This window comes from Vulpes lagopus, chromosome 1 (genome assembly GCF_018345385.1).
Source record: "Vulpes lagopus strain Blue_001 chromosome 1, ASM1834538v1, whole genome shotgun sequence".
NCBI classification, from domain to species: domain Eukaryota; kingdom Metazoa; phylum Chordata; class Mammalia; order Carnivora; family Canidae; genus Vulpes; species Vulpes lagopus.
In genome coordinates this window covers 91239495-91816210 of record NC_054824.1, presented here as the reverse complement: position 1 = coordinate 91816210, position 576716 = coordinate 91239495, and the positions used below count along the sequence as shown (strand labels likewise).

Sequence of the window (576716 nt, the reverse complement as noted above, 5' to 3'; positions counted from 1 at the left end):
AAATATCTAGATCTCAGCCACAACTGGGGAACTGAGAGTGACTTGGTGAAGTTAAAGGTTGGTGACTTCAACACCCCCCAACTTTGCTGAACTTTTGAGTGTATTTTCATGTCGTCAATCCAGTCTGTGAAGCATCTCCTTCCACATGTTCCACACGTGAGAAAAAGTAAAAGCCCCTAGGGAGTTGATGTTTCTTGGATTTCTCTAACACACCACACCTCTATTGTCCAAGCCAAGGCTTGGAGAGGGACGATGGGAACTCACGCCTGCCAGTCTCACTCTGCTTCTTCACCCTCCCTCCCTTTATCCTTTTCACAGTCTCTTGGATTGGACCTGGTAAGAGCTTTTCAGATCCTCTAAAGCGATATCTAGAATACAGAATGAGGACTTACATGGCTTATGTAATATCTTCATAGTAGTTAGGAGATCACTAGCTGTTGTAAAAAATATATACCTTGTAATATTATGGCTTAATACAACAAAGGTTTGTATTTCACCCATATTCTCACAGTTCATTGCATGTGTTCGTGGTCAGATGCCTTTCTTTGTGGTCATACAGAGGCAAACCTTCTGGCATCACATAGTTCTGATCTTCTCTTGGCCCTGAAAAGACCCTATATATAAGGGGTGGCAATGACCCAAATCACTTCCATTTGCGTTCTATTGGTCAGAAGTCAGTAGCATAGTTATCCCAAAATCCCAGGGAATCTATGAACTATAATCTAGAGATGTGTCTATGAGGGGAAAAAAAATCTCTGGGGGAGCAATCTTCGTGGTATAGGTCATAGGAAAGGGAAATATTTTTTACAATATGGAAAAAATACTAAATTCTGAGTTCTCTAGGCTCAGTTTTTTTTATATTCTTTTTAAAAAATATTTTTATTTTTTGAGAGAGTGTGAATGTGAGCACGAGTTGGGGGGGAGGGGAGACGGGCAAACGGAGATGAGGAAGCAGATTTCCCCGCTGAGCAGGGAGCCTGTCACCACAGGGGCTCAATCCCAGGGTACTGGGATCATGACCTGAGCCAAAGGCAGGTGCTTAACCAACTGAGACACCCAGGTGCTCCAGTTTCTTTATATACTGAAGGAATTTTTATAATCCTTTTCTACAAAGCCTGATCTTCTGCATATTGTCTTGCTTAAAGTCTTATTTTGAATTTTAGAAGCTGAAAGTAACCCTTTTTCTTTGCACTTCTGATATAATACATGTAATCCACACAATAAGCATCCCTTGAAGCAAAGGGATATTTCCAAGTACACTGAATTACAAAAGATTAAAGCATATTAATACTTTGAAAATAGTCCCTTTTACATAAAATTATTTTAGCCCTGAATGCTGTTTCTGAGATTCTAAAGGTGGCCAAGGAAGCTGCAGAAACAAAGTTTTCCCTGAAGGAGGTCAGCAACCTGCTCTCATACACCACACAATAAATTGAGGCCCAAACAGAAGTCAACATCCTTAGCTCCTCGGCTAGGACAGTGCTAATCAAATCTATTCTCCTTGTCTATCAACCTCAGCAAGACCACCCTAACCTCTGACTTCAGAGTGGTCCTTGTGGGACTTGTTGAGATTTCAGATTTTATCCCAAAGGCTATGTGGAGAATAAACACATTTGCATTTTTGAGTATTTTGGAAAATGGAGGCAGAAATGTCAGTGATGCATACAAGAAAATATGAGGATCAGAATTCTCTAAATGCAGAAGGAGCTGAATTAGAAGGTCAGTTGGATGTTGAGGATGAGGGAGAAGACCACAAGGATGACTGCCCAATTTCTAATGTTAAAAAACTAGGAGAACAGTGGTGACCTTCTTTGAGACACAGGAGGAGAAAGTTAGAGGTGGGGAAATACAATGAGCTCAGTCATAGGTAAGCTGAGTTTGAGGTATCTGTGGTACCTCAAAGAGATTTTTACCATAAACACCTTGTGGGTGTGGATCTGGAGCTTAGAAAGAAGTCTAAGTTAATGGAACAGTTCTGAGAATCTTTGTGATTAAAAAAAGGTATCTAATGCCAAAAATCGTGTTAAAGGAAAAGAAAAGAGGGATGAAAGGAGATCTAAGGAGCATCAACATTTAAACAATGTGCAGCAAAAAAGGAGCAAATAAAGACTGAGAAGAAACATCCAGAGAAATAAGGGGATAGAGGGGAAAAAGGGAAGAAAATTGAATCAACAAAGAAGATATCTACTTTGATTTTAAAAAAAGCAAAAAAAAAAAAAAAAAAAAAGCAAATAAGAATATAAGCTTTATATTGTTCCCACTTATGGGATGCTGGGGGATTTGAGCTAGTTCCATTCTGGCTTCCTATTCCCCTAACCTGGTCTAAGTCTTCAAGGACCCACTTTTCTTCTATGGATGCTGAGAACTCAGGGAACAAGGGATTTATTTATACTGTGTAGTTCAACAGAGATTGGCTTTGAACAAAGGCTTGACAAGGACAGTCACCAGGCAATATCCTGGCCTGGACCAAGGAAAATTCTCATTAGGATCCAAAAAGGAAGGCAACTAGCAGAGTCTCTGGATGACGAACACACAGAATGCACTCTCATGAACCCTTGGACGCTGGCAATACCTCTTACATTGTCTCACTCTGAAACAGCCCCCATTCCCAGTTGGATGAGTCCCTTCAGGACCAGCCACCTTCTTCTCATCCTCATAACCTCTCTGCTATTTTCCTCAGTATCTCTCCATCTTCAGTAGAGGTTTGGGGAATAGCTCTCCTTTGGAGAGTCAGAGGAAGGAAGGCTTGCTTCCACTTGTGAGGTCTCCCCAGGGTTTCATGGGGTTTTTAGACCCATATCAGGGCGACACTTTGAGGTTATCTGTCCAACTTTGTCACATTCTTCCAATGGAGCAATGAGCCCAAAGAGACAAGCTGCTTCAATCGAGGGTGGGAGGGGTGTCAAAGGAGAAGGAAGGGAAGGAAATATTTTATCAGTGAAAAAAACATAATTTACTATGTAAAATACTAGGCTGACACCAAGGGGAAAAACCCTGGTGCTAGAGTCAAATATTTGCGCCCCCTCAAATTCATATGCTGGAGGAAGGTGAGGCCTTTGAAAGGTGCTTAGGTCATGCAGATGGAATGGACATGAATCACACAGAACTCCCTAGCCCTTTCACCATGTGAAGATAGAACAAGAAGTCTATGACAAGGAAGAGAGCCCTCACTCAACCATGATGGCATCATAATCTTGGACTGCTAGCCTCTAGAACTGCGAGCAATACATTTCTGCTATTTATAAGCCACACTGTGCTTTTTGTTATAGTGGCCCAAACAGACCAAGAAAGCTGGATGGTGTTAAAAAGTTGACTTTTCGACATAGTGTACTTAGAATACTGTTGTCTAAAAAGGTAAAGCATCAATGGCCAATAGAGGTATAAAACAGGACCTTCTCTTCCTTCTGAAGAAGTAATGAAGAGAAATAGACATGGAAGGTAAGTATTATATTACAGAGGTCAACTTTTTCAGGGCCTAAATCCCTCTTCTACCCCAAAAACAAATATGTTACCATGGATTGGACATTGGCTCTTTCTGAGCTTCAAGATACCATTTAGAATGCAGGAGATTTGTAAGAGAGTCAAGAGTCTGGTTATAGATGTAAATGTTTTATCAGTCAGTATTTTTTTTTTATCAGTCAGTATTGACTAGTTTCATATCATTAGTTCCAACAAATGGGGCTGTTGGTTGGTCCACTGTACATTTTTTCCAACCGCCGGTTCAGGTGATATTGGGAAACTGATGGTTCCCAACCATCAGCCTGGCCACAGGCCCATGATTTTAAAAAATGCAAGTGGCATATAACAACAACATCTCTAGCTCTGACTTCATGCCCCAAAGTGCAAGACTTCTTTGCCATGCCCCAAAGTGCTAGACTTTTTCCTATGAGAAACTGGAGAGTGATCCAGTTCCTTCTATATCACTATATACATACCTTTAAAATCTTGCCTTCTGGGGATCCCTGGGTGGCTCAGCAGTTAGCACCTGCCTTCAGCCCAGGGAGTGATCCTAGTCCCAGGATTGAGTCCAACATCAGGCTCCTGCCATGGAGCCTGCTTCTCCCTCTGCTTGTGTCTCTACCTCTGTGTGTGTGCGTGTGCATGTGTGTGTGTGTGTGTGTGTCTCTTATGAATAAACAAATAAAATCTTTAAAAATAAAATAAAATAAAATCTTGCCTTCCTATTTTAATCAGAGATATTTGGCCAGTGTTCCTTTTTCCATAGCACTCCTTCCTATTTCAAGAAAAAAGTCAGAAATAATAATTTATATCAAAGTGAAAATATTCAAAAGAACAGAAATGGAAGGGGGATATAATCTTCCTAACATAATTCTCTTAATTAGAAGCAATTGTAGTTTATACCTAAAAATGTTTACTCTAGGGCTAGATTGCCTGGGCTAAAATCACCAGGTCATTAGCTATGTGACTTTGGGCATATCTTCTTTGGCCTTTGATTTCCTCATTTGAAAAATTCAGAAAAATCCCTGCCTCCTACTATTATGAAAATACGAAAACACTTAGGACACTACATGCCACATATTAAGCACTCAATAACTGTTATCTGGCTATAGTCAGTTGACCTTCTTCAATTACAAACCCATTTTCAGCTTGCTAACATTTTATCTTATCATTTTCTTTAGTGCCCAGCACTATGCCAAAGATAAAAATCAGTCATTGATAATGATGATAATGCAAATGTTAAGAATGAAGTCACAAGAGGTCAGAAAGGAGAACTCAGGTTTTTGGTCCAGAGTGGCTTGGACATTCTGAAAAAAATTTGAAGAATCTTATCCTCACCCTGACCTCAGAAACAAACAAACATTTTTGAAGAAAAACACCCTTCGGGTGCCCAGGTGGCTCAGTTAAGCAACCAACTCTTGGTTTCTGCTCAGATCATGATCTCAGGGTTGTGAGATCAAGCCCCAGATCTGGTTCTGCACTCAGTGCAGAGTCTGCTTGGGATTCTCTACCCCTCTCCCAATGCCCCTCTCCCCCTTTCAAGTAAATAAATCTTTAAAAAAAAGAAAAACACTGGCCATCAATAATCAATTTGATTCACAATGTAATCAGTTCACACATCATTATATTTCATAGTTTGCCCCCAAAACATTCATTCCATAGTGACGGCAGCAAGATAACTTGTCATAATGGAAGACATACCATGTTAATGTATTTTCATACAAAGATATGAAATTTAACCAATTAATCCAAGTAATTCAGCAACAAAATTTATTACAATAACCAAAAAGGCATTAATATTAGTCTGATATCATTAAAAATCCTTGTTTTTGTTTTTTTCTTTTTTAAGTTTTTTGACAGTGTCCGCTAGAAGTAAAAATGGATTTAACAATTGAATCCAAGGCTAGAGATTATGGTCAGGATACTACTTTAATGGAATTTTTTATTATAAATGAAAAAGAATATAGGATTTTTAACACAGAGAAATAACCACTCTGACACTTAGGCCCAAAAGGCTAAAGAGAAATATCCTTAATATTAACCTAACACAGTGACCTCATTATGCCTTAGTCAGTATAATCCTTAGCCATTAGCTGAGATATAGATTTTTGTACATGAGGGTATTGTTCTCTGTGTGAAAGAAATGCCTTTAGAAACATTTCAAATAATTTATTATAAAAGCTTTCTGGGGAGGCTGTAGGGTTAGTGGGGAGAATGTGGAGGTAGGAAGGATGCTATTTTTAAAGACTCTAAAATGACTTTTTGATAACTGAGTATAAAATAACCCTATTTGAACTTGGGATTTCCAGGACTTCTTTTTGAAATGGAACTAACTCCTCTCCTGAGGAATTCTGTATTTAAATAAAAAGATTGAGGTAATTGTTGGGTGAGGTCAAGGTACTATGATAGCTGCATGTGTATACGTACATGTGTGTGTGTGCACGTGTGTATGTGTAAATATGTATGTGTGTGTGTATATGTGTGTGTATACACATTGTGGGGAGCCCTCCAGATCCAGCCTTCACGACTCAGGCACACATTTTGTTAGCTGTGAGGGGGACTGGTTGCAGACTGCTCACAGTTTGGGTCTTTCCGGCAATTGCCCTCAGGGAAAGGGAGACGTGGAGTTTATACCCACTCAGTGGAGTTTATACCCACCCCCCAAACCCCCAGGGCCACTTTGCATCCAGTGACTAATCAGTGAGGGTGTACAGGGCTTTGCCTCTCTGCTCCAAACAACTCTAAAGGACTACCCCAGCTCCGAGCTTCCTGTGATACTAGCTGAAACCTTTGTTGTACCTACACTGCTTCCCTGTCTTCTTCACAGAGTTCTTCTGGAAAGCATGCCCGAATAAACTCCCTGAATACAAATCTCCAAATCAGCGTCTGTTTCCCAGGGAACCCAAACTAAGACATCAAGCATTTATTATTAATATCTATTTTAGCAAAGGATGAGTTTACGAATATATAAATGTTGAAGGGAGATGAAGAGGGAATGGATTCCTCAATTTAGCCAGACTGTTGATATAGAAGTAGCAAAGAATTAAGATTGTGGTTTGTTATTTTGCTAGCCTGATACCTTACATGTTTTATTTCAGTGCAGATTTCCAGACAATTGTCTAAATCATAAGAAAAAAGCCTTCTAGTCCAGTTGTGTTCAACACTCTTCCAACCACCTCTTTATTACCACTATTGCCTTTCAAAGACAGCAGAGTTGGTGCTGAGTAATCCTTTTGAGATTAGAAGGGCTTAAATCAAGCCCAGGCATATAACATTGTAAGTAAGGACAGGGAGGATGACAAAATAGTGTATCTTCCCAACACAGTAATGGACAGTTATGTGGTACTTCAGATAAGCCAGGGGTGACAGAGAAATCCAGCAGAATGTAATCAGGACATGTCACCCATTAAGCCTCCACACTTCAGAGATCAAAGTAGGAAGGCAGTTGACATCAAAGAGATCTAGAAGCAACACAGTCATGGAACTGAAGTTCAGAACTAAGGTTCCAAAATGGTACATGGGAAATGCCCGGGCTCATGATTGGTGGAAGAATAAGTGCTTAAAAAGGAGCTGCCGTTTTATTTTCTCCAATATTCCTAATATTTTGGTTTTCCACCACTCCCTTGACATATTGTGATCTTAGTAATAATCGCATTTAAAAAAATATTAACAATTTTGAGGAGCCAGGGTGACTCAATTGGTTAAGCATCCGACTCTTGATTTCAGCTCAGGTCATGATCTGAGGAATGGTGGGATCCTACCCTGTGGTGGGCTCCATGCTCAGTGGGGAGTCTGCTTGAAAATTCTCTCCCTCTGTCTCACCCCCAATTTGCACTCTCTCTCTCTTTCTAAAATTAAAAAAAAGTCTTTAAAAAATATATTGACAATCTATAATTTTTAGAGAATATTCTTTTGGAAAGAAACCTGCTTCCATTGATGCAAATCCAGCTTCTCAGAGGCTAGATAGAACCTGAGTATAGGCTGACAGCTTGGACTCCAACAAGGAAGAACCCTGGCTTCCAAAACTCAGGCACAAATACAAATAGCAAGATTGAATAGATTCTTGGTCAAGTTCTTTTGTCTAAAAACAGGACTGATTTGTTGATCTCAGAGCCCTGTATGGGGCTGAACCTACAGGTAGGAATCAGAGAATCCCAGCTACTGAGGGAACAAGCGTGAAGAGAGCAAGGCAGGAAAACTATTGCAATAGAACAAGGACAAGACCGGGGAGAGTCAAGCAACTGTCAAGTAGTAAGGGGCAAGTGGCTATTTGGAAAGGAGAGAGAAAATCACTAGTGCAGAAGAACTCTGGAGAACCTTCTGGAAAGAAAGTTACTTTAGGTACAAGAAAAAATGAGAGCATGCCTATTCCACTTATTGCTTGTGAAAACTTGGCCACCAACATATGAGTAGGCATATCTTCTCTCACGTGGGAGCCTATGAAGGCTTTCCTTAAAGGTTTAGAGCCTATTTTCTCGTTTATTCTCCAGCCTAAGGAGAAATGAGCTCATTAATTTCCCCTACCCCCATAGTTCTGATAAAATCCAAAATTCTCTTGAACCTAATCAACAGTGGTCTAAATTCGGCCAAAGTGATTAATTCAAAAGATAATGAAGGGATCTCACATGTATTTCATACTTGATAAAACTTTATCATACATTATCGCAATCTTGTACTGGTGTCATTTATTTTACAGATGTGAAAATTGAAGCTGTAAGTAATATTATAAGAGACATCTTGACAGGAGGTATCAGAGCCAGGACAGAAACTGAGGTATCTGGACTCCTAGAGTAATTCTCATCACATCATTCCATAAAACTTCTCTAAATCTTAACACGTACATAGAGTTATGTACCCTCTACACACTCAATAAATGTTAATTAAAGGAACATTCTGGGATTAGCATTGTTTACCTGTGATATGACATTTTCTGCCATCTAGTAGTTTTCTAGACCCAAGCATGTCAAGTTACTTTGAGGGCCCAGGTTCCAACTGTATGATAAAGAGTTTGGAATAAATATATTTTAAAGATTCCTTTCAGGTAGAAAACCTGACGGGTTTCTTCTCCAGTAAATGATGCACCAGCCTTCACCATCCGGTAGCCTCTAGAGAGGAGTGTGTGTGTGTCTATCTGTGTTCCCACAAAAGATTTTCCATATTGATTACAGCCAAAGGGTTGCAAATGATGTTCATTAAAAGATATTTGATGGTTCAAAACTTGCCTATATTTTTAATATTCATAGGGATTTTTTCCTTCCCTTGGATCTTTTCATGTATATTTAGGGGAGTACTTACTTAACTGATAGTTTTCCAGCACTAGTCAATTGAAGTTTAACTTACATGACTCTATTAGTAATCTATCACTCACTAATACTGATATAAACCATGAGACAGAGTTTAAGAAAACTTATTAAATTATATCTAGATTTGCATTCATAAGTCCAGCTGTGTCATAAATGTAATTATTCTTCATAATTCCAATTTCACATATATATGTGAAATTTTTATATTTGAAATATAAATATATTTTAATATATTTTTATATTTGAAATATAAAACTCTTGGTCCACGTGACTTTACAGATTACAGCTTTCTTTTGCATATGCCCATAGAGCTTTTTGTGCAATATTTATGTGACCTTTGAGTCATCCCCACTTCTTTCTTTGTCTATGCTATTGAGTGGCTCTGACTGTCCTAAATTCTTTTCTCTGGTATGTTATAAATACAGCCCACAAACTTTAGAAATATGCCTACTACCCAAAAGATCCAGCTTGATGTTTTATCAAATCTATAAATGGAGACTAATAATTGACCTCAGTTATGTAAAGTATTTAAAATTCTAAAGTAATTCAGCTCTATATACAGACTAGACCATTTGTCTTCATCAAGAAGCAGGTGTCCACTGGGAAGCATTTGACTAGATCTCTTCTTGGGTGATAGACTATATCCTCTTTGGCAATTGTGAAACCTTAGCATTGGAAGAGATCTCAGAATATTGCTGAAAACATAGATTAGGACACACTAGGTTGCTTTCAGTTTAATTGTTACTCTTTGTTTCTTTGGATGAAAATCTGTTCATCTTAACAAATCACTTAATACAGTTGAAAGTAAGGGGATGGTCCTAATTGTATGTGGAACTGAGTTCCTGTTTACCCAGGAAGTAGGATTGACAGTCATTCTACTAATTGCTAGGTATGTGAAGCTGTACTACTCAAATTGAATTTTATATGTCATTGTATTTTCATATGCTTTAGTAGTGTTGATGTACATACATTTGTGTGTTTTTGTTCTGTTTGTTTTAAGATTTTTATTTTTAAGTAATCTCTACACCAAATGTGGGGCTAGAACTTAGAACCCCAAGATCAATAGTCACATGCTTCACCAACTGAACCAGCCAGGCATCTCCATACATTTCTTTCTGATAGTCAACTTTTTCCTTCATTTGTCTTGCTGTATTCCAGCTATCACCTAGCATTATTTTACCTTGTTATTTGACAGATTCTTAGACCTAATAATTTTATTTCTGAAGGTTTGGATATTTCTAAGGAAAGCTTCTTAATAAAAACAGTACACTAATCTGTTTGATATTTTTCTTTAAGTTATAATTTTCTAAAAAAAACTTTATTAATTTATTCATGAGAGGCACACACAGAGGGAGAGGCAGAGACACAGGCAGAGGGAGAAGCAGGTTCCACGCAGGGAGCTCGACATGGGACTCGATCCCGGGACTCCAGGATCACACCCTGGGCCGAAGGCAGGCGCTAAACCGCTGAGCCACCCAGGCTGCCCAAGTTATAAATTTTAAATTATTTACTTTATCTAAGAGCTTTCTTATGAATTACTGTCATTCTACTTTAATTTGTGTTAATTGTTGTTGCATAATCTAATTTTTATTTTGCTTCTATATGGCTGTCTTTGTTTCTTTTATCGACCTTTTCCTATAGCTACTTTAATTAATAAACAATTTTTAAAATTTAGAACATAATAAAACTATTATGAAAGCAAGATCAGAACCCTCTATACTCTACTATGGAAAGTTAAATAACCATATAGCTTTCTTTAGTAGAATAATTATAGTATAAAGTAATATTCTGTCAACACGAAGGTTAAAAATAGTCAGTTTATAAGTCCAAATGATAATTTTCCTAGGACTTATGTTATAAGGGGTTGAAATGTAAAAATAAATCTTTTAATATCTTTCTGAAGACTAAAATTAGTATATAATTTAATCATTCATTTATATAGGCATTTGAACAAATCTATTTCCCAAGAAATACTGAGACAGAAATAGATGGCTTTTATAGTGTCACAAAGATAGAATTATTTTACTGCTGAAATGAATTTCTCTATTATATCATAAACTGGGCCAAGACACCATTACAGTACATATATGAATGAGTTGCCATCTTAAATTAATTCTCCTACAAAGAACGCCTCAGAAATTTGTGGAAATCCTTGAAGAATCAAACATTTTATAAATAAAAAACAATTGACTAGAGATTTAATCCCTCAAGCAAGATACAAGTTACAGAAATTGGCTGCAGGAGGTTTTTTCTGACTAAAATATTTCAAGAGACGTTTTGATTGAAGAAATCATGGTATTAGAAGTTACAGTATTTATTTTAAAATAGATTATAGGTATAACAGAGGTACTTATTTAGAAGAAAATATCCTCCCCATATATTTCTGGAAAATGAATGGAGACTCTACTGGGCAAATGAACTTCTTAAGAGTTTACATAAAAAGCCAAATAAGTACTCCCAACTCTCCTGGAAATATGGTTCTGAAAACATTCTCACCCTAATTTCTTTTTTCTTTTTAAGATTTTATATATTTATTCATGAGAGACACATGAGAGGCAGAGACACAGGCAGAGGGAGAAGCAAGCTTCACATAAGGAGCCAATGTGGGACTTTATCCCAGGACCCTGGGATCAGGCCTTGAGCCAAAGGCAGATGCTCAACCGCTGAGCCACCCAAGTGTCCCCTCACCATAATTTCTATTTCTTGTCTAGGTCAGAGTCCAGCAAAAGAAAACGACATGACTTAAGTCAAAGTAAGCCTTTGATTAAGATCCCAGAGAAATCTGAACATGCAAGGTTGTCAAAGAAAAGGATTCAGTGTACCGCCCCATCTCCCCATTTGCATCCTCTGTGTCCTCACCCTATTTAATCTGGTTAGCTGGTAATCCACCCTGTGTATGTATACAGGTTTTATACCCCACCACTCACCCTCCAGGCAATGGTCTTCTTGCAGACTTCCAAAGTCTAATCTCTGATAATCAGAGTAGATGGACCTAAATTTTACTCCCTAAAGTCACTTTTGACATGCCCACGGTTTTGTAAGTGACGGTCTCCTATGCAGAGAATAAATATAAACATATATTCTATATAATTTATCACCAAATGAGGTTATGTGGGAGGGAGTAAAGGAGCTCAGTATATTTACCTATTGCTGCTATAGTAAATTGTTTCAAACTTAGTGACTTAAAACGAACAAAAAATGTTTATCTTACAGTTCCAGAGGCCAAAAAAAGTCCAAAATCAGTCTCACTGGGCTAAATTCAAGGCATTGGCAAGGCTGGCTCTATGTAGATGCTCTGAGGGCAGAATCTGTTCCCTCTTTTCAGATTCCAGAAGCTACCCATCCCTTGGCTCATGGCCCCTTCTTACATCACTCCAACTTCTTGCTTCATCATCACATCTGCCACTAACTCTGGTTCTCCTGCTTTCCTTCCAAAACACTCTTGTTACATTGGGCTCATCCAGATAATCCAAGATAATCTCCTCATCTCAAGATCCTTAAAGTAATCACATCTGTAAAGTCTCTTTTCTCATGTAAGATCATGTTCACCAAGAAAAGAGGCAAAACCGAAATAAATTGAAACCATTTATTTGGGATCTCAGAACTGCAACTTGGGGAGCACAGGTTTGGGCAGCAACCCAAATTGTGTCCCCCTGGGAATGAAGGTCAAGGGTTTTAAAAGACAAAAGAAAATACTTGTATGCACTGTTTACAAAGAATTTTGATTGGTGTTAGCAGCAGCAAACTAATCTTAGCTGAATATAATTGGTTGCTATGACTATCACTAAGCAATGTCTCTTACTGGAGCGAGTTGCAAGTGTTCAAGAAGAGTCCTTGGAATATTTCCAGTCTAGCCCAGTTCAAAGTTCATAGTTTTATCCAGTGAGGACATGCATAAGGCCCATTTCTTTAGTGGCTCCCCCACCCAGCTCCATTTTAAAAATCCTTGACATAAGTGACTCTGTTTCACTTTAGCTTTCACACTAAGAAATTCATGGGGCTGGGGTAAAACATCTTTGGGGGACATTATTAAGTCTACCATTGTTACCGGAGGTCAGAAGGTATAAATTGGAACTATTCTAACAAAACTGGGACATCGGGTCACCCTTCCCAATGAGAGGTCTGGGACAGAAAACACAGGACTGAATATCTATTGTCATCTTCCCACTGTGTTCTTGAGATTGCCACTGCCAGGTGCTGGTATGCTGTCTCTTTTCCCATCCACGGTCCCGTCTCTGCTGCTTGAAATAATTCCTGTTGTTCAAGGCTTGTTTCAAAAGCCATCTCCACCATGAAAACTACCAGCTTAGAGTAATCTCTCCCTTCTCTGCTCCTTTTCAGTATGGATTTATGTCATTTCCTATTGCACTTGCCACGTCTACCTAATTTAATAGAAATGTATTTGTGACTGTGTCTTTTCTCCCCACCAGAAGTAAGCTCTTGATGGGAAGGATCATATTTTAGGCCAAAATATAACCACATGCATTCAACCACATGCATGCATGGAAGAGATGCACATCCTTAGCTGTTTCTATATCAAGGTCTATTCGTGCAGCCTCCCTAAGTCTAATTTCCATCAGCCTATCCTATTCAGACAACCAACCAAGTGTACCTGACATGCCAGACAACCAAGGTGTGCTTTCTAGACACTAGGGAGAAGAACATTTCACCAGAAACTTCCTTCAGACTGGCTTAAAGCCAACATTTTGTTGGAACTATGTCTACTGGTCAGTGTGACTTTCATCAATAGGATGCTACCGCCCATGTCTGCCCATCCTGGTTATTTATTGTAGAGACAAACAAAAACGCCACTTTGAGAATGTTTAATTATGAACTAAAGACTTCCAGATATTCACCAACAATCAAAAATCATTAGAACTGGTTTCTGGTGTTCTGTTTTGTGTCAATGGCAAACAACGATCCCATTAAAATCTCTTTTGATGGGGCACCTAGCCGCTGCAGTTGGGGAAACGTTTGACGCTTGATCTTGGGGTCGTGAATTCAAGTCCCACGTTGGGGGTAGAGATGACGTTACAAAATAATGAAATCAAATAAAGTCTTTTTTTATTAGGAGAAAGGATACAAGGTGCTAGAATTCCACTTAGTCATTATTTCTCCGAAAACTATGTGAAATAGTAGAGGTAACATGTGGAATCCACAAGAAGTGATGTTGATGTAGTGGACCCCAAACAAGGAAATTTATATGTTGAAATAACCGAAAATAGCTCTTGGTACATTTGCTTCACTAAGTGCCCCCCCTCCCCCCGCGCAGCCTCCTCAGACTTTTAGCCAGATTTTAGTGAGTCGGAAACTCGGAGACTAATAAACATAGCAGAATGATTTATTAGGAAAGTACTTTGGAAGTCATTCAGACCACTTTTTTCCTGTCCTTTATTAGTCATCCCTAGGTTCATTCACAACCCAGGGAAAGATGGGCCAAAAATAGCCATTAAACCAAGCCTATTGTGAAGCAGCTGTCTTTGGTACGTGAAGGCAAGCAGACAGTTGGAAGTCCAAGTGCAGAGAGTAAACAGGCTATATACTGAAGCAGTAATCATGCTAATCATCAATTTGTTAGCAAATGTGCTGCACTTGTATTTTCAAAGCATTCTATCATCATTAATTAATTAATGAGTGATAATTACTATGGCAGTGGCACATAAAAGTGTATGCAAGATTGAAAAGAAATTGTTTTATATGGTGTGCGCTTAAAAAACAAGAGGGTTTTTTTCTTTCTGTTCTTGCTGTTTTTCAGTTTGTTTTCCACTAAAAGGTTGTGCCATGTTTTCTCTCACGACTCTGTTTTAGTATGCTGCTCCTTCTGCTGGTAGCATTCTTCCCCAGATAACTCTTGTCCATCTGTTAGATATCAGCTCAAACATCATTTTCTCCCATAGACAGTTCCCCAGCCCTCCTAGGCTATTTTAGGGACTCCTGTAGCACCCCTCAACCCCCACAGAGAACCTTTCACCCTCTAGCAAATTGCCAATTTAATTGTCTGCCAGCCATGCTAGACTACTGGTTCTGTGAGGGCAGAGGCTTCACGTGTGTCGTTCACCTAGCACCATGACTGACACGTGGCAGTCACCCAATAAGTGTTTTTTAGATGAATAAAAGAATTTCCCATGAGAGAAAGCTAAAAAAAGCTCTTACTGCTAACATGAGTTCCCACTCTGTAAGAATGAATCTGCTCAGCATTCTAGATGCTTTATCTCATTTAATGCTTTGAGGTAGGTACCAGGCAGGAAACGGAAATGACCGAGAATAAGTCATGCCCCAGGCCACACTGCCAGAGAGTGATGAAACTGAGGCTCAGTCATGGGTTTCCTGATTCCACACGTACCTCTCTCCAAAAGTGGTGAGGAAGCAAATCGTGACCCCTGAGGTCCAGGAACTGGTGTGACTCTCATAGAGTTACCACAAACTAGACTGAGCTCACCAGCTGGGCCACAGCTTCCTCCTGCAGCACATAAACAATCTCCCAGAGCATCACATCAGACAAGGCCACTCTGACCCCACAGTAAGGTGAAAGAAAGAAGGCCATTTAGTAATTTTGTCTAAGCAAATGGTAACCGTGAAAAATTCACAAAATGCCAAACTCACCCCTCTTCTGGCTGATATGATGTCTGCTTTTTTTTTTTTTTTTAACAATTACAGCTTTACCCTCCCTTCTCTATAGATGAGATTTATTGCTATCCCCAATCACAGAGATGCCCTCACTTCCTGACAGCATCCATCCAGAGGGATTCCCTGCTTCCTTAGGCCCTCTTCAAAATCACCCAAATCCTATATAATAAGTCTTTCTTAACTTCTTCTTACTGAAATGCACCACTGTTCCTAAGGTATGTGTCTCTCTTCCTGCAATGAGTAATAAACTTGACTTGTTCAACCACAAGGATGTTCCCAGTGGTCTCTGGTGGAACACATTGACAGTGGGTCGTACAAGACCATTCATGGGGCTGGAGCCAGAAAATGTTAGAACTTTAACCTTATAAATTTTTATTCAAAAGAATTAAAAAATTAATGCTAGCCAATATTTATGTTCAGTATATAAACACGACTTTCTTCTTCTGTCCTCCATCTGTCAGATGGCCACATGACAAGTCAGGTCATGAGAGGGTAACAATAAGTTTATGAGAAGGACACAAAAGGACAAATACTGCATGATTCCTCTTACATCAGCCATCCAGAGTAGTCGAAATCATGGATATATAAAGTAGAATGGTGGTTGCTGGGACCTGAGAGAAAGGGGGAGTGGAGAGTTGTTGTTTCATGGATACAGAGTTTCAGTTTTGCAAGATGGAAAAGTTCTAGAGATCTGTTATACAACAACGTAAATATAGTCAACACCACTGAACTGTACATTTAAAAATTACTGAGAGTAAATTTCATGTTTCATGCTTCTAAATTTCTCAAATGTTTGCTTTTAAGATTTTATTTATTTAAGAGAGAGAGAGAGTGAGAGAGAGAGCATGAGCAGAGGGAAGGAGCAGAGCAAGAGGGATAAGCAGACTCCCCCCTGAGGAGGGAGCTCGATCCAGGACCCTGGGATCATGACCTGAGCCAATGGCAGACACTTAACCAACTGAGGCACCCAGGTGCCTCTATCAAAAGTTTTTTAACTAACAACGTTTTAAGTTTAAAATTTTGTACTTAAAAATAAATACATAAATAAATAAATAAAAATAAAATTTTGTACTTAAGCAATTCGATTTTAAATTATTATTATTATTTTTTAAATAGAGGGAAGAGTGAGGATTTTACCAGACAGATGATTTGCCATGGCAACAAAAGTGGTTCTCCTACCAAATACTGGGACATACTGCTGTTGACCTGTGCCCATTTAAGTGAATTATGGATTGTATTAGCTTAAACAGAATATATATCATACTTTGCAATGATATAGAAAGTATCCAAGAAAATCTTTTACACATAACAGTGGTTCTCGATCCTGAAAGCAAGTGAGAATGACCTGGGATATTCTTGAAAACCAACAGCATCTGAGTCCCATCCCATGTCAATTAAATCCTCATCTCCAGGGGTAGAGCCTAGGAACAGTGTTTCTAGTTCCTGTTTGTTTGGGTTTTTCTTTGTTTTTTTTTTAATGCTCCAAATGATTCTAATACATAGCCAATAGTTGATAGCTGTCAAAAATAGGGGTTCGCCAGAGATAAAGTTACCTTGACAAAGCACTTAAGAGTTCTCAAACTTAAGAACATGTTACACATTGTTCTTTTACAAGTGACAGGCGTTCCTGATTTATTGACCTCTTCTATAATGAAAAATTGCTATAAATAGTATTGTATGTAGCAGAATTTTTGAAAATGCATGAACTTTACTTCCTTTTGAGAAAAAAGTAACGTTTTGGGGAACAGGTAAAATAATCACTGCTTTTCAAAAGAAATTTGAAAACGTGTGTTTGGAGATTTTCCATCCTTTCGTTGCTGAAAAAAAGTGCCATCATAGCTGTGCAATAAAAAACTTGAAAACAAAGTTTTTCTATCCTGTTTGAAAAGAGTTTGGGTGAATTTTTGGGCCCAATGTTAAAAATATAAAAACCTTCATATTAATTTGTAAGAAAAATTGGTTGTCATGAAGGAAAATGGTAATTTACTACATAAATTTCAACTAAAACGTTGCATAACGACATAGCTACTTAGGACTGAAAAATTGTCACAACTGATTTTTTTAGGCAATGATACATTTCTTTCATTTTAATCTCCATATCTTGTGAGATTTGTTTTCCCCAGGAAGATAGGATTAAAACTAGATATAGAACCAGAATTTTGAATTGCTATTTAAGAATGTGCTTAATTTTTTTTCAAAACAGAGTATATTGAATAATAGTGCTCTAATTAACATATTGATATGCCATCAAAAGTAAAATAAAATAAAGACAAATTACACTTGAATATTATTTAATGTGTTTCCTAAATTTGTTTTTGAATGTTCCTTATAATACATAATATACTAATTTATTTATGTAATTAATAAATATATAAATAAACATATATTACAGTTGCACTCGAAAACATTGATATTAGCAGCCCTGGTGGCCCAGCGGTTTAGTGCTGCCTTCAGCCCAGTGTGTGATCCTAGAGTCCCGGGATCGAGTCCCATGTCGGGCTCCCTGTGTGGAGCCTGCTTCTCCCTCTGCCTGTGTCTCTGCCTCTCCCTCTGTGTGTGTCTGTCATGAATAAATAAATAAAATCCTTAATAAAAATAAAATAAAAATTTAAAAAAACATTGGTATTGGGGAGCATATGGTCAAAAAAAGGTTAGAGAACACAGCACTGCACTATACTTCCTTCTCCCCAAAAGTTTAGTATTGCCAAATCATTTTAATACTTCATAACATTAGCTATTTATTCCCAGAAAATGTGGTGAAATATTATTTTATTGCTTCAGGCTCTAAGTGTGTTAGAAATGGGAGAAGGGGATTATTATGTATTTTGTTATATAATAAAATTCAAAGTGGATGCTTTAGAAAAATCTGAGTGGAATACCAATAGAGCCAACTGATCTAAAATAGCATTGCTAGTAAGATAAAAACAACAAGAACAAAGACAACAGCAAAACATTTAATATTTAAAAGTCTAAGATAAAATTCAATATAATCAATAACTTTTGATGTGTGCTTTGTTATTTTAATTGTAGGTAAAAAATTTTTAAAATATCGTTCCTATTCCTGGAGTTCCAAAACTGCTCCTCCCTGTAGACTCTAGGTGCAAACTATTACTGAATTGTCCTCTTTGTCCTTGTATTATATATTTTCTCAAAGATAAAGTTATAAAAGAGACACTTCTGTCACTTTGTTATATAAGTGGGTTTTTATTATGAATTCTTCTATTAGATGACTTTGCTATGGATAGAAAAATCTGAGAAAACAGAACAAAACAGAATAGCAGCTTATTAAAGAAAACTAAGCCTATCTAAAGTGCATCTCAAAGGAAAGTAACTCTGGTTGGTGCATATTTGAAAGGCTTGTGACACCTGTAAAACCAGACAAGGCCATATAAAACACACATCTCTGTTGCTCATCCCCGAGTACATTGCCTAAATTTCATTCATGCAACTAGTTTGAAACACAAGTTTCCTATTAGCCTTATACTACAAAGGCATTACTTATAGCTCAATACTGATCTTGGGGAAACCCAAACTAAATATGTCTTGTCTACTTATTGGCCAGATCTTGCAAGTGGAAATTAGAGACACTACACTTTCTGCCTCCGTGTGGTAAAAAATCTTTGCTTAAAAATCACTTTGAATGTGCTTTACTAAGGTTCTAAGGAGGAAAGACATGGGCCTTTAAAAGGGATCTTAAATGGTAGGAAAACTCGCACATGTAGGCAAGGAAAAATCTGTGAGTTGAATCAGGGATATTGCAACTATGCTGTAAGCACTGGGGTTTGCAGGCAGAGGAGCCCCAGGGGTTCCTCTTGAAACCAAATCAGATGGGTATCCAGTCTCCTCCACTTCGTTCTCCATCTGACTCTTACATTCTTCCATTTGAGAACTTTTTGAAAAACACACCTGCTGCCTTAAAAAGAAAGTATGAACACGACCAGATACAGCAACGTTATGATATTGTCTAATCCTGACACTGGTGGAAGAGAAACCAGTATCAGGATTAGAAACCTTCCTGTGATAGTCAAAGGTAGGCAGAGGACCTATTTCAACAGGGGATACACTGGGTAGGAAAGCAAGGAGCAACAGAGAGTGGGCCACACAGTAGAATTCGAATTTCTGTTTAGTCCTAAGAGATGGAAAGAGGCTGAGAAGTTTGAGAATGAGGAGCACTGATCACAGAGAGAGCAGATTCAAGTAGGAAGAAGAACCAACGCTGGGGATTTCTCACCTAACTACAAAATCAAATGTTGTGCACACAATTACAGTCTTCTGTTTCCCATAGTGCAGCCATAATTTTCACTCTGAATTTTTCCGTCTTAGCTTCTTGTCTTTTCTATTTTATCCATTTATTTTGTAACTAATAAAAGTATTGTAGCTTCATAACCAAAGAGATGGGTGATTTTTTAAATAAGTAATTATTTTGGGAATACTAGCATGCTTATGTTGGTGATGTTTTTAAATTCAGTGTAATCTTTTTTTTTTAGATTTTATTTATTTATTCATGAAAGACACACAGAGAGAGGCAGAGACGTAGGCAGAGGGAGAAGCAGACTCCCTCTGGGGAGCCTGATGTGAGACTCAATCCCAGGACCCCAGGATCCTGACCTGAGGCAAAGGCCACTGAGACACCCAGGTGCCCCAAATTCAGTGTGATCTTAATGAGCATGCTATTATAAATTCTGTTCTATATTCAACATTATTTGCAGAATAATGCATGCCATTTAACTTAATTTTGGTGACAGAATCAAAATTAGCATGAACACTGTTAAAAGTTAAAAGCCTAGTGAGAAAGTTTCCTGTTTTTGTCAAAACATTAAAAACTCTATCACTTAGGAACATATAGAAAAATTGAAAAAATAGTAAAACTAATATTTACTTAATACATTATGATTTGAAACACTGAAAAAATAAATTGTTCTATTTCTTTGTTTAAAAAAGTTTATCAAGATTAACTTGAGAGCTGCTTGCCTTCTCATCACATTGACTTACAGTATGAAGCAAACACTGTTGCTACACTTTGGTGAACCTGATGCTCCTTTATAAATCTGAATCAGCTTCCAACGTTTTATCCTTTGTCCTTTTAATTTATTTTCTTTTCTTTAAGACTTTATTTATTCATGAGGGACACAGAGAGAGGCGGAGACATAGGCAGAGGGAGAAGCAGGCTCCCTATGGGGAGCTGGATCACGCCCTGAGCTGAAGGCAGATGCTCAACCACTGAGCCACCCAGGCGTCACTCCTTTGCACTTTTAATGTCATAAGTATTTCCAAAAGTTCCTTTAGTGAAGCTTTTTGCCAGCCTCACTTCTTTGGCATCTCCATTTCTGTCATCACAAACAAGAGTCTCACATGCATCTTCAAGTTCACTAACATTATTTTCCTCTGGCTGCATATCTAGACTCTCTTGAACAGCAGAAGTAGCGACACTCCGTGGACAGTTCTTTCTTCCATACCTCTATCTAAAGTTAATTCAAAGTTTATTTCGCTGCATGTTCATTTTTATTGGCTAATTCTCTCATTTCGTAAAAAATGTCATGTGAATTTATCACTGGAAGACAAGGAGGCAACACAACTACATGCTTTGCTGTCCATGCATAAACTGAATAATAGATATCCAGTGACCAGTCACCAAAAGTCTTTGAAAGCAGTGATGTGACTGGTCATTGATGAAGATGTGCTTCTCCTATTTAGGAAGTGATATACAGATAAAGAGCGAGGAGCACAGTTTTACTTATGTAATTAGTCACTATTAACAAATCATATTGAATGAATTTTGAATCATGCTTTGGGATGACTGGTGTTATTCAACCACATTATGGTAACTGATATTCCTTCAAGGGATTTTGATTTTGTTTGCTTGTTTATTTTTTAACCTGTTTTTTCCTTGAAGAACCTAGTACTATGTACCACGTTCAAGAAAAACAGAGGTGAGAAAGGCAAAGTTCCTCACTTCAACAAGTTCATAATTTAATGGACACTAATAAGATAATTATACACTTTCTATAATATGATGAATGTAATGTTCAAAAATGATGTAAAAGTTCACAGGTGAGTGAAACAACCCTTGGTTAAGGGATCAAAGAAGAGGTAACAAAACTAATGGCACGGAAGACAAACATTTTCAAGGTTATTCCAATGGCTATTGGCTTCCCAACAAAAGAATTTAAAAATTGGGGGTTTTCTATTCCCCTAATGTTAGTTAGCTTGTTGCCATAAATGATGTTATGATGAATAACTTCATCATAATTGGAATAACTAGACAAAGTGGCATGAAGAGGTTTAAGGCTGCTGTTACATACTGCTGTCCTGAAAGTGTTTACCTTCACTGTGATTAGGAGCATTTTGTATTATAAGAGCTTTTAAAATTATTTGTGGGGCACCTGGGTGGCTCAGTGGTTGAGCGCCTGTCTTTGGCTCAGGTCATGATCCTGGGGTCCTGGGATTGAGTCCCACATTGGGCTCCCCACAGGGAACCTGCTTCCCTCTGCCTATGTCTCTGCCTCTTTCTGTGTGTCTCTCATGAATAAATAAGTAAAATCTTTTTTAAAAAAATTATTTTTGACATTGCAAAGCAGGAACATAAAAAAGAAACATAGGCAACAGATGCTTATCATGTCGCTTCTACCACCGAGCTAGGTTCCATGCTGCTAATAGTGAAGGTGCTAGAAAGGACTCAGGACACAGATGGGACAAGGGTGCATTTTGTTTGTGCTTGAGGTGGTATCTACATGCAGATATCATAATGCCTTCAAAACCATACCTAAATAGTGAATGATTTAAAAAATTGGAATACTGCAAACCTCAGGTTTTACCTATTGACAGGAATATAGAATTACTCTCTGCTTCTTTTCCTCTTATTCCCCTACATTGCAGGAGAATGTAAAGATTATACTACATTAAACGTTTTTCTCCAGAAGTTTTCCAAAGCATTAGCTGTAAAAACTAAGTGAATATATTGATAGTGTTTCAGTTTCCCCGCATAGTAGACTCATACTTGTGACTAAAAAAATAAAGAACTGGAGATTCCTGGCCCATCAGGAAAGGACTTTAGAAGCAATCACTCCATCCTGACAAAGAGTAAAAAGCTGAACAAGCTAAAAAATCAACGACTCCTCTTAGATCTGGAAGAGAAATGAGGTCACAGAGCAAAATATTGTCCCTAAATTGGAGAGACAGGCAATAAAGAGAATCACAACTTACAGGAACAGAAATCCCAGAGCAGAAACCTTCATGGGAACCAGTGCCAGAGTAGGGAAGCCTGAACTATAATTGATGAACTGCTGGAGGCTTAGGGTGAATACACCTGAGAGTTGAACACCCCAGAGGGATCCAATCTTGGTGGGGAGTAGGTGACAAACTTTTATGAGTTTTGCCCCCAGAGGATCTACTAGATCCTCACAGTAAATATCAGAGAAAAATCCCCTCATGCTCCTGGCTGGGGGAAGGGAAAATAGTCATTTAAAACTAGACTAAGATAAATAAATAAATAAATAAATAAATAAATAAATAAATAAACAAACAAACAAATAAATAAATAAATAATAAAACTAGACCAAGACATTTCTGTTTTTCTTAACAAGGCCTGCTTTCAAGGGAAACCATATTACCAGAGTCTAACCTGCTGGGGTTTATCAACGCCAAACCTAACTGGGGAAGGGAAATACTGAATTCCAGTTCCAATCTAGTGTTCCACAGGAGGGAAGGGAAATACAGAATTCCACTCCTAGCTATACTGTCCGGGCTAAGAACAGAAAAAATTAAGAAGCACTGATGAGGGTCACAATCCAGGGGCACAGGCTCATCAGAAGACTGAGATCTAATTATAGGACTACAAAAGGATCACCCTCCCTCTCTCCACACCTTGCCACCATACCACTAAAGTCCTATTTCCTGTCTTCCTTTTACTCAGTACACCATGTCTGGATTTCAACAAAAAACTACAAGGCATACTAAAAGGCAAACAATAGGGTTTCAGGAGACTGAGCAAGGATCAAAACCAAAGTCAGATATGACAGATATGTTGGAATTATCAGGCTAGAAATTTCAAACAACAGTGACTAATATGCTACGGCTGTAATGGAAAAAGTAGATGACATGCAAGGACAGATGGATAATGTAAGCAGAGAGGTAGAAATTTTAAGAAAGAATAAAAAATGCTAGAGTTCAAAAACAGGATAACAGAAATGAAAAAGGTCTTTGATGGGCTCATAAGAAATTGGACATGGTTAAGAAAAGAACCCCTAAGCCTGAGGAGATGACAATAGAAGGAGAAGCAGAGAAAAAGACAGAAAAAAATAGAACAGAACACCCAAGAACTGTGGGATGACTACGAAAGTTGTAACATACATGTAAATAGAAATACCAGATGAAGAAGAAAGAAAGTGAAACACCAATGACTGAGAATTTCCCCCAAACCAATGCTGAGATCAGACTACAATTGTCTGTAGAATGGATATAATAGTATCTAATGGTGGGTAGTTATGAGTGTTCTATCAATTTATAATTGTAAGGTACTTCTGAAAATGCATTGATTAATATTCTGAGATTTATTGTGGGAAATATATGTATGTATTACAGAATACAAATAGACAACATAACAATTTTGTACATATATAATGTGTAATACATATATAGAAAAAAATATGAAATACAAAAAAAGAAAAAAAATCCAGGGATCTTAGAGAACATCAAGCATGATAAATACCAAAAACCATACCTAGGTATATCATTTCCAAACTACAGGAAATCCAAAATAAAATCTTGGAAGAAACCAGAGGGGTAAAAAGATACCTTACTTATAGAGAAGCAAAGATAAAAATTATACCCTACTTGCCTCAGAAACCAGGCAGATGAGAAGAGTAGAGTGAAATATTTCAAGTGTTGAGAGGAAAAAAAATCACCAACGTAGACCTTTCTACCCTGTAAAATTATCCTTCAATAGCAAAAGAGAAATACAGACTTTCTCAGACAAACAAAAATTAAGGGGATTTGTTGCCAGTAGACCTGCCTTGCAAGAAACCGTAAAGGAAGTTTTTCTGAAAGAAGGAAAATGATATAGGTCAGAAACATGGATCTACATATAGAAAGGAAGAACATCAGAGAATGAATAAATGAAGGTAACATGAAAAATTTTATTTCCCTTATCCTAAATTGATCTAACCAATAACAATTGGTTCAAAATAATAATAGCCACGATGTATTTGATTCTGTCTACTTATTTATGTGTGTGTCTTTATGTATAGACATATATATGCTTATGTATAAGTGAAATGAATGGCGGCAATGACACAAGGAACAGGCAGGAGGATCATACATTTGTCAAAACCCATAAAATGTTCAGTACCAAGAGAGAATCCTAACATAAACAATAGGCTGCGGGTAATAATGGTGTATTAATATAGTTTTATCAATTGTAACAAATGTGCTCCCCTGACGCATAATGTGGATAGCGGCAGAGGCTGGGCATGAGCAAGGGTGGGGTTAATATGGAAACTCTGTACTTTCTGCTTAATTTTGCTGTGAACTTAAAGCTGCTGTTTAAAAAAGGTGAATAACTAAATAAGGTAATTTCTGCTGAAAAAAGTGTGCATCAATCTAGTAGATATTGATTACATAGAATAGAAAAGGTAGCATCTAGTAAATATCTATGATTCAAGAAAAGAGTATTAACCCACCAGATATTGGCATGTATGAGAAAATATGCCTAAGATGTCTATAAATGCAGATTGAGATCTTGAAAAAAATAGCAAAAACACTGTTAAACTATAATCATAAATGGAATGTCTGACATAAATTGCCCCAATTTCTATAGTGAGGCAGAAAGGGGAGGAAAGTTAAAACTGGTTTAATTAAACATAAAAGTACTTAAAATTGTACTGAGGTATATTTTGACACTGAATTGATGAAGAGTCTAAAAGAGAAATTCCTTATTTTCAAGAGAATTTTTAGATACATAAATTCAATAAAATATGCTGCTACAACTACAAGAATCAGTTTCCATTTGCCATTCTTGATGCAATTTTTTAGAAAACTACAATTCCCAGCATCCCCTGTGGCTTTACAGTTTAGATTTCCTTTGTAAGAACTATAATCCAGATACTCTGGATTTCACTTAGCATAATGCCCTCTAGGTCTATCCATATTGTGACAAATGGCAAGATCCCATTCGTTTTTATGGCTGAGTAATATTCCATTGCATACATATACCACCTCTCTATCCATTCATCTATCAAAGTTCTCTTCCATATCTTGGCTATTGTAAATGATGTTGCAATAAACATAGGGGTGCACATATCTTTTTTTAATTTTTTTTATTGGAATTCAATTTGCCAACATTTGGCATATCACCCAGTGCTCATCCCATCAAGTGGGGTGCACATCTCTTTTCAAATTAGTGAAGGTTATTTTTTGTGGGTGGTAAATAGCCAACAATGGAATGGAATCGTATGCTATTTCTATTTTTAATTTTTTTTAATTTTTTGAGGTACCTCCATACTGTTTTCCACAGTGGTTGCACCAATTTACATTCCCTTGAACAATGCCAGAGAGTTCTCTTTACTCCACATCCTCTCCAGGACTTGCAATCTCTTGTCTTTTGGTATTAGCCATTCTGACTGGTGTGAGGTGTTTTGATTTGCATTTCCCTGATGATTAGGGATGTTGAGCATCTTTTCATGTGTCTGTTGTCCATAAAATTAATTTTCTTTTGATTGTTAATATATTTGTTCTAAAACTTGTTAATGTTCTTACTTTTTTTGGCAATGTGTTAATTACTGACAAAAATAAAGTTGTGTTTATATAGTCACTGTATCTACCAAACACTTGGAAAATTTTGCTTGTCTCTTAAGAAAAATAACAAGATGGATTAAACAGCCACTTATGCAGTAAAGATGGTACCCGACAATCACAGAACACATCATTCTGCTTCTTGTCTCTTTACATTTTCTACTTTGCACTATATTCTAAATTTAATAACACATTTCTTTTTCTCTCTCCAATGCCAACAACATTTGTTTTCCCCAACATCTGAGCAACTTAAACATCTGAGTGCTATCTTACTCCTCCAGAGTCCTCGTCCTAGGGAGATTGGTCAGCCGACAGGCAGCATGTGTCCTTACAGGCAAATGAATCAAACTAAGAAACAAAAGTCTTGCTGGAGGGACTTTCCTGTCACAAAATGACACCTTCAATGATCTCTGAGAGGGCTTGTCACTGTTTTAGTCACTGAAATACTGCCACCTTCAGGAAGAAATGTGGGAATCTGCCATCGCATTCTCCGTGGGGACACCTAAAAACAGGCTCTGCACTGACCTTTCTTTAAATACAGCCTTAAAGTATCCTATTATTTTTTCTACATATCTAAAATATTAGTAATTTCTTTATGTATAATATTTTTTACCCTATTAGGTTTTACTGCAAACAACTAGATCTTACAATGAAAAGCTGCCCAGAAAAATGAATATAATTCACTCTTATCAAATAAAAACTACCTCAGTAAGACCAGGGATTTTCAGGTATTAAATTATAAAGCATGATGAACAAGCTCCAGAATGTTTTCTGTGCTCAAATAATGAGAGACATACAGAAATCCAGGCACATAGCTTTAAAAATAATTCCAAAAACAATTTATACATTTTATAAAAAAACTATTTCTTTAAATGTATTAAATTGGAACTTCTAAAACAGAAGTCTTTTCCCCCTGTATATTTTATTTTATTTTTTAAAAAGATTTTATTTATTTATTTATTTATTTATTTATTTATTCATGAGAGAGAGAGAGAGAAGCAGGTCCATGCAGGGAGCCTGATGTGGGACTTGATTCTGGAGCTCTAGGATCAGGGCCTGGGCTGGAGGCAGTGCTAAACCACTGAGACACCAGGGCTGCCCAACCTCTTTATATTTTAGTTCCTTTTCACTTTAGGGTTAACATAAAAATTAAAAGTCACTCTGTGCCAGCTTTCTGGGTTTAAATTATTTTGGTTTAGGAGGGCCTGTGTGGCTCAGTCAGTTAAGCATCTGACTCGTGATCTTAGCTCAGGTCTTGATCTCAGGGTCATGGGTTCAAGTCCCACATTGGACCTACTTAAAATAAATAAAAAATTTCAGCCTACAGCAAACATTTACTCTCTCCCTCTGCTTTTTTCTCTTTTACAAATTCAGCTTTCTTTTTCATAATCTGCTCTTATTCTTTTTTTTTCTTTTCCTTTTACTTATTCTTTCCCTTGTTTTTTTCTCATCTTCCCTCTTTCATTAGTTTTTCTTTATTCAGAATATCCATTGCAAGTTGTCAATTTCCTTTATATCCTATAAGGAATGTATAGAGTGCTCTCTCTCTTTCTCTTTACTCAAAATCCATTCCCTAATATTAGACAATAACAAGTACTTCTCAAAAACATAGCTATTAGGGTGTTTTTTAAGTGCAATTACTGTGAAATATCACAAGTATTCTACAAAACACTAATTGCATAGTACAATTGGAAAGGACACATATGGGGATCCCTGGGTGGTTCAGTGGTTGAGTGTCCCCCTTGGGCTCAGGGCATGATCCTGGAGTCCCAGGATTGAGTCCCAGGATCAAGTCCCACACCAGGCTCCCTGCGTGGGACTTGCTTCTCCCTCTGCCTGTGTCTCTGCCTTTCTCTCTCTCTCTGTCTCACAGCAATAAATAAATAAAATCTTAAAAAAAAAAAAAAAAGAAAGAAAGGATACTACATTAAACCTTCTCTTATTTTTAGCCTCTAATTTGAGAATTACAGAGATGTCAGTTCCCCAGATTAATTTACAAATTGTTTACATTAAGATCTTGATGTGAAAAAAAGAACAGATGAATGGGAGAGAAACAACCATAGTATAATACAGATAAGAATTTAGCATGTGTAAAAGCTATCGTTTTTAAAAACTAGGGAAGATCGTTTATTTAATAAATGATAGTAGAATAATTGGTTAACTATTTGAAAAAAAAATAGAACTTCTACTGTACACCAAAATAAATCCCAAATAAAATAGAATGAACTATTCTTTAAATAAAGATCTATTTAATGGTGAAAGGGAATATAAAGGAAGGGAGAAGAAATGTTGGGAAATATCAGGAAGGGAGACAGAACATAAAGACTCCTAACTCGGGGAAACGAACTAGGGGTGGTGGAAGGGGAGGAGGGCGGGTGTTGGAGGGGAAGGGGTGACGGGCACTGAGGTGGACACTTGACGGGATGAGCACTGGGTGTTTTTCTGTATGTTGGTAAATTGAACACCAATAAAAATTAATTAAAAAAAATAATAAATTCAACAACAACAAAAAAAAAGATCTATTTAAAAATACAAGCAAATATTTATCAGATTATAATGTAAATAAGGAAGAAACAACAAAGAGAAAAAGCACATCTACTATAAATATAATTAAACATCAAATAGTAAACATGGAAAAACAATTTTTAGCATTAATGGCAGGTAATGGTTTAATATCCTTGTATTTGATCATAAGAACATAAGGACAAATAATTTAAAAAAGTTCAATACCTCCACAGCAAAAAAACAAGCAGAAGTCATGAATAGACCATTCAAAAAAAATTCCTTTTTTTCATAATTTTAATTTTTATTTATTTTTTTAAAGTAATCCTGATACCCAATATAGGGCTCAAACTCACAATCTGTAGATCAAGAGTTGCATACTTTACTGACGCAGCCAGCAGTTCCCCCCCAAAGAAACATTTTTGTTTGGTATATATTTTTTAATGTTCAATATTATTAGTATTCAAAAATGCAAATTAAAATAGCAAGTTGTGGGAGTATCTGGCTGGCTCCTTCAGTAGAGCATGCATGTAACTCCTGGTCTCTGGGTCATGAGTTCAAGCCCCATGTTAGGCACTGAACTTACATTTTTAAAAAAATAAATAAATAAATTATAAAAAAGTAATAAAACAGCAAATCTTTGTCTCTCAAATTGATGAGTATTTTTTAAATTATAATAGTTTTGGAAAGGATGTTGCAAAAACTGGCACTCTCATATATGACCTTTTTGGATGATAATTTGACAATGTATATTCAAAGCTTTAATGGTTTTAACGTTTCACTCAGCAATTCCTTAGGACACAGTCTTATATATCCAAGGCAAATAAAAAAAGATGTAAAAGAAATTTACATGTGGGATGCCTGGGTAGCTCAGAGCCTGATCCTGGGGTCCTGGCTCCCTGCAGGGAGTCTGCTTCTCCCTCTCCCTATGTCTCTGCCTCTCTGAATAAATAAATAAAATCTTAAAAAAAAATAAAAAATAAAAAAATAAAAAACAAAAAAACGATGGGCAGCCTGGGTGGCTCAGCAGCTTAGCACTGCATTCAGCCCAGGGTGTGATCCTGGAGACCCGGGATCAGAGTCCTGCATCAGGCTCCCTGCATGGAGCCTGCTTCTCCCTCTGCCTCTCTCTCTCTCTGTGTCTCTCATGAATAAATAAATAAATAAATAAATCTTTAAACAAATTAAAAATAAAAAAAATTTTAAAAAGAAATTTACATATAAGAATAATCACAGTGTGGATTGATAAATAATGGCACATACTTAATGAGATAATATTCAGTTATTTTAGTTTCAAAAATATATTAGAAAATGCTGAAATATTTATAAAGTGATTAAAGAGAGTTATTAAACTATGTTACAGAATAATCATAATGTATACTTATACGTGCAAAGAGAAGAAACTGACAACTGTGAAGTGACAATTGTGAAGTGATTTTTTTCTGAGTTTGAAAACCATGATTAATTTATTTTCTTTTTTTATTTATTTTTTTAAGATTTTTTTTTTTTAATTTGAGAGAGAGAGAAATAAAGCACAAGTGGGGGCGGGGAGATGGATAAGCAGACTCCTTGCTGATCAGGGTGCCCAGGATGCTCAACCCACCCAGAACCCTGGGATCAAGACTTGAGCTAAAGGCAGATGCTTAACAGACTGAGCCACCCAGATATCCCTTCTTTTCTTATTTTTTAAATTATTTTTTTTATTTTTAAAAATATAAAATAATACTTTTTTAAACAATACTTTTTTAAAAATATTTTTAAAGGTTTTATTTATTTATTCATGAGAGAGAGAGGCAGAGACACAGGCAGAGGAGCCAGACATGGGACTCGATCCCAGGTCTCCAGGACCACACCCTGGGCTGAAGGCAGCACTAAACTGCTGAGTCACTCGGGCTAACCATACAATACTTTTTATATTTTCTTTTTTTTTTTAATTTGAAAAGTATTGGGACACTTGAGTGGCTCAGCGGTTGAGCGTCTGCCTTCGGCTCAGGGCATGATCCTGGAGTCCTGGGATCGAGTCCCACATTGGGCTTCCTGCATGAAACCTGCTTCTCCCTCTGCCTGTGTCTCTCCCTCTGTGTGTGTGTGTGTGTCTCTCATGAATAAATAAATGAAATCTTTAAAAAAATTTTTTTGAAAAGTATTGTTTTTAAATATTTTTTAAAATACTTTTTTATATTTTTAAATTTCCTTCAATAATAGGATGTTTTAATCAGGAAAAGAGTTGTTTTTAAACTACTAAAAACCCTTATTTCAATTCCATTTTTAAATGAAATATAATAATGGAAAAGCAGTATGTAACATATATGTACCATATATAAGTATCATATGTAACATATATTTTTAAAAATGATTCCTTGTATACTCCTATAGAATATATCACACCAAACAATGAACCCTATGGCAAACTGTGGACTTTGGGTAATAAGATGTGTCAAAGTAGGTTCAATGATTATAATAAATGATAAATGTTCCACTTTGGTGCAAACAGTGGGAAAGGCTATGCATGTATGGGACAAGAAGTATATGGGAACTCTGCTCAATTTGATTGTGAAAATTGCTCTAAAAAATAAAGTTAAAAAAAAAAAGATTCCCAAAATGCAAATTGGACGCAAAGTAGATCTGGTAATGAATAATACAGAATTTTAAACAATACTTAGTAGAAACTTTTAAAGAAGTATTCTGATCAAGAGCAAAATAAATTTTTGGATATCAATTTTTTTGAGCAAATCTATATCTCACACAATGACGATGAAATTAAGACACAATAATTTTTCATTTGCCTTGTTATTTACATAGGTAGAAAAAAAGTGACCCGGGAGAGTCCTGTCCAATAGATATAAGAGGCATATATATAAGTTTAAATTATCTGCCAGCTGCAACAACAACAAAAATAGTAAAAGGAAATGTCTAAAATAGGGGCGCCTAACTAGCTTAGTCAGTGGAGCATAGGACTTGATCTCGGGATCATGAGTTCAAGATCCACTTGGGCATATGGATTTCTTAATATATATATAAATATATATATAAATATATAAATATAATATATTTAACCCAATATAGCAAAAAATTATCATTTTAACATGTAATTAGTATAAAAATTCATTGAAATATTTTACCTTTTTTTCATATGCAGTCACTGAAATCTGATACGGATTTTACATTTGCAATACATCCCTATTTAGTCATTAAATTTTCATTGGAAATACTCAATTGGCATTTAGATTTCATAAAATTTGCCATTGAAAAAGTAGGTCAACATACCCAGGTTTTTCCAAACATAATTAAATCTTCCTATAACTGAATTGAGAATTTGTTTTCAAATTTAAATGTAAGTAAATTATAATTAAATAAGATTAAAAATCAAGTTCCTTGGTTGCACTAGCCACATTTTATGTGTGGCAGGGGCTCTTTAACAGACCTCTCCCCTCCCAGAAAGGATTACTAGTGAAATATTGACATTGGATGGGTTACCTTATGGGGAACAGCAGTGAACACACCTACTACTCAGCAGGTTCAAATCTAAATCTTTTTTTTTTTTCTTGAGATTGTATTTATTTATTCATGAGAGACTGAGAGAGAAGCAGAGAAACAGGTAAAGGGAGAAGCAGATTCCCTGCAAAAAGCCTGATGTGGGACTTGATCCCAGGACCCCAGGATCACGACCTGAGCCAAAGGCAGATGCTTAGCCATTGAGCTACCCAGGTGCCCCTCAAATCTAAATCTTAATCCTGCTGAAAGAATGTATATTGTGGATCCTTACCTACTTTCTGGGCCTGTCTTTATTACCACTGAATCACACGGGTGGTAAGTTATTTTCAGCAAGTACATCTACGAAAAAAGAAGTAGTATCCCAGACTGAAAAATGAGGTATTGCTCCCAGCAATAAATTGTCTGCACAATTTCACTTCCCCTTGCTGGCTTTAGGGGTGATTCTGCCCCATACGATTTCTAACAGTAAAGAGTAAGGGTGTGAAGAGTGCAAAATACAGGCATTGTGCTATTTATAGAAGATGGATTTGTGACCGCCCAGGCAACAGAACTTCCTCACATATTTAAAAAGTCTAGCATGACCCAAAGGAGTGGAACTAATGAACTGTCCAAAGCTCAGCTGTGCTTTTCAGCTTGTCCAACAAATTGGACAAGCCCTTTACTGTTAGAAGCCATTCCTCTGGTGGTGCTAGGGATTGCAATATTTTAAATGCATCACCGACTGGACTTGAATTCTCACCCACTGGTTATGTGAAGTCATGCCCTGAGTACTGGCAGTACTTGCTAACACAGGCGAGCACATGAACGTGGCTGCCAGTGAAATTTTCTGTGAAAAAACTATAACATATCCTGACAAATGCTCCTTTCCTTCCTCTGAATAAGTGTATCCCCCTCAAAATCATCATCCTCACTTCGTATCATAAGTAAAAATCAAAACCAACTAGGATGTGGTCTGCGATAACACAAGTGCGTGCATGAACCACTATTGCCAGTGTGTCAATCAAACATCAATAAACTTTCATTGTACTGAGTGCCAGGCATTTCGACAGCGGTCAGGACACAGCTACATCAATGAGGGAGGTCCTAATCAGGAGATTAGATTTGTAGACAGAAGACAACTAACAACACAAGGCAGCACAGTCAAAAGTGAGGGATTCAAAAACCAACTGCTCTAGAGCAGTGGTTCTCAAAGTAGGGTCTGCAGATCCCTGGGGGGCCCTGTGGTCATTTCAGGCGTTCCATAAAGATAAACCTATTTTCTTGACGATGTTAAGATATTATTTGCCTTTTTCACTGTGTTGATGTTACCACTAGTGGTGGGGAAAACTGTGGTAGCCTCAGTACAAAGCAAGGCAGTAGCATCAAAGGAGTCTCTGTATTCTTCACCACCACACACCTGCAGCAAAGAGGGAGGAAAGAGAGGTTAAGGACAGGGACCCAGACGGGAAGGAAGGAGGAGAGGAGGAGGGGGGGGGGGGTGAGGGGAGGCCAAGAAAAAGAGTCATTTCCACTGAAGAATGCCTTTGATAAAGCAGTGAAAATTATTAATTGTATTCAATGTTGACCCTTTAGGCCATGACTTCGTAATATTCTCTGAGACTAAATGGGAGGGATCCATAAAGTGTTTCCGCTGCACACAGAAGTACAATGGTGGTCTTGAGGAAAAGCTTTGGTATAATTGAGTTTCAAGTTGAACTAGTCACTTTTTTTCATAAAGTAGCCTTTGTTTTGAAAGAACAACTGACATGGGGCGCCTGGGTGGCTCAGCAGGTTGGGCGTCTGCCTCCTGCTCAGGTCATGATCCTGGGGTCCTGGTCAGAGGGGAGCCTGCTTCTCCTTCTCCCCCTGCCACTCCCTCTGCTTAAGCTCTCTCTCTCTTTCTCTCTCTGTCAAATAAATAAATAAAATCTTAAAAAAGAAAGAAGAAGGAAAGAAAGAAAGAAAGAAAGAAAGAAAGAAAGAAAGAAAGAAAGAAAGAAAGAAAGAAAGAAAGAAAGAAAGAAAGAAAGAACAACTGACAGACTATGGGCATTCAGACTTGAGTATTTGGCAAATATTTTCTCAGAAATAAACAAAGCAAGCCTGTCACTTCAAGGGAAACAGCTATCAGTTATTTCTTGCCAATGATAAAGTTTGAAGTTTCGAGCAAAAATTGGAATTTTAGAGAACTTGTATGTAAAAATCTTTCCTGATAAAATCAGTGATGAAAGTAATGAATAGGACAGTTTTTGATATTGTATGATAAAAACCAGTCCACATTTGAAAGATCTGCATAATTCAGTGGACCAGTGCATGATGTTACAAATCATGCCTGGGTGAAAGGTTCATTCAAAAGGCCAATGGGTTTTAAGATACCAGAATGTGAAAAGTATATTGATACGGATTTAAACTCCACATTGCACACTAATTTTTTTTTTAATTTTATTATTTATTTGACAAAGAGAGAGAACAAGCATGCAGAACAGCAAGCAGTGGAAGAAGCAGGCTCCCTGCTGAGCAGAGAGCTCCCGCAAGCTTGATCCCAGCACTCTGGGACCATGACCAGAGCAGAAGGCAGACGCCCAACTGACTGAACCACCCAGGTGCCCCCGCCACTAACTTTTTAAAAATGACCACATGAAGAATTTGGGAGTAATATCAAAGAACATCCACAATAATCTTAAAAACTTCCTAAACTATTCCTCCCTTTTCTTACTACATATTTCTTTGAGGCCAGATTTTTTTCATGCACTTCTAACTACACACCAAATCACAAGAGATGGAATGTGGAAGCAAATATGAAAATCTAGCTGCTTAGAGCCAGCTAGATATTAAGTCCAGCTAGATTTTTAGGGACATTTACTAAATGGGAGACATTTTTCTCAATTTTTCCGTTTTGGGAAATATTATTATTTCTCATTAAAATATGTCAAATGTGTTAATATGTAATAGGCTGATCATTTTTATAAGTTGGTAACAAATAAAAAGTTTAAACATTTCCCCAATTTTAATTCCTAATACAATGAGTATGGATAAATGCAGTCCACATAAACCAAAGCTTTTGGGGGTCCTGAGGCCAAAATATTTGAGAATTGCTGGACTACAGGAAAGGCAGCTATCAGGAGGGTCTCGGGAACACATGCTCTGAGACCAGCTACCTGTTACCTACAAACATACTCCTTCCCCACGATCCTTTGAGGCCCTAAATAAATGGTGTTGATTATTTAAATATGACCAATTTATGTTAGTGTTCTTCTCATAACAACGTATTGTACTTGCAGAAATGCAATATTAAATTTCCCAACGCAGCAGAAGTCCTTTATTATCAGAGACCTACTATTAAGTAGCAGTGCTAGGGATCCCTGGGTGGCGCAGAGGTTTGGTGCCTGCCTTTGGCCCAGGGCGTGATCCTGGAGACCTGGGATCGAATCCCACGTCGGGCTCCCGGTGCATGGAGCCTGCTTCTCCTTCTGCCTGTGTCTCTGCTTGTCTCCCTCTCTCTCTGTGTGTGACTATCATAAAAAAAAAAACAAAACATTTTAAGTAGCAGTGCTAATAACCAACTAAGACAGAGAGTAACTAACTGTATTATATTTCACCATGTATCAGTGGTTCCTTTTCATGTTCAAAGTCTCCTTTTTAATATTTATTGCTAACATTTTTACAAGCCTCCATGGACCTAGTGTAAAGATATTGTCTAGCCATAAACTACATTTATTAAGTAACAGTTAATTCATTTTCCTGTTTTACGTTGTTCATGCAGCTCTGTATTCATGTAATACAGGCATAGCAAAACCAGCAGAATTTTAGTCCATCTATCTGCAGTAATCATGTAATTTGTTTAGATTTTTTTAAATTTTAAAATAGGTTTAAAATATCCCATTAACTACCTCCATAAATCTTGTGTGATAGAGAAGCGCTAGACTGAGATTCTCTGTGGTATGCAGGGCTTTTTTTTTTTTTTTTTTTTTTTTTAATTTAGGTTTTGGTCACTCAAACTGTGATAGAAATGAGTTTACCTGCTTTTGTTCAGGGGAGTCCAGATGTGTCCTCTACAGGGATACACTGTCAGGGCTTCAGGGATCGTGGCAAGAGCCTGTAAAACTTTTGGGCTCTAGAATCAGAAAGTTGCTTTCCAGTTAATAACTGTGTAAACTGGGGCAAGTAGCTTAAGCTCTTTGAACCTCGGTTTTCTTACATGTGAAATGGAGCTAATGACATCTGCCTTATAGAGCTGTTGCATGGCACACAAAGTGACAGCCAATCGGCATTACGCAAATAAGCCAAGTTGTGTTACACATCAATATACTGCTTCAAAAGTTGAGATTATTGGTATTTCATATTATTGCCAATTTGTGGTAAACGTTTTTTTTTTAAAAAGAAACTTTTTGTGGCTTGGTACAATTTTTGCCACCTTCCAAACATGGAATAAAACTTGTTTTCTATACACAATGTGCAATTGCTTAATACACACATTTAAAGGCGAACAGTATTGGTCTTAGGCAAATTTAAAATTGTTCAAGTTCATCTTCGGGCACAAAGAACTATCTGTGTTCCAGATCCCATGGTGGGCCGGTCCTCTGGTTAGACAGCTGGACTATCCAAGGCAGCAGCTGGGTCTCTGGTTTCTCTTAGGATAGGATTTTGAACCCAGTTTGGAAATCGACCTGGATTTAACCACTTTCTTTCCCCGACCTGAACCAAAATCAATCCTTTCCTTCTCCACTTCTGAGTCTTCCACAGCCGCTTCAATTTACAAGTTTAGTATTTTCCTATCAATTTTATTCTAATTAATTAGTATTCATCATTATTTGGGGGAGATTCTATAGTCTAATATCATGATACAGACTTCCCATGTTAATGAAATTTCTGACAGTCGCTATTCAAATTCTTCCTTTCTTTAGTAATTATGGCCGCATTTGTAGGAAGTGTTACAATATTGGAAAAATACATTAAAAGTAGTTAACAATAGCTTTTGTTCATAACAGTAATAAAATGAAAATATCTTAGTGTTGTGTTATGATAAATTCTATAATTAAAACTAATTCGTCCCTACTTCACAAAGGTGGTTCAGGGATTAATTAGGGTTTTTCAATTGCGCGTAAGTTGTATGTGTTTTCTCATTCAGATAACTGAATTTTCATATTTGCTCCTGCGTTTAAAAACATATTTAGAGGGCACCTGGGTGGTTCAGAGGCTGAGCATCTGCCTTTGGCTCAGGGCAGGATTCCAGGACCCTGGGATCGAATGCTGCGAATGCTGCGTGGGGCTCCCCACAGGGAGCCTGCTTCTCCCTCTGCCTATGTCTCTGCCTCTTTCTTTCTGTCTGTCATGAACGAATAAATAAAATCTTGAAGAAATAAATTAATGAATCACAAATATAAAAATATAAAATATTTAGAGATAACTGTCATAGTCAGCCGCTACATTTTTACACTTTATTTTCCTTTTCTTAAAAAAAAATGCTCTACAAATGTATTTTTAATTTAGTAAAAAAAAAAAAAAAAAAGGAGAAGGAGAAGGAGAGGAAGAAGGAGAAGGAGGCGAGGAAGAAGGAGGAGAGGGAGAAGAAGAGACGAAGAAGGAGAAGGAGAGGAAGAAGGAGGAGGAGAGGGAGAAGAAGGAGGAGAAGGACAAGGAGACGAAGAAGGAGAAGGAGAGGGAGGAGAAGGAGAAGGAGGAGAAGGACAAGGAGAGGAAGAAGGAGAAGGAGAGGGAGGAGAAGGAGGAGAAGGACAAGGAGAGGAAGAAGGAGAAGGAGAGGGAGGAGAAGGAGAAGGAGGAGAAGGACAAGGACAAGGACAAGGACAAGGAGAGGAAGAAAGAGAAGGAGACGAAGAAAGGGAAGGACAAAGAGGAAGAAGGAGAGGAAGGAGAAGAAAGGAGAAAGAAAGGAAGAAAGAAAGAAGAAAGGAAGAAAGAAAGAAAGAAAGAAAGAAAGAAAGAAAGAAAGAAAAAGAAGAAAGAAGAAAGAAGAAGACGAAGACGAAGACGAAGACGAAGACAAGTTGTTGCTGTTCGTTTCTGAAACCACACGTCCTCGGAGAAGACCTATAGCGTCTCCGGCTGGTGTCGAGCGCGCGGCGGGGCCCCAGGGCGCGGGGCGGGGCGGGGCGGGGCCACCCGGGGCCCGCCCAGGGGTCGCGGGGTCCTCCCCGCAGCGAAGAGGCGGCCCGGGGCCTCGTTCCCACCTGCCGACGACAGGCTTTGCAGAAAAAGTCAACCGGTTACCAGCTATCACCGCCCCAAAAAGATTAGGGTGGCCGTAATTTTAGACCCTCCGTGGGCTGGGAAGACTTTAAAAGGCGGCCCGGAGCCTCAGGAGATGCCGGGCACTTCCAAACACCTGCGCGCCCCATTGCTCCTGACATTTGCACCCCCAGGACCCGCTCGTCTACGCTGCCCGCTCGGTTCGCGAGGCGCTGCCCGCTGCGGGGAGCCTCGCTCGCTCCTCGCGCCGGGGAGCCCCAGGGTCCCCGCAGCGCAGTCCAGGGGGAGGCCGGGGCGCCGGGGCGGCTGCGGGGGGCGCGGGGGGCGCGCCTCGGCCCCGCTCGCTCCGTGACGCCGGCTCCCCGGGGACCGGGGGACGCGCCTCCGAACCGTCGCCGGGGCTTGGCAGGGCGTCTGCTGCCCCCCGTCGGCGGTCGGGAGAAGCGCAGCCCGCGCGCTTAGAGTCCCCGGGAAGAGGCCTCCCGCGTCAGAGAATATTCCAGGACTCCGCGGCGGCCGAGGGGCGCCGGCCCAGCCCGCTCTCCGCGCTCCGCCCGCCGCGTCTCAGCGCGGGGTTCGCCCCGGGGACAGCTGTGGCCCCGCCAGGGGACCCGACGCTGCGCGGCCGCGGGCGCGGGGCGCGGGCGCAGGCGGGCCGGGCGGGGTCCGGGTGGGGTCCGGGTGCGGGACGGCCCTTCGGCAACACGCCGCCCTCCAGGGGAGCCCTGGTCCTCGGCGGGGGGGCGCGTGCATCCGAGCTCGGCGTCGCGGGCTCCCAGGCCCCCGAAGCACCTGCCCCCGCCCCCCGCCCCCCGCCCCCCGCCAGCGCCCGCGCAGCGCCCAGCGACTCGCAGAAGTGACAAAGGCCACCGTCGCCCCGGGAAGCCGCCTCTGCCGTGCCCGGAGGGGCCTCCCGCCGCGCGGGGCGACCGCAGCCCCCGAGGGGAGCGCCCGGGCGGGCTCCGGAGAAGTAGACAGACCCGGAGCAGGGGCTCCGGGAAGCCCCGAGCGCCCTCCGGGGCCCTGACGCCGCCGCGCTCGAGCCCCCTCGGACGCCGCCCGCGCCGCCCGCACCGCCCGCACCGCCCGCACCGCCCGCACCGCCCGCGGCCTGGGGACGCGTGGGCGTCATTGTCACCGACTCGCACTGATTTCCTTTTTTTATTTATTATTTCCTCCCACCCTGCTGCCCCTCGGCGACGCGCGCACACACACTCACGCAGCCCGGACTGCTCCCCCGAGTGCACGCTCGCGGAGGCCCCTTTGGGAAGGCGGCAGGACCCCATGAGCGAAAGTGCGTGGGGGAAGGGAGGCGGGGGGGGCCTTCCGGGAGACTCGGTGCCAGCGGGAGGGCCCCTCCGCCGGGGGGTCTTCCGGGCGCCCCCACGCCCCGGCGGCCGGAGGGGAGGGGACGGGAGGGGCCCGGGCCGCTCCCCGCGCTGCGGGCGGCCGAGCCCGCGTGGCCGAGCGGCCGCAGGTGCCGCGGGCCCCTCCCGCGCGGGAGCCCCCTCCCCTCCCCTCCCCTCCCCTCCCCCTCCCGCCGCCCGGGGCTCCGAGGCCCTGCCCCCCCCCCGGCCTGTGGGCGCGGCGCGCAGCGGGCCGGGAGGCGGCGGGGCTCGGCCACGGTCGCGGCGGCCGCCGGGCTCGGGCGGAAGCGCGGGCTCGGGAGGGGAGGGGAGGGGAGGGGCCGCGGCGCCCGGCGAGGCCCAGGGCGCTGCTGCGGCGGATCCCGGGCGGCCCCGGGGCGGGCTCGGCTCGGGGCCCCCGAGCTGGGCGGGGGTCGCAGCCACGCGCGCGCCTCGTCGGGGCGCCTTGCACTTGCACTTGCACTTGCACTCGCACGCCCGGCCCGCCGCCTGCCGCCGCCCCCGGGACCAGCGCCGCCGCCCCGGCCTCCCGGCAAGCCTCGGCTTCCCGGATGGGCCATGCTTTTCTTGCAGGACCATCAGGGCTCCTCCCCTCGCCGCGACCTTCCTAGGAGGCCACCTCCGCCGACCCCGAGGCGAGCCCCCCCGGGGGGCCGAGGCTCGGCCCAGCGAGCGGGAGCGGCCCGGAGCCGGGGGGCGGGGCTGGGAGTTAGCTCCGCGTCTGCCCGCCAGGGCCCTGCTTCTGGGCGCTCTGAAAGTTGCCGTGTCCTGTTTTCTGCCCAGTCCACGGCGCCAAACGGGCTGGAGGAGGCATCACATCACATCCCGACGGCGGCGACGGGGCCTCGGGGCGGCAGGCGGGCTGCGGGGCGGACGGATGCACGCCCGGGGCTCAGCCCTCGCACCGCCTCCCGCAGCGCACCCCCTCCTGTGGGACTTTTATCATTTAATTATTTTTTTTAATTATCGTGAGGCTCGCAGTAAGCATAGGGCGAAGATTGAGCAGAACACCTAACAGTGCCCTCCAACTCTCTTTATCCTTCTTGGGAAAGTCATTCCTGGGCTAACGAACAATTTCAGATTTGAGGCTACAGGAAAAAGTTGCTTTAAAAACAAAAAAATTAAGTTCTCCTTCCGTTATTTACTCCGCAGATACTCCTGAGCACCTACCCCAACACCAGCTCCCCACCGCCACTGCACACACACACCATACAGACGTACCCTGGGCTATACAAGTGATAATCTAGGACATCTGTCGAATGCTTAGTTTGATACAGGTAATATATACTTGTTGTTTTAAAAGCATTATATCAAAAAATAAATAAGGAAAAGCATCATGTAATTTTAACCTGCCAGGGACAATAACTTTTTTTTTTAATTTTTATTTATGATAGTCACAGAGAGAGAGAGAGAGGCAGAGACACAGGCAGAGGGAGAAGCAGGCTCCATGCACCAGGAGCCCGACGTGGGATTCGATCCCGGGTCTCCAGGATCGCGCCCTGGGCCAAAGGCAGGCACCAAACCGCTGCGCCACCCAGGGATCCCTGTTACTATTATTTTAATTGCAATACATTTAAAGAAATTTATTTCATCCACATTTATTAAAGAGTCTTTTTTTTTTTTTACATAGATCTATTTTTTTATTTGAAAGAGAGAGAGTGAGCATGAGCAGTGAGAGGGGCAGAGAGAGGCAAAGAGAATCTGACGCGTGGAGGTGGATGTGGGACTCCATCCCACAACTGCAAGATCCTGACCTGAGTCATAAACAAGAACCTAACACTTAACGGAGTGAGCCACCCAGGTGCCCCTACCAAAGATTCTTTTTTTTTTTTTTTTAATTTATGATAGTCACAGGGAGAGAGAGAGAGAGAGGCAGAGACACAGGCAGAGGGAGAAGCAGGCTCCATGCATCGGGAGCCCGATGTGGGATTCGATACCGGGTCTCCAGGATCGCGCCCTGGGCCAAAGGCAGGCGCCAAACCGCTGCGCCACCCAGGGATCCCGGTACTGTTATTGTTAGCCCTGCCTTGGAAATGAGAAAAAGGAGATATTGCAGAACGGAAGTAACTTTCTCAAGGTCACCCGGGTAAGTAAGTGGCAGAGGTTAAATCCAGCCACTCTGATGCCAAGTCCACAGGCTCAACCAATGACATGACACTCCATCCTCCAGTCGGATCTGGGAATCGGCATATTTTTGAACCACCTCGAGTGAATCTGATGCAAAGTAGAACTTGAGAAGCACTGATATAATCACACTCCCTCATTTTCCTGATCGGAAAACAGATTCAAAGAAATGATTTGTCTGAAGACACAGGATTAATTAATTGCAGAATGAGATCCAGAGAGCCACCTCCTGGTTCCTTGCCCTAAGTCCTTTCTACCACCCAAACCACACAGGCTCAGTCCAGGAGGAGTCAAGGAATGTAAATAATTTAACAGCTACAATGAATGTACAGTAAAATCTTGATTATCCTTAGCTTCCTCTTCTAATTGCCTGCCTTCTGGAAATTTGACTGCTGTAGTTCCTCTCCCAGAGGGAGAGAGAAACCAGGTGAAACTCAATTATTTCATTTCTGCTTATGTTAAGACATGTCTGGTAAGACAACTCTAATATTAAAAATAAAAGGGGGGGGGGACCTACAGAGGTTTGGTGACAGAAAAGGCTAAAACAAGTTCCTAAAATAAGACCTGCAGATGATCCCCGGGTTTTTGTTTTCCATACTACCAATAACTCCCACTGCTGTCATGAGGCCTAAAGAGGAGAAGCAGCAAATGGATGCCCCCCACCTTAATGCTGCCATTCCTCTACTTGTCCTGCACAGCCATATCTAGCCCATTGTTGACATTTGAGAAGTAGAAAAAAGGAGAAGGAAGTAAATGAAGAAAGTATGATGAATTAGTCTAGAGCGATTTCTTTGTTTTGGAAAGTAGAAGGGTTCTAGGGCTAAGAAGAAATATCTGGGCTGCCTGCTATTCCTCCCATCCTCAGCCTCAAGCACTGAGCAGGGACAGTCCTACTCTGTCATTAAACAAATAGATTTGGGCTTGCTTAGAACAACCCAACTTGTACTCTCTTTTTTAAAAAATCGTTGGGATGCCTGCGTGGCTCAGTCAGTTAAGGGTCTGACTCTTGATTTCGGCTCAGATCATGATCCCAGGGTCTTGAGAGCTAGCCCTGTAGAGTCTGCTTGAGATTCTTTCCCCCTGTCTACGCCCCCCCCCGCCCCACCCCTGCTTATGCTCTCTCTTTCTCTCTGTCTCAAATAACTAAATAAGACCTCTTAAAAAATAGTTTCCTTTGTAATCTCTTGAATCATAGGGATGTTGAGAGGCTGTGCAAGTACCATGGGGACTGCTGCTTTTTCTCAACTGTGACCAAATTATTTCCTTATTTAAAAACCACTTGCTGATTCCCCATCAACCCTATGCAATACAATTTGACTCCTTAACAAGGCAAACATAATATTACATGATTTTCTCTGACTGGTTGGGCTGGGACAGAAAAAGGGAGGAAACTAAGTCAATTTGGTTTCTGGGAAGAAAGAACTGAAAAAAAAAAGAGAGAGATAATCTCCTGTTGTGTGGAGGAGGAGGATGTGAGGATGAGCTGGGCATATCCACTAGCCTCAACTCAGAAGTCAGTCTGCTACCCTATCCACAAGAACAACCTGCTGGTCACATAATGCACTGCCTCTCATTGGAACTTTGAGCAAATTAGCTACAGTCCTCTGTACGTACAACTCCGTCTCCTGCCTTTGTGTTCTTGCATTATGCTCATCCTTTCCGTGGAATTCTTTTACCTCTTGTTCCCTTAGTAAATGCCTGTTTATTGCTCCAAACCCTGTTCAGATAGCACACACCTATGAATTATTTCCTAATCCTAGGTTGACATCCCCCCCCAAAGCAACAATCTCTTGCTCTTACAGGAGGCCACTTCTGTTCTTCTGTTTCCTCTATTATGGCGCATAGTCTGTGTAATCACTTTTTTCTATGTCCTTCTTTTCTGTTAAATTGGAGGTCCTCAGGAATCTAGGTAAATTTTGTTTAGTATTATTGGAAAAGTTGGGGGTCACAGGATTAACATATTTTTAAGTAGAATATTATTTACATTTTGAACCAGTCTGCTCAGTATGTTTAAAGCAGTAGGCCCATTTGTTACATAGTACAGAATGTCCAAAAAATCTGGAGAGGAAAACATTTGTATTTATTATACTTTTTTTTTTTCAGATTACCCTATTACTTTAAATATAGAGGTACTTAAACTGAAAAGTTTTCAGGAAGTTGAAGAATTGCATATTGAGCATAATATTTTAAACGTGAGACTAAATTCTGTTTAAATGTAAGTATATCCTATTTCCTCAATTCCAGACCCCTTGTTGTCCCAGGACCTAATACTACGTCTGGCGCCTCACACATAATAAGTATCTGTTGAATTGTCCTAAACTGAACAGAGCAACCACTCATCCGGAATATCCACTGGTCCAGGGACTTCCAGTGCTAGCCTCTATCTGTCCTTCGGGTGAGCTCCAATCAGCTTAAGGCTCTTTGGCAATCTCACTCCTCTATCTGCTCTGTTTTTCAGTTTGAATTAATGTGTTTGCCCAAATTATAATTACTTACATGCTTTTGACATATATTAGGGAAGGAAGTCCCCAAACTTGTCCCCACCGATGACAGTACAAGTTATTGAGGGATAGAGACCATTAATAAAGCAATGGTGAGGTGAGGCCTCCAGATCAGCTAGTAGGTCATTCATTCATTTATTCAACATTTTTTTTTCCAGAACCCTCTATATGTCAGCCTCTGGCCAGGCAATGGCCCCTCAAACCTATAGAAGAGTTGTGTTCTAATTGCCATCTCCACTTATATTTGTGCAGAATTTCCTATTGCCAGGAGCTAACAAGTAGACAAGAACTTTCTCTACCTTCTGAGACCACAAGGGCATGCCAGAACCAGCCACTTATAGGAGGGGCTTTGCATGGATACATTTTCTACATCAGGTTAACTCTTTAATCAGTAAAACACTGGGCATATTCATGCTGAATTCAAGAAATAATTTTTTTTTTAATTCAAGAAATAATTGATAGATATTTAATAGCATGTCTGGAGCACAAATATACATACACCCACAGATCACATCCCTGAAAAGTGGTCACACATAAACAAACTGATCTCATAAGGTAAGAAATCTACCCCTCTAAAAGTTTCACTTAAATTTAATAATAATGGGGCACTGAGGTGGCTCTATCAGTTGAGCAGTCAATTCTTGGTTTTGGCTCAGGTCGTGATCTCAGGGTCCTGAGATCAAGCCCTATGTTAGGCTCTGCGCTCAGCATGGAGTCTGCTTAAGTCTCTCTCTCCCTCTTCATATGCCCCTTACCCCCCCTCCAAAATAAATAAATCTTTTTTAAAAACTAATAATACCATGACTATCTTATATGTTTGTGTATTTAGGTATATTAGGAATGTTTACAATCTCACCTCAGATAACTAAGGAGAAAGAAAGCCTATGATAAGTAGGTACAGGTGAATATACTTTTAATATCATTAAAATACACCTAATACATCACTAGGGAGAAGAATCAAGGACTTTAGATTCTTTAGTCCTGCTCAAAATAATATGAAATATAACAAGATATGAAGAATTCATGAAGTCTCTATTTCTGAGGAATGATTATATTTCTTAACAAAGAACATTTGGGGAACTCTTGGCTCAAAAAACATCTCTTAGGTTACAGATTTGAGAAATAAGGGGCAAAGGTAGTCACCCCAATTGAGAGGCATTTTTAGAAGCATAGTTTTCATTGTTTTTTTTTTTTCCTCAGTGACGCTCAGGTCATGTCTCAATTTGCAAAGCAACCAAAAAATCTCCAGTCTGCTATCTGCATAATTTAGGGCCCAGATAAACTATCTTTATTTGAATTATCTCAGTGGTGATCACCATTACAATCATTTTAGTTTCAAGTAGGAAAGGCAACACAATGTATTAGAAATATCTAGAGCCAAATGATTTGGATTCAAATCCTGATTATCCCATTTATCAGTTCTGTGACCTTGGCCTTGCTTTTTGCTGCCTTCCTCTTTTGGTTAACTCCTTTGTGAAACAGTGTATCTCAGGTGTCCTGCCTACCATTAGGGAGGTATCCTGAGAACCAAGTAAAGTACTAGATAAGAAAGCTGCACTCTGAAGGGCAGAGGAGTTCAAATATATGTTTCTGACGTAGGTCATACACTTTTCAATTAAGGGAACTATTCCTTGAAATGAATTTAAAAATATCCGAGTTGATTCTTGGAATCACTCTTGGAATCCTATTCCAGAATAGGATTCTCTTAATTAAACACTTTCTCAAATATTTGTCCATTTTGTTTCATTTTGCATTTGATCGGCAAATGAGTTCTGATACTACTGTAGTTACCAACAATTTCTACTCACTCCTATATCAATGAAGCATCGAGGCACTGACAAAAAGCATCACTGACTTGTCATTTTATAGAATTCATCCTACTATGAGTTCACTAGATTTATTCATTATTAGCATTTATGTTGATGGCCTTGAACAAAACATTTATAAATCTGTAACTATTTATTCAAAGAGGTTTACAGGCAAGACAGAGGGGAAACTATAGAACAAAGAAAGTTGTTTTCTATTACAGATCTTCACATTTGATTATGAGACTATTTTTTTGTAAGCAAAGAATAAGTAAATAAGGCTACAAATTCATAAATTCTAACTTAGTGCTGTCAAACTGGAAGTGAGAGGAAAACGCTTTAATCCAAATAGCTGTATAAGAATTAAGCAACAAGGGGCATCATAACTTAAAACAATACTCATTTCTTTCAGTTAAATTTTCTTAAATCAGACATGTATGCTTCATTTTTCGCCTCTGTCTTCCCCCATAAGTTTGGTGATTAATGATTAAAATATATATTCTTTTCATAATAATTGCCTCCCCCCTTCATCCTACCTCCTGGGGAAGAAATGGAGGAACAATCATTGCAGAATAAAAATACAAAGAACGCTTAACCTAAAACATGTTTGTTGTTGTTGTTCATCTTGGGTAAGGAAAGGGAAAATTTGAGCATCGCTGTTTTAAATAAATTACATAAGAATTATATGTTTTATTAGGTTCCTTAATCTTACTTTAAGTCTTACCGATTTAAAGTAATGACTTCGGGATCCCTGGGTGGCGCAGCGGTTTGGCGCCTGCCTTTGGCCCAGGGCGCGATCCTGGAGACCCGGGATCGAATCCCACATCGGGCTCTCGGTGCACGGAGCCTGCTTCTCCCTCTGCCTGTGTTCTGCCTCTCTCTCTCTCTCTGTGACTATCATAAGTAAATAAAAATTAAAAAAATAATAATAATAATAAAGTAATGACTTCCTGAATTGGGCTCCTTTCTAACAGGTAAAGAAACCAGGTTTGACATGACTCTGGATATCTGTGCAGTGGGGAAGGCAGTGACTGGTAATTCCCATCTCTTTGCAAATAAGAAGGGATGTTCTCTGGAGGGTTCCCTAGAAAGGTGGAGAAGCGAGTAATGATCAGATCCAGGGCTGCAGAGGTGTCCAGGGGTTTATAACATGAATATCTGTATGTGCGGGCATGGTGAGGAGACTCCTCAAGAGGCCAGTGTTCAAAACCACTAGAAAATACCCACTAGAATTATTACTGCCTCGTCAGTCTCATGATTGTATTTTCCTGATTAAGTTGGTAAATTAAGCTGTTCTTAGTATGCAGAATAAAAGATAGGGTCCATGTTAACACAAGAGTGTTTTGAGACAAAAGAAGCGGTTTCATGATCCCCTGTGCCAATGAGCACACTTCATGGAGAGAATTAGTCTAAGTGTCCAAGAAGAGGAAGGAAAAAACAGGAAAACCCTCACAACATCTCCAGGGCTCCAGTTCATTTTTAACTTTCTTGTAGTCCAATCTTCCTTGGAGAACAGAGGGCCTGATTTCTTACATCTCCTTAGTTTAGCTTTCAATGTTATTTGAGAGAGATGGGTTTGTCAGCAAGAGCTCTCTGGGCACCGTGTTAAATTGAATTCAGCAGTGGGGCCAGAGGCTGGCTATGTGACTGGTTGGGAACAGTGTCCCTGGCCTCAGTGCTTTGGACTTCTCTCTGACTCTAGGTGTGTAAGCCTGTACAATGTATCACTTAGTGTACAAACTTCCAAAAAATGCGCCAAATGTATATTTTACTAACTCTTCATAGAAGTTCTGAAACAGTGCTGTGAAACACCAGCTGCTCTTGTTTTTAGAGGCTTTCCCTATGGTGTATTAATTAATAGTGAGGAAAATTTAATGGTGGTAAAACTTTTGAGAAATTTAAAAATTAGTAAATAGTATTTGACATTTTTTTTTGAATTATGAATTTCTCTAACAATTCGTTCCTTAGTACCCACTATGCAATAGATACTATTCCAGGCCCTAAGGTTACAGAAAGTATTAAAGATAGAACTGTGCCCACCACCACCACCACCACCCCTGGCCAAATTCTTATGTAGAAGTCTTAACCCCCATGTGATGGTATTTGGAGATGGGACCTTTGGAAAGTAATTAGGGATAGATAAGGTCATGAGGGGGGATCTTTATGATGGGTTTAGTGCCTTTAAAAGAAGAGACACCAGACAGCTTGCTCTCTTTCCCTCTCTCCTCACAATGGGCACCTGCCCAAACAAGTCAGATGAGCACACAACAAGATGGCAGCCATCGATAAGCCAACAGAAGAGGCATCAGGATGAAACTTGTCAGCACCTGATCTCAGACTTCCAGCCTCCAGAACTATGAGAAATAAATTTATGTTGTTTAAACCAGCTAGCCTGCAGTATTTTGTTGTGGCAGCCTGAGCAGACTTTACAACAGTCAGGAACAAAACTGACAAATAACATAGAAGTAAAAGCCATAATGTCGTTGGTTATAAGTGCTGTGAACAAAAGTAAAGCAAGGAACGGCAATGAGGCAGGAGTTATCATTTGTTAAAGAAGACTTCACTGCGAGTGTGACCTTTGATTAATGACCTTGAAAGAGGTAAAAAGCCAGCTGTGTGCTACATGGGGGAAAAGCAGGTCAGACAGGGGGAAAGATAGCAAGTGGCCAGGCTCTGAAGAAGGGTGTGCCTGGTAGGGGAGAGTAGGGGTGAGTGTGGCTGGAGTGGATGGAGGACATGAAGGGAAGGAGGAGATGGGGTCAGTTGTAATGAGTAGGTGGCATGGACCAAACATATAAGACCTTGAGGCCATTCATTGTCAGGGCTTGGCTTTATTCGGAATGCCCTAGGAGGGTTCTGGTTGTAGACATGACATGAGTTGTCTTGTGTTTTATGAGGAGCACTCTGTCTGCTGAGTTGAAAATAACTAGACAGGGCAAAGGTGGAAGCAGGGAGATGGGAGCCACCACAGCAGTCAAGGTGAGAGCTGAAGGTGGAAAGTGGCAACAGTGGAAGGAGTGAAAAGTGGCATATGTACTTTGAAGGTAGAGTTAACAATATTTGCTGATAGCTTGGATGTGGGGTGTGAACAAGAAGAGTTTAAAAAAGAATAAGAAAAAGAAAAGAAGAAATACCCTAGGACTTGAGGCAGAGCAACTGAAAGGATGGATTTACCATTACCTGAATTGAGGAAGCCTGTATGGGGGGCAGGTTTGGAAGGGAAAACTGAGATATTTAAGTTCAAAATACCCCCTATGTATTCAAGTAGAGATACTGGATAGGCAATGGGACATACAAGTTTTGGGGCTCAGGGGAAGTTTTTTGGTCTGAGCTGGAGAAATAAATTGAAGAGTTCATGTAAAGCCCTGCAAATGAGTGCAAAGATGATGCTCAAAATATGTAGCAAGAGGTATGGTGCTGGTGCTAACCAATCAGAGGGTGCTGGAATTCTCAAAGCTCAGGTGGTAACATTTTAGAAACTAGATCACGGTTAGGGGTGAGGGTCCCAGAGTGACAGAGTGGCAGCGGGATGGATCAGGAGGCAGAAAGCAGCTCTTTACTGACTTGAGTGTAAATATTTCAACACTGCATCAAGCCATATAGCATACTGGTGAGTGGCAGGCAGAAAGTAGTCCTGAAGGAACATAGAGGAGGAGAAGAAGAAAGAAGAAGAAAGGAGAAAGAAAAGAAAGAAGAAAGAAGAAGAACGAGAACATGAAGCAGTCCAAGGATGCCCTGGGCAGTCCAATATTGAGAGGTCGAGGAGAAGAGGTCAGCAAAGGGCCTGAGGAAGAAGGACCCGTGAGGCGGAGGGTGCCCAGGAAGGTGTGGTGTCCAAGAAGCACAGTCACTACATGGTCCAGTTGGCCTGAGATGGCCCACGTTGGTATCTGTGTTGGTATAATTACCAGTGCCCATCATTCACTCTCAAAAATGTCTTTATTCTGAAAAAAATTATGTGGTCTCCCTACAAAGAAGCAGTTTAAGTGGAAGAAATGGTCAACTATTGAAGATGCCTCCAAGTGACATCAGGAGGCAGACAACTGGCTGTGGCAGGTAGGCTCATGGAGGCCCTGGGGACATGGACAGGAAAGCAGTTCCAGTGGAGCAGCAGGTGTGAAGACCGCACAGCAAAGGAGAGTGGAAGGAGAGCCACTGAAGACAGTAAATAGAAATCTCCTAAAGAGTTTTGCTGTTAAAAAAAAAAAGAAGAAGAAGCAGAAAATTGAAGGGGAATGGGCGGTTAGAAGGGAAGATGAGTCAAGACAGGGTTTAGGTAATGCTATGGATTGAATGTTTGTGTCTCCCCAAATTCAAATGTTAGAGCCTAATCCCCAAGATGATGATGGTATCAGGAGCTGGGGCCTCTGAGAGGTGGTCAGTCCTAAGAGGAAAACTCTGGTGATGGGATTGTTGTCCTCAGGAAAGACCCGAGAGCAAGAGCCACACTGTATAAGAATGCTTATATTAACATTATGTATTAAAACCATTTCTTAAAAATAAAAATAAAAAAATAAAAATAAATAAAACCATTTCTTTCACCTAAAAAGTTCCTACTTGTTTTCTGCCTTTAAAGGGAATTAAACATTTTCATGGGCAGGGCACCTGGGTGGCTCAGTGGTTGAGCCTCTGCCTTCAACTCAGGGCATGATTCCAGAGTTCGGGGTTCGAGTCCCACCTTGGGCTCCCGCTCCCCGCAGGGAACCTGCTTCTCCCTCTGCCTGTGTCTCTGCCTCTCTCTGTGTGTATCTTTCATGAATAAATAAATAAAATCTTAAACTTTTTTTTTCACGGGCCCCTAAAAGTAAAGAGGGTACTCAGCACTGTGTCCACTGTGCCTGCAGATCCATGGGCCTGGCTGCTAAACTAAGTAGGTAAGAAGGGCCCAGGGTCAGTGTACAGTAGCGTTGCTGGCCTGGGAGGGGAGGCAGAGACCAGGGAGGGGAGGCAGAGACCAGCGGTGCAGGGAGTATGTAGAGACAGTGCTGGGACTTGGTGCAAGGTGGGTATTTTGATTTTTGTGTTCTTTCCTCCTGCATTGTTTCCTTTTCTCAGTGAAGTAGTAAGCATGACCATAAGCTATGAGTGAGGATGGTGGAGGAGGCCTGGAGGTTGGAAGAGAGAGGGAAAAGAATCAAAGAGCCACCAAGGAGTGTTCCAGGGCAGGGCTAAGAGGCCACCCCCCATCCCCGGGGTTAGGTGAGGAACTGGCAATGAGACCAGGCAGCCTGAGTCCCTGTGGTTTCCCTCCAGCCACATTCGGCTTCCAAGTGCAGGGGTGGAGTGGGAGGAAAGTTGGAGTCAAGCAGGGATGGAGTTTACCAAGTATGACGAGTGAGGGGCAGCAGGGCTGTTACATGGTGTATGCGAAAGAGTGATGATAATAATGCACCATGGAATTTGAGCTGGGTAAGGTAAGTGGGGATGGGAAGGGGCTGAGGATATTGAATGATCAGACTCTTGACCTGTAGCTCTTGGTGGATCAAAAATAGAGTTAAGCTCCAGAGGAAGTGAATTGGGAAGGTGGCCCATGATGGTGCGAGAAGGGGATGCCTAAAATGGAGATTATGAAGGGACGTGCAGTTATTATTACTGAGGAGGACTGTATGTAACGCATGAATATCTGGTCCTTTCTCCACATGTCACCACCGTTAGCAATTTGGTATAAGATATTTACATATATACATATCTTATACAAATGTATAAGATATTTACATGTATACATAGAACATACATATTGCTTCCATGTTGGTTTATTTGTTGTTGCTTTTTAAAGATTTTACCTTTAAGTAATCTCTACACCAATATGGGGCTCAGACTCACAACCCAAAAGTCAAGAGTCGCATGCTCTACCAACAGAGCCAGCCAGGCGCCCCTATTTGTTGTTGTTGTTTTGGTTTTTTTTACATAAATGGATCATGCTATATTATCCCATTCCTTATTTTTTTCACTTAACAGTATATTCTCGAATTTTCATAATTGTATACATAGATCTATCTCATTTTTTAATGGCTTCGTTGTTGGTTTTTTTTTTTCTTTTTTAATGGAACATTCTAGATCTGTTTCATGTGTGGAGTGGTTGATGGAATGTGAAACTAATGAGGCTCAGGCTTCTGCGTTCACTTTCACAGACTCTTTCCAAGACCGTGGCCAGGGGTTAGCAACATGTTCATGGGGTCATAGGTTTGTGTAAAATTTGTAAATGGGATTCCTTAAGATCACAGTCTCTGTCCAGATTTCTGCCATGGCACTTTCCCTGTTTTGGATGATGTTGGAGAGGCTATGAAATTAAAATAAATATTCACTTCCAAATGAACTCACATCTGAATAAACCTGCATTTTCATAACTAGTTCTGAATTCTTCGTAAGAGCACCTCTCCCATTGCTCTTAAGCTTCAGGCCCTGTGAGACTGACTCTGCCCCTACCGGGTTAGCTGTTCTTCTAGAACAGCTTATTTCCTTCTAGATTCCTGGCTACTTCCTGCTGCCCCAAACATGTGTTGCTGAATGACAGAGCAAAAGTTCTCTTCCTCCCACCTCCCTTTCCCTCCCCCTCTCTGAAAGCTAATCCTGAGGTAACCAGAAGGCTCTCACTTCCCTGAATCAAGTTATTGACCCTCAAACCAATTTTAGGAAATTATGAAAATATGCAAATAACCTGGTTGTCTTGAATGCTGTAATTTGGGGTATTTATTTCTGTCATTGTCACCTTTATCTCTGTATCAAAACAGATAATCATTAATTGAGAATTTTGATATACAACATCATTTTGAGATCATCTAATCCTGTCTTCTCATTTTACAGATCTGAGAGCCAAGGTGCAGAAGAGAAGGCCCTCTGACTGTTTGGAATTCTACAGCGAAGGCGAACCATTTCTTACGTAAGGCCCGGCCCTGGGTGAAGTGAGAGGTACTCAGATCAAGGAGCCAGGTCCCTGCTCAGAGACAGAAAACTGTCGGCCACAAACCCTTATAAACTTCAGGCACATTCTCCCTTGCTAGCTAGCAGACACTAATGACTATAATAAATTAAGAAGGATTAAGTTAGGCAATAAACAATTACACTTGACAATGGGGTGTAAACTTGATGCCTTAATTAATGTATTGACCCACAGCTCTTAAGAACTCTGGTCCTAATTCAGTCATAATATCTATGTTCTTTTCCTTCTTTCCTTTTTTTTCAATGCACTAGGACTAAACTATATTCAATTTTCAAATAATAATTACACAGAACAAGGTGTTAGAAAAATACAGAGACTCAAAATAAACCCGAGCTTGGCCACCCTCTCCTCTAAAAGTGATGATACTTTGACTCACCTCACAGTATTATGAAGATTAACAAGATCATGCCTATAAGTATTCTAAGCTCTTTGGATTTAAAAACTGCAGTTGGCTGGCAGCAACAGTTTCTTTATGTCTAGTCTGGTTGGTTTGGTAATGAGATATGACTTTAAAGTAAGGACAAGCATATCCCATCAAGACTCATGCATCCAGACCTGCTTTGTCCTGTCATGTGGTCACTATGGGAGACTACTTATTTTGATGAGGCTGACATTGCCTAAAACATTTTCTGAACTGCTCTTTAGGAACCACTTTGGAGTCAGCTTATAACACATAAGAGAAAAACAGCCTCCTCATGGTTTAGGGCAATCGTGGAAAAATACAGGAAGGTCTTTAAAAACAACAACAATTCATGTAGCGGGTAACTCAGTAGCCCACATATAGACAAAGTTGTGTATGTCTAGCAAAGAAGCAATTGCATAAGAAGACGAATGTCAGGTTAAAATTCCCCAGCAGTTGTTATAAGGCTCATCAAAAGCATTTTTAAGCACATCCATGCATGTGACATTCTCCTGGAAGATAGGAAGAGGAGGTTTTTGAATATGAAAAGTCAGGGTGCTAGCGTTCAGTGATTTGACAGATCATATGCTGGCCAATGATTTTAGTAACAGCGAACATCTGAGTAGTATTACATTATAATTATTCAAGCATTTTTATGTACATTGCTTCATTTTATCTTCACAACAACCCTAAGATATTGCGAAAATAGACAGTATTATCATTTGCATTTTACTTATGGTAAAACTTAAGCTCAAAAAAGTTAAAAGATAAGCCCGAGTTGGCACAATCAATAAATGAGGTGGACCTCAGACCACCCCTTGAAACTTCTCATTCTGAATTCTTTCAACCTTATAATTACTGATGTCTAAAGTGTGTTATGAAGAATTCTAGACCACCAATATGGCCCTTGTAAGTGATTTGAAAATATGCCCATAAATTCTTTGACATTGCTGTCTTCAAAAATTGGATCCTTAGGGGTCCCTGGGTGGCTCAGTCAGTTAAGTGTCTGCCTTAAGCTCAGGTCATGATCTCAGAGTCCTGGGATGGAGCCCCATGTAATGCTCCCTGCTCAGTAGAGAGTCTGCTTCTCCTTCTCCCTCTACCCTTGCCCCACCCCTACTCATACTGTGTCTCTCTCTCAAATAAATGAATAAATAAGTAAATAAATCTTAAAAAATAATGGACCCTAAAAAAAGTGGAACCTAATCCATCTAACTCTTAAGTGTGGGGTGAATTTGGCAATTCATTGGTAGGTGTGATGGTGTGTGATTTCTGAGACAAGGTCATAAAAGACATTATACCTTTGTCCACTCATAGATCATTGACTCCGGGGACTGCCAGCTGCCATGTCTTGAGGGTATTCAAGCTGTCTATGGAGAGGTCCACGGTATTAAGAACTAAGGTCCGGGAGTGGAGGGGGGAGAGAACTCTGGCTTCCCACCAACCATGTGAATAAGCCATTGAGAAAGCAGATCTTCCAGGCCTGCTCAGGCCTTCATATGACTATAGCCCCAGCCAACATCTTTGCTACAACCTGAGGAGAGACTGACCTGGAACCACATGGCTAAGCTACTTCCTGATTCCTGACTCCCAGAAACTGTATAGGATAATAAATTCTTGTAGCTTCAAGTCCATGTTTTAAGTAATTTGTTATTCAGCAATAAATAACTAATACAGACCTCTAACAAAGTCTTCTAGGATCACCTAAACCCTCAAAAACCTCTTAAAGATTCATAATGTCTGTTAGTATATAAAGGTTCTTGAAAAGTCCTGCAGCAAAGAAACCTATTTTTACTTTTTTTTTTTTTTTTTAATTTACGATAGTCACACAGAGAGAGAGAGAGAGGCAGAGACACAGGCAGAGGGAGACACATGCACCGGGAGCCCGACGTGGGATTCGATTCCGGGTCTCCAGAATCGCGCCCTGGGCCAAAGGCAGGCGCTAAACCGCTGCGCCACCCAGGGATCCCCTTATTTTTACTTTTTTATAATTCCAAATCCCCTTTCACAAGATATCTTTCGTACCCACAGAACTGGTTTGGAATACTATGAGCTGCAACAGCCATTTTAGTTAGTTGTAAATTTCTAAGCGAGCACTTAGACTAAATACCAAAAACTATGCTACAAGTCTAGTATATGTTTGGGCCTCTCATGGATATTTTAGAAAGCAATGGCTTGGCTTCTTAAAAAAATGTCAGTATCCTGAAAGACAAAAAAGTTTAAGGAACCGTTGTAGATGTAAAGAAGACTAAAAAGACATGTCGGTTAAATGTGACCCATGATTCCTCATCGGATTTTGGATCATAAAAAAAGGAAACATCTATTAAGAACATTATTAAGACAATTTGAGGAATTTCAGTTATGGACCATGTATTAGATAATAGTATTATATTAATGCGAACTTAACCAATTATAAGAATTATTCTATGATTATGTAGGGAGATCTCATTTTTCTTAGATGATACATGCTAAAATGTTTTGGGCTAGAGTGTCAAAATATCTATAACTCTCAAATGATTCAGACAAAAGTGGGTGTGTATTTGTGCGCATGTGTAGAAGAAGCATGAGGAGGGATACAGGGCAAATGTGAGGAGAAAATATCAAGGCCTGTATCTGGAGGAACAATTCAGCATTAAGACAGGGCAGAGGATATGAAGGCCCTCATCTGGATTGCTAAGTTTTGGGGTCTCTGCTCAGAGGCAGCCATGAAAAACCAGTGAGGAAAGTGAAACATCTGTTCTCCTCTTTCCATTACTGAATCCTCCTAAACCTTCCAGTTACAGCATAAGTGTTTCTTCCTGACCATCCTATCTGAAAAGATCCTTCTCAGTTTCTATCACAAAGCACTATATAAATCTCATGACACTTTCTGTTTTTAAATTTCAGACGTATCTATTCTATATGTCTTCATTGCTCATCTTGTCCTACTAGACCGTATGTTCCCTAAGGACATGAATAATGCCTCTTCCACTTACCCCTCTCCTTCCAGTGCCCCACCCAAAGGCTGGCCCATAATGCGTACTCACAGGATTTTTTTAAAGTAATGTCCTTGTCACTCTTTTTTACTGCATGGTAATCCTGGGTTACTTCTCATACTCAATAGGCAGCAATTGCCTTTATGCCCTAGTGGAAACACCCCCACCCCTGCCTCCCACACACACACCAGTGTCAGTGTCCCCTATCATATAATGATTAGCTGTCTCCACAACCAGATTTTCTCTAGAGGTTAGCTGAGTGTCTAATCTTATTAGATAGTGTGCTGGTTGAATAGTGTTCTCCAGAAATTCATGTCCACCTGGACCTCAGAATGCAACCCTATTTGAAAATAGGGTATTTGCAGATATAATTAGTTAAGTTTAAATGAGGTCATACTGGATTAGGGTGTGCCCTAATCCAATGACTGGTTTCCTGATAAAAAGAGAAAAGAGAGGCCCACAGAGACACAGACACAGAGGAAAGAATGTGACGTGGAGGTGAGGGTAGAGATTGGAGTGCTACATCACCAAGACACAGAACACTAAAGGTTCTAGGCAACCACCGGAAGCTAGGAAGAGGCAAGGAACCAGAGGCTAGGAAGAGGCAAGGAAGGATTCTCCCCTAGAGCTTTAAGTGAGGGCACGGTACTACTGACACCTTGACTTCGGGTATCTAGCTTCCAGAACTGTGAAACAATAAATTTCTGTCATTCTAAGCCACCTGGTTTGTGGTAATTTCTTACAGCAGCCTAGGAAATGAAGACTGCTGGTTTGTACAGTTGTAAAACAGAACTCATGCGCTCAGATACACCCTTCCCAGGTAAGCCTCCACTCCAGGCCTGTAAACCTACCACAGTAACTGGCCCTGTGAGTAACTGCACAGAGACTGACCACAATGGAAGGAGTTTTGATAATAAATCCCCAGCCTACCAACTTGGTAAATAGGGGTTGACAATTTATTTGTCATCCCTCTCAGAGTATTTGCATTTTAATAGGATACTCAGTCATTCAATATTCATGGATCCATTTACTCACAAGGGTTTACTGAGTGCACACTATGTCAGGCGTGGCGACAGGTCAGCCAGAGAACTGCTTTAGGATACACCAACAGCTTGCCTTGAATGCTTCTAATCACACCCTAGAGATAGCCACCTACACATTCAGTGAGCTCGAAGAACTTACTGCATATTCTATCTGGGGAATACAACATGCATATCTCCTATTGAAGAACATGCTCTACCTTCTATCAAAGTTGCCTTCTGTGTGAGCGCAGTTTGGGGAGGTATAAACAGAATGAAGAAGAGGAAAAGCCACTAGTCATATAACCAGTCAAGCACGGTTAGGCTAATCAACGCCGGAGAATCTCACAACCCGTTCTCTCCTGGCTTTGCTCCTAGCTCCCTGGCCTCTTGGTTTGTCACCTTCTTTAAAGGTCCATCTTCCTCTATCCATTCTGCAAATGTTGATGTTCTTCACCATTTTGTCCTGGGCCCTCTTTGTCTTCCCCCAGGATTTGACATGCTCTCCCTGGATTTTTGCATCCAGTTCCACTGGTCTCAATTACCATGCATTATATGCTTATGTCTCCCCAATCTTTAACTCTAAACCAGAACCTCTTCCTAAACTACACCCCATTAAATTCAACTGCCTAGTAGATAGCTCCCTTTGGATATTCCACAAATACCTCGAATTAAACATCTCCAAAACCCAAACAATTGCTTTCAGCACCAAATCTACTCTTCTGTTACTATCCACCATGTTGCTTAAGTGAGAAATCTCTCAGTGTAATGAGCTCCATACTGCTTAGCATTGTATTTCCTTTATTTGTCCTAAATTTAGTTCTTCTGAGCTTTGAGGGTAACCCAAATTCTAGTTCTCTCTGATTTTGTGAATACGTCTTTGTTTACCCTTTAATGGAGCCGTCACTTCTCCTTTCATACTCGAATCTCAATTTCCAAAAAGCCCATCTCCCTTTTTTTTTTTAAAGCTTTAATAATCACCTTGATCTTCTCCAACTCTTATGTAAAAGACTAGGAACAACCTAAATTTCTAATAATAGAGTCTAGTTACCCAAATGTTGATAACAACAATATGATGGAGTATTAAAAATCATATTCTACATGAATATTTAATAATCTAAGAAATGATTATGATTTAATACTATAAAGTTTTGAAACTACACAGAACACAGTGATAACTTTTGTTCCAAAAAAATGTCTGACCACCATAGCCAGGTAAATATTGCAGGCTGAGCAACACTTACCTTTATTCCTTCTTAAAACCACACTAAAAAGGACACAATGAGGATGATCAGAGAGTAACTACAGGTCGCAACGTAAGCCAGGAAGTCTGGGAAGACCTCATAAGAGACAGCAAGATGAGATCTGTGGTCAAAAGGATGAGAATGGGCAGTCCTCTGTGTGAAGAACTGAAGAAAAGCATACCAGCACTGGGAAGAAGAGCAAAGGCCCAGGGTTGGGAAACAGCTTTTGTTTTTGAGAAATAAAAACTAGGAGGAACCTCTGTTGGATTTTAATTTGGGGAATCACATGAATGGATTTATGTCTTTCTCTCTTGCTGTGGTGAGGAAATCCAGTGGAGCATGGTCAGAATGGCTGCATCTAGGCAATAAGGAAGCCATTCGTGATGTCCAAGTGACAGATGATATAGTTTGCACTGGGGAATGGCTACTGGTTTTGGTGGTATGTATATATTTTTAAAGATTTGTTTACTTATTTATTTGAGAGAGAGAGAGAGCAAGTGGGGAGAGGGGCACAGGGAGAGAGAATCCTGAAGCAGATGCTCCCACTGAGTATGGAGCCCAATGCAGGCCTGATACCAGGACCCTGATATCACACTTGACTGGAAATTAAGAATCAGCTGCTCAACCAACTGAGCCATCCAGGTGTCCTTTGGTGGTACATTTTTATATTGAGATATTTTATGCTATATATAGATATATTTTGCTGGTATACCCTATTTGGCCAATAGGACTTGTAATTGGATATTGAAGTAAGAAAATCAAGTGTCTACACCTAATGCAATGTGGTGAAGTTTGTGCCATTTAGTGGGATGATATGCATGTATTTAAGATATCTATTATGATTGACTGAACATAAATGAGGTACCCTTTGGTGGGAATGAAGAAATACTTCAGAATTATATCACTCACTCTTATGTCTATATGTGTAGACTACAAATTACCTGCAAAAATCTTCTAGTTCAAGGAAGACTTATTTGAAAGGAAATTCTTAGTTATGTAAATAACAAGTAGCTACTGTAATAAGAGGGGGGCATAAGAATAACTTTCAAAAAAAAAAAGTTTTAATAACATCTGCCTCATTACTTCAGAAGGAGAACTTGCCCTTGGAAGCTGATGGGTTGTTCTGCAAAAGGAAACCAGACCTCCTGGGCCAAACTTCTGAACTCTGCTCCTTGAGATTCAAAGCAAAGTAGACTTGGAAGGGTGGACAGGGTAGGTGGTCCTACTCAAGGCTCAGGAGCTGAAACTGTCAAGGAGGCCCATGAAATAATCTTGAGGAAGCAGTAAGTCAAGGGTGGTATCCCAGGCTAGACTTGTGGAGTGCTCCACAGTGTATGAAGCTACCCATAATGACATAGTGACACACAGAACGTTTTGTTGTGATGAACAATGGCAGCATACCTAAGTGCAAACTTCAAGAACCAAAAGCCCAAAGCCCAAAGTTCAGAGCCCCATCGTGAGGCTGACAGGCATCCAGACCAGCAAGGACATCACACAGAGTAGACAGGCAACTCTTAGATTTTAGGCACAGTCTTTACAATGATGCTAGACATTAGTCAGAGGTAGTGGCAATCCTGAGCTAATCAGTCATTCCAGATCTCTTTTTACTAGCACTAGGAGCAAGAATCAACCCATCCTCTGGACTGAGTAAGTTTGTCCCTGATATTCTTGGGAAATTGGCCAGAAGAAAGGAAAGGAGAGGCGTGGGTGGAGAACGCTTCAAAAGGGCTAGATTCGTTTTCAATGACAATAAGCTTTCTAGATACATTCATGTCAAACTGGTTCTAAGTCTGCACAGACCATACACCAGCCTATCTTCACCTGTGTACATACATGCACCTGTGAGCCAATATTTCTGGAAGAGTCATCATAAAATCCTTATAATATGGGTGCTCATGTTCCACCAACAAGAGGCCTTTGGTTTCTAGCATCTTAGTTGTATCTTAGTGACAAGTTTTTAATTCACTTTAAAAATGTTAACAACCATTTATATTATTAGCAAGATCTTTTTCTTTAAAGTTTCTAAATGTCTAACCTTTTTCATAAGAAAAATAGGCCTTTTTTCAGGAGAGAGGGAAAATTTTACTTTGCCATAATACATGGCATGAGTCACGGGAAGGGCTTGACTAATTTGTAGACACGTTGCTATTGAGTCATCATGAATGATATAAGACCACTTGAATACTGATGAAGTTAAACTCTTAATAATCTGTAAGAAATAAAAATACTACTACTTTATTTCACAAAGCTCAGTTTCAGTTTTATCCTAGATAAGACACTGGGGCTGGATAGCAACAAATCTCATTCATTGATGAGCAAGCCTGTTCCCTAAGAAGCCAAGCAAGATCTTCAGCAAAGAGAAAGAATCAGTATATCACGTAGAGTTTAATGTCCAGTAGATTCCTTTCCTTTATAATAGGTAAAATATTGCATTTAAAAACAAAGTGGCTCCTTGTCCAATAGATTCCTTTCCTTTACAATAGGCAAAATATTGTGTTTAAAAACAAAGTGGCCCAATTGTGACTAAAATACTCAGGGATCTTGTAATTTTAAACATTTTAAGCCCTATAACTGATGGGTTTGATGGGTACATTGGAATGCTGGTGATTTATTATATAATTTAAGTGCCCATCTGTGCAGCTGGGCAAAGACATAGCTGATGAAAATATCAGCTGTCCAGCTGTTTTCTCTGCTCAACAGAGGTCATGAGGATTGTTTCTCTGGCTGCCATCACCACTGCGACAAACTCATCTCTGTCAGAAGGGCTCTTCATTTCCATATTCTCTTGGAAAAGCAAGGCAACAACCGTGGTCCTCAATCCTAAAGAAGACCACAGCTATTTTCAAAGCTAGTTGAAAGTTACGGAGCCTTGACAATAGTTAAAGAAGTCACTTTCTCAAACTTTGTGTCATTTTGCCTCACCTCTCAGCTAGCTAGCTGGGGACATGGAGGAGCTGCCGTCTGGCCTAGTTTCCTACGTTGAATTTCTGGCTCTTTATATTTGCCTTTCAACCCTTAAAAAGAAGGAATGAGCGATGCCTGGGTGGCTCAGCAGTTGAGTGTCTGCCTTTGGCTCAGAGCATGATCCCAGTTCCAGGATCAAGTCCCACATACAGCATCCTGTGAGGAGCCTGTTTCTCTCTCTGCCTATGTCTCTGCCTCTCTCTGTCTCTCATGAATAAATAAATAAAATCTTTTTTTTTAAAAGAAGGAATGAAGTATGCAATGCCCAAACAGGCTATATATACAATGTTACTTTCCCACCTTTCAGGTGCTGTTTAGATACTTCATCCATTCTCTATGGCTCTGGGACCATTCATAAGTTTGGTGACAGTAAGAAGTGGAGCAGCAAACTTAGAGATAATTTCCAGTGGGTCTTGCTTTGTTTTAACACAATTTATTTGAGCCATATGGATCTTACCAACCTGACTTATTATCCTTTCCATTGAGAACATTACTAAGTAGCAGGTGCTATAGTCAGTGCCCAATATACAGATATAAACAAGAGACAAAGGTGAAAAAGATAGTGAGTTGTTGGTGACTGGAAAATAAGACCAGAAGAAAGGACTGAAAATATACAAGGTGTTTATTTACTATGTTATAGACCCACTGAGTATTAAAAATTCTTACTACATTGATTGCCTTTAACAGTAATTTGGATACACATTGGACAACTGAGGAGTCATAATCAGGAAGCCAATGATTTCATAGCTATTGACACTTTTATATGCCTTTCACAGCCCTAAGTAGCAAATTTGATCCAAGTACAAGGAGTACAACAGTATCCTCAATTCAATAGTGTGGGGAAGAAAAGAGAAAGGGTAGAGGGAGGCATCTTAAAGGCACTAAAAAGGATTCGCAATCTTGATCTTTGGTCTCCTGCTTCATCAAGTCAGTTTGCTGCCAGGGGTGCTGGCCTAGGGCCCAAGACTAATTTGCTACCTTGACTAGAGATTCAGGAGAGGCCAGGTAAGAGTGGCTTAAAAAATTGCAAATCTTTTAAAAGTATTATTTAAATCAAGAGGGACTCTTTTAATATCAGTGCCTTGGAAAAACCTCTGGTTATCCCACTTTGGCTTTGGGTTTGAAATGTGTGTGTGTGTATGTGTGTCCTAAAAGCAGATCTTTTTTTTTTCTTTCTTTTAGATTTTTATTTATTTATTCATGAGAGACACAGAGAGAGGGAGGCACAGACACTGGCAGAGGGAGAAGCAGGCTCCATGCAGGGAGCCTGATGTGGGCCAGGATCATGCCCTGAGCCAAAGGCAGACGCTTAACTGCTGAGCCACCCAGGCATCCCCTTAAAGCAGATTTACATGAGATCTACTCCCTTAACAATTTTTTAAGTGTACCGTAATGTATTGTTGACTTATTACAATGTTGTATAGTAAATCTCTAGAATTTATTCATCTTGTGTGACTGAAACTTTATACTCACTGACCAGCAACTCTGCATTTCCCCTCCCCCAGTGGCTGGCAACACACCATTCTACTCTCTTTCTAAGAGTTTGACTATGTAAGATACCTCCTACAAGTGGAATCACAAAGTATTTGACCTGGGACTGGCTTATTTCACTCAGCACAATGTCTAGGTTCATCCATATTGTCACACATAGTAGGTAGATTCTGACTTTCTTACCTTGAATGCTTTGAAGACGGCCCCTAAATGCTATGCATCTTGTAAGCATAGGCACGAAGCACTTCCTCAACACTGAATTAATTCCTAGTCATCGCAGGAATTGTTAATGATAAAATTCTGCTATGTAATTTATTCAGAACAAACATATACACATGTGATGGGAAGATTTTAGTAAAGTAACAGAAGACAGCTAGACTGTATCTGGAGCATTTTGCTCTTGGTTTCTCTGAACCTCTGTTAACTGCTTATTTGGGGGGAATGATACAGTTCTAGAGGTTTCTCTCTAAATTTCTCCCTGGCTTGTCACAATAAAAATGAATAATATTTGAATGGTGCTTTATAATTTGCAAAGGATTTTAACATTCATTTTCTCGTCCCACCTTCAGTGATGAAGCAGCTGACATCCCTTTTCATAGATGATGAGACAAAGGCTCTGAAAAGTAGTGATTTACCTAAAGTCATCCTCCAAATCCTAGCCCCTTTCAACTATATCCTAAAGCCTTTTATGCTCTGTCATTTTTAACTTCAGGTATTTCTACTGCTTGAAAAGTAAACTCTGATGTGGGCAATTATAAGTCAAAAACTTTAGAAGTAATACCAATAAAATTAAGTAAAATTAGTTCATAATTGCTTATCCTCTCTTACCTACAGCCCTATTCATAGAATTATCCTTCAAAGCAAAATTATTAGTGTGACCATAAAACACATGTGTAGCCCTAATTAGGTATCTCTGTTCTTACTCATTTTCAGTGTACTAAAATTTACATACAGTCCTGACTTACAAGGCATGTTAATAATGTAGCAAGATAGCTGTTCCTGAGTGAATTCTATCACCTCAAAATTCATATTTTGAAGTCCTAACCCCCAAGTACCTCAAAAGGTATTTGGAGATGAGGTCTTTAAAGAGGTAATTAAGTTAACATGAGGTCATCATTAGGTAGTCCTAATCCAATCTGACTGGTGTCCTTACAAGAGGAAATTTGGAGACTGACACACAGTGGGAAGACCCTGTAAAGACAGAGGGAGAAGGCAGCCATGTCCAAGCCAAGAAAAGAGGACTCAAAAGAAAGCAACCCTGTAGACACTCTCATCCCAGACTTCTAGCCTCTAGAACTGTGAAAAAATAAATTCCTGTTTTTTCACCACCAGCCAGTAGTATTTTGTTATGGCCCTAGCAAACTAATACAATAGCTAAAACTTAGTTGCTTGTACAGGTTATAACATAACTGTCTTTTAATGTACTATTTGGATATTGAAGTACTGTTGTCCTCAATTAAAAAAGAAGACTATATATGTTCATCACAGGCTATGTCCATTATATTGGAGCAGAGGCATTACTCATCAGGCACTCATAATCGATGCATAAATCAAATCAGCACATGCAAGTTAAAGTGACACATACAATGATAATGTTATATACTGCATGGGCATTCAGATTTTCAGATTAATTCTAGATGAGATATAAGAGAAGTTTTCACTAAAGTGATGCGATTTATGCTGAGTATTAAGATTAGATAAGGTTTTGATGTAGTAGCTAAGAAACAGGATAAGGAAAAGGGTACGAAAGTGAAAACCATAGAGAACACCAAACAGGCCAGTTTGGCTTAGGGGAGAAGAGGTAAGAAAACAAGTTTGGTTTTTTGGGAAGAGAGAACTGACAAAGAGTGAGGGATAATCTCCTGGTGAGAGGAGGGTGTGAGGATGAGCTGGGCATATCCACTAGCCTCAATTCAGAAGTCAGTCTACTACTCTACATACAAGAACAGCCTGCTGGTAACCTAATGTTCTATCCTGTGGCTGCCTTATGCATGTATCGAATCCTTTTCCAGAAATATTCAGAGAAATAGATGTTTCCATCTATGATAGTAGCTCCCAGCATCATATGGTGGGGGCTTTATTCAGTGTCCCCATCATAGATATAGTAAAAGAGAACCCTTAGGACAGTGGTCTCAACCTTGGCTTCATAATATAATCACCTGGAGAGCTTTGAGAAAATTCTGATGCCCGGGCTATAGTGAAGACCAATCAAGTCAGACACTGGTGGTAGAAGACAGGCATTAGTATGTTTCTTAAGCTCCCAGGTGATTCCAGTGTGCAGCCAAGTTAGAGACTCATGCCATAGGCATTAGAACCCAGGTATTTGTGCTTTTAGTAGGCTTTCCAAGTGATTACTTCTAGCCAACCTATGGGAAACATTTGATTCTCATCATTGAAACATCTATCTTCTGTTCCTTAGTTAGCTTCCTCTAATTCTAAGGAAAACAAATATGTCACCTTTCCCCCCCTCTTCTCTTTCCTACCAATAATCTCATTTGCGAAACTTACTTCCCAATTTGGGAGATTAAAAAGGGCTATTAAATATAGAACATACAACATAAGGATGGGTTCCACATTCAACTTGACATCAAGATTGTTTAATAGCTATATTATGAAGCAATGAGTTTAGAAGATAGAGTATTGAAAAATAAGATAGGAGCACCTGGCTGGCTCAGTGGTTCCTGTGACTCTTGATCTCGGGGTCATGATTTTGAGCCCCATGTTGGGTGTAGAGCTTACTTAAAAAAAAGAAAGAAAGAAAAAATAAAAAGACAAATAAGATAGATATGGACCAGACAATGGTGGGACTAGTCTTTCAGTTACAAAGCCAATGGTCTTGAAAAAAATAATTCAACAGGAGATTAACAAGATCAACACCGGGTTTCAAGGAAATTATAAAGAAGAGAACAATGGGACAGAAAAATATGAAAGGCCGTGTAAAATTTGAACTTGTCTGATAGATTAAGTATGTGAGAAAGCTGAAAATTGAGGTTGTGAGCCTGGGTAACAGACAGAAATTACAGAAGTGAGGAAATGAAGAGAAGGCACTGCATTTTCTTGAGGAGAAAGTAGAGTAGGGAAGAAGATTGAATTGGGTTCTTAGACTCATCTGAGATACTGTGACATTTAGAAAGAAAGGCCAGTCTAGAGACAGAGATTTGAAATCTTCTGCCAAGAAATCTCAGTTGCAGCCAAAAGAGAATATTGGGAAAGATAAGATGAGAACCAAGGACAGAAAATTGGGAAATACTATTGTGGAGATAATGAAGCCAAAAAGAAGGTGTCTATTAGAGATGCAGGAGGAGAACCTGGAAAGGGCCACAAGAGAGAAAGAGAAAAGGGGAAGGAAGTGGTCGGTGGTGTTAAAGGGCCAAGGAGAGCAAGGCCTGAGATAACAAATATGATAACTGCTCATTTCATTGCATTGCATTGCATTCATTATTGGCTCTCCATCACCTACACAATAATATCAGCCTGACAAGAAAAGGCCTTTATACGTTTGGCTCTGATATACCTTGGTGGTGCCTCAAGTCTCAATCTACACTTAATTATACACTATTCTCCATGAAATATGCTCTTTTAGGCTTCTTAATGTTTATACAAGCTACTTTCCTTGACAAGACTCTACTCATTCCTCAAGATCCAGCTCATAATGCCATTTTCTCTGTGAATCCTTGCCCACCCCTAGTTTGTAGGCCAATATTGTAGAGTCAGTCATTGCTTCCTCAATGCTACCACTTCAGTTTGTATATAGATCATTGATAGTACTTAACCACATGCATCAGAGTTTTTTTACATATCTGTTTCACCTTTCTCTTGGTAGGCAACACCCACTCTCAAAAATAATAGTTTAAACAATAGCTAACTTGTTATCTCTATAAACTCTGTGGGTTGACGAGGATCAGCTGCACAGTTCTTCTGTTCCACCTGATGTCAGCTCAACTAAGCTGAAGTTCCAAGACTGTTCACCCATGTGCACCGGCTGACACAGCTGAGAAAACTGGGCTTCTTGGCTTCTGTGAGGTCTTTCCACATTTGTCTCTTCACCAAGGCAACCCAACTTCTTACACACCAGTTCCTGACTCCCAAAGAAGAGCATTCCAACAGAAGGAATCGAGAGCTACAGGTCCTCTTCGATGCTAATGTCACACTGTGTCACCGAAGCGGGAGAGGTAGGTTCTTGTCTCATGGAGTCAAAGAATGAATCTCACGGACAAAGGAGTGCGTGTAAAGCGATAGAAGTTTATTACCCAAGGATGCAGAGAAAGCTCTCAGGAGTAAGAGGGGTCCGGACCAGGTTGCCGCTGAAGGTTTTTTTGGCTGGCCTTTTATAGAAAACCTGACTAGTGAGTTGATGGCCTTGAGGTTTCTGGTGTCATCTGGAGTGAATGGCATTGGACTGTTTTGAGTCTGGGTGATTACTGGATAGCCGTCAGAGGAAGATACTCCCTAACATTTTGGAGCCAGGGGCCAGATTTATTTCCTTATCTCCATTTTTGTCACCTTATCTCTGTCTCTATTGCATCTCAGTGTCCTTGGGGTTTATGAGAGCCTGACCTTGGAGTGTCTTGGTGTCCTTGGGACTTATGGGAGCCCAGAGATTTGTGGGAGCCTGACTCTAAGCTTTTCCCTTATCTTTCCCTGCCTAGCCCTATCTGTCCTGAACTCATCACCTCTACTGCTATTAAAACAAGCCAAAGGGCTACTCACAGGTGTGATTGCCAGAAGGCACACTTCCATGGGAGCAACCTTTGGGGCTATTTCCCTTATTAGTCTGCCATTTGCCTGAAGGGCAGAGATCAAGACTTTTTCATCTTTGTGGCCTCAGTACCTAGCATGGAATTTAACACCTAGTGGGCATTCACTAAATGATGGTTGAATGGGAGAATAGAGGTGGAAATGGGGGACTGAGGACCAAACTAGGTTAAGAAAAGTCAGGGGACAGAGTGTCTGGTAGGCTCCTTCGATAGAGCCAGGCAATTACTAATCCGAGGGTCATGAGTTTGAGCCCCATGTTGGGCATGGAGATTACTTGACCAAAAAAGTCAGGAGCAATAGAAATTTGGGGTGGGAGCAAAGTTCCTCATAGTTAAACTTGATGTTATGTCAAAATGAGGTCACACAGGACATCATCAATTCTATATCCGAGTTTAAAGTGTTAAACTGTTAAGTATAAACCTCTAAAATACAACATAATTTGCACGACCCTATTTGGCACTGCTGTGTTTTTGTTTTTGTTTTTTTAATATAGAAGGGGCCTGTTAAGTGTCTCCTGACATTTGAGAGTCCTCAGGAATAACCAGTGTTAAGTGTATGTGCTAGGTAGTCACTTTTAAATCGTGTTGCTAAGAGATGCCCTAAGAGTTCAAGTGGAACTCCCTCAGGAGCCACTTTAGAAGGGATGGGAGGGAAGGGTCGGAATGGAGGCTATAGGCCTGCAGACTCACAATCCTATCCCTACTCCAACCAGGAAGCTTTCATTGGTCTCCTTCATTGGCACAAGAAAGGCTGTATGTGGAAAAATACATACAGACAGAATTTTTTTTTCCTTTTTCCCTACTGAATAAATTGAGAAATTTACATGCTAACTAAGAGAGAAGGAGGAAATGAATAACAAGATTAGCTACGAAGACTTAGCTAAGGCTGGAGAGGCCTAAATTGGTGGCAGGCCAGCTCAAAATGGTCCTATATGGCAGGGCAAGTGTAAGAGGACATGAAGTCAACCAGGGAGTCTGGAGAAACTGTGAAGGAGGGAGAGTGACATACTTCAGATTTTACTTCATCTTTATCACTGACTGGCCTTTTAGTTTGTGTAGGACACTTAACCTTTTTGGGCTTCTGTTCCCTCATTTGCAAAATAAGGTCACTGGTTTAAATGACTTTCAGAGTCTGGGGTTCCTACTGTCAGGCTGTGATTCCACTGAGTTAATGAAGCCATGTGGGTGACTGACAATGATTTCCAGGCTACACATATTATTCACTATCACCAGAGAAAGCTCAGGATTTGCAGGATTGGGAGACCAAAAGGGGGAGGCGTTAGGTCATGGAGTTTGATATTGGAGTTTAGAGTACTTAACTGGGAAAATACCTGTTAAATTAACTAAGCAAAGTGAGACATCAGACTAATTGCCTCTAATGCCGAGGAACCTACATGAAAAAAACAAAATCTAGCCCTGGAAATGCCTCAAGGTTACAAAATTGAACCCTAAGGCCAACCAATAATAGCCAAGTAGCCTTTAAACTATAGCCAATCAATAATTTCCTTACTTTGCTTCCATCTTTTCTCTACAAAAGTCTCTCCCTGAGTATCAGTCCATGGAGTGCTCCTAACCACTTCTGGTTTGCCTTGGCCAGATTTCAATCGATTTTTGCTCAAATAAGCTTAAAATATGCCTCAGTTTATCTTAATATAGCTAATGCAGGCTGTGTATAAAGTACTGATACCGTATTCCGGACTTCACACATAACGTAGCATTTCATTCCCAAATCTCTATCAGGTAGGTAAATTTTTATCACTATTTTAAAGTTGAGGAAATTGAAGCTTAAGAGATTGCCTTAGAGTCACTCAACTCTAAGGGAGAGAAGAGGGATTCAAATGTAGTCATTTGAGTGCATATCTTTATTTTCCCCTATTCATACAAAATCTATCTGTATTACATTATAAAGCCCTAAAGAACCAGAATTGTTATCAGCTTAACTCATTTTGTATAACCACAGCTCCTGCCTTCAGGCAGACAGGCACCTAGTGAATGTCCTTTTATAATGATGACGCCAGGAGTACTGACAATGCTCTCGCTGGTTAAAGAGAATTTGTCTTTGAAATGCAAGTTAACAAACCAAATCTGGTATTTTATCATCAGTTCTACTACACCGTTGTTATAAAATTCTACTGGAAGCTCAACTGTTAAGAAACTAATAATGAAAGAATTTTCAGAGAAACTCAAAAACTATGATCTATCAATATAGCTAAATGTGTAGATGGCAAAAATAGTTCACATGTTCTCTCCTTGACTTGTAAACTTGTAAACTAGCAATCAAAACCAATACTAATAACATCTTATATTTATAAAACATGTACCAAACCAGAGAGGACCTTCCTTTGTAGATATTGTCTCAGGTGATTCTCACAACTTCATCAACTTTATCACTGCCATTTGCCATAAAACTCAAAACTGAGTTTTATCTAAGTCAAACTGTTTGCCCAGGGTGATGTAACCAGCAAATGGAACCAAATTTTAATCTTAGGACTCCAAGTCTGGTACACTGTCCATTACACTACAATCTACTTTAGTGAAATGAACATTTTTATTTTATTTTATTTTATTTTATTTTATTTTATTTTATTTTATTTTATTTTATTTTATTTTATTTTTTGGAGCAGGGCAGGGAGGCAGAGGGAGGGGGAGAGAAAATCTTAAACAGGCTCCAAACCCAGGGCAGAGCCACACACAGGGCTGGCTCTCATAACACTGAGATCATGACCTGAGCCGAACGAAATCAAGAGTCACTTAACTGACTGAGCCACCGAGGCAGCCTGAAATGAACATTTTATATCATAATAAAATATAGTAGATTTTACCTGCTAAATGGAGTAGAATTGGCTAGTTTCACCCTCTAGAGGAGGTAATTCTATCCTTTCCAAAGATTTGGTTGCTGGGGGTAATAATTTGCACTTACGGTATTAATATTGTGATGGATACTGATTAAAATATGTGGCTAATAATTTAAAAGAGGCAAATAAAAATAACCCTAAATGGAAGATTGTTTTTATTTTTATTTACTTATTCTATTAAGTAAGCTCTCCACCCGGTGTGGGACTTGAACTCATGACCCCAAGATCAAGAGTTGCATGCCCAACTGTCTAAGCCAGCCAGGGGCTCCCTAAAGGAAAGATTATTTTTAAACTTAGACCTGTGAGCACAGTTTGATGCACTTCTTTGTGTACATAGGATTGGGACATCTATTGGTATTTGAATGTTTTTTGGAGTGCAAACTCACACATAAATTCGCCCAAGTTATCAATAGTTTATGGTTGAGCCTCTAGGAGTTATGATATTTAAAAAGCTTAATATCCTCAATCTCAGGGAGAAGGCCTGTATGTGGCACATTCTTTAAAGCAAATCAGATCTAGAATTTCCTCTAGTTCTCCTGCTAACTAACTACCTGTGTGACCTTGAGGAAATGCATTAACTTCTGATTCTCAGTTTCCTCAACTGTAAGTAGGGTAATCATTCCTTTATCATTGAATTGGTTTGAAAATTAAAGATGAAAGTGTAAATAAACAATAAAGCAAAGGATCTGGCACTTGAAAAATATTTCTCTTGAGAGACTTGCAAGTGTTGGTATACCTGGCTTCCCGTGTCTAAAACCAAAAAAAACAAGAAAAACAGAAACAAAAACCTCTTGTCTCCACTTATATCTGCCACTAAAGAAAAGGCTACTTAGTACCTCCCCTGTACTTGTTCCCAGCCAGGAACTTGGTGGATGCCCCATAAATGTTAGTTGAATTGAACTAAAATCAAACTACCAGCCTCCACTAGCCCCCCCCGCCCCCCCCCCCCATACTCCCCACCCCAGGGTCTCAAGTGTGTAATTAGAAGCCGGCCTTAGACCGAATCCCATCATCCCATCATCGGCGACCAGGCCCTCATATAAAAGGACGCTGTCCTTTCAGCATCTCTCCTCCCGGCCCTGCTTTTTTGTCATGGCTCATTCCAGCTGAACTAAGATTTCCCCAAACATGACTGGAGCGACGGGCCGAATCTAACAAGATTAAGTTTAATAGGGATAAATGTAAAGATTTATACTTCAGTCCAAAAAGAATCCTGTACAAGTACTAGATAGGGAATATGGGGATTAGTAGCAACATGTGTGAAAAAGACTTAGGGGTTTTAGTTGATATTAAGCTCAATTAGTCAACAGTGTGCTTTCGCTAACAGGGACGTTGATGTGAACTGAGCTTGCATTAACTCCTGCCCAAGCCTGGTGATTACCCCACTGCTCTAGTTTTTAGCTTCAGCACCATCACAGGGAAGGCTCCGAAAACACAGACTGTGGCCCCATCCCCCAGAGTCTCTGATTCGGTTGGTTTAGGGTGAGGCTGGAGAAGCTTCATGTCTGACAAGTGCTGGGATTACTGTTGCTGCTGCAGGTCCCTCTGTCACCCTGAAGAACAACTGCCTGCTTAAGTAGTCCTGGGAGTGCTAGAAACAAGAATGGTGACAAAACTGAAAACGGTCAAAGGGGCAAGAAAAGAAAGGGAGTGAACAGTTGTTAGGTGCTATAGTCATATTAGTAAAATCAACAGTAATAGGTAAAAATAAACCTATGGAGGGTTTACTGTAGGCTGGAAGTTCTACAAAACATGCCAGATAGAATTAATAATAGTAATAATAGCCATAGGAATCATTCTCATAACCAATACACAAATAGCCCTTACTATGAGTCGTTCTGTTCTGTGTGTTTTATATATGTAACCCTTACAACGGTCCTATTGATGTATGTATTACTAGACTCAATTTTCATATGAGGAAATAGTCCACAAGAAACATGCCTGAGATTTGGATCTAGAGGTGTTGACAATAAAACTCCTGCGATACTATGTGGCCTCCCTGGAGGCGTGATTGAAGAAAGACTGACATTAGTCTAAAGAAGAGAAGAATAAGAGAAAAAAAATTTTGATGGGGAATGAATGAATAGGATATGGTGTATCTGTACGATAGAATACTATTCAGTGATTTTAAAAAATGAACTATTGAAAACAGCATGCAGCATGAATGAATCTCAAGTTAATTATGGTGAGTTGAAGAAACCTGATCCCCACAACTCCCCCCAAAAATCAGAAAACGCTGACTAATCTATAATGACAGAAAGCACATCAATGGTTGCCTAGAGATGGCTGGGAGCGGACCTTGAGAAGATGTGAGAGGGAAGGATCACAAATGGGCACAAGGAAACTTCTGGAGGTGATATGTTCACTATCTTAATAGTGGTGATGCTTTTCAAGGGTTGTCTATGTTAAAATTTATCAAACTGTACATTTTATTTTTTTTAAGATTTTATTTATTTATTCATGAGAGACACACAGAGAGAGAGAGAGGCAGAGACACAGGCAGAGGGAGAAGCAGGTTCCATGCAAGAAGCCTGATGTGGGACTCGATCCCTCGACTCCAGGACCATGCCCTGGGCCAAAGGCAGGCACTAAACCACTGAGCCACCCAGGGATCCCCCAAACTGTACACTTTAAATATGCATAGTTTCTTATGTGTTGATTATACTGCAATAACGCTATAAAAAACATTCATGTTGAAATATATTAAGTAGGGACAGCTGGGTGGCTCAGTGGTCAGTGTCTGAAATTCATGTCCTGAAGAGATCCAGCCCCACATCCGTCTGGCTCCCTGCTCAACGGGATGGGGGGAGGGGTGCCTGCTTCTTCCTCTTTCTTTGCTCCTCCCCCCCTATTGTGTGCACTCTCACTCTCTTTCTCTCTCTCTCTCTCAAATAAATAAATAAAATCTTTTTAAAAATGCATTAAGTAAAATCCACAAATCCAGCATTTGGATTTGGAAATAGACCAGTATTATTCTTCCCAATAACTGATGGAAAATTGTGTTTGGTATACCTATAAAACAGGTAATTTGGATATGGATAAACTGATCCTTTTAGCATCTCTAATGTATACTCAATATGTCTTACCAATATCTAAGTGGAAGTATCAATTAAACAATAATTTAGGTTCTACAAAAATCTAACTCAATGGAGAAATCTATTACTAAATTCTAGTTCATTAAAAAACAGTTGGGCCTTAAGAAGTCATAGATTCTAAAAACTAAAATAATACTTAAATATAATTACATTAGTAGAAGTAATGCCTTCTTATTAAATTTCCCATTTTAAAAAAACATTGGCATTTTCCATCTGAAATAAATAAAAGGATAGATGGGATTATTCCCATTTAATAGATGTTAGGATTTAAGTTGCCCCAAAATGCCTTTCCATAACTTTGTTCATAACTACTTTTTGAGAAATTATCTTATTTTTAATTTTTTTTATAGTCATCTCTCTGACCAACGTGAGGCTCAAAGTCCCTGCATGACCCTGAGGTCAAGAGTTGCATGCTCTGCCAAATGAGCCAGCCAGGCACCCCTATTAGCCACTTTTGATAACAAGAATCACAATGTGTTTGGAAGTTTACTTTGCTCAGTATCATAACTTCGTTTAAAATTCACTCGAATGTCCTGGTTTGTCAGAGGTGCTCACCAATAAGCATTACAGCCCATGCTTTTTAAAGACATTAATTAGGAAATTACAATAAAATTAATTCACACAACACATGTGTTTTTAGGGCTTGGAAGAAATATGATGACAGTGAGCAAAGATTTCTAATCAAATTTGGAGGCACTCCTATAGAACTATTCTTGGAATTTTTCAGGATTACTAATACAGGCTGTTCTCAAATTATCTGTGGCTTAGTAGATACATGAAACCCATTTGGCTCAGGAACATAAAACTGAATGTACAGCAGAGGTAGATCACGTACCCACTACATCTTCCTTCTAATTTCCAGAGAAAACATAAATTGTTCAATTCCCGCACTCTATTCCCAGGGAGAGTAAAGTAATACAAGTCAAGGATAAATTCAAGGATACAACTGGGCCTCCAAGATAAGGAGAGGGGTGGAGTTTGGGGCAGGAGGAGAAAGAAGACCAAGTTCTCTAACTCATGAAGCTATTCTCTTTCCTTTCTCCCACTCCAGGGAGTGAGGTAGGGAGGAAGGGAAGGCCTAAAAGAGACTTCTTAGACCTGCCTGGTGGGGGGTTCTTAAAAAAAAAAAAAAAGTGGTGAGAGGATTCAGTTGCAGCAAAGGAGACCACGGAGGGATTTGTGGAAAAGACCATAGTGAACTAACAACATGGGTGCATTTGCCCTTTACCCCTTATTCCCTTCCCTAGCACTGTGGGAGCAGATGACAGCTTAAAACCTTGAGATTCCAAGACAAGGCCTTGGCTTTTGACAAGTGACAGCCAAGGGGTAAGGAAAGAGAGAATATCCTTCTAGGATAAATTATTGAGGTTCTATTAAGAACCGGCCCTTCCTAACAAGTCTCTGATGGTTTAGTCTATGGTGTGGAGAGGCAGAAATTACAGAATCATGCTTACACAGCCCTTGTCTTGGCTCAGGTGCACTTCCGATTTCAAATGTGTGTCCAAGAGCACTTTATTTGGCCAAGAACCACTGCGAAGAAAGGGCTGTGGAGAAGGATCTCAATCAATGGAGAGTAACCAGGACCAGCCTCACAGGTGTGGGACCTGTGCAGTCACACAGGCTCTTCTCCTGCAACGTGGCTTAAAGATCCGCTGCCACTGTCCTGAAATTCTTAATAAGTTTTGAACAAAAAGCTCTGCATTTCCATTTTGCATGAGGCATCACATTATGCATCCCGTCCAAAGCGTAACAATGTAATACCTGGACCGCAGATCCCTTCCTGTTGGCAAATCTCTCTGCCCACCCAGAAGAGACCGTCATCCAGAGCAACTGCTACTCCCTGGCCAACTATGTGTTCCATTGTTCTTTAACAATCATTGGTAAATCTTTCGGAGTTCAAATTTATTTCATCCAAAGTTTATTTTACATTAAAAAAAAAAAAAAGAATGCCAGGAGGGTAATCCTGTGAGTATAGTTTCATGCAGAAAGTTTTTTCTTTAGACACATCTACATCGTACCTGCATTCCTTCTCATAAACGAACTGCTTCTGAACTACCACTACATCCACAAACCTTCTGCCCATATTTACATGCACAGTATATTCAAAAGTGTCTGACTTTTATCCCTTTATGTTAAATCATGCAGATTTGTGGACCATCCAGAGACGTGAAGCGAGTACTGACACCCTTAATCTGTCCCTTCTTGGCTGCAAATGCCATTGGCAGAGGAACCTCTAAAACTCTTTTCTAAGGGATGAGGCCTAAGTGAAACTATGATCTCTCAGGACTTGCCTATGATGAGAGAAAGCTGATGTATCAAACACAGAAAGAGCCGCTTTATAAGAAAGATATGACTGGGTCCGGGCCATACAACAACTGATTCCACACTCCCCCTCCGCCCCCCATTGTTTTGTGTTCTTTTATTTCTTTTAACTAAGCTAACTTTTAAAGGGTTATGTCTACAGCAGCCTAGGGAACACACACAGCTGTGTCTGTTATGGTGAATTAGATTTTCTGGCTGCAGGAAAAGTTACAAGATCTGTAGACTGCCTCTTTGGAGCAGAGAGAGAGCTAAATGTGAACAAATGCTGCATTAGAGGTGACAGCAAAAAAAGAAGCTGAAGGATGAAGCCGACAAAATTAGGATCTTCAGAGACCATTCATTTGTATCATACACTCTTTCTAGAAGACTCTCATTTCAATAATTGTTCATGGAATTCATAAGTATAGTAAAACCCCATTAATTTGGAGGATTGCGACTTAAACATTTGTATCAGATAGAACTCTGCTGGTTGACTTTTCTATAGTGGGCAGAAAAATGACTAGTATAAAGATGATTATTGAAAAATAAACTAGATTAAAAGATAAACCATTTTGAAACACTCTTGGGTGCTTTACGACACATATAAAGGAGGGGGCATCTGGCTAGTTCAGTCAAGAAGAGTATGTGGCTCTTGATCTTTGGGGTTCTAAGGTGGAGCATCACACTGGGTGTAGAGATTACTAAAAAAAATAATCATAAAGTGTAAAAAAATGTTTTTGGAGTTGAGTACACACGATGTGTAAGACATCAGGCTAGGCAGGCCAATACTCTAAAGAAGCATAAATCAAAGGCCAGTCTTCAGTGAGCTTAGAGGTGAAGGGGTGAAACAGGACAGGTGTAAGGAAATGCGATTCTCAATGCCAGGTTACTTGAAAAGTATGGAATAAAGGTGACAAATAATTTGTTCCTCTGTAAGAGCAAAGCTCCAAAGGCACCTGTGGTCATCACTGTTATGGAAGTTACTCTTATGCACTTAAAAATTTCAACGTTAGCTCTCTAATGCAGATTTCCCTCCCTATTAAATACTTCCACTCAATCTTTAGTCATTAAGCACCTACTTCAAGTAAGATGTGATGCTAGATGTTGAAAGGAACACACAAGGAAGATGCCATTCCTAATTTTGAGGAGTCCCAAATGAATATTTCCCAAGGCAAATAGCCCAAGAAGCCTTCCATGAGAGCATGAACACAGTGTGTTACTGTTGGGTCCTACCCAAAGCTGACCCTGAGACAAGACTGTGTGTGCAAATGGTCTATTTGGGGGGTGAGAGAAAGCACCAGCAGGGGAGCAGGGAAGTTGGGCAAGGAAGCAAGGTAGCGATAATAAAAGGTGATTACTCAGCAGATTCCTGCTGTGAGCAACTGGGCTCAGTCCTGCTGGGGAATTCTGGAGACAGTACAGAAGATGCCTCAGTTATCCTGAGGGGCAAGGACACCTGGGTTTTCATCCTCTAGCTTGCTTCATTCATTGGTTGAGAGCTATTCGTAGGGAATAAAAAATTCCAGAGCTCATGGCCTGCCCTGGTTCCAGGAACAAGAGGGAGGTCCTCAGGCAGCTGCTCACAGCTGGAAGCCCATTTGCTTGGTATGTATGGAAATGATGTTCCCAGGGTTAATGGCCAGGGTGCTAACAGTAGCTGCTCTACAAGGGGAAAATATGACTCTGGATATGATTATGAGAGAAGGGGTATTTTAGTAAGGACACACAACAGGAGGGTGATAATGGAGGAAAGGCAAAACTAACAGTCTAAAGGTACAGAGATGGAGAGGGGCGTGTAATAGCCACTAAACATAAACAGCCCTGGGTAAACTGAGTTTAGGGTTCACAAGGAAGGAGAGATAAACGGAAATGTGGCTTAAAAAGACAAACAATAATCAGAACAAGAAGGCCTCTTTAAATGTCTTGTCTAGCAAGTTTCAACTCTCGCAGGTCTCAAGGAGACTGAATGTTTGATTATGGGAGTGACATGATTAAATTCTTATTTTAGCAAGATTGCTCCAGAAACTTTGTCATAATGTTCAGAATGGTGTGGAGGAGGCAGACAGAAGGCTACTGTGATAGCCAGGGTTAGACACAATCAGCGATAGTACAAGACTAGCAGTAAGAACAGACATGGGGAATATGCAGAAGGCACTCAGAGAGAAGGGGCTGGGTCCTAGAGAGGAAGCCAGAAGAGCAGAGCAGCATCTCACACATGAAGCTGGTGACTCATGGGATTGATGCTTTTAAATGAGGTAATACATTATAGCAGGAAGAGGAAGTCTTGTGGTTAGAATTTGGATCTGTTGAATTCACGGTAGGCTTTCACGGTAGGCTGTTAATCTGAAGAGGTCCAACAGACAGTTAGAAAGATATATCCAGAGCCTCAAGAAAGAGCTGGAAACACAGATAGATATTTTGGTTTCATCCAAAAAGACTTACCAAATAAGAGGATAAAGTAAGACAACTCCAAGTTGACAACTCCCACATACTCAGAATTAATGATGCCATGTAAAGATTACCTGGAACAATTGTTTCAGGATATTCACTAATTAGGATACAGAATTCCTCTTTCCAATTTTTGTTTTAAATATGAAAGTAAAAATCATGAAGCCATAAAATATAAGAGTTTCCTTTTTTTTTTTTTTACCAGATCTGGCTTTTTTTTTTCTATGAATCAGAATATAGAATTTACAAGTATAAATTGAGGAAAACTGTAAGTGCATTGTTCAGATCTTTGGGTAATGGCTGAAAGTACCTGAACCACTACATCCTGACAGCAGTGACTGACTGATTCTAGAAATACTCTAATTGTGTTCCGGGAGAGGACTACTAATTTTAAAGCAAAGAATAAAGCAGTCACCCAATTCATATTTGTCAACCTCTTCAAATATTCTAAATTGGCCACCTGACTTCTTTTTCTAAAGGCTGTGTAACTGGTGATCTGCACCTCCAAAGCCTCCGCAGAATATTTCTTGAGCAACTTTGGGCCATCTTTCTGATGTTTTCCTTACTAAAGCCCAGTGGCAATTAGTGATGAAGACAGGTGTTAAAGTTTGTGGAGATCCAATAAATAACACTACTCTCTTCTCCACTTGAGTTCTGAATTAAAAGATACCGGGCCAATGGAGAACCTATCACCTTTATTATTTTTTTAAAAGATTTTATTTATTTATTCATGAGAGACACACAGAGAGAGACAGAAGCAGAGACACAGGCAGAGGGAGAAGCAGGCTCCATGCAGGACACCTGATGTGGGACTCGATCCTGGGTCTCCAGGATCACACCCTGGGCTGAAGGCAGCGCTAAACCGCTGAGCCATCCAGGCTGCCTTATCACCTTTATTATTATCCTAATCATCATCATCATCATCATCACCACCACCACCAACATAATCATCATTATTCATAAAGGTCAAGTTAGAGGATGTAGCTTAGATGAAGAACAACAACGGGCATCTTAAGGCTGAACTCCTGAATTAGACAGGTTTATCCAACAAGTTATACGCAAAAGTGGACAACCAAAGGCCTCTCCAGCTGGGAACCTACCTTGTAAAACAAACTTCAGGCATGGAAAAACTGACCAGAATTATGATCCCAGGAATTTATTCTCAAAAGTAAAAGAGAATGAAATGGGTAGAGAACCATGCAAGCCCTGTTCTTTGTCCCATATTCAACAAATTACAGTCATTTATTTTCAGTCACTTATGTACTTGGACATCCCATATCTTGAAAACATGAAGCCATCTGAAAGAGATTCCTCTCTTCTTTGTCACATCCCTCCTTTCTCTACCACCCAGAGAATCATAGTCCCAAAACTCAGGAAGAGTTGGAAAATAGAATCTAGAGTTAGAAAAGTCCTCCAAAATCACTTTACATGATGTGTCAGTGCAGGGTGATGAAGTGACTTGCCCAAGGTCACACAGTTAATTAGGAGGAGATCTTAGCTAGTATCCCTTAAGTTTAAAGAACAGAGCTGGAAAAATACAATGTTACTTGATTCCATAATTTTGGATACCACTCAAAGTTACCTTTGAGTAGAAACATGAGCCAGATGGTGATAGCTTTTTCAAAGAATCTCTAACCCAGAAAAGAAATTTAATGAAGCAGTAGATGTTCACATGACCCTTATTTATCCTGATCCAAGCAATATTTTCTGAGGCCACTAGTTGTGTTCCTTCTTAAGACAGTCTTTTCCACCTAGAAAATGGCAAAAGACTTATTCTGTCTATTTGTTTCTGTGGAATCACCTTCCAACTAGCACAGAGCCTTGCAGGTAGTAGGCACTCAATAAATGGGAAATGATGAATGAATGAATGAATGAATGAACATGTGAATGAATAAAGTTTCCCTTTCCTTCAAATGGAGTATAAGGGGGCAGCCCGGGTGGCTCAGCGGTTTAGCGCCTGCCTTCAGCCCGGGGTGTGATCCTGGAGACCCGGGATTGAGACCCACATTGGGCTCCCTGTATGGAGCCTGCTTCTCCTTCTGCCTGTCTCTGCCTCTCTCTCTCTCAAGAATAAATAAATAATTAATTAATTAAAAAAAAAAACAACAAATGGAGTATAAGATGAAAAATATCAATGCTGTTCCACAGGCAATAAAAAACTCAATAGAGAAATGCATCAGTTTGCTTTCTAAAAGTTTTTGTCTGAAATATTAATTTCAGAGCTCAAATATTAATAATCATCATTCACATTGACTTAAGTGGAGAAAATGGAAAAGAAAACAGAGTAAAGAAACAGCAAGAGAAAGATCCAACTAAGAGAAAGTAGTCAGGAGAGCCTCGATGTGTACAAAGGACAGTCCTGAGAACCTCATGATTCCCAAAATTGACAAGAAAACAGTAAGCACTAAGCCAACTTTACTCCTGAGCAAATGTTTCCCTTCTGAATACCAGCGCTAGAGCATTTGAAGTTGATATTTGTGCCAGGTACTTTACATATGCTATTCTGTTTCAATCTTACAAACACTCCATGAGGTAGCCCTTGTAAACTCTATAAAACTACATGCCATGGACCTTCACAAATTTAAATTAAAATACCAAGCTTACACTGTATAAATCTATCTTTAAAATGTTTTTAAAATATTTTATTTATTTGTTTAAGAAGAGGGAGGGATTGTGTGCATGAATGGGAGGAGAGGGTGAGAGGGAGAAGCAGACTCTCCCCTGAGCAGGGAACCCAATGTGGGGTTCACTCTCCAGACCTTGAGATCATGATCTGAGCTGAAGGCAGATGCTTAGGTGACTGAGTCACCCAGGTGCCCCTAAATCTATCTTCATTTTTAGAAAATTTATTTATTTTTTGTAGCGGGAGAACATGGTGGGGAGGGGCAGAGGGAGAGGGAGAGAGAATCCTAAGCAGACTCTGCACTGAGCATGGAGCCTGGTGCAGGACTCAATTTCACAACCCTGAGATCAGTACCTGAGCTGGAACCAAGAGCCTGACACCCAATGAACTGTGCCACCCAGGCACCCCTGTTAAATCTATCTTTAAGTGTACCTCCTTCTCTCTCCTTTGTCTAAAAATTTTCTTCTTCTCATTCACATGTCAATTAACTAATTTAAAAGGTATTAATCAACAAGTGCAATAATAATTTAGTATATACAGGAAAGTTACAATTCAGTAATGAGAATGTATCGAGAATATAATTCTAACCAAAATAGCATCACAAGGAATAATACTTACTTGTGCACTGAAAAATTTAAAACTTTGCTACAGAAGATCTAAATAAATGAAAAGATATTCCATGTTCAGGGAAAAACTCAATATTGCCAGAATGACAATTCTCACATTGGTCTATAAATTCAATGCAATTCTTATCAGAGTTCCAGCAGGCTTTTTTGCAGAAATTGATAAGCAGATCCAGAAATTTATATGCAAATATAAAACATCTAGAATAGCCAAAACAGTTTTGAAAACAAAACAAAACAAACAAATTGCAGGACTTTCACTTCCCAATTGAAAAACATAGCATAAAGCTACAGTTATCAGGACAGTATAGTAGTGATATGAAGATCAATGGAACAGAACTGAGAGTCCACAAATTCTTACAATATAGTCAATTGCGTTTTGACAAAGGTACCAAGGCAATTTAATGAGGAAAGGATTCTGTTCAACAAAGGGTGCTGGGACAACTGAATATCCACCTGCAAAAAATTAACTTAGATCTTCACCTCACACTATACACAGAAACTAAGTCAAAGTGGATCATAGATTTCAATGTAAGAGCTAAAATAATAAAGCTTTTAAAAGAAAATAAAAAAAAATAAAAGAAAATACAGGAGAAAATGTTTGAGATCTTGGGTTAGGTAAAGATTTCTTAGACATGACACCCAAAGCACATACTAGAAAAAATACATATAAACTGGACTTCATCAAAATTCAAAACTTTTGAACTTCAAACTGCATCATTAAGAAAATGAAAAGACAAGCAACAGACTGGGAAGAAATATTTGCAAAACTCATGTCAAATTAAAGACTTCTAGGGCAGTCCTGGTGGCCCAACAGTTTAGCACCGCCTTCAGCCCAGGGCGTGATTGTGGAGACCTGGGATCAAGTCCCGCATCGGGCTCCTTGCATGGAGTCTGCTTCTCCCTCTGCCTGTGTTTCTGCCCCTCTCTCTCTGTCTCTCAGGAATAAATAAATAACATTTTTTTAAAAAAATTAAGGACTTATATTCAAGATATGTAAAGAATTCTTAGAACTCCATAATAAGACAACTCAATCAAAAAAAAAAAACAGGCAAAGGCATAAACAGTAAGAGTTCATCAAAGAAGACAGATGAGTGGATAATGGCCATATGAAAAGATGCTTAACAACACTATCCATTAGGAAAATGCAAATTAAAATGCAAATTAAAACCACAGTGAGATACCATTTTACACAACTAGAATGGCCAGAAGACATAATAACGAATGTTGGCAAGGATATGGAGAAATCCTCATCCATTGCTAGTAAGAATATAGATGGTAAAGCTCCTTTGTGTCTGTGCTGCTGAAGCAAGCATTGGTATAGCCCCTTTGGAAAACAGTTTGGAGCTTCTTAGAGTTGAACATAAAATTCCCATAACAACCCAACAATTCTACTCCTAGGTATCTACTTCTACTCAAAAGAAATGAAAACCTGTCTACAGAAAGGCTTGAACTAGAATATTCATACCAAGAAATACTGGAAACAACCCCAACATTCAACTGGTGAATGGATACATAAAATGTGGTCTAACTATACAATGAAATACTATTCAATACAAAGGAACTATGTAATGGATGAACTCCAAAAACATGTGAAGACAAATAAGCCAGATACAAGAGACCACATATTGTGTGATTCCATCTATATAACATTTCCAATAAAGGGCAAATTTATAGAGAAAGAAACTAGAACAGTGGTTGCCTGAAGCTGGGGGTCTGAGCTGGGATTAACTGTAAATGAGCATGAGGGATTTTATTAGGGGGATGCAAACGTTCTAAAACTGATTCGTGTTGATGATTGCACCACTTCATAGTTACTAAAAATCCCTGAACTGTATATTTTAAATAGGATAATTTTCTACGAAAAATATACCTCAAGGAAGTTGTTAAAAAAAAAAAAACCCTGAATTTAAAAATAAATTAGTTAAAGCCAATATATCATTTGATTCTAGGTGGAATACAAATTGATTTAAGCTCAAATCTTAAAGTCATTATGGAAACATTGTTCTTTTTCAAGGTCATAAAGGTCAAGTGTCAAGGCTTTTTTTTTTTAAGATTTATTTCTTTATTTCAGAGTGAGAGAGAGAGAGAGAGAGAGAGAGAGAGAATGAGTAGGGGTGGGGCAGAGAGAGAGAATCCTTAAGCAGACTTCCCACTTAGCACGAATCCCAACTCAGGGCTCCATCCCTTGATCCTAAGACCATGACCTGAGCTGGAATCAAGAGTCAGATGCTCAATCAACTGAGCCACCCAGACGTCCCTTATTTTTCCTTCTGAAGCTATCCTACTCATTCAGCTTTCCTGTACTCTCTAACTTAATTTTGTTATAATTGTAGGTGGTTTCTCTATTTACTCCCTGTAGGTTAAACACCATTAATTGCTAGATTAACTCTCCAGTAACATTGGTTTTATCAGGTTGCACTTTCAATCCCCAGACCTCTAATTGTTTTCATTGCAGGCATTACACTGTGCAAACAATGGCTTTCCTGTTTCGACCCACCCTATATTTCCAATTTTATTTTTTACTCTTACTACAATTCCTTTACTCTATCAGATTGTTTTCATTGTTCTCTGCATTAGTTTCCTAGGGCTGCCATTACAAATTGCTACAAACTAGGTGGTTTACAATAACAGAAATGTGTTCTATAGTTCCAGAGTCCAGAAGCCTGAAATTAAATTATCAGCAGGGCCATGTTCCCACCCTAAGAGTCCAACAGAGAATCCTTCATTCCTTCTTTCAGCTTCTGGTATTGCTGGCAATCCTTGATGTTCCCTGGATTGTATATACATCAGTCCAATCTCTGCCTCTGCCTTTACATGGACTTCTCCGTGTTTCTCTTGTTCTCTTTCCTTCTAAGGCCACTTGTCATTAGGACCACCCTAATCCAGGATGATCTCATCTGGAGACCCTTAACTCAATTATATCTGCAAAGACCCTTCATTCAAATAAGGTCACATTCACAGGTTCGGGGTAGACATACAGTTTGGGGTACCACCATTCAATCTACTGCATACTATGCCCTTTTTATACCTTTGGACATGTCATTTCCACATTTGAAATTTCTCTTCTTTCTGTATTCCAGATCCTGCTCAGAATCAGTCTAGTTCACAAAGCTTCTCCTAATCAGAACATCTGATTGGTTTCCCCTTTTTCTGAACTTCTGCAGCACTCACTGTTCCTTTTATTTCTACATTGTTTGTGTTCATGCTTGTAGGTCCTGTTTGCCAACAAGATTTTAATCTCCTGTAAGAGGATCTCAAACTTTAAAGCAGTGGGTCTCAGCTTTGACTGCATATTGGAATCATCTGGGGATCTTTAAAAAGATAATCTTATTTGTGTCCCACTCCCAGAGGTTCCAATTTAACTGAGGGTGTGCCCCTGGCATGGGTATTTTTTTTTTAACTTCCTTATTTCATTCTGTTGAGCCAAGACTGAGAACCCGCTGTTTTAAAGCATGTGCTCTCAACAGGAAGGGCTAAAATTGGTTTGTGGGGTGTGGGTTCCAAAATCTTAGGTATTACAATGATGTGTCATTCTTCAAAGGGGCAAAGTATATAAACAGATATATAGCATATATACCTATGGTACTAAAATTCCAAAAGGAGAGGATAATTAGAGAAAAGTGGCTTCTTAGAGGGGCAATAATGAAAACTATTGGGAAACATTTCTCTAAAGTATATTAAAATCACCTGTGGACCTTGACAACTGCATGTGGTCAAGCCCCCAGAGATTCTGATTCTGGGGTTAGGCTATGGCCCAGAATTCTATATATTGAAAAACAAGTCATATTCATTATGTGCTTACCATATACCAAGTTCTTTCCTGAGAGCACCTATGCATCATCTCACTTTACAGATGAAGACACAGAAGCACCGAGAGCAATCTATCAAAGGTCACTCCGCTAGTAAGTGACAGAGAAAAGGTCTGAACCCAGGCATTCATGCTCATGTATTTAACTCCTAAACATACGGCCTCAGATACTAGAGTTTGAGAATCACTGTGCTAGAGTAGGAAACATACCTTTTAGCTCTATTTCATTCCCCAAGGGGAAGTTAATGACCATGACACGAAAAAGAACCAAAGAACTGCCAACCAGACAATAGTTGGGCAACATGGCACCTAGATCAAGAGCATCAGTCAGGACCACAAGGGATTAGATTCCATTGGCTGACTGGGTTAGTTACTGTGATGCTGGTTACATAGCAAAGGATGAGGAAGGCTTTGTCCTTAGTCTGAGAAGTTAAAGTAGGACTTAGGAAATCTCCAGTATATTATGATGATTAAAGCAGAATTAAACCAACACAAATCTCAGAATGTTGCTCATTGTTTCAAAGCCTCTTGATGGGTTGAGATTCCTTTAGATCAAGGTTTCTTAACTTTCTGTAAGTTTCATGGATTCCTTTGGCAATCACATTTGAAATTACATAATATATATTTAGAAAATTATTCTGAGAAAGGCATATAGATCACTTCTCAGAATACCATTTCTAATGTCTAAAGTTAAGAGATTACAAAGGCAGCCAGCTATATTTAACTACATTTATTAAATTATTTTTTTAAATGTGTTAGGGTAATATCTATGTTTCCTTATTTACATTAAAAAAAAAGAAGATATAGGGGATCCCTGGGTGGCTCAGCGGTTTGGCGCCTGCCTTGCCCCAGGGGGTGATCCTGGAGTCCCGGGATCGAGTTCCGCATCAGGCTCCTGGCATGGAGCCTGCTTCTCCCTCTGGCTGTGTCTCTGCCTCTCTCTCTCTCTCTCTCTATCATGAATAAATAAATAAATCTTAAAAAAAAAAAAAAAAAAAAAAGATACAGGGCAACCCGGGTGGCTCAGCAGTTTAGTGCAGCCTTCAGTCTCTCTCTCTCTCTCACTTTTCCTGTGTCTCTTATGAGTAAATAAAATCTTTAAAAAAAAAAAAAAGAAGAAGAAGAAGAAGAAGATATAGAGGGCCACCTGGGAGGCTCAGTCTGTTAAGCATCTGCCTTTGGCTCAGATCAGGATCTCAGGGTCCTGGGATCAAGCCTGGCATCAGGCTCCATGCTCAGTGGGGAGTCTTCTTCTCCCTTTCCCTCTGTCACTCCCCACAACTCATGCTCTCTCTCCTCTCAAAAAAATAAATAAAATCTTAAAAAAAAAAAAAAAAAGATCTAGTGACAAGTCTAAAAACTGTAATTTGATGTTGTGATGAGTATAAATAATATCTCTAGATATCCATAACAACTAAAATGTGATACAGGACTAGCTCATTTTTATTGGTGACAAAGAGTCACTGGTACTACTAACTCTAATGTAGTTTGTTGCTAAATTCATAGAAGAAAGACATAGTGATTTTCAGTGAAAATAAATATGTAAATGTTTTCCTATCCATGGACACCTTGGTGGGGGGAACCTGTGGATCCCATGTTTAAAATCCTGTTATCTGCTTAATCCTGTCCAGCTTGGCCTATCTTAATTTAAGGAAACACCATCGACCAACCAGATCCATCACTGTCAAAAGCTTTTGGCCATGAAAGTTTCTCCAGAAGTTCAGGACACAGCAGCAGTTTTGGACACAGTGACCCATACAATGACAACAATTGAGGACCGTTGTGGGGAAGGATTAGTTAGAAAATGTTTCTGGAAAGCAGACTGTATCTTTGCTTAACAATCAACTATGGGATCTGGAGAAAAATAGATTCTTGAACACTCCCACATTCCTCTTTCCAGACCCTCCCCCTAGTTCCCCACATTCCCCACCCCTCAGAGCTTCTAATTCAGTGGGTTTGGGAGGCCTAGGAATCTGCATTTTAAATGATCCTGCCAGGTGATTAAGCTGCTGATTAGGTGTATTAGCCCAGAGTCTAGCCTACCAGACACCTCTTGTGAGAGCAATTTGTTGCCAAATAGAAGAGAAAGAAGCAAGCAGCAAAGCCTTTCAGAGCATTTCCCAACAGCTGCCAGGCCAGCAGCTCAGGTGGTTGGTTTAGGGCAGCCGGCAGCCTAACTAAAGATTCACCACCAGGACTGAGTGGTTTATGGTTTCCTTCAGAAAGAACATTGTGTGACTAAATTTTCCTCTTTTGAGAAACAGAAATATTCATCCTCTCTTTCTTCCTCACCTCCTGTTTTCTCCTCCCAGATGCTGCAAAGACTAAAGGAACACCACGATTCGGAGAGGCTTGATCTCTTAACAAAAGTGCCAAAGAAACACATTGATGTTTCAAGAACGCCATTAACTCTGGAGCACACGGGGTAAGGATTTCTTGGGCTCATGGGGCTTGCTGTTCTACAGAATATGGGATAAAGGCTTTATCTTATCTGCAATAATTTTCTCTGCAATCTGGAAGACAGCTTCAGATTGGGTTAAGAGAACAATGATATAATCCTCTTTCTGTCATCTGACCTTTGATCTTTTTCTGGAAGTAACACAGGAGAGAGGCCTGTGGTTTTCTGATTCTTTTATATCTTTAGTCTCACCAGCCAAGACTATTAGAAACTCAACTAAAGCCATCTAGACTCTTTCTAGCAAACAGGTGGTAAGAGTCTTCATCTAGGAATGAATGAACCCAAACTGACAGGTTGGAATAGTAGGGTTTTTTTTTGTTGTTGTTAATAAAGAAGCAAAATAGCATATTTTCCTAACATATTGAACACATCTTTTAAATATAACATGATGCTAAATTACATTTAGCAATTACAGCATGATTTATTCTCCCCCTCTTGTTATAGGGCTATTTATGGCTTCTGGCAGTTAATTTATCAGTGTTTTAAATTTTTAAAAACTTCCTACTAAATAGAAAGATTGGTTAGTGAAATGTATATAGAGTTTATGGACTTCTCTCCAGTGTTCCATTCACCTCCTATAAATAACAATAGCATTACTACTTCTGTGTTTTTTTCCCCTTGGTATCTCTCCAATGCTTATAACACAGTCTGACACAGACAATATTTGTTGAATAAATTGAGCCAGGCACTGTATTTACTACTTTACTATAGTTAATCTCATTTAATCTGATTAATTAAGTAGTCTTCATTAAATTCTATGAGGCCAATTAGAATTATTATCACAACCTCATTTTATAAACTCAAAAACATGAGTCTGAAAAACACTGAATGAATTTCTAAGATTTCAGGGAATCACTGTTAAAACTAATATCCCAAGGTGGGTATTAGAAGGTGGTTGGGTCCAGGGTTTTATAATTGTTTAGTCCAGGGGTCAGCAAATTATGACCAAAGGCCAAATCAGACCCACTGCCTGTTTTATTGGAACATAGCTCACTCGGGATCTTGGGGTGGCTCAGAGGTTTGGTGCTTGCCTTTGGCCCAGGGCATGATCCTGGGGACCTGGGATGGAGTCCCACGTCGGGCTCCCTGCATGGAGCCTGCTTTTCCCTCTGCTTCTCTCTCTCTCTCTCTCTATTACTGTCTTTCATGAATGAATAAAATTAAAAAAAAAAATCTTAAAAAAAAAAAAAAGGAACATAGCTCACTCATTTCCACAAGGTAATCTGAAATAAGGAATACTATAAACTCCCAACTTCTTATTTCCTATATATCAAAAAATAATATACATGCTGAAAATATTTGGCAATCTTGTTGACAGTATTTTAGTAGATAAACTGTGTTTATATTTGTCAGATTAACCATAATCAGATCTTAAAACATTAAAACATATGGACATTTACTAATTTATTTTTTAACTTTCTGTCCTGAGGTTCAAGGATCATTTAATTATAAGAAACAGCAGCATACTAGAGAAAGCTTAAATGAAGTCTGAATCCAAGGAAATTGCAGAATCCAAGGATGGGAAGGGTCGCCACATCTCACAGCAGGAATGCACCAAGAACTAGAACCCAATCAGGGCCCATGGTCACTTACTTCTCCAACTCTCCCTCTTTCGAAAACCACATGATCTCAATGCTCCTTGTCTGCTTATCGAACACACATGGCCCACAATGAGTGCCCCTAAGTGGTGGCCTTAGATGCTATATGACCTTATACATTTAGTTTTTGTGGCCATTAACACAGTCTCTGTGTCATATTCCTTGTTTAAGCATCTAATGCACTATTGCTGGGGGAATATGTGATATGAAGATCTGTCTCTTCCCATGTTATAAAGGGTCAAATTCTCAAAAAAAGAAAAACTATATGGAGGAGAATAAATGATTGTCATCACTACCATGCCCTATTAAATGATTCAAAATGTGATAGGGGTATATGGCTATCCTTCAAATTGCACTGTGACACTGTAATGAACCACTATTACTCATAGGAGTCTATCAGCTACTATAGTTTTGCTTATCTGGATAAAAGGTGGAAAATAATGCTCTCATGTGATTTAAAGAGGGGCCCTGGGTGGCTCAGTCGGTTAAGCATCCCACTCTTGATTTTGGCTCAAGATATGTCTCAGGGTGGTGAGATTGAGCCCTGCATTGGGCTTCTGTGCTCAGTAAGAAGGCTGCTTCCTATTCTCTCTCTTCCTCTCCTTTTGCCACCCACTCACTCCCACGCCACCCTGCATGCACATGTGTGCTCACACACTCCGTTTCTCAAATAAATAAATAAATCTTTTAAAAAAAATGTACTATGTTAAAAAGAAAAGGCTTTGTTATTTTCCAAAATATTATATTTAGAACTAATGGAAACAGATGATAAATGTTGTTCCTTAAAATATTTAACTTGGTATATATTCTTAAACAAATTATATAATTAAATGAAGTCATTGAGATGATGATTTGCATTACTTTGATATGCTTATAAATGTCACTTTTTTTGCTTCTTAATCTGACCTACATATTTGCTTACCTTCCTTGTATTTCTTGTAATATTTATACTTAAAAAATAGTAATGCCAATAAGTACCACAATTTTATAGGACTATCAAACAGCAGAATTGTCTAGTCTATTGGTAGACTTCAGTGAAATTACCATGTCTCTGTTTCAGTATACCTTGTAGCAATTTTCCAACTCATTCTTAAGATTACATTTTTTAAAAGATTTTATTTATTTATTCATGAGAGACACACGGGGGCGGGGGGCAGAGACACAGGCAGAGGGAGAAGCTGACTCCATTGCAGGAAGCCAGATGCGGGACTCGATTCGAGGACTCCAGGATTATGCCCTGGGCCTAAAGCAGGCGCTAAAGCACTGAGCCACCCAGGGATCCCCTAAGGTTACATTTATAATGCAGTATTAATCCATTTGCAAATTCTGAACTGAGGTCATAAAGTTGACCTACAAAATTAACAGTATACTAGTGTTCATCCAACAGCTAAGTATAACCTCCAATTATTTTGTAATTGTTTTGATTAGTATAGTTTCTTTTGTTCATGAAAATGATAATCCATTCCCAGCTGAATTTACACTTGGGATTGTTCCCCTTGTGAAACAAAAGATTCCCATTTGTAAATTAGTTGATCCAGATTGGTGGTGTTTCCACAAACCAAATTACAGTGTCTTCCTCTATAAAATTCTAGTTTATTTCATGAGTGAAACTGTGATTTTGGACTATGAATTATCATGTGTCTTTGAATTATCATGTGTCTTTGAATCACATCACATTTACTCGGTGTCTATAATATTCAAAGTATTGTTTATGTTGGAAGTCTGAGCTACAAAAAAGAACAAGTCACTGCCTTCAAAGAGCTTCCATTTGTTAGAGAGCAGTCACTGAATCATCTAAGCCTGATTAACCGTAGCACATGTTATAATACAGTAGGAATAGGAATAAATACCTCGAGAGAAAAGAAAAAGACTCTGTTAATCTGGGAGTGAGACAAGGAAAAAATTGATGTGACATGAACTTTGAGTTTGGCCTTAAAGGAAAAAAGAAACATTCAGAAAGTATGGTGTGGTAAGGTAAAATTAGTAAAAGGATTGTGTCTAGGATGGCTGCATTATATTGGGGAAGGAGGAAATAAATAAGGCTGGATAAATAAGATGGGACCATGGTACAAAAAGCCCTGTAGGGGCCAAGTGGTTGGCACAGTCGGTTGAGCATCTAACTCTTGATTTCAGCTCAGATCATGATCTCAGGGTCCTGAGTCGAGCTCCGTGTTGGGCTCCACACTCAGCTGGGAATATGCTTAATATTCTCTCTCTCTCCCTCTGTCCTCCTCTGTCCGTGTTCTCTAAAATAAATAAATAAATCTTTAAAAAAAATAGGAAGTTGAATGCACCCATGAACACAATATTATATCATTGCAAAGGTGGTTTATCCCAGAAATGTGAGCTTGGTTTAGTATTCTAATTATTTTAAAAGTTTAAAAGCTGAGATTTAGAACTAACATAAAGCTTCAATAAGCACACATAGGGTAAATGACTGGTTAAGAGAAATTAATCTTAAAACTGAGGCCTTATTTTCTTTTAGCTTAATGGGCTCAGATCCAGTTGGATGTACAGAGGGGGCCGTGCAATCCAGGCCTAAGAGTCTCTGAATGACGTTCCCCTGGCCACATGATTGGTTTATATGTGGGTCCAACCAGAGTGAAGTCTTAGACTTCTGTGTGTTAGCTGAGCAAAGAGAAGCCTTCTCTTCTGGAATCTGAGTCATATCTCTGTTATTTCTAGAATTGCTGCAGCCATTTTTGTTCTAAGAGTGTAGCTGACATATGAAGAAGGTCAGTGAGAAAACCATAAACAGATAATATAGGGATGATGCCCAGATCAAATCATTCACAAAGCTTTTAATACATCTGAACTCAGTCAATCCCAATCATAGTTGGTTGGATTATTTTTTATTAATTAAAGTAATAAATAACCATAGAAGAAAATCTGAAAATACAGATAAGCCCACCCTGTGTCCACTACTTTTGCATTTACCATAGAAATCTGACCATAATATTCAATGCAAAAATCTAAACTTAAGCTGAATTTGTATCATCCTCCTGAACAATATAAGGTCTCTAGAACACTGAAACTCTGACAATCCCTTACTATGTATAGCTGTGTATTTTAGGCATGTCTTTTTCTAGCCCCTCAAAATTATTTTTTGATGCTGTTTGCTTAGATTTACCCATATTTTCACATTTTGTTTTATCATCTTTTGACTCTCAGACCACCAATTCAGAATCACTTTCTTCTGTCCTAAAGCCCATATTTTAGACTTTCCTTAGGTTAGGGATTGGTGATTGCAAACACAGGGTTTTCTGTTTTTTGGTGTTTTTTTTTTCTTCTTTGTCTCAAATCTCTTCATTTTGCCCTTATTTTGAAATATATTTTTAAAACATTTATTTACTTATTTATTTTTATTTTTAAGATGTTATTTTTAAGTAATCTCTATATTCAAAGCAGGACTCAAACTTATAACCCTGAGGTCAAAAGTCACATATGCTACCAACTGAGCCAGCAAGGAGCCCCTGAGATATATTTTTGACAGGCATGCAATTCTAAGGTGAGAATTATTTTCTTTCATCACATTAAAATTATTATTTCTTTTGCCTTCCATGGTTGTTTTCAGTTTGATGATTTTCTCCTGGTAATCTTTTTTTTTTTTTCTTTTAAGAGCTTCCTTGCCATGGGTGTTCTACATTTATCTACAAGGCAGCTGGGTGTTCTGTTGCTGTTGTTTGAAAAGCTTTCCTATTTGGGAATTGATGTACATTTTTAATATTTGAATACATATTTTCTATTAGTTTTGGAAAGTCCTCTACTATGACCTCTTCTAATATTGTCCTTGCCCCATTCTACCTCTCCTCTCTTTCTGGAATTCCAATTTGTTGTATGTGAAATCCTGACACTCTCATTTATGTCTCAGTGTCTTTTCATATTTTCTGCCTCTTTAGATCTCTGTACTACATTCTGCATAGTTTTCAGTCCTATTTTCCAGTTCCCTAATTCTGACTTCAGCAGTGTCTAATCTGCTTTTAAAACAACCTATTACATTTTTTTCAAGTATTACACTTTTCATTTCTAGAGTTTTAAGTGGTTTATTTTCAGGTTATGTTGGTTATCCTTTAGTCTGTTATTTCTTTAAACATATTAAATATATCAATTGTGTTGCTAATTCAAATAGTAAAAGCTTTTGTGGATTTGTTGATTCTGCTGGTTCTTGCTTATGGTGGCCATGTTTCCTGGTATATTTTATGATTTTTGATGGTGACTTAGTATTTCTTGAGATTTATCTGTAGGAGGTTTTTGATGCCTGTATTGAAAGTACTTTCCTTCTATGAGTATTTGTGTCATTTTTTTTCAAATTCTAGAGGAACACTACTAACACTAACTGGGCATCACTTTAAACTTATTATTCACCCTGATTTTTTTCAAACCATGTGGGTGGTATGAATTCACACTGTAATCCCTAGGGGTTGAGCTGTGGTTATGAATTCTGAGGAGACAATTTTCATCCTTAAACCTGTGCCAAAATTTGAACACTGCAATTTTCCTTGCAGTCCCCTTAGGAAATAGGGAATAGGATGGGTTTATTTCACTGTCACACTGAATAAGGGCACAGATTTACCACAGGTATCTATTTTATTTTTACACTGTGTATTATTCATCTTAGTGAAATGTAAATCTCAAAATTAGTTTCCCCATTTTGAGAGGACTTTTAGTCTTTTGTCTCTTGTGTTCAACACCCAAAAAGTGATGTTCAAGTTCAAAAGATTTGGCAATTGCCACCAAAGTGAAAGACAATTTCAGTGTTCATCTTTTCCCTTAGTTTTGGCATCTACATATTCCATTACTTCCATTACTCATGGAGGTGTTTAAACACAAGTTTCTTATTTTTAAATCCAGCATATTTATGGGTTTTCCTTTGTTGGTTTTATAAGTGGGAGTGTCAGTCTGTGTATCCAGTTTATTATGCTGCAAGATATGTAAGTCCTTTTTTTTTTTTTACATTTTTAAAAATTTAAATTCAATTTGCCAACATATAGTATAACACTCAGTGCTTATCCCATTAAGTGCCCTCCTCAGTGCCTGTCACCCAGTTACCCCATCCCCACCCATCTCCCCTTCCACAACCCTTTGTTTGTTTCCCAGAGTTAGGAGTCTTTCATGGTTTGTCTTCTTCTCTAATTTTTCCCACTCAGTTCCCCTTCTTTCCCTTATAGTCCCTTTCACTATTTCTTATATTCCACTTATGACTGAAACCATATGATAATTGTCCTTCTCCGTTTGACTTATTTCACTCAGAATAATACCCTCCAGTTCCATCCACGTCAAAGCAAATGGTGGGTATTTGTCTCTTCTGATGACGGAGTAATATTCCATTGTGTATATACACCACATTTTCTTTCTTTTTTTTTTTTTTAAGTAAGATTTTATTTATTTATTCATGAGAGACACACACACAGAGGCAGAGACACAGGGAGAGGGAGAAGCAGGCTCCATGCAGGGAGCCCGACGTGGGACTCGATCCCCGGTCTCCAGGATCATGCCCTGGGCCGAAGGTGGCGCTAAACCGCTGAACCACCCGGGCTGCCCATACACCACATTTTCTTTATCCATTCATCTGTTGAAGGACATCATAGCTTGATTTGTAAGGCCTCTTTATGTGTCTTCTTTCATGCTGTTCTGTTACGTAGAGAACTTTCTTTCTACACTGTGCCAGTTGGCAATTTATCACCTCAGTTCCAAATTCATTCTTCATTGCCTGATGTGCAAAAATGCAGGTGGGCCTTGAGGTGCCTGGGTGGCTCAGTCGGTTAAGTGTCTGACTCTTGCTTTCAGCTCAGGTCATGATTTTAGGGTGGTGAGACTGAGGCCTAAGTCAGGCTCTGTGCTCAGGGGGGAGTCTGCTTGAGGATTCTCTCTCTCTCTCCCTCTCTGCCCCTCCTCTGCCTTTTCCCCTCTAAACTAAATAAATAAATCTAAAAAAAAAAAATGCAGGTTGGCCTTTCAAATAGTTTATATTTGCCAGCTGACATAATGCTAAACTTCATCAATAGATGGAGGTGGAGAGACATTGCAGAAAAAAGGGATTTTCTTCCTGTTGCTGGTATGTTTCTTCAAGAGCCTTCTCCAGCACCTGGCTCCTGTAGCACTCACTTCCCCTGGGTCTGGCTCCTGTAGTGCACATGGCTTCCCACAGTGCGTGCAGCTCTGCCAACAGCAAGCTCCTGAAGCTCTCCAGTGCAGGGCAGTCGGCAGCAGGAAGCAGCCAGTGACTTTCCTCTGCACCCCCTTGGGCGACAGAGGGGTGCCTAGCAGAGTGTCTCCAGTGAGATACCTCATTGTGATCAGCTTTCCCCCTGCACCCCAAGGTGGGACTTCCACCACAGCAACTTCTCTGCCATTCAGCAAGTCATGGGGGTAACCTTCCCTGGATCTCAGACCTGGGGTGGAAGGGGAAGAGTTCTTCCTTGGGTATTCCGTCTCTGCCACGGGTGGGTAGTGGCTGATCCTTACATTTGCCCGCTTTCTTTTCTTTCCTTCTCAGACTTTTTTTTTTTTTAATTTTTTTTTTTTTTTTTGAGAGAGAGAGAGAGAGAGAGAGAGAGCAGAGGCACAGGGACAAGCAGAGTGCAGAGCCCAATGTGGGGCTCAATCCCACAACCATGGGATCACGACCTGAGCCAAAGGCAGAAGAAGTTTAACAAACCAAGCCACCCAGGCACCACATTACATTTGCTATTTCTATCTATATTCTTTGGAGTTCTCTTTACTTCTTTAATAGTCAGTTCCTTCTTAAGCAGATACCCAGTTTCTTTATATTAAATTTTCCTCATTCAGCCACATGGTTTTGGTCTCCCGATTCAACCCTAACTGATAAACCCATCTTTATTGGTGTGTGTGTGTGTGTGTGTGTGTGTGTGTGTGTGTGTGTGTTTAATTTCCCTCCTCACTGAGATTCATGTCAGCTCACCTACCATCACCATTCTGGTTCAGTTGTATTAGAATGAATCATATGAAAATGCCATTTTTGTAGATCAAAAATAGTATTGGCCATTCCATGTGATTCAAACTAATATTTTCTCTGTAGTTCCCACTGCATATCTCTGCCGGCACTTAACCTATTAATTGAAAATATCAACTTTTTAATGTAATATTACCTACTATAAGAATACGTACTCTTGGGATCCCTGGGTGGTGCAGCGGTTTGGTGCCTGCCTTTGGCCCACGTCGGGCTCCCGGTGCATGGAGCCTGCTTCTCCCTCTGCCTGTGTCTCTGCGCCTCTCTCTCTCTCTCTCTCTGTGACTATCATAAATAAATAAAAATTAAAAAAAAAAAAGAATACGTACTCTTGGGAATAGTTTTTAGTCTTTTATTCTTAATGCCTAAATGCTTAATCCAACTCACAGTATTTACTTATATGCTTTAAAAAAACAGTTTGCTGAACTAATTGAATACTGGCAAATCATTTATTCTCTCTAATCTTCAATATCTTCCTCTTCTAACTAGAATCATTAACACTTGCTGTATTAAATTCAAAAGTTCTCAAAATGGGGGCACCTGGTGGCTCAGTGGGTTAACCATCTGCCTTTGGCTCAGGTCATGATCCCAAGTTCCTGGTATCAAGTCCTACATCAGGCTCCCTCCTCCATGGGGAGCCTGTTTCTTCCTCTCCCTCTGCTGGTCCCCCTGCTTGCTCTCTCTCTCTCTGTCAAATAAATAAATAAAATATTTTTTAAAAAGTTCTTAAAATGAACTAAATGAATATTTGTTCCTACCTCCTTAGTATAATTGAAGGCAGATCATGCTATTAACTGTTATGTTTTATGTTTTTATGTTAAAAAATAATTGAGGAATTACTCTAAGTTATTCTAAGTCCTACTAATCAGATACAAAACTAATATTTTCACAGTTATTTCTAGTACTTTTTCTATGAACATTTTAAAAACTAAAATCGAAAATATACATGTGTAGCTTTTTAAATTGTTTTTTCCATTCAATGTAACATTGTAATATTCTCCTAGGCCATTAATCTTTTAAACACATGTATTTATTGGCTGAGTATTATATGAATAACCATCAATAATTTATCAAGTTATTTGGGCATTTACTATGTTTTAATACTTTGAAATTAAAATAATACTAAATTTGAATTAAGTATACAAATGTTTATGCACATCTCTCATTGTTTCCTTAAAATAAACTAGTGGGAGGATATACTGGATCAAACCATACAAATATTTCCATGATTTTTTGAAACTATCGCCAAATTTCCTTTCAAAAACCACATACTAATTTGCACTCCAACATAAGAATAGCATTTCAATCATACTCCGCAACAAAATGGTCTGAAAAAAATGCCAATTCAGTTGTTGAAAATACTATTTACTTATATTTGTATTTCTTTTATTTTTAGTATGGTTGTATGTGTTTTCATATTCATTCCTTTTGATTTTAGCTATCTATTTATATACAACTCGGTTTGTTTGTTTAAGTAAGCTCTATGCTCAATGTGGGGCTTAAACCCAAGACCCTGACTTTAAGAGTCACATGCTCCACTGACTGAGCCAGCCAGGTGCTCTGCACCTTGGGTTTTTGTTTTTTTTTTAAGTGAGGTCAGCATGTTTTTATTTTTAAAAGCTATTTATTTATTTATTTAATTTATTTTTATTTTTAAAAATTCTTTATAGCTATTAGTAAATTTTTCATATAATTTGAAAGTGTTTATTTCTTTTCATTTTAGTTATGATAGGTTTGTGAAATTTTAATTTTTAAAGTCCATCTTGATTATGTATTCAATATATAATCAATCCTTCTCCTGGTGTTTCTTGAATTGATTTTACATTAGGAGGATCCTTCCCCATCCTGATATGAAAGTGTCAGCTCTATCCTACCCTTTACTATCCAGTCCTAGCTTTTATTATTTCAGTTTTAGTGTATCACATGAAGCAGAACATGACTTTTTTTCCCTAAAAAGATAATAATATACTTATTATTTGATAATCAGAAAGCTGACCTTAATATATTTGCAAAATCTATAGACAATTCCAGGTATTTTTCAGGGGCTGGGATTTGGGAGAACTAAGCAATGTGCTTTAAAAAAATCTAATACAGTAATAAGTATGGTTTTGCTTTATTTGTTTTATGATTGTCTAATAATGTATATAGTGTCCATAATGGCCTAGCCTTTACAGGTCTTTTATTATTTATGATTTTCATTAAAGAGATCATTCTTCCCAATATGTGAGTGAATCCTGTTTGCTAAAGTGAATTTTCCTAGTTTATAGATGGTAGGCATGTTAACAGTCAATCGTCCTGAGAATTTGAAATACTGTCTTTACTGAAGAAGTGTATGTGTGCACACACATGTGTGCACACACACATACACATCTTATGTTTGTGAAATATCTGACAGCAATTCCAGCAGAGCTGTAGGAAATAAATGATAGCTTCACAAAGTGCTTCTCCCTACACCATTCTTCTGTCTTCCTATACATTCTACTTTGCTTGCTTGCCCCAACTGATGACCCTTTTACATTTTTTCCCTCTCAACCAGCATCTCAGACATCCAGAGTCCTCAGGTTAGGTTGTATGAGGGCAAAGGAAGTTTCTAGGGTGTTATACTTAGGTATGACACATAGTTTCCTGGACTGTTTTGGAATTCCCCAGGAGATTTTGGGCCCCCCATGCAACCATTGAATTTGCTATACATTTTCCATCAGCAACTGAAAATATTTTCCTCAAGTCTCCTTGGAAATACTGAATGGATCAATCGAAAGTCTTACTACAAACAACAAACTGCCATTCTGGCTAATTTATTCAGAAAAAAAGACCTTAACTTAAAATCCCTGTTGAGTGCTCGCTTCGGCAGCACATATACTAAAATTGGAACGATACAGAGAAGATTAGCATGGCCCCTGCGCAAGGATGACACGCAAATTCGTGAAGCATTCCATATTTTTGGGAAACGAACTAGGGGTGGTGGAAGGGGAGGAGGGCGGGTGTTGGAGGGGAATGGGTGACGGGCACTGAGGTGGACACTTGACGGGATGAGCACTGGGTGTTTTTCTGTATGTTGGTAAATTAAACACCAATAAAAGTTAATTAAAAAAAAAAAAATCCCTGTTGAACCAGGACTAGAGGCTATCCTGCCAGGCAAAGTGCCCCACAACATGCTGTAGAGCCAGCATCCCAATATGACTGCCACTACCACTGCCACTGCCACTACCCACCACCAGCATGGATTCTGAATAGTTCCTGCTTCTTTATGTCCTTTCTTTGACTCAGAGACCAGTGAGGGTGAATCTGATCAGCAGACTTAATGACATAGCTGCAAGGGAGGCTTGAAAAGTGGGTTGCTGGTATTTTCAGTGCCTAACACGAGGGCTGCCCATTTTATGAGAAAGGGGTTCAGATGCCGGGTAGATATCAGGAATGTCAAGCGTCCATTTCCCAGATGAACACCCAGAAAAATCTGGACACTGAGTGACTAGAAGTTCTCAAAGTGATTGATAGCATCTCCTTATACCATCTTGACCTTGTTATTTAACAAATATTTACTAATAGAAATCTACCATATGCAAGACATGATATAATATATAAAAAATTCTTGCTATCCTCAGAAGACTATAATCTAGCTATGGAAGCAGAACTTATATCAATAAGATTTTTAAAAGTTTGTTTAATTAAAACAAGACAATTTAAAGCAGTGCATAACCGTTGCCTTAGTTTGGGCTTCTCTCAAAGCAGAACCAGAGGCAAGAACTTGGGTCAGGGAGTCTATTTTGGACTTGGTCCCAGGAAACAGGAGTCAGGGAGTATGGAAAGTGCGTGAGAAAAAGAGGAAAAGCCAATACAGTAGTGCCATTGAAAGGTCATTGTTGTAGACAATGGAGGCTCAGTTCTGCTGGGATCTTTAAGAAACATATAGAATAGAAATGGCCACCTAAAAACAGCAGGTGAAAGTATTTATGTGCTGGTTCCCACACCTCACGGATAGAGGGTTTTCCTCAGGAACAATAACTACCCCACACTTCTGGACTGGGCTTGTCCACAGCACCAGGTCCCTCGTGCTGGAGAAAGTCCCTGTGAGCAAGTGCCTGAGGTATATGAGGTGAGATGCCCACTGAGTGAGGTGAGACCGAGCATACACAGGCCTTGCCATGAGAGCTGCAGCTGCGATCAGAGGTGGGCCAAAGGGATGTGATAAGGGTCCCAGGGATGACTGTTAAAACTGTCAACCTACAGGAACACTTAATGGGGGTGATGCATTCAAATGAGTGCAAGGTCACTACAGGCTGCAGCGTTAGGGGAGGCTTCCTGAGGGAGGCTGGACTCCAACTGTGCCTAGAAAGAATTGACAGAATTACTCTTGCCAGAAATTTTTCAGCACATCAGGTTCTGGAGTTTTCCAAAGTCTGGCTTTGCTGAAAGCAGCAGTTATATATTTCAGTGCACGGCGCCTCTGTGATTCGGTCTATATTCTATTTGCAATACAGAATTTGCAATAACATTACACTGAGGTTATAGCATTTAGGCATCTTTCAAATGCTTGTCCAGGCTTTGACACCAAAACAGATTCCCTCCATTTCAAGTAATTTTACAGTACTAGAAATTCTGATAAAGTTAATAGGGGTTATTTTAAGAGTCTTTATGCACAGAAAATACAGGCTATGATAATTTAACTTCGTGATGGTTCTGATAAAATAAGCTATTACTACTGGGTAAAATAGGTAACATATTTTTTCCCTTTGAGTTTCTGTAACGTTGCTTATAAGGGAGCTGCACAATAAAAAATAGAAATAAAGAAATTTTTGTTATATTTAGGAGCCAACAATTATATAAAAATATATATATTAAAAAGCATTCATTCATTCATTCATTCATTCATGAGAGACACAGAGAGAGAGAGAGAGGCAGAGACACAGGCAGAGGGAGACGAAGGCTCCATGCAGGGAGCCCGGCGCAGGACTCAATCCTGGGACCCCAGGATCAGCCCTGGGCTGAAGGCGGCACTAAACCACTAGGCCACTGGGCTGCCCTATTAAAAAGCATTTATAATCTAAATATAAAATATGGGCCTATCAAGAGTTATATTTTTTTCACACCTCATCTTATTTATTGCCGTCACTATGATCTAGTCATTATATTGGAAGACATAAAACTTCATTTCTCTTACAATATATATGGTATAGGGGCGGCTGGGTTGCTCAGTTGGTTAGGCATCTGACTTTGGCTCAGGCCATGATCTCAGAGTCCTGAGAAGGAGCCCCACATTCAGGCTCCCTGCTCAGTGGGGTGTCTGCTTGTCCCTCTGCTCCTCCCCCCCATTCTCTTTTTCTCTCTCAAATAAATAAATGAAATCTTTAATAAAAAAAATTGTATAGTATAGATTTTGCCTCGACCTGTCTTGCATATTCCTCAATTATTTCAAAGCCGAGTGTTTTCAGACTTATAAGTGGCTGATTTACAAATGGTCCTAGCATAAGGACAATTCGTTGTCTGCTTTCCTCTCTTTCTCACATTTAGTTACTAGTCTTTCTCTTCCTGTGAACACTCTCCACAGAAAACTGCTAATCTGATCTAAGCTGATAATAGTATAGAAAGGCATAGAAATATGTATAAGAACTCCATACACCAAACCCCCTATTTGCTTCTCATTCCAAAAGGACACAGACTAATTGAGGAATGTAATATTCTATAAAAATGGAAAATAAGTATGTATCCTAAGTCTGACCATCCCAAATTAACCATTTTTCCTTCCTTTCTGTCTCTGCCTATTTTCAGGTGTGGTCATATTATATTTACAATTTTGGAGCCTGGCCTCATCCATTAACATTATATAGAAAAACTTTTCCTGTTATTATATATCTCATAACATTCTATAAAATGAAATCTTTTATTGAAATTTTACACACAAAAATGCCAGCACCATTAACCTCCTAAACCTTTGAAGGTATTCAGAAGTTCCCTTTAAAACATCCATAAATTTTTCCAGCTATCCCCTCTAATTAAATTTGCCTTTACTCAAACTCACTATTAAAAATAAATACATGCACATTAAATAGGTTAATTGTATAGTATATAAATTATATCTCAATAAAACTATTATTTCAAAAACATTATGATAAAAAATAAATACAAATCCATTTCTCCCCATATGTGATTACATTTTCAATCATTCGATAGTGTTGCAGGATGATTTACTAAATTTTTTTTTATAAGATTTTATGTATCTATTCATGAGAGATACAGGGAGAGAGGTAGAGACACAGGCAGAGGGAGAAGCAGATTCCTCGCAGGGGGCCGACGTGGGGCTCCATCCCCGGGATCACGCCCTGAGCTGAAGGCAGGCACTCAACCGCTGAGCCATCCAGGAGTCCTGATTTACTGAAGTATTAATTTGTGTTTTGGTCTGTGCATTTTCTCTGCCCTCAATCCCAGATGTTAGCCTAGGATTTTGCATGTCCTTTCTTCAGAGGTAGAAGCTACATGAAGCAAATTCTCTTTTCAACTTGAATAAAAATGCGAATTTGCTTAAGAGTTTCTGCAAGGTTTCTAAGAGAGGGAAGGGAGAAAGGGAAGATCATTTGAAAGTGGCAAGAGGGGAAAAGGAGGGCTGTTCTCTACCCTTGGACAAGTCAAGGTCAGATAGGGAACAGAATTCTGGGTTGGTGGCCCTGGACTGGGATACCTGACAGGGCTAGGTCCCAGGCACCAACATAACCAGCCTTACCAGAATTTGCCATGCCCTGGCAGTGTCAGCAAAACATCAGGATTCCTGAGGTAAAAGGTCCTCATGTATTGGCACAGGTTCCAGTGGAAACTAGGGTTGACTGTGGGTAATCAGAACTGTTTCCCAGAAGCTTTGTGAGAAAATTCAAGAGAATCTGGCAATTTTGCATGAAACGTTTCAGGGATAGGGAGTCCCCACAATCACAGACTGAATCTTTCACCAGCCTGGAGGTCAATGATGAAGGATCAGGTTTAAACTGATTTATGGGATAAAAAGAAATACAGTCATTTTTTTACCAAAAACATAATCATTATACCAGGGCTGCAATTGTACAGACTGATATTATTTTGTAAATATCACTTCCTGTATGATGTTACTGATCAGTTTTTTAAAAGAAGGCTTTTCTTTTTTTTCCCTCCCACAATGGAGTAGTATTGCTCTATTTTAAACCTGAAAGGAATCTCATAGATCTAACCCATCCCTGTCATTTCACAGATTAAAAACTTGAACCTGCAGGTTAGATCCCCAGAATCACAGCATCAAATGGACCTGAGCTAGAACAAGTATCCTCACTCCTGGGCACAAATTCTCTACTTTCTCGGAATGAGACTCGCAGTCTCCACAGCACGGCACTAGTAGATTGATGAGTTATCAAGTCCTGTCTGTCAGCCTTGGAATTATTTACTCTATGGATAGAGATGTTGAGTTGCATAATCATCATACATTTACTTACAAAGATTGGCTTTTGTGCAACTCACTTGAGAATGGTGAGCTTTCAAGTCTGTATTGTTAACCAGAAGAACACCACTGCCACCTAAGTCACACATTCGCGATGGCCCTTCTCCCAGCAACAGCGGCAAGCAACTTCATCATTATTGTATATTGTATAAAAAAAAGTGCATTATCTCTGCATTTGTCTCTTTTAGGGATCCTACAGTGATTCCTGAAAGACACACTTTGGCCTACATTTTTATTACTTCTGTGACATGGCAATGAAGTAATTCAGAAGTAAAGAACCAGCAGGAATGACAGCATCAGATGTAAAAGGTCAGAAATATTGTGAAGCAAAAGAAATGGCACATTAAGCAAGGTTTAGTTTTACCCAAAGATGTGCAAACAACATGAAAGAGTAAAATAAAGTAGACGGTTTCTTTTGTTGCACCCAAGCTAGAAACATCAGTGTGGAGTGGCATGCGTGTGCACAGTTTATTGTGACACATGCAGAACGGTTCTTCTCTTCATTGTCATCCTTTGCACGCTGGTTAAACATTTGTTACACATTTTATCACCATTTAAGCACTTTTCCTACTCAGTAAATTAGAAGCAATTCAAGCAATTTTAAATTCCCACTCTGAGAAAATAAGACTGCCATTAGAAGAAAATATTTCAAAATATTTTTCAAAAATTCAAAAATATTCAAAAATATTTTTTTCTGATTCCATCTTTGTTCAATAATTCCAACTACACAGTATGGTTTTGTTGAAGGAATCAACAGATCATTTTTATCAGGTAACCTAACTAATTTTGTACCTATGGTTTGGGCTTTATTTCTGAGAGTGATTTTTCTCATTATATAAATATGTTTGTTTCTGGTAAACAGATTATTTTGTCATATTACCAAGTCACCAATGCTGAAGTTCAAGTTCAGAAACAGGGATGTCAAGTGAGCAGCCTGACAGCTCTGGCAAGAATTTATAGGGTCAATTTTGAGAAGTTTCCCAAGATCAGTAGTGAGTCCTGAGTTCTCTGAGACCAGAAACTTGGTTTTGTCAACATACTCAGATTTGATCAATTCAAGTAAGTTAATTCATATTTAAGAAATGCAAAAAAAAATAATAAAAATAAAACTGATCTATAAACCCAGATTCACGTGTTTATAATGATAGGAAGAACTTGTGTTATGCGGTCAACAGAATTGGGTTCTGATCTAGGCTCACCACTAATAAGCGTGAGAACAAGTTACTGAGTTTCTCTGAGACTCCAGTATTTGCATCTGTAAAATGCAACAACATGAGGATGAAAAGAAATACATCAAGTATTTAGCACAATGCCCAGAGTGCATGGTGGCTGTTATGCTGATCATGACGATGGTAATGATGGTAATTTGAAGAGATGGAGGAGGAGAACATAGTAGAAGAGGAGGGGAAAGGTGGTGCAGGAGGCTGCAAGAATCACAGGGATTATTAGACTCTGTTGGCTGGTCAGCATACTTCCATACTTTCTTCTTGAGTTTAAAGACAGTCAAAAGAGAATTAGAGGGTACTTGTTTAGAGCAAAGTGAATCAAATGGAATACTACAAAAGCTTGAATCTTTAAGCCATGAGGATCTGGGAGATTCATCTATACTGTTGGGATTCACCCATCTGGCAGACAGGTTGTTTCGATTCCACTGCCTAGTGCAGTGCTTGGCAAATGGCAGTTAACAAATGGTTAATGAGTAAATAGGTAGAGTACCCCCACCCCAACAGTGCAAGAGATAGAGACGGTTGCTTTATCTTTATCTTTGGTCACCTATTTCTGAGCTCAATAGAGGTACTGCTCACTTCCATTTCTCTCCAATGGACACAGAATTTCTTCTGTTATATGAACACAGAGTTTCTTCAGTAATATAATTAAGTGATTCACAGATTTCTCTGTTACATCAATCACATTTTAGACATTGTCTAATTAAACTCAAATCACTTTGTCATTCACTGCAATCATATTTCCAAATTCTGCAAGTTCTGCCTTATAACCTAACATATGCTTGTGATAGAGACTGGCTAAAGGCTCCTGAAACTCGCGTTTTCTTTGTTCTGGCACACAGCTAGATTACATTTCTCCTGAACAACTCAGTTAGGCGTGGCTACGTTACTGAGTTCTAACCACAAGTGATCTACATTTCTTCTAAGCCTGGTTCCTCCAGGTTCCTTTTCATAATTCAGCTCTCTATCTTCCTTTGTCCAAATGAATGTAGAGAATTCTGTGGCCCTTGAAGATGGTGAAGCAAAATGAAATGCAAAGGCATGGGTTGCAGAAAAATCACATGAAGGAGAGACTTCCTATTTCTTTACCATCACATGCACATCTATCTACCCCTGTTGGATTGTAATGTGAATGAGAAATATATTTTTACACTATTAAGTCACTGAGATTTGGGGGTTATTTTTTATGATAGTTAATCTGTCCTGAGTAATTTAGAACTGTATTCATATCACTCTACTGATTTTATTTCAAGTATATATACAACTTGAGAACTTGGAATGGTTCATTTTTGTCTTATATTGCATATTTACATGGTTACTTAAGCCTGGCCTTTTTCTTCAGTCCTCCTAATAGCCCATATCACATCAAATCTATCAATAAGCAATCAATTTTTCCCCTAAATATCCATTTCTCTTCCTTCCCACTAACTATGCCTTGTTTATCAGATTCCTGATTTTCCCACTTGGGTCACTAAAATAGCCCCCTATGTTTTCTGCTTGCTACCAGTCTTCCATTCCTTCAATTTTCTGTTCTATCAGAAGACAAACTGGTCTGTCTTCTTCTTCAGCCAGAGTGATCTGACATGAAAATATGATTGTCATTTCTTTGCTAAAAATTCAGTAAGTCCCCATCACCTCTTGATTAATATCTAAATAAATGAGCCTTCTTTTAGAGCCTTTTTTGCTTGCTTCTCCCTCCCTAAATATTATGGCTCAGTGGTTCCCAAGTTTGAATCTAAAATACCTAGGTTCCCAGACATTGTGGAAGAGTTCTGGAACACACAAGTGGTCCAGACCATTATTTGTTGACTGAACAAATTATATAGCTTGAACAGGTATGCATCACAATGAAATGAGCCAATATACACAACACACATAATACAGGTCAGTTATTGTTATCACCATCATCTTCCAAGTGTATGAATTTGCTATTGTGATTAATAAGACAAGAAATTATTTAAATGTAACTGTAATATATTTCTCAATCACAGGATGTTAAAATATAGCAACTCTCTTGTGCATCAAGGGCTCAATATTTTGAAGTTAAATAGGGAGCCACACTTGATTATTTGAGAACTACTTCTCTAGCCATTCCAAGCTATTGGAAATTCCTTGAATGGACAGTGGCATTGATTCTATAAATGTGGTGGATTCTGTGGCTTGGGTTGCTTAACCCCTATTCCACCTTACTTTTTAGGGTGACTTCCTGTGCTGCAGAGCCTAGAAAGCTGATGCTACTTTCTCAGCTTCCTTTTTAAAAAGTATTTTTATTTATTTACTTTTAAGTCATTTCTACATCCAGCATGGGGCTCAAACTCATAATTCCAAAAACCAGAGTCATATGCTCTACTGACTGAGCCTGCCAAGTGCCCCCTTGACTTTGTTTGCAGAAAGAGTTCTTTTTTAAAAAAAATTATTTATTATTTTATTCATTCATTCATTCATTGAGAGAGAGAGATAATGAGCAGGGGAAGGGGCAAAGGGAGAGAGAGAGAGAGAGAGAGAGAGAGAGTCTTAAGCAGGCTCCACACTCAGCACAGAGCTTGATGGGGGCTTGATCTCAGGACTCTGAGATCATAACCTGAGCCGAAATCAAGAGGTCGGCTGCTTAACCCACTGAGCCATCCAGAGCCTTGCCCCTGCAGCAAGAGTTCTAAATGCATAAAACTGATGTACTCTTGTTGAGATTTAGAGATTTAAAACAGGGCTGAGGTCATGTTCCTGCTCTCCTGATTGTTCTACTACTGGTTAGCAATTTTGTAGAGATTCTTTTCTTGAGCAGAGTTCCAGTGGCAGCAGCATCATGAGTGCCTTCCTGATTCCTCATCAGGTCTTGTACTAATTCCAGTCATGGCTCAGTGGGACTATAGTCTTTCGGGAATCATTCCTGGTGGGCTAGCCTACAGCCCATTTTTCTGGCCCTTTTGTGATTAAAATGACAATCTTGGTTTCTCTTTCCTACACTGAACCCTGACTAATACAGGTCTTAGAAAATACAGGAGTACCTCCCTTACCCACGGGGGATATGTTCCAAGACCCTAGTGGGTAGTACCAAACTATCTAATTCCTACACATACATACCTATGAAAGAGTTTAATGTGTAAATTAGGCATCTTAAGAGATCAACAATAGTAAAATAGAACAATCGTAACAATATACTGTAATAAAAGTTATATGAATGTGGTCTTTTTCTCTCAAAATATCTTTTTTTTAAAAGATTTTATTTATTTATTCATGAGAGACACAGAGAGAAAGGCAGAGACATAGGCAGAGGGAGAAGCAGGGTCCCTGTGGGGAGCCTGATGTGGGACTTGATCCCAGGACCTGGGATCATGACTTGAGCCAAAAGTAGACACTCAACCACTGAGCCACCCAGGTTCCTCTCAAAATATCTTCTTATATTATACTCACTCTTTTTCTTTGGATGATGTGGGGTGATGATGAAATTCCTAAGTGATGAGATAAAGTGAGGTGAACTGACATAGGCATTGTGATGTGGCGTTAGGCTACTATCGACCTTTATGATGATCCGTCTGGATTGGCCAAGGGTAACTGAAAACACAAAGAAAAGCTGCAGATAAGGAGGGACAATTGTATTGCTCTGTCTAATATGAAATGTCTGTCCCCTCCCCAGACCTTGTCCTCCTCTTGTCCTCAGTTCAAATGTCTTCCTAGAAAGCCTTCATCGACACCTTCAGTTGAATCAAACGCCTTTCCTTTTTCCCCAGTCATAACTTTTAGGTGGCCCCTCTCACTATTATATCATAATGGTTTACATCTACCTATTACTTGTCTCTAAAATTTAATTAATCAAGCTACTTTTTGTTAGTCACTTGTTCCCAGGCAGCTGTATGGTAAGGATTTGTGGAGTGGATGAATGAACAAATAGAGATTTCCATGAATAACAAATGACAACAAGTAACCAATCCATAAAGGAGGAAAGGCAGCCCGATGGGAAAAGACATGTGTAGTTTTCTCGGTACCATGTGCAAGTATATGTAAAATAAGGCAGAGCTGAAATGCCATGAGTCTACATATGTTTTCCTTAGACCCCTAACAAAGACTCCCATATGGTCTGGACCAGGGATTGGCAACTTTCTCCATAAAGGGACAGACAGTAAATATTTTAGGCTTTATGGGCCATATGATTTTTGTCACAACTACTCAACTCGGCTATTTTTGAGAGAAAGTGGCCATATATATAAGCAGATAATATATAAATAATGGGAGTGGCTGTGTTCCACTAAACCTTTATCTATGAACATTGAACTGGGAATTTCATATAATTTTCATATGTCACAAAATATTAGTCTTTTGGGTTTTTTTAACCATTAAAAAATGTAAAAACCATATAAAAACAGGTTGTGGGGGAAGGAGAGGAAGGGAAAGCAGATTTGGCCTGCAGGCAGTAGTTTGCCAATCCCTAGTTTAGAAGATTAAGGAAAGGTCTGGGTTTACACAGTGGAGTGACTTTGATTATTTTTAGTAGACTTTTGTGTGCATTTCAACTTCTTTCCATGTAAAATGGAGATTATAATATATTACTTATGTTATAATATATTACTAATATAATTAACTCTGATGTAAAAACAATAATGGTAAAGTAAAAATAAAGGCTTTGAGACCTTAAGGACAGGCTTTTGTCACTTGTAGGTCTTTTTAGGTTTATAAATACTGAAATATCTTAAGTGTTTTGAGAGATAACATCTGATGGTAAGGCCTTGAAATTCTATATACATGGCAAAAATGTTGATGAGCAAGGGTGCCTGGCTGGCTCAGTTGGTAGAGCATGCAACTCTTGGTCTTGGTTTCATGGGTACAAGACCTACATTGGGGGTAGAGGTTACTTTAAAAAATCAAATAAATGTAGAATCTTTTTTAAAAAGTGCTGATGAGCAGTATGTAGTAAGAGAGCATTCTCCCCTTCATTTATACCATGAGAGGTAAAGAGGTACAAATAATATGAGGAAGATTACCACTCCATTTTTGTTCCCATCCAAAAATGGACAAATCACCTTAATTGCGGTTTTCAATAAAGCAGATGTCAAGAGATTAGAGGCCCACACATTATACCTGCTTTAGTCTCTAGGAGAGAAATTTTCTTGGAGCTTTTCAAAGACTCACAGAATTAGAGAGGTAGAAGGGATAACTCCTCCTACCAGCAATTCACAGGTAAGAAAGTCTTAGACATAGAACTGTGGAATGATGGCTAGTGGCAGGGCTGGGCAGTCCCCAGACTTTAAATCCCGCTGCAGGGCTCGCCTCCTTTATCAGGCTTCAGAAAAAATTATGCTACTTGGTTTTAATAGAAATGGTCTAAAGTTAAATCCAATCATGGATTTATAATTAAATCACATGTTTCCCTGAGTTGCAAAGGATTTCTGTTATATAAAATATGAAATCTAGCATAAGAAGCCCTAATTTCTCATCTTTTATTGATAATATTTTCCATCCTCAAGGTCTTGAGACATGAAACCAAAGAGAACGAGGGAGATTCTATGACCTTAGGTACAAGAGGTGAATCAGGTCAAAAAGAAAACATACAAAAACAGTTCTTGCCACCTAATGCTCAAGCATCAGTAAGTTCCTTCTGCTGCTTTTCTGCTGAATTTGAAAAATTAAAAAATGAGGTTCCACTTCCTTTAGAAATTCCAGCCTCTCACTTTTGCCTAGAGTTACCTAAGGATACTGAGAAAGGCATTTCCCACTCTCCTTCTGTTTAAACAAAGAGTGAGTCCTATCCTGATCATCTCATTTAAAATGGGAACACCTCTACCCCCACACGCAGTCTCCATTCTCTTGTTCTCTCTTTTTCCATAACACTTATCCCATTGGCTTATTTACTCTGTTTATGGTCTATTATATTGCTCCCCTCAATTAGAATATAAGCTCCATGATGGCAAGGATTTGGGTCTATTTTGTTCTTACTTAAATAGTACTTAGCATAATAGCTTGAAAGTAGCATGCACTCAGGAAATAGTTGTTGAATAATAAAACTGAGAAAGTGAAGAATAAGGAGGTAGGCACATCTTGACATATCACATGGTTACATGTGAAAAGGCTTGGACAAGATGCAGAGCAAAGATGGGGGACCATAGAATTATAAGAAGAGTAATTCCCTTAAGGTGAACTGGAGCATGAGTGTGACCATCTCAGCACATGGGCCTGATTTTATTAAAGCGGCTAAATGGACAGGTTTCTTTTGTGAGACACCAGTTGATTCATGTTGAAGAGATTTTGCTTTTCTGAGTTGCAATCTCCAAATGTACCACATAAAGAATGTCTATTTCGGGGGTGCCTGACTGGCTCATTCGGTAGAGTACGTGAATCTTGATCTCAGGGTTGTAAGTTCAATCCCCATGCTGACTGTAGACATGACTTAAAAATAAAATCTTAAAAAAATAAAAATAAAATCTTAAGAAAAAAAAAAAAAAAGAATGTCCATTTCCAATAAAGCTAGGAGGACCACCTAAAAATATATCCAACCAAAAGTAAACTTCCAACTAATCAATCACTGAAACCCCAGAACTTCAAATATTAGAATTTGTCATGTTACCTGGGCAGGAGAAAATGGCTTAGCAACCTCAGTACTCCCAGATTCAACATGTTGGGGGCAGCAGGCATCGCAACTGCCTGCATGGCTCATGCGTCTTTGCCTGTGACCATGTAGGTCAGGCAACCAGAGGTAGAGATTTCTTCCCTAGTTTCATAGGTATCTTTTCCTTCTTCTCCCTACCCTGTAACTCACTTTGACACTTTTACATGTACACAGTATTTCTTTTTCTATTTACAAACTGGAACATGAAAATATAATTTTTACCACCTTCACAGCTAAGAAATGTCTTCTAGAGGCAATGAGATAGCAATCACAGATATCTGTCCTGATGTAATCAAAGTGGATCTGGAGTAGGGATCAGGCCAGAATTCTCAGAGATAGGTAGGTTGGGGATAATATCATGAGAATATATACCAGGAATATACGAGACTTTAAGGACTGGGGAAAGAAAGGCCAGATGTAGCAAGTTCATCCATGGAGAAGTTTGGGTAAATGAGGGGTTCTCTGTGGACCACAACCATACCTCTGTTCACATTTGCCCCAACCCTGGCCCTACCATAATAATAAGGATAAAGTAACACTTAGCTGTTACCATTGCAAGCAAGGAAAGACAGTTGTTTCTGCAGACAACAAGAGAAAGTAAATCATTATTAATCAAGTGATTTGCAGTGGTCGTTAAGGCATAGAAAACAAAAAGTTTTATGTCCTGTGAGGATGTTAGAGTGTGCCCATAAATGTCTCACACGAGTTACCATTTAAATAATAGCACAACCTGACAGGAGGAGCATCCAGGGTATAGCTCATATATGTGTGGTCTAATCATTCTTACCCTTAGTGTTGATACAAATCAGCTGGGTTGGTATATTTATTTGAAATTCAGACACTTCTTCACAGGTCAGGGCCAGGAATCTGGATTTTAAACAAGTCACTTGGGCAATTCTGATGAATCACAATTTGAAAACTGCTATCATAAGACTGACGAGTGCTAAGGGTGCAGTGGTGACTTAGAGCTAAAAATGAGCTCTTGTTCTACTACTGACACATATTAAGAAACCTAAACAAGTCAAGTCAGGAGTGCATAAATACTCTGAAATTCTCCAGGGTAAATTTCAGTTACTTAGAAAATTGTGGATACCACTATCTTTTGTTAAAAAAAAAAAAAAGAGGGAAATATTTAGTATCTTCCATCCATTGCAATTATTGTGCCACCATATTAAATTTTAGCAATCTTCAAAGACTAGCCCACCCAAATTTCTCAAGGGTTTCAATGATCACCCCTGGAATATAAAATTTCTATTTATCTTCCAGGGCTCCATAGCACCGGACACAAAATATTACTCTATCTAACAGGGCTTATTTAAAATAAGAGTTATGATTTATTGAGTGTCAGGGATGGTTTTTACATGCAGCATCTTGTTTAATTCCTACAATAGGCCTTAGAGGAACCCTGCCTCCTCCCCATCTTACAGTTTTGGAAACTGAGGCTTCTGACTTGGCAGCTTTAAGGAGTCTGTCCAACGTCATACAACTGGTACATAGAGCTAGTGTTTGAATTCAGATCTTTCTGACTCCAGAAACACCAGCTCTTAAGCTCTGAACAATTCTGCCTCCACTGGGAGCTTTAGTTCACACACACCCTATGAACATGCACGGATAAAGCAAATATCAATACAAATTGCAAAGCTTACTGAGGATACACAATTCCAGTAGAGTAACAGGTCTATTCCATAAGAAATGACATAAAATCAAAATGTAATTATGCCTCTCTAAAATATAAATAAAAACGAAAATCTACATCAATATCCAGTGTTTGTCATTCTTACCGAACACGTTTTCACTACGGAAATAGTCATTCTCGTTGCCAGCACATAAACTTTCTTCTTGTTCAGCGTAGCTGCCACCCGAAATCTTCTGTGTGTATTTCCCGACATGTCTTCTTATAATTACTAGTAGTAAACTTCCTTTCCTGAGTATTCCTAATACCTTTAGCCTTTTACCGAAATTTCTGAAGCAGACACAATAATCTCTCCCAAGCACTCACTACTACACACAGACCCTAGAGTTTAAAAAGAATAATACTGACCACAAAAATCATAAAAACGACATGTCCCAAAGTGGCATTTTACTTAGAATACAAAACCAGTTTAAGAATCTAAAGATCTCATAAGCCAGTCTTTTTCCTTACCTGACTAAACAAAACCTCTTTACTCTTTAAAAAACAGCTAAACTGTGGGCAGCCTCAGGTCCTGCAATTTTTCCTTCAGTTTTAGATTCTTCTAGCATTGCAAGCCAGCTTGTTCTGCCTGTATTCCTGAATCCGAGGAACATTTTGTATTATGCTGTATATCACATCTGTCTCCACTGCTCGGCCACAAGCTCCCTTACCACGGGTACCACATCTGCTTGGTGTCCCTTGCAATAACCACAATACCTGGCACAGAGAAGGCACTTCATAAATGCTGTTGAATGAATTAATGAATGATTGGCTCCATGAACCAGTGGCTTTTACAGCTTCGTTCTTTTTTCCAATCTCACCAGGATAATAGTCGAGCTTGACTAATGCCTCTTTTTTCTTTACTTCTCTCAGGATTGAAAAACCATGATTTCTCAGAGGACCACCAAGACCTTGGACCCATTCTTCTCCAGTCATCACTTTAAGATAACTTCCCAAATGGTAGCGGTTTTCCTTTTGGAGTGTTAGAGACCATTCCAGTCTGTAAAGGGTGGGAGAACAGGTACAGGCCCCCACATTAGGAAGGGAAGCCTTGATGGAGTAGGTGGGTGGGTGGGCTTGAAAAAGTGAGGACTTGCTGCTGCCTGCTTTTCTTCTCTGAACAGAACAAGAGTGCCTGGAGAGAAGGAACTCTGGGACTCTGCTCAGCAATTAAGGTTTGATAGGAAGGCCATACCTGTCTAAGTCAGGGTGACAAAAGGAGGCCTTTTTCTTGCTGCAGCCATGGCCTTAGTGATGTCTACAGCAGTTGATGTCTACTCAGAGACCCTTACCCTTCTGTCTGATGCTAGGGACCCAGGTGTTGCTAAAGAGGCTTTCTTCCTCTAATCCAGAATTATCCACTTAGGGAAAGGTTTTCTTGGTATTTATTTCCTCCCCTTCTTCAACTCCTACTCAGGTCACATCTGAATGCAAAGTCAGAGCCAAGGGTTGGCAGCTTCTGAACTCTTCCCTTCCCATTTCTTTCCTTCTTTCCTTTCTTTCCTCCCTCCTTCTTTATGGTGACAAGCAAAGTTAGTCATTTCAGTTTTTCTTCTCTCGAATGTCGCTGGCCAAAGGCCAGTACTCTAACAAATGTGTAACAGTCCGTCTGAAATTTGGAAAGAGAACTCCAGCAATTCAACGGATTAGGTTTGTTTTTAAACAAGGAAGAAGATGGCACTGTAAGAAAAAGTGTTGAATGACAGAAAAAGAAACCATCCCTTTCCAAAGAGCTAAGTACTCCTAAGACCAGGACTCAATTCTTCCATGGTCAAGAGACTTCAGTCTAACTTCAGGCAATGTACTTAATGCCTCCTCTTCGAGCACTACTATCACATTGTTCGTTTTAAAGCTGTCCCTTCTGGTAGGCCAACCTTAATATACTTGTTTTCAGCAACTCACAGATGGTGAAGGTGAGCCGAGAGGTGAATTCATACAAAAACCACCATTTGACACAACCCTCCCCCTTCTCCTAGTTTTATCTCCTTTACTACAAAACATCATTGTTTTGGTTAACTTCTCAATTGTAGGCCTCTCCTGTCTGTCCCATTCCATTTCAGGAAAAAGCAACTTTTCTGCCAGCTGTATGCTTCCTGCATTGCAACTGCACCTTCAGACAATGTCCCTGGCCTAACGCCTACCTCTAAGCTCAGATAACTCCACTTCATTTTTTTTTTTTTTTTAAGATTTCATTTATTTATTTGACAGAGAGAGAGAGCAAGCACACAAGCAGGAGGAGCAGGAGGCAGAAGGAGAGGGGGAAGCTGGGAGCCTGATGTGGGGCTCTATCCCAGGACCCTGGGATCATGACTTGAGCCAAAGGCCAATGCTTAACTGACTGAGCCACCCAGGTGCCTCATTTGGGATTTAAATGATAGCTTTCTGTTTGTCGTTCCTCACTGTAACCTTACCTGTGGAGTGATTCTAATAAATCCTCCTTTTCTTTAGCTAGTTTGAGTAGATTGCTATAGAATGTAATAGAAAGTAAAAAATAAGTTAAAAAATTTTAGGAGACCACCTACGCACTCTAAATGAGTTGAGATATTGAAGGGCTATTGAATAATACCTCAGAAAACGTGCCGTTAAGTTTGAACCGTTGTAGACTAACTGAAATCAAGGAATGAATTCTGGAATGAATCAAGGAACATAACAAATAACTATATTAAGAAATAATTTACTTCTGAACATATGTGGGTATAAAAACCAGGCCATAAACATTCTGAATAATTGCAGTTAAATTTCTTAGGATTGGGAGGGAAAAGGTGGGCTCTGCAAATTATAGGTGATAAATGAGACACCAAGTCTACATAAGATTCTAGAAAGTACTATGGAAGAGACTACTCCTCCTGTCCTCCAATTATGATGTTTACTTTAGAAAACTTTTTCTGTCTACAAACACCACAAGAGCAGCCCTCCGAAACAGGTGAATAGCTGCCCCTCACTTGGTAACAGTGACAGGCAGTGTGCTTTCCTTTTTGTGCCTGGTTATTCTTACTGTCTTCGAGTTCTGCAAGAGACCCCAATATTTGCACAGTTAACTTCCCTTTTTCCTTAAGCTTATCTGAGTGGCTTTATGATCCTTGAAATGAAATGAAATCTGACTGAGATAGGCAAAGTGAAGGAAAAATCTGTGCATACTTAGAAAAAGGACAGCCAGCATAGGGTCACTGAGACTAGCCTAAACCTATTTTTCTTTCGTAACAGGGTTAATAAACTGATAGCTAGTTCAGTTGCACTGTGGCTGTTGGAAATGTTACAGATCTGTTTTCATCAGCCCAGTATCTATTTGCCTTCTCTTAGCAGAACCACAATTTTACTTTGGGAAACTAAAAGCCTTCTTTGTATGCAACCTTTTTTTTCCCTACTGTTTTCTTAGTTTATTGTGATTTTCAAAATATATTTGCTACATGTGAAAGAATAATGTAACATCCAAGTAAGTTATAAAACCACATCTTTGTATGCAACCTTTTCTGTTTTCTTAAAGTTTACTTCTTTTTCAAAATATATTTGCCACATGCAAAAGAATAATATAACATTTAGGTAAGTTATAAAACCAACACCTATGAATTTCCAGGTACCAATGTTACCAATACATTGCATCTACCTAAATATTTCTGTCCTAACTCACCTCCCTGAAGCCTCCACCACTGGCCTGTCCTCCACACCCCAAGTAAGCATGCAGTCTTGTTGGGAGGGTCAAGCAAAGTGTCCTCTTCTAACTGGCCAAAGGGTAAACCTGAAACTTGGGTAAAGGTGATTGGACTCTTCCATTCTATTCTTTTCAGTGGCATAAAGGATAAAAAGAGTGGGTGGCTCAGTGGTTGAGCATCTGCCTTTGGCTCAGGGTGGGGTGTGATCCTGGAGTCCAGGGATCGAGTCCCACATCGGGCTCCCCGCTTGGAGCCTGCTTCTCCCTCTGCCTGTGTCTCTGCCTCTCTCTCTGTGTCTCTCATAAATAAAAAAATAAATAAAATCTTTTAAAAAAAAGATAAAAGAGAGATTGAGCAAGTTCATCATAATGAGAACAACTATATTCTCACCTGAAACTGAACTCAGTGGAGTTGGGAGTGTCCTGGGCTTTCTGAGATCTAGTTCCCTAGCTTTTTAAAAATTTCTAAGAGCCATTCTGTTTTCATTGTAATTAACCAGTTAGTATACACTGCTCACCAAAGAATTCTTCTCTAATAGCTTAGTGAATGAAAATTTCATAAAAATATTTTCTTTGATAAAGTCATATCAGGTATTTTCCTGAGTGGGCTGCAAAACATATGGGTAGGATGAGAGTAAAATAACAAAATAGCGGCCACCTCTGGGGAGAACTGGAAAGGATTTGGACCAGGGAAAGGGGCTTCGATTGTATATAAAATTTTTACTTCCTATAAATAAATTTGAGGCAGTTAATAATATGTTCAGTAATGAAGTGTCTACATGATTACCATATTATGCTTTATTATTTCCTTAGGTTAAAAATGTTTAAATTTAGGTGAAATTAGGTGGGTCTATCACAGTTTCAGCAACTGTGACCACGGGAGTGCCAGTAAACTATGTATGTTAACCTCTCTGGAGGTATGTGCCCTGGGTTCTGCCTTCGATGATGCTTTTAAAAATGGCTTGGAAAAATGTCAGGAAGGCATTCACATCTGTGAATGAACCAAAGATGGTGAGATCAATAGCAAACAGGTTGAATGAAATAATCAGCATACAAGAATAAGAAGTTAGCAAAAGGAATTCAGGGCTGAATCTCATCAGCTAAAGAAAAATTATTTTACCATCCACTGAATGCTTATCATACGACAAGTGCTGTTTTAAGTATTTTATATATATTGTTTTATTCAATTCCTACAGTAACTTTATTTATTTTTATTTTTTTACGATTTTTTATTTATTTATTCATTAGAGACACAGAGGGGGAGAAGCAGGCTCCATGCAGGGAGCCCGACGTGGGACTCCATCCCAGGTCTCCAGGATCAGGCCCTGGGCTGAAGGCGGCGCTAAACCGCTGGGCCACCAGGGCTGCCCCTACAGTAACTTTATGAGGTACATATTACCATCCCTTAGCACATGAGGAGCCATAGCAAAAAGAGGTTATGCAACTTGTTCAAATTCACAAAGTCAGTAAGTGTTAGAGCCAAGCTATTAACCCATGTTGTTATAACTCCAGAGCCTCAGCTCTTAACCACTATATAATTCCAGGGTTATAAAGGCTTATGCCTCAGTTTCCCCAAAATACATTATATCATACAGAAAGGAGGAGACTGGCTTAACAGCCTACTTTTCAAAAAGTTTTTTGGCGAATAAGCACAATATCACTCAGCAGAGTGATGTGACTGCCAAAAAAGCAAAAAGCCTTCCATCTTAGGCTGCAGTAATAGAAATTTTGTATCAAGGATAAGGGAGCCATGGTCATGCTGTACTGTACACTGCCTCAGCCCCCACCCCCTCTAGATATCCCACTTGAAGGAACACACCACAAAAAAAATAGGCAGGGTTTGAGAGGAGAGCAAGAATTGAAAATGGTGACCTAGGAAAAATGTTTTAAGGAACTAAGACTGTTCATCTGAAAAAGGCACAACTCGAGGCAGGAGGCCATCATGACAGCTGCCTTCACATATTTCAAGTGCTCCATGGAAGAGGGATTAGATTGTTCTGTGTGGTAACAAGGGAAGAGGATAAGGAACAATGGATAATACTTGAGAGGAGAGAAATTATGTTAAATATCAGGAAGAACTCTGTGGTGGTCAAAACTGTTAGAAGATGAAACAGATTGTCTTGAGAAGAAGGGAGTTCCCAGGAGCTGGATGTATCATAGTAGACAGTCCTTGTTGGGATGTTGTTGAAGCTTCTAATGAGACCGTAGCTAGAAAGACTGTCTAATGTTAACGCTAGTGCTTACTGGTTTTATTATCAAATCCATTAGCGCAAAATCATCGTCCACTCAGAGACCTCGTTTTATGGTATGATCCTTAAGTGACTCCTTGGTGACTCCCCCTCCTTCTCTCTTCCAAGGCAGAAAGCTTGCAGGACTAGCTGTCTAGGACCTTAGTACAGCTAAGTCCTGCTCTGCTACTAGTTGTGTAACATTGAGGAAATCATTTAGCCTTTCCCTGCTTCAATTTTTTTCAATTTTAAAAAGAAAGTCCCTTTCTTTGTTTCACCCAGCTCATGTGGGCATTAGTGAGTATGCACTCGGATGTGCTTTAGAAAATTAAAGTAATATGCAAGTATAACCTGTGAAGATTACAATGTAAGTTCTGGTCACCACATACCTCAGATACCCTGCATTTCCTGGCACCGCTCTCATCTCTATATTCTCTCCCATCCTTCCTAGAATTCATAGACTTTTTGTTTGTTCTTCTTTCTTTTGTTCCTTCGTTTTGCAAATCTGCAAATCTTCGTTGAGTTACTGTTACATGTTAGGCAATGTACAAGTTCTTATGGTAACCACTATCCTGAAAATAGAACCAAGGAGATATCATTTCTTTAGGTGTTTCTTTTCTCTACACACAACTAATGTAATACAAAGCAAGGGATTTGAATGCCTTAAGAGTAATATAGAGAAAATATTGTAGAAGATCATAAGAGTGGGGAATTCACTCTAGGAAAGCTAGATAATCTTTCTTTCTTTCTTTTTTTTTAAAGACTTTATTTATTTATTAGAGAGAGAGAGAGAGAACAGAGGACGGGGGTAGGGTAGAACAGGGAGGAGCAAAGTGGGAGGGAAAAGGAGGGGGAAAGAATCTCAAACAGATTCCAGGTGGTGTTTGGAGCTCAACACAGTGTTTGATCCCAGGACCGACGCCAGAGATCACGACCTGGGCCGAAACCAAGAGTCGGAGGCCCAACTGACTGAGCCACCCAGGTACCTTAATCTTTCTTGCTTATTTCCAACTCTGTCGGGATGGAGTAAAAGCAGGTTCTCTTCAGAATTATGAATGCTTGCATTGGTGCTAAAAAGTGGTTTGATTGTCCAAGTTCCAATTTTTAGTTCCTTGGATTTGGCCTTGAGGAGAGAGGTGATTTGCTTTATTATTATTATTGTTATTATTATTTTCTTATAGAGGGAAAAAAGCAAGGCTCCCTAGGCGAAGTACAAGGCAAAAATTGTTATGTAGGGCAGGCCCCTCATCACTGTAACTATCTATAGAGTTTCCATGGGCAAAACAAGGCTTGTTTCAAAGAAGGATTTATTACAAGTTTGCCTTTCTAGGTGCTTAATAATGGCCACTCAATGGGATGTTTGCTTTAACCTGGGATCTGTCTGACATCCCTTTTACATGCAGAGATGCTGGAGTTGGTAGCGTGTCGGCTAAAGGGAAATCATGAACACTGGCTGAGTGAGTTGCAACAAGTCCATGAACTCCATTTGATATGCTGGTTATGTCTTAGAAAACTTTCTGTAAAGCAGCTGTCACTGGTCTATATGTGTGAACGATAAGTAAAATCAATATTTACTGAATATTCAGTAGGTTCCAGGCTTCATTATTCTATATGGATTATTTCATTTACGGTTAGTTGTATTATCCCTATTTTACAAAAAAGAAAACTGAGTCTTAGAGTGATTAAGACATTTTTCCAAGGTTACGCAGTTAGGGAGTGGTGAAATCAGGATTTGAGTTAGGATTGTATAAAGAAGTAGTACATAGATGAGAATGTAAATGTTATTTATAGACATTTAAGTAAATATAAACTTATATGTGTATGTTTACACACGTATTTGAATTTACTCTCCAAAAATTATTTTGTAATAAATGACTCATATAAAATAAAATTAAGAAAATGGACAAATCGAGGCCAGGAGAAGGAGGAATGTGCTAACCTTATGAACTTTGTTTGATCATCAAATGTAAAAACAGGAAAAGTGGAGACCCTTTATTTTTAAATTTTTTTCCTAGACCCTTTTAAATGCTGTTTTACCCTGACAACAGAGTTGTTTTTATTTTCATAACCCTACATTATGAAAGTTAAATAAACTCTATGCAAGCTATGATTTTTCTTGATCGTATTTTTAATTTTTGAGCATAATTGCCATTTAAAATTTCCTGATATTTATTCTTAAATGAGATGATAAAAATCTAAAAAGTATTTCCTATATGGTAAAATACTACATTTTGTTTAGTTCTAAGACTCTTTTCCTTAGTGGTGAGGCCTTATCTATCATACAGGAGACTGGTATTCCATTCTATCACTTCTGCTAGGAGCAGGCAATTTTCCTTTTCCAGAATCTGGCATGCACAGGGGTGTAGCACATAGATCCCTTTCAATAAAGGATCTGCAGAAGACTATTGAATGATGGCTTATACTACCACATGATGCCTAATACAACACCAATATATAATATGCATGTAAAAAATGTGTCATTCTCCCAATATAAAGGTTCTGTGGACACACCAGTTTTCCAGTATCAGTAATGTGTTGCAGTGAGACACTTCTGTGTACTTCTCTATGCTCTCTTATATCAATCCTGGTCAGCACCCTGCCCTATCAGAGGTCACCAACCTTCAATGCAAAACCTTGGGGCATGTGCTAATAAGACTGTATCACAGTAGTGTGGGAAGAAAATATTTGAACTCTGAATTTGATTTTTACTTCATGCTTTTTTGTTTTGTTTTTGTGCATATGTGCTTTGTAAAAATAAATATTATGTCCATGTAATGCTGCACTTTAAAAACACATACATAAGGGTATCTGGGTGGTATAATCGGTTAAGCCTACAGCTCTTGGTTTTGACTCAGGTCATGATCTCAGGGTCCTGGGATTCAGCCTGACGTTGGGCTCAGTACAGAGTCTACTTGATTCCTTCTCCCTCTCCCTCTGCCATCCCCCACACTCTGCACTCTCTCTGTCAAATAAATACTTTTTAAAACCCCACAGACATAAATATACATATGTATATACCTGCTCGAACATTTTACATTTACCTATTTGAAAGAGAACAACGTGTGATTTAAACATTTGAAAACTGTATCTCTAATTCTGCTAAGCTAAGCATAATTCAAAAAAGAAAAAAATCTTTGCAACCAAAAAGAAATAAAGGATATTTTCCTATGGTTAGGGTTGGAGGTTAGGGGTAGGCTGGTCTTTTACATCTTTCATAACATAAATATACTAGCAAATAATTATAACACTTAAATCAGCAAATAAGTATAGAAACCCTAGAAACCCATGTTGATTCTTTTTTTTTTTTTTTTTCCCTCTTCAGAAAAGAGCACAGTGAAATCCTGAGAAAATTTTTCTGATTTTTTCCTCCATTTGCCTCTTATCCCTGAAGTTTGTCCTTTGGAAGGAAGGACTGTCAAGTTACTCAAAACTCATGTTGGGTGTTTAAGAGTCCTAGGTTTAAGTTCCTTCTTCACAGCTCTTCTGTATAATATCGAGGAGGTTATATAATTTGTCCCTGTCTCATTTCTCTAATGGGAAAAAAAAGAGGTACCTTAATACCTACCTCATTGCAGTGTAGTATGGATAAAGAACACTTTGTTCCATCTTTCAAATACATGCAAAGTGTCATTAATAGAACTTTTAATATTATCAGTTTAAAATGCTGTGATTTTATATACTTTTTCTTTTTTAAAAGTTTTTTTTCTTTAAAAAATAAATGAAACATCGTATTTCTAAATACCACTATTTGTTTTCTAACTTTCAAGAGCTTAGGTTTTCTCTGTATCTACTTCTCTCTCTCTCTCTCTTTTTTTTTTTTTTAAGATTTTATTTATTCATGATACACACACAGAGAGAGAGGCAGAGACAGAAACAGGCTCCACACAGGAAGCCTGACATGGGACTGGATCCCGGGTCTCCAGGATCACACGCCCTGGGCTGAAGGCCGCGCTAAACCTCTGAGGCACCCAGGCTGCCTGTATCTCCTTCTCTTTGCCATTCTTACCCACGTGCATATACACACACTCACTGGATAACTTTAAGATGGCATAACACTCACTGGATGACTTAAGATGGCATCAAGGAAATCAAAGGGATTTGAAATAAATTCTCTGTTTTCCTTTAAGCGTCACAGCTATGCATCAAGGCCATAAAATCATAGTGTTTATTTAATAATCTTCAAAATGTTTGTGTTTAAGAATAATTCAGGCTCTTAAATTAGAAGGAAACTTAAGAAAGCATCTAGGGTCTACGATCACGTCCGGCACATAGTAGATGCTGAATAAACACTTAATGAAGGAAAACTGGGGGGTGGGTGGGGGGGGGGAAGTTTCTTATTTTAATCTTAAAAAAAAAGAGAAAAAAAAATTAACCCCAGAGCAACTGTGAGCATTAAAGAGGATAAGTTAGTGGCTCAAGAGTGTTCAGCTAGTTTAAGCATGGGGTCTGGAATTTATTCCTCTTAATTTCTAGCTTTGGTTTTCTGCCCCCAGCAGTCTGTTGACTTGTTTATACAGGACTGCCGAATATAATGTGCCAAAGATGCATCTTAGAAAAAAAAAAAAATCAGAAAGCACAGCCTTTGCGCTCACCATCTCCCAAGTCACCCAACATGTGATGTTCACCTATGTTGTGAAATATGTAAAGTAAATATCATGCAGAATATGCAGACTGTACATCTGACTCATACTGACTCGCAAGGTCTATCTTTAAGGGAAAGTGTCAAGAGCCCACCTTCCCTGACCTGCTGTACCTCCCAGCACCATCTGTAAGCCCCCGCAGGTGATCTGCGGTCCCCTGAGCCGCTGAAAGTGGGCAGGTTACCCCAGCAAAAACGTTTGGCTTTGTTTCTGTGCCCGTTGGTATCGATTTTCCAGAATTCGCCTAGGAAGGAGGCGCGAACACCCTGAACGCCTTCCAGCCCTCATCAACTTGTCCTGCACTGTTCCGGCCTATGCGATTGCTGACCCATTGACAAAAGAAATCCCAGCAGCTGAGAGCCCTTCCTGGTCACTTGTCAGCCAGGTCAGGCTGCATAAACCGTAACACAATGCACGCCTCTCTCCGTGGGGGCACCACACGGCAGCGATCTGAAAAAAAAAAAAAAAAGAAAAGAAAAAAACAGAAAAAAAAAAAAAACCCTCACTTCCATATCCAGTGGAGTTGTAGTTTATTACTATAACCCTCCCAAGTCAAAAGGACACCAGTTTGGAGCCTGGCAACTTGGTGCCGACAGGGCTCTCCCCCGTCGCCCCACTCCGCTGGGCCTCTCTACCTGTCCTCTCCTACTGTCTACAGGTCCCGAACATTAGAAAATAGAAAATGTGATGATCTTTGTGTGTCTCTGCGAAATGTGTGTATGTGTGCGTGTGTTTGGGTGTAACGGGCGCTGTGTTTGGCCGCGCGGGCCGTCCGTCAGGCCGCCGACCAATGGCAGGCCGCCTTATATAGGCTGAGCGGCGCCGGGCTCCCCGGGCTCCCGGGCTGTATGTGGAGCAGCTCAGTGGAGCGGAGGCAGAGCGGCTCCGCGAGCTCCCCTGCACTTTCCCACAGCCGAGCCCCGACTGGCCGCCGAGGGCGAGCCACGCACACGCCCTCGCGCCCGGCGAGCCCGCGAGGTAGGCGCCCCGCGCCCCGGCCCTCCCCGGCCGTCTCCCCGCACTTTCTGTTTCCCCGACTCACTTGCGAGCCGCCGGCTGCAGCCCCGAGGACTCCGCGGCAGGAGCGGCGGCGGCGGCGGCGGCGGCGGCCGGGAGGGTGGACTTGAGGAAGCCGGAGGGAGCCCCGCGCGCCCGCCGCCGCCGCCGGCCGCCGCGCCGCGCCGGGCACTCTGCCCCCTCCGCCAAAACTTTGGGGCGGGCGAGGTCGCGGGCGGGGGTCGCGGCGGCCGGCGGCGGGGGGGCGGCGGCGGGGGCGCGGGGGCAGTGCCCGCGGGCGGGAGGCGGGGGGCCGGCCGGGAGCAGTAGGCCAGCCGGTGCCAGCCTGCGTTTGCAGCCAGCACCTCTCGGCGCACGGGCAGCGCCGCCCGAGCGGGGCACGGGGGCCGGGGCGCGGGCAGGGCAGCGCGAGGAAAACAACAACAGAGCCGGCCCCCGCGCCGGCGGGAGGCTCGCGGCCGCCCGGGGAGCCCCAAACTTCATCGCGGCGAAAGTACGTGGATCCCCGCCTGGGCTCGGCAGCCGGGGGAGGTGGGGCCTGGGGCGCCGGGGCAGGGGAGGGAGGTACGGGGAGCCGCAGCCCTCGGCGGATCCGTGCAACGTTCCGTGTGCGTCGCGGACCGGGAACAGCAGCCCCGGGGCTCGTGCATCTGGAGAGTTGGGATTCGGGGTTCCGGCCCCGCGGGTCGGCGCCCTCCCGGCGCCCCCCCGCCCGCCCCCGCCGCCACCCCTAACCGAACGCGCGGCGAGTGGAGAAAGTGCTGTTGTAGCGCCCGAGGAGCCGGGAGGAAGAATAGGGGAGAGGGGGGAAGAGGGCGAGGGAGAAGAGGGAGGGAAAGGCGGGGGGGGGGGGGCAGAGAGAGGGAGAGAGGGAGAGGAGGGGGAAGAGGAGGAGGGAGGCTGTGTCAGGATTTTGCTTGAATGTGGGATTATGTTGTGTCAATAAGTTTAAGGTGGAGAGAGCGAGGCTGGGGGTGGCGGTGGAGGGAGGAGGAAGGCCTCGGCTGCCTAAAGTCAGCTCTCCGAAGGTAAGTTAGGGCATTGCATGGTCGCGATGACAGAAAACTTGCAGATCCTTTATCCGGGGATGGGGTCGATGCCTCCAGAAAGAGCTCCCCAGCCCTCGCGAGCCACACTCGTGTTACACTGTTATTTGCTGCGATCCGGGTCGCTAGTAAATTACAGAAATCAGACTCGAGCTTTCTTTTTCCCTCCTCCACCTCGTCTCGCTCGCTCACCCTCAGAAATTTATTATCATTTTTTTTCTCCTTCCTTCCTTCCTTCCTTCCTTCCTTTCTTTTTCTTTTCTTTTCTTTATTATTATTATTTTTTAAATGTCTCGGTACCGTAGGAAACTTAAACGGTAACTGAGACCCACCCCGAGCCCTGTAATGTACAAGGACCCTAAATCCCAGGAATCTGGAACACGTTTCTTGTGTGAAATAGCCGCGATCATTTCAAGCTAAATGAGGAAGGTAAAACGAAACGATGCAAAAAAGCTAAGACACAACATGTACGACAGAGGGGGGGGGGGGGGAAGAGAGGGAGAGACGGAGAGAGAAGCTATTTTTTGCTTTTCCTTTCTGTAGAAAGGAAAATAAAGCGTGCATTCCCCCTCCCTCCCGGGGTGTAGGGTCTGGGCGATATTTTAACTGTGTGAGGACGGATTAGCCCAGGTGGATCTTGCAGAAAAGTTTTCGCGAGGTGGGGTGGAGGTGGGGGCGGCTCGGAGGGGAAGGTGGGTGGAGGTTGTGGGGGATGGGGACGGGGCGAGCTCCGCCGCTGCTGATGGTCATTGGCCTGGGGCTTTGAAACCATTGCCCGTCCTGCTAATGACACGTCCAGTGCCGGTCTCCAGGCCGCCGACGCCGGGCTGCCGGCGCCGGGGGTACTTTGCCCACGCGGGGAGGGGCTCCCCTCGCCGTCCCCGGGGCTGCCCACTCGCGGCGTGGGGGCCCCACGCGCGCCCCCTCTCCCGCGCGCCGCCGCCGCTGCTCGCGCGACTTTTGCAGGCGGCGGGCGGCGGGGGCCGCAGGGGGGTCCCCGGCGCCCCCGCCCGCGCCGGCCCCACGCGCGCCGCGCCCCACGCGCGGTCCGGGCTCGGAGTGGCGGCGCCTCCCCGGGGGGCAGCGGAGGCAGCGGCGGTGGCGGCGGCGGGATCTTCGCCGGGGCCCGCGGGAGGAGGAGGAGGAGGAGGAGAGGAGGAGGAGGAGGAGGAGGAGGAGGAGGAGGAGGGGGAAGCAGGAGGAAGAGGAGGAGAGGGAGGCGTTCTCTGCCCAGGCCGCCGCGGGTGCGAGCGGGCACGGGCTCGGGGACACCCCACTCGTTGCTCCTCCGCTATGGAAAGGTGTTTCGCAGACTTTTACGCCGGGAGTGTGGGATTTGTACTTCATTTTCCTCCCCCCCCTTCCCCAAAGCAAGATGGACTCTATTCCCTTTCTCTTTCTCCCTGTGCCTCTGCCTCTGTCTTGTCAGCCTTTAAGATCGACATTTTGTACTAAGATGCAAACTTGATGGTGACCAGCAACAAAGGCGGGGTGGGAGCCCTCGCTCGCCTCCTCCCCTCGGCTTCCTAGCGCCCCCCACCCCGACCTCGGGGACCCGGTGGCCCTGCACTTGCCGCCCCGGGCTCCCCGGGCTCCCCGGGCTCCCCGGGCTCCGGCGACTGTGTTTCCCGGCTCGGTTCCGAGCTCCAGTCTCGGGATTGCGACTGGGGCCGGGCGTTCGGGCGACGGCTGTGGCCGCCCCAGGTCTGCAGGGCTGAGGGCTGCGCTACCTGCACCCGCTGCTGCCGCCGAGCACCGTGCACCGTGCACCGGGGAGGGGAGGGCAGGGCAGGGGAGGGGAGGCTCTCCGGCTGCCTGGCGATTGCTATGATTTGGTTACTGGTCTGTTTGTCCTGGGGGCGGCGATCACTTGTGCAAGTTGATGAATGATCGCGGTGTGGGGTTTGGGTTTTGCAGAAAAGGATCAACTTTCAGCTTTGTACATACGGGGAGTAGGGAACGAGGGTGCAGGAGGCACCCTGGAATGCCAGCTGGGCTACCCTCAGCCTCTGCTCCCTGAATGCAGGCACAGTTTGCGCGTGGGGGTGGGAGGCAGAGAGAGGGGAAGGGTTGGTGGGGTGCTGGACTCCTGGCTTTTGGGGACCTTCCTTCTTAGGTGTTGCAGGAGTTGGGACTCTATATTGTAAAGCTCTACCATACTGATGATGTACCTTATTTGATACTTTATAGGTCACTATCATATGACAAAGGCTTTGCCGCAGTTCATCTTCCTCCCTGTGTACTTTCCATTTGCCTTCCTGGGTAAGTATGCAAACTCTTCCTACAGGGAAGCCGGATGGCTATTAGCAGTGGCCGAAGGGTCCTTACTGTTCACACAAGAAGATGGCTTACTGGGGTTACAGCACCCCAGAAATCTTGTCTTACTGAGTTTCCCACAGTAGAAGTCAATTTATGAGTCTTCCTTTGTAGAATTCAGTTGCTGTTATTTATTATTTTAAGGTAGTCTAGATGTTTACTTCACATTTATCTGCAAGTATCATTTGAAAACTTAAACTTTCAAATAGTCATTTTAATTGATAATGAAATTTTAGGGAGTTCAAGGCCTAGGAAATTTAATACTAGATAATATTGTAGAAAGATTGTAGCCTGAGTGGAGAGAATTATTAAAAACCCAAGGAAGCATTGTGTTAGAATGCCTCTCTAATTATAGTGACTGACATTTGCCTACTCTTTCCTAGGTGCTCTGTCTTGGGTAACTTGTGCTGTTTGTGACAGTTATTTTTGCGGTGGGGAAGGGTGGACTGGACAGTATAGCAAATCTAGTATTTAGTGTACCAGCCTGATATCAAAGGCAAATCACTGTTTCCAAATTCATCATAATTTCCTTCAAAATGTACACATTTAGAGAACTTGGATATATTCTAACAGCATATATATGCAATAAACAGCAGCTCTGAAATCCCTTAAGTGCCTGTTTTCACATGCAGGCCCCCCAAATGGAAAAATTGGTGAAATAACATGTGGGACTACAAGTGCCTGTAAAGTTAGTTTTTGAGAAGTAACGGTCTAGGGCTAGGGTTTATAGAACTTTTGAAAGCAGCAAGCTGAGCCCAAATTGCAGAAAATTAGCTTACAACATGCCCCTCCACTGTAAGGAACACCTCAGATATTCCAGGTTGCTGATAAGTTAAATGTGTGTATCGGTTGCGGTACTCGATAATACTACCTTAGTGAAGATGGAGTTTGTATTTTGTGAATGGAAATAGACTTGAACTCAGTTCTCAATTAAAAAAAAAAAAAAAAGTAAAGATCTGTTTTGTTGCCTGACTTGCTAATAAGATATTATACATGTTACTAAAAGTTTGTCTTAAAAATGAGAGAAATTGAGGACCAGGCCTTTCTGGTAGTTTCCATATAGTAGCAGAACATACTCTGATGTTGCAGAGAACCTTAGATGATTATAAATTCCGTGTCCAACATCTTTCATGGAATGTAAATATCACATTATTTCAGATAGTTAAGAGAACCTCTTAATACGTCACGTACCTAACAGTCCAATTGGAATGGTCAGAATGAGATGGTCCTGTAAGATGGATTTAGTGCACACCAAAGTTTGTGGATTTCAGTGTCTTTGAAAAAATTAAAAAAAAAAAAATTTTTTTAAAAGCTTGTTTGCAAGAGAAGTTTTTCATTTTTGAACATATGGCAAGAATATTCAAAATGCATTCCTGATTTACTAAAGAACACCACATTTATACATGTGAGGCGCATTATTTTGTTCACTAAAGCAAACTTTTAATGTTCTTTCCCCGTGGAAGTATATTTGACCAATTCAAAATTTAAAATGGGAATCAGTAATTTCCAGAATAAAAGCGATCTGATGAGCTCTTGCATTTCTTTGAGGTATCAAACAACTGCTTCATTAAAACAATATTTTCAAGAACAGTCTCGGTCTTTGAAGTGAGAGTAGTTTTTGTAGTGTAAAACTTGTAGTAGTGATCTAAGAGAAGTCACCCTGACAATGAATTACCAGTTATTTGCATCTAAAATATATTTATTTGATTTGAAGCTTAATTATCAAAATAAGAATTTAGATAGAGGTTTTGCTTCTATATTGCCAAGAGTTTCCAAACTTCCCATTTTATTATTCTGCATATCTCTATTAAGTTCTGAAACTGAAGTCCTAATTTGCATTTCACATTGATGCTAGCTGTTAAAAAGAGGAGGTTCATATATGTTGTTTCTTAGTGCTACATCTTTTGGAGGTACTGTAGCAGGTTTAGAAAGAGTCTTCCTTCCGCTAGAGACTTAGATATTAACAAAACTTGCAATTTTGACACTTTTTTTTTTTTTTTTTTGATTCCTCTTCCTTCATATCTAAATTAAAGTTCTGGGTTTAGGAGTTCGTGAGATAGCTCTTCTCTACAACTTGGAAAGTATATGTCACCTTTGACCTTATAGATCTGATCTTTATACTTAATCCATTGAAACAGAGGAGATTTGTTTAGACATTGAATTAAGAACACAGCTTTGAGTGAAAGCTAGGATGAACACGTAATTATGGTTTGCTTATGCTGTAAGTAGCTGTGTAATTGATAAGGCTTTTTGGATGTAGATAAAGAAGGAACAGCCTCAAAATAATGCGGCACAATTCACGAAAATCTTCCTCTGCAGCTAAAGTATAAAGTGTTTTTCAGTAAAATGACAGACATGATTTCCAATTAATAATCATAAGCCAAAATATTAAAGGTTCACATTTTCCTACGTTTCACATAGCACAGGTAAAGCAAGGGCCATATTTTTAACTGTATCTTAGCACGAGTATCAACTACTTTTATATTAGAAATCTTTAATAGAAGTAAAAAGACTTCACAGTTCAACCCTGCTAAAAAAACCTTTTGAAAATAGCCTCATGATAGACACGGCTGTTTCAAAGAAAATCCTTGAAATTATTAGTGTCATAAAAAAGTGCAGAAGTGTTTAAAATTGTGATATTTAAATGTTCTAAGTTACTAAATTTAAGTAATTAATTGTGGCATTTTGCATCACCATTGTGGTACACCTGTATTTTTAAGAGTTAATCTTAGGCAGTGCTTAACTTAAGGAAGAGACACTTTTCTTGAACTTGCAGTTTGAAGTCCATCTGGTTTTTTAACATTTCACTACTGAGGGCACCTTTTAAAATAGGTCTGAGTGATATCTTTTTTATATTTTTAGTCAACTTCCTTCCTCTCACTATGAAATGAAAACAAACCCAAATCATAAAAACATTGTAATTTTACTGTTTGGTTTTTATCACATGCCCCAGGTAAATTGGATACAGGTGGTCCTCAGGCTATACTTTGAGAAACACTACTCTGAAAGTAGTAAGGACTAAGGCTAAAGATTGAATGAGGGTCTTCTAGCTAGAAGATTCTGTGACTGTAATTCAATCACTGGGTTTGTACTACCTCAAGGGCAGTCATCACATACTGTGTCGAATTGTAGAGATTTCTATATATTAAGTTATACCTGAGGAAAGCACTTTTTGAGTACAGCTGCTCTCAACATTCATATATGTTCATATTATCCCTTAGCAGGCAATTACAGTTTCTTGAAATGCCGACATCATTTTAAAACTGTAAAGATAACATGCAGAAAATCCCCGTGTATTAATAGGGATTGTTTTCATTTTTTTTTTCTTTCAAAGAAAAAGATGAGATGAAAACTGGAGTAAGGACAGGTTACACAGTGGAAATGCAAAAGCAGGCAAGCCAATAACGAATTCTATCTAAAAGTATATGTAAATACAGAGAAGATGAAAGATTAAGAGAATGAAAGTCTTAAAGGGATGAATATAGACCATGAATCATTGGCACATCTACCAAAATATAAACTTTTAATAAGTTAAGATATGTGAGTCAGTTCAATGATCTGGATAGTGAAATAACTACAGCTCGTGAGGAGGTTGTATAAAATACGAAGTAAAAATGAGAATGAGTTGAATTTTTTGAAGTCTTAGAAAAATAAATACTGTAAAATATTGATTAATTAAACTAACTGTTAAACATGGCCCTCAGGTGAAGAGATCAGGGGATAAAACGGAAGTTCCTAGAATGGAATAACTAGGATCCTAAAATGGACGTTGAATGTTGGTTTTTTTTTTGTTTTTGTTTTTGTTTGTAAAGGGAGTAATTACATAAAACATCGATAACTTATTCCAAAGGATAAATACAAATGAGGATAAAAATTGTGTGAGGGAGCCATATTAAATGTTTTTGGCTGAGATGTATGGTAAGAAATACCTTTTCTATCCTAATTCATATATAAAAACTGAAATAAAAGTTTTGCCGAAATAGTACTAGAGTAGTGCCCTCTGGTATTTTCTATTCCTGTCTGATCTTTATAAATATAATGTGTTCCAAACTTTTATTAAAAAAACACAGTGTTATTCTCTAAATCGATCTTATGATTTAGAGTTTGAAAAAACACCAACTTGGAGGACTTGTTAAAAATGGACCCCCCTCCCCCCCCCACAGGGATCCCTAGGTGGCTCAGTCAGTGCAGCATGCTACTCTTGATCTCAGGGTTGTAGATTTGAGGTCCATGTTGGGTGTAGCGATTACTGAAAAATAAAATCTTAAAAAAAAAAATGGAGGTCCTCAGGTCCCAAATCCAGATAAGCTGATTTAGTGAGACTGAAGTGGGGCCCAGGAATCTGTGTTTTAGCTAGGGCTTTAGTGTTTCTGAAGTGACTCTGACATACTTTAAGAAACTCTGGTGTAGGGGACAGATGGCTAAAGAGTGAGTAGGAGTCATGCACTGAATGTGGGGTTCAGGTTCTTTGACGAGGTCTCTTCCAGCTTCAACAATCTGTGGCTGTGTTTCAGTCAGTGTGTTGGCAGTACCTCAGTGTGACAAGAGCCCATGTCACCCTCTGCCCTGAGAGTAGCAGGTGTAGTAGAAGGAACAGAGACTTTGAAGCCAAAGATTCCTGGATTCCACTACTGTTGCCCTTCTTGCTTACTGACAGGGACTTTAAGCATGTCACTACAAAATAAACTTCCATCATTATGTGCAAAAATATTTACAATGCAACAGAATGAGAATCACACAAGACAGTGATGTACGTAATGATCCTTATCCACAGTCAGCGCTCCATATATATGTTCTAATGGTTCTGTCTCCCCTCATCACAAGTCCTACTAAATTTGAAGTTTCTCAAAGCTGTGCCTTTTAATTTTTTAAACATCTTTTAAAATATTGTATTTATTTATATTTTTAAAGATTTTGTTTATTCATGAGAGACACAGAGCGAGAGGCAGAGACATAGGCAGAGGGAGAAGCAGGATCCCTGTGGGGAGCCGGAGGTGGGACTCGATCCGAAGACCCCAGGATCACGCCCCAAGCCAAAGGCAGCCGCTCAATAGCTGAGCCATCCAGGTGTCCCCCCTCTTTTTTTTTTTAAAGTAAACTCTGTCCCCATCGTGGGACTTGAACTGATGACCCCAAGATCAAGAGTTGCATGCTCTATCAGCCTGTGCCTTTTAATTTTTGTTTCCTTTAAAGTACAGTTGGCCCTTGAACAACACAGGGATTGGGGTGCCAACAGCCCCCCTCCCTACTGTGCAGTCAAAAATCTGCATAGAACTTCTGACTCCCCAAGAACTTAACTACTAGTAACTTACTGTTGGCTAGAAGCCTTACTGATAACATAAAGTCACATATTTTGTATGTTATATGTATTATAAACTATATTACAATGAAGGAAGCTAGAGAAAAGAAAATGTTATTAGGAAAATCATAAGGAAGAGAAAATACATTTTACTATTGTACTGTAAATTATCCTTGAATAAGAGGACTTGCACAGTTCCATGTTGTTCAGGGGCCAACTATAATTCTCAACCCTGGTATCAAACACTGGTGCATTTTTAACTGGATGTGAGGTGTTAGGTAAGCATTTATTATTGAAGAAGGAAATAATAATAACCAGGATAAAAGGATGAGAATGAATAACAAGGCGTGTCATAGTTAAGTAGGGTGCCCCTTCAGATTTGGGGAATGATTTCCTGATCTCTTTAAAAAGACAACACAGAAGAGGAGAGTAGCTATTTTCATATTGCAAAGTGGTTAGTTGTTGGCACAGAGCATTCTTTCCGGTGACTTTGGTCCATCGTGGAATGTCTTAGAGCATGAGTTCTCAAACTTTCTTCTGCTAAGACACATGTAACTGTTGTTTACGCAAAGGGAACTGTAATTCCCCGGTTACAGACATAGATCAATTAATTATCTGGTGGGTTTATAGGTAGTTCACAGTGTGATAAAGCCACTTCTTTCCCTATCAAGAAAATATATCAGAATATAAGTGAGACTGATGCTACTGTAATGAAAACTTTGGATATACCCATAAACAAACATGTAAAATTCTTTATAAACTGTGGTACTTTGTGTGTAACTAATTACGTGGGCATTCCTCACAACCAATTAAAACTTAGCCTTGTGTCAAGGCGTGAAGATTGAGAAGCGTTACATCCGGAGTGCGTAACAAATTACATTGCACAGAATAGGCACTTAAATAAAAAAGAGGGACAAGCTAAGAAGATGAATGGGAAATACACCAAATCCCTGAAATCTCAAACAATGTGAAAACCAAAAGCTGGGGAAAATGCAACATGTGGTCAAATGCAAAGGAAGTACGGAAGATTGTTAAGTATGAGGGTTCTCAGACATTCCTGTCTTAACTCAAATACTCATTGCCTCTGAGATAGACATTTATATTTTAAGTAGTCTCAATAGTCATTTAATTTATTTGAATAAATTAAAATTAAGTATAACTTGTGTTTCCTAGTTTTAAGATTGTATTTGCTGGGAACATCTTTTTTGCTAAATTCTAATTTATCTTAATTTTTTATCTCCAATAAGTTAAGAAGCTCTATATATTTTGAAAATGTCTTTATACTTGATGTGTTGTGGTATTGGATGTACATTCACAACCCTTTATCTAAAAAATGTCTGAAAAATGAAGTTTCTTTTCCCTCCAGAAGTTTGGAATCAAAGCTCTTTTGGTGGCAGACCCAAACTGACATGGGCTTGTTTAAAGTAGTGTCAAAGCCCACTTAGAAAGATTATTCACATATTTTGCTGTAGAAATAGTAATATATTTGGTATATTTAGCTATGAGGTGCTATCCTAGATCTAGCTAGGAATGTTACGAAATATATGCTGTATGCTCCATCTGACCTTTAAGATTCGAAAAAATCTGAAGCATACCTGGACCTAGAGGTTTCAGATAAGGGACTGTGATCCTGTCGTATTAACTTTCTTAGTCCACGGAGTGAAATTGCCTGGTATTCCTACCCATTTAACTCAGCGAGTATCCTTTTGCTGATTTTGATCACCGATCATCTGAACATGTTGAGTTCATTGCAAGCTGGTGAATCATGTAAGATACCCTCACAAGATACCTTATATATTAACTCAGTCACACTGTCTGTTGAAACTCCCAGGCTTCAGTTATGAGGGTGGAAGGCATCAGAGGTATAAAGTCAAGTAAGCAAAATGGTGGTTAGCATTTGTACCTCCTAAGATGAGCAGTGAAAGGCTCCTCCTACGTAAGGAAAGATTAATCCCTCCCCCGCCCCATCCCACCCTACCTCTGTTAGTTGAACCTCCTATATCATTTTGACATCATTATTCCTTTTTGTTTGTTTTTGTTATAGTTGTTAGTTTTTAAAATTATTTTTTGAAGATTTTATTTATATTAACAGAGAGAGAGAGCATGCGCGAGCGGGGGCAGGGGCAGAGGGAGAGGAGAAGCAGACTCCCCCCACTGAGCAGAAAGCCCTCCCAGGACCCTGACATCAGTACCTGAGCCAAAGGTAGTTGCTTAACTGACTGAGCCACCCAGGCACCCCTGTAGTTGGTTTATTAAACAAATAGACACGTTGAAATCCGTACTTGAAACTCCGTTTCTCATATAATGGTGAACAAAGTTTACTGTTAGAGTTTCATGAAGAGGTTACATTTTCTTTATGATATTGCCACTTGCATATCTTTCATTCTATCAGAAAAGTAAAAATAGAAAATGTTTTCTGCAAATTTAACCTACTGTCAAGTGAGAATGTTTTTGGGTTGTATTGTTTCATAGAGATTGTAGATACCTTTATTTTCAATGATTAAGAAATGCTAAGTTAAGATCTTTCCTTCCTTCCTATTTTTTTTTTTTTTTTAAAGTAATCTTTATGCCCAGCATGGGGCTCGAACTCACAATCCCAAATCAAGAGTCATGTGCTATACCCAATGAGCCAGCTGGGCACCCTACTTTTTTTTTTTTTAAAATAATTTATTTATTTATTTATGAGAGACACACAGAGAGAGGCAGAGACCTAGGCAGAGGGAGATGCAAGCTCCCTGTGGGGAGCCCGTTGCAGGACTCAATCCCAGGACCCCAGGATCATGACCTGAGCCAAAGGCAGATGGTCAACCACTGCGCCACCCAGGTGCTCCTGGTACTTTTATTTTCTTATAAAGTCATTACAGAAAAACAAAGTGTGATGTGAGGAAGAGAATGTATGACAGACTAGGCATTAACTTAATAGCTGTACTTGATCTATTGTTATGGTTAAGACTTAAATCAGTCTTCACTTAGTATAGACTGAAATGGTTAATGGCTAAAGAAAGTTTTTCTTCCGGAATCATTTATTGATACAACTATATCCTTTGGTGTGGGAAAGCCACAGATTGAGTAATTCAGAGGGAGTCTTATTAACAATGCCGATTCTTTTAATCTGAAAAAATGCAGAGTTGTTTTTCAGCTTTTGGTGCACCTCTCAAAGCTCACCCAAGTGTAGAGTTCTCATTGACTGCAAAGGGAATGTGGGAGAGCATGGAACAAAATGAGAAATTAATTCTCTATACCCAGCTGTCAAATTCCGATTATCTTAGGAGTTACAGAAGTTACATACTTTTTTTTCTTTCTGGTCCTCTCCCTTCTCTTTCCTACCCTGTCTTTTCTTCCCTCTCTTCCCTTCTTCCATCCGAGTACTAACCAGGCCCAACCCTGCTTAGCTTTCAAGATAGACGGCAGTGGGCTCTCCTCTCCTTTTATCTGTCCTCCCTGATTTCTATTTGTCTCTTTTTTTCTCTCAGCCTTTTAGTGTATTCACTCATTTGCGATCTGTGATACTGCCTACAAATATTTGAGAATGAGTATGGAATTGAATTTTCTTTTACCATCATTTGATTTTAAATGTTTCTTTACAGTTTTGAGTTATTTTAGTAATTAGCACTAGCCAGGTAATAAAGTTGTTAATGTACAAATTTGAGACTTACAGAGTTCCCTAGTATCAGGAAGGGATTATGAGGAGCCTTTCACAAGACTATGTAAGACAAATCACTTGTTATTATTATGAGATAAATTGAAGTAAACTCCTTATCCAGTCATTTTTGTGTTTTAGGGTGATAGGGTGACTACATGGGTTCATTTATATTTAAGGGAAAGTTGAAAGCAGATTTTAGAAGAGTTTCCCACATACTGTTGTACTTTAGGAGGAAGGGGCTAAGATCATTTGGACTGAGGGCCTTCTTAGGATGCCCAAGTTTGATTTTTACTACTTCGTTTTTCACAATAACTTTCTGATCAGAGGTAACCCTATTTTAGTGACGAAGAAACCAAGTATCAGGTTAAGTAACTTGTCTGAGGTCACGCAGGTAGTCAGAGACTATGCCACAGTCTCCTGGGCTGCTTCTGTATGTCCCTGCCTTTAGGTCCACATTCTAAGAGGTCAGAGCTGAAATGTGTGGGGCAGCTTTCAGCCAGGGATTCCTCCCAATTTTTCTTTCTCCCAAAAGAGAAATCTTCATTTTGAAGTGGTAGAGTTGGAACACTGTTCTCCATCGTTCTTCCGGGAGATAGGTAGGTAAGAAAGTCTCTAAACTGGGGCCTGCTGTCAGTTCTCATCTGCGAGGTCACAAGGACTAAGCCAGCTCCACACTTAGTTTATAAATTGACATTTAGTGAACTTTCTTTTTAGTTGGTGTATCTACTATAGAAATGTCTAATAATAACAGTTACTGTTTTTACTATTATTAATTCTGCTGGTATACCCGTAGAAATCATTTGTTCTTTAATGAGGAGTTCAGTTTTCCAAGCTGAATATTCTATGACATTTTTACTTTGGTATTTTTTATTTTAGTAAATTTATAGACTATATATCTATATTAGATACCTTACATACTTTTTTTGTTATTGAAGTATAGTTGACATACGATGTTGTATTAGTTTCAGATGTACAACAGGGTGATTTGACAATTCTGTGCATTACTCAGTGCTTACCACAATAAGTGTAGTCATCGTATGTCACTGTATAAAATTATTACAGTATTATTGACTCTATTTCCTGTGTTGTACTTTTCATCTTGGTTATTTTATTACTGGAAGTTTTTACCTATTAATTTCATTTACCTTTTTAGCCCATTTTCCCATTCTGCTCCCATCTGGGAACCACCAGGTTATTCTGTGTATTTAAGTCTGGTTTTTCATTTGTTCATTAGTGTTTTGGGTTTTTTTTTTTCTTTTTTTAAAATTCCGCATATAAGTAAAATCATGGTATTTCTCTTTCTCTATCTGACTTACTTCACTTAGCATAATGCCTTTTAGGTCCACCTATATTGTTGCAAGTGGCAAGATCTCATTCTTTTTCATGGCCAGTATTTGGTGGTGGTAGTGGTGCGTGTGACATCTTCTTTACCACCTTCCTAACGATGGACACTTGGGCTGCTTCTATAACTTGGCTAATGTAAATAATACAGTAAACTTAGGGGTGCATATATCTTCTTGAATTAGTGTTTTCGTTTTCTTTAGGTAAATACCCAGTAGTAGAATTACTGGATAATATGGTATTTCTATTTTTAATTTTTTTGAGGATCCTCCATACTGTTTTCCACAGTGGCTGCACCAGTTTATGCTCCCACCAGCAGTGTGCAGAGAGGGTTCCTTTTTCTCCACATCCTCACCAACACTTGTTATTTCATGTCTTTTTGATAATAGCCATCCTGACTCTGATGTAAGACTCCAGTACTTTTTAATACTTACTTGATTAATGTATTTTACTAAAGGAATTCACCAATATAATATGGGGATAGTGTTAAAAAATAGTTTTCTGACATTTGCTTTGAAAGTAAGTTCAATATGAGTAGAAAAATTAAGCAGATTCATGGACTTCATTTCAGAGTATCTGATGATCAAACATGAATTAGATACAGAATTAGTCAAAAGTTACCATTTCGTGAAATGGCTTATGGGTACTTTTATTTTTACCTAAGAAACTTATTTCTGCTGTGATTAAGAAGAAATTTTATAAATTACACATTTGTATACAAGTAGCAAATGATTTAGGAAATACAAAGTACGGTGAGCCCTATTCATCTGAAATTAAATTCTTTTATCTTTGCAAATTGAGCAAAATCAGAGCCTCATTCCCATATAAAAGACAAAAAGTTTGTCATTCTTTGTTTTTTAATAGCTTTTCTTTTCCCCTGGTCCACGAAACATGTAAAGAACATATCTATTTTGTCAAGGTAATTTTTGTGGATGATAATCTTACTAAGACTGTGCTCATTGTTTTAGGGGAATGATACTTTATCAGAGTGTTGGGCTTCCATTTTTAGTTTTTCATCCCCCTCCTCCCATCATATACTTCTATACTGTTTTCATTCAAATAGGTTGGTTTTATGGCATTTGACACCTTTCTTTCTACTTCCTTTCTTAGGTCATGTTCAGAGAACATTTTGCATATTAAATAATTTGGTCAAGTGTTGGTGAGATTCAGTTAGCCAGATTGAGTACCAGTTGACTTCACTGTTCATGGATCAGGTGCCCATGGTGTGTCGATGCTGACCTGTACTTTGAGGAGATAGAGATGAATGTGGAATAGCCTTTGAGGTTAAAGCACATGCGGTCTACTGGCTGGAAAAAGCCCAATAGACGTAAATATCTATCATATAAGTTATTCTGTGCTAATCGTTCTAACAGATGCAGCATACAGCAGTCCTAGAGTCAAATACCCTGAAAGCTGGTGGATTCCAGCATAGGAGCTGGACACTGAAATATGGGGGGAGCTTCTTACTGTTACAGTGTTTGTCCTAATTGTCATGGAGCTTGTGAAACTAATTTGGTCCAAGCAGTAGAGTGGATTTTAAAAATCAGGCTTCTAGGCTTCGTTTGACTTTTACTCAAATATTAGTGCATCATTTTGTCTTTTGATCTGTTTTTCAAGGTCCTAGACTTTTTCTTGTAGCTGTTACAGCTTTCAATTTATATTAGAAAGTTAAGTGCCAGTTGAGTGTTTTGGAATTCCTTTTAATTTATTTTTCATTTTTTTTTTGTTTGTTTATTGCTATTAATGTCACAGTCTGTGATGACAACACTTTTGAAGTGAAAGGAAATGGTTGAGGATTCCACATGTACCATAACATGTTAAAGGCACCTAAAATGGACTAAGTTTGAACTAGGCATCCGCACTAGGAGTCCAAACATATGCCAATAAAAGTACTACAAACTCCTGTAGCTAAGACTTACTTTACTAGTCAGGAGTATATTAATAAGATCTGTAGCCTGAGTATTAAGCTCTGCAAACAAAATGAGACTCTAAAGAGATAAAAGTGTGCTTTTCTATCCATGAGACATTACAGATTAAAAATGATGCCTCGTTTTCCCATCGAGCAGTTTTCAGATCCGCCAGTGTGTCTTCAACCTGTGTTAACAACTGCAGTTTCTGTCTTGGTTTAGTAAACCATGGCCTGGAGGGTACCCGAGAATTTGGCTTTTTTGGATCCCCTTTTATGCTTCGTGATCTGGGTCTGATCTTTGGAATCCCCTCTGACTGGATCAAACCTTCAGTATCACTTCTTAATCATGACTTCTGTGTTTATTACACCTCAGAATTGTATGCGTTTTTCACCCATTTTTATTTGTGGCTCTCTTTTAACTGATCATTTCAGGGTATCAGTCCAGTTTAGATGAAAACTTTGTTTCTGAAATATTCTGCACAGTGTTCCAGATGCCAACCCTGGCTGCTTTAATAACAAACAAAATGCACTTATAAGCCACATCATAAAGGAGAGGCTGATCTGGGAAAATATTTCTTCATAGGCTCACAACATTGATAATGACCTTAATGTTTACATTAAAGCAGCAAAGGGGAACAGAGACTCACAGAATAGTAACTTGTGAGTCTTTTTTCTGTTTTCTATCTTTGGGCTGTTTGGCATCACAGAATTACAACTATTTGGATCTCACTATTTACCAGGCCTCGTGGTAATAATGAACTTCTTTGTAAGTTTTGTATAGGGATATGAGTTCTCATCTCGTTTGGTGCCATGTTTTAGTATAGTTGACCCTTGAACAAGAGGGTTAATGGCACTAATGCCTGTGCAGACCAGATTCCAAGTATAACTATTGACTCCAAAACTTAAACTACTGATAGCTCACTGTTGATCAGAAGCCTTACTGATAACTTTAACGATTAGTACATTTTGTATATGTATTACCGTATTCTTATAATAAAGTAAACTAGAGAAAAGAAAATGTTAAGAAAATCCTAAGGCTGAGAAAATACATTTACAGTACTGTACTATAAAAAAAAATCCGTATGTAAGTGGACCTGTGCAATTCAAACCTGTATTCAAGGGTCAGCTGTAGTCCCAGAGAACATGTTCCGATTTGATGCCAGCCAAGGATTTTGTTTTATTTTGATAGTTTTTCACATATAATTTATGCATATGAATAATGCAAATCCATGTAGAAGTTTCTTATTGCTTGAAATGTCTTTGAGGAATGGGATCACAGGTGGGGACAGAGTTGTATGTGTGAGGACCTGATCTCATATACAGTGATGAGTTTACTGCATAAGAAATTGTGATCGTGGGATCCCTGGGTGGCGCAGCGGTTTGGCGCCTGCCTTTGGCCCAGGGCGCGATCTGGAGACCCGGGATCGAATCCCACATCGGGCTTCCGGTGCATGGAGCCTGCTTCTCCCTCTGCCTGTGTCTCTGCCTCTCTCTCTCTCTCTGTGACTATCATAAATAAATAAATAAAAATTAAAAAAAAAAAGAAATTGTGATCGTGAATCAGTTGTTAGGAAGTGAGTTTCCTTTTCTTTAAATTTTTTTAATGTGACTGTAAATGTCATTCCTGACATATATTTCAAATATAGCCAGATGGTTTTAAAATCTAATATAGGTCTTAAGAATTTGGATAATTGGAACTTCATTAAAGAGGTTTCCCTTGAAAAGTTTTGACTTCATCAGATTTTCAAAACTGTGTATTTCAGTTGATAAATTGTCATCTCAGAATGCTTCGTGTGTATTTCTAATTGATCTTCAATTAGCAGTGGCTACTGATTTTACAGATTGAACAAATTTTACTGTTCCCAAGTCCCTATGTTAAGTAATCAGTGATCTGTGAAGTAAGCATGGAGTATAGTACAGATCATTTTGTGAAGAAAATCACTCTTTGGTAAAGCAAATAATCGTTCTTTACCTGCTTGGTAATTTTGGGCTCCATATATTGAATTGTTATTACTTTATGCGACACGTATTGAGCACCCATAATATGTAGGCATTCTGAGGTTTGCAGAATAAAAAGGTAATGGCTCTGGCCTCAGGTTGGTTCTAGTATAGTAAGCATATGTATTCCAGATATGGAACGGCAAGGCAGGGTGTTATATGCATGACACACGGGGATGGCAGAGTATAGAGCAATTCAGGGAAAGGAAATCTGGATGGACCTGAACTTTGGTTGTGCAGCTGACTGTTTAGACATCCTTGAAAAATGCTTCTTTGAATCTATCAGAGAGAGAAATGAATCTAGTGGACAGCCCAGGCTCATCCCACTTGGGCCAAACAGTTCACTCCAAACGTGTCGTCAGGCAAGCCAGTGGCCTGTGGACTCTTAAAATGTTATTCCCCTCAGTAAAAGAATTTGAGCATGTATTCTTGATATGTGTGCATTTATTTATAAATTATGTATCTACTGGGCTATTCATATATTATGTATTTTAAAAATATAAATAGCTTAGAGATAAAAAAGATCAGACAAATAGAACATGAAGGAAAATTCTGATATTTTCTGACCTACTCCAGTGGATCATCTCTTGCTCATCGTTTGGAGTTCAGGAATCCTACTTTGGAGACTGTTGAATAAATTGGGCAATATCACCCCACATTTAGGTTAAGTTCTGTAAGATCAGGGTCTTCTTGATTTTGTTCATTTCTCTATCCCAGTGCCTTGAACCTTGTAGAGCTCGTTGGAGACTCTTGAACGAATAGGCAGCCAGTTAGGCTGGTTGGTAGGGATGAGGACAGTCTAGTTCAGCATGAGGGATCTGGTGAAAATAGAGACAGTTTCTGTTCAGTGCTCTATCTTCTGTGCCTGTAAAAGTGCTTACCACATAGTAGGGACTAAATACATATTAGTTGCCCAGGTACAGGTTTGGACAGGGTGTGGCTCAGCATGGCAGCGGCTCTAGATTCCTTGGCATGAAAAGGTTAAGTTCCAGGAGGTGCCCCTTAAAGCAGGACAGAGTATGGAGACAGACTAAGCTATAGATAGGCAGAAAGATAGAGCCCGTGAAGGGGGTCCACCGTGTTAATAAGAAAAACTCTTGAGGAATGGCTTGGGTGACCTCTGATCTTAAAACAAAATCTGTGACCTTCCTAAGCATTAAAATCTGGATTTTTCTTCTCTTTGTACCCATGGCACCTAGGCCACAACATGGTAAGTGATGAATTTTTATTGAATTGCTCTGTTTTATACTATCTATGTGCTGGGTATCGAAGTCTCTGAGGCCACAGGAATGGGTCAGCATCAAGATCAGAGGCCTGTAAAGGGAATCCTGTCCTGATTGAAGTAAAGCCAGCAATGCTGGGAATACCTCACACACAGATAACGTTTTTTTTAAGGCTTGGCAGTGTTGCCTGCACAGAGGTGTGCTCTAGTGACCACTACTACCAAATCACATCTAGTTGGTTATTTAAAGGTCATTTTTAACATGTTACTGACGTATTATCAATGAAGAAAACGGAGTTTATGATAGAATTATTTCTTAGATGCTCTCGTCGTATTCCTTCTTACCTCATCACTGAAGCTGGGATGTGTCATGGATCACCCTAATGTATACTATTCTAATTAGTACTGAATTCATTTACAAGTAAATAAAACAAGGCCGTTTGCTTTTCTCTCTTCTTTCTGGAATTTTCTGATTTAGACTTACTCTTTAAAAAAAAAGAAATTCCAGTTTTGTGGTCATAAAACAAACCTGTCATGCATTTTACTTAGCATTGTCTGAGTGGGGAGAGCAAACATTTCCTCCTTAAGAAGAAGCTGCGGCATTAACTCTTTCCTTTAGAAGCTGGCCAGGTGAAGGCATCCTTCTGTGGCTCAGCCAACACCAGTCAAGGCAGATACCCCCTGGTCCTTTTAGCGCTTCATCTCATTTGGGACATGTTTATTTAAAGCAGTTTTACATCTGCACAATTAATAAATTACTGTGCTCTAATTTCCATTTCTGATGTCTTGCAAGTAAACATAGGAAGTTCCCCTTTGCCCTTACAAAATCAGTTCAGTCTCCCCAGCTTCCTAGTGCGGAGTAAAAATTTCTTCAGAGGGCTCTCCTGCATTTGAAGCATGGGCTCCAAATAAAGGCTTCAACAGTTAAAAATTTTTTGCTCTCATCCTTTTCCTCATTAAGTCATCAGATCTTTCTGTATTGCAAGGCTGTTACCCTTAAAGGCACAGTAACTGTAAAATATGTCTTGCACTTGTTACTGCAGTCTAGAGTTTACACTGTGGTTTCACTGACATCTTATTTCTCTTCAGGACTGTGCTGTGAGGTGGAGAGTAGGGTATTCTTATCCCCATTTTGCAGATGAAGAAACAGCCAAGGGGTCAAGTGGCTTGACCCAGGATACTCCAATTGCAGTGGCTCCCCTGAGAACAGAACCCAGTGTTCTCCAGAGACCTGCCCAGTGTGCAGAGCAGAATTATTTTCTTTGAACTAAGTTTTGTTTTTTTATCCTTTTACATATTTTCAACCTTATAAGTTACTGTAAATAAATGGAACAGCCGTGGCATAGACAATATTGTTGCTTAATTAGTGAAATGGGCCTTAAATTTCTGGTGTACTTAAATTTGTGTATTTAAATAAGTGTTCTCCGTTCATGTGCAGTGGCTGTCCATTTGACATAACTTTTTTACAGCTTATGATGGAAAATTAAATGCATAGGGACCACACACTGACAAAGAATGTGCTTTGAAGTGTATAGTAGGATTCTTAAGTGAGATTTGGATTATGTATCGGGGCCACTTTTTTTTTTTTCCCTGTAAGACGGATTTCTGAAATCATGATGAAAATTAGTTGGAAAATATGAATTGGTATCTAGATATCTGAGCTACACCCCTTTCTGGAACACATTCATATTATAATTTGATATCAACTGGTGTTTTCAAAAATGAAGGTAAGCGCTGAGGGTTTTTTCTTTTTCACTTTAAAAGGCATTTAAATTTGGCACTCTAGAAAAGGATGTTTCACAGGCCAGTTACAGAATTCAATATAGCACTGCTGCCAACTATATAAAAGAGAAGATCTTTCTATTCAAAAATTACTACACAATCAATTATTCAGTTAATATTTTACATCGTAGGAAAGTTTTTTTTGTTAGGCCTTATCTCAAAGTTCCCCAAGAGTAAAGAAGCCTACTAATTATTTTACTATGGGAGGACGATAAAAGATGATTGCATTGGAGTTCCAGAACATTTTTACTGAAAAGATTTAAGGTCTGACCCCAAACAGTTTATTTAGAATACTTATTTCTGTAGGTCCATTTTACTTCCGTTTAATTTTTATAATTTGTATTTGAATACTTCTAACGTTGGCACACGGTGTAGTATTAATGGCTAAAGAAGAGGTTTGTTAAAGAATTGTATTTTGAAGAGAAGCCAGAGCGTGTGTTTATTATTGAAGGCATATGAAGAGAGGAAGGGGTTAGAAACTGTGAACTTTTTTTTCTTCAGTTTGGCTTTTCATTTAAAGTGGAGTATGAAAATAAAAGTCAAGAGGATAATGAGGTGGAATTCCTCCCCACTCTCAGGTTTTCAGCGGTTTAATGCACTGGTCCTTCTCTGCCTGGGAACAGCCTGTGAGGAAAGAATTATCATCTCCGTTTTAGATGGGGGAATTGAGTCTCAGAGGCTAGGCAGCTTGCCCAAGGTCATTCTTCCGGTAAGCAAGCGGTGGAGCTGGCATTCCATTCCAGCTCATTCTGTCTAAGGAGGCCACGCTCCTACTCATTCCCTTACACTGACTGCCACACTGCCTCTTGTGCTCCCTGCATGACATTTGTACCACTCTACAGTTCCGTGTACCTGTCTCGACTCTTATTGAATTGTAACGCTGAGGTTCTGGCTCAGGATAAAAGTACCTTTTCCCTATTTGTGTCCCTACGTTGTCCCACAGATTGCCCATAAAGAGAGTTGCTTGTTAAAAAACTATTTCTTTTTTTTTTTTTTTTAAGATTTTATTTATTTATTCATGAGAGACACACACACACACACAGGGGCAGAGACATAGGCAGAGGGAGAAGCAGGCTCCCTGCAGGGAGCCCGACGTCGGACTCGATCCCAGGTCTCCAGGATCACTCCCTGAACTGAAGGCAGACGCTAAACCGCTGAGCCACCGGGCTGTCCTGAAAAACTATTTCTTGAGTCATTCTAACCATGTGGTAAACGCCTCCAGTTTAAAAAGTTAGTATTATTAAATAGTATTCTAAAAGATGAACTACCTGTAGGTTTTGTTTTTTTTTCTTAAGTAAACACTGTGGCACCACATAGGAAATAGTTATAAAATTCAGATAACTTAGTTATAAAATTCAGATAACTTCTATCCAGAGGGAATAATAGAATTTTTAGTTCCAAAAGGAATATTGTAAATGATCTTGGACTAGTCTAATCCATCATTTTGAAATTTGAAGGAAGCAAGGTGCAGATAAAAGACTAGGACCCAGGCCATGTGAGTGGCAGAGCTGGAACCTAAATGTAAGACTTTGGCTTTGGGGTTTTGCTACTTAGAAATCTGTTTAGCACCAAAATGATGTAGAAAATATTTTTACTCCATCAATGGCGCCACTTTCACAGCAGGGATATGTGACTTTTCTTTGTGGGTTGTTTATACTGGTAAAAAAGATTAAAGAACTAAAATGTGATTTGTGGTTAGCATAAAGCTATATGCAATGTATTGGACATACTGACTTTGAAATACTTTTATTATTTTGCTAGTTGACTTCTAATTTATTTAGTAGTATACCATAATTTTGTTAGCTAAGGATAGTAAACTGCAACATGGCTGTGGGGTAGCTCCCTGTGTCCTGAAAACGGGAAGAATTTGCAAAACAATAACACATTGTTAAATGGCATGCCAGTTTATCAAATGCCATAAGTTTATTACAGTGTAGTCTTGGGAAAACCATCCCAGCCTTAATAGCAGCTCATCCTAATCTTAAGCAAAAGGACCTTTAAAGTTATTCTAGGGCTGTTAGATTTTCTTCTATCCAAGAAAGTATAAACTACTCATAGCTGTTGATTAGGAGAAAGAAAGTTTGTAAAACCGTTAACAGATTTAGATGTGAGTGATTGAGCTGATTTGTGTACTGGGACGCCTCATGGTGGCCTTGTTAAGAAACTGCTATAGTGAAATATAGTGCGCATACCTTATAATTGACTGAGTCCACGCAAATGTTTGTGGACTTAAACATTACTGAGCCAGGACCCTAGATGACATTTTCAAGGTTGGTATTTTTACGCTTCATTTGGGAGTTTCTAACCTTGCTGCAGTTCAGGGAGGAAGCTTGGTGATGCCTTATCAGAGCTCTGCTCCCTGGAGTTCACCTTGGGGAGTGGCCATCCTCTCACCCTGACCTTCCAGGTAGTCCCAGAAGCTGCTAGCTCTTTTGCTTCTTTGTGTTAGAAAGTTAGAAAAAAGGCACCCTTTACCTGGGATACTCTAGTCCAAATGTTGGGAAATTGTCACAATGTATTGATTTTCTTAGAACAAGACACTGTAATACTGCCTTCTGGCAGGAAATTGTCCTAGTAAGTACGTAGATCTGTGCTCTGTGATGTAAGTGGCGCCCCCTAGGGTTGTGCACGGCTGCCTCCAGGCAGTTATATCTGAAGAGATCATGTCTTTAGACATCAGATATTATGACATCACATCCAATTTAGAAATCTGTAAATACAGTTCTTGAGTATAAAGTGCTAATTATTTATGAAATCATTATTTTAAAAATCATAAACATAATAGAAATGAGACCAAAAGATGAGATAATGGAGACATTTCTTTACTTGTGCAGGGCACTGACAGAAGGTTCTGTGTTACACATTCCTTGGCCCATCCAATTTAACATATTTTCAAGGTTCGTCTTTTAGAGTTCTGATTAAAGAAGGAAATTTTCTGACCTTTATAGAGGAGCTTCCCTTTATTAGATAGGTGCAGTAATTGAATGCAGAATGACTTTATGCATCTACCTCTTTTATCCGTCATTAAAAGTTAATTGTCACATCATGTAAGTGCAACTTGATGGGATTTTTAACGTACCAAAAATTGGCAACCTGTGATGAAGCAAGTATGCTCTGTTGAGGACTTGAGTTGAGAACGAGAGGGAAGACGAACCTTTTATAAATCTTAAGTGGCAGCTAAATAGAAATGAAAGCTTTTAATTTTTTTGGAGAATGGTGATAGCAGATTAGTACCTTATGTTTAGTTGGAAGAAGGTTTCAGAATGCAGCTTGTCTGACTGAAGCACGGTGGTTTGGGTGACCAGGAATGGTGGAGGTTTAGTCTCTTACACATTGGGAAAGATAATAATGCATTCACTATCTTTGTGCTGGTCCATGGAATTATTGTCTTAACAAGACCAATAATTACCTTTCTCATTCTTATTTAAGGAGTGGCAGTTGGTGAGGTGTTCAGCAGGAAATCCATTACCTTACTTGTAGTCAGGTGCTTCCCTGGTTGAGGTTGAGTCAGTAGGTACTGATGGTGCATTAAGTAGTGAAAACCATGGTTGTGCTGGGCCTTTCATTCAGCTCAGGGACAGGACCCTAAAATACCAGAGGCCAAACAGCGATTTTGAAATGGTGCTTTCTTACCAATCCTCACAGTTTGGGAGAAAGGGCAGTAAAGTGTCACTGGTTTGTAAGAAGGAGAGTACTTATTTACAGTAGCTTAAAGGTGTTAATTATTTCTAGTAGGAATATTTTATTTGAAACCTCAAGGTAATCCTTAACCTTTTACTTTTATTTGGGTCATGCTGGGCAGTGACCAGCTTTCCTACACAGTAGTACCTCACCTGTCCGGAGCTTTCCTGCTGGATTCCTGGCTCACGGCAGATTGATTCAATAATATGTTTGTTTGAATCAGCACCTTTTTCTGTGCCCTTTGAAAATTGGTTCTATTTAAGACCTGGGAGCCACTGACCATCTTTTGATTCTTCAGTGCTTTCGACTTTGCTGAGATGAAACTTGTCCTATAGTCATTCCTGACCATAAATTACCAGTTTTTAAATTTTAATTTTACTATTGTCATAATTTTAGGAAATGTTAGTGTGAATAACTGAACAGCTTTTAAAGCTCTTTGTCAGGGATCCCTGGGTGGCGCAACGGTTTGGCGCCTGCCTTTGGCCCAGGGCGCGATCCTGGAGACCCAGGATCGAGTCCCACATCGGGCTTCCGGTGCATGGAGCCTGCTTCTCCTTCTGCCTGTGTCTCTGCCTCTCTCTCTCTGTCTGTGACTATCATAAATTAAAAAAAAAAAAAAAAAAAAGAAAATTTAGTAAAGCTCTTTGTCAGAACACTGGTTATTTGCTTACTTAGTTGACTAAATAAAACCCAGATTTCTTAGATTTCATGATACACTAGGCCACATTAAATACAGCATTACTGAGTAGCTTTAGTCATTTTAGGAACTGTGACAAAATCATCTTATCTCACATGAGACTGATAATTTTTGCAAGAAACTCATATCCTCTCAGATTTTTTTTTTATTTCTTTTTTTTTTTTTTTTTAATATGAATGTACTTTAATCACCCTGAGTCATTGTCTTTGGTGAAAACATCTCCTTTGGTGTCCGTTCCAAAGGAATCTACAGCTACATCTTTCTTGACCTGGTTTTGAATATATATTTTTTCAATTTTTCTTTATCCATGATAGTCACACACAGAGAGAGAGAGAGGCAGAGACACAGGCAGAGGGAGAAGCAGGCTCCATGCACCGGGAACCCGACGTGGGACTCGATCCCGGGTCTCCAGGATCGCGCCCTGGGCCAAAGGCAGGCGCCAAACCACTGCGCCACCCAGGGATCCCAGATTTTTTTTTTAAAACCTTTTTAGGTTATGGAAAGATTGGAACTTTTGGAATTAAGGAACAAAAAAAATTCACCTTCACAAAAATGCATAGTATTGCAAGGAAATTTTTTGTTGTTAAATATGTCTTATTAATTTAAAACTTATAAATCTGATAGATTTGATCATGATATTTGCAAACTGGTTGTCCTGCCAGGCCTTTCATTCAGCATACCCTCAGAACTATATTTCATTACAAATGTGATAGTTACTGAAACTGAAAGTAAGGTATAGTTCCTTTATATCCCCCAAACTCCTGCTATATTTTCAGAAGGAAAAGTAATTATATTGATTCACTGAGAAACTTTTTACCCAACCAATTCCTATGATGGTCTGTTAACATAACTGCTCTGCTGGTTCATTTATTCTCACTTTTGGGTAATGAGTATTTTAGGTAAACTTCATAACGTTCAAGATGGTTTGAAAGATCAGTCAATACTTATTTCCTTGCTTTAAAAATGTATAAATGCTATTTAAGTAACAGTTATCTAAACAAACCGTTTTATCTTATAATGAGATAGTACCTGAAAAGTATTTGTTCTGACAGCATGAAGTAAAACTCAAACATTCTCTCAAATTTTTTGTTAGGATTTATACCTTAAAATCTTGGCTGTAGTTAGGATGATGATATAAATTATAGCTATCCTGCAGAACTTGAAGGAAAGTTTGAAAGACTTTACCAGTGGTTTTAAAACACCTTTAGTAAATTAATGGTATTGGGGATTATTCACTAAATACTTGTTCAGTGAGTGAAATGATTGGACATTGTCTTAAATTCGGGTTCTGATTGTGCCTTACATGCCTTGACAGTACCTGCTTCAATACCAATCAAGTAACGAGGCATTAGGGAACTACTTAATAGATGAATGAAATGTAAGACAGAATTTAATGTTTTGCAGGCTCTTCTGACATAGAATTTTAAGATCTCATTAGATCTTTCCCAGATTCTCATGAAACCTGTCCTGGTTCATTTTCTTTTTATTTTATATTTGTTCTACCCTTCAAGAAATGAGTAAAATATGACATTAAATATAACACGTATTTGCTACCTGTTGTATGTCAGGTGCTTTTTTGTGCACTTTCAAATATCTCACTTTAGTTAAAGATGACAACAAATCTGGGACGCCTGGGTGGCTCAGTGGTTGAGCAGTGATGATCCCAGAGTCCCAGGATCGAGTCCCATATCGGGCTCCCTGCAGGGATCCTGCTTCTCCTTCTGCCTATGTCTCTGCCTCTCTCTGTGTGTCTCATGAATAAATAAATAAAATATTAAAGAAAAGATGACAACAAATCTTTTAGGTAGATATAACTCCTCCAACCTCCCCCACTTCTTTTTTTTCCTTTTCTTCTCTCTCACAGATTTTGGAACTGAGGCTCTAAGAGGGTGAGGAACTTAGCTAGGAATATACACAAAGCATCTGAATCCCAAGACAGTTTCCTTTTTACTGTCCTCACTGATCCAGTGAATCTTCTGTCTGGACTCTTAATTTCTGATTCCTGAAACAGGTTTTTTGTTTGTTTTTGTTTTTTCCCCATTTGCTGGGCTCTCTTTTTCATGGTTTAAAGCTGAGTTCTGGGCCTAATGGGCCTAGCCACACTCTTAGAAACCTAATTAAGTTAGTCTTTTAATATCTACCTGAGAGGCAGCCTGGTGTAAAAGTATTACCGTGTGTCAGACAAGCCCTGTTTGAATGTCATCTGTGCCAGCTCTTGGCTGTGTGACTTTGGGCCTGGCTGTTTGTTTTCTTTCTTTTTTTTTTTTTTTAAGATTTTATTTATTTATTCATAAGAGACACACAGAGGCAGAGACATAGGAAGAGGGAGGAGAAGCAGGCTCCATGCAGAAAGCCTGATGCGGACTCGATCCTGGGACTCTGGGATCACATCCTGAGTCAAAGGCAGATCGCCCTGAGCCAAAGGCAGACGCTCCACCACTGAGCCACCCAGGCGTTCTCTGGGCCTGGCTGTTAACCTCTTGGAATTCCTCTTTCCTCATCTATAAACAAGAAAAATAATAGTTACTTTTTAAAGTCATTTTGAACATAAAAAGATATAACCTATGTTAAGCAATCAGGTGCTTTGAACATAGACTTAGCAGCTGTAAATTTATACTCTTTTGTAAAAAAGACATTCCCGCCTCTGTTAGATGTATTCAGTGTACTGTGTTTTATGTTTGTGTTCATTTGTCTGCTTGTAAGCCTAATCTATAATGTTATATTTATGCTTATTTATATATGAAAAAAACAGGTTCAGAAAACAAGTGGTTTTCTCAGGGATTGGGGGAAATCCTGATAATAGGCAGTAGTATACATTTAAAGATAATAGAAGAATTGCAGCATTTATTTAAGAAAGATTTCTTGGGCAGCCCGGGTGGCTCAGCGGTTTAGTGCCGCCTTCAGCCTAGGGCGTGATCCTGGAGACCTGGGATCGAGTCCCACGTCGGGCTCCCTGCATGGAGCCCACTTCTCCCTCTGCCTGTGTCTCTGCCTCTCTCTTCCTCTCTCTCTCTCTCTCTCTCTCTCTCTCTCTCTTTCTCTCATGAATAAATAAATAAATACAATCTTAAAAAAAAAAATACTGCCTGGATGGGAGGGTACATTCTAGTGTGTGTGGGGGAAGACAGTAAAGTAAGTAAACTGTATGTTCGATGGCAGCATGTAGCAGGAAAGGTTTAAAAACCAGAGGAAGGAGAGACAGAGTGGATGTTGTAATTTTAAACAGGGTGATTTGTGATGAGGGAGGGGTCATGTTCTGTCAGAAATTGTACAAGTATAGGACAGGCTCCTAAAGAGATGGAGAATGTGTGCTGACCTGAGGAATGCCCTGTTCTCCAACACCTGGATGTAGTCTTCTGCACCGTTTTTAAGAGTGCCTCTGGCACTCTTGGAGACATTCCTTTTCAGCGTGAAAGGTGGTACAGACGTTTGTACCTGTGGCAGGCTTTTGGGGAATCTACTGTTATGCTTGGAAGAGGATGCTTGGTACTCTGGATGGCTTTCTCTGTAGTTGGCAGAATTAGGGGCAAACCGTGTGCACTCCTTAAAACTAAAATACTCACTCCTACTTTAAAAAGATTTTTCTTTGAAATTCCCTGATAACGGACTTTCAGACTGAGAAGAGTGTCTTAAGCAAGTGTGCCATCCTTAATTGCCTTATTTAAAAAAAATATATATATATATATACTGAAAACTTAATGGAGGGATACATTTAAATTTTAAAATAACCTAGGGAGAGGCAAGACATGGAGGAGTAGTGTTGAGTTGATACTTTGGTTTCAGAACTCCTGTGAGAATAAATACACTCCTCTCCCTCACCCCACATTCTTTTATAGATCTATTCTTTCAACATATATTTATTTTTTATTTTTTAAAAAGATTTTTATTTATTTATTCATTCATGAGAGACAGAGAGAGAGAGAGAGAGAGAGAGAGAGAGAGAGAGGCAGAGACACAGGCAGAGGGAGAAGCAGGCTCCGTGCAGGGAGCCTGACGTGGGACTCGATCCTGGGTCTCCAGGATCAGGCCCTGGGCTGAAGGCGGCGCTAAACTGCTGAACCACCGGGGCTGCCCTCAACATATATTTATTGAGCATCTACTATGTTCTAGATACTGTGAATGTTACCAAGAGGATGGATAAGTTGATATCCCTACTCACAAGTATATATGATTAGAAGGGAGAGGTAGAGAAATAACCTCCTTATTGACATTAATTAATAAGATAACACAAGGGAAAGAAGCTAGCACATGCCTGGTTATAGTGGATGCTCAACACCAATGGGTTGACTCTGGGATAAAGTGATCAGTTACTCCGGAGAGATAAAAACAGTATGCTAAAAGGAGGTCAGATGAGGGAGTGGTAACATCTGACTCCATTATTAGGGAAGTCTTCATGGAAACTTGAAATGGGCTTTGAAAATTGCATGAGATATGTGCATGCTCCCTGAGCATGGGGCAATGACCTTATTTGGGTTTGTATTTATAACAGGTTATACAGAATAGGTTGTCAGATATTTGTTAGATGACTTAATAAGGGGAAAGGACAATCCTGGTGAAAGGAATACCAAGAACAAGGGTATGCCAGCAATTGGGAAGCCCAGAGGCCTTTCGGAAAGGTTGACTGCAAGGGAAATAATGCTTCAAAGTGTGAGTCAGGGGCACCTAGGTGGCTCAATCAGTTAAGTGTCTGACTCTTGATCGCAGCTTAGGTCTTGATCTCAGGGTCCTGAGTTGAAGCTCTGTGTTGGACTCCATGCTGGGCGTGGAGCCTACTTAAAAGAAAAAAAAAAGTAAAACGAATCAGATCCTATGGTCTCATAAATGCCAGTCCAGGCAGTGCAGGATCATGGAAGCAGGCTACTTGGCTTGCATAGGTAACAATGGAGCACGCTTTGGATGGGGGGATAGGAGCATCAGGTGAGGAGACTCCTATAGCAACAGAAGCTGGAAGTAATTAGGAACTCTTTCTAGAGTGGCCACAGGGATTGAAGAGGCACAAATGAACCAAGTGAGATTTTACAGGCTGAATTGACAGCACACTAAAGTATTTCAACTGTAGTTCAGTAGAATGATTGTGAATGCCTCCTTTTGCTATAGGAACTCCTTTTGAGAAAATGAAAGCATCAAATCAGATTAACTGGAACAACTTTTCTAAGAGTTTAGCACTATCTAAGTCATGCTTGGAAGAGCCCTTTCTAAACACGGTGAAAGCAAAAAAATGTTAAGTTATTATTATGTCAACGTTTAGGTAATTTACGGCAGAGTTCAATTTTTATATACTGTAAATATATTTTTATAGTTCTTTGGGGCCCTTTGTATATTCTGTGTTATAAATACACACACACACACATCAGGAAAGGAGAGAGGAAATACAGAAATAACCACATATTAGTTACTTATTTGGTGATGCATCTTGAATCAGTAATGTAGCCCAGTGATAACACTGTTGATTTTTATGGGAAAATTCTTTATGTGATCATCAGTTTTATAAAGTAGTTCCTAAGAAAGCAATTTGGGGAGATTTCTTTTTTCTTTCTTTCTTTCTTTTTTTTTTTTTTTTCATTTAAAGAAACATTTAGAATAATAATGGTGTTTTAAGTTTTATTTAGTACAATACATTTTTGTTAGGAAAGCATTCTTCAGGAAAATCATATCAGCTTTTGCCTTCCCATCTAGCACAAATGTAGAAGACTGTGAGAAGGGACGATATGAAAATGCAATATGTATGACTTTTTTTCCTTCCAGCATCACAGACTTCATTAATATACTTGTGTGTTAGGGTGTAAGTCCTGAAAATTGATAAGCCCAGATTCTAGCCCTGGCTTTTGCACAGCTGAGATGTATAACCTGTGCCAGACATTTTTATTTCAACAGGCCTCAGTTTTCTCATCTGTGAAATAGGGACTGGCCCAGAATGATTAGGAAGGTCCTTCCCAGGATAACTGCTTGTGACTCTGACCTATAGAGCCACAGGGGAAGAATCTCCCACAAACATTGACAGATTGTAATTCAAATTATTTAGTATTCTTCGTAAGTTTTCCTGACCTGTATCTTTTTTCACGTAGAAGGCTGAAAGGCCCACAGTTACCCTTGTTGAAGAATGTTGCCCTTTGCTGGGTAGAGTGCAAGGTGTGTGAAGATGCCCCCAATAAATAATTGCTGTGTCTCTCTCAGTTGTGAGAGATATTAGTGTGTTAAGGGATTACTCTTGGACTTGGTCTGATCCTCTAATGTTAGAGAAGCAGTTGAAACAACTTGTGCTATATTCAGAGGTAAACTCTTAAGTGGATGACCACAGAAACCTCTCCATTCATTCAACGAACATTGATTGAGGTCCTGCCTTTTGCCTGGCTGGCAAGGCATTTAGCTCCAGGAATATAAAATCAACAAAAACAGGTACCTGCTAGGCCAGCTTCCATAGTGATAGAGAAAATAGGCAGGAAGGACTTAGTACAAATAGGTGATACTCCAGTATTAAAGATGGAAAAGTATGAAACTGAGGGACTCTCCTCTAATCATTTTTAAAACTAAGATTGTGTTTTTAAAAAAATGTCAAATCAGGGGCAGCCCCGGTGGCTCAGCAGTTTAGCGCCTGCCTTCAGCCCACGGTGTGATCCTGAAGACCAGGGATCAAGTCCCATGTGGGCTCCCTGCATGGAGCCTGCTTCTCCCTCTGCCTGTGTCTCTGCCTCTCTCTGTCTCTCATGAGTAAATAAAAATAAAAATCTTAAAAAAAAAAGTCAAATCAGTAAAAGCAGTTGAAAAAAATGAAATGATGATAGGACTGTCTCCAACTTCTCCTCCCCCTTACTTTATCTTGAAGTAAAATGATGAATTCTTACCTGAGTTTCTTCATGTTTCTCCTGTTCAGGTCTGAAGAACAGGGACATTTCAGCTAGTCTGAGCAACCATGACGAGACGCAGGGAGATGTGCAATCTCTAAGGACATTGCAGGTCCAATTATTTAGGGATTTACAGATCAAAGCCATTTTTAGGCATTTTTGCTGAGGTGGCAAAGACTTCATTTTACTCACCCTTTTAGTTCCCTGTATTTCATTTGACTTCCTAAGGAAAAAACTCTATTTCAAAAATTTTATTTGGGAGTGACAGAGTAACCTCAGGTTGGTAAGGATCTGCTAAATTTGCTGAGTTGGAAAGGACCGGTCAATAGTGAAAAGTTTGACTTAATTGGTATTTAGACATCCCATTAAAATGAAAGATGAAACTTCTCACTATATTATACCAATGGATTAACTACCATCAGTATTAATTCTTCTGTATTTGTAATATTTCTGTATTTGTAATAATTGCTACTGTTATTATTGAGTATTATATACGGGACAATGTGACAGATATTTTAAATCATTTTATTTAATCTTGATATGAGCACTAGAAGATAGATGTTATTATTTCTCTATTTTACCTTTGAAGAACCTAAGATTCCAGGTAGTTAAATATCTTATCCACTCAGTTGTTTCTGTGCTTTAGGATGTGAATTCTGGTCATTTAGACTCTAGAGTCTAAGTCCAATCTGCCCCAAGTATTTACAGCTAATGTCTAGGGCCTGTGCCTTTTTTCTTTTTTCTTTCTTTCTTTTTTTTTTAAGATTTTATTTACTTACTTAAAAAGAGAAACAGAGAGAATGTGCGTGCACGTTGTGGGGGGGAGCAGGGCTGGGGGTGCAGAGGAAGAAAGGGTCTCCCTCATATTCCCTGCTGAGTGTGGAGCCACACAGGAGGGGAGGGCAGCTCCCTGGGTGGGGGCCTTCAGTCCCAAGACCCTGAGATCATGACCCCAGCTGAAATCAAGAGACCAAGAGTCAATGCCCAACCCACTGAGCCACTCAGGCGCCCCTAGGCCTTGCTTTTTTTTTTTTTTTTAGGCCTTGCTTTTTAAATGCATGTGCTAAAGGAAAGATAGGGTGGATAGGTTTTTTGCCTATGAGGGCAGCGTGAAGGAGAGACTTGGGGGCTTCAGCAGAAAGAGGTGCATTTTATAGACTGAAATGGAGATCAGGAAACAGTCTCCAGTAGGAGAACCTAAGAGAGCCACTAAAAGATACTCATACTCATGTGAGAGGGTAGACAAAGAGGTAAATAAATGAGGGCTTCCGAGTAGCTTAATTCCTGCCCCAGTTAATGCCTCCCTGGTCTACTTCTGAATAGTCAGTCTTTGGAGTAGGATCTAAGAATTTACATTATCCTGCAGATGACTCTGATCTGGGCAGATGCTAGTGGTGTACCAAAGAGACACATGCGGGAGTAAAGTGGATGAAATGTGGGGGCTCTGGGGTCTAGATGCAGGAGTGCTGGCTATGCACAGGGCTCCTTTGCTGAAGAACAGAAGCTGAAGATCAAGGAACAAAACAGTGGTGAGGGACTACTGATGACACATTTAAAGTATTATTCATTCTTAACTTTTAAACCTTATGTGGCTGTTATTAGTGGAAAATAAATTTATCTTTTTCTCTCACATTTTCTGTATTTAAAGTGGGTCTAGCTTAAATGACCTGATATCCAAAGAGATTTTGTTGCAAATAGACTGACAGTATTTTCCTTTTTTGTCACAATATTAATTTTAAGTAAAAGACATGGTTACTTATTCAACATATATGTATTTTATTAATTTTCATGATTATTCTATTTTCATGATATATTTATTTCTGGAACACTTACTTTCTAGATTTCTAACAATGGCAGACTGTGTTATTTCAAGAAGATAGTGGGCAGCCCTGGTGGCTCAGCGGTTTAGTGCTGCCAGCAGCCCAGGGCGTGATCCTGGAGCCCCGGGATCGAGTCCCACATCAGGTTCCCTACATGGAGCCTGCTTCTCCCTCTGCCTGTGTCTCTACTTCTCTCTCCCCTCTCTGTGTATTCTCATGAATACATAAATAAAATCTTTAAAAAAAAAAAAAAAAAGAAGATAGGTTTGTTTGGGAATTTTTGTTTTTTTCCAGGGCTCCAGACAGGCAGTTTCTCCGAGGGACTGTAGATGTGTGGTTATATCTTATAGTTTGTAAATACCTTAAACTTGGTAACAGTAATTTTTTTTCTCTCTAAAATCTTGAGTAATAAAAAAAGATAATATGGAAGTGAATCTATGGGAAGGAAATCCAGAAGTAATATTGAGTATGCTGTTGGGGCTATCTTGAGGGCTTTTTATCATCAGCAATGACTATAATATCATTTTTTGCCTATCCATATTGTGTAAGGCTCTCTACTACATTTTAGCAAGAAATAAATTTATACAAATGACTGAGAATGGCTTTATCTTAACATGAAAACCCATTCTTTTTAAAAAATACCTTTGTTTCTATTTAAGTTTTCAGAATATTTATTTATGCTAGACCGAAGCTGTTTGAGGTTTGGTTGCTCAATTTCCCATCCCCTGTCCTACTCTCTCTATTTGCATGTAGACTAAGTTTTGAGTAGGAGGAGTCAAAAACAGGGTGATTTGGCCCAGCAGTATAGTAGTACAGTTGGAATATTTCTTTTGTTTAAGGTTTTAAATGCGTCCTGCTCACAAAGGAATTTGTAGATTGCCAAGGGCACTTTAGCAAAGGAAAGACTACGTACAAGGGTCAAAATAATCGACACAGACCCTGGAAAAGGCTTGGAGAATGCTTAACTTTTTCAAGAAGACTGATAGCTATGATCACACCACTGCTATGATCATAAAAGTTCAACAACAAAAATATTCCTCAAAAAGTAGAAACTGAACCAAAAATATGGTCCTGCTCACATTTAAGAAAGAACACGATCCTCATCTTCTGGAAATATAATATGCATCTCTAGGTTAGAAAAATGTGAGTTGAAGAAGCCCCAAGGAAGGACATCTGAGACACTGCTGGGATAGAGAGCTATTGTTGAAGGAGGCGCTCTTTTCAAATGCTGAAAGCATCTCTGGTTTAAGCCTGTGAAATCATGGATAAAGCCAGCAAAGAATTATTCTCCCAAATTCTCGTGAATTTGAATGAGTTATAATTTCCTATAGTCCATATAAATTTCTGAACAAATACCCCCTACTACACACACATGCATGACTGTCATAAACATTAGCACAGAAATGTTACAAAACTGTTGTCCGAGAGAAGATAAAAATAGAAAATATAAAACAGAATTTAACTAAATTTATGATAGAAAAATAATGGGGCATTATAGCGAGTAGGAGGTTTTGGAGTTCATCCATAATTTTGTGGGGTTGATGTCAGGGGAGAAAGCCATGTCCTGCCACAACAAGCCCTGGTCTCTACCCTCTGATCGAGTACTGGCCTGGGTGGCCCAGGGCCTGGTTGGCTCTGTCGTTCACAAGCTCTGATGTTATATCACTCTTTTTAAAAATTTTTTTAAAAGATCTTATTTATTTATTTATTTATTTGAGAGAGCAGAGAGCACAAGTGGGGAGTTGAGGGAGGAAAGGGACAGAGGGAGAAGTAGACTCCTTGCCACACCAGAAGCCTGATGTAGTACTCGATCCCAGGACCCTGAGTTCATGACCTGAGCTGAAGGCAGACGCTTAACCGATGGAGCCACCCAGGTGCCCCCTGATGTTATATCACTCTTGATTGCTATCTTGCCAAGTTCCTTTAAGATACTGGGATTTTGCTTTGCAGTTTAAAAAATTATTGGAAATAGAACCGACTGCCAATTAAACTTTGATTCAGTAGATGTTTATTGAACAGTTTATATGCTTATTATATTGAACAGTTTATATGCTTATTATATATAAAATGGCTTCTATTACATTGAAAGTTTTGAGGTATGTGTATATAATATTTTGCTTTTTTGGAGTAGATGTTGTTTTAGATTTGGGCTTTGGGCCAGACCATTTTGCTGAGCAAACTTTAAGAGCCCTTCTGTCTGTAGGGAAGTATTACATGTAAATGCTGGGTGTTAAACAGCTTTACAGGTATCTGGTAACTTTCTGCAGTTATAACTTTAATTAACAGAACTAGTGGGGCTGTCCCACTGGAACTACTGTGACTGTGGTGGTTTTCTGCTATTTCTTTTGAAGAGATTGCTTTAGGAAACATGTTTTAAGGCATAGACAGGTCTTATATGGTAATCCTACTATGTCACTCATTTGAATTTCCAGAAAAGGCTCAATTTGTGTAAAGCAACAAGTGAAGATCTTGGAAAACTTTAAGAAACCAAGCATCTTTGGCTAGATTCTGGAGCTCTCTGTTAAATAAATCTAGAAGCCAGAATTAGAAGGATCTTTGGTTTTCTTAGTATTCTGTTTCTCAATTTTTTCTACTAATGTACCTAAATGGCAGAAGAAGCAAACTCATATCTCTATGAAGTCAGGGGTAATAAGCCACATTGTGCTGTCAGAAGCTCATTTAAAGTTTCCAGAATGCTTTATCTTAAAAAGTCATTGAAAATATTATGTTGTATTCTAAAATATGATATGTACCTCTTTTTTTTTTTTTTTTTTTTTAAGATTTATTATTGATTGGGTGCCTGGGTGGCTCAGCGGTTGAGCATCTGCCTTCAGCTCAGGTCGTGAACCTGGGGTCCTGGGATCAAGTCCCACATCAGGCTTCCTGCATGGGGCCTGCTTTTCCTTCTGCCTATGTCTCTGTCTCTGTCTCTGTCTCTCTCTCCCTCTCTCTGCATCTCTCATGAATAAATAAATAAAATCTTAAAAAAAATTATTAGAGAGCAGAGTTTGTGAGAGAGAACGTGGGGGTGAGGGGCAGAGGAAGAGGGAGAAGCAGGCTCCCCACAGAGCAGGGAGCCCAACATGGGGCTCCATCCCAGAACCCCCAGGATCATGACCTGAGCCGAAGGCAGATGCTTAACTTACTGAACCACTCAGGCACCTCTATACCCTTTTAAAAAAACTTTTTGAGGAAAAATTGACGTGGTAAAATGCACAAGTCTTAAGTACAGAGTTCGGTAAATATTGACAAAGAGCATTGACTGGTATAATCCACATACGTATTAAGAATATACCCACATGTTACAACATAGAAGCACTGTTTGAAATTAGTTTCCATCAAGAAAATTGATGCCGTAAGAATATTTACCTTTTTATTTTGTGGCTTCTACTTGTTACGCCACTATCTGTAGTCCCCCCCCGAATGGTGGCAGTGGACATGGCATGGTTATTTCATTTTAAGAAGTGTGGGCTTCATGAAGACAGCTGTACATTTTAGTGGACTTTCTTTAAAGTCTACCATTAGCTAGAGAAGTTGATTAATGTCTATTGTTCACCTAAACACCAAAAAATTCTTACTGCTCTAATTGCAAACAGTTCATCAAGTCAAGCAATAGATGTATGGCCAGGAAATTAAAGATTCCTTCACATGCATTGTTGTACTAGTACTCTATTTTATAGTAAGGCCTATTTACGTTATGTGATCTCTCATTTAGTTCCTTTAACATTCTTTTAGGATAACTGCTGACACTTTCCTTTGCGGTACTCACCCTCTGGGAATCCGACTGATGACCTGTTTGATCCCTGTTTTATTCCCGTTTTTTGAATTCTTTCTTGAGCGTTGCCTGCAACTATAACTGAGTGCTTGTACTTCTGTTTTCATTCAGAGTCTTTCAGAGAGGAGATGTTAAAACTCCCTTTCATTAGGGACCAAATTTTAGTTGTGTATCTAGTGCAATGCAAAATACATCAAGCTCACCAGATTGATTTCAATTGTAGGTATTGTTATTAGATAATATAGGAGGAACCTAGGGATTAAACCCAATGCTCAAGGAATGTCTAGTAATACTAGGAGAGCTGGTGATGGTAACTACTATTTATTGAGAGCTTTTTATGGGCTAGGTACTATTCTAAGCCTGTTGCAGGTGTTATCTGATACCTTCACAATCATTTGATTATTAATAATATACCCATTTTATACATTAAGAAAGTGTGTGTCCTAGAAGCAGAGCCTGAGAGGCAGGCAGATTCTTATGCAAGTGATTTACTGAGGGGAGGACTCAGGAGGAACCCGGGGTGGGAAGGGAAGCAGGGTGTTGTAGAGGGCAGTGTTCCCTGTACTGGCAGTCTCAGCAAACCTGTTAGAAATACATATTCTCAGATCTGTGTCAAGAACCCTAGGTCAGAAACTCAGGGGAGTTGGGCAGCAACCTGTGGTTTAACTAGTCTTCTAGGTGATTCTGATTGATTCTAAAATTTGAGAACCACTCGAGTAGAAGCAGCAGCCAGGTGAAGATTTATGTTTTGCTAAAAATGTAGCCTCAGTAGGATCCTCTGAGGAGTTTTGGAACATCAATGGCATTTAGAGTTGCCATTGAGAAGAGAGTCACTTTGGTACTTTGCTCAGTCAGACATTGTGAGGGACTACTCTGGGGAACAGATAGTGAGGGAGAGGTATAATTTCCCAGAGTCTTTGGAAAAGGGAGCCCTTTGTGGTTGTGAGTCATCAGCGTCCAACATCCCCAGCAGCTGGGTATGCCAGCTTAAAACGAATCTGGGAGGGGCGTCCCAGTGTCCACTACACTGAGGCACACCCCAGCTCAGAGTCCCACAGCTAGTACTGTGATTTGAACTCAGGCAGTCTGGCTCCAGAGTCTGTCTTGTTAACCATTAGCTATACTGTTCCCTGTGGTTGGAACAGTACCACCAATAACAACAGGAGCATAAACGCTCAAGAGACCATTTTTGGGGGAAAGTTGCTTCTGATTGGGAAAAACAAAAGTCCTCATGAAAGAGGTGTCATTTGATTTTCCCTTGAAGTGTAGGGTAAGATATGGACATGTAAAAATCTGAGAGGCTTCGTAGGTGGAAGGAATAGCCTGAGAAAAGGCACAGTATCCTGCAAGGGTGGGCTTGTTACAGAAAGCTGGTTATTCTGTTAGGCTGCAGTTTGGCTTGTTAAAGGTCTCTGGGAGAGAAAACACGTTGAACCTTGGTTTGAGGCCAGGTTGCGGATATCCTTAGATGCCAGGCAAGTGAAGATTTTTAATCTGGGAAGCAGTGTAGTCAGAACATTGTCCTTTAGGAAGATTAATATGACAACAGATGTGTAGGATGAATTTTAGCAGGAGAAACGGGATAAGCGGAAGGGAGACAAGTCTGGAAGCAATCAGTGTACATGATAAACTAGGACCTGCTCTTGGCTGTGGCAATTAAACCGGAAGAGAAACGGATAGAGAGGAGACTACAGAAGAAGCAGAATGGCAGTTGAAGGAAGAAAGCAGAGCAAGCCGATGAAGAAGCTCCCTGCCTGAGAGAATGCCAGGCCTTTCACACAGGGATGCAGCTTCTGCAGTGGAGGGTTGGAGAGCTGTGCCAAGAAAGTACGAGAAAGTACAGTTCAGGTTCGGGAGCATAGGTTGAGGAGTGTGAATTTGGTAGGGGGCAGCCGGTGTGGAGATGTCAAGCAAGTAGCTGGACTGCTCAGGGGTGGATCTGCAGATTGAGAAGACTTAATTGTCATGGCAATTATTGAAAGCCACGAGGTCTGATAGTAAAATTGCCAAGGATGGCAATGATAAAAGAAGGTCAGTGTCATTTAGGATTACAATTCTTGGTCTCTGAACTTCAGTTTTTTCGTCCATTGACTCACATGGCCTCCAAATGATAATGAAGTTAACATTTTGCATATTAAATTGAGAGAAAGTCAAACCCCTATTGCTTTCTAACTCAGGGTAGGGACTATGATGGGAAAAACGGGGGGAGAAAAGGCTTCCCTGGTGAAAGCGAGCATGTCTTTTCAGGTCCTGCTAGGGAGTATCTTTACCCTTTATCGCCTCTATTTTTTTGTTTTTGTTTTTGTTTTTGTTTTTTGTTTTCTAAAGACACACATAGTTTAGCTTTGAAAATGCTTGCTTGCTTGCTTGCTCTTGCTATGGGCTTAAATTTGTAAAAAAAAAAAAAAAAAAAAAAATGTTAGCCAAGATACTAAGTCAACTAGGAAGTGAGAGTAGATTTCTTTCTGATAAGCCACGAGACTCCGATTTAGTTGTATTTCCAGTTGTTTCACTTTAGATATGTATAGTCATTTACTTCAGAAAGAGATGTTGTAAGTACTCTGATTAATGGGGCTTGGAATGGCATTTTGTGCAGTAGCTCATTCTCCTTATTCTGAGTCCCAACTAACTGTGTGGTATCAGAAAACACTTCCACTTGGGGTCACTGCTTATTATTATCTAGAGAATGATTTCATAGGCCAGAAGTTTCTGGAATTTACATGGCCAAGGAATGGAAGCAAATTTTTGCCAGAACAGACTAGGTGGACATTTTCTTCTTCAAAAGGGAATACTGGAGAAAATAAGACATTGCTGGTCTCCAGCCACTAGATGCCAGTACCATTCCCCTAGTCATGACAGTCAAAATGTCTCTAAGGGAGCAAAAGACTATGTAGTCTGTATCTTAACTGTTGCAAGGTGTAAAATAAATGAAGTTTTGCCATTTTAGAAACTGATTGTGTGAACACTATGCTTGGGACACGTTGTCTGGTTCTGTAGAACCCATCCCAAATCAAAGTGCAGTTTGATATAACTACCTAAAGGAGCGGTCTGTCAATATCTAGCAAAAGTTGAGAAATAGAACAGTTTTACATCTACTTAAACCTTAGAGAAACTCTCAAACACCTGCCCAAGGGTATATGTTCAAGGACATTCATGGCAGAATGGTTTTGTAATATGGAAAACTGGAAACGGCATCATTAGAACATACACATTATAGTGTAATCACGTGATGGGGTAACTGTGAACTAGTAAAATGGAATGAAGTGAATTTGTATGACTCCATCTCAAAAACAGTGTTGACAGACAAAAAAGCAAATTACAGAATAATTTTTCTTTGTGTCTTCCATGCTGTAAATCGTTGAGCTCAAATTCATGACAGTGTCCATTTCTGAGAGGAAGGGATGAAGATACGGGACTAGGGAGAGAAAAGTGGAGGATGTCAATTTTATTTACATTGTTTTATTTATTTATTTTTAACATAAAGGTCAAGTATATACTACAGAATGTTAAATTTTGGTGATATGTTCATGCAGATTTGTTATTTATCATTCTTTGCATTTTTAAGATTTTTTTCAAATGAAATAGAAAGGAAACACTTTAGTACTTGATGGTGTAAGTCGATACTCTCTAGCGCATGGTGGGATATATTGAACTGTTTCTTGGTCTGAAATATCTTTTAGCTATAGATTTAATTTTCAGCAATGTGTTTGAAGAAAGTGATTGTGCTGTGTGCTGTTTCCTCATCACATTTCCACGCACTAAGTCATGGTTTCATGATTCATTCTTGCACAAACACGTGTAGATCTGGATTCTCACACGTTGAAATAAACGCAGCTGTGTTTATTTCAGTGAGATTACATTCAAATAAACACACATGTGATCCCTTGTGAGCGTGAACCCGTAAAACACTTGTTGATTTGGTTCTGAAATTGTGTGTTCAAATAAACACTTGTTTTAAGGGAAGTTTTGCTTTACTCAAATGTTCATGCCTTAAACATGTGTTTTATAGTAGGCAGATGTAGACAATGAGTGTCTTAAAAGAATAATAGTTCCTCAGAATCTGTCATTGCTTTAAATAAATCAGGGTTTATTTAATGGGCTGATGTTTTGTTTTGTTTCTGTTTTTTTTAAAGGTTGGTAGTTGTCCTATATAAGTAATTAAATAAAAATAGTCTTTGAATATCACAGTGTATATAATTCATTTATTCTTGACAGGTTAACTGAATGGAATAGAACTTTTCACAAATTACTAATGTAAAATATATTGATGAGTGTGATTTTAAGAAGTATTAATAATAAATTAAAAAGGAAAGGAGCTTATTAAATTTTGGAAACTGCTACTTGTTTAACCAAACTTGTAAACCTGTGTTTTTATATTTCAGATTGTAAAATGAAAATAGAGAAAAGTTCCAAACCAGGAAGAGTAGCATTCACATTTCTACGTATGCTTTATGACTATAGGTGACCTGAAAAGAAATGAGTTAGCATGGTTTAGCCTTCTACAAAATATTTTAATCAAACAGAATACAATGTAAAAAGTACCAGTAATTATGAGGTTATCTTTTTTTTACCAAATGAACCACAAGACTATAGCAGTCAGAGGACTTTTTTTTTCCCCTTCCAGAATAAGGGGGAAATTTTTATGTGGTATTGTGCAAATATTTAGGAAGTGGACAAACCAACATCTGTTTGTGTGTGTGTGTGTGTGTGTGTGTGTATGTGTGTGTGTGTGTGTGTGTTTTAGAGAGAAAGTGGGGGGAGAGAGGGGGAGGGAGAACCTTAACCAGGCTCCACACCCAGCACAGAGCCCATGTGGGGGGTTCGATCTCACAACCCTGAGATCATGACCTGAGCCAACAACATTGGACGCTTAACTGACTGAGCCACCAGGTGCCTCACTGACATCTGTTTTTAACCTGAAATCTTGGAAGTTACTTTACTGTCAATGTAAGGTCTAGAAATCTTGTCAGCTCCATAGCCTCGGGCTGCACCTGATGGATGGAAGGAGCTCAGGAGAAGGGTAGGGGGGTAGTTTGGGGGGTGAGTGGGAGAGTAGGAGTGGCAGGTGTGGGACATCTTTAGACAGTCTCCTTTCCCCAGTTAGGGCCTGAGTGTGGCATCAGGGCCCTTCCCTGCCTTTTTCTCAAGACTCGTGTAGCTTGCTCACCACCTCTGTGAAGCTCAGTGTAGCTTTTAACTCTCTGGAGCAGATACAGGGCACGACCTTTTACTTGCTGCTAGAATAGGTGTGCAAATACCTTGCCACAAAGTCTGCATTTCTTTCATTAAATTCTTGTTTTCTGGTCAGTCATTGCTGGATTTGGCCTTTTAGGAACTTTTATTCAGGCATTTCAGGTTAAATATTGTTATGTATATAAATTCCCTGAATGTAGACTATTATACAGAAAATAAAAGTCTTATAAAGTTTCAAAAATTAATGTTTCTATTTCCCAGGTCACTCACAAATACATTCTTTTTTGGTCAAAGGCCAATACATTCCAGAATACATAGTGTTTTATTTTGCCTAGAATTTACTCATTTCTAAAATTATTTTAATATAAAAAATATTTTAATTATCTGCTGGCTTACATGTTTAGTCTGTCTTCCCTTTTCCCTGTAGAAAGGAAGCTTCCTGAAAACAGGGCCTTTGACCATTTCATTTTGTTTGCTGTGTATATTCAGTGATAGGGTCTGGCACATATCAGACACTCAATAAATGTTTGTGAATGAATGCTGAATGAAGAACAGATAAAAACTTCCTTTTGGCTTTTATTCCCAGTGTTAATGTGCTACTCAGTCCACCAACCCCTGCAAGCTAGCTATTTGATCAGTTAGGTGTGCATCCTTTAGAACGCTTCAGTGCATTCACTTACATCTTTATTTTCATAGAAGAAAGCAGAATATAGTCACTGTTTTCCTATACCTTTGCAAAACCTGGTGTTGTTAAACTAAAAATTTTTCAGGTCTGACACGTAAAAATGTTACCATGTTTTACTTTGAATTTTCCATGAAATTGAGCATACTTTCATCTATTTATTGTCATTTTATTCTTTCCCTGAAATTACCTGCTTATGTATCATTTGTTTTTGAATGAACTTTACATATGTAGCCTATACATTAATATATTTATTTGCCTGAATATATTAATATATATGGCAAATATTTCTCATGGTTTATTTTTTCTTTTGACTTTGTTTATAGTGTCATTTCTCAGGGAAATGTTGACATTTTTTTTACATGGTCAACTTAACTTTATCAATCTTTTCCTTCTGTACTTTGTTCAAGAACGCCTCTCCTACCTCCAGTATCATTGATATACATACTCCCTTGGATATTCTCTTACACATGTATCTCTTTGATTCTCCTGTTTAAACCTTTAAGAAAATCTTTTTACAATTTACTGTTAATGTTGTAAGATGGAGGTGAATCTTTATATTCCTCCCATCCCTCACCCTCTACACAAAAGGGAAGCCAGATGTTCTAGTCTTGATTGTAGCGTGTGCTTTCTCTAACTAATTTGAAATGCTTTTATGATGTGCCAATGTTTGGGGGCTGATTTTTGAACTTACATATTGTGTTCTGTTGATGTATTTTCTATTTCTGTGGAAATAGTAGATTGACTTGTAAGAGCTTTATAATATCCCTTTTACTAGTTTCACTAGTTTGTCAGTTGATGCTCTTATAGAAAATCAAATCATGTGTATTTTCGTACAGAAAATCAAATCTGATGTTACTGATAGTTTGTCAACGGCTTCACCTGCTTTACTTTTTCTGTTTTCCTTTATTTCTGTTTTCACTTTTGGTTAACACATCGGCTGGTATCTCTGGTAAAATGTTAATTACTCCTAGTGATAGCATACATCCTTTCTTGTGTATATTTTTTACATATTTTAATGCATCCAATATGTATTTCGTTACTATGAGCCATGCTTTCTACATGCTTCTCCTAGCTCCTCTTTATCAGGTTAAGGAAAACCTCTCCTATGCTTAGCTGAGAAGTTATATCATGAATGTGTGGTAAAATAGTTTGTTGACCTGACCATGTCATTTTCTTCTTTTACTATTACTGTAGTGAATTGCATTGATAAATTTTCTGATGGTGATCATCCTTGTATTTCTGAGATAAACTCTACTTGATGTCACTCTTTTTATACTTTGTTCTAATATATTTTTAAATTTTGCATAATTCTGCATCCATGTTGCAGTGTGATTAGACAATTTTTCTTTTGTTTGCTGTTTTTACCTGATTCTAGCCTAAGGCTCACTTAGAGCCTTAGCTTACATAGTTTCTTATACTTTTCTATGCTAGGAAACAGTTTGCTTCAGGTGAAAATTATTTACTCTGAATGTTTATTAGAACTCCTATAAAACTGTCTCAGGCGGTTCCTTTTTCAAGGATGTAGATCTTTGGAAACTGCTTTAATTTTTTTTCCTTTGGTTATTGCATTGTTGGTTTTCTGCTTGTTCTTTGGTAAGTTTTGACCATTTATATTATGTTACGAAGCTATTCATTTCATGTAGGCTTTAAAGTTTATGGTATAAGCTTGTTCTTAGTGGTCTAAAGCTTTAATCTTTTCTCTGGCTCTAGTTTTTCTCATGTATTTATTAATTTTTCATCCTAATTGTCTTTTTTTCCCTTTTTTTTTCTTGTTCTTTTTTCTAGTGCTTTTGGAATAATTCATCAGTTTTCAAACTTTTATTCTCTAGCAGGCCATTTGTTGCACTGTTACCTATGAGTCCCATTTTGATGATATCTCACAGGTTTTTGTATATAGCATTGACATTGTCAGTTTGAAGTACTTAAATTGCACTTTGATTTATTCTCTTACCATTATATCACTTAGAAGTACGGTTTAAAATTTCCAGTTAAATTTTTTTTTTTTTTTGCGGGGGGGGGGGGGGGTGCCCAGGGCGGTTCATTTTATCATTGATTTCTCACTGGTTTCCTATCCTGAGCTGAAACCAAGAATTAGACACCTAACTAACCTAGCCACCCAAATCCGCCAAGTTTGGTGTGCCTTTTGACTGCCATCATTTGATTTTCTCCCCCACCAGTGCATTTTTAACATATATATTTAAACACGTTTTTCTAACATTTGTAGCTTCTTTCTAAACAAGGGAACTCAAACATGCTCTTATTTTCTTTCATTCTGTCTCTTAAGCCTCTTAGGTTGATAAAGACAGGTTGATAAAGACAGAAATTTCCCCTTGGGTTATTGTTAAAAGTGGAAGTTTGATATCTCTTTTGTGGATTATCCTTTTTCTTTTTTCTGATAGTTTTGAAGATTTTTGGTTTATTGTCATTATTCAAAATTTCTCTTTGATATGTCTTAAGTGTTTTGTTTTTAATTTATCCGTATTGGCATTCAAGCTCCTTTCAGTGTGAGGCTTTATGCCTTGGGAATCATGTTCTTCATTCATGTCAGATTCTTAAATACACTATTTTCAGATGTCTTCTCTCCTCTACTTTCTGTTCTCACCTCTTAAAATTGCTAATAGATAGACAGAAAATAGATGTGTTTTGTTTTGTACCTCATCTTTATTTTTTATTTCTCTTTCACTTTCTGTATTCTGGAAAGCCTTTGACTCAGGTTCAAGCTCAATAACTCATTCTTCAGTGACATTCTTTTAGTGATGTATACTTACTATTCAGTCTTTTAGTTCAATAAATATTTCTAAGCTTTCCGTAGTTGTGTGTCTAGGTTGCAAGATTCTTTTTAATACTTCCAGAAGATTTTAAAGTATATGTAAAATATATCTCTGCTACAAGCATATAGATTCCAATAATCACACAGCCCTGGTTCAGATCTTATCTCACTACCACTTAACTGTGTTATGACTGGTTACTTGATGCCTTTGTTTAAGCTTCAGCTTTATGGCAAAATTGTGATTAGAAATGCCACTCTTCTGTATGGTTGTAGGCATGATATTCCATAACTGTAATACTAGCTAAATTATTATTCACTGTAGACCAGGAACTGTACTAGGATATTTTACTTTTACCTCATTGAATTCAGCAATTCTTTTACAATAACCCCAAGAATATATCCATGATAATTTCTTGAAATCTTATTCCCTTGAAAAGTGACTGATCATGTTGCTGTGGTTGTTGAAATTCTCTGCAGAAGCAACTTTTTTCACCATTGGTTCTCCTATTGGCTTCTTAAACTTCCTGTGTTAAACAGTTATTTTCAAGAGAGGTGTGTTTGGCCTACCCTCAACAATGTTTCTAATCTAGAGTTATTTATTTTTTATCCCTGTTTTTCTGCTCACTGTTTGGTCCTTGTGTGTGAACATAGGCATGTGCACATCAGTTAACCTACTTGTTGGGATTCATTAGTTGAGCTAGATACCATTGGTGTGTGTTCTCTCCTTCTTGCTGTTGACTGTGTAGGGCATTTACTCTTTTTCAAAGGATAATGTACTTATTTTGCGAAGAAATCACTTAGCAACTTAATATGAAAGAGTAAATAAAGGTTATGGGAGATTATCATCATGATAGACTAAGAGACTGGAAATACTACCTTATTTTTAAAGGTACTTGGGGATGGTACAGTTATTCCTGACAGAATTTTACTCTGTGCTGGTGACCAGATCTGAAATTCTGTGTCTCCTAAACTTTATGGAAATGTAGTATTCAGATGTTCAGATGATATTTTTTCTTCTCAAAAATTATTAGTGAAAGGATTTGTAAACAGTCATTTGTTTTTTTGAAATAAGAGCAAAAAATTAAAATTTGGTACATTCTCTTGAGACCGTTGGTGCCTATCAGGGGGCTATTTTATCAAGATTGTTGCTTTTCAGAGAAGCCAAAAATGCCTGAAATGGATTGGAGATTGAAAGTAGTTGCATGTTAGTTTGTCCTCGTATCTAAATACTTTATAATTACAGGTAAACGGGGGATCCCTGGTTGGCTCAGCGGTTTGGCGCCTGCCTTTGGCCCAGGGCCTGATCCTGGAGTCCCGGGATCGAGTCCCACGTCGGGCTCCCGGCATGGAGCCTGCTTCTCCCTCTGCCCCTCTCTCTCTCTCTCTCTCTCTCTGTCTATCATAAATAAATAAATAAATAAATAAATAAATAAATAAATCTTTTAAAAAAATAATTACAGGTAAACTCCTGTCTTCATAACCTTCTGATTATTAGTTTGTTTACAAATTCTTTTTTAAAAGTTGAAATTGCCATCTATATAGTATAGTCATTTTGGTTATTATACAAATGTGAAACAGGGTGATTTTAAAAAGTAGCATTTAGGGGATCCCTGGGTGGCTCAGCAGTTTAGCGCCTGCCTTTGGCTCAGGGTGCGATCCTGGAGTCCCGGGATCGAGTCCCGCGTCGGGCTCCTGGCATGGAGCCTGTTTCTCCCTCCTCCTGTATCTCTGCCTCTTTCTCTCTCTCTCTATGTCTATCATAAATAAATAAATAAATCTTAAAAAAAAAAAAAGTAGCATTTAAATTATCATTTAAATAAACGATTATTACCTATTGAAGTATAACTAAGAGAGCTAATCTTTTTCTGGAATTAAATGATTTACCTTTGTTATAAGAGGTCCATTTTAAAGAGTATAGAACAACAAAATTCCATTAAATGATGTTGTGAGCCATCCTGTTTGTTAATTTTGTTTTCAAAAAAGGTCAGTCCATTTAATTTACCACCAGTATACCAATACATGTGTTTTCTGGCTTATTTAAAAATTTTAAGTAAATTTGTAACATATTAATTTTTAATGCTATCCCAATTTAGTAATAAACAGATTAACCAACTGAAAACAATGAAAAGATTATATTCAATCTTGTATCCTTATTATTGGAATAAAGTCATATTCATAATAATTAGCCTACATTGGTGAAACTTTTTCAGTGTTTTACGATTATGATTCTTTAATATATACATAGATTAAATCTGAACACCACCACAAAAAATTAAGTTATATTTAATGGAGACTAAAAATACTCTTGAAGGGATCCCTGGGCGGCGCAGCGGTTTGGCGCCTGCCTTTGGCCCAGGGCGCGATCCTGGACACCCGGGATCGAATCCCACGTCGGGCTCCTGGTGCATGGAGCCTGCTTCTCCCTCTGCCTGTGTCTCTGCCTCTCCCTCTCTCTCTCTCTCTCTGTGTGTGTGTGACTATCATAAATAAATAAAAATTTAAAAAAAATACCTTTGAAGATTTGGTAAAATCATCTGGTATATTTGTCTAAACTCTAAATTTCTTGAGGTACAAATACTAAAATGTTTGAAAATATGTAGGCTTTAAAAATGAAACTATAGATGAGACATAGTTGTAGCTTGGTTTTTAATTTTCAATAGATTTTATTTATTTTTATTTTGTTTTTTTATTTGAAAAGAATTTCATATTTATTTATGAGAGACACAGAGAGAGAGGCAAAGACATAGAGGGAGAAGCAGGCTCCTCGCAAGGGAGCCCGATTTGGGACCCCATCCCTGGACCCGGGATTGTACCTTGAGCTAAAGGCAGATGCTCAACTTGGTGAACCACCCAGACACCCCTTCAATAGATTTTAGAGGAAATATACAGTTTTGGATTTTCAGGACAGTTCTTACTTAAAAAATCTCTTGTTGTCTTCATAAATACACTAACATTTTTTCATACTATGTGTCTGCCATATTTGGTTTGGAATGTGTACATGGGCAATAAAAATAATTTCATAACTATCTTTTATTGAATACTCACTATGATAAGGCAATATGGCTTCAAGGTTTTGTTCCTCTTCCCCAAAACTAGTGGTAAGAATTATATAAACATTTCCATTTTATAAATGAGAAAATTGAGATCCAGAAAGGCTAAGTAACTTCTCCATGATCACACAACTAATAGAGAACTCCAGATTCAAACCCAGCATTCTCTTACTTCAATATAACATCGTGTTAAAATATATATGGGTACAGGTTATTTCACTCTTTGAGTATAGCAGCTTTAGATTGATCTTTCAAGAAATGAATTTCAAGTCCATAGTTTTTATTATTATGTATTATAGTTTAGGCTGTTTGGGAATTATGAAAGATAAAGGATCATGTCATATATATTTCAGTATTCTTAACATCTAGCACACTGTCATATGATAATAAGTACTCAATAATTATTTTTTGAAATGAAATAAAGGAAGTTCCTCATCAGGTAGGAGTTTAATGAATGAAAGTGGATAAAAAGGTATGTAACTATTTAAAAATTCAGCCCTCAAATCAGCATTATTAATTTTAATTTAGAGACGAAGCCAAATGCCGAAGAAGATCTCTTGACCCTTTGGTGTTGTCCACATAATAAAAATACAGATTTATTTTTCAGAGAGATGACTCAAGGCTGTAGAGGGCAGTGTAAGCCAACTCAAGGGGACTTTCTGGGCCAGTGAGGTGCTATCATAGTTGTTATTATTCAAATGTCCAGTTAGGTTTTAACACCCCAAGTAGCTGACCACTGACTGTTAGAATTGTTCTCAGATTTAAAAACAGAGAAGGACAAATGGAAAGGTGTAATAGAACTGAAGAGTTACATAAATCCACAGATGAAGCTGGCAATTAAACACACACTGGTTCTACTTTTGTAAAGTCTAGCGGCAAAACCAATACCATTACCTGGATAATCTAGGCCTAAAAACATTTTGTCGCATGATAAAGTTTCTTGTAAAGAATTTTCTCCCTTCTTTAGTTGTCTAATCATATAATTTTAATTAAAAATAGTAAAACCCTCATTGTCTTTCCCTTTCCCCCCTCTTCCCTTACCACTTCATGAAGGCATAGACTATTTGGTTGTGTACTACATTATCAGTCATAATAAATTTAGAAAATATTTAATAATGTCACTTCAGGTTTATTTGATATTCGTTCATTGTGTTGTCAGCATTCATAGACAGTTTGGTTATCTAGGATTTGTGTGATTATATCACTTTTCTGGCGAATAAGATGTTTTTGGACATCTTATATTTCACAGTGAATGGCATGGCTTTTTTCACTGAGGGGAAAAAACAAACACAAAAACTTACTAGCTGACAAATATTTTAGTTCTGGCAGAATTGCCACCAGTGTTGCTCACACTGGCCATCTGATGGGAATGGATTATCTGTGGTCTAAAGAAGTAATGTACAGGATTATATTTTTTATGTTTTATTATGTACCACATCATCCATCCATTTCTTCTACAGTTTTGGTTTTAGCTTAAGATAAATCTAATTTCCAGCACTGAAAATTTCCTAAGTAAAAATCTTATTTTTGATAATTGCCGATACAGTACTGGTCACTGGCCTGATTTCTGTGGGTAATTATGTTTAGTTTAAATAATTTTAATAGGCACGTAGTCCTTGAGTAACATAATGTCTCCAAAGTTCTAATAAAAATGAAAACAGAAGTTTCTAAATCTAGGTAAATAAAGTATGTGTGCCAGAAATTATAGGAGTGCTGACTTCAAGTCTTTTTTGTATGTTTGACTCTTTAAAATGTGGTAAGAGCCAAGGAAGATACCATTAGGAAGAACGACCTTTGTATTTTTATATCCTAGCCATGTTCTCATTTGATTTTCAGAACAAGCTGTTGGTAGGGTCAGGGTTGCTGTCGTTATGTTTGCAGATGGGGGGAAACAATATGAGGGACATGCTGACACTGAGGTGGCTAGTAGATCACAGCACTACACCTGGATGGAATTGAATGGCTATTTTATGATTTTGTTGGCACAAACGTAAGTGATTTTTTTTCAGTATGTTTAAGAATCAAAACCCTACCTACATTTTTTACCAGAAAATATGTTATCTGGAAATTCTCATTAACAAGGTATAACTTCAACTTACTGACCTCACCAACTCACTAACTTTGTCAGTTTTCTAATTTTCAGTTTTGCCATAGAGGGCTTTTTTTGTTTGATCTAGGGTATAGTTAACCTCATTTGTATATTTCGTACATATGAAGGCCAAAGTTTAAGAAGATTTATAGGACTATGAACAAACATTTGTTCATAGTTCTATAGGATATAACAGGACAAAATTATAAGCTCAATAAATTTGTGATTCAGGTTTACTTTCTGACATTCAAGACTCTTTAGGTACAAGTCAAGTCAGCATTCCAGGGATTGATCTCTCTGGTTAGTTTTTACCTTGTGAATCTTGTTTTAGTGTGAGGGTCTTGTGTCTTTGGCTATAAGGAACTGACCAAAACTTTTCTTAGAACTTTTTTTTCTCCCAAAGCTCTTTATAAACATTAAATCACAAGAAGAAATTTATTTTTTACTGCATCTCTAAAAGGCATATAAAATTTGTTACCATACATCCTATTAATTAAAATACTAAAAAGGATCCCTAAAACACCTGTTCCTCTCTAAAGGGAGGGGGTGGACCACTGTGGGGTACTGTTGGAGAGTGTGAAGCAGAATGTGATTCACCTAGCAAAGAAGTAAATGCACATTTGTGGTTTTAAATTTATCAAAACAACATTTCCAAAGAGAAAAGTCAGTAGGAATAGAAGGAGGGATTGGAAGATAAAGATATTCTGCTTCTGTCTTGCTGGGAGAGGAATTTGAGCCTCACTTTTAGTGTATGACTGTGCAAGTTACTTAAACTCCAAGTCTCCATTTCCTCATCTTTAAAGCAGGATAATAACTTAAGTACCTGTCCCATTGACTATTGGAAGGAATAGTGCGTTGAAATATATAAATGGCTTCTCTGCCTCTTGGCACATGGTATTCTCTAAGTGATTGATAATAACAGCAGTAGCTCTTATTGCTGCAGTGATCTTAAATGAAAATTAATTGGTACCTAAAAGTTCAATGGTGGCAAAAGGAGTGGACAGGAAAGGTCGAGTGAGTGAAGGGTAAATAACGAGAACTCCATGAGAGCTTAGCAGTTGGTGATGTGGGTGTTGAAGTAAGGGGGTACTAAGGTGACTGGTGGCTCAAGTATGGGTGCTATTAAAGACATGTTGTGCTCTCTTACGCCAGGAAAGGTTTTCAGAGAAAGATCAGTGAGGCAAAGCAGTAGCATAAAAAAAACTCAGTATAACTTTTGTTTTTATTTGACACGTTTGTTTTAGTAAATTTGTTTTAACACACACCATTTTAGAATGCTTTAGATTAATGTGCATTTTGCAGGGATGGGAGAAAAGAGGGGTGGTGTTCTGTTGCCTAAGAAATTCAAGTTTTTGGAACTAATTTGTTTGGCTAGTTAATGTTCTCCCTAAGCAGTCACATGGTAAAATTTCTGTTTAAAAGAATCGGCTCTTCTTTAAGACAAATAGTATGTAGAAGTGTGGCCAGGTACATTCATCGCACTGTAAGAGGGAGACCGTGGAGTGGGGGGTAGTCAGGAAGCATGTAGGTGGGAAGGGTTTCCTGTTTCCAGGCAACAGCGAGGAGCTCCAGAGAGAAAGCAACTTGAATATAAATTCATTCAGGAGAGGACATTTTACCACACTGCCTTCCAGCCGGAGGGGACACAGACTTGATTCTGGAAGATAGGGTGGAGTTTAAACTTCATTTGCCAATGGGTAAAGTTATTGGAAACCTATTTCTCATCAGGGTTGGTATGTACAAAAAATGTCAGGTACTAGTGGCCAGATTAGAATTTTTACAATATTTTGAAAACAGTAGCACCTGCGCGTTTAACTCCTTTCTCCTTTCACAGAGGCATGGGGCTTTCTGTGTCCTGGTTTTCCCGTCTGTCTGCTCAGAGAGCAGAGGGGCTCTTGGCCTTAGAGCAGGCTCTTTCCCTGGCTGCCTCCATCTGCAGGAAGGAGGGAGAAGCACAGCACACTCAGCTCACTGGGAGGCAGGCGCTTCCTCCTCCGTGAGGCCACAGCCCCACAGTTCACGGTGAGCAGATGGGAGAAGAATCCCTCCTGCTCCCCGGGCCACGAGAGTGTGGGCTGGTCACCTGCCGGTCACATTTTCCCTGTCCTTTGAAATGCTGGAGCCTGGTGGACTCAGAAAGGAAGACGTTTGCAGGAGGGTAGCTACCTGATAGGGATGGGTTAACCCGGAGGCTTTTGAGGTAATAGGAAAGGCAATTGTTTAAATACTGGTCCCTCAAATATTTTGTAACTGATAGAGTAACTCTGTGGGCCTTGAAGGACCTTGCCATTTTATATTCCAGCCCTCCAGTACATGGGGTAGTCCTCAAGTTTGTGGAGCAGTGAGAAACCAGGGAAGGACCAGGCTGGGAAGAGTTACCTGTGTAGAGCACATGAGATCCCTCTTCTCCCTTTGTCTTTGTGTTCCCCCTAGAGCTGAGATACTTTGCTTTGGAACTTAGCTTTTCGTTGTCTCCTTATACTGCTCATGTTGAAGAGTTTTCTTCAAAATCTGAGTCCGGTGACAGGTCTTGTAAAGGAGTGAGCAAGCACCCCGGCAGATCTTGGCGCTGGGAATCATCCTCTGCTCAGACAAGAGGCGAAAAGCAGGTGCTCTTATGTGAAGGTTGGCCTGGGAGAGCTGTTGGTCTTGTGGCGCACTCTGGGGCCTTCTCCTGAGACTGTAGGTGCCTTCCATTCCCTGGTTAGTTAAAGGGCCACACTGGGAGCTGCCCAGACGCTTAAGCAAACATGCAGAATCCAAGCTTTATATTGGATCCCCCTCTCGCCATGTGTCGGAAGATGAATCATCCCTTGAAGGGTCTAATCTGTCTCCTTATTGTCCTGTCTGGAAGGGTCACATTATTTAAGTGTAACTCCTGAAAGCCTGGCAGGTCTTTTCAAACAAATGTTGATGGATATGCTGCAGTCCCTCCCATCTCAACAGACTTCTTTATGCTTCTTTCTACATAGACACTTAACCTATGTTGAGGGTGCCTCTTTTATGACCAGAGAGAAGAAGTTAAAGGAGTTTAATCCCCATGGTGTGTATAGTTTGTCCTTCCCCAGTTTTGCAGCCAGCTTTTATGTTGATATTGAGCTGGATCCCTCTTTCTAACTCTGTCTTCATTCTGTACTTGTGTTCTCAGTATCCTGTAGGGACCTTAAGAAGTACCCTTGGTGGATTGAATATCTTCTAAGTTTTACTATCATTTTCTTTAGAATTAATTTTTTAAGATTTATTTATTTATTCATGAGAGACAGAGGGAGAAGCGGGGGGGGGGGGGGGTGGCAGAGACACAGGCAGAGGGAGAAGCAGGCTCCATGCAAGGAGTCCGATATGGGACTCGATCCCAGGTCTCCAGGATCAGGCCCTGGGCTGAAGGCAGCGCTAAATTGCTGAGCCATCCGGGCTGCCCTAGAATTAATTTTTAAATCTAGTTTTAAGAACATGAGTTGGCAAGTTCTAGGGTATTTTTGTTACTTATATAATACATATTTATGGCAGTCGATCCCCCCCCTCCACCCCCAAGTAACTTCTCATTGTATTTGAGAAGGTCATTTTCAATTGTGCAGCAGATTTTTTAAAGCCAGTCATTTTTTTAGGTAAAATTTGAGTTGTTTATGACATTATATAGGCAGTTAAGTGGGTCTAGTTCATTTTAACTGCTTGACATCGTTGATAGAGTTGAAGTTCAGATATAGGAAATGATGAAAGTTTGACATAATCAAAATAGACTACTGATGCATCATTCTTTTTCAGAAATGAAAAAATAAAGAATTTTTGTTTACCAGGAGTTTATATTACCTTTTTATCTGATTTTCAAAGACATTGCTTCTGTTGTGCTAGTATTTTGGCAGATGTCTCACAGCTAAAGGTTTTTTGTTAATTTTTTCCCTTCTTATTATTCTCACTATTCTCCTTCAATATTGTCATCCTTGCTATTTCTTTGAATGTTCAAGATTGTTATCTTATACTAGCACATTCATGTAATTAATACATATTAACAATTTGTTTTATTTTACTGAAGCCTCAAAACTAAGAGTTCGTTAGGGGATTCATTTTAGTAAAGGAACATTGTCTTTTGATGTCAGTTACACTAAACTTTAGTTGAATTCTTAATAGTTTAGTATTTACCAAAAATATGAGTAATACAGGTATGCTATCAGGAAAAAAATATCCTATGGTTTTAAATTATTAAATGGTCAATATTTAAAAAAAATTCTTTTTAAATTTATTTATTTATTTATTTATTTATTTATTTATTTATTTATTTATTTATGATAGTCACAGAGAGAGAGAGAGAGAGAGAGGCAGAGACACAGGCAGAGGGAGAAGCAGGCTCCATGCACCGGGAGCCCGATGTGGGATTTGATCCCAGGTCTCCAGGATCGCGCCCTGGGCCAAAGGCAGGCGCTAAACTGCTGTGCTACCCAGGGATCCCCTGGTCACTATTTTTAATAAGAGATGCTAAATTTCATGATTTAGTCTTTTGTAATTATGCAAATATTTAAAATAATGGGAGACCTAAAGTCTACCTGATATCTGATCTGAAGCTGACCTTTTTAATTGTTATTCACAAGTGAATTCCTGAATGAATTTTGCTTAAAGAATTATCTATATTTAACTAGGAGCAAATTTAAACCAAGCTTCTACTTTTTCATGGAAGCTGCTAGTTTTGTCTTAAAATATCTTTAATCATACTTTAAGTTACCGAACTTTTATAGAGTGATCACACTTAAGTTCTGAAGTGTGGGATAGATAAGAGAGAAATCTAAGACACTTCCCCTGCATCCTAGGGAAGGAATAGCCTTTTCTCCATTTCTGCTGAATCTTTTTTGGTTATGCGGGCCAGTCTCCTTCAGGAGTCCAAAATTGGGGATTTCCCTTCTGTGATCTTTTATTCATGAATGCCTTGCTCCTACCAAATAAGAGGTGAAGGGGCTTTATTTTCTTCATTCTTTGGTCTTGCAGGGCCTAACGGTGCTTTGTACATGTTAGATAATAATTGTAGAATTAAGCAGAGATTTTTATAAAGTAGTTCGAAGAATGGAATTATATGCCAAATTATAATTAGTAGTTTGCTAATTGGACTCCTCTGCTATGCGCATGAGATGACGTTACTCAGTTCTTATACGTTGTATACGTCCTCGGTACTTAATATCCTGAGTTGGCTGTTTGCAAATAGAAATTTAAGGTAATAAAACTTATTTGAATTATACGTAAAGAATGCAGTTTATCAGCAGCAGGGCAGAATTTGTAGAGTTTATTAAATCTAATGCTTAATCATTCTTGTGTTCTTTAAGAGTCTGTTTTTTTGAAAAAGGAATTCGGCTATATCATTATTACTGTTACAGGTCTTAACGTAGATTTTAGGGGCTATCAATTTGTATGCAGTATTACTCCATCTACAGCGGCACATGTTTATTTCGGATATATATATGCCAAAATACTTCTTTTTAAAAAGAGAATCTCAAAGTTAAAAACATCTTTATTTCAAAGGTTTAGGCAGAAGCAGTCATCTCATCTTAGCTTGTTAGGACACCAGATATTTTGGCCAACTTTTTCTTTATTAAAATATTCATAGTAACCTGGTAAAAGTATTTTTAAAGTACTTTCTATATAGGTAGTAAGTGTTTTTGCAAAATTGTTATATGCTTTTGGAAATGTTTCGCAAAAATTTGTGCAGTTTTTACCTAAAGAATTTTTGGTATACATATGGCATATACAGAAACTTTTTTACACAACATTTTTCTGTCCCCTGGGAAGTTTGTATCTTTGGACCACCTTTGCCCAGCTCTTCTGTTTCTAAGTCACATTGTATTCAGTTTTATCCAGGTGTCCAGACAATGTTTATAACACTAAGATTTTTTGGGTTTTTAAAATACCGATTTTCTTTTTTTAAACAAAAGTATTGAAGTTACGTCTTTGTGATTGAAAAGTTGTTTTAGTCTGTCAGATAAGTAGCTGTCTTTAAAAACCCACAGCCACCCAAATGCCCAACAATTAATACTAACTACAGGACAGCTTCCAGCCATGAATTTCAACAAAGGAGAGGACTTTCTGTCTTTTTGTTTTTAATCGTGAGTGAACGGTTCTTTTTTCACTAATGTGTTACTAGTATTCTTAGTATAAATATTACTGTCTTACTAGTGTTTTCCTATTTTAAAGCCATTGGCATATAAATAAGATAGTACTTTCTGTGCTAATGTGCTGGTTAAAGTTTGATTGCAAGTTTAAGTGCTAGAATCTTTTGTTTTTAATAGTTTTTAACTCTTTGAAAGCTTAAGCTTAAATGTTAAACTTTCAACGATATATTTCACTCTCTTGCTAAATAGAATTATATAAACAAAATTTTACTTTCTTTGATATTTTAAAATCACTGTTACTGCTGTTAGGATGAATGGAATGGTATAGGTATGTGTTACGGAGATACGTTGTGCACTTTGCCACACTTTAAATGCTCTCTGTGGCTGTTCTTTTTTTTTTTTTTTTTTTTGACATTTTATTTATTCATAGAGACACACAGAGAGAGAGGCAGAGACACAGGCAGAGGGAGAAGCAGGCTCCATGCAGGGATCTCCGGGATCTCCGAGATCACGCCCTGGACTGAAGGCGGCGCTAAACCCGCTGAGCCACCAGGGCTGCCCTCTGTGGCTGTTCTTTAGAGAATGATCTGTGCTTTTATCTTTTTTTCCTTTTTTTTCTTTCTTTTTTTTTTTTTTTTTTACTATCCTGTTCCTTTTTTGACTATTCTCAAGGCAGTTAGCAGTCTAGTTATATGATTTGCTACTAAGATAATGAACCATATCGCAATAGTGATCAAAATAAAAGTCAGCATGTGGTGAAGTTTTAAAGGCCTGCCTTTAAATATGCCTTTATTTTTTATTTATTTATTTTTTTTAAATATGCCTTTAAATATGAAACTAGTTGGGTATTAATAAAACAAATCTTGGTTATTCAGAGGACTTTCTCAGTTTTTTTAGGCCTATAATCTTTTGTATTTTAAATAGTTAATCTCAGAAGTCTTTGATTGATGTTTGATCTTTGAACTTGGATGTTACTGTGTTAGGCTTCTTGATATAACTCTTAGGAACGAAATTCACAGATAGCTAATAGCAACTCAGCTGCTTATTTTATGAGTAAGGAAATAGCCTGAATGAACAGTACAGGATACTAGATTTTTAGAATAATTAATGCTTTATTTATCATTTTAAGAGCAAACTGAGTCACAGAATAGTTTTAAAATGTTAATTCATGTTTAAAAAATATTAATTCTAATATGTTTATGTTTTTCTTCATTATAACCTGATTTCTGCTGAGCCTGAGTAGTTTTGATTTCTGGAACTATTGTTTTCTAAGGCTGTCTTGATTTTTACAAACATGCTAGTCATTTCAATCTTAGGGATAAACTGTGCTTTTAACTTACATATAGTATCTCAAATATTATTCTGAACTTTAGCTAATTTTGCAGCTGGTTTGTTTTTAATATCTGATTCCAGTTATTAAAGTGATGCTGTTTTTTTCTTTAGTTTTACATACCTTTTAAAATCAAAGTTCATAATTATCAATTTGTCAGTCAATTATCAAAACACAGTTTTCCTTTCCTCCCTACCTTCTTGTCTCTCCTTCTCCATTTCTTCCTTCACATGTTCATGTATAGAATACTATGTGTTGGACACCAGAGAGCATAGCTCCTTAACCTGACCCCCTTAAAAGTAAAGACAGTTGATGTCAAATAATTACTCATGCATTTTTTAAATTTCAGATTTTCATAAATGCTTAAATGCAGAAGAATGGGGTAGGTTGTAAAAGAATTATTGTAAATGAGGAGCTGACCAAATCTTTAGGAGCAGGGCAGGTTTCTTTGAGGAAGTGATATTTCAATCAAAATCTTAATTAGTAGGCTTTTGGGTGACAGCATTGCAGGGGGGAGTATAGGAACAAGGCCTGGAAGAGCCAGATGGAGTGGCTTGAACTAGTACAGAAGCTGAATGAGGACTGGCACAGAGCCAGGAGGGAAACCTCTAAGAGAATGACAAGTCGGTAACCCAAGTGGGGGGAACAGTAAGGTATGGATGTGAACCTACCACTGCATTTAGCGATCCATAGGCCGTTGGGGGTCTTATAGAGAGTAATTTTTGAAAAATGGAGGGGGATAAGAGTGGCCATATAGCAGTGGATTAAGGGCAAGTAAGGGAAAAATAGCTGATCATTGCTGTTGACAAATCATTCCAAAAATTTCACTTGGAAAAGAGGAAGAGAGAGTGTATGTACCTGAAGGTGGAATTGGGAGCTGATTATTTATGCTAAGATAAAAAGGAAATATCTGTATTTCAAAGTGGGGAAAAAAAATAGCTTCTCCAAAGGCCCATACTGCATATGTGACAGCAAATACAATGAAAAAGTCTTTAAAGTATTATATTTTTGGTAATTCTGATATTTATAAGAAAACTTTCTTTCCAATTATGATGCTTTTAGTTTACTCAGTACTGCAGAAAATATGATTCTGTTTCTTTTTCTGTGGTTCTTTGCTTTCATTGGAAAATGTTTTACCAAAATTTATAATTTTTAGTGATGATTAATTGGTGTGAGCCACTTGAGATAGTAAGTGGAGTATTTCCACAATAGGAAACCTGTATATATAGTTATATATAAATATGTATTTATATTTTTATATATAATTTTATATGTATATTTACGTAAATATAAACATGTATATATCTTATATAAGAGAAGATAAGCAAAAAATAATAATTTGGCAGTCATAAATATTATTAAAACAAGGTGATTTCTGTACTATTTCTGGATGGCTTTCTGCCAATTTGCTGTAAAACTGAATTACTGAAGGCAAGGATTCTGTTTTGTGTTTCAAGCTAGGCATATAATAGGTACTACAGGGATCAGTAAATTAATACTGATTTAATGGTATTAACTTACCATTAATATATATAAATGTGTGTGTGTGTGTGTGTGTGTGTGTGTGTGTATAAATAAAACGTTCTGGAAAACTAAAAAGCGACTTTATTTTAATTGTTATTAAAACACAGTAGGAAGATGCAAGGAAGCAAGATATTTGGTTATAGTATATTTCTTGCACAGAGGTCAGTAACCCCTAAACTAAGAAGTTCCAGAATCTTCAGATTTCAATCTGTAATTACTCTTATTGGTTGGGTCCACACTTTATTTATAAGTTTTGGACATTTTTATGAAAGAACAATAAAAGATCAAATTTCAGATATATTTTCCAATGCTCTTTCGTATACCTTGAATGTTAAATAAATGTTCTCATTTTAAGAAAACCCAATGTAGAATTAGAAGTGTTAATAATAAATAAATAGAGGGTAGTTATTTGGCCCAGATAATTCAGCCACACGATTCTCTTAAGTATCAGTAATCTATTTTAAAGAGCTCACTTATATATTAACTGTCCGTCAGACCATGCTAGCTAATAATCAGAAAAATGTAAAAATTTTAAGAATCACTAGCATTTGAATACTAATCAGAAATGAACTTTGATTAAAATATTCAGTCTGTTGTACATATATATATCTGCCCACAAATGTACATGAATTCATTTCTTGAGAGCTCTTCATTGTGATTTTTTAGATCTGGTTTCTTAAACTTGAGTCAAGTAATAGACCCATCCTCAGGTGTCATCTAGTTCCTAATGAGGATTTTAAAAAAAATTTTATGTTTTATTTAGATGATAAATGTAAAAAATGTATTTTCTAGGTGGTCTGATTAGTAAACTTATAACTGAAATTGCTATTGGATTTTTGTCACAAAGTTTGCATTTACATTTATGATACTATTAACAAATATGCATCTAAAGTGAATTTCTTAGCTATTAAGATGGTATTCCTTAGACTGTGGTCCACAGTGTTGTCTGTGGATTTATTTTTGTTGTCAAGGTTAATTAAGTAAGTTTAAGAAACAGTGTCCTTGATTATGACCTGTGATTGTGTCCTGCAATATAAGTAGGTGATTTCACACTGTTGTGCGCTTTGCCATTTTATCATGCTTTATTTAAAGATATATCCCACCACTTTTTTAGAATGTTTAGAAAATTTTAACATTTTTTTTACAGATAAATGAAATTAGTTTTGGTAAACTTTTGAGAATTTAGTCGCATTAATTGGAGTGATTTGGATCTTACTGTAATTTTAGATAATCTGGAGTAGAAATTGTTATTTTTAGAATTCCTAAAGATTTCTAAAGATTTGTAAAGATTATGTTACAAAGTTTTTCAAGTTTCTGCCTATTGTTATTAAGTTGTTGGGACCTTAATAACAATAACTATTGTTATTAAGTTGTTGGGACCTCCGAGAACATGTACTGAGGCAGATGCTTGCAGAAGCAAAGCAGAGAGCATGACTGTGGGAACTGGGCATTGGGTAAGTGGATAGGAGATGGTGGGAATCACGCTTTAACTGGAAGGCCTGCTCAAAAATCACTCATTCATTTTCATCTTTGCTGGGAAGGCCAGACCAACACAGATCTGCAGGTTGTAGGCTGTTGATCCTCAAACTAGTTGGGGGAACAACCTACTTGGGGGAAGTAAAACTTAAAGAGAGAAAGTGTCACAGTTTGAGGAAGTTGTTTATTTCATTTATTTATCCTTTTGTCCATTTATCATTTCACCCAGTCTTTCATCCTCTTCATTTATTACATGTATTAATTTACCGATCCTTGTAGTACCTATTATATGCCTGGCTTGAAACACAAAACAGAATACTTGCCTTCAGTAATTCAGAGTTTTACAGCAAATTGGCAGAAAGCCATCCAGAAATAGTACAGAAATCACCTGGTTTTAATAATATTTATGACTGCCAAATTATTATTATTATTTTTGTTTATCTTCTTCCTAGGTGAGTAGAAGCCTTATCTATTCTGCTCTTTTTTTTTTCCTTTAAGATTTTATTTATTTATTCATGAGAGACACACACACAGAGAAAGAGAGAGAATGGGGCAGAGACATTGGCAGAGGGAGAAGCAGACTCCCCTAAGGGAGCATGATTTGGGACTTGATCCTGGATCCTGGGATCCTGACCTGAGCCAAAGGCAGGTGCCCAACCGCTGAGCCACCCAGGCTGCCCTATTTTGCTCTTTTTATCCCAGTGCTCAAAGCAGTGCCTGGTATCCAGTAGGTATTAAGTAACTGTTGAATGAGTTGAATGAATGAATGAATGAATGAATGTTTTGGCTGTTTTGCAGGACCTTATATGGAGGGGAGGGGACATTAGCCAGATCCTAAATGATGGTCAGATTTTGAATAGGTGGAGCAAGTGACCCATAGACAAAAGGGAGCTGTATGAACAATGTGGTCACAATGTAAGAAGAGCAGCTTGGAGCCAGGAGGGGGAGGGGATAGAAGGGTAGAGAGTAGGATTAGTAAGGAAGCCAGCCTGGATTGAGCAGCCATTTCACGTTGGAGAGAAGCCAGGAGCTAATGTGGTTGAATGAGATGTAGGTGGAAAGAGTGTGCGCTCGAGAAGCAATTTGGTTACTAGCATGGAATCACACATTTCAGGTTCAAAATCCTAGTTTGCTGCCTGTAAACTGGGTGACATTGTTCAAGATGCTTAATTTCTCTGTATCTGGGTTTCCACATTCCAGTAAAAAAATTCAGCCATTTAGAGTATGTTCATGAATATTTTTGTTGTTTTTCATTAATATACATATATATTTTAAGATCTTACCTATTTATTTATGAGAGACACAGAGACAAAGGCAGAGACATAGGCAGAGGGAGTAACAGGCAGGGAACCTGATGCTGGACTTGGGACTCAATCCCTGGCCTGGCTGGAGATCATGCCCTGAGGCTCAGGGCCAGAGACTGAGACTGATGCTCAACTGCTGAGCCTCTCAGCGTCCCTGTTCATCAATATTTTTAAGAACATGAGGAAATGCTTAGGTTATTTTTCCTAGAACTAATGTATATGAGTAAAAAAGAATGGGGAAGTAATTGAACATACAGCGTGATCCAAAGGCAGAGTACCTATTTATGTGACACGCTTTGGGGGTTACAGGAAAAAATACTGGGCATCAAACATGTTAATAGTAGCGTGATTAGAGGTGATACTTAATTTAAAAATCATATATATAAGCTACTCGTGAGCATTCATGAATGTGAGAAGTTAAAAGTTCTGTATTAGGTAAGAAATAAATGATGTTTACAAAGAACATCTCTGTTGTCTGAATTAGTGATAATGTGTTACACCCATTTACCCTGCCCTATGAAACTTCATTTGGCCTTTTTGACATATCCACTTGAGCCTTTAGGCCTCATTTTTTTTTTTTTTTAATTTTTATTTATTTATTATAGTCACAGAGAGAGAGAGAGAGAGGCAGAGACACAGGCAGAGGGAGAAGCAGGCTCCATGCACCGGGAGCCCGATGTGGAATTCGATCCCGGGTCTCCAGGATCGCGCCCCGGGCCAAAGGCAGGCGCCAAACCGCTGCGCCACCCAGGGATCCCTAGGCCTCATTTTTATCCTCTTTCTCCTATTTTTAAAATCTAGTGGGGAAAACATGAAGAAAAACATTTTATTATTTGAGCTTATTAATTACACTTGATAAGTATCTTTGAACATCTACTATTTGAGAAATTATCTTGTGCTCTCAGAAGATAAAGAAAAGCATTTGGTTGCTTACCCTCCAAAAGCTTATAAAAAGGAGTGATAAAGCAAAGCTATTAGACTGAAGAAAATACTTAAAGAACATTTGAAGTCAAAGCTTTTTAATCCTAATTCAGAACTGTTCTTCAGGTTTTCTACCTCCTAACCCCCAGTGTTCTTTCCCTTGCTTCAGGGAGCCTTTTTTATCAGGTTTCTTGGGTCTCCAGATAATTATCTGAAAACAAAAATACAACAGAGAAATGACCACTGATTCATGTACTCCAGCTGCTTCCAACTCATCAGCACTGGTTTTAAGTGATCAAATGATTCTTGGCATGTTTCAAGAAGATCCACCAGAGGAAGTAGGAAAGCCCAAGTGTTGAGTTGGCTTTTGAGCAGTGCCACATAGCAGTTCTTTTTCAGAGTTTCAGAAGTGGAATTGTGCTCTTCATTTTCTCTGGGAAGATATCTAAGAAGGCAGTCAAATCTTGACTATTGCTCACGTACGGAAATATTTTAGTATTTCTCCATGCCTGATTCGAGAGTCTTGGCCTTCATTATCACAGAAAAGGCACACAGATGTATTTAGAGAAAGGGCAAGATCTGGCAAAATAAAATTTGTTTTAAAAGGGTAATTTCCACAGTTTGGCTAGAGATTATGCATCACGCTCCATGAATTTTGATTAGTTCTTTCATGCCTTTGTTTTAGTGCTTTCCATCATTTTTTTTCCCCTAGGACTGTATATATTCATGTATAATAGAGTTTATAGATACAATATATAGAGTACAATCTAGAATTTTACAGTTTCAAATATGAAGTATTTCCTTAAAGTGGACCTTTGTAAGCACTTTTGAAAATATTTTTATAAGTAACCATTCTTTGGGACCAGTATTGTTGTACCGGCTTTAAGCATGAAGATTTTATAAATCAAATAATCAGTTATATGCTTTATAATATGGTTAAGCAGAACATTATTTTTACAATGTTTATATATATGCATCTGTTTTACTTCAGATTTCTAAATGTTCACCCCTCTTATGTTACCAATTTTTCTCCTATTCCTTTTAAGTGACTTTAAAGTTTAAGCTCCATCCAGAGCACCTCCTGCCTACACAGGTGACTCCCTTGTCTTTCATGTAGGGGTACTTGTTTCTCTCTCTCACTTCTGAGAGCTTATTATTATTTACTCCATCATCAAAAGCTACACCATTGGGCCTGTGACCAGTACTTGGGTTTGGAAGATAATATGAGGTCAAGGGTTCCACTCCTCAGTTACAGCACAGTTTGTGTGTGGTCCCAACAGAAGTCACCGCTTTGCCTGTCCCAGGATTACCGGAAACTTTGTTACTGACCTTTCATGACCTTGCCTCCTTAACACAACCCTTAATGCCTCCTGCTTCCAGGCATTATCCACTCTTGGGAATTGGCCAGTTTCCTAAAGGTTAATTCCTTTCTGGAGAGATTCTTTTTCCCCCATAGTCTTAAGGATAGAATTATAGATTAAGGATAGAATCATATCATTAGCTTTCAAGGTATATATTCCTTCTTCTGTGGTGCTTGTAGATTCTAAAAGAAGCCTTTTTTTTTTTTTAATACTATAACACATCTAAAGAAAACGAATTTAGATAATTTTCCATGAGGCTCTTAATGTTCTTCATTTTTCATAGGACAGTGAAGAAAGTCACAAAAATAATGAAAGAGTAAAAGGGATCAGAACAATGGTTAGAGAATTCAGGGAGTTCTGCAAGTCCAATAAAAGACTTAAAAAGATTTGGCTTAAGATGCAGAAACAATCAGGTGCTCAAAGTGGGTAGGAGGGGAAGGAGGCATTTTAGAAGCATGTATAATTCTTCCTCTCCATTATTTTTTAATTTAAAAATAATTTCTTTTAAAAGATTTTATTTATTTATTAGAGTGTGAGGGGAGGGAGGGAGAAGCAGACTCCCTGTTGAGCAAGCCTCCTAAATGGGGCTCAATCTAAGGACCCTGGGATCATGAACTGAGCTGAAGGCAGATGCTTAACCGACTGAGCCACCCAGGTGCCCCCTCCCATAAATTTTATACTGTACTGATGAACGAACATCTCTAAACTTTCCAGTGTATGCTAAAAGCACTTGACTTCAAATAAGAAAACCTAGTCAAGGCTTGACTTTTCAGCTCATTAAGTAGGTGAGATGCTTGCCCTTTCTTGATCTCAGGGTCTTTCTCTATGAAATTTGGACATAATACATATTTCAGTAGTTTTCTCTGAAGTGAAACTGTGTTGTAAAATATGTTTGCTAAATTTTCATCTTGTAAAGTGTTAGTGTATTGTAGACCCATCTCAAGATGTTTGTGCCCCTTAAAAGGGGCCAGCTGAGGCATTGACAAATGAGGACTTTCACATAGGAAACCTCTTAGAGCCAGAAAGATGTTAGAGTAGAGGAGAAATAAACCTTTTTTGGGGGCAAAGTGTTGGATTAAAAAGAACACACGGGTAAGTGATATGTAATCTGATTTGAAAGAATATAATTCTACCAAATACGATTAATTTGTTTGGAAGAAACTATAAAAATCAACAAATGTTACAACTCTTAGTGTAATGGTACACAGTTAGAAGGAGTACTGAAATTTTATACTTGATAATATTCTATTTATTTTAAAAGGTTTTAATACAAATAGAAATATTTCCTTGAGACAGAGTACTTGACTCTAGATACTTGAAATATTTTTCACAAAAGTATAAAGAACATATTTGAATGTATGTGGTGAGGAGAAATTGTAACTTGCTAATTTATGCCATTTTAACCTTTATAATTGTCATACTTCAATTTTTTTTTTGCATTATCTGTATAACTTGTTATAGCTATAACTTGTAGGTAACTATGACTTGGCTTTGTAGGTAGCTATGACTAAGGCTTTGTATGGAAGAGATTAACCCCATCAAGAAATTTAAAAGTTAATTTTCTTAAGATGTTTTGTGTTAAAAGAATATTAAGATAACTAGGTGTTCTTTATAAGATGCTGATTTTTAAAAACCTCTTAAAGTGATATTTAGTATAATAGCGTTAGCATTGAACAGAATGCTCAACATTAATGTCTCTTGGAGTCTAATCGTGCTAGGAAATCATAGGGAAATTTGAAAGATTCAAAAACAGATCTGTGCAACAACATGAAACTTCAAAGTTTATGTGTTTATTATTTGTTTGTGTTTACCAGTGCACGTGAGCCCAGGTTTTCTTAACATAAGGGGCATGTGCAGTTTTTGGGAGCCTTCAGGTAACTTCTTCAAATAGGTATGTTTAGATTGATCAAAATAGCAATCAGATGTGGCACATTTCAGGAAAACTGGATGATCATTGATCCTGAATATTGCCACTCCCCCCACACACTTTTAAGGGCCAACAATTTCTATTAGATTGTTCCATTTAGTTAATGGGAGAATGTTTTGTTTTTTTAGGTTAAAGTAACCTTACATTTTTCTTTTCTTTTCTTTTCTTTTTTTTTTTTAAGATTTTATTTATTCATGAGAGACAGAGAAAGAGAGAGAGAGAGAGAGAGAGAGAGGCAGAGACACAGGCAGAGGGAGAAGCAGGCTCCATGCTGGGAGCCTGATGTGGGACTGGATCCCAGGACTCCAGGATTACTTCCTGAGCCAAAGGCAGATGCTCAACGGTTGAGCCACCCTGGTGCCTCAACCTTACATTTTTCAAAGACCTTCTTTATATGAAAAAAGTAGAAGTATGATATTAGGGTTTTTATAAAAATTGTCTGACTATATTGAATTCTAATTTTATTTCTATACAGCCAATTCTTAAAGACTAACTGGTGTTTTGTTAAATTTTTTAACATGTTTGTTGGTCAGTGGTACTTCAAGGATAGTCTGCATTTGGCCTGTGGTAGTTCTGATAGCAGCAATTAATCAACCAATATAAAAGTGTTTATCTGACACTGACCTTGTGCCAGATATTATGGGATTAACAAAGCCCCTTGAGCTGGTCAGTCAGTACATTTTAAGTGATTACAACCTTGAGGCCTGTCTTTTGTCTGAAGACTGAATGCTGGGCATAGTTTGCGCAAAATGGATACTGAAACATCAACTCAAGGGTGTTCCTTTCCTATTTCCCCAACCAATTGCCAGATAAATCCTCACAAATCCACAAAATCCTAATCCATTTTGGTGATCTAAGATGGTCACTATCTAAAGAGATGGGTTCTGGAGTAAGCTCAGGGGCAAAAGAAACCTTAGGAGTTGGAAAACAGGCTTGAGAATTTTCATCTAATCTCTTTAACGTTTATGGATGCAACATAATGTACTAGATGCTGGGGATGTAAAGATGAACAAAAATGGGGATTCTCTTCTATGAGATGTTACAGGGTAGTGAGGAAACAATGAGAGCCATCAGGACTTTACCAGCATCACATGCAGAGCTTTTGGGGACACAGAGGATGCAGTCCAACTCTGCATGAAGGAAATAGACTGATTTTTCCCCCAGTCCTTTTAAGTGAAAGAAAACCAAAACAAAGCAAAACAAACAAACAAAAAGAACCCCAGCCTTTGGATTTAGACAGCAGCCATACAGGAGAATAATGTGGATTCAAAAACCAGAACATGTTATGTAAAGGAACTCAGAAGTAACCTTGCAGGAGCATAGGAATTAAGATTTGCCGAAGGAATAGAGTTGCAATTTAGTAGTTGAGAGAGACATTTTGCTGGGCTCTGATACTTTCCGAGGTCAATGCTTTTCATTCTGCCTATATCAGGTCACCAATGAGAGTTGATTAAAATCATCACATTCCCCCCCAGGGGCAGATAACAGTTATTAAATAGACAAGGAGTAGACCCCAAATTGTATCATAGGCCAGGTTTTTGCCATTTTCCTTCTTAGTATTCCTTTACTGGATAAAAATTTTTATAAGTTTGTTTTTATTAGACTAAGTGCCTAATAAAGTTTATAAGTTTATAAATGATTAAGATTTTATAAATGTAAGTTTGTTTTTATTAGGCTAAGTGCCCGTCCCGTCCCCCCAGTGTAGTAGCTGATAGTTTTTCGTGTTCCCAATTTCAGGCGTCCATGTAGTTTCTCCATTCTGCACATTATTCTCTTCCAAGGACTGTCTTCCTTTCTAGCTTCATCCCTGCAGCCCTCATTCCTGTCATCTCACTTAGATTCCCAGCTCATTGTCTCCTTGTCAGGGTGGCCCTCCAGGCTAACTACAGAAAAGGTTGAGTAATGGTGAGAATAAAAGTGCGGTGCCCTCATTATAATCATTCTAAGAGAGGCAGTGCACGGTAGTTCATATAGTTCAGAGTATGAGCTCTAGAGTCAGGCTGCTTAGCCTCAGTGCCAGATCTTTCATTTCATTGCTCTGGAACCCTAGGCTTTCTTGGACAGTCTTTCCTCATTGAAAAAATGTAGTATCTATCATGCCAGAGGGTTATAGGGAGAATTAGATGAATTAAGACATGTCCTACCGTAAGAGCTCACAAATGTTAGTTATTATTTAGTAAATGCAAGATTATAACTGGGGCAGTGCTAAGGGCACTATTCTTGTTTATTTATTTTAAAGATTTATTTGTTTATTGCAAGAGCGGGGTGGGGGTGGGTGGGCAGAGGGAGAGCCAGAATCCTGAAGCATGCTCTCCATTAAGCTGGGAGCCCAACACAGGGCTTGATCCTAGGACCCTGAGATCATGGCCTGCGCCCAAATCAAGTCTGTCCAGATGCCCCAGGACACTATCTCTTTTAATCCCAACAATAACCTTATAGAAGCTGTTACTGTCTTTTACAGATGAGGGAATTGAGCCTTAGAAAAGTTAAATAACTTTTTCAAGGTCACATGGTCTAGATTCAGACTGAGATCTGCATAATTCCAGAAAGCCCCCTGTGTAGATGAAACCCTGATGGTCTGTGGGAATCACAGGATTGGTTGGGGGTCCTGCCACAGCTTCTCACTATACTTTTTGTTGATTATATCAGCAGTTTCAGTGTGGTTCGTACATTTCCCAGGGAACTTTGCCGGGCCATCCATTTGCAGGATTGAGTTCAAGTTCTGGCTTTCTTGATTTTGAGCAAGTCCCTTAAATATTTTTGAGGCTCAGGTTCAGGATCAAGTGAGACTACAATTATAGTAGCCTCATAATAATTCATGGGATAAGGTGCCTAGTTTATCATATGGACATTTTAAATAAAACAAGTACTATCAATTAGCTTTTTAAAACCTTATCTTCCTTTGATGTTATTTGAATTGTGTTTGCTACTTTTGAAAGTGAGAGGTTTATTTTGTGCTTCTGGAAGTGAACCTCAGGTTCTAGGGCACTAGATGGAGTAGTAGCCTGGAGACCAAAGCTTTGGACTACCAAATAAGCAAAAACATTTAGTGAGTAGAGAATTAGTAAAAGTAACATGCACCTGTGTGTTGGTGATTGGGAATGGGATGGGTTTGATACCAAAATGAATGGGCAGGGGGTCATAGCTAAGAATGTTAGGCCTCACCCTTCAGTGAAACTGTGTGATGCCAGCTCAGACTGAGGTTTTGGTGTGTATACAGAGTGATATCTCCGTGTACATTATTCAGCCATCCAGCCATGTTTATGATCCAGAACCTAAATGACCTCTCAGAATAAGTCACCAACTTGATGTATTTCATAAAAGACATACATTCTTGGCTTAAACAATTTTTATCAGAATTAAACAGATCTAGTTGGCTTTTTGCTGATTTCCATACGTCATAGCAATTAGAATGGAAAAGGGGAGCTTCACATAGACACTCACTGGGGAGAAGTGATAGGAGGAACCTGACCAAAAGGGGAAAACATCCCTTTTCTCTAAGTGAAGCTCGTTCACTTCTGAACTCTTCTCAGTTTTGTAAGGTAGTTTAGGAAGGTAAGATTAGCCTCTTTTTATAGGGAAGAAGGTTGGAGCTCAAGGAGTTTCAGTACCTCAGCTCACAGGCTGGCAATCTGTGATCAGTGGGCCCAGAATTGAACAATATCTGCCACTTTGCTGGCAGGAATCCAGAGAGCCAGGTAGGAGGAGCATCAGAGGTCTTGGGGCATTATATGAATACCCAGCAGGATTACAGTTAGTGAAAATTGCGTGAGAAACACTCATAAAAGGTTAAATCATTTTGGTGTGGTCTAAGACGAGAATGAGTTCCTCATTTTGAGAAGATTTTCATTTATAGTGACTTAAAATTAGGAGACAAAACTTGTGGTACTAAAAGAAGAACCATGGGTAACTGGGAAGCCTAGTTGCTCAAAGCGGCTCATTTCCTGAGGTTCTAGGTCTCTCCTTATCCTCCTCCTCTTCTTTTTTTAACTGTGTAGTGACCCTTCAGAGGTGCTTTGGAATGAAGGGTGACCAGTGTAATGGTCTTTAAACATTTTTGCTCCAGTAAGAATTTTGAAAACTGTGGATTCTCTCATTGACGTTTAAATTTTTTGTCATAAGTTTAACTCATTTGCTAATGGTAAAATTGTTGTTGATTATAAGTATTGAGATTTCTTTTTTTTTTTTTTTAAGATTTATTAATTTGAGAGAGAGAGTGTGGGAGGATGTGGGGAGTGGCAGAGGAAAAAGGAGAGAGCCCATCTTAGTAGACTTCCCACTGAGCAGGAGCTTTCTGCAGGGCTTATGACCCTGAGATCATGACCTGAGCTGAAACTGAGAGCTGGACCCTTAACCCACCCTGTGCCACCCAGGCATCCCAATATTGAAATTTCACAGTAAAATTGTTCTATCCTCCTTAAACGTGTTTATTTGAATCAGACTCTGTAGCTATATAAAACTAGCATTATCCATTTACAAACTACTCTTCAACAGTCTGAAGTTTTAGAGAGTTAGTTTTTCTTCTTGAGGTCTTTATTACTACACCTTTCTCACCAAATTTTTATCCTTATGTATTATTATGCTTAAAAATCTATATTTTGGATGACCTTATATTCCTTGTAACAAAATTTAACTTACTGTTACCATAAGCCTGTAAGTGATTTTTTTAAAAAAGCTATCATTACAGTGATTTCTAGAACACAGTTGATGAAAATAACGTGTGTGAATAACAAATTAAGATAAATAATAAATTTCCAATAAAATTGTATTTTTCTATTATCTCTAAATGTGTTATTGGTGCTTTACTTTGTATTCCTATATCAGTGGGTGAGACTATTCATTGCAGAGTTTACTATGTTTTTCATTCTTTTTTTAATGTATATGCTGTAAAATTTTGTTGACATAAATAAGTTGAAGATGGGAGTGTTAATATAGCAGTGTCACTTAATTCTTTGAACTTACGAGTTCTTATTCAAAATCTCAGAGACCTGTCATTTAAAATTATGTTTAATGATTTCTCAGCTGACAACCAAATTAGATCCTGCTCCAAGTTTATTCCAAGCAAAGAATTGGCCAAGCCACCTGAGCCGTTCAAAGGACAGTATTTAGGGCCATATACTTTTTCACCACCAGTATTTTTCATTGCCCCCTTGTGTCATGCCTTGTGTTTTTCCTACCCCAGCATGAGGTTGGTGATGGCTGAGCTATGTGCCTTGGTTCCCTACAGTGGGAGTAGGGGGATGGGGAAAGGGAAGGTGAGAAAGGGGAACCTACTCTCTAGGGCATTCTCAGCACATCAGTTCTAGGAAAGTGTGCTTAGAAACATTGATCTGGAAATTGATTTACTATCTTTGTGCCTGTGTACTCTTCATACCCTTTGCCAACTTTCATGTACTTCCGGGAGTTTGCCCACCCGAATTTGAAGACTGTTGTGCTAGTAACCAGTATATTGTTGGTTCATAATTCGAAAAAAAAAATTTCCCTATGTGCACACGCATAGGTGCCCACATATGTGTCCTTTAAATTTAGAACACCACTGACCAAGATAAATAGCTTATGTTGTTTAGGGTCATGTCATAGGTATGAATTGCTTCCATACATGGGTTTATAAATCATCCTATCTTGAGCATGAATCTACACAATCCTAATTCTCTATAAATTCTCTCCATTGGGATTAACGTTTGAAGTGCCTGTAACTTTTTTCCCTATAAATCTTTTTCTGGTCCTATTCACATTTACTAGTCCTTTGGCAAAGCATATCTTAAATAGCTCCAAAGAGGGAATTACTTGCAATTCTGAGTAAACAACAAAGAGTTGGCCACATTAGATTGCTTTTTTGCTCCTGGCTTTTTCCTTTCGGGTATCAGTTCATAAAATTACAACGGTACAAGAGACCTCAGATATAATTTCTATTAACTCTTTCCTTTTACAGAAAATGAAACCAGAGGGATGAAGCCGATTGTCCAAGGTCACAGAGGTGGTATTAGAATAGCAAAACCTGTCTCCTAACTCCCATTATTACACCCTTCGCTACATCACACCTTCTGTGCCTTTTGCTAAATTGCATTTCTCACCTCGGTCCTGTTTAATATTATTTCTCCTGGGGACCGCCTAGCTTTTTGTCGACTCAGCATTATTTTTTAAGCCAGAGAGGCATTTGCTTTTTCCTGGAAGACTTTTCTGAAAACAAAAATACTCCTTACCCTGCGGCAAATACTTTCTGCCACACAGGAGGGGCACAGGAGGACGGCCCGGCGGGCCTGGGGCCCTGCGCCCCCTGGCAGTGGCACCGGGGGAGCGAGGGGATGTTAGCAGGTCAGGGTGGAGGTGGATTGGCAGGGCGGGGGCGGGGGGAGGTGGGAAGCTTACATCATTTCCCTGCAACTGGGCTCTGGCGGGGCTGTGGGGCCTCACTTTCCCCTGTGTGCTAGTTTGCCAGATTGACAGAGATTCCTAAGAGAAAGAAAAGGTAGGGCGGGGCGGATGTGTGCCCCATTCCTAAATCTGTGCTCTCCCGAGGGAAGTGTCAGTAAGTGGCTGCAAGGCCACCCTCCGGCCGGGCTCCTTTCGGCTCCTTTCTGCTCCGCCCAGACCCTGCTCCCGCCGCCCGCCCCGCCGCTTCCTGCCTCCTGAACGCTGCCCTCCTCCAGGCTGGCCCGCTTCCCCTGAAGGCGCTGCACCCAAGTCGGAGTCAGGCTTTGTGGAAGTATTGTTGGTTTGGTTCTCTTTGGGGGACAGAGAGGGAGGCAAGAATATTTAAAAAAAAAAAAAAAAAAGAAAAGAAAAAAAAAAGAAAGGGACAGACTGAAAAGGCAAAAAGGCAAAATCATCATGAATTTTGTTGTCCCCTCGTGCCGGTGGCATGACCAGCTCTGTAGGGCATCTCTGTGACAGGGATGTGCTTGGAAACCGGGAAGGTGACAGTTCCCCCCCCCCCCCCAGCAGCTGCCCAGATGTGTGGAAGGTACTTACCTGCTGGGGTGGCCACACGGAGGGGGCGCAGCTTGTGCTAAAATGTGAAATATGCGCCTGGTCCCCACACCAGGTCCCCCGCGTGCTCGCTCAGGCTGCAGGCGTCCCGTCACATCTGCAGCCTTCTCCCGGGCTCTTTCGGTGGCCACTGTCTGTAAACAAGATGGTCTTTAATACCCCCCTCATTATTTACGAACCTCATGACTAAGATTGAGAGCGACTTCCAGTAGCCCCCAGCAGCTTCAGATTCCTTAGGAGCTGTTTGCATTGGCATATAACAAAAGTAAAAGGAAATGGTTGATGATTCGCTGTAACCTAAAGTGAAAGTTTTATTAAAGTTTTAGAAGGTGTGTTACCTTTAAGTTAAGAAATGTGGAGATGAGGGGGTCTAAAATTTAGAAGCATAACCCCACTCGCAGCAGTGAATGGCTGACCCTCACTGAGGCCAGAAGGTTTTGGAACACCTGTGGATGTGTCCTTTCAGAGATTAGAGAACCTGTAGGAACACTTCTGTTCGGTGGTCAGAAGAACAGGGTTAAGAATATAACCAACGCTGAAGGAAATGTGGAGAACCTATATATTTGTTATGAAAAATCCAGGCTATTGTGTTATAAAACATTTTAGAAAATATTTAAAGTAGGAAAATAAGACATTGTATCATATACATTGGCTAAGCTACCAGTGGCCGAGACCATTGAAACTACAGAAGAGAGTTTCTGCTTGGAATTAAAAACTTGAGAAGTCTTGAATGTTAGCACGCTTTACATTTATTTTATAAAACTTTGGAGTTTAAAAAAAAAAAAAAAACTTTGGAGTTTATCAGCTTATAAAGGTGCTAGTACTGTTGTCCTTTTCCACAAAGATCATGTACTGTGTTTAAATTGTTGAAAGCTCTTATTCACGCATAGAAGAGGCTAGCTAGCTATTACAGCCCAACCTGAATTCTTCCCTTTTATAGAGACTGTGCCATTTAAATTCATTTCTTCTCAGAAGTTTGCAAAGAGCGCTAATCTTCATGATCATAGGGGATATTGTTAACAAGTTAAAAAGTATAAATGGTTCTAGAACAGGAAAGATCTGGGAAATAAAAGGCTTCTGAGAAGGAATCCTCTGTGTGTGTGTGTGTGGGGGGGGGCCCTCCCCCCGCAGAGGTGGCCACCCTGATTGTATTTACCTTGGTCATTGTCAAGTGTAGCTGCACATTAGAAACCCCCCGGAGAGCTTTTAATACCTACTGGTGCCCAGGTCCTCCCCCAGAGATTCTAATTTAATTGGTTAGGGGTGGGGCCTGGGCTTTGCTAGATTTAAAACCATTCCCAGGTGTTTCTAAGGTGTAGCCAGAGGTGATAACAGTTGCATTCCCTGAACATCCGCAATGCTGAAGCAGCCTGTTCTGTTTGGCTTCCATTGGTCTCAACCCTGGATCTCCTTTGGTATGTGTCCTCTTAGGTCTGAACTTTGTCACCAGCAGCTCATCAGATACTGTCATCTCTCCCCCAAGACTTTTCTTTTCCAGACTATCTACTCCTTGTTCCTCCAGCCTCCAGGACTTGTTTTCCACATCCTTTCCCTTTCTGGTCATTTTCTGTCATGGAATTACTCATTTATCAGCATCACCCTTAAATAGGGTGCCATGGGCCCTGAGCCTATCACTCTGGGTGCGTGGTGCCCAGCACAGGATGCAGAGAACACAGGGAAGCTAAGCTGTAACTCCCTTGTTCTGGACACTGCAGTCCTATTATCAGTGGTGAAGATTACGTTAGTTTTTTTGGCAGTCGTGTCACACTGTTGACTCATGTTGAGCTCGAAGTCAGCTAAAGCTCTTTTCACATGAACTGTACTTAAGTCAGGCTTCTCCTACTCTATGCTTGCAGGGTGGGTTTTTTTTTTCCCCGCTATATTGCCAGAATTTACATGTATACTTGTGAAAAGTAAGAGGAAACCCCACTGCATCAGCTGTTCCACACAGGGAGAGTGATGTATTCAAACCGAATGCCAGAAGTTTATTATGTGCATCTAGCAGTGATCTAGACCATTCATTTGGATCCACAGTTAAATTTAATCTTGTTAATTCAATCCATCTTTCTAGCATTCCTTCTGATTGATTACTCAGTGCTTGCTGTTCAAAGTTTAGAACCCGTTTGAATATGCAGCCTGTTTTAATGTTTGCATTCAATACTTGGTCAACTGCCTTTTCCAAAATCAAAATATATTATATGCATGGCACTCTTCTGAACTATTTGTGTAATGTCTTTATCTTCAAAGGAAATGTGTTGAATCTGTCATAGCATGCTTATTTAATGATAGAAATAGAAGAAAATATTTTGCAGATGAGCAAGTGACTTGTCTAAGATCATACAGTTTGCTGATGTCAAGACTAGAACTCAAATCCAACTCTGCTGGTACCTACTTCAGTGTTCTGTGGATGAGACCACAAATACTGAGCCATTTGTCATTTTGGGTAGGATTTCAAAGGAAACCAAAAGGAATTCAAGCCTCTGGGTGCTTCACTGCTCTTTTGGGTATTTAATATTTAATCCCTTAACATATAACTCAATCAACTCCTGATTTGTTATTCATTTAGTGCTCTGCCCAAAGCAATAAAAAAGAATAAAATGACTAGCTGGCATTCCTAAATTAAGTACAGAGAAGAGTATTCTTAGGGGTTTGTGCATTCCACCTCCCCTTGGGAAGTTCTTCCTCCCAACCTCTCCTCCCCCAACACACACACACACCACAATTGATGCTAGACTAGTATCCCTCTGCTCATGATGAATCAAGCATGGGAAGTTTTTGTATACTAATGGAGTGGTATATATGACTAGTCTTTGAAACTTGCAGATCAGGAAACTGAGGCACAGGCAGAAAAGACTTCTGTGCTTAGGAGTGTATATAATATACACGCATACCTAGCACATAAGACACACTTAGTAAATACCTGGTACTACACAGCTTTTTTCAGTATTTTTTCTTTTCCACATAGGAATTGGATTTTACCTTTCTTTTTCCCTAGCTTTGCCCATAGGCACTCATTTCCTTAAAACTGTCGAAATGGAACAGATTTTTCAAGAATATCTATTACTTTAGAAATAGTAAAAGCTCAGATAACCAGGTTTATTTTTCCTGCTTTTGACTTATAGGAAAATAAGCTCCTTTCTTCCCCTTTAAAAAATTGATTCTAAACAATTTATTTTAAAAAAATAAAGAAGAATTTCCAAAGAATTAATAGCCTAGGGCTAATCTGTATACATCTAGCCAGAATGCCCATATCGTCTTTAGGGTCCAGTGAAAACTAATGCTCACAACAAGACTGACCCTAGTATATGGTAAGACCTGCAATCACCAGTGATTTAATTAGTTCACTATACTGTACTTACTATAGCAAGAAAATATACTTTAGTACATTTTAGAAAGGGTCTCAGTGGCAGTAGTTGAAACAAAAAGATAATAGGTAAATATTTACCTATTTATAGGTAAATATACCTATAAAGGTATATACTAGGCTACTCCTTCAGCCTTTTGGTTAATATAGGTTTGATTGTATGTCCTCCTTCACAGTTTGGAAACACCTGGTTTTATTAATAACTTGAGGCCAGCAAAATATGAGCAGTAATACTCTGTGAAGCTGCACTTTTAGAGCATCCTTGCTGCTTTTTCACAGTAGTCCCCAGTGTCTGTTTTCTGTTCTGCAAGCGTATTTTACATTACTTCAGTTAATAGTGGTTGTATTTTGCTTGGCTGTTCTTCTTATCTCATATCCTGCAATCCATTCTTTGAGATCCTTCAATATTTCTATGCTTTATAATGATGCTTTTAACCAGATGGTTTTAACAGGAAATGAAGATTAAATGTACACAGAAACATGAACCATGTACATATGGGCCATACAGAAGCATATAGCTGAAAACTAATATGACAAATAGATGAAGGTATGATTACTAGCGGAAACAGTTAATTCTTGAGCTCTGTACTCAGTACAAAGTATCTGTATTTAATTTGAAATCAAAGATGGGATATCAGCAAAAAATGAGATTGAGAAATACAGATTGATTACAATTACTTCTTTTTAATGATTTATTTATTTGAGAGAGAGCATGAGTAGGGGTGGGAGGTGGGGAGGAGCAGAGGAACAAGGAGGCTCCCTGCTGAGCAGGGAACCCCACACATAGCTCAGTCCCAGGACTCTGAGATCATGACCTGAGCTGAAATAAGATGCTTAACCTACTGAGCTACCCAAGTACCCCTATAGTTATTTTTTATTGTAGAATTTTAAAAGGTAGAGATGTAAAGCGCTAACCTCTAAATCACTAATTACAGAATGCGTATAGATATGTCTTCCAAAGTTTCATACAAATTAATTTTTTTTTTTTTAATTTTAAGTAATCTTTCCACCCAACGTGGGGCTTGAACTCACGACTCCAGGGTCAAGAGTTGCATGCTCTACAGACTGAGCCAGTCAGGGGCCCCTGCCTCAAAGTACTTTTTTTTTTTATTTAAGATTTTATTTATTTACGTATTCTAGAGAGTACAGAGGGGGGCAGAGGGAGGAGACAGAGAATCGGAAACAGACTGCACTGAGCAGAGAGCCTGATCTCATCACCTGAGCCCATTCCAAGAGTTGGATGCTCAGCTGACTAAGCCACCCAGGTGCCCCTCTAACAAATTACTTTTGGTGTAGCATATCCCAACAGTCATTTTCTTTAGTGTTTTTTTCTTTATTGTTTTTATAACTACTAAGGCTGGGTAGCACTTATCAGATTTTGATTATAAGTAACAATTTATTTCTCTTAGCTCTGGAGCCTGAAGTGTGAGATCAGGGTGCCAGCATGCCCACGGGAGGGTCCTCTGCTGAATTGCAGACTTCTTGCATCTTCATATGACCAGGGCTAGGGGAGCTCTTATTTATTTATTTATTTATTTATTTATTTATTTATTTATTTATTTAGATTTTATTTATCTTAGAGAGAGCACAAGTAGGAGCAGGAGCAGAGGGAGAGGGAGAAGCAGCTCTGGGAATTCTCATTTAAAGAACACGGATCACAATCATGAGGGCTCCACCCTCATGATGTAAGCAATCCCTCGAAGGTCCCACCTTCTAATACCATCACATGGACATTAGGATTTCATGGGGTGGGGGCATTAGGATTTCAACATGCATTTTGAGGGGACACAAACATTCAGAACTTAGCATTCTGATCCTGGCCCCCTTAAAATTCACATCCTCAGATGCAGAATGTACTCATACCATTCCAATAGCCTCCAAAGTCTTAACTAGTTCTTACATCAACTCTCAAAGTCTCATCTAAATATTATCTATGTCAGATACGGGTGAGATTGGAGCAGTGATTCTCCTGAGACAGACAGGTGGGGGGTATTCTGACTTGTTGAAACCCAGGTGATATACTCCCCCTTTTGAAATCAAGGAAGGAGCCCTGGTAATCTCTGAATTACCTTTGGAGTTCTTTCCTTGTCTTCAAAAATGTTGCACAGTTGAAGCAGTCTAGCTCTATAGTCCCCTCCTATAAATTCTAAGTCTGACAACCAACCTTCATTCATTCCTGTCTTCTCCTTTAGTTCAAATTGTTATTTTCCCTTTCAAGATGACTGATAAAATCCCTGGTTCACACCCATCCTAATCTCCTTATCAGGAGCTCTCTTGGCCACAGTTTTCATGGTCTCTTCCAAATATGCTTGCTCATTTTTTGTCATAAGGGTAAACCAAGGCCTTTCCAAATTTTAAACTTAGGCTTCCTTTTGATTTAAAAATTCCATCAAGTTGTTTCTTTCTACTTGCATTTTACTATAAGCATTCAAGAGAATCCAAGCTGTACCTTCAACACTTTGCTTAGAAAAAGTTCAGCCAAATTTTGTTGCTTACAAGTTCTATCTTCCATAAAATACTGGGACATGAGCATAATTCAGCTGCATCCTTTACTAAGGCAAAGAAGGCCTTTCTTCCATTTTCCAATAACATTTCCTGATTTCCATCTAAGACCTCATCAGAATGGCCTTGACTGTCCTGATTTCCACAAACATTCTGTTCAAGACCACTTAAGTGTTGTCTAGGAAGTCTGAGACTTGCTGTCTCTTCTTTCCTTTGGAGCCCTCACCAAAGTTGCTTTTAATGCTCTGTACACAGTAAGGTAGGCTTTCTCCAGCATGCGCTTCCATACTCTTTCAGCCTCTGCCCATTACCCATTTTCAAAGCTACTTCACAGTTGAAAGGTATTTGTGGTGGCAGCCCCACACTTTGGATACTAGTTTTCTGTCTTAAGTAAGGCTGGTATGACAAAAATAACAGACCGGATAGCTTATAAATAACAAACTTTGAATTTTCACAGTAATGGAGGCTGCAAGTTCAAGGTTGCAGTCATAGTTTATGAATGACAAAGCTTCTTACTAGGAGAATTTCTGTTATTGTACTTCATATTTAGAAAGCTGTAAAGAAAAAAAAAAGTTCCAAAGAAAATGGATGTGGAGTGTCTTATTGAGTAGACCCAAATTAACATAAATCATCAAACCAAATATGTCTGACTTCTGTATTAAAATATATTGATTGATATTTACAGATATCATCTTCATATGAATCTTAGGATTATTTGACTAATTTTATTAAATATTTTAATTAGATTTATTTGAAGTTGTATAGGTGTCTCTTTCATTATTTAATAAAGATTATTCTTCATCTGAGAGCTCAGCAAAACTCATCATGGATAAAGTGATATAAGAGTAGATATAAGGTAGATTGGGCTGAGAGTGGTAGGAAATGCAGAGGCTCTGCGATGAGGAAGAGCAGAATGCATAGGAGAAATTATAAGAATCTAATATGGCTAGAGCTTAGTAAAGAGCTGAATGGGTATTATCCAGGTGGAAATCAGGATATGTACTTTGATGAAATTATGGCAAGGATAGTGGGTACCATTGGAAAATTATCAGCTAGGGAGTAAGGTGTTTGGATTTGCACTTAGTAAAGATCAGTCTGGTTGCCTCAAGAGGGATGCTTTTAAGGAAGGCACAAACGGGGATGCAGAAGTCATTCAAGAGATTACTATAGCAGTAACTTAAGCCAGGTGCTGGCAGTGGGATGGGAAGAACTGGACTGGTTGACCATGTATTTAGGAACCTGAATTAATGGTGATTTATGATTGACTGGTTTTGTACACAAGACAGAGGAAACTGCTCAGTGTTAGCATCTGGGTTCCTTGGACAATACAGTGACAACTGCTGAAGCAGAGAAAGCCCTGAGAGAGGCAGATTTAGGGGCTGGAGGGAAAAGATAATGTGTTTAAATGTACACATGTTGAGATTGAAGTGCCTGCAAAATACCTAAATTGAGATACTCATTTATCAGTAAACTATGTCTGGACTTCAGAAGGGAGGAATCGGCCTGAAATACAAATTTGGCAATCATTGCCATATGGTAATTGAAGCCTCCAGAATGAATGAGGTCAGCTAAGGAGGAGTGAGAATATAACCTGACTTGGTAACCCTAACCCAAGGCTCTGCAGAGGAGACAGTCCACCCAAGGAGTGAAAACATGAGGGCGAAGCACACATTTCTCACCTGCGTTTTGGTGGTGGTGGTTTTATCAGTATTGCTTAATTTGTTAGCTAAATGTTTTATTTTGAGATAACTGAGTTTATATGCAGCTATCAAAAATAATACAGACCCTTTCTCCATGTTCCCCTAGTGATCTTGAAAACTGTGGTAAAATATCACAGAGTATTGACATGTATGCCGTCATATGTAGAACATTTCATGTCAAGTATCTCGCGTATTGCTGTTTTTGTTTTGTTTTTAAGGATTTTAAAAAAATTTATTCATGAGAGAGACAAGGGAGAGAGGCAGAGGTAGAGGAAGAAGCAGGCTTCCCATGGAGCAGGGAGCCTGATGTGGAGCTAAGTCCCAGGACCTTGAGATCATGACGTGAGCCAAAGGCAGATGCTTAACCGACTGAGCCACCTAGATGCCCCTCATGTTGCTGTTTTTATAGTCCTGCCCCCTTTATAACTCCTTGCAATCACAACTCTGTTTTCCATTTCTATAATTTTGTCATTTTAAGATTGTGAAAGAAATAGTCATATTGTGCAGTCTTTTGAGATTGGCTTCTTTACACTCAGCAAAATTCTCCAGAGATTCATGCAAGTTGTATCATTAGTTCTTTTTTATTGCTAAATAATATTCTATGGTGTGGAGGTACTACAGTTTATTTAACCACTCACCTGATGAAAGACATCTGGGTTGTTTCCAGTTTGGAGCTATTATGAATAAAGATACTGTGAACATTCATGTACATGTTTTTGTATGAATAAGTTTTTGTTTCTCCTGGATAAATGCCCAGGAATGCAATTGCCAAGCTGTATGATAGTTGTGTGTTTAGTTTTTAAAAGAAACAGCCAAATGTTTTCCCAGAGTGTCATTATTTTCATTCCTATCAGCAGCATCTGAATGATCTAGTTTCTCTGAATCTTCACCATCATTTAGTATTGTCACTGTTTTTTAACCTGTTTCAACAGATATATAGTGATAATCTCATGTGATTTGAATTTGCATTTCTTTGATGACTAATAATATTGAATATCCTTTCCTGAGTTTACTTGCCATTTATATATATATATATATATTTTTCCCCCCCTTAGGTAAAATGTCTATTCATGTATTTTTCCCATTTTCTGATTGGAATTTTTTTTAATAGTTGTGTTTTGAGAGTTCTTTATATATTCTAGATACTAGTTCTTTGACAGTTATATGGTTGACATCTATTTTCTCTCAGTCTGTAGCTTATTTTTTCATCTTCATAGGATTTTTGGCACAGAGCAAAGTTTTGAATTTGGGTAGAATTCATTTTATAAATTTTTCATTATATGGATTGTGCTTTTGGTGCCCAAGCCCAAGCCATGAACTCTTTTCTAGCCCTAGATTCTAAAGATTTTCTCTTTTTTTTTTTTTCCTAAAAGTTTTATAGTTTCTGTTTTACATTTAAGTCTGTCACTCGATAGAAATTAATTTTTGTGTAAGATGTATCTGATGTTGAAGTCCTTTTTCTTTGTCCAGCCCTCAATGAGTTGCTTTTGTGCCTCAGTCAAAAATAAGATAACATGTATATACGGGTTTATTTCTGGGTTCACTTTCTCTTTCGTTGATCTATGTGTCTGCTACTCCACCAGTATTCTACATTCTTGATTAACTGCTATAGCTGTATTAAATCTTGAAATCAGGTACATTGATTGCTCATATTTCATTCATTTTCAAAATCATTTTAGCTATTCTAGTCCTTTGTCTTTTTATGTAAAATCTAGAATAAACTTCTTTATGTCTACTATACCTACAAAAATTTTGCTGGGAATTTTTAGGAATTATGTTAAAACTGTACACCAATTTGAGGAGAATTGACATTTTTATTATATTTACCTTCCAGTTCTTGAACACAGTAAGTTTCCTCATTTATTTACATCTTCTTTGAATGTTTTCATCAATATTTGGTCAGCACACATGTGTTCAACATGTTTTACTACTTTTACAAATTATTTAAAGAAATATTGAAAGTGATATTCTAAAAAAAAAAAGAAGAAGAAGAAAGTGATACTTTATTCTTTTGCATGGGGAGGAACAGAGAGAGAGGGAGAGAAAGAATATTAAGCAGGCTTCCATGCCCAGTGCAGAGCCCAAGGTGGGGCTCAGTCTCAGGACCCTGAGATCATGACCTGAGCTGAAATTAAAAGAGTCTGACGCTTGGGGATGCCTGGGTGGCTCAGTTGAGTGCCTCCCTTCAGCCCAGGGCATGAGCCTGGAGTCCAGGGATAGAGTCCCACATAGGGCTCCCTGCATAGAGCCTGCTTCTCCCTCTTCTTGTGTCTCTGCCTCTCTCTGTGTGTCTCATGAATAAATAAATAAAATCTTAAAAAAAAAAAAAAAAGTCTGACGTTTAACCGGCCAAGCCATCCAGACACCCCCATTTTCTTTTTCTCCTCTCCCCTCCCTCCCTCCCTCTCCTTTCTTTTCTTTTCTTTTCTTTTCTTTTCTTTTCTTTTCTTTTCTTTTCTTTTCTTTCTTTTCTTTCTTTTCTCTTCTTTTCTTTCTTTCTGCCTTCTGTGTTTTTGCAGTGGGTTTCTTATAGACAGCATATAGTTAGATCATGTTTTTCAATCCAGTGTTAATTTGTCCTTTTAATTAGTGCATTTACTTCCCTTTTATGTTCCTTTACTTCCTCCATCTATACTTAAGTTGTCTAAAATACTTTACATACATTTAATTTTTTTTTTTTTAAATTTATGATAGTCACACACACACACACAGAGAGGCAGAGACACAGGCAGAGGGAGAAGCAGGCTCCATGCACCGGGAGCCCAACGTGGGACTCGATCCCAGGTCTCCAGGATTGCGCCCTGGGCCAAAGGCAGACGCCAAACCGCTGCGCCACCCAGGGATCCCCCCTTTATATACATTTAAAAACACATCAGACACTTCTATTTGTTTCAGCCATCAAATATAATTTAGAAAACTTGAGATGAAGGAAAGCCTATTGTATTTACCATATCTTTTTTTTTTTTTTAAGATTTTATTTATTTATCGTGAGACACACACACACACACACACACACACACACACACACACACACAGAGGCAGAGACACAGGCAGAGGGAGAAGCAGGCTCCATGCAGGGAGCCTGATGTGAGACTCAAGATTCCAGAACTCCACGACCATGCCCTGAGCCAAAGGCAGATGCTCAACTGCTGAGCCGCCCAGGCGTCCCATATTTACTATATCTTTATCATGTTTTTTCTTTCTGATATTCCAAGGCCCCCCCTTTTTTCCTTTTTATTTATTGAACTTCCTTAGCTACTAATTTTGTTTAGATCTACTGTTGAAAATTTGAGTTTTTCTTCATGTGATTCCTGAAAGATTTTCACTGGGTATATGATCCTAGGTTGACAGTTCTTTTCTTTCAGCACTTGGGAAATGTGCCACTGTCTTCTCTCATGGTTTATGATGAGAAATCTGCTGCAATTTGAATTGCTTTTCCTCATGTAGGTAAAGTCTCTTTTTTCTCTTGCTGTGTTCAGGATTTGGGATGGAGGTGACGGGGAGATAATTGCTTTTCAGAAGTCTGACTATGATGTGTCTTGCTTGGTATATATCTCTTGCCAAATTTGGAAAATTTTTAACCATTATTTGTTTGAGTTCTTTTTTTAGCCCTACCCTTTTTCATTGGATTGCAATGACATATTTAGATCTTTAGTTATTATTCCATAGATACCCAAGCTCTGTTTAATTTTTTCAGAAATTTTTTTTCTTTTGTTCAGTTTGGATGATTTCTGTTCAGTTTTCTCCTCTAGTTCATTTATTCCTTCTTTCCCCCTCAGTTCTGCTGTTGAACTCATTTATTACATTTCTTATTTTGGTTATTATGTTTTTCATCTCCAGAATTTCCATTTGGTTCTCTTTTATATCTTCTTGCTTTGTTGAGACATTTTGTTTTCATTTGTTTCAGGCATATTTGCAGGCATTCATTGAAGTGTTTTTATGAGAGTGTTTTAAAATCTTTGTCAGATAATTCTAACCCCTCTCTCATCTTTTATTTACCATCTATTGATTGTCTTTTTTCATTCAAGTTGAGATATTCCTGGTTCTGATATGAGAAGTGACTTTCGATTGAAACCTGGATATTTTTGGCAGCATGTTGTTAAACTGTGGATCTTATTAACCTGTTTTAGCTGACTTCCCTCTGACAGTGCTGTAGCAGGGGAAGTGATGGGACCATTTTATTGCTGGCAAATGGGAACAAAAGTCTAGGTTATTCCCCACTTGGCCTCCACTGACACCCAAAGGAGTAAGAAGATCCTTGGTATTTCAGGCAAAGGTGGGAGTTGTGGTCATGTCTCTCCCCCACCATAGGCCTGTGCCAGTACTACCTTAGCTTGAAGGGATAGGAGTGTCTCATTAGTGCTTTTACACATGGCCTCCACTGATAGCAAGTGTTGGAGTGGTGGAGTAGTCTTGTTAACAGTGGTCAAGTCCTGATACTCCACTAGACCTCCTCTGATACCAGCCGTGTGGGGAGAGGAAGGGAAACTGCTAGATGGAGCATTGAAGTTCTGTGGCTGCACTCTCCCTACTTGTCTTCTTCTGATCCCACTTTATTGTGCCCCAGGGTGTGGCTCATCCTTTACAGCCTGGTGAGGAGGAAGTCTAGATTTTTCAGTCAACCATAACTGGCATTGGTGAGTTTTTTTCTGTCATTTTTGGCAGGTGGAGGGCAGTTGTTGTCTAAAAGTTTTCTGTCTGCTAGGCTGCCCTTTTCCTGATGCTTTGGTTAGAGACAGTTGACTTTTATTGGGGCTTCTTTGTCTGTGTCCTGTTGGCGTTTCTAGGTTGCTGGCTTCTTTAGTTCTAAGTCTAGAATATGTGGGGCAAAAAGAAAATCCAGGGAGTTCACCACAGTGTTGTTCCTTGGGTTGTAAGTCCCTACCTAGTTTGCCTTTTTTCTGTTTTCAGAGGTTTATGATTGTTTTATATATAATGTCCTGTGCTTCTAGTTGGACTTAGAGCAGTAGGGACAAGTACGTGTGTACCATCTGGGAGTAGAATTCCTTCACCTGCTTTTCATTGTGGCAAAAAATAAAAATAAAAACACCTCGTAGGTAGATGGTATTACAGCTGATGCTATGGAGAACATACCCTAGAGTTTCAGGGAGAATTATTAACATTGGATTGGGTCTTCCAAAGATAGAGAGATTCTTATCTCAGGCAATTGAGATATCATTCAGCTTGAAGACCCGAGTTGCTGCCTGGTGACTGACAGTGACACAGTGTTCTTTGATTTTCTTTCCATGTGCTATTTTAGTCTTGGTTTTGTATATGCAGTAGAGCAGGAAGCATATTGGGTAGGATTACACCTTTGTAAGTCATTTTCAGTTCTGCTGTGGTTTAGGTGATTCCACTGGCCTTTAGTGGGATGGGCCAGATGCCCTTTCAAATCAGTAAATGGATAAAACTTACCTCTTATAAAAATGCTTTTAATCATAAATACTCCAGCAATTTATTTTTCTCTTTTTTTAAACTTGGCGCCTTAAACCTTTTTTACTTTTTGATTCACTGGCAGTATAATTGGCTTTTTGCACGGTCCCATGAATTTAAAAACATGAATAGATGTTGTATACAGTTCAGTGTTAAAATTTAGAAAGCTTCAACACCTCAAATAATTCCTGTATGATGTTTATTTGGTGTCATATCCTCCTCCCAACCCTAAACCCTGGCAACCACTATTCTTTTATTCATTACTGTAGTTTTGTCATTAGGTGCATTTAGTATAAATGGAATCATATGGTGTGTAACCTTTTGAGACTGGCTTTTCTCACTGCCTGTAATTCATATAAACCATAGCAGTAGCCCATTCTTCTTTCTTCTTTCTTCTTTTTTCTTTCTTCTTCCTTCTTCCTTCTTCCTTCTTTCTTTCTTTCTTTTTTTTCTTTTCTTTTCTTTTCTTTTCTTTTCTTTTCTTTTCTTTCTTTTCTTCTTTTCTTTCTTTCTTTCTTTTTTTTATTTTTTGCTGCGCGGTATCCCATGAGATATATGTATGTAATTACAGTTTATTTGTTTGCCCGTTGGGTTGTTTCCAAATTATAGCACTTAGAAATAAAGCCACTGTAAACATTATACAGACCTTTGCATGAGTATAAGTTTTAATGGGAGTGGGATTGCATGGTTATGTTATAAGTGCATGTTTATATAAGAAATGTCCAAACTGTTTTCTAGAGCAGCTGTACCATTTTATATCCCACCTCCAAGTCCTATCTTTCCATCCTTTTCAAGTGTGTTTGCCTTTACTTGTTGGAGCATTTTTATAAAGTTTCTTGAAAAGTTTTGTCAGGTAATTCTAACATCTGCATCACTTCAGAGTTGTTGTCTATCGCCTTTTTCTATGCCAGCTGAGATTTTCCCTGTTTTTTCATATGCTGGCTAACTTTGGATTTTGTTCTGAACATTTTGATTATTATGAGACACTGGGTCTTTTAAAAATTCTATAGAAAATATTGATATTTTGATTTTAATAGACAATGGATTCAGTTAATAAGTTCAGGAGTAAAATTCCAGCTAGCCCTCTGTGAGAAGTGGTTCCTAAGTCAGTTCAGTTTTCAAAGCCTTTTCAGTGTTCTTTGGATTTGTCCTACTTATTTGCCACCCAGTGGCTAATCTGGGAAATGAGCAGTGCTCTATCTGGTAGTTCAGTTCTTTTTTTTTTTTTTTTTTTAACTTATTTTTATTTATTTATGATAGACATAGAGAGAGAGAGAGGCAGAGACACAGGCAGAGGAGAGGGAGAAGCAGGCTCCACGCCAGGAACCCGATGCGGGACTCGATCCGGGACTCCAGGATCGTGCCCTGGGCCAAAGGCAGGCGCGAAACCGCTGAGCCACCCAGGGATCCCCTGGTAGTTCAGTTCTAAATGTCCATGTATGCTGTTTAAGGGCAGATCCATGCATGTATAACTTGGGGGGGGGGGCAAGAGTTGTCTTAAAAAAACTCTTCCCTGCTATCTCCCACTCTTGTTTTGGCTCTCTGGCTGGGAAGTTGGGGCTTTAGTGATTGTGTTCTATGGTGCAGTTCCCATGATTGTGCCCACGCGTCAGGGGATAAGTGGTGGGAGGATATAGTGAGGATAAAAGCAACAGGTCCCATTCTTGGGACCAGTGATCTTCCAATCATAAATGAAGGTGCCCCTTGCTCAGAGTTTTTGTTCCTATGGGCTTCTGTGTTTGCTCCTTCCCACTTTTACCACAGAAATGCTTGGGGCCCAGCACATGACAATGGAGAAAATGGTAATTTACTGTTTTTCCTCTGTTTCCCTGCTGCTTAAGTAGCTGCAACATACATCCTGTCCAAGTTTTATAGTGACATTTATTGAGACCTCCACGGTAGAGTATATATACTCCCTCTTATCCAGACTGGAATCCGTTAGGCTTGCTTATCTATTAGGCTGAAAGAATTAAAGGGAAGAGAAGAGGTAGGTCTAGGTTTCATGGAGTCTGAAGGTCATACCATTTGGAAGGTCTCTTTAAGGAAAGGAATACAAGTTAGGATTATAAAATTAGGCACAGAGTTTTGGGATAGGGCTGTGAAAGGGAAGGACCCTAAAGCTTAAGCTCACTGGCTTTAATAAAAACCTGACTATGGGGAAAGATAAAACATAATTGGATATTGATTATAGGTCGGGCATTGTGCAGGGTGTTTTTTATTCATGTTTTTTCTCAATATTCATAAAAATAAAAATACAGTCTTTTTAATCCCAATCTTACGGTTAAGAAAAACAGATTTAAAAAGTTAAATCATGCAGATATAAGGGGCTTTATAACTCTGATATTCTAATTCCAAAGCACATGGTGTTTTTCCTGCCCATAGAACTTTATGAAATAAATAGAGATTAGGAGAACTATATAGGCTCTTGGTTAAGAGCATAAGCTCAGAAGCCAGATGCTGGGGTTCAGCTTTGGTCCTATCATTGATTATGCATGACCTCAGCCAAGTTCCTTAACCTTTCCTTAACCTTCCTCTATATGACTCTAAAATGGGGATAATAGAACTTCATAAGGTTGCTGTGAGGATTAAATAGTTAACATAAAGCAATTAGAATAGCTTCTGGCATACAGTAACTGCTTTTTTATCCACTATGTACAACAGCGCATTCAGATAAATCAGGTTTTATTTGCTATGTTAGCAGCCTTCTTGAGCTACAAAGACAGGTTACAAGCTAAGGGGATTTTTTTTTCACTTACTTACATATAAGTTGTATTAGGTGTCTGGAATACAAGCTGAGAAGTAGGTTACATGTTATATAATTGATAATACTCTTACTTTTTGTCAAGAAGTAATAATTTTTTTTTTAGGTCTAGGAATGTTAAATCTATTTAACAAGCAAAGCCAGAAGAAATGTTCTATATGGGTGATTGGAAAATCTGGACCATTATAAGTTAAATATTTTGGGGAAATGGCCAGATAATAACACGTAGAGGTAAAATAGTTCAACAAAAAGAAAAATATACCTTTTCCTGCAGATGAACTGTTAGACATTCCCAGGCTCTTCTGTAAAATGAAGACAGTAGTATTAGTCTGTATTAGTTATCTTATTGAAATGTCATGAAATTTAAAACAATAAGCATTTATTATCTCCCAGTTTCCATGAATCAGGAATTGGAGAGTGAGTGGTTTTGCTTTGTGACTCTGGCTGCAGTCAGGATGTCAGCTTCGGCTGCATCCATGTGGAGCCTTGACCAGGGGTGGAGTACCACTGCAAGGTAGTTCTCTCACATGCCTGGAGAGCGTGTGTTTCATGGACTTCCTAGCCACATAGACCATTGCATATGACTCCTGGAGGTCCTCATGATCGTGCAGCTGGCATTCCTTCAGAGCAAGCAGCTGAAGGTAGATCAAGGCAGTATCCACAGTGTCTTTTATGACCTAGCCTCAGAATTTTCTTTCATTTTTGCAATAGCCTGATGGTCACACGGGTCATCCCTATTCAGTATGGGAAAGGGGCTGCTAGGATGTGGCCATCCTGGATACTGGCAACCTCCTTGTCTTCTGAGATTACTTTAACATTTAAATGAGATTATCCTGGGAGAAGCTTTGGGAAGCCGGTAGGTGCTCTGTGTAGTAGCTGTTTATGATTACTGTGTTTTTCACTGTTGGCTGGTCTGTGGAAATCAGTTTCTAGTTTTTTCCCTGCTACCAAGGAAAGTATACATGTCTCTGTGGAAAAGAGATGCCCACCGATAAGGAAAGTCTTGGTTGTTCTTGTAATTGTTCATTTACAAGCTGTGTTGGTTTTCACTTAAGTATCAAGTGTTAGTAGCAATTAGAGTTTGAGGCCCAGATATTGATAAATGCCATAGGCAACAATTTTGACCCACAGAAAACTCATTTAATTACCACCTAGTACATGATCATTGAGGAAAAATAATTGTATTTCAAGTCTGATACATGCACTTTTGTGTGTGTGATTATCATTTAACTTCTACTTTCTGCAAGGTTAAGCAAGTTCAAAGTATTTTTTCTAAGTCGACTGCATCTTACTGTTGATAATGATCTCTGTGGCTTGTTTTGAAGAGGACACTTACTAAATTATTTAGAAATGTAACAAGAATGTTGTGCAAAAGAAAGCATGAAGAGAATTCTATAATGTTTTTCTTTAAATGGTAATATATAAATATTTGGCCACTGGAGGGCTCCATATTTTAAAAGATTATATTGAAGATGTAGATGCTCACTGTAACCATTTTAATCAGTACAGAAAGATAGAAAAGGCTCCATATTTTTCAGCAAAGATTAAATCAGATAGTTGTTGAATATGAATAATTGTGTGCATGTACATATGGAGTGTTGATATTTTCTTCCTTTTCCTTACATTGGAATGAAAATAAAATATATTACATAATGTTTTCATAAATAAAATATCACAACTCTGATGTCAAAATACAAAACTAGTCATTTTAAAGCCCCTCGGTAAACAAAGAGGTTAAGACAGATTAAGTACTTCTTTTCTAATCTCTCTCCTATATGTACTATTTTAAATGAGGAAACTTCCTGTTTTAGAATTCATTGAGGCTCCAAAAAAAAAAAAAAAAAAGAATTCATTGAGGTTTATTTCCATTCAGTTAAACAAACTCTACAGCTATCTCAGTGAACGCTATGATACAATTAATAAAATTCACAGAACATTAGGAGTCATTTTGAAATTGAGCCTAAAACAAAAGTAGATGTGGCCTAAAATAGTTGGCAGTCACTGATTTTTTAATACTCAATATTAGCATTTCTTTAGTCCAGATGTGTAGTTTACATTGTTTTGTCCTGAAATCTGAGCACAAATACTCTTTTCCAGTATTAGAGTAAAATGGAAACTTAAGAAATTGAGAAATTAGAAACATTTATAACAGGTATTGGTACCTGAGAGAAGTTATCTTTTTCTATAGAAAAATTCTAGATAGGAAACCACTGTGTTCCTCAAAAACAGCAATTTTACTTCCTTGATCTTTCCCACTTGAAAGAAGTGTTTTGATTTCTTTATAATTGTGAAGTGTTTACTTTTTTAATGTTTGATCTGAGCTCAGGGAAGCCTGCAATTTCTAGAATAGTTCAGCATTTTTTTCCCCCCTGATAAGATGTGTGTCTCTTTGTACTGAGCTTGCAGAGCTGAGGCTGTGTGTTTTGGATGATCTGAGTTAGTTAAATTCCCCAGCCAGTAGCCTAGTCCCTTAGCACCTCCTCTTCACAAAGGAAGCTGTATTGCAAATTAATTGCTAATGAGGAGGAAACAAACCAAAACCGAAACGAAACAAAAACAAACAACTTTAATACCTTTTCATTTGAAAACTGTCCAGAATCTATGAATATATAAATCCCTACTGATATCTACATATAAGGGCCAGCTGTTAATAATGGAGACAAAGTTCCAAAAAAATCGTGAAGGGTAGTTGTCCTCAGCGTATAGTAATAATGATGACACTGAGCATCATTATGGAATGATTTTAAAAAAATAAAATTAATTAATTGCCAAGTGACAAATTGTCAGACTGTCAAATTAGGCAGTTTCACAGAAGGTAATACCCCTCTCCCACTACCCCCACTTATCCTGCCCACCACCCATTCACACTGCTCATTAGAATGTTAAAAGACAATAACCAGTGTTATTAACTTTGGGGTCTTGTGAGCTGCATTTTTTTTCCTACAGAACAAACTACTTAGTGCCTAATGTATTTTATCTACTTAAATAGTAATCATAGCATATATCTGATAGTAGCCTACTGGCCATACAGACAAATTCTGCCATTCTACTGTTGTAGCCACAGAATGCATCCTTGATGTTTGCTATGTTGCAAAACATGTTTTCACTTCAAAGTTACGGGAGGGGACATAGGCTAGAGCATGACTAACACACCCACAGTATCTCCTCAATGCTGCTTCGTGAGTTTGAAAACAGCTCTCATTGCTTGTGTCAAGAAACTTTCTTCCAATGCCCTTTTCACACAGATCTATTCATATATATGGAATAAACTGGTGAAATGCCTGTCAGGGTAAAGGTGCAGTCTTGGAATAAAAGAGTAAGTCTGAGCAATTGGATTCATTATTCCCTGTGACCATTTTAGCCTGGTGCTTTAACCACTTGAACTCACAAGGGCTATCAGTTTTTAATGCTTAATTTAGATCACTCAGTCCTTAAAAAAAATTTAAAAAAATTTTTAAAAAAGGAGTGCCTGTGGCCGGCTTAGTCAGTGGAGCGTGTGACTCTTGATCTCAGGGTTGTGGGTTAAAAATACACGTAGATATATCACTCAGTCCATATATATATCTATTTCCCCCCATAATTGTTCTCATACCTGGCTGCACCTTGGAATCCCCTGGGAAGCATTTAGGTTTATAGATGCCTGATATCAACACTACACATTATTCTCACTTAAGTGTTTAGGGTAGGAAGTGGCTGTTCAGTCTGCATTTTCAAAAGTTATTTGTGCTTTGTTGTCTTGGTTGAAAGTGGTTGATTCAAAAGGAAGCTGCATTGTGGAAACTTTGAGGCCCCTACAAGTTATGATTAAACAAATGTCTCAGAGTAAACACAACCACTTTGCATTTGAATGTACTCTCTTCTCACCACTCCAACCCTGAAGACAAAAGCAAACCTGGTATTATTTTGGCTACTGACATGTTTTGAACTGAACCACTTAATATTTCTGGGGTAGGAAAGTGATGTTGGAACCACTTAATATTTCTGGAGGCAGGAAAATGATGTTGGATTTTTAGATAGGGTTGGCCCTGTCCTGATGAATTTGTTGTTTCTGTCACCTACCAAAGTAGTCAGTGTATCTTTCACTTTTAAACCAGTTCTAGTGGGATGCCTGGGTGGCTCAGCGGTTGAGCGTCTGTCTGCCTTCGGCTCAGGGCGTGATCCTCGAGTCCTGGGATGAAGTCCCACATGGGAGCTGCTTCTCTGTCTGCCTAGGTCTCTGCCTCTCTCTTTCTGTATCTCTCATGAATAATAATAATAAAAATCTTCAAATAAAGCTTCAATTGAATAGGGATGCCTGACTGGTTCAGTCCGTAGAGCATACAACTCTTGGTCTCGGGGTTGTGAGTTCAAGCCCCATGTTGGATGTAGAGATTACTTAAAAATAAAATCTTTAATAATAATAATAATAATAGAAGAAAATAGGATAGCGGCACCTGCCTGGATCAGTAGGTAGAGCATGCAATTCTTGATCTCTGGATTGTGAGTTTGACCCCCACATTGTGGGTAGAGATCATTTAAAAAAAGAAAAGGATGTGATCTGGCCAAGGAAACAATTCAATGAGTGAAATATGCTTCAGTGTGTAGAGATCTTTTGAAATACGAGGGATTGTAAATGTAAGGAAAAGCCGTAGAATGGTGTAGGCACCTGGCAGGCTGTAGCATGCTCCATAGGGAATTTGGAACTTGAGGATTAGCATGTCCTTACAACAGGTCACAGGGACTCCTGAAAATAATCTCAGGCTACTTTCCTTACTCTTCACTTAGTGCTGAGCTCAGAGAACTGTTGAGAGATCAGGCTGTGAGGGTTCCCTGAGACTTCAGATGACTTCTCTCATCTGGACTATAGGTTTAACCCGTGTGTATTTGAATCATTCACAAATCCTCTCTGCTCAACTGTTTTCTGGTTTATTCGATGGAACATTCCATGTAAAAGAAAGGAGTATAAACTTATCTCTGCCAACTAGAACATGGTGTTAGCTACCTCCTCATTTGTAACCACCTGGACATTCAGCTTTTCCATGATAGTAGGGTATTCCCATTTTGTCAATGAGCCTTGGGCTCATTTTTGGGTTCATCCCCCATTTCAGTGCATCTGACTGTTGTTGGCCTTATCACATCTACCTCACAAAATGCCCCAGGCAGGCAGTGCTGAAGGTAAGCCACTTGGATGAAAATAGTGAAGATATTTAGATGAAAAGAAAGCATGAGATAGTCAACCAGAGAATTTCTGTGCAGTGGGAGAAAGTTAAGTGTTGGGGGGTGGTGGGGAACTACAGTTTCAAATAAGTCTTCTGGCTTAGGATATCTAGATTTTATGCAAGATTGTGGTTGATACATAGTATAAATCTTACTCTCCCATTTTGAGCTAAAACCATTCTCCTTGCTTAGAATCAGCTTAAAAACAACTAAAAAGGAAAAGCTAATAACTTAAAGCAAGTTTGGGGCTTCTGTTTTGACAAAGACAAAATACATTGTCTTTTTTTTTTTTTTTTAAGTAAGGGTGTCTTGCATAGAAATGTTACCAGTGCATAATGCATTTATTTTTTGCATTATCCATAGTACCCTAGTGACATTTCAATTCCAGATCATTTTTCCTAGCTACCAAAGGCCTTTTCTCTCCTCTCCAGTTGCTACCTATCTGACCTCTACCCATGGATTATAAAATTTACTTTAAACCATAGTAAATATCAATAATAGTTATTTAAAATTTTATGTATTTAAAAACTTTTTAAGAAAAATTCATTTATGGGAAGAGATCATTTGCTCAGCTCCAAACCAAATTGAAAATAGTTTTTAGAATACTTACTTAATCTAATTACCTTACTTTAGCCCTGATAGTCAAGGGCATGCTAACCTGTCTCTATTACAGATCCTAGCAGGAACCTAGGAACCTTTCATGGAGTCTTAGAAATGCTTATTTTTACTTGTTTATTAGTCCTTTTCACTTTTTGGAAGTATTTAGGTATATCTACATATAATTTATTTAAAGTTCATTTCTACTGAGGAAATAAAATTTGAAAAGTTAGGTAGGGTTGTGAGAGTTTGTGTTTTGCTCTTATGTTAGGTGTTTGGGATAGCCTTTAGAGAAGGGTTCACAGAATAAAAATGTTCAGTTACAAAAAGAATTCACCAGGCAGGTACCAAAGTAGTTATCTGTACAGTGGAATTTTAACTGAAAGGGAATGTCCTCTGGCAGGGAACAATGGCAAACTCCCTCAGGAAGTCAATTATGAGGTTTGTTAATCCTACCAAAATATTAACCTCATGATCTTCAATCCCAGAGTGCCTTTTCCACCCTGCAAGTTCAGCTAAAAATATGCTGAAAAGCAAATTTCCTAAGGTAATGAAATAAAAATGTGGACCTAAATCTGTAAGATACAAATTAGAAAATAAGATCCCTAGTCAAATGCGAATATCTGACAAATTCTTTGCTCTCTTAAATTAGTAGCCTAATCTTTTGGGATGTTAATAAAATAATGATTAATAAAAGACACTTAGAAAAGCTTTGTGGTTGAATGATTTACCCACCGATAATATTTTCTTGGAAATATTTTTTTTCTTATTTGTGAAGTTGATGAGTATAACTATAGCTATTGGTGCATCTGTCTTCTAAATATATTAAAATGGGAATAAAGACTTGTTATTATCAATTACTATAATAATTTTTTATAGATTTGAATGTCTGTAAAGTGTTTTGGATTCCAAAGAACAGTTCTTGAATATAGATAAGAATACTGTTTGGTTTGAATTTCTTATATTAATCAGTTTCAATTCTTTGTAACAATATGAGCATAACTTAGGAGGTTATAATTGAATTGTATTAATATTAAATCTTTGTTTATTTGAATAGATCTGTATTGTGTTTTAATTAGAACCTAGCACATGACAGTTTTTTTTTTTAGTTGTGTAAACAATTTGACTACTACTGGCTACATTGTAATTTAAAGTACAAATAACTAAACTTTCCTTTGTTCTGTATTATTGCACTAGCACATTCGGCACTTGGAACAAAGACATAGAGCTCTGGTTGCTGGGCACCATGGCTTCTGGGCATAACTGGATTTCAAGCCTCATGGCTTCTAGTTCTCACTTGCTTTGATTTTAGAAAACTAGAGAATCTTGGAATGCTTGGATCTTAGACTAAGGCATAGAGATCAGTCCTCAGTGCCCTATGTGAATCCTCATGTAATAACTCCTACTAAAGTTTCTGCTTGAATATCTCCATGGATGGAAAAATATCCAAGAGAAACTCACTTCATTTTTGGACAGATCTAACAGTTAGAAAGTGTTTCCTCCTGCTGAACAGCCCAGACTGCCTCCTAGAAACATCTGTTAATTGATTACAGCTTTAAAGTCTGACACCACCTTATAAAATTATAACTGATGCCTCTTCCTCATGAGACTCCAAAAGGGTATGTAACAGCATTTCTTCTTTTCCAGTGTAACATTTTTATTTCCTTCAGCCATTCTGCTGCCAATAGGGTTGCTCAGCCCCTGATTTGGTCCAGAGGCACTCTGAGTTCTCTCTCCGTCCTCACCTGATACAGACAACCCTGGGTAGAGTGGGCTCTCGCCCTTTCTTGCTGAAGATGTAGTTCTTCTAATTCTAGTTTCTTTTTGAGTACTTTACACTGCTAACTTCTATTGCAGTATGTCTTTTTACATGCTTTTCAGTTAAGGTAGGCATCCCCTGTTCTCTACTTTCAGGTTTTGATTTGTTACAATTGATGCTACTAAGTTTACGTGTTATTTTTCAGTGGTATAAACAAAGAATTCAGTGCTTATGTATCAATCTGTGGATGTGCTTTCATGTTACTTACCTACTTTTATTACTCTGCATTTAGAGATTTTTTTAACTTAAATTTAATAGTGCCTGTTAGCATGCAAATTTTACTCCTCAATATTGTTAATGTTCTCAGTCATTCATGTAAAAGCAGGTTTTGATGTGGAGGATGGTGGAGTGAAACTTGCTAGTACTTGTGGTAGGGTGAAGAGTCTTTGGGGGGAAAGGAGAAGATTTGTGAAGAAAGTTTGAAGATACCAAACCTCAGCTTTAATTTTGCTTACGATCAGTTCTATAGTACTTTTCTTCTTCTAATTTTAAATATTCATGTCACACATGAACCAAACACTTCTGTGTTTGTTGAGACTCTTTGTTGAGCAGTTGAATGTTCACGGGGCAGAAACTATGATGTTTCTTAGAACCTTCCAATGAAATGTAACATTCTGGTTACAGCTGCTTTGTAGTATTCCTGAAATATATATCATGTGATATATTGGTATTATCAGGTTCACATTAGCCTTATCATTGCCATCTCTCTTCCTGCCCTAATTCCTACCATCCTTTTTACCAAGAGTTGGGTTACCCAGTTCAGAGTGGTGGTGAAGGTGGGATGGGCAGAGAATTGAATTTTTAACTCCCATTTTGTTCTGAGAAAGAAAGAATAGCTCAGCAAATAAGTAGAAGTGTTATTTGAGTTCTCATATTGAAACTACAAAAGTGAGTTCCCTTTAATAGTGTCTGTCCTCTCCTCTACCTCTGTTTATCTGATGTGCCATTTTCAGTCCTGTGTAAAAATAGCACACTTTAAAAACACTCCATACACACATTAAAATGGTTGCTTTGGAGGGAGGAAGGGGAATGAGAGTGAAGTATGGGATAAAAGGAACCTAATTAGTTAATTAAAATTATCTTGTTAGCAAAAATAATGAACTTTGTTGCAGGTTTTACTATATAAACTATAAAATTTCAAATCTAATCAAGTCTGTATTGTAGACTGTATCTTGAAGCTTCCCCAAACTTCTTTATATAAAACTCTTGATGCCGACTAGATTCATGGAAGACTATGAATTACACGCCAGAATCAGAATCCACAATTTATTCCTATTCTTCCTGTATCTGTTCACCCCTAAAGTAGAGTTTTTCAACTCAAATTGAAGTTGAGTTTCAACGGTGTTGTTGGATCAGGTTTTTGGCACTTCTGAAAAATATAAAAGCATTGTTGATACAGCTAATGTTTAGAAGTATATCCTAGGTCTGAATTTACATTTAAATGATACTTCCTTATATCTATCTTACCTTCAAAGTAGGGAACAAGTACTTGTGTTGTTGCTTTTAAATTATAGCAAACTCTCTGGAAATCTGAGTAACCATAGAATTCAGTATTTAGAAGTTGAGATTTTTGGTTTTACGTGTATGTTCATAGGTAAACACATCACATATTTGTATTCAACTTTTATGAAAAAGGCCTGGGTCAAATAAGCTGATATGAGAGATAATTGTAAAGAAAATAATTTCCAGTACATTATATGATACCCAACTCTTTGGTTCTTTATTGAGTATGACTATAAAAGTAAGTCAAATTACAAAGTAGATTCCCTTTAAAAAATTGTTAATAGAATAGTTTGGGTATCATATTTTAATTCTTCAGAAATTGGTTATTTTTATTCCCCTCCTCCTAGAAATCTGCATGGTAACTATCACAAATCAAAACATTGTATTCCCAACTATTCCATGTTATGTTTTCCCCCTCTTCCTTAACCTAAGAAAATATATAATTTCAAGCATGGAAAAATGAATTGTGTGCCACTATGTACATAAGCATAAAGCACACATAACAAATTTCAAGACATGGGAAATGCCCGTAGAATTGGTTTTAGATGTCAGATTAACATTAGCCAGTCTTTCAGTCTTTTTGCTGAAACCTGAGTCTTTTCTTTATAGGAAACATAAATTAAAAGAGAAATTAGTAGTTGCAGGAATACAGGTTGAACATTTAAACATCTCTCATTGTCATAATGTGCCCAAAAATTGGAATTAATTTGTTGAAATTAGGATTTGAAATAAAGTAAAATTAAGTCAGTGCTCCCTTTCATTTCTTTTCAGGAGGTATGTATGGGGTCCTGTACTTTTACATTCTTTTTCTCTTTTTGCAACAAAAATGTAATCATTCTACTTTCTTTTCTCCTTTTTGCTTTAAGTGCTACTTTCTTTTCTCCTTTCGCTTTAAGTGCTAGTAATAGTAGAGTGTAACACATCTGTTGTTTTCTGTATTGTGCCCCGATTCAGGTTTCATACCCATTTCTCTCCCAGCCACAGTATCTGAGTAGATGGAATAAGCTGATTGGCAAGCCTGTGTGCTCTTTCTATTCCTGAGACTTGGGTATAATTAGATTAGTCCCATCCAACGTACATGGTCTGTGAGCAAAGAGGAATATTTTCCCAAAAATCAGAGTGCTTTTACCAGAAAGTGGGAGATACATGTACACTGGGTGGGCAAATACATTTATGTCTCTTATAATCTACTTAAGAAAAGACAGTATAGAAAAATGCACTTTTGTGGCTGATTACTTTCCCATTTAAAAAAGGCTTTTACAATAAGTTCCCTTTTTAACTTGGAAATCTGATTTTGTTAATTATAAAAAAGTTAAAATTTTAAAATATTTACCAGCAGTTTTGTGAACCATGGCTATTACACATGTCTCTAGGTCTGCTTCAGGATACGTCTTTAACTATTCACCTTGTATTCCGTGTAATCAGTGGCCCCTGGGGCTGTAGAACAGTGAGCTCTAAAGGGTTGCTGTTATGGAATCTGTGACAAAGGATTCCTTTGTGTTTACCAGTGGGAATACTTTAAGAATACTTTCTTTGATTTTTTTTTTGATTTGGTATAATTTGAACCAAATATTTTATATTGCTTTAAATATTGACTGTCATAGGAGGAATAACAGCTAATGCAGAGGCATTTATTGAGGCTTAGTGACCAGTGGAGCATTTGTACTATACAGAGGTTGTTGTTGTAGGGCATGTGCTTAGTTTTAATGGATGATGTAATTTAAATCAGTACTAGGTGTTTCTGGTGGGAGTCAGCATACTTAAAGGAGAGTTACTGTTTATACATTCTCAACTGTCATTGTCCTGTCATTTTTATTTTATTATTTATTTATTTGAGAGAGAGAGAAGATGCGTATGTGAGAGGGAGAGCACAAGGCATGGGGAGTGGCAGAGGGAGAGGAGGAAGCAGGCTCCTCATTGAGCAGGGAGCAAAATACAAGGCTCCATTCCAGGACCCAGGATCATGACCTGAGCCAAAGGCAGATGCCTAACTGACTGAGCGATTCAGCAGCCCATCTTGTCATTTTTAGTCAGTATTTAATTTTAAAAAACTGTAATTATTTATTTGAACGAGAGAGAGGGAGATAGAAGGGCAGAAGGAGAAGGAGAGAAGCAGACTCCCACTGATTGCAGAGCCTGAGGCAGGACTCTATTTCAGCACCCTGAGATCATGACCTGAGCCAAAATAAGAATTGGACGCTTAAAACGGAGTCCCCCAGGTACCCCATAGTCAGTATTTAATTTTAATATTGTTAGAATGAAGTACATTGTCATTCACATTTTTTGAAGTTTAATAAACTCTATATTTTTAGGACACTTTTAGGTTTACCACAAAAGTGAGTGGAAAGTACAGAGTTCCCATAGACTCCCTTCCTCCACACACGTAAATCAACTTTAACATTTTTACTCCAAGGTATTTATAGCAATATTTAGAAACACAGAGATATTTTGCATTCCCATTTCTACAACTAAAAAATATCATTCTCTCCTTATAGAGTAGGAAGGGGAAAGAAGCCAAGAAGCATTCCCTAGCCTTCAAACCTGGAGAGTAGAAAGTTAGGCCCTATTTTATGATCCTTTTCCAGCTGAACATTATTGCTCTGAAGACCACAGGGAGAATAAGGATCTGATGTAACCTGGTCTGGAGCATCCTGCTGTTCTATTGGTGGCAAACTGGAGCCCTGGGTTCTGGCCTAGCTCTGACTCCTCATTGCTATGGTGCAAGGGGTTGAATGGAGTGGACTCCAGCTGTCATATGCCTCCAGCATCTATAATTCCATGACTTACTGGAATCTCTAGTGGGAAATGATGTCACATCCTGAAGGATTAGCAGTGTGGAGGAAAACCACTATGGAGACCTGGGATAGTTATTCGTCACAAACCAGGTGAATACCTTTTGTCCAGTCATTTAACCTTTTTGGGTTTGTCTTATTGTGATTGGACTTCCCTGTTTCCCTCTGGGGAAAGTTTCTTAGATCTTTCTGATTTAAAGTAAGCATTGCATAGTATTGATCCCAGGAACAACTGCTTTGTGAATAAATAACTTCAAATAGAGTGTATTGACACTTTCTGTGGATCACCTTTGAACAGATTCTTTGTGTTTTCATATCAGGAATATTCTTGTAATTAACATATCTGGACCAGAGTCTTTCTGGAGCTAAGCTATTTACCAAATATACATTAAGGCACTTGAAAGGGACGAGGAGTCTTTCTTGAATAGTACAGGTTAAAAAAGACACACACACACAATATAAAGTTCAATCGAAGTATGCTTTTTAATAATATCACACAATTTGGTTATATTTTTATATTTCTTTAAATTGTGCAATTTAATTGATTAATTCAAGAAAAAAACGGAAATGCTAGTGACGTTTACCTCTCAGAATAGAATATTTTTTATTTAAAGTTAGTGTAAATTACAAAGGACTAACTTCCATTTTTTAACTGAATGACTTTGGACTAAGTTGTTTAAGTAAATGTGATTTTCTATATATTGTGAATTACTGTTGAGGTGGAAGTAGGTTAAAGGAACAAGGTGGTCCTCCGGTTTTTCCACTGACTTCTATTCACAGAATGCCTTCCTGAAGGTTCAGGCTAGTTTTTAAAGTGTGTAGGCCAGGGTTTATTTGGTTTAACCCACGTAATGCATAGGCACATTATCCCACAGGGCCGAGATTATCCTAACGTTTTATTTTCCAGCTCAGTGCTCAGTGGCTTGATAGAGCTAATGAATCTTCCCAAAGTACCTGGGGGTTCCCTGTTGGTACTCCTGATGTAGCTGCTGGCAAGCATGTTTTTATACTCTTCCTGGAAGTGAAACTCCTTCTGCCTTAAATGTGCAATTTCCCCTGCCTGAGAAGGTCAAAGGCACATTTATATAGTTCACAAGAGTATAAAAGAGGCATTCAGTGCTTCCCTGCCAAGCCAGCTGACGGGACTAATGCCTATTCATTTTCCACCTCTACTTCTGGAAACTGCAGAAATTCATGGTTCTACCATGGCCCCTGAAACAACAATCTAATGGCAAATGAGCGTTATAATAAAATATCCATATTATCAAATCAGCTAATGTACCTCGAAATTGATAGGAGTAAAAAGTGGCTGTTCAGATTGTCAGAGTTAAACATATGTTAAAACCACCTAAATTAAAACAAAATCTACAGCAAAACCCCACTGGAAAAACTAGCAACTCACTTAGCATCCGAGTGCTGAGAATATTTAAGGCCAATTTCAGTGCATTCACAACACAACTCTGTTAAATGCTTTTCTATCATTTAGTTTTAACTCTAGTGAGATTATTAACATTTATTGAGCATGTACTGTTATGCCAAGCCCTTAGTATTTATATCTTATAATAACTTAAGGCAACCTTTAGAGATGGAAGGAATGTTATCTCCATTTTGCAGGTGAGGGATGGAGATGCAGAGTCCCAGGAATTGGCCCATGGTTGCAGGGTAGCCAGTAGTGGGTGCAGGGTTTGGTCCTTGAGGTCAGTGTGCTTTGCAGAACACTACAATGCCAACTATACTCTGTTCTCTGAGACTATGGAGAGGAGGAAAAAAAAAAGCAAATTGCATTACTTTCTCAGCTACCCATGTTTCATGTTCCACTTTCTGATGTGAACCCTGCATCTTAGCCTGGTCGGTTTCCTCTCCCTTCCAGCATGCTTCTTCCCTGGAACACTCCTTTCTCCCGTATCGTAAATTGCACTGGTGCTTCATGTTCCAGCTTTATTCATCTTCTGCATAAAGATTCCCTTGTGCATCCTAACTTTTGAATTCTTGGCTTACCATTTCGACATACATTGCTGTTATTAACTAACTGTGTCTAGGTGTGTGTGTGTGAGAGACAGAGGGTGAGTGTGATCACCCAACTAGATCATGAGCTTCTAAAAAACAGCACCTCCTATACTACCTTTTGCAGTGTTAATACATGGTGGTCATTAATAATTTCTCAAGCTGTAGAAGATTATATCATTTGCATCTCTGTGCTGTTGGTATACAGCTAAGTGGCAGGTAGTTTTTAAAGCATAATTTTATAATGGGTCAGTATTGAGAGCTGAGAGGGAGAGGATTTCCGAATCTTTCATCTTGCTATTTTAAGAGGTTCATGTCAAATAGTGATTGCTAGAAATTTTGGTCTCTGCCTGCTAGTGTTTTCTAACAGCTTACTGGGAAGTCCAAACAGATGGACAAATCTGTAATGACTTAGTAGTTACTTTGGTTTACTGTCAGATATCTAGAGAACTCTTGCTTTGCTTTTATTACTGTGTTTAAGATTTCTCAGCCAAAAGGCCCTGGGTCATGAGGAAATGCAAGGGTAGAGGTGGGAAGGTGACAAAGAGGTACTTCAGATTTGCAATTTCTTTTAAGAGATTTCCATTTTCAGTATAGCTGACACTTGTAATATCTGTTAAAGATTGGTACCTGGCCAAAATGCCTGTGAAATAGCTGTGATTTAGGCTTCAAGTATGAAGATTTTAACAAAAGTGTTGGCAATATAATGTATGAATAAAGACAGCACTTGTTAAAAAGCATATATATGTATGTGTATATGTGTATGTGTATGTATGTGGGTATAAGTATATATATATATATCTCTCTCTCTGCATTTATCTGTTCATATGAAGATATTTTATTTCAGGAAGTGACTTAACTGGAAGTCAGACTATCAGCTTATTTCTAGGAAAAAAAAGCATCCCTTGGTCTTTGGTGTACCACAGTGACCTGAAATGTGCAATTCACTGGCCAAAATTGCACAACAGTTGGTATGCCTTTTCAGGACTGTGCTACTGATGCCACTATTGGGGAGATTAAAGGGGTATGCAATAGAGTGGGGTGGGTGGGAGGCCTAAGGCACACAGAGGACAGGGAAGGCTTTCATTACATCCCTGGACTATGTTGTATTCTACAGAAGTGAGAGCTTGGCATTTGTATTTAAGGTTTTTTTTTTTTTTATGATTTTATTTATTTATAGAGATGCAGAGAGAGAGAGGGGGGCAGAAACACAGGCAGAGGGGAGAAGCAGGCTCCACGCAGAGAGCCTGACGTAGGACTTGATCCAGAGTCTCCAGGATCACACCCTTGGCTGCAGGCAGCGCTAACCGCTGCGCCACCAGGGCTGCCCTTAAGTTTTATTTGTAAGCATATAGTATATAAAAGAGTGAGATGGGAAAAATATAAAAATTGTACTCAGGTAAAAAACGACAGGACAATTCTTTTAAGAAAACCCTGCATTGTAAAGTATGGGGATTGGAATACATGTTCCGGGGAAAATGGAGGAAACTAGGGAAAGATTTAGTGAAAGTGTAGGTATAAAGACTGTTATTTGTGACCTGGACTTGTTTTGGCTCTCAGATGTCAGACTGACTCTTAGAGTAGAAACACAGTCTCTTTCAAAAGCGCAAGCATTGAAAATAATAATTTTCAAATGTGCTTTCTTGGCTTCTCCCTTTTGTTTTTTGTTTTCTTCAGGTGTAAAACCAGGAGTATCCTAGCTAGGTTCAGGAGGATGAGGAAAAAATCTATTTCCTTTTCTAGCAGTTTGGCTATTTTTGTTGTTGTTTCTGGTGCCATAAATGGAGAGGCATCTGTACCATGGCATTGTATCATGCCTAACAAAATTTTTTTTCCATTTGAATGTAATTGTTCCTTAGCAAATAATTGCAGTCCAGAATGACTTTTATTGAGCTTGATTGAATTAAGGTTATGTATGAAAATGAGTTAGTTAAAGCTTAATCTATTACCCAGAGAATTGATGAAAACATCAGAAAAGCAGTCATTCATGGGGATAAAATATTCTTCCATATAAGTGGGCAACATGGTTGCCTTGGAGTCCCTTCTGCACCGACGGGGTAGTAATGACACCAGGGTGCAAAACACACAGTGTTGGCATAGAAGGGGTTTTACCGTGATGTGCCTTTGAATGTTATACTGTACATTAACACTAATTGGGAGTCTGTCTCATTCTAAGAAGTGGCACCTCACCTTTTTTTAGTATAATAAGCTTTTCAAAACGTAGCACCCCAAGGGGCAATGTGTAAGCTGTGCCAGAAAGCCAGTTGCTTTGGGATCGTTCAGTGGTTGCTGAGGCCCGATCTTTAAGATAGGTTTTTCACATGCCAAGTCAGATGTCCAATTTGTGGTTAAGAGGTAAATAATAGATATTAATAGATAGTTCTCCCACCTGCCATGCAGTTTCTCAGAGGGAATCCTAATCTGTGGCTGAACAGTCTGGCGAGGTATGCATCCTCTGGGGACGGCAGGGTCACGGGTGGGAAACAGGCCTTGAAAAGAGGAAGGGCAGAGTCTTAATGAGGCAGTGTGAACTAAGGATGAGAGTGAGGGTTGAGAGGAAGCCAAGGTGGGACTCAGAGAACACGGGCCTCCTGACCATGACCTGAGGTGAAGGTCTGTCCTGGCTCTGGTGGAAGTGCACGCTCAACTCTCCATTCTGCAGGGCTGTCTTCATGCCTCGGCATTTCCCCCAGCTCTCCCCCCCACCCCAGACCCATCACACAGCCACCCCTTTCCATCGAATCAGAACCTTGTAAAGGATTTGTAACTTAAATGCAGAGCAGCTTATGCTGAAACTGCTTTTCTGAAACTACTCGCGGGAATTTTAAGAGCCAGATAAAATCTGGAGTCTCTGAGGTTGGCTATCAGAGAACGCAAAGGGAGTCTGTCTCAGCCAGGATCTTCAGCCTTGAAATTGACCTCTACTCCATGGCTGATTCCCTGGCTTCTGCTAGTCCGTTAAGTTCAACAAGATTTCTTTGTTACCCTGAGTTTAAAACCCCTCTTGGTCACAGCATACCAGCATTGTCAGCCTCCTTACCTCTTCGTCCTGACTTATCCTGAGATGGTTGTATCACAGTTGATAAATTACAGAATAGTAGTCAAAATAAGGTATAGTTATGGTTTATATAGATAGATTAGTTGAGAATTTATTTCTGAGCTCCTAAAATAAGTTCTGTATACAGGAAATGTTAGCATATTTTATTTCTCAGATAGCATATGCTCACTTTTTTTTTTTTTAAAGATTTTTAAAATTTATTTATTCATGAGAGACAGAGAGAGAGAGAGAGAGAAGCAGAGACACAGGAAGAGGGAGAAGCAGGCTCCATGCAAGGAGTCCGATATGGGATTCGATCCTGGGACTCTAGGATCATGCCCTGGGCTGAAGGCAGGCGCTAAAGCGCTGAGCCACCCAGGGATCCCATGTGCTCACTTCTTAAACTAAAAACAAAAAGTAAACAAATTTTCAAACCAGAGTAAGAATTAAATGCACACTATCAAGTAAGGATGGACCCTCCTTCCCCAGTTTTGGCAGTATAAAGTTTTCTTTTCATTTATGCCAATTTGTTTACCTGACAGTTTTTTATAGTTATTCGTGATTTACTCATTTATTTTACAGTGTTTCTCTCTCTCTCTCTTTTTTTTTTTACACTGTTTATTTTAATGGTTCTTTTCTGTACTGGCTTTTATGGATTAAATGAAGAAAATTATGTAATTAGATATATGAGAGTGTATTTTTTAAAAACCGTATTTTTAATAATGTTAGTTGCCTGTTTTATGACCATTAAGAATAGACTTCTAACCACTCCTTGAATTTTGGAATTGTACGTTTCCTTAGTAAACACATAGTCATTTAATTAGAAGGTATTCACATGTGTCCTTTGTAGTTTGCTTCAAAGATCTGGATTTATTTTTTCATCCATACTCGTTTTAAAAAATAGGGATGAATGAGTAGTATCTTATATGAAACCACATGAGACCATTTAATATTTTATTCATTGCTTCTAGCTATTGTTATCTGCAGTAGCACTGGGTGACAACTGAATTATCTAAGTCTAGAAAGGATTTCTCAGATGAATCATTACTCATTTTTTATATTTAATGTAAGTTCTTCCATGTCATGGTGGCTGATTAGGGAAAAATAACTTCAGTTATGCCAGAAGATGACTAATAATATTGATAGAGCTGTAAGCCAGTAGGTGATATCCGGTTTCACATCCAGTAGGGTGTGTTAGAGCCTGCTGATTATAAAGAAATATCATAATCTGAAGTGGGGTAGGAAATTGTCTCTCTTGGTTGAGTGTGAATTTAGTATGATCATTGAAGCATTCGAGAAACTAAACAAATGTATCTCACATAGAAACTGAAATAACTTATTCTTAAAAGTGACACAGTTCAGGCATATGTCCATATTTGCAGTATAATTAATGTAAAATGTTCCATTTAATTTTTGTGGACAACCTTTTGCTGATTTTGATCCTCTTTCCTGTATTTACTTCATCACTTTCGCCTAGAAAGTAATTTTTTTGGTAACATTTTTTTTCTGTGGATGTCTCCCCCTACTCACCTTTAAAAAAAAAAAAAAGTATTACTTCACTCATGATCCTTAAAACACTTAAAAGATAAATTACATGATATTAATATCTGAAGCACAGTTATCTGGTTGGGTTGGGTTGAATCTAGTTAGGATGTCAGTTTAACATCCTGTTTTTTCAGAGAATTTGCCTGTAATTTTAGCTTAAAACCTGAGAAATGATTGCCTGTAAATCTTTGTAACTCTAAATTCAGAATTCCCATTAAATGATGTTAATGACTGTCTTTTTGTTAATTAAAGTTGACAATAAACACTTAGGGCCACTTTCTCTAAATGGTTTTAGCATAGAGATTTTTAATAATTTGCCTAGTTTTGATTATTTGGCTATTATTCATTTTGGGGGCATATAATTTTGCCAAAGGACAGTGTCAGCTTTGTTTGAAAGCCCTTCTTGGCTCACTATTTAACCACTTTGCTCTGGGTCTTTCACAGAATCCTGCTGCATCACAGAAGCTGGAAATTCTGATGTTCCATTAAAATCACAATGGACAGTCTTGACTTGACCGGTAAGAGCAGTACTGCAGGTGCATCTTACTTACCTAGAAGCAATGAAGCAGTCAAGAACTATGTGCTGTCAGAGTTGGTCTCAACTCTTTCCCATCTGATGCATTCACTTTCCATATTGATCAGGGAAGTGTGATAATTTTGTGTGGTGGTTTGTTTTGTTTTGTTTGTGAATTTTTTACTATTTTTTTTAAGTGATGTTTTAATCTCCATCATCAAGTAAGTAAAATTTTCCGTTAAAATCTTGAATTTTTAAAAATTAACTATTTCAAAATCTGATTTGTTTCTCCACAGTAATCTGCTGCTGTTGGTGAGAAGTCAATTTATTCAAGTCTTGAATACGTAGAGGTTACATACCTAAATAAATATTAAATCGATCTCTTCCTCATAAACTATTTTTGTTTGTACTGCCTTTGGCTTTGATTGAAAAGTGAGCCAGTATCAAAGCATTATGAGGTGTTTGTTTTAATCTGTTAAAAATAATAGAGGAAGGTATAGCAGTGTTATGAAACTGTTTTGAATATGAACCACCCAGTGAAGAAAAAGTTGAGGTTGTAAAATATATATGTGACAAATTATATCAGACTCTGAAACTCAGATTACTATAACTCTGTCCCCTTGTACATAAGTTATTTTCAAAGCTGTTTCTGGGAGAAAAGTTTTTAATGGTTTTAAGATATGGCAATAGTATTTTAAGATTAATTTTAATAATGATTACTTAAATGCTGAATTATCTCAATCTGGTAATAAAATGTATGATTGCTTTATTGATGTCTGAACACTTTATGGTGAACTGGTGATTTAAAGACAGGAATTTGAAGTAAATTAAAATGAACAAAGATAATAAATATTGTTTAGTTGCAGTTTGCAGAACATAAACTTATTCTTTAATTTTTTGAGTAATTGAAAGTTTTTCTTAAATCTTTCCTGTCTTTAAGTATTTTGATTTGTTAGCTTTTCAAATCTGTCTAAAATATCTATGGCTACCTTCGTGTTTTAGTAAGTATATATATGACTGAATACTGCTTTTATCATACGAGTATAAATAAAAGGCCTCTGAGCCATTCTTCTGAATGTCATTATCTAAATAGATAGTAAAATATATACAATTTAGCTTGAATGTGTATTTCCTAGGATATTTAAACACCAACAAAATTTTAATACCAGTGAGAAGACTGAGATTTAGTTAATCATTTATCCTCCTTTCTGTGCTATCCTTTAAGGCACAATTAAGTTTCAAATACAAATTCTGGATTGAGTGCCAGTTATCATACAGTTGATTTTGGTTTTATTGGGTCAGCAGAATAGACTACAGAATAGTTGAATATTGATACTGGAATTTTAAATATGTTCTCAATTGTTAATCCAAAAGGGAGTTGAATGTAGTGAGGTTTAAGAAAATTAAATTTGTAGCAGTATTCTAAATTTGCTGAATATGAATACATCTATAGAAAGTAAAACTGGACACTTTATCTGATCTGTTCAGAAAACCGAATTGTTAATCAGCATTAGTATGGCAGTCTTTACCTAAGTGGTTATGTGATCAATGATTTCTGAATGTCAGATTATTTCAATAAAATTTTTTTTATTGACTGTAAAAATTAATACAAATTCAAATTGCTGATAAAATTTAAGAAGCTTAAGATGACACTGTATACTTCTAGCTTACATTTATGATCATCTTAAATACAGTATTAAGAAATAGAATAGAAAAGATGTCATGTGAAACCAGGAGTAATTTAGGAAGCAAATCCTGGAAGATGTTACATGCATGGCCAAAGGATTCCAGGGTCCAGTAAATCTAGGAAACATGGTTATATCATTCAGCTTAGGCAAAGTTATGTTTCATTATCCAGAGTCCCCAAATCTTAGTGGTTTATAACAGTAAAACTTCATTTCTCACTCTTGTTCATCTTGATGAATCTACTGCTGCTGTGCTCAATGTTGTCTTCGTTCCTGGACCAAAGCTAAAGGAGCAACCTCTCTGGGATGCATAACTCTTTCAAGGTGGAAGGATAAAAGGAATGTGGTAGAAATGTGACTCTTAAAATTGTTGGTCGGAAGTAACACATGTCATTACCTCTCATTTTACTAGCTAAAGCATGTCACATGGTCAACTGCTATGTCACAGGTTAGGAGTGGCCTTTTAAGGGGATGGGGTAGGGAAAGTCTGATCAGGAGGCACAGTTCATATTTTAACTATAATATCTGCATCCCACCTATGGCTCTTCTAGAGAGACAGAGTGCATGTCGTATATTAAGCTTCCAAGAAGTCCATTCATAATTTCCAGTGAATCTCTTTAACGTGTAAAATTATTTGACCACGAATCCTTTCATTTTTGTTATATAGAACTCATTGAGCTATGGTGCCCTATCTGTGACAAGTTTTAAGGACTGAGGAATTTGCACAGTTCAAGAGTTTCTTCATATTTCAAATGTTAGAACTTTTCCCATCATGGAGTATAAAGGGTTCTAGTGTATATAGTAGACTTACATTATTGTGATGTAGATAATTTTTGTTTTTGTTTTTTGTTTTTTTGAGCAGGGGCAGAGACGGAGAGGGAGAATCTTAAGCAGGTTCCTGTGCCCAGTGTGATGGGGGGCTTGATCTCATGACCCCTGAGATCATGACCTGAACCCAAGCAAGAGTCAGTTGCTTGATCCAGGAGTAATACAATAATTTTACCAGGCAGTAGAAGTCGAATGCTTTTACTTAAGATCAGTTTTAAGAACCATCCTAGAAAGAATGCAGACTCTGTAGAAAGGTTAACAGTTGTATTCCAGGAGTTTTCTAAGGTCCTCCAACTGAGATCATAACCATTATACAGGAGCTATGCATTGTTTCCATAGTCGTCTAGAAAATGAGTAGGCACACTGAACTCCTTAGCCAATATTGGTTTGAGTAATCCCACAGGTATTATAAGATATTACTACCAGACCTATGTGGATTAAGATGATTTAAAAATGTAGGAGTATGCAAACGATGCTTTGTTTGATAGTTTATAGTTCCTTAAGATTGGGGGGGGGGCTGAATCTGTGGATTCAGAAAAACTTTAGCATAAATCCTAGTTCTGGTGCTTTTTAATTGAAAGAATTTAGGCAGTTATTTAACCTCTCTGAAATTTTGTTTTCTCATCCTAATATGGGATAATGATCTCTACCTCATGGGACTGTGAGAATTAAATGAAATATGTCAAGTGCCCGACGTAGCACCTGGCATATAATATAGGAAGCACTCAAGAAATGGTACTAAAAAAAGAAAACTGGTCAGAGGTCAGGAATCTTGAACGCACTATAAAATACCTTTTATAGACATGTGACGGTGTATGTATGTGTGAAATATGTTTGTGTATTTATATATAAACCCAGACACACACCTCCAAAGGTATTAATATATTGCCTGAATGCTTAAGAATCTAATGTATTCTTCTACAGTTCTACTGAAAATACAGAGTGGCTTCATTCTTAACACAGAAAGAAAGGGTGAATCCTACAGATATGTTAGCCACTCTATGATCTAATAATTCACTTTTTGCCACTGAAAATATAGGAGTTTTAAGGACAGAATAACTGCCAAATGTAGACATATGTTCTTCACTCTGAATATTAATGAGATCGGTATCAAATCAAATTTGATAAAGTGAGGTACAAGATGTGGGGATAGTACCACTGAAATTTTCTTTTCCTCTCTTTGGTAAAAGATTTTATTTATTTAAGAGAGCGAGAAAGTGTGTGCACATAGGCAGGGGGAGAGGCAAAGGGAGAAGCAGACTCCCTGCCTAGCAGGAAGCCCAATGTGAGTCTTCATCCCAGGACCCCTGGGATCATGACCTGAGTTAAAGGCAGACGCTTAACCAACTGAACCACTCTGGCGCCCCTGAAATTTTCCTCACCATGTAGAGCAAATGCTATTTGGTTTAAAAAGAAACAGCATTTCTATCAAGATTTTTATGGTACTATTTTCCAATGAGGGTTAAATTATTTAGACTGCCTCAAAACCCTTCTCTGTTGACATTTTCCCCTCATGTTCTCAGAATCAGGCACAACATAGTCCATCTCTCTTAAGAGTCAACGCTGTGTGCTGTTTCTTAAATGACTGTTTCATTTGTTTAATTTCAAAAAACATGTAAGTAAAATAATTTGGGGGAGTAAATTATTCTTGAAATTGTTTCAAATTCTTCTCCTTATAAACAGGCCAGGGGATCCGTGGGTGGCTCAGCAGTTTGGTGTCTGCCTTCGGCCCAGCGCATGATCCTGGAGTTCCGGGATTGAGCCCCATATGGGGCTCCCTGCATGGAGCCTGCTTCTCCCTCTGCCTGTGTCTCTGCCTCTGGGTCTCTTTGTGTCTCTCATGAATAAATTAAAAAATAAAATAAAATAAACGGGCCATCTTTGTAACTGTCAGTTACTCATTCAGCTGGATTATCAGTAGAGTAAAACTACCTAAAAAATGTAAGCTCTTCGGTTTTAGAGACTACATAGTCTGCTTGGCCAGCCATAACAAAATGCCACAGACTGGGTGGCTCAAACAGTAGGTATTTATTTTCTCACAATTCTGGGGTCTAAAGTCCATGATCAGGGTGCAGGCAAATTCTATTTCTGGGGAGGTCTCCCTTTCTTGGCTTGTAGATGGCCACCTTCTTTCTGTGTAGTCACAGGGCCTTTTCTCTGTATGTGGAAAGAGTGAGCTCCAGTGTCACTTCCCCTTCTTTAAAGGATACCAGTTTTATTGGATAACAGTCCCACCCTATGACCTTACTTAACCTTTACCTACTTTTAGGGCCTGTCTCCCAAGTACTGACAATTCGGCCTGTAGGGCTTCAGCGTATGAATTGGTGGGCTACTAATGCAGTTCTTAACAGAAATAGTTGTGGTTTTTTTTTTGTACCCGAGAGTAAAGTGAAAGTTAAAAAATACTTTTGGTGAATTTGTAAACAAGAAAACCTCATTTATTACAGTCTAAAATTCTAAAAACTTTGGATCATTGGGGTGGGAGGCTTTTGAAATTACTGAATTCATATTTCGTACACTTTGAAGTACTGCATGGAAATGAGTTTCTTTGAAGTGAAAGAATCAAGTCTAAGAACTGAAAATCAGAGTGATTTGTATAATGGAGGAATTACATCATTGAAAAATTGATTTCCATGTGTACTCATTGGTTCTAGGAATAGAATGTATTTGAAAATTAGGTTGAAAAATAACTCAATTACTCTTTTGGGTTATATCTGTTTCTGTTTACTATAATCAAGCCAATTCATATTTTTTTAAGGCAGTTTTCTTTTACTTTATGAATCAGTTTTGAATTCAAACAGGGAAATGGCATATAGAGTTATCCCCTGAACAATGTTGGCATTAGGAGCAACCCTTTTGTGTGGAACCCTTTGACTCCACAAAAATTTGGTTGCTAATAGACTACTAAGCTTTGCCTATAACATATTTTATATGTATTCTATACTGTATTTGCATAATGAAGTAAGCTGGGGAAAGGAAAATGTTATTAAGAAAATCATTTGGAAGAGAAAATACATATACAGTGCTCTACTGTATTTATCCCCCAAAAAATCTGTGTGCAATTCAAACCCATATTATTTAAGGATCAACTGTACCTGAGATTTTGATAAACTGAAAGAAAAGATTATCTATTAGAAATAATGCCAGTAGAGGTCAAGGACTCCCAAATCTGTTACATCTACCTGTGTATTTTCCTGCTTCCCTCACTCCCTTCTTTATCCCTTTTTTCCTCCCTCCTCCTTTTCCTGCATTCCTCTGATAACAGCTTGTAAGTCAGGTAACTAGCTTGTAAGTCAGGTTGCTAGCATTTCTCAAGTAATAGTCTAAATACAATTCACTGACCATCTGTGTAGTACTTCTTTCTACTTTATTTTTTTCTTTCTTTCTTTCTTTCTTTCTTTCTTTCTTTCTTTCTTTCTTCTTCTTCTTCTTTCTTTCTTTCTTTCTTTTTCTTTCTTTCTTTCTTTTCTTTCTTTCTTTCTTTTTCTTTCTTTCTTTCTTTCTTTCTTTCTTTCTTTCTTTCTTTCTTTCTTTCTTTCTTTTTTTCTTCTTTCTACTTTAGAGTGGCAAACTTTTCTAGTAGGTAAAGTAAGTTGGTGGATGTTTGGGATAAGTGACAGGTAAATCGTGCATTTACTTGTTGAATACTAATGTAGGCTCAACCTAACTTTCTTAGTTTTATCTTTGAATCTTGTGTAAGTGTACCTATATGTCAGTTGAATAATTTCAGTTTCTGATGATTTGATGCCTGTCTAAAACAAAATGTAATCAAAAGGAAACAAACTTGGGAGACTTTAAATGCCTTTCTGTAAACATAATTTTAAATTGGCTTGTAAAATTTATTACCTCACCTTACGTGTTTACGGACTAAAGGATGCGCTTTTGAGCAGTGATCTAATTTTGTGGATGTTAGTTTAATTGGTTAAAGGGTATTGTAACTTTTAGCTACTTTTGATTTCAGTTTCAGTATAAAACTATTTACAGGAATGACTCAAACTAAAAAGCTTTGTTTATAATAAATTTTAGCAATGTATTTCATCTGAACAGTAACATCTACTGGTTATGATATTTACTAGTTAAGGGCAGCATAAGTAAATTCTGGCATGACTTTACTCCATGCATTAATATTTCCCTGAAAGGGGGATAAATTAAGTATTTTTATACTGACATTGGTATCCCCTTTGATCTCTGTATACAAAAGTGCATTTCCCCAGGAAAATAAATGGATCTAATGGTGTCAAATTTCACATAAGATAGCTCTCAGTATTTCTGTGCATTTAGTATAAAATATGTACTGCATTTACTGAATATCTGAGCAAAGACATATAAATATAAGTAGTAAGTATGTATGAATATATGCATATAGTTTCTTCATATAATCTTCCTCAGTATGCTAAAGGACTTAATTTTACCCTAGAGAGTCTGTTTCGTTTATGGCTGCATCCCCAAAACCTGAAAACAGTATCTGGCATGTGGAAGTTGCTTAGTAAACATTTGGTAAATTAATATTACCAGAGTTCAAGTTTCATTGATCCTGTATGCCATTGAACTTGGTGTTAATAAGCATGCCCTGGCCTACCTGCAAATAATTATTTTTCCCAGTCTGAATGAAGGAAAGCAGCCGTTCTTCAAACATAAAAGTCTCTCTGTGCCTTTAAGTTGGTAGTTAGTCCTATAATCAATAAGTGTTAAAGGGCTGAAGAACTTAAAATGAGCACCCAAAATTTTCTGGGTGCCTATTGACTCATTTATAGTATGCATTGAGTCAGCAAGGTTTATTAAGATCTTTGCCAAGTACTTCTCTAACCGTCAGTGGCTTTCTGAGTGGAGTTCATGTGCATGTCCTGAGATTTAAGGTAGGCAGATTGGTCCACCTGGGCTTAAGGAGATGTTGTATGGTACCTGGATTCCATTAATATGTACCAAAAAGATAAGCTAAAGTCCATGTTGAGGTGTTTTATTCTTGCAGGGCAGAGTGGTGGTGGTATTTTTAGGGCATTTCTGTATTTGAATTAATCTGTGAAGATGATGAATAAGAATATTTTATTTTAGTTTTATTCAAACTTTTTACAACTTGCTTAGTTTAGCTTGCAATTGTTCTGCCTCTGCCTTGGTTATATTACTTTTCTTAAAAAGCAGTTGGATTATATAACTGTTTCAGTGTTCCTTCACATTTACTGTAAGACCATTTATTGCCAAGTGTCTCTTCATGGCAGAAGTGTTCCACTTCAGGTAATGTTTTAAGGCACTAGCATTACCATTAGTCACTTACAGTACCCAAGTTTCTTGAGAGAGCCAGCCAGATGGGGAGGAAACTGGCTTCTGAACAAGACCTAAATAATCGAAAGCTACGATTTATCTGATGGACATTGTCCTAAACATTCTCCGTTTTGCCACACTAATTCCAATGAAGAATTGCCAGATTAGAGAGACATCAAGACCTACAGAATGTGAGGTGTGTCCATGTGCAGAGCAGCGTATGCCCTTCCTATCCGTCCAGGCGCCACCTGCATGGACACATACACGAAACTCTGAACCACCGTGTCCTTACTATCATTTTGAACACCTACTATGTTTTCAACATTGTTAGAGTTACCAGGTCTTCCTGTTAAGTACATTATAGTATAAAAGATGACAGTGAAGTTTGAAATTAGTAGCTATGGATAATCTCTTGTGAAATACCAAAGCCCTCTCTCCCTATAGCATTGGTTTTGTCCTGCTGTCCTGCGGTTTGATGAAGCAGATGGCCCACCTTTCAATTCATTTGGTAATGTGAACACTTGAAGGAATGATAGTTTTGTTGTTTCTGTTAAAGTGTTGGGTTTTCCCATTCTTTATTGTTCACTGAGAAGTCTCACTTTTTAGAGAACATAAGATAAATCTCTATTTTAATATATCTTGTGGATGGTAAAAGTGTTCCAGTTTTGCCTCTCTTTATAAGTTTTAATCACCACAGTCATAGGATTTTTTATGAATTATTTCTATTGTAATAAGATTCTTCACACACTAGAGTTTATAACATGCCTGGGAAAAAGTATTCCAGAAGTTTTACTTCATAATGCTTACAAACATTCTTATCCCTGCCTCTAGATTGTTAACTACATAACTATTCAGGTGCTTCCTGGAGATTAGTACGGATAGGCAAAAACTTAAAGGTTTTTCTATGGAAGATGGATTTAAATGTGTCACTTTGGTTTGTTTGAGCTGTAGCTTTATGTCTTAGAAACATGGGCTGCGGAGTCCGATGGCTCAAGACTGTACCCGACTTGGCTTTTACTGTGATTACGGTGTTGGAAAGTTATCTAGATTGGTCTGTGAAATGGGGTGAGTACTGATGATTGAGAGTTAAAAGTGCTGGAGGATGCAGTGCCAGTCCAGCACTTGGCAGGTACTGTGAAGAAAATATGCTCGTTCTCAAAAGAGACAGTAAATCAGAGGTGTAGTTTGACTTTTTTTGCTTCTTAACTGTTCCTTGTAATTGAATTTCAAGCATTTTTTTGGTCCCCATTCACAACAAGGAAAATGTCTAGCTTCCACATGCACACCTTTTTACATTTTGGAAGTCTTTTTTGAATACAGGGTGGACTTGGTTTAAATCATTAGGTGAGAATAATGTTTGTTCTTTATATTGTTAGATACTTTAAAATATTTTCTACATGATCATCTGTGATAGAAGTTTGATTTTTTAAACTTCCCCCAATTAATTTTGCAATTTTATTAAAGCCCAATCAAAGCTCCAGGTTCTAAAAATATTAAGAGATAAGTCATCGATCATTCAGTGGATTATAGTTATTTTAGGACTATTATTACTTTATATTCTTGGTATTAACAAAATTTTTACCTTAAATAAATTATGTAAGTATAACAGTAAATTTTTATAATTTACATAATTTTCTTCCAAGACTATAATTATCATAACAAAACAAGGAAGTGTATTATGAATCCTTAATGACTTTTAAAATATGTCAGCCATTTTCATAAATTGATTATCTTAACCTGATTGCTATAAAATTTTTAAAAATTTTAGTTTGAAATTCAGTCATGAGCTGATTCTCCTAGTTTATTCATAAATTAGAAAAGCAAAATTTCCCTTCATTTTTAGGTCCCTGGCTTAGCATTTCATAATTAATTGATCCAAGAGAGGAAAATATTTTTCTACTTCTGCAGAAAATGCCAACTCAACGAAAGTACCTACTTTCTAATAATTTTCATGCACATGAGCATGAACAAATAAAACTTGGTCTTTTTTCTGATACCAGTAGGTATATTGATTTCAAATATATCTATAATTAACATACATATTTATTCTGAATATCTCTGTAATTAATACATCTAAATGTGGATAATCATCTGTGAAAATACCCTGGTTCCTTCTAAAAGCTGCTTGGTCAGTTAGCATGTATATGTTAGGTATTTGTGATCTTTTTATAGCAATTTGGTTCCTAGTTGAATATGTGTACATTCTAACCTTAACAACCATGGGCTTCATAGACTTATGTACTTTTAAAATTCGTGTATATTGAAATTCTAAACCTTACTGGCCCACCTATGAGAGTGTTTGTACTCTTTCTTCAGCTATGTTTCCTTTCTTTTTAGAACCTGAACTGTCTTCAGTAATTTTACTGGAAAAATATTATGTTTAAAGATAAAGTAATATATTTTCTCTTCCTTTATTTTTTTGATAAATACTAGAACTACAGTGTGCAAGTCAACAAGTTAGACAGTGTCAGAGTCGCAATATGATAATAGAATGAAAACTCCAAGCAGGAAAGAGGGACAAACTTCATTAAGAAGTGAGGGAGGTTTTAAATCCCAGGTAGGAATATCAAGGAAGTCTACACAGGGGGGGAAAAAACAAACGTCGAGAAAGTGAATAGATCCCTTTTTGCCAGTTGGATGGCATGTACATAAAGGTAAAATGGGAAACCTAGAAAAGCCAAATGTAAGAGCCTTGAATGTCTGGGTGAATTGACTTATTTCCTCCTTGTTAAAGGCAAATGGGCCACTGGAAAATTTTGAACAGGTGATATAAAAGGGGAAAAGAGGAGGTAAGTGTGGGAAAGATTGGTTTAAGGGACTTTAGCAAATAAGAGTGAGTTGTTCTGGATGGGACCACCATGAGACCACTGTGAGAGACGTGATGTAAATGGCACCACCATGACAGACATGATGAAGGTTATACCCTGACTGGATATAGTTTAAGATACACTTGATAGCCACTACCCTTCAGCTTGTGTTTGTGTGTCTGCATGTATTTAGTGATTGCAAATTTAGTTTCTCAGAGAATACATATCCTGTCCTGTCACTTGAACCAATTTACTAATCTGTAGGATTTGGCAACATACTGACCTTGTTCTTGGACTGTAGGGGGATCATAAGAGGGAAGGAAGAAGTGGGGGTGTTGAAAAGGAAGTCAAAGGTAGGTTTTTAATTTAAGCATGGGAGTACAGATAGGACTGCTACCAGGAATAGAAAGAGAGTAGCAGAAACTGATTTTTGGGAGGGGAAATAAAGTTTAGGATGGATTGGATTTGAAATGCAGAGAGGATATCCATGTGATTATGTATAGGATATAGTTACAGATTGATAAGAGTTTGGGAGAGATTCAGCCTAAAGATAAATATAGTTTAGGAGAGAGAGCGAGACAGCTGAAACTTTGAATATTGGTGAAAGTAGAAAATATGGCTAAGACAGAACTTTGGAAAATATCTACCTTATTCTTTGTTAAGAGAAGTCTAAAGGAAAAACAATTAGACCTGTGGTGGGGAAAGCAGTAGAGTACAGTACCAAAGAAGCTGAGGAAGAGTTTTCAACAAAAAATGTTGAAAAATACAGTGACCCCTAAATACCCCCAAACAGTGTTTGGGTTAGGTGATTTGGGAGTCCTTTGGAGAAAGCAGCTTTTGTAGAGTGATCAAGGCAGAAGCCACTTTATACAGTGGTTGCAATATTACCTGTTTTATTGCCACATTCTTGACTTTTTTTTAAGCTAAAACTGTATGTTAAGCCACTGTTTTCATGGAATAATCTATAATGACTTACAAATCCACTCCCTGGGAGCATAGAACCCATCTTCTATAAATGTAGTTTTAATATTCTTTTCTTTAAATATGTTATCTCCGAGTGTTTCAAATCAAAACTTATCCAGGTGCTAATATCATTTTCTCAAATGCAGTGAAATGACTTGCTTTAAAATATCATCAGCAAACTGCTTTGTAAATGCCTCTCCCATAGGACTTATATTATAATTGACATTACAGAAGGATGAATAATGAATTCCCTGTCATTGCCAGCTCTTCTTTTACACTAAGTACAGTGATGTTTTATATAACGCCCGCTGGTTTAATAAAGATCCTGTCGAAGCTTCTTCGGCATAGTAGGCCACCTGCATATGAAATTTCTAGAATAGAATCGGATAGATACATTGCCACTTTTGTTTCCATTTGCACAAAATAATTTTAGGAGGATACAAGACTCACCATAAGTAGTAATAATGATTATAATGATGAAAACTGCAATTGTCATCATTTGCATTTTTCTCTCTGTTGTGTGTGTAAGAGAGAGGGAGCGTGTGTTTTCTAATCGTCACAGTGACTCTTAGACTCTTAAGTATCATTATTCCCATTTTATATGTGAAGGAACTGAGGCTCAGATATTTAATATATTGTCTGAGCTTTCTGGCTAATTAAAAACAGCCAGGATTCTAATCAGCTTTTTCTACTTTTAAGACCATGTTCTCTCCATGGCCCATGCAGTTTTATGAATTATTTGAAAGTTGAACTTTAACACTCTTGATGGCAACTACTCACTGTGGTTTAAGAGCTTGACGCCTCATCATTTTCTTACTTTTTTCCTCCAACTGGGGAAGAAGAGATCACTTTCATTTGCTTAAACATATTGCAATTTGGGATCCCTGGGTGGCGCAGCGGTTTGGCGCCTGCCTTTGGCCCAGGGCACGATTCTGGAGACCCGGGATTGAATCCCACGTCGGGCTCCCGGTGCATGGAGCCTGCTTCTCCCTCTGTCTATGTCTCTGCCTCTCTCTCTCTCTCTCACTCTCTCTCTCTCTGTGTGACTATCATAAATAAATAAAAATTAAAAAAAAACATATTGCAATTTGCCATTGTTGGTTGTCAGGTACTTTTCTGTGTATTTCATACTGTTACATACATAGTTAATCTTCACATCAGCTCTGTGAGGAGGGAGATGTATTTCCCATCAACATTTTGTTGTGAACCTTTCGAACATCATTGTACACGGATATACTCACTACCTATATTTGACCATTAACATTTACATTATTTTATTACGTTTCTGTAACTTAGCAATCATCAATTCATTTTTGACTTGTTTGCAAGTAAATTAAAGACATTGCTACACCTTCCATAAATACTTGAGAATGCCTAGAATTGACTGTAGTTCAGTGTGTACATTTTAAATCTGAAATTTACATTCAGTGAAATGCACAAATTTTAAGTGTACATTCTCTGAGCTTTGATAAATGCATACACCTGTGTAACCCAAATACCTATCAAGATATAAGACATTACTATTGGTAGGTGTGTCTTTTTTTCACATTTTGTAGGTGAGGAAACTGAAGCACAGAGAGGTTAATGACCTGCCTAAGGTCACACTGCCAATAAGTTGCAGAACCAGAATTCAAACTTCTGCAGTCTGGCTGCAGGGTTTGTGCTAACCACACCACTGTACTGTTCGTGGATTATCCTCACATATTCAGATATCCTTTTGCATTTCATATATACAGATGTAATGCTTACGTTTTTACAGAGGTATGTAGACACAGAAATAGTATTTTGAGATTAGAGTAGAAATGCTGTTCTTTTTGCAAGAAGCTTATGGGAGTTTAGGAGGGAAAGAAACTACTACCTTCATTGAAATACTAGGGTGAATCTCTGTATAATAACTCTTGTCTTACCTGGATCCTTGATTAATTTTTCCATATATAAAGTCACAGTTAATTTCCTAATGACAACGCTGAGGTTCAGGAAAATCCGTAAGTGCCACTTGAATAATTAAGGGTAAATGATGTTCAGTATAGTTTGTATTATGCATATTTTTGCTCTATTAGTAGAAAATTGTACATTGATGTGTGGTATATATAGTACTACTCACCTTGATATCTCAGTCTCCAAAATAATGAAATAAACCAGTTTAGGATTTCTAGTTATCAAAATTGTAAAGTTTTTAACATGGATGGAATTATATAACCTTTCCGAATAAATTGCATAAAAATTTTAATAAAGACGAATAGATTATATTACTATTTTTTTTTCAATACTTAGATGTACCTACCATCCCTATGAAAATAAATCCTGTCTCTTTCCGCATTGTGTTGACATCACAAGCTGTATCTGGAAAGTTGACTAGTACTCTTTGTTCACTATCCAAATGATGAAAAAGCAGCTGTTATATGTAGTACAAAAGTTTCTAAATATTGCTCAAAAAGCAATTTAAATAAATAAAAGCGTGTAGTTAGCAAAACCTAGCCAGTCACTAGAGGGCAGAGCAGTACTATACTTTAGGTTTTATTTGAAAATTTCTAGTTTAAAAATTGCTGAACATAGAAAAATATAGCAATGTACAATTAAATGGAAATTTCTTTGCATTCTTATTATCTTGTCTTGCTGTGAAATCCAATAACATGCTTACCCTTGTATCAAAGGAGATTTTCTGGCAATTACATTGCTTTCAAAAGGGCATGATTATTTAGAAGAGTATAAGTATCCCTCAAGAGAAAATACTTAAGCTTAGAGTAATGCATTAGTTCATTTCTACTGGAGTACCCTGAAATCAAAGATTGCATGCAGGTATATACTTTAGGTGAGACATTATGACAGAGTAAGTTTGAGACAAGCTTACTAGTATTTAAATCTTAAGAATTCATTGAAACGTGGAGCATTTTTAAATCTTTGAGCTAAAATGTATTGAATCATTAAGACTTCGGAATTACCAGATTGTAAAAGGAGTAAACTAACTCTCGTTCCTTTTTTTAAACGTTAAAATTCTGTCAAATCACATTCACTTAATTTCATTTCTGTTTGACATTTTCTATCATTGCGTATTTTCATCCTGATTTATTTTTTCTGGTAGATTTAAAAAAAAAATGAAGCACTGGGGTAAGGTCTTAGTGAGTAACCTGAGAAGAGTAGTTCAGTGTCTAAAAAGGTAGAAAATTTTACTTTGAATGTGTAGTTTGGATTTATATGATTTATATAGGATTCATTTCTAATAGAGAAGAACATGGGATGTCAGAAAAAAAGCACTGGATGTTGGAATCAGAAGATTCAGGGCCCCATTTATCATGTTCTTGTTTGACGACCTTAAGCAAGTCATAATGCCCCTCTGAAGTAACCATTTTATAAATTGGAGAATTGAGAGAAGGCTTTTTTTCTTCTTTTAATTTACAACTGGGTTGTTTTGAGGATTCTGTTTGTGTCTGTGCATGTGTATCTGCAAAGATGAGGCTGTAAAGATGAATTTTAATGGATGATAGAAGCTCAGAAAAACCTTAGAAATAACTTTGAAATGAGTATCTCATAAGTTTAGTAATATGAGGGCACATATTACACAGTAAATAGTAACAAAAATGTAGTTTCCAATCCAAAGTGAGATTGCCAACTCCTTCCCTGTCTCTTGAGTGTCTCTGGCTGCTTAATCTCTCTGTAACTCCTCTTTCGCTCTTCTTATACTTTACTCTCTGTTTATTTCCATGTTTCCTCTCTCTGTGTTTCTCCTGACTGTCTTTGGTCTCTCTCTGTGTTTTTCTTGTCCCAGGCACCCTCAGGAAGACCCCAAGCCTCTAGCGGTACCTGGTATCATCTCCAGCATGTTTATAGATGTGGAGGATTCCCTGGGATATTGAGAAATACCAGAGACGCATTGTTCTACTGTAGTAAGTCCATCAGCATTTACTAAGTGACTACTGTTAAACAGAGCACAGTTGGTGATGCTTTGGGCAAAGAAGAATGAGTTAGGGCATAGCTCAGAAGAAATAAATTTGTAATCTCAGTGGGTTCTTGTAGGTTAGACGCACTAGCAAAGAAAAACAACAAAAGAAAAAGCTGACAAATAATTATATGGATGAGTCGTGTTGTTTGTGTGCTGCAGAGGCCCAGAGTTAAGGGAGTAGAGGAAACCAGGTGGTATTAATCAGGTTTCCTGCAAGAGTTTAAAATTACGTTTTGAAGTATGGTTGGAAGAAAGATGAGGAAAGAGAGGGTGGAAATGAGTAATTTCTGTGGGGCTTGGCCAGCCTGTTGGCTTGCCTGTGAGTGGATCGCTGATGGGAGGGTAGTGAAATAAGAGTGTGAAGTTTCAGCCTACCAACAGCTAACTTTCCTTCAGCTTCCAGTCTTAGAGAAATTCAAGTTATGAAAAGAAGTACAGCCAAGTTGAGACTTTCCGTAAACATAAGTGGTATCTGTTGCCAGTTTCAGAATTTATAGTTTAAGGGTGAATTGTGACTGTGAAGTAATAAAGAAGTACCTATGCCATAAAATTAGTATGTGCCATTAGAATATGATCTAAGGATGCCTTTTAAAGATGAAAATGAATTAAAATAGTAAACCAGTATAACAAGTTCATTGTTTTTGTGTTAGAGATTTATTTTTGCCTATTTTAGATAGTCCTACCTATGGACATATTATGGTTTTCAGCATTGGAAACCCCTGCTGTGTAACGTTAGGCAGTCTACGGAACATTGAATCTCAGTTTCTTCATATGTAAGCTAATAATGAAAATACCTCAGAATTGTTAACATGAATTAAATATCTTTTAAAATTCTTGAGTGCGTGATAGGTACTGCTGGTTGCTCGCAGACACTTATAAAGCATCTTTAAAATAGTTTGTAGGAGTGCCTGGGTGGCTCAGTCATTTAAGCAGTGACTCTTGATTTCAGCTCAGGTCAGGATCTCAGGGTCAGGAGATCAAGTTGCGCACGGGCTCCATGCTCAGGACAGAGTCTGCTTGTCACTCTCCCTCTGCCCTTCCTTCTGCTTGTGTGCTTTTTAAAAATAGAAGCAACCCCTAGTATTCAGAAAATGCTAGATATACAAGGAATATTTATAACAAGGGGATGAGATTAAAGAATAACAACGTGAGTAACTCAGTACCTGCTACTGACTTGGGAGTCAGAGCTGTCTGTCCCTAGCCCCATTCCCTTGCCTTTCTTCAACATCCTCTGCCCCGCCGTGCCCCACCTCCTGCCCATTGCTAAATGTGGAGCTTAATACTTCTTTGTTTTTCTTTATAGTTTTCCCCATATATATGTATCCCTACATTGTTTTTTTGTGTGTTTTTGAATATTATATAAAAATACAATGCTCTGTTATGCAATATCTGTTTTTGTTGCTCAGCATCATGTTTGAGACTCATCCTTGCTTATACTTATTTCATTTATGATCACAGTTTTGTAGTTCATTGTCTAAAAATACTGCAGTTTATTTATCCACTTTCTTTTGTGGCCATTTTAGATTGTTTCCAGATTTTGTATTATTAGAGATAAAGCTGTGAGGTAAAATTCTTGGGAATTTTGTTCACGCCCCTTGATGTACATATTATTTCTCTAGGATGTATGTTCAGGAGTATAGCCGCTGGGTCACGGGGTATGCCCAATCTCAGAACTCTACTACAAGAGAATGGCAAATGAATTTCCATAGAACTTGTTACATTTTATACTCCCTCTAGCTGGATGTTAAGTGTTCTAATAGTTCTTTAAAATGCCTAGATTTTTGTTGAAAGAATTTTGTTAAGTTGCCAAATAACACCATCTTAACAATAAACCCTGATGAGCTGTTTTTTAAAATTAGTTTTATCCTTTGCAGCAGCTGCTTTTCTTTGTCACAGTTTTCCAATTGTCACTTGTACCTTTTCTCAAACCCACTGAAGTCAGACATCCTGAAATAGCTGAGTGTGTTTGCTAGCTAAGTTTTTTCTCCCAAGAAAACCACATCATAATAATGTGATGTTCTCTTATGTTAAATGAAAATTGTTAGCGGTTCCTTACTTCTAAAGACAGTTTGGGCAGAGAAATGTACACATCTTTTACTGATTTCTTTTTTCCTTAATTTGAGTTGAGACAGAGGAAGAGTGACCCACAGAGGACTGTTTGCAAGCTGCAGTGGCTTAACCTGTGTTTTGTTCTGCATTGCTAACCTCCCCAAAGCCTGGGTAAATGACTCTGCTTGTATTTGCCACTCTCTCCCCTTTTCTGACCTTCGCCCACTTCTGTTTTTCTCAGCCAATGATTCTTTTGTATCTGATTGTACTTCTCTGCTCCATTCCAGTTTTCATATCATATTCTTCCAATCTCAGACTCTGTACTTGGTGGTCCATAGTCTTAGTTGCTTGATCTCAATATTGTGCCTATCATCAGACTTGTTGCCGTGCTCCATCACATTAATTTTCTGAGGTTTTCCAGGAGTGTACCAAGATCTAGCCAAGTGTGTCTGGTACTTAGTTTTTATTAGATGTTTATTGAATGAAGAAAGGAATGATGTAAATGTCTGAAAAGCACTGAAATGCCTTTTTTTTTTGCTCAGAAATACTAATTTCCCCAAATGCAGCGGGCCAGGGTCACATAGTTCTGCCCATGGGTAGCTTTTTAAACCATAACTAGTTATTTCTTCTTGAGCTTCACTCTGATTTTTTGAAAAATGAGAGTAGTAGACCAGGGATCTGTAAGGTTCCTTTTGACTCTAGCATTTCGCATTCTGTCTTCAGTTGAAATGAAAATTAGTTTCTCTCTGGATGTCTAGGCACCATTACAGGCCTGAATGTATCTACCTCACAGGGCTTGAGGCCCATGACTGTGTCACAGCAACCTGTCACTCATTGACTCCCATAACCACAGCAGGTGGGGCATACATTGAACTTTCCCTTCCTCTCTTTGTTGTTTAGGGTTGGTTTGTACTAGAGAAACAATACATTTCTTGTTCTCTGTAAAAGTCTATTGAAAACCTTTGGCTTCCCAGTTTCATTCCCTCAGCTGCCTAGGCATTGTTTAGTAGAAAACCTTGAGTTCTGCCTCATTGCTCCTCCTCCTCCTTCACCTCCTCCTCTTCTCCAGCCCCACAACTGTCCAGGGCAGTTTGTCTTACCCTTTGTTATTTGCTTTATAATATAAACCCATGTCTTTTCTCATAGTCCAGTTTACCATCTTTGTGTCAGTGTTGGTTTTTACTATTGGCCTTTCCGTGCTTCAGTGGGTCTGTGTTTATCTGGTGCTAGAAGCAGCAAGGTGTCCATTCCTTTCTCCTGTGGTTTCTCTGGTAGGAACTTCTCAGCTCCAGGTAGATGGCAGGTTGAGGGCCTGAACTCATTCCCTTCCTACTTTCACTCAGTCTTCCCATAGCTATTGCGTGGACTCTATGTTACGGGTCCAGACTTCATTTTGAGACTGCCTCTGAACTCTGTGGATCAAAGGTAAAAGGCACCAGAGAGCAGACTACATGGAACAAGGGACACAAGCTCTGTCTTAGCTTTCTATAAATTATAAACACTGTGTCACTCCTGAGGGTCCTGGCCATAGACCTGTGTATTTGACCATAAACCAAGATCAAGTAGGCTCTTTGTGGCTTTTATTTCAGGAATACGAAACAATGTAATCTTATCTCAATGTTACAAATCTGTTTTGTGAAAAATCCTGCATAAGTCTGGCAAATTTTAGGTTAAGAGAATAAGGCAAGAGAAGAATTTTGTAACCAAAAAAAGAGTAGAAGGAGGAAAACTTCTTTAATGAAGGATTTATTTTTAGTAACATTAACTTAATTCTAAATCAGATTTGGAATTAAAAAATAATCTTTGTAGTTTTTTTTTTTTTTTTAATGTTAACTTACTTATTGCTGAAAGCCCAGTTGTTAACCACCTACCTCCAGCCTCCATACACATAAAAGACTCAGGATTTACTGGGCTGTCCTGCCACGAAGAACAAGAAGCCAGACTATCTGTGATAATTCACCCCTCCTAACTGCTTACTTGGCAAAACTCTACAAAAACACATTATGCCAGATGTTTTATTCTCAAAAGAAGCAGTTAATACCATCCTATATCTAGAGGAACAGATTATGTTTTGTTCCTCGGAAATGCAAGGAAACATCTTTTATGCTTATAAGGGAAAAATGGGAGAAATTACCTGACATGAGAACTTTACTGATAGGAGAATACTTACTCGAACCAGTCTTAAATTGTGTCTTTGATTAATGTAAGGGGTTTGACCTGTAAAGTATTCACATTAATATTTTAAATTAGTAGTTATAAAAGTCTCTTTTGTAGTACTAATTCACTTAGTATTTTATTAATTTAGACAGGCTTGAAAGTGCCTCAGAAAACCTACAGTACTCATTTAGTATTCTTGTTTTAGTTTAATGGTTTTTTAAAGAAAACTGTATATTCTCTAATGATTAAATTATAGCAGATGTTAAAAATATACAAGTTGGATTATCCTTAAATATAGTAGAACATTTATAAATATATGTAAACATTTGATACAGAATTTTCCTTCAGAAACTAGGAAATGCAATTATTACTGATTCTGCATTGAATGGGCTTAACTTGTAAGAGGCATTTAAAAAAAAATTTATTGGAGTTCAATTTGCCAACATATAGTATAACACCCAGTGCTCATCCTGACCAGTGTCCCCCTCAGTGCCCATCACCCAGTCATCCCATTCCCCTACCCACCTCGCCTTCCACTACCCTTTATTCATTTCCCAGAGTTAGGAACCTCTCATGTTTTGTCACCCTCTCTAATTTTTCTCACTCATTTTCCCTCCTTTCCCTTATAATCCCTTTCTCTATTTGTAAGAGGCATTTTTAAATGCTAAAGTGAGAATAAACTTTGAACTAATGTTTAATTTTTAATGTTGTGTTACATCTGTTATACAGCAAAGTTAGTAATACACATGAAAGTAAATTCAAAGTTGGGCTTTGTGTAATTATGTAATTATACAAAATAGAGATTTATCTATATTACTGAAAAGTGTCTTCTTAAAATAGTTCTGAATAACTTCATTCGAATGTAGGTGTTGCTGGAATAAGAATATTCATTTTGTCTGGTAGTTCATATCTGGTTCACAAAACCAGTGACATGTTCAGATGAGTCCCATTTTGAGGAAGAAGAAGTGATTAGCATTTTGTTTTCGTGAAGTTAATTTCCCAATATATTACCATGCATTATCTTAGCTGCAAAATCCATATTTCTGGAGGGCTAACTAGGTTTTATTGAATCTGAAAAATAAATCACTGAGTCTTTTTTATAAAAACCGTGGAGCAGAAAGTAGAGGATCCGCACTTTTTTTGTTTCTTCTTGCCTCGAGAAATCAGGACTCCTCAAGGAAGCTCACCTGACATCATAGTGTTGTTAAAGGTAACAAATATGGTTTTCCTCTATATTTCTCCCACTGAATCTTACTTAGAATCTGTATGTTTCTGTTTTGCTTAGCCAGTGAACACTTTACTCCCTTTTCCCGTGATAGCCAAGCCGCATGTTTCATTTGAATCATGGCATCATTGCCCTTAGGTTAAGGTTTGTTTTGAGCTTAGAAAAATCTTGGCCGCTGTTTTCATCCATTTAAAGTTATTTGCTGTTGCTTAACCATTACACTGGTTAGATGGCAGTCTAACTCTTCTGCGAGTCTCAAGCTGCCCTGTATTGTGTGTTTCATCAATTAATAACCTGCATTTGCTAAGAGCCACTCTGGACCTAGGGAAGGTGGCGCTCTGGAGCTCTTGAGTCAGAGAGCTAGATCTCCAGGCCAGGCAGGAGGAGTGGGTCTGATTTTCTCTGAATGGAGTCATCCAGTTAGCTGTGCTCTCCGGATTAAAGCTCATCAAGACAGCCATTCTTCTGCTCTTACTGGAGCTTACTCAGGGATCGATTTGAGTACGTTTTTGAGTATGTTTCTTTTTGCTTCAAACTTCTAAAACCATGTCAGAGATTTTTGTTGATCTATTGGAAATTATTTGCATTTAAATGGTCTCAAAGACTGTTTTCATTGAAAGGTTCTGGCTCTTTTACTCTTTGTACTTATTAAGGATGGTGAAGTTGTGATAGGATTGTGTTCTACTTATTCCTCTACATTTTTCTAGACACTTTTTAATTTTTTTTTAAAGATTTTATTTATTTATTCATAGAGACACACAGAGAGAGGCAGAGACACAGGCAGAGGGAGAAGCAGGCTCCATTCAGGGAGCCTGACCTGGGACTGGATCCCAGTTCTCCAAGATCACGCCCAGGACTGAAGGCGGCGCTAAACCACTGAGCCATCCAGGCTGCCCGACACTTTAAAGACCAATAGGGATACCCACCCTTCTTCACCCCCTTGTTTCCAGTTAGACTTTACAGTTACAGGAGGTATGAACCGTGGACAAGTTACGGGATTTGAATCTGTGATTTTCAGTAGGATATTTTATATTGAAGACTTACTGTCTATAATTAACAGGCCAGTAATGATTGATGATGATGTGGAAGTGTCTGGAGTGGAGGTTAAAACAATAAGAGGCCAAGAGTCACGGATTTAATATAATCATTTGAGACACTAATAGAAGAGGGTTACAAGGAAGTTTGTGGTTCATGCTGTAGAAAATTAAGAAATTTGGAGGAGAGATATTATTCTGCTCGTGATCATATTTGACCTACATGGAGAGGAGGACAGAAGGAGCATTTTAAATAAAGGATCTCTGGGCAAGCAGGGAGAGGCAAGGAAGTACCCAAGTGCTGGGAGCTGGGCCTTGAATGCATCTTCTAGGATACAGAGAAAGGCAAAGAAGTTTGGAGCTACATTGTGTGTGTGTGTGTGTGTGTGTGTGTGTGTGTGTGTGTGTGTATCTGTCTGTGTTGAGGAGAGAGGGTAAGGAGAGGCAGGGAGGACACAAAAAATATGTTAATGCCAACCTGAAGAATTCTGTTCTGAGAGTAAACTGTGAAGTGTCATTGAAGAGTTCAGATTCAGGGAATGAAAGGCTCAAAACATGCTTCTGGATAAATCTACTGATAGAGATTAGTGGAGAGATTATCACTTAGAAGCTACTGTAATCAACTCTTGGGGTGAGGGAGGTACCAAAGGGCTTGAAGAAGGATAAAAATACATTTATGTTTTTAAAAAAATATTTACTAAGTATGTGTAAAATAACGTACTAAATATTTATAGGATATGTGAGGCACTCTGAAGGGGTTTCCCATATTATCTATGTCTATTCTTACCATCCTATGAAGTAGATACAAGCCTACTTTTCTAGATGAATGAACAGAGGCCCTTGAATTAGATAGCTAGCGGTGGTGAAAATCCATTGCCAAGCCTATCACTGCTAGGTCCAAGTCTGCTGCTTGCTCTGACTCATGAAACATGGAAATGGAGAACAGATGAACATTTTATCCCTTATTTGATTTTTATCCTTTATTTGGAATTATTACATGGATCCAAATTGGGACTCTGTTCATGCATATTCTTATATACATAATTGTTATGTCTGTCAGTACACCTGAGTTTGAGTTTGATACAGATGTTGTTGTAGATTAGACAACTATGTCTCCATCACAGCATAAAAGAAAATACTATTTTCTAATAATTTAGAGAAAGCTGTCAGTTGACAAAATTTGGGTCATTAATATATTTTATATCAATGAAGAACAAATAGGACTAGATTATATTTTATGTTTCCTACCAAATAGTAATTTTAGTATACAAGAAGTGAAATCAGTGTCCTAGAATAAAAATAATAGGATAAACTGGAATATTTAAAAAAGAAGAATTTTGGTTAATTTGTTTATTGAAAGTTAGCTTAGAAAATGTTTAATATTTGTAGATCATTGCACAAATGTTAGTACACTGAATTTCTTATTAATAGTATGGTCAAGTTTATTTCTTAATGAGAGGATGAACTTGGTGTCATTCTAATGGTTAATAACTATTTTACAGTTTTTTTATATATATATAACTGTAAACTATATATATATATTTACACACACACCATGTGGAAGGGTTGGAGATCTGAAGAAGTGTGGGTACTAACATCTACTGAATTGCTCGCTATCAACACTAACATCCTCTTTGCCTCCTGCCTAAGACTCCTGAGAGATGTGTTTTTGTTTTAAATTGATGTTAGCTTGTTTTTATAATTTGTCACTTTATACTAGAAACAGTTTCTCAAAAAATGTGGTTAGTTGTGTTCTGGTTAAATGAGATTTCCATATATATTTCAGATTGCTGTTTCATCCTCACACTGTGCTAATATAAGTGAGGACCTGTCTTGTGGGACCTTTTTCTTTTTGATCCTCATTTTTATTTCTCTTTGTATAACCTGCATTTCTTAAAGCCAAAATAGTTTTAAGTTCACAAATAAGAAGCAGCTGTCTGAAATATGTTCATTGACTCAGCTGAGTGTCTGCAGTTGCCCAACAAAAGTTATTTGATTTGGGTAGTGTAAAGAAATAAAAATAAGCATTCAAATTCAATTTTGGCTGCTGTAGTAAGAACTTCTGTTTGTAACTTGGAAGTTTTGAAATCTACAAGTAGTGTAATTTTATGTTGAAACTTGGAGAGATTTGAGTCTAAACACTACTGAGACTGCTAATAAGAGAGCTTAAATGATAATATGTCTACTATTTCTTTTAATTTATTTCTTTGATCCTCAGAGGAAAACGTTGAATCTTCATCTCAAGATTGGCATGACAAGAGATACATCTCAATATTGTTCAGAAGATGAAAAAAATTGTAATTTTATGTGTGTGGTATTTGGCAAAAAGCAATGAATGCTTTTAGTTCCTCAAAGAAAATCAATCCAGAGAATGAATTGGACAAAACCAGAAGCATATTGAGAATGATGCCCCAAAAGACTTTTAGGAACTGTAAAATTGAATGCAGTGGTGTAAAACTATTCACACATTTTTATTAGAACCATATAGGACAGCAAACTGTTTCGTTAAGATACTGTTGCTGTAAATATTTAGGGAGAAAAAGGGTGTTGATAAGTCTCTGGCATTAACTAAATATTCATAACGGAAGAATGTATTAAAGAATAAATTCTATTGCACTTACAAATCCAGGTTAACTTCATGATTCTGTTTCTGAGATCCTTTTCTTGAAAATCATGTATCTTCAAAGTTTCTGCTTGTGACTATTCATCCTTGATAGGTACAAAAGATTAATATGGTTGGGGAAAGTCCTGAACACCAAATTATGACCATTGATAAAACTCCATATTAAAACTTAGAAAGTTGGAAATGCTACTTCCTGTTTGATGTTCAGATGAAATGTCTCTTGTCTGGAATGTTGAATTGCGAATGAGAGCAAATGTCTTGGAGTCACTTTTGTGAGACCTTAAGGATCTCTTCAGCTTAGCTCCCCAAGTATAAAATAAGTATATTAATTTTGTTCTGTATTTTTATGTAACTCTTAAGACGGGTTATTTGAGAAAGATTGTCCTCTTAAGTCACAATTTGAAAAGTAAGTATGAGGAGAATTTGACCTAGTGGTAGAAAGGTCCTAGCTACTTTATAGACATAGGATAAAAAGTGGTGTTTTGAGTTAAAGGGGATCTAAGATAATATGGCTGCAGTTTTCAAGCATAGTTGAAGGTGGCATTTTATTGAAAGAACCTAGGTTGAAAATGTTTTGTAGTCTAGGTGTAGAAACTTAAACTTCATGGACAGTTTGCAGTGATTTTGAATCTGTTATGCTGTCCTACTACCCATTTCTCAAGTTGGTGTCCCCTAAGAATAAGGTGTAAAGTATTTTGGAGGTTGAAGTTGGGATGGTATGAAAGGGCATCTGGAACAGAGGAGGAATACAGACTATGGTGTATTCTTTTTGCTATTGAAAAGTGCTAGAGTGTGTTGGAATATGGTGTGGCAAGTAAATTAAACCTTTCCAGGAGAATATTACAGTCTTGTGAAAAATTCTCTCATATGTCTGGATTCCCCCTTAGTTCTTATATATTGTTTACTCTTTTCTTTTTTTTAAAATTTTTATTTATTTATTTATTTATTTATGATAGTCGCACAGAGAGAGAGAGAGAGAGAGAGAGAGAGAAAGGCAGAAACACAGGCAGAGGGAGAAGCAGGCTCCATGCACCGGGAGCCCGACGTGGGATTCGATCCCGGGTCTCCAGGATCGCGCCCTGGGCCAAAGGCAGGCGCTAAACTGCTGCGCCACCCAGGGATCCCGTTTACTCTTTTCTTTCAAGGCTATTGTCAAGGCAGTGCGTGCTCAGTATATTTATTGTTAATGTTGAATGATGGTCATTTTAATGAAATGAATTTAATGACATGAATTTTAATTAAATGAAATTTTTGTATTTTGTGAAGTGTCAATGATTTGCTTTGTGTCTTAAAAATGTTAAATGAATAAACTTCAGTTGCCTTTAGAAATGTTACCTTTTAGACTTTCTCAGTGATGAATGAAAATGAAAAATTAACATAGGGATGACTTTGTACTGGTTTCAGCTCTTTTATCTTGAATAAGTTCTGCGACCTTAAGCAGATTTCCTAATTTGGACTTCAATTTCCTCCTCTTTCAGTGAGTTAAATTGGATAATCTTTAAAGTTTGTTCTAACGCTATAAATCTGTGATTTTGAGTGAACAACAAAGAGCAGTTCAAAATAAGTATGAGCATTCCTAAATCAAGTTAGATGAGTTTAATAAGAGAAGGAGGCACATTCATTAAATTTTTAGCAGAATTTTGATTAGGAAGAAAAGATAGAGAAAACATTCCTTATTGTAGAAATGGTGCAGAGAGTTGCAGAGTAGCAAAACCTTGTGTGGGATGTTGTGACAATGAGATTTGTTTCATTAGAGCAAAGAATTTTTCTTAGGGTAAGACAGTTTTCATGTTCTCTAAGAGCTCAATTTCTGATAAAATGGCCATTTGAAATCTGGGGTTTTGGGTATTTTTAATTTTTATTTATTTTTATTTTTTTTTATTTATTTATTTTTTTAAGATTTTATTCATTTGAGAAAGAGCACAAGCAAGGGGACAAGCCTACTCCTGCCGCCCGAGTGGGAAGCCTGGCACAGGGCTCAATCCCAGGGCCCCGAGATCACAACTGAGCTGAAGTCAGACATTTAACCAACTGAGCCACTCAAGCACCCTTAAAATCTGTTTTTAATAAATTTTATTCTATATAAAGTTTTAAAAACCCACATTTTTGCTTCAATACCTACCTATATCCTTCAACCTCCTGCCTCTCCAAACCACAGGAATCATATTATTCATTTCCTCTTTAACTGAGTTGTTTAGTTTCCTCACAAAATTCAAAGTATAGCCAAAAGTGAAAAATTTATCAGGCTTTTGGAGAATGAAAATAACAAAAGGTCAAAATGTGTCTGCTTTATATTTTCCTTTTTACTGATTGCTCTTGATAAGAAGAATAGATTATTAGTAAAACCCATTTGTTTTTCTTAGAAATATCTCTCATTCAGGGTGATGTTTGTCTACCTGTCTACTATTAACTTTGAGAAATTAGCATAACATATTACAAGCAGAGCTATTTAAAAATCAAGGAACCTATTTGTTAGATACATATCCTCTAAACATGTACCTTTTCCTTATTGGTAGTTTCTTCTCATCTGAAAGACTCAGAACATTTTGTGTAAAAGTGTAGCTGTCTTCAATAAGTCCTCAAGTATTCATTTATGTTGGAGGACAGAAATGAACTGCTTTTTATAGAGTGGTATGGCCACAAAATGTATAACAAGTTAGTCATTCTTTCTTTTGGAAAAAAAAATGCATTCAGGGATCCCTGGGTGGCGCAGCGGTTTGGCGCCTGCCTTTGGCCCGGGGCGTGATCCTGGAGACCCAGGATCGAATCCCACGTCAGGCTCCCGGTGCATGGAGCCTGCTTCTCCCTCTGCCTGTGTCTCTGCCTCTCTCTCTGTGACTATAATAAATAAAAAAATTTAAAAAAAAAATGCATTCAAACTTACATATGATATAATTTGACTAAAATCACTAATAATACTTGTCACGATACATTTTTCAGGGAAAAAGAGCCTGTAAGTAAATCACTTATAATGCCTTAAAAATTGGAAATGACTATTAGAGGAACCTGAAAATAAGGCATTCTTATGTAAATACCTTTGAAAATTCTCAGACTGTGTAAGTAATATTAAAAACTGTGCCTGTTGATTCTACTTGATTCTTTTAATAATTACCAGTAATGCCTTTCATCCCAGAAGGTGTATCTGAGTGTTCTTTCAAACACCTATATTGTGTAATTCCTAAGTCATTATTTCACTACCCTTTTTAATTTTTTACAAATTATTCTAAGCTTATAATAATAAGACAAAAAGATCTCCTTTGTAACAATTTTAAAGTTAAATTATTTTGGAAGTTTCAGACTAGAAACCTTTGCACTAAGTAATGACTTTGGGACTCTTGACATTTAGCTGGATGACTGATCCCAGTGTATAGCTGCCAAGTAAAGGGAAGACATTGAGGCGTGCGATGCGTAGAATTGCTTTGACTCACTCTCGTCCGCTGGCAGCAGTTGCAGCCTGGCGGCAGCAATCCCAAATCTGTACACTTGCATGTTTGAAAGCTGCTTTTCTTAGGCTCCCACAGCAGTTTGTATAGAGGAGGAGCCAAAGTAAGATGTCTACAGAGACTTTCTCAAAAGCAATTCACTCATAACCTACAAAGAACTCCTTTTAGATTTGGCCCTATCACTACGCCCCACAGACTTCTATTAAAGCCTTTGCTGGAGAAGTAGTGTTAGGAACAGGCCTGATAAGTTTTGCTGTGTTGAAATCTCTTATAGAGTGTTTCAAGAAATATAGCTTTAGAATAATTTAGAGCTGGAAGGGCCTTTCCAGGGCCAGATGGAGGGAACCAGAGATTCAGAGGTTAGGAGATTTAGCCAAGGCATGCTCTTGCTTAGAATCAGTATTTGAATCCAAGTTTCTCTTTCTCGTATGAGTGTTTTTACCATATCAGAAATATGTTCCCATGAGTAGGAAGGAATAAATAGCAAAACAATAACAAAAGGACATTTTTAGCCTTAGCATAAAAATCAAGTAGAAGTGTCATTGCCGCAGATCTGACAGGAAGATGCAGATAAAACTTTCAGACCCTAGAAAATGGGACTGATTTAGAGCTGAATGTGTGGTGTGTATGTACTTACTCCATGAGATGATGAGAGGTTAAAGATGGCTGTTTGGAGGGAAATCAGAGCTTTTCTTCTCAGATACTGAAGGTTGACCTGTGGACTTAATGCTTATTGGTTGTCACTTTTTGAACACCTGTTAAGGAAATGGTGTCTCTGCAGCTAATACAAGCTCAAGGACAATATTGCTGGGAAGCAGAAATGACGACTTCTGTTCTCTCCATAAACAATAACCTTTTCTACTTTAGTAATTGCTGGGTCTGTTCCTGTTCTCTTGGTCCCCTTATCAAAATCACTAATACAAATTCCTCCGGAGAAGCTTCTTTGCCCCCATGCCACTAGATTTTCTTTGATCTTAAAAAACTCAAAATTTTAACACCTTTATTTGTCTTTCATGTGTATATGGGCAGCAAATCCCCACATAGGCCTTTTAAATTGAAGATACAACTGTAGTATCTGAGAAGAATTTAATGGAAATGTTCCATTTCTGCTTAGAGAAGAAAAAAAAAGCAATGTAGTATAGTGGAAAGGGTTCTGATTTTGTGGTCAGGAAACCTGGATCTTAACTCTGTCACTAATTCATTTGGTGAACTTGAGTTAACCTTTGATCCTTATGGGTCTTGTCTTCATCACCTATAAATTGGAGGATGCAGCGACCTTACAAAGTGTGATTTCCAGGCCCTATCAATTCTACAAAATGAAGCATTTCATTTTAGAAGAGGAGCTCCTTGAACAGATACTATCCTATAAATTAAATATGACACCCAGGAACAGCAGTAAAACATGCATAGTTTCCTAAGAAAGTCAGTTATAACAGGTTGCAGACAACTCCTTTCAAAGTCAAAACTTTTCATCAGTGGGTAGCATGCTCTAGAAATAAATTATTTATTTTTACCATGTGGGAATCTGAAAAATCTATATAATTAGAAGCTTTTAAAAGTACTTAATAGACCCTGCTTCTGAAGGCAAAGTACTGAGTCTATATCCAGGAGAATTTAGGTTGATGGAGATTTCATCTGAGTAAGTCTAGACTTATACTTTTATCTGAATTATCACAGACTGAAAGATTGGATAACACAGCCTTTTACTTTGCTTTGATTATGTATTTATTCCACATTAATTCTTCTCATTAATTTAATTTTAATTGGTCCTAACTTGTGTTACTGCCACCGCTAATGGTAAAAGAGGGCCCTTTGCAGCTTGTACATGCAGGGACATGGTATTACTTTAAAGGTTTTACTGGAAACCTACTGATTTCCAAATATCAGATGTAGCTTACTTAGGCCAGTAAATTTGTTTTCATATAGCATAGAGCAGTGGTAGTAGTAATTACTGTCCTAATATAATGATGCTTACCTTTCATTATCAAATGAAGTGGATGATAAAAGCACATTTGTTAAATTGGATTTTCTTTCTAACTTGCGTAGACTGTCCTTGTAGATCCTCGGGCACTTATGAGGTAATTGGACTCTTCTTTATTCTCTATGGTATTGGCAGAGGTACAGTTTGAGATTTAAAATCAGTGTTATCAGAGGTGTATTTTTTTTTTTTTGAAAATTTCAAATGGGGATACCTGGGTGGCTCATGGCTCAGTCAGGTAAGCATCCAGCTTCAGCTCAGGTCATGATCTCAGGGTCCTGGATTGAGCCCCACGTCTGGCTCTCCACTGAGTGGGGAGTCTGCTTGTCTTTTTCCCTCTCCTTCTCCTCCTCCCTGCTCATACTCTTCCCCCCTCTCTCTCAAATAAAGAAATTAAATAAAATCTTTAAAAGTATTTAAAAAATTGTAAAAAAAATTTTAAGCAAAGTTTAGTTGGCAGAAAATATTAGTTTCAGTTGTATAACCAAGCAATTCAGCATTTATATACAGTATGAAATTGCTCACTATATTTACCATCTGTCACTATACAAAGTTATTATAATATGGGATACCTGGGTGGCTCAGCAGTGGAGCATCTGCCTTCAGCTCAGGGTGTGGTCCTGGAGTCCCAGGATCGAGTCCTACATCAGGCTTACTGCAAGGAGCCTGCTTCTCCCTCTGCCTATGTATGTCTCTGCCTTTGTCTCTCTCTGTGTCTCTCATGAATAAATAAATAAAATCTTAAAAAAACACCCAAAATTATTATAATATTATTGACTGTATTCCCTGTGTACTTTTTCACCCCCATGAACTAACTTATTTTATAACTGGAAGTTTGTACCTCATAATCCCCTTCAACTATTTTGCTCACCTCCCCTCTGACAGCCATCAGTTTGTTCTTTATGAGTCTGTTTCTGTTTGGTTTGTTTTTCATTTATTGTTTTAGATTCCACATATAGGTTAAGTCCTATAATATTTGTCTTTCTCTGACTTATATCATTTAGCATAAAACTTTGTAGGTTCATCCAAATTGTCATAAATGGTAGATTTCCTTTTTTTTTTTTTTTTTTAAATCTAGACAAATTAGTGTTTTTGTCTTCTTTAAGCAAATATCCAGAAGTAGAATTACTGGATTGTATGGTATTTCTATTTTTAATTTTTTGAGGAACCTCCATGGTGTTTGCCACAGTGGCTGCACCAATTTACATTGAGTGAGGGTTCCCTTTTCTCCACATCCTCACTGGCACTTGTTATTTCTTGTCTCTTTGATACTAGCCATTCTGACTGGTATGAGGTAATACCTCATTGTGGTTTTGATATGCATTTCCCTGATCATTAGTGACATCAAGCATCTCTTCATTTGTCTATTGGCCATCTGCATGTCTTCTTTGGAAAAACAACTTTTCAGATCCTCTGCCCATTTTTAAAATGGATTGATTTTTTCCCCTTCATGTTCAGTTGTATTGAGTTTGTTATATATTTTGGCTATTAACCACTTATCAGATATATTATTTGCAGATATTTCTTAGTTTGATGTAGTCCCAATTCTTTACATTTCTTCTGGTTTCCTTCCTGTAGGGATAGCCAAATATTGCTAAGACTGGTGTCCAAGAGTTTACTGCCTATATTTTCTTTCCAGAGTTTTGTGGTTTTGGGTCTTACGTTTAGTTTAGGTCTTTAATCCATTTTGAGTGTATTTTTATGTATAAAAAGGTGACCTAGTTTCATACTTTTGCGTGTAGCTGTCTAGTTTTTCCAACACCAAACAGGTGTGATCTTTTAAAAATGATCTGATGCCCACCGGTTCAGATCAGAAATTGGTAAAGGAAAGCTTCAAAGGATAGTTATTTCCTTACAGAGGAACTATAACTATCCGTTTATCTAATTTTATTGATATATAATGGACTAATGACATTAGTTTCAGTATTGGATATTTGTAAATATTGGGAAATGATCCATATACTTGATGTAGTTAACATCCATCACCACAATTAGAAATTTGTGTGTGAGATGAAAGCTCTCTTAGTGATTTACAAATATACAGTACATTAGTATTAAGTATAGCCACGATGCTGTACATCAAATTCCAGGACTTATTTTATAACTGGAAGTTTGTGCCTTTTATCCACCTAGAGGAGACATTGAAGTGTAAGCAGAGAAACATTTTAAACACATCCACTAGATGGCACTTTTAAATTATATTTAGAATCCGCTCTATGGCATTCCTGACTAGAGAGTTTAATTGAAACAGTGCATGTTTCTCTGAAGTTTGGTTGTTGGTGACTATCTGGAATCATATAAACTTTAAAAACATCAAGTGAAAAAGTCAAGTGAAAAGTTTTTAATCAGTCATTTTGTCCATCTCTCACTTACTGTAAAGAATATTTCTGCAACATCCCTGACGTGTCCCAACATAACCTTGGGAACCTGTATCAGTAACACTGGGAAGCCGGCTTTCCTCATCATTTTAAAATTAATATGGCAAATAAAAAATTGGTTCTCTGTAGCCATCAATTAGAAAATAATATATGTTTTCTGCTGGGTGTATAGGACATTGATATAGACATAGATTACTTATTTGGTATAGTCCCAAAGTTCCTTTAAAGTTTAAGATTCTAGGGATGCCTGGAGGCCTCAGAGGTTAAGCATCTGCCTTCGGCCCAGGGTGTGATCGTCCCAGGATCAAGTCCCACATTGGGCTCCTCGCGTGGAGCCTGCTTCTCCCTCTGCCTGTGTCTCTGCACCTCTCTGTGTGTCTCTCATAAATCAATAAAATCTTAAAAAAAAAAAAAAAGCTGATTGTTCATAGATGCCTCAATATGTTTTCTTATTTTTTGGTTTTTGAATGATTTGTACTTTAAAGTTATAATATGAAGTTACCAAAAAGAAGAAAAACCCGTAATCTTGCCATATAGAATTAATGTGAATAATTTAGCATTCATTCTTCCAAGTTCTTTGTTATGGCTATATGTATATTAGCACACATTTATAACGTATTATAAAAAAAGAAATTATAATCTTTTTAATAATCTTTTTATGTCCCATGTAACATGTCCTTTATTTTCACTTTTTTATCTCAAACATCTGTTAATGTCTATAAAAGTATTTACACAGGATTCTTAGTCACTCAAAACTGTGTCTTTTAAACCATTCTCCTACTGTTTATATTTAGGCTTTTCCCTATTTTCTCTACCCATAGAATTTTGAAATGCAGAGATATTCCTTTACTTGTAATATTTACTAATGAGAGCACTGGGTTAAAGTGGCATAGATCAACCTAGCAAAGCATTGTTTTATAGTAAGTTCTCAATAATATTGAATGGATTTGTTACTTTTTGGCTATATGAGGTTAATGATTAATAGTTGTTAATTATAGTTTATATTTCAAGTTTATTTGAATGTTTATATCCTGTGATTAATTATTGTGATGGTAATAGCAAACCCTCAGGATACGTATACACTTACTGTATGCAAGGCAGTACTCTAAGCAGTTTACATATATATAATCCTCACAGTGTGGTAGATACTGTTATTATTCCCTTTTTAATAGATGAAGATGCCAAGGCACAGAAAGGCTAGGTTACTTGCCCCAAGGCACACAGTTAATAATCTGTTGATTCAGGTTTACGAATCCAGGGAAAAACAAGAGAGCCCACACTGTTAACGTTTATACCAAACCTCATGAAACACTAGATATAAACAAAGAGTTAAACAGGATGGTCTGGGATTTCTTTCAAAGTTGGAATTTTTTTAAGGTTAAAAGCAAGAGGACTTTTTTTTTTAAATCAGTGTTACTAGAATTTCTTACTGCATGCACTACTGTAAGTTCTAAAGTTTATAATATAGAACACAGCCTTGCTACACAGCATATGTCTTATTTTGTAAGGATGACATGGGATACATATTTTTAAATTTGTATGGAACTTACAGACCATGGTAATATTACTATCACTTGAAATTTGGGCTCAAGGAGTTTTCTGGGATTTGATTCTTAACAGGCTTCTCTGAAAGTGAAAGCTACATGTCTCCTTAGCTGCAGATGCATTTGTTTAATGAACATTTATTAAGTACTAATATGTGCCAGGCACAATAATGGCACTGGGCATAGACAGATAAATAAAATGTAGCCTCTTTAAGAAGCACCTAATATGTGGCCAGCAGCATTGAAAATATCCCAGAAGCAACATACTTCTCTGATAGTGCTTGATTACTAGCTTTTGGATTGTGTATTTATGAAATGGAAAAACTAAACAAATCAAATTAATGAACAGAAAAAAACAAAGAGATATTAACACAGTCCAGGCTTTCTGTGTTCTCTGAACTTGTTCTGAGGGGAATCTGTAAGAGACCCTCTCTTCCATCTTGATATCATAGGCTTAAAATTCCTCAGTGAAGAGCTATCTGTTAAAAATTACTTTCCCAAAACTATTTTTCTAAAAAATGAGTGTGTAAATTTATTCTGTTACTTGATCCCCTTGTCTCATGTGAATAGCCCATTCTATGACAGTCTGGGAGGAGTTGGAACTGGCATTTTAAAGGAGAAAGTCTGGTAGCAATGAACAGCTCTAGTAAAAAGGTCAGGCCTGAATCCCAAGGTGGGGGGGTCTAGGAAGGTTAAAATGAGCAAGTGTGTACCATAACATAATTCAGGATTTTAGATGCTTCCTGCTGAGCCCGTAAGTATTACTATGGCCAGAAGGCACAAGAAAGTTTTATTTGGGGATGATGGCTGAAGCCAAACTTTGCCCATTGGCCACAGGGGCTGTTTGTAGGAAGGTCTAGAAAAGTTGTGTACAGAGCAGAGTTGAAGAGTGGCATAATGAACACATCTAGCTTTCCTGTTTTAACTAGAACTACCTCTGAACAGACTTAATTTACCATCTCAAGGAGTATCTCTTCCCAAGGCAAATTTTTCAGAAAACCAGGCTTTCTAAAAAGAGGACAAGGAGTACAAGTGGCAGTAGACTGGCAAAAAGCAAGGGTGAAATGATTTCAGTTAAAATGAGAATGTTGATTGGCTTGACTCTGGTGACAGCGAAATGATGAAAGCTTTAGGCCATGTTGCACCTGATAGGAGGAGGCTGCATTTTCAGTAAGGAACCACTACACCCATGATTTATGTAATATTTATAGGAGACATTTGTGATTCTACTGAATTACTATTCCAGGTTTTTAAAGACCCCTTCAGGTGTTGATGGGTTCTGCAAAACCTGCCGCACATGTAGATAAGGGACACTCAGATTTCAGCTTTCTCACTAAGTGATTATTCTATTTTTTAAAAAGTACAGATTTATAATTCCAGATAATCTTTGATTAATTGAACAAATTAGATCTTTGTTGCTTTTCTGGAAGTTTTAGATTTGCACTTCATGTTTTATAAATGCCCATCAGCTCTCTGCATTGCTTGGCTGAATAGTTGCAAAACCATTTCATACTTTGTTTTGGAGTGTGCATCTTTATGTGTGCATTTTGCTGTGGTGGTCCTCCCTTACTGTAATAATTTTTAAAGTGACTGAATAGTGGAAGCATGATGGTATTGCAAATAAATAATGTTTTAGCAACTTCTTTTCACGAGGTAAACCAATTTAGATAGCTCATAGGTAATCAAGACAACCAGACATAGAAATATTAATAGGCATAGAAGATTTATGACATTAGGACTATAAGTGATCAGAGGTCACATAGAACTACTCAAGTTGATTGAAGATAACAAGAATATAGTGTAGACAAGCCTTCCATATTCCTGGGAATGGGAGGGGTGGAGTGGGGTCATGGTGGTGTTGATTAATGTAGTCATAGAGGAAAATGCCCTATGAAGCTTATTTTTCAGGGAGTTTAAATTATTTTTAAAGTATGATTTTTTTTAATATATTAGGTTTATTTAGAGTACTGATTCTCAACTAGGGAGTCATACCACCTCCCAGGGAGTGTATGGACATTTGTGAGACATGATTTATCTCCGCTTAGAGGATGCTACCACCTGGGATTGGGGGTGAGGGTGGCAGGAAGTGGTAGGAGCTTGAGATGTATGTTGTTGACTCAGCAGCAAGTGAAACAGCCTTGCCCAATAAAGAATTGACCCACCCAGAGTCTCAAAAACTTCCTCTAAGAATGCTGAGTAAGAGTAAGAAATGCTGATTTAGAGTATAGATATTCCTGCAAGAATAGAACCAGATAAATAACGGGAAAAGTTTCTGTTCTTTAGACTCTGTGGATGCATCTGCTACATACATAAAAAATAAGGTAGATGGTATTGCAATCTGTTGAAATTCTGGAGCCATCTACACTTACTATTTTATAAAAGGCAAATCATCTTGTGGATAGTTTTACTCAGTTGCTTAACTGAGGGTAAATTTTATTTCCCAGTCTCAGAGTAAAACTAGCAACAGGGGGGCTATAGATATAAATTTCCAGAGTCTAATGCCTGCTGGCTATAAAAGCCTCATAGAAGAGGCTACACTTGTATATACACCTAAAACGTGTTCTCAGCAGCTACTGATAATGCAATCAAAAACAAAATACAATGACACGCATTTGACATTCTTTATAACAGTGCAGTGTAATGAAATCCAAAGGATAATTTGTAGTTAGGGAGGGAAAATCAGGTTTTATAAATGTACTATAGAAAAAACTTAAAGGCAGATGTTGAATACTTTCATGAAGATGTTAGGAACAGGGGTGGGGTGGAGTAGTGGGGTTGAAAGAAGGAAAGAAGACTTAAGGTGTTAGCAGCTTTTCTGAAGGAAGGAACATTTAGTGGTTTTCCTTCACTGTTTTTGCATTATTGAGAGATTACAGATGATTCACTGTGATTTCTCAGACATTAGTCTCCAAGTTTAATTATTTATTTCTAGGGCAGGTCATTCATGCATTTATCACTTATTGAATGCTTTCTATGTAGTAAGTTTATTTCAAGTGTGGAAGACAACCCTGCAAACATAAACATTTCAATCCAAGGTGATAATGTCATAGTAGCTGTATGAATAAAGTACTGTGGGGCCCAAGGAATGCATGCGGTCCAGCAAATCAACTTTTGGCCTTTGATCACAATATGAAAATCACATAAGTTACCTGAATTACCTGGAAATGAGACAGAACAAAGTTTCTACTGTCCCATGAGACCCGGAACATTGGCTAATAAGCTAGAATAACTACTATAAACCGAGAATTAAATTTGTAAAATTACTTTTAATTAGGATATGATATGTTGAGAGTCTGCTTTATTTCTATGTATGTAGTCAAGCGTATGCTTCACTTCTTAATACTCAAATCTATAAAACTTTCCACAGTAATTGAATTATAGACAAAAAAGGCCCATTTGCTGTAGTTGCAGTCATTATGTAGTGAAGCAGTTAATTTTGAGCAAGTGTGAAAAGATGTCACTTGGTCAGAGACAGGATGAGAAAGAGAAAATGACTTTCCACTGCAGCATATTGATTGGGTATCTCAGAAGCCTGCCACTTTGTTCTCTATTAAATTACACTTAACATATTTGATTTTAAAATAACTTATTGGCTTTCTTTTTTGCTTATAAAATTATGCATGTCAAAAACACTGAAAAGCTTGAAGGCAAAAATAGAAATCACCCTCTGCATATACAGCTCCATTGCCATTATGAACATTGTAGTGATTATTCTTCCAATTTTTTTTCTAGACATGGATACAGTTTGTTTTCTTCTATATTAGAATTATGGAGTATAAATGTTACTGTAAATGCATTAAGGAAAATGTTTTTTTCACTCTCTGATTTTAGTGTCTAATTCCCTATGTCCTTTCTTGTTAGAATTTCTCTCCCATTTTGGTGTTTTATATGTATTTCATAAAGATGGTGAGCTTTGAGGATTGATATCTTAGGGAGTTATACATGTTACAAATGGATACTTCTTTATGTGTTCCCTATGTATCTGTAAAATCACTGCCATTTGATAAGGTTGGGAGGCAAAGTTTTCTTTTTCAGGGAAAAGAAAATAGCTATTTTGCTAGAGAGGAAAATCTTCAGAGCATTTATAAGGATTTATTTATGCCAGTGTTTGCCTGATGCTGACAGAGTGACACTTTTGGTTATCATTCTTTCATTCTGTTTCCTAGGACTTTACTGCAGATGCTGTGAGCTTCCTGCATGTTCACATGCTTAGGGGGTAATGCTCCTTTTTGAAACTAAGCTATCAGGCTATCACTCAAGAATGTACTAAGTGTTGGCTTTATGAATGAGTCTCAAAAGTTAGATTTGGCTTTTGGGGACGTGTTGAGACAAAACCATATTTTATGAGAGCATAGAATACTCTGCTGCCCAAGTGCAGATCCAGTTCTCTAATACCTACCACTCTTGTCAGCTCTGAACTGTTTATGTGGATATGTGTGCACGCACATACAGGTGTTAGGTTTAAAAGCATAGATAGCTCTTATACATGGAACTTTTTCCTTATTACTCAGGAAAATGCTAATGTTGTAAAAGGGAGCTTTTCACCTTGGATCACAAGTCTTCCTTAGGACTCAATTAGACACTGCTGTTTGTCTTTCCTTCCTGAGTTTTAAGGACAGTTATTGAAGACAAGAGCTTCCCCCATTATTTTACCATGTTAGTGTTTCTTGGTTTTTGTTTTGTTTTTGTGTTGAAAGACCCACAAGCAATAGCTGTTGTAGTTAAGGGAAATAATTTTCAATAAATGATATAATGCTGTGATGTTTACCTTCCCTAATTGTTTGAAATGGAGCTTGGAGAGACACTAGGGATATTTTTATGGTTTTAAAATAGGCTTGTTTCATTATTGAAGCTACATGTAATTGTTAGATTTTTGTTGGAATAGAAAATGCGAAAGTTCAAGAATAGATAACTATTTACTATTTTAAAAATATGAAACTTAAGCTCTGTTTACGTTTAAGGTCCTCAAAAATTTTTTCTTACAGTTGTAGTGTACTTTTACTGAGATAATTGAATGGTTCCTGTTGCAGGAGATGCTGAATGACTCTCTAGGACTGTCTGACATCACACGGGTTGAATTGAGAGGCTCTGCTAGGTGGTCAGGTGGATGCTGTTGCTCTGAGAAGTTCCTATATCATCACAGCAGGCAGAAATAGCCCAGGCAGCAGCAGGGCAGAGCATAGGCATCTACTTTCTAGGCTACTAATTCACAATTAAATTTTAGGGAACATTTTTTTCCCATAGTTGGGAGTGGGGTGCCTAACTGAACTATTGATGTCTGCTGTGAACAGTGAGAAAACTGGTTTTCTAAGATCAAAGACAGATATTGTATTTGGAATTTGTTCAAGAAGAGTAACTTTGCAATTACAAATATACTTTTAACTGCAGAATTTTGTTATCTGTCTTCAAAGGAGAACTGCTTGTTGATAGTTAGGCCACTTCCTGCCTTTCATCTTTTTTTCTGTGTCTGGACAAAGGGAAAAAAAGTAGCTCTCTAGTAATGACAACCTTTTTTTTTTTTTTTTTTTTTTTATGAGTTGTTTTAAAACACAGGCCACTGAATTAGCTATTTTAGAAGTTGGCTCTTGTGAAAAATGCAGTTCTAATTTTGTGGTGGGGTCACTACAAATAGCTTTCAGATAACTTACTGCCAGATAAGCAGAAGAGGTCAGCGGTATAATCTATAGAGAAACTGGGGAACGGAAAATAAGAATTTATAAGCTTTCAGAGCCAGGACCTTTTGTAGACTGACAAGGAGGCTGCCAGCACGGAGAAGCAAGTTTTAAGAAATAGGAAACCCTTCTCACAGGAGACAGTATCTGACAGAGGAAAGACACTGATTTGTCAGCTTGACAGGTTCTTGTTCTCGGAATCAGCAGAAAGCTACCTTGATCCTCGTAACTAGAGGGTATTTAATCCAGTGCTTGCTATAAGGAATGTTGAGGGTGGTGCTTTGTGGCAACATTAGGCTTGTTGCAGAAGTCATACTTGGACAGGCTAAGCAAGATTTTTCTAAACGAAATTGAAGGAAGGAAGGAAATGGTGAAAAACTCATCCAGGGTTGAAACTTACCTGAGTTTGCTGAATATTACATGTAAAAGACACACCATTCCCTTTCTTCCCCAGCCTTCATTTTTCTTCATCAACTCTCACCGGTGCTGCATCTGAAGAGGATAATGCAGGTTATCCTGCCATGAGTAATGGACCCTGATTTCCACTTTTCTGATTGCTTACTATCTGCTCTAAGTAATGCCTTACAGAAATTCTCTGTGTCCCAGAGCACTCTGACTTAATGTGTGTTTGGGCAGAAGTTCCAATTACCACAGAATCCTTCATTCAACTTTCCTGATTTTTATCTTTATTGATTTTCATTTAAAATCTCAATGCAGGATTTTGCTCTCCTATATTCTGCGGCCACAAGGCTTCTTGTTGGTATGCAGTTTTTTTCCTTGAGATATTTTATTCTTTAAAATAGTAAGGAGCCTGGAGAATTGTAAATTGCCCTCAAAATAGGGCATCATTTCTTGCCTTCTGCATTCTTGAGTGACTTCTCTCATTAGGATAATAGAATAAAATCGCTCTTTAGAAGCATTTCCTATATTGATCCAGTTCATTTCAGAGACTGAAAGTGGAGGAGAAGAAATCAAGAGTTCATTCTCTTATCTTATTGTACATAAACGCGGCAAGTTTGAATTTTAAAAACAGCAGTTTACCTATTTGTCTTACTAATAATAATTCAAAGCAATCTCATGTTTGTAATTTACTACCAAAATATCCCAATAAAGCAACAATTATTTGCTCAACAGGGAGCCAAACTTTATACCAACTAAGTAAGAACATTTAGGTTTTTTTTTTTTTTTAAGATTTTATTTATTTATTCATGAGAGACAGAGACAGAGACACACGCAGAAGGAGAAGCAGGCTCCACACAGGGAGCCCGACGTGGGACTCGATCCTGGGTCTCCAGGATCACGCCCTGAACTGCAGGCAGACACTCAACTGCTGAGCCATCAAGGTGTCCCCATTTAGTTTTAAACTTAACCTCTTGTGGACTTAATTTTATAGATCTGTAAATTGATGGGTTTGGGCTCTGATTTCTAAGGTCCCTTTCTAGTGTAACATTGTGCAGTTTCATTAGTGAACTCAAATTTATAGGTCATAGAATCCAGTATCTAGAAATAACCATGAGAAGCCTTCTGGTTTGCTTCCCTCTATTATGGGAGTAATAGAGTCCGATTTTAATATAAGAATAGCTGGTCATGCTACCCCTCTCCCCTTTTAAAGATTTTCCTTATTTATTTGACACAGAAAGAGCACAAACAGGGGGAGTGAGGTAGAGGCAGAGGCAGAGGCAAAGGAAGAGGGAGAAGCAGGCTACCCACTGAGCAGGGAGCCTGATGTGGGGCTCGATCTCAGGACTTGGAGATCGTAACCTGAACCAAATGCAGATAGACACTTCACCAGACAGACACTTCACCGACTGAGCCGCCCAGGTGCTTCACCCCTTTTTTTAATGCATTTGGAAGAATTTCATCTTTTTGGTGATTGGTACTAAGCCAGTAATTTCTGACTGCAGAATTCCAAATAGGTATATAGTTACAGAATTCTGAAAGCTAGCTAGTGATAGTGGCATAACAGATTCTGTTATGTTTATGAAGGAAACAGGTAAAGCTGCTGTACATTCCTCCCCAGCCCCAACACACTTTGCTTTATCCCACCCCATAGGGAAGATTTGAAGTAATAGAGGAGAAGTTAGGATTTAGGGTTCCAAGGACCTGTTTGGTAGCAGTGATACCTCTTAAGTGAATTTCGGAATTTTTGAAAGTTGGAATAACATGGACTCCAGGATATTATTTTGGGAATAGTAAATAAAGCAAATTGTACTTGCAAAATACTTAACAAATCAGCCAAAGAGTGGGGAAAAAAATCACCCAACAAAATATGTATCTGGATTTTGTTTGTTAATATTTACTTGTTGCATAGAAGACACTAAGTGAACTCAAGAATATATAATATCATGACCCTTATAAACTACCAGCACAATGATTTAATTATAGTTCAGGCTCATAATGCTAATTAAAATGAAATTAAACCCTACTGAGTCACTTCAGCAATGCATGGGGCATGATGCTTGAAAAAGAAAAATCATAGGTAAAAGCCAACAAAAGTAATCATCATGTATTTTACCTCTGAGCCCCTTGGTCTTGAAAGGACTTAACAGGAACCTTTTTAGTTTAATCACTTTTTAGAAAAGCATTGCAGCAATTGGGCAGAGTGTACTGTTTTCCCAAAATACTTCTAGAGCCACCTACATGTAGATAAGAACCCTTGAACGGCAGTGTAGTGTGGCAGCTGCAGCACTTGTTTGAATTCTGGTGTCCAGTGTACTAGTTTCCTGCATGTATTTAACTCAGGCAAGCTCCCAGTGAGCCTCAGCTGCCTTACTTATAAAATATGGGGCAGCCCGGGTGGCTCAATGGTTTAACACTGCCTTCCGCCCATGGTGTGATCCTGGAGACCTGGGATCGAGTCCCACATCGGGCTCCTGCATGGAGCCTGCTTCTCCCTCTGCCTGTATCTCTGCCTCTGTCTGTCTGTCTGTCTGTCTGTCTCTCTCTCTCTCTGCGTGTCTCTCGTGAAAAAAAAATAATCTTAAAAAATAAAAAATAAATAAAATATGGTAATACTGGCTCCTATTTCACAGAGTCGTTTTGAGGATTAAATGAGTTAATGATTGTAGTTAGAAGAGGACCTTAGGTCCAGAAATCAAAACATAAAAGGCATACTTTGCCTCACTTTCCTCTGTGCTTTGTCATATGTGGAAATTCTGTTGTCAGTTTTAAACTATATGTCTTCCCTTATTTACAATAAAAATGTATTTTACTGATTTGTATTTTCTGAAAAGGAAGTGTTTCTTATAGTTTCTTTAAATAACAGTCTTTCTGACTTTGTAAATCCTAAGTATTAAGTATAACATATTATTATGATGGTTTCTAATACTGTGAGTCTGTGGTAATTTTTAGGTAGAAAGTTTTTTGAACTGTTCCAGAAGAGAGGTGTTGATAGAATAGTGACGGTAGTTCCCTGGACTTGGCACAGTCAATAATTTAGCACTTTCATTTGTCAAGGACAGACCCCTTTGTCTGCTGTTCAGGTAAGGGGCACTTGTAATTCCCCATTCATCTTTCCATCATGAAGGAGCTTTTCAGTGTTCCAGGTCGTTCCCCTCTTGGCACATGAATGGTTTGGATTGATGTAGAGTGGCCAGGATTTAAAGGCCCAGATTTGGCCACATTTATTACCTGTCTGAGCTGCATATTGTAGTGTTCAGATTTTTCAGTGTCATAGGCAGAGTTTTTCTCCAGATGTGGCTTGTGTGATTCCTAATAAATGCAAAAGCAGGTCTAAGGTGGTTTGATTCTAACCAACCAGTGTAGTGATATGAATCTCCTACTCTCTGGAAGTTCTACAACTCCAGAATAAAAAACACACTGAATTATTTATAAAGTAGAGAAATTACTAGAGGGCTTCGTGGCCTTGATTTGAAGCTATTAGAAATTGACTTTTTCTTTTAAGGGAAAAAAATGCTTTCCCATACACTTTTCTATTTCATTCATTCTTTTTTTTTTTTTTTTAAGATTTTTATTTATTCTTGAGAGACAGAGACAGAGAGAGAGAGAGAGAGAGAGAGAGAGAGAGGCAGAGATGCAGGCAGAGGGAGAAGCAGGCTCCATGCAGGGAGCCTGACATGGGACTCGATCCCAGGACTCCAGGATCAGGCCTGGGCCAAAGGCAGGTGCTAAACCTCTGAGCTACCCAGGCACCCCCACTTTTCTATTTCTAAAATGATGTTGGGAGAATAAAATTGAAATGTTAGAAAAGTTATTATTTTTTTTTCTTAACTACAGAGTTCTGAGAAAGTACATAGAAAGTGTTTACAATATTAGTCATTAAAAACATAGTGAAGACATACAAAATTCAAATTGTATCCAATTTCTAAAGTATAGAATCCAGTGTTAATGATTGGTAGAAGGTGGTTGGCATAAACTCTGAGGAACACAATGTAGGAAAAATACAACAGCTGTTGCAACAACTTGCTGTTGCAAGTTTTTAAAGACCACCATACTGGTAAGAAATGGTCACCAGGGTAAAGGTAGTGTGAGTGAGCGCTGTGAAAGCTGATGCATTTGTGTCTTTATCTTCCTGGTAAGAGGTGAGAAGGAGGAATGGAGGCCTATGTACTGGAGGAGTGGGGAGGAGAGCTCTGCACACTACAGGCTGGTCCCAGCTGGAGATAATCAAGTAAAATCAGAGCAGAGGGTGTCATAATGTGCCTTTAAGGTCATCTAGGCCAACCTTCTGATGCTTGAAGACCTTCCACAGTTTTTCTACTTCATCAGCTGCTAATTTTGTCCTTAAACATGTGTGGCATGAGATGGTTCTCTTTTTGCAAGGTTAAAGCCAGGATGAGAGAGTCTGAGCACCCTAACTCCCAATCTGTTATTATTATTTGTCTACTTCTCTCCATACAAAAACTCTGGAAGCAGGAAAAACAACAATATGGGAAGCTTGACAATTTTATACCACACCTGTCTCAGATCATCTTTGATCACTTTCTTTATAAGTACTGGGGCCATTCCAGTTCCGTTCTCCATTAAGCATCACTTTCTCATGGGAGCCCCACCAGTTCTTGTGAGGGTCAAGCCTGAGGTCTGACTTTCTTCCATCAGTCTCATTCCATGGACAGTTGAGACCCTATTCTAGTTTTAAATAACAGCATAGCAAGGATCTGACTAGTTCTTTTCAGGTGCTTTCAAAGGACCATTTTTGCTGATGGCCAGAGTAAGAGAAGCCAGGTCAGAGTTGACCAAGTGTACAGTGACAGGAAGCTCCCAGAACCTGGAGTTCACCCCCTGGCTGTGTCCTTGGGTATGGGTAAGTTTAGGCATTAGTTTCAGGTTAAGAGTGGGACAATTGGGGTCATGAAAGTGAAATAAGAGAATTGCCTGAATTCTCCAATGGCTTTTGTAATTGCTGAATATCCAAGCGCTAAGAATGTCATACTATTATAGACTGTCTGTTCCCTAATGGTTTGGACCACATTTGTTGCACTCTATTACATGCTGTCTAGTTCCCAAATTGTTTCATTATTATATAGATCTCATCTCACCAACAAGTCCTTTATTGGCCCAACTCATCTTTCATAATCAGTGTCATCTCTCTTAATACTAGTCCATTAATAGGTCCTTAAAAGGTTGACTTGGGACCGGGAGGTCTCCCTAGAGCAGCTACATAAGAGCTGTAGGAGGAAAGGAGGAATTGGCCCACTTCTCAAGTACTGATGTGGTTGGTAGTCATCAAATCTGACAGCCAGCTGGGATAGCAAACAGATTTTTTTTTTTTTTTCTCCTCAGTGAACCTTACCTTCCAGTTTGAGAGATGGAATGTAATGGAATATAAATAATGTGTCTGACATTTGCTTTTCGATTGTGATTTTTAATACACATCAATGACAGATTTTATTTATTTCCTTAAATCAGGGTGATAAAGCATATGTTATTTATTCCAGTTGATTCTTTTTCAAATTCTTGCCCAAACTTTTATTCTCAAACAGAATATTATTACATATTTAAAAAAAAATCCAGAGGACTTTTTTGTTGTAAATATGTTCTGAATTACTGCTTGTGCTCAAAAATCTATAAAGCAAACATGGGAAGTTGTGTGCTTCTCTGGGATTATTACGTGGCAGATTTGTTGTGCCCTTCCCTTCCTTACATGTGTTCCTTATGGAAATGATGAGCTTTAACAATATCCATGAAACTATAACCTGCCCATTGTGTTCAGTGCAGAATGCTGCAGTTAGTTGAGAAATCATGTTGTTTGTTCCACCCTGTCTTTCAGAATAATTTGATGGAGATGCATGTGCTCTCCATCAATAAAGCATATTTGTTTTGAGAGACGCAGCACTCAAGGGCTGTCAGTCATAACGACTTCTGAGAGTGCTTTAGGAGCCATAACATCAATATTTACAAAATGCAAAGTGAAGGAAAGTACACTGAGTCACAGATATACATGCTTTCTCCTTCCCTGATTCTCCCCCTCCCGCAGTGTATTTAGTATGGCTAAATCTATATGAAGCACTGTTCTAAAATACGAATGGAAATTTGGGGATTCTCTGGCTAAAGTAAATACTAAGAGGCTAATTGAATGCTAAGAAGGCTTGTAAATGAAATTACCTTTCCTTCCATCTAAGTATATTGCTTTAAAACTAAAATCAGTGATATAGTCAGATGGAGAAAGAAACCACAAAACAACAACAACAACAAAACACCTGTGTTTTGGGATTAAAGGTCAGAGCCTTTGGGTTTATCCTTGGTCTACCCCTTAATGGCACTGGGAAGATTAGGTAAATATCTCTGAGGCCTCTCTCACTCAGCTGTAAAATGGGCATAATTCTAATTATACTCACTTCTTAGGATTATATAATATTAAATAAACTAATGTATGCAGTAAAGGCTGTGTGAGTTTAAAAGTGATACATAATGGGAGATGGCAATGAAGGTAGCCCAGGAGGTTTTGATGACTGCCAGTTTTTCTTACTGGAAAATGTTCAGAACTTATTAATGAAACGAACTCAAATTTCATATTATGAAGTGCTTTATTATAAAAATCAAAAAAGAATTTTTTAGATGTGTCAGCACAATTACTGCCATCTCTAAAAAAAAAAAAAAAACCAATGTGGGCACATGGATAACACTATAACCACTGGCTGGCTGGGTCAGTAGAGCACGTGACGGACCTCAGGATGGTCAGCTCAAGCCCCACCTTGGAGGTAGAGTGTACTTAAAAAAATAAAATGCAAATAAAACAAAAAGAAAGGAACTGAATTAATGAGAAATGGTCTTAGTAGAATTAAGAATCTTGCTTAGGGGGAAAAAGATACTAAATTTGAAAATTCCTGGGTTTAGCTCAATACTTGGATGATTACTTCTCTCTAAAATCAGCTAATACCATGCTTTAATGATATAGAAGAGATTTTTATATCACTTTTCAGGTTTATATAATTTATGATTCTTTAGAGGAGCTTTTGTTTATACCATTACCTTTGTATTTAAATAGGATGCTAGAAGATAAAAATTTGGCCAGCAGAGGGAGATTTATGCAAATTAGGCTTGAGAAAGACACTCCAGGATGCCTCAGTGAATGTGTATCTTGTGGGTAATGCCCATTCTCCCACTATGAATGAGGTAAAAACAGAGGGAAGGAGGATACTAAACCATCTCATACTAAAATTGATACTAAAACTTCTAGCTATTCTTACTTCGGTGGTTTTTAAAAAAGGGGAGAAAAGCAAATGATATACAAATAGGAACTATTTTGTGTGTGTTAATTCTGATATGAAAAACTTTTAAAAACAAATGCCATACATTTTTAAAATAAAAATAAACTTTCAGTACTTGGCACGGAGGTTAGAGCACATTCAGCCCAAACACTTTAAAGCAGTATACCAGCTGAAGGGAATATAAAGCAAATGGCAAATGTTCTGAACAGGGTACTGTTATGACTCTGAATTAGCAAATAAGCACTTTGTTTCATATATATTAAGTCAGAAAAATGGAATATATTTAAGAAGAAAATTTCATCAAGTGGTAAACATACAGTTTTCTTCTTAACTCTAAGCAGAATATATAAATGTATCCAGGCTCCCTATGCATTCTGATTAATTTCCTTAGCAAAATGTGTAATCTAGTAAATAATGAGTTAACTCAGTTCGAGTGTGTCAAAGTGTAAAGCAGGTAGGCATTGCAGAAGCTAGGATAAGCTGTTTCAATAAATAACTATGACTACTAGAATAAGATGTCCATTCTTTTTTACTTTAGGAAGAATTAAGATTTTTGTTTTAATAACCATCCAAACAAGTTTTGTTTTATTAAGTAAAAAAATTTTAACTAACTTAAATTATTTGCCATCTTTTTAAAGTAAAGAACAGTAGCCTAGGAAAAAGATTTCAAGTAGAGATATCTCAGATTGGTGATTTTTTTTTTCCCCCTGAACTACTGTTTCTGGGTTTTGTCTTTTTTTTTTTTTTAAAGATATAATTAGAGATCAAGATCATGGAAGACATCCAGACCTTTTATTATTTTAAAATAAACTAAGTCATATAAACAAAAAAATTAGTCTCTTAAACTTTGATTATTTTTGATGAATTATAATACTTTTACTTTTTAAGAATACATGTGATAATTCTTGAGCCACTTGGATGGCTCAGTCATTTCAGTTCAGGTCATGATCTCAGGGTCTTGGAATGGAGCCCTGCATCAGGCTCCCTGCTCAGCGGGGAGTCTGCTGCTTCCTCTTCCTATGCCTCTGTAATGTCTCTCATTCTTGCTCTATCTCAAACAAATAAGTAGTCATGAAAAAAATAAGAATACACATGATCATTTTTAAAATTTAAAGGGGTGTATGTAAATGGATATGCAGAAGATTAAATTCTCAGTGTTAGGTGATGGATACAAGAGAATAAGGAATGGATAATTATTTCTCTTGTGAGGTCAAAATTATTCATTGAGTCATTTTGATTATTTCTGAACAAGTAAAATTGCCAGGTGTTCTGATTTAGCAGTTTGAGTATGCTAGTTGAGTGGCTGCTAGAAGTTTCTTGAGATGAAGGTCACAGAATGAGAAGAGATAACAGGGTATGGTAGGGATGAAGTAGAAGAGAAGCAGTAGCAATAAGGAGGGGGACAGTGTGATAGGAATAGAGGGCAGAGACTAGACCCGGAGCTCATTCACTGAGTAAGTATTTGCTCACAGTGTGCCAGGCTCTGTGTCAGGTCCTGAGGTCCCATGATGAACATCATACAACCTTTGTTCTGTTGCCACCAGGCCACTTCATTGTGGCTCCTTGAGTATAGAGTGTGGTAGGGACACCAAGGGAGCGCCTCTCTCAGACTAGATAGGGCCAACAGAGGCCTGAGATGAGATCCAGGCTAAGCCCTGGAGCAGGACTGAGTCCAACTGAGAGGAGACAGTAGAACATATGCTACGAGGTGAGATTCCATGGCAAATTCCAGGTGACGGCCTGTGGCTTCATGTGGGCAGAGCTTTTAAAGTGATAACAGAGCAGGGAAACCCAAGCTGTAAGAGCCAGCAGGGACCAAGACATGGAGAATCTTATGTGTTAAGTGAAGGAAGAAGGTTGGACTTTTTCCTGAGGACATTAAGGGACTATTTAAAGAGATTCATGCAGGAAACGAGCCTGAGCAGACATTTGTGGTGTCGAGAATTGAATTCAGCATAGCTGTAGTCAGGAAGACCAGACCTGTTGAATCTGTGTGATGGGGACAGAGAGGAGTGGACCACACAGATGAGCCGGAAGGGGCAGATGTGATGAGAGGGTAGCTATCTGGGCAAGAAGCCGTTGCAAAGATTGGAATTTATGGTGAAGAGAAAGAGATAATATGTACACTTTCTAGATAATTTGTGTGCAGGGGAAGGACTGTCCAGTTCTCTGGCCTACCTCCCAGATACATGGCAGCAGCAGAGGCCTGGCCCAGACAAGGTATTTTTTCTGAGAGGCTCAAAGTCAAAGATGGGAGTGTGAATAAGAGTGAGGTAGAGGAGCCAGAGCCTGTGACACAGTTGAAGGGAGTTTGGAGAGCTTTCTAGGAAATTAATCCTGGGGTTTGGAACCAAGATTAGGAATCCAGTCAGTAGTATCGTGCAAGGTAGAGCACACGAACAGTGTTAGTGCAGGCAAGCCAGTTCTTGGCTGCTCGCTGCATGGCTGGGGGTCAGGCAGTCTTCCTGGCAGCTGGAGGCCAGTTTGTACAGGGAAAAAAAAAAAAGAGGACTAGCTAAAGGGAGGGGGGATTCAAAGAAGGCTTTAGCCTTGAGAGTGTGTATGGACTGGAGGAGGAGGTATTAACCAGAAGGAGCAGGTTATCAGTAGTTCATCAAAGAAAGAAACTGAAACACTCATGGCCAAAGGTAGCAGGATAGGAGATTAAAAACCACATCATGAGAGGGAAAGAAGGAGTTGACCTTGAAATCTCTGCCTTTGAGAGAAGATGGACGAAGAAAGAATCAATCTTGGAATTGGTAGGCAGTTGGGAGAGTGTGAGAGTGTGACGCTTTCTGTTAACAGCTAGAATTGTGGTGGGAAGGGCAATGTGGAGAAATGATGGGAAACTCTGGGGGCAGATGTCCCAGGTTTAAATCCTGGCTTTTCCTCCGTGTGCTGAAAGAGTGGCTCAAGCATGTGGCTGAAGCTTTGTCATTCTTAATTCCTTCACTTATAAAAAGTGATCATTATAGCACCTTTCTCTAAGGGTTGTATCAAGGATTATAGAAGTTAATTGTTATAAAGTGTTGAACATGTAGCAAACATTCAATAAAGTTTGTTGTTAGAAGGCAATACTATATAATGGTCAAGAGCAGGACTCGAAGCTGGGACCTCCTGTTACCAGGAGTGCTAGCAGTGTGGTCTTGGACATTATAATGTCTAAAGCATTAGCAGACATCATCCATAGCTCATTAGGTGACCAGTAAATATGTGTTCAACTCCATTGTCAGTAAATGAGGAGACTCCATTCCGTGAGTTTGTCCTCTTATTATTCAGCTTCTTGCCCATGTGATAACTGTGTCCTACCCATGTGACAAATGCATAGAATAATAATCCTTTGTTAATTTGTAAACTAAAAGAGGCAAACTACAAGTTATATGTGCTTTAGTTTTCTCCCCTGTGAAGAGGAGATAATAATAGTACCTACCTCTTGGGCTCATTGTGAGTTAAGACAATAAATATAAAGCTCTTAGTTTCTGGTCCATAGGAAGCAATATATACGGAAGCATTATGTCTGTGGAAGCATTTTATATATATGTATATATCTCATTAGTATTCTTCACTCATCATCAGTAGGTGTTGAGGAGAACCTGAGAGTTTGTAATGGGAACCGTGGGTAGGGTAAGACTGGATAAGACAAGTGAGAAAGGATTGCCAACAAGCCTGAAGATTGGAAGCCATGTAGTGCATCGGACCAGGAGAGCATGTAGCACCCTGGGGCAGAACTAGAGAAGAAAAATGGTTGGACAGTTCAGAGTTTGGGTGTATTAGCAGAAGAATTATGAAAGGAAGAGAGAGCTGGTGAGCTGAAGGTCCTATGACCTGCTGTTTTGAGAGGGTAGTAAGAGTCCTTGACAACTAGCCAGGGATGGGAATAAAGCTATTAGAACATGTGTTAGACCAGTATGGACGGCTGTTTGGTGGTGACTTCAATTTCATTATATTTATTGCATCTCCTCATCAATTTGCCTGTTCTCTCTCTTTCCCTTTCTGAACAACTTTTCCTAGGTTCTTATTTTTCCTTCTCTGCCTATTTTCTTTATAAGTCTTATATCTCTTTTGACTTTTAGTATAGCGACATAAAGACAAGCATAATAAGGAAGCCTGAAAGTGTCATTTCTGTGTTTGCTTCTTTGCGTATTCTCTGAGCATCTATTCCCTGTCTAGCATGGGGACATTTGCTCTGATGGATCCAGAAAAAAGCATCTGATATGTTCATTATCCTCAAGGGTCTTTGTGGGAGGAATTCACATGAAATCATTAATGTGTATATGGTACAGAAAAATGATCATTATTACACAGTCAAGTGTCAAAAAATATGGCACAGCCATTAAATGTGGGTGGTCAGAAGGGTGCGTAGGAAAGAGATACGAGCTGGAGCAAGTAAGGACAACTTTTTAGAAATGGGAATTCAGAGAGAGGCTTCTAGAGAAGTGAGAGTGGGGAGCGTAGGGTACAGTGTGCAGGCCTTGGAGGAGAGCAGAAACCCAGGCTAAGTGTGGCGAACAGGACTGTGCCTACCCGGCAGGAGAGCACAGTGGGTTGTAAGTTGAATGGAAGGTAAGACTGAACACTTTAAACTCTTATAATGCACAGTTCACCAAGCGATTAATAAATATGTGTTCAGCTACACTGAGAATAAATGAAGAAGAGACTCCCATGAGCTTGTCCTCTTGTGCTTTAGGTTTTTGTCAATGTGATCATTACGTCCTAACATCTAATAAATACATATTAAAAAAACTTTGTTGGAGCACCTCAGTGGCTCAGTCGATTAAGCATTTGCCTTCAGCTCAGGTCATGGTCCTGGGATGGAGTGCCACATCAGGCTCCCTGCTAAGTGGGGAGTCTCTTCCTCCCTCTCCCCACCCCCTGCTTGTGTTCTCTCTCTCAAATGAATCAATAAAATCTAAGGGGAAAATAAAAACCTCCCCCAAACTTTGTTAATTTAGAAACTAAAAGAAGGCAAATGTGTTATGGTAGGCCTGTTGAAAAATAGGCATTTGGTGACTTTCTGATTAAGAATATAAACATCAACATAAAATTATAGGAAAACAGAAGTGGGCTTTCTGAGGGATGTGATGGGGAACATGTCCTAGCCTGTGACTGAATTCTGTATGTAAATAGCTTTTTCTTCCTAAGCCACCCTTTCTGGTGCTTTATCTCTTTCAAGATAGCTATTCTCTCTTTCTCTAGCCTAGAGCAGCATGCATTTTGAGAACCATGTTAAATTAAGCTCTCCTAAAGCTAAATGTCAGGGAGTGTAAGTATTAGAGATCTTAAAATACATATTCCGTCATGAGGTAAGGGCACAGGGACCAGAGCTACCAGTACAGCTAAGCCCTTCTTTGAATAGTGGGTGCCCTATTAGTATTCATGAAGAGCATATAGATAACATCTTGACAGAGTTAAAGTTTCAACCTCAAGAGCTACTGCTTTTCAATAAGGAGTGCATTTAAAGACACTCCTTTTGCATGAATAGTGACTGAATTGCTTCTAAAAGGAAGAGTATTACTTTATTGAGTGAGATATTTTTCATTTACTCTGTCTGCAGTTTAGAATTGTCATTAGAATTACAATAAATAATAAAGATTAGCAAATGTAAGGCTTTTATCTTCCAAGAATTTTAGAGTTAATCTAATTTGTCACCCAGAGTCATCAGAAATGTGCACTGGCTTGTCTGCTGTGAACTCAGACAGTGTTCGCTTCTCAGCCTCTCAGTGCTCCCTTTTGGTGTTTCCATGGCCCATTAGCTCTTTGTTCTGTGGCAAATGCCCAGAGTCAACAGATGGAAGGCTTTACCTTACATCCCCCTTTCCTCCCTAAGCGTTTGGGCTCTTCAGTGAGGCTTCCTGGTTCTAGTACAAGCTTCTCCGCTGCCAACCTTGTGACCCTAGGCAAGGCGCTTAACCCTCAGCTGCTTCACCTGGGATTCATGGTAGTATCTGCCTCAGAGGGTTCTTGTGACGATCAAATGAGATGATGGATATTATGTACAGAGCAAATACTATTTAATAAATATTAGCTGCATATGTGTATTGTTTTAAAAATTATCCATAGGAGCACATCATTCCGGGAAGTTGTTTTATGTGGTTAAGTGTTAGATGAGGAAGTGACAAGCCCTGCCATGTACCAGGCTCAGTGCTGCACCCTGGGACAGAAAAGGAAGAAACCATGGCATCTATCCTCTAGAAGTTTGCACCCTGGGTTTTTTTTTTCCTCCAGGGTGGGAGGGGTTGGCATCTATAAAAGTGACATTAAGACACGGAGAGTGCCTGCCCTAATAAGATCACGTACAATTAAAGAGCAAAAGAGTGACGGGTTTTTATTTAAGGTTTTTATAGAAAGCTTTGGAGAGGAAGGAATATGTGACCTAGGCCTTGGAGGATGAGAAGGACTTCAACAGAAAATGAGAGAATGTTAGGGTGAGCCATGATCAAAGCTGGGGTGTTTGCCAGCTTCCCTGTTGGCAAGACCCCTGTGGGAAGATAGAAGCAAAGTATGTCTTGAAAGCAGCATGACTCCCTGGAAGGAAGATTTTAAGCAGGTCAGTCTAATTTGTGTGGAACTCTAGAGCTACCACTTTGTCATTGTTTCTTTGGGTGGTTTTTCCTCTTGTCTGTCAACTTGAGAAAATGGTGAAGTCTTGCAGTCTCCGTTGGAGCCAGGAGAGGCCTTACTTGTGGTTGGAATGTGTGGTGTCTAACACTAAGATTTTGTGGGCCTCTCCTACTTTCCCCTGTCTCATTGGGTCTGCATTTCCATTAATATGATTTGGATGGGATTTTATTGGACATTTAGGAAACAATATAAACTCTAGAAGACCCCTGTGGCAGCATTAAATTCACGCCATGTTTTAAAGACTGAAGTGTACTGATTGCCAATGTTGTAAGACAAGATGCTAGAAAGACTGAGAGGATCTAACTCACAAAATTTATGACTGTGCCACGGAACTGTTTCTGACTGTGTATCACTCAGACAAAGGAAAGGAAACTTTCCATCTTTCTCTTTCAGTTTCAGAGTCTGGGGATTATGTCATCTGGGAAGCACATGGACCTGTTTAAATGGAAGACATGTGTTCCCTTGAACAGCATCTTTGGCTGAGACAAAGCCAGCAGATGCTGCCGGTTAAAACCCATAGTCCCTCTCAAAAGCTTGTGGGGAAAGGGAGGATTTACCAACACAGAATGAGAATGTTCTGGGCGCCAGATTTTGTGCTCGGTATTAAATATAAAATGTGGGCGCCTGGGGGCTCAGTTGATTAAGCATCTGCCATCCGTTCAGGTCATAATCCCAGTGTCCTGGGATCGAGCCCCGCATCCGGCTTCCTGCTCAAAGGGGCTCCCTGTCCCTCTACAGCTCCCCCTTCATGTGCTCTCTCTAGCTCTCTGTCCATCAAATAAATATAGAAAATCTTTTAAAAAAAAACCATAAGAACATGCTCATGGCAGAGCTGTTATTGTTTTAACATATGAAGAAAGATCATCAAGATTAATAACTTCATAAAGAAGTAGTTCATGGTAGACACAGGATTCTAAATGAGGCCTTACAGCCTCCAATGTCCATAATTTTCTTTTGTCAAGTGTGATGTTTAGTTTGTACTGTTTCTTCTGTGATATTTCTTCCTTAAACTTCGTCAAAGTTTGACCTCAGTAAAGTCTTCATGAATGGGCTTGCTTTTGAAGAGTACATTACATGAAATTTTTTCTAATTTATCACCATGTTGATTTGTATTTAGTTCAGAACAATGATTTATCTAATTAGAGTCACTCATCTTGGCATAGGAAAGGGCACACATGGGTTGGTTTGTTATTTCAAGATAAATAAATATTCAGTATTTTGGATAAGGACCTTCAGCTTCTGTCATTTGACAATTTCAGCAGCATAATTTGATGATATTGAGTCTTTCCAGTAGAGTCCACTGATAGGTAAATAACCTGTTTTAGTTACTCTGCAGTTGCAGAATGGAAGACCCCTTTTGAGTAAAGTCTGCCAGTTGCTTCATTTATTGTGTGTAGATTATTAGCTTAATTTGTCCTTGGTCAAGGACAAGAAGCCAAACTTTATTATATGTAGTGCTTTTAATGGAAAAATAATAACAAGTCTAGGCCTCTGTTACTATAAAAAAAATTAACAATTTTCCCTCCTTATTGTTGAAATAAGATGAATGATGGACTTAAGCCTCAAAATTCTGCCTTTATTGTCTCTTCTAATTTTTCTTCATCGTTTCTTTCATTCTTCTTTTTTGTTTTCTCATTACTTCTGAGTGATAATCCAGGAGCATCATTTCCCCTGACTCTTTTCTTTCAGCAGCTTGAAAACTGACCTGTAAGGAATTAAAAAGTAATTAGATAACTATAAATTATTAAAGTATTTAGTTGAGGTATTTCGTAGTCAGTACATCAGTTATATTTTCCTGACTCTTGTCTAAAAAGTATATTATGTCCAATTCGCTTGTGCACTTTTTCATCTTTCATTTATGCTAAAAATACTTCTTTCACTCTTACTTTGTTGTAGGCACAGTGTTGGCGGTGTCCGTCTTGTTTCTTCCACGGCTCTGGGGGCTGATGGTTCTTACCTCATGCCACCTGGACCCATGTGCACAGTTACACATAGTTTTTTCAGCCCCCCTTTCTTCAGGGAAGAATATTTGAATTCAGGGGAATGAGCAAGTTGGGGGTTAATTTTGAAGCCATTTGAGTGTATAAAAACAATGAATTATCACCATTATTTAGCACAGGGGTTCATATGGTTGCTTGCTTGTAACAACCCTCACAACTAACTGATCTCGATATTCTGCTGGGCCAGGATGCTTCTGAGTATATAAAACCAAGTAGTCTTGGATTATGAAGAAAAAGAAGCCTATAGTGAGGGAGATAGAACATACTCAAATAATTGTAATTCAAGGGAACATGTCATGTCATTAGCAATATAAAGTCTAGTGGATTTCTGGGGAAGGAGAGATTAATTTGGGGGTTTTAGCAGAGACATACAGTTTCTGTAGTGGCATGTCAGCTACATGGGAAAGAAATCACATGTGAATGTGATTATTCTGAACCCCAGAGCCACATATACCATTCATTAATTCTTGATGTTATGTTTTCTCTTTGAATATTAAAATTTTATACACACACAAAAGCACATATACTTAAACAATTCACATATAATTATATTACATAATCAAAATCCTTGAGGCTAAAAGATCTATTTTTCTCTAGACATTGGCAATCACTTTGACCTCTCCAGTTGATACATCTGCTTGATTTATAGTTTCCCATTGATTTCTTTTACTATTTAAAAAATGTGTTACCTAAACAAAGATAGGATCATGATGGTGGAGCAGGATGATTCTGAGCTGACCTCCTCCCATGGACACATCCAAACTACCACTGGGTATGGAACATATCTCTCTGAAGACTTTACCTGACGACTAGCAGAACACTCTTCCACAACTAAACATAGAAAAATCCACACCAGGAAGTATAAGTGGGGCAGAGACACAATAGAGTTATCACCAACAGAGATTCTCCCTGAGAAGCAAGGAGGTCCAGCTCTATGTTGAGCAACCACCCACCCTGGGAGCCTGCCCCAGGAGGATGAGCCCTCATAATGTCTGGCCTTAAAAGTCAACAAGGCTTGACAACAGGTGAGCGGAGGGCTATAGCCCACTAGTGCTACCACAGTAGTCATGGCAGGGCATTGCAGCCAGCCAGGCTGGGGCCAGCCCCTTGTAGCAGTACACCTGCAGCTGTCAGAACCTAGCCACTACAGGAGAGTATACACAGCCCACTCAGGGGATACGCCTGGAACACTTGGTCCTGGTATCCAGTTGGCATTGCACTTCTGGGCCCCACAGAAGTGGGGGTGCCAACTGCCAGATGCCATGAAAGTGGCCATGAAGGTGGCGGAGGCCACCTTCACTCCTTCAAGACCAGGAGACTAGCTGACCTACTAATACAGACAAACATAGAAAGTCAAGCAAAGGCATATGCTCCAAATGAAAGATAAAACCTCAGAAAAAGAGCTAAATGAAACAGAGATAAGCAGTTTACCTGGTAAATAATAGTTCAAAGTAATGGTCATAAAGATGTTCGCCAGACTTGGGAGACGAATGAGTGAGTCCAGTGAGAACTTCAACAAAGAGAAAGAAAATGTAAAAAAAGAACCAATCAGAGTTGAATACAATAACTGGATTGAAAAATACACTGAAGGGAATCAACAGCAGATTAGATGATGCAGAACAGATTGGTGTTCTGAAAGTCACGGTGGTGGAAATCACCCCAGCTGAAAAGAAAAAGGGATTAAAAAAATAAGGATGGTTTAAGGAGCTTTGGTTATAATATCAGGCATACTAACATTCCCATTATAGGGATCCCAGAGAAGAAGACCAAAAGAGGCAGAAAACTTATTTGAAGAAATAATAGCTGAAAACTTCACTAACCTAGAGAAGGAAACAGATACCTAGGTCTAGGAATCACAGAGAGCCCAAGACCAGACACACTCAGAGAAATCCACACCAAGGCACATCATAACTAAAATGTCAAAAATTAAAGAGAATCTTAAAAGCAGCAAGAGAAAAGCAACTAGTTACATAGGGAAGGTGGTACCCCATATAAGACCCATCAGGTGATTTTTCAGCAGAAAAATTTGCAGGCCAGAAGGGAGTAGCATGATATATTCTCAAAGGGTTGAAAGGAAAAAGCCTAAAACCAAGAATAACCTACCTGGCAAGAATATTCAGAATTGAAGGAAAGATAAAGTTTCTTAGCCAAAATTAAAGGAGTGCATAAGCACTAAATCACCCTTAATAAGAAATGTTAAAGAGAAATGGAAACAGCCATAAAAAAAATGTTTTATCTCATAAAATACTGGGACCCCCATATGCATTTAAATACCACTCAGGCAGCTCATACTGAAGTGATTAATAAACCACAAAAATAACCATTTCCTCTTCTCTCTATATAGCCATTGGTATTTTTGGAAATTGTATTGCCTGTGCCAAGTTTTATTTGTAGATAGAATGAGAATTGTTAAATGGTCTATCAATTCACAAGAAATCTTTGTTCCTTTATTAAGAGTATACCAAATAGGGATTCTCTGGGTGGCTCAGCGGTTTAGCGCCTGCCTTTGGCCTAGGGCGTGATCCTGGAGTCCTGGGATCGAGTCCCATGTTAGGCTCCCTGCATGGAGCCTGCTTCTCCTTCTGCCTGTGTCTCTGTCTCTCTCTCTCATGAATAAATAAATAAAATCTTAAAAAAAAAGTATACCAAATAACTAATTCCATTTAGAGTTTTCAGTAACTTATTATATCCTTGAGGGAGCCACACAAATCATATAATTGTTTCAGGTATTCAGCAGAAGTTTCTTGCTGAGAAGACCGTATCTCTCCCTCCTTCCTTTGACTAGACAAAGCTTTTCATAAATTGATGAAGATTTTTATCAAAATGAAGATTTTACTTCAGCACAAGGAGTAATCTGAATGTTTATCAATAATGGAATGTTTGAGTAAATTGCAATACAATTTTATTTTGGAATGTTCTATAGTTATTACAAAATGGAAACCGTCAAGGTGTATGAACTTAAATGAGCATGATCTTTGCACATTAAAATTTCTGAATGTCTATGTTTACCAGTATATTTGTATATTAAAAAAGTTACACAATGGGACGCCTGTGTGGCTCAGTGGTTGAGTGCCTGCCTTTGGCTCAGGGTGTGATCCCAGGATCCAGGATCGAGTCCATGTCAGGCTCCCTGCATGGAGCCTGCTTCTCCCTCTGCCTGTGTCTCTGTCTCTCTCTCTCTCTGCGTCTCTCATGAATAAATTCTTTTTTTTTTTTGAAGTTACACAATGATATAGTCCCTAAGGATATGTAAAAATTGGTCAAAGGATAGGCAAAACAGGTTAAAGGGGCATGATTATTAACAGAAGAGAATTCAGAAATGGATTTATACACGTATAGTAATTTAGTGTAGGATAAAAGTCCCCCAGAGGAGTGGGGGAAGATGTATTATTTGATAAATAGCTTTTAATACTACTTGGCTAGTTATTTGGGAAGAAAAGAATAAGGTAGACCATGATCTCCTTTATCAGAAGCAATTACAGATTGGTCAAATATTAAAATTCTTTTTCGTAATGAAGTCATGCACTTTCTAGAAGGAGTTATTAGTGATTTGTTTTGAAATGAGGAAGACTCTAAGCATGACCCAAAGTCTGTAAACAATGAAGGACAGAGAGGATAAATTTGCCTATGCCATATTGTTTTAAAGGCTTCAGAACTGGATGAAACTAGAAACTGTGAAATCCCAGTTTTAGCAATGTGACATAAAAAATTTATTGATATCACTTTACAAGCATTTGGACAATGCACACTTACAGTGACCCAAAAAGCTACTGTTATGTGATTTTAGCAACTGTGTTTATGTTTGTAACTGTCACTGTGAACCATTTAATTGATAGCACTTTGTTGTCTTATTTGAGTATTTGCTTGAGTATGTAAAAACAATAATTTGGATATTGTTACTTGAATGAATGAGAACTGTTAAACTGGGGAAAAAAATGAGAGAATGCATGTAAGAAACTGACATGTTGGGCAGCCCAGGTGACTCAGTGGTTTACTGCTGCTTTGAGCCCAGGGCGTGATCCTGGAGACGCGGGATCGAGTCCCATCTCAGACTCCCTGCATGGAGCCTGCTTCTCCCTCTGTTTGTGTCTCTGCCTGCCTCTCTCTCTCTCTCTCTCTCTCTCTCTCTCTGTCTCTCATGAATAAATAAATAAAATCTTTAAAAAAAAAAAAAAGAAACTGACATATATAATTTACCTCTGGGCTGTGGGGCTGGGTGTGATGGAGAACAGACACCTCATTTTCTGCTATTTTCACCTTTATAATATGAATGTATATTGTTTTTATCATTGAGGAAGAAACTTTTTTTTTGTTTTTAAGTGAAAAGTAACTTAGAATTTTGGGCTTCTGAAAGACTTTATCACATTCATAAGCTGGCTACTGCTTAGCTATTTCAACCAGCCACCTATTAGGGAAAGAGCAACAGCAAAAATCCAAGACGTTTGATTCTTACAGAGTATTCATTTTCCTTAATAATGCTCCAAGCTCGGATTTATCATAGTGTAGAATGCAAATTTCATGCAAATTTTTGTACTAAAAGAGGAGCCATTGGACAGTATATGGAGGGCTGCCCCTGGGAGCCCCTCTTCTGCCCTGGGAGCCATTCTTCTGCTGCACTACTGGGAAACCCTACCCATGAGTAAAAGAGAACAGGTGACAGTAACTTGTAATCATCCTGCTGCTTTTATTTGGGTTTTGAATTCTGAAGTTATGGAGTGGAAGGAAGTAGATTTCATAAAAGGCAAATTTTATTAGCTCCATTTAGCCAAGTAAAACTGAATGTTTGATGATGTACTTAGAATGCGTACTGAATCCAGTAAATGCCTGAGCTGGTAGATACTTTAGTCATTAAAACTATAATCCAATTAAGGCTAAGGAAGCTAAATAAACAAATTTTAATCAAATGTACTTTGATTTCTCTGTTTCTCTCCCCCTTTTCCTTTACCACAGGTCACAGTAATGAAAGGCAGTAATAGAAATAAAGATCATTCAACAGAAGGAGAAAGGGCTGGAAAGCGACCAAAACGAAAGTGTCTTCAGTGGCACCCACTGCTAGCAAAGAAACTGCTGGACTTTTCAGAAGAGGAGGAAGAGGAAGACGAAGAGGAAGATATTGATAAGGTAACGCCTCTGTTTAATAGAGAAGTTCTGAGTTTTGAGAAAGGACAGTCATCACATATGAGGAGAAAGATGCATTTCTACAAGTGGGCATAACTTGCATCCTATTTAACTGCTCAGTTTACCTTGTTATTCCAGATATTGATGACTCCTGAAGTCTCTGTACTTCCTAATAGCTGAGACAGAAACAGACCCTTCTTAGATAGTGTCTCTGTCAATTAACTGATGATTTTCAGGTAGTGTCATACTCAAATGCAGTGGAGATGGCGGGGGATTCATAAAATCTGTTGTGCTCACCTGACATCCACTGTGTTGCCCCTGGGGCCTCTCTCCCCAGCTTCAGCCTAGCTCTGCCTCTGTAGGCAGCCTCAGAGCATCTCAGGGCCTCATCTCCACCACCTTCATGGCATCTGGCAGTTGGCACCCCCAGCAAGCCTCCTTGGTCATTCGGTCCTCCATGTCCCCTTCTCTTGTGTCACGCTTGAGCAGCCAGCTCTTATTTAGAAAGTCACACATTCCTCAGAGTCTTGGCATAACGGGTTCCTCCTCCTCCTCATTCAGCTCTCAGGACAAAGGCTACCTTCCCAAAAGGTGGGATCTCATCGTCGCAGGTGTCCCTCCCAGCCAACACGTTCCATGTCCAAGGATTTCTTTCCTGGGATTTACCATTTAACTTGTGTTTGGCTGTCTACTTGTGTATGTCTGTCTTGCCAGACTAGATATGAGCTCAGTAAGAGCAAACTCTTGCCCATCATGTCTTCCTCTTGTTCCTTGGAATCTGGAGTGGTGCATGTAGCCAGTATTGAATAGATACTGGAAGAATCAATGAGTACATACTCTGTGTCACTACAACTTTTATAAACATGTTTTTAGTGTTCTTCAGACCTCGGATATCCATTCCCTCTTTTGTTAGAGGCTTTGAACAGCCTCTAAGAAACCATTTTTTCTCTTTTTCCTGTTTCTCAGATGTCTTACCCTTTATGGTCTCTCTCACTGTTGACCTTTTTCTCCTCTTTTACAGAGAAAACAGAGGCCACCAGAAGTGACTCCCGTCAGCCTCCTCTATTCACCTGTACACTTATTTCACTCCTTCCCCATCTTTACTTCCTCCTCTCCTTTTTCAGAGAAACCAGTGTTATTAATTCTGTTTGAAGAATCTGCCAAGTTTATCCTGAATTGATCTTCCTGGCACATTTGCACCTGCCAGTCCTGTGGTCCCTGAAGTGGTCTCCCGCTCCCCTGTGTCTGTTCCAGGATTTGTTTCTCTCCCAGCCACACCTTCCTAGCTTCTTTCAGTTGCTGCCCCTCCTATTCTGCCTCAACTATTGGTATTCCCTGGGCTTCTTAATTTCTCTCTCCGTCCTGGACCTTTCTCTAAACTCTGCACTCTCAATTTTGACTATTTATTGGACATACCTACTTAGATCTCAAATCAGAACCTCGGTTTGAATGTGTTCTGAGTGAAGCTTTGAACCCCATTGTCTGACATCCCCCTTCCTCAGTAGGGGGGAATCCCCAGCTCGCAGGTGGATAAGACCAGAGGCCTTGTCTGTTTTCTTTTGCTCGCGTCTCCTACCCATCCATCAGCAGATTCTCAGCTGCCCCTTCTCCAGGTGTTCTCAGCTTGACTCCTCCCTCACAAGGTCCCCACAGCCTTCAGCTGACCCACGCCTCCACCCCTTCTAGTGCACATTCTAGCATGTTCGATCTCTTCCCTTGGCCTTTCCAAAATCTGTTCCCAACAGAGCAGCCAGAGGCATCCTTTCAAATTTATTTGTATAGAGGCTGTGCTGCCCTTCTGCTTCACGAGGGTGGGGAATTCGCACTCGGGGCACCGCCTGGTCCCTGTCAGCTGCCCAGTCCACAGCTGTTGGAGTGAAAGAATGAAGAAAGTGATGGAACTCCCTCCTCTCTTCAGTCCACACTTGGTGATCTCCACTTTCCTAGCCTGGCCACCTTTGTACTCATGCCTCTGTTCATGATTATCACAGCCAAGACATCACTGCTGAGAACCACCTCAAGTTTAGCCTACCTGATACCGATCTTTCTGCTCCCCCACCCAGTCTAATTTCTCTCATCTGAGAAAAAGCATTCTCTGTTGTATACAAAGAAATCCTGCCTCTGAAGCTAGAAACGCTCTTCCTTTAAATAAAAAAAAAGAAAAAAAGATTTATTTACTTACTTCAGAGAGAGAAGGGAAGAGGGAGAGGGAGAGAGAGTCTTAATCAGACTCTACACTGAGCACGGAGCCCGACCCCATGGGGCTCTATCCCACGACCCTGAGATCACCACCTCAGCCAAAACCAGAAGTCGGGTGCTCAACTGACTGCACCACCCAGGTGCCCCAACACTCTTCCTTTTTTAACCATAAAATCCAATTGAATAGCAGCTCTCTTGGTTCTCCCTCATAAATAAATATTGTCTCTTTTCTAACTTTTCCCTTCTCATTACAGCCTTGGTTCAGCCTTCTCCTTTCTTACCTGGACACCTGGAACAGTCTTCAATGGTTCCTCTAGTTTGGGTTGCTAATAGTTTTGCTATTATAATTCATACTCGACACTGCTGACAGGAGTTATCTTAAAATACACGTCTAGTGATGTCTTTCCTATGCTTAAAACCACCCATGGGTTCACTCACCATCCGGCTGTGGTTTCTATACCCTAGTCTGGTACTAGTGTTGATTTGTGACAAGGTATTACTTGGCCCCTGGTGAAAGAAAAATTGAAGTCTTCATCGAGTTTTTCACTTCTTTATAATTTTATTTACTCGTTTGTTTATTCACTTGGTTAATTTAATGAAATGATTGTAACATTAAGTAGTAGTTGAAAACATTTTTTTGATGTCCATATTTGGCAAATAAATAATCTGGGTAAAAATATGATAACCTATATGGTCCCCTCAAGGATTTGTTTTTTGTTTGTTTTTTATACAATCTGAAACTACTCATAGGATTAAATGCCTGTTTTTTTTTTAATAAGACACGGCACATTCTTCATGAAGTATGTCCATAGCTATGTCTACAACCTCATGTCCTGGGTCCCTGGTCTAAACTTGTATATATATCAGCTCTCTTGAAGTATGTATCAATCAGTGGTCATAGAGCTTCAATCCTTTTTAGTTTTCTATGTCTCCCCATTGACCACCTGACACATTCTGAGTCATCTTTTAGAATTTAGGTCAGACAACACATTTTCTAGGGAGACTTCAGTGTGTTTCCATCCATCCGCTAGAGCTTCATTATCACACTGGTTCCTTTTAATATGATCATACTGCTTTTTAATTCATTAACTTTTGTCTTTCTTCCCTCCCCAAACAGTAAGCTTCTTGGTCCAGGATCTTGTCTTATTTATCTTTTTTTCCAGCTCTTGGCTTGAGTTTTATAATTTAGTAACTGAATCAAGAGTTATTCTTCTCTGAAGGGAAAATATAATTACTTCCTCAACCTACATAATAGACTTTTTATGCCTTGATTTTTCTATAGCTACTTAGGTTCGGAATGCTAAATAAATATTCTTTATTATTTAGCATTCAAAATGCTAAATAAATATTCCTTAAAAATGCACATCATTGTTAATGATTGTATACATAATGAGGAGACTAAATCTGTAGCCTTCACTCCCAATAATAATCTCTAGTGTATTTCTAAATCATACAGCTATGACTTTAAGATTGTTCCACTGTACTGTGTTGTTTGAAGATAATTGATGGTTAACTAAATGCATCTGCAATACTTAATTTAAACTTTTAACAGCTTTTTAAAAATACAAATTGGATTAAGCTAGTGATTTGTCCTAGAGTATCTGTAGCAGTTTCCCAATAAACATGTTATAAAAGAACATGGTTGCCTTACAGTAGTGGTTCTCAGAATGTGATCTTCAGACCAGCAGCACCTGGGAACTTGTTAGAAATAGAGATTCTGGGCAGCCTGGGTGGCTCAGCAGTTTAGCACCGCTTTCAGCCCAGGGCATGATCCTGGAGACCCAGGATCAAGTCCCACGTCAGGCTCCCTGCTTCGCAACCTCTGCCTATGTCTCTGCCTCTCTCTTTCTCTCTCTGTCTCTCATGAATAAATAAAAATCTTTAAAGAAAAAAAAAAGTCTCTGGAAGAGTTTGACCAAAAAAAAAAAAAAGAAAAGAAAAGAAAGAAATAGAAATTCTTAAGGCCCACTCCAGCAGATATACCGCATTGCAAACTCTGGGAATGGGACCTAACAATCTCTGTTTTAACAAGACCTCCAGGGATTCCACTGCCCACTCAATTTCAAGAACTAATGCTCTATTATATGATGCAGACTAACAACTACCTCAGTCCTTCTTGATTTTAGCTTTGAAACAAGAAATTAAAGAGATAGTTTTAGTCAGCCTTCTGGACTTCTATTCATGGTTGCACTTTTTCCAAGAAATAGCATAGGATCATATTTAACAATTTGAATATACTCTGAGATTCTGTGATCAAGAAGTATCAGCAGCCATGTGCAGGAAGTAATGTAAGAGATTAGACGCAGAAAGACTAGGCTAGAGCATTGGAAATAATTACACATATGGAATGGGCAGGACCAGAGCTTTTTAGAAGTCCTCAAAGACCCCTAATTGAATGAAATGCTTAGGAAAGGGAGGATTCAGAATTAAATTTGAAGGTTTAAGCCTAGTTGAATTTATTCGTATTATCATAGCATTTCACTAAACAAGAAAGGTTGGGCACCTGGATGGCTCAGTGGGTTAAGCGTCTACCTTTGGCTCAGATCATGATCCTGGAGTCCTGTGAATGAGTTCTGCATCAGGCTCCTGAGAGGGAGCCTGCTTCTCCCTCTGCCTGTGTCTGTGCTTCTCTGTGTGTCTCTCATAATAAATAAAATCTTTAAAAAATAATTAAAAAAATAAGAGAAGTTGATATTTACAAAGTTGAAATTTTATTATATAGTTTCTTCAAATTACTACTAAGGGTCTATTTTGATTTTTACAGTGGGAGGCTCCCCTTGTGCATAAAACACTGAATAGTCTATATTAAATTTTTATTATCTAATATTTTGTTATACATTTTCATATTAACTGTAGAAAAGGACTTTCCAAAGAGGAGAAACAACTAATATTCAAGGATTTTTTTGTGAATGTTGTTAATCTGGAGACCCATATGTCACTGAGTAGATTTATTTATTTACTGAGGAGTTAGTTAAGTACTGATGTTATATACCAGACATTGAGCTAGATGCTGTGGTTGTAAAAGTAAAAGAGCATTTGTCCTCAAAGAGCTCACTGTTTAGTAGGGGGAAAATGTAAGCAATCATAACACAATAATAATATATGCTGTATTAGAGATATGCATAGGTTGCTATAGAAACTAAGCAGAATAAGCAACTAAGCAAGTTGGTTACCAACCACTAATAGTGGTTGATGATTAATTTTTTTTCTACTTTGTGAGTTGTTTAAATGAAGCTAAGAAAAAATACAATTTGAGAACCAAAACTAACTTAAAAGCAAAACTGACCAGGATGTGTTAAACATCTGGCTTTTGTTTTGGTTGGTAATAGGTTCAACTTCTTGGGGCCGATGGCCTAGAGCAAGATGTTGGTGAGACTGATGATGAATCACCAGAGCAACGAGCCCGGAGACCAATGAATGCATTTCTCTTATTTTGCAAACGTCATCGCTCTCTTGTACGTCAGGAACACCCCAGGCTTGATAACCGAGGTGCTACCAAGATACTGGCTGATTGGTGGGCTGTTCTAGATCCAAAGGAAAAGCAGAAATATACAGACATGGCCAAGGAGGTAGGTTACAATGACAACGTTTTATGGTGGCTGTGAGCAGTCAATCCCATATCCCAACCTTCATATATGGAGTACCTGTTGAAGGTCTAGCAGCACAAAGCGGAATCCTGAATCAAGTGTTATGCGTAAACATAAGAGCTTTGTTTCTATTCCTAAATAACAAGTCCACCTTACAAATGCTGGTGGAGATGCTGAGAGTAATCCATTGCCAAGTTTTCTCATTGTGTATACTCCACAGATTGACGTCGGGGGTTGATTTTTATGAATGGTAATTTATTTATTATGAATGGTTTGGGTTTTTTTTTTTTTTTTTCCAGGAACCCAGCTTTTCCTGTCAGAGAATGCCCATGGTAAAGATAACAATCTTAGGTTACTCTAGTTGTGGCATGGGAAAGAGTCTTGATCTACTTCTAACGCTAAATAACCTTGTGATAGTATCTGAGTCAGTCTCTGGGTTTCAGTCTATTTTTTTGTTTTGTTTTGTTTTGTTATTAGAATAAGGAAATTGGGCAAAAACTTCTATCCCTTCCAGTTCTAACATTTTTTTTCTTTTGTAATAAGTAGTTAAGAGATGTGCTTTGATTTATTTTTATTCTATAGGTAGTGTAGCCTGAATATTTAAAACTAGTGAAGGAATGAATGGCAGCGAAACATGTACTGTGATTAAGTGCATATATATAAATAGTTTAGGCAGAAGTATTTCCATGCAGGAAGACTATTCAGAAAGGTGGGACATGGATCTGTTCTCATACCAGTGACTGAATTCCTTCAAAAACTATATACCAGTCCGTTTTTAAATTACTCTGAAATTAATGTGTGTTCATTATGCTTCTAAAATGTATTGTGTAGAAGCACCTGGGCAGCTCAGTGGTTGAGCATCTGCCTTCAGCTCAGGTCGTGATCCTCGGGTCCTGGTATCCAGTCCCACATTGGGCTCCCCCACCAGGAGCTTGCTTCTCCCTCTGCTTATGTCTCTGCCTCTCTGTCTCTCATGAATAAATAAGTAAATAAATAAACAAATCTTTAAAATGTATTGTGTAATGGATTTATTAGCAAGTGAAGGAAAAGCAAAGATATAGCATTGTGGTTAAACTTGAATAATTCTCACATTACTCCTTCAGCATCCTAACTTGTGAACAATCTCAATTCATGAAAACCCCTGCCACCCAAACATTTGGTTAAGTTCTATGAAAAGATGAACGAACCAGCAGGGGACAAAAATACAGAGTTTCAAGTGACACATTATATTAGACATCTCAGTATGTGGAAAATAATTCTTTGAATTGCTGTGGTTTTACTGAGTTGTTTAACAAGCTAACATGTAACATAAAAATTTCTTATGCAATCTTAAAGGATATTTGAATCCAGAATATATGATTGGCATAAATGTTATGTAATTAATGATCATGTAAAACTTTGTGAGTTGGCTATTGTTAAAGACATGATTTTGGCTATGTAGCGCATCTGGAAAATTTAAAATCAGTTCCAGTAACCTACATGATTTTAAATGTTTCAGTAGACTTTATTAGCATAACAGTAATTAACAGCATTTTCCCATTAAATAGCCTTAGATTTTTTTTTTTATAGTTCTACACTTATATGGCAAAATAAACAATTATCTGAAACCTCATATGGAACCACATTAGCTTCTTATAATTAAACACTTGAGTCTGGTTTTGGATTGCTGTTTTTTTTTATAACATGCAGCCTGTCCCAAGTACTTTGTTTGCCTTTTCTTAAATACTGCTAATTTACAAACCCAATAGGTGGCCACTTTTAAGAGGAGGAAGTAATATGTTCATACAGGAAATCTCTTACTAATTACTTAATTACGTTCACAATATTTGCCATTGTGGCGCCCTCATGAAATCTGTTAAGGTGGCCTCCTGCAATCTGCTACTCACCAAGGCAGATCTTTAACCTTGCAACCTGCCTTGTTTACAGTTGGCTCTTAGGAAATGCTGTCTCAGTTCTAGTGTGAAGTGTGTAAGGTTCAGCTACTTTCACAGTCACTATATAGTTGATTTCTAGTCATAAGTGATCCTGACTTGTTTCAGTGTATTTACTACTTGGTTTCGAAATTACATGAAAGTGCAGGCAATTGTGCTGGTGCTCTTTGTGTTGATACTGCAGACTTCATTGCAACCTCAGTTTCCACAACAGAAACTTACTCGGAGGGCCTTCAGTATACCTAGTCTGTGGTGGTTGCTAGTGATGAATTCGGTCTCAGCTCCTCAAGGTCCTTTCACCCAGGCAGTCATTTTTAAAACTTTCCTATGTGTAATATTTTCATTTAAACACCAGATTTTAATGGGATTCTCTATAGGAACAAGACATACTCTTTCAGGGTAGTTTTTGTATGAATATAAATACTTAAAAATATTTTTAAAGCAGAAATGAGTAATAAGTCTTACAACTTGGGAGGGTTTATTTTTTTCACCTGTTAAAACTTTCTCTGATGCTTTTCTTGCTCCTGATTATCTTGTAGTGCATCTGGTGAGAGGAAACAGCCATTCTGGGATTTGTTTTCAGTTTCTTGAATTATTGCCCAGTACTAATTTGCATTGTTGAAAAAAAAAGGGGGGGGTGTTGAATGAGGGTTTCATGCTGTCTGATTAATCTCATTAGAGCAATAACTGGTTATAAGTAATTATAAAAATACCATCTAAGGATATAGCCTGCGTCATTTTCTTAAATTCAGCAACGTACGGGACGATGCAGTGTTGTGGATGTTCCCAGGTTTGAACTGTGTGACTGCTGGTTAGGAGACGCAGAAGTGATCTTACTTTTCCCTTTAACATCGTATGCCCATACTCTTAACAGATACAGGAATACAAGCCTGCATTTTTGCTTAGGATATTGCTAGAACCTTCTGCTGGTCCCTTAAACTAATGACCCTATTAATTAATTTACAATCAGTTTAGAAGATCACCTGTCTAGACCTTTAGGAAGAGCAGACTAAGTGCAAAGAAGAGAGGAGGATCTGGAAAGTTAAAAACAATTTTGAATGAGTTTATAATACCTCTTCCCTTTTTTGTCTGATCTGTCAGGATCAGAGACAAAAGGTAGAATGGATACATTTAGTGATTGGTTGGTTCATTCTAAGCTCGATGTTTTGCATAAGCACAAATGCGTAAAGTCCGTTGTGGTTATTCCTCTTCTTCAGAGCAGGGCCCTAACACTCGTTGGAGTTAGTATCTTGACCAGTCACATATTGTGGAGCTGCGATATTGTTGCCTGTTTGATTCTCTAGCACTCTTACTATTTATCATGAGCTGCTCACTTAGATGCCTGCCAGATACGGAGTTTGAGTAATCATGGTAAAAATGGTAACAGTAAAATGTCACGAGTCTGTGAGAAGACTGCTTGAGCTGGGGTGGGTGTTAGTGGGGATATTTCAGCAGAGGCTTTATGAAGTTGATAGAATCTGTCATGGGTTTGGTATAGAATTCAGAGAGAAAGGCAGGAGTAAGAGCAAATGTGGGATAGTGAGAACAATTTGGGGAATAAGAAAGTCTGTTTTACCTAAAGTCTAGGATATGTGTAGGGTACTAACAGGAAATGTTGATGTAAAGACAAAAATCATGAGACCAGCCTGACAAGTTTGAAGGTTCAGTTGTATGTCAATAAAATAGTTATGGAATTAAATGCAATAAAATGCAACCTGAACGTAGATTATGATAACCTCTTGTAAATGTTGGTATCTCTTGCCATCAGGACCCTAGGAAAGGTTCTTATCTCCACAAAACTCCATGAAGTTTTAGTGATTCATTCTTCCTTCGTATTTCTTAAAGGTAAAACTGAACTATTTATCCCCTTGCTTTGGCATTATTAGAAATGGATTCTTCTCCAAAGAAGACAGACTGTTATTTTCTCACGTATTGTAACTGTAGAGAATTTTTGTTGAGTGTGACCTGCTGTGCTCAAGAGTGTCTGTGTGCTCACAAGCATGCTGTGTGGCACCTTGCACTCTACTAAAGAAGAGAACACCTCATTTTTCCAGCATCCTTGAGAAACTGGTTTTACACATAAGTGATTTCCAGGTAGATGAAACTTTGCTGTTCCCTCAAATACTTAATTTTAAATATTTATCCTGGAAACTTTTAAAATTTTTGTTTATATACTTAAAGCATTCAGAATGCCTTCTGAATATTCTTGAAAATTTCAAATCATTATTTCCAAGCAATATTATTTTATAATCTGTAATTCGGTGAGACTTTTGTGAACAGTTTATTTTGAGATGATAATAATTTTTGAATATTGCTCTATTCTGCCCAGGGTTCTTTTATAAGTATTTAACTCATTTAATCCTCATCATAATCGCAGGAGGTAGATTTTTGTTTTTCCCCAAAAGCTTTTAAAGCTGACCTTACTGAGACCCAGAACAGTAAAGTGAGTTATCCAGGGAAGCAAGTTAGTAGTAGTAGAGCTTGAGTTCTCATAGTTGACTTTCTCCCCTCTCAGACCTTTCTCGGTTCCCACCTCTGTAAAATGTCAGTAAAGATGCCTGCCCTCCCCTAGGGTTGAGTAAAATGCAAATAAGCAGTGTACGTACAAGCATTCTGTAAAGCTTAAAACACTCTACCAGTGGTAGTTTTGTCACTTTCCTGATAAGCAAACTTAAGTATATATTTGATACTTTGCTACCAACTGATTATTTACTGTATTTATGAGGACCTGTTAACACAATGAAGGGCTAGTAAAATGCAGAACTGCAACACAAAATCACCAAAACTAGTTGTGTCGTTTGCCCTACTTTGCACGTCCATCCAATGTGATTGATAACCTCTAACGAGGTAGATGTTCAGTTGAGTGAGCTAACTAGTTGATTTCAGAAATACTAGTTCTTTTAGTTAGTAAACACTAACATTTAAATATTCAAATCAAAAAATTATAAACACTTTATAAGGAAGCCATCGCTAGTGATGAAGAATAGATTCCACAGCAAGTACTATATTGAGAACTTAAGCTGAATCTCTTAAAATTCATTTTGGTATTGGTTTCAGATACTAATTTTTAGGTTGACTGAGGGACCTAATATCCAATATCCTGTAAGATGTTACCGTAGTAAATCTTGATTACTTTGGAATTGGTGATGATTCAAGGGATGTAAATAAATAATTTTTACACTGTTTGAAAAATTACAAATTCCTACTGTAAATTATTTTGTAAGGAGAAAGTATGAAATGTTTAAGAAAAGTACTAAACCTTAGCAAACACATTTTATTAAAAGATAATGTGACATTTTATAATTCAAGTTAATATGAATTTATTAATACTTTTTATGTATTAATCTGTGAAATGTAGATGTTTTCTTTCCCAGATCCCTGTGTACTTTTCACAAAGTAACAAAATTACATTTTAAAAGAAATTCTGAAATTTTGATTCTTTTTCCCTTAATGCTAATTAAACTGACTTTTTCTCCTGATTTACCTAAATTGGGGAGTAAAATTATCCTTTTAAAAAATTTACATATGAAAAAAATTATATATGAAAATGAACTACTGTTTCCATGATAATCCTTCCAACCAATTTAGGTGACCTTATCTATAGCCAAGTCAGTTTTTCCTTCATAACTTTTCTGTAGTAGAACCAGTTTCCTGGTCACTTATTCAAGTCACTTTTTGAAGTATATAATTTTTATTGGAGTGGCTTTATCATGAAAGTCATGGAGGTTAATGTATAACTTAAAATATTTTTGTCTGTCAAAACCAGAAACTTAATTCCATGTTCTGTCACATAATACAGTCTCATTTTTTTCTTATTAAAAATATCTAGTAAAAATAATTCAAATCAGATGGTTATCAGATAGCTATCAGGTTTTATTATCTAAATGAACAATTTTAGAGTTAAAGCTCCTAGAACTAAGAAAGTACAGATTAGTGCCACTTCTCAAGTGTCCCCTCTCCTTTTCCACCCTTGTATACTGTGATTTCTGTTTCTGATGTGAAGAGGTACAGCTGTCTCAAAATTTATTATGCTAAGGGCGACTTACACCCCTCCAGAGTTACAAAATTAAAAATGTGTTATACCTATTTTTTAAAAATCAGATAATTTTTTGTATACAAATTTTGTATAATTTCTCCTCCATGGTTCTGGCAGGTTGTGTTTTTTAAATCATGGTGATATTTCATATATTTGCACCTGAATCAGCTATCTTTATTGGTATAGACATTTCCAGGATTCTACCTTACTCTCACCAGGGTTGCCAATTTCTTTTTCACTGTGTTGAGAAAATCTAGACTAGAAATAGCTAGAAATACAACTGAATTTTAGATGGCACCCCCTCCTCATTAAAAACAAGTAATTGGAGAACTGTTAGTGTATTTTTTTTTTATTAATTTCAAGGTGCTTTTTAAGGTCAAATTTCCATTCTTATAAATGATTCACAAAGGTATTTAATGTTAAGACCCAAGATTAACACAAATAGAGTATTGTTTTTTTGATACATAATAATGTCATTATCATATATGAAGTAAGCAAAATACTGTGACAGAAGGTGTGCATTTAAACCATTATTGAATAACAGTGACTCACTATTACTGCTAATAAAATGTGGTGGTGGTTGGGATCAGGGAGGAGGGAGCTAGCAATGGCTGAGCACCTTGTATAAATAACAAACTGTCTGAAAAGTAGATGCACTTAGTTATCTGATAGTTGGAAATTTGAAGGAAAAAAAAATGGAAGCCATGAGGTGAACTTAAATTTTCATGGGAGATTTTTGAAAATCAGTATTTTAGCAAGAGTTTAATTATCTACAAAATTGGGGATCCCTGGGTGGCGCAGCGGTTTGGCGCCTGCCTTTGGCCCAGGGCGCGATCCTGGAGACCCGGGATCGAATCCCACGTCGGGCTCCCGGTGCATGGAGCCTGCTTCTCCCTCTGCCTGTGTCTCTGCCTCTCTCTCTATCTCTCTGTGACTATCATAAATAAAAAAAAATTTTTAAAAAAAATTATCTACAAAATTGGACCAATAGGCCTATGATTGATGTTACGGATGAAACAGTTTCCCTTCTCACCCCTAGCATGAAGAGCCCTGCCCTGGAGATCCAGATGGATGGGGCCTATCTCTTTGGCCCTTTAAATCCTGTAATGATGGATTTGTGCCCACATAGTTGACAAGAATGCTAACAGTTTCACTCAGCTGTTTGCTTCATACTATATATACAGTCTTCCTTCATTTCTTCCTTACTCAGCCTTCTCTGTAATCCCTTTCCTAATAACCTCATCACAACAAATGATGAAGCCTCTATGTTGTTTGTTATAGTTGAATCAGAGCAAGTGATTGATGAGGTGCCCAGTTCCAAGGACAGAGAGACATCCTCATACCCCGAGGCTCTTTCTGCCTCTGCCTTCACTTTGTGTTCAAGTGTGTCTTTACATGAATTTATGACATCTCCGTGTAAGCTTTAAATTCCTGAAGGACAAGGACTACATGTTGTTCTTTGCTCTATCTCCCACGTTCTTACTGCTCTTGCTCAATATACTTCTGATTGAGCTAATGAATGTTAGCTCACTTACATCAAGTTTAAGGATCTTCGAGATTAATATGGTGTTACAGTTACAGAGTATTGTCCCTCCTAGTGAATTCTCAGTTACCACTTTCCAAAAAACCCCCACATTCTCTAGCACTTTCTCTCGCCTTCTATTCTTCAACCTAAAGGGAGCTTCCCCTTTTACAGATCCTTTGCAAAACCATTTTTCATGCCTGAAACCAGGGAAAGGCTTCTGAACCACACGTTAAAAACAAAACAAAACACCAAAGTGTGTGACTAATTGTGGATCGTAAGCAGTTTGAAGGTAGAGACTTTAATTCATGCTCTTGACGGTGTCTGTCATCTAGTCCAGCATCTTTTACAACGGGGACTTGCTTCTTCAAAAACTATAATTTTTTTTTAATTTCTCATGACAAATGTGTTAATTAATTTGTTTGAAAGTCTTTTGTCATTTTATGTAGAGTGGTGACCTTTGTCCAGATGACTGTTCATCTGACAAACCAACCCATGTGCCTTTTCCTGGGACACAATAATGATGCATGTGTCTGCTACTTCCATTTTCAGCTCACCCTACCATTTGTCACTTTCCCCCTTCAGACAGGAGGCAAGGCTATTTGTCTGCTTCAGCTTAATATGTAAATCCCCCATGCAGGTGAATGGAATGGAGTAGGATGTCTCTTGTATCACATCTGATACCTCCAAATTTATTCTGCTATATGATGGTGAATTCTAGTTTGGCTCTGGCCTTGCATCCCTATTTTAATTATTTGTGTAGGAAAAGTGGAACAGTATTTTTTCTTTATTTTGTACTGACCTTCCTTCTGCGTGTACCCATGTATCAGCATACAGATATACAGCTTTTAGGTTTAAAAAAAAAAGATTCTGAAAACTTGAGTTAAGGTAATCTGGGGATAATTCTAAAATATTGATTATTAACACTTATTTATAATAGAGTTTTCATTTACATGATTTAAAGTAAAAAAATGGAAATGTTTATTTGGATTATATACACTTTCTTATACCAAGGATAAAAGAGTCTTTTTTTTTTTTTTCCCCTGTTGGATTAAATAAAAAGCTACTTGGAGTGTATACTAAATTAGTTTACTTTACACATGGAATGACCATTTTAAAGGGCAAGCTTATGGGATTGAAACAGTTGTATTGATTTAATAAAGTTTCTAGCAGCTGGGAAAAAAAAACATTTTTATTAGATGATACAACTTTTCGCAATGTATAATGAATAGCAATAAATATTATTTAGTTTTATTGTCACAAAAGGGGAAAGAAGCAACAGAGATGGCAGAAAGAGTTCTAGAAGTCACAGAAATAGAGGGAAAGGAGGATATTGTCAGTGAAGGCTGAAACCTCCAAGTATAAAGACATAAAGATTGTGATGGGTTAATTGCAACATCACATATCACACCTTTCAGCATGTTCACATTTGAAGTCCTAGGTGCTTATTACAAAATCCTGGGATGTTGGTGCTTCACAGATACTTAGCTTTTTACAAATTGAAGGTTTGTGGCAACACGATGTCAAGCAAGTCTATCGGTACCTTTTTCCAACAGCATCTATTTGCTTTCTGTCTCTATGTCACCTTTTGATAATTCTTGCAATATTTATAGCTTTTTCATTATTATATTTGTTATGGTGACCTGTGGTCAGTGATTATAGCTTGCTGCAAGCTCAAATGATGTTTAGCAATAAAGAATTTTTAATTAAGATATTTCATTGTTTTTGCCACTAATAGACTAGTAGTGTAATGAAAATATAACATCTATATATACTGGGAAACCAAAAAATCCTCAGCTAACTGAAAAGTTAAACATCAGCTTTTCCTACCTTATTCCCCTTCGCACCAATCTTGATCTTAGCTTGTTCATCCCAAAACTGGTTACTTTGCTCTGTTAAGTTTGCCTGTATTTCCCTTACCAGTACATCAAAGCATGGATTTAATTTTTGGCATACTTACGAAATTAAGTAGTGAACAGAATCTGGCTCTGGTATTAACTCATAGTTTGTAATGTGTACCTGATACCCACTTTGAACTGGGTGCCAAACGATGCACATGGTTTATTTATAATAACCCTGTGTATTGGTGTTATTGTTCCTAGTTTATGGATGCTAAAGGTTAAGCCCAGAGAGGTTACATTCTCCATCTTTGGTTACTTACTCTAGCTGTAAGTGGAGGTGATAGGGTTTGAACTCTGATGTTTCTGCCTTCAAAGCCTTGCTCCTTCCCTTACAAATAACTCTGGCTCTACCATAGTAAGATATCTTTTGGATACTTAAAAAAAGGTGTGGGTCAAAAGATACAAATATATTGCATCTGTATCCCTCTTCCACAAATGAACTTTCTAGTTAAATCCATGTCCTATTGCTAAAACCCTGGGCTGAGATTATCATTCTTCTATAAAGAAAGCCACAGGGGATCCCTGAGTGGCTCAGTGGTTTAGCGCCTGCCTTTGGCCCAGGGCGCGATCCTGGAGTCCCGGGATTGAGTTCCACATCGGGCTCCCAGCATGGAGCCTGCTTCTCCCTCTGCCTGTGTCTCTGCCTCTCTCTCTCTCTCTATGTCTATCATGAATGAATAAATAAATAAATCTTAAAAAAAAAAAAAAAAAAAAAGAAAGCCACAAAAGTTACCGAATGTATTGTTTCATTCGTTATTTAATGGTATGGGGGAGGTGACATATGAAGGCTATTAGAACTTTTTCAGTCTGTATATTAAAGTCTATTATCTATTCTTTATTTACAGTATAAAGATGCATTTATGAAAGCAAATCCTGGCTACAAATGGTGTCCTACCACAAATAAGCCTGTGAAATCCCCAACACCCACTGTCAATCCACGAAAGAAACTATGGGCTTTCCCATCTGACTCTTCAAGAGATTTACCAAGCCCCAAGAAAGCAAAGACTGAAGAAATGCCTCAGCTAAACTTTGGAATGGCTGGTGAGTTCAGACACTGTTTCTAACTATTCTTTTTTAAAGAGAAGGCAATACATCTAGATAGTATTTTTAATAAATTATATATAGACAGAGAGCGAGAAACAAAATTTAAACAAAAAAAAATTTAAACCAGTGTGAAGCAATGCAAAGATATAGCATATCTGAAAGCTCTGAAATACAACATACATAGAATGTGTTTGTATGGGACGCCTGGGTGGCCCAGCAGTTGGGCATCTGCCTTCAGCCCAGGGCGTGATCCTGGAGACCCGGGATCGAGTTCCACATCAGGCTTCCTGCATGGATGGAGCCTGCGTCTCCTTCTACTTCTGCCTGTATCTCTGCCTCTCTTTGTGTCTCTCTCATGAATAAATAAATAAATAAATAAAATCTTTTTAAAAAATAAAATAAAAAATAAACTTCTATCCTTTAAAAAGAAAAAAGAATGTGTTTGTATATTTAAAGGAAGTGTGGACCAAGTAGTAGAGTCATTACATATATGTGAATTTCTGACACATTATGGAAAGGCAGACTGCAATGTAGAAATTAAGAACTCAGGGAATTTTATAATGTAACAAAGTAGTTTACACATATATACTATTAAGCTATCCCAGTAAGTAACTTAGTTATTGTGGATACTAAAAAGCTATAATTATATTGATCATCTGAGAATTTGAGACATCTAGGGCAAGAATATGAACAGTTCCATCACACATCTGAGATGGATCTGACAGCTGTTTCTTAGAAGGAATTCCCATCCTATCCCCCTACCCCCATTGCTGTATGAGCTAGGCAAATTAAAACTTCCAGATGGTCCCATTTGTTTTGGGACCTTTAATACTCTTTGGGTGGTAAGGAATGCTAAAGCATTTATTACCGTGAAATAAAGTACTTATATTCATTCTGCAAAGAGCTCTGTCGTCCTGGCTATTGCACTGCAGTAATCAAGAGAGAAATTTTTCAGGATGAAACTGGGCAATTGAGCAGGGTGGAAACCATGAAGTTGATATTGAGCTAAATGGTTCCTGTTTCATTATATATTATAAATAAATTTTCTTCAAAATGAGAGCAGTGAACTATTTGCAGTATGAAGACCCTGGGAAAAGAGGTTAAGCAATATTGTGATAACACTTCTTTTGTTTTTTAATCCAGTTTTATTGAGAAATAATTGACCTACATTGCTGTGTAAGTTTAAGACATACAGACTGATGGTTTGATTTACATAAATTGTGAAATGATTACAGTAGATTGAGCTAACATCTGTCTCCTCATATAGATACAATAAAAAGAAAAAACAGGGAAAAATGTTCTCCTTGTGATGAGAATTCTTAGAATTAACCCTCTTAACAACTTTTCTGTTTGTCATACAGCTATGTCAGCTATAGGCATGATGTACATTACATCCCTAGTATTTATTTATCCTGAAGTAGGAATTTGTGACCAGCTTTCCTCCAATTCTTCCTCCTCCTATCTCTCTGCCTCTAATAATTACAAGTCTGATTTCTTTTTCTGTTATTTCTTTCTTCCTTTTTTTTTTCTTTTTTTAAGACTCCACATATAAGTAAGATCATATAGCATTTGTCTTTCTCTGATTTATTTCACTTAGCATAATGCCTTCAGGGTACATCCATTTTGACACAAATGGTAGGATTTCCTCATTTTTTATGGTTGAAGAACATCTCATTTTGTGTATGTGTATATGTGTCTACATACACTGTCACTACACACACACACACACACACACACACATACACACAATATCACATCTTCTTTATCCATTCTTCCATCAATGTTCACAGGTTGTTTCCACTCACACATGGAACATTTTCTAGGACAGACCGTATGTCTAGACCACAAAACAAGTCTCAGCAAATTCAAGAAGATTAAAATTAATTACCAATTATCTTCTGACCACAATGGCATGAAACTAGAAATCAAAAATAAGAGGAAAATTGAAAAATTCAAAACCACGTAAAAATTAAACAGCGCTCATAGAACAACCAATGGATCAAAAAAGAAAGAGGAAATAAAATGTTTCTTGAGACAAGAAAATGGAAACCTGATATACCAGAATTTGTGGGCGCAGCAAGAGCAGTTCTAAGAGGGAAGTTCATAGCAGCAAATGCCTATATTAAGAAGCAAGAAAGATCACAGACATAGCCTAACTCTATGCCTTAAGGAATTCGAAAAGAACAGAGTTCAGTTAGCAGAAGAAAGGAAATAAAGATTCAATCAGAAATAAATGAAATAGAGAACAGAAAAACAAGAGAAAAGGCTAACCAAACTAAGAGTTGGTTCTTTGAAGAGATAATAAACAAAATTTACAGAGCTTTAGCCAGACTAATGCCCGAAAAAAGATAAAGGACCCAAATCAACAAAATGATACATGAAAAAGGAGACATTACAACTGATACCAGAGAAATACAAAGGATCCTAAGAGGCTGCTATGAACGGCTATATACCAACAAACTGGACAACCTAGGAAAAAATGGAGAAATTCTTAGAAACGTGCAATGTACCAACACCAAATCAGTAAGAAATAGAAAATCTTACTAGACCAATTATGGGTAAGGAGATTGAATTTAGTAATCAAAAATTTTGCAGTGAAGAAAAGCACAAGACGAAATGGCTTAACTGGTGAATTTTACCAAACATTTAAAGAAGAATTAACACTAGTCCTTTTCAAATTCTTCCAAAAATATCAAAGAGGAGGGAACACCCCCAAACTCATAAGCCCCGCATTATTCTGATATCAAAACCAGAAAGAGACACTACTAGAAAAGTATAAGCCAGCGTGCCTGGGTGGCTCAGTCGGTTAAGCCTCTAACTTTGGCTTAGGACATGGGTTGAGCCCCATGTCCAGCTCCCTGCTCAGTAGGGAGGTCCCTCTCTCTCTCCCCCTCCCCCACTTTTTCTCATTCTCTCTCTCTCTCTCTCTCTCTCAAATAAAAAAGCCCTATATAATAAGCCTATAGCTAACATCATACCCAGTTGTGAAAGGTGGAAAGCTTTTCCTCTAAGCTTTTCCACTCACCACTCTTATTCAGCATCATACTATAAAATCTTAGCTAGAGTAATAGGCAAAAAAAAGAAAAAAAAAAAAAGAAAAGTAAAAGAAATAAGAATTGAAAAAGAAGAAGTAAAATTGTTTGTAGATGACAAGACTATATTTGGAAAATTCTGCAGACTTAACCAAATAACTATTGGATCTAATCAATGAATTCAGTAAAGTCACAAGATACAATATTAATGTATTAAAAAAAACAGTAGCGTTTCTATACACTAACAGCAGATTTTCTGTAAAAGAAAGAAATCGATCTCATTTACAATAGCATCAAAACTAGTAAGACACTTAGTAATAAATTTAAGGAGGTAAAAGATCTTTGAAAAATACAAGCCACTGATGAAAGTAATTAAAGAAAACATAGATGAATTGAAAGGTATTCTGTGTACATGGGTTGGAGGAATTAATATTGTTAAAACAGTACTACCAAAACCTGTCTGTAGATTGAATGCAGTCCCTTTCAAGATTCCAATGCCATTTTTTTACAGAAGTAGAAAAAACACTCCTAAAATTTATATGGAAACACAGAAGACCCTGACTAGCCAAAGAAATCCTGAGAAAGAGAAGAAAGCAGGTGACCTCATACTTTCTGATATCAAGCTATACTATAATGCCATATTCATTAAGACAATATGGCACTGGCCTAAAAACAGACCAGTGGAACAGAATCAAGAGCCCATAAATAATCCCAATCATACACAATCAACCAGTATTTGACAAGGGAGCCAAGAATACTAAATGGAAAAAAAGATCATCTTTTCAGTAAATGGTACTGGGGTAATTGGATACTCCTATGTAAAGAAATGACACTGGACCCTATCTGCAACCATGAAAAGTTAACTTGACGTGGATTAAAGACTTAAGTGTGAAACCTGAGGCTATGAAAATCTTAGAAGAAAACATCAGAATAAAACTCCTTGACCTAGGTCTTGGTAATGATCCGTTTGGGATATGACACCTAATGTATAAGCAACAAAATAGCAAGTGAGCAAGTGGGACTACATTACAGAGCTTCTGTACCGCAAAAGCAAGCATCAACAGAGTGAAAAGACCCCCTACAGAAATGGAAGAAATATTTTCTACCACATATCTGAGAAGAAGTTCATATCCAAAATCTGTCTGGAACCCATACAACTCAGTGGTCAAACAAAAACAAAAACTCTTAAGTAAAAAGGGGGCAAAGGATCTGAATAGACATATCTCCAAAGATGTACAAAATGCCAACCAGGTACAGGAAAAAGATGCTCAACATTACTAGTCATTAGGGAAATGCAAATTAAAATCACAATGTGATAGTATCCCACACCTATTAGATTGAACATCATCAGAAAGACCTGCAATACCAAGTGCTGGTGAGGATGTGGAGAAAAGGGAGCCCTTGTGCGCTGTTCATTGTAAATTAGTCAGCCACTAAAGAAATACAATATGGAGGATCCTCAAAAAGTTAAAAACCGAACTCAGCTATTCAGTGTGTTGTCATATTAAATGCCGAGAAATGCAGTCTAACATAATGCAGCATTCTGAGGAAACAGTCTTCCGATTATTGCTGTGTAGGTGTCTGTAGGATAATTCTAGGTAAGCCCCCAAAATGATGCCCTGCATATCCCAGAAGAATCAAAACACAGAGCTCTGTCCTTGTTTAGATGTCATTGTACCATTTTAGTTTCACCTTGCTTGTGAGCTGTCTTGGTGAGCTCTCTGGACTTCCCAAATTATATCAGATGAAGTGTTTTATAATAAAATGTTTTATCATCAGGACCCTAAAAGAGTATATGGATGATTGGCTACCAACCAAATTCCTTCTATTATCATTTGTCTTCTTTCTATGCCTTTTTCTCCCAGTTCTAAATATCAGTAGGTGTTTTTCATACAGTAGCTCTTCACAAACCGATAATAATTGTAGATAAAGCTATGAAAGCTTTGAAAGCTATGAAAGATACCTGGTTTTAGCATCATTTTGAACAGTTTATTAATCTACCTTTTGTACCTACAAATAGAAAGTTTAAGACCTAGACATCATCCAAGATACTTACAGGTCAACTTTACAAAAACAGTGTTCTTTAAAGTCAAAGAAGGAAAACACTTTAAGTTTCTCTCATTATGTGAGGCTCTGTGACAGATGTCAGTAGTCCATGGTCAGGTCTTTATTAAGCTAGTATATAATGGATAACATTGTTCTGAAATTTCCAGTTGTGTCTCTTGCAGCACAATGAAAGCAAATGGATTTACCTTTAACTAAAATGGGGGGCTTAGCTTTTTGAATCTAGGGGATCCTTATAGGGTCTTTAGAGGACAGTGTAGGTTTTTCCTCAATAATCTCTTTGTTTTTTCCAGTAGTCTTTGTAACATGACATTTTGCTATTTTGAATAATCCCTAAGTAACTAAAATTGTATGATTTCCAAGAAGAAAGAGCTGTGTAGAATTTAATTTAGTACAGGTCCTCTTGGTAAAGAGAGAGCAAAGCATACTATGTGCATATTTTTGATGTTTCTAGATAACATTGTGTAAGTATAAATTAATGTACAGGATGGTGGTAACCTTTTGGTCTATGTTTTACTATCTACAGAGCAAACTTGCAAAGTCACATTGCTATAACAAATAAATTGTCATGTAAGCATGTTCCTATTTTACTTTAAAATTTGAACTAATGCATTTTTATTTCTAATAGAAAGCTATCATCCAGTCCTTCTGATCTTTAGAATGACAGCTGCAAAACTATTTAGCTACCCAAAGAACCAAATTAAAATTTACTTTCTGCTAAATTCATTTCCCCCTCATTTTAATTTTAAATAGATTTAAGTGTCTATTTTAACAAACACAGTAGTTCTTAAACTTAACATTTAATTGAGGATGGAATTTTTAAAACAACAATAAATAGCCTTGCTTCATCACAACAGCCAGAGTTCCCATGTATTCCATATGTGGCATCTTCCTATGTGGCTGCTTTGCAAAACTGAGCTATTTCTTGACCACTTGATCATTGGGTAATCTGCTTTTCCCTCTAATAACCTTTTCTTTCTTTCTTTGTAACAACTTCAGATTCTTTTTTCAGTTTATTAAAAAACTTGACTATAAGATGTGGTCAATGTGGATTCATGAGTTAAAACAGATTGTGTACAAAGATACGCTTAAAGTCCTATCTTTAAACAAAAAGAAAAACACCTCAGTGTCTTCAAGCAACAGTATGCCTGATTCTCACTTTTAATTGAAGAGAGATTCCTAAAAATAAAAATGCATTTATGTAGGACCCACATGCATGAGGATAGGCATTGAGCTAGGCACTGCCTCGTATGTTATTTCAAGGCAGATCTGCAATTTAATTTGTTTTAAGACAGCCTTAAAGGATATAGGTTTCTTATTTTCTTTAATACTTGTTTAGTCATAACCCTGAGTCGTAGATCTACCACTTTGCTGTTTTTATTTTGTCTTTTTGTTTTTGTTGATTATTGAAGGAATGAAAACAAAGGCCTTCACTAATATAAAAAGGATTCATTTCAAATCCGAATAGTATTTTGAGAAGCACCTGACTCCACCCCTAAGATTTAAAATATCAAAAACACATCATTGTCTAATTTAAATTTGTTTTTGAAAGTTTTAGAGAAAAACTATTTGAACAAAGCCCACTGTATTTTGAAAGGCTCATTTATAAGATATCTCTCTGTTCTCTTAGTTTCTCATATAGCCCAATACTTTTTAGCAGCCCTAATTTTACATGGTAGAAATAATAATTTGAGAATAACAATCTCCAACTTCTGAGACATGAAGCATAAGAACTCTTTTGTTTTGTTTTAAAACTTTTATTTATTTATTTATTTATTTGAGAGCGAGCACAAGCTGGGTGAAGGGGCAGAGGGAGAAGCTGAGCTTCTTGCCCTACCTGAGCAGGTGGCCTGAAGCAGAGCTCAATTCCAGGACACCTGAGATCAGGATCCGATCCAAAGGCAAATGGTTAACTGACTGAGCCATCCAGACCCCTAGCACTCTTTTAAAAGTTTTATCTTTTATCTTTAAAATGTTTTTTAAAAAATCCACTGAAACTCTGTATTCAGTAAGGCAAGAAGCATCATCACAGGAGGAGATAATTCCTGTTATAAGTAGAGGTGGTATTGAAAAAAGGGTTGTGTTGGAATGGTGGGACAATAGGGAGATTTAAAAGGCTCACAAAAGTATAAGTACTTAAGCACGTATATGCCAGATTATTGCTATATGAAGAGTTTTAAAAGTTTCCTGTAAAAAGCTATACGTGCTCCTGTTAGAGTCTTTGTTAGTATCCTTTTTCAACTATGAATGGATTACATGAACTACATGCTTATAAATTGATAATTTCTTTGTTTTTGACTCTTTTAGATCCTACACAGATGGGAGGCCTGAGCATGCTGCTTCTAGCTGGAGAACATGCTCTTGGAACACCAGAGGTAAGCCAGTCTTCATTCCTGCCCACGCTGCTCACGCCGGGGCTCAAAAACACAGAAATGAGTATTCCGTTCACACTCTTAGTTCTGTAGTTTCCCTGTGTAAGCTCATGAGCAAACTGTATCTATTTTTTGGTTAAAGATCTATATGTGCTTTGTTTTGTGCCTTGAGTATAATAGAAGTGGTATAAATAAGCCCAAGAGAATGCAAATGAAGTCACGGGTGCAGATTTTTGAGATTCTGTGAACCTAAGAAAAAGAAATGGAATGTACAGATGATTAGCATTTGCCACGATTGTGTCATAGGTCTGTAGGATGGGTCCTATGATTCATTTTCTCTATTCACATAATGTACCCTGCTTTTGTGATGCTCTCATGTTAGGCATGCTAGGGGAAGGTGAGAGTTTTACTGTCAGTCTCTCTGCTGCCTGGAGAAATCCAAACTCCTGTTTTTGAAACATGGCATTCCAAAATGGTTTTATTTTTTTAAAATGGAAAATGAAAAGGACCCAGGCCCTCATGACCTTGGTTTTATGATCTCTCCTTTTCTTGCAGTTACTGGGCAGCTTTTACAAAACACTTTGACGTATGGTTTTGATGGGCAGGTAGCAACAGTTGACCATGCATAGTTTGCATTGTGGAATTTCTCTCCTTTCCAGACCCATTTAACAGACGCTAGACAAATTAACCTGCAGGTCATGTTATTTTACCACACTCAGGTACTTGAAATTGAGACTTTTCAGTCCCAAGCAGAGTCACTATTTACAGCCAAATAGCAGCTCAATTCTGTTGCAGATACGTATATTTTTTTCATAATTTTTTTTAAATTATGACTATGCCATACAGGATACCGTTGATTCCTATCAAATAGTGATTATAGAAGATACCGCGTAAGATATTTATATCACAAAGGCTATTATGATATATAGTTTACTTATGTGATCCATAGCAGTTGACCATATATCCAATTTAACATAATTATTTTGATTCCATTCAGTTCAGCGTAGCAAAAGACTGTGTAAACTGTTGTTCTGGTAGTTATTTACATTGTACTAATCCTTGGCTGAGAAAAATAAACATGTCATTTTGTACCTTTGCGTACTTATTATTCAGCATGTTTTTACTTCCTAACACAATAGAATTCTCAGAAGTCATTTTGCTCTCTGACACATGGCTGCCTAATAGCAGTCAGACCGACTCTCACTTAGGTATAGAATATCGCAAGCATGTTCCAAAAGGTGAATGTTGGAATAATAATGCACACTTGACCTTTAAACACAGTGTGACTCATGATTTCCAAGAATGTACTGTATTGTGAAAGTCAGCATCATCTTTTCAACATATTGTATTATAATGATGTTTTCTCCCTAATTCCTGTTATCCTTCTTCTAAATTTCAGGAACACATGTAAATAAATAAATATTTGTAGAACTTAGAGATAAAAATGTTGGTCAAAGAAAAGACTGCTGCCCCCACCCCCATCCTTTTGCTTAAAGTTTGCCTCTTGGGCTTGTTTCAGTGAGAAGTTCTCCCTTTTAAGAACAGCAGATTTTTGACACAAGTAATTTAAACAATGGTCAGCTTTTTGTTTCTGAGGAAGGGGAATTGTTTGGAGAATTCTCAAGCTAAAGAAGTTTATAAGGGTAAATTATTTAAAGAAGGGAACCACGTAGGAGAAGGGATCTATGCTAGGGAAGAAGTTGCCAGCATGTAGTTCTTTCAGACCATTTCTACGAATATAGCTCTTTCTTCTTACTTCCTCATTCTCATCTCAGAGGTATATTTAGGTCATTATTGAAACTAATGTTGAGATACTGAAATAATAAAGCACTGAATATTATACAAAATTAAACTGTGTCTAAATATGGTTCGTTTTGAGAGTTCATACCATACATATCAGTAGACTTCATTTAGCACCTATTTAATTTTTTAAAAAATATTTTACTTCTTCATGAGAGACACACACACAGAGAGAGAGAGATAGAGAGGCAGAGATATAGGCAGAAGGAGAAGCAGGCTCCTTGTGGGGAGCCCAACGCAGGACTTGATCCCGGGACCCTGGGATCACGACCTGAGCCAAAAGCAGATGCTCAACCACAGCCACCCAGGCGTCACTAGCACCTATTTTCTATGTAAAGTCTTGTCTCATTCCAAATATGTAAACATGATCATAGAACTTTAGGGGCCTATATACAGGCAGATGATGAACATAAAACAAATGTAGTAAATACATACTTAAATTTTCCTAAGAAAATTATCCAGGTAATAATATAAGAAGAGAGAGTTACAGAAATTCATACTGCTGACATTTGGAACAATTACTGTGATGTCTGTTTATAACTGTTAGGTAGGACCAGTCAAATAAAGTGACATTTTACAAAAATTCTGCCACAGAGAAAGTCTAATCATAACAGCTTTTTAAAATGCCATGATAGATTTATTCTGAAATATTATTTTTAAAGGAAGGAGATTTTCCTTTGTTCATTAATCTGAAACCTAATTACATCGAAAAAAATCCTCAAAAGTCTATATTTTTAAATGTAGAAATTTTAATGTAGGTGGTAGTTTTTAAAAAAGAATTCTAGGAGCACTTGGGTGGCTCAGTGGTTGAGTGTCTGCCTTTGGCTCAGGTCATGATCCCAGGGTCCTGGTATCCCACAGGGAGCCTGCTTCTCTTTCTGCCTATGTCTCTGTGTCTCTCATGAATAAGTAAATAAAAAATCTTTAAAAAAAAACTCTAGAAGGCATAGATATTTGTTGTAAATAATAAATAATATATCTGAATATCTTCTAATATCTAAAGTAATAAAATTCCAGATTAAAAGCTTCTGAAGGGGGCTGTTAGTAAACACATAATATAGAGAACAGCTTGGATCAGTATTGAAAAAGACCAAACTCAGTAGGGGAACTGAGTCAGCACCAGAAAGTCCTCCTTACTGGAACAGGAGGAGAGATGGTTTGGGCAGTAATAGAAAATTTAAAAGAGTAATCAAAGCTGATGAAAAGGTTTGAAGGCATCAATATCTATTTAGTTGTGATGGAAGGTACGCTTTCAAGTGTGTGGGAAGTGTATTAGGTATTAGGTCTGTGATTTTAGAATGCTTTGTTCTTTTGTTGGAATCAATAAATAGGACAGTAGTGTTACAGTCAAGCCACTTTTTTCTTTGCCTTCCATTCTGTAAAATGGAGCTAATAATAATACCCACTTGCCTCTTAACTCCCAAGATATGTGAAGATTTAAAAAATCTGTAATTAAATTAATTTATTATATTTATTATATATAATATATATAATATAATTGAAATTAAAACCTGTAAGGCAATTTCAACTCTCCTGAAGAGCATTCCTGCAGGTAACTGGTATTATTACCCTAGGTTATTCTAGGCATTTCACACCTAACTTGACAGCTTAAATTTTATCAGGTATCAGTCCTATAGGATATTGTGTGCATTCTTGGCAGCACATGGTTGTGGACGCACGCACGTACACACACACAGCTCCTTGTCCATTGAAAACTTGTTGGAAATTGCGGTTGTAATTTATTCTCTATCTCTAGGTGCTCAGGAGGAAGACAACTTTTTAAAACCTGGGAGAAATTACTGTGTAGGAAGTGGCTTCACCAGAAGAGCTGAGTTAGCATGAAAGTTAATGGAGAAGATGCTAGCAAATGGTGGCACACCTCCTTTATTAAGGGATCATACAGGTCATATGTAAGAATTGAACAGTATAGGAAGTGTGCCATCTTTTCACACATTCAATCATATGACAAGTATTTCTCTAATGCTTACTATGTGCCAGTGCTTACTATGTTCCCTGTTGTGTCAGGGAACAAACCCAGACACAAGTCTCTGCCTTCATGGAGCTGATGATGTAATAAGGTACAGGGTTTTTTAATTTTTATTTTTTAAAAAAATTTTTATTAATTTATTCATGAGAGGCAGAGAGAGAGAGAGGCAGAGACACAGGCAGAGGGAGAAGCAGGCTCCCTTGTGGGGAGCCCAATGTGGGACTCGATCCCAGGACCCTGGGATCATGCCCTGAGCCAAAGGAAGATGCCCAACCACTGAGCTACCCAGGCATTCCAGGTACAGGGTTTTGTACTTAACAAATTCTTCACAGTTTACTTCTGACTTCAAAGGAGATTTTGTTGATTTTGTTGATCGCCATCTGCCTGTTCAAAAGTAAAACGGTTCATATTTCTATATGACTGAAATTTGAAAACATTTCATTCCCAGTACCGTTCTTAAATGCATTATCTAAGAGTAACTCTTGATCTTCACAACAACATTATGAGTTAAATCTTCCTTGCTTCATGAGTAAAGGTTAAACCATTAAGTGAGGAAGTGGGAGCAGAGGAGGGCTAAATAACCTGCTCAAAGTTGTGTAGCTCCAAGTGCAGAACTGGGATTTGAACCCAGGCCTAGCTTCAGTCTCCATGCGGTATCCAAGGGCCTTTGTGGTTCAGCCCCCACCGACCTGACCTCAACTCCACTTCTCCCTTCTCCTATGGCGGCCTGTGCTGGTTCTTTACTGGGGCATGTCATGAGTGCTTTCTGGGCGCTGAACACAGTAAGAGGAATCAAATTTGGCTTTCTGTGCTAAGCACTTACACAGATTATCTCATTTCATCCTCCAATATGCCCTTTGAGGTTGGTTTATGATTATCATTTTTATCCCCATTTCATAAAGGAGGATAACCTCTCTAGAGTAGAGAGGTTACATAGCCTCTCCAAGGTCATAGAGTGAGAAAGTCCTAGTGTTAGGATTTACATTATCAGTAAGACTTCGGGCAACAGTAGGCTATTAGTAATTAAGGTTTTGTGGAGGCAAAAGTTACAGATGATTTTTTATTAAGGTTGGCTCTCCCAACCCTCGTATTGTTCAAGGACCAAGTATATTTGTTAAATGAATGAAAGATTATATCCATATTTTAAACACTGAGGGGGTTTTTTGTTTGTTTTTTGTTGTTGTTGTTTTAAAGATTTTATTTATTTATTCGTGAGAGACACAGAGAGGCAGAGACACAGGTAGAGGGAGAAGCAGGCTCCCTGCAAGGAGCCTGATATGGGACTCGATCCCAGATCCCAGGATCACGCCCTGAGCCAAAGGCAGACAGACGTTCAACCACTGAGCCACACAGGTGTCCCTAAGCACTGAGTTTTAAGTGTTTTTAAAACATACCGATTTTGGTAAAATTGGAAGTTTTCACGTGTATGTATTATAATTTCTGACATCAGTGAACTAGGGGAAATTATTTTCCTGCCTCTTGGTACATTTGAGCTCGTTTGATATGTGCCTTTCTTAGTCTACTAATTTGTCTATTCTGCTCTGCTTATATCCATTGAATTCTACTCCTGCCCAACTCTTACCCATCCCATCAAAGCTTTTGTTCCCTTCTCACGGTTTTATAACTTCTAAACATACCTCATAAGGAGATACACATTATATTTAAATTTTACATTAAATAGCAAATGGGCTTTTTGAGCTTTCTTTCTTTCTAGGTGAAGTCACTGTTCACTACCCATTTTGGCGAGAGCTGTTATCCAGCCCAGCCTCATCCACTTGTCAGCAGTGTGGGCCTCAAGGCCCAGAGAATCCACTGCTTTTACCCAGCTTGACTCCTAAGCATCTCTCCTTGCTGAATTCGCAGGCCACACTGCTCAAGATAGTGATGGGCTCTCTAGTCTCCCAGAGATGGTTTGGAAGGGGTGGCAGGGAAGGTGGGCTTGCAAGTGAGCTAGAATAGAAAGAGGGTAGAGAACAAGAGGGTAAACGAGAAGGGTGGTGGTGCTGCTGTGCTGTTGCTGAGATTGTGTTTTTATACACTATTGTGTTCTGTCTCCACATTGCCCAGTGAAGAAGGCAGAGTGGCCTTGTAACCTATGTTGTCATGTGAAGAACCAGAGGCAGAAGGGCGCTGTGAGTTGTCTCAGCTGCTGTGGCAGGTACTTGTAGAAGTGACCTGGAGTCCATTCTGGGTGTCCACACTAGTAGTGCCTTGCCACGTGGCTTATAATGACAGGAGAACTTCACTTGTGATGCAGGAGCACCCTGGTAGCCCTGGTGCCCTGAATAGAAGAACCACAGACTCACTGTTCCTTTCAGCCAGGTGACATGTACTCTCATTTTGGGGAGCATGCGAGTCTATGCCGTGTCACTTGGTTAAGCTCCAAGGGTAGCCCAGTACTTTATTCTCAGCTGTGCTTTTGTCCTGGTGTCAGCTGGCCAAGTGCTGTGCTTCACTATTCAGATTCTCTTCAACCTAATTTAGGTTTAATTAAGGGTGGCTTTATTTTAATCCTTAAAAACATTTTGAAGGACTAATGTGGATATAATATGCTTACATTTAATTCACCTGTGTTTAAGTGCAAGTCCATTTCAGAGCTTCATTTAACATCTCATATTAAATGCAAATTAAATCATCACTCAGGTACTCTGTTATAGAAGGATACTTGGCAAAACTGCCAATTGTAGGAAAGACCGGGTCAGGCTGAGCAAGAGTGAGAATCAGTTCACTGGCCCTTGGCATCACAAGGGATCTTTACACTTGAACTCTGAAATGGAATCCTCTCCTCCCAAACTCTCTCCTCCCGTAGAAGACAACCCCTCCCCTCAAGCCTTCCTTAGTCAAATTCCCTCTTGTAGTGAAAGGCTTTAACCAACCTTAGAAACCCTGGCCTTGTCCAGCCCCTTTTCTTCAGCCCTGACATCCTTCCAGGCAATTACTAGGACCTGGCAAATACCATCTCTGATTTAATTGGGGCCCCTCGTCTCAGCCGGTTTATTTATTTATTTTTTTAACCTTCTAATTGGTCCCTGCCTCCAGTCAATTCTCAGCCAAGGTCATCCTGCACTCCACTGACAGAATTATCTAACTACCTATCTCTCATCACGCTGCTCCTCTGAGTGAAAACCTTGGCTGGCTCCCCATTGCCTTCAGCCTCATTTTCAATAACCGAGAATTCAAATTTCTCTCTGTTGCATTCATCTCCCACTACCCTCCCAAGCTTCTCTTCATCCACACTGAGAAAGTCCTTATCTCTCAAACACACAGGGCATCTGTCTCCATATTTTTCCTCCTGCTGTTGCCACATCATTCATTTGCTCATGTGTGGTGTTTTTCTCCTAGGTGTAGCTCAGACATTACTGTCTTAATAACTTCTGCCTGTCCCACCCAGGAGGGGTGAAAGCTGCTGCTCTGGCCTCATAGGCCTAGCATGGCCACTGTGCCTTGCCAGTGTGCGCTTACATCTTAACGTGTGTAGCTGTCCCCTGCACTTGGATTGCAAGCTACTTTTTTTTTTCTTTTTGGATTGCAAGCTACTTAAGGGCCAGACACATTCCCTTAGCTTATCATTTTATTCCCTGGCACAAAATGTATGCAAGTGGAATGTAAACTGCTTAGAAGCAGTGAGCAGTCTTTATGGCTGGCACATAGTAGGTTTTTATTGAATATTATGTTGAAGGAGTATCAACATATGTTTGAAATAGCAAGGGCTGAAATATATAGCTCACATAGAACCAATGCACTTTTACCCCTTTTGTTGATTGTATGTTTATCAGAATCCAGTTGTGTGTGGCTGCAGCCCTGCACCTTAGGAGGTAGGAACAGGCTATTGCTAATACCTAGCTTTCCAAAACACTTCTAGTGCATCTGTCGAACTGGTGTGATCTTGTTTTATATCAGGAGGCTGGATCACATGTCTGTATCTTCCATTTGCACAATGTGAAGTGTGCTTGTGGGAAAAGATACTACTTTGTTGTAATTCTTAATTACGTTAATAATTCCTCATTCTTGGCTACTGAGAATTATAGCTAAATCAAAGGGAAGATTAGATTTAAGAGACGTTAACAAAACTTTGCTTTAAAAAAAAAAAAAATCCCTCTAGCTGTTTGTTTCTTGGGCAGATAGCTACACCTAGTGGCTTTATGGATTATTTCAGAGACTCTGGGAACAACTTTTGGGTTTTTTTTTTCCCCCCTCCCTTTATTTAACCTCTGCTTATTTGGTATCTTTTCTTTCTTCTTAATTAATGAAGAGATATCTTTTTGACTCTTGTGTGTTCTGCTGTATTTAGAAAGTAAGCCGGCCATAGGAATGGAGATTGAGGAATTGATATTTATCCATAGAAAGCATGCCCCACGTAATAAGTAATTTGGAGTACTGTAAATACAAATAGCAAGGTGATAAGATCTGGGACCCTCTGACTGGTACTTAAATAGGAGCCTTTTGTACAAAATACACTCTTAACTTTTATGTGGATATAACCTCCGATTTTTTTTTTTTTTACCAAATGTGTATATTTATTAGTATATGCACAAATGTACATTTCTGCATTGGATGCCTTAATTTGTCAAGCACACAAGAATGAATTCTGTATACATACATTTTCCATGTCGTGCCATATTTACCTCTTGAGATTTTGGTGGAAATCTGCCTAGCATGCATCACATGCGTTTCTGCCTTTTAATAAAAGCTATATTTTGTAATTATCCTTACCTTGACAACTTAGAACCATAGTTATAAATATTAATTACTGCAGTGAACTGAAGCCTTCAGGAGAAACTTTGAGACTCTTTGCTCTAATTTCTTTTAGATGGACTACAGTAGTTTATAAGACATTTGTGTCTTCTGTTCTTTACAGTTTTTCTATCTTCTCCCTGCTTTTGCTGCTGGTATTGTTTCTTTTCCAACCCTCTTTCTAATATCTTCATTCATGGCCCCTTCTGATTTGTGGCTTCTAATTCTGCTATGGACTAGAGATGCAGGTAACCACATGGCTCAGTAGGAACCCAGTTCTACTGGCTCCTAATTTTGTGCTGTTTCCCTTACAGTCCACTGAAAATATATGCTAAATCCACAGTACTTTAAAGTTAAGAATAATTCAATTTTTGAGAGACATCTTATAGAGTACTATGCATAGCTTTCCTGATTCTGTTACTTCTACTTTAACATTGGTTAGTCTTTGTTGTGTAATTCCTTGTCAAGTCATTGAGAGTTTTTGTATCCATACATACACAGAATCAAGTCAGTCAACAGATACTCATTGTACATGCTTTAGGTGCGTGGTGAGCACAAACATGCATATACGGAGTTCGTTGATTTCACAGCCCAAAAAACATAATATGTGGAGGATTACAGTTGCCTTGAATAATTACTTATATTTCAATTCGCTATTCAAAAAGAAAGTTGTATTTATGACCATCCATTCTAATGATTTGCAGAGGGTCTCACTTTTAAAACTTTGTGATGTGTAGTGATGGCCAAATAATCTATAAACAGCACTTGAAGAAAAGTTGACTTCTTATAATTCATATGAACTCCTAGGGTAACTCATCACCTTATAAATGGTAACTTTCTCATATATCATAAAATACCTATCATGAAATACCATATTCATGAAGAATATATAGACTTCATGCAGTGTAGCTACCCCAAATATATTTGATTCCAGCTATCTTTTATAGATTATGTTGCATGTATAACCTGTGTTACTGAATTTTAAGACATTTTATAATATTAATTTAATCCTAGGCCTGATTTTGAATAAAATTTTGATTATTTACCAAGATATCTAGGAGCTAAACATAAAGGTTTTCTTTTTTTTTAAAGGTTTTCTTTATAAACCAAGAACAGTATTGATTTTTCTTCATCATTCTTAAATAAAGCTATATTTTGTTCAAGTATTCCTTCAGTGAAGGACTTCTTTGTGGGTAGTAATTTCAGAATTCATTGGCCTTCTCTTCAGTGCATTTTGTGTCTCCTTGGCTTCAAATTCTTGGGAAGCAAATAAAAACACCATTGGTCCATTTGACATACAAACAGTCAGGTGACAGGTTGTCACTGGAAGAAGGTGGCCATTACTCTTTCAAATACAAAGGTGACAATTAAGATTTCAAATGCTGGTTCCTGCCCATTGACCCATGAGTGTTAGAGAAACACATCTTCACTATCTAACAAAGAGCTTCAGTGAGAAGCTCTATTTTTAGGAAGAAAATCTAGGTGACTGTCAGCTGTTTCCATAGGCTTCAACCACCTAACATAATCATATGCAACTATTAAAATTACATTGGAAAGGTTTTAATAAGACAGGAAAAATCATGTATTGTTTTTAAAAAACATTCTTTAACTATGGTACAGTGTCTCATTTTTGATGAAAAATTATCTTACACAACTGGGAGAATAATATATATATAAGTATTAGCAGTGCTTATCTCTTGCAGATAGCATCATAGATGACTTTCTTCTGTATTTTGGTTTTTATATTTTTTCCAGATTTGCAACAGTGAACTTGGACAATTTTATTGTCAGAAACATGTTATTTAAAACTATTTTTAGAGACACCTGGGTGGCTCAATGGTTGAGTGTCTGCTTTCGACGCGTCCTGGGATCGAGTCCTGCATCAGGCTCCCTCTGCAGGGAGCCTGCTCCTCCCTTTTGCTGCTTCTCCCTCTGCCTGTATCTCTGCCTCTCTCTCTCTCTCCATGTCTCTCATGAATAAATAAATAAAATCTTTAAAAAAAAAAAAGCAGAACTATTTTTAACTTGTTTTTCCTCTATAGTAAAAGATAACTTTTTCCTTCAGACTTTCTAACCTTGTCATTTAGAAAAGGGGGAGAGGATTTAGAAGACATGTCAACTTTATTTTAGTTTATTTAAAAAATGCTCGTTGACATTGTGAGCAGGCAGTGTTGAGCCCTTTTTATTAAACAGAGCTACTGGAAGAAGACAGACAAGAAACAAATGTTTATGTCTCGTGGTGATAAATAAGAATAAGGGGACTATTGGATGTTAGTTAGGGAGGGGAGGTGTCATTTAAGTTCCTTCATCTGTAGAAGGGTCAGATCAGAGGAATGACAATATCCTCTCAATATTCTGTGACTCTCACGACTTTTGAATTATATTTGGCTGCCCAAGTGATTATGTCACCCAAATGCAGATAGAGGTCGGTTTTAGCAATGAGATAAGAAAAGGAAGTGTGTGTCCTGACAAGAGTACTTAATTAATTAATAGCAAGAATTTCTTTTAATCCAGTGGTATTTCTATAACTATTGTTAATAATGAAGATCTCAAATGAAGATTGTAGAGCATTAAATGTTTACCAACATAGTGAATAGTGCAAAAGAAAACATGTTATAAAAGAAATTATTCTTAGGTAAATACTGACTTTTCTATGATTAGGATTTGTGTATAAACACATGAATACCTAAAAAAACAAGAATTTGACTTTAGTTTTGTTTTCCCAAAGGTTTATATTATCAGATCCCATTTGTGTTTTCATGTAGTTGGATAATATAAAATACTGGGGAAACAGAAATGAAAGAAGTAGCTATATTTTGAAAGTGGTAGAAAGCCAAAAGATCAGATGGGCATCATTGTAGAAATTTCTCTTCAATTGATCTTAACTTTTGTAAAATGCACTGTTTTGTCCATCTCCTGCTTTTTATTCAATAATTTAACTGTTGGATGACACTTTGTGTAACTTTGTGAACTATAACTACTCTTTTGTCATAGTTTGCCTCAAGTAAGGAAATGAAAACTGTTCTCTCCTCAAATAGGAATGTTTGAGGGACACCTGGGTGGCTCAGTGGTTGAGCATCTGCCTTTGGCTCAGGTTGTGATCCCAGAGTCCTGGGATCGAGTCCTGCATCAGGCTTCCTGCAGGGAGCCTGCTTCTCTCTCTGCCTATGTCTCTGCCTTTTTCTTGTGTCTCTCATCAATAAATAAAACTTAAAAAAGAAAAAAGAAAAAGGAATGTTTGATGTGGCATGTGTCATCTGTTGTCTTCCAGAAACTATCCGTGTGCCTCATACCATCTTTCTTCATTTCAGATATCCTCTGGCACTTGTAGGCAGGATGTTTCGGAATCTCCTGAATTACGTCAGAAGTCCCCATTATTTCAGTTTGCTGAGGTAATATATTACAATTTATATTCAATGAGATTGTAATGTGAGTTTAAATTTAGGCTGATGGCAGTAACTTAAAGCAATGAAGAATTCTCCTTAGCTCACTTAACCATAAATGGGAAGATAGAATCAAATTTTGGAAAAGGTATTTTGGAACTCCACAGTCTCTTAATTAAGGAATAACTATATTTATAGAAGCCTGTTATTAAGTCGTAGTAAATATTGTTACATTTAAACTGCATCACTAATTTTTGTTCATGGGTAGTAAAGTTAGGAATACAATTGAATTACTGTTAGAACTTAGTCATTTATTAGCTGTTAATTTATCAGACGTTAAATCGGAAGATGGAATCAACTCATGGGTATTGGCTATACATTGCATTCCTTTTTTTTTTTTTAATACACTTTGCTCTTAATTGAAATATTAGTGTGCATTTGGCATTTTTCAAAGTCTTATGTTTTGTGTCAAACCTGCTTGACTCGATATGTTTCTAACATTGCTTCAGAGATGATGTAGGAAAGCATGTTATCCTTAACATCAAGTCCATAAGGTTAAGACTGCTTCTCAAAATATCTTCATTTACCCTAGAACTCAATATGGAGCCATCATTGATTAATTTTTTTTAAAACCGTAACCCAGGCGGTCATGTCTTGATCATTTTAATTCTTTTACTAGACCTTTTTTTGCACTGTCATCCTTCCTAAATTTGCCATTGTGTTAGGTTTTGTACAAAGAGAGCATATTTTTATTTTCAGATTTCTTTTTTCCTCTCTAGTAGCCTTTCTTGGTGGTCTCAGCAGTTCATTGGCAAAACTACTCTTCACAAATGCAGAGGCCATTCCTTTTAAGACATTGTTTATAATGTGTAAATGCTTTGCTGATATCACGAGAACGTCATAATACATATTTGCTCACATATTCTTTACCACTTTCCTTTCTGCCTGTGTGAGATATGCTTGTGAATACAATTGTTTTGTATATTGTTTCCTTAAGAATTTAATGTCACAGAGGATTTACTCTGCACTCAAATTTTGAACAGTGGTTACAGAGGTATTAAATAATGTTGGTCCCAACTTTGAAAGCAGATATGCTCAACCCGTGATCCTTGAACCTCTAAAGATCTAATGAACACCCTAAAATTCCATGTGAAATTTTGGGTGTATTGGCATATGTACATTTATGTGGGTTCTATAGCACACCTAAGATTCCAAAGAGATCCCCTAACTGTGCTTTTATATAAATGGTTCCCATCCCTAATCTGATATTTCATCAGGAGATCCCTATTCATGTGATTAACTAAGTATCTGTTTAACCCAATATTAATTTATAAGTAAATCTTTTTGTTTAGAAATTTGTGAATTTTTTTTAAAAAATCTAGATGGTTGATGCCAGTGGTTCTCTTCATTCATTGTCTTATTTAATCCTCAAAGGAAAATATAGGATAGGCAATTCCCCTTACATAAACTGGTTATTTTCTTTAACTTTTAGAGAGGAGTCATAGGAATAAAAAATGCTATCTGAAGTAAGACCCACCTTGTTCCTCAGGAAAATCCTTGTGGATTCATATTTGCAATATGTCACACTTATACATGGTGCTCCTTTGAAATAATAGGTTTCCTGGTCTGACCAAGAAGAATATAATTTTACCTTCAAATGTCTTTAAAACACATGGTTAAATTTTATTCATTCACAATGGTCTGTTTATATCTAGCTTGTTAAATAGGATCTGTATCTTTTTTTTTCCTTTTACTGATATTTATTCTAAAGATGCTTATATGTCTAATTATAGTGGCATTAAAGTTTTCTTAATGGTTTCAGCAGTGAATAAAGTCAATAATTCCATCAGTCTCTTTACTAATTCTTTCTCATCCCTAAACATTACTTTGATACTGTATCACCGACTGCCTCCATGGTTTTTCTAACAGCTTAATTTAATTAAGGTGAAAAAAATGACTCCTCTGATTGAAGAGTTATGATTAAGGTGCATCTGTTGCTTAGTAAGTACCCTTTGATGGAGTTGGTGAGCATAGTTAATTGAAGAAAAATACTTTTATGGGACTGGGAATGGGCTGAATTCATAATGCCCAGGCTTTGCTCTTGTGGCTCACTTTTACACTATTTTGTAGCTGGATAGAAGTCTTTTTCGCTTCAGAACCAAAATTGATAACTGACCTTGTTCTCAAAAGATCTTTGAAAAGTACTTCCATGGGGCCATCAGAGCAAACTTTTAATGAGGCTGCCATAATGGCCAAGGTGAAATGAAAGGCCTAGTTGAACCAACTGTGGTATGGTGGAGAACCCTCTATCCACTGTCAGATGCCTGAAGAATGATAGTGAGAGAGAGAGAAAGAAAGAGAGAGAATGCATGCATGGTGTTATAAAAGAAATGCTATTTCTATGTAGTGAATAATTTATTGAGTTCTGGTGCTGCGCCAGGCAGTGTATTCTGTAGCTTTTCTTTTCACCATAATCCTGTAAAATGGAGATTATTCTCTTCATCATTATCATCAATTTATAGTTGGGAAAAATGGGCCTCAGAAAGATTAGCTGAGCTGCCCAAGGTCAGGTAGCTAGTGAGTAGTAAGCTAAGATTCAGTCCCAGATACCCTGAGCCATATCCATATGCTTCTCCAGCACTGTTTCCCAGCTGCCTGGAAGCAGAGAACAGCTTGTAGGGAGTGGTGTAGGAAAGAGAGAGTAGCTGACTTTTCTTGCAGCTTCCAGCTTTTAATAATATTTTAAAAAATATATGGAAATAAAGCAGTTCATCTCAAGTCTCCTCAGTGGCTGTTTGCAGCATACCTGATACCCTAGAAGAGACATGGCAAATGAGCCAAACTTGGTGTTTTGTTCTTCCAGTCATCTGTTTTTAGAAGAATGGCCTTTGTCTTCCCTTATCATTTAAACTGTTCTTCTAAAAGGCATTAAGGGTGATGATTCATGTCGTAATTTTTATCATTGTCTACAGTGGAAATATTTGGCGGAATCTATTAGTCTGATATGGGAAAACGTCCTTGTGCATTAAAAATAACTTGTTTCCTTTCAGATATCTTCAAGTACATCCCACCCTGAGACTCCTTCAAAACAGTGTCAAGCATCAGCCTTGTTTCAGTTTGCAGAGGTATTCTTTTTTTTTTTTTTTTTTTTTTTAATGATTATTGGGCTCAGAAACTTACTGAGCTCAGGAAATATCAGAATAGAGTTTTAATAACATACAGTGAACTTTAGGCATGCCTCTTGCCATTACGAAAATAATGCGCATAAGGGAATAGTTCATGCTTTTTGCTGCCTTTGCTATAATCATAGTCAGATCGGCCCCATATTTTGTATTCATTTTATAAGCATTCATTAAGGAGTTCATTTAGAATAGGCACTTTCCAGTAATTCATTTGTTTCATTTTACCTTGTTTTTAATTTATTTTAGAAGCTTTGAAAAAGATGCTGTCCACATGAAGGCGGCCATAGGATTCCAATTTATTAAATGTTTCCAATAGTGAAATTAGATGCTGTGATTTATGAATAACTCAAAGTGGCTGCGGTGAATACAACCTGTTAAATCATCAGTACTTAGTTTTCAATGTGATGTAGCTTTCGCCAGCATTTTTATTAGTGTTTAATCCCAGGCTTAGATCAGGTCAATTCTTGCAGGATCTCAGATTTCTTTGGTTTGTCAGCCAGAGAGAGAGCACACACTAGAGAGTGCTTACTTAGTTGGTGCAAAGAAGCACATTTGATATGCTTGATTTTTGCCACAAAATCCCTGGCCTAAGCCATATGCTGCTCATTTCTAATGAGCACTGTATGACAAATAATGAAATGTATACGGGTCATGAATATAAAGTTGGTGTCTGCTTTAAGTCTTTCCCCTTCTTCCTTTTTCAGTAATTCCAACCAAAAATACATATTATAAACTAAGCAGTTTTTTAAAGGGTTGAGAGAAAATGACAGGCAGGACTATTCTGTTTAATATTGATGTATTGAATCATTTTGATTCATTTGAATAAAGAGTGCTGCATAAATGAAATGTAAAATGATATCCTTTTGGCAGGAGAAAACCCAGCATCTTACTTTGGAAATGAGGAAAAATTACTTTCAGGTTTTACATTAAAAAAAGAAATACTGCTGCTTCTCAGGACACTTGTGTCAACCACTGTGACTTTATACCACCAATTGCCCTGCTTATCTTTTAGGCTTCTCTGCTACAGGGTTTGCTTTAGTTGCTGAGGGCTATTCTATAAAACTGGTAACAAAACTACCACCATTTATGAAGAACAATTTGCTTGATGAATCTGAATAAATTAAGATTTTATTATAATTTGTCATTATGATAAGCAGACTGTTCTTTCCAGTCTGGGGAAATTGTTTTAATACTTCCTTGCTTTCTTCCAGTTGGTGACATTCATTTATTTGATACTAGCAATTTTTTTAAGAGTAAAAGAAGAATTTTGATATGTTGACTAAGTTTGTTTTTAATCTTGATACCTGAGCCAGCTGCATGAAACTTTTTAGAAATATTTTATTTTCCTCAAAACAATGTATTTGCCATATATTCTGTTTGATTAAATTCTCCACTCTGTAGCAGGAATATTAGAAAGGTAGTGGCTCATCTTTAACACACCTGATATATATTAACTACCAAGAGTATCCAGCTTCATTTCAAATGTCAGTATGGGATATCACAGCTGGTGTTTCCAATAGTTATCTCCATTCAGAGCATGATTGTTATTTAAATGATATTATTACCATATTTATGAAGAGGTCCTGAAGCCTGGGCAGCTCTGAGGGACCAGTTTGATGATGTAACAGTGGCTGTCCTGTGATTCTAGAGAATGAGATCTGAGCCTCTCTTAAACAGATTAATGCTTCCTTGCTGCTCAGTATGCTCACTCCTTAAAGTATGAGAGGTTTTTTTTTCTATGAAAGAAAAGAACCTTTTCTCACTTGAGACTTGTGCAGGGTGATGTTTGCAGATTTCACTCCTCTGCTCGGTAGCACTGGTCTTCTGAGGGTTTTGGGGTTTTATCATGAGACATATATAGGATTTGAGAGAGCTTTAAAAAATTGATAATCTGAAAATTATTAGAGCTGTTTCAATACCTCATAACAGAGGAAGGCATGTGTGGTGGAAAAACCAAAATAGTGTTTGCCTTAGAATCAGATGTAATTTCCCCTATCAACTCACTATATGGTTTCTCCTAGTTATATTTTGCATAGATTGATAATATGAGCCCTTTTCATTCCTAAGCAAATCAAATAATTACATACTTGGTTATTGTGGTGTTTCTCCCCATCGGATAGGGGCCCCCAGATGTGGGGCAATGATTTGGTAAAAGCTGGTGGCATGGGCGGTGACAAGAATTCACCTGAGGCAGAACAAAGGGGATAGAAGTTTAAGAAATAGACGGCAAGGGAAGCAGCAGGCAGGACAGCAGAAGAGAGGCAGGGGGCAGGGGCTGTTTTTTTGGTTTTTTTTGTTTTTTTTAATTAAAAAAATAAAATTTTAAAATTTAAATTCACTTAACATATAATATTAGTTTCAGAGGTAGAGGTTAGTGTTAACCCAGTACTTGTTACATCACATGCCCTCCTTAATGCCCATCACCCAGTTACCCCATCTGCCCACCCACTTCCCTTCCAGCAACCCTCAGTTTGTTTCCTGTAGTTAAGAGTCTCTTATGATTGTCTCTCTCTCTCTGGTTTCATCTTATTTTTTCTCTCTTCCTCTATGATCTTCTGTTTTGTTTCTTAAATTCCACATACAAGTGAGATCATATGATAATTATCTTTCTCTGTTTAACTTATTTCACTTAGCATAGTACCCTCTAGTTCCATCCACATCATTGCAAATGGCAAGATTTTTTTTTTTCTGATGGCTGAGTAGTATTCCATTGTCTGTTTTGTTTTTTTTGTTTTTGTTTTTGTTTTTGTTTTTTTTTAAAGAGGGAAGGTGTGGAGGTATGGGGACATACGGAATTCTCCCTATTTGAGGAGATTACAGTTACAACTGTGCCTTGATGTAAGTAGCCCATTGGTCAGTTAGGGCCTATGGATATCTTGAGGTTGGGTACCCCCCAAGGGCCAGTGTATATTCAGCCAAGTAGTTGCTGTGGGCCCTTTCTACAGTCCATCGCTCAAAGCCTATTTGCCTAAAAGTGGCCTCTGCAGTTACTAATTATAACTGTTACATGTGATTATATAAGAGAAGTACACGATTCTCTAAGGATATATAACTTCTCTAGTCACTTGTCTCAGCTGGCCCAAGAGAGAACCCTAAGTTTCAATCTCTGCCATCTTAGGATCTGACCGTGTTGTCATTTGACTCTGGTTTACTCAAAGGCAAACAAGAGCTAACTGGATGAACCAATAAAATTACATACTGAAATCTGCTATGCGCACATGTATTGCAATAGAAATAGAATAGGCTGTAATTACTAACTATAATCATATCCCTAAAGCTGTTATCATTATTCCATAGAACACCCATCACCTTTGAGAAAACACAAAGACTCTTGAAATTCTTGTTTTAATTAGTCTACGGCAGAGGTTCTCAAACTCTAAAATGCACTGGAGTCCCCTCAAAGGCTTGTTCAAACACAGATTGCTGGACCTCACTCCCAGGGTTTCTGATTTACTGAGCCTGGCACGGGGGCCTGGGTATTTGCATTTCTAACAAAGTTTCCTATTAGGAAATCACAGTTTGAGGCCACTTTTCTGTAGTTTATAATTGTTACCGTGAATTATTAACTTGTCTTTGTTAAGGCACTTCCTAGTATCTCTTGGGCCTCATAGGGAAGGGATAAAGTGAAAAGGAGGATGAACACTAGTCTCAGCCAACTTATACTCCCTCTCTTTTCAGAAGGATTTCAGTCCTATTAATGTATGCTTAGAGAAAAGTGAATGTTTCTGTGATTTAGGAGACAATTTACTATTTAAAAATGGTTAGCTTTATAATATTATTTTAAGGTCAGACATGCAAATTCTTAGGGACCATTCCTGCTAATTTGATTTACAAACATTCATAACTCTAGGAAGAGATTAGCTAGATTTTCTCCTGGCAATGAGTCATTTATTGTGTAAAATAGCTATCCTAGAAATACCTGTTTTAAGAAATCCTAAGCCCCGGGCATTTCTGTAAGTCGAAGTTGTTTTTTCTTTCATACCAAGCCCTGGTGCCCTGCCTTGCAAGCTAAGAAGGATGTTTCTTTTTCTTAACCAAGTCTGATAGTTTCGAAGTTAACCAACTTGGAACTATTAAAAGTGAATAAAGAACATTTTGTTTGTAGATTCCCCATGAAAGTTTATGTTTAAAGGGAAAAAAAATATATCTGCTTTGCAAGATCTAGGAAGAAATATAGAGTGCATAGCCTGTCCCAGGCCCTTGTCCTTCCCATTTCTGTCTGTCTCCACTCCTTACTGCTAATCACAATTCATCTACATGCAACTTGGCCCATCTGAAGAGCCATTACTCTGTTTCCAGGCTCTGATCCATTACATTGGTCAGAATGAGTTTCCTCTCTGCATCTTTTGTTGTTTACAGGTAGAGTGACACATCCATCACATTTTAGATCTCATTTACTAAAGACTAATGACCACATGTAATGCCAGAAGGGAGCTATTGTCTTCTATTATTTAACAAGTCTGAAATCCATGACCGGTTCACATACTCTTTCTGTTGGCACAGCTAACTCTAACACCTAAAATAGATCTTTGCATTGAAACATTACATATTTTTGTTGAAGACAGAGAACTAATCTGGATGATTTGGAACAATAAATTTGGACATTAAAACTTCCCTTAGAAAGTATTTACTATGCCAATATAAATACAACTATAATCTCACCAAATTTAAGGCATTGCCACAATTGGATATAAGCAATAGGTACAAATTTAAAGCATTCATTTTCATGATGGACTGTTCAATATGTTACAGAATATTACACTCGACAAAAGCTGTATACTCACACTGCAGCTAATCAGTGTGAAAGTATTAATATGTTTTATTAGACGCATTAATATTTCTTTTAAGGTAAGAAAGACCAATCATCCCATACTGTTCACTTTTTTTTTTATTTTTATTATTTGCTTAGTAATTATCAGTCATTTCCTCCCAGGCTGCATGTTTTATGATTCCCCTCATAATTACAAAAGACTTCCACTATTACCTAATTTGCTTTTGATCTTTACTACCTCCTTCCTTGATGTGGCTCCCCTACCTCAGGCAGCTATAAAATTATCACTTTAACATCCAGGGTGATCATTTTTCTTAGCATTTTTGTTGTACTTCACATCCTATTACACCCACTCTGTTTATTGAACAGTACATACAAGGCAAAGGAGAGACTATGGTGGAGTTAAGAGATTGGCAAGTGACATCCAATTTGAGGAAAATAAAAAACAAAGCCAAGAATGTACTATGCAGTATGGGCCACAAATGTTCCCTACCCGGAAGTGTAACGTAATGCACACATCCCTCCACCAGCTGACCAGACATTGAAAATCACACTAAAAGTATTGTTCTTACTTGAAAGGCTGTGTAAGTCTCTTAAATAGGGAAAAAAAGGGGGGGGGGGGGACGAGCAGTGGTATAATAAATTGGTATTGTACAAGCTCTAATGAAGCCATCAGGAGTGATCAGATTCATCAGAGAGAATGTACAAATAAAAAAGGAGAAGGTCCTAAGACAAAACCTTGAGGAGAAACATTTAAGGGCACACCAGAGAAAAGAGAACAAGGAGTGGCGGGTGGGGTGGGTAGGAGGAAAACAAGGATCCTTTAGCCATGGAAGCCCATAGAAGAGTTTCTCAAAAAAAAAAATGGTTAGCCACATCGAATGTTCCCAAGAAATCACCACAGTCCTTCCAGGAAAATTGCATTGGTAAGGCAATTCAGGAAATGTTGGGCTACTAAAACACATTGACCCTACCCCACACAAGCTCCTTTGGAAATCTTCCTTATACCTACAGATAGGTAAAACTCCTCCCCTGGGTGATGAGGGAACTAGTCTTACTAGACACAGGTGGTGGTTCCTTTTGAGCAGGTAAAGAACCATGCTCAAGCCTCAACTCAGACCTCTATGCATGAATTCAGGTGTCAGATGGTGCAGTCCCACATTCGTCACTGAGCCCCATAGTTGGCCATGCACAGGATGCGTAGTAGTGAACAAACATACCTACTGTCAAGGAGCGTAAACCTACAGCAACAAAAGCGACAGCAGAGAGAACCAGTCGAAGAACTAGATCCACACCCCATGCACCCCATTGTGGCTTAGAGCAGCGCTACCAGGCTTGCCCTCTAGTGATTCTTGAGAGTATCATGTGATTATATGACAGATTTAATATTCTACAGATTATGGAATGTCATAATTATCCTCCAACATTGCAATTTTTAATTCCATTCCAATTTCAGTATGTAAGTAATTTTTAGAACTCTACTAAAAGAGTTTATGTTTGTGTTACTAATGATAAATTCTTGTTAATAATTGCACCATTTATTGAGAGCTTAATATGAGCTCAACACTGTGCCAGACTCTTCATTAACATAAAATCTAATCTTCACAGCAGTAATATGGGGCAGGTATTACTGTTTCTATTTTGAAGATGAGCTAAATGAGACACAAAATCTTGATTATTTCCTGAAGTTAACACAGCAAGAAGTAATGAAGGCATGTCTGTCTGACACAAAGGTCATGTTCGTTCTTTTTATACAACCTTGGTTTAAGAGACTGACATCTGGGGACACCTGGTTGGCTTAGTGGTTGAGCATCCCACCTTTGGCTCAGGTCATGATCCCGAGGTCCCGGGATTGAGTCCCACTATCAGGCTCCCCACAGGGAACCTGCTTCTCCCTCTGCCTGTGTGTCTGCCTCTCTCTGTCTCTCCTGAATAAATAAAAAGAAACTTAAAAAAAATAAATAAAAAAGACATCTGTGCTCAGTACTTCATTCCCTAAAGTCATTGAGAGGCGGTGTTCATTTCTCTTAGTTTAATGATAAGGTAATTCAATTCAACTTCTAGAAAAAGTAGAAATGGAACATATCAGAGAAAATTTAGCGAGAAGAAAATGTTCCAGACTTCAGGAAGATTGAGCCCCATTTAGTTAATTTTCTAAAGGAGAAGTGATTGGGATGAATAGCAAAGAACTGTTGAGAATGATGGTACCTATGATGAAAAAGTGCTTAAAAGTTCTGTAAGCTACACCCTTCTAAATGGCCCAGGTAGCTTATTAAATATTTGCTTCTACAAAGGCCTCTTATTCAGCAGGGATTCTAAGGAAAATTCTGTTAGCAGCAAGCACCCAGTCTCTCCTGGCCTTGCCAGCATCTCAGAATTCCCTGTGGGAGTTGGGGTCACCTGTAAGGATGCAGTCGCCAGACAGAGCTGCCTCCTAAACTGAGAGCTACCTGTCTTAAATTGAGAAAGAATTCAGAATCGCAAAGACAATGAAAAGCTTACACCATAGCTAGCTGCTCTAATGATGACAGACCTTCTCCAGGAAAAGAATACTTTGTAATGATCCTTAAGAATGTGTGTCCTCAGCTTTTTTTACTGAGTGAGGCTAGAAATTGAAAATGAAGTTTTCACCTAAAAATGAAAAAGGACAATGGAGTTCATTGCTATCAGGGCCCAGCTGCTGTTTGACCACATTTGCAGAAGAGCATGCAGTCAGTGTAATGCTGTGTATGCCGATGTGCCTCAACATAGGCCTTAACTGTAAGGCTTATTTTTTTTTTTTTTTAAGATTTTATTTATTTAGAGAGAGGCAGAGGCACAGGCAGAGGGAGAAGCAGGCTTCATGCAGGGAGCCTGACGCTGGACTCGATCCTGGGTCTCCAGGATCACGCCCTGGGCTGCAGGCGGCGCTAAACCCCTGAGCCACCCGGGCTGCCCTGTAAGGCTTATTTTAGATTTGTGGTCTCGATTGTCAATCTTTGTGTATGCTTTAGAGCATTCTCTCAAAGCCAGGGCCAGTGTTCTTTATAAAACCCTTAGCTTCTCCAGCTCCTGCCATATTACCCTAGTACATTTATATTGGATTCTCAAAAAAAGTATTTGTTGACTGACAGTGCTATGTTCCCTAAATATTTTAGAGATCCCAAGGAAAACAGGATTTTTCCTGTTGCTTGGAATTGGTGCTATTGTCTGAAATATTTTATTCCTTTAAAAAAAAATAATAAAACCCAACTTGCTGCTTTTGGTACATACAAAAGGACTCTAAATCTCTTGTGTTTGGCCAGTCCATGAATTGGTGTTTATATAGAAATGGAAATGCATATCTTGTGTTAAGGTTGTGGAGTTAAATTCAAAGCTTGGAGTATACAAGATAATACTCTTGTCATTAAACAGCTATCCAAGCCACACCTGGTTTTTGTTACAATATTTGAGGTTGTTTACTAAAATCAGTTTCAAAAATTATCCTAAATATGACATATTTGAAGTTACTTAGTACTTAGGAGCAATGATGTTCTCAAAAACTAAAGAAAGTTCCTGAGTGCGTATAAATAGGAAGCAAAGATTTTGTTAACATAATTAATACTCTTTATCTGAATTGTTTTCCATATAGATTTCTTCAAACACTTCACAGTTGGGTGGTGCTGAACCTGTGAAACGCTGTGGGAAGTCTGCACTCTTTCAACTGGCAGAGGCAAGTTTCTAACAATATGTAGAGATAAAATCTGAAGAGGTGGAAACCACAAAAAAGTTCACCATAACAGTGTTCTTTAAACTGTACCATCTCACCCGTGATCAGAAAGTGTGTTGTTGTATCTAATTTTCAACCATGAGAGGGTTAGCCTTTCATTTAGGAAGAAAGGAGTTTTGCTACGAAAAGTCAGTAAGCCCTGGAAAAGGGCACTCAGGGAAATGGCAAAATCTTTTTTCACAGGTAGTATTGTAAAATAAGGTCAGTTTTTGTCTTAGATTGGTAAGCTAAGTCCAGCCTAAACCTAAAAGAACACCCAGAGTCATTTTTCTCTTCTCGGGTTCTCTTATAGCATCTGTAAATTCCTAGAAGACACTACTTTTAAACCAGGTGGTTGATGGTTTAACTTATTGGGTTTTTTGTTTTGGTTTTGGTTTTGGTTTTGGTTTGTGTGTGTGTGTGTGTGTCGAACTCTAAATGTCTTAAAATCTGGTTTTGTAACACCTATCAGTTGTGCACTTGATGTGACATGGGTATAAAATACTGCTGTTCCTTTGGCAAAATAGAAAATGTACTTTCATACGAGAGCCCTTGTTTGGTGGTGGTGGGTTGGCGAGAAAGGTGCCAGAAGCAGTTGTTGCTAGGGTTGGCAGGGACCTTGGTTTTTCTCTGCCTACCTGTGACTGTTCTGCCTTTCTTCTGTGAAAGAAATGTCTTTAGCACTAGGAAACGATAATAGCAGTTTTCTCTTTGGGTGAGACAAATTAGGAGGCACAAAGTGGGTGACCAATATCTCTTATATTGAATTTTTTTCTTTTCTCTCATTTTTCTGGCTTCCTTCCAATGAGTTCCTTCTGAGATTTTTTGTGAGTGATAGGATTCTTTTTATAAAGCCTTTTGTAGTTTATTAAATTTAATGGGACAACCTATCATTTTCTGAATTTTATGGTAGCTTATATCATAAATCTAGGAGTTTTAAATATGTTTAAATTAAGTTTTTTAAGTCTAGCCAGATCCACATTAGAAATAGAAAAATACAAAGGCCTGAAATAGTAAAATATATAAACAGTGGAACAAATGAACCCTTTGTTGTCTGACATTAAGCTGACATGCTTCTTATAAGACAAAATCAGACCCAGATAGAGGGCTAAAACTGACTAGAAAACTTCCAAAGTCGATGTGCCTCAACATAGGCCTTAACTGTTATTTTAAAAAGAGAGCATCATTTTAAAAAGAGAATCATTTTAAAAAGAACTGAATGAGTCAGTGGCAAAGTACTACTTGAGAATGAACTGAAATGGTAAAGATCTGTCAACAAGTGTGCCTTGGGCAAACAAATCTTAGTAAACAGAGAAATAATGAGGTCATGGATTTAGTATTTTTAAGACCCCATACATTGTCAAGACAATGTATCTGAAAGAAGTGACTATTTTTCTTGAATAGCACGAACGTATGGCCCTCTGCATTTCCATTTGTGTGTGTATGTGTGCACACCTGCATATATGCATGCACACCTGCACACACACGTGCACGCTTATATACATTCATAGTATATACATAACACTAAATTGTAAAACAAGCTAACTCATATTAATATATCATTTATCTTTGTGTATGCTTTAGAGCATTCTCTCAAAGCCAGGGCCAGTGTTCTTTATAAAACCTTAGTTCTCAGCTCCTGCCATATTACCCTAGTACATTTATATTGGATTCTCAAAAAAGTATTTGTTGACTGACAGTGCTATGTTCCTAAATATTTTAGAGATCCAAGGAAAACAGGATTTTTCCTGTTGCTTGGAATTGTGCTATTGTCTGAAATATTTTATTCCTTTAAAAAAAAATAATAAAAACCAACTTGCTGCTTTTGGTACTTGCAAAATGGACTCTAAATATTTTTGTTTGGCCAGTCCATGAATTGGTGTATCTATAGAAATTGGAAATGCATATCTTGTGTTAAGGTTGTGGAGTTAAATTCAAAGCTTGGAGTATACAAGATAATACTTTGTCATTTTTAAACTAGGATCCAAGCCACACCTGGTTTTGTACAATATTTGAGGGGTGGTTTACTAAAATCAGTTTCAAAAATTATCCTAAAAATGACATATAATGAAGTTACTTAGTACTTAGGAGCAATGATGTTCTCAAAAACTAAAGAAAGTTCCTGAGTGCGTATAAATAGGAAGCAAAGATTTTGGTTAACATAATTAATACTTTTATCTGAATTGTTTTCCATATAGATTTCTTCAAAACAATGCACAGTTGGGTGGTGCTGAACCTGTGAAACGCTGTGGGAAGTCTGCACTCTTTCAACTGGCAGAGCAAGTTTCTAACAATATGTAGAGATAAAATACTGAGAGTGGAAACCACAAAAAAGTTCACCATAACAGTTGTGTCTTTTAAACTGTACCATCTCACCGTGATCAGAAAGTGAGTTGTTGTATCTAATTTCAACCATGAGAGGGTTAGCCTTTCATTTAGGAAGAAAGGATTTTGCTACGAAAAGTCAGTAAGCCCTGAAAAGGGCACTCAGGGAAATGGCAAAATCTTTTTTCACAGGTAGTATTGTAAAATAAGGTCAGTTTTGTTCTTAGATTGGTAAGCTAAGTCCTCCCTATCCCAAAGAGGAAAGGAAGGAAGTGCTTTCCACTCTTCATCCCTGCTCCCTGTCAAGCAAAGTGAAGGCAGCTCTAAGACAATCTTTGTTAAAGATGGAGGGCTATCTGCAAGAGGTATCTTCTCATTCTTTGGTGAGACAAGAAATGTTTTAGACATGGACTTAACTGCTGTGCCCTTCATCTAACTGACGAGGGAAGGAGAGAACTGGAGGACATTGGCTACACGGAGAGGCCTGGAATGGCCTGCTGTACTTTCCAGTTTGGCATTGTAAAGGTGCATTAGTTTTCACAGGTGAAGTGGACAAATAAAAGCAGTTCAGTATCATCAGGCAAGAAGCCATGAGACAGTCATGGGGGCAGGGCTTGGCAGAGAGAGAGCAGGCCTGGGACAGTCTCTGACATCAGGAAATACGCAACAGAGACAGCTTTGCTCAGGACACTGATGAGCTCCCATGAGTAAGAGTGATGTTTCCACCAGTACAGCTGTCCTAGTACTAAAATACTTACCATTGTTAGTAATAAAAACTGTGACCCAAACCCCCTTGCTGTGGCATCCCTGGGCTCTCCTGATCCTTTCAGCAACCAGAGGACATAGCAAGGGGCCTACAAGACCCAGTTCCAGCCCCTGGACTGCATCCCTTCTGATCAGTTGGCACCCTTGCCTCTTTAATATTTTGTATACCATCCCTGTCCTTGGCATCCCCTGACAAGGTCTGTTCAGCCTTACATAGAGTTAGCAGGAACAGATTGGAAAAAAAAAAAAAGAGAGAGACCTAACCATGGGCAGGTGGTTTTGCCTCCACCATGCTTCTGCTGTCCTCTACCGCAGAAACTTTAGGCCTTGTGAAGGGAAGGGCCAGCAACCAGCCCAGGAACGAACCCCTCGCCCTACCCCACCTCCCTTCCAGGGGCTGACACGGGAGGAGGGCTGAATAAGGAGACCTCCCAAAGATACAGGAGCTGTTGCTTGCATGAAATGTCTTGCTGGTGAAAAGCAAGAAACATTTTGGGCCTGCACTTACTGTTGTGCCCTACACCCACTTGAGCAGGCAGAAAGAAAATTGGAGGAAGTTGGCAGCAGACACAAAGAGACTTGGATTGGCCTGCACTCAGTCTTGGCATTGTAAGGACCCCTTCTATTTCCTGAGACCCTGTAGCCAGGAGATGCCCCGGGGAAGGCCCTGTTTCAGGCATTTGATTGGCATTTTAAACTGGGTGGATTTTTAATAGCTGAAAGTGACCTGAAAATTCTGGGATGTGTTCCAGGTATTTTTTAGGAATCTACTCCAGTTAGGAAGGGAGTTGGCATAGTGCTGCCAAGGTCAGGGAATTGAGAAGAAAATACAGTCCTTAATGTTTGGACCTCCATGAGGTTCGTAGTGTTCAGTTAATCAGTTGCTTAATCTGTGCAGGTACTATAATGCGTTTAATTTTGAAATTAATTAGGTCAGGTCATACAAAGAATAGCAAACCATCCCCCTGGAGGTCATTGTGTATTATAGTTGCTATATAGTTGGAGGACACACAGAGACATCTTTACCAGTGCATTTTAGTAAAGAAAATTGTACACTTGAAGATCCCTGGTATCAAAATTGCTTAGTATATATAGTAAGATGGACAGTTGATTCATTTATCCCAACAATAATTGTTGAGGGCCTATTCCATGCCAGTAACAGTGAAGCTGCTGAAGTTAACCTGCATACGGATGTACAAATAATGTTTATTGTGATGTGATGAGCTGTGAATTTCTAAGATCAGGGGCGTACGTACACTTCACCTCCAGGTGCAGTTTTGGTGTTTTAGAGTACCGCTAGAGACCGGAACTTATGCCTCAAAATAGCAGTCTTTGTTTTCTTCTGTTTTTCTGAAATAGTTTTATGTGTTCTTTAAAATAGATTCTAAATTTTAATAGCAGATGGTAAGTTGTATTATCTCACCTAAGATAACGACTTTATTACCTGCTATGTGGTAGGCAGTTTTCCTAGTACTTTATATGTACTCATTGAATATTCACACCTGTCTTCCGAGATAGGTACCATCATCATTCCTCTGACACATTAGGAAACCAAAGGGCAGAGAGGTTTTGTGACTTGCCCAAGGTCAAGTGGACAGGAAGTTAAAGCCTCCATAGAAACCGGGCAGTCTGTCTCCACAGCCCGGACTCGTCCACACTGGGCTACTCTGTCACCTTGATTTAGATGAATGTGAAAGACTCTGCAAGTTGCTTGTTATAGGACTTTGCGTATTATAGAAGGCTCTATGGAAGACAGCTTACTCCTACACATATGTGTATGGCTGAATAAGATGACAGATTTTTCAAGACTACTGTCAAAGAAATGGAGCTGGTATTTCCTTTTTAAAAAGTGTCTGTACTTTTGAAACTGCCAAGATACATCTTACACCCTTAAATAAGTAAGTGCCTGTTTGTGAATATACTTTGGAAGATATTGTGAGGAAATTATGGTGTACGACTCCTGTCCTCCAAGAACTTATTCTCCAGTTGTAGAGAGATAAGATATAAAAATTTAAGGGTTGAGAAATAAATGTGCAAATGGTTTCACGGGGAACTGTGCAGTGAAATGACAAAGCTCTACTTGAGTGATGAATGATACACAAAGTGAATGTGTGAAGCCCAGAAAGAGAGGAATTAATAATAGCAAAAGTGTTGTGGAGACCGAGCCCAGAGACAGAGCACAAAGTTGGTTCTTGAGGAAGGAGTATTAGAATCCAGGGGTTGAAACTAGCAGCCTTTGGGCTACATTTAACTTGTAGAGATGCTTTTTTCAGCCCACAATTTGTTGACCTGTATCGCATTTTACATTTGAATTTAGTGGGTAATATTTTAAAAGTAGAGATTTCAAATACATACGTATGTCTGACTTCTCATGAAGATTTGTAGAATCTGGAGACACTGGTCCAGCCTTCGTACACGAAAATAATTGGTCAGAGCCTTTCCCTTCTGAGGCCAGCAGTCACTGCCAGTATCCACTTAACTTTGTGCCTCTACGTCTTTTGTACCTAAGCTCCCCTACACAGTGCAGATTTGTCCTGCATGATTACATGGAGAGATGGGAGAGGTACAGCAGAGGGATAAAGGGATAAAGATGGGTGGATGACACCAACTAAATCAGACAGGCAGGAGTAGGGGCTGTGTGTGTAGGAGATGTATGGAAGGTAGAGTGTGGCCATGGTCAGATTGGGAGACTGTTCAGTGTGAAGCAAGAAAACTTGTGCTTGAAGATAGTGACGATTTGGGGTAAAGGCAAGCAGAAGGCAGACTTCCCTGGCAGCTGTGTATAGAATGGAGTAGAGAACTTCTGAGGACAGCTAGGTGTAAGAAGACAAGAGCCAGGATTGGGAAGGGGTGGGCTGGCAGTGGGAACAGGAGGTAGAGACAGACACCAAGGAGGTTGTGGGGGATGTTGTTGTTGGATCCATGATTGGGTCCATGTGAGAGGCAAAGGGAAAGGGGAGCTGGAGATGACCCCAGCTCTGAACCTGAATGATGGAAGAAGAATGGCAGCCCAGAGCACTGCTTCTGGAAGCCTGGATGTTTGTGAACAAAGAGGACAGCCCTATTAGCAGAAAAGACATGAAAGATGCTGAGGGTAGGGACAACTCAAGAAATCTACTACTGAAAGAGTCAGTAAGTAAGGGCAGTTGTCAAGGTAAATCGTCAAGTTTGGAAAGCAGAGGCTCGTGTTCTCAGAGCACAGAAGAAAGAAAGGTAGAAAATAGTCACATAGGATTGCTGCATTTGGTCTGTGGTCGGTATTCTATTTTGCTTTATCTCAATTTATGAAACTAGTAATATATTAAGGTCAGGTTGAAGAACAGGTGCTTGGTCTCTACAGATATACTCATCGTGTGTAAAAAAAAAAAAAGTCAAGATTGTAGATATGGTGGTTCCAAGGGAATTGGTAAAGTTGTCTTGAACCCTATTTATTAAAAGAGGATATTGACATTTTCAGAGGCCTGACTCCCTGGTTTTTCTTGCATTAAAACTTGGAAAAACCACTTCTAATTAAAACCAAAGACATAGGTAAAGGAATTTATTCTAGTGTCTGTAAAAATTAGGTCTTAGGAAAAATGTTGGCTCATTTTAAGAAAAGCTGAATTATAATAAAATTACAGAGATTATAGGGACACCTGGGTGGCTCGGCGGTTGAACGTCTGCCTTTGGCTCAGGGTGTGATCCTGGGGTCCTGGGATTGAGTCCCATATTGGGCTCCTTGCTGGGAGCCTGCTTCTCCCTCTGTCTGTGTCTCTGCCTCTCTCTGTGTGTCTCTCATGAATAAATAAATAAATAAAATCTTTAAAGAAATTATAGAGATTATATACCACATTGAAAAAATTAGGAAATGCCATTCCTCCAGGCACATTAGCATTCCCCACCACTGCCAATTATAGGTGGTGTTTGATCGAAGTGACTTCTTTTCATTTTCTCTGTGTCCTGACATAGTGTTGATGCTCAGTAGTACCCTCCATCCTGTTGGAACCCCCTGATGCCCAGAATCTCAGGGGACGGCTCTTACCCCGGCCCCTCCTTATACTCCCTATAACTGAACCCTAATACTTACAGTCGAGGGGATCTTTTCTTTGAAAGTGGTGTATTTCTTTCTGTAACTTTTTATGCAGAGATATGAGTCATATTTATGAAACTCCTGTCCTAAAACTTACCATCTCATTCCCAAACGCTTTGGCTTATTTTTGGAGGAACTGAAATACAGGAATTCTCCTAGTGACTTCCTTAAACACTTCTAGGGGAAACTTTAGTAAATGGCCTGTGGAACAAAGGTCACCCCACCCCATCTGGAGTCTTGAGAAATGGTATAATCTCTGAAGAAATAGTAAAGAGACACACTTAAGCCACCTTTCCACCTGGCTATGTTTCTGTAAACCAAATAAAAAACTGCTTAATATGCTTAATATGTTGAGAGATGCTTAGACCACTGTTCTATGACCAGTTATCTTTTATAATAAAGAAAATTAAATTTTCCTAGCGTCATTGCTATTCTTTATTCTCTGAAACCATCAGCCAGTGTATGTTTATGGCAAAAACATTCTGGTTTTATTTAATTATGGGAGAAGCAAACATCTTGGAAAGCACTGCTAAGTGCCATCCTAGGGTTATGTCTACACTGCTTTGGCAGATAATAAGCCAGTACAAAATGACTATAAACGTACCTTGGCTGCAAAACATTTATTTTGTACTAAAAGGCAGAGATTTTGAAATTGAAACTTCTTGATTAGTGTCGGTCGATCTTTTTTCACACTGCCTTGTTTTTATCTAGCTGGATCCTCTATAATAGACAATGAAAGACAAAAGATAATTAAGAGTGAAATAATATGGTACATTTTGGAACAACTTATCCATTTCTTTGTACCAGTTAAAGGTCATCTACTTCTGTGCTATTATTCTTATCTAGTACACATGATTAATTATTTTTCACTGGTCATTTCACTAAGTCTTTTATAGCAGAACACATTAAAGAAATGAATCGATACCTTAACATTTGTAGAAAGAAATACATTTTAAAATGTCTTTGATTCAAAGAGATAAAAGCTTGCTTAGCACAGATTTATTATGTCTCTGTAGTCCCCAATAATAAACCCTGAGCCTATGTTGTGATCTTACCTAAACTGAAAATGGCAGTCTCCTTGAACTATAAGAAATAATCCCTCCACTGCACATTTCATCTCATCCCTTCAACGTTCCTATTGAAAGTTTTCTTTGTAATCATTTTTGAGGATAATTTTTTATACATCTGTCCAATATGTGCATCCTGTAGAACCTCAGTTTCAGCATCCTTGGTTTTCATTTTTCTTTTTTTTTATTTTTTTAATAAATTAATTTTTATTGGTGTTCAATTTACCAACATACAGAAAAACACCCAGTGCTCATCCCATCAAGTGTCCCCCTCAGTGCCCGTCACCCATTCCTCCCCACCCCCCGCCCTCCTCCCCTTCCACCACCCCTAGTTCATTTTTCTTTTAGGGGTGAGTTACCATTTCTTCCGGGCCATTCTGGCTACACAAAACAGTGAGGAACTTCAGTTAGGTTTCAGTTATCAGAAGTAAAGCTAAATTATCGGTGATTAGTTTTCACTGTTGATCTTGGGAACCATAAGTAAGGAAGTGTGAATGCTGGTCCTAATTAGCATTGTTGTGGGTTTGTTTTTTTGTTTTTTTTATAGATTTGTAAGGTAACTCTGATATGAATCAGAATGCATTTTGGAATCCTCGGTTACCTCAGAATTAATGAACTGTTCAATACAAAACAATTATCTGTGGAATGCTTTCTTTTTGAAAGGTACTACGATATCCTTGGAGGAGAATACAAAGGTGAACAGGATCAATTTTGTGCCCCTCTGAGTTATAGTTATAAAAAAATATATATAGTGCCTGAGGGAATAGATAATAAATATCAAATATTTATGCCAGGCCTTTGATTTAAAACATTAACATTCTGACTTCTTTGAATACAGCCATGGGAATTCCATCCAGAAGGTGTCCTGCAGACGTATTACGTCCTCACTTTTAAAGAAGGTTATTGTTCAATTTAAAATAATAATAGAAGAATAAATTGTCATTTGCTAAGGCATATTTTGTTTCGAGGCTTGATTAATAACCAACCCTCTATTAAGGGCAACTTGACTAATTAATAACAGACATTAATTCTGTGCTTCCCACAATGCGGTTTTATTCACTTGAGTTCACTCTGATTTATGTTTCTCTGTGTCCACTGTGTGCTAATCTGTATGCATGTCCGTGCATGTGAACAGAATGTAGCTTGTATGCACTTTAATAAGTTTCACGAAAGTTAATTGATAGATTCTCTCAAAAGTAGATGAAAGTAGATGTTTGTACCCAGTAGTAGAACTGAGCTTAACTATATGTTTAATGAGAGTAGCTTCTTGAAAGATAACTGATTTAAGATCTCCTGCATCTAATTTTGTTGTATATGTTTTTTCCCAATTACAGAACCGTTCAACCCTAGAATGGAAAAATTAAAATACTTAGCGTACCAGGGCCATGACGTGCTACTAATGATATCCATAGGACGAGTACTGTTACTGCTATTTGCTAATGTTGATTCTGTATGGCACAAGGCCTCCGAGGGGTGGTTGTCAGAATACATTTATTCCTGTTCTCTACTAGCACTATTTCAAGTGCTATACATGTGCAGCTCATTGAACCTCCTAGTATTCCTAAGAGAAATACTGTTAACATCCATGGTTTATAGATGGGGAAACTAAGGCACAGAAAGCTTTATAGAAAATGAGCATAATCACAGGAAGAGCCAGCCTGCAGTCCCAGACAGTCTGGTTCCAGAATCCCTGCCTTTTGAAATAGCTTCTCAATATAGAATTTGCTCATATCTAAGAGTGATGTGATGGCATCTTCTAAGAGTCACCAAATCCATAGCTATTCCCAAGTTGTTTGTTTTATGTGGAAATATGGACTCTTAACTCCTAGAGACTTTTGAAAATTATTTCTAATAATAAAATGTTTGAAATCATAGAAGAGATTATAAAAACTGGGAATTAAAGTTTCCCCCAAAAAGGTCTTCTTGTTTCAAATGTGCTATTCCAGAGTCTGTTTCGATGGTTCATATCTCTGGTGGCTGGGTGCCTGTGTCCCCTTGATTTCCAGCTGGGTTCAGCCAGTGGGAGACTCTGGTGGGAAAATATGGAATGAGGGGAAGAGAGGGGCCAGGATGTGGGAAGGGATGGAGATGGCTGGGGGTAAAACAGAGGTAACATCTCTTCCACGTATTCGGTTCTCTCCATTTAGACCGACCATGGTTCCTTCTTCCTCTGGGGATCTTCCCCCCCTTTGTTCCTGCTGTTGCTAATCCTTAGATTGCCTCACCAACCTCCTGTTTGGGCATCATAGTTCTTCGTGTCCTGTGTAAACAAACTGTGCCTTGCATTAAATTCCCTCTGCTAGATGTGCTTTAAGTTGTTTTTTTGTTTTTCGTTTTTTTAAGATTTTATTTATTCATGAGAGACACAGAGAGAGGCAGAGACATAGACAAAGGGAGAAGCAGGCTTCTCACAGGGAGCCTAATGTGGGACTCGATCCTGGATGTGGGGATCAAGACCTGAGCCAAAGGCAGACACTCAGCTACTGAGCCACCCAAGCGTCCCTACTTTAAGTTGTTTCTGTCTGCCTAGTTAGACCCTGACTAATATACAAGCCATTTTCATTTTCCAGTTGGTATCATTATAAAATAGGCTAAGAATGATGTTGGCATACTGTATTGATTCCAGCAAGACTTTTGACACACACGTTTTGTGAAGAAAATGGGGGGAATTTAGACTGGATTATAAAACATTCTTTGATTGCTGAAGCTCATTAATGTTCAAATAAACCTGATGAAAGACCTCTAGAAATCTGCCAGAAGGCTCTGTCCTTACCCATGTCCTGTCAACATTATCAAAGATTTGGATGGAAACACAAAAAGCAGCCTTATAAAATGTGTCCATAACACAGAGATGGAAAGTAATGTAGTTCAGAGGTTGAAAAGACAAACTTTATAAGGAAAAATGGAAAATCTCACATCTATGTACAAGAAATACAGAATAGGAGAGGCCAAGTTTCCCAGCATATTATATGTGTAAAGAAATCCAGGATTTTTATTGACCACAAGCCCAGTACAAGGCAGAAGTCTGACCCTTCTTTTTTCTTTTTTAATGATTTATTTATTCATTTTAGTGAGAGAGAGAGAGCGCACACACATGAGCATGTGGGCAAGGGGGTTAGTGTGCAGAGGGAGAGAAAGCAAACTATCTTTTGAGCGTGGACCCTGAAATCACAACCTGAGCCAAAACCAAGAGTTGAATACTTACGGGACTCCAGCACACAGGAACCCTGATCTTTTTTTTTTTTTTTTTTTTTAATGGGAGGGGAGCAATTCTTCATCTTTGGGCCCCATTGGAAGATGAATTATGTCCCTTTCAGCTGGCAAGTTGGCAGTCCCACTTCTCATCTAGAGTAGTGCGGAAGGCTAGGAACTTACTCTAAGGAAGATACTAGTAAATTCACATTCCCTGGCCCTCATGAAGCTTTTTATGTAAAGTGTCTACACTTTTGTGTCACAGCAACCCAGTGAAGCATGTATTACCCCATTTCTCAGCCTTCATTTCCCCATATGGATTCAAGTCGAAGTGTGGCCTTAGGCAAGCACTGTGTTACTTGGTCCTGAACTCAGCTTACTTCAATAAAGCCCAGTTCTCGCTTCAGGACACCAGTACTGCACATAGATAAGAGAGTCCCAAGTTTTGAAAGGACGAGAAGCTTTTACATCTGATGAGCAGTTAAGGGAATTGGGACATTATGCCAGGAGAAGAGACTTAGGGGAACATACATCTGTCTTCCAGGATTTAGAAGTCTTTCACATGAAAGAGTGGATTACATTATGTGACTTTAGGGAACAACTAATACTGACAGAGTAATATTTTCCTCAAAATTTTAAAGATTTCAGAGAAAACTGCCCTCTAATGTGGTCACTGTCTTTGGGCAGAAAGTTGGATGATCAAGTCTCAGGAATATTGTAGTAAAATGAATTTCTGCATGAGGAAGGATGTTAAATTAGGTAACCTAGGGATCCCTGGATGGCGCAGCGGTTTGGCGCCTGCCTTTGGCCCAGGGCGCGATCCTGGAGACCCGGGATCGAATCCCACGTCGGGCTCCCGGTGCATGGAGCCTGCTTCTCTCCCTCTGCCTATATCTCTGCCTCTCTCTCTCTCTGTGACTATAATAAATAAATAAAAATTAAAAAAAATAAAAATAAAAATAAATTAGGTAACCTAGACTGACATCCAGCTATGAGAGTCTGATTTGTGTTTATTTTCTCTTTTGGTTGGTGAGATTTATGATTTGTAGTTTTTTGACTCAGAGTTATTTGTTTTATTTTTATAGTTTTACTTCCAGCAATATAATTGTTTTTCTTATAATTTAGGATTAACATACTCTATTTGTGGGGGGAAAAAACTTTTAAGAGCCTGAAACTAGGAAGTAAAGCATGACTAGTGCCTGGTGTAATTACCTCCACAAGAAATATTATGCTATTTCCTAGAATATGTCCCCAGAGTGAATGTCTGCATTTGTTCCATTTCATTCCTAGCTGTAGAATTCTATCAGGGGTGATGAGGAGAATCATTTTGAAATATATTGAAGCAGAGAATGGAGTTTGCAAAGTATTATTAGGTTTGCTCAGATGAACCTATGCAAATACAAACTGTTGGCGTACCACTATAAAAACTAGCGCCCATCTGGGACACAGTTCCTGGGATGACTTATTAAAGGTCACCAGAGTGATATGATAGTGGCTGACAAAACCATAAAATTTACCTTGAGGAGGATGCCTTTCAGGTCTTCTTTCCAGAACTAGCATAGTCTTCTGTCCCCAGGTGGGGTGGTTATTCACGAAGGGCTATGCTAATCGAGAAAGGAAAATAAAAATTATTTCAAAATTGACACAAAAACAGCGAGTTATCCAGTGAAAGTAAAACATGCAGGGAAGATTAAATATATCAGTGTTCTAGAATTAAAAGAACATTTTGCTTTGATCTTACCTGTAGTAAGATTTACTAAAGGGAAGTTCTCCGTCTTCATAGCTATTTGCTGAGGCCTAAAAGTTAACTTACAGGATTTCCCAAAAAAGATAGCTCCATCATGAATCGCTAGTACTTCAAATCTTTCCCGTGAATGATCTGAAGGGCTGAGTGCTCTTGTCATATTCATTTTTTTAAAAAACTTGCACGATCTGCCTCCTCTCCCCGTTCTCCACTTTCTTCTCAGACTTACCAATTATAATTCTCACAGAAAGATTTGAGATGTATTGAAAGTAGTAAGGGGAAAAATGTGGTAAAAGAGGATCTGATATTTAATTGAATGTCTCATCTGTTTAAAAAACGAGTTTTATAGATGCTAACATTGCTGATCATTTGACGTTTGATAAACTGGTGTTTTTTTTTTTTTAAAGTATCAATTTCCTTACTCATGGGCTTGATTTCAGTGCTCAGAAAGCCCAGTACGCTTTTTCATCTAAGTTGCTAATACAAAATAGGTAAAATGAATAATGGCTAAGAACTCCTGTGCTGCCCTTGGCCTAATAATCATCATCGTCAGCCTCTTGATGAATCCTCAAAGGCATTGAGGGTAACTTATTGATCTTTGTATTTTTGTTGCTGTTGTTACATAAATTAACCCATTTATTATAGGCTAGCAGCATTTCATGTGGTGGAGCTTCTGCTGCTGGACTTTCAGTCCCTTCAGACTGGTAATGGCAGATGTTTACTGTGGCGGCAGAAGGGCTGGTGTGGTCCAGGCATATCAGCTACCAGGTTCATGCAGGAACCAATCTCCACCTCTCATCTTTTCACCTTGATCTTGCCACAGAAAGAACGAGTGCACTGAGCCTGCTGGCTTATTTCAGTTTTCCTTACCATTTTTCTGAGGAAGGCAACAATAATGAGTCCCATACTTACCAATCATTCCAACCTTCTGGGTGCATTTAGCCATGTCGCCACAAACTAAGTCTAACTTAGTCTAACTAAGTCTAAGCCCACATGGTGGTCTTTTTATCTTTAGGGTCATGGGCCCAGCACTTAAGAGCCTTGCAGGGAATGTTTATGAATGAAAATCCAGGTATTGAAAATAAATTTTACGGTAAGCTGCAATTTCCCCTTTCAGAAAACAGCTTTAGATAGGAGTTTTTGAGGTACCTAGGAGCTGGACAGGAAGATGGCAAGAGTTTCCTTTAAGGTCCTATGCGTGAAATTTGGGGAGTTTAAAAACATAGCCGAATTGCTGCCAGATGTGTTTTGGTATTCAGAATTTTTAAGATTTTAGGAAAATGATACAGTATATGCATCTTACACTATGCAGCTAATTCCCCCAGGGCATAATGCAAATGCATGAAGATTCTGATAGCAAAAGCATATGAATAGTCCCATTATGTATGATGAATTAAGATGTTAAGCAATTTCACATTAGTTCTGGTCAGAATTTGCAGGCGAGTAAGTTCAGATCAGATCAAGTCTGCCATCAAATGAGTCCGAAAAAAAAAAAAAAAAGCCCACCGCCACTTAGTGTTAAGCACTTTTGTGATCCTCAGGTTATCTGTCAGTATCTGAGGACTGTAACGTCTTTTTCATTAACCAAAAGCTTCTGTAGTTATTTAATGAGTCATGTTCTCATTTCTAATTTCAAGTGGATAGGTAAAAAATGTTGCTGTTTTTCTCATTTCCCCAAGAAAAAAGAAAAGGCAAACATGTGAACAGTCTGGGGATCCTCGTTTAGTCAGTATTGCCCTCAGTACATCGTCTCCTGTAGACCTCACAGAATTCTCTAAGACAACTTTTATTTTCATCCTTTTTATTTTACAAAGAAAACAGAAGAGTGAGGGGTAAAATGTCTCATTCTCATTCTAGGCCACAAAGTTAAGCAGGTAGCAAAACTAAGACTCAAACTTGGGTCTTCCAGCTCCGGAGCCCATCTTCCTCCTACAAAATTTGTGTTTTCACAGAAAAAGCTTCTGATGAAGCTGGAAAATGAGAATTCGGGTATATGCTTGTCTGAAGTTTAATGAATATGTCATAGTGCCTCAAGCTTTTGATTAATTTGAGTCATTTAAATTAGTTTGGCAGAAGTGTACCAATTATTGTAAAGTTTGTCTTGATTATTTTTTAAGAGGGATAGGCTTTATTTTTTTAAAGCGATTTTATTTATTTGAGAGAGACAGAGAGAACACGAGACGGGGAGGGCCAAAGGGAGAAGCAGACTCCTCACTGAGTGGAGAACCTGATGCAGGGCTCCATCCTAGGACTCCGGGATCATGACTTGAGCCAAAGGTAGACACCTAACCGACTAAGCCACCCAGGCACTTCAAGAGGGATAGACTTGATGAAAACTTTAAGCTAATTTCAAGTATAGAATAATAAGGCTCTTTTTGTTATTCTCCCATTTTTGTTTGAACCGTTTAGATGTGTCTGGCATCAGAGGGGGTTAAAATGGAGGACTCAAAGCTAATGAAGGCAAAAGAATCAGATGGTGGAAGAATTAAAGAATTGGAGAAGGGAAAGGAACAAAGAGAAATAAGAATGGAGAAAACAGATGAAGCCAGGTTACAGAAGGCAGCAGAATTTGAAAGACCAGCTAAGGAAAATGTCAGAGATTCTAAGGAACTAAGAAATTTTGAGGAGCTACGAATGGATGATATAATGGATATAAAAATGGAAGATCCCAAAGAAATTAAGAAGGAAGAACTAGAGGAAGATCAAAAATGTAGTCACTTCCCTGATTTTTCTTATTCTGCCAGTAGCAAGATCATAATAAGTGATGTTCCCAGTAGAAAGGATCACATGTGCCATCCTCATGGAATTATGATCATTGAAGATCCCACAGCATTAAACAAACCAGAGAAGCTAAAAAAGAAAAAGAAGAAAAGCAAAATGGATCGACATGGAAATGATAAATCCACACCCAAGAAGACTTGCAAAAAGAGGCAGTCTTCAGAGTCCGACATTGAGAGTGTCATGTACACCATTGAAGCCGTTGCAAAGGGAGACTGGGGCATTGAGAAACTTGGAGAAACCCCTCGCAAGAAGGTCCGCACATCCTCAAGTGGCAAGGGAAGCATTTTGGATGCCAAGCCACCAAAGAAAAAAGTGAAATCAAGAGAGAAGAAAATGTCCAAGGAGAAATCCTCAGACACCACCAAAGAGTCAAGACCTCCAGATTTCATTAATATTTCTGCCAGCAAGAACATTTCTGGTGAGGTGCCAGAGGGTATAAAAGCAGAACCATTGACGCCCACGGAGGAGGCATTACCACCCAGCCTATCAGGACAGGCCAAGCCTGAGGAAAGTGACTGTCACAGAAAAATAGAGACTTGTGGCTCCCGGAAATCTGAGAGGTCTTGCAAAGGTGCTCTTTATAAAACCCTGGTGTCTGAAGGCATGCTCACCTCTCTGCGAGCTAATGTTGACAGAGGTAAGCAACTTCTACAAATATGAAAAGAATATGAAAACCTAGCAGGTTTTTCCTTTAGACTCATTGCGAAGAACCACCATAAAGAACAAGATGGTATCAAAACAATATTTTACATTTGTACAGTTCTTTATGGTTTGTTATTTTAACTACATGTTTTCTAGCACCATTGAGGAGATTTTGTATTCTTCTTGTAGGCAGTTCCCAGGATATATGTTCAAAATAAATCAAGCTTTTTTTTTTCCCCCCGTGATATGGGCTGGCTTCTTGTTTTGAAGGATCAGCATTGCATGTTTGGAGCTCTTAGTCTGGTTTTTAAAACTGATGGAAAGAATTTTCTGAATCGTGCAAATATATTCAGCAGAATGTTGACCGATAGGCTCCAAAAGCAAATAACTTATCTAGTCCTCTCCATTAGGTACTCAAAACTAGAATTGAAGTGAAGGGCTCTTTAAAACACTACACCAGTTCATGTGTATACCTTTATTTCATAGAGTGTTTTATATAAATTCATCTGTTTTAAAATATAGCATCTGGCTAGGGAACTACCTCTTGCCAAGCTGAATTCCAACTTAGAGATGTGTGAATACTGGATCTTAACAAGCCCTGAGTGAAGATCCTTGGGAGTACATAGTTCTCCAGGGACATCATTCCAGTAAAGTCTTGGGGAAATTAGAATTAATAGTGCCCACCAGCCAAGGGCTTCCACAGCTTAGTCTGATTCTCTAACGGAAAAGCTGGTACTAGTTAGTCTGTGTCTGGAGTCACACAGTGCACGCTCTGCCCGTTGAGTTATGACAAGACAGCTGACCTCAGAGGCTGGACACTTTTTTTGCATGTTGTATTATTAAAGGTAGTTCATCATGAATCACTTAAAGGACTGTGAAGTTGAAATAGTTATCAGTAGCGTCGTGCAGATGATACCTGAGGAGTCAACAACATCATTTGTAAAACAGCTTCATCCCAGTGTACCAACTGCATTCTTTGTCTTAAATTTCCTTAGGGAAACGAAGCTCAGGAAAAGGAAACTCCTCTGACCATGAAGGGTGTTGGAATGAAGAAAGCTGGACGTTTAACCAGAGTGGGACCAGTGGGAGCAAGAAGTTCAAGAAGACAAAGCCAAAGGAAGATTCTCTCCTTGGGTAAGTACCTGTGAGCACTGTCAGCACCCTGCACAGACCCCGAGTGCGGTAGGTTTTCCGGGGTAGACACAAACCACCGCCTGCTTATTCTCGAGTATTCATCTAGTTAGTGAGCACAGTAAGAAAATAGAAATCCAGTGTGTCACATGATTCCTGCTGTTACCGTGGTTGTGTGAGTGACACTGTCATTCATATTTTAGCTACAGTACAATGTATGTAGACTTTAGACATAGGTCTGAGTTTGAATTGAGGCCCATCATGTAGTAGAGGTGTGACGTTAATATTGCCAGGACACATTTTTCCAACTCAGGTTTACAATGGATATTATATAAGCATGTTTACATTTTGCCCATTTGACTTACTGTACATATTTTATTTAATATTTCTAAAGGTTATGTATATATATTTATAAAATAAGAGGACAGCTCAAAAATATAGGGTAAATACAATTATGTTTCTGCCTCTAACCTTTTTTGTTTAAACCATGTTCTATTGCTGCAAGATAAAAATGTTAGATTGACTATTCCCCTGCTACAGAGAATATTCAGTAATTAATTATGTGTTGAAATGCAGTATCAAGCAATAGCATACATCAAGATAAAATCAATAAGAATTATTTCATTTTTAATGTTATTCCAAAGACTCTTAATATAAAACATTTTGTTGGTTAGGAGATTCAGTACTTTATATTGGTAAGGAAAGTATCTGCATATGCAGTTGTACTATTTTAAAAATCCTTCGAGATTTCTTATTAACCCAATTTGAAAAGAATACATTAAATGGAAATAAGTGCATTTTTATATTTTTTCATAAGTATGTTTAAAGGTATGCAAATTCCATGCGTTCGGAGTATTTGGTTTATTCATAAATATTTGCATTTCTGTTAGTAGAATAATGTATTTTTTTTCCCTTGGAAGTTACAGTGCTTTAAAATCTGGTTAATTCTGAGGCACTAGGTCATCACAAAGTAGGAGAGTGGTAATTATTTCTCGTGTTGCTAAATTCCTTGAGATTTTTTTTCTTTAAGATTTTATTTATTCATAAGAGACACAGAGAGAGAGGCAGAGAAGAGAAGCAGGTTCCATGCAGGGAGCCCCATGTGGGACTCGATCCCAGGACCCCGGAATCATGCCCTGAGCATGAGTCACCCAAGCGTCCCACCTCGAGATTATTTATTTTAAGATGAGATTTTTATAATTCTTAATGTATTTCCTTTCGAATATTGTAAAAGTCCAAAACAGTTCACATTAGTCTTGCTTACACTAAACAGTGACATAATTCTCATATTCATTATTGTCAAATGGTATTTTCAAATGCAAGATTTCCTTAAAAAGTGACCACTGAGTTGAGGACTAATGCTCTCTATCTTCTGGAACAACCATTGCCCTGTGGGTCTAGTCACAGGGAGGAGCAGGCCTCACTGCAGACAGTATGCAGTCCCTGGGGAATAAAGCAGGCATTAAGACTCTCCAGCAGAAAGGTGTCTGATGCTTCCATTAGAAACGGCTGATGCTGTGAGAGGTGATTCCACCAATCTTCTCTGGGAGCAAGAAAAGTTGAAACAGTCCTTTGAAAACCTCTCCCTGAAAAAAGATTGGTGTGGGGGTTGTTTTAGTTTTAATAATTTCTAAGGAAGGCACATGCATGTAACTGGGAGTGTGGCTTTTCTGTAGGCTTTAAGCAACAGTAAACCTCTGCTCTGTCCTGTGTTTCTGCCCTTCCCCCCTTTGTATAGGCCTGTCAGAATTAGACTCTCTGGGTCTGCTTTGTTTAGAACACGCCAACATAGTGCATGAGCAGTGAGAAATGCCAGTTCTCATCAGTGTTCTCTGAGATTTCTAAATAAGCATTTTAACCCCTTGTATCGTAGAAAATGTGTTGTTTGTAGCCACAAAAAATTCACTGAGTATTGGCAGTTCTAATTTTCCAGACCTCCCCCAAGAGAAACAGATGATGATTCTAGGTGAAAAAAGAAAAGAAAAAAAGTCCCAAGAGATCTTATGAGTTCTATCTCACATTTTCATAATTTTCTTTTGGTTTCTCAGAGTATCTGAAAAAGTCACAAATTTATAGATCCCTTTCTGATAGTATCTGGTTATTATCTGATTTTCCATTAGTATAGATGTTTCAAACTGCAAAAAAAAAAAAAATGGTTTTATTAATGACGGAGCATCACCCCCACCTACCACCCTCCCTGCTTTGATAGAACGTAGTAATGGCTTTTTTTCCATTGACCATTCTGATAGTCATCAGAATGTCTGGTCTCTGCTGCCCAACTCTTAATAGTTTTAGGTGGACAGACCTCAAGTATATGCCCTAAGCAGCAGCCTGACACATTAGCTCTTAGCTTCTTATAAGCTAACTCAAAGCTGCTCTCTTCCCAGAATGCCTTCCATTTTGCATCCATAGCCATTCTGCTGTAGTTTCTCCCATCTGTTTGGGTTTCATCTTAGTTAATAAGTCTGAGCAAGTGAAAGGATCCAGGAGGCATGCTGCCATGGCTGGGTGGAGGCCTTAGAGACAGTCAGAAGCAGCCTGAGGATTCCCCAACTTTGCTGGTGCCATTTCTGAACTCATCCATGGTTTGCCTTAAAGCATAGCTGCCTCTCTGCCAGTGTGTTCATTGAAAACTGGCTTTCCTTGTTGTTGAGTACTTTATCATCATCCTGGTCAACTCTCCAGAATTTTTCCGATACTCAGAATTTTTGTTTGTGCTTTCTTTGTGTGTTGGATATGTTTTAATCAAGTACTAGTCAATAAATTTTTTTTTTTAAAACAAACCTCATAAAAGTACTGGTATATACTACATTACCAATAAGCTTGCCAATATAGATACATAAATATGAATCTTTAGAATGAGAAACTTGTCTGGATGGAATATGCTTTGTATTGAACTTCATGAGAAATATCCATGCCAGTGGAGAAAACTTCAAAAATATTCTTTTATTTTAAATCATGCTTTTGCTTTTCTAAGGGCAATAGGTAAGCTTCCATGTGAATTGATTGCAAAAACTGTGCTGATAAATCTTCTCAGATGTTTTTTGTCCTTGCACAGAATCTATCAACAGTGCCCTAATTCTCGGGGACCCTGTTTTCAAATGGAATATCTTAAAATCTATCTTGTATTATTTTCTGCTTAAATGTTTATGTCATGTGCTGATCGATTCTATGACCCTTCTCTTATTAGCTCAGCAAAGCTGGATGAAGAATTTGAAAAAAAATTCAACAGCCTTCCTCAATATAGTCCTGTTACATTTGACCGGAAATGCGTACCTGTCCCAAGGAAAAAGAAAAAGACTGGAAACATGTCCTCCGAACCGACTAAAACCAGCAAAGGTTAGATGTGTGCTATGCCTCCTGCCGCGACGCCGGGCATCTCAGTGCTGCTCTGCACTTTTGCCACTCCATTTAGATACGTAACGATTTAGTTGGAGGTAGTGAGGCAGTAGCCAGTTGGAATTTTAGCTTGCTTCCTGGGATGACTATGCTTCCTCCCTCACTTCTCGCTCCCTTCTTCCCTCCTTACCCTCCTCAGCCTCTGCTCTCTGCCATCTCAGCATGCACATTTGGCCTCACAGATGTGGCTGTGTTGACAGTGTTACACGTGATCTTGGACTTTGTGCTCTCCAGAATCCTAACTTGGAGATGTGGAGCTTTTCTTGAGCAGAAACTGCTGGCCGAGCCTATTCCTTCTGTTCAACATCTGTGATGGGTCTGACTCTGGAGACCCTGAGATCGTTCTATGTGCCTAAAATGAAAACTCTATTCCTTACCAGCCGTATGAACCAAATGAAAATAAAGCCCAATGCAAATATTACTCTAGCAGTACACTGAAATTGGTTTTGCTAAGTTTAACAAAATACTATTTGAGCATATTCATTTTGAAGAATATCAGAGAGTCTTCCTGTGGATATCCGGGAGGCGTTTACCTTTATCAGCATGAGTTGGGTGGGTACCAGCATTCATCAAGAGCAACACTGTAGTTCAAGGAGGGGTTTTAAAGAGTGAGTGTGAGACCCCCGTTACACATGGGGTGGGGACTTGGGTTCTGCATCGTAGCCTGCTCAGAGGACATTCAAGCACAGTAAAGGACTGTTTTTGCCAAAAATGATGGCATTGCTCATGTTGAGAAACCTGTCTTCTGATTTTGCTTAGATCTAAAGATTGGTGAGGAAATGTACCTCCAGTTTTCCATACAGAAGTGAAAGACTTCATTCTCTTAGTCTCCTATAAGGATAGTAAATGGAGAGATGAGGAACTGGTGTGGCCAAGTTTTGGTTGCTTGTAGAATTTGATGGAAGAGTTTTTTAATCACCCTGCAGAAGTGGCTGCCTGTTGCCTGTTTCATGTCAAATCCGATAAATTCCCCTTTTTTGGTGTATTTTAGATGGATGGGGGGAGATACAATATGATATGTCTCCTTCTATAAATCTTGCCAAATCCTGGCATTCGTGGATTAATGATCAGAGATAAGTATTAATGAGCAGGTACAATTTCATGTATTTAAGGACTATACAAGGTCTAGGAAAAATAATGGTTTCTTTGAAGAAAGTTAAACCTTTCTCCCTCAAACCTAAAACCACCTTTGCACACACTGCAGTTGACAGAACTGAGGTGAGTCACTTGACGTCTGTATCTCAAGATAGATCTGTATGGCTGAAGAAAATTCCCCCTTCGTGATTAAAGGCAGAGAGGAATGTAAACGTGATTTCAGAATTAGCTGGGTTTGCCTCTGTGGTCAATAAAAACAAGTCTAGTGAATAAAGAATTAAAAAAGAAATGTTGCATCACCAAGTTTGCTCATCTGGGAAAATAAAATAGGGTTGTATTGAGATCTTCCAAGATAAGTAGGAAGGAAATAAAGTAGCCTTGTTGACAGGTAGGTAGCTGAGCACTGTAATGGATTACCAAATGAAATGACAGTCTTTGTGCCCTAGAGACATCTAGAAATAGGCAGAGTAGTCCGGGAGCCCAAAGATGCCAGGCATCTTGAGGTCCCATAATTCTTGGATTTAAAGTTGCTGATAAATACCTGACAAGCCAATAAAATGGAACTTAATTGATTGATGTACAGGATGTATTCTCTTCTTCTACTCCTGGTAGTTTGAGACATTCATTTTAAAGCCCTGAAGTTGGCCAAATTATCTATCAGGGAATGTAACAATAGATTTATTTTTGTAAAAGCTATAAAAACCCTGAGTTAGGATCTATTTTCATGAGGCCTTCTCTTGGGTCTTAGTTATCTGTTATATGTTTTTCCTCTCCCATCTGAGATTAACAGTATTTCTTTTGATGTGAAATAGCTTTTTGGAGCTTTGGATTATACTTCATACAGTATGATCTTAACTCTTCTGTTATGCCTCTCAAGCCACAAAGTCACTGGTTCCTTACAGTATATCAGTAATTACGTAGATAGGAAGTCTTTCAAGACTTTGGATTTTATTCTGCATTCTGACTCATGGAGCAAAAGGCAGTTAAAGCAAAACTAAATAACATATTCTCTATTTAGCAAACTAAAGAAATAGGATTTGTAACTAATTGTAATTTGGCATTAGCAGCACCAGTGTACTATCCTACAAGTTATTAATGAAATTATCATACCAGCTGTGCTATAATTGCCTGATCTTTGGAGGATAGAGAAGATTGTTTTCTTAGACTCTAGACTCTTTGCACCTTTGCATAATGAATCGTTCAAAGCAAAAACTCTGTATGAGATCATCAGTTTATTAATCAAAGAGCATGTGTCCATAGGAAACCTCATTTCTCCACCAACAATTTGTTATTTTGTCTATATTTTCTCGATTGTGTTTATCATTCAGCAGTTATTACATTTTTTCCCTGCCTTATACTACATACTTATTTTAGCTACTCCAGCTTATATAAAATGTATAGAATTTTTCTGAAATGCTATCTAGAATTCTGTAATCTCAACAACATAGTATCTCCTTGGGTTTACACTTCTGCTTCCCCGGTGGCCTCCTTATTTGTATCTGTATTTCCAAGGAGTCTCTTCCTCTTGTCCACTGTCCCCTCCACTATCTCTGCCCTGTCCCTCATGTATATGATGAGTCTTGTCAAAAATTCTACAGCAAAAATGGATGAAAGTAACTAGATGCCACCTTGCTCTGACTGGGCTCAGGCTACATTATAGTAGGTAGAGTACAATGACTTAGGAAAAGAATTCCCTTTTGCTTCTAAGAACAAATTACCTAGTAAATTTTAATCCATCTGACTTCTGGTGCAGCTCAGCTGAGACAGCTTGTGCCTGCAGTGTTTTCTGGTGTATCTCTTATAGTTACTTGTATATATTCAAATGAAGGCTTTAAATTAATAGTCTAAATTTAATTGTAACTTAAGAGATAGGTTTTGACACATTACTTTAAGTATATTGTTAATGTATGAGGCACTTTGTATAAAAGTATCAGAAGTCAGAGTGCTCTACAGAATAGTAATTTTCAGACAAAGTAGGGTCATGAAGAAAAAGTTAATTGAGTTCAACTTGGAGTGTTTAAATTATGTCCCTGCTTGACCTTTGACTTCACTTCTCCTTCTGTAGGTCTTCAGACTTCTCACATTGTTCCTTAGCCTATTATCAAACATGCTGTTGCTCCTCATTTTTCTTCCAATTCATGCTTATATTTTAAGATTGGAATTCCCAGTGATTTAAGGATTTGGGATTGTAAAAAATCACAATGGTAATAAGAGAAGCAGGTTTACAAAATTAAAGCTTGGGAAACAGAATCCCCCCTGTGTGGGACTGAACCAAACTGAGGATACTCTTAGTTGGAGAGAACAAAGAGCTGATGTCAGCCAGACCAGCCCTTCGTATCAGGAAGTGATAGCTGCCAGTTCAAGCAGAACTCTGTATTTGCCCTGTTAACTGTTGGAGCAACTTCATTGCCACCAGATATTTTCAGGAACGTGGTGTAATGTAACCCTGAGTTCCTTAACAGGGCATTCATGTCCAGCCCGATGAGGTAGTTCCTACCCCTCAAGTGAATCTAAACTTGATTGGGGCTGGTTTACTGAGACTTGTTCAAGTCAGCAGATCCACATGCCCAGCAGGACTTTGCTATAAATTATCACGAGGGAATTTATTATTTCTTTGGTTATTTATTATTTATGTGTCTATTACAAAAATGACAGCCTAGTTTTAAAATAAAACTTATGCTCTCTTTGTAGCTTAGAAACAGAAAACCTTAGAACCTGGACATAAGCCAACACCACTCGAGTCATGTGTAACATTTGTTCCCTACCACAGTTCCAAAGAACAGGGCTCACACTTCATTCACCTTACCTGGTGACCTTGAAAAAAGTATCATACCGGGCCAATACTGGTGTGGCTCCTGGGTCACACTACAGCTCTGTACCCCCAAAATGTCCATTCTTTAGCAACCCAGAAACAGCATTGATGTTTTAGAAAGGTTACTATTCATGTCTTTGTGGCACCCCTCTTATCCTCTCAAAATGGGGTTTTATATTTTCTACCCAGCTGTGAAGTTGGGTGCAAAGGAGATGGATATATCATCACAGTACAGGCCATCCCATAAAGTAGAGGCCCTAAAGTTGAGGTGGTCCTAAGCTAGTTTACTTACCAGCAGCAAGTGATTTTTGTAATAAGGACGTAGACGAACTCTTTCAAGAAATTTGATAGGGAGATGAAGGAAAGAGATGGAATTGGAACATGAGGTTAGAAGTTTAGTGAACAACTATTGGAATTTTTTAAAGATAATCTCTATCCCTGACGTGGGGCTATAACTCAAAACCCCAAGATCAGAAGTTGCAAGCTTTACCAAGTAAGCCAGCCAGGTGCCCTTGTTTGCAATTTTTTTTTTTTTTTTTTTGGCTTTCTGAATAATTCCTTCTAAATCTCTTCCCCGCTTTTCTCTTCCTACCTTCTTTTTCCCTCCATGTATGTTTCTGCATTAATATAATTAAAGGAAAAAATGGTAGTAAAGGTCCTTATATTTGCTATTTATTACAAATTTTTGACTATTTCCTGTAGACAGAATGTCACATGTATGTACCATAATAGTGAGCAGAAGTCAGATTGTTCATTTCTTGACTCTGAAATTGCACTTCTCAGTGACTGCAATTATATCTTATCTATTACTCCTTCAAGTTTGTCAATTTCTTTTTTATCTGAAGTTTTGTTTTATAGCTATAGTTTGGGGGATGGCTAGGAGCAAGGAAGTTTAAAAATAAAAGTTTACAGAAGCTCCTCTATGTACTAAATCACTCTGGATGTTCTTTTCTCATGTTAAAATTGACAACCTCTATCTTTAGCTTTGTCTTTAAATTGTACTTTTCAGATTTCACTGAGTATGGTTGGGTCTGAAAATATGTATCCTTTTCTTCTTTCCTAACCTATTTCATCCATCCTTATGGTCCCTAAGAGGTCTCAGAATTGTTTTTCTGCATTCTTCCACTTTTGTTTCCTGTGAATGCCTGTGTGTCATTCTGGTCCACCAGCCCTGAGTTTCCAGGTTGTATAAAACACGTAGGAGGCAGTGACTGCAAATGGATTATAAAGAATACCTGTAACATTAATGTAGTATGTACACATGATATATATTTTTGTATTTATTTTCTTTCCCTCGTTGCTCACTTTTTCTGAAAAAAAAAATCAACAAGACATTTTCTATTTCTATTTCAAACTACCACCAGCTAATCCAGAAGTATTTATTTTTCATTATTTAAAAGGATGGCGTGATATAGTCATCAAAAAACACTTGCACAACTTTCTGTTATCAGTAATAATAGTGACAGCTGTCATTCCTTGAGCTCTTCCTTTGTGCCAACCAATGGTTTAAGAGCTTTGTTTGTTCATACAATAAATACTATTCAGAACCAATCCTCTGCTAAACACCATTCTAACATATAGAATATATTTGTGAATGAAAACAGAGAACCCTGCTGCCATGGTGGTTACATTATGGCAGGAGTACCAGACTATAAACAAGCCTAAACACTAAGCAAAGCATATATAATGCGTTAGAAGATGAGAAGTTCTATGGAAAAAAAAAAAAGTTTGATGGAACAACTAGGCAAAAGATCAACAAGAAAAGAGAAGACTTGAACTTGAGCACTAGACCTGACAGACATAGGTGTGTACCTCATTTTATCGCACTTAGCAGGTATAGGGTTGTTTACAAATTGAAGGTCCATATCAATCCTCTGTCAAGCAAGGCTATCGCCATTCCAACATTTACTCATTTGGTGTCTCTGTGTCATACTTTGGTCATCTGTGATCAGTGATTACAACTCAGATAAAATAGCATTTTTTAAAAGATTCTATCTTTATTATTTAGAGAGAGGGAGAGTGGAGGAAGGGGCAGAAGGAAAGAGAGACTCTTAAGCAGATAACAAGCTGAGTGTGGAGCCCGATGCAGGACTCAATCTCACCATCCTGAGATCATTACCTGAGCCGAAATCAAGAGTCAGATGCTCAACCAACTGAACCACCCAAGTGTCTCATGGTTAGCATTTTTTAGCAATAAAGTATTTTTTCATTAAAGTATGTACATTTTTTGGTAGACCTAATTTTATTGGACACCTAATAGACTATGGTATAGTGTAAACATAACTTTTATATGCACTGGAAAACCAAAACATTCATTTGTTTCACTTCATTACAATGTTTGCTTTATTGCAGTTGTCTGGAACCAGACTAATATTTCCAAGCTTTGCCTTTATATTAAACACTCCACCAATCAATTGTAGAATATACATTCTTCTCAAGTGCACGTAAGAACAGTCTCTAGAATGCACTATACAGTAGGCCGTAAAATAAACCAAAACATTTAAAAGGATTGAAGTAGTTCAAATTATATTTTCTGATCATAGTGGAATAAAATTAAAAATGAACAGCAGGAAAATGTTTGGGAAACTCAGAAATATATGGAGATTAAGGAATACATTCTAAATAGCCAGTAAGTTAGTGCTCACTTGGGCAGCACATATACTCAATAACCAATAAGGCCAAGAAGAAACTAATAAGGAAATCAGAAAATACTTTGAGATGAATAAATATGAAAATACAACGTGCCAAAATTTATGGGACACAACTAAGACTGCTTAGAGCAGAGTTTATAGCTGTAAATGTATATATCAAGAAAGAAAAAAGATCTCAAATCAATAATCAGAGTTACATATCAATAAATTAGATAACCTATGTGAACTGGATAATTCCTAGAAAGCACAAACTACCAATACTGACTTAAGAAATAGTTTGAATAGAACAATAACTACTAAAGAAATTGAATTTAGTAATCACAGAAGTACCAAAGGGGGTGGGGGGGACACAGACCCAGGCTTCACTGCTAAATTCTATCAAACATTTAAAGAAGAATTAATATCAATTTTTCACAAGCTCATTTCAAATAAGAAGAGGAGGGAATGTTTTCTAATTAATTCCATGAAACCAATTATCACCCTAATGTCAAAACTAGACAAAAATATCACAAGAAAAACCAGAGGTCATAGCTCTTCCAAATACAGACATAAAAATCATTAACAAAATACTACAAACCAAATCCAGCAATGTATAATAAGAATTATACCATTACCAAGCAAGATTTTACTCCCAGAACGCAAGGTTAGTTTAACATCCAAAAAGTCAATTAATGTAATATACTATATCAATAAAACAACAACAGAAAATTCACATAATCCTCTTAATAGATACAGAACATGTTTCATGAGAATATTCAACAAACTCAGAGTAGTTGATAAAGGGCATCTACAAAAATCACACAACATCGTATTTAATAGTGAAAGACAATACTTGCCCCCCCTAAGGTAGGGAACAAAATAAGGATGTCTACTCCCAGCCCTTTTGTTCAACATTGTAGTTGAGGTTCTAGCCAGGGCAATTAGGCAAGAAAAAGAAACAAAAGACATGTATATTGAGTAAAGGAAGAAGAAGAACTATTTCTATTCACAGATGACATGATGTTTTACATAGAGAACCTAAGGTGTCCCCAGAAGAACTACTTATGAATGAATGAGTTCAACAGGGTTGTAGGACACACAAAAAAGTTGGAATTTGGAGAAAGGGGAACCCTCTTGCACTGTTGGTGGAAATGCCAGCTGGTGTAGCCACTCTGGAGAACAATATGGTGGTTCCTCAAAAAGCTAAAAATAGAACTACCCTATGATCCAGCAATTGCACTACTAGGTATTTACCCAAAGGATACAAAAATACATATTCATAGAAGTACATGCATCCCAGTGTTTATAGCAGCATTATCAACAATAGCCAAAATATGGAAGGAGCCCAAATGCCCATTGACTGATGAATGGCTAAAGATGTGATGTGTGTGTGTGTGTGTGTGTGTGTGTGTGTGTGTACACAATAGAATACTATTCAGCCATCCAAAAGAACAAAATTTTGCCATTTGCAACGATGTGAATGAAGCTAGAGTGTATTATGCCAAGTGAAATAAGTCAATCAAATAAAGACATATACCATATGATTTCACTTTGTGGAATTTAAGAAACAAAATGGTTGAACATTCAGAAGGGGGGAAAAAGAGAGATGGAAACATTGTAAGAGATTCTTAACCATAGAGAACAAATGGAGGGTTGATGGAGGGATAGATTGATGATGGTATTAAAGGAGGGCACTTGTTATGATGAGCAGTGGGTATTGTATGTAAATGATGAACTACTGAACTCTGCTCCTGAAACCAATATTGAACTGTATGTCAACTAACTAGAATTTAAATTGTTTTTTTTTTTTTTAATTTTTATTTATCTATGATAGTCATACAGAGAGAGAGAGAGGCAGAGACACAGGCAGAGGGAGAAGCAGGCTCCATGCACCGGGAGCCTGACATGGGATTCGATCCCGGGTCTCCAGGATCGCGCCCTGGGCCAAAGGCAGGTGCCAAACCGCTGCGCCACCCAGGGATCCCAACTAACTAGAATTTAAATTAGAAAAATCAGGGGCAGCCCCAGTGGCGCAGCGGTTTAGTGCTGCCTGCAGCCTAGAGCGTGATCCTGGAGACCCTGGATCGAGTCCTACGTCAGGCTCTCTGCCTGATGCCTGCTTCTCCCTCTGCCTGTGTCTCTGCCTCTCTCTCTCTGTCTCTATGAATAAATAAATAAATAAAAATCTTTTAAAAAATTTAGAAAAATCAGTTGTATCTCCATATAATTTCAATGACAATCTAAAAGTGAATTTAGGAAAACAATTCATTTATAATAACATCAAAAAGAGTAAAGTACGTAGGAATAAATTTAACAAAAGATGTGCAGCACATTGAAAACTACAAAATATTGTTGAAAGAAAGACAATCGTAAGAAATGGAAAAACATCCCATGTTCATGGATTGGAAGACTTAATATTGTTAAGGTGGAAACAGTCCTTCAAATTAATCTATGATTCAACCCAATCCCTGTTAGAATGACATTTTCTTTTATAGATATTAAGAGATCCTAAAATAAATATGGAATTGAGAGGGATTCAGAATGGCCAAAGTAATTTTTTCAATTTCAAAACTAGCCACAGAAACCAGTAGGCAAGAAGAGAGGGTGGTACTGACATAGTTACATAGGTAGTGGAATAGAATTGAGGACCCAGAAATAGACCTATTAGGCCAACAGTTTTTTAATGAGGAAGCCAGTAGAACTCAGTGGGAAAAAGAATAGTCTTTTCAAAATGATGCTGGGACAACTCAATAACTACATACAAAAGAATGAATTTGGACTGTAAACTTACCTCACACAATATACAAAAATTAACTTGAAATGGAACAAAGACCTCTTTGTAAAAGCTAAAGCTATAAAACTTTATGAGGAAAACATCGAGGTCAATCTTAAAAAAAAAAAAAAGAAAAAAGATTTTATTGATTTATTCATGAGAGACCCAGAGAGAGAGAGAGAGAGAGAGAGAGAGAGAGGCCCAGACACAGGCAGAGGGAGAAGCAGGCTCCATGCAGGGAGCCTGACGTGGGACTGAATCCCAGGTCTCCAGGATCACACCCTGGGCTGAAGGCAACGCTAAACGGCTGAGCCACCCGGGCTGCCCCCATAGAGGTCAATCTTAATGACCTCAGATTTGGCCATGGATCCTTTAATATGACACCAAAATACAAAGTAAATAGATTTGACTCTTTCAAAATTTAAAACTTTTGTGCTTCATAGGACATTAATAAAGAAAAAAGACAGTCCACAGAATGTGAGAAAATATTTACAAACTACATATCTGATAAAGGACTTTTCTCTAGAATATATAAAGTACTCCTACAACTCAATAAAAAGAAAGACAACTCAGTCTAAAAATGGACAAATTAGGGGATCCCTGGGTGACTCAGCAGTTTAGCGCCTGCCTTTGGCCCGGGGTGCGGTCCTGGAGTCCCAGGATCCAGTCCTGCATCGGGCTCCCGGCATGGAGCCTGCTTCTCCCTCCTCCTGTGTGTCTTCCTCTCTCTCTCTATGTCTATCATAAATAAATCTTTAAAAAAATTTTTTTTTTAAAAATGGACAAATTATAAGAATCAACATTTCTCTAAAGAAGGTATACAAATGGCCTGTGAGCCCTTGAAAAGAGGATTGATATTATCAGTCACCCAGAAAATGCAAATCAAAACTATAATTAAAGAAATTCAGCCTTATGATGGTCATAATCAAAGACAAGGATGTTAAATAGTCTGGCAGTTCCTCCAAAAGCTTATAAACATATGGTAATATGACCTAGCAATTCTACTGCTAGGTATATGTTCAAAAAAAATGAACATGCTTGTCCACACAAGAAGCTTATATATGAATATCCATAACAGGTTGATTCATAATATCCAAAACGTGGAAACAACCCAGATGTCTATCAGCTGATGAGTGAACAAACAAAATGTTGCATATCCATACAGTGGAATACCATTCATCCTTTAAAAAGGAGTGAAATGCTAATACATGTTACAACATGGATGAGCCTTGCAAACATAATAGCAAGTGAAAGACTCCAGATACAAAATCATTCCATGATTCATTTACATGAGATTTCCATAATAGACAGATCTTGGTAGAGACAGTAGATTCGTGATTGCTTAGGGACAGAGGGAATGCAGAAATAGGGAAGGGTGATAGCTAAAGGAAATGGGGTTTATTTTTAAGGTGATGGAAGTGTTCTAAAGCTAGTGACAGTTGCAGACATATGTGAACATCAAAGCCAGTGAGTTGCATACTTTAGGCAGGAAATAAATAGTTTGTCTTGGTCAGGAGGGCATGCATGTGGATGCAGATACCGGCAGGAGGGTAGTTAGAGCAGAGGTGGCTTATGGAGTCTCTAATTTTTTAAATCCTCATGTCAACTCTTGGAGTTAGGCACTATCACTATCCGCATTTACAGATGAGCAAACAGAAGTTACATAAAACGATTTGAGTCAGTTACACATAGAAATATCAGCTAAGTATAGAAAGAAACCTGCTTTGGGGAGGTCAGTGCTGCTGTTGGCATTTCTGATTGGGTGATTGAAAAATCTTAGTTCTGTTTTCTTTATCTGAGAAAAACGAAGATACAATCTGAGACTTCTCTCCTTTCCCACCCCCCCCCTTTTTTTTTTTTTTGGCAAATATTTTTCTATTTTTTTAAAGCATGTTTTCTTACTGGAATAACCTCAGCAAAGGCTAGAAGGCTCTCTGATGCTATCAGGCCATTTTTTGTCCTGAAAGTGCTATTCTTGTTATGAAAACCAAATTTCTCAGAAGAAATGCTCCTGCCATCCTTTCCTTCAAGAAAACTGAGGAATCTAAATAAAGTAAAATTGCTTCTTTGTTAAAGACTGCAGCTTCTCTGCTGTTAATGGGTTGTGGTCTGTCTGTGGTCACTCAATCTGCAGTTTCTGCTTAGAGAGTCCCGACCCTAACGGGGGCTTCTGCCCAATACACTTTCTAAGGAAAATTAAACTGGGTTTTAAATTTAAACCTAAAGAAGGGCGCTGAGCACTAGTAGTTAGATGAGTAAAGCTATGCAAGATGACATATCTTGTGACTCAGTTTGCTTGTACCGCAGGTGGGTGGAGGGTGTAATTGTTTAGGAACACACAGTATTGTTTTATGAAACACTGTAAATTTAAAATATATTTATATTAATATTGTCTGTAGGTCCTTTCCAGTCTCAGAAAAAGAACTTATTCCACAAAATTGTCAGCAAATATAAGCACAAAAAGGAGAAGCCTAATGTTCCGGAAAAAGGTATTGGTGCCTTCCATCCTCCATCAAGGTTTCTTGGCCACCTCCATTGTGAATTCATCTTTGAGTACCGCTTCTGTGCACCGCCTTTGCCTTTTCCTCCCCTTGGCTTGCTTCAGTGTCATCGGCTCCTAATGCAGGCATATTCATTATTTCCAGACTCCGCAGCTAATTGCAAAGAGATCTCCTTCACTTGGATTCCCACTCAAATCCCGTAATGTCTCTATTTTCAGAGTTCCGTATGAATCCTAAAATTGCTTTGTTTTCATCCATATTTGGTGCATTGTGTAACTTAGTCTTCTTGAGCTCTTATACACTTATTTTCTTTGACTGTTCTCGTTTTTCCTCATGTCTGGCAGCCTTCAAACCAGGACCACGTTTTCCTACCTCCTGAAACCTTAGGAGTTTCCTGTTTGTATGAAAGTGCTACCATTTCTGTACTTTCTCTGACCCTTGAGGATTCTTGTCTAGGAGGATTCACTCCTTAGTCATAACCTGTCTCTTTTTTCCCAGTCTGTGTTACTTCATTTGCCAGGATCTTCCCACCCCCTTCAGCCACATAACTTATTTCCAGAGGGCAATAGAGATGCATTGCCCTCCGCCAACTCTTCGCTCTGAGCATCTATCTTATTATTATGATTTTGATGGGCCCTTGAACCTCTTCAGGGCTTATCTGAAGATTTCCTTCTTCTCATAGTTCAGGACTCCTATTCTTCTTTCACATAAAAGATAAATCTCCCCATCTGATTTAGTACAGCCACATGTCCCGGAAGTTGGGCTTTCTTTAGCATCGCCTTGCATGTTATGTCGTGACTACTATGAGCCTACTCATCCATCCGATGCCCATTCCCATCCTACTTGCATGGCCAGATGTGAAGCCTTTTGTGTTTCTGGAATGAGGCTTTAAATACACCTGTCTTCCATGTGTAGATATATGTGCCTGTATGTTCCTGTATGTAACCTTTTACTTAATTTGGCCTTTATTTTCACCTCCACTCCAGCCTCTTAGGTTTGTTTTGTATGTTAATATTTTTACCCTCCTTCCAGTAGAGAAACCTCACCCTTTGGGTAAAAATGTCAGCTTTTAGCATTCCCTTTTAACTGATCTTCAGTTATCTTAACTAAAGTCATAGAAATTATCCAATAGTGTATTTCATATAAGGCAAATTTGTTTCTTTTTATCCATATCCTGTATAGCCTGATTATTTTAATTGGCAAATGCCATTTTGAGAATTAAATAGTTAAAATAAAACTCTGCTTCATTTGTGTGATAATGTTTCATATATAAGCTGTTTTGTGTATTGTTTTCTTTTTCTAGTGTTATGTGTCCTAGAAATAAGAGTTTCACTTTCTTTCTCTGTCGTTGCTTTTAGGAAGTGGGGATAAATGGTCAAACAAGCAACTCTTCTTGGATGCCATTCACCCTACAGAAGGTAAAAGCAGCAGTATTTTCTGTATTTCAGGTAGTCTGTGTTGGAAAAGCTTAAAAAGGCATAACTTATATAGGTTCACCCAATAGCACTATACCTGAGAGCTCATAATTTGGTTGTTTTTAATTATTTTTTTTTCAAAAGACTTATTTATTTATTCATGAGAGACTCAGAGAGAGAGGCAGAGACATAGGCAGAGGGAGAATGAGGCTCCCCACGGGGAGCCCAGCATGGGACTCGACCCTGGATCCCAGGATCATGACCTGAGCCAAAGGCAGACGCCCAACCACCGAGCCACCCAGGCATCCCTGGTTGTTTTTAATTTCCAAATCAAAACTGACAGATTTTTGACCCTGCTAAGGGTCAGGCAGTGTGTTGTATGGAGCTTAATTTGTCAGAGGAGCACTTATAACCTTTGACAAACTTATAACTAAAAATATTGCATTCATGTTGCAGGCAGATGCTTATGGGAGGCAGAAGAGAGCCAGCCTGGAGCTCTCCTGATTGGTTGGTTGGTTGGTTGGGCATGGGCATGTCAGCAGTGTTCCTCTCATGAGCTTTCCCTCAGCACACCTCCCAGTACCTCTAAATACATTCAGATGGAATGCTCCAGAGGCTTATGGATAACCAGGAAGAAGTTCCATATTGACTAGCATAATGTTACGGGTCCTAGGTGCAGGTTTTACTTCACAATTTCCTACAGCCATATTTGTTTGTGATGTCTACCTAATTTCTGTTAAATATTGAACCCTCCAGTGAGTGCTCATTATTTCTGTGACATTTAAAGGGTTGTCCTCTTACCACTGATTTCTCTTTTTTTTTTCCCCCATCATAACTATTTTTAAGGAGCTGAACTGTTTTGTTTTTTGAGGATTTTATTTGTTTATTTTAGAGAGAATATGTCTATGCACATGAGGTGGGAGGAGCAGAGGGAGAGGGAGAGAGAATCTGAAGCAGACTCCACACTGAGCTTGGAGTCCCATGTGGAGCTTGATCCCACAACCAGGAAACCATGACCTGAGCCAAAACCAAGAGTTGGATGCTTAACTGACTGAGAGCTACCCAGGCACCCTAAGCTGAACGTTTTTATAGTCCTTAATTAGCAGTTGCTTCATTTGAAAACTAGAAGCAATCTTAAAAGTCACTGAGTCCAATCCCTTTGATTTACTTACAACCCAAAAGGGGATCTTATTGCAGAAGACCATGTCTCTTGCTTCCCAAATACACCTTTGTTCTTTTCCTGAAAGGGAGACAAAATTTAAAATGCACATTTGGCCCAAGTCATTTATCCAAAATACTCATGAGTTAGATATTATCAAAAAATACTCAAACTTGAGTTTATAGCAAACATGAAATTGTTTTTATTTGGTAGGCACTGCTCACAACGAGCCAGATGTCTGTTTTTATGTCATTGCACTTTTACAAAAAATGCCAGCAGTATATCTGTTTTCTAGCCTGTTACTTCACATTCAGAACCTCTCCAGAGGACTGTTTCTGCTGTTAGCTGGCAAAGCCAAATCTGAATTGTTGTGCTGTTCTCAGCATTAAATGCTAACATCCAAAATGTGATATATATATATATTAGCTCTTGTGTATTTTAAAGATATATTTTGCACAGACTTGTTAAGTGTAAGGCACTGATGAACAATCAGAAATCAAAGAGGCACTTAAGACCATATTTACTCTTTATCTGAATTGATACTGTTCTAAATGTTTTGTTTTTTAAACAACAGAAACCCTGTCTCATGTAGAACCATGGTATCATCACACGTGCAGTGAGGTAGAAAGAAGGAATCAGGAGACCTGAGTGTCGGTCTCAGATCTGCCACCAGTGAGCAGTTTACAGTGGGACAAATTGTGTTTAACCTCACCAGGTTCACTCTCCACACATGTACTAAGTGAACGTGTGATGTGTGTGTTGAGGGATGGGGTGAATGGTGGGGAGTAGTAAGACAGCAGCCTCAAATGTCATTTCCCCTCTCACACTTGCTCTTAGTATCGTGATTTGTTGAGTGGGTGGGGTGATGCTGGAAGTAACCTTATTCTGCAGCCCTAATTTTGCCCTTTAGGGGGCAGAAAAGTAAATCAATTTCAAGTCTTCTAGGCTATCCCAAGGGTTTAGTGGAAATAGAGTTATTATTACTGGTGATGTTAATTATATTATATATTAGTAATGTATATGCATATGTTACAAACTTTGAAGAATATGTGCTAAAGACTGCATGTCTTTAGGTGTAGAGTGCATATTAATTTCATGTGGCCAGGAATAAAGGAATGAGTTTGTGCATCAGAAATTACCAGTAATTTAAAGTGATCTTTTTGGCTCTTAATTTCCATACCATCCCCTATATTTCCTTATTCAGGTGGTGACTTCGTGACCTAGTAAATTATCTAGGCCCTTTACTGCATCCTCTCTCCCCTATGGCTTAAGCCTTACCTTGGAGAACATATGTAAATAAGGAGAGAGGACGAAACCATGATCGCAGTGTTAAAATGTACAAACCATCCTGGGCAAAGGTTAGACAGAAATCATTTGTAGCTGATGTCTGTACTAGAAATGTTGTTCCCACTGAGACATTTCACTCAGCTTCCTGTTCCTGACTTCCGTTAAAGGGATAACTTCAAGTTCACTATGCTTTCTCTACACCATCCTGAGTATAATTGGTTTGCAATTCATTTTTTTCCCCAAAATACTAGAAATCTTTAGGTGCTTAGTAATCACATCTGCAGTTTAAATGCTAAGCTTATAATCTGTTTTAAGCATTTTTCCCCCATGCTTTTACAATTCAAAATCGCTAAACCATTTCTTGAAACTTGCAGATCACAAAAAAAGATTGCCTCTCAGCCTAGAATAAAGGTTAGATTTTCAGATAAACCTACATGATTTGTATCTGCAACTGTGTTTATCTTTTCTACCAGGTTATGATGTCCTATGCTCATGCTTAAGCTGGTTGTTTCTAATTGTAATAATAATGATGATGATAATTAATACTTAATATTGCTGTATAGTTTCTAGACGGCTTTAACAATATTTTTTGAGAAACTAATCTTGGCAGGAGCCTCAGGGAATTCAGGAGGACTTATTAGCCCCCAAATACATGACGAGGAATTGAAGCCTGACCAACATAAGCAGGAAGAAAAGAAACCAGCACTCTTTCCACTAAAGCACATTGGCTTCTTACAGTTTCAATTTTTCAGGCATATCTGAGTCCCTTATTTGGCTCAGATGTCGCAATTGTAAGTGGTATCTTAAAGGAAAAAAAACAAAACAACCAAAACCTTAGACTGAGAATCTTCAGAAGATTAGTTCCTTTGCGGTATATAAACCTAATTACAGAGGAGAAAAAAATCTGGTTTATAGTTAGATTTTCAAACATGATCCATAACACTCAGACTAACCTTGATGTCTTTTCTCAAGTTCAAAATAGTTGCCATGTAACTTCAGCAAGGTCTCCTGGGGTCTTAGATAAGGCTCATTCATTTGATTCTTTTTCCTGTGTTCCATTCAGCATCTGACAGCATTTTCAGCTCAAGAGAGACCAACCAAAGGCAATGAGATTCCAGATTTGGCTATAATAATTTCCGTGCAAGTTTGATTCCCCTAGTTGGAACGTGAATTCATGACTCTGGAGCGCTCTAGTGGCCTCCTGGGGTTCAGTACAACCACAGTGCTGCTATCTCAAAAAATTTACCCCCCATTTTGGGAGCAGGGTTTGGAAAACAAGGCAGTCTCTTATTGCCACATTCCTAGTGTTGCTCCAGGAGTGAGCTCACATTATCTCTCTCAGATGATATGCTCCAAGTGTGTTATGATTATCGTGGAATATAAAAACTAGCCCTGTGGACTTGTTTCGAAGTACTTGGGTAGGTTTGTGTGTTCAATTACAAGCCGAAGGAGAAATGACTAATTTGTTTTTAGAGGACAAAAGCTTTTCTTTTCTCACATTTCCATTAGTTTGGCAGAGAGTGGGGGGAAAAGGAACTGACTTGCTGTCTTGGTGCTCAGCTTCAGACTTTTTTTTCTCTCTGAGCTTTTTCCATTTTCTCTCACCACCAGGCCTTCCTTTGCTTTGCTAACGTTGCTTGACTCAGATCTACTATTGCGTCCCAGACAACCACTTCTTTAACTTAGCATTACCTGTCTCTCCCAACTGTCTTCGGATAGGGTCCTGTGTGAGTGCTGACCTGAAGGCTGCCGTTGGTCTTGGCCTCCAGGCAGCACAGGATGTTCTGGGGATAAAAGCATGTTCTGCATCAAAGCGTGGGGCAGACTCATTCTTACCTCCCCTTCCAAATTCTGGCGAGGTCTCATTATGTCCCACTTTCAGATGTGGACAATCTGCAGGCCCCAGGATTACTTCCTGATCTGGCAGTTACTTTAGAGGAGACATCTAGAGGGGTGGCACTGCCTCCTTTTCAGTGACTTATGAGAATCTGCAGTGTATTCCCACATTTTGCCGCTTCTACTTGGTCTTCAACCTGATTCGCTCCTTTTCTCTCTCCCAGTACACCAGCTCTGGGACTTGATTGCTGGTGTCTGTTGGCCAGCCTGCCTTCTACACCCTGCCTTCTACACCCTTGTTCCTTGTCTGCTGGTTTCTGGGTTTCCCCTAGTCCCAGTCTGCTCTTAGGCCTTAACTCTACCTCCTTTTTCCAGTCTCTTTGCAGCCGTCCCCTTGGCTTCTTATTGGATTTTAACTAATTCATCTGGAACGCACAGGAAACAGAGCAACCACTGAAAAGAAATGAGACCACTTGAAGGCTAACCAAAAGCAAAAACTAACAGTCCTTGTCTAGGGATTCCCTTGCCTTGAGATTCTGGAACTGGCTAGAGGCTGGCTGGGACCCTAATTCTGGGCTGTGTGGCAAATGAAAAGAATTTGGGGGTTGATGGCTCCTTTAGAGCCAATCTAGTCCAGCCTCTACCTTAACATGAAGAAACTGAGACCCATGGTCCTGCAGTTAGTAAGTTAAAAAGTCAGGAATAGAATCTAGGTCTCTCTGTGACTGTCATTTCCATTACCCTGTTGTCTTTGTGTAGAAATCAGGTCATCTTTTCCTAACCCACTTGGCCTTTTTTTTGACCTCCTGGGTTCGTTCTTTCTGTAAGCAGCTCTTCTGATGTAATTCACCCTTCATCTTTGGAAGCCTGCTATACCCTTATTTCCCAAGTTCTAGATTTTCCTAGGAAGTGGAAGAAGAGGGAATAGGTTAGTGCTTTTTCTAGAAGGGCCGTCTGTAATGTTGTGATCATACTAGAGAGGTGATTAAGATCCCCCCAAATAATAAGAAGGGACAACTGATGGATCTGGATAAGAAACTAGAAATTTTGAAGCTTATGAATATTTTAATAGAGGTTATTTATGCTCATTGTAAACTCATATTCTGGCTTCTTTATACCTATCGGATGCTTTGAATTTCAGGGCTAATGCAGAGTCATGAAACTTCTTTGGAGTGTTTCTTAACCAAATTATCTTTTATTTCACTGGCAGCTTTTATTGAAGTTTAAACTAAAAAAAAATCTTAAAATACACACCAGCCCTGGCTATGTTAAGCTAAATATCAAAGTATAAATACACCAAGACTGTTTCCTGGATACAGATCTACAATTTCAAAGGAGCCTTTTTCCTAATTTTTGATTACTTGTTTGAAAAGATACTTGGAAATGTTGCCAAGTAGTTTCTTTTAAATAACTATTATCTTAGGCCTGTCCCTCTAAGCCATCTATTATGCTATATTGAGGTAAGGCCAAGCCACAAATCACGGTATGATTCCTGCTTTACATCCTTTTTCTGGATGTAATTGAAATGATTTCTTGCTTGTTTTGGAATGGGAAGTCTGCAATCAGTCTCTTGAGGGCAGAGATGTTATGAATCGTAGCCCTCCTTTCTCAGGGATACACCTAACCTCATTAAAAACCTAGATTAAAATATTTTAAGTGAAGCCCATGCAAGAGTTTATACCAGCATGTGCATTTTTTCACACCCTGAGTTATTCTCGCTCTGTACTCTCCCTCTTATTTTAGCTTTATCTTCCTCTTATGCGATAGCATTGTATTTCCAGCGTCTCCCCTCAGCTCGGCCTTGCAATCAGTACCTTCAGTCATCCCCGTGGACCCAGTGTGCATGGAGTGGGCCTTGGCCAACCTTGATTTCTCCAGCCACACTCCCCTCTTTGTCAGAAACTATTTCTGTGCCTGTGTTAAGAGATTGGATGGTTTAAAAATGGAAGGATGCCTCTTTTCCCTGCTGAATGGCCCTTAGGCCATGGGAATTTTTTTTTTAAAGTAAAAAAAAAAAAAATTCCAGTTACTAAATTTGATGACATGTATATATTCTTAAATGCTTAGTGTACTCCTATCCACATATACTGGTCTTACTTTTAAATTGAGTGTGGGGAGAATGAATTCCTAAGGAAATGAGTATATAAGAAAAGATAGAAGCATCAGCTGTTTGAACCAGGAGCAAGTATGCTCCTTATTCTTGACACAGTGACTCCTCAGATAGAAGTGTATGCTGTTAAATGATTCACTGGTATTACAGTTAGAATTAAGATACCTAATACCCTTCCTGGAGCCTTGCTGGCCTGTGGTACTTCATTATCTCACTAAGCACATTCACTTGGTCCTAGGAATCAGTGAATGGGAGAGTGTTTCCTTACACGTGGGCATCACACGTGGACATCACACGTGAGGCCAACACACATTGTGACCAATGGTCTGGTCTTTCCTGAGCAGTCAGTATGTATAAAAGAAGTCCAAGCCTCACAAACAACTTCTTTTCTAATCAGTCCAGCCTGGTGATTGAAAGCAAGTGTCCCAATGGTAACAATAAATTTAAGAAGCACATATTTAATCTCTGTGTCCTCAGAAGAGAAACTCCTTTTATCATCTTCCCCAGACCACCTAGGTGGACAGGAGGATCTTGGGCAGGGACCCTGGCCACATGTAGAAATTATGGGCTGTTGGGGCACAGTCCACTCAGATTTGCATACACTGTCTTCCCCACCAACCTATAAGATATCTAAACACTTAGAAAATGTTATTCCAATGGCCTCTTGGTTCAGTACTCTGTTAAAAGAGAGAGGGGGCATCTGAATCCTCTGTACTTAATTTATCAAAGCAAATATAAATATATTGGTTTAAAATTATGGTCAGTGTTTTTTTTTTTTTTTTTTTTTTTTGCCCATCAGTACTTTGAGAGCTCTAAATCTCCGTTCACCAGTCAGATGGGTCAGGCAGTGAGAAATGTTTCTAAGAGTAAGAGCAATGTCTACGTCTTATGTTTTTGTGTGTAACTATATATGATCTGTCCTATTTCAGCCATATTTTCAGAAGACAAAAACACCACAGAGCCTGCTCATAAGGTTAAAAATGCCCTATCCATTCCCAACACTCCAGAGCCAACAACAACGCAAGAACCCTTGGTGGGCAGCCAAAAGAGAAAAGCAAGGAAAACCAAGATCACCCACCTTGTCAGGACAGCAGATGGCCGGGTATCACCAGCAGGAGGTACTTTGGGTAAGGAGAAGGAGCTTTGGATGAGAGAGAACCAGAGCAAGGTGATGACTGTCATGGCCACGTTGGCCAGCAAATGACTATAAGCCAAGTGTGGGTCCTCACTGAAAAATGGGTCTGTTCCACTGGTTTGGCCATGGTAAGATTTCTTTCTCTGGATCTCCTGGAGAACTAGTTTTCCACAGGCTCCCAAATGTACAAAATGTACACGTTTTAAAATCCTAGCTCTTTTTCCAAGAGTATTCTTAGAAAGGAAAGGTAATTTTTAGGACTGTGTGTTTCTCCTTTTTCTCAGCATGCACAAAAGCAGTCTTCATTAAGTGAATTCCCAAGGATCCTAGACTTTTAAAAATACTAGATGAATCAGTGTTTCTTCACGGTTCACTGTTCAACTCACTACAAACCATATTATCAAGTATTTAAACCAATGGATTAAGGAACCTTAGAAAGCATCCAGCACTTTCCATAAAGCTAATTTTTACCACGGAGGGAGCCTGAGAACGCTTCTGGATTTCTTGAGTTTTCTGGGTTTATCTTTAACCAAATCTTAACTTACAGTGAATTTCTCTATTTTCAGGCATGGCCTATCAACTATTTGCTGTTCCTGTTGATCTCTATGGCAGCAGAATTGCCTGAGGGGCCCAAGTTAAGGAGTGGGGTCAGAGTAGCTCCTTCAAATCTTAGGGTGCTGCACCAACTAAGCATTAATGGTCTTTCAGCACCCCGGGCATCTCATTCCATCAGCTTTGAAGTGCCCCTCCCCCTACCCTAATCCAGTTTCCAGAAAAAGGTCACAGGTCCATAATGAGTTCTATAAATTGGAAAAAGTGTTTAGAGCAGAAGGGGGAAAAAAAAAACAGTGAAAGACAAACCAAGAAACAGACTCTTAACTATAGAGAACAAACTGATGGTTACCAGAGGGGAGGTGGTAGGGGGATGGATAATGTAGGTTATGGGGATTAAAGAGTATACTTAGCATAATGAAATGATAAATCAGTAAAATTAAGAACAATGATTAAATGAGTATATTTTGAGTAATATTTATAAATACCTGATTTAGGTTAATCTAATAGCAAATAAACGTTCATTGCTGAGATAGAATAGGAAGACAGTGACTGAGTTTTGTGCACATTTTGTGTTTAGCATGTATAGATTGATAGAACAATAAAGCATATTAAATACCCCCATTTTACCCTGTTATATAAGAGATGACGCTCAATGAGGTAGGATTTCATTTTTGAATACATTGAACTTTTAGGTACAAGTAGGATGAGGACTAGAATTTAGTTTTCTTGATATTTAATCCAGCAGGCCCCTTGCTCTTTCTTTCCCACTCTGGGTTCTGTTCTGTGATTTTGATTTTATAAATTGTTACAGCCTCATTTTCTCATAGAAGGAGTGAAAGATCTTAGAAATATTACCTTCATTTAGAAAAGCACATAGCACTCTCATATTCTAATATATGACATTTACAGCTTTTATCACTTGCTTTTCTATACTTAAAATGTTTTAAAAATCATAGTAAAGATTCCTCTTCCTTTATAATGGCTATGTAATAAAGAAAGTGTACTCATTTCGAACAGGTATATTTTCATAGCATTTTAGCACCTCTTCCTAAACACCAGATGGCCCTTCGTCTTCATCTTCCTTCCAGTAGGTCTTCAGAGCAAAAATAACAACTTGGGATCTCTCTGGGATTGACTGATCTTACTGGTGGGATTGGTGCAGGCCATCTTGAACGCTGGTGTCACAGCATACCAAATGGCCAAGTTGCCATAGCAGGGCATCCTACAGCTTCATTAGAAATGTTTCCTCAGTTGGGTTTTTAGGGGCCTTCTACAGCAGTCACAGGCCCCTTTGCAAAAATCCCATCAGTTTTATTTTGGTCAAGGCCCATTTCCCCTCTTACTCTGAGACTGACCTATTCTTTGACCTTGGATAAAACACAGCTTCTCTTCCACTTAGTTTCAGGGCATAACACTGTCCATAGTTGCTATTGAGCTTAATAAAAGAGTTTTATTACCATGGGAGAAGAGAATCCATAAAAGCCTTGGTATTCGATAGATGACAAAAGTGAACGAAGAATATTAGCTCATTTCACATTGTCTGGCACAGAGTTTTTTCTCTGTCCCTTCTCTGGAGAGAACACAGTGATCCTGTTGTGATGAATTTCCCCTTTCTTTACAGACGACAAACCAAAGGAACAACTGCAGAGGAGTCTCCCTAAAGTGAGCGAGACCGGCTGCAATGACGAATGCTCACACAACCCCGAGACCGCAGAGACTCGGAGCAGCACTCCGGAGATGCCAGCCGTGTCTGCGTTCTTCAGCCTCGCCGCGCTGGCCGAAGTGGCCGCCATGGAAAACGTGCACAGGTTAGGGGTGTGCTCCACCACGACGTTGGGGGGCCTACTCAGCCTTACCCCCTTGTGCACAACAGGGATAGAGAGAGCAACATGGAAGCTGAATCATACTTTCTGACGTGATTATTTGTGGTATTTTTCACAATGCTTTGCGGTTTACAAAACTCGGTTCAAGAGCAAGTTACATGACAGGTTATAAAAATGTGCATCCTAATTAGCAGTGTGGGAAAGTATAGGGAAATTTAGTCAGCCACCTGTTGCATTTTGAATCTATTATTCTGTGGCTAAACTGCATTTCCATAAAAAGCCTGGGAGAACAGAAGCAATAGCTAATCATTAAGTGTGAGCTTGGAGGTCAGGCCTCAGACCTGGGTTTGAGTCCTACATCCATCATCTCCAAACTGCAAGGTCTTGAGCAAAATCGATCATTCACCTCTCTCCCCTCCAGTTTTCCTTCTATAAAATGGGGGTGAGTGGCACTCACTTCATAGAGGTGTTCTGTGGAATGAGCTAATGTCCCAGCGTTGGCACATGGTAAACCCCGCCTCGAGGAAGCCGTTGGTGGTAGTGGTGATGCTATGAAGAAAACGGTGGTCAGGAAAGAGCATCTTGTCATATGACTTATGGAGGGCCTGGATGTTTCTTAGTCTGTTTGCTAAAAAAAAAAAAAAAAGTCATTTCTTTCTCTCGGCCTAGGTTTTCTCATCTCCCAGTGAACATAATGATATCCCCAAAGAATCACAGAGTTGGAAAGATCACATGAGATCATAAGTCTGAAAGCCTTTTGAACTCAGTAAAGCCTCAGAAAAAGTATATTAAAGTCCTAAGTGTATAATTGGGTATTCCGCTATTTAATGGGTCCTTTGGGAAGACAGAAAAGCCATTTGTAAATTCACGTATTTCAGACTTTTATTCAAGGTGGATTACTCACAGATGAGCTACTTTCCCAGACTTTCAGTCTTCAGTACGAGAGTTTTAGATCTAGCACAACTTCCATACCCCTGCCCTTTGGGCTCCACTCTCCTTCTCCACATCCATGTTTAGGAGGCCCTGATGATGTAAGCTTTGTTTGCTTCTTGCTCTTTACCTGTCACATTACAGCTCTAGAACTTCCTCACAAATAGCCTCTAGATAGTTCCAAGAAGTCAGATTCCTTTTCATGTGTATACTGCAGGTGCCTACTAGCAAGTGAATGCTGACAGACACTGTTAAACTCCGCTCAAGTCTCCGAAGGAAAGAACACACAGTTCTCCACTCATGGGGTTTTACGGTCAGAGCACAGAGGACAGACTCATATGCATGCGAGAAGATGAACTATATGCCTGCGTGTTACTAAGTGCCCCATAAATTTTTGAAATAAGAGGCAATGTAAGAAGTCAGAGGGGGTCATAATTCAGGGCTCAGGAAGGTCTGTCACACAGTCCCCCTTGCTGCGGCCAGCATTCCCCTCTAAATACGCCTGTGGTCACACCCTGGCTCTGTTAAGTAACCCTCCGTGACTTCAGGCTTGCAACAGCAGGAAGCCTGAGCAAATCTTTCTACTCTCCTCTCCACCACCCCATCCTCACCACCCTGCAGTTGCATGGAATCGCTTGCTGCCACCTAGATGAGCCAGGTTCTTGCCTTTGTACATCTCCCTCTCGGGCAAACTGCTGCCCCGCCCCTCCTTCCATATCTAGTCCTGCTTTCATCTCTCGGCCCTCCTCCTAAAGTCCCTGCACACCGTCTGTGCATACTCTCCAAGACCAACTGCCGCACTGGGTTGTAATTATTCATCAACACATCTGTCTCTTTCCAGTGTATTTTGAAAGCAGAGCCCTGGTTTTAATCCTCATGTCCCCAGCTTCCTTAGCTCTGGCGGTTACACCAGTGGATGAGCAAACAAAGGAATGAGTAGATGAGTAAATGAGGTATTCTCGAAGTATGACCACCTAAGTTCACTAGCAGGCATAGAGAAAATCGTGTGAAGAAAGATTTTTTTTTTTGAAACCGCCCATGAGAAAGAACAGTATTACATACTAGAATCTATCAATCACACAGATAGCCTGTGTTCTTAATACCTAGAAAAACAGATGCCCCTCTGAAGAATCTTAGTTGTAATTTTAGTCCTTACCTGTTAAAGCAGAGCTACCAAGACTCCATCTACCTACAGACTTAATGTAATTTTAGCTGGGTTGCACATCCAGTCATTACTGCTTAGGCATCACCTAGAGGGTGATCAGCAGAGTTGGGGGCAGAAATTTTTTTTTCTTTTTTTTTTTTAAGATTTTATTTATTTATTCATGAGAGACACACACAGAGAGAGAGAGGCAGAGACACAGGCAGAGAGAGAAGCAGGCTCCATGCCGGGAGCCCAATGCGGGACGCGATCTCAGGTCCCCAGGATCACACCCTGGGCTGAAGACGGCGCCAAACCGCGGAGCCACCCGGGCTGCCCTGGGGGCAGAAATGTATTACCTGCATTCTTGTCGTGAGAAATCTTAACCTTAGGTTCAGAAATCCAACATAGAAAGGCCGTTTTGCAAAATGCAGGAAATAGGAAGTTGGAACAAACCTTCGTTGAGAGCCTATCTATTTACTAGGAATTTCAGAAGGGGAAAGCTCATTAAATTTAGTCCTAAAAATCAGCCCTGCCAGGTGGGTCTTTTTGATCCCTTTTTAATGATGTTGCAGACGATTAATTTGCCAAGAATGCACAGCAAACCGAGTTAAGATTTGAACTAGGGTCCTTGAACTCCAGCGTCTGCCTTTTCTCCAGCCCACTGCTTAAGCAGGCATCTGTCACGTCCTAGGAAGTCATGAAGAACCTCGCCGCTGCTTCCACCGGGACCTGTAGCCATCAGTTAGCTGTAGCCACATCGGGCTCCCACCTCCTTTGCTGTTTTTCTTGGACTCAGCTGGCTTTCACCCCAGTTTCTCTCTGCCCCTGTTGGTCTTTTATGCATACTGTAGTCTTCATCTTTCACTTTTCTTTTTTCTTCTTATGTTTCCTTTTTCAATACTTATTAAAATTCTTTTAGCTTTTGTAATATTGTTACATATTCAATCTTAAAGGTAGAAAAAAAAATCACATTTTAATTTCATCTTTCTTGAACAAAGAGTTGAACATATTGAACAGTTGGTGCTTACAGCATCCCCACATGAATGAACAGATTAATCCAGAGGTTTGATTATAACACATGTTTTGTTTTTCTAAAATCCTAATATCTCAGGCTAAGTGATTATTGGATTCTGAAATCCCCAAATGTTGTAATGTATCTACACTGTTTGTGTGTGTGCCTCAAGAGATCTTTCTTGCGTATAATTATGAAGAAGATATTTCAGTTTTTAAATAGCTCCTTTTGTCCTCCGTAATCTGAAGAAAGATACTGTGTTGAAAAGGTCAAGCCCCCGGAAGCCTGGCTGCCGCATCCCAGATTTCCAGCCAGTCCTGTGCAGACCAGGACAGCGAGTGCACGGTGCCTGGTCTTTGGTGGGCCTGTTGGGAAAAGTCCAGGAAGTGCCCCATCCTGTCTTTTTTAGAAGGAGAAGCTCTGTAGAAATTACCAAGAATTTGAAGGGTTTCCTCGTAACTGTGAAGTCAGTTTGTTCCTACTCATTCAACAAAAGCCGAATTTAAAATCAGTTTGGTGTAGTTCCAATCCAAATGATGGGTATTTCTATGAATTTTCTAGTCGTGTCTGGGGTTCTCTCTCCACGTGTGTTGATTTGGCCCAAGTCACGGGTTTTCTCACACCCCGAAGTCCCTGCTTGCCTTTTCCCCCCGTGCACTTGCTCATCGTGTGCCCATGGGACTTTGCTGTCATCTCTTCCCTCACTTGTGTTAGAGTCACAAACACAAACTCTAGTCTCAGGGGCCATCGCTTTAATTGGCCTTCAGTTTTAAATTGAGTTTATTATCATATACCTTGGGAAATGAGCCTGGAGGTCACCAATGAGTATAGGAGAGTTTTCCTCTTGGGCAGCTCAGGGAAGGGAATGAGTCATATTTAAATATCAGTGGATCAAGAGGAAGACTGTTGTCTTAGAATCATGGCCCCCAATTGAAAGTTTCCCACTTCTTAGGGAGTCGCCCCAAATCTGGTGGTGCTTCAGGTTTCACCTCTGCAAAATGGAGGTGCTTGTTTTGGGGCGTCCTATGCCTTGAGTCTTGTGAGGGGAAACCGAGATAAGAAATGTTCAAAAAAGAAGGAGCTCTAAGAAGAGAAAGGGTTTCGGTGAAAGAGCCTAAGTAACAAGTCAGCATTAGTGATTAATGATACTAGAAAGCTTTTATTGGTTGCTCATCGCCCTCTCCTATTTCTGGTAACATACTCTAAGTGGGTGACTTCTCTTCCTCCCTTCTTGTTTTGCAGAGGTCAGAGGTCAACTCCGCTCACCCATGACGGACAGCCAAAAGAAATGCCACAGGCTCCTGTACTTATATCCTGCGCTGACCAGTGAAGCGCCCTTTAATTGTAAAACATTGTGCTTTACCTACTACCCTAGCCTTGTCTTTACCGAGGGATGCTAGTGAGTCCAGATGGTGGAAAATATAGACTGCAAACAAGTGCTTGTTGCCCTACACGGCCCAGATTCACTTGAAGCAGAAGTTAGCATCCTGGGCCAGTTTGTTCTTTTGGAACCCAGAGTCTTGGAGGGTGATGCTATCTGTCTGATAATGAGCAGAAACAGAATGAACCTGGAGCTTTGCTTTCTATTGAAGGCTTTTGACGGTAATAGGTGGTAACTTGGTAAAAGGCTGCCTTTACTGTAGCTCATCCAGCATCTCTTTTACCAACCAGAGAGTGTGAAACTAGTTTCGTATATTACCTAGTTATTCTTTCAAAACAAAAACAAAAACAAAAAAAAACAAAAACAAAAACTGACGCACTGCACTAGTTATTATTAGATATTCTTAGTCTTTTTTGTACATGGAGATTTAAGTTCTAAGATGGTTTATATAATAGGTTATACCTACATTTATATTGTAGAATAATATTAAAAGGCCTGTTCCAGAGACTCCCAAGCAGCACGGGCAGGCAGATGTACCATTGTTAGCGGTGTATGCTCGGCCTCGTGGTCCATATATTCTGCACTTTTATATTTGCCACCAGAGTGGTAGTTTGCTGGCAAAGACAGAGAGAGAGAGAAAATTAGAATTCTTACAAGCTGAATTTTTTTCTTCGCCTCGAGTGACCAAGAATTTGCTTGGGGCTAATTGTGGCAAATATTTTCCCAGACAGGGGAAGAGTCCTGCAGATTACAGATTACTGATGTTTTCATGCCTTGAGGATTCTTTTATTTTTACACAGGGGTCTCAGTGACCAATGGATCGTTCATACAAACAAAAAAAAAAAAAAGAAAAATATTATTCAGAAGTGACCTTAGTATTACTTCACTATTCTGAACACATTGAAGACACTCACTTCATGTGGACTTTGAGCTACAGACCTTTTCCATCCTTCCCAGACAGACTGGACGGGTAGCAACTGCTATGCACAGCCTGATTGGCACTGCAGGTTTTGAGAGCCATTTTTGAGTTTGTGTTGTTAAGGAGGTATTGAATAAATGCTGAGGGAGGTATGCTTGACCAGGGGTGGGAGTCTTAGTCATAGAGCCACCTGCAAGTTTGTTTCCTTTTTGTGTTTTGTTGCTTTTGAACATAAAACCAACCATACAGATGCCAGTGCCAAGTGGATTACCTGGCTTATTAGAACATTCGACATATTGACTTAACCACCTGACATTCACAGTGTCTTGTTTCCTAGCAACACATGCAAAGTGATAAATCAAAATTAGTCGGAGGCTACCGATTTTACAGGGTATTTGTTCCATAGCACAAAGTGTATCCCCACTCTTGCATCGCAGCACAAACTACCAAATTTTAATTATTGGATTCCAGCAATAATTTTTATTGGTTTTCAAACTGGCGGAATTTTGATAGCGTTAGTTCGAGTTTGAAGCTTTTGAATTAGATCTCTAAATGGTGACAGTTTACAAGGTTTTATCTAGCTTTCTTATTTATACTTGACTCAATTGTAATGATGATTTTTTTTTTCTAATCGTAATTTGACCTAATAGCCATACAGAAAATGACTCTATTAGTACTGACTAGGTTTAGCTTTTCATAGTTGTAGATATTACTTCAGTTTCGGTGCTGGAAAATATGTACAACATACTAACAGAATTGAAAAAGAATATAGGGATTTGTTTGGTTTGTGTTTGGGTTTTTTTTTTCCTTCAAAGCAGGTGAAGAGGGCAGCAGAGCATTGGAATGGTGTCCTCAAAAATGCATAATCATTGTGAGCATGGAGGAAGGAAGAAGGAATTAGTAAGCTAGGTTAGTCAGGTTAGAGCTTAACCCCATTCACGTAGAAATAAATCAGGTGAGCAGCCCCAGATTTTAGCATAATATTTTTACTATGATGCTGTTTTATTAATATTTTCTAAATTTCAAAACACAAAGTGAATGTTTGAAAATTGCTGGGTCCCATTGTTGGTGGCTGTTGGAGTTTTTGGACCACTTGCTAGCAGTGATTTAAAAATTATAATTAGCTAAAAATCCAAAAAAATAAAAAAGAAAGAAACCAACAACAAAAATTGTTTGGTGCAGAACATGCACCTTGACAATGGTACTAACTTGTTATTCTATAGAACACGTTAGAATAGATCTATTTTTGCCAGAGCACCCTCCTTCAGTCCTCCAATTACATTTCACTAGATTTCCTTAAGAGATTGCTGTATATTCATGGGACCTTTTTTAAAAAGAAGCAAAACAAAAGATTACTTTTTTCTATGTGATTAATATCTTACTTGATCTGCTTTTCCTAAACCTCAGTGGCTTTTCCCTTAGGCAGGGGTGGGGTGGGAGGGCAATCTACTGGATATGACTGTTTTCAGATACTTTAAAAAAAAAAAACCTTTTTGTAGAAATGCTTAATTTTTAAGCGGTTAGGCACTGAGAGTAGCAGAAATCCTGCAAAGCTTTATAGTCCTTTAGACACTCGCCTTGTTGTTTCTCTGAGTGAAGTCTTGATTTCAATAATAGTGCTTTTCTCATGCCCTGAATCCGCTGGAGAAGGGTGTTGGTATTTTCAGGTAACAACGTTTGTTAGCACAAATATTTCAGACCAACATGTAGTACCCCCCTCCCATCTATCATTTTCACTTCATTTCTCTCATTCTTTTATATTTTGGAAAATCGTATTGCTATGGTGTGTACCTTAATCTGCCAGCAAACACCATCGACACTAACATTTGTCCCACAAGCATCCTCAAAAAGTTGTTGCACCTTATGTATATCTCAAGCAAACCAAAATATGATGCTCTTCTGCTTTGTTTTATTCTAAATTGTTGTATCATATCTTTCTGAAAAACCATTCTGAAACTAGTTGAAATTATCAATATTTATGCTTTTAACCTTAATTTCTGGATTCAAACCTGTATATAAATCTTTTGAAAAAAATTGTCCTAGCCCTTCTCTGTGATGCCGAAGTGGATGATTTAGTCTCAGATGGAGACGCAGTACTGTTCCAGTTTTCTTTAGCCTTTTATTTATTTAGTTATTCTGGGTATTTTCCTATGTAATTTTGAAGTGTGTAGAGTATATTATAGTAACTGAAGCTGCAGCTCTAAAAAGCTGAGTGAAAGAAAAAAATACTGTAAGACATCCTTCTTAAGTTTTTATCTGTTTCGATAACTGTAACAAGATCAGGAAAAGGAAAAATGTCCCACAGCCACACTGACGACACAGGTTCTTATCCCCGGATTAGGTTAGTTCCCAGATTTTAGATAAAAGTGTAATGCATCAAAGCCCTTTTATGAGGATAAATCATACTGTTGTAACTCTTGACAGTCTTTTTCCCCCACAAATACCAGAACTACGTTCATTTAATTCTATCAGATGAGCTTTCTACCAATGCCATCTCGAAGCCATGCTGAGATCATTCCCACATTATCACTCATTCTAGTTTCTGCCATTAAAACTGCTGGAGAAAAAAAAAAAAGTGGTGGAACACTCCGAAAGAAAAGGAGCATCTGAACTGGTCTGGTTATTTATATTCCAACCTGTTTATGCCCCGTCACTTTCTTACCAAGTCAGATGCTACTCCGCCTAAGTCCCAGAAAATTTTGTTTGCACTCTGCAGTCTTTGGCTCATCGTACGGAAAAGTTTGCACCTCTGTAAAATCTCAAGCAAATTACACATTGATACAGAACCAGGAGTAAGCTGGAAACGGAATGACCTGTTTGGTGGATACGGTTTGGGGGGAGGGAAGGGGCGGGGGGGTATCAGATAACTCTGTTCCCAGCCTGGCGTCTGGCATTAATGTGAAGCAGTGGGGACCACGCTGCCTGCCGAACTACTGTATGAAGCCCCCGCGTCTGGAGACCAGCAGCCGGGGCGGGAGGCCGGCGTCCACGCGGCACAGGAGGAGCGCCCCTCCGGGCCTCGCCGGGGACACGGAAGGAAGCTCTGCGGGGCCCAGAACCACCCTGTGTCACCGGGAGCCGGGGTGGCCCCGCGATGCTGTGGAGGAGCCTCCCCCGTGATTGCGCTGCTCCCCAGAGCCCCTCACATCAGGCCAATGGTAACGGGCTACCTCGGCTTTCCAAGTTCCACGTCAGTAAGTCCTGTCGCCCAGCTTCGCCCGTTCTGCCTCTGCCTTCAGTGCCATTGTCGCCCCCTGCAGTGTTCGGACTTCACACACCGCCTCCTCCAGAGAGAGCGACGTATTGCATTGCGGAGAATGGGCAGGAGAAGCAAATGTCTTACTGCGTCCGGCCTCCGAAGTATTCCGAGCGACCGTAGGTGGGAATGAAAATTTAGCTCTCCCCACATAGGACCTTGTTTTGCACCTTATAAAGAGTGTACTAATTGTTAATTAGATGTGGCTTTTATTTATACGAGCATTCCCAAAGAACTAGATTTGGAGTTTGTTTTTATTTGAGTTTTGGGATTTTTAAAAGTTATCTTATTTAGACTAACATCATACTTATAATATAAGAAACAGTTGTTCAGTGTATCTTACCAGCTCCGTCTGGTGAAGTATTCAGGGTTTGATGGACTGCTTTGCTTTAGTTTGGAAGTGATCGCTGAGTTTATTATACTCCATATTAAATCACCTTGTCCTTTTCACTGGGGACACTCTTTTCCTTACGCTTCAGATGAAAGAAGTGACAAAATAGTGAATAACAAGACACATAGATCGGACTCCCCTGATACACCTCCATCTGTTTGTGCTAGGCTCTCCTTAAAGAATAGAAGTCTACTTTTTGTCTTCGCACACAAAAAAAGGTAGTTTCCTCTGCTGGCCAAATTTTCTCTGTGGCGGTAGGATTTATGCTAATAAATTGGAAGAGGAAACCTTGTATTACGTTCCCTGGCCACGGTGTGCTTGTCGCCGTCGGTGGCCCAAACCGATCCTGCCCTCAGATCGATCTGTGCGCAGAACTAGTTATCGTGAAAATTCCTACTCCTTCCAAAGATCGCCCGCTAACTTGGGCCAGAACTGGTTACTGAGTAACAAGGACCTAATTCAACGCCTCCAAACCCTCCCACCCGCACCGCCAATCATACCTCACAGGCTCTAAGCTGAATCACAGAGGCACGTGTGTGTGTCGCGAACTAACACCGCTGCCCCTCTGCGGCCCCCCCGGGGCTGGCCCGTGTCCCCTGACACCTCACGTTAGTGCCTGGCCGTAAGAGCAGCAGAACCCGGGTGGGGGGGGGGGGTGACCTGGAGCTCAGCACATGCTCAGCAGCGTTCTTCTCACTTCATTAGCACTAAACAAGTCTCTTGCTCTCAGGAATTTGTCCAAAAAAGAATAAAAACCACCTGAGATTCCATGTACCAGATTATGAACTTTTCTCGTAGGTTTGAATTGCTTACTTCCATGTCCTAAATTAACCATAGCTTCATTTGACCGCCAGGTCTTAAGTCTGTTGACAGTTTCAGCATGACTGAATCGCTCATTTTTTATTTTTTATTTTTATTTTTTATTTTTTTTTTGCTTTCAGAAATTGGCTTGGTTCTCTTTAGAGTTGGTGTAAACATGCCATGTAATAAATGATTTCCACTTAATGGTACAACAGAATTATTGCTTTCTTAGATGTATGTGTAGTAAAAGTCAATATACACATTTATATAATTTCTTTCTTCAAAATCTTATACTTAATTTGATATTTCTAAAAATTGCACATGTAACTCATGTGTATAACATGCTAAAGTACTTTAACTGTGATCTTAAAACTGAATAAAAATATTTAATAAAAATTTGAAATATTTTAAAGAAATTATTCAAATATATTTCTTTCGCTCACACTCCTGGCCATACAGGAAGTGCCTTCAGTCGACCCCATGTACGAAAACCGGCAGGGAAGATACTTGAACAAAAAGGTATTTCAGCTGTTTCAGAATGTCACATGATGGTCTCCCCCAAACTGTCTGACAGTCGCCTCCTGGCAAAAGTGTGATCTGAACGTGCCGACTCCCCAAACTGTAATCAAACTGTGGCAGTGATATCACTGAAGCCTGTAACCTAAAATATAAATTCAGACCTCAGTGTTGCTGAATACAATGTCCTGAACCTTAGAACCTTGGATAGGTTTTGTTTTTTTTTTTTTTTAATCCTTCAGAAAAGCGCACACACATCTAAATAGAGTAGTCATATCCCGGGCTTTCCGTTCAGATTGGGCTTCGAAGTCTGGTTCCACCCATTTATCATTGGGTTTTTCAACCTCCCTGAACTCTACTTCACTTACTAGATGATGGTGGTGATAATACCTCCTCACACTTCTGCTAGGATGAAAAGGAAATACATATGAAAATGTTGGCATAGGGCCTGTCCGGGAAACGCTCATTAAGTGAGGCACTGTTGATTTTCTCATTTTTATTCCTACTCAAAGGTTGATATATTTAGGTATAGTCAAAAGAGACCCTAAGTATGGCTAGGTTCCTCTTTCGAATAAACCCGTAAGGGCCTGATGCATTAGGAGTAAGCTCTATCAGGAGATAGGATGGTGTAGAAAATTCAGAATATGTTAAATTCACATCCGGTAACTCCACGCTTACCTATGTAGCGCTGTAGAATTTTTCCATAAAATTAGCCTGCCTGATGAATTACATGGTCTAGTACTCCAGCACACTTTTTTTTTTTTTTCTAAGATTTTATTTATTCATGAGAGACCTAGGCAGAGGGAGAAGCAGGCTCCCCACAGGGAACCCGATGCGGGACTCGATCCCAGGACCCTGGGATCACACCCTGAGCCGAAGGCAGACGCTCAACCTCTGAGCCACCCAGGCGCCCCTCCAGCACACGTTTTTGAATTACTGAGAATAAAACGTGGAGATGGGAGCTCCACACCAAGGGATTTAAGTTCTATGGAACAAAAGATGACAGATTACACAGATGTGTGGTTTTATGGCTCTCCGTGTATTCGACAGTTACATCTGTCCTTTGGGTAGAACAGAAAGTCTCTTGCAAGGCAAAATGAAGTGGTTATCAACAAGTGAGCCAAAACAGATAGCGCTGCCTCCATTCCATACTGCAAGAACATAACATTGTTAATTGTAATTTTTCAGAAAACTTTCAACCTCTTGGAAGTATGGAAACTCTCAAATATGTGCAAAGGTAAGAGGCCAGCGTATTGGGCCCCCCCCAGACCCATCTCCCAGCTCCAACAAATAGCAACATTTTCTCGGTTCCAGTTTCATTTGTATCTCACCCATTTTCCTTCATCTCGTCTCCCAGTCCTAGCTCTGCATATCCCAGAAGTGTGACTTCGTGTATAAATACTTCGGATACAGCCTTTAAAAACAAATATTTTGGTATGCACAATTTTCTTTTTTTAATGTATCGCCTCTTCACAATTCCAAAAATACGTTTGTTTCCTGCCCGAAGCCAAAGGAGTCCGTGAGCCACAGGAAGAGTCGTGCTGGAGTGAGGATCATCTGCAGTTAGGCTACGCTGTCCACGTCGGATAGCTCTATTTTCCTTTCTCGATCCACAGTTTTCTAGAGATCATCAGAGAGACTCTTTTCTTGGCACGTCTTTATTTTTGGTCTTGCGCTCTACGATCTTTTCTTCCAGACTAAAAAGGTACAAGGGCTAAAACTTGTATAGTTTTATGTAAAACTTCCATGAACTTGTACGTCCTCTGCACTCTTCCCTCCAGTGACGTACGCCCTCCTCTCGCAGACTCGCAGGAGGGATACCTTGTTGTAGAGGAGCAGCAGAGGCCAAATTTTAGATGAGCTCTGGAAGGCAGGTGGCCAGATCTGAAATCCTAGGTCAACAGGCCAGAAATTAAAGCATAAAATGAAATCCCTCCTGGAAGAGAGAAAATGATCATTCCTACTTTAAGGCTCACCCCACTTGGAGGTCCCTCGCCCTAGGGAATTTCACAAAAGGTCATTTTGTCTCCAGGTTGAGTGTTGCAGAGTCAGAAAAGAAAAACGTGAGGATTGGAAGATTCTTGAGAAGGATGGAGGGTGAAAGGGGAAGAGGGCAAGTTCGTGGAAATAGGTCTTTCAAGTTCCATGTCTCAAAGTCAAAACGGTTTTAAGGCCAGCATGAAAAGATCTCCAAGAAACGTGCTGCGGTAGAAGGATTGTGTTTCCTGGTCTTTTCTACTATTTGGCATCGTGTGTGTGGTGCTTGGGAAAGGCACATTGAACAGATACTATAATTCATGCTTCCAGAAACGAGCATGGAAGTATTAAATATATATATATATATATATATATATATATATATATATATATATATATATAAATAGTCGAAATGTACTCAGTAGATGCAAAAAATAAGGTAATTTGCCATCTAATTTGAAGCATATGTTAGAAATACACTTAATAGCAAAGCAATATTGGTACAATTTAAAAACCTTCCCTCCAAGATCTATATAATCCTTGAGATAAATCCTGGAGAAATTCAGATGACGTTTTATAATTTTAAATCTTCCCTTCTCCCATCTTGTATCTCAGGTTAGGTGTTCATAACTGTTTTAGAAATAAAAGAGCAATATTCTGCACAAGTCCTCGAAAATCTAAGCCCTTTTCATAAATGGAATATGAGGGATTTAACACACTGACGCATTAAAACTGTTACCGTACATCAACCCAAATCAGAGGTGTTATTGTTAGAATAAAATTGCTTAAAAACAGCCCATGAAAATTATTTCACCTCTTTTGCTGGGGCTCCGGAAGAGTTTTTTGTTATCCACACCTCCTGTTCATTAAATTATGTCCTGCCCCTGTAACAATCTAATCACTCAGCGGAGCCGTGGCGGACGGCTGCTCTCGGGGACGTGCTAGGTACCAACAGGACAGTCCTCCGCCCTGTAGAGTCCAGTCCAGTGGGGTGGCGGCAGCCTGGTGGGCGTTACAGATAGCATCGTTCTTCACTTGAAATGCACCACAGATGAGGTTGGGCATGAAAATCAAGGGCTGTCAGGAAGAAGCCACATATAAATTCATGGGAGACTTGATAATCTGCATTTTTCGAAGACTTTAAAAATGGGAATGTGTTACTGTCTTACTTAAAAAAAATTTTTTTTCAAAGCCCTTTCTCCTAGAAGAGATCTTGGCACAAAAATCACTGCTAAGACAAGGCCACAGATCTCTGAGAATGACAAAAATGAGCCACAGTGTTTGGGGTAGGGACGCCTGGGTGGCTCAGTGGTTGAGCGTCTGCCTTCGGCTCAGAGCGTGATCCCGGGGTCCTGGGATCGAGTCCTGCATCAGGCTCCTCACGGGGAGCCTGCTTCTCCCTCTGCCTAGGTCTCTGCGTCTGTCTCTCTGTGTCTCATGAATAAATAAATAAAACCTTTAAAAAAGAAAGTCTTTGGAGAAGATCCACGAGGAAGTGCATTTCCTTGAGGTGTGTCCTGAGACCTGGGACACCCAGCTGGGTTGACCCAATGGCCCTGGGGCAGGTGGATACCTGAGCCTGGGCGCAGCTGGGAATGTGGGAAGTGTAAGGTCAAGCAACCCGGCTTCCGAGTCTGGCCTTGAGCTAGAGGTCGATCTGATGGGCGGCGAGAGTGACCCTCTGACCTCCTCCTTCCCCTCTCTGCCTCTATTCTTTCCTCAGCCTCTGTCCCGCTCCTGCACACGCTGAGCGGTATTTTTCCTGTTGTGTTGCGTTGCTCTTCGGCGGTGGCGCGGCCCTGCTCTGGCACCTGCGCGCACCCCGGCGGCATCGGGTGCCCCGTCCCTCCCCTCCGCTGGGAGTGTCTGAAGGACTTGGTGCCTGGGCGACGGGCCCGACCTCCTTTGCCCCAAGAGGATTCCTGAAGCAGGAAGGAACTGTTGGGGTAGATTCCAGTTTTCTGACATGTTGCCACTACGTCAATGTGGGTCTGAACGTGAGACTTTATTTGCTTCAGTCACTAAAAAGGACTTTACTGGGGCACTGGGGTGGCTCTGCCGGTTAAGCAGGTTAGGCACCTGCCTTCGGCTCAGGTCCTTCTCCGCAGGGTCTCGGGATCGAGCCCCACGTAAGGCTCCCTGCTCAGTGGGGAGTCTGCTTCTCCCTCTCTCCGCCTCCCCCTCATCCTGCTCGCTCTTGCTCTCAAATAATTAATAAATCATCTTAATTTATTTAAATTATTTTTTATTTTATTTAAATAATTTATTATTTAAATTATTTAAATCTTAACAAATCTTAAAAAAAAAAAAACCAAAAAGACCTTGGCTACAGGAAGCATCTATTCTCCAGGACCGCAGGCAGGATTATTACTTCCCCTTTGGGAGTATTGAAGGCGGTGTCTACTTTTTAAACCAAACCTTCATCTCAGTTTGGCCAAATCAACCCCCGTCCCCTTTTTAGGGATTGATAGAGGAATTCTTCTAAATGCGAAAGCATCTGCTTTAAAAAGCAAGATGATCTCTCTTAGGTCTGCAGACTGTGCTGTAATTTATGCATGGATTCAGGAAAGTCTCGGAAATTCGAAGAGTTTAGTTTGGAGTTCATCAGACATCTGCCTGTGCCCCCCCCAAGACTGTCAATGAGATGAGGGGCGCCAAAGGCCTCCCGCCGCCTTCCTCTCCCTGCTTCCCCCAGATCTGACTTGCCCTGAGCGGGTTCCGGACGGAGCGACACCTGCCGAGGGCCGCGTGGTGCCCGGGCCCTGGCTGCAGGCGCAGGAGGGCGACAGCCACCTGCTCAAGCCCATCCCGCGGGCCGGCATTGGACGGGGCGCGGGGGGTCGGCCCCCAGGACACGTTTCCGGCGGGAATCGCCCCACATCTCTGCTGCTTGCCTAGAGGAGCACTTCCCCGCGCGAATTCCTTTTTTTGGGTTCCTCTGTCACTCCTGCCCACACATCCAATATTCCATATGCCTTCTTTTAAGAAACAAATGGTTTTCTGGTCCGGGTGTGCACTTTTCCCTCCCGAGTTTGCCTTCGGGGGACATTCCAGCCAGCCCGCCGCTGCCACCTGCTCCTCGGCCAGGGAGCTATTTTGGACAGACTGTCCCAGCGATCAGGCGGCAGCGGTCCCCGGGATCAGCCGGGCCGACGCTGCTCCCCGGGAAGGCCACGGAGCCAAGCAGGTGGCACAACCGCCACACACCCCCCCCCCCCACGGTCCTCCTGTCCCTGCCGAGGGGCCCTGGCTGCCGGGCCAACCCAGCCCTGATGCAGGGACAAGGTTTCAGAGCCCAGCACCCCGAGCACCCCGAGCCACCCTCCCTGGGCCCCTTCTACTTCTTATCTTAAGGGCGAAACTTTTGACCTTGAACATCCACCTCACCTTGGCCTCAGTCATGGACCTTCCAGACTTCACCATGGGCAGGCGGAGCCATCAGTTGGAGAATCCGGCAGGAGAGGGACCCGCGCCGCGTGTCGTTGTGGGGGGATCTGAGGGGGCAAGAACGTCCTGTCCCCTTTCTGGAGGTCAGTGCACGTGACCCAGGTTGACAGGAGGAAGTCAGATCTACGGGCGCACAGGTGGGGAGGCCCCACCGAGGGAAAGCCCAGGGACGCACGGGAAGGTGGACGCGGCGTCCTGGGCTGAGGCGAAGCAGGGAGGCGCCTGGGCCTGCGGAGGAAAGGAAGCAATTCAAGGGCGAACGCGCGGTTGCTGGGCCACCCAGAAACCATGGGGCCCCCAGGCCCGGGCGGACTGGGCCTTGCCGCGTCCCTGCCCGCCCGCCACCCTGGGTCGCACCGTCCGTGCGTGCCTGCCTGCCTGGGGCAGGTCCTCTATCTGAATTCCTTGTAGGCATTTGAGGCGGAGGTAAGGAGCTTGTCCTAAATCGGCTAGGGTTTGATTGCTTTTTTTTTTTTAGAGAGATTTATTTATGCATTTTTAGAAAGAGTGTGCACACCTGCCCAAGAGCATGGGGCAAGGGGGGGGACGGAGGTGGGAGGGGAGAGGGAGAGGACCTTAAGCAGACTCCCCGCTGAGCTGAGCCCAGGGCCCGTCTCCAGACCCTGAGATCACGACCTAGAACTGAACGGAAGGCTCCCACGCAGGGCAGCCCGGGTGGCTCAGTGGTTTAGCACCTGCCTTCAGCCCAGGCTGTGATCCTGGAGACCCGGGATCGAGTCCCACGTCGGGCTCCCTGCATGGAGCCTGCTTCTCCCTCTGCCTGTGTCTCTGCCTCTCTCTCTGTGTCTCTCATGAATAAATAAATAAAATCATAATAATAATAAAAGACTCCCACGCCTAACCGACTGAGCCACCCAGGTGCCCCACTGATGGCTTTTGAACTCGAAATCATCTTCACGCCACAGTGGCTCATCGTGGGGTGGCCTGCCCTGCCCCCTCCCCCCCAGGGCACATAAGCAAGACCTTCTTGTGGCCCCAGGACACAAAATGAAAGCTGACAAATGACACTTCTACTCTCTTTACCTATTTTTAAGCATAAAGCTCACACAGCACTTGGGTGGCCCTTACACCCAACATGTTTACATAGAATCACACGTGCTTCGAATTCGTGACACGGCCTGAGCCACATTTCCCAGTTTTAGGAGGACACGTTTTCCTAGTCACCCAAGAGCGGCGGGTCTCACAGAGGGACCTGCAATGACACTGTAGAAGCCGGATTATGCTCATTTACACGGGGCCATTTTTTCCTTGACGTCTGTGCCAGGGACGTGGCTCGGTCATAAGTCATCAGTTTACAAATCGTCTCCTCTCACCTCCTCGCACCTCTTAAACCCGAGTGGGGGACCTACTTCTCACGCACTGGCAGAGGCAGGATGTCTGGCTCCTTCCAGATCAATAGGCGCCCCACGGCCCTGCCACCAGGCCTCCCGGGAACCGGAGGGACGACAGAGCCACCAGACGGCCTGAGTTCATTTGCACTTTCCACTGGGCTGTGATTATCAGCCAGCGACTATTCTCCTGAGATGGATGAGATCGGGTCTATTTCAAATGACTCCAAAAGGACAGTGCTGTCATCGCATACTTGAGGAAATTGCCGGCTGCACAGAGGAAGGGAAGTGACTTTCTGAAATGTGATAGTGAAGCATGACTGTAAAATGAAAAGCAATTTAAATGTATTACTGGACAAAAACCATTAGCCCAATGAACATAAATAACCTTACTGAGGAAGGGCACCTGTTTCCAGATAACTTCTCCTTAGTTTCGGGGAAATTTCTCTCTTACTAGAAGGCCCTTGAGTGTCATTAAGGGGGTTTACAGCTGCAACATGTTATCAAGGAGTCGGATTTTTCCACTTGTGTAAACAACTCCATTGAAATTACTGTGACTTTTTTTTTCCTTTTTTTTTTTTTTTCTCATACAGGCAGGGAAGCCACTAACAACTGGTATAACTAGAACCAGGCAATTTTGCTTTCTGAAAGAAGGGTTGTCAACTCCTGATTGTTCCTCTCGGATTATCCTCACAGATCCTGCCAAATTCCTGTTGACATCACCCACACCATTACCCACTCCATTAAATTCTTTGTAGTCTTAAGGCCGTCTTTATTTAAACCGATTCAGCAGGAACTAGAAGAAAGGGGACTTCATTTTTTTTAATTGACGCATAATTGCTTTATTTCTATTTATTTTTATTTAGATTCAGTTTGCCAACAGGTAGTGTAAGACCCTGTGCGTGCATCACATCACAAAAGGGGACTTTAAATCTCTAGGCTCAGGATAGATGAGACGCTCAGAGACCTGAGTACTACCTGAGGCTGGACCTGCGCAGCCTGGTGGGTAGAAGTTTCCATGGGGTCCTTGAACTTGGATGATGTCGTTGGGATTATCCACAAGGCAGAGCTGTGTGGACATTCCTTTACTACACCAGCGATGCAGCTCCCTCCTGTGTCTGGACGTGTGGTTCTCCCCGAGGCGGAGAATGTAGAGGAAGCTGGTGGCCTGCAGCCCTACCAAATAGGGCTGCCCTCCCCCCCAGCCAGACTGCAGCCACCAGTTCACAGAGGGGGCTTCACTTTCTTGTCCTACTATTGTTTGTTGCTTGTTGCTCTTTGTTTGCCAAACAAGGAAAAGGAGTTTCTAGGACAATCACCTTGAACTCTGAAAAAAAAAAAAAAAAAAAACATGTTGGAATCTCTTGTCTCAAAGTAGCTGCTCCCCAAGGGGGCCTGGACTACAGACGCCCCAAGATGAAGGCTGAGAACTGGTAGAGTGGTAGAGAGGGATCCCTGACGTGAGGAGTGTGGGGTGAGGACTGCCAAGATGCAGGGCCTCTGAAAACCAGGTCCTCTTTTTCTTTTTTTTTTTAAGGTTTTATGTATTCATGAGACACACAGAGAGGGAGAGACACAGGCAGAGGGAGAAGCAGGCTCCTTGCGGGGAGCCCGACGGGGGACTCGATCCAGGACCCCGGGATCACACCCTGAGCCAAAGGCAGATGCTCAACCACTGAGCCACCCAGGCGTCCCTCAGGTCCTCTTCGATATAAATCTTCAGCTCGCACAAACAAAACACAACCCGATCAGAGCCAAGTTGGGAGGAGGGGGAGCTATTTTGCAGAGCTCTGTAACACCCAGCTAGCACGGTGCCAGCACACAACAGACGGCCAGAAGCTTCCACTGGTGGGGCGATCTGTTCCCCCCACCCCGCCCCCGAGCCCCCATAGGACCAGAATCAAACCACCTCACCTCTTTGTTTCCAGATCTCTCATGTGGGCATTACAACGCCTACTTCCCCTGGGGGCATTTTATGGAAGCAAGAAGATACTACATTTGAGCAAATTTTGTAAACTTTTACAAATGTAATGGCTAAAAAAAATAGAATACTTTAAGAGAATAAACGACAAGCCATAGACCAGGAGAAAATAAAGGATGTGTGATAAAGGATGTGTTATCCAAACTATACAAAAAAAAAAAATTATTAAAACTTAAGAAGAAAATGACCCAATTAAGAAGGTAAAAGACCTGAATAGATACCTCTGGAAAGAAGATAATACAGGTGGCAAATAAACGTCCGAAAGGGTCCGGAACGTCCTATGTCATGAGGGACTTGCAAATTAATACAAGATACCACTACCTTCCTCCCAGAGTGGCCCAGATCCAAAATACCAACAAGCCCAAATGCTGACAAGGATGTGGGACAACTGGAACTCTCCTCGCTGGTGGGAAGCAAAATGGTACCGCCACGTTGGCACAGTTTGACAGTCTCTTCCAAAGCTCAACGTAGGCCTCCCATAAAATCCAACAGTTGTCCCCCTAAGAATTGACCCGACTGAGTGGAAAACTTATGTCCATACAAAGAGCTACACGTGAATGCTTATACAAATAGATAAATATGCCCCCAACTGGAAGCAACCTAGATGCCCCTCGGTAGGCCAAGGGATAAACAAACTGCAGGTCAACCACACAATGAATAGTCAGTGCTAAAAAAAATAAATAAATAACTTCATAATGAATTCTCAAACCTGAAAAAGACATGGGGAACCTTAAATGCATGTTGCTGAGGGAAAGCAGCCTATTAGAGAAGGCTCCGCACTGTGGGACTCCAACCAGTGACATTCTGGAAAAGGCAACAGCGATGGAGACAGTGACAGAAGAGTGGTTGGGGGAGGGCTGAGTAGATGAAAGGGGGGGCACTCAGGTGTGAAGCCATTCTGGGCGGTGCTGTAATGGGCGATACATGACGTCACGCGTTTAATGCCAACCACCAAAAGGGAGCCGTTCTGCAAAGGAAAGGATGAACATCAGAGAATAGCGGTGTGCCGTAGGGCTCCGCTGTGCCAGGTGCCGCCTGCACCCGCCGAGTGACCTGGGGAGCTGCGGGGCAGGGCCAGGCGTGAGGGGTGGCGCTGGGTGCATTCGCCGTGCTTTCTGCTCGGTGTCTCTATGAAGCTTAAACCAGTATAAACAGTAGAGTCCATTAATTAAACAGAAAATCAGAAAGTCTCCTCCATGCGTCTGCTGCACAAATATCACCAAAGAGGAGCAACGGTTTAGTGGCTGAAAATCCGCATTAATTTTCTCGACGTTCTTCTGTTTAATGAAGTAAGTAAACTGGGGGGGGGGGGTGTTTTTTTTTTTTTCTTCCTACAGTTTTCTTCCTTTGGGACTCAATATAGTGAGGGTTTTCTTCCTATTTTGGATGGAAAAAATAAATTATCAACTTTTCCTGAACTGGCCCATCTGCAAAAAAAAAAGAAAAAGAAAAAAAGAAAAGAAAAAGCCTTGGAAATACTGCATCTATATGAAAATAGAAAGTTAATTCTGTGGGGAGGCACAGCCAGCCCGTTCTACCCCGGTGCTCCAGCCTGGTTCCCAGATGTTTACACGTACAATCATCAGAAAGTCCTGACGCCTGACGCCTCTCCCAGGGAGGGCGGTTACCTTGGCCTGTGACTAACCCACTTTCATACTTTAGATTTGGAGAAATGACTCGCAAACTTTGCCACTATTGTGACACCCATTTCATATCAGGTTTGGAAGTAATACAACATTTATTAGAGCCCGGGGGGGAAAGTCTGAGAAGCATGAATCTATTTTGAGAGGTGACAGGCCTTTCCTCTCTCATGCATGTGGTTCCTCATCCCATCAGCAAATATTCACTAAGCCTCCTGCAAACAGGGCTCGAGCCGTGTGGGGGAGACAGGAGGAAAGGCCTCATCTCGGCCTCCACCACAACAAAAAAATCACAATCTGTTGGGAGTTTCCTAAGACAAGAAACCTGAGAATTATAATATAAAATGATCCTTTTACTGCCTGGGGAGCAGAGCGGAGGGGAGGGCCCGGAAAGCTTCCCCGGGAAGGGGACTTATTAGGCCTGTAATGGGGACGAGCCACCTGACCTGTGTCTGGCCCTTGGGGTCGGGAGCCCCCCGCAGACCCACCGGGCCGGGCTGCCTCTGCGCTGCCTCTGCGGGGAGCACCAAGCGCGAAGAGAGGGGAGGCCCATGGATTCCCAGGGAGCCAGATGTCATGAAATCTGATGACTTCATCCTACTTCCTTACTACATTTCAGGCTCTTTATAAACGTCTCAGCCGGCAGTGCCCAAGCCCCAATTATTTCCATTATACTGGGTTTTCATCATAGCATCAGGGTGTCCAGTAATAGCTAAAGTAGAACTTGTGATCGCCCTTTGAGTTTTTGTAGGAGAAGGAGCGACCTTTGGCCCCGGGTGGCCCGGCCGGTTGACACCTGCTGCCCGGCGCTGTCTACACGGGTGCGGTGGGTGGACCAAGACCCCAGGCCCGTTTGCCCCGCGGACTGTCCCTTCCTTGAGCCCCCGGGTTACCCGGGAGAAACCCCTCGGCCTATTGCTGAGGCAGCAACACATTTGGAGAGCCAAGGGCAGCGTTTTAAAAAAAGAGGAAAGCGGGGATCCCTGGGTGGTGCAGGGGTTTCCCGCCTGCCTTTGGCCCAGGGCGTGATTCTGGAGACCCGGGATCGAATCCCACATCGGGCTCCCGGTGCATGGAGCCTGCTTCTCCCTCTGCCTGTGTCTCTGCCTCTCTCTCTCTCTCTCTATGTCTATCATAAATAAATACAAATAAATTAAAGAAAAAAAAGAGGAAAGCGCTCATGGGGCATTTGCTGCCTATTGGTGAGGCCCAGCAGGAAAGGCACCGGGTTGGGCAGATTTAGGTTAGAGTAAGGAAACCCCCCCCTTCCCGGGGTGTGGGGTTGGCGCAGAGGAAGGGGCCTGGGGCCCTGCGGGGGCGGGCACCCCACCAGGGCCGGGGGCGGGGGCGGGAAAGGTCACCTGCCCCTGGAGACACGCGGGCCGCAGGGGATGGAGAGTCCCGGGCAGGTGCGCTGGCGGCGGCCTGGCTTCCATCCTCCCTCTGGGCTCCGGCTCCTCCCCGTTAGAGACCACGTTAGAGACCCCGTTAGAGCAAGACGGGCAGCCCAGGTGGCGCAGCGGTCTAGCGCCGCCTTCGGCCCAGGGCGTGATACTGGGGACCCGGGATCGAGTCCCACGTCAGGCTCCCTGCATGGGGCCTTCTTCTCCCTCTGCCTGTCTCTTTGCCTCCTTCTCTCTCTCACTGTCTCTCTCTCTCTCATGAATAAATAAATAAAATATTAAAAAAGAAGAAGAAGAAGAAAAAGGCTTCCGGGAAGGGCCGGTCCGCGTGGCCTCGGGGACCCAGAGCAGGATGGAGCAAGGCGGGGAGGGCGTCCTGGCCTCGCACGGCAGCAGGTACCGTGTCAATACAACACCGTATTGTTGGGGAACCTGTGCTGGGGGTGGGGGGGAGCCTCCGTTGCCTGCCGGCCGGCCCCCAAGCCTCAGCTGCCCCCCCCACCCCGGGGCGTCTGGCCCACACGAGGGTGCTGGGACTGCAGGCTCCGGAGGGACCGTGCGTTGGGCTGGACCTTGAGGGCGCTGGGCCGTCGCGGGGGCCGCACAGCCGGAGCCCGCCTCTGCTCTCCGCTCTGTCTGTCTGTCTGTCCGCGGGCGCCGCACACTCGGGGGCAGGCCGGCCGCCCCAGCGGGGACCAGGGACCAGTCAGCACCCCGCCCAGTTTAGAAAAAAACTGGGGTCGGCACGTGACGCCCGCGGGATTTTTCCGGAGGAAAGCGTTAGTGCTTACTTGATGATGCTCTGGCTCCCCGCGCTCGGCGGATGAAAGCACTTTCATCAGTCCCCGGGACCAAAACACAGCGTTTGTATTTAAATATTTGAGTTAAACATATCTTGTGTTTGTCAAGCATTAATGCTGTTGACATTGTTCGGTGGCTGCGCTCGCTCTTCGGGGACTTGGAATCCGTCTTCGGTGTTAGTCAACAGGCCGCGGCAGCAGCTGCGCGCGGATCAGGCGGGTGCGGCTCGGCCGGGGCGCGAACCGGGAACTGCCGAGGGACCCACCGCAGCCGGGGCGCCGCACAGCCCTCGCCCAGGCGAGGCCGCTGCTGCTAGCCTCGCCGCGGAGGGCCGGCCTCGTCCGGGCGGAGCCTCCATGGCCGCTGCACCTGCACCTGCACCTGCACCTCCACCTGCACCTGCACCTGCACCTCCACCTGCACCTCCACCTGCACCTGCAACTCCACCTCCACCTCCACCTGCACCTCCACCTGCACTTGCACCTGCACCTGCACCTCCACCTGCACTTGCACCTGCACCTGCACCTCCACCTGCACCTGCACCTGCACTTGCACCTCCACCTGCACCTGCACCTCCACCTGCACCTGCATCTGCACCTCCACCTGCACCTCCACCTGCACCTCCACCTGCACCTGCACCTCCACCTCCACCTGCACCTCCACCTGCACTTGCACCTGCACCTGCACCTCCACCTGCACCTCCACCTGCACCTCCACCTGCACCTGCAACTCCACCTCCATGTCCAGCTCCACCACCACCTCAACCTCCATGTCCACCTGCACCTCCATCTCCACCTGCGCCTGCACCTCCACCTGCACCTCCACCTCCATGTCCACCTCCACCACCACCTCCATCTCCATGTCCACCTGCACCTCCACCTCTACCTGCACCTCTACCTCCACCTGCACCTGCACCTCCACCTCCATGTCCAGCTCCACCACCACCTCCACCTCCATGTACACCTGCACCTCCACCTCCACCACCACCTCCACTCCACCTCCACCTCCACGTACAGAGCAAGATGTGCCTCTTCTCTGGAGGGAAGTGCTCCTGTTCCCTTCCAGGCCGGCATCTACCTTGAAGTCCTAGAAAACTCCTCTCTAGCCTGTTGACGCAGGCCTCACACACTTGACTCCACTTCCGTCTGCTTAGCCAGGCCCCTAAATTCAGAAGCTATGTCCTAATGTCTTGCGAGGGCAGGTCATTCGCCAGTGGGGAGCTGAGTCCCCGAGCGGGCGATGGAGGTGGCCGAGGTGCCCGTGCTGACACCGTCCTCTGAATGGGGAGCATCCCCGTCTCACTCCCCCTACGGCCGGCTTGCCCCCCGGGGCCCGTGCCAGCAGCGGTCCACGGGTGGGAGGCCCACGGACGGGGCTGGAGGGACTCCTTGCCATCGCTTCCATTCCGACCACGAGGCCTCTGAGCTGGTCCTAAGAGCCCGATGTGGAGAGTGCTTCATATAATGGGCCTCACGCGGGTTAAGAAGGAAATTAGAGCAGCTGAGAGCTGAGAGCCTGGGTGACTCGGGCGGCCTGGGGAGCGGGTTTGGAGGGGGCCTCGCAGGACGCCATCCGTGTGTGCAGAGGCCAGGTGACAGGCAGGCACGAGGGCCAGCGCTCAGGGCACGCCCGCCCTCCCCAGGCTCCCCTTCCTCCTCTCCCGGGCCTGGGGGCGAGCGGGGTCCGCGTCCCCCAGACCACTCTATTCTGTGCAGGGGAGGGGAGAGGAGAGGGAAAAATCCACCTGCCATTGCAGTTTGGGACCCGGGCCGGTGGGGATCCGGCAGGTCCCTTTGAGACCGGCCAATGGGGGTGAGGCGATGCTCCAGTGGGGCAGGAGCTGGGGTTACCCGGGGCAGCGGGGCCTAGAGCCGGGAGCCGAGCCCCCCATCTGACTCCACTGCCCAGAGGGCGATATGCTGAGCAGCAGCCGGCCCCAGCCCTCTTTCCATGACTCCCCACAAGGCCCCACCACTTGAAGTCCCGGCCCCGGAAGCCCCCGGGGACCAAGCAGCCTGTTCTCACCTCCCTTGAGCTGTTCCTTCTGGAAGGGCATCCACTTCCACAAATGCTGCGGAACCCATGTCTGGGTCTGCTGTTTCCAGAGCCTTGGATAACCTGAACCCCCACATCTGGCGGTGTGACCTCACTGCTCCTTGCCCTTGACCCTCAGCAGCGTTCTGTGGCCTGACCCCTCTGCCTTCCCAGACTTCTCTCCCTTGACAGTCTCGGCGTCCAGGCCACCTGTCTCTCCCACCGGGCTGGCTAAGGCCACCCTGTCACCTTCACGTCCCCCACGAGGTTGCGGAGGCCTTCTGGTCAGGGGCTCCTTCCACCAAATCAGTGCCCGAGTCTGCTGCATAGCAATCTCCTGCCTTGATTAGAGCATCTTAATTATGCTCTAGGAATTTGCTTAAACAGATTAATCATTCACAAGGACAAATTTAGAGCAGTGCTTGCTGGGGGCTCGGCTCTGAAGATCCCCTGGGACATTCTGATTACACCTGCCTACTGGGCCTTTGCCAGGGCTTTGGGTGCATCCGGGACTTGGACCCTGGCTGAAAGCATGTGCGGCTCCTGCACGCTTCTCTTTGCTCCTCTGGCCAGCAAGGCAAGCTCCAAACTGGAGTTGACGCCTGGTGGTGAAACTGAGGCTGGAGATTGCAGGGGGAGGTGGGGCGTCCTGGTGCTCCCTCTCCTCTGTAGTCGGCACGCAGTCTGCACTCCGAGGGCTGGGACTAGGGACCCCACCTCCATGAAACTCAAGTCTTGGTCAGTGCACTTACTTGTAGCAACCTGGCCCCACAGTGGTTCGTGTTAAAATCCCTAGCTTTTAAAAACTACTCTTGTCGGGGCTTTACCTCAGGCCCCCTTCATCAGAATCTCCAGGATCCACCATCTGCATTTCGAGAAATCGACTGCAGAGCACACCGGGTGGTTCCCACATACAGGCAGGCAGGCAGGGAGCCGCAGCAAAGCCTGGTTTGGACTTTGGTCCCCTGACAGATTGGACCAATGGAAAGTAACGTACGATCTACCCAAAGTGGGTTTTCACAACCCCTGGAAGCTGGGGCAGCAGGGTTTCACCAGGTGGTTAAAAGCCAGGGCTTTGGGCCAGACTCTATAATCATCTAAGCACCCTTCTATCCTTTCCCAGCCCTGGGACCCTGGATGAACTACTTGACTTCTCTGGGCCTCAGGCTTCGGACAAGGACTGCATCAGCCTCATAGGCCTGCAGAGGGAGGGAGTAAGATCATACAGGCAAAGAGCTTAGAGCAGTGCCTGGCACAAAGTAAGCTCTCAGGAAAAGTTAGCCATCATTTGGGGCACCGGGGTGGTTCAGTCGGTTGAGCATCTGACTATTGGTTTTGGCTCAGGTCATGATGTCAAGGGTATGAGATTGAGCCCCATGTCAGGCTCCCTGCTCAGCATGGAGTCTGCTGGGGAGGCCCTCTCCCTTTCCCTTTGTCCACCCCCCCACACACACACTCTCTCTCCCTAAAATAAATAAATCTTTTTTAAAAAATTAGCCAGCATTCTTTTCCTCATTATTCTCCTTAACATCGCCATCTGGTTCAAGGATAGAACACCATGTGCACAGGAAGCCAGGTCAGTAGACGTTTCCTAATATATTTTCAGGATTCTCTAAAGAGATAGAAACAACAGGCCATGTGTGTGTGTGTGTGTGTGTGTGTGTGTGTGTGTACAGAGAGAGAGAGATCTATGACAGGAATTGATTTAAATGATTATGGAAGCCAGGAAGTCCCAAGTCCCACCGTCCGCCACCTGCAGCTGGAGAACCAGGAAAGCTGCTGGAATGGCCGAGTCTGAGTCTGCAGGCCCGAGAGCCTGAGACCGGGAGCGCTGGTGTCTGAGGGCAAGAGAAGAAGGATACGAGCAAAGATGACAGACTCGCCCTTCTTCTGCCTTTTGGTTTTATTTGAGCCATCACTGCTTCGGTGTCCAGGATCTTCTTCAGTCTACTGATTCAAATGCGGAGCTCTCCCTCAAACACTCTCACGGAGACACCCAGAAATAATGTCTTCCCAGCTATCTGGCCATCCTTTTGCTTAGTCAACTTGACACATAAATGAAGCATCGCACCTCGCCAACAGGCTCATCTGGAAACCATTCAATGACGGTTCCTTTGCCAGGACTGTCCCAATGTGAGGCAGGAATAACCAGGAATCGAAATGTATTCTTTGGGGGGGGGGGGTTATAGTCATATTAAGAGCCAGATTCGTCTGCTGTTTGAAGATTGTCTCTTGGAAAATTTTTAGGTTGGAAGAGAACCAAGAGTAAACAAAGCTAATCTGCTTAAAAGAGTGAATTATAAAAACAAATATAAATAGAGCCTTCAGTAAAAAAAAACCACACACACACACACACACACACACACACACAAAACGTGTTTTTCAGGTCAGCAGAGTCTTGCTTGAACCCTGCTTTATCTTTAAGTCTTGTCACAGAAGGAACTGCCACTGTTCCAGTTCCACAGGCTAGCAGGGAGCGTGTGGCAGGCACTGGGCAGGAGCACTCGGAGGCGGTGGAGGAGGCGCCAAGTACCGTGTGGGGGCAGAGTGAGATAAATGAGCAGACTGCTGCATCCCTAGAAGCATGCCAAGGAGTGTGCAATTAGCTCTGGAGGCCAGGAGACTCACTTTATTATGTAGAAAGAGTCGCGTGGAAGGAGTCCATAGACAGATCTAGAGAGGGAAGAAATCCGAAGCAGAGAAGCTGATCAGGCAACGTTTCATCAAGGGAGCAGAAAAATGCAAAATACTTAGGCATTTGTTAGTATTGTGCTTGAAGCCCTCCTGACTTGAAAAAAAGAAACCCAAGTGATCCAAGTTTGTACCTAAGACCTACCCTTGGCACCAGCAACTATATGGAGAGGAAGACCATCCTCTTCTTTGAAAAAAAAAAAAAAGATTTGCCTTGCTACCTGGGGTAATTTTCCTTTTCTCTAATGTCGTTTCCGTGGACCATTAAGTGTTAAAATATTTCTGACTCTTCATTTCACATCAATAAATACTCTTTATGCGTCTCAATATGGGAGATGCTATGGGAAAGGCGAGGGAAGGCAGCTGAAGGGTTCACCACATGCGAAGACAACAAAACTGGCCATTTAATAGGAAGTTCTTAAAGGTCGTAACCGACTCGAGGGTGGCATCATGAAGAGGAGGAAAAAGAGCAGAACTTGGTGTAAAATGATCTGGGCCGAGCCTTGGTCCCACCAGTGAGTAGCCTTGTGAGCTCTGGGCCCATTCGTGCTCTTCAGCCTCTTGGAGCTAAAATGTGGGGGCTGTTAGCTCCTCTCGTTCCAGTCTCGTGCTTTTGCAGCTCATTCCTTGGATCCCAGTAGAAAAGTTTCCATTGATCTTCATAGAATGTCACCTTGGCAGCAGTTTTCAAATATGTGAAGGGTTAGTATATTTGTGGAGGGATTAGACACGGTCTACGCAGCCTGGGCCAGATGCAAGACAGATGAGGGCAGTAGAAAGACCCAGAAAGGGCCAGGCTGAGAAAGACAAGCTGTAACCTTCACAACAAAAAAATAGGAAGCACCCTGGGCGTCAGGGGGGCTGGGTTCCACGTCGCTGGCGGTGTTTAGAGAGGGACATAGCAGAAATGATTCAAGCTTCAGAGGATATCTTTTCCAGACACGAAGTAGAATTAAAAATGGCACTAAATGAAATCTCATCAACATGCAAGGAGAGTACGAGGCAGGAGGCGGCCTTCTGGTTGAAGACTAATGAGAAGGTTTCAATTTAGGAGGTTTTTTTACTGCAGTGAGCTGACTTTGAATCTAATACCTTTTTTTTTCTTACTCTTTTCTGAGATAAATCTATTTTAAATAATTCTGAAAATATATTGTACTGCGTGCAAATATGAGGCTTCCTTTCTTTCTGAAGGAAGTGATTTCAATGAAGTTGCTTAACCCTCACGTGCCTGCCAAAGGTTTAGCTATTGAACCATCCATGCGACGGAGGGCACATATATATATATATATATATATATATATATATATATATATATATGTAACTGAACCAGAGGGAAAATTAAATATGTCCTTTATTTTTTAAGGCATCCAATTACCAAGAATTCGATTTAATAAGGGGAATTAATTGTAGGCAACGTCAGCTATAAAATTGACTCGAGGGCAGCCCCTGTAGCTCAGCGGTTTAGTGCTGCCTTCAGCCCGGGGTGTGATCCTGGAGATCTGGGATCGAGTCCCACGTCGGGCTCCCTGCGTAGAGCCTGCTTCTCCCTCTGCCTGTGTCTCTGCCTCTCTCTGTGTGTCTCTGTGAATAAATAAATAAATAAATCTTTAAAAAATAATAATAATAATAAAATAAAATTGACTCGAGTCAGTATTTTTCCACGTGCCTATTATCAGCCTCTTAGAGAGCCACTCCTGAGGAGAGTTTTGAAATGATTATTGAAAATGATCATCTGAATGCCCGATGAAGTGGGAGCATTTATCACTTTATCATAATTATGTATTTACCCAAATGTCCTTTGAGATAATCACTTCAAATATTTATTTCAATGAAATTTATTAGGTAAAAGTTCATATAAAATATTATGTACCTGACATCCCGAATACAACCATCTGGTCTGAAATGCTCTCTCCAGGCAGGGCTTTAATAGATCTGACCTCGCAGTTGGGTCCTGAATCTGACCTCGCAGTTGGGTCCTGAATCCCAAGCTATCCTATTACCATCACCTTCGTCCTGACCAGCAGGAGCAGGTCTGTGTGCCAGGACCCCAGGTAACGCCCCATCCAGGGAAATGGCCGTGTCAACTCCGGTCCCTAAGCATGACCTCAGCAGGCTACCCTGACTGGTTTTCTCCACACAGGTGCTTATGGGGCGGAGGGGGGCAGTTCCCATGAGAAGCTTTGTGCATCTCTATTCAAGCAGTTTCTTCCTTTTTTATTTTTAGTTTTTATTTTTATGCCTCTGAAGTCATGTAGCACCACTATCCCAGTGATTCTCAACCCTACACACATATTTTAATCTCGGGAGGCTTTGGAAAAACACAAATGTTCTTACCTAAAGCAGCGGTTCTTGAACTGCAACATCAGAGTCACCAGGAGAGCTTGTTAAACCGAGTGTCTCACGTCCAGAGTTCTGATTCAGTAGGTCTGGGGTAGGCCTGAGGATGTGCGTTTCTAACACGTGCCCAGGTGATGCTGAGGTTCTTGGTTCAGGGACCACACTTTGAGAACCAAGATCTGAGATATGGAATTAATTAGTCTTGATGGGGCCTAGACACTTATGGCTTTGAAAGCTCCCAGGGTGATTCCAGTGTGTGATTAGGATTGAGGATTATTAAATCGGGTAGATTTCTTTCTTAGAAACATGCACTTTTAAATGTTCGTGTCAAGGATAGGCGCGATGTGGGAAATGTTACACTAAGTACAAAGGCAGCATAACACCAACAGCCGATTGTTTAGAGTGGCCTTATTTTAAATGCTCTTGCTGAGGGCACCTGGGTGACTTCGCAGTTGAGCATCTACGTCTTGGCCTTGGCTCAGGTCATGATTTCGGGGTCGTAGGCTAAACCCCTCATCAGGCTCCTCGCTCAGCACGGAGTCTGCTTGGGAATCTTTGCCTCTTCCTCCCTCCCTGCCCCTCCCCACGCTTCAGCGCGCACACACTCTCTCTCTCGTCCTCCCTAAAATAAATAAATAAATAAAATCTCTAAAAAATGTTTTTAAAGATGCTCTTACTGACTTAACTATTACGCCAACAACAGCTCTAGTTGTTAGCACATACAGTACTTGTAAAGCTATGAATATCTTCTTAAAAGAGTCCTTACTGTGTACTTAAAAAAGACAACAACAGGCTCATGAAATTGCATTCCCAAATATTTTTCAATTTGTTCTGCTCAGTCTTCACTAAGGTCCTTGTAAGAAGTTAACAGAGTGTGGGGCCAACATGGAGAAGCTAAACAAACAAATGCATCATCGCCTATAACACGGGAGCGCTTTAAAACGTTGCAGATGAAACAGGCTCATTCGGAATTAATGCCACTACTAAAGAGCTTATAAAACCTTGATTTACAATGAAATCTTATGTTGTTATCATGTATCACACTGGATCAGTAAAGACACTATAAGCAAAACGATTTGGGGGAAAGAATATTTACTTTTTAGTGATAAATCACTGAAATAGAGTATTGGGTAAGTTATCTTTAAAGGCCCGTGGGTGTGTTTCTCCATGTACAGGGCGTGGGAACCCTACGCCAGGACCTGCTTTGTGAATGAGGAAGATCGCTGGTGGAGGTGATCCTAGGGGGGCTTTCACCCCACTCAGAAAGCTGTAGCACTGTTGTATTTGACAGATGGCTTTGCCCGTCAGATAGCAACTCTGGAGTGACTACCTTGTAACTTCATACAATAGATACGTACTCGGAATGGAATTCTTTGAGACCACTATGATTCAAAATATGGATAAACGCAACTTTCATATATGAAAATGGTGTTTGAATTTTAAGAATGTTTTTTAAAAAAACAAAAACCTAGAGTAAATAGGTCCCTTGGGAAACTACTTGCCATTACAGAAGGGTTCCCTTAGATGGAACATAACAGCTAATGTTTGGGCAGCACTTTACAGCTTTCAAAGCTCTTCTACATGTAGTACTTAGAGGATCCAGGATTGTTGGATGTTACTGAAAAACTATACCAAGCAGGACAAGCAGAAAATAATTTTCCTGCTTTTGTTCAATGAGAAGCACCCAGGACCCATGTGTGTTTGGTACCAGCTGAACCAGAGGTGAGGGAAAGCTGCAAGCCTGATGGGGATCAGGGGTTAGGACGGGGGAGTGGGGGGCGGTAAGGAATAGAGCTGATTGGAGACAAGGTACAGATGGAAGCGCACTGTCCCGGCTGAGGCTGCCCAAGGACATTCGGGTCCAGACAACCCAGCCCAAGTGAGTGCAGACCCAGGGCTGAACCCGGACACTGTCATCCACCAAAACGGAGTCTAGTGTCCAGTGGATCAAAACGGCCCCTGGAGAGAGAGTTTCAAGATCGAGGACAATGCAGCCAGAGGTCGGTCAAGATACCCTCCAAAAAACCAAACCAAACCAAACCAAAACAAAAATCAACAACAACAACAAAAAAAAAACCCAGAAATTAAGGAAAGAAAAATCCAAACAAAGCAAAAGGAAACAGGACTGAGAGGGGGGCTCCTAGCAAGGGCGCAGGGTCAGGCTGCTCCACCCCGCATCGTCCTCACGGGGCTGGAATCCACGCCTCTGAGGCCAGCAGAAGCTTTACCCTAAGGCCCGTGTCTCCATGTCCTGCGTGGACCCCCTGCCTTTTCAGTACCAATCTACGACGTGCTTTTATGTAGTGTGTCAAAGTAATAGGCCACCGTCTCAGGCGATCTGAATAGGCTTAAGTCCTGTCCTCCCATCAAATTAAGAAATCTTGGGGCAGCCCAGGTGGCTCAGAGGTTCAGGGCTGCCTTCAGCCCAGGGCATGATCCTGAAGACCCGGGATCGAGTCCCACGTCGGGCTCCCTGCATGGAGCCTGCTTCTCCCTCTGCCTGTGTCTCTGCCTCTCTCTCTCTCTTTCTGTGTGTGTGTCTCTTATGAGTAAATACATAAAATCTTTTTTAAAAAATTAGAAATCTTGTTTCTCATAGTTTGTGTTTGGGAAGCTGGAACCAGGTTGATCTGTATCCCTTCCTACCGCCGTAGAAAATAAGAAAGGGCCCACCGGGCTCTGAAAGCACCTCCTCAGCCCCTTCATTCCCCAGCTAGAAAGGGTGTCATTCCCCTCCTGCCACACTCACAGCAGCGAGTCCAGGTGCCAGGCCTTGTGGCCCTCATCCGCCTGCACTCAGGCGCTCACCCAGCTGGGGCCTGGCCCCATGACTCAGCTCCCTGTTCCACCTCCGGGAAAAGGGCGATGTGGCTTCCCATTGGCAAGACTTATCCCTTTCACTCTCGGACTCACATTCATTATCTCTCCTTTCCCAGAAGCTGATGCACCATGCAGAGCTTCAGTTGTTCCTCCCCCTTCATCTCATGCAGGAGCAGAAGCAGAGAGGGATGGACGTGGCCTTGAGCCCGGGGCCCCGGGAGGCCCCTACATGAGGCCTTAAGAGCCCACCAGGCATTTCTGCCCCTGCATCTGGTGACAGCTACATCTGGGGACAGTAGCCGTTGCTTCTTGAATGTGCAGGCTGGCCCGTTCCCTGCTTACGTGTCCCCGTGGTGGGCAATCCTCAGAGGGTCCCCATAAGTGGTGCTTGCAGGCCGTGCCCACAGGGTCCAAAAGCAAGGCTGGACGCTGACATCAGCCTTGTGCGTTGGTCTCATCCTGCTGCTGCTAACAATGCTGAGGCCCGAAATGGACCTGTCCCTCCTGCAGAGCAAGTCCTGGGAGCAGGCCTGGGAGTTGAGGTTCTTGGAGGCCGGGGCAATAGGGGAGGGCACTGGGGGCACCCGGTGGGAGCTCCAGGGGCTAAGCATACCCCAGCCACTTAGAGGCAAACAGGGAAGGCCTCAGATTATGGTAGAAGCAGAAGGGCAACCTGATGGGTGAGCTGAGCCCACAAGGGGGAAGCAAGGCAGGCCCTCCACAGGCATAGAGGTGTGATGGCCCCGGCTTCACTGGCCAGCAGCCTGTGCGGATGTCCCGGGCCCTGAGCTTGGCTTATTTCTCTGTTCTCATGCTCTTCAAACTTGGTCATCTTTTTATTATTATTTTATTATTATTATTATTATTATTATTATTATTATTATTATTACTTCCTTTAAGTAGGCTCCACGCCCAGTAGAGAGCCCAACACAGGGCTTGAACTCACAATCCTGAGATCAAGATCTGGGCTGAAATCAAGAGTCAGAAGCCTAACCGACTGAGCCACCCAGCAGCCCCGACACTTAGGAATTGTTTTTAATAAAGCAGCTTAAATGAGATTGAAGGTTGCCGACCCTCAACTTTTTTTTGGCTGCTTGAGAGTGAATCCAAGTGGGCAGGTGAAACACTTGTGTTCTAAAAGTAAAACAGAAATGCAATTCAGCTGTACTGAACGGTTCTCACGCCAGAAAACTAATGGAAGTTTCCAAAGTTTCACCAAACTATTGATTGGACTTGCCTGTGGGGCTACAGGGTTTAGGATTGTCATAAAACTAGCTCTCGTCGATGCACTTCTCGTTGTCTGCAAATGCTCTGTGCTCATGGGGCCCGGTACCCGTGGCCGCAAATGCTTTTTGGGGCCGCCTGACTCTGGAGTGTGCCTCGGACCCACAGTGAGAGCTCTGGTCCCTTGGAACTAATCTAAAATGTTCCAGAGTGGAACAGCCTTTTCCCCTTCCTCACCTCTAGTGCCTCTAGTCCTTCCTCACCTCTGGATTTCCCCCCTCTTCCTCCCCGTGGCATGCATGATGGACAGACTCGAAGTGCTGCAGCTGTGATCTCAGTAAGAGATGAGCATGCGCCCCCATGAGCAACCCTATAAATGCGGAGGCGTTGACCGTGGGACAGTCACGTGGACTTCTGGTTAGCCTGAATGACGTGTTTCGGGATGTAATTAAGCCAAGAAAGGCCTCCTGTACTAGCAGACCTGCTGCTCTGGCCACGATTATTGCTCCTCCTGGTCTCAGGTTAGACACAACGGTCCCCTGGTCCACCACACCCCTACTTAGAGGAGGTGACCATGGGTCAAAGGTCAAGCAGCCACCAGGCTTATCATTTAGACAGGATGCAAGTTTTGCTTAATAAGGAGGAGGTTATTTTTCACCTTTGATCTTCACCTTCCCCGTACCATAATGGTTAAGTCCAAGGTCTCCGAAGGCAGCATGCCCAGGTTCAAATCCCAGCTCTGGCACTTGTTCTATAACCCTCAGCCAACCATTTAATTTCTCGGGCCTCAGTTTCCCTAACTGAAAAATTAACTCCTGCCTTGCAGCTGAGGATTACATGCATTGGTCATGTTGGTAGACTCGGGCTTTTGGAACAGAAATCCTGTAGGCTGTGTGGCTTCAGCAGCAAGCATGATCTCTCACAGTCCTGGAGGCTGACGTCCAAGATAAGAGTGCAGGCAGGTTCCTTGTCTGGTGACAATCCTCTTCCTGGCTCCTAGATGACCGTCTTCCCCTTGTGACCTACCTGGCAGAAGGGGCGGAGAGCTCTCTGGGGCCCCTCACAGGGGCCCTCATCCCAATCACCTCTCCAAGGCCCCACCTCTTAATACCACCACACGGGGGACTGGGCTTCCGTGCGTGGATTTTAGGAAGACACCGCCACTGAGTCTAGATGATATGTATTCAGAGCGCGGCGTGGCACGCCCGAAGAGTTCAGTGCCTGTGGACCGTTGTCCTTTTGCTACTCTCACTTCCAGGTTTGTCAGCCCATCTCTTCTGTTGGGGAAATCAGTTCCTCTTCTCATCTCTCTCCTCCTGGTTGGACTTACTGCTCCAAGGCAAGGGCGCAGGCTGAGTTGCACGGCAATTCCCAGTTACTAACCCATCATTTAACCAAACAGGGAAGGTCTCACGGTTTGCACAAAGACATAGCCTGCAGATTTTTGCAGCAGGGAGCAGACTGAGAGTTGACTGACTTCTGGAGTCTTGGCCTGCTGATTGTGATCGTGGCTGAGTTTCCTGCCTGTTGAGCACGTGACACGCAGAGACATGGACAGTCATTGTTTATGGTGCTCATTTAGGGTTCCCTAGAGTCACATCAAGCCTGGGAAGAATGGGAACCCAATCAAATTCGTTATCAGAGTGGAACATCTCTTTTCAACACACCTTATAACGAGGCATAGCTCCAAGTCATGTAATCTGCAAAACAGAGATAATTACACCTGCCTGCTTTGTGTCGCACAGAGACAGTTTGAGGATTAATTAAATAATGACTGCCAAGAACACCGAACTCCTTGGAGATGAATGCTCCACAAATGCAATCTTAGATTATTATTCAGAACTCCACTCTGTAAATATCAGGACAGGCCTTCGGCTTATGAGACCAGACCACATCTGCACTGTTGGAATTCCCTCAGAGCATAGAGAGCCTGTCTGGAAAATTCCTGACCTACCAAACGAACACATCACTACACCACCTCTGCCTTACACAGTCCCACACAACTCAGCAGATGCTTTCTTAACTGTTATCAGAGTCTTGCACAGGCACTTGCTTGTGGAGTTATAACTTCAGTGGTAATGTTGATCCTTCCACAAGAAAATCTCTTCCATGGGCATGACCTCATTCGGCTGATGCCACTTCATATGACTTTATCCTCGTCACCGCAGAGTGAGCGATCATCCCAGTTTGGCCTGAATGCAGGACTTTTGGTGCTGAAATTGGGATCTTTCTGGGAAAACTGGGCTGGTTGGTTACCCTAACATATGCTATGAAATACTAATGATCCTAATGTGCTTGGTGACCTCAGGGAATTTACTTCTGAGTCTTGGGAAGCTGTCCTATAAAATATTAAGTTTGGACCTGATATTAAAAAGAAATTATTATGTACAAGGTACACTTCTAAATATTTTATGCATAATACTCACCGTAACTCCCAAAGGAAGACATTATCATTTCATCCATTCCAGAGATAAGACACATGGAGATAAAGCAATTTGTTGACAGTTGCGCAGCTGGTAAATTGGCAGGATTGGGGTTCCAATGCAGGTGGTGATGAGGTACCAGGCCCATGCTCCTGAGCACCATGTGATATTACCTCTCCAAGAGACCTTCCAAAGTACAGAGTTAATGATTTTCCTACAAAAGAGAGCCATTTTTTCCTTTATTTTTATCTTAACAGCTCAAATATCAGTGGATATTTTCTCTATTTCTCTAATTAAAAAATATAATCAGCGTAGGCCTCTCTATGCCAGATGGTCAGGAAATCTGTTAATTCCCTTTTGAGTGTTCCTGTCTCAATGAATTGTCCCAGGTTCCAAGCTATACGGGACACAGGAGAACTCAGCATAGCTAATTGTAGAGCATTCCAGAAGTCCCCTGCCACCATTACTGCCATTGCTTTGTGTTATTGGCCATTGGCTCCACTGAGAGCTGGCCCCACAGGCTGACCTATCACAGCAGCTGAGCCATCACTGGCCTGGCTTTTGCTTTCTGAGATGAACCAGATCCTCTCAGTGCCAGAGATAATCAGAAACGACACTCCTTTTTTGACTTGCTGGAGTCACAGTTCTCCATGCCCTGGGTCGGAATCATGTCAGGCATCTGTCCCTATGGATACACACCTTTCTCTCTTCACCTCCCTGAAGACTCATGTATCATGGGGTCAGGTTGCTTTGCCTTTTTCAAACTTCCAAAAAACCCCACAAAGCTCAAATGAAAAACAAGTGGTTAAACTCTCTTCTGCTGCAATTGAGTTATCTGCCCACATTCCTAAAGGCAACGGTCTTGGCTCCACTATCATAACAAAAGACCATAGGCTGGCTGCTTAAACAACACCTATTTGTTTTCTCACAGTTCTGGAGGGCTGAGATCAAGGTGCCAGCGTGGTCAGGGTCTGGTGAGGGCTCTCTCCCCAGCCTGCAGACAGCCACCTTCTCACCATGTCCTCACACGGTGAAGAGAGGTCTGGTGTTGCCTCCTCTTCTTATCAAAGCACTAATTCCACCATGAGGCCCAGCCCTCATGACATCATTTAAACCTCATTACCTCCTAAAGGTTCCCATCCCCAAACATCCTCACGTTGGGGATTAGGATTTCAACATATGACTTTGCAGGGGTGGGAGGTCACTACTGAGTGAATAGCAACAGCTAACGGATTATCTTCTAGGGACCTTGCGCCCCACCCCATCCCAGAGGGGACAGCAGAGTCAGGTAACTTAAACGTGATTTATTCTCCTATTGCACCCAAGTCAAAGTGATTTTTCTGATCACTCCCCTGTTTCTGCAGAAAAAGAAAAAAAAAAAAAAAACTCGACCTGTGAAAATAGCATCAAAATGATGACCTAAGTTACTAGTTTAGGACTCAGTGACTCAAGGATTGGATTGTAGTTCCAAGTGGCCTTGGCATAGACCCACGTTCCTTCCCTTGATTTTTCATTCAGAATTAAGGTTAAAGTGGCTCAATCAAAAGCAAAGAATTATTTCTTCCATCCTATAATTAGTCACCATTATTAACTAGATGCCAATGCCTATAGTGCTTCCGCGCATGCAGAAATGCTCACACAAATCACAGAGCCCCAGACATATGCCACGTGAGGCAGAGAGGGATGTGATTGGATGGGCAGGATGGGGAGATTGGGCCATCTGGACAAATGGTCTCTGATTACCTGAAACCTGACTGATTGGAGGTGTTCTGTACATCAAAAACTCCCCTGGCGCTTCCAGCATCAGCCTTATTTTTTGTTTGTTTTCATTGCCATGCCCTATCCACCCCGCCACTCAAACTTCAGTTTCATGAAAACACAATACATTCAAAGCTTAAAGTGTTTCTTTGGTATCATGCATCTCCCTGGAAATACCATTAATAGTTTGTTTTCTAAGGAGGGTGAGAAAGCAGATCAGTTATGAAATCTATGCCAGAGGTGGCCTGGTGCTAACTCACCCCTGCTACTTTTAGTTGGGTAGTTGGGTGACTTTATCCGAGGAGTGTTGCAAAAATTAAATAAAATAGTGTATATAAACAGCATGGTGTCATGTGCAATGGATGTTAGTGGCTTTTATTATTTTCATTCTCCTGTGGGACAGAGATTTTTGTTTTTGTTTTGTTTTTTTGTTTTTGTTTTTTTTTTTTTGGTATGACATAAGAACAGGCAGATGAATGAGCATTTGTTGAATGAAGATTATCTAGACCAGTGGCTCCCAGAGTTTTGAATTTCAAGGCCCATTAAAACTTTAAAAAAGAAATTGGGGTTGATAGAGGGCTGCTTGCTTCTTATTTTTCTCAGCTAAGTCATGAGAAAATTAATTTCCAGCTACTAGCAACAATATGGCATTAAAGACAAAGGGGATTGTATTACAGATATAATCTATAAAATGGAATAAATTTGACTTCTGGAAAACATGATCCATTGCTTATATTTTTCTCATTTTCCTGAGGAATGGTGGTAGCATGATGGTCTGGCCTGGAGACCAGCATTTAGAAATCACTAGTTCAGCCCAAACCTTTGCCTTGGTAAACCGTCTGAGCCGAGTGGTTGTCTCTCCTAATTTTAGGGATGAAGATTTCACAGTCCTCCTGGCAGCTTGTTCTAAAGTTTAATCACGCTTAAGTTATATCTGAGCTGCCAGAGGATTGAATCAAATCAGTGAAGAAAAACAGCCTGACCTGCCTGCCTTCTGGGGTGTTTACATTTATAATAAAATCTCCTCATGGTCATTCAGATTTGAAGATAAGCCCACACAGCGCAAGATCCCAAATTATAAAAAGAAGTAAGTTACATGTGACTCTCCCCAAAGGCTTTTTGACCATATTCTTCTCTCCAGGGACACGTGAGTATTTTGGAAGTCCTGGAATCAATTTAATTCATCCCTCTTTCAAGTCATGGGTGAACCAGGAATGGGAGCCAACTTACTGCCATGACCTCTGCATGAGAAGCCAGCAGCCATCTGAGCCACTGGGTGTGTTTTCTACTTTACACACAAATTTCTGGGTCTCGTGAAAAGTCTTTGGATAATTGTAGGAATGGCAAGAAAGTGAAATTAGAATCTCTCCTCTTGAGATTTGTAACAATGAGCGCAAGAGGGGCGCCTGGGTGGCTTAAGTCATGATCCTGGGGTTCTGGGACTGAGCCCCACTGCGGCTCCCTGCTCAGTGGGGAGCCTGCTTCTCCCTCTCCCTCGCCCCTCCCCCTGCTTGTGCTCGCTTGCTCTCTCTCTGTGTCAAATAAATAAATAAATCCAAAAAAACGAAATTAGTGCAAGAACCTGAAGTCATTGCTCTTCAGAAATACACAGTAACCTTGGAGGGTCTATATTCTGTTCGGGACAGGATCAAGACAAACAGGAAGATTGATTTTATTTGTCCTTAAGATTAATTCATGCCACAAATAAGCTCCATATAGTGCTGACTCTTCTTTACCCTTTTAAAATAAAATTACAAAACCGATTATCCACCACTTTTTGCCTCTTCTAAGTTGGGTGTGCGCAAGACAGCCAGTTACTCATGCGCTTCATTATTTGCAACCATTTGGTGTCTCCCTATGATGGCAGAGTGATTAGAAGCTAAAGCAGAGCACACATTCAATTTGAAATAAATTTAGGAGCAAACTGAAGATTTCTTTGCTTCAAAATTCTTCCTAGTCTAAGAAATACATATTTTGAAATGAAGGTTGGGATAAGGCTTTCCTACATTCTGTGTGTTTTTATCATGTTTTACAATTCTCCACTCGGCAGTCCTTACCTAAGGTGACATCTGTGCTGTACCCTCACATCAGGATGAGTGATCTACCAAGGGAACAGAGTATTTGAAATTTTGATTATCCTTGAAAACTTCAACGTGGGGGCCCCCGTATCTGAATGTGAGCAGAAAATGAATTCGTAAACTATCACACTGCAGTCTCAATGATCAGGGTACTCATTGATATATTTCTGGGTTTTTTTTTTTAAACTCGCCTTAGGATGAATCAAATAAGTTTTCATACAGACAGACAGACTCGTACACGTTCATGCCATGAGCCAGGGAATTGCCCAAAACACACTTCCCTTTGTCACTGAATGTTACCACTACACTAAACAGTTTTCAATAAAGGATTATATATTTTTAAAATGCTCCCAAGAATCCAGCAGGCAACAGAAAACAGCAAATACATCCAAGTTATTCAATGCACACCATTTTAAATGAGAGCATCCTTCTTCCTCAGAGAGGGAGTGTGCTCCGGGGAAGGTAGAGGCGTGTTGTTCTGCAGGGAAATTCTCTTTACTCAGGTGACCCCTTGCAATGCATTTCGAGAGCCAAACTCACTCAAGTAAACGCAGATCGCCTCTATGGTACATGGGCGCCTCGAGAGCCGGCCTACCCGTACCCTCTGCCCTCCTGCCTAAAACACTAAAACACAAAACAAAGGAACAGAGAAGGGTCCAGGGCTACAAGAATCCACGCGATGAGGCTCTTGCCAAAAGGAAGATATATCACTGTGAAAATAGAAATCGACCAGGCTCTAGTGGACTTTCGCAGTCCAATGCCCCTGCTTGTAGCAAATCCAAGGAACCGGGACATTCCCAGGTCCCTAAGCTATCAAGGGGTTATCACTGGGATACCAAACAGAGGCTGGCCCGAAGGCCACGAAGGCCCCGAAGGCTGCGAAGGCCGCAGAGCGTGGTGGTCGTGTTTCAGCCAAGCCTTTACCGGGCCACCTGGAAAGGGGCCGCGAGGGGCTAGCGCTTTCTGGGAGGTGTCTAAATTACAGCCCTCCAAGGTGCACCCATCCATGCGTGTAGGGACCACGTCTCCATAGCTGCCAGGCTCGGCTGATGGATTACAGCATTAGTGCTATTTATGATCAACAGAATTACTAACGCTGTAATCATGTAAGTTTGGTGATAGTAATTATGACGGAATAAATAGCAGTCAGGATGCCTTGCCGCGGTTATTGATGCTGGTGGCAAACACAGCCAAGGAAGGGATCCCCCCCACACCCCCTTTTTCTTCTTTAGGGAAGCCGTCCAAGAGGGCAGAACCTGCGAGTGTTTGCCAAGGGAAAGATTTTAGATGCCACTTAAAAATAGACTTCCCCGGGGAACTGGGGTTTTGCAAATGCAGATGGAGGGGTGGTGGGGGGAGAAAGGAAGAGCGGGTGCTGTCCCAGTTGCCTTCATAAGTCACATAATAGCTTCTCCTCTGCTCAAAAAAAAAAAAAAAAAAAGGAAACACACATGAAGGAGACTTCCCGGAAGATGTCAGAAAGGTGCATTGCCTCTTTAAATGATTCATGAAGAGTTCACTTATTTTTAAAAATAATCCCATATGTGTTTGTATAAATTATACATGCAAACATATGCTCACCAGTCCCCCTTGTGGAAAGGCTGCGGCTCTATCCGAGTTTGGCGCTGACAGCCTTTCCTCGGTCCCCTCCCGGGTGACAGCCACTGCTGTCCCTGCCCTGGGCCTAGGAGGGCGTCCCCCTTGTACTACGAACGGCAAGTGCTTCTTACACGTGTCTTGCCTTTGACGCTGGGTGAAAAATAAAATCCCGAGACTTTACTACCTATAATGAAGAGTTTCACTGCTACTAGTGATAGAAAGATTGAGTTGTTTGAGAAACAGACATTTTATCTGGTGGTTGGTTTTATTTCCTTGTGGCTTAAATTACGAGAGAATGTTTTCCTTATTTCTTACTTTCCCCATACGCGGTCTTTTCAGCAGAAAAAAATTACTACTCATTCTTAATAACTACCGAGCAATAAAGTGAGGTGTCTATCTGGGAGACGGTGGGTGTGCAATTCCAATTATTCCATTCATCATGATTTTAGGATAGCAAAAGGCAGGGATTTCCAGAGCCTCTGGAGACGGTGGCTTAAAAGACGACAGGAGGTTAGAATCAGTGCTCCTCCACTGCTTGATGGAAGAGTTGGCTTCATGATAGCTCTGGGATTGAACAGGTACAGGCAAATAAAATCAAATCGATCCCCTTACAGTTAGGAACTCTGTTAAACAGAACGCTAGCTTGAGCTTGTTTGAAAAAGTCTATGGCCTATGAGTCAGCAGTGTACGTGTTCTAGGAATTTATCCTAAGGAGATAATTAGATCGATGGCAGGGATGTACATTCAAGGACATCTTGTGCATCGATGTTTATCATAGTCCCTATTTGGGTTTGGAGTCTGAAAGCAGGACTTGCCTGCACACAGGTAGCTGATTTCCAAGATAATCCTGAGAAGCAGAAGGGAGAGAGTTGGGGTAGAAGGGGAAGCAAATATAATGAGGTGGATGTCTTGGGCTACAGGGGCTCAACCCTACTGTGCCCTCAGGGGCACCCCTCAGAAGGGCAAGAGGCCAGAGCACTTATTCATCCTTTCTGTCTCCTGTTGGCTGAACGGTTGCCTGGGGGCAGGGTGACAACTCTCTCTCTCTCTCTCTCTTTCTCTCTCTCTCTCTCTCTCTCTCTCTCTCTCTCTCTCCCTCTCTCCCTCTTACTTCAGGCTCCTTTAGCACTGGAAAAACTGTGCTTACTTGACCGCGGGCCCTCAGCACCAGGTCAGTCTGAGATCTGACTCTCTCTGCCAAGGAACCCGAGCCTGGGAACAAGAGGCAGCCCTGCAGCCCCACGTGCAAGCACCCAACGTGTCCACCTGTTGGAGACTGCGTCAATAAATCATGATAGCGACATACAGTGAAATATTTTGCAGCCGCCAATTATTCTGATGTCCATGCTTACTGACACAAAGAGGCGTTTGCCAACAATCAAAAAAGCAAGTTACAGAGCTGTACACTATACATTTATTTTTATTAAAAAAAAAAACCTAAACCCTATCAATATACAGACGCTGCCCAGGTTCTAGGACGCAGAACGGATGCAAAGGTATGCAGATTGCTCCATAAAGTGTATAATTTGACCTTAGGGAGGCGGGCATTTTCACATCCAGTCTGCAACATGAAGTTGCAGCCATGCCAGCACAGGGTGAGCAGTGGGAAGGGCAGTGAGAGCTCACAGCAGCCTCCCTGCGGGTTCACCGGCCTGTGTGTTACCCGGAATTCCACCTGCTGGCATCCTCCTCCTTCCCTGCCTCTCACTGCTGCTGCGAAGTGCTGATAAGCCAGAGGCTGGCAGTCTATTCGAAGGCATAAAAGGGAAAACACAACATCTATGGTACAAAGTTTGTGGCTGGTCACGGGTGCTTCAACAGTCTTCAAGATCTGGTCTTTTTTTTTTTTTTTTTAAATCATATTAAAAGGGACTGGTAAGACTGTTGGTGCCAATACAACAGCAGGAGATGCAAATCTCAAGCACTTCAGTGTGTCTGAAATGTGATTTGCTCAAGACCTTTGAAAACTAGGTGGCTGCCCAGATTGGGAGAGGCCCATGTTCCGAAGGAAAAGCGGTTTTCCCTGCTCTGTAGAATCTCCAATTATTGAGTCCTTTGCTGGCTGTTTTCTCATGCGTTTGGGCAAATGGTGTTAATTGAGTAACAAAGCATGATGATGAAGGGGGTGGGGAGGAAAGATAGGGCAGCTTGTCCATCACTTTATGTTCTTGTGGGAAATGGCCACGCAGAGAGGGGCAGTCCCAGAACATCCGTGTGGGCCTCCGTTGGGGGAAGAGGCCGGAGCTGTGTTTCATTGCACTATGGATGAGACAGGGACAGTATCACTTTCAACTATTGATATGTCAAAAATAAGGGAAAGTAGCTTCTAGAAGAGTACGGCCCATGTCCCCTCCCCTACCTCCACCAATCCTTGACATCTGGAGACACCCGAGAAGCATATCGTCCCGGTCATAAGAGTCTGGACGGGGCTCTCCCCTCTTTCCATGACTGGATGAAACCAGCTTTCTGATTCACAAAAGCAGCTGGGACATGGCTAGAAGCAGACTTTTTTTTTTTTTTTTTTTAAGATTTTATTTATTTGTAAGAGATACAGAGAGGGAGGCAGAGACATGGGCAGAGGAAGAAGCAGGCTCCCTGTGGGAAACTCGATGTGAGATCTGATCTTGGGACTCCAGGATCACAACCTGAGCCAAAGACAGATGCTCAACCACTTGAGCCACCCACACATCCCTAGAAGCAGACTTTTAAGGAGCCTTTCTCTGTCCCCTTCAACACCACTGGTCAGGTAAGGTGGCCTAGCTAGTGATTCCTCAAATGTGAACAAGTCTTGTTTTCCCATGTGAAATAATGCCAGTGGTACCTTGCTGATCTAACTAATGGGAACCTGTTGATTGCGGGTCCTCATGCAAGAACCACCTCTTTTGGTCATTGTATTAAGCTTGATAGCACCCTGTGTCTTTAAAATGAAAGCACAATTATTTCCTAATTATTTCGACACGATGCTATTTTTTACAGCGCCATATGTTTTCAAAATATGCGTGTGCCCTGGCTGAATGCAGCTATAATGAATTCTGTAAATAGAAGTTAATAAATATTTAGACTTTTCAGCACATAAATAGGGTTGATGGGCATGGAGGAAAGGGATAGTGGGATAGTATTTGCATTTTATTATACATTGTAGTGGAAGAAATGGTTCAGTTGTCCTCCCTTCTTCCAAAGCAAGGCTGTTCAGGCTTAGATTCCCAACACACCATGGCATCACCCATCATCCCAATGGAGGCCATAGAATTGCCATTGCCTTGTGCTCAGCGTATTGCATTCATTGATTTAATAGATCCACCTGGACATTTTTCAAAGACAGTAAGTTAAACTGCAGCCTGGCAGGTGGAGCAGGAGTGGTGGGATTGGAGGGGGCCCGGGAGGCAGACGGGGAGCAGAGGAGGTGAACATTTGTTCATCAGCCGAGGGCACAGGCCTGCATTGACCCGAACACCAGAGGGTGGAGGGCGCAGGACAGGTGCTTCCTTCCTGCTACTAACCAGCCCCAGAGCAGGGCTCAGTCCCGGAAGAGAGGCAGCAGTCATGTGACAAAACGATGCTGCTCCCGGAGAATCTAATAAGATTTGAAAGTAGCCGTGCTATAGACCATGTGTTATTTTCTCCTGTCCTCACCAGCTGAGGTCTTCCTCCCTTCCCTCCTTCCTTCTCTCCTTCCTTCCCTCCCTCCTTCGTTCCTTTTGTTTTCTGTGGACTGTCTCAAACTCAGACTAACCCAGATGTATTTCTACACATCCATGATTATTGTTGGTAGCAATAGTGGGATATTAACCTTTAGAAAATATTTTAAGATTTATATTTCACATTAGCTGACATTTCTACCACGCTGTCAGTATTTTCCACTGTTGTCTCCATCCCTTCAGGTATCCAGGCAGTTCTGCTCATTATTTCAAAGGAGGATGTGATTCAGTGGAGACCAGGGGAGGAAGGGTCAGCAGGTTAAACCTAAGACCTCGGGGAAGGATGAGCACTTTGAGGAAAAACAAAATCTTTGGGAAGGAGACTATTATAAAGGATAATAAGGGAAGAAGTCTTCTCTGGGGACTGGGAGAGGTTTCTCCTGTACAGGTTTCCCCTGTAAAGAGACCAGAAAGGAGAAGACAGATGTTTCTTTCCTATTAATAACTAGGAGTCAATCAGAGACAATCAGAACTGGGTGACAGGGAGTACTGGGTGGCTCAGTGGTTGAGCGTCTGCCTTTGGCTCAGGTCATGATCCTGGGGTCCTGGGATCGAGTCCTACATCAGGGTACCTGCAGGGAGCTTGCTTCTCCCTCTGTCTATGTCTCTGCCTCTCTTTCTCTGTTTCTCATGAATAAATAAATAAAATCTTAAAAAAAAAAAAAAAAGGACTGGGTGACAGATGATAAGAGCTGATTGAGCCCAGGGACAGGAAGACCGCAGAGAGGGACTTCAGTGAAAGGAAGAGATCTTTGCGCAGCCTCACAGGAAAATCCCCACACCTCCAAGTTGGTACAGAGGCAGCGGGGAGAGTCATGGGGTATAAAGGTGCCAGTTGGACCGAAAGGGTATTTCACTGGCAACTTGTGAAGTTGTGAAGTCCTCATCAACAGATGAGGACACAAGGACACGCCAGCAGAAAGCTCTTGAAGCCAGGTGCCATCCACCCTCACCAAACCCACACCTTGGTCCCCTGTGAAGCCCCAGAATTTACATTCCTTCTGTAGAAAAGAAGCACAACAGTGACTGAGATTGGGTTTCTAAGCTTGAAATGGACATGAAATTTAGTGGTAGAAAATAAACTATGCTTTAGTACATCTGAATTATGAACAAGGTTTGTGTCACCTGTGGTGTTATTCGTCCCTAGTCTATTGTGTAGATGTTAGAATGATTAAACACATGGCAGTAGATTTTACCATCTCAAAGCATTTCTATGAACTTGTTAAAAATGTGATCTTCCTTCATAGTGTATGAGGTAGACAGGAAGGGCATTATGCTCCTATCACTGAGGAGGATGCTGGGAAATAGGGTGAGCAAGACTAAGGAACACATTTGGCATCATAGAGCTGACCGTCGATCCCTTCAACCCATCCCACCACCATCCTTTTCCACCACCACTACTGTTCTCCTTCCCTAGAACCATAGGAAGTTTCCAGTCTTCTTTAGCATGATTTTTATTACAATCTCTTAAAGCAAATTAAATTGTGTATTTAAAAGAAAATCAAAGCGATGGGACAAGGATTTGTTTTGTTTTCAAAATTTACCCATCTAATCCCATCATTCTTATATATTGTCACATTGGAGTGTGCTCCAATTTTTGAGTGCAAAACCCACCTCTTATTAATCTTTGCTGTGTTTTGCATGGAGTCAAATCAGGAAGTCATCCCTGACTGGTTCATCCATTAGAGATTTGTTAGGGCAGCATCAGCTGAAAATACCCTGAAGGCTGGGGCTGGGAAGATTTTGGAGATCAGCTGCTCAACAACCCCCTACATGAGTGATAAGAAATGTAGTGAATATTCAAGGTCATCTAACCAGATAGGGGCACAACGAGTAATAGTAAAGCCTGCTTTCCTTATTCTCTCTACACTGTGCTGACAATTGGCTTGAGCAAAAATAAATTCAAACTTCGATGAATTTAGCCATGTCCCCTAAACTCCATTTATATATATATATATATATATATATATATATATATATATATAAAGCCCTCAAACCACCCCTCCCCCAAATTTTTAGTACATCATGTTCTCCTTACTTGAGATGCTTTAACAATTTCTTCTACAGAGAAAAAAGAAGTCACAATAAATTTCTCATATTGAAAATGTCAAGTTCCTGTTTGTTAAATGATGATGTCAGGGACTACAAAATATGAATTTCTGGTTGGGTATAAACTCTACAAAGACTTGGATTCCAATATCTACTGAGATAAGAATGATAACCAGGAAGTTGCATTGCGTGAGTTGTTTTGAAATAGTTGTTATGACTGTCATTGTTTAGAGCAAGGCTGTATATGGGCATGTCTGAAAGAGAGATTGCGATTGCTGATATCTGTCCTCATATTTGTCACTGTCACCCAACTCCAAAGCGGATATTGCCAAGGGGTCTCATTCTCACACAAGAGACTGCGACTGACAGTGGAAAGGACAAGGCACCAATATTTGTTGAGTATCTAATATGTCTAAAGACTGTGCTAGGAGCATTGGTACTTCTACTTCTGTAGGAAACTGGCTGGCCTGCCATGGCTTGAACACATGGTGACAAACTCACAGGTCGTTCGCTGATCTATCCATTCAACAAATAGTCTAGAAGGATGCACTGGGCTCCTGGGTATTGTCCTAGGTGCTGGGGATACAGCAATGAGCAAATGAGGCAAACTTCTCGCATTTCCAGAGCCTTCATTCCAGCGGGGGTGTGGGGTAGGGAAGACAATAAAAAGTAAGCAAATAAATGAACAAGTTAACGACTTTCTTTCTATGCTGCACTAAGCACTTAATTGTACCATATCATTTAATTATCAGAACAAGCCATGTGGGTACTACTATTCATTTAATATTACAAATGAGTAAAATGAAGGAGAGAGGGGATAAATAACTCTTCCCAAGCTCTCACAGCCTAGGAGTGACAGATGAAACACTGACCAGGAAATCTCATTCCAGGGCTCATGTGCTCAACCACTGCACTCTACAACTTTATAAAAACCACCTACTAAATGCTAGGACTGATCTCCCAAGCTGGTAGGGGAAACAGCCGACATACTTAGCCAAGTTTCAATAGGCACACACAGGATGGACAACAAACACATCCAGAATCGGGGTGTCTAAAAAGGTTTTCTGGAGAAGTTGAGGCATCTCAGTAATTGAAGGAAATAGCTGTGAAATTATTTGAATTCTTTGTAAAAGATGATTCATGAGTTTGAGTTTGACTTAACATTTGCTTCTAGTTTCCTTTTTAGCAAATATTTATGGAGGGCCCCCACGTACCTAGTGCTGTTTTAGATGATGAGTGGGCTTCTAAAGAAATACTGCATGTAATTCAGTCCCTGTCCTTAACATGTTTGTCTTTTTTTTCCCCCTCCTCTTGGCAAAAATATACCAAGTTGTCTTTTTCCCCCCCTCCTCTTGGCAAAAATATACCAAGCATCATGAAAATAAGTCTCCACTTCTATGTAATAAAGCACCAGGGCAGGAAGAAAACCATGTTGAGTGGGGTTGTCATGGAGAGGGGGTCCTTAGATGAACTTGGAAGGATTAGGCAACCAGGCTGTGGAAAGACACCACAATTGTGACTTATTTTTGGTAATCACAGTAATCTCTGTTTCTTCATGGTGAGACAGACTCAAATGTTAGTTGTACTTTGTACCAGAAAAATTAAGCAGTGGCTATAAAACCACGCACACATGAGGACAACTAATCTTCCTATGTAACCATTTCTTCCTCAAGTGACTTTTTATATAATGAGCTGTTCTGAGAAAACCGGGGGCAGGAGCCAGCTTCAGAAAACAGGAAATAAACTCTCTGTGGTGTGAAAATGACATCACCTGCTGCTCTGGGCCTTGGAATCGGGGTGGGCCTAGACAGCAGGAGCACTCCCTTGGGTGTTGACAGAAGCTTATCGTGAGCACTCTTGAAAGAGCTTGGAAAATGAGTTAATCGTGGGGGGAAGTTAGTTTGAAGAGTCACCATGGAGTAGATTAGAAATTTGGTAAGGGTTCTTAAACACTTGTGGCCTTTCTGAGAATAATGTCTTTTGAGTAAAAAAATACCCACATGCACTTATACACACACGTACACGTATATGTGTATTCAAATTATTTAATCATTAAAAACAAACAAACCATGATCCATTGATAAAACTGGTCTCTCAATCTCCTGAAGCATTAAATGAGTTGGGAACTCTGTCCCTCCCTGCCTTCTTCCGCTGGCTGTGGGCACCTGCCTTGCTGCCGGGTCCCATGCGGGGCCTCCGTGGGCCTGCCCCCCGGGGGAAATGAGAAATGCAAAACAAGGGTGGCAGTGGCCGCCGAGCAGCAAGTAGAAGAGTTGTCCTTTGTAACGTGCATCGCCTCCTCCGTGCTACACACGGCCTTATCTTCCAGCCTACACCAAGGGCGATCCCCTAGAATTAGGCCCGGGGTCACCATCGTGGCTCCAATAAAATTAATGAAATGACTAATTCGATGCAGAATATTATGCTACCGTTACAGTCCACCAAGGATTTAAAAACGTGATGGTCTCTGCTTAGGGAGCTTATAGCCTAAAGGAAATACAAACAGACCTCAATTTCCTTTTTTTCTCACTTGAGTGAATATATCTTACACCCTCTGTCAAATCAGAAAGGCTCTGGCAGGGAGAATCAGCTCCTTTTCATATGTATGCAGGACGAAATCTAAGGGGTGAGAGCAGTGAGCTCTGCAGACTCACTGGCCCGAAGGCTGGATGAGCCCCCCCGCCCCGGCCCCCTGACCAGAAACAGCTTCAGATCAGGGAATGTCCAGTCCTCTCGTCCCCGGTCCTGGAGCCAAAGCATGGACTACCCACCTGAGCACTGAAGAAAGTCATCTTCAAGAGATGGAAAATTAATGGTGGCAAACCCTCTAAAAAGACATTTTATTTTGCTTACCCAATTTAGTATTCTAGCCGTTGTGAAATGGGGGTACCTCGCACCTGCTGTAAAGCTGCGATGCTGCGTACCTGGGAGGGGCTCTGCGCCCCCCCCCCCCAAGAAGAGCCACATGTCATGGATACAAATATAAACCCGAATGCTCTTCTCAGAGGGCAGTCCTCTCATTTCAGTAAGAATCGAGAGACGTGGTGTTTTCATGTGACTAACCCAGAGTGAGGGTGTGCCGGTTGTAAATCAGAGAATCAGAACATTTCTGAGAATAAACACTGATGATACCTCCAAGCGTGGTTTTCTGTAGGTTTTTTTTTTTTTTCAGTGAAAATTCAGAGGTGTTTGTTTTTAAGAATCTGTTCAGCTGTGTTCTGTGGGTGCCTGCCTTTCTTGATCTGCTCTCTGGGAGATACTCCCTTTCCTCTCATTCACGGCTGTGTGGGTTTTTTCCCACACCGACCGATTCTCTGGCACCAGCTCTGAGTGTCCTACAATTCAAGTCGTTTCTGACACTATCTACCTGCAGTTAGTGTGGATCCCATAGGTGAAGGGCCCAGACTCACTTGAGACACCAACCATAAGTCCCAGACTGTCACCTGTATTTCTGACTAACTGGTTACAGATGGAGGATCCCACAATCTACAAATAGAGGTTCTCACAATCTTCTCCTTGGAGAACTCAGGAAAACACTTCCTTACATTTACCTATTTATTACACAGTATAATAAAGGATACAGTTGAAAAAGCCAGATAAAGAGATATAGAAGGTGAGGCGTGGAAGAGTCTCAAGTGCAAGGGCTTCTGTCCCATGGAGTTGGGATAGACCATCCTCCCAGCATGTGAATATACTCAGCAACTCAGAAGTTCTCAGAAAAGCTCACTTCTTTGGAAGCTTCATCACAAAGGCATAATCAATCTTAACTCAATCTCTGGCTTCCTCCCCTTTCTGGAGAATAGGGGTGAGGCTGAAAGTTTCAAGCTTCAACCATGATTTGGTCTTTCTGGTGGCCACCCCCATCCAGGGGCTCACCAAGTGTCACCTCATCGGAACAAAAGAAATCCAAAGGAGTCAGGAGTTCTGTGTCAGGAACTGGGGTCAAAGACCAAATATTAGCAGGAATCAGGGGCAGAGACAAAATATATCATTTGTAATGTCTCACACCTATTAATGTCAGTCTCCTGTAGTTAAAGGCCAAGAGCACATGGCATAGTCAAGGATTGGCACTAAATACATACACACTAAAGAAGTGGGCAAGGCCAATCCTCATACATCCTTTAGTCATCTTGCTGGTGACAAGGTAAGGCTGGGTGACCATGTGGGTGTCACATGGAAAAACCTTCCAGAAAGCAAAGGACCCTCAGAATCAACTTCCAGAACTTGTATTATTTTCTAAGACCCTTTGAGCTGATCTTCTCCCACCTGGAGTGTGATTTGGGGTTGTCTTACTTGGTGCTTGGGCTTTAGCTTCTGCTTTGATTTGTGATCCATCTTCTCCCAGCACTATGCATTTTTCTCCTTTCCCAAAGTCCCTTGATTAGCTAAGGTCAGCTCTTAGTGTCTGTTTTATTTTATTTTATTTTATTTTATTTTATTTTATTTTATTTTATTTTATTTTATTTTATTATTTTATATCTATTCATGAGAGAGAGAGAGAGAGAGAGAGAGAGAGGCAGAGACACAGGCAGAGGGAGAAGCAGGCTCCATGCAGAGAGCCTGATGTGGGACTCGATCCTGGGTCTCCAAGATCTCGCCTTGAACTGAAGGTGGCACTAAATCACTGAGCCACCGGGGCTGCCCTTAGTGTCTGCTTTTGTGTCTCAGCTACACACTTGGCTCCTTCTCACTTTTTTACTCTGAAAACCTTCAATTTTGTAATTCTGGGGGGAAAATGCAATAACTGGGATGGAGAGCCTGTTGCAGCCTTTTTAGCACCTCCCAGACACCTGCTATGGGGGTGGCACAGGTTGTGGCTTTTACCTTTGGGCTCCTGGCAGCAGCATCTTTCATGAAACTGGGTACTCCAGGTCGTGTCAACTTTTGGGGTTCCAGTATGGAAAGGAAGCAAAAAACAGAACAAAATGTACACCAAGAAAAGTACTTTGGAAAAATTGTTGAAAATATCTGGGGGATCCCTGGGTGGCTCAGAGGTTTGGCGCTTGCCTTTGGCCCAGGGTATGATCCTGGAGACCCAGGATCGAGTCCCACATTGGGCTCCCTGCATGGAGCCTGCTTCTTCCTCTGCCTGTGTCTCTGCCTCTCTTCTCTCTCTGTGTCTATCATGAATAAATAAATAAAAATCTTTTAAAAAAAAGACAAAAGAAAATATCTGAGTTCTGTGACAGGGTATGTGATACAAATTGTTTGATTATCATAAAGGCTCAATGTGACCAGAAATATGTGCGACTAATATCTGGCCATTATTGAAACTTAAAGGTCCTTTTGATGAAAAACAAAAAACAAAACAAAAAAAACCCCAAACATCCTTAGTATCTTGTCATTGCATCTGAAAATTCACATTTTCTTATCCAGAAGGCCTCTGCTCGAATACAACCATATTTCTGGGAAGCACACACACAAATTAATCACCATTCATGTATTTGATGAGGTAAGCGGCGCTAGACGAACGGGCTCTGATAAAAGTCAAACACAGATAAGGAATGTTTGAAACCCAGAGGGAGCTGAGCTGTTTTAGAGCTGTCTTGTCAGCTGTGATAGACACTAGCTATGTGTGGCTGCTTAAACATAAATTCAAACTTAAATTAATTGAAATAAAATCAACAATTCAGTTTCTCAGTCACACCAGCCACATTTCAAGTGCTAAGTAGCTGCGTGCGGTCACCACACTGGACAGTGCGCATAGAGAACATTTCTGTTATTGCTTCATGTTTTATCAGACGACTCTGGTCTAGAGTCGAAGAGACTCAGGGGAGAGGGCATGTCTATATGGACTGCTTCTATGTTGTGCTTAGAATCCAGAGAACAACAAAGAAAATACTGGCAAACAGGTTGGGGAGGGGAAAGACTCCAGTGGAGAAATGAGATCATACAACATGGGGAGGGGGTGGCAGGGAAACCAAAGGCAAATATTGCCCACTTTATGATTCTGTGGGGAGTCTTTTGATTATGTATCCTACTAGGGAAAAGCAGAATTTTCCCGCAACTCACCCCTGGGTTCAAATTCCAGCTCTGTTAAATACTAGTAGAGTGGCTATGGGTAAGTTCTTTTTTTAAATAATTTATTCATGAGAGACACAGAGAGAGGCAGAGACACAGGCAGAGGGAGAAGCAGGCTCCCTGTGGGTGAACCTGATGCGAGACTTGATTCCGGGACCCTGAGATGACGACCTGAGCCAATGGCAGACGCTCAACCACTGAGCCACCCAGGTGCCCCTAGGGGTAAATTCTTAATCTCTCCTCATCTGTAAAATAGAAACGATAGTTCCTACCCTGCACCATCATCAAGAAAATTAAAGGTAAGATGTGTGAATCTATCCGGTCCGTTGTAGGTGCTCGATAAATTGGAGCTAGCACATCCTAGAGCCTATTTGCTTGCCTTGGACCACTGACCCTGCCTCACACATCTTTGCATCTGTCTCAGTGTCCAGCACACAGTGGGCACCCATAAATAGTTGTTGAGTTTAATTGAACTGGAGTACTTCTGGGGTGTCTGGGTGGCTTAGTCGGTTAAGTGACCAGACTCTTGATTTTGGCTCAGGTCATGACCTCAGGGTTATGGGATCAAGTTCTCCACTGGGCTCACCGTGGGTGTGGAGTCTGCTTGCGATCCTCTCTCTCTCTCCCTCCCCCCATTCTCTCTCAACAACAAAACGAAAAACCGGGAATACTTCCTATCTCTCTTGCTTTCACTACGGGAATGAAAGGTGCCATACAAACTCTGATGTTATTGGTATTGCAAGAATAATTAATATGAAATAGGATCAGAACACAACAATACCTTGGAAGCTAATCCTTTTAAGTTAATGGAATCGAAATATTATGGTTCATGAAACAGCACTTAAATGGTGCTGCTTGGACAGTTATTGCCTGTTACTTGTATTTGTTGAATTTTTAGAATTGTGCCCTTCACAGAATTGCTTGAGGGCACAAGTAAAAGGATTAATCCATTAATTATCATAACTGAATCATTACACAGCAACAGTAATTAACAAAGCTTAAGCTAATATATTTTTTAAAAATCTTTTTCAAGAGTAGCTTCAGTGTTCCTCTGCTGGGAAAGTTGGCTAAAAGACAAGCTGATTGGTAGAAATGGGGATGTGAAAAGAGAATCATGTGAATTCATCTCATCCATCCCACTGACTTTGTATTGAAACCAGCATGGACAGATGACCCATCATTGTAAAGCTTTTTATAAGACATTTTATAATCTTTGATAGGCCTGCACTTGAGGTGATATTTTTCTTTATGGATATCTACGAAGACTATTAATCTGTTTCTAGGCACTAAAAAGCAGCATCTTCCTCATCTGTCACATAAAACATTTGAATCTTTCAGATCAGAAGTTTTTAACTTGGCTCTAGGGAGACCAGGACCACTACGGGTCTTGGAGGATAGGGAGAAGGATAGAATGTGTGAGTAGACGAAAGTCGGGACACCCTCTTCTCAACCCCGACCCTCCCTTCCTAACCTTGATTAAGCAAGCGGAGCCCAAATTTATGTATTTAATTAGTTTGCTTTAATTGGGTTTGAAGAAAAGTCTCCAACAATTTAAAAATAATTATTTTGAAAATCACCTAATTAAGTAAATCTAAATTTTCTGTTCACTTAAGTCCTGTAGTTCTTGACTCTCAATGCCAGATTCTACTCCCACATATTCTGATTTAATGAATTTGCTGGGGACTCTGACATTTAAAAAAATTTCCCCAGAGGAATTTAACTTGCAGCCAGGGCTGAGAACCACTTTCTAGTTTAACTGCATCGATCTCTTTTTTAGTAGAAATGAGTAGGGGCTCTGTCTCTTTCTCTTTTTTTTTTTCCTTTCTGCCAGAGAATAGAGTTTTGCTCAGGAAAATTAATGCTTATGGAGACTATTTTATTCTTTCTTCCCATATTCCTAACATAAATCAACATTCCCACCTTGACACCCAGCAAGAATAACTGCTGTGACTTGGACCATTCCACTTCACCAGTTAACTCCACTGATTTATACCTGTTTTCGAGAAGAGGTGTGTTTCATTCCATTACGATGGTCTATTTTGGTACATCTGTAAGTGCCCATATATAAATGCTAGTGTTGAGCTTGCTAAAACAGTGTTAGGGTGTATTTTGCCTTACATGTGTACTTTTTTATGGCAAAACTGAACCCATTATTGTGCCTTGCACACATTAGTTTCACACGGAGTGATTATTATCACAATAGGAACCCAGGCGTTATTCCACTTAACTGTGACAATGTGTGTAAACATCCATACTACTACTAGATGCTGGGTGCTCTGAGTTGGGTCTTTGCCATCACTGTAGGACCAAGATCAAGTTGACATGGTCAGTATTCCAGGGGCTTTTTCTTACCACTTTCTAGTTGAATGGATACAAATTTAGTAAATGGGTACCAGGTGAATTTGAGAACCTGGGACAATCTTCTGTTCTGAACAGGAGATATACTGCATTGGAATGAATGACTCAGACAGAATGAGGTCCTTCCTTCTTTCCTTCCTTCCTTCCTTCCTTCCTTCCTTCCTTCCTTCCTTCCTTCCTGTCTCCTTCCCTCCTCCTCTTTCTCCTGCAGGCTCTTGAAAGTCACTTGATTCAAGGAGACACTTTTTCTGAACTCCCCTTATCTGCCTAAAGACAGATCTTCCAAAAAAGAGCTCAACTGTCCTAGATCTCCTCTTCCAGAGTTCAGTCAACCATAGAGGACTGACTCATCATAGGAGAGGGGAGGAAAGGTTGATGTCACACCCAGACAAACTTTGTCACAAAGTATTGTACCTCCCATCCCTTTTTCTAAGGGCCCATCCATCTTTCCTTGAGATCATTTACTCTCCCTAAACTTATCCCCCTTCACTTTTTCCTATTAAGACAGTGTTAGTCCTGAATTCAAAGCCACCTCTTTGAGTTACCCATTTTCCCCTGGTGTCTCCCATGTGTACATAAGGCATACATGTCAATAAACTTCCATTTGTTTTTCTCTTGTTTAATTTGTCTTTATTACAGGGGTCTCAGCTAGGAACTCAGAAGTGTAGAGGGAAAATTACTTTTCCTCCCCTCTGTACCCAAGCCCCATTTCATCTTCACAGCAGCCACAGCATCAACTCGTATACCTACTACCCTGGTTTTCAGTTTTTTTTTTTGTTTTGGCCACTGGGAAGTACCTTTGCTTTTTAGTATTCTCAGATAAAAATTTATAAGGATGTTTACTTATGTTTATCCAGTGTTTGAAGGTGTTTGGTAGATGGAGGATTGCAGTTTATTCAGTCTATAATGTGGCTGAAACTAGCATCTAACCAGTTTTTCTAATCAAATATTTGTTGGACTGGTGAGACCTTATGACACCTGAGATCTCACTGACCAGGAAAAGTCCCAGGCAGGGAGTCACAACTATGAGACGCTGTGTGATTTCTACGCTTGGTGACCATATCATGATGAATGTGAGAAATCTCTCAACATCAGTCAAGGCACGGGCCCAGTGGGAAGATAGCCAGAGTAAAGTATTTCCAATGAATTTTCCTAGGGTCATTAGATCTCTCAGCTTCTCCTGGTTGTGATCCCAATATGCTTTTGTTCATGAGCACTATAACTTTTTACTCCTGGATTTCTTTTGTGCTTGCTCCATCTTGAGTACTTGTAGGCTGGATGTCTGCTCCTCAGATTAGCTTTTTCCATCTCTCGCTTCTCCCTCTGCCATATTTCAGGATTTTAGTTTATGACCTCTACTCTAGAGAAAGGATTTTAAAAATCTTGTCTCCTTCTTGGTGATATGGTTTGTTCCTTTTAATATATGGCTTTGACTCAGGAACATATCGCACAACTACTTTGGAGAACTATGGGATACCCTAGCGATCAATCCCTGGGACTTAATTTGCCTCAGTGCCTTCACGTCTTATGCTGGGGGCAGATCATGTGAAGAATTAAAGGATTTTGTCAAATATTCTAGTTTCTTGAATTAAGTCACTGAAAGAAGGAGTTGAGGGTCATGACTCTACAGCTTTGCAAGAAGGAAACCTTACTATGTTGGAGTACAGATCCCAGTATCTGAGTATTTTAATAGAGCACTTCATTTTTAATTATTTTTTAAAAGGTTTTAGTTATTTATTCATGAGAGACACACAGAGAGAGGCAGAGACATAGGCAGAGGGAGAAGCAGGCTCCCTGTGGGGAGCCCAATGTGAGACTCATCCCAGGATCCCGGGTCATGACTTGAGTGGAAAGCAGACACTCAACCACTGAGCCACCCAGACGCCCTATTTTTAATTATTTTTAAATACTTCCTTTTTCCTGAGCTAAGAATGTTAAAACCTCAATTTCTAGGCTTTGAATTAAAGTCCCTTAACAAGCACAGCGGGTAGGAGGTGCTTGGTCCCTCACAAGGAGCTGCTCATCCATTCATTCTGAAACTGAATCAGCAAGTGGTGGCTCTGGAGAATAAGCTAGGGTCACCTATATAAGAGGTTGGTTAATTCAAGTATAAATCAAAGGGCAAAGAGACAGCAATTTGCTGCAAGTGCCCACGATGTTCCTAATGAAGAATACCTTTTTCCTTTTAGAAAGGCTTAAGCTCTTTGACTTTAAAGAAATCCTGCCAACATCAAGTCCTTAGGTGCATATTTCTGTGTAAACACGGTGGGACAGTTAGTGATAAAAAGAAAGGCAATTTCTTAGTTATGTTGAAAGAAAATTTTCCACAGCCAACTTACCGATCTAGTAGGCTTTTATTCAATGACTCCTGAATGGTTGACATCCATGTGGACAGAGAGAAGCTCTACAAAGCTGTAAAGGGCAAGGGACATTTGTAACCAAAGTGAGCAGGAGAAAGGAAGTTAAACTGGACATTCAACGTTTGGTTAAAATAAGGTTAAAGCTCTTCTATGGAGCAAAGGGAAATCTTAGAACTGGGTCAGATAACTTGTGCTGAGCAAGCAAGTGCTGATTGGTTGACCTAGGCCTTCCTTTTCTGGGAGAGCCTAACATAGAAACTTACTGAATTTTTGGTGTGCTGCAATGGGGCCTGAATGCCTCCATTTTGAGCCTCACTGGTTACTTTAACACAAAGGAAAGAACTTTTAGATATGGTGCTATATTCCTTATAGTCTTGAAAGGAAGCAAAATATGCCACCCGAAAACATGCCTCCTTGGCAGAAGGATTATGCTGAGATATAGACACAGAGAAGCTTTGAAAACAGAGTTGAAGTCACTGTTTTGTAAGGAAAATTTATACTTATAAAGGATACTTCCATTTGTTTATTATTTATTTTTATTTTTTGTAAACCTCTATTTGTAAGAGTATCTCTCTCTTCCAGGAAGAGGAACATGACCTAGATCACCAGAAGCTCTGATCAGTGGGGAAGGCACAGGCTTAAATTTGCATGATGACCTTACCCTGGTTCTGTGCTTTGACTGGTAACTTCCCATAACTGGCCTCCCTTTCCCCCAACAGCCTTCTTTTGGCCTTTTAGCTAAAAATGGTACTTAAGGTATGGCTTGGGCCATCTTGGAGAGTTGGCCAGTTTTCCTGGGTATCTCCTGTACATATATAGGAGGTATGCATATTAACACATTTGTTTGTTTTTCTTTTGTTACTTTGTCTCTCATTATAAGGGGGTTCAGGCTAGAAGGGTAGAGGGAAAAATTTTTTCTCCCCTGCAGGCTCAGTGTCAACCTTTCAAACTGCCTAACCCTTCAGAGATCAACACTCCTTTAAACCTATGACAGTAGGAACTTCCCAGTCCTTCTTTCTCAAATCTACTGCAAGCAAAACATCTTGTTGGTGCCTCTCACTTCATCACCCCTTTCCAGACAGACTGTCTCTAACCAAGTGCTATAGGAGACCATATTTTCTGACCCTTGACCGTTGCACCGCCCTGGGCAAAGGAATGTCCCAGGACAAGCAGGTAAATTGTATTCATGGATGTGGTCTCATTTCTCCAGCAGAAACCTGTGGGTTTTCTCCCATTGTGAGCTGAAATGAGTCAGAAGCCTTGTAGGACTTTTTATACCTCTTTTGAGAGACCAAATAGGCTCCTTCATATGCTTGCTGTTCACTGGGATCCTGGGCCTTTGCCTGCTTCCCTTTCTCTGTGAAGCTACCATGCTTTCTTTAATGATGGGCTGATTCTGAGTAATCTTTCAGCATCAGGTGACCTTCACCTCCCTTAGGAATCTCTCTTGACTTCTTCTCTACTGCTATTGTCCACTTCACAGCCCCTGCCTGGGGCTTCCCATGCTACCTGTCATTCTAAATCATCTCCTTGAATGTCTGTCTCCTGCCTCAAGCTTGTGAGCTCCTAGAGGGTGAAAACTGTCTTAGCACAGTATTCGTTTCTGCTACTCAGCACCTGATACACAACACAACACAATTTTTTCGTGTACACTTTTTGATCAAGCATTACACAAAGACATGAATCAAAAATCACACATCAACAGCTCAGCTAATTTTCTGATAGTGAACAGTGAACACATCCATGTAACCCGTGCTCAGATCAAAGGACGGAACATTCCCAGGGCCCGAGAGGTACACCCTGCATGCTCCTCTGTTGCTACATTCCCTATAGGCTGACAGCTATGCTGACTTCTAACACCACACATTAGTTTTGCCTATTTTTAAACTTTATATAAATGGAATAATACAGTTTGCATTCTTTTGCATTTGCTTCTTTCATAAAACATTATGTTTGGAAGATTCATTCAAGTATTTTTGTGTATATGCCTGTAGTTTGTTTTCCTGGCTCAATTGCATTCTACTGTGTAAATATCTCATTTTTATCCAATCCACCGTTGCTGGGAACATAGGTCTCCAATCTGGGGCTACTATGAATATGGTTGCTATGAACATTCTTTTACATGCATGTGTTTTGGTGCATATGTACTTGCACTTCTAAGGGTTAAAAAGAAAACCACAGGCCACAAATGGAGTAATTTATGTTAAGGCCCCATGTCACCCAAATTTGGCATCTAACTGCAGTTTCAAACTCCTCAGTGATGTACCCTCGAATTAGCCAAACTAAAATTTCCTGGGGTGATCCCCAAGACACCCCTTCCCTCCTAGCGAGGTGACCTCACCCAAAACAATTGATTTCTTTTTCTTTTCTTTTCTTTTTTTTAAACAAGAAACAAAACCAAAAAATCAAAAACCAATGCATTCCTTGCTAAGAAATTCCTCCTCGGGGGATCCTGGGTGGCTCAGTGGTTTAGCATCTGCCTTTGGCCCAGAGTGTGATCCTGGAGTCCTGAGATTGAGTCCTGGGATCGAGTCCCACATCGGGCTCCCTGCATGGAGCCTGCTTCTCCCTCTGCCTGCTTCTCCGCCTCTCTCTCTCTCTGTCTCTCATGAATAAATAAATAAAATCTTAAGAAAAAAAAAAAAAGAAATCCCTCCTCCTCCTTATTTATTTTTTTAAAAGATTTTATTTATTTATTCATGATAGTCACACAGAGAGAGAGAGAGAGAGAGAGGCAGAGAGGGAAGCAGGCTCCATGCAGGGAGCCCGACGTGGGATTCGATCCCGGGTCTCCAGGATCGCGCCCTGGGCCAAAGGCAGGCGCCAAACTGCTGCACCACCCAGGGATCCCCTCCTCCTCCTTTTTAAAAAGCCCTCTCTCTGCCTTTAGAAACTTTTCCTTTTCTGCAGCTCAGCAAATCTCCCTATACTTGCTAGATGGGATGCTTCCCCATTCATGAATTATTTAATAAAGCTAATTAGGTCTTCACATTTACTTGAATTTTGTCTTTTAACATAAGAAAAAAAAAAAGGAGAGATCATATGTGTTGCATATCTTTCACCTTTCACAGAACTCATCAACAGTTTTCCGAAGTGGTTGTACAATTTTCATTTCCAGCAGCAGCGGATGGAAGTTCAGCAGATATGGTTTGAATACATTGATGAGAGAGAAAAGGAACTAAGAGTGTTTCCTCCCGAAGTGTGGCTCCTAAGGGGGACACCGTCTCTCTAGCTTCCCTGAGAAAGAAATAATAAAATAAGGCTTCTGTTCCTTCCTTTTACATTTTCTTCTTGTATTTGTGAATGAATGACTTAGTCCAGGGCTAAATGGGAATGTAGGTGAGTGCGCTAGCTTTGCTGGAATACCAGGTTGCGAATGATTCTGCAAGTATATTTAGCTTCCCAGGTGAATAATCTCTCTCTTCCTGTGTGAGGTGACTGTGACTTTTCTGCTGTGCCCACGTCCTGATCCAAGGTCACCACCAAGGTCACCATGGAGCCTGACTGGAGCCCGGGGCCCATTCGCCCTGCCTGTCGGGGACATCGGGGACTCTGCTCCGGGCCTGGGGGTCCCCAGGGCTCTGCAGGTGAGAAGAATTAGGTTTAGAGGGAAAAGCAAAGTGTCCGGGAGAGGGGTGCCGATTCATTTAGGGACAAGCGTTTTTCTGAGGCTTGCAAGGGGCCAGGCCTCCCGGCCCGACAGCTGCTCCTTCGCTGGCCGGCAGCTGGCGTTCAAGCTTCAATGAGCAGAGAGCGGCCTTGTCGGGGTCGCCAGGCTTGGGCTCCTGGGGGGGTCTGTCGGGGGTCGCCAGGCTTCGGCTCCTGGGGGGTCTGTCTCCCAGGGCTGCTGTGTATGGGGAACCCCCGTGTCGGGCCTGTCCTGCCGCCCAGGGTGGCTTCCTCCGGGAGGAAAGGCCAGGGCAGCCCCCAGCACCCTGTCCCCCGCCCCGGTCTGTGCAAACTGGTGAAGAGTGGGATTGACAAACTCTCCTGGCTTGGTTTTAAAGATTAGAGACAATGGAGTGGCCCCATGCCAAGATTTTAAATCTGTGGGATTTCTGCCATGATCTAAATGTAGGCCTGAAAAACTGGGGGGAAGGTGGTGAGGGATGGGGAGCAAGGGATGTGCCTTTGTCCTTCGACAGACACCCATACTGTAAAAGCCTCCCTTTCCAAACTGTGGTCTTCAGGACCAATCTCACACCACATGTCTTGGACCAAAAGCCCCTGGAAGCGGTAAGATGCCAACTGGATACCCAGGCCAGAAAGTCTCACAGTCTTTAGATTGGATCTTGGCAGATTAATGGAATTTGGTTCAACCAATAATTACTGAAAAGGCATCGTGAGACAGAGACCAACTAGGAGGGACTCCAAACCCCGGGAAACAAAGAAAAGCTTGCAGAAGGGGAGGTGGGTGGGGAGGAGGTGGGGTAACTGGGTGACGGGCACTGAGGAGAGCACTTGATGGGATGAGCATTGGTTGTTATACTATATGTTGGCAAATTGAATTTAAATAAAATATTTGTTAAGAGGCATCATGGAAGAGACAAATACAAAATTTCTGCCTCTTATCAAACTTTCAATCTCATGCTGTATCGACACAGAAGAGGTACCTGTGATCCCTAATGAGTCTGTACCTGTGTTCTCTGGGACTTGAGGCTTTTCTACCTCATGGGAGAACCAGTCAAGAAGACTTTGGGACCCATAATCATAGACGCATGGATTAAGACTTCCAGAAGGATGGGGTTCAGGACATGCTACACTACATTAAAACTCCCTTATGAAAGGTGCCCTCTCTGTGTGAGGAAGAAGGAAGACATTCCTGTCAATAGAGACAGGAATTTGGGGAATTTGGGGCCAGTAATCTGGACAAATAAACCTGTAAAACTAATCTTTATCTTCCTGGTTACTTCTTTACCGCCTGCTGCTTCTGGCTCATACCCTTGGTTTCAGCAATGTTTTGTTTTGTTTTTTAAAATTTATTTATTCATGAGAGACAAAGAGAGAGAGAGGCAGAGACACAGGCAGAGGGAGAAGCAGGCTCCCTGTGTGGACCCTGATGTGGGACTCAATCCCAGGACCCTGGAATCACGAATTGGGCCAAAGGCAGACGCTCAACCACTGAGCCACCCAGGTACCCCAATTCTTTGTTTTTATTTATTGTTTCTTTGTCTTAAAGGTATAAAAGCTCCCTGCTCTGGCCACTTCTCTGAAACTGCATTGTCTTATGAAGGCCTCCATGTACATGTGTAAAAATTCAATAATATTTGTATGCTTTACCCCTGCTAATGTGTCATATATCAATTTAATATTTAGGCCCAAAGAAGGTAGAGGAGAATTTTTCCTCCCCTACATGTTACTTAAAACAAACAACCAAACAGTGAATTCTAACTCTTTCTGTGGTCAAAATGAATGCAAGATTAAATATATACTAATATGTATATTATATATATTAGTAACATATATATAACACTAATAATATGTTCATAAAAAGAATTAGAAAATAATGTACTTAAAGAGATAGATTTAATTATTTTGTGCTAGTTTTGCATTGATAGGTTTTTAATTTCTATATTTATATGGACACGAGATTTTTCTGGGCTAATAGATTTTTAGTCTTTACTCATTGGTTCCCCTCTGTCAGTTTTTCCCCTTGGAGTGATGTGATAAGAGCAGACTATCGTTCTACACCTATGAGGGTGGGTCTCCACTGTGGTGAGAACCTCCCACTTCCCACCTCCCACATATTTTCTCACCTGAAAATATGAATCTGGGAGCTCATATAATGTTTTCCCTCCTATGGGTGGGAAATAAATTTAATCTCCCTAATGAAAGCAAAGTTCCCTTGGGAAGAGAAGGAGCAGATCCTGAATTGCTACCCTTTGGAATATAAACAATTGTCAACAGGAGAGACAAAAGACAGTCCTCTGGAATTTAAAAGCTCTGGAATGTCTTGAAGGCTTTGAGTCCTGTGTCCCAACCCCACTGCTGACATGTAACCACATAATCCTGGGAGGTAAATCTCTCACTATTTATTGGGTTATCTTTTAACTTCTCTGGCCTATCCTTTACCAGCTCCCGGTGACATTTGCTAAGAAGTCCCCAACGATGCAGAAACAAGAGTGTTCCCTTCCTGACACATATGTGAGACATGCCTCTGACTCAAGGGGTTGTTTAAAAGAAATATTTGTAGTGTATTCTTCTCTTATAATCACTGATTTCATTTGACAATTTAGGTCAGAGTCAGAGATCCCAAAATATTTCCATATTATATTTTAAGAGCCATTTATCTATTTTCAGCAGTTTTGGTATTCTCATCTGTTCACGGGCAGTCTCTGTACCTTGAGCTGCCCACCTCACAGGGCTGTGGAGGGGAACTGCAGAACAAGGGGCGTAGGTCTAGCATTCAGTGTGCTTGGGTGACATGATACAATACAATAATCAATTCTTGGATAGCTAAAAATAAAGGTTATCTTTTGTGATAGATCGTTACCTTCTAAAATTCTCTGTAATAATATTTCCAAATCCCACATGCACCTCCAGAGTCTTGCCACATCCTCATCAAGAGTCGGAGTCCACGTCCTTTCCCCTTGAACCTGGAAGGGGAGTTGTCTTTGTGATTGTATTGACTAATGGAGTGGGGTGGAAGCGACCCTGTGTGACTTCTGAGTCAGAGTAGTAAGTGGAAGTCCAGCTTCTTCCTGGCTCTGTCTCACCTAGGACATGAGCCTTCAGAGCCCTGAGCCACTCCGTGAAATGTCCAACTACTTCAAAGCTGCTGTGCTGGACAGACCATGTGGAGAGACACATAGAGATAAAGAAACACACTAAGGGCCCCTAGAAGTTCCAAACTCCAGCTGCCTGAGTTTTCTTTTCTTTTCTTTTTTTTTCTTTTTTCTTTTCTTTTCTTTTCTTTTCTTTTCTTTTCTTTTCTTTTCTTTTCTTTTCTTCTTTTCTTTTCTTTTCTTTTCTTTTCTTTTCTTTTCTTCTTTTCTTTTCTTTTCTTTTCTTTTCTTTTCTTTTTTTCTTTTCTTTTCTTTTCTTTTCTTTTCAATTCTACTTAGTTATTCATGAGAGACACAGAGACATAGGCAGAGGGAGAAGCAGGCTCCTTGTGGGGAGCCCCTTGTGGGACTTGATCCCAGGACCTCGGGGATCACGATCTGAGCTGAAGGCAGACGCTCAGCCATTGAGCTGCCCAGGCATCCCAGTCTGAGTCTTCCCAGTCTGACATGTGAGGAGGAAGCATTCAAAATATTCCAGCGCCAGCAATTGTGTGACTATAACTGCAGGAGATGCTCAGTGAAAACCACCTGAGTGAGCCAGTCAACCTCCCAAAGCAGACGAATTCATCACAAAATGCTGTTATTTTACACCACTAAGCTTTGGGGTGATTTGTTATGGGGCAATAGCTGACCAAAACATTCTTTGATTGTTAAACTAGTAAAAGCAATTCAAGAAAGGATGAGATCACTGGCAGGAGTAACATTAGATTATACTTCTCTCCACGTGGGCCAGAGGTGACTTGGGAACATGAAATTCAATAAAGGCAACATCTCAGGGGAAGAAACAGGTGTAAGTATAACCAAGACAGTTTGCCTCTGTTGAGGGTAACACACCAGAGCTGAAGGAAGACTGGAAAGCAGGGAGCAGGAATCCTGTGGAAAAGAGGGTTGCCAATAAGATTTTACTGGTTTTTATTACACATTGTTCAATAAATAAAGACATTGATTTTGGTGAATTGCGGAAACAGAAATGGTTGATGAGGGTTTGCTATGCCTAGATTAGATGTCCAGTAGGGCTAACCACTCACCCTTGTGTGGACTCCCTGCCCCCAGAGGAAACTGATTTGCAGCAGACTTCCCTTTAGATCTCCCCATAAGGAGCAACGTGATGACCAGACAAGGGGCAGTAATAATTCTGTTAGTGAGTGGTGTTGCCTTTATACATCAAGGCCTTATGAGATTAGCTAATGTAAATCAGTCTCCTAGAGCCTTGTCAACTCCAAGTGAACTGAGAAAAATTGAGTTCTAAGTGTGCAAATCTGACACATGGAATAGGACCCAGTAACTCCTCAGACTTTTCTCTCTGGCCTCGTCGGAGTTGGCATTCATTACACAGAACACTCTATCCGATCAACAAATGCTATTTGTGATGATCACTGTTGTTTGGCAACATTCCACCTCAGACCGTCTGCTTTATTGACATAAAATAATTGGCGCTACAGAAACAACACAGATTCTGGACTCTAAAACACACCAAATCTTAATCTGTGTTCTAAATAAATAAAATGGTCCCTAATTTATTTGTTTTTTCCATCCTGTTGTCAACTTAGACACTAATAATGACCACAGTGACAATCATTATAGTAACAACAACAATAACTAACATTAAATAATGTTAGTTATTATTACGTAGTGCCAGGCTTGTTGTTCAAGAAGTTTATTTAATTATTTATTTATTTATTTATTTATTTATTTATTTATTTATTGCTGTTGTTCAAGAAGTTTAAAAGAAATTTCAATCAACATTAAATGGTATCATTAGTGATTTTAAAAATCAGGTTATTGAGGGACAAGCTACATAGAGTCAAACTCACCCTTTTAAGTATACAGTTCTATGAATTCTGACAAATGTATACAATCATGCCACCACCACCCAATCAAAATATAGAATATTTTCCTCATTTCCAAAAGCTCACTATGCCCTTCCGTGGTCAGACTCTTATCCACACCTGTAGACTCTGGCGACCTCTCAACTGTTATTGGACCTTCACAATTTTGCCATTCCCAGAAGGGCACGTTTGTGCAATCATATGAGCTTGTAACTTTTGAGTTTGTCTTCTTTCATTCAGCATAATACTTTTAAGTTTCACTCATGTCATTTCAGTTGTCTGTTCCTTTTTATTGCTGAAGAGTATTCCACAGTAGTGGTAGACCATATTTTGTTCAGTCAGTCAGTAGGTGATGGACATTAGGGTCATTTCCAGTTTGGGCAATCATAATCATGAATAAAGCTGCTTTAAAAAACCCATTAGGGGATAGGGTTTCAAGATGGTATATGTCTTTGTTCCTCTTTAGGACTGGGATGACTGGGCGGTATGATGTGTGTCTTAAATCTAGAATGTGTAATCCTCCACCTGCTGTCATTTGTGGAAAGTGGTATTGTGAACTCCTCTGTAGACTTGAACGCTAAGACTTACAGAGGTTATGTAATTGCTTAAAATTACATGGCCAGTGGGGAGAAACCCAGGCTTATTGGACTGCAGAGACCAGTCTAGTTACTACTTCTGTAGCTACTACTAACTTCTTCCCAGCTAATAACCACTCTGGAATTTAAAGTATAAAATGTGACCTCATCACCCCTGTGATGAATTGTGACAAGACTTGATTTCAGATGGAACAATGAGAGGATGAGAGAGTATCACATGAAAAGTATTCATGGAATTGATTTGGGGGAAATTGGAATGAATCACAAAGTGACAAATATATGAAAATGACAATGAGAGTCAATTCAAAACTCCATTTAAAGATGAGTCATGATCTTTGCCTTTTTTATCCAGTTCAAATAGAACAGGATGACAGCAGGCTCCAGCATTGAAATAGAGCTCTGATCGATGTTTTCTCATAAGTCTCCTCTACTGTTAACGCCTACTAAATATCACATTAGCGCTAAAGCAAGCATAAACAGTATATCCCTGCAACACATACTTACATTTGTGAATTACTAATGTTCTTTTGTCAACATAATAATGGCAATAAATTTGGCATATAAATAATTAACATCTTTAACAGTTGCATCTTATATTCAAACGCATATGTATTGCTTGGATTTCAAAATGATATTCATAATATGAACAAAAGAGAAATTGTAGTGAAGATTAACCTCTAAAAATGTATTGTGGAGATTTTGGAGCTCTTCTGTAGAATTGGAAATAATGGGAAATTGACAGTGAAATATAAAAGTAGATCATGAATAGTTAATACCCAATTCTTCTATGATGATGGTATTAAAATAACAACTAAGTAGTCACCACAGTGACAATTTAAGACAAATTTGTCTTCCCCAGTGCCTAGCACAAGATCTTACATTTATTACGAGCTGAATAAACATTTGCTGAGTTGAATTTAATCTTTCTGAGATGAATGTTTATAGAAAGGGTGGCAAGTACCCTGTGAACGTCTATGGGTTCAGCATTAATAAAAGCAATATATTTTTGTCTTACTAATGTAACAAAAAGGAAATACAAATGTTATCATTAATATGGCAACCGGCTTCCCCAAAGAAGTCCAAACTGTGTAAGATTGTTGACAGTTGTGATTGACACCTGGCTTGCCTAAGACATTTGAGCAACATTAAAATAAGCATCACGAGAAAATGTCGTGGCTGTCTCTCTAACATTTATTCTCTCCGTTCCCTTTCCAATGGGACCCAGGGTTGCCTAGCCTTGCAGATTGGTTGGAATTGATCTCATAGCAACTCTAGGCATGGGCTCTGGTCATGCGGTTGGGATAAGATTAGGACTCAAGGGGTTTCAAAGGGCCAGAAAGCAGATGTTCGATGGGTAGTATCTGGAGGAGAAAATTATTCTCTCCCTCATGAATGCTGCAAAGAAAGATGCTCCCTTCTTCCATTGTCTGTGAATGACAAAGCAGTCAGCCTCAGGTGACGCTTGCAGCCATGGTGCTATCATGAAGAGTGGCGGCCACAGGGCTAATCTGCCACTGGGGAAGGCAGGGTAGAGAGAGAACGAAAGGGGGCCCTGTGGCACTGTTAAACTGCTGGACAATTCAGGTCCTCTGAGAAGCAGACGTTAGAGGATTAGCAGTGCCCAAGACTTACTGGGGTAATACTGGGGGCAGATAAAGGTGGAGGAATTGTACTGGGTGGTGAAAGCCTTTAGCCCTTTGATTCAGGTCTGACACCTATGAAAGCAGGAGTGAGGGGACTGGGATTGGGCAGGTGAGCCTACACCCAGATGCAAATTTTACAAAGTCTTGGTCAATACAACAGGGAGCTTTCAGATCAAGATTGCTTGTTGGAGCCTTCTCACATTGGGCAGAAACACCCAGGCCGTGCCTCCCCTGCTGTGTTTATTACTGGGCCTGTCAGGAAAGAGTATGGTCCCAGCTCAAGACTGTGGGGGACCCCGTGAGCCCATAGCTGTCGGTTCCCAGCACCCTCACACTTAGGGAGCTTATTCTTTTTTGGAAGGGAGATCTGAGTGGTGTACTTCCTCTATCTTTGGACTCCTTACATTACTTGAACCATTAAATCCCTTCTTCTTGTTGTTGTCGTCGCTATTATTATTATTATTAGAATGCTTTGAGTTCAGTTTTCTGTTACCTGTGATCAAAGGAATTCCAACCAGTAGACGAGGTAATATTTTTACATTTTAAAACATTTTCAGTTCAGTTCAACACTCTGGAGGAGCAACGTACTGTATTTTTATTGTATCTTTCAAAACAAATAAATGAACAGACTCAGCATATATCACGGAAGTGACATGCAGTAGGAACACAATAAATAGTAGTTTACTATGATTGATCTTCATTACAGTTATATTGTTCTTCAGTGTTTAATGATGGTAACTGAGGTTTTAGTCTCAAAAAAGTGTTTTTTTGTGCAAAAATATTTATAGTTTTATGTTTCTGTTAATATTCAGTGGATAAAAGGTATAAATTTTGTTACCTAGTTTCATAAGCCTTTACTTTTGACTCACAAATCTTGTTACCCTACTTGCAAATCTAATATTGTGTCACATTTTAAATACCGTGCTTGTTATTTAACTAATGCTAAATTAGCTTATAAATTTGATGCCTTAAAATCCCTCAACTATTAACACTATTTAGAAGCTTTATTAGCTAGGTTTTCTTAGACATTTCAAACTATCTTTGCCAACTGGATAAGCTGATTCTCTCAAGTATTTCAAACACCTAATAAGGCAAAGTTGCAAATCTAACATGCAAGATACCTGTAATCTTTATAAAACTCTTGGAATTTGATAAATTATTAAATATGAAACATTCTCTTATCCATTTCTAAAAGCTTAAGACAGAGAAAGCATCTATAAAACAGCATAATAACCTCAAAACAGCTTACGCAAAAAGACCAACTCTATTTGAATTTATGCCTTCCTGGACTCTCATACACGGTTATCTAGCTAGAGGGAGTAGATTATCATCAGGAGCCTGCTGTGTGTGACAGAGAAAGACAAATATTATATGATCTCACTTATATGTGGAATCTAAAAAAAAAAAGAAAAGAAGAAGCCAAACTCATGAAAACATAGAAACAGTAGAATGGTGGTTGCCAAGGGCTGGGAAGATGGGTAAAATGGGGAGACATGCTGATCAAAGGGTAGAAGCCTTCAGTTACAAAATGAATAAGTCCTGGGAATTAATGTACTGCATGTTAACTCTGATCAACAGTACTGAATTGCATACTTAAAATTTACTGAAAGAATAGATCTTAAGGGTTCTCACATACGCGAAAAGTTACAATATGAGGTGATGGATGTGTTAATGAATCTGATTGTGTTAATCATTTCTCAAAGTATATGTATTTCAAATCATTATGTTGCATACTTTAAATATAGAGAGTTTTATTTCTCAATTATAAGTCAATAAAGCTAGGGAACAAAAAGAAGGTAGGGGAGAGAGAGAGTCTGTTGTGCTCACATATTAAAAACTTAGGCCCATGAGGAGGTTACTGGTCCAGGTCAGGGTAGGAGATGTGGCCTAGGATCAGCATCCAGATATTGCTTCTAAGATGGTGCTATCTGGGCCTCAAGGCCGTGCCTCTGAGTCCCTCCTGACGGTATGGCTTGACTGGCTTTGTCCCTGGCAGACGCCAAGCTTGCAGTTTTCAGGTGGGATAAAATGTAGTTTCATATCCGACATATCATATGTTGGATTTTTTTTGTCTTTGTTTGTCTTTTAAGTTCCCTCCTCACCCACATTTTCAACTTTTTATTATTTAATTTCCATGGGAAAAATTCTAAATCCCCTACCTAAATTGCAACTTATCTCTTTACTGTCTGATTAGACATAAATTCAGCACCCTCTTTATAGCTTACTTTTTTCCCCCAGCTATCTCTCTTCCAATGTAATTTATTGAGGAAAAAAAAGTCTTTGTCCTAAGGAGTTATCTTTCTACTGGAGACAGCTGAGACATGTACATAAATCACCTATTAAAAAAAAAGGGCAAAAACAAAGATTACTGTTAAAGCATTATAAGCACATTTCTGGAAGATCACTATGGTTAACCAAATTCTAAGATGGTCCCCATGAACCTTGCCCCTGGTGATGCTCGTGTTGTTATGTTATCTTCCGTGGCAAGAAAGATTTTCTAGATGTAACTAAAGTTACTAATCAGTTGACCTTAAGATAGGGAGGTCATCCAAATGGGCCACCCTAGTCACGTGAGCTCAATCAAAGCAGGGAGTTTTCTCTGGCTGCTGGCTGAAGTCAGGGATCTTGGAAGCCTAGGGAATGAAGATGAAGGAAGCTGCTGTTGAGATGAAAGGACCTTCAGAGCAAGGACCTGGGGGTGACCTCTAAGAAGTTGAGAAGGTCCAGATGTGGCAGCCACCAGCAAAGTAGAGACCTCAGCCCTATAACCAGAAGAAACTGAATTCCGCCAACCATCTGAATGAGTGTGGAAGTGATTCTTCCCCAGAGGCTTCAACGAAAGAGCCAAGTTGGACTCAGCCCTTGATTTCAGCCGTGAGAACCTACCTGAGCAGAGAGCTCAGCCAAGCCTGCCCAGACTGCTGACCTCCAGGACTATGGCCTAGTGAGTGGCTGTTGCTTTAAGTCAGTTGTGTACCTGGTTGTGCCCTAGTTGAAAATAAATACAATCACATAGATAAAGTTTCTACTCAAGCCCAAAGACTCGATTTATTAAACCTTTCAGTAATATGTATATGTATTAATTTTGTATAAATTCTATGTATGTATAGGTACGTATATATACCTGCAGTCTGTATGAAGGCATCTTGAAGGTAGGGAGATCTCTGAATATAAAACCTAGTGTTTTATGGGCTTTCCTGTTGGAACCAGCAAATGAGACTAAGCCTAGGAAGGCAAGTCTTGCTTGAGTTAGAGTTTAGGATAATGGATAAAAATGTTTGGTAAGAAAGATTTCAAAGGCCCACAGAGGTTTCCTCTACTGGCAGCTTTGCCAGAAATGTCTCTACTGTTTTCTTTATGGCATGAAGCATTAAAAGGAGATGTCTTCCAGGTCGGGTAACACACTTGGGCATTTATCAGGGAGAAACATGTCAGCATGTATTGCTTATCCAATTGGCAAGTCACCTAGCAAAAGTCTTGAGAATGGAGTTCAGGGCAGGTAAATGCTGGTGGGCAAGGACAGGGGAAGAGAAGACATCAGGACATAGGGGTACTTCCTGGGAGGCCACTACAAGTGAGGTCTACCCTGAGGGGCCTTCTGTCCTGGAATCACGCAGACGGAGTGGATACAACAGCAAAGAGAAGGGGAGGTACAAGGCATGTGATGAAGGAAGATGTGAGAGTACACTGGCCTTTTGTCCAGAGCTCGTCTGCACCCAAAGACGCAGGCGCCCAAAACCCATCTGCCTTTTATTTTCCCCATGAAAGCCCATGTACAAAGGAAGGGAAAGAAAGTTCTAGAACAACCACTTTTATGTAGTCTGTATTTCTCCCCTTATCCTTTCTGAGAAGTAGTAATGACCTGCTCCTACAATGTCTTTAACTCATACGGCACTTTAACTTTTTCAAAGCACAGGCTGTACAAAGATCTTTCATTTCCTGACTGGACATGAGGTTGAAGTTTATAGTCTTTTTATTGCTATTATTTTGACATTTTTATATACTTGTTCCCACATAGCATAGACCATGTTAGCCCCTATAATTTCTTTTATATACTACTTGACTTAAAGATTGTTTCAAACCTCCTCGCTTCTAAATCATTTTTATTTTTAGGCAGTCAGAACAAGGGCGAGGTGGTTTTTAAAAAGCACCAGAGTGTATGAGTTGAAGGTATTGTTTTTTTTTTTTTTTTTATTATTCCTTTCTTAGGTTTGCCTACATAAAATGATACCAGTGCTTTGTAAAGAAAAGAGACAAGAGATATTTTGAGTTTTATCTTATTTAAGTCCAGTTGTTATGATATGCCAAATATACTGAAATAAATATATATTTAAATATTCATTAAGCCTTCTAGACAAGCTTAGCAGATAATTTTGAGGTACTTTCCTGATAGCTTGTTTTGGCATTAGCTATTTGTTTTTACTAGGATTTAAATTGGACAGTATGCCTAATGATCTCATCACTGGTATTTTTATAAGTGATAAGAACAATTAACATCTGTGAAACGTCCTTAGTGCACCAAGAGTTTTATAGACCCCATGACATGGCAAATTTCTACTCGCAATCTTATTCAAGAACATATTATTCTGTACCCTCTCATTTTAAATGGTGAGAAAATAACTCAATTTTACAAAATATTTCATCCCCAACTTTTTACCTTAGTCACCCACTATAATTTTAATTAAAGGTCTCATTAATCTTTACTTCAATATAGTTTTTGTTATTAAAATCCCAACTCAGAGTGATGATTATAAATGTATACTTTTCATAACAAGGGTCTAAGTCCTGGGGATGCCTGGGTGGCTCAGTGGTTGAGTGTCTGCCTTTGGTTCAGGGTGTGATCTAGTCCCACATCAAGCTCCCTATGGGGAGCCTGCTTCTCCCTCTGCCTATGTTTCTGCCTCTCTCTCTCTCTCTGTCTTTCATGAATAAATAAATAAAATATTTTTTTAAAAAAGGAGTCTAAGTCCCTCATCAAGCACCAGACACTTGAGCTGTTGGTATTCATTGTTTAGACCTTATTTCTCAGATTCATAGTCCTTGGCCTCAGGAGCTCAGATTTCCCCTATGGTGGAAGGTGGATGAAGAAAAAGGTGGGGGGGGGGGGTTGCTGAGAATAACTGTTGCATTACTCAAATGATAAGGATACCCACTGTATGAGAACAGGACAGAAACTGGGATGCCTTTGTAAATTGCTGCGCATCTATCACTGTAGACACAGGAGCTAAAGTAGAGGATATACTGAGGTGCCAACAGTTTGGGGCATCACGGTGGCAGCTTTTACAGAAATCGTAATGTCGCTGAGAAAATCAGGCCAGGAGTTTTGAAGACTGTTTTTTTCTTCCAGGCCTCTTCTAGGAATAGCGAGATGATGATCTCTTTCATATGGTTGAGAACCTTCTGTAGAACCGGGGCTGGAGAGCATCCCTGGGAGCTTCTCTTCTACTCTGGAGTCCTCTACTACTTCTTCCCTTTAGGGAGGAACAGATCCTCCTCCACATTCATAGTAATTACCACTACAAGTCATTCTGGAATCTTCTCTTAGAAAAATAACCCAGGAAAAAAACACAATGATAGTTATGTATTACCTTATACGGCGTCTCAAAAGATCTCAGAACCAGATTTTCAGTCATTTTCTGACTATCATGATACAAGAAACATGATTGTGGAAATCTCTTTTGCTAAACATTGGGAGAAAAAAAAAATCTCACATTCAGAGTTATGTCAGTTGTGATCCAAGAAATTGCAGGTCAGTTTCCTGGGACTAATGGTATCTGTGGAACAGAATAAGCAGTTGAGGAGAACAATGAGATGTTTGATTTGTGATTTTTATGTGCTTAGGCATTTTTGTTTCCTGTTGTTTATAATAATACTACACATACAGTTATTTAGCTCTTTGAAGTTGTAAGTCAAGAAGCACTGTACCAACATTAGCTTAGTAGCTGTGAGAGCCTTGAATTGAGAGGCTATTTTATCTAAGTGGAAGCTGTGGGTCCTCCTCCTTTTTAATTCTGAAGGAAGCTCACATTTTCTAAGTGAAGGCTGAGTGACAGGAAAGAATGATGCTATAATATCCCAGACCTCTTCCTATCTCTGCCCCGAAACCAGTGCTGTTCTGTGATGCCTGCAAGCGACTGCTCGTGGCTGGACAGGATTTTCCCGTGCGTGGGCCTTTGTGACTCTTCTAGTCAAAACACAGTTACATAATCTCAACACCCCAGCAGCTCTGCCCGATTGTCCCTCGCCTTTGGGTAGTCATTACTCCAATGTGAAATGTGATCAACTAGACTCATGATGCAGTTTTGGAAGTTTCGAGAACTGGCCCAGGGTCGCAAACATCACAGGAGCAATCAGCCTCACCAGTCAGGAGAGGTACTCTCAGATTTTCACCACGGCTCCTGAAACTGGTTAGGAGAGACAAGAAGCCATACATTCTCACCTGAAAGTATGAAAATAGAATTCTTTTATAACCTTAGGGAACAACCGAGTAGGTTCTCCTCTACCCTGTGCGTTATTCTGTAAATAGCTGCAGAACGGGATCATGACTCATACTTCTAAGGCAGTGGTTCTCACACTTGAACGTACACGAGAATCCTGGAAGGCTTCTTAAAACACCCATTGCCAGGCCCATTCCCAGAATTCTGCTTCTGGAAGTCTAGAGGGGGGCCTGAGAGCTTTCATTTGTAACCAATCCCAGAGGCTGCTAATGCTGCTAGTCCAGGGGCTGCCCTCTGAGCATCATTTCCTAAAGAAATAATATGAAATTCTGGTTCTACCCAATATCACATTTTTCGATTGAGTCTGAGTTACTGAAGTCTAGCATGGATGACAGCGGGCCTAAATTATTCACACACTTCAACTGTGAGTCAGCACGGAGAAAAGAGCCCTGGCAATGGCCCTGGCTGTGTTAAGAAACGTCAAGGTTGCATTTGTGCCCTGCGTGAAACCCAGCCAAGTGGAGGCTCGGCAGCTTCCTTCCAGAGGCGCTGCAGGTGCGGGGCCCGCACGGGTACCGAGTTAGATGATGACAGGGGTGTCACACAGGTGTCCTCCATGGCTCTGGATCAGAAAAGGCATTTCCTCTGCTCAGTGGCCTCCAACTGGAGATGGAGTTTGTAGGAGAAACGGTGGGCTCCCAGGGGGGTGTCGCTGCCTTCGAGCTCTTGGTGGTACAGCAAATGATATCTTCCCACAGGTTATATCGACTCGATTGGGGGGGGGCGTTCATTTCCACGGGAAGCACAGTTCTTTCTTGGGGCACAGAAACTGTTCCGCATACCTACCACTGTTTTTTATAAAAGGGGATTGATTTTTCTATGAGTGTGTGTGTGTGTGTGTTTAAGAAAACCTTCAACACCTTAATTGCAGGTTTCTTAATAGCACTGTATGAAAACACCCAGAGCGTATAAGCATTTATATAATCTGGGTCCTTAGAGTATCTCTTACACAGCTTTTTGATCTTTGAGGGTTTTTTTTTTTTTTTCTCATTTACTTTGCTTAACTTAGACGAAATTCATTTTCCATCTGTGCCACTAAGTTTCCTGTTAAAGTGTCTGAAAATTTCTGGCTGGGAAAAGCATGATGAGACTCTAGGTTTTCAACTATACTGATTTTCTATGATATGCACCTTTCCTTTTCATGTCTGCAGTTCTCTGTGGAGAGGGCACACTTAGTTTCTGAAAATGAAAAGAACTCCACTTGATGCTGCAGAGATAAAAATGATGGGTTTATCATTAGAAGTCAGTGAGTGATCAACTCAAAAACCTTAACTACGAGGGCATAATTAATCCTCTCCTAGTTCCATACTTCACATCCCAGTTCCTCTCCCGAAGGGCCACTCTGGTGGGGTTTGAAGGAGGGCGTGGATGGCTGCCATTACATCAAACTCGGAGAACTACAGATGCCTCCTCCGAGCAAAAATCATTTTCCTTAATAATCAAGTAGGATTCTACTATCATCAAGGATGGAGACTGACACAGAATAGGGCCTCTTAAGTGACTCAGGAGTGGATGAATAAATGAATATCATTCATAAATACAGCCAAGGCCTTCTTGAATGCATTCACATTATTACATCTCATGGGTTAATGAGTTCCATAAATTTTCTGCCTTGGAAACTATTCTTTTTCCCCCTCCCATTAATGTTATCTCTTTTCAGAGGGTTACAGAGAAAAAAGAAAGCCTATTTTGAATATTCTGGGAGTCGTTCAAAACAAAAAATCTCAAAGCATGGATTACTTACATTTTGCTGTGTAAAAAATTACCCCCACAGTTTATCTGCTTAAAACAACAGACGTTTACTACCTCACAGTTTCTGAGGTATGGCTCTGGCTCAGGGTTTCTCATCAAGTTTCAGTCAAAATGTTCTAGGGCTGCAGTCATCTGAAGGCTTGACTAGGGCTGGAGGATCTACTTCCGAGATGGTTCATAGCATGGCGGTTGGCAGGATTCTGAAGCTTTACACCACAGAGACTTCTCTGTAAGCACCTGGAACGTCCCGACATGACAGCGAACTTCCCCAGAACGAACAATCCAAGAGAATGCAAGCAAATGAGGAAAAAGCCACAGTGCCTTTTGTAATCCAAAATTCTGGATTCTGAAGTCTTACACCACCCCTCTCTATGTGGTTTTATTTCTTAGAAGTGAGTCAGAAAGTCCAGCCTATATTCAGGGAGAGGAGAATTAGGCCTTGTCTTTGAAGGTGAGGGTAGCAAAGGATTTGTGTACATATTACAAAACCACTTTGATGATCAATAGAATTAGGGGATAAAAGTATTTTTAGTATGTTAGTGTCTGGGAAAATTAAGCAGGAGATGTATAGGACCTCAATCCTTTCTGCTAAAGGTGTCCTACTAGGGCAAGGGTTAGGGGATGACATGATATTTTGAAGTTGGAAGTGGCTGGTTGGCACACGCATGTTGCTCAGGTGTGTTAAAGCATATCTAGACTACACAACTAGTCAATGTTTGGATTCCTTCTCCCAGCTTCTGCCTGGACCAGCGAAAGAAAACTTTCTGCTTTCTAAAGAAGCTCTGTATATTTGGAGAGAACTTTAATTAAGCATATTGATCATTTTATTTATTCATTCAACTTTTATTAAGTGCCTACAATGTGTCAAACAATCCTAAGCCTTTGGTGTACAAAGCTGAATAAGACATCTATTTAGGGGAGAGAGTAAAGTCTAGTGAAAGGGAAAGTCATGTAAAAAAACCCAAACAACTAGCATGAGAGGGTTTTTGTGTATGTGTAGAAGGAGCTAAAGATTCACAGCAGGGGGAGGTAGTAACTTTTCCTTGGGTGGTGGCTGGGGTGGGAAAGGGTTGAAAAAGGATGAAAGAAACTTGACAAAATAAATAACCTTTGGGTGAAGCCTTAAAAGACAAGAAAAGCACACTAGGGAAAGGAGGGGCAAGGAGATTCCAGATAAAGATGTGGGCAAATGTACAGAGGCAGAAAACCATGTGGATCCAAGAAACACCAAGTACTGTGCTCTAGGTGGAGCAACCATAGAGGAATGAATCATGGGTGTGGGAAGGCTTTCTGTGGCCAGTTGTTAAAGGTCTTGTACGTTATGCTACCCAGAGTTTGAGCCCTATTATCAGTAGTCTTCAAAGTGGTATAAATCTACCCTAGTGAGTGACCTAATGCACTAAGGGGAAAAAAATATTGTGGCCTGAATGTCTGTGTTCCCCCAAAGCCCATATGTTGGAGATCTACCCACAGTATGATTATATTAGGAGGTGGGGTGTTTGGTGGGTAAGAAGGATGAGATGAGGTCATGTGGGTAAAGCCCTCATTAACGGGATTCCTGCCTTTATAAGAGTAATGAGAGAGCTTGATTCTAATATCTTTCTGCCATTTGAGGCTACAATGGGAAATCAGCAGTTAATTACCTGGAAAAGGGTTCTCACCAAGAACCTGAGCACGCTGACACCCTGGTCTCAGACTCCAGAGCTGTAAGAAATAAATGATTGTTATTTGAGCCATCCAGGCTATCGTGCTTTGTTATAGCATCTAAGGCAGACTAAGACAAAAATATTAGAACTACAATTGATGCTTACTTATTTCAACAGAGAAGAAAGAAAGTATGCCTTGCTAATACATACTACGTGAATGGAGACCCTGGCATATTAGGCGAAAGCTTTTTTTCGTCTAGTACAGATATTTCTGATATAAAAGGAACAGAACTCCATGCCTGAGCACTTACAGAGATGATGACTCTGAGAGGCCGATTTTGAGTGAAAAAGAGATGGCAGGACGACCTACTGCACACTGTGGTGCAGCGTGCACACTCCACAAGGACATCTCGCAGGAGGGGGTTGAGAGTTAATGCTTTCCCTGAGTGCCACTGCGCAATCTGGTGTAGGTCCGAACCAGTCTAGGGAAATCTGCCTTTTTGCATTCACCCAAGTCCCAGTATGTGCCAGTAAGGGCTCTGGGAGTGGTTTCATGCATTGGGGCAGAGACCAAGGAAGAGTGGGTTAGGGATGCAGGGAGAACGTTGAGTTTGATCTTAGGCATGTTGTCTTTATTTGTAAGGGGTAGACAACTGGGATGTCCAGTGGAGACTGAAAATATGGATCCAGAGCTCAGGGTAGAGACAAGGGGGAGAGTGGAGAGTTTTGGAAATGAGTAGGCAATAGGTTGTAACTGAAGTCTTGGCGTGGTTCAGATCCTGGGCAGCCATGCAGCTTGAGGATATCCTTGAGGCAAGGGTGACCTAACTGAAGGGGCAAGTAGAGGAGAGGCATTGGTGGAACAAGGAATAATCAGAGAGACTGAAAGGAAGCCAGGAAGGGGGGCATCCTTGGAGTTATGGGAGGAGAGGATTTCAGGAAGGGAATGGCCAAGGGAGAAAGATCAAGTAAATGAGAAGAAAGCATTTTCTATCGGACTTGGAAGTAAGAATGGATGTAAGTAAGAGCAATGGAAGTAAGAGCAATGAGTGCTGATACCTGATGAAATGATTGAAGAGTGAAATGGGGGGGGGGGATAAAAATTGGGAATGTGAAATACATCCATTATTTAAGAAGTTTGACAAGAAAGGAAGGCTAGAGATGAAGTCCACGTGAACTGACACGCCTCGGGATTTCTTTGAATGAGCGTCAGTCCCTCTTAGCCCAATGGTTTGAGGTGTGGGTGTATGCACACGTGTGAAGACGCCCTTTCCTCCCACTGGATTCTCCATCCTCGGCTGCTTCTCTACATTTCTGTGTGTCCAAAATTGAAGCCGTTTGTCAGACGTGTACACAAGATTTTGCACAAACGTTGAAGAATATTTTCCATTTTGTTTAATTCTCATTCTTGTGACAACCAGAGCTTATTTTCCTTTTTGGCTTTAGCAACAAATTGGACCCACGTCCTTGGGATACTTTATCATGCAACTTCCTCCCTTTCCAGAATTTGCATGCATGTGCTCTGCACATAAAAAAAAAAAACAAAACACTGAATATTCATTATTTGGACAGATCATGTGAAAGTCTGTAATTTTATAAGTAATTTTTGTTCTCTTCTTTCATAAAGGTCTTTCCTCTTGCTTTAGCCATCCTGAAGCTCAAATGTCACATTACGTCCCCTACAGAGTCAGTTGTTTGCTTTAGTTACCATTAAATTCCTAAAAACCTTTGTCTTTACATCCTTGAAGGAATTCTCTCTTCCTTACTCCCTCTTCCCAAGCATTTGTAAAATATGCTAAATAACACCTTTTCCTGGAGGCTCTGCTACTTAGGCTTCTTTATCCAGAGAAGCATGGTTTTGTCCCTACACCTTGATTTCTGTCGCAAAATCTGTATTTCTTAGCAAAACACTCACCTTCATGGGTTCTCAATCCATCAGGCTGTGTTGTCTTAAATGATCTTTCAAATAAAGTCTTGTTGAAGTTTTTTCAAATATGAAAATAGAGCAATTTCCCTATCATCTCATATTTTCATGCCGGATACCTTAAAGCAGTCTGGTGGCTCTATCAGGAATAATTTCCTCTGATCGAGACTGTATTGCCTTGTTTGCGATGTGTACTTAAGTGTTCAGTTATTCTAGAGTTTATGGTACATTTTTGCTCAGTATTCCAAGGTCCATCTGCCAGGGGCCTCATCAACAGTGGCAGGATGCCCGTTTTGATCAATATGTACACATTCCAGCTATAAATTATCTCAAAATGCTTGGGTGGGTGCCCACGATTTTATTTCCGTTTGCCAATTAGGTCTGGGGAGTGAGGCTAATAGACTCACTGGAAAGAAACAGAAAGAAGGAGGAAAAGAACTGAACCGAAAAGGGAAAACCTTCCTGCTCTCTAAATTTAGAATAAATCCATTACCATTTTTGTTTTACCTCAATTAACTTTATCCCTCTGAATTCCTCTAGTCTCCAAAGAAACCTCATAGTGTGGAACCTTCCTCCGTTACTCTGCACTCCGAAAGTTCTTGTGAAATGTATAGTCCGTGTGATCAAGGAATCTGAGTATATTGGTAGTTCATTATTATAATGGTGCTTGTGGGCGTCAGGAACGATAATGCCTGTGTTTAACAGTATTTGTGGCTTGCCCCTGGTTTGCAATTACCTGCAAAGTGTAGGGACTGGACTGAAAGCATGATTGCAGCAGCCCATTTTAAGAGGTGTCCTACTGGCTCCTTGATGATAATTTGACCTACAGTGTGAGCGAGTGTGTGTGTGTGTGTGTGTGTGTGTGTGTGTGTGGTTCACTGCCATTTCATTCTTCCCAAGCAGTATGAGGAAACTTCTTGGGGGAACTGAACGACTCAGATAATAAATTTCTTCAATATTGGCCTTTCTCGGTCACCTGAATATTCTTGATGACACAGCTATCCTGACCCCAGGCCTGAGGCCTGAGCTGGCCTGGAAGTGGAAAAGGTGCTGGAAAGCTGGCCTGGGGCCGTGCGTGTGGCAGGCTGGGACTGAGATGTCTGGTCTCAGGAGCGCTTCATTGCTCACAGGCCTCAGCCTCTTGTTGGGAGCAGCAGATGATTCACCCATTTTGTATTCATTTGTCCATAGCGAATGAGGTAGCAGCTGTTACCCTTATATACTTTAAAAAAAAAAAAAAAAGAAGAAGCCCTGCACAGCTTGGGCAACAAAGCAAGGTTACCCCTACCACCGATGGTTGAAATATGGATGTCGCATCTACAGAGTTGGCTGCGAACAAAGCAGACACAGAGGCTGGATAAAGACAGTGGCGCAGAGATGCGTGCAAATGCACACACCTCCGTCATGAGACCCTCCTTTTTGGAGTAGAGCAGTGGAAAGCTTATGGCTCTTGTTCTCTGTTTGATGTGTGGCTTTAACAGTTTTCATTATTTTATTTCCACTTAAGATGGAAATTAATTAAAATGCCTGCCAGCTATTAACAGTTCATATGTTCCAGAGAACCCCCCCTTTTTTTAAGGCTTTATACATTTTTCTTATTGTAAAATCAATATGCAATCATTGCAGAAAAATTATAAAGCAGGAATAAGCAAGACAAAACAATATAAATTTCTAACACTCACATTGTCTTTACCATGTGCCAGGCGCTGTTATAAAAGGATTTCCTACGTTAGCTCATTTAATTCACAAAGCAACCTTCTCGGGTCTGTTTTTCCTTATCCCATTCTGTGGGAAGGGGCACAGAGAGGTGAAGCAATTTTTCCTGTGTCCAAAAACAGCCTGGCCCCAAAGGCCTCGCTCTTGGCCACACTGTGTACCTCTCTCTGTAACTACCCACGCTACAACTCACTCGTGGATTCCTTACCACGGTGGGCAGCAGCCCAGACCCCTTTCTATTAATATTTAAAAAATGCATGTATGGTTCACTACTATCTCATATTTAAATATATCTTGTATGTGCATTGAAGGGGGCTGAGTCACTTGCTGCAGATCTCATGGCCTTGGTGGGAAAGAACCCTTTGGCCAGGTATGCTGCCTCCGTCTTAAGGCTCCTTTCCTCTGGACTAGCTGCTTTGCTGTTTTCCAATTTGGTCTTGTGGGAAGCACCTTATTTGCTGTTGGGTGCTGTGTCTCTAGCTGGGAGGCGGAGTAGTGGATCCTTCGGAGCCCAACTCGGGCAGGCCCTACAGGTTGGCACCCTGTCCCCTGCCATGGGGTCCTGACTCATGACCCCAGCTCACTGACCACCTCTCTAGAGACTTGCCTTCGGTCACCCAAGGGTCTGCATCTAGGAAGGCTGACGTGGGACAGGCAGGGGGCTCATAAATAACCCCCATTGGGCAGAATTCGGCTCCCACCCTGAGGGAATGGTTGCCTCTTGGAGTCCTGCAACTCCGATTTTCGTAATTTTTAACCATAAGGTTCGCCTTGAATCCATGGGGGGTATTTCTCTCCAAAAAAAGTCCAATGGCTACTTTTTCAAGATGTTTTATTGAAATGGTTTGTTAAGGTGACTTATATGGACCAAAGAAAGCCCCTAAAACCCATTTCAAACACATCTAATTCAGGGTCATTTCTCATGTTTCCATATTTCCAAGCTTTAATGCTTTTCTATTTCAAACCAATTACTTTCTATCCAGTCTTTAAGCACACATATTTTGGAGTTATAACAGCAGAATAGCTACGCATAACTACCCTGCTTCCTTTCTTAATTTCGCTGTGCCCCCATCTGCCTCCCATGTCCTTTGCTGGAAAGTTCTTTGTCTCCTTCACCATAGTTTCATGGTTAGCTTTCTCCTAGCAGGCTTCACACCCAGCTGTGAAAGCGCTGTGTGACGGTGCCATCTCCCTGGGGCCGCTCTCCTGACGTGACACTTCCACCTCTGCCCCAACCATTTCTCCTGGAAAGCCAGATGTGGGTGTGAAATCCGACATTTTTAAGTCAATTCTTGAAGATAGCTATCATCATCGTTGAATGGCCTGGAAATGTGTGAGCAATACCATGGTTTTTTCACAAGTGGAGACTGTCATCATACAACCTAATGGTGTTTGGATTTTCCTGTGTTTCTGTTTCCATCTCCAGCCCAGCTGCCTCATCACTCATGGCTCACGTCATCGCAAGGGCCTCGAGCTGGGCTGCGTGCCTCCTTCCCCACCCACATCAATCCATCCTCTTCAGGGAGGCCAGAGTAATCTTCCTGAAGCTCATCAGGGCACATGCACACTAAAAAACTCTCCCCTGACTCCCGTTGTCTCTAGAAGGACCATCCTGAAAACTCTTTAGATCAATCTGGTAAACCCCAAACATTGTAGGACTGGAATAAGTATACAAATGAGATCTCTGGGCTTGCCTCCTTTCTCTGCACACCCTCACCTCCGTGCCACAAGGGGCCGAGAAGGTGTGTGTGTGTGTGTATGTGTGTGTGTGTGGACACCCAGCCTACAATCAAATTCTGTCCATAATCCTCCATCCTCCACCAGCAACTAGTCACCCCTTGGGCACCCCTTGGACCTAGAGGTGCCCATCCAATGCTACTGGTTAAATTAAAACATACAGTACAATTGGCTGAATGTCTTTTAAGTCCCTTTCATCTGTAATTTCCTCCTCCATCTCCTTTTTACTCCTTGCATTTTTTTTTTTTAACCAAAAAAAGTTATTTTGTTGGATAGGGTTTTTCACAGTTAGGACTTAGCTACGTGAACTCCATGATGTCATTTAACATGCTGCTGTGTGCCTTATATTTCCTGTCCTTGCTGACTATGGAAACCTGCTCAGAGTCAGGTTTGACATTTTTGGCACAACTACTCTAGCAGGCCCCAAATCTCAGTGGCTTACTATGATTAATGCTATTAATATTAATATTAATACTCTTTCTTGCTCCCGGGGTTTGCAGGTCAGCTCTTCTCTCCTCCAGGCGGTGGGCCAGCCCAGGTTTTCCTGTCATGCCCTCTCACTCTGGCGCTCAGGGTGAGGAAGCAGCTGCTACCTGAAGCTCACTGTTTCCATGGTTAAGAACAGAAGCCCGGGGAGGGGGGGGCGGAGCCAAACCACGCAGATGTGTTTGGAGATAGTGTATGTCAGGTTTGCTCACAGTCCATTATTCAAAGGCAGTCTCATGGCCAAGTTCAAAGTCAGCGTGGCACGCCAGGGTATCAGAGCAAGCCCGGAAAAGAAATGAATAATTACATACAAATAAATGTTATATCCTTTGTTTTCTTTTGATTTCCTTTGTTCTTTGATGATGTTAGAGTCATTAAATCATTAGGGCTACAACATGGTGCTATTCCAATTCTACCATATTTATACTTTTATGAGCTTCTTTATGAGAAACTTCCCCTCATTAACTATTTATCTGCAGATATAATTTGTAAGGGAAGGTCCAGATGAATACGTGGTACTTGCTTTTAGATTGATTATCAAAATAAAGCTTGTTTCCTAGTATCTTTCAAAGTAAACTATGAATACTTTGCAGTTAGAGGGATATCATTTTGAACTCATGGATTGACACATATTTGAGGCATGTCGATGCAGTGAGGTTATCCTTATGAAGTTATTCTTGTTAAGTGGTCACATTGTTGATGGGAGTCTGTCCCAGTTCCTGAGCGCTGCAGACACGGCCCTAGTGTTCTTGCACACTTTCTCTGCTTTCTCATGTATGAACTTTCAGGCCCATCTTGTTTATTTTCTGCCCTGGACCTGAAATCTGACATTTCTCCAAGAAACTCCAGTTTCTTTTAGTGGAAAATGATATTCAGAATCTACAATCTTGGTGCTAGAAGTGTTCTTTGCTTCTGGGTTAGTCGTTGTTTCTAGGCCTTTTCAGTGCACAGAGTTTTTAGAAATTTAGATAAGATATCTCAATGGTTTTAGATAAAAATATGTCATGAATTCACATCAATATTTCAAATTGAACTCAGGGCTTGTGCCCAATCTCTCACATACCCTAAACCTGATTCAAAACTGTTAAAATATACGACAATCAGGAAAAAGTAAACACTGAATGCAATTTGTTGATTATTAAGGAATTATTACTAATTATTTAGCTGTGATAATGTCATTGTAATTATATTTCTTAAAAAACCCACATCTTTTAGGAATGCATACATTCAGAAATATTATAATTTTTTTTTCTTTTTTTTTGTTATGATAGTCACAGAGAGAGAGAGAGAGAGGCAGAGACACAGGCAGAGGGAGAAGCAGGCTCCATGCACCAGGAGCCTGATGTGGGATTCGATCCCGGGTCTCCAGGATCGCGCCCTGGGCCAAAGGCAGGGGCCAAAACGCTGCGCCACCCAGGGATCCCCATAAAATAACATTATATTATTATAAATATTAATATAATTATATTATATAACTATAATATAATATATTATTATATATTAACATATAATTATATTAATATAATTATAATATTATATTAATATAATATGATTTAATAGATAAAATTCCATGGTATCTGGAATTCGCTTCAGAAGAATTCAAGCACTCAAGGGTTGGGTGGGAGAAGTAGATGAGAGAAAACTGGCCATGAGTTGTTATGTGTCAAATCTGGGTGATGGGTACTTGGACATTCATTATTCTACTCTCTCAACATTTTTTGTATGTTTGAAATATTGTTTTATATTATTATTAAAATAATACCTTTTCATAAAAGATAGACTAGAAGAATATTCAGTGACACAGGGTGATGTTCACATTATATGGCTAAGGGAAAAGTTAGGTTTGCTACTTTCATAAAGTAAGCCCAAATTTGTCAAAGAAAAAAAAAGTTTAAAAAACATAGATGTATATGTCCTTAAACTGCAAGAACTTACCCTGAATGATGAATGGTCCTCTCTTGGTTCCGGATTTTCATTTTAGTCTTTGTGTTTTCCTGTATATTCTAATTTTTCAACATGAACATATGCTACTTTCATAATCAGACAAAAAGATAAATGTTATTGACTAAGTGACTTTAAAACAATGGCTACTTCACTACTTCCTGTTTGTGTGCTTTTATGATAATAGCATCTCCCACTTCTAAGCTATTCTTGAATGCTGTTACCCTGCTGCTGCCTGGAAGCCTGTGCGTGCCCCTTGCCACCTGTCATTTTCTGTCAAGTTGTGTCTTCACTGCCTCAGGCAGCCCCCATCTTTCTTCCACTGCTGACTGTCCAGAGTCATGAAAGTCAAGAGCTTAACTCAGTGGGAAAGGAAACGACTTGACTTCTCCCTACTCAATGTTTTTTCTTTCTTTTGGGGCATAATTCTTTTTTAAGACTCTATTCATTTTTTAGAGTAATTTTGGGTTCACAGCAAGATTGAGAGGGAGGTATAGACATTTCCCATATTCCTCCTGCCCCCACAGACGTACAGCCTCCTCATTATCGACATTCCCCCATCCAAGTGGTCCGTTGGTAACAATTCATGAACCTGCATTGACACTATACATCATAATCACCCAAAGTCCATAGTTTGTCTCAGGGTTCGCTGTTGGTATTATATATTCTGTGACCTTGGACAAAAGCTAATGGCATGTATCCACTGTAGGGAAATGTTAAAAAGCAAAGCTCAGCCCTAAGATGGCGTCACTTATGCGAAGTGACCAAACCGGGGCTTAATATCTAACCTAATTATAGTTCCAACCTCTCTCAGAGATGTAGTCTTAACTAGTCAATCAGGAATTTTTGGTCAACACCAATGAAGTAATCTGTGTAGGGGCCAAGAGCAGGCTGCTCCAAGATGGGCTACTTTGGTGTGAAGATTATTTTAAGCTAAAAAGCAAAAAAAAAAAAACCAGTAGATTCAGAAAAAGCTCTTTACCTCCCCCTCACATGCCTAAAAGAATTTAGATAGAGGACCTGCTCCAGGAAGGCAGACACTTACGTGATGGTATGAACTAGGGGTGGTAGGCAGGCAGGGACCCGGCAAGGCCTGTCAAAGGCCTTGGTCTGTCAAAGGCCTTGGTGCTCCACGGTTTCTGGGTGGCCCAGCAAACATGTGTTTACCAAGCAGCCTGACTCTCTGGAATTTCCATGTGTGTGTGCGTTTCTCATATGTACAAGATTAAACTTGATTTTTCTCCTGTTAACCTATCTTGTGGTGTCAATTCGATTTGTAGTCTGACTGGAAGGATCTTGAAGAGACAGGAAATTCTTCCTCCCCAACATCGGTCGCATGGGTCCTCTCTATCCCTAATTCACCTGATAAGACCCTTTTGTCGCCAGAGAAATGTGACCTTCCCTGAAATAATCTTTTCTGTTTATGACTTTCTTGTCCTGCCTGCAAAAACTTATTTTTTCTCTATAGCTCTTTGAAGCATTTCTCCACTTGTTAGATGGGATGCCGTCTGATTCATATAAGGCTTCATAAAGCCAATTAGATCTTCAGATTTACTCGGCTGAATTTTGTTTTTTAACAGGAGCAAACATTTGCTACTCCCAAATGTCCCTCTTTGGCATGTGGATGATTTTAGGTTGATTATTTTTAAGAAAGAGAAGACTCAGCAAGAATCCTTGACCTTCCCCTAACTGCCAAAAGAATTTAGATAGAGGATCTCCTCCAGGAAGGGAGCTATCACCATAGAGACCTACAGGATAATATGAACTAGCAGTGGAATTCCTCTTTTCTGTCTGCCCAGCAAACATGTGTTTACCAAGCATTTACTCTTCCACCTACGTGTGAGTTCTCTTCCTTTCCTTTGAAGTCCCAGGCCTTACCCCATTCTCCTTAGCTCTGAATGGCATATAAGCCTCAATTGCCTGACAACCCATGAGACTCAATAGTCTTAGGAGCTCCAGTAGGGACATGATTAAATTTGATTTTCTCCTGTTAATCTGTCTCATGTCAATTTAATCTTAAACCAGCTAAAAGAATCTTCAAGTGTAGGGTAAGACCTTTCCTCTCCAAACATGGTCCTTGCAGTACCATTCAGAGTGTTTTCACTGCCCTAAAAATCCTTTAAGCTTTTCCTATTCATCCCTCTGCCCATGCCACCCCCTTCCCCCACCATTCTCAACCTCTAGCACCCCTTGATCTCTTCACTGCTTCCACAGTTTTGCCTTTTGCAGAATGCCATGGAGCTGGCATCATAACAGAATACAGCCTTTTCACATTGGCTTCTTTCACTCAGTGATTTGCATTCAAGTTACCTTCATGTCTTTTCACCACAAACTTATTTCCTTTTAGCACTGAATAATATTCCATTGTTTGGCTTAATTTTCTGTCATCTCTTATTTCTTATAATTTTTATTAATAATATTAGTGAGAATACACATCATTTATAAAGCTTTTGCTTTTTCTAGGCACTTTGCTAATTCTTTGATGTACATTTATTTAGTTCTCAAAACAGCCTTAGAATTTCATAATGATTTCTAATCCTTACAACTCTGAAACGTAGCAATTTCTACCCATGCTGACTGGGTGCAGCTGAGAGAGCTGGTAAAACTTGTCCAGCCACACTCCAAGCAAGAGACTGAGCTGGTTCACATTTGTGTCTGTCTGGGTCCAAAGTTCAGGGTTTCCCCACTCTGCTCTGTTGCCTTCTTTTTAAAAGAAAAGAAAGAAAAGAAGGGAAAGGATGTCTCAAGTTAACCTACAGCAGAGATCTGCAAAACCTTACAGAAAATTTAAATGGGGATTGCGTTGTATTTGTTTAATTATTCTGTGTCCCAAGTGAATTTCACATCAGTCCCATATACTTGCTCCTTTGTCATTGGCTTCACTCTAATCAAAGTAGAAGTCACGATGTTCTATAATACAATTTGGGAAACATACAGAGAACCAACCATGCTCTCTGCAGAAGGGCCAGAGAAGAGTATCGATAAGGAGGAAAGAATCAGAAAAAGAAAAGAATTACAAACCCTGGCAAGAAAGGAAACTCTGGAGTCCTGGGGCTGTGCCCGGATCAGGGCTTGTACAAGCAAGCAAAGGGAAGGAATAAAGTATATCCGTTTCAAGGAAATGTCTGCACATCAATTTTAACATCCTGAGTAATGTCATCTTTGGCATAGTGTTACTTAATGAAAACATGTTCTTTCAAGTTGTAAAAAATTAGAAAGTCCCTAGAACATAAAGCATGCTTTTTAGAAACTAAAATGAAAACTAAACAGTATTTCCCATGGAGGACCCTCTGACCAAAAAAAAAAAAAAAAAAAAAAATGAGTGTGTCCTTGATGTAGGACTATCTGTGGCAGGCCCCTCTGCAGCCCACTCCCTTGGATGGATGGAGATCGGTGGGCAGAAAGATGTTTCTTCTTATTGCATCATACTTCCCCTTCCTTCCAGACTGATCTGGTGCCCTTGGGACCCTGTTGCCACACTGTATCAAGTGGGAATCTGACAAACCATGGGGACATTGCCAGTGAGTTACCTTTCCCAGGAATGTATTTGCATTTTTACAGGAGTCTTGGGAAGAAGATGCCTTAAACTAGAGGAAGGATTTTAATCATGGAAATTTCAGACTTTGAGAGAAGCTAAAAGAGGTGATGCTTGACACAGCCTCATGCACCCATCCACACTGCATATAAAGCACGGACAAGTGGACACCAACTCTTTAAACAGTAACACTTCTGGCACTGCTGTCTGTGGACATTTTGATTACACGGAAAGAGCTGAGAGATGGGTAGGACAGTGAGGTAGAGTGGGAAAAGAAAGAGAGGAAGAGGATATAGAAATAGTACAACACCCAAAGTACACAGAGAAGAAGTGACCCCTAAGTGGTGAGAGGTTTCCAGATGAGTTCATCCTGGAAGTTTTTCTCTGCCCACCAAGAGCCAGGAGAGTCCACAAACCCATCCCACCAAAGGAGGGCAAGTGGGAAAAGGCATTTCCAGGATGCTAGAAGCAGACATTTTGGAGAACTTGAGAAAAGACCTTCCTTCTGAAGACATGAAGTTTGCCCAAATCTCTTGCAGTAGCACAAAGAAACAGAAATAGCTAGACACAAGGGAACACGGCCGAAAAAACACAAACCAAACTTGAAACTTCTCAACTGTGAACAAATGCAGGCACATTCTCTGAAATTTAACTTATCCCTTTTTTAAAGACCCGACTCGTTCGGCATGAGTTGTGATGGAATATTGGGAAATAGGGACGAGCGCAGCATTTAGAAGAGGATCAGGAGACCATGTAGAGAATGAAATCTCAAACGGAAGCCAGACGCAGGTCAGACACTGAAGGCAATTTTTGCTAATTACTTTTTCTTATTAGTGGTACTTACTGAGACTTTACTGTGTTCTTGGCCCTGTTCGGTCTTGCACAGCTTAATTCCATTTGACAACACTTAGAGGTAGGTATTATTCTTATCCCCATTTTATAGGTAAATCCCTAGTGACTAAGGAACTGCTAAGATAATTAAATTTGACTGGAGTCATGTAGCTAGCCGGTGGCAGAGTTAGGATTCAAACCCAGGGAGTCTGAGATCCAGGGTCGGGGCTTCACTGCTGTGTGATATGAGTATGCTTCCAACTGGAGAAATCCCACCACCGGGCCAGCTTGGAAGGAAGGCTGATCCAAAGTCTTGTAATTCCTCTTGTTCGAGTTCAATTCAACTCATATTTTATACATCAATTTATTAGCTGTGGAAAATAGAGCCATAGCCCAGTGTCCTAAGCCCAAAGCATAGAAATACAAGACTGATTATGTACTCCCTCCCCTCCTCCCTAGAAGTCTCTTGCCCGGAGGAACACGGACATCTAAACGCAAGCCCAGCCCCTCCTGTGAGTGGCCATGGCCATGGTGTTCCTCCCTTGTCCCATTTCCTTTGTCCATTTACATAAAACTTGAATGTGGCTGTTCCTCCTGGGAACGCAAAATCTATTTAGTCCTCTGATTTCCTCCTCTTGGGGTATCCTTCCCTTCTCTACTTTGCTCAAGACCAGTGACTCATTTTTTGAATACTTTCCTATATATTTCTTCTCTATGAAAGGGCCATTAGCCTTCCAGGAAGCTCAATTCTTAAGCAGTGTTGACCGGAGGCTGATGAAGAAGGGGTAGGGTCTCCTTCAAAACTTTAGCAAGGCCAGGACCTTCCTAACGGGAAGCATCAGAGGTACACCAAGGATACAACTCTGTGTTGTTTGGAGCTGGCTGTGCATTTCGTGGAGCATAGATAATTTCATTTCATTGCTCTGGTTCAATAACTCTTAGTTTTCCTTTTTATTGTTTTCACCATGTTCCAGGGAAAGGAGCAGCCAGATACTACACAGGTGAGGTATTTGAGCTGGACTGACCCCCTTCCCCCCACTGCTGCCCTCTCCAACTGTTATTTACAGTGAAAATTCCAGTGCCCTGGGTGTGCAGGGAACAGGAGCTGCAGTGCTCTCTCCCCAGAGTGGTCCCCAACCAAGTTAGAGGCCCCGAGCATCTCTGGCTGACCCTGCCTGGTAAGAGGTAGGGCAGGACAGGCCCTCTCACTCACTGGGAGCCACGTTCACATTTCCACCTCAGCACGACATCCTCAGGATCAACCCAGGTGATGGTGTTCTGACTGAGGGGACCTGCTTGTGCCCTGCGAATCTTGGAGGAACGGAGGGTCCGAGCCTGGCCTGCGGGACCAGCCACCCCAACTTGCCGACAGGTGTGGGGGTAGAGGCAACCCTGCAGGCTTACTTCCAATTACACAGTTGGATGACATTTCTCTTGGCTCCCACATATAAAGGCTTGGTGTCCAGGGCCAGTTGTTGGCCAGAGTAGAGCGAAGTCTTTCCATCCTGAGATTCCCAGTATCCTCTTCTAATCGCCTTTTCTCTTTTCCCACATCATCCTAAAACCTTTTTTCCTTTACTTTATCCATATCTTAACTCCAAAAAAACCTGAAATCTATTCACCATGTAGTGAAAGTGGCTGGTAATAGAGCAAAGCCGTTTTGTTTTGTTGTACTGAAGGCTGTGACTCTCAAGCTGGCTAAGAAGAGTGGGTTCTGGGGTTCCAGATCCCCTGACTATTGGGGAATTGGGTCCTTGCAGGGGTAACCCAGTTACGATGAGGTCATAGCGGAGTAGGATGAGCCCTGCCCCATACGACTGGGTGCGCTACAAGGAGGAGAAGATGTGCAGAGATGTGCACGGAGGGCTGTGAAGATGCTCAGCGGAGGCCCTGGCACATGGAGGCGGAGGCAGAGTAACAGGTCTGTGAGCCCAGGAACTGGGTGCCTCGCCCACAAACACCTAGAAGGCGCCCGGAAGGACCCTCCTCTGCACGTTTCCAGAGGGAGGCAGGTCTGTTGACATCCCCACTTTGGACTTTTAGCCTCCAGAACTGTGAGACAATAAATTTCTGTTATTTTAGGCCACCCAGTTTGTGGTACTGGGTGGTGGCAGCCCTGGGACCCTAACACACTCCCCCAAGCACAGTCCCCTCTGCCAGCACATGCAGGCAGGCACGTCCTCCAGGCAGGCCTAGTGCTGGCCTGGCTGGGGGTCAGCCCTGCGATTCGTCTTCAGTGCTGCCTCGTTTCCTGGCCTGGCCTCTGGCACAGCTCAGGATCCATGACCCTGGGTTCCTTCCTGACCCCCCAGAGGAAGATGCATGGGACGTGGACCTGCCTGGGTCCACTTTGAGGATTAGACCAGAGGTCCATCAGCTGGGAAGGAAATCAGAAGAGAAACCAAGCAAAGGTCTGCCTTTCATCCTAAATCGTCTGTTTCTCTAGAAAGCTAGAGAAAATGGACTTTTTGTCTCCAGTGGGGCCCCGCCGGGGTGTCACGTGCCTGAGATTTGTCTGTGGCCTGAGCCTTTATTACACCGAGGGCTGCAGGTCCCCTGAGATGTATGCAATTTGCCACGGAGGGCACCAACTTTCCGTGTGGAGGGAGAAAAGGAAGACGAGAGGGACGGGGATGGTAGCGGGGCCCTCTCTAACCTTCTCCAGGTCCAGGCAGGCTATGAACTCGAAAAGGGTTCTTGGAGAAGAGGATCACAGTGATTATTCGAGAATGCCTGTGGTCTCTCTCATCTCACTTCACTCTCTGACACTCTGACTCTTGACGTCTGGAGCTGCACAATGTCCCAGAAAGCATACTAGTCATGAAAACTAGCGTTTATCAGTTGCCGTACCTTGTACACCTATCATTTTATACTGTTACAGGAATTCTGCAAAGCAGAAGCAACCCCTATGTCACAGGCTAGGCTCCAAGAGACTACAGAATTTGCTCGAGTTCGCAGAGCCACGAGGGGCTGAACCAGCAATCAGAGCCAGACAAGACTGACTTTCCACTAGACGGCACCACCTGTCCACAAAGACACATACCTTCACACCTTTGGCCAACCAAAGAATTCTCCAGCACTTACTTTGTTCTGGTAGGATAACTACCTGGAGGCTTATCTCTTTTTTTTTTTTTTAATATTTTATTTATTTATTTGAGAGAGAGAGAGAGAGAGAGAGAGGCAGAGACACAGGCAGAGGGAGAAGCAGGCTCCATGCAGGGAGCCCAGGGTGGGACTCAATCCCAGGTCTCCAGGATCAGGCCCTGGGCTGAAGGCGGCCCTAAACCGCTGGGCCACCAGGGCTGCCCAGCCCTTTCTTTAAAGTGCTGGGAGCCATTCTCAGTAGCCTGACTGCCTTTGTTCCCTTCCCTTCCCTTCCCTTCCCTTCCCTTCCCTTCCCTTCCCTTCCCTTCCCTTCCCTTCTAACCCTAACCCTTCCCTTCTCTTCCTCTCCCTTCCCTTTCTTCCCTCCCTCCCTCCCCTCCCTCCCTTCCTTCCTTTCTTTCTTAGAAATATGAACATAGAAAAAGCTAAATAAATTAAAATTCTCCCTAGAAAATTTCCCTGATCACTTCACGATTTTGTGATCGTTGTGCTTCATTAAAACGCAATTTATGTTTTATTTTTGAAGCCCCTTGTTGTGCCTGTGTCCTCTCCACGCAGATCGCCCGAAGCATTTCTGCAGATCAATATAACGTGAATTTAGGGGAGCAGAAAGGTGGAAATGATCTGAGCCCCACGAGGCAGCTAGGTGCATCTCATTTCTCTTAATGTTTAAGGGCCTCTGGTGAAGGAGAAAGTTTGTCTTGCTTCTGAATTTCTAAAAAAATATTTGATCAACACTTTAGGCTTTTGCATATGTATTCCTAACTTGTGAGCCTGTTTAGCAATTAAGCATGTGTGAGAATTGTAAATTTTGGTTCCAGATAAGAGAGAGAAGGTTAAATGAAGGGGATTACATAAAAAGGGTTATCTAATTTTGCAAGTGGGTATTTAAGACGTCTCATATGAACTTTGCTTGTAGAGATGGCTCTGATGGGTGGTTCTCTGTCTCGCCCTAGGCTATAACTCAGGACAATGGCCCTCTATGGTTGTGTACAATTTCGGGTAGTCATGAAATAGAGCAGTGGTCAGGAAACTTTTTCTATAAAGAGCCAGAGAAATATTTCTTTAGCCTTTGCAACAGTATGTACTCAAGTCTGCCATTTGAATGTGAAAGTAGCCATAAATCATGCACAAATGAATGACTGGCTGTGTCCCAATAAAATTTTACTGACAAACACAATCAGTGGGCTGGGTTTGGCCTGTGGGCTAAGGTTCTCTGACCAATGATACAGAGCAACTGGACAAAAAACTTACCTAAACAATGGAAGAGGTAGCTGAGGTGCTCCATTGCAGGAGGCTTTTAAAAACAGAAAGGGCAGCCACTTGTTTGGGTTGACTTACGTGTGTTAATTCCTCCATCTGGTAAACCACTGTTCAAACTGCTTTAGAGAGCTCTGCATACCACGCACATTATACAGTTCTTATAGGACGCATTGGTGCCTCAACACGGACAATCTTAGACTCAGTGCTATCAGGGCTCCCGCTTACAGTAAGCTTCTTTCCCTATGAACCCTATTCCTCTGCAGATCATGCCCTACGTCCTCTAAACAAAGATGGCATCTGTGGGAGGGACATGTGTGAAGGGTACGGCAGCCATGGAGTATAGGAGGATTCGAGCCCTGCAAGCACTTGGGTAGGAGAAAATGCAAATTTATTAACTTGTCAAATCCTTTCTCCTAGATAGCATCGCATAGCTCTGGAAAGGAAGTGCTTGAAAAAAACACAATGATAGGGAAATGTCAGATGGACACAGGAGCTAATTGAAATAACTCCCAGGGGCCAAAGCTGGAGCAATTTGAGCACCAAAATCTATCATGTAGTATAGATACATGATACATGTATACATGGGTTATAGTCCCAATTATAAAATAAATACTAATGAGTCCATATTGGATAAGTAAATGATTGAATAAGTAAATAAGTAGATAGGCAAATAGGTAAATAAGGCAGAGAGGCAAATTTCTCATATAGAAGTATTCTAAATTATATATTCAGATATTTTACTTCAGGGATGTATCACCCCCTCCATCTTTTTTAAGATTTTATTCATTTCTTTACAAGACACACACACAGAGAGGCAGAGATATAGGCAGAAGGACAAGCAGGCTCCCTGTAGGGAGGGGTCTGATGCAGGACCCTATCCCAGGACCCCAGGATCATGACCAGAGCCAAAGGCAGATGCTCAACCGCTGAGCTACCCAGGCATCCCTAAAATGTTTATTTCTTTAAAAATGAGCAATAGAATAAATACTTTGCCAAAGAAGACACACACGTGGCCAATAAGCACACAAAAGATCCTTAACATCATTATTTATCAGCAAATGCACATTAAAGCCACAATAGAACACCACTATACTTCACCCAGAGGGTTAAAATTATCAAAACTGACAAAAACAAGTGTTGGCAACAATGGAGGAACTAGAATTTTTATACACTTCTGGTGGGAATGAAAAACTGCATAACTACTTTGGAAAAGATTTGGCAGTTTTACACCATTATAATGTACACCATCAAATGATCCAGTCACTTCACTCTTAGGTATTTTCCTAAGAGAAATTAGGGCATCGATCCACATGAGGACTTGTGCATAGATGTTTATTGCAGTGTTATTTGTAATAGCTCAAAACTGGAAATAACCCAAATATCAATCAAGTGATCAGATGAGTAAGTTGTGACACGTCCATGTAACAAAATGCTATTTACCAATGAAAAGAAACAAGCCACAGCAACAAGCCAGGGATGCATTTCAGACATATTAGGCTTAGCCAGACACAAAAAAGTAAGTGCTGCATTATACCACTTATGTGAAATTCTAACAAATCTCAAGGAATAAAAAGTAAGTCAGCAGTTGCCAAGATGAGCAGGAACTGACTTAGTAGGAGCAAGAGGAGACTTTTTGGACAGAAGAAAATGTTCCACATCTTGGGTCTGGTGATCACATGAGGGGATGTATCTGTTACTATTCGTGGAACTCTATATTTATAATGAAGCAATTGTATCTTATTTACATATAATGTAATATATATATATATACATATATATATATGTGTGTGTGTGTGTGTGTGTGTGTGTATATATATATATATATATATATATATATATATATATATTAATAGAGGGAGTCCTGGCAGAAATTCTGAGGATGGTCTCTGAGGCCCTTTAGGGATGACAAGTCGACTTGTCCTGCTCCATGGCCCTTCCTCCATCCCATCCTATTCCCACCACACCCACCACTGCCCCAGGGAGCAAGGGAGCTGGTTCATACACTTTCCTTTAAGATTGAAGGTTCCTATATCTCAAGTGATGTGGGGAGGCCCAGTTTCTATGGAGTAATCCATGCCAGGAGGGCTCAAAGAGATTTTGTAGTGTTTCTGGAAGAGAGAGGAGGAAGGGGGAACACCTTTCTAAACATTCCATGACTCTCAGAAGGCACAGAGGGAGGCCCCATGGCCTGATGGGAGTACACGTTAGCAGAGAGGAGGTGTACAGCCTCCTGGATAGGGGCCAAAGGAACACATGCCACCCTTCTGTGGTAAAGGAGTGCTCCGTGAGATTAGTGGGAAACAAACTGTGTCGTCAGAAAACCACACATAGAGTTTAAACAGAGACTCCAGAGCAGCATATCCCAAAAAACAGTGGCATCTGATCAGGACCAGGTCATCCACCCACTACTGATACCCTCAGGTAGGCACAAAAAAGTATTTCTCTTTCTTCCCCACTATGCTCAGAGTCTGCAATGGTAGGGTAGACAGTGTTCATGGATGGGAAGCTTGCAACTATGAACAGTGACAGTTAATAATATTGAATTTTGACAGAATATCCAACTGAGAGGGCTTAAGACTTTAGTAACCAGATTAGATTATACAAATCAGCTGGCTAGATGAAGAATTAACAAGAACAAACAAGAATAGGCAAAAAGTAAGATGCATACTCTAGGTACATGGGAAGATCCAAAGAAGTTTTTGAGAATATGGCAAGCTTCATTTTAAAAATATCTGCTTTGGTATGCCTCAGTCCAATTGTTATATTTATATAAGGATAGTATTTTTATAATATACTGTTTTGTAACCTGCTATTTTCACTGGACTATATGTCAGGAACATTTGTCCCTGTCAATATATAGTCTTCTCCAGCACACTTTCTAATGTCAATGCAGCATTCCTTCATATAAATGTGCATATTTTACTAAACTAGTAGCTTATTGTTGGACATTAAGGCTCTTCCAGTTTTTGTGTTATAAATAAATTTGATGAAGCGTCTTGCACATGTATCTTTTCGCACGTCTCTAATTATTTCCACGAGACAAATTCACAGTTAAGGAATTGCTGGGACATAGGATACTCACATTTTAAGGCTTTTAACACCCTTTAGAAGGTTCATACCAATTTACACTTCCATTAGAAATCAACCATTTTTAAAAGCTATTTTTCTATCTACTTGTACCTCTATTCTGGCTCGATGATGATTCAGACTGGCTAAAAGAAAAGGTCACGGGGCGCCTGGGTGGCTCAGTCTGTTAAGTGTCTGAATCTTGATATCAGCTTAGGTCTTGTTCTTGGGGCGGTTGAGTTCAGACCCCTTGTGAGGCTCCAAACTTGATGGGGAGACTACATTTAAAAAAAGAAAAAGAAAAAAAAAAGAAATGGTCACAAACCTATGTCCCTTTCATTATTATGTCATAGTTAGGATGAATTCAGTGCTAGTAGAAGTACCATACCAGCAGTGTTGGAATTTATCCTTAGTTTAACACAAAAATGGCCATGTCCACATAATGATAGTAATAGCAATGACATTAGCCTTTGCTATGAGATTATTATGTAGCAGGCAGCATTTACAGTACTTTACTGGTACTAAGAGTCCTATAAGGTAATAATTACAATTATTCTTTCTATTTTATTTTATTTTTTAAACATTTTAATTATTTATCTTAGAGAGAGTGTGTGCACGAGCAGGGGGAGAGGGAGAGGGAGAGAGAATTTTGAGCAGACTCCTCACTGAGCACAGAGCCCCTCTGCAGGGCTTCACATGGGGCTTGATCTCACAACCCTGAAATCATGACCCTGAGCCTGAAACCAAGAGTCCAGCACTTAACATACTCAGCCACCCAGGCACCCCCATTCTTTCCATTTTAAAGAAGAAGAAATTCTATCCTAAGAAAAGCAAGTGTCTTGATCAGTGCATTTTCTCTCTTTCAATATGTATCAACACAACCTGGACCATTTTAGTATCTCTGCACATTGTATTTTCATTAATAGGCCTCAGATCTTTTTTTTTTTTTTTAAGGCCTCACATCTTAGAGTTTATTTTCTCTTGGACAGATTAAACACTGCCTCCTGGAGAAACTTCTGCTCTAAACGTGAATATAAAAATAAATAAATAAATAAATAAATAAATAAATAAATAAATAAATAAATCTTAAAAAAGAGAGAGAGAGAAAATGGTAATAGATCACAGCTCTAATTCCCAAGCACAGTGCTAGGACATATTATCTCAGCCAGTTGGGAAGTTTGCCACAGAAAATTTGTTACAAGTAAGAAACATCTCTGGTTTGCACATAGGGTGTTTGTTTCTCAGGTAAATTGGAGTCGGTAGACAGGAGATTATCCTGGTGCTAAGGTCACCATCACTTGCACCCATTCCAACGTGCTTTCAGGAAGGGACAGGAGCAGGAGAGGAGGGGGAAGGCAAGCAATCTGTAGACTCTCCTATATCTGTACCTGGGCAGTGGGTGGCACATGCCTCTGCCGGTTTCTGCAGGAAAAGCATTGGGAACCACAGCTCCAAACTGAAGGAATAAAAGGGGATGGCAAGTCAAATGGCTGAAGAGCGGGAAAGGTATTTTTGTCGGAATACAATAGAAAAAAGGTTTTTAAAAAAGTGTTTTATTTATTTATTCATGAGAAACACACAAGAGAGAGACAGGCAGAGGGAGGAGCAGGCTCCATGCAGGGAGCCTGATTTGGGATGTCATCCCAGGACCCCACGATTACACTCTGAGCCAAAGGCAGACAGATACTCAACCACTGATCCACCCAGGCATCCCGAAAGAAGTTTTCAGTCCCAGTCTTCTTTCCTTAATTAGTATCAAGAAGCCAAAGTCAAGTCCCTACAAAAAAAAAAAAAAAAAAAAAAAAAAAAAAAAAGACATGTGTGCACAGCAGGGAGAGATGGTGAAAGCACCATGTTTATGTTTGAGCATGTCAGAGGCTATCAAGATGGCCATGAAAAAAGTGGGACCTCCCGAAAACCTTGTCATTAAAGAAATGTTTTCTCATCAATGAACAGCTTGCCAAGGCCAGATAAGCAGCATGAAAAGAAAAAAAAAAAAAAGAAGAAGGCTTCTATTTATCAAGAGAGTTGTTCTTACTAATTCATTAGCTTATAACTTCCAGAAGGAAATTGCCATCACTGGCCCATGTCTGGTTGAGAAAGGTCTGCTGTCACAGTGTTGGGTTATCAATGTTCTTGCTCGCTAGTGAGCAGTTAATGTCACTGTTTCCTAATGAGGTCAAGGCCACGGACTATAAATCTAATTAGGACAGTTAACTCATGGTGCTCCGTAGTTACAAACTGGACGCCTACTCCCAGATAGACATCTCCCAATTTAATGCCTCTGTTCAAGACCAGCAAGAGCCCCATCTCTACCGGAGAAAAAAACTCAACGCCGTGTCATTTCAGCGTATATCTTGGTGTACAAATCCCAAATCACTGTTATTTTTCAAAGAATTTTTTTTTTTTTCCTATTTAGGGGCAGCCTGATTAAAGCATTCCTAACTCTCAAGCTCCTCCTATTGTTTGAGGAGGCCCTCCCTGTTCTTACAGGCATCTTGCCCTAAATGACTTCTGTTGGAGATTAATATCAAAGGAGCCTTCATCCATTATGCAACAATCCTCTGGTTTTGAGGTGGTCTTTCTTATAAGGAATGAATTTTCTTTAATGCTTTTGCTTTTTTTTTCTTTTAATAAAAGTTCCACATATGCACTGCAGAAATAATAAAAAATGTAGAAAAGTATAAATTTTAAAATTAAACCTCCTTTAGTCAACGTGGGAAGAATGGTGTAAAGGAACTACCACTGAATACTAAAGCATCTTTTAGCATTTAAGTGATTTGATTAAATTATGGATAGTCCTCTGATTAAACTCTATATGGTAGGAATGATTCATAACCATCTCCTCATGCCATTGTTTTTACCTAGTTGTTTATTTGAAAAATCATTATGGCTGTTTTCTCTTGCATAAATGTCAATCTCTGCTGAGAAATGCCATCAGATGCTTTTCCTGCAAATCATAGTTTGGAGTGTATTCTTCTTCAGAAAATAACTGACATTAAATATTACTAGCCTTGCAATAGGAAGAGACTGCGACAATCCTGGAACTGAAACATTTCAGTCAGTTGAGGGTCTCACTTTCGGTTTCGGCTCAGGTCATGATCTCAGGGTCTTGAGACTGAGCCCCATGTCCTGCTCCATGCTGGGTGTGGAGCCTGCTTGAGATGATTCTCTCTCTCCCTCTGCCTCTGCCCCAGCCACCTCACTTTGTTCTCTTCCTCTCTAAATAAAATAAAATAAAATAAAATAAAATAAAATAAAACAAATACTTCAGAAGAACATTGAGTAAATAAAAACAATAATAGGTACCACCTGAAATCATCATGCTATACACCTTAAACTTATACAGGGCTGCGTGTCAATTATATATCAATAAAATTGGGGAAAAAAGACTTAGACACACATAAACGTTTACCACTTGTAGAGATTAAAAGGAATTAGTCATCTTAATCAAACTTCCCTATTTTCTACATGATGAGACTGAGGTCCAGAAATGATTGGTGGCTTGCCCAGGGTCAAGTTTGAGTGAGTTAATCATAGCCCTCAGATGGGACTTTAAGGCTCTTGCTTTGCTGGTTCAAGAATACAAGGGACAGTTTTCTTTGGGGGTGATGAAAATGTTTGGAATCTAGATAGAGGAGGTAGTTGAACTCAGTGCTACCAGGTTGTATACTTTAAAATGGTTAATTTTATGTTACGTGAATTTAACCATAATAAAAATGTATTAAAGAAAAAAAAATAAAAGGAATTAGCGAAGTGGAGCCATTAGGACTGTTTACACCTAACACCTGAGATTCACAATTATGAAATATCCCCACTGATCATAACTGTGAGAAACTGGATTTCAAAATGGTGTGATAAATAAATGGATCCAATGGTTTTCACCTTTCTCGCTTTACTTTGGTAGTAGCGAACTGCCATCATATTTCTGCTTTGAGTAAGTCAAAGTGGTTGGTCAATGGATCGCATCTCACATTTCTTTATACATTAGGGAAAAAAAAAAAAAAACAGACTTCCATGACTCTAGAGCAGAAGTGCTTCCTTTGCATAACATAATGATTTTCAGTTCCAACCCAATTCTGAAATTTTCAAAGAAAGGAAGGCAAGAAAATAGAATGGGAAAGGGAGAAGCAGCTCACGTTGACTTCATTAACTTAGCAGAACTCTGTAGGTAAAAGGTCTGGGCATAGCGGGTGACCGTTCCACCTTTATAATTGGGAGCCTCCCACAAAGACAGGAGTGCATCCTACTGGTGCCCCGAAAGGAAAGAAATAATCCACTCACCCCTTCTGACTCAGGAAAGAAGGATCTGTTGCCAGGAGCTGGTATTTTGGGCAGCACTGCCTGGCCAGATGCCAAACTATGAGGTGGGAAGTGGGGGTCCTTGATCTGGAGAACTGCAGAATGGTAGGAACACCCGAGAGATGTGCATTTCTCACTATTTTGGATCAAAGTTTAACAGGAGTCCAGCAATTGCTCCTGACAAAGGCTGTGTGTCTAAGAGAGAGCCTTGACCCCTGAGAGGAAGAGTGGCGTAGGGGAGAACCCCAAGATCTATTTTTCCCTCTGTTCATTGCAGATTCGCTCTGTGATCTTGCACAGGTCACTTCAGCTCTCTGGATCTTTAGTTTCCTGACAGGTATAACGTGATCCTTTCCAACTGTGATGTCCCATATGTGGGCCCGTAAGCCCCAGGGCACCTGGCTAGCCCTGCGGATCCCATTCCAGCCTAGATTCCTGCTGGGTGGTTCTTCGGGGTCCTCTGGAGCTCACACACTCCTGGTTTTATAACAAAAGAAAACCACGTGCCACTGCTCCCTTGCTTCCTCACCCCATTTTACTCACAACAATATTGTTTGCCGTTTTGACTGTGGAGGTAACAAAAAAAGGTCATTTCCATGAAGAAATGACGAATCACCCAAAGCTTCCTTTCGAAGCCTCCTTTCTGCCTGATGGACAGCAGCCTCTGCCCTTCAAATAAGAAAGGCCCAAGCCAGTCCTTGCCCCAGCTCGCGCCCCTGCCGTGGCCTGTTGGCTGTGTCAGGGATGCCTCATTCAGTCTCGAGCCAGAGACCCAGAGAGGGCCCTGACTCCTTGCTGTTCCTCGGTTCTCCTGAGGGATGCATCTGTCACCAAGCCTGCAAATAGTTCCTCTGCTTCTCTCCGCATCGTCATCGGTGTGCCAGGCCTCGCCAAGGCTGTCCTCTCTCCCCGGAGCTATTGCACAAACTTCCTGATGGTGCCCCCACACCCGTCCCCCTGTCCCATCTCCCAGCCATTCTCCCCAACACAAAGTAGTCATCCTGAAATAGAAATCAAATCAGGTCACTCTGACGCTTCAAACTCATCAAGGGGTCTTCCCATTGCACTTGACATGACGTTCAAAATCCTCACTTGGGTTTCCAAGACCCCCGTGAGCTCTCTGACTCCTCCCCACTCATCACGTTTCCTCCTCAAGGCCTTCCCTGTCTGTCAGTGACCTGCTCACTGCCATCCCCTGCCTGGGGAATTCCACCTCAATGACATTCAATGGCTCTCTGCCCATTGAATGTCATTTCCTCAAGTAGGCCTGCTCTCTCTCTTTCTCTCTCTCTCTCTCTCTCTCTCTCTCTCTCTCTCTCTCTCCCCAAACCCAAATACATCACAAATCATAATTATGTGTTTTGTTGTTCACTTATTTTACAACCTCCTTCCTGGTGAGTTTCCACGAGGGGATGGACCATGTCTGTTTTCTTCCTCATGACAGCCCAGGGCCCAGCCCCCTGGGAGCAAATCCTTGCTGAGTGATTGGCCAGGGGAGGAAGGACCCTCTGGTGAAAGTCTCCTTCTTCCGGCCACTTTATTTCCAGCTTATAAGCCGTCGCCAGGAACAATGGTTCAAATGAGAATTTCTTTGTATATTTTTCACTTTTTCAAGAGCTGCTGCTAGGAGGAGCCTTTGGTTTGGCCTAGGCAGGCCTCATGTGAGAGCTGCCATCCTGGGCTCACACACAGCCTTCTTTGCTTAGGAATCTAGAAACTTTAAGACTTGGCCGACTGTAGACATGTGTTTAAGACACACAGCATGGTGCTCAAGAGCAGGGGCTCTGGGGATCCCTGGGTGGCGCAGCGGTTCGGCGCCTGCCTTTGGCCCAGGGCGCGATCCTGGAGACCTGGGATCGAATCCCACGTCGGGCTCCGGGTTCATGGAGCCTGCTTCTCCCTCTGCCTGTGTCTCTGCCTCTCTCTCTCTCTATCATAAATAAATAATAATAATAATAATAAATAAATAAATAGATTAAAAAATAAAAAAAAGAGCAGGGGCTCCGGGGTCACTCACTGCTGAGGCTGCTCTTTGCTGGCTACCTGACTTTGGGCAAGTAACTTCACCTCAACTTCTTCAACTATAGACTGGGGCCAACACTAGGACCTAACTGATAGGTTGTCTTAAGGATCTGATGAGGCCACAAAAGTAAAATGGTTAGCAGGACGCCCGACAGCAGCAAGTGCTTGGTCAATAGACATTAGCTTCTATCAATATGTTCCGCCCAACCCCAGAAGGAAAAGTCCAAGGCTGAGTCGCAGGTCTGGGGGATTTCTGGGGAGGCACCTTCCTGGGTCTCCCACGCAGACCTCGCCCTTATCATGCTTGGTGGGGACACCGAATGCGACGACCCTCAGGCTCCCAGGCAGGCCCCCGGGTGTCCAGGCTGCGGTCTCAAATCGCTGATGACCCCCCTGATGGCACCTGGGCCAGACGGACCCCCCTGGGGAGTGGCTGCTAGTATTTGCGGGGAGTCGCCCTTTCCTAGACAGCCTGGGGCCTGGCATTTGGTGACGTTGGGACGGAGCCCCGGAGGCAGGCGGGGCGCAGGGGGAGGCGGCAACCTGCTCCCGGAACTCCTGGAAGCCGAGCGCCCGCCGTCCCCGTCCCGGAGGGATTCAGCCTCGCCCTCCCCCGCCCCTACCCCGCCCCCCCACCTCCCGACTCCCGCAAAGTGGGTTTTAACCCTCGTGCAGCGCCGTGCTCGGTGCTCGGTGCTCGGTGTAGGCGGCGACGTGGGAGGGGGGAAGTGCGACCTTTATTTTCCTGACTGCCCGTCATCCACTCCCCGTTTTCCCCTGACTTTCATGGGTGATGAGGTCATCCCGGAGCCGCCGGAGAATCAAACTCCTATTTTTCAGCCCGATAAAGGGCGGCATTGTGCGGGCGCGGGGCGGCGGGGCGGCGGAGGGGGGGGTGCGGAAAGGCCGGGAGGGGGGCGTGCAGGGCGGCCAGGGGGGTGCGCAGGGCGGCCGGGGGGGTGCGCAGGGCGGCCGGGGGGTGCGCAGGGCGGCCGGGGGAGCGTGCAGGGCGGCCGGGGGAGCGTGCAGGGCGGCCGGGGGGGCGCGCAGGGCGGGCGGGGGGGCGCGCAGGGCGGCTGGGGGGCGTGCAGGGCGCTGGAGAGGTTTGAGGGGTGGCGCGCAGGGCGGGGATGGGGCGCGCAGGGCGGCGGTGGGGGGGCGTGCAGGGCGGCGAGGGGGGTGCGCAGGACGGCGGGGGGGCGTGCAGGGCGGCTGGGGGGGCGTGCAGGGGGGCGCCCAGGGTGGCGTGCGGGGGGGCGTGCAGGGCGCCGTGGGGTGGGGGGGTGCGCAGGGCGGTGGGGGGGCGTGCAGGGCGCTGGGGGGGTGTGAAGGGTGGCGCGCAGGGCGGGGATGGGGCGCGCGCGGGGCACGGGGGGGGCGCGTGCAGGGCGGCGGGGGGCGGGAAGCGCGCCGGGCAGGGGTGGCGGGGGAGGGCGCGCAGGGCGGGGGCGGGGGCGGCGGGGACGCGAGCGGCTCGCCCCCTGGCGGTCGGCTGCCCCCGGCGGCCCGAGCTCCGCGGCCCCGACGGCGGGGGCGGGGGGCGGGGGGCGGGGGGCGGGGGGCGGCGCGAGGTGGCGCCGTGGTCGGCGCGGCCCCTGAGTCGGGCCCCAGGCCGAGCGCGCCGCCGCCGGTGGGTCCGCGCGAGCCGGGCTCCTCGTCCCGCCCAGGACGCGCGGGTGGGCCGCCGCGGGGAGAGCGCGCTCGGGGAGGGGGCGCCGCCGCGGACCCCGCGCCCCTCGGCCTCCCGGGACCCCCGGACTCGCCCCGCCCGCGCCCCACCCCGGGAACCCGTAGGTCCAAGCCGTGCTCGGCGCCCGCAGTCCTGGGGCCCCGGCGCAGGTGCGCGCGGGCCTCGGCACCCCGCAGGCCTTACTGCGCCCGCGTCCGGGCCCCGCTCCGAGGACGGACGCGCCCCTGCACCCCGGCCGGCGGGGGCGGGGCTGCGCTTGCAGCCGGGCTCGCAGCACGCCCGCGGCCTGGGGAGGGCCGGGCCCTCACCTGCAGGACGGCTGGGCAGTCCCGGGCCCGTTTGCCCCAGGGGCCGGAGTCCTCTCCCCATAGGAAGACACGTCCACGCTGGGTATGTGTGTGCAAGTCGTCAGACTTCGGTTTTCGAAAGGTGCTGCAGAAAAACGAACAAAAAAGGCACAGTCTGATATTGCACAACCACCTCAGAAGCACAGGAGCCTATCATAGTTCTGGGGGGAAAATACAGGCATCCTGCTCTTAGGGATGTACCCAGCAGATTTTATATTCTATATAGATTTCGTATAGGTTTTCTTGATTTTTGCTTTTCTCTTCTTTACGATTTCTTTAATAAGCATGTACTATATTTAAAGAGTCAAAGAATTTTAATAGCTTAAATGTACATTAGGTATATTTATAGGATTAATGTATTTTTCGACATAAAAGGATTTGGGACTAAAGATAGATAGTAAAGCATTCTTCATTTAGAAACAACCTTTTTCCTCCTCTTCAGATTCTTGTTGGCTCACCACCAAAATATATGCTGCATCTGTCCTCCCCCCCATCCTCCCTTCTAGAGGCTGCTAGCTTAGTGACCAGCCACCATTCCCTGTCCTCTACCTGGACTGCAGGAATAGCATCTCGTCTGGTCTTTCTGGGTTCCCTTTCTCCCCACTGTGGCCTTACCCACTCCGCAGAGCACCCAGATCCGACTTAAACTGTAAAGCAGATCCCATCTCTTCCCTTTCTGAAGGCTTCCTTGGCTCCCCATTGTGCTTCGTTCGCCCTGGGTTCCTCCCAGAGGCCCCGCATGGGGTGTCTGGGCTGGCCCCGGGGCACCCTGGCGTGTCTCCTGTGCTTGCACACTTGCTCAGGATTCCTCAGAGCTCGTTTTCCCGGGGAGCCTCCTTTCTGAGCTTCAAGCCCACAGACCCCAGCTCCTGCCCTCCACTCCGGGCAGGATGCTGTAAAAATTAACAAGACAGGAAACAAGTGTTGGAGAGGATGTGGAGGAAGGGGAACCCTCCTGCACTGTTGGTGGGAATGGGAACTGGTGCAGCCATTCTGGGAAACTGTGTGGAGGTTCCTCAAAGAATTAAAAATAGACCTGCCCTACACCCAGCAATTGCACTGCTGGGGATTTACCCCAAAGATGCAAATGCAGCAAAACATCGGGAAACCTGCACCCTAATGTTTTATAGCAGCAATGTCCACAATAGCCAAACTGTGGAAGGAGCCTCAGTGTCCATCGACAGATGATGGATAAAGAAGCTGTGGTCTGTGTATCCGATGGAATATTCATCAGCCATTAGAAATGAATACCCACCATTTGCTCCAACGTGGATGGAACTGGAGGATATTATGCTGAGTGAAATAAGCCAATTAGAGAAGGACAAACATTATATGGTCTCATTCATTTGAAGAATATAAAAAATCGTGAAAGGGAATAAAGGGGAAAGGAGAGAAAATGAGTGAAAATATCAGTGAGGGAGACAACACATGAGAGACTCCTAACTCTGGGAAACGAACAAGGGGTGGTGGAAAGGGAGGTGGGTGGGGGTTGGGGTGACTGGGTGACGGGCACTGAGGGGGGCACTTGGCGGGATGAGCACTGGGTATTATGCTATATGTTGGCAAATTGAAGGCTAAATAAATAAATAAATAAATAAATAAAATAATAGATATATGAAGGAAGAAGGAGAAGGAGAAGGAGAATGAGCTCTCCTTGAGGCCGCCTCTGTGTCTACTCCGATGACGGAAACCTTAGCTGACCACTGCTCTTCCAGAACTCATTATCACATTACCCTGTTTTATTTGTGGCTCAGCAGTTAACTGAGATTGGTTTGTTTATCCTTTGGATTATGAGCTTCTTCTCCCTTTTTGTGCCTGAGAATGGAAGCCCCGTGAAAACAGGCTTGAAACATTTGTTTTTCGTCTCTACTCTTTTGCTGGGTTCTAGAACAGTGCCTGGCCCACAGCTGTTACTCAGTATACATCTATGGCACAAATTACTGGGTGTGATTTCTTAAGATCTCTAGAATTATGCATCTTGTAGTTATTTTTATATCCATATGCTTCCTCCTTTCGAGTGTGAACTCCTTGCGGCAGGATCATGTTTGGTTCATTTTATTCTCCGTGGCCTTATGGAGTCTGGCACACCACAAGTGTTCAATATTTTTATTAGATTGAGTTGCAATAAGTGAATGGGTAATAAGCTGATACAGTGTGACTGTACCCCACATCTAGCTTTCACCAGGGGAAATGAAGACATATTTTGATATCCAAAGAGAAATTATTGCTTTGATCCTTACAACACCACACACACACACACACACACACACACTTGCTTTCAATATTTCAAAGAATGTTCATATCCATTATTTTATTTGATCTTAATACCAGCTCTGTGAGATAGGCCTTATGATCTACACTTTACAAACGCAGGAATTGAGGCACAATGGCATGAATTGCTCTGCTCCAGCGTGAGACCTACTATGAAGCAGAGACAGGGCTAGAGCCTCTTAATTTCAATACCCGCGAATATGGACACGTAAAAGCATGCATGCATACGTGTCCGTGGTCACTGGTGTTTTTTCAACTCAACTGCACTCGCCGTTTGGACCAAAAGGGATCACAAATACAAAGTATCTTGAATGGAATCTGGCATGTGACAGGCTCCCAGTAAATGGCCATTCCTTCCTCCTGCCTACACGACAGTTGCCATCATCTCTCCATCCCAATGAAGAAGAATGCATGTACCTTCGCTTTGTTCTTTTTATTACTAGACTGATTTCCAGGATCCTTCTTATTGTAAAATATTCATGCGTAATATTAACTGGATGCTTTCACAGATCTGAACAATAGCAAATGAATTTTTGCTAACTGGCAACCCATTGCTCTTTCATCTTTTACTCTGAATACAAACCGATGAGAAATATTTGTGAATACTTACCAGAGCCCAGCGTGGCTTAAGCTATACTGTTCCATGTCAATGAGGAAATGGCACATTAAGAATGCCAAAGCTTATTAATCATGAACAAACACTAAACCCAGCACAGCCAGAGGGGTAATATCCAAAATTAGTTTCAGAAAAGGCAAAAAAGATCAAAAGCTTATTCTGATCATTCATTCATTCATTTATTTGTTTATTTGCCATGTTATTTTGTATGTACCAAGCACTGTACCAAGTGCTGGGAATATGGAGGCAAACAATAATCGATGAAGTCTCTACCAATATAAGTCTAGGAGAAAAGATAGATTTAAACCAAATAATCACACAACAGAGATCAACGTTGTGAGAAGCAAAACAAGAGGAACTGACATAGGAAATTCAGGCGAGACTGCCTGGAGGAAGTGATGACAAAGCTGAGCTATGTCTCTGGTTAAGGCATGGTTCAACACCACCGAGGGTTACTAAAGAAGGAAGAGGAAGAAATGATCAGACAAGCAAACAATAATAATGGTCACTAACTTTTAAATTCTCTTATTTAGTAACTATTCCATGAGTGCCGACTATGTGCCAGATAGCTGTCTAGGGGCTACGGGTTATAGTAATGGTCAACGACAAAAATCATGGGCTTATTTCGGAATGGGAAAAAACATGCAACAAACTAAGGAAGAATTTTAACGGAAAAGTGATAGTTTCTTCAAAGGAAAAGAGTAAACCAAGGGCATAAGACAGGGGAGTGTGGTGGGGTAAGACAGTGAGGTACAGTCTTATGGAGGGTAGTCCCATATGCCTTCACTAAAGAATGCATTTGAGCAAGACCCAGCAGTGGTGAAGGAGCAAACCACGCTGATCTGAGGGGGTGGGGTGGTGATTGCAGAGGGAAGAACTTTCCAGAAGGTGGACCCTATCAGTTATAGTAGCCCTGGGACAGCAGTATAGCTGACTAGTGTGAGGAAGTACGAGGAGACAGGTGTGTCCAAGGTAAGGGGACTAGGCGAGGGGCTCATTGGTCGATGAGCTCAGAGACATAAGGGATCTTAGGGACACAGTACACTTGATCTTAGCCAAAAGGCCAAGAAGAGATGGGAGGTGGGGGTTGGATCTCAGGGACACAATACACCATTGTAAAGCTTTTTGGCTTTTACTCTATGTGCAGTAGGAAGGCACTGAAAGCTTTCGAGCAAATGACTGACATTATCTGATTTATGTTTTAATAGTCACCCTGGCTACCGTGTAGACAGCACTCATGTTCCAGGCAATGTGCTAAGTGTTCTAACAGAGGAAGGACCTCATTTTATCTCCACAATTCTGAGAGATACCCATTCCATAGGTGAGAAAACCAAGGTGGAGGGAGTTGAAGTACTCACTCAAGGTCATGGGGCTAGTAACTGACGGTGCTGGAGTTAAAAGCCAGGCAGTGTGATTCCAGTGCCAAGCATTAACCACAGTAAGAGAATCCCCTTGTAAGAGAGACTGGGATCATGGGTGGTGGTCATGAGAATAACAATAATACTTATCACTACTTGAGAGTTTTCTGGTTGCTGTCCTGGCTTTATATATTTTCACAAAACCCCTATCAAATAAGTATTGTTACTCTTTTATTATAGCTAAGGGAACGGAAGCTCAGAGAAGTCAGGTGACTTAGGTCCAGTTTATAATGAGATGCCAGGACTCAAACTCAGGGTACTTCATCTCCAAAACCCTTGCCTTACTCCTCCCAGATAAATATATTAAACTTTAAAATCTATTTATTATAAAGAGCCTATACTTGAGTCTTGAGTTTTAAGAAAAATCCATTTTACCTTTCTTTTTTTGATTTGAGGCTTTAGTCCATGTATTTATATAATTACGGGAAGTTTATTTCCTTCTACTTGCTATTATTTTCTATTTTTCCCACTTATTCTTTGTTCTTCTGTGCCTCCTTTTCTACTTGCTTTTGAAGTATTTATTTTCCATTCTTCTCCTCTCGTATCTTTTTGTTGTACATTCTTGATTTTCTTGTAGCTTTTACCCGAGAAAATTATTGTGCCTTCCCAGCTTCTCAATATATCTTGTAAATCAACATTTTTACTGCTTCATAAGTAATTCAAGAATCTTACAATAGTTTAACATTGTTTAGATGTGGAACACCCAGATGGCTCACCCGTTGAACATATGCCTTCGGCTCAGGGTGTGATCCCGGTCCAGGGATCAAGTCCCCGCATTGGGCTCCCCACAGGGAGCCTGCTTCTCCCTCTGCCTATGTCTGTGTCTCTCATGAATAAATAAATAAAGTATTTTTAAAAACCCAAACATTGTTTAGATGCTTTGGTTCTTTGTTGTACTATTTTACATTTGACTCCTACATTATGTTCTCACAAATCTTTCCTTATTTTTGTTTTAAAAAGCTAATAATTGGGGATCCCTGGGTGGCGCAGCGGTTTGGCGCCTGCCTTTGGCCCAGGGCGCAATCCTGGAGACCCGGGATCGAATCCCACATCAGGCTCCCGGTGCATGGAGCCTGCCTCTCCCTCTGCCTGTGTCTCTGCCCCTCTCTCTCTCTGTATGACTATCATAAATAAAAAAAAAAAAAAAAAAAAAAGAAATGTTAAAAAAAAAAAAAGCTAATAATTAAAAAAAATTAGACACATACTTATTCTTTATAGTGCTCCTGATTTTTTCCCAAAGTTTACTATTTCCATCCAGGATTTTTTTTTTTAACCTGAAATTTTTCCTTTAGTAAATTTTATGGTGCCGCTGTGGAGACAAACTCAGTCATTGTTTGTATGTTGGGAAATGTCTTTATTTTGCCTTAATTGTTGAAGTACATTTTCAATGGATATAATGTCACTTGGTGTCACAATTTCCTTTCAGATCTAATGATGTTTAAGCATTTTCTTCTGGCTTCCATAGCTTCCATCGAAAAGTCAGCCATCAGTCTTCTTGTTACTTTGAAGGGAATGTGTCTCTTTTTCATTTTGATTCTTTTCAGGTTTTCTTCTTTGTCTTAAATTCTCAGCACTTTGTATCCAATGCACCTAAATGTGGTTGTCATTGTTTTAATATTTCTAAGTGTTCCTTCTTCTTGAATTTATGCATGGATATCTTTGATCAGTTTTGGAAAATTCTCTGTTGTCTCTACAATAGTGGCTCTTTTCTGGTCCCTTTCTATCCCTCTGGAACTTCAATTATAAATAATATTGCTTTTTTTTCTGTGTACCACATGTCTCATATTTTATTCTGTTCTTTTCACTCTTTTCCTCTTCTTTTGTGTTTCGGTTTGGGCTATTTATTTTTTTAAGAGCTGGTATTTGAATTAAAAATTCTGTGTTCTACGTGCTGTTAAACTTATTCAATTAATTCTTCAGTTTAGATAATATATTATTGTATTTTTTCAATTCTAGAATACCCATTTGATTTTTTTTTAGCAATTTCAATTCTCCATTAGAATTCTTAATCTTTTAATTCATTTTCTTCTATTTTTCAATGTAATAATCTTAATTATTTTAAAATCCTTTTCTGCTAATTACCACACTTGAATTATCTGTGGCTATGCTTCTATTATTCAATTTTTTTCCCTTCTGATTATCAATAACATCTTCCATTCTCTTCTCATATTAGTAATTTTGAATTGTATTATAGAATTTGGGAACCCAAAACAAAACAAAAAAATGATAGAATGTTCAGATACAATCCTTTACCATCGGGGCTCCTCTCTTCCTCTGGTAGGCAGACAGGTAGGAATTGAGATGGGGGTGTGATCGGGTTGCAACTATTAGTAAACTTTAGTAAATAACACTATTCACCTCTGATTTGTCCCTGTTCTTTGCAAAGGGCATCTTTGGGCTTTCAGTGGGAGAGCACGGAAGCTCCCATCTCCTCAGCATTAACAGTTCTGCTCTTCAGAGGTTTTGAGCCTACATTGTAGACTTCCATTTCACATAGGTTCAGAATCTGGCAAACAGCTTAAGGAAAAGAACTATTGTGCATTCATTGCAAACCCCTATTTCTAGTGGGACTTTGTCTCCTAGGCGCTCCAGACTAGAAAAAAAAATGTTTTTCTCTTTTTCTGGTTCAAGCCACATAAGCCTTTCCTACCATCTGAGACCTTAAGGGAATAAATCTTGGATTTGGCACTTTTCTGTTTTCTAATCCATTATTCCAGTCCTACACATTCACCCAAAGTTCTACTGTTTTCTCTTTTCCCCAGTAGAGTCCTGCTTGGCCCAAATCCAGTCTTCAGCCTGTACCCACAATGGGCAAATGCTCCCGGGGAAGCAAACAGCTGGTGATCATAAGCTTACTTAGGAATTTTAGTTTATCTAATTTCTGTACATCTATCACTCTTCAGTGAGCTGAATGATGTTTGCTATGTACCTATTTCTTTTTTCTTCTTGCTACAGTGTGGCTGTTAGCCTGCTATGACCTTTACATTCTATCAAAAATGGAATGTCCTTCTTAGAGGTATGAAGAGTTAGAAATTTTGGAGCCAGGAAGGACTTTGGCATTTACCTAGTACAGCCACCTTATTGGACAGCTACCTTGCCTTATCTAGAAAAATAGATGCTCAGAATGGTAAATGATTTATTCAAGGCCCCAAACTAATGAGGCTAGAAAGTAGATCTGAATTAAGTCTGGAGGTGGGTCTCCTGACCCTAAGTCCAGTATTCAAGAGGACAGGATGGGGAGAAAGAGACAGAAAGAGAATATACCATGGAAAGGACTTTAGCTGGAAGGGAGTGCAATTTTGGAGTCTCCGCCATAGCAGTCCAAGTGATCAGCCTGCAAAAATTCATGCTGGAAAACCTAGCTGAGTTCTTACGAGTCAACCATAAAATCAAATACATGCTTCTTTCTTTTTTTTCCCTACCTTGTTTGGAAACAGGATTTAGAATAGAGAGCCAATGATAAGAGCTCGTATACAAAAGGTTACTGATGAGGCACACAGTGTGGTGATGTGGACAATAGGAAGGGCTGATATCAAAAAGATGAGAGTATTACCCTTGACAAGGGGCTATTGATACTGAGGAATTTCAGGGTGTCGTAGGTGTTCTGGGCTCAGAAATCTCTCTGCTCCACAGAGTAACGGAGACAAAGACTGTGTCCGTGTCCTTTGAAAACATAAAATGTAAATGTTTCTCTCTTTTTCTTTGTAGGCAGAGTTTATCACTATCACCTTCTTTCCTCTTCCATTGTCTAGCTAGGCAAGGTCTGAAAGGCAGGGAAGAGAAACTGCAGAATTAATGATGAAGTAGGACTCTGCAACTGAGAGCTCAGAGACTCATCCCTTCCCAAGATGCTCCTCACTCGTCCACCAACACCAGCCAGCTACTGTGGTCAGCCCTCATCTCACACACAGGCTAGAGAGAATCATCTGAATTTGCAGAAAGTCAAAATAATGTGATTTTTATGTTTAATCTCTAATATGGTAGTAGTATATTTAAGGGATGTGGCACTTCATCCTATCTTATTTTAAATTTTAAAATTTATTTCATTTTTTAAAAAGTTTAAGTAATCTGTACACACAACGTGGGACTTGAACTCATGACCCTGAGATCAAGAGTTGCATACTCTCCCAACTGAGCCAGCCAGGCACCGCTATCCTATTCTTGATCGAAATGCTTTATCTCCACATTATGACTAGAAGTGGGGTTGCTAAGCAATTTAACAATGTAAACAAGGGGGTGGGGTTCAGCATCAATGGGGAGTAGTATGTTCAAACTTCTTAGAGGAACAAGCTGCATTTAATGATATTATCACATTATTGTCTATATGCAAATGTGTGCTATTTGTAAATGAATCACGTCTTTTCATTAAGGAAGGACATGTTATTTATCATCCTTGTAGCAATTTCTGTGACAAAGAAATCCCCACTTATTTAAGATTATCCACTATTGATAATAGCTAACATTTTTAGTGCTTACTATATACCGGGCATTTTCCTAAGCAAAGAAGACTTTACATAAGCTGTTGCGTTTAATCTTTACAGTGGTTGTGTTAGGTAGGTACTACTCTTCTTCCTTGTAACAAGTGGGGAAACTGCTACTTAGCATGGGTGAGTAACCTGCCCAAGGTCCTATCATAAAAGATAGAGCATGCTTCAGTATGATCCAAAAGGTCATGTGCTAACGATTTTGTGCTTGTTAGAATGGTCTTTCCATGGCTTCACGCTAAGTGGTGCAAATCTTTCTTTTTCAGTGATGGTCAACTATTGGCTTTGTTCTCGAACGACTCCGTTCCTTCTTTCTGCTCTGCTCAGCCAGTCCCCTTAGGAACCAGTCTCCCCCCCCCCCCCCCCTAGTTAATGGTGGTCAGGCCGAGCTGCCTAAAACATTAAACAGGGCAAGAAGAGTTTTTGAAAGCACGACTGCCCTGCTGTCTTGTCTGCAGCCAGCCCCTTGCTGGGTTCTAGCACACCCCTGGCTAAGTGCATCGCCTAAGGTACTGTGCTTCAGTGTTCCTTATCCAGAAAACCGGAACCAGAGTCCCCACATTGCAAGGTTGCTGGGGGAATGAAGTGCTGTATGTAAAGTGCAGACACAGGGTCATATTTGACAAATAGGAGTTCCTTTTCTTTCCTGTTTCTATCATGTTTGCCCCCTTATGGAAGGATATCTGTCCTCAAAGTTAGTACCTTGTCTAGGAGATTTCTGAGCACCGTTGTTGAGATCCAGGCTTTGCACATAACCAGGAGAAGTTTGTAGGATGATTATTGTGAGTCATCCTCCCTCCCACCCGCCCTCCCGTCCCCAACAGAGAAATCCCACGGGAACACACCCAAGAAGTAGAATTTAGGATTCCTTCCCTTCATCTGGAGTCATCTGCAGTTGAACAGCCCTCCCTGCAATGGGGGGAGTTTTTCTGCTGTGATAAGTCTTCGTGACAAACTCCAGGTGACTGACCTCCAGGTGGAGCTGCATGAAAGAGAGACAGAAGGGAAAAGAGAAAAAACCAGGTTGGTGCCCCAAAGAAGCAAGTAGCCTGAGAAAGACATAAGAGAATACAAAGATGGCCCAAGGTCCTTCATGGATTTGCAGGGAAGAGGGTGACATGTGAACTGATTCAGCCAGTTTGATGCCATAGGAATTGGGAGAGATGGCCTATGTGCTCAGCTGGCCCGAGGGTTGGGGGGTGGGGGGATGCAAGAGAAATGAGACGCGGTCTAAGGAGCTGGCAATCCCGGTGACAGTGTTTGGAAGTGGCAGTGCACGGACTGGAGGAAGGACAGGGAAAGACGAATCACATTCCCTGGTCCAGGACATGGATTCACAGGCAAGGGGAAGGCTGTTACTGTCTTGCTGCTCCTCTATTCCAGGCACTAAAATAGAGGAATGAAATAGATTTGCTCATCCCATTCAATCCTAAAAAGCATGAACACATTTTGATGGTGAAGAAATAGAAGAACAAAGAGATTAAACCTGCCCAGGATCCAACAGCAAGTGAGCTATGGGATTTCAACGTAGACCTGTCTGCGTACGACAGCCATGCTCTCAGAAGGCCTGGAGCCCCTTGCTGACTGCATGGCTAATCCCTTCTACTTCCCCAGGCCTCAGTTTCCTCATGTGGGTGGATGGAGATAGTAGTAAGGCTGTTCTAGAATTGTTTGGGAGTGAGGCTTTGCTCGAACCCCTTACCCTGGCTATAGGCCCCTCACTTTAGTTTCGGATGATTGGTCATCTTTGTACTCTAATCCTACTCCAGGTGGACTAAGTTCAGACCAGGTGGACACTGACTCATGGGAGGGATGGAAGGAGAGAGTGGCAGGTCCCGGAACTACCTCAATTTTGTCTTGTCTGTCTGGAAGCCTGATGACCTGGTGAGACTGTACCTCAGCCTTACAGTAATTTCCAACCCTCTTTCCTCCTTGTTTTTTGAGCTGAATTGAGCTTCTGTTACCTGCAGCCAATAGACAGATCCATGCCCAGAACAAATACTTTCCTCGTGGACTTAGTGTGAGGAATCGGGAGATGAGGAAAGTTATAAAGGGCAAATGGCTGAGACCGTAGCTATTTATCTTAGCGAGTAGAAGAGCAATTTGGCCTTTATAATTGGGTCCGAAGATTTTCAGTGTATGGAATGCTTCACTATGTCAAAAGGGATTTGCACACATTTCACTTTTGCCCTTCCTGCCAGGAGGAAACAAAGGGGCTTGTGGTCATGTCAGACTAACGACTCGCAGCCCTCAAGCCCTCAGTGTTGGGACAGAGTGGCTCCAGGCTGGTCATCTGGGAGCCACTTTAAATCAGGTTCCCACTGGCTCGGGATTGTACCCCGGAGAATCTTCTAGAAGGCGTTATAGATAGCCTGGCCGAATGACCGAACACCTGACTGGCCACGCCGCCGTCACTGGGGGGGATTTGGTTCAAGGGCACTGACTGGTCAAGCTTCTCCAAACTGCCCAGGCTCATAAACACAGCCTGGGAATACAAAGTCACTCCTTTTAAGAAAAAATACATAAATTTCACATTGGACGTGTTAAGACTGGGTTATTTAGTATTACAAATGCTTTGCCTCTGGGTGGATGATTCAGTAGGTTTGAGGCACTGGTCAGACAGCTTCCTTGCCCTGGGGTGAGTCGTATTTATCACGAAGTTGCATGCTGCTTGGGCCCCCCCAGGGGGCTCGGTGGTTTAGCGCCTGCTTTCAGTCCAGGGCCTGATCCTGGGGTCCCGGGATCGAGTTCCATGTCTGGCTCCCTGCAGGGGGTCTGCTTCTCCCTCTGCCCATGTCTCTCTCTCTCTGTCTCTCTCATGAATAAATAAATAAAATCTTTATAAAAAAAAAAGTTGCATGTTGCTTTATGTGTCACGGGCCTCAGGGCTCCAGGTCCTCTTGCTTCTGGATCATCTCGAAAGCTCTCGAACAGAGGCAAGGCCGTCTTGACCGGCTTCGCTCCCCTGACCACCTCCACGTGCAGCCCATGTTCTCGTGCTTTCTCTGCAGATGGCATCAATTCGCTCTCCACCAGCCAGTCAGGCAGCCAAGGGAGCAATGTTTTCTTAGCGAGTGTCCCCCCGTGGCTGCTTTATTACTTCGCTCCCACCATGTAAATCACCAGGCGGAGGGTGGCCTTTGGGCGAACCTCATTCCGAGTCTCAATTGACTGGTGCAAAGATGGTCCGTATATCTTCCTGCTGCTTTTCACGAATCTTACTTTTCTCAGCTTTGGCCCATTAGGATCAGCTGTGATCCTTTAAAATAAAGTGCCTTTTGTTTGCGTTACTATTCCCCACCCCCTTCTCTGCAATAAAGCAGCAGGTCAGTGTTTACTCTCTTTGGGGGAATTTTGGAAAAGGTTCACGGGAGGGGACCTGGTGCCATATACATACTCTGCTGACCTTTAAGTCATCCGATTTCTCAGAAAAGGATGCTGAAACCTGCTTTGTAGTTGGTGTCCTTTGACTGCCAGTGTCTTCAGAAAAAGAAACTGCACCATAATCTGATATCAGTGGATGCCACTGTAGGCAGCGCACAGAGATCTTTTTTTGGAGCAGCCTTCTCCACAGTGGGTGGAGGGGGTGGGAAGTGGCATCTTCCCAGTTGCCTGCTCCGTTACCTGAATCTTGGTGGCACAGGCCAGGTAGGATCTACCCAGACCTGGTATCTAGTTACAACTGCACCGGATGGGTTAAGCCGAGATTTTTATGAATTCAACATTGAATGTCTACCAAGCTTGTGAATGTTAAAATATATGCAAGTATCACCGTTTACCTTTACCCAGTATTTACGGTATGCCAGACATGAATCTTATCTAATCCTCTGAGTCACCCCTGAAGTCATAATACCGGCGACAATTTATTGAGCCCTCACTATGTGCCAGCAATTATTCCAAGTAGCATCCAGGCACACATTTTCTCACTGAATCTTCCCCCAAAATTCTATGATGTGGGTACAGTCTTCCAAGCCAGGCTCTCAATGAGGAAACTGAGCCACCCAGAGAGGCTAGGTAACCTGCTCAAGGTCATACAGCTGGCAAATGGTGAAGCTGGGATTCACACCCGGGGGTCTGATCTTGAGTTCCATGTGGCCAGCTACAACCACCAACCACCTGTGCACAAGATCCATGGTGAACCGGTGAAGATTTCCAGGCCCTTCTGTGCCGAAGGGAGGAGTCGCTACTTCCACTGGGGCAGGACTTCATTGCTGACAGATTCTGCTGATTTCTTGCTGTGGCCTCTCTGCTGTTCTTGCCACAGGCAACCTGTGCTGGGATGGTGGTGGCTCTCGTTGGGGCCATGGGACGACCTGAAGATTCCTCTCCAGCTCTGCTAATGTTATTCTTCAGATTTCCCTTTAAATACAGCCTTTGTCTGTTGATTTCTACAGAGATTGGCTCTTCCAATATTTCCTGCAGTGTACCCACCTCTAATTGCCAAGAAATGCCTCTCTCTGGGATTGTTTACATGGTTCTGTGGCGCTGTCTGCTCAGACTCTGCCCTCCATGCCCTGTCTGTGTTCCTCTCCTCTATTAGCATTCTCTGCCACATGAAGGCAGCATGGGAAAAAAGCCACATTTCTCTGTTTTTGCTAGGAAGAAACATTGTAATATTGGGGTTTCAGCTAAAAAGTGACTGTCCCTTGAGCACCTCTATGATGCCATGAAAGCTCCCCTCAGCAATAATAGCTCAGGAGTGTTCTGATTAATTTTAAGTACTTTATATCCAGTATCAAGTAGGTTACCTAAAAATAGGAGTCCTGCCCTCTATGTTGAGACAGAGCAATAAAGAAGAACGGACCTACACTTTGGAGCCAAACAAACCCAGCTCTGCCTTTCAGTTCCAGCATGTGCCACCTGTGTGGCCTTTGACCACTTGCTGAAACTCTCTGAGCTTTTTCTTCCAAAAAAAAAAAAAAAAATGCAGATAACACTTCAGAGAACTTTCAGAGGATCAAAAATGATAGTAGGTATGGTGTTTCTGGCAGAGACTAGATATGCAATTGTTTTTCTTTTCTTTCATCAAATTTCCTGAGAGTATTTCTGCCAGTATTTGGCCATTACACTTAACCTCTCTGGAACTCATTTTTAAAATGAGGTATTAGAATAAATTGATTGTCAAAGCCTCTTCTAGCTCTAAGTGTCTCTGTATCAATCTGTGTAAATGTGCCGAGTGCTTCCCTATGTATCTCATGCCGTCCTCTTAATGACCCTGTGAGTCAGGTCTGGTTATAATTCACATTTTGCTGGTGAGGAAACTGAGGCTGGGCAGAATGAGTAAATGGTCAGGGTTACTTAAGGAGCAGTCAGCTGGGAAATGAGGATTTGAACCCAGAGTCTACACACCAGCTCAATGTGCTGAACTGCAGGGCTCAGGGCCAAAGGCAATAGACCCTTGAAACCTGGCTTCTCTGCAGCTGCTCTCAAGGCTCGTGAGCATTCACGCCGTGCCCCACCTGCACCATGTGGGGTGGGCTGTGTCCTGCCCAGTGGGTGCATCAACAGCGCATAAATCCAGAAAGACAGGAATTTCATGGGACGCCTGAGTGGCTCAGCGGTTGAGTGTCTGCCTTCAGCTCAGGTCGTGATCCCAGGTCCCAGGATCGAGTCCTGCACTGGGTTCCCTGCATGGAGCCTGCTTCTCCCTCTGCCTGTGTCTCTGCCTCTCTCTCTCTCTCTCTCTCTCTCTCTGTGTGTGTGTGTCTCATGAATAAATAAATAAAATCTTTAAAAAAAAATAGGAATTTCATTGGAAGGACACAAGATGACAAGGAGTTCCTGACTCGCTGACTGATGGACCAGATGGCTCGCCAGCCACCTAACCGAGCTGGGCAGATGCTATACAGGGTGACCCCGGACACCGAATGAGACCTCTGGCGAGCATGTCTGCATCACCCCTTGGGGACACCAGGGCTCTCTCTGTAGCCGCCACGCTATCCTATCTAATTTCTGGCCCGGGCTATGCTGTGGATTTAGCAACCAGCTAAATGTGAGGGCCTGGAAGGTCTGATATTTCTGTGTCATCAGAAAGAAGGACAAGCCATTCACAAACACGTGAAGGCTACCAAGTGTTTAAGCTAATCTGTACACCCCAGTACGTGGATATTCGGGCCTGCTTTACCCGCATTTAAACGTTCTGCTCCTTGCTGATCTCAAATGCACTTTTAAAGAGTAACCATATTCAACTTTCCCATGTAAACTGCCTAAAACACGAGGTGCTCACTCCTGGCAATGTTCCTGATGGATCTTTCAGGAACTGACACCAGAGTTACAAGTATCGGTTGGTAGAAAGCTAACACCGCTTTCGGGGCTTCCTTACCTTTTCTTTCCTTCTGCCTCTACCTTGGGTTGTGGTTTAGTGATGCTACAGATACATTCAGGTGCTTAGGTGATTCTCATGCGCTATTTTCTTTAGCTTATCGAATAAAAACTCACCCATCAGCAGTGTTTCAGATCCAGTTGGATTTTTATTTCTCTTTAAAACCTTAACAACCACCAGGAAAATTGGGTAGTAAGACCACGAGTGGCAGCCGACATCTTTCATCAAAGAAACTCAAAATACTTTTCAAACACTCATCAAACCCCACCACACTGTGGACCGATTGTGTGCTGCATTTTTTTCTTTAAAAAAAAAAAAAATCAATGCAAGCAAGTAGGTGACAGATGTGCACAGCCCAGGAAAATGAAAACTTCTTGAGGAAACAAATTTGAGTTCTCAAGTAGCAAGGACAGCTACTCGTTCTTAATAAAATGATATTCTGGTCCCTGATCACATTCAACTGCTCTCTATACATATAGAGCTGTTGATCCAATCTTCCTTTCTATGAGCAGAATTCTCCTGGCACGGGCAGGAACATTTGCTTCTGGCTTTAGTTGCAATCAGACATGGTAAGGCTGTGGCCTACGGGGAAACCTTAACGTTTTCTAAGATAAGAAGGAAGTTGCAGACTTTCCGAGTATCCCACCCCATGTACCTGGCATACTAGGGACTGAAGGATCCCAAGCCAGGTTAAGTCCCTGGAAATAACCAGGACCTGTGAAATGAGAGTTGGGGCGTAGGCCTGGCTCAGAGCTTTGAGGTCATACAAGGAACTGGGATGCAGAGAAACATGAATTCAACTTGCCGCTCCCATTACTGCTCATCCTCTCACAAAGAAAGCTAAATCGCTAAGCCTGACATTGCAGAGTCCTTTTCCCAGAAATCCTCTGACTCACCCAAGCAGAACTACCGCCCTTAGAGTACTGTTGGCTAGGAAATTGCTAGTATTTTTGATTATCCTTAAGTCTGGCTTAATTGTTCCAATCTTCAGACATCAAATCACGCCTCCTGGTAGCTTATGGTTTCCTTGCCTACTGGATTCAATATCTTGGATATTTTTCCTCCTCAATGATTAGTATCTGCATCTTGTGCAATATTATCACCATATGAATGTTGTTGCTATTATTATTAATTATTATTAGTGTCCTTGTAACTATAGTAGTTTAACCAACGATCTTAAAGAACTAGGTGCCGTATACAATAATAATAATACCTTCTCTTTTTAAAATGCTTTCACAACTTGTATCTCAGATCTTGGATTCATTTCTTTATTTGCTCATTTATTCACTCATTCAGCTAAGAGACTTCTATGGTCTCACTGGGGATAAAACAATAATTAAAATGTGGCTCCTGGTTTCAAGGAGCTGACAGTGTAGAGGGGAGACCAGACATGCAAACAGATGCAGAGAAGACAAGTGCTGTGCTTGAGTTGATCTTCAAATCAGTTTATTTACCCACGAGAAAAAAAGGGAAAGAGCAAAAAGACCTCCTCAAGGTCACACAGCTAGTTACTTGAAGAATAAAAGTTAAAATGCAGGCTTTCTGGTTATTAAGCCATGACCTTTTTGATGATTCTGCAATTTGGTTTCCTTTAGAGCAGTGGTTCTCAAAATAACTTGGCCACGGTCTCCCAAACCCAGCGCTATTGGCACTGTCTGAGAACTTGCTAGAAATGCAAATTCTTAGACTCCACCCATGACTACTGAGTCTGAAATTCTGGATGTAGGGCCCAGGCACCTATATTTCAGTGAGTCCTCTGGGTGATTCTGATGCTCTGAGGTCTGGGAACCACTGCTCTAAATCAGGGCTTCTCAACTTCTATGTGCATAGGACTCATCTGGGGATCTTGTTAAAAATGTAGCTTTTGATTCCATAGGTCTGGGGAGGGGTTTTTGAGTCTGCATTTCTACCAAACTCACAGGCTATGCTTATGCTTCCATCCTTGCTTGAGTAGCGAAAATACAAAGAGAATTAACACCAACCGAGAACACTGATTAAGCCCAGCTGATGAGTAATGCTGGATGTCAAGTGAATTCAATAAAATTCTTCCTGTCATCTAGGTCATCTTGGAGCTTAAACACTAGCAGAGACAATGTTCAGATAGATAAACTTCCAGGGCACAAAAGCTATTAAATAACAACTAAATGTGTGAGTGTGTGTGAGTGAGTACGCTCACACGCGTGCAGGGATGCACATGCATGTACACACAGAGAATGGGAAAATATTTAAGGAGACAGTGCTACATAGTCAAGACACATCTCTTAATGAGGGATCCTTTGGATATACAGGTATTGCAACCAAACACAATCAAGAACCAGGAGGCCAGAAACATTTCTGTGAGTAAAATATCACAAAGTCCATCCTTTTTATGGACAATTTGTCCTTTAAATAATTAGAGTTTATTTTCATTTTAGACAAAATCCTAACACAGTCACACTAAAAGCAGGTGTGAAAGAGTAAATTGGATAGGCAGGGTCAAGATGCCATGGGCAGGCATTCTGGCAGTAAAATAGTGCCAATTGGCAAGAGGGAAAATGTGTGTGTGTGTGTGTGTGTGTGTGTGTACATAAACAGATTGAAAACCATTTAATATAGAGGAAACACATGAGCAAACATTAATAAAGAGCATTGTATAGAAAGCAGAAAGTAATAATCACAGAAACATGCAGAAAATATTAAAATTACAAAACGTTCAAGATATTTGGAAAGCATGTAAAACATTTTAGATAGTCTTCCCAAAAAAATGGTAGGGTAGCTAGATTTAGCAAGCAAAAATGTTTTATTTGGCAATCCTAAAAAATGGCTAAAAATAAGAGGGCTTGGTATTCTCTGGGAATTTCATTGATATGGGTTTCCAGGTTTTTTGAAATGCCTGTTAAGCATTGTTGTAAGGGGAAGTTGTTGGGGTAGGGGTCGCTTGATATATGAGCTGTAGGGTAGTTGTGTTTGGGTAAGGGAAGTCCCAGGTAAACTTATTCTGGGCCCTTCCATTGGTTGAGAAGAGCGTTATCTGGGGGTGTTTGAGTGGCTCAATCAGTTAAGTGTCTACCTTTAGCTCAAGTCATGATCCCAGGGTCCTGGTATCGGATTCTGTGTCGGGCTCCCTGCTAAGTGGGAAGCCTGCTTCTCCCTCTGCCTTCTGCCTACTGCTCCCCCTGCTTGTGCTCTCTTTCTCCGTCAAATAAATAAATAAAATCTTTAAAAAAAAAAAAGAGAAGGGCATTATCTGTCAGGATTGCTCCCAGCTGCAAGCAATGAAGACCAACAAAAGGTTGCTTATACGGGAAAGGATTATTATACTGGTTTCATTCCAGGGAAAATCAGAATTGTCAGTCCAAGGCTGGCATGAACCAGCAATGTCATCAAGGGTCCAGATTCTTTTAATCTTACTATTTCATCAAACTTAACATTGTACATGGCTGCTGTATTTCCAGACACCAAGTCTAGGTCTTAGGCCCTAAGAAGAAGGGGAAACGAGGGGCCCCTGGTGGGTTAGTCGGTTGAGCGCCCAACTCTTGGTTTTGGCTCAGGTCATGATCTGGGGTCATGAGGTTGAGTCAGGCTCTCCACTTGGTGGGGAGTCTGCTTCAGGATTCTCTCTTCCTCTCCCTCTGTTCCTCTCTGTATGCTTACTCTTTCCCTCTCTCTGTCAAATAAATAAATAAATCTTAAAAAGAAATAAACGAAGGGGTAGAGAAAACCAAGGTTAAAGGGATTAAGAGCGCACCAGCTGAAATGGCCTCTGGAAAGTTCCTGTGAGTTATACCCAGTGAATTTTTCCTTAAGGGTCTTAGTCAGAACTAGATCATATGGCTATTTCTAATTGCTGGGAGTCTGGAAAGTTGTTTTATTTTTATTTTTTAAAAATATTTTATTTATTTATTCATGAGAGACACACACACAGAGAAGCAGAGATACAGGCAGAGGGAGAAGCAGGCTCCCTGTGGGAAACCCGATGCAGGACTTGATCCCAGGACTCTGGGATCATGCCCTGAGCTGAAGGCAGACACTCAACCACTGAGCCTCCCAGGCATCCCTGGAAAGTTGTAAATTGGACACATACACCTTGAATAAATTCAAGGTTCATTTGGTAAGGAAAAAGGGGAAGAATGAATTAATATTGGGTGGGCAATTAGCAAGTGTGCGTCTTTTTTTTTTTTTTTTTTTTTTTTTTTTTTTTTTTTTTGAGTGTAGCTGACACAGAATGTTACATTAGTTTCTGGCATATGTCATAGGGCTTAACAACTCTACGCCCACCTACCATCTGCCACCACACCACACTGCTCCAGTATCATTGACAATATTCCCTGTGCTGTACCTTTATTTCCATGACTTACTCATTCCCTAACTGCAAGGCTGTATCTCCCACTCTCTCCACTCATTTTGCCCATCCCCCCAACCCTTCCCCTCTGGCAGCCATCAGTTTGTTGTCTATTTATAGATATATTCTGTTTTTTGTTTATTTGCTCATTTGGCTTTTTTTTTTTTTTAAATATATTCCACAGATAAGCTCATATGGTATTTGTCTTTCTCTGTCTCACGTATCTCACTTAGCATGATACCCTTAGGTTCATCCATGTTGCTGCCAATGGTAATATCTCATCCTTTTTTTTTTTTTTGGCTGAATTACACACACACACACACACACACACACCACATCTTCTTTATCCATTCATCTATTGACGGAGCTATGTGCGTCTTAAGAAATTTTTGGAGGAGGTGGTATTTCAAGAGTAGATGAGGGAAAAAGAGAAAGGATGAGTGAATGATGGGGGAATCCCAAAGAGGTTTGAAAGCATGAGTGAAGAGCTTGTATGATATTGGATATTCATAAAAACTATTACATGACCTCTAGGAGGGGTCAAATTGTCCACTTCAAAGACCTGGAACATTTTATTTTGCTTGATTCTCTGTACCCCAACTCTTTTGGAAAATGAGCTGAGTGACAAGTTTTACGTATTTATCTGACACTTATTAGTAGACTGTGTTGCTTCTCAGTCTAGTTTAATTTGAGAGACTTGGAAGGCAAGGTCTCTGGGCAACTGATAATCTATTACAGGGCGCACCTTATGATATGACATTATTTTAACCACCATTTCAAGCAGGATGGGAGCATCTTTGCAGATTCTGGAGCATTCTCTGCTTAGACTAGCTGAATCTATGATACTATGCATAACAAATGACTGGGTTGCATTAAGAAAATAGTGACACATTGGGGAAAGCTTCACAAAATAACATTTGAACCAGACTTTAAAGGATGAGTAAGATTTCACCATCTGATACGGACACAGAAACACTTCAAGACATTGCATTGTTAGAGAACTGTTAAATTACCTTGAAAAGATGTATCTTGCTATGTCAAGAAGATTGATTCCCCTATCTTATAAAGAAAATTTTGTGGGAAAAGTGGATTTCTCAAATGCTGCCAAGACTTTCTGCTTTAATTCTGATTCAGTTATCCAGAAAATATCATTGCAGGTCCTTTGAAATAATCAACCTTTTAGCCGAATCCTAAAGCATCTTTCTCGTCATGGTGTGTTTTGTGAACATTTCCTTCCTTTCTCTCCTGCAGATATTATGAGTAGCCCAATCTTGTTCATGTCTTGACAGGTAAAAAGGTGGCAGTCACTCATTTCACCTCCATCTAAGCAACGGTGTCATGAATTTTTCCTCTCTGGCTTGATATTTGTATTTGGGGCGGGTGGGGTGGGGTGGGGGCAACAAAAGGAATGAAGAACAAAGTCGTGAAACGAGGTTAAGAACATGTCGCTCCAGACCCTGGGAGCAGTCAAATCAAGCTGCCAGCTGCAACAAGAATCTCTCTAATAAGGAAATTAGAGCATGATCATTTCTGGCTATGTGACTCTGATTCTAAATAGGTTTTACAAATAGATTGTGATTGAACTTGGAAACATAAACAAATTGGCTCTGAGGAATAAAGGCTGAACTACATTTTGGATAGAGAATTAAAATGCTTTTATGGGAGGTACTCTGGGAGTACGGACGGCTATTTTAATGACAGCATATGCATTTCTGAAACATACCGGCTTTGCTGGCTTCTCTTTAGAGAATCAGGTCTGATAAACTCAAAAGAAAGTTTCCCAACAGGATCCCTAAGAGGACAACTGATAAAGGCAGGGAATGGGCAGTGTGTATTTGAAATTCCCCCTTCAGATGCGGAGAGGAGAGGTGCCATTTAAAAATAATAGATTTTAAAATATCAGTGGCTTAAAAAATTCTAGTCTGCTATCTCCCTTGGACATTTCTTTTGTCTCTTGGAGGGCTGGGGATAGAGGTTCTTTAAGCTCTATTAATGCATTTTCTCTTATAAATATTCATGCAACGTTCCTGGTGTCTACCTCCCCCCTCAACTGCCTCAGCTCAGGCTCCCCACCTGAGCAAGAGTGGTGCCGGAGGAGATGCTCAATTTCTAACAAGGCCCCAGGTCAGCCTCAGACAACCCAGAGCCATTTGAAAGCACCAAAGACTTCTCATGGAGATAAAGGGTTATAAATGTCTATGTGTCCAAGCTTATATTCCACATGAGAGGATTAGTTTTCACTTTCTGTAAACTCTCCCGGTTGTTAGAAGTAGTCATGGTTTTGTGTATTTTGTGCTTCACACAGAGAGAAAACAGATCTGCTGATTGGAAAGATGCTCTTTTTTATTTCCCTTTTTCTAAATCCACTGATTATTCACTAAGGCCTGATCCATTATTGAGTGCAAGTCAGCAAAGTCTCTCTGAGAGCAATAGGTTCATACATTTAGAAACATAAAGCATTTGACCTGGTAGGGATCCCAAGGTCACTGGCTTGTTGGGTAGGAATTGAGATTCGGGTCATGCAGAGTACATTCCATTATCTCAAAGTGCTTACACTATGGAAATTTTTCCTATGATCTAACCCCAGATCCTTTTGTGCCTTTCTCCCCCACATCAGGGTATGTTACTAGGAAGTGGGTGAAGTCTAGAGCTGTGTTTACTCATTCCCCCCCTTATTGGGATATGGGTCTCTCACACGCCCAGGGCCTGAGTGAGTGTCTAACTTCACCTACAAAATGCCTCCTAGTCCCAAGTGGTGAGAGTACACAGCTTATGTCTACACTTAGGTCTATGGCCCCAATTTACACATGCATGTGTTTTCAATTGTATAGGGTAATAAAATATTTTGCTGAAAGAAGCTTCTATTGTCTTTGATTTGTATTTCAGAGATACTTTATTTTCTTTTATGATTCAGCTTTAAATGGCATTTAGCCCTAATATTTCAGTTCCCAGCTGCTGCTTTTTCTGTCAAACAGATAGAAATTTATAAATGAATTACCAGGTGAACTCCTTTTTTAAATGGAACTCAAATTAATTCACATTGAAAATAAAATTTCTGCTCTCCTTAACTCACCACTCAATATAAACAGTTTATTTTCTTTACGTGTGTTTCCTTAACAAACACAGCACAGTAGACAACATATCAAACTGGATGTCCTGTGACCTACATTATAGACATAGCTCTTCACAAATAGGTGAATCTATTTACGTATGACAAGTCATACGTAAAAGGATGGAGTTAGGTTAGGTACTTTGGAGAGCGAGCTTCTCAGACTTTTTACTATGTAGGTTAGTCTGGGTTTTCCAGAGAAACAGAACCAATAAGGGAAATATAAATAATACATAACAGAGAGAGATATACCTAGATCTTTATCTATCTGAGAGACATTTAAGGAATTGGCTCATGTGGTTATCGGTAAGTCTAAAATATATATTGGCACATTGGAGACCCATGGAAGAGTTATAGTTTGAGTCCAAAGATGGTTTTCTAGTAGAATTCCCCCTTCCGAGGGGGAGGTCAGCCTTTTCTTCAGCCTTCAACTGATTAGGTAAGGACCACCACATTTTGGAGGGTAATCTGCTTTACTCAAAGTTTATTTCTTTACATGTTAATCTCGGGACGCCTGGGTGGCTCAGTGGTTGAGCATCTGCCTTCAGCTCAGGGAGTGATACTGGGGTCCTGGGATCGAGTCCTGCATCAGGATCCCCACGAGGGGGCCTGCTTCTCCCTCTGCCTATGTCTCTGCCTCTCTTTGTCTCTCATGAATAAATAAATAAAATCTTTAAAATGTTAATCTCATATAAAAAAATTCCTTTAGAGAAACATCTAAAATATTATTTGACCAAGTATCTGGATACAATGGCCTAGCCAAGTTGAGGCACAAAATTAACCATCACACAATATGTAAGAATCACCGGAGATTTAACACTTGTTAAACTTAGATTCCTGGGCTCCATCCTTGGAGATTGATTCTAATTGCAATTCTGATAAAGCTCCCAGGTGATGCTGATGCAGCTGTTCTAGGAATTACTTCCTGAGTGGTATTGTTCTGGATCTGTTATTGTATGATCATGGGCCAGCATCTTCTACAGGCATGGAAACTGAAGCCCCACTTTATAAATGGGCTTGTCCAAAGAATCTTATTTAATTAGATATTCTAATCCAAATCTTCAAATTTTAGTCCAGGGCTCATTCTTCTTAATGTACTTACAACCAATGAACTTTCTTAGGATGAACCCCAGATTCATGATTGAAATTTCCTCAGAATCAAAGTGAACTAGTCAAATTTTTCATAGAACTTGGCAACCTGATCCTAAAATTCATGTGGAAGAGAAAAGGCCAGGATTGGTTAAGGCAATTGTGAAAAAGAATAAGGAGGAAAGACCCATAGTACCACATCTGCAGGGGTTCTATAAAACTATAACAATGAAAGCAGCACAGTATTGACAAATAGGCCATCAGAACAAATCTAGAACCCATAGTCAGGCCATGTATATTTGAGATGTTCATGAAAGAGGTAGCACTATGATGTAGAGATGAGCTATCAGTAAATACTGCTAATAAACAGGGCTATTCATGTGAGGAAAAAACAAACCTCCTACCCAAAACATACTTAAAAATCAATTCCAGATGGATCGATGTAGAAGCAACATTTTAAAACTTTTAATAGAAAATTTAAGTAATATTTTTTTTATCAGGGCAGATAAAAAAAAAAGATTTAAGTCTCTTTCTTAAACGAGACACAAAAGCACAAACCATACAGTAAAATAATAATGATAAGCCAATATTTGTTATGCCATTTGATGTCCTACACAATATTCTAAGTCCATTGTGTATTCTAACTCATGTAATCCTCATGAAAACCCTATGAGGCAGCTATAATTATGATCATAAAAGACTGAGATGTGGAGACACTATTAACTACCCCAACGTGGGTGGTAAGTGGTACATGTGGGAGGTGATCCTAGACATTCTGGCTCCAGAGCCACTGCTCCACACTATCCCTCAAGACAGGGAAATTGATGACATTCAAGTAAAGAGAATATATATCACATAAACTAATTAAAAATACAAATTATAGAAGAAAGTATTTTTTAATGCGTATAACCATTAAAGGATTTTACACACACACAACTTACAAAACAATGATGAAAAATAAACAATCCAATAGAAAAATGGGCACAGCTTATGATCCATCAGTCACTTTTTTGAAAAGGAAATTCAAATGTCCATAATCATATAAAAATACTCATGCTAGTAGATGTAGAAATAATATAATCACTTTGGAGGGTAATTTGACAATATCTATTAAGGTAGAAAGTGTACATTCCTTATAATCCAGGAAATTCTTTGTGTATACAAAGATAGTTTTTGCAGAGTCATTCCAACAAAAAAAATGGAGATAGTAACTCAGTAAAGAAATAGTTCAACAAATTGTTGGAAAATTACATTTTGTAATACAAAGTAAAGTAAATCTCGATCTATTTATAAAATTAAAAAACCCAATGTTGAGTGAAAAATAGATAAGGTGAAAAATGACACATATGATACCACTTGAGTAAAACCTAAAAATCTCACACAATAATGTTATATGTTGTGATGGGTGCACAATGTTGCCATAAGGATATAGATCAACTTTAAGATATGATTATCTTTAGGGGGCAAGGAGGTAGGCAAAGGGAGAAACTGGAGTATGAAGAGAGGAATTTAGCTGAATATTTTTATTATTAGTAGTATTCAAAAAGTCTCTAGGAAACATGACAAAACTGTAAGATGTGTTAAATCTGGGTGGTGGGTATCTGAGTGTTTTCTTATTTTCCATATATTTGAAATTGTCCATAATGACATGTTTTTAAAGAAATTACAAATACTATCTGCACAGTTATTATTTTTAGTATACAATTGTACTTTTCCTGAGAACTAAAATGCAGGGCTTTCTCCTTTGTGCACATTATTTTTTCTTAGGTATCTTTTTCTACTTATTATAAAATCTTTGAGTTGGAAGAAAATTTAGAGGGCGTTTTGTTCAAATGTACCACTTAAGACAGGCACTTTGGATTCAAATTGGTGTTCCAGGTAAAAACACTTGTTAGAATTTTCCTTTATGCTTAATAATCTGGAAAATATGGTTTTGGTTAATGGGATATTTTGTTTTAACTGAGTCAAGTTCCATGGATAATGAGTTTTTTAAAAAGTAGAAGATAATAAATTGCACTTAGCTTTAATATGATGCTGAACACATACTTTTAACTATAATGACACAGAAGGCTGTGAAGAATTTCAGGGTCATCATTATAACCATCAATTATCATTATTTTGGTAATATGTGGAAAAGCCAATTGAAAGAGATCTGATTGGCAAAATGTCAGCTAATTTGGAATAAAAGGAATAGATGGAGAAAAGGGAATTGTCATTTATGGAGGTATTGTGGGGTGTGCTTTAGATACATATTTCATTTAAATCTTGCAGAAGTCCTGAAAGGTAGGTGTTGTTATTCTTGATTTTCAAAAAAAAAGGCATTGCCATTAAGAGAGATGAGGTAAAATTTATTCTAAGTCCTGTTTGGAAAAATTATCCCAAAGCTGAGAATAAGGCAAACAGATGCCTGTGTGTTCTTTTTAATATCACACTGGAGCTTTATCTAATTGGAGCCCACAGATTATTAGATTAGTTCTCTAGGAGAATGTACTTTTGTTTAACTTGCTATTTGCTATTTATTAGTACCAGATCTGTGAAGTTATAGGTTAGCTTGCGTTTTTTTTTTTCTTTCTTACTTTTTTTTTTTTTTTTTTTTTTTAGTAGGCTCTATGTCCAACATGGAACTCCCAAGCCTGAGATCAAGGATTGCACGGGCCAACCGGGCCAGCCATGTGCCCCTCCTAACTTGTGAATTGTTGTCATGAAATTGCAAATGATTTCTGTTCAGTATGAAATATAATTCCAAAGGTCGTTTTAATCTAACTTTCTATCTATAAATACAGTTTTAGTCTTTCCATTTCTTGGACCAGTTTTAGAATCCTACTGCTTCCCTCATTAATAGGTTAAATGAATTTTGTAAATTTGTACAAGAGTCAAGATTTTAGCTTATCAAAAATACCTTGGGAGGCCCACAGCTAAAGCCATGGCCTTCTCTCCAGAACTCATGCTCTTGCTCTCACATCCTCTCTTTTTGGCCATGTGTGGTGTACCTCATTACTGAGAATCCAAGCTTAATTAAGAAACTAGTCCCCCTAAGTGGGGGGGAAGGAGAATCTTATTGTTAGCAAACAGTGCCAGTTCTCATTAATCTGAGAGGTGGCAACAAAAAGGAGAAATCCTGTCTCTGGATGTGAATCTCCTAAAATGTAGAGGTCTCATCCTTTGAACCCACACATCTCATTGCTATTTCCCTGTCCAGTAGGTAGAGGGATAGCATGGGTTAGCCACAATTTTATCTATGCACTTTGTACATTTGTACAAAATATACATTTTGTAATGTCTCTTGCACTTCATAGGCTGTGTTGCACAGAACGTTCTACTGTGAGTATCATCAATGTCCCTATTCTATGATTTCTATCCCCATCTTCACCCAACTGATTTCTCTCTATGCTGAGTCTCTGTAAGCCAGATCTTTTCCAAAGATAGTTCTATTGTATAAACTTCATTAGTATATGCTCACACACATATACCACAAAACCCTGCTCAGTCAGTGTAATAAGGGAAGGTGGGACCAAACTAGTGAATGTAGAATTGTGGACCATTTTTTCAATTTTTCAAGGACTGAAGTAGCATTATTTTCAAGTACATTTATACTGATACTTCAGTGAGGAAACTATGCCCAGTATTTGTCCTTAGGGACTTAATTAATATGGAGGCATGTAATCAGCTTACCAACACAAGGAAGAAATGGGCATTTCTTAAGCGATTGTAAAGTTAAGCAGGTTAAGCAATCTTAGTTTCTGTATAAACCTTTCTAGATTATCAGTTGAAACAGAATCACCTTGCTTGATAAGAAAAACCAATAGAATGTTTTTCAAACCCAAAGAAGGGATGTGTGAATTAAAGAGGTGTCCACAGTTCTACATTTTTCCCTATAGGTTATTTCATTAAAGGAGCTAATTGGCTAAGTCCACATCCCTGGTAACATCATCTTGAAGCAAAACGTTGAACAAGGTCTCCTGGCAACTGGCGACCAGTGGCCACTGCCCTTTTGCCCAGAAAAAGGGGGGTACTGTTGAACCAAGCAGAACCCAGAGGACACAGGCGGCCGGGCGGGCAGGGTTGCCTGCTGATGCTAATTATCCTAGCCAGCGCTTCCCTTCTGGGGGAGTAGGAGGAGAGAAATTTGTGCCAAGTTCTTGCACAAGGTCAAATGTTTCTGGAGGAAGGCAGCCAGGGTTAAATTAGCAGTCAGAATGAGGTAGAAAGCTGGGTGGAGAAAAACAGGCTGGAGTGGGGGAGTGGGGGAGAAGTCTGGAAATTCAAATAAAGACAGCAGTAAAAAGTAATTACTAACACATTTCCCAATCTGGAAAGCCAGCCACATCCCACACCAGGGCCAGACTCGGAGCTGTTCTGTTCCAAGAAGGTTGGAGCAGGCTCAGGGACAGGAAGAGACTGTGCAAGCCAGCTGCCTGTCCCTGGCCTCAGAGCTGTGCTCCCTGAAAAGGAAAATTCATCTTGAGAGAGAAAGCAAAGGACATTGCCACCTAAATTCTCCATTAAGATAAACATTCTCCATACCTTCAACATATCTGTCCTTTTTAGGACTGTTCAACAGGGAAAAAGAAAAATTCACCAAACATCAAAACAAAGGAAACGGAAGTCTTTTAGGAAAATGTAAGCTTTTGTGAACCTAAAATATCTCCCTTCTCTGCTGTTCATCAACATAACTGGAAGAAAGAAACTGTTTGTGGGAGGGACAGATCTCAGGAGAGGAGGAGGTGGGGAAACAAAAAAAAAAAAAAAAAGAAGGGAGAAGCAATGCTCTCTGGTGTCAAGAAGAAAATCATGTTCGGATTGACTGTTTTGTATTAACTATTTTGACAGTTGATTTTTATTATTTTTTTACCCTCCAACTTCAGAACCGTGACAGACGATTGCTGAACATCAAATTGATGAGTGAATACTTCATTGGATCTGGTTGCCTTAACAACTAAAATAGCCAAAATGTTAAGACAGTCAAATAAGATTGATTATTTTTGATACCATCTGTGGGTGGTTGACCCAAGAATTCTCAGCCTAATCACGCATATAAACACAGAGGCTTTCTCAGCAGATGCAAAAGCAGCCAGAGGACAAGTGAGAAATCCGTCAATCACCTGGATGCCTCATCGCTGCGATGCTACGGAACAGCATGCAGAGAAACACCCAGAAGAGCCTCTGGATTGCTTCTGGGTGCTGGGTGTCACGGGAGGCAGCCAGCCTTAAAAGCTGGGAGTTCTGATCCTTTCAGGTTCTAGCAAAAAGACAGAGCCTGGCTTGTAATGGAAAAACAGATTCCCTCAAATTGTTGTCTGGAGGTGCTGAATCATGCATGAATGTCAGCCGATGACGCCAACCGAGGCATCATTTCACGGGGACTTTATCTGGTGTGAACCAGGAGAATTCTACTTTATGAATTTTCTTTAAACATCCACAGATAATTGTTGTGCTGTGTCATATACCAAAAGGGAAATTAAATCTCTCTCATAATTGGATTTGGTATTTGCAGGCTTTCCTGAAGACAAGGGAAAGGAAATTCATTTTAGATTTTTTTTTTTTAAATCTTGAATTAAAGAATTGCCATCAGTGGATCAGGTGCCTATCTGAATTTCACCGGGCACTTGCAGAGGGATGAATGCCTTGGTGTGATGGTTCAGGTACAAAAGGTTCCAGGGCTTCACACTTGTTTGTTTGCTTAAGTTTTTTTCTTTTCATTCTGAGTTCTAAAAAAAATTATTATTTGATAGCTTGGTGGCAATGCAGTCTGTGTTGAGAAAATAGGAATTGATTAAGAAGTGAGAGACTGTGTGAGTCTGAAAATGAGTGGGGAAAAAAAGCCTACAAAGCATTTACAGTGTAATTTCCCAATACAGATTTGAGCAGACACCACAGGCAGTTAGAAACAGATGCATTTTCAATGCTTTATTACCGAACGCAGAATAATCTCTGTTTCCCCCTTTTAAAAGAGAATCCAAGAAAATACAATGCTAAAACCTATATATTAGCATGGCACTCATTTGCATACCTAATTTCTCGAAACTTGAACGAACTCCGTTTCAGCTCAGAGATCCTGACACAGCTAGCATGTAGCTGAATGTCAGGGAAGAACACTTGCAAGAATCATTTATGGAAACAAAACATTAATCTATAAATACAGTCTGCTGGATTAATTAGCAAGGGTGTTAACTTGATGTATTGATTCTTAATGAATCTGGGGACACATTTGAATGTATGTTTCAAACATAATAGGGGTGCCTGGATGGTTCAATCGGTGGAGTGTGTGACTCTCGATCTTGGGGTTGTGAGTTCAAGCCCCATGTTGGGTGTAGAGATTACTTAAAAAATAAAATCCTGTGAAATAAAGACAATTAAGACATAGTATCATATCTTCTTTAAATAATTTTATATTTTACACTAACTTTTACTTTTTTTATTCTGATTGATCCACACCTCAATCCTTGGAAGTCAAGGATCTACACTAGACTATGCTGATGAATATGTAGCCATCAGTGATGACTGACTGCCTTTTCCTCCCGGCTAAAATCGTTAAGGACTGAACTGCTTTTTATACAAGAGTGGTTGCTAAGTGAACAAGAAAGGTGACCCAAACAGATAATCTACTGTGAGACCAGAAAATTGTCACATTCCGAGGAATGTGAACCAGGAAATTCCTGAAGAGTAAGACAGTGGCGAGAGCTAAATGGAAATGTCTTGGTATAGAGAGAAGGTTGTGATGCTAGCTCAAGTTCTAAGAGAGCAAAAACTAGGAACTATTGGATAGGATGAGCCCTGGGTGTTATACTATATGTTGGCAAACTGAATTTAAATTAAAAAATGAAAAAATAAAATAAAATAATGTAAAAAAAAAAGAAGTGATAAGGAAACTCTAGAGACAGCAGAAGGTGAGCAAGGAGTAGAAGGGAAAAACAGAAAGGAAAAGAGTAGCCAAGTCAGATAAATACAGAGATCTAGAGTGGGACTCCATGACCAGTGGGACTCCACTGCCAGTTCTGGGGCAGCTGGCGTTCCTACCCTGGGTTTGGTTTTTCCCTGGGAACCCTTGGTAACACAGAGGGAGTCTCTAATTCTTGCATCCAGTGGAGTTTGACTAAAAAAGAATTGCTATCCCCCATGTTGCTCTTGAGGAAACTAAAGTGAAAAGAGAAAACAAAAATCCTTTCCAGGTCCAGCATAGGGAATATAGGCAATAGCACCATAATAGCATTGTAAGGGGACAAATGGTAGCTACACTTGGGAGCACGGGGGGTAATGTTTAGAGTTACTGGGCATAATTACTGGGCTAGTTTTTAGAGTTACTGAAGCACTATACTATAAGCTGAAACCAATGCCACATTGTGTGTCAACTATACTTCAATTAAAAAAAAAAAAAAAATCCTGGGGCACCTGTGTGGCTCGGTGGTTGAGTGTCTGCCTTTGGCTCAGGTTGTGATCCTGGGGTCCTGGGATCGAGTTCTGCATCAGGCCCTCTGGAGGAGGCCTGCTTCTCCCTCTGCCTGTGTCTCTGCCTCTTTCCGTGTATCTCTTATGAATAAATAAATAAAATCTTTTTATAAAAAATCCTGGGGCACCTGGATGGCTCAGTTGGTTAAGTGTCTGCCTTCAGCTCAGGTCATGATCCCAGGGTCCTGGGTTTGAGCCCCATGTTGGGCTCTCTGCTTGGCAGAGAGCCTGCTTCTCCCTCTCCCTCTGCCTGCTGCTCTGTCTGCCACTCTGCCTACTTGTGCATTCTCTCTGTGTCTCTGTGTGTCAAATAAGTAAATAAAATCTTAAAAAAAAAGAAAAAATCCTTTCCTGAAAGGATGAGTGGTATTATTACACATGTACGTAGTAGGGCAGACAACGTACATGTCCAGGCTTTTCTAAAATTGATGCTAATTTCAATTTATCACACTGTGGCATTTTAAAGACATGATCCCCAAATCCTTTGATACTCCTCCCAACAAGAGGTGGTGCCTATGTCCCCTGCCCTTTAATCTGGGCAGGAGTTTGTGACAGCTCCAATCAATGGAGAACAGCAGAAGTAATGCATAATTTTTTAGACTATCTTAGTAAAGATTACACAACTTCTACTTGGCCTTCTTTAAAAAAAAAAAAAGATTTTATTTATTTACGAGAGAGAGAGTATGAGCAGAAGGAGGGGCAGAGTGAGAGAGAGAATCTCAAGCAGACCCCCTGCTGAGCATGGAGTCAGATGCAGGGCTTGATCTCAATACTCTGAGATCATGACCTGAGCTGAAATCAAGAGTCAGGACTCTTAATGGACTGAGCCACTCAGGCACCCCTCTACTTGGCCTTCTGAGAATGTTTTTGTAACCAATCACTGCTGTGAGGAAGCCCAACCTAGCCTTCATGGACAGACTGGAGATATGCTGAGGTTATACAAAGAGAAAGAGAGAGAGAGAGAGAAGTTCACCAACCCCCCAGTGATCCCAGCCCTCCTTTCTCTCATCATTCCCTCCGTTAACCCGCCCCCCGCCCACCACCCTCACCACTGTTCGAACTCCAACCACTGTTGGACTGCAAGTACATGGGAGACCAAAGCCAGATCCACCCAGCTGAGACCTTCTGGATTCCTGCCTCACAGAAAGTGTGAATAAAATAATTACTGTTTTTAGCTAAGCTTTGAACAGAGCAATAAATATTTGGTGAGAGCATGATTAACCAAATGTGTACTACAACCAGAACCTAAAGAAGTCTACTAGGTTTTGTGCTTCCTCCTTAGTGTAGAAAGGCCAATACACAATACTTTGTTCTTTACCTTGAAGAAGATGTCTTGGCCTCTCCCAAATCGCTAAACTGATGAATATTTCATTGATGTGGTCGTTCCCTGGGTCTTCATTAGAATATTCTTTTCCATCTTCTGCAGCTCATGTATCTTACCAAGGCCTGCCACTTCATGCTTATTTGACCTGATTAACATGATGTCACCAACAAAAAGGACACGTGAATGGTTCCCTGAAATGCCCAAATAGGTAGGTCACTATATTATGAGAGAGGGAGGGAGTTAATTTACCTCTGGAACAAGATCCTAAGTATGTACTGTGGTTTATCTTGTATGTGGATCGACGGCTGAATGCCATGTACTAGAAACTACACTAATCTGCTCCAGTAAAGATACCGCTTTTGGTACAGCAGCGATCGTTGGGCTACTACTTGATCTGTGGGAGTCCACTGTCATACGACTGCAGGATGTTTCAGGTTTTTGTAGGTACAAGGCTGGTGAATTAAATAGGGATGCTGTGGTAAATACCAAAGACTAAGGAACCAAAATAAATGTTCTATCAATCCCTTATTCCAGTTGTATATTCAGGAACTAGAGAAATGACCCACAGTTTATGGACCTAATGCTCAGCTGACCTACTATGAACTGGGTGCCAGTGTCAACACACAGTTCTTGAAATGTTTCAGTATTAATTCGCCTTTCCCCAATACAGGGTACCCTAGGCAGATGACGGTAGATCCCTCTGGAGGAAGACGGGGAGAATCATTACAATAGTACTTGCCATGATCTTGCAGGGTCTTTTTTTTTTTAATTAATTAATTACTATTATTATTATTTTTCATGAGAACCAGCCTTTCTTTCAGTTGATGGGCTCTGGGTTGACAACTAGATCAGATGCAGAAACTTCGTTTTTTGACATTTTATTGGCAGTAGTCCTTAGCCTTTGTTTCCTTTTGTTGTATAGATTGAGAAATAACTGTTGCCTGGTCATTGTGTCTTGACCCTGGAAATGCTGTATTCCATTAACTATCTCCATAGCACTACATGAGTCATGCCTCCTTGCTCCAACCTTGCCACTCTTTATAAGAATTGAGCTCACTTTACTTTTGATAGTTACGTGTTACCAGGAGTCTATCAACATTTTGCTATCCAAGAGCCAGTTCTGCAATAGCATCCTCCGAAGTCAGTCTTGGTCTATAGAGGTCAGCCACCACACAGATGATAACAATGCTGGTGTCCGCAGAGAATCTCATTTTCTTTGCTAAATGGAATGTCCAATACGGCTGTTCTCCCTCAGCCTTTCCATCCCTTCCTCCATCATTGGCTACAAGAATTTTGGCATGTTTCCAGAGGTTCTTGCTAGGATCTTAAATCCTGCATCAAGGGCAAGTGCTCCAGTATCTATAAACTATTCTTTATCCAACTTTACATTCCATTCCCTTTTATCCAGCTCCCCCAAGAATCCAGTCCATTCATCCTGCTATCCCGTGCCAGTAAATGTTGGCTAGATCCTTCAGCTACTTAGATATATAAACTCCTTCTCTGATTTGTAATCCCAGCACTTCCCCAGTTGGGTTACACTGTGACTCGACTCTAAGCTATTCTTCTGGTGATTATAAGAGAAGGCAAGGTGGATTATGAGGAGTGCATGTTACCTGGCAAGGTAGAGTCTTCTGCATCATCAAGTAAGAAAGAAGGATTAGCCTTTGGTAAAAAAGAATATCTCCCCCTTTTTTTCTAGGACCAGATAGTCCAGTGGAATCTAACTATTTTTAGACTCGGTTTAGATTCTTCATTCTGAGTCTCAGGGGTGTCCCTCCTCCCAAACAGGGCCATGAGCTTAGTGTAGGAGACTTACCAAGGGGAAATTCCAGCCTCCAGGGAACTCTGCTACTCTTCTACTTAAATCAGGCCAGGCCTGATCCTCAAGTTTTTCTGCTGTCTGTCTTGGTGAAGATAGGAGTCTCTTTAAATGTTGCCAAGTAGGCCCTCTGGATTTCACACTTTGCTTATATTGGTAGTTAGTTGCCCTCCGCCTTTCATTGACATCCTCTAATGCATGGATGGCCCCTAGCAATAGGGGTCATTTCTAAAGTTCTTATAATTACTATTTGCCACAAAACTCTCAAACGCCAGAAAATACTGTACTTGCTGGTACAATTTGCTTCCATCAGTATCCTATCCCAATTCATCACTGGTGAAAGTTTTAATGATTACTACAAGGACATGATAAGGGCTATTAAAGCTTTATCTCCCACCATTATGAAGTCATCACTGCCAGCTGGTTGAAGTCTGCTTTCTTGGGCCCCTTCTGGTACCATCTGTGGCAGGTCAGGTTCCCTAGGAAACAGGTTCTGAAATTCTTAGAATTGTGTGCAGGGTTATCGAGAGAGTGCTCTCAGAACAATAACCATGAGAGGTGAGAGAGGAAAAGGGCTGGGCCTAGGAAGAAATGGAACCGTCGGGAAATTACAACAAAGGCCCCAACCAAGTTTAAGAGGAGTTCTGGAGTATCAGATGATCTTTTGATGTTGTCCTGCCCTGATGTTGTCCTACCTTCACAGACCATGCCTCCCCCCACCTCAACTTAAACATCTTGGCACCAGGAAGAGAGGGCGACCTTGGTGGGGGCAGTTCTCTTGGGCTGCTGCCAATTCTTGGAGAGGAGCTTAGCCAAGAGCTCCCCAGAATCTGGGGGAATTGTGACCTTGGTTCTGAGAAAGGGATCCGGTTGGGCATATGACAACATTCATTATCCCACAAGATGATGTTAAAAACAAGACAAGAGGCCCAGAATGGAGTTGCTTAGGCTAAGCTCCATGTGACCAAACCAAGACTTAATTAGAGTTTCAGTTCTCCCAGAAATGGAATCTTAAACCAGTCAATCAGGAACTGCCAGATGAGCACTAGTTAAGTAAAATGTTTGATAGACCTCTGCCGTCTTTCTAAAGAAAGTAACTTCACAATAACAATCTTCTTTGATATTACTTTGATATTACTCCCTTCTGCCTATAAAAGTCTTTCATTTTATATATCTCCACGAAGCTTCTTTCTTTCTGATATATCGGATGCTGCCTAATTCATGAATTGTTGGATAAAGCTAATAAGATCTTCAAGATTTACTTAGTTGCATTGTATGTTTTAACAATGATAACTGTTTTCCATCTCTGCATTAGGGCCTCCCAAATATTCCTGATCCGCCAGCTGCTTCCCCCACACTAGACATGGCAAAGCAACAGCATGGGTAGAATTAGGGAGTGAGCATTGGGTATGGTGGGATCCACAGCACACAGAACTGGTCTGGGAAAGGGCGTTGTCTTCCAGGCTGTCTGCAGGTTCTTTATCAGATTAGATATTTTGCACAAGCCCAAATGGCCTGCAAAGTAAAGGATATCTGTGATACTGTAATTTATACTAAGAAATATATGTTTGGTTATTGTCCTTTGTTCCTGGCCCAGCACTCCTAGAACCCTTGGCATTTCCTAAGTGATCAAATCAATAAAGGTGTCTCTTGTTAATGAGGTAACTTTTGGAAAGCCCCTAAGTAACCAAAGGCTGGTTGCCAGGGGAACCAACCAAGTGATTAGAGGTGATGAAAGCTCCAGGGAGGGGAGAGGGGCTGAGATTGGGTTCAATCACCAACAGCCCAAGATTGAAAAAAATTGTATCTATGTACTGAAGCCTCCATTAAAACCCAAAGAGTCAGGATCCGAAAGCTTCCTGGCTGGTGAACACAGGGAGAGCCAGGGAGAGTGGTGAGCTTGGAAGGGGCATGGAAGCTCTGTGCCCCTCCCCACTACCTTTCCCTATGCCGGTCTCCCACCTGGCTGCCCCTGAGCTAGTATATCCTTTTATAATGAACTAGCACTATGGTAAGTAGAGTGTTTCTCTGAGTTCTGTGAGGTGCTCTAGGATGTTAATCAAACCAAAGGAGGAGGTCTTTGGAACCTCCAAGCTATAGCTGGTTGTCAGAAGCGGTGAATACCTGGACTTGCCATTGGATATGAGGTAAGGGGGAGTTGTCTTATAGGACTAGAAGCTTTAGTTGTGGGGTCCCATGCTATCTCCAGGGAGACTGTGTTAGAATGGAGTTGTTGGCTGGTGTGGGGAAAAAAAAAACACATATTAAGAGTATCAAAGCAACAGTATTTGGACTTTTAACATCGTTTGAGCCATAACCAAAGGACGGCAGCAAGATGTGGTGGGAAAATCTACTGCCCTTAGGACCAGAAGATACAGGACTTTGGAGTCTAGTCCCAGCTTTGCCTCTCATTGTTAAATACTTTGGGGAAAATCACTCAAGGTCTTTGCATCTCAATTTTTGAACTGTAAAATGAGTACAGGATGACCAAGTTGAGTTACATTCACTTTACAGGTGGCTATAAGAATCAGAGGGGCAATATTTGTGACATATAAAATATTATTATTGCTTTGATTAAAAGGTGAATTTCTTTAAGGATTGTACCAAGGGCTCTAAATTAACTTTATTTTTATTCTTAATGAGCTCTGAGTCACTAATTGGTAAATCTTTTCAAATTATACTATTTTACCTTAAAATGGTTGATTTTTCCTCCTGTGGATTCCAGAGGTAAGCCCAAAGCAAACCTTGCCAGGTGCTTATTGGCAGTCAGTCTGAGATGCTTTGGTTTGGAAACCTCCCCTCGATGGTATAGAAAGAACCAATTTCAAGCAAATCATTTAATAATAGGAGATGCGCATTTTGCACAATAGCAGCCAAAAGTAAAACCTAAAGTAATACTAAGTCTCCTAGGATAGGAAAAGGGAGAGAGAGAAAAGATAGACAGAGAGGAATGATAATAACACTCCATACCCATATAGATTTTTCCCTCCATTGATTTCCAAGCATTTGGCAAACTTTAACCAGCTAATCCTCGCATATCCCTTTGAGGTTAAGTAGGCGGCAAGTATTATCCCTGATTTTCAAATGGAGAAATAAAGGTACAAAGGGCTGAAGTGCCTCGCCTGAGGTCACAAACATGGCCCAGGATGATGAGGACGCCAAGGAGATGTAGGACCCGACATGCAACCCACAGCCCAAACTTGGAGATCTCTCTCTGTAGAATCATTTGGGTTTTTTGTCGATCTTTCCAAAGCAGAAATCCTTGACAATTCATTGTCCCACAGACAGAAGGTGTATCTTTGCTCCTCTATAGCACTTGCTCTGGATCAAAGGCAAAGATCCATATTTTCAGGCGTGATGAACTTTTCTACAGTTAAGCCAAACTCAACACGGGCAGCAAAGAGGCCTTTTGTGTGTGTGTTTAATTTCCAAGTAAGACATTGATGTTCTTTTCTGGGGCTGAACACTCTTTGAATCCACCAGCAAGGCAGAGCCTGCGAACAAAACCCTTCCTATTCACTTCAAACTGTAGTATCTTTGCTAAACATTCTTCAGAGAATTCCCAGCATTGTTTGACAGGTTACCAAGGCTTCTCTTCCAACTTCCCAGCTGACCCCTGTTCATCTAGTATCGTTGATGTTGCCAGGAGAAACAGACTGGCCTCACCAGATTAAAGCTTTCTGTGGGATATAAGACAATTCTGCATTTAAAAAGAGAGAGGGAGAGAGAGAGAGAGAGACTACTCTGCCGAGAATGCAAAAAGCCTTTAGGAATAGAAACAGGTAGAAAATCTATGACTCAAGATAGAACAGAATTATTTCACCTTAATGAGACTCACAAAACATTGAATATTTTAGAACCCAGTCATTATGAGCAGAAAATGGAATTTTCATCCAGAATCCATTAAGCGCTGTGGTGTGTTCAGGGCATTCTGCATCAGTCCTGAGGCTCTTCACTTGGTGGCCTGTGGCACCCAGGATGCTGTTCCATGTCCCTAAGAAAAAAAAAAAAGAAAAAACCTGAGTTTCTCTGAATTGGAAGTTCAGAGGAAGAAAGAGGGAGGGGGTTTTGAAAGGTGGGGTGGGGGGAGGAAGGGGAAAAGGCAAAGTGAAAGGACTATTTGGATTACAAAATAATTCCCAAGCCTTCTGTTTAAATTAGACCATGTTCGGTGTCTGGTGCAAGTGTGAGTAAGTTGTGTTTAAAGATAAATTGAGGCACATTAAACATTTTACGATTTTATTTGAACGTTTATTTGAATGGGGCAGTGTCAACCCTGAAGGGGTCAGGCGCTCTCTGCCAAGGAGAGCCAAGGGAGAGACTTGTATACACATGTGCGGAAGCAATTAAAGGGAAATTAGTGACTGGCTGCAGCCTAAAGCCTAGTTGCCTGTTGGTGATTGGTTGTCCTTAGCATTTTGATTTTGTAATCTAGAGGCACTTCCAGGCTTGGAATTTTGGTTTCTTATGCAGGCCACCGTGGCATTAGACTCTCACAGTCTAACAGTCTCCTTGGTTAATTATTTAATTATTTAATTATTTGATTATTTATTTATTTTTGTTTAATTAATTTAACAGGAGTGAATCTAGGGCTCACTGAACCAGGCCCTGCATGTCCTGAGTTGGGGTCCAGTTCATCTGTGCACTGGGTCTATGACCTTGGGCAAGTCTCTTTTGATACTTACAGCCCTCAGTTTCCTCATAAATCAAACAAGGGAACTAGGGGGTTTTTAAGTTTTTTTTTTTTTTTTTTAACAATCTATGAATGACTCGTGGCCAAAACAACAAATTAGCTCTCTTTCCCTTCCTCTTTCACTCCTTCCCTTCTAATCAGCTCCTGGCCTAAGGCCAGTATTTTTTCTAGCTGGGTCATCCAGACTTGTTTCTTGCATTGAATTTAATTTGATTTATTTATTTTTAGAATCTTCATGTTTCCCATCTTTTTTTTTTCTTATTTTTTACTTAAATTTGATTGACGTATAATGCATTATTGGTTTCAGAGGTAAAGGTCAATGATTCATCAGTTGCATATAACACCCAGTGCTCATTACATCATAGGCCCTCCTTAAAGTCCATCACCCAGTGACCCCATCTCCCCACCCTAGTCCCCTCCAGCAACTTTCAGTTTGTTTCCTATAGTTAAGAGTCTCTTATAGTTTGTCTCCATCTCTGATTTCATCTTGTTTTATATTTTCCTCCCTTCCCCATGATCCTCTCTTTTGTTTCTTAAATTCCACATATGAGTGAGATCATATGATAATCATCTTTCTCTGATTGACTTATTTCGCTTAGTGTAGTACCCTCTAGTTCCATCCACGTAATTACAAATGGCAAGACTTCATTTTTTGATGGCTGAGTAATATTTCATTGTAAATATGCACCACATCTTCTTTATCCATTCATCTGTCAATGGACATCCAGGCTCTTCCACAGTTTGGCTATCGTGGACATTGCTGCTATAAACATTGGGGTGCAGGTGCCTCTTCAGATCACTACATTTGTATCTTTTGGGTAAATACCCAGAAGTGCAATTGCAGGGTAATAGGGTAGCTCTATTTTCAACTTTTTGAGGAACTTCCACACAGTTTTCCAGAGTGGCTGCACCAGTTTGCGTTCCCACCAACAGTGCAAGAGGGTTCCCTTCTCTCTATATCCTCACCATCATCCGTCATTTCCTGACTTGATCATTTTAGCTATGCTGACTGATAGGAAGTGGTATCTCATTGGGGTTTTGATTTGCATTCCCTGATGCCGAGTTATGTTGAACATTTTTTCATGTGTCTGTTGGCCATTTATATGTCTTCTTTGGAAAAATGTCTGTTCATGTCTTCTGCCCATTTCTTGATTGGATTATTTGTTCTTTGGGTGTTGAGGTTGATAAGTTCTTTATAGATGTTGGATACTAGCCCTTTATCTGATATGTCATTTGCAAATATCTTCCCTCATTCTATCAGTTGTCTTTCGGTTTTGTCAACTGTTTCCTCTGCTGTGCAAAAGCTTTGTTTCTTGATGAAATCCCAATAGTTCATTTGTTTTTCTTGTCTTTCGGGATGTGTCTAGTAAGAAGTTGCTGGGGCTGAGGTCGAAGAAATTGCCACCTGTGTTCCCCTCTAGGATTTTGATGGATTCCCATCTCACATTTAGGTCTTTCATCCATTTTGAGTCTATTTTTGTGTATCATGTGAGGAAATGGTCCAGTTTCATTCTGCATTGGCTGTCCAATTTTCCTAACATCATTTGTTGAAGAGACTGTCTTTTTTCCATTGGATAGTCTTTCCTGCTTTGTCGAAGATGAGTTGACCAGAGTTGAGGGACTACTTCTGGCTTCTCTACTCTGTTCCATTGATCTACGCATCTGTTTTTGTGCCATTACCACACTGTCTTGATGACCACAGCTTTGTAATAGAGCTTGAAGTCCGGAATTGTGATTCCCCCAGGTTTGGTTTTCTTTTTCAACATTCTTTTGGCTATTCGGGATCTTTTCTGATTCCATACAAATATTAGGTTTATTTGTCCCAACACTGTGAAATAAGTTGATGGTATTTTGATAGGGATTATATTGAATGTACAGATTGCTCTAGGTAGCATAGATATTTTAGCAATATTTGTTCTTCCAATCCATGAGCATGGAATGATTTTCCATTTCTTCGTGTCTTCTTAAATTTCTTTCATGAGTGTTCTATAATTTTCTGAGTAAGATCCTTTGCCTCTTTGGTTAGGTTTATTCCTAGGTACTTATGATTTAGGGTACAATTGTAAATGGGATTGACTCCTTATACAAAAGACTCCACCCCCAAATTGCTAGAACTCATACAGGAATTCAGCAAAGTGACAGGATATAAAATCAATGTTTCTTGCATTTTAGAGTACACTCTTTCCTCACTCGCCTGCCCCAAGCTGCCAAAGTCCATCTCTGAGGAAAACAGGAGAAAGAGGACTTTTGGGGAAGGAGAGAAATGGTCTTTGTTGATGGTTCATTCTCTCAAGCAGGGCCTTTACATACAAAACCTCATTCACTCTTCAACCCTGAGAGGAAAATGTTGTTAAGATCATTTTATAGATCAGGAAACTGAAAGTCAGGAGAGATAAAGTGACTTGTGGAGATCAGGCAGTCCTGAGAATAGAGTCAAGGCCACGCAATTGGTGGAGCCAAGGGCAAAAAGAAAGTGCAGGGGCCTTGTTCGAACATTATGAAGAATTTCCAGGCAGGGACAGCAGAGCGTGGGACCAAGTGTGGGTCCCTGCACGCTCAGGTCTCTGTGACCGCACAGGTAGGAAGCTCATGAGGCCAGCCCCAGGAAAGGTCAGAAACGAACTTGCTCTCTGTGTACACCCTGTATCTGGATTTGCTCCATTCATTCCTTCCGACCCACTCCTCTGCACCATGCTCTGTGCCCAGGAGCCTGAGTTCTAGGACATGGCCTCTGGTCCTGGTTGAAGTTTGGCCAATGGGAGGCACTGGTGGGAGGCTGGAGGGCAGGAGCCTGTGAGCTTCCTCCCTGTCAGGTCAGGTCAGGTGGCAGTTTGTGTCCTCCCCGCTCCCTAAGCCCTGTGACCAATGTCACAGTGGCCACTGCCATAGATTTAGTTTCTGGTTCCTTCCCTCCCCCTCAGGGCCCTGTTTCCCTGTGGCTAGTCCCAGCCTTCTCCATCCCTCATCACCGTCCGTGCCTTCGGAAATAGCCCTCTTTAAAGAGTGCCATCTGTTTCCTACAGGGTATCTGTTGTTTTGCTTGCCCATTTTTTCATTCTTCTTTTGGGAACTGCGGCCTGCTTTTTCTTGAGAGAACTCCTGTCCTGCCCCCAGGTGCCCAGGGGTCATATGACTCAAGCCTGGTCACAGTCCCCCAATCTCCCTTGCTACCTTGACCACCTCAAGGATGCACATGTCTCCCAGGGACATTTCTGTTGGAATTGGGGGTGGAGGGGGTGAGATCCTGTCTCTTTCTTGGCAGGAATCAGAACATTTTTTTTCTGTAAAGGGCCACATAGTAAATATTTTAGGCTTTGCCGTCCACATTGGGTCCCATCTCATAGCATTCTTTGTTTGTTTGCTGTTTTACAACCCTTTAAAAATTTAAAGCCGTTTTTATCTTGCCATGTGTGGAGTTGAAGGAGTGCAAAAACAGCTAGTAGTTTGCTGGCTCCTTAGGGACACAGTACAGAAAAAAATGAGGCAAAGAACTACCGGCAGCCATTGTCTCTAGTGGCGTAGAAGAGGCCAGCAGGCGTGTGTGAACATGCGTGCTGAGCAAAGGAGAAATTCTAGAAGCATTGGGACTTCCCTTTAGAGTCATTAACGCCCTGGTTGTGCAAGCCTGTCTTCTGCTTATGAGCCACCCATCCCTCTTCCCAGTGGCTGAGCTCACCTGAGCGGGTTTGAGCTGGGTTTCTGTTATTTGCAAAGGACCAAATTGCAGCTACGTCTTCCTAAGTCCAGAGCCCAGGGCCAGCCCCTCCCGGGATCCCAGGGGTCTCAGAGCCATGCGGTGCAGCAGCCACGCACCTCGACAGCTCTTGGTCAAGGATGCCGAGTGCCGTGAAGGCCTTTCCTGCTGGAACTTTTATCCAGTGGAGGTTTTGGGGCCCAGAAAAAAATTGGAAAATAGAAAATTATTACCAAAATAAACGTGAGGTCTCTTTGTGTTAACATCCAGGGCCGAAGCTCACAACCGAGGCGGCGCTGTGGTTTCTAAACAGGGTCCCCATGGTGCCAGATGGTGACCCGGGGCCTCTGACCAGGAAACCGGGGCTTTAGGAGCAGCAGCTGCTCTGCCTCTGATTCAGAGGGTCCTGGTGAAGGCTTGCGGCTCCCTGGCAAGTGTACGTGGTGGCTCGTGTTCGAAGCCACCGTTGCAGACAGCCTGGGGTCCTGCATGTGCAGCTGAGAGACACGCACTTAGCAGGCAGGGCCTGTAACGGTCACCAAAGTGGGGGCACAGGCTGGTGCATGGTGGAGCTCCATCAGTGCAGGGCCTGACACCCCGGAGCAAGAGGGGGAGGGAGCAAATTCCTCTGGAGTATCTGTGGGAAGTCTTTTTTTCCTTTAAAGTAACGTTTTGGCAGAAAGGCCTATGAAAAGCCACACACAGCCTTACCCACGACCAGACTGGAGGGGCGGGCTTTTTAAAAATAGCGTTCCACTCTTTTTAGAAAGAAGAAAGTGGGCAGCTCGGGTGGCTCAGCGGTTTAGCGCCGCCTTCGGCCCAGGGAGTCATCCTGGAGACCCCGGATCGAATCCCACGTCCAGCTCCTGCATGGAGCCTGCTTCTCCCTCTGCCTGTGTCTCTGCCTCTCTCTCTCTCTCTCTCTCTCTCTGTGTGTGTGTGTCTCTCATGAATAAATACATAATCTTAAAAAAAAAAGAAAAGAAAATCCACATTTGATGTGCCCACGCGTTTGATGTGCCTACCAGTGTAGCCTTGGGCTGCAGGACACACGTTGAACACACACCGAGTGTCAGCAGAGACTGTTCTTCTGAATAAAGAAGAGGGGGCGGTGGCCCTTTGGGGAGGCGGGAAGCGCCCCCTCGCCAGGCTGCAGGGTCTCTAAGACCTGACCACTGGCCAGGCTGCAGGGTCTCTAAGACCTGACTCCTCCCCAGGCTGAAGGGTCTCTAAGACCTGACTCCTCCCCAGGCTGAAGGGTCTCTAAGACCTGACCCTTGGCCAGGCTGCAGGGTCTCTAAGACCTGACCGTGGTGGGAGCTGCCGGATCCTGCCCAAGGGCAGAATCTGCTGCGGGGGGTGAGGGTGGGTGGGGGTGGGGGTTGAGGCCGGAGACCCTGCGTCTCTAACAGACTTGGCGGGGTGGGGGGATGAAGCTGGGCCACGGACCGCGGACGCACCATGTGGAGCTGCGAAGACAGTGCCTTTCTTTTTTTAGTTTTATATACATTTTTTATTTATTCGTGAGAGACCCAGAGAGAGAGGCTCCGGCAGAGGGAGAAGCAGGCCCCACGCAGGGAGCCCCACGCGGGACTCGACCCTGGGACCCCAGGATCACACCCCGGGCCCAAGGCAGGCCCCAAACCGCCGAGCCACCCGGGATCCCCCGGACAGTGCCTTCCTGCTGGTGAGGTTTGCTCACTAACAAATGCTGATGATAATAGACCGACACACGTGCCGAGTGAGGAAGTTGCTGGAAGCCGTCTCTCAGCCCCCAGCACCCCTCCACGCGGCTGGCTGCAGGGACCCGGGGTCGGGGGACGGGGCTCCGGCCTCCCCCGTGCAGCCCGAGACCCCTGGCAGCCCAGGGGCAGCACCTGGCACACCCACTGGGGCGGAACCTTCTAGATGGAAGCTTGGCCTTATTCAGGGACAGGCTCTCCAGGATTTTAGAGAAAAAGGGAAAAAAAAAAAAAAAAACACGTCTGGCGTTTCCAGACGATGAGGCTCGACTTTCTGTTCAGCCAACCTGACTGAGCATGCAGAAATGGAAGCAGGAAGAATCTGATTGAAAAATGGCTGATTCTGGACAAAATACAGTGGACTGATGAACTTCTCTTTTGGGGCAGATGTGGCCCGGCTCTGCAGGCGTCCCCTCGGTCCCTCCTGCGGCCCTGTTCTCAGAAGACAGGTGCCAAGACCGTGGTCTTGACTCCTGCCTCTGCTTCCCCAGTTGACGGTAAAACACGGGGCCACGGTGATCGAATCTTCCAGGGGGGCAGCTGCATTTTTCCAGCGGGTTGTCTTGGAAAAGAAGCCTGGATTCCAGAAACTTCTGTGAAGCGGGTATATTGTCTCAGCGTTTGTGCGGATGGGATGGGGTGCTGCTGCACCTTCGCCTCGGGGAAGAAACACAATCAGCTTTTCAGAAACGCCGACCCCTGGGAAGCTTCACGGAGGAATTCTCCCCTTCGGCCTCCTTTCTGAACAGTTCCTGCAGTAGGGCCCCCGGCAGAAGCAGCTCCGGGCAAAATTGGGACATGGGGGTGGGGGGGCGGTGGGGGGGATCTCTCACTGAGATGTTCCCACCTCTTGCATCTGGTCCTTCCTTCCTACCTCCAGCCTCCTCCATCCACCTTCCACTTCCATCCATGAGGACGAGGTGAGTTGATATTTGCAGGAGAGGGAGGGAGTGGGAACCTTCGCTTAGGAATTACAGAAACTCGTATTTTCCACATTGATGAAAACGTGGCCTTTTTTTTTTTTTTAGTTGCCACAGACCAAATAGAACCATGATTTATGTTTTATCATTTATATAACTGATTGCATGCACTTCTAACATTTTTATCAGATTTCTGACAGTTGTGAATCATTTTCCCCATCTGGAAAGATAAAGGAGCACGTTCCCCCTGCTTCTGCCCAGCTGCAGCCATCTCTGAGTGTGTAGTTCCACGTTGTTTTTCAACAACAGTGTTGAAAGAAATTTCTTGGCCCAAAAAGGAGCAACTCCTGCCTAGGGGTGCCACGTCAGCAACCCAAAATGTAGGCAACTTTTATGTGTCTGGAAGATCCAGACAGCTGGTCCCCACATACCAAGCCATCTCTGGGCTTCCGTGTTCCTTTTCCTTTATTCTATAAAAACCTCCTGCCTCCTACCCCATTCTCCAAACGGACACTGTCCACTTTGCGAAATATCAGACGAAGTTTGCTTGTATCAAATGATTGTCTTCTTCAATCACTTTGAACAGTGGTGGCCAGTTACCTGATGTATTTCCCAATGTAAATTCAGGCTGTGTGGATCCCCAAGACTACGAAGCCTACGAGGGCTTGAGAGAGTCAAGGGAGAGACTAGCTAACCCCAGGTCATTTGCATCTCTAGTCCATCACTATAGGGCAATGTAGGAGGCCCTGAGGAAGCCAGGCACCCAAAGAGCTTGCAGTTTTGATGACTGAGTTAAGACTGCCTTCTGTCAAGGGGAGGATAAGTATCTCTGCTAACTGCGCTTACTCAACAAAAAAACTTTCACTGCAATGGCAAACAACTGGAGAGAATTATCAACAGTTTGGGGGAGCTGGTCAAAAACTTATGAAACTGGTAAATCAGTCATGGAACTGTTAGATAATGAAGCCATTAAAACAATGGGTTAGAGCTACACATGCTATTAGGCCAAGGTCTCTGTCATATTTGCAAATGAGGAAAATCAGAAATGCATAATTTGCTCCTATTGTTTTGAAAACTCATAAATACTGGGTATCTGTTTTATATTCCTGGAGTAATACATCGGACAATGTGAGTAATGGTTGTCACTGGTAAGGGAAGCTGGTGTCTGTAATATGTGCCCTTTTATAGTCTGGCTATTATTTATAATAATATTGCTAAATTTATTGAGTATCTGCTCTGTGTCAGGCACTGTGCCAAGGGTTTAGTATGGATCATCTCATTTAATCAGCTAAGAACATGTGGAGCAGATTTCAGTATTTTTAGTTCACCTTTGTATAAACTCAAGCAGAGAGACGTCAAGTGACTTGGCTGCATGTTTTTGTGGAGAGACAATTCTCCACAAATATCTCACATTTCTGAACCTTCTGGGTCCTGAGATCATGATCTGAGCCTAACCAATAGTTGGGTGTTTAACCGACTGAGCCACCTCAGTGCCCCTGGACGTGTTGGATTTGAGGCACATTTGTCACATCCATCCAAATGAGGCTGTCCAGTGGGCCTGGAGAGGAGCTGGAGTTGGAGATGCCCACTTGAGAGTCTTCCATGTCTGTGTAATATTTGGAATCATGGGCATCAAATGAGTCTAGTTGACTTGGGGAATTGATGTGAGGCATTCCCACACTGCCCTCGGCAGGGAGAGCCTTTAAGTGAATCATGAAATTGCCAATTTTTAACTGTTTTTTGACCTTCAGGAAAAGAATTTCATATGGTTCAAACTAGGAGTAGCCTCGTCCTTATAACTCATGATATGACTTCCACCCTCACCTGTGATAGGGATCAGACAATCTTTAGTTTGGGTAGAGGGAGGCAGGGAAGGGGGGCGTGCCATGGGGTGAACCTGGAAAGCCACACTGCAGCTTGAAAATCTGAGGCCCTTGCCAGGGTCAGGCAGGAGGAAGTCCGCCCACAGTGAGGCAGGTGGGGGCGGATGAACGGCTCAGCTGCACCACCAACGAGGGCTTTAGTCTAGGGGCAGAGCTCCTACACACCTTGAAGAAAAACAAACCCTCTGTCTTCCTTTTGGGAAAGCCCAGGGAGATAGTTATCAGCCAAAGAGCAGTGTGCAAACAAGTCAAAAGTGTTTTGGTGTGAAGAAGGTGAATGAAAAGCCAAGAATGTCAAGGTCTGGGCTTCCTTTGACTGGGATGGGCCAAATGGAGCAGGCCATTCTCTAGACCGAGGAGAACTCAGCCAGCCAGCTACATCTTGCAGCAAATATGTTTACCCTTGTACCCTAAGTGTAAGACCCCTGTGCTTAAAAGTCGCATTTTTTAAGAGTCCTTTGAGAAAGTGGGAGTTCATCTCTTATCTTCCTCTGAGCTGTCCTCTGGGCTGATGTGCACTCACTTTATGTCTTCTTCATTGCCATTCCCTGGACCACTGTTTGTGTTACTGATGCTCACAGCCCAGAACACCTGGACTCCAATGTCCCCTAATCGAATGTTATTTCCCACATATGGTTGATAATAGAGGAATATGTGTGGAAAGTAGCTACACTCTCCGTTACTGCCCTTATTTCTATTCTCTCAAATACCACTAAATGGGGGTGGTTTAATTGTACAAAATGCTCCTGAAAGTCTACATATAACTAAAGAGATTTTTATTGAGGGAGCGCGGTTTTATTTTACCTGCATGTTTTTGTCAAGAGACAATTCTCCACAAATATCTCACATTTCTGAACTCTCCAGGTCTCGGAGCAAAGACATTTGCAGCCAAATTAAGGATGTTTGTACTAGGAGACATTTCAGGATACTAAAGCTCCCTGGAGGTGTTTTGAGTTAGGAAAGACAAATACCTCCTTTCCACTAACCAAAAATTAGCTTAAATTCCAGATTATAGTTAAGGTTTTTCTCTCTCTGGAGGGGAAGATTTGCAGGTCACCAGCAGCCCTATACAAGACCATAGTTTTCCAGTTGTGGGCGTCTTCTCTGATACTGCGCCCCAGTGGTGGGGCAGCATTTGGCCCTCACCACATAGCCCTCAGGGTTATTTCTCCAACATGCCACATTTGCTGAGAGTAATACACAGACTTTGCCTTTGACCCCGAGATCTCATAACCTCTGTGTGTGTGTCTGCTAACTTTATATATATTTGTATGTGAATACAAATTAAAGTAAATATCGTGGTACGTACAAATAAAACAGTGGCTGCCGCCTGCCTCGTTAGCTCATGAGTAAGAAAAAAAAATCCAGACCCTTCACAAATTCTGACTTAAGAGTTTTATATGTAGCTTCCTCTAAGGAAATCCATTCCCTATTTAGAAGGATCCTCCTGGCCTGGGCCATTCCATCTTTCCCCCAGGAAATCTTGGGAATAGGGACTTTTAGGAAAGGTCAGGCTGGATTTTGGCATTCCGAGTCCAGGGCTGTTGATGGCGTCCCTACAGGTGTGGACTGTCATCCAGTAGGTACTCACTGGATCGGATACACTGCATGTTCCCAGCTAGATGAGGCCCTGGAACAGCCAGTGATATCCGATAGAAAGTTCTGAAGCTTGCTGGGGAGGAGACACTAACCTTGCAACACTCACACTCTCCCAGGAAGCCTCACACTTGACATGGGTTGCAGAGCGGCCCTCAGCACCCCAGGTTCCTCTTCCAGCTTTGGGCCATGCCTCGGGGCTAGCAGATGCTAAAGAGGTGACCATTCCTCGGGCACTGCCACTTAATTGCCACCTCTCCGCTAACAAAGACCTGGCAGCTTCAGCAGCTTTGAGATTGGCTTGTGCTTATCCGGAAATACTTTCTAATTATAACCTGGCCTCACTTGCTCCCCTAGAACATTCTACAACTCCCAGAAAGCCTCCCTGCTCATGGAAGCCTGAGCAAGGGAGGGCACTGAACATCTATTAACTTTACAGAAAATGGGCATTTGTTGTATGTTTTCCCTGTCCCAAGGCTGCTTGATTGAATTTCCCCGGAATTTTCAATATTTAGAAAGAAACCAGTACTTTCTAGCAGAGCTCCAAATCTCTGATGAGAGGCCTGCTTTCTGCCCACCCACGTTGTTACCTCCCCGTCCCCCGCTCCTCCACCTCCCCACCACATGTTTGCACATCTCCGTCTGATGAAGCCAATCTGGACCAGGCATGAGATGGCTGACGTGGAAGATTCCAGGCTTGCCTTTTCAGAGACAGCAAGAACTCTTCTAATATCACCCCCCATGCTTTTCTCCAGGATGAAATTTGCACGACCCTCCCAGTTATCCGCCCTGCCTCTCACTAATAGAAAATATTTTGTATTAATCCTCCTTCTTCCGTCCAGGAAGGAGAAAAGAGCTCATCCAATTCCTGTTGTGCAGCACCACCTGCCCGTTTGTCCAGAGCCAAGTAATGATGGATTTGGAGCTGGGGGGATAAATGGGAATTGTGTTTATTTTATGAGCTGCAGAAAGTTGGCTGGGGAACCCAGTGGGAGGCTTAGCAGGAAAAAAACAACCAGCACGTGATTTTCTCTTATGTTGTATGTCTGCTGTTTAGAAAAAAATATATATATATGCCCTTATCCTTTCTTGATCCTGGGAAAAGAGAAAAAAGGAAGAAGACATGTTCTCCAATGCCTGGTTTGAGGGCTGACCTTCAGAGGCCTTCCTGCTATCTGGGATGCTCCACCCAAGCCAAAGGCCTCCTGCTCCGCTGGGCAGTGGCAGGAGGAGGGATGAGTACATGGGGGCGGGGGGGGGGGGGGCGTGCAGAGGGTCCCTGGGCCAGTGCTCAGTGGCCTGGAGAGAACCCCACGCTCTTGGCAACTTTTTTGGAAGGGAAGAAGGAGCAGCTGTCCTCAAAAACAGAGACTTTTTCCTCATGACAATATTTTGGCATGCATTCTTGTGGAAGTCACCACAGTTATCTTAATGAGGAGTCAGCAAAACCATTTAACCTCGAATGGCTTCAGAGGATGTTGGGAAGAGAAACAGCACGCCCGAGACTCCACTGTCAGTTTTGATGGATCGGTGAGAGACAGCTTCAGAGCCGGGGTCTTGCTAACGCAGCTTCTCTAAGTTTCCAGTCTGTACAAGGTGCAGGTTGACTGTGTTGTGGGACGAAGGACTCTGGTGTGGACCCCTGAAGAAACCTCTCACTGCCTGCTCCTGGCGGGGGAGCTAAGGGGAGGAGAGAGCTGTGGGGGTTAGGGGTGCTAGCGCGGAAACGTTCTTCCTGGGGGGAAACTGTGCCAGCGGAGTCAGGTCAGGGCCGAGTGAAATTGTGTTCATAGTCCAGTCATGCCTTAATGTCTCATTTCTCACCCTCTTCTTTAAAATTTGCAGAATTTCTATTGACGTAGAATAGATATACAACATGGCATTCATTGTAAGTGTGCGGCGTAGCTATTTGACGCATGTGTGTGTTGCAAAAACGATCACCACGGGAAGTTCGCTTAACAGCCATCACCATCCACAGTCACTAACTTTATTTTCTTGTGATAAGAACTTTTAAGATCTAGTCCTACAGTAATTTTTAAATATACAACACAGGGGCCCCTGGGTGGCTCAGTCGGTTAGGCGGACTATCCTTGATGTTGGCTCAGGTCATGATCTCAGGGTCCTGGGATCAAGCCCCACGTCGGGCTCCCTGCTCAGCAAGGAGTCTGCTTGAAATGCAGGCTCTCCCTCTCCCTCTGCCCCTCCCTCTGCTCATGCACACTTTGTCTCTCTTTACATAAAGTCTTTAAATAAATAAATAAGTAGATAGAGGGGATCCCTGGGTGGCGCAGAGGTTTGGCGCCTGCCTTTGGCCCAGGGCGCGATCCTGGAGACCCGGGATCGAATCCCACATCGGGCTCCCGGTGCATGGAGCCTGCTTCTCCCTCTGCCTGTGTCTCTGCCTCTCTCTCTCACTGTGTGCCTATCATAAATAAATTAAAAAAAAATAAAATTGTTAAAAAAAAATAAGTAGATAGATAAATAAACAAAAGACACAGTATTGGTAACTGGAATCATCATGCTGTACATTCTGTCTCGGATCTTGTTTATCTTAGAATCGGAAATTCGTACATTTTGGCCCTTCACCCCCCACCTCTGGCGAACACCAATCTGTTCTCTGTATCTAGAAGTTTGTTTTTCCTCCTTCTTGAAGCCACAGGAGAGGAGGATGAGGGTGACAAGGAATGAGAATCTGGAGGGCAAGTGGTCATTGTTTTAGAGCAGCAGAAAGACAAAGTAAAGCTGTCCCCTTAGTCACCCCAACCCCCTGGGCAGTGGGTCCTTGACCATGCTGGATGAGCCGGGGGCCACCACGAATGCACACAGCTCCTTTGTTCAAATTAGAAAACGCCCCCTTCCTCCAGGTGGCAGGCCTGGGGGATCAGAGCCAGGGCTGAGCTTCCACCTCTCTGCCCACCGTGGGATGATGCCCTCGAGCAGTGAACACCCCGCAGTGCCTGAAAGAAGCCCCCTGTGGCTGAGGAAAGGCCCATGAACTTGAACATCTCCCTCGGGGTCCATCTTCCTGAGAGTCCCAACCCTCTCGCCCAGAACACAGCTCCAGGATTTCGGGGTGACGCAAGTGGACGGTGACAAATGTCACAGCCACCGGTGTCTCTTCTTCCCCGCCTTCACAAAGAAGCTCCTGCCCCTCAGAGGCCACCGTAATTAACCCAGGAGAGAACAGCATCCTTCTAGTCAAACAAGAAGCTGCCATCACGGTTTGACATATGCAAACCGAAACCCTGTTTTCCAGGCTCACCCCAAGTATATGTCCTTCCCCAAGAACCTCCTTACTGTCCATGTTAAAAAGAAAAAAAATTAATTAAAAAAAAGAAAAGCCACATTAGTATTCCATCTGCCCCCACCCCTGTCCCTCTGTATCCACACCCGCTCTAACTGTACAGTAATCGATGAGCGGCGCTCTCATTAAGGGACCAGACAATGACAGTCCCATTGCCTGAGCCAGGGTGGGGGCAGAGCCCTGAGCTCCTTTGTCTAAATGCCACAAATCGTTACAGTTTTGCTCTGCACTCAGTGTTGGCGTCATCATCCTTTCCTCGGCCAGAAGGCTCTGCTCGAACAATCAAAAGGAATAACAACATTCTCCGTCCCTGTCTAGTTTTGAATATAATTATTTGTCAGAATCATATTAACCTGATGTATGACAAACCCATAAAATGGATTCATTTAGGTCTCCAGGAGTCCTCCCTCATTAACTCTGATATTTATAGCCGTGGCTTCCATGCAACAGTCCCTCCTCCTGTGCAACATAGAGCAGGGATGTCATAGTTCCCTGACGCTGTTAGGGGAGTTGCTTGTTTTCCAGGGCTGCAAAGAGGGGAGGAAAAGAGCTGCCCTGCAAGCTAGGCCCCCCTCGAACCTTGATTGGCTCCTCTGCCCACTTCTATCTTTTGAGGGAAGAGAAAGGAAACTAAAACTAGACACGTGTGCACAAATCCTGCAAGGTTAACCACGTTCCCAAGGTATTGAGACAGAACCAGTAAGACAGTCAGAGGGCTGGTTCTGAAATCAAACTTCCTTTGACCGTTTATCACTTACCAGCTTGAACAAGATGCTAAATTTTCTTAGACATCAGTTTCCTCCTCTGTAAAATGGAGGGAATAATAGTTCCTAACCTCATGGGGTTGTTGGGGGTGATTCAATGAATTCACGTACGTAAAGTGCTTAGACCTGTCTTTGGCACAAACAAGTGCAAAAGAAATTTATTACTTAAAAGTATTGCTATCATATGTTGACAAACTGAATTTAAATTTTAAAAATATATATATATATATATAAAGATATTGCTATCATTATCTTGGGCCACAGCTAAACCAAGTTTCCATTCTGCAGGTTGGCTTCATACCACATTCTAGGGAGCACTGGGCATGAGCAGAGGTGCCTCAGTTTCTCCAGAGGGGGAGGAGGGGCTAGCTGTGGAAAGCACAGTGGCCAAAGGCGTGTCTGAAAGGGTTTCCCATATTCGTTTGCCAGAGCCTTGACACTTTCATCGTTTCGTTTATTGGAACTCTAGATGAGTTTTCACTAAAGAATGGGTTGTTGGCTAAAAACATGGAATACTTGTGACCTATGTCAGTTCCTCCAGCTAATACAAGAGGCCCAGGAGCACTTGTCCCTGCTGCTTACACAGTTTTCATAAAACTGTGGTCCTGAGGCCCTCAAAAGTTTTCTTTTACTTTAGTCTTTTGGGAGTCACGTGGCAGCAACTTTGGTTTCCTGCCATGGCCAAAGGCTAGGAGTGCTTCCAAGGGCTTGTGAGTGGCTGTAGTGGAAACATTGCTCATGATGACAACAGAACCTTGAGCTTTTGCTCCCTGAGGACCAGCAGAGATGAGCTGGTAGTAACAATGGGGCCTGGGGCGCCTGGCTGGCTCAGTCGTGGGATGGACGGCTCTTAATTTCAGGGTTGTGAGTTCGAGCCCCATGTTGGGCGTAGAGATTGCTTAAAGATAAAATCTTTAAAAAATATAACAATGAGGTCTGAGTTCACTGCATCATTCCTCATGTTGCCTTCATCATGGCTGGGCTTGTTCCAGGACTCCAAGGGCCATCGTGTACTCGTATTGTCCACCTGTCTCCTGGAGATCAAGCATCAGGCATTTGCAATCAGCACACATTCTTGGGAAGGGTTGGGAGAGATCTAAATAAAACATCAGTTTCACCCATTGTTCATTTCCTCAGAACTTTAGTTTCTCCCCTGTAGATGTGTTGGATAAAGTTGAAGCCCTTTGGCCTGGCTTTTGGGTGGCCCAACCAACTTTCTCTCTCATATTCCTTCAAAACAAATGTTTGAGTAGAGCCTGTAGGCTATATCACCACCTGCCGTGTTATCTCTTGCCCATCCTCTTCACTGTTCCAAAATGGATTCATTCTTGAAGACTCATTCCTAAAGCCCCTTCCATTCTGAGCCTTCCCTTCATGACTCAAAACAAAATGCTTGCTCCCTTCTCTGATCGACAGTCGTGTGCTCTGTCTGCTTTGTTCATTTAGGCCCTTATTCCTCGACACCAGTTCTAGGAGTAAAGGAATGATGAATTAGAGGCAGGAGCAAGGAAGGTCAGTTGTAGTTACCAAGACAGGATCCCAGTGAGTGGCATCTGACCTGGGACCATAATCCTGCTAATCAAACTCTTCCGTCATCTATAAATCAGAATGCTTACTACAGAGAAACACAGCCATTCACAAGAGCAGACTGTGTGGATCCCCTATCCAGGATCTCCTTGCTCCCAGCATCAGGATGTCTGGGAAGCTTAACTGGTCACTAGGAGGTTGACTAGACACTTCAGCAAAGAAAAAGAGCCGTGTGAATTATTTAACATGGCTCATAGCGAGAACTGATTATCTACCCCTCCTCCCCAATGGGGACTTTAGTAACCAAATGCTCTGGTCCTCAAAGTCAGTGCCTCTCCAACGGGTATTGTCAACAATGGTAAAAATATCTGCTTCCTCTTCCCCTCATTTCTTTTGGCTCACAAGACTGATTCTTTTTTTCCTATGACTCATTAATTTTATCCTTTTATTCAAGAAATTTTTGTTGAATGTCATTTACTAAGTGCCAAGTACTGGGAATATAAAAGCGAACAATAAACTAGATACCTTCACACCACTGGTTTTACTATAGGCAAGTCCAGATATAGATCTAGAAGCCATTCTTTCTTTTTAAGGTGACTTCGGTATATCTTATCTTACCAATATGGGCCTTGATATCAGAACTCTGCATAGCATTATTACTTGACTTGAGTGAATATCTTGTTGTCTCAACAATATTTTAAGCTCCTAGTAGGCAGAGAACAGCTTAATATTTCTCATGGTATCTCATAGTATGCTGTGCACATAATAGGAACTAAATATTTGTCTTTTTACAAGAGACACAATATTTCATACCAGCCGTAAGGGAGGGAAGGAGGCAGACTTATATAGTTTTATTTCAGAGATTCCTAAACCAATGGCCCATAGATTAAATCCAGCCAGCAAACATATTATATTTGGTCTACATTGTGCTATGCTTTTGGCTTTTGTTTTTTTTTGTTTGTTTGTTTGTTTTCAATTGAGCCAACATTTAAAGAATAGAGATATCTCTCTCTCTCTGTCACACACACACACACGCATACGCACACTCAGAATTCCAAGCTTCTCAGGATTTTCAGCTTCCTTGGAGAAATTAGAAGACCTGCAACCCTTAGCCTCATACCTGCTGAGCAGAAGTGCTGGCATGAAAGTGTGCTGGACCACTTCAGGGAGCAAACAGTTCCCGGTGGGCCACCGTTCCTGTCACTCTATGTTTCATCACACTTGGCCTGTCTCACTTACATAATGGCCGAATCCAGAGGCATTTGAAGCTGAACACTGCTTCACATGGAGCCAGTATATTGAGAAAGGGGAGAAAAAAAAATAGCCCACTCGACCCTCAGAAAAAGAAGAGCTCTGTGCCAATCCCATGTTTCCTGGCACTCTGAAGGTGAGGACAGGCTCCCAGGCTGGCCCTGCACCTTGGCCCCGGGCCTTCCTTATAGTCGTCTTCTCTGGAATGTTGGTGTTCCCTGCTGGGGAAACTACTGGAGATCCAAATGGCCTGTCTCATCTAATCCAAGCTATCTGCCTCCCAGGCTCTTCTCCAACACACCCTGGACCCCATCTCAGCAGTTTTTGGCTCATTGCTCGCTGACACGAACCACTCTAATTCTGCCAAGGAAATCTGCTCGCCTCGCTGTCCCCTCCCCCACGCCTGTCTTACGCCCTCTCTCTGGGCATCGTTGAGTGGAGAAATAATACTCAGGAGGAATGTTAAAAGGAAAAAAAAAAAGGATGAAGGAAGAAAGTAAGGGAAAGAGACAGAGAAAGCATTCAGAGGAGCATTTTATACACTGGGTACTATTTAATCTCAGGTCCCTGTCCACAAAGAGTTTGGTCATATATGTGGGTGTTGTAGAGGAGAAAACTGCCACCCCAAAATGTGTCTCTTTGGCATGTGGGTTATTTTAGGCCGAATATTTTTAAGAAGCAGAAGGCTCAGGAAGATCCCGTGACCCGCCCCTAAATGCCTAAAAAGAATTTTCATGGAGGATCTATTCCAGGAAGGAGGCTATCACCATAGATAACTACAGTGTAATATGAACTGGCAGTAGGAGACAGAGAGGAACCCAGCAGGTCTGTTAACATTCCTCCCTATGTCCCATTGTTTCTGTATGGCTCAGCAAACTTTTTAATTTTTTAGTTTTATTGTTTTTTTTGTTTTGTTTTGTTTTTTTTACCAAACATTTACTCTTTTTCATCTTCCTGTGAGTTGCCTTCCTTCCCTTTGAAGTCCTAACTCCCTGCCCCCTTCTTGTTAGCTCTGGATGGCACATAAGTCTCAATTGCTTGACTGCCTGTGGGCCTCATATTCTTATGGACCCTGTACATAGGTAATTAAATTCGATTTACTCCTGTTGATCTGTCTCATGTCAACTTAATTCTTAGACCAGCCAACAGAACCTCGAAGGGTTGATAAAAATATTTCCGCTCCAACAGCGTGTTTGTGTGCATTGTGTATTTGTGTTTTTTCGTGGGGAGGGGGAATGAAAGGAAGAGAAGAAACAGATATACAGGTATTATTCAAGCCATAAGAGGGAAAGCAATAAGAATGTGAAGCCTGGAAAACCTGTGACAGTCATTTTGCAGTAGTGGGCTGCTTTCCTGTCAAGGCACAAATATATGTGTGTGTGCATGTGTACAGCAAGAGTATATATGCACATGCACACACCCACACAATTATAGATTAATTATTTGCTTGTGTAGAAACTTGAAAAATAAAATATAAAAAAGAAAGGGAAAGTAATAAAAAATCAAACATAATCTTATTGCTCAAAGATAAAATTAAAAATTATTTAACCATCTTTTTCTTTCTTTGTTTAAAAGATTTTATTTATTTACTTGACAGAGAGAGAACATACAAGCAAAGGGAGCAGAGAGGGAGAAGCAAGCTTCTTGCTGAGCAGGGACCCTGATGCAGGGCTCTATCCCAGCACCCTGAGATCATGACCTGAGGTAAAAGCAGACGCTTAACCAACTGAGCCACCCAGGTGCCCCAATCATCTATTTCTTATTCCTATACATAATGCATATTATTTATATAGTTGAGAATTTATATGATATGTTAAAACTCACTAGCTTGTTTTTTCCTTCTTAAAATTATATCATAGACATATCCTAATGATACAAAAACCTCTTTACCACCATCGTTTTAATAATTCTATTGCATTCATAATGTGGATTTTCATAATTCACTTCACCAATCTGCAATTTTTAAGCATTTAGACTGATAGAAGTTTTTGACTTTTGTAAGGAACATGATAATAAACATCTTTGTGCATTTATCTCTGCATTTAGTATCATTTCTTTAGGATGTTTCCCAAAATTGGAATTACCAAAGAGTAAAAATCCTTTAATATTCATGAGTTGCATATTGTTAAATTGCCTTCCTAAAGGTGATTCTACTTTATCTTCCCGACGCTCCCTTTTGAATATGGCACTAGAAAGCTCACAGAAATGCTCAATTGGATACATCGAGCAAAGATGTACATGAAGAAATTATTTTATATGAGTGTAAACAGAATATGCCATTTGAGAATAAGCAAAGCCCTAGCTGAAAAGGTGTTTGCCCAGACCACACCACTGTTCAGTCTTTCTAAGAGAAATAAGAGTAACTCCCTGGCTGGTCCCTAGATAGAGCTCTGGGATCTTCACCCCTTGCTAATTGCCTCTTTGATCCCAGGGCAGACCTACAGCATGCCACACAAGTGGCTGTGAAGGACCCAACATGTTCCCTGTGACTGCCCATCATATTGCAGGCCAGAGGAAGAAGTCCCCCCCCCCCCCCCCGCTTCACCATCACAGAAGTCCCCTGCGGAGCCCATGGGGCCCCATTTTCCCCTACTGGGGGCTTTGTTACAAATTCTCTCTTGATCTGCAATGGGTCATCACTAAGGAAGTGATCACTAAGGAAGTCATATATTCTTGCAGACATTTAAATATATTTTATATAATTATATTTAAATATTTAAATAAAAATAGGATCCTACTATTTGGTAGGATAGGATCCTACTATTTCTTTTCCATAGCAAACTTCTCTTTCTGAAATGAAAGAGAAGGTATTCTTTCCAAAGTATTGTTTTTTTAAAATATATATATATATATTTATTAAGTAATCTCTACATCCAACATGGAGCTCAAACTCACCACCTCAAGATCAAGAGTCACGTGCTCTTCTGACCAAGCCAGCCAGGCACTCCTCCTCCAAAGTATTCTTGAAGTCTTCACAACTGTGCTATCTTGGGCTGTTAGACTTTTTTGTTTGTTTGTTCCTGCGTTTCCTTATTATTATTATCATTTGCTCTTTGTCTCACAGCTTTCCCTCCCTATGGAACTGGTCCAGCCAGGACCAGTTTGGCAGCCCATCTGGCATTAGCCATTGAATTTTTATGCCTGAGTGAACTCTGACCTCAACGCTTCTGTATTGCTTGGGAATTTTGCCCCATCTTGTACGATGCCTGGGCCACATAGGAGGAGGGTGCTAAGAGTGTGCTTTGTTTTCCTCTGATTTAGGGATTTTTAGATCCAGGGTCTAGTGGTCCTCCTGAAAACAACTTTCCATGCCATGAGGGTCCTTGATCCTCCATGTGAACGACAGCTTGAAGTTTGCCCGTGGTCCACTAGGCATTCCAAAAGTTTCAGTTTATCTAGAACATAAGCTCCTACCAGGGATCCAGTTCTGGACCATTCAACATAAAATACATGGTGTGATTTTGATGTTAAGTCCAATCCCTTCTTCCTAAGAAACAGTTAAATATCTCTGTCCCTGTTCTTTCTTGGAGATTGCCATGCTGATTTTCTATCTTTTACCAGTCCTCTTGTATTTTCCCTCAGATATCAATCTGTTGCAAATTGGTCATTTCCTTAATCTCTGAAATTTTTATATTAATTGCAAAAAAAAAATTCTCAATCTCTCTGAACTTCAACTCTCTCTGAACTTTGCAGTCTGTGAAAGGTTTTGAAACCTCCTCCTTCACTGGCCAGCAAAGAGCAACTTTTAAGACTGAATACAACCTGAAAAGAACTTTCCTACTGTTCAAAAATTATAGATCTATGATAAATTCTGAGTCATAACATCAATTATTTCCCAGGGCTGCAGCTCCCTGAGGATTTTCCTGTTTAACTGAAGTAAGTCTCAGGGAGATATGCTCTATATCCTGGTCTTCAAAACTCTGGGTCCAGAGCGATGAGAGTCCAGCTGATGAGACAACTCGATGAGATGTCCTCCTTTTGGAAAAAAAAAAAAAAGAAAAATCCATCACTGAAAGTAACTCATATAAGTCCCTTGCTAAATCCAAGGGTCTGCATACTAGAATCAGTATATATATTTCTTAATTTTTTTTCTCATGTTATAAATGTAATTCAGGTTTGTTGTGGGAAATTTAGAAAAAATGAGTTAGCAAAAAAGCCAATAAATGAATAAATAATAATAAATTAATAATAATAATTATTTGTGATTCACCAGATATATTTAATTTTAATATATTCTTGCAGACATTTAAATATATTTTATATAATTATATTTAAATATTTAAATAAAAATAGGATCCTACTATTTGGTAATCTTTTCTCTTCTGTGGAATGAATAGTGTCTTCCATGGATTTGAACATCAAACCTGAAGGTGAGAATCCTTACATTTTCTCCATAGTAAATAGACTTTTCCTAAAGTCAGGTAAGAACATACCAGCAAATGCAATAGCTTATAGCCCAGGTTGTGTGCTTACTGCATTTCTTCCTTTCCTCATTTTGGTAAACAAAAGTGAACATGAGATGACAGAGAAGAAAAGAGGAACCTATGTCTGATCAGGTCATTGTGTTGTCTCTCTCTTTATTAGGTCTTGGGTTATTCATTTTTATTTTTATCAAAAAAGGTGCTTCCTCTGGCTGGCATGACAGGTCTTATGTAGTGTTGAGGAAGGAAAAATTTCTCCCTATCCCTCTTAGTTCTTTTGACTGGTTGAATAGCTAAAATGACAGAAAGTAAATTAAGAACAGAAAAACAAATTTAATTGTGTGTCTGGCAGGGAGCTCCATAAGAACATGAAACCCCCAGGCAGTCAGGCAGTTGAGGCTTATATGCCATCCAGAGCTAAAGACAGGAGGGGAGGGGGATGCCTGGGTGGAGCAGCCTTAGGTTCAGCATCTGACTCTTATGGTTTCCCCTCAGGCTGTGATCTCAGGGTTGTGAGATCAAGCCACACATCTGGCTCTGCGCCCAGCATGGAGTCTGCTTGAGATTCTCTCTCCCATTCCCTGCCCCTCCTGCTTGCTTACATTCTCTCTCTCTCTCCTTCCCTCTCTCTCTAACAAATAAATAAATCTCTAAAATTAAAAAAAAAAAAATAAAAAAGGAAAAGAGAGGAGGGGACTGGAACTTCAAAGGGAATGAGACAGTTCACAGAAGTTGAAAAAGAGTAAATCGTTAAACAAATATTTGGGGGGCCATCCAGAAACTATGGGACACAGAGAGTAATTTTTACAAACAGACTTTTCTAGGCCCTTCCTTGTCTACTATGCCTAGTTCCTATTGTACTGTAAGTATCTATGGTGTTAGCTTCCATATTGCAGCAGGTCTTCAATGTCAGTTCTTTTAGGCAGTTAGGAGAAGATCAAAGATTCTTTCTGAGCCTTCTATTTCTTAAAAATATCCAGCCTGAAATAATCCAAATGCCAAGGAGATTGGTAGTGGCAAATTTTGCTCTACAGTAGCTATGAGTTCTTGGGCAGGCAACAGTTATATCACAGACGTAATTCTGTGATAGGAAGTGGTCCATAAAGTTGCCTTAAGTTGGAGTAACTTTTCTGAACTTGCAAACACTGCAATGAGTATGGTCATCATGGGAAAAGATGACCAGAAGCCCCAGCCAGAATGTGGATCCCATTCTCCAGACCCACTGAAATGGCCACTTCTACTTGCCTGCTGTCTGTTAGAACCCAAAACGGACAGAGCTTTTTTGGTAAGTATCTCAGTTTTTTAAATGTTCTTTTCTACTATTGTCTTAGGCAGTTTATAGAAGTGAACTTGATATAATTTTTTATTTTATAACCATCACAGGCGATATTAAGTAATATTTCGACAGCTATACTGTATGAGACTGAACTTATACCCTTATCTTAAAGGCTAATATTTTTAGATAAAGTCATGACACATACAAATAAAGAATGAACACATGTCAAAGATTTCATTTAACTCATTAATTAATGAGAAAGGAAAAAAGATGTTACAACTGGTTCAAAGGCAAATCCAGAACAGATGTATATATATCGTTTATATAAACGATATATATAAACGATCAGAGAATATTGAAATAAATACGTGAAAAACTGGTGAATACCCACCAGGGCAATAATCAACTGCATTCAGGTAGACACAATTTGTTTGTATTTCTATGGATAAGAATAATTTGCATTGTCATTAGTTTTCTACCTTACAAAACCAGTTAGTAAACTAGTTTTGTAAGTTTTCTAACTTATGAAAGTTAGTTTTCTTTTCTTTTTTTTTTTTTTTTGAAAGTTAGTTTTCTAACTTACAAAACTGTAAACTAGCTCAAAGACAATGAAAGATGGAGATGACCCCTAGACAGGACACCCAGGAATCCTTTCTGCCCATTTCAAAATCTTTGAAATTTTTTTAAAAGATTTTATTTATTTATTCAAGAGAGAGGTAGAGACACAGGCAGAGGGAGAAGCAGGCTCCATGCAGGAAGCCCAATGTGGGACTCGATCCCAGAAATCGAGATCACGTTCTGAGCCAAGGGCAGACGCTCAACCACTGAGTCACCCAGGCGTCTCTTACATTTCAAATCGAAGCCTGTGTCCCCTTTCTTAGCTGCAAGATTTGCTTCAGGCTAGCTATGTGCTATTAGGCAACCCTGGTGCCCAGTGGGGAAGCTGCCCTTATGCTTATCCCTAGATAAACAACTATTTCATGGGTACCTCAGGGGAAGAAATAAAAGAAGTTGGCTTCTTGGGTGAGTTCCCTTAGTGGCAGCAAAATACCTGAGCATTCACCTGGGCCTCCAGAGAACATAGGAGACAGGAATCTGAAATGTGTCCCCTTGCTCCTCTTGTTCCAACAGCCCTAGGGTTAGGGTCTCTTCTGATGGAGGCGACTGTGATATCAGGGTAATCAATGAGACTGAAACAGAGGGTGGCTGTGAGGGGAAATTGACCAAATTCACACCATTTCAGTGCACAATTTTTACAGCCTAAACAATTTAAACACTTCAAATATTTAAATCACTCCTGCCAGCATAAGCTTCACTGGGATTGTAACATCATCCAATTTTAACCACTACATTAAAAGTATCTTCAAACAGTCCTACCAATGCTAATTTAAATCATCTTGTGAAAATAATGGGTTCACAGAAGTACCCAGCCCTAATAAGTGGTCCCTGGAAACCATCGAAGGGGGAAGTAATATGAAATTTCCTGTTAGCTCAAGCAAAGCAGCCCTCGAGGGAATTTCCCCGCTGGCCTGGTCACACCAGACCTCTGGGATGGAGGCAGAGTCCTCAGAAAGTACACTAGGTATTTGTTTTGGAGGTACCCTGGGTACTCACTAGGAATTTCCTCTAAGCTAGTTCAAGTCTAGCTTGGTTGAAATAAATCACTCTCTCCTGTATACTTTGCCTGAATGGGACTTAGGGGTCTCCAAGCAAAAGGTGGGACAGGGAAGAACTCTTTTACGCTTCTGACACCATGAAGTCCACTTTACCAGGAAGATGTAGGCTTAATGGAAGAGTTGAGCGAAAGCCTGGGTGGAGATATTAGACAGTTTCTCAGCAACCTATGAGTCAGGCCATTATTGAGCACTTTCGTCATTTTGTTAGAAGGGAATTCCCAGGACTCCAGCCCCGCTCAAGATTCTTATGGTCACGCAGAATGCACTCCCAAATCAGAAACACAAGCATTGCGACATGGGACTTTCCACCCCTCTGCTTCTCCCTTTCTGCTCGTATCATTATAAGGTGTATGTTAGGCTATGCATTTATATCCTCTCGCGTGTGTTTTGGTTCTCATACTAATTCAGTGGCTCAGTTAGGCCACGGGACCCTGGGCAAGTTTCCTCTTGACTCTATATGTCAATGAACTCATCTGTGCCCTAGGAATAGGGGAACCAGATGCTCTCTCAAACCCTTCTGCCTCTCCATGGACATTTGCAATTCTCCAAACTAAGTCAGGGTTCCTCCAGAAAGCTCGTCGAGTCCGTGCCTGGCTGAGCCCTTGGAGGACAATGGAATTGCACTTGATCCAGTTACACAATTAAAATGAACCATTACGTATATAATTATTGGTCTAGGGTCTGGTGTCCCTTTGCTAGACGTTAACATTCCAGGAGTCAGTATCGTTCTCAGTTAGCACTATCTCCCCAGCACCTAGCACAGGGCCTGGCATATCCTAAGCACCTGGTAAATATTTGTTGGACAAGTGAATGGGGGCACCAGGGGCTTGGATTCTGGTGCCCTCCGCAAAGGCAGTGAGGAATTGGGCAGGCTGACAAGCGTGGGGTTGTACAAGCGTCCTAAGCTGCTCCGACCTCAGGGGCAGGAGCAGCTTCCAGACAGCTGTCATCACCGTGGGGGACCTCTTCCAACAGCCAAGGCAGCAAAATCTGCAGTCCTCAGTCCCTACAGCCTGCCTGGCCGGGACGTCACAGTCAGGGATGGACAGGCAGGGCTGTAGGATGCTGTGAGAGGGCCTGAGTGGGCTCCTTCCAGAATCCGGGGGGCCCAGAACTCAGCGGCCTGCCTCTCACCCCTCCGCTTAGGCTTGGGCCGGCCAGGCCATCCCAGAGCTCACCCCGTCTTCCAGGGGCTGGGTTTGCCCAGCCCCATCCCGTCCACCTCAGTGAGTCAGAGGCGCAGGCCCAGGGCACCCAACCCCGGGGGACAGGTGAGGTCTCCCCTCTGCCCAAGTTCCTCGCACCAGCGCCAGCCCTTCCCACGTGGGCTTTGGGCTCTACCGAGCTGTGACCCAGAGGAGTACATTTTATTTATTTTTATTTTTTAATTTTTTTTGAGGAGTACATTTTAATACTTCACACCAAGGTAGCCCGGCCAAGAAGCATCCTTTGTTTTCTTTTAACTCTAAAGAGTTAGGGCAGCCCCGGTGGCCCAGCGGTTTAGCATCGCCTGCAGCCCAGGGCGTGATCCTGGTGACCCGGGATCGAGTCCCACGTCGGGCTCCCTGCATGGGGCCTGCTTCTCCCTCTGCCTGTGTCTCTGCCTCTCTCTGTGTGTGTCTCTCATGGATAAATAAATAAAAATAAAATAAAAAATGAAGAGCTAAATGTCCTGAGGACACTAGCCAGTCACTACCTGTGATCTAAGAGCGCGGGCTTGATCCTCATGAGAAGGGCACAACTTGCTGCATCTACCTGTGCCGCCGAGTGGCCGGCCAGTTGGGAGGTTGACGTCCCTCCTTCTAGGCTCAACTCAGAGGCGAGGGGGGATGGAGAGAAGGCCTGTGGCGGCTCCTTCCCTGTGTCTCGGGACAGCACTGTACCCCGAGGCTCAGAGGCACAGAAAGATCATGTCTCCCAGCAGCCCACAAAGCAAGACATTTTTTTTTAAAGATTTTATTTATTTATTCATGAGAGACACAGAGACACAGGCAGAGGGAGAAGCAGGCTCCATGCAGGGAGCCCGACGTGGGACTCCATCCCGGGACTCCAGGATCGCACCCAGGGCTGAAGGTGGCGCTAAACCGCTGAGCCACCCGGGCATCCCAAGCAAGACATTTTCATCTAACGTCACAGTAGACCTAATATCAGTTTAAGCTGAAAAGCCTCCCTTAAGCATTTCGTTTCACTCCTGAGGTCTGTGATCTCTGCAGAGGTTGCTCAATGTAACACTGGGGGTGTAGACTAGCAGCGGCTGGGGGCCTGGGGGGGGCGAGGTGGCAGGGACGGGGCTCAGCTGCACTAGAAACCCTGCCCCCAGATTAGGATCCCAGGCAGTGTGCCCTTACACGAGAAGGTGTGGACGCAAAAGCAGTTTCACCCTTACTTTTACCGTCTCTCTTCCTAGACTCATAATCCCATCCCGGGGGAGGTGTGACGAGGTCGGTGGCCGTTTCCCAATGTCCTGCAGTTGACGCCCAGCCCCTGGGTGGGATGGAAGTGAACAAAATGCATCTGTTTTGCAAAGTGCTGGACAGATGACTTGTGATTATAACAGGCTTCTGAAATTTGCCTTGAAGAATTTTTAGTCAGAACCTAGGGGAAAAGGAAAAAATCGGATTTTAAATGCACGTGTGTGGTGTGTGTGTGTGTGTGTGTGTGTGTGTGTGCACACCCAGGCACCCACAGGCACGCAAAGTCTAGAAAGGATGAGGGAGGGCCAAAGGCCAACGTGGCAGCAAGTGCTTCTCTTTTAATAAGAAGCCACGGGGAGATGAGCTGGTCTGGGAAGGCTTACGAGGCCTCTTGCCAAGTCATCTGTCTGTGCGCTGATTTGCATAGTGCTAGGGCCACCGGGTCCCTGCCCGAGGTCCCCGGGGCCCCTTCCAGCCTGCCTTCCACCCCCCGGGACGGTGGCGATCATTAAGCCGGCGGAGAGATACCCAGAACAGAAGACGCAGTGGCAGGCGCTCAAAGTCACCTCTTCCTTTTAACTCTGGAAAGATCTGGGGACAGATGTGCCCTGTCAGCTTCTCAGGAGAAGAGTCAGACGTTATTTTCTCTCTTCCAGAAAGGAAACCCGTCCGAGGGACCGTGAATGTTCCTCTGTGTCTCGGGCTGAAGTTTACATCTTTGCAAGCGCGCAGTTATTAAGATGCCAAGTTGCCTCATTTAATTGCAGCCTTTATTATGGTATTGAATACGTTAAACGCGCGATTTATCACACCTGAGGAGCCGAGCGGGTCTACCTTAATGGACCACTCTCAGTGGGCCATCTATTGATTATCTTCTCTCCTGAATTAATTCCTAGTAATCGCCTAGTGAACAGTCATTAACCGCGCCTCCTGCGAGCGGGGCTGGGGCTGGGGCCTGCGTGGGGCCCTGCAGGCCTCAACCCCAGGCCGCGGTTAATGAACACAGGCCTTGGGAGCAAGCTGGGCTCTTCACCGTAGAAAAGCTTGGGGGGCGGGTGGGGGGCAGCTCCAGACAATTCCCTTCTTCCCTGAAGATTTGCTTCTAACTGAGCCAATGGTACTCGAAGACCCCTCCCCACTTGGAAAACACTGGTCTGTTCCAGAATGTCCAGCCCAGAGGAGCTGCTGCTTCTGGGAGTCTCTTCTGGGGCCTCCTTTCCCTGAATTTGATGCAGTTGTCCTTGGACAGGTGGCTGACGTCAAAGAATGTTTTCTTGGCCCCACATTGGAATGAGGTATGAGGGGTTCGGAGAGGCCGTCCAAGCAAATGAGGGTGGGTAGGTGGCTCGCTGTCTGGTGTCAAGGGGTGTTGAAGAAGACAGCCCGCTGGGAAGAGGGACAGAGCCGTGCCTCTGCCTTTCCCGGGTGGATGAAGGGGGTGCCCGCAGACCCGGCATCTCCAGGTGACCTCCGCTCTCTTGCCCCACACGTAGGGACCACATACAGCAGTAGGCTGAGCCTGCTGTCACAGGCATGTCAGCCCTTTACAAATCAACTGTTTCCTGAATTCATTTCCATGGCTGTACGCAGAGGCCAGCGCGGAGGCATGTTGACTAAGCTGAAGAGTGGCCGGCCTGGCTAGGCTCCCCAAACCTCCCTTTCCTGGTTCACACCAGACCCACTAGCGGGTTCCCTTCCTTGTCCCCTTCTTCTAGAACCAGGTCACTCAAGGGGGGCAGCGTGGGTGGGCCCTACAGTCAAAGATCAGGGCTGGCCAAGCCTCCAGGTCGGGTTCTGGTCTACTGGGCCATGCTAGGCCTAACACAAAAGCCAGTGGAGTTGGATTTGGCCACCCTAGAATGTCTCCAAGTGTGCGTTTATGATCTCCAGTCTCCCCCACTGCATTCCTTTCTCCCTGTGGTATCTAATAATAACAGCAATAATGATAATTAAAATAATAATACCTATCATCTATTAAATGCTTATTAAGGACCAAGCTCTATGCCTAGAGCGTAACATATGTTATCTCACACAATCCTGACAATAGGCTAATGAGTTAAGCGTGATAACCTCATTACTAATGAGAGTCTGTGTTTGGCAGCCCTAACTACATATGGTGAGCACTGGGGAGTTTTTGTAAAATGTGGCCTCATGGAGATTGTTTTAGTTGCCCCAGGGCAGGGAAGGGGGGGGGAAGGAAGCCTGAGAACTATTGGCTCTTAACAGTGGCTATGCATTGAAATCACCTGGAGAGCTTTAAAAGCATCCTGATCCTTGGTCCCACCCCTACAGATTGTGATTTGGTTGGTCGATCTGGCGTGACTCCTAGGTATTGGGATTTTAAAAGTGTCCCCAGATGAATTTAATGCACAGTTAAGGCTGAGATCCACTGCGCTGAGTTGAATACTTTGCCCAAGATCTTCAGAGGTTGGGGACTGAAGAGGCGCCTGGGTGGCTCAGTCGGTTAAGTGTCCTGTCCGGCTCTTGATTTCGGCTCAGGTCATGATCTCAGGGATGTGAGATCAAGCCCCATGTTGGGCTCCATGCCCAGTGGAGAGTGTGATTGAGATTCTCTCTCCTTCTCCCTCTGCACCCCCCAATCTCTCTCTCTCTCTCTCTCAAATAAATAAATTAAAAAAGAAGTTGGGGATTGAAGTTGGGACTTGAACTGGCTGACCTCAATTTGCTCCTGAGGGTTGTACCTCTTCCTTTCACGGACCATTCCAATACCCAGTAGGGAGCCATTTGTTATTTATATCTCCCCATGAATGTGCTCTAGGAGCAGTTTAAACTCCCCTTCTCTGTTTGAAGAAGGGAAAATAGCATATTCCATAAGCATTTATGGTCCTGGGGGCAGGTGGGAGCACTTTGGAGGTTTGGGGACACAGGAGTCCTGCCTGCTAACTCTCCCAGCCCACATTTTTGCATATCACCGAATCTTAAGGCTTGGGTGTCCCCTGGCAACTAGGACCAGAGCAGAGACTCAGTGTGGCCTGAGCCCCTTTCCCCTCATCTCGTTCCAACATCATAGTTGCTCTCACTTTGCAACTTAATCCTTAGTCAAGGGGGAAAGAAAAGTTATTTCCAGTAGAGTTATACTTTTAAAAAAAAGGTAAAAACACTCCAGTCTCAGTGTTTGATCTTTTGAAGCCTCCCCCACTGGGTGTGGATCTCGACTATCTCTTTGGTTCTAAAATTTAGCCCCTGGCAATTGCTACCCTGGCCCCGCCAGGGGCTGTCCCAGTGGAGCTGCCAATCTTCTCCCAAGGTCTGAGTGGAGGGGGGCAGACAGAGAAATCGCCACACCACTGAAGACTCACAGAGCCTGGGCTTCCCTGGTGTTATTTCTAGTGCCAAATATAGGCTCCCTGGCCCAGCGTGCTTGCCATCATGGGTTTCTGGGAGTTCCCAGGGGGTGCCCTGAATTCACTCATAAATGAACCCAGTCTGACTTGTTTTTCTTTTTCTTGGTGGACCCCAGGTAGCCCTGCGGGGTGGTGGGGAGGAGGAGGCCAGTGCCATACCGACAAGAGGGCCCCATTGAGTCCAGCCCAAGTGGGGGGCCCTACAGAGATTTAGTGGAAACCCTTTCAAGCTTTATTCACATCTTTCTCTGTCGCAGGGACCCAGGCAGGAGTCAGTGGAGGTCCAGGCTGGGGAAGAGCGTGGGGGTCAGACGTTGTACATGCTGATTCTGAAAGTTTCTCTCTCCTGCTATTGGACTGTGGTCACTGGTCCTGTGACACATACTCTCTTTTCTCTCAGGGAAACTGCTATTCTGGGAAAATGCCTCAGTTCCTTACTAGTAATGAGACTCCTGTCTCTTGTCCCAATCCCCAGTGCCTTGGGTGCTCTGCAGGCCCGGGCTCAGGTTGACTGGAGCTTGGTGGTTCTGGGCCACTCTCTAGACACAACCTTGGAATTGCCCTTTTTTAGGACTACCAGCCCATTGGTCACTGAGACTGTGTCTTTATAATTCCAGGAAAATGAAAAGCTAGAGAATTCACTGAAAATAAATTAGATGAAAAAGACTTAGAAATGCCACCTTCATTCTTCCAGTTGTTCTTGACCAAATCTTCTTCTCTCCCACCCCTCATTCTCCTGGACAGCAATTCCCGCTACCTCTACTGCAGTAAGGCACCAGCATCTCTCACAGGAGCTCCTGACAGTTTCTTTTGTCTTCCATCTATGCTGTTCTGTGGTCTAATCAATGCAGCCAAGTGATGCAGCTAAAGTTAAATTGGATCACATCACTCCTTTGCTTAAAACCTTCCCTCCAATGACTTCCTACCTCAAGTGGAGTAAAGCCAAAGTCTTCACAGAGGCTTCAAGGTCCTATAAAATCTGGCCCCCTGGGAACTTTCTATATAATTTGTCTGAAATTTTCTTCTAATTCATTCCACTCTGGCCACAGGGCCTTTGCACTTGTTGCTTTCTTTGCCTGGGAAGCAACTCCCCAAAATACATGCATTACTCACTGCCTGTTGAGCTTTACTCAAATCATTAACTGTTCAATGACTTTGCATCACATTGGATTCTAAATTCAGGTATTTGACCGTAAGCCTTTGATTCTCATTAATCAGTTAACCCTATTTGTAAAACACATGGGGAAATTGGCCAGAATCTGCACAGGCAACTTTCTCTTGGCCCCTTTTTAAAAAAAGAAGCCACCTGTCCTTGAGATCTGACGCTATTTCACACATGCGCACACACACACAATTTTGTATCTGAGCACATGGGGGCTATATATTATGGCATATGGAAGAAATCTGTCTGCTTGCTAATAAGTATATCTCAAAGGAATATCTAGATGAACCCTGGGCAAGTTCTGACAACCATTTATGACCACTGAGAATCAACTGAAGTGGGAATTTAGTTTGAAAAATGGCTATTAGTAATGAAAATGTCAAGGGAACTCTGACTTTCTGTAACCAGAGTAGATGGATTCACCTTTTTACAAAGCTTCAGCATGTAAAACAGGTTCCGATCTTTCACCAGGATAAAAACCTATTCAAGGCTATGGCTGGAAGCCCACGGTAGCAGGAGCTCAGAGAGGAATTTAATGGTTTTTAAATTATGGTTTTGGGTGCCTCTAAATTATTCTCAGCTCCTGGACAGGGCCAGCCTGACCACTTGAATATGCTCCTTTTCAAGTGAGACAATTCACAGGTTGGCTGTAACATGGAAATAAAATATTCATACACATATGTGAAGTGTGCATTTCTGTGTCACCTCAAGTTGTGACTATCTATATAGTGCATGGTACATCTATGACCAAGCAAGAAAAATTTAGAAAATACTAACTCACTGCCAGCTTGAATTATAGACTCCCAGTAGAGACAGAGTTTAAAACTCAAAGTATCTTGGATCTAACCCACTTTTTACTCGGTAGTTGAATATTCCTATATGTTTCTTTAATTATTTATGCCCTCTCCACATCTCCACAGACAAGTCTTCAGGAATTGGCGCCCAAATCTGAATCTATGTTGGTTTACTTTTATATACCAGGTGCAATTTAAAAAATAAAACAGTTCTGTATTAGGATAGCCCGAGGCAATGAATAAACTCTTGAGTTAGCTTGTGCTCACCCAGTGGTACCCCCATGGTCACTCGGGTATTTAATTGTTCTTACAAAACCACAGTTTCAAGAGGAAGAAGATGTAAAAGGTTTCCACATTTGTTTCATATCCTAACTACCACACGGCTGATGTCCTTCTCTGATGCTGCAGTCGTGCTGCCAACAGGGATTTCTTTGAGAAAGAAGTCATGCTGTCCTCTTTTGGATAAACTACATTAAATGAAAGGGCTAGCTGCTTGCCTCTGGAGTGAAGAAATTTAAATTGCAGTTATTTTTCTATTCTTATCTAACTATATCTCATCTCTTTTCTTTCCCCTTTATTTTTGGCTTTTCCCTATCTCTTCCAAATAGGGGTAAAAAACTAGGGAGGCTTGAAATAAGCTGCGAAATCAAAGGTACTGAAAAATCCTGAAACTTGAAAGGAGATTCTACATGTAAATATTCTTTTTAGTTGATTTCTAAATCATCTCCATGTCCTTCTGTTTGCTTTTCTGTCAAATTCAGTTAGCATTATCTCATTTTTGTCATCTACTGTGTGGTTTGCCTACTTCTAGTCAGGGGAGATGTTCCAAAGATGGAGACCAGACCCCAGTCTCAAGAGGACTCATCATGACCTGGGGACATACATGTAAGTGATCATTACAACATGGCCAGTCACTGAAGACACACGTACACGTGATTAAAACTCAGTTGTATTCCCAAAGCACTAAAAAGATCATATAGTAAGGGGTAAAATGACAATTTCAACCCTCTACTAAAAATTAAAAATCCTCAATGATTCCAGCCTTTTTCCAGTGCATATATAAATAAAGCAATGTATTAGTGTGTTGGGGGTCCCCAAGACCACCCTCATGTTCCGTGATTTGCCAGGAGGACTCATGGGACATAGCACACAGTCATATTCACAGGATTTATTTACAGTGAAAAGATTTAGAGCAAGATCAACGCAAGGAGAAGGCTCACAGGGTGAACTCTGGGAGAAGCCAGGCACAAGCTTCCCAGGGTCTCCCCTGGCGCACTCATGCAGGACATACTTACTTCCACCAGCAAGGAGTTATAATGGCACATGTGAAATGTTGTCTGCAGAGGAAGCTCTTTAGAGACTCAGTGTCTAGGGTTACGGGGCTGGTCACACAGAGAGGCTCTAACTGATACATACCAAAATTTCTGACTCCCAGAAGGAAAGCAGGAGTTCAGTACAAACCATGTTGGTTGTACAACCACTTTAGGTGTAGGAAACGACTTTTATCAGTTGGTATAGCAGGAATTCTCCTGAATTCCAACTTCCCGGATGCCAGCCAAGGCCCAGCTTGATAAGCAGAACTTTCAGAGGATTACAGTCAGGCCTGCTTTGTTAACTCTTTCCTACACAATTCATATTTACACTTTGTACAAAATGCTCCATCTCTCTATATTCTACTGTGTGGCTTCCTATCTGCAACTTTTCTTTTGAAGGTAACACTACTGGGGACACCCTCCTATGCCAGTTCATGTAGGTCTATCCACTTCTTTGTCATAGTATTCCATTTTAGAGATAATTTCTTTAATTTTTATATAGATTGATGTTTGGTTTGTTTGCAATTCTTTTTTGTTTTGAAGTTGGGAGAGAAAGAGGGGGGCAGTGAGAGAGAGCACATGCTTGAGTGGGGGAAGGGCAGAGAGAGAGGGAGGGAGAGAGAATCTTAAGCAGGCTCCACACCCAGCATGAAGCCCGACGCAGGGCTCAATCTCAGGACCCCAGCTCATGATCTGACCTGAAATCAAGAGTCAGATGCTCAACTGACTGAGCCACTCAGGTGCCCCTGTTTGCAATTCTTAATATTACAAATTATGATGCAACATCATTGTTCATATACTTTTCATATATTCATGCCTGTTGTTTTTGTTACATAGGCTTCTAATTCCTGTTACCTATGTTTCTAGAAATGTTATTCCTGATGTCATTAGATTTAGAAAGAAAGATCACCAAAAAAAAAAAAAAAAAAAAAAAAAAAAGAAAGAAAGAAAGAAAGATAGATCACTGTGTTGGAATGTTAGTGGATGTATTAAAATGAAGAGAGTTTTTGGAAAGAAGGCTATTAAAAAGTCCAGGTACAATTGATGAGAGCCGGAACTCAACTGTGGCAGGGAGTTTGGAGAGGGAGAGAAATGCTGTAGATTTAGTTTGAAGGTAACACAACAGCCCCTGACTGTGGATGGCTAGTGAAGCATGAGCTAGGAGTGGTAAAGATGACTCCCAGTTATACGATCTGGTGAACAGCAGCTAGGTGGTATGCAGGGAGAGCAATTAGGAAGCAATTATAAGGGATCCCTGGGTGGCGCAACGGTTTGGCGCCTGCCTTTGGCCCAGGGCGCGATCCTGGAGACCCGGGATCGAATCCCACGTCGGGCTCCTGGTGCGTGGAGCCTGCTTCTCCCTCTGCCTGTGTCTCTGCCTCTCTCTCTCTGTGTGTGACTATCATAAATAAATAAATAAAAAAATTTAAAAAAAAAAAAAAAAAAAAAAAAAAAGGAAGCAATTATAATTCAGGGAAGAAATGATGGGGGCTCAGATTTCCTAGTGTTCATTCATTCATACATATTGAGCATCTACTAAGTATCCATCACTCCATTAGCTGTTAGCATTAGCGGTTTTCTTTCTTTCTTTCTTTCTTTCTTTCTTTCTTTCTTTCTTTCTTTCCTCTTATTTTTTTTGTCAAAAACATTGAGATAGAATCTTAATGCGATCGATATAGATTCCAATAAACTTGGCCATTAATTAACTTCATTGCTATTCTTCTGTGAACAGCACAAAGCTTAATAAAAGCTGTAGAGAGTAATGGTGAATCACGACCCAGATGCTTGAATAATTTGCACACACTTTAGCGTAAAAATATGAAGAGGGAGGGGAAAAGGAATCATGAAAGCAAATAAGATCCCTTTTGTGTCTAGGTTTGTAGACAGACTCTCTCCCACGCGCCCTTTTCAGACAAATGCCCTTAGCGCGAACGGGAGCGGGTGATCCACCTCCTCACTGTGCCCAGAGAACATTCTCTCCTGCACAGTTCTGAGTATCACTTGTGTGGGCATCAAGTGTGATGTGAAAGAGAGAGACCAGTAAGCAGTTCTTTTTATTCTTTTCACTGATTTGCTGTTCCCTTCGCATTTGCCCCTCCTCCCTAGTCCAGGAGCCTACAGTGCAACTTCCTATTGTCTGAAGACCAGACACATATAAATCGCAATTTGAATGACAAGGGGAATTTTATTTTTATAGGATTTTATGCTTCCTTCAATAGAAATTGACGTGCTTTTATGCATTTTGTTTCACAACTTGTTTGAATTTATATTGGAATCTGCTTTCTGATTAAGTCTATTTGACTAGGCAAAGTCCCATCTGCATTCATTTGCACTCAGTATACGTAAGGAATGTGATCTCACACATTCTTTAAAAAATTGTTTTTCATAGTCTCTGAAGCTTATATGGGGAGAGGGGGTCCACATTTTTTTCTTTCTTCAGACGTAAGTCTCCTTATTCTCTTTTTAATTCCCGTAAAAAGTCGAGTGACATTCTTCAAAGAAGATATACAAATGGCTAATAGGCACATGAACAGATGTTCAACATCACTAATCATTAGGGAAATGCAAATCAAAAGCACAATGAGATACCACTTCGCACCCAAAAGGATAGCTATTATTTTTTTTAAAAAAATATAGAAAATAACATGTTAGCAAAGGTGTAGAGAGGTTGGAAACTGCATTGCTGGTGGGAACGTCAAATGGAGCAGGTGCTGTGGAAAACTATATGGTGGTCCTTCAAGAAAAATTAAGCCTGGAATAACCACGTGATCCAACAAGTCTATTTTTAGGATTTTTCTACCCGAAAGAGTGGGAAATGGAGACATCTGTACATAAAATGTACATACAATGTACATTTGTACATCAATGTTCATAGTGGAATTACTTGAAATAGCCAAAGATGGAAGCAACCAAGTGTCCATTGGCAAATGTGTAGATAAAGAACATAGGGTTCACGCATACAATGGAATATGTTATTTAGCCTGAATGTTGTTATTCAGCCTTAACAAAGAAGGAAAGTCTGACACACGCTACGACATGGATGAACCCTGGCAGACACTGTGCTAAGTGGCAAAAGCCAGACACAAAAAGGCAAATCCTATGTGATCAACTTGTAGGTGGTTCCTAGGGGAGTAAAATTGATACAGACAGAAAGTAGATTCTACTTTTACTCTTTTTAGTTTATTTCCAAATCATCTCCATGTCCTTCTCTTTGCTTTTTTGTCAAATTCAGTTAGCATTATCTCATTTTTGTCATCTACTCTGTGGTTTGCCTACTGCTGGTCACGAGACATGCTCCAAAGATGGAGACTGGACCCCAGTCCCAGAAGGACTCATGACAGCTGGGGCCTGGGAGAGGGGGGACAGAGAGTCCTCGTATGATGTAGTATGGAGTTTCAGTTCGGTCAGATGTGCAAGTTCTGGAGATGGATGGTGGTGATGCTTTTACAACCACGTGAATGTATTTAATGCCACTGAGCTGTGCACTTAAAAATGACTAAAATGGGGATCCCTGGGTGGCGCAGCGGTTTAGCGCCTGCCTTTGGCCCAGGGCGCGATCCTGGAGACCTGGGATCGAATCCCACATCAGGCTCCCGGTGCATGGAGCCTGCTTCTCCCTCTGCCTGTGTCTCTGCCTCTCTCTCTCTCTCTCTCTGTGACTATCATAAATAAATAAAAAAAAATTTAAAAAAAATGACTAAAATGGTATGTTATATGTTATGTTAATGTTATGCATATTTTGCTGCAACTTAAAAAATGAAAATAAGTCAAACTGTAATTAATACTACAGTATTAGTAGTATTACTACTAAATTTTAGTATTACTACTAAAACTTACATGCTTTTCCCCAGTGTTACTTTTTCCTCATTTTGAGGGATTTTCTCTCGTTTCCCTGCCTTTGATCCAGCTCCCTTGCTCCGCCTTCATCCTGCTTGCACTCCTCTCCATCGTCCTCATTTACAAGACTCTCTTTAATGACAGATTCAAACACGATCAATGATCCCCCAAAGGTATTTGAGCCGATATGATAGCTCTCCCTGGTGTATTTTCATTTTAAGCCTTCAGCTGAGAATGTCAGGTGGTGTTTCCCGTTGAGGAATACCTTCAGGGGACCCTAACATCTCCAAGCTTCGGGCAGAAGACTGATGTTCTGGTGGCAGATTCAGTCGAGAAGGTGGAAGTCATGGTAGGGATTTGGAGCAAAGAGGGATTTCATATGGGGAGTAAAGTTTCCAAGTTGTTGGAAGGGAAGGAGTGAAAGTGGGGGGTGGGTGGGAGGAGTCACATGCCCCTGGGGCCCAGCACTGCAGTCGGCCCCCCAGCCTCACGGCCCCCCCTGGGCCCACAGGCCTTGCCCCCTACGGCCTCCATCCTGCCCTGTGGGACCCCGCTGCTGCTAGGGCCGCCTGTACCATTGTTCTTAGACTCCTGCCATGCAAGCTGGAGCCAAAAATAGGATCCCTGCTCTCATGCCTGTGCCTCGCATGAGTGGCATCTGAACTGGAACCAGCCGGCAGGGGGGTCTGAGAGCCACAGTTCGCAGGTTTCTAGCCCTTGTGATTTGGGGAGCTTAGAAAGGTAGGTCCTGAGAACCGCAGGCACGCCCCAGCATGGACGTGGCATTGTGTGTCCTGGCGCCTTCACATGCCCAGCTGAGCCCTGCATGAGGAGGGGCCTTGGGCTCCTGGGCCCTGAGATCGTAGGCGGGGACAGCAACAGCCATCTGGAAGCCCCTCAGGAAGCCAAGCCATGCTTCAAACCTCCCATCAACCAGCCTGTGAGGTAGGTTTCCTCACTTCCATTCTACAGATGAAGAAACTGAAGGGGGGGTGGGAGGGAAGGAGAGGGGGGCTACAGGTATGCAGCCAATGAATGGGGGAGGTAGGGTTCAAACCCAGGTGGCAGCAACTCCTCTCACAACTAACTCTGGGAGCTTCCATTTCCATCTCCCAGGCTTGCTGGGCTTTGATGAGAGGCTGGATGCGTCTATTCCTTAGCCTCGGGCCTGAGGCCTTCCCCTGTCTCCGGGTCCTGTGGGGAGCATGTGTCGAGTGGTCTCCTCAGCGCTGAAACCCCCCACAGGCTCTGCCCAGAGCGCGGGCTGCTCGCTCCATGTCTCCTGATCTGGCAAATGGACCTAGATCTGGACCAAAGAGGGAGGTCAGAAGAGTTAAAGTTGTTTCCTCCACGGGGTAACTTTTCCCTCTTCCCCCTGCACTAGTTTCCAATGGCTGCTGTAATCGATTGCCCCAATCATGGTGGCTTAAAACCGATAGAAATGGATTGTCTCACGGCTCTGGAGGCCCGGAGTCTGCAATCAAGGTGGCAGCAGGACCACGCGCCCTCCGGAGGCTCTAGGGGAGAATCCTTCCTTGCCTCTTCCAGGTTTGGAGGGTCCAGGCCTTCCTTTGCTTAAAGCCATGTGACTCCAATCTCTACCACCACCTCACATGGACTTCTCTTCTGCATGACTCTTTAATCTCCCTTGGCCTCACTCTTGTGATGGCCTCATTCTGTGATGTCCCCCAGTCGACCTGGGACAGTGATCTCCTCATCTCAAGATCCTTAACTTAGCCGTGTCCACAAAGACCCTTTTCCCAAACAAGGTAAGATGCACGTGTTCCGGGGATTGGGATGTGGCCATATGTTTGAGGACAATGTTCAGCCCACTCTACCCATCCCAAGGGAGGAAGGAAAAGCAAAGAGATATTTGCTTAGATCTGAGCCCTTCTCCTTCATTCTGTAGCATCTTTCTTCCAGTACCTCCAGCCAGTACATGGAAAAAATCAGAAATCTTGATGCACACACTAAACAGGTGGATATTTCCAGTTGCAGCTCTGTGATCCTCTCTGGTTGGGCACAGTTAATAGACTTGATCAGGCCTTATTTCCAGTTCGGGCCAAACAACACCCCCATCAGCTCCATTGTCAAAAATTCACCCATGGTCCTCACCTCAAAGAGACTATTCATATTAGGCTCCCCCCTTTCTGATACTCTGGCCTACAAAAAAACAAAAGGAAAAACAAACAAACAAACACAAGAGAGCCTTTTACAGCTAATTTATTCTCTGGTTTCTTTTTCCCGGACTTTTATTTCATCAAAAACTTCTTCAGTACTCCGTGATTTCTGAATTGTGTCACATAAATCCAAGCTTTCTGTTTCTTTCATCCCAGATTGCCCTGCCTTGCCCACCACCCCCAACATTCACCACATTTGCACTTTGCCCTGGTTTCCCAGGCTGTCATGAATAAAAGCATAAAACACAAGCGTCAGACAGCTCGGTGATATGCTCCTGGCCCAGAAGAGAGGAGGTGATTGCTCTTAATTCTCACACAGAAATTGGTGGAATGGGGGTGGGGGTGAGGGTGGGGGTCTCCACCCTGACTCTCTGAAAGCTCAGTGGAAAGATGAGCAGCAGGCTCAGCTCTCTGCTGTCACCACCTGGAGCAAAGTACAGGAGGCTGTCGGTCTACCTCTCCCGATGTGGGGTTGATTCCGTGTGCAACAAGATCTTCTGGTTCTCACAGGTTGCTCCCAAGCTGAAGTAGGGGTTCTTTGCTCTGTTCACCCTTTGGTAGATGTTGCCCTTCACTCTCCACTGGGGAGCTGGTCTTCTGATTCTCGTCCAGTCTTTGACCACCATTTGAAGAGCTTCCATTCGTGTAGCACTTCTAATTTTACAGAACTTGGCAACAGATTATTTGATCCTGACAACAAGCCAGTGGAGCAGTTAGCGGGATATTGCTGCTCTCGCTTTACAGATTAAGAGACTGTGGCTATGTGACCTGTACCAGGTCACCAACCTCTAAATGGCAAAGTGACCTGTAAGTGGGACCCCAGCACAGGAAGTCTGGTTATGAATGCAGTTTGCTTTCTGCTCCTGGCCTTTTCTTCTTATTCTTTTTTCTCTTTCTCTTTTTCCTTTCCCTCTTTCTTTTTTCATCTTCTCTATGCCCTCTGACTCAGTTCTCTACTATTCATCTTCTTCTCTATTGTGATTATTTCTGCCATTTTCCTAGACCTGAGTTTCTTTCTTTCTTTCTTTCTTTCTTTCTTTCTTTCTTTCTTTCTTTCTTTCTTTCTTTCTTTCAAGATTTTACTTATTTATTCATGAGAGACACATAAAGAGAGGCAGAGACATAGGCAGAGGGCTTCCCATAGGGAGCTTGATGTGGAACTCAATCCCAGGATCCTGGGATCTCACCCTGAGCCGAAGGCAGATGCTCAACCACTGAGCCACCCAGGTGTCCCTAGACCTGAGTTTCTATACTGTATGATATATATATTTACATATAGATGTGTCTATATATGTATATGTATTTACATGTAAATATATATATATATATAATATATAAAATTATATAAAGCTCAGTGGAAAGATGAGCAGCAGGCTCAGCTCTCCGCTGTCGCCACCTGGAGCAAAGGACAGGAGGCAGTAGGTCTACCTCTCCCTATGTGGGGTTGATTCCATGTGCAACAAGTTCTGGTTCTCACAGATTGGCTCCCAAGCTGAAGTAGGGGTTCTATTTACATGTAAATATATGTATATATATAGAGAGAGAGAGAGACAGAGAAAGAGAAAAGGAGAGAGAGTAACTAATGATCTGACACTTGGTTGGTAGTCAGGAGACATTTTCTTTCTCTTTTTCAATAGTGTGGACACATGGCTGAGAGTGCACACTTTGCCCCCCATTCACCTGTGTCATCCTTATCATAGAGCTGTTGGGTTTGATTTAACAGGAGACCCTGGCTGTGCATCTGTGACTATGAGCCGTGGCCAAATGAGAAGAGCCTCATAGATGCGGCTGGAGTGATTAATAGCAGCCTGTCTCCAGAGCTCTGTGAGCGGTGAGTGAGACGCATCGCCCTGATTCCACTTCTAATTCTGCATTGTCATGGGCGTCTGTTTGGCCAAGTGGAGGCCCTGTATCCACAGCACAGCATCTGGTGCAAGCCCTGGATTTCCTGGGTCACCAAGACAGATTCTCCGAGTGGAAAAGAAAAACATACGGGGTAGTGGTATTTATCCAGAGAAGGGTGTGCATGCAGGGTGCACATCCAGCCCGACTTGCATCCCCGGCTGATCTCCTCGCTGGGACAGAGCGTGAGCCACACAGGATGCGGGAGAGCCATGCCTGTGCAGGTTTTGCCCCCCATTCCTGCAGTGCCATTATCTTGTGCTTTCCCAGTGAGAAATTCATCATTGGGACAGCAGGCCTGTGCGTGGAAGAGCCCGAGATAGGACTCGTTTTCAGACGTTCCAGTTACTGACCTTTACCCATCCTCTGCGAATGAGCTAGTGTTATTTTGCAAAGCCGGGTACTTACCTGCTTCTCTCCTGCAGATCTCTAACTGCCCCAGCATAAGGAGGCTTAGACAGAAAAAAATCTTGGGCTGTGTCATCATTACCGACTGAAGTTAGGATTTTCTTCCCCCACTTACACGTCCTGAACATTGTTGTCAGGCTGGAAATCGAATCTCGAGGCAGAGCATCCCCTGATTCCATTCAAGGGGGACACAACAGTGACTATGTCTCATTCTTTCCCGAGCCAGTTGCCAGTTTCTTACACAAGATTTCCGGGGCTGCGACGGGCCAGGAAGCAGGAAGCTGGGGTCCCCGTCTGCTGGGCCAGTGTCCCTGATCTCAGCCTCCCTCTGCAGTTGGAGAAAACCCACGGTTCCTATTTGAAATTGGATAGCTGGATGATGTTTTTCTTGGCTCCAACTCTAAAGGCTGGTGCCCAGAGCCAATCCTTGGCAGGAGTGACAAGTATGAAGTTTGTTTTTCCCTCAGACACTCCCAGCATCCTTCTTCCTCCTCTTTGCTCCTGTTCCTTTCCAAGTGCCCAGGACTTTGTTCCTGTTGTACCTCATCCACATGTGGAGTCTGAAAGGATCTGAGGCACAGTTTCTGCATGTGCAGAGCAGTGCCTCATGACTTCAAAGTGTGGGCAAGTCTCCCACATTGTTAACTTGCGTGTTCTGGCTCAGTAGCTCTTGAGTGGGCTCGGAGGTTCTGCACGTCTAACAAGCTCCCCGTGACGCCGACAGGGCTGGTCCGTGGACCACACTTTGAGTACGCGTGGGAACAAACCTCCAGTCTTCCTCCTGTGTTTCTTCCTTACCCTGACACGACGATCACACTGACAATGCTTCTGACACCAGTTGTGTGGGTTTTCCCCACACCACTAAGCAGTTCTGCGATGCCAGCTGGTGTCCTACAGTTTAGCTCAATTCTGATGCTGTCTACCTGAAGATAGTGTTGTGTCCCCCAGGCTAGGAGCTCAGGCCCACGAGACTGTCCCCTCTCCCCACTTGAGATGCCAATCGCAAGTAGGGGGTTCCCGGGTTAGCCACAAGTTCTGTCTAACTTGACTACAGACTGGAGATTCCCATGACCTCCTCCCCTTTGGATTCAACACTCTGCTAGAACAGCTCACAGAACTCAAGGAAACACTTACTTAAGTTTTCCAGTTTATTAAAGGATTGCTAAAGGATATGAATGAACAGCCAGATGAAGAGATACAGAAGATGAAGTCTGGGAACTTCTGGAGTGCAGGAGCTTCTGTCTCTGGGAAGCTGGGGGTGTATCACCCTCCTGGTACATAGATGTGTTCACCCACTTGGAAGCTCTCCAAACCCCACGCTTTTGGGTTTTTATGGAGGCTTCATTACATAGACATGATCAGTTATTAACCCCATTTCCAGCCATCCCCCTTTCTGAAGAATGGAAGATGGGGCTGAAAATCCCAAGCTTCTAATCACACCTTGATCTCTGCCAACCAGCCCCCATCCAGGAGCCCACCCAGAGTCACCTCACTAGAACAAGAGATGCTCCTCATGCTCTTGTTACTTAGGGATTTATAAGGGTTTTGGGAGCTCCTGTCAGGAACTGGGGGCAGATATATATATTTCTTATAATTCTACAAGGAGCAAAGTCTTAAACCAACCCTAAGAGAAGAGAACAGGAATGGAAAAGTTTTCTCCTTTCCTTTCTGGTTTAGGGAAGTGTGTGTGTGTGTGTGTGTGTGTGTGTGTGTGTGTGTGCGTGCGTATGTGTGTGTGTGTGCACGCAGTTCTCGTATTTCCTGGTCATTAGGTAAATCTTTGTGTTCTCTTTAGATCCTGTACAGTAATTGGTTTGCTTGATCAGAATTTTAAAATTAATTGCTCAGGTCGGTTCTCATTGATTTATACCCACGATGAATTTTTACCTTCAGAAAGTTTTCTCAGAATACCCTGATCTCTGCTTTTGGTAAACATCAATCAAATTTAAATTAAGTTCCTTACAAATTTTGTTTCTCCTGTGTGTTCTAGGGGCAGGAGCGGGTAGGGAGCAGTCCAGAGATGGGGCCAGAGAGGATGGCCCAGCTGATGTCTACATCTTACCCACCACTGTGAGTCAACGCGTCCAGCGAACTGCTGGAGAAATGATTTGCCTGAGAAACCAAGGAGCCTGAAGATGGGAACTCATCTTAGAGGGCAGAACCCAGCCGATAAGCCAGACCCAGAACCAGAACTTTAATTCTCAGTAATACAGATGAGTCCTCATCCCAGCCTTTTACTGACTCAGTATTCAGGTCATTGGAGAGAGAAGACTGTGAGCAAACATAAAAAGCTGTTTTCATGAATTATTCTCTAAAAGATTAACTTGCTTAGGGACCCCTTCCCAGAATGGAATGCATAAAGGAGGAAGTCAACCTCAGGATCTCCGAGGGGATCCCTGCCGTCCTAGCAGGGGTACCCCGGAGGTGGGGCAGTGCCTACAGCGGGCGGTGGAAGTGCCCAGCAGAGGCAGTGGCAATGCCTGTGCAGGTTAGGAGTACCCTGCCTGGAGCTCAGGAGGGCAGCAAGGGCAGGAGAGAGGGGAACAGAGTGGAGACAACAACAATGGACTCATTGGGGAGATGAGCGATTTCAGTCTTGATCATATGAGAGAAACTCTCTGGAGCCTTCCAAGAATATTGGGAGAAGTGCCGGTGAACAGGGATTTGGCTGGAGGCCAAGTCTCTGCCCA

General features: G+C 40.5%; 2 protein-coding genes, 1 long non-coding RNA gene and 1 other non-coding gene across 11 annotated transcripts in view; 3 read left to right on the top strand and 1 right to left on the bottom strand.

The window, feature by feature from the left end:
* Nucleotides 1–99567: 99567 nt before the first annotated feature.
* Nucleotides 99568–99674, top strand: LOC121474687. Its single transcript, XR_005983469.1, has one exon. It is a non-coding gene; the product is annotated as a U6 spliceosomal RNA (small nuclear RNA).
* Nucleotides 99675–123788: 24114 nt separating this feature from the next.
* LOC121484526 (atherin-like) lies at nt 123789–125698 on the bottom strand. The gene is made up of 2 exons (XM_041743912.1): nt 125241–125698; nt 123789–124648 (listed from the first exon to the last, which is right to left on the bottom strand). The coding sequence occupies exons 1-2, from the start codon at nt 125696–125698 to the stop codon at nt 124585–124587; spliced, it is 522 nt and encodes a 173-aa protein (XP_041599846.1). The 3' UTR covers nt 123789–124584.
* On the top strand, nt 125027–396811 carry BBX (BBX high mobility group box domain containing). 8 transcript variants are annotated; one of them, XM_041743854.1, is made up of 19 exons: nt 125027–125176; nt 128452–128523; nt 233993–234066; nt 249371–249488; nt 294889–295059; nt 300585–300824; nt 311078–311273; nt 318680–318747; nt 330577–330657; nt 333699–333773; nt 342212–342292; nt 357900–358908; nt 359909–360047; nt 363235–363383; nt 375153–375242; nt 376613–376672; nt 383991–384188; nt 386373–386559; nt 390903–396811. In XM_041743854.1, the coding sequence occupies exons 5-19, from the start codon at nt 294898–294900 to the stop codon at nt 390988–390990; spliced, it is 2823 nt and encodes a 940-aa protein (XP_041599788.1). In that variant the 5' UTR covers nt 125027–125176; nt 128452–128523; nt 233993–234066; nt 249371–249488; nt 294889–294897; the 3' UTR covers nt 390991–396811. The 8 variants fall into 8 exon arrangements, with proteins under 8 accessions (XP_041599788.1, XP_041599827.1, XP_041599777.1 ...); XM_041743893.1 differs by lacking the exon at nt 249371–249488 and having other exon boundaries at nt 383991–384179; XM_041743843.1 differs by lacking the exon at nt 249371–249488.
* Nucleotides 396812–570061: 173250 nt separating this feature from the next.
* LOC121497884 overlaps nt 570062–576716 on the top strand; it is a 7184-nt gene continuing 529 nt past the window's right edge. The window contains exons 1-4 of the long non-coding RNA XR_005989555.1: nt 570062–570481; nt 570921–571305; nt 573440–573547; nt 576017–576716. The exon at nt 576017–576716 is cut by the window's right edge and continues 529 nt beyond it. This is a non-coding gene — a long non-coding RNA (uncharacterized LOC121497884). The remainder of the gene's footprint in view (nt 570482–570920; nt 571306–573439; nt 573548–576016) is intronic.

What these genes read in the sequence shown, in the direction of transcription:
- BBX (XM_041743843.1), top strand. Translation starts at nt 294,898, where the DNA reads ATGAAAGGCAGTAATAGAAATAAAGATCATTCAACAGAAGGAGAAAGG. An exon ending in GCGAGCTAATGTTGACAGAG is followed by an intron (nt 358,909 to 359,908) that starts GTAAGCAACTTC and finishes AAATTTCCTTAG; the next exon opens with GGAAACGAAGCTCAGGAAAA. An exon ending in ACCGACTAAAACCAGCAAAG is followed by an intron (nt 363,384 to 375,152) that starts GTTAGATGTGTG and finishes TATTGTCTGTAG; the next exon opens with GTCCTTTCCAGTCTCAGAAA.
- LOC121484526 (XM_041743912.1), bottom strand. Translation starts at nt 125,698, where the DNA reads ATGAAGTTTGGGGCTCCCCGGGCGGCCGCGAGCCTCCCGCCGGCGCGG. An exon ending in CTGCAGCCGGCGGCTCGCAA is followed by an intron (nt 124,649 to 125,240) that starts GTGAGTCGGGGA and finishes TTTTTTTTTCAG; the next exon opens with ATCGCTGCCGTGTGGTGCCC.